Source organism: Meriones unguiculatus, chromosome 9 (genome assembly GCF_030254825.1).
Source record: "Meriones unguiculatus strain TT.TT164.6M chromosome 9, Bangor_MerUng_6.1, whole genome shotgun sequence".
NCBI lineage: Eukaryota > Metazoa > Chordata > Mammalia > Rodentia > Muridae > Meriones > Meriones unguiculatus.
The window spans coordinates 8,515,988-9,035,444 of NC_083357.1; the positions used below are offsets into that span (position 1 = coordinate 8,515,988).

Genomic DNA, 519,457 nt, shown 5'->3' on the forward strand with positions numbered 1-519,457 from the left:
AAAGTAGTTACTTGTTTAATTTAAATTTTATTTCATGTATTTGAGTGTTTTGCCTGTATATATGTCTATGTACCATATGCATGTCTGGAGCCTGAGGAGGTTGGAAGAGGGCACTGGATCCCCTGGGACTGGAGTCACAGATGCTTGTGAGCTTCTCTGTGGTGCTGGGACTCAAACCTGGTTCTTTGAGTGGCTGTCCTCCCCTTTTAAATGCAGTGAGACTGGGCCTCTCTAATATGTATCTCTGGCTATCCTGGAAGGCAGATGCCACCATGTCCACCCGAGCCAGTGATCTTAACTCCTGAAATTTCTCCATCCCAGTTACTTTTTAATTATATTAGAAAAACCTCACTTTCAGAATGTACCACGAGGGCTAGGTATGGGGATGCATGCCTTCAAGCCCTGCAGACACAGGTGGATCTCTATGAATTAGAAACCGACCTGTTCTATATAGGGAATTCTAGGCCAGTCGAGGCTAGTGAGACCCTGTCTAGAAACAAACAAAGGAATGTAACAGAAACCATGATGGCAGAGGCAAGGTGGATCTCTGTGGACTTGAAGCCAGCCTGGTCTACATAGTGAGGGTTACAGTCAGGGTTACAAAGAAAGACCATGTCTCAAAACCAACCAATCAACAGATTAATAAATGAAAGGGGGAAACGGTAACACAAGGTAGACTGCACACATCTGTATTCTCATTGTTCCAGAGGTGGGAGGATTGCCTGAGCCCAGTAGGAGGCCTGCCTAGGTAGCATAACAACACCACAACTCAAACAAACCCCAAACCCCAAAAGATCAGTGGGGAGATACCTGAAACGTCAGTACTCTAAGGTAGGAAGATCTCAAGTTCAAGGCTATCCCAGGCTACTAACCAACCAACCAACAAACAAACCTTAAGGGCAAGACTCCGACGGAAGAAAACAAAAAGTAATGCAATAGAATTAAATCAAAAGACCGCTTTTGTCAATCTCCACAGGCTCAGAACTCACAAGGATTAACAGTTTGGGTTTTTGCTTTTTTCCTCTATAAAGATTGGCTAATGCTGGTTGTGCTGCAAAACAAGTCGTTGTATTTCAGAGGAAGAATTTTGGTGGTTTGTATGTCTAAAACATATCTAAAGCTGGTTTAGGGCTGGCAAGATGGCTTAGCCAGAAAGCACTTATAAAAAAGCCAGACTACCAAATTCACATAAAGGCAGAAGGAGAGAACTGAACTCCGCAAGTTTGTCCTCTGACCTCTGCAAGCACACTGCACATGCGCCCTTTCTCCTGCATCAGCAGACGCACAATAATGAAAAAAAATTAAGAAATGCCAAAGAGCCTAGAACTGTTTCATCAACTATCAGGTGAGTGAAGTTTGATTTGTCTTCCTGAGATCACACCTGTCTCTGTAGAAGACCCGCAGGCAGCAAAGGCAGTGATGTCATTGAGGGCCCTGACTTCTTGCCTCTGTCCTCGCATTTTGGATCAAAACTCACTGCTGCTCCTCTAGATCCTTAAACCTCAGGTGGTGGCACACTCCTAGCTTGGTCTATGGAAAACCTGTCTAGCTGTTGAGCGTGGGGAGAACAAAATGACAACAAAACCCACCAAGCTCGAGTAATCCCAAGCAGGAGAGAACCAACTCCTGTAAGGTGCCCTCTGGTCCCCATACACACCAATAAAGGAATAAGAAAGCAAAACTGGTCAAGCATGGGGACTCGTGTCTGCAAGTCCAGTACTCAGGAAGCTGTGGCAAGAGGCTAGGTCAGGGGTAGCCTGACCTATATGATGAGTTCTAGGCTAGCTGGGCTAGAGCGGGAAGCTGTTTACAAATGAAAAGAGAAGGCCCCTTTAAACTTCAGTTTTCAGAACTTCTTTTCTTCCTGCCCACTGACCACGGTTAGGCTTTAGTTGGGATGGGGGCAGGTAGGAAGGGAAACTGTATCTCACTCAGATCTCAGGAACAGGGCTTTCCCGAAGAGTCCACTCTCTTATGGAAGACATGAGGTGTGCTCTTTCTCCATAGATACAGCTCCCCAAACCAGCCATTTCATCCCCCCCCACTTCGATCGTTGTAATTGACGCCTCACTTCTGTGTGTCTGGACAGCGGGTGAGGTTAGTCCAGTCCCTGTTCCTGGACATCTAGGCTGTTTCCAGTGGAGTGCTGTTACAGACTGGCTATGGACACACCCTCCACCCCTCCCTCAGGCTGTTGGCGAGCTGTGCGGCAACTACCACATCATGATTTAAAGAAACTATGTCCACCTCCAAGCAAAAGGACTTCCTGCACCTTGTTATGGTGATATGACATCTTCTCAAAATATTGCCTATTAATGTGAATTTCCCTGCTACAAGTTTTTGTTGTTGTTCGTTTGGTTTGGCTTAGTTTTGGTTTTGGTGTTTTGAGACAGGCTCTCGCTACGAAACCTTGGCTGGCCTAGAACTCATAGTTCTGCCCCTGCCTTCCCAGTGTTGGTATTAAAGGCATACATCCCCATACCTTGCCCACTTAGAAGTTCTTAAAAATATACTTCTAAGCCAGGCACGGTGGCACATGCCTGTAATCCTGGCACTTGGGAAGCAGAGGCAGGTGGATCTCTGTGAATTTGAGGTCAGCCTGGTCTACATAGTGCGTCCCAGGCTAGCCAGAGGTACAGATAAATAAGTAAATCGTAAGATATGAAAACATGCCTTGCAATCTTTTTGTGGTATGTATTAATTAATAAGGAGACCCACAAGTAGTCACATGAACAGAGTAAGAGACCGGGGAGCACTTGGCAGTGAATGAGACATCTATATCATGCCTCCTCCTTGAGGTCTCAGGGATTGCTTCAGAGGGGGCCAGAGAGACTCTAAGAGCCAGAGATAGTACATATCTGCTGTGAACAGTATTTCCTGGACACAGCAGTGCACATGAACTGAACACATGAACTCACAGTGCATGCACAGACCTGCACAAGATCAAGCCACCCAGAATCCCAGCAAAGAAGTAAAAATAAGAAGAAAGAACGAAGCCACTTTGGACCCAGAGAAGAGCATGTCTGATTGCATGCGGGTTGATACCCCAGGTCCTGCCTCTGAGAAAAAGGTATCGGACGGGTCTGATGCTCTTTGGGTGGATGACACCTAAATGAACATCAGTACAAAGTCCCAATTTATTTCTAATATCAGAGATCAGACCTCTACTCTTGCCTGATGCGTCTAAAACAAAAAGGGGGAACTGTAGAGAGCTGTGGAATGCTATGCCTTAAAGATGGAGCTGGTTTCCGCCTTCCACCTTCCCGATGGTGAGTGCTCTCTGTCACGAACAATTCCACATTTGGCTAAGGCTGAGGATCTGGCTTGCTTCCATGTATGTGGACCTATCTGCATTGCCCACGTGGCACGGCTGGGTTGGCTACCCAGAGGCTATTTAAGCTGTGGGCTGGCTTTCCCCAGGGTCCGAGAATTGTTCAAGGTTCCTGAATAAACTGCATTGAAAAAAAAAAAAAGAAGAAAGAACGAGCCGGGCATGGTGGTGCATGCCTGTGATCCCAGTACTTGGGGAGGTAGAGACAGGTGGATCTCTGAGTGTCCGTGGCCAGCCTGGTCTGCAAAGCGAGTCCAAGGTAGCCAAGGCTACACAGAGAAATCCTGTCTCAAAAAACCAAAAACCAAAACCAAAACCAAAACAAAAAAAAAAAAAAAAAAAAAGGAAAGAGAACAACAAACCACCACCAACAAAAAGTCCACTTTATGTTCTCTATGTACTCACTGGAACATGGTCAAACTCTCAGTGGCCTGCCCCTTAAACAGGACCGAGTCCTTCCCCCTTACACTCCACTGAAGCCATCACTGCGGAGAGTTACTCTTCAGCACCCTTACCATCACGCTTTCTAAGCGTTCTCTTCAGTGGCTGTTATTTAGGGGTGGGGGTGGGGCTAGGTGGGGTAGGGGTTGTTACTGAAGCCCTCCATGTCCCTCCTTCTCAGCTGTCTGCAGTCATCGCTAGCCTCCTCCATCTTCCCCTCGTCAGTGGGGGCACAGATCATGGGCCTCCCCATGGCTTCTGGCCTCAGCACGGACCACGAACATAGCCCCCTGATGCTGAGAGTGGACGGTCCCGGCCCTACTGGCTCACCCAGCTGCTGGCTCTTCTGCCTGCACCCTCCAACCTTGGGCAGAGCCATATTTATCTATTTTAGCGCCACAGTGTACATGTGGAGGTCAGAGGACAACATGAAGAAGTTGGTTCTCTTCTTCCACCATAGGAGTCATGGGGATGAACTTAGTAATCATTAGCCTTAGTGGTGGACACATTTACCTGCTGAACCATCTTGCCTCTGGCTCCTAATGATGATTTTTATTTCATTTTTTTTCTTTATTAAACTAATTTATTTTAATCTTATATCTATGAGTGTTTGTCTGCAGGTGTATGTAATGCCCTTGGGGGCCAGAAGAGATCATTAGACTCTTGGAAGTGGAGTTATGTGGTTATGAGCCACCCAATGTGGGTGCTGGGGACCACTTACTGTGAGAGCAGTAAGTACTCTTTAATGCTGAGCCATCTCTGTAGCCCCTTTATTTCTTATTTATTACAGCCTGACCAAAGTTTCTCCTTCCTCCTCTCCTCCCAGTTCCTCCCCTCTCGTCCCCTCCCTCCCTCCCACCCCTCCTCCACTTTTCTTCAGAAAAGGGCAGACCTCCCACGGATATCAACCAGCCATGACACTTCAAGTTGCAGTAGTAAGGCTAGGCCCCTCCTCTCCTGTGAAGGCAGGACAAGGCAACCCAGTAGGAAGAAAAGGGTCCCAACGGCAGGCAACAGAGTCAGAGACACACTGCTCCCACTGTTAGGATTCCCACATGAAGGCCAAACTACACAACCATAACACATGTGTGGAGGGCCTAGGTCAGTCCCATGCAGGCTCCCTGGTTGGCAGTTCAGTCTCTGTGAGCCCCTATGGGCCCAGGTTGGTTGATTCTGTGCTTCCTGACCCCTCTGGCTCCTACAATCCTTCCTCAACCTCTTCTGTGGGATTCCTCAAGTGTCACCTGAAGTTTGGCTCTGGGTCTCTGCATCAGTTACTGGGTGACAGTTTGGCTAGTCTATGAGTACAGCAGGTTATCAATAGGGATCATTTCATTGACTTTTTTCTTTTTTGACAGTCCTATTTGGTTTTATCCGAGGTCTCTGGGATATCCAGCTTCTGGTTCCTTGCCCTCTAGGCAGCGTCGGGGGGAGGCTCTCTCTCATGACATGGGGTCTCAAGCCGGACCAGTCATTGATTGGCCAATCCCACAATTTCTGCACCACCTTTACCCCCAGCACGTCTTGTAGGCAGGATAACTGATAGGTTGGAGGTTTTGTGGCTGGGTTGGCGTCCCAGTCCCTCCACCGGATGTCTTGCCAGAAGATGGTCAGTTTGGGCTCTGTATCCCCCATTGCTAGGAGTCTTAGCGGGAGTTTCCATTGTCAGAGGTTTCTGGCTTGTCCCCGAGATGCCCCTCCATTCATCCCACTCTCCAGGTACCTTCTCCCTCTTTATTTCCTTTTCTCTCAAGAGCCTGTTTTGGCCTTTGCTCGTGTTTGTACTATATTTTTATTTTTATTTTATTTTATTTTTTTATTGATTTGGGGCCTTTCCGTATCTATCCTTCCTTGTTATGTATGCTGCAGTTTTTCTCGCAGTCTTCTGCTTGTGCTTTGACTCCATGTCTCTGTCTTAGAGATACCCACTTTCTTGTCCTGTGATGGCCTTGCTGGAGTTCTTTGATATATCCGACAGATCATCTCCAGGCGTGCAGCGTGTGGCAGAGTTGGGACAGGCACGAAAGGCATGGGCTTGCCCAAACCTCACAGCACGACCCTGTCGTGCCTCGGTTTTCATGGCAATTAAGGGGACTGTGGTAGAGTTGTTCCTACACCACTGAGGTGCTGTGGAGATGGGAAGTGCCCCCGGCAGTGGTGAGATGATGTAAGGAGACAATGACAATCTCCATGGGTTGGGCCCTTAGGGTGTCTCGCACTCTAGCCTGAAGGACCTGCTCCTCAGTTCCCAAACTCCGCATTCCCACTTAGTCACTCTGCACATCCCCTTTCTCCATCCTCTTCCGTCACCTCCTCCCCATCCACATCCCACTCCTGGGTCCTTCTCATCTCACCACTGTGGCCCTGAGCTGCTGTGATCTGCGGTCTGGCTGGCCTTGTCAGCTCTTCCGGAGCCTGGGTGGGCTCTTCCACTGCAGCTGCTGCCGCCACCGCCACTGTCTCCCCTAACCCCACCCCACCAGCTCAGCCCCAGTAGCTCACTGGCCCAGGGGCCCACATTTCTTGTTAGGCCACACAGAGGGACAGGAAGAGTTGAAAGAGTCCCCTGATGACTGACCTTTCCCCAGTTTTTCCAGATAGATGTCCCCAGATGCTGCACCAGCTTACATGTCTGCATGCTGTTAAGGCTGCAGCGATCTGGGCAGCCTCTCTTGAAGCAGAGATCACTAGCTCCAGGCTCCTGGCCTTAGCTGGAGTTGAGCAAGTCCTGCAGATTTGAGCCAGCTGTCTGTCTGCCTCTACCCAGCCCCAGGTTCCTGCCTAACATCTAATATTTGTCGGGCTGAAGTTGTGGCAGGCATGGTCTTTGCATGGATGAAACTAAATTAGTGACCCCCTCGACAAAGCTGTCTTTTCCTGACCTCTGACTCTTTGTGAGGAAACCACATTCCTTCTCTTTAGAAACTGGACAGAAAGGATCTCGGGGGACCAAAATAGAGAGTTGATGGACACCTTCTGGCAAGTCAAGCCCAGATCCTTGGATCTCAGTGTGGCCAGGTTCTGGGCGAGGCTTCAGGCCCTTTTGGGCAATCTCAGACATTTCTACCAGCACTCCCAAGCTAACTGTCCCATTTCCTGCCCTCTCACAGATTACCTGGAGCTTCTTGGCTAGTAGCCATCAAGGAAGATGGAGATTTTTATTGGGAGATCTTGAGCTCACTTTGTTGCGACCACAGGACCTACCTGGGAGAAGATGACCAGAGAGGCATGCAGGGGGAAGGGTGAGGACCAGGCTTTCTGTTTGCCGTATCTCTTGAGAGTTGCACTGGAGAATGTCCAGGACTCAGTAGGTAGACAGATCACAGGTGAGTGGCTTTTGAGTCTCTGTTCTGCCATCTCTCAGCAAGGTACTGCCTACTCCCCAGGTCTATGGTGAGGATTAAGGGCTGGGTGTGGTGGTGATCCCACGTCTATGATCCCAGCACTCAGGGAGGCAGAGGAAGGTGTATCTTTGTGAGTTCAAGGCCAGCCTGGTCTGCTAATCGAGTCCAGGACAGCCAAGGCTATACAGAGAAACTTTCTCGAAAAACAAGTAAGCAAACAAACAAACAAGCAAACAGAGTTCACTGGGGGACATAACATGTAATGCGACATAAAATACATAAGCATCTTCTTGTTCATTTGGTGAGACTGTGTAGCTCTGGAATTCACTATCTACATCATGCTATCCTCAAACTAACAGATTTGTGTTGGGTACTTTTTAAACACTTTTATTTACATTTCTTTATATCTCTTTCTCCTTACTCCAGTTCCTTCCAACACTTCAACACGAGGTAGGAGAGAGAAAGGGTTAGTGGGAGAGGGAGCACAGTTTTCTTAGCTGCTTCCTGCTGGTGAGCGCCTTTGGGTTTCTTGGAGCCAGTCCAATCCTTGTTTCAGGAGGTCTCCAGCTTCTAGTCTCATTGCATCAACAGCAACAGGAGCCTGAGGTGGGAAGCAGCAACAGCCTTGTTCTTTCCTAGACCTTTCCACACTCTCTAGGCTCTGACATTTATTCTCTCTCCAGAGTGCTCAGATTTAAACTATCTGCAGCTGGCTTAGAGCTCTTCTCAGAGCCTGCAGGAGGCAAATAGTTTGCTGCTGCGGACTATCTGAATCAGTCCCACATCCCACACTGGGAATTAAAACAAAAACATGTTTATATCCACAACAGATTTGTCTGTCTCTTCCTCCTGGATGCTGGAATCAAAGGTGTGTGCCACTATGCCCAGCTTATAAGCAATTCTTTCTTTCCTTCTCTCTCTCTCTCTCTCTCTCTCTCTCTCTCTCTCTCTTATTTAGTTTTTAAAGACAGGGTTTTTCTGTGTAGTCCTGGCTGTCCTGGAACTCATTCCATAGACTAGGCTGGTCTTAAACTCAGAGATCCACCTGCTTCTGCCTCTCAAGGGCTGGGAGTAAAGATGAGCTATGCGGGGCTGGAGAAATAGCTCAGTGGTTAAGAGCACTATCTGCTCTTCCAGAGGTCCTGAGTTCAATTCTCAGCAACCACGTGGTGGCTCACAACCATCTACACCCTCTGCTGTCATTCTTAGAGCCCTAATATGCATAAAATAAATAAATAAAAATCTAAAAAAACAAAGATAAGATATGCACCACCACTGCCCAGCTCATAAGTAACTCTTAAAAAAAAACAAAACAATACAGAGTTAATAAAATGTAACTGATAAAAAAATAATAATAAAATAAAAACAAAACAAAACTCTTTTTATTGAGTCTTTTTGAGTTTCACATCATGCACCCCAGTCCCTCTCATCTCCTCCCCTCATATTCACTCTTCACTTTGGCAACCTCCTCTCCAAAATAAAGTGTGCCCACGAGCGTGCACACACACACACACACACCACCACCACCAACAACAAAGCATAGAACACACCTCATCATGGAAGCATAGTGTGTCACGTGTGTCCCACAGTATATTCCTCTGTCCACACATCTTCACTTGCAAATGTTCATTGCAATGAGTCATTGGTCTGGTCCGAGATCTCTGGTTTCTGTGACATTACTATTGGATCCTCGGGCTGGAGAGATGGCTCGGTGGTTAAGAGCGCTGTCTGCTCTTCCAAAGGACCCAGGTTCAATTCCCAGCACCCACATGGCAACTGTCTGTACCACCAATTCCAAGGGATCTGACACCTTCGCAATAATGCACATAAAATAAAGTTAAATAAATTATTTAAAAAAATGTTGGATCCTCATAGGGACTGCTCCTGGCTATCCTGTTGTTGCCCTGTGTCATGAAGATCCTGCAACTCTGGAACAGCAAGTCTGGCTCTTTCCTGTGCCCCAATCGTTCGCAGATGATATAGATTTTGGGGTGGACCAATTCAGAGCCCTGGATCTGGGCCTGGGTGGTAGCTGAGCTGATGGCTCAGCCTGATGGCTCTCCCTTATTCGCACCACCAGGGTGAGCTCTCCAGTGTTGCTCCAGCTAGGCCACCCAATACTGCCATTGGCAGGAAGCAAGGTCAGCTCTCTTGTCCTCATGCTCTCAGAGCTGGCTCACCTCTACCCACGCCTGCAGGGCCAACCCCACTGTGCTACCTGGGCCAGATGCAGTGCCCATTCTCCCGAGTGCTGCTGCTGGTGACAGATGGGGCCAGCTCTCCAGGGCACAGCAGCCAATGAGGGGCCAGGCCAGTTATGCACAGTCTCTGGACATCCACATGGTCCCCAGCAGACACCCTGACCAGGGACATCCCCATGTTCTCTAGTGATAATATGAGCCACAGGCATCAACACCAACCTTTGCCACTGTGTAGCCATGGGCTCAGAAGTGACCTCACCACGGCCCCAGGTGGCAAGGCTGGCCACTCCCAGCAGGCTGCTCCTCTTCACCCTCCAGTTCCATCTCTCTTCATAATGCTCAAGATGCTCGATTTCTCTTCTTCTCCCATCTGACCAGCACATAATCACACACTGTGGTGGCCCTGCTGCAGGCTGGACATGTGTCTGGAGGGACCCTGGGTGACATCCTCCACCCATCCATGCTACAAGGCATGGTGACAAGCTGGTGTCTATGGCCCGCCTTTGCCGAGCACTGGAAGGCAGGTCTGTGAGTGGCGTGGAGCTCCACAAGTCTCTGTCTGTCTTCCTGCCTGGATTTGATTTGATTTGATTTTTATGAGTCATAGGCATGAATTATAGCTCTGGCCATGAAACCAGGCATCAAGCTAGGATGAACAAGGACTGTCATCTGCTCTGACTCTGACTGATATAAGAACTCCACCACCAATGTCTCTTTGCCCATTGCCAGGGGTGTGGGGGTCATAAGCAACTAAAAAAATCCAAGTGTTTATCGGGAGCCCAAAGAATAGAGGCTATTATCTTAGCTCCTGTTCAAATGTGTGCCTGTGTCTGTGGCTGCTGTGTATTCTCTATGTTCATGTGTGTGTGGTGTTTTCACAGGTGGAGCATCATGACAACACCAGTGTATGTGTATACCCCTTAGGCATGTCTCCTGTAGAGCCAGTACTCAGAAAGTCAGGTTTGTAGAGAATCTGAAGTTTGCCAGTACGTGGAGGAAGGGAAAAATAGAGGGAGGACACAGTGGGAAGGAAATTCGGACTAGCTTAGTCTAAATAGGGTGCCGATGTCAGGGTCTGCTAAGATCCACCTCCTGTACTCTGTGCCACACAAGAAAGTACTGAGCCGAGCGCCAGGAGGAAGGTTGGCTCCAGCTGGCAATCATGCCCCATCTCAGACATGGAGTCCGCAGACCTTAGAAAGCGCAGGCTCAGAGCTGGGCACGTAACTCAGTTGGCAGAGTGTTTGTCTTTCATGTCCCAGGTTTGATCTCTAGCACCACAAGGACTGGTTATGGTCATGCCTGTCATCTCAGTTCTTAGTAAGGAAAGGCCAGCGGATCAGGAGTTCAAAGTCATTCTTAGCCTTACGAAGAGTTTCAGGCCAGCCCATAATACATGCTCGGAAAAAAAAGAAAGAAAACCCGAGTGTCTGGCACCGCCATGTGCTGCCTCTCTTCCTTTACTCATGGCCAGGGGGTCAGTTGCTCCGGCTGGCTGTGATCCGATACTACTCTAATAGGAGGTATATTTATGAGTTGCCATAAAAGGCACTGGTACGCTGGTGAGAAAAAGCCTCCCAACTTGCTATAAACCCGCTATTTGCATGTTTATGACCTCGTTCACCAGCTAGTGGCTTACACATTCTGGTGTCCTAACACTGCACCTGGAGGTGGCATTCCCATCAAGACGGATGAGCGGGTGCAGGCCCAGGGCACTGCTGTGGGGCCTGAGACTCCCCTCTGGGAGCACGGCCCTCTGGGAGCATGCCCCTCTGGGAGCACGGCCCTCTGGGAGCACGCCCTGGACACCGTACTCGGACTACTAGGTGACTGATTGGACTCATGCCATATAGCTATTGATCGCAGCAGACTCTGTCACTCTGGGAGACCCCTTTGCGCCTTTTCACTGTCAATACCCTTTGCTTCAGGAATACCCACGATATGGCCTCGACTCACAGAGGCCAGTTTTACTGTCCCAGGATTTCATCTAGTCAGCTCTTCAGTACTTGGCTTCTTTGAGCAACATGACATTATTTAGATCCATCCTTTTTGCCCAGGGAGACAGGTGCTCATCCGAGTCACCTTTCACAGTCATAGCTGTCAGACTAGGTGACCCATACTTGTTGATCTAGCCTCCTGCTGTCAGTGTTGGATTTTTGTTAACAGAACTGTTCTGGATATTCCTGTACGAGTCTGGGTATGTGGATGTACAACTGCTTATGCGTGTGTGTACATCTATAATTGCAGATTCACACGTATGTGCATGCATGTGAGTGCATGTACGCATGTATGGGCCAGAGGTTGACATCAAGTGTCTGCCTTAATTGTTCTGTGCCTTATATTTTAAACTTGCTGACTAAGCTAGTCTAGCCAGTTGGCTTGCTTCCGGAACGGAACCCCATCTCTGCCTCCCAAGCACTGGGCCAACATACTGTGGGTGGGTGCTGGGCATCTGAACTCAGGTTTTCATGCTTGTGTGGCAAGTGCTTTTCCCACCTGCCCATCTGGCCCCTTTAAAATAGTATTTTTATTGATTCTCTGGGGATTTCATATATGTGTAAATATTTTGTTGCTGCTTTGAGATGGGGCTTCTCTATGTAGCCCTGGCTGTCCTGGAACTCATGGACCTCCACTTGCCTCTGCCTCCTTGCAATTAAAGACACACCACAGCACCTAGTAAACAGTGCATTTTGACCACATCCTCTTTTGCGCCCCTTCTAACTCCTCCAGGACCACTGTCCCATCACATGTTCCTCTCAGCTTCATAGTTTCTTAATTTGGGTTTTTTTTTTTTTCTTTGTTTGTTTTTGAGACAAAGTTTCTCTGTGTAGCCTTGGCTGTCCTGGAACTCCCTTTGTAGTCCCGGCTGGCCTCAGACTCACAGAGACCTGCCTCCTCTGCCACCCGAGCGCCACCACTGCCCAGCTGAACCCACTGAACCCCCTTAGTGCTGCCCAGATGCACGAGGTTATCACTCCATCCTCTGGAACATGGGCAACTTGTCAGTAGCCACAACCAAAAGGAAAAAGACCCTCTCCCAGGGGTCACCAACTGCCAACAGCTCCTACACTGGGGGTGGGTCTTTGTGAACACTTCCCCCATCCGTGCTAGAATTGTAACTGGAGATTTGATCTTGTGTAGGTCTTAAGCAGGGAACCATGGCTAATGTGAGTTCATGAGTGCAAAGGTCATGGCATGTACAGCACCTCCCTCCATCCACCTTTTACTTTTTTTTTTAAATCCTTTCTTTTGTGATGTTCTTGAGTCTTGGGGGAGTTGATAGCTGTATTAGGCAAGCACCCTAACAGTCAACCACATTCACCATCTTTTAAATTAAGAATGAAAAATTTGAATCAGGGTCTTGCTATAGCTCAGGTTGGCCAGGGACAGAGCCATCCTTTCTAAGCAACCCAAGTAGCTAAAATTCTAGCCCTGGCCACCTGGCTACCCGATGCACATTGGTGTGGTACTGATTTACTGGGGACATTCCTCTGCCAGCACTCAAGAAAGGTGGTATCCCAGCACTCTGGGAGGCAGAGGCAGGTGGGTCTCTGTGAGTTTGAGGCCAGCCTGGTCTACAGAGTAAGTCCAGGACAGCCAAGGCTACACAGTGAAACCCTGTCTCCAAAAACAAAACAAAACAAAACAAAACAAAACAAAACAAAACAAAACAAAACAAAACAAAACAAAAAGAAAACAAAAGCAGAGAGAGAAAGCTGTATGTGTATGAAATTTGTGTTTTGTTGCTTATAGATTATGCCTGGAAAACAGAAGACAGTGTGTGGTGACTGTGCTGGTGGAACAAAGCGCCACAGGGGGCGCCTTTGGCATAAGGGCTACAGTCTGTGTCATCTAGTTCAGTCACCAGACACATTTCTCGTGCAACCCAGATAATCACGAAAAATAAGCTCACTGTGTGTGTGTGTGTGTGTGTGTGTGTGAGAGAGAGAGAGAGAGAGAGAGAGAGAGAGAGAGAGAGAAGGGTGTTGTATATGTGGGCACATGCACATGTAAGCATAAGCATATATGTACAGAGGCCAGAGGATAACATCTGGTGTTCCTCTCCCCCACCCCCAGGTGCCATCTGTCTGGTTTTGCGTTTTATTTAATTAATTGACAAGTACACTTATTTATTATCGTGTGTAGTCATGACACACGAGGGATGCACATGCTACTGAGTATGTGTGATGATGATGAGAGGACAATCTTGTGGGGTTTTCTCTTTCCACCTTCATGTGGGTTCTGGGGATTATAGCTAGCACCTTTAACCTCTGAGTCCTCTTACTGGCCTTTTTACAAAGACATTCTCTCAGTAGCACAGAACTCACCACATAGGCTAGGCCCAGTGGTTCCTGTCTCCATCTCTCTAGGACTGGGATTATGAGCACATGCCACTGCCTCTAGCCTTTTCTATGGGTTCTGGGCATGAAACTTGGGTACTTGCTAGTTTGCCAGCTGAGCCAGCTCCCAGAACCCTTAGTTAGTTTTACATAGAACCTGAGGCCAGTCTGGACATCCTGTCTCAAAAGAAAGTAAAGATTCATGAGAAATACATGGGGAAAATGTATAATGTGTCTATCAATTCTCTCTCTCACCAAATACAAAGACAGGGCTGTGGGTACAAAGTTGGGTTCACTGGCTTGTGGTACTCATGGATGGAAAATGGAATTTGAGAGCCTGTGCCGTCCCAGTGTGATTGACTGGGGATGGAGCAAGCTAACTACCTTCCTTGGGAAGACAAGAAAGGAAGTGGGGCAAGCCAGTTTTCCCTTTCCCTCCACCTTCCCCCTTTCTTTCCTTTCACTTCTCTTCTCTCCTTTTCCCTTTCCTCCCCTTCCCCTCCCCTCCTATAGCTCCAGTGCTGAAGTGAAACTTGAAGCTTTGAGCATGCAGGGAAAATTCACTGCTGACCTATGTCCTTAATCACTCAAGCCAATTATTTTTTAATTCTATTGTGATTTATAGTTTACAGAGTGTTTATAAACATTTTGTTCTTGGATTATCAGGACTTGGCAAAGTAGGAGGGTTCATCCCTGTTTACAGAGATGAGGAAACTGAGCTCCCACAAAGAGAGTCCTATAGAAGGTCTGAGAAAAACTGACTAAATCTGAACTTGACACCAAACTCTCTGCCTCCAGGCCCATTACCTTTCCACTCACGTGGTGCAGACAGTGGGGATGGTACCATGTTTGCAGGTACCAAGACAAGAATATGGAGTGGGGAAGGTATCAGAGGCCATTTAGCAGTGGCCTGGGGCTTCCAGGGCAGCAGGACCATCCAAGCCATCGGGGCATCAGCAGGGAGAGGCATGCAGTAGGCAAGACTTTTTTTTTTTTTTGGTCGCAATTACCTGCTCACTTGGGTGACTAGCCATGAGGAATCACTCTGTGACCCACCTCTCCTGGGGTGATTGTGGGAGCTGACTGGTCAGTGGCAGCGGTGAACCACTGGCTATTGACAGCAGATCCTGGCAGGCTTGAGGAACTTAAGCTCTTGTGTTGGAAAGAATGTGATGGAACAGGATGCTCTCGGTTCTCTGGGTCCAGACCTCACGTTCTCGCTTGATACCAAGCCCCAACTTGATATCTACCTATGAGCAGACTCAGCTTTGGGAAGAGAGGTTTGCATAAGATGGAAGTTGGTCTAGACGCCTTGGTCACTGAGAGCATGGTCACCACACAGAGCCAGTGAGCAGTGCAGACCAAGCTGGGGGTTGTCAAGTTTCTTCAAGGGTATGCCAGTCTCTGCGCTTTTATTTTCTCTCTCTGGTTTTTCAAGGCAGGGTTTCTCTGTGTAGCCCTGGCTGTCCTGGAACTCACTCTGTAGACCAGGCTGGCCTCAAACTCTGCCTCCTGAGTGCTGGGTTTAGAAGAGTGTGCCACCACCGTCCAGTGCAAGCCTCTGCGCTAAGTGCTGCCATCTAACATGGCAGATATCTTATCTACCGCAATTTCTCAGGCTCAGTGATGAGTCAAACGTGTCTCTTAGGGGGACACTTGTCTTTGTCAGGGCTTAGAGAAAGGAAGAGAGGCAATGACAAATGCAGGTATAAACTGTCAATGGAACGAGCAGAGAAAGAGAAGAGAGAGAGGGTGGGAGGGAGGGAGAGGAGAGGAGGCCTGACTCACATATTTAGATGGAGTAGTCAGGGGCCTAAGGAAATGACCTCATTGAAGGGATAGGGAACAATGAGATCGTGAACTGTGTGAAGGTGGGTGCGGGAGGCAGGGTGAAGAGTGTGCCAGTGTCCTGTGGTAGGAGGGGCTGTGCCGTACTCACGGAAGGGAAAGGAAACTGTGCAGCTCAAACAGCTACTGCCTGTAGGGATCAAGCTCAAACACTGGTGCAGCAGACCACACAGCTGAGCGAAACACAGCGGAAGGGTGGGCAGGGCCGATCTCACAGCATTTTGAAGTAAAGCTCTTGGGATTATACAAAGCACATCAAGAAACCTTGGAGAACCTTTATGGGGGCTATCATGTCCACAAACCAGGCTGTCATAAATTGTCCCTGTCTCTATGTGCCTCTTCCATTAACCACTCCCAACCCAAGTTTCCTAGGGAGTGGTGGAAGGCTGAGGAGCTGGGGCTCCTTTACCCAGAGATGGCTCAGTGGGCAGAGGTGCTATAGCCACCAAGCCTGATAATCTGAATTCAATCCTCAAAATCTACACGGTTGAAGGAGAGAAGCAACTCCCTAAGTTGTCCTCTAACTTTCACAAGGGTGCTGTGGCACACACTCACACCCGTACCCCCCAGTAAATACATAGAAAAAGTTTCAAAGTGTAGAGGAACTGGCAGCCCTGTGGCCTTGCTCTGCCTCTCGCTGAGGATGACCTGAAAGCTCCTAATTTGTTCTAGGAAACGCATGTGTGACCCATCTGGAGGGACCTTGGAAGGGGTACACACCCACACGGGCACAACAAAAGACAGCTGTTCAAATGGTAGTCTCAGCAGCTCCTTGGGGCTCCTTGCCCTTCTTCATTAGAGGGCATGAGGTGAGCAATGGAGAAATAAATACTGGAGGCAACAAGGGAGTTGGCTTCTGAAAATTTTATAATTGAATAAATTGAAAGATAGCATAGGTCCTGGTGGGAGAAATGAAATGTTATAGAGTATTTGATCTGCCAAAATTAGTTCCTAGATTAATGCGACTCCATGGAAGTTGCAACACTTTTTTTTGGGGGGGGAGGTATGGGGAGGAGACAGGGTCTCTCTATGTAGCTAACACTACTTGTTCTGGAACCTGTATAGACTAGGCTGGCTTCCAGGTAACAGAGATCTGCCTGCCTCTGCCTCCTGAGTGCTAGGGTGAAAGGCCTGCGCCGCCGCTCTGTAGCACTGAGTGCCCTGGAGCTCACGATTCTCCTTCTGTGACCTCCCCAGTGCTGAGACTATAGACCATATACTCCCAGTCCCAGCTCCACCCTTACTGCTGCTGCCACCTTTGGCTAATTATAAGTGTTAGTGTACAAATAAATGTTAGTGTACAAATACATTTTCGCACATGTACTCCTTTGGAACAGAAGACATGTTTAACAAAGCGGCCAACATTAGGCATTCACTGAGAGCCAACCACTGAGCCTGTGAAGGGTGTCACTCTTGTCCCCATTTCCAGCCCCGCACTGTAAGGCCTGAGGCAGTTGTCAAGATCACAAGGCTGCTCAGTGTTGAACCTGGTTTTCCCTCAAAGCCCATGGTCTTTTTTTTTTTTTTCTGTGTAGACCAGGCTGGCCTTGAGCTCACAGAGATCCACCTGCCTCTGGCTCCCAGAGATTACAGGTGTGTGCCACAGCACCGGGCATCTCTTTTTTCCTTTAATTATGTGTCCATGTGTGGGCATGAGTATGTGGTTGCTGGAGCCTGAGGCACTGGATCTCCAGGAGCTCAACTACAGGCAGCTGTGAACTCCATGTAGGTGCTGGGAATTGAACTTGGGTCTCCTGCAATGTCAATATGCTTTGGTAACTGCTGAGCTTTCTCTCCAGCCCCGAAGCCAATGCTCTTAACCCTTATAGAATTATCCTAGAACATGTATGGCCATGTAAACCAGTAATATTTTAAAAAGGTTCTCATGGTGAGGATTGGCCCTTGTCAGACGTAAAAACTATTTCGAAGAATCGATATTTACAACCACGCAGTATTTGCTGAAACTAAGGTCTATGGGAGGAACAATTGTGAAATACACAAGCCAAAAGCAAAGGTATGGCAAAAAAGCAGGTTTCGCTAAGCCAAGATCCAGAGGAGAATTATTTAATAAATGGTGGCTGCATAAACAGTAAACATTGTGATAGAGGAGGGAAATTAAGTCCACATTTTTTATCTACTTACTCCAAAGTAGAGCAAAAATGAAACTAGATAGGTGATCATAAAATAATAAAATATGCAAAGAAATTACACAAGCAGATGGGTGCATGAAAGCTCGCTTTGTTAGTATTCCGTGAGAAAAAAGCCTGAGGACTAGAATGACAAATGGACTGTAAACTAAAACAAAAGGGACGCCAGGCTGGGCAACATTTTCATCGATAACAAAAGTGGAATAGCTTTAAAAGAAAAAAAAAGAGAAAGGCATTTTTTTAAAGTTAGAAGAGAACTCAACTCAAGACAATGGATGGGAACAATAGGTCATGCACAGACGGGGAAATACAGATAGCAAATGGGGAAATTTTGAGTGTATAGTCATCCAAGAAATGCCAAATAAGGTAATCTCAAACTATCAACAGGCATCATTAATGTAGGGAAGAAAAGATGTCACTCACTGTTTAGAAATGCAGGTTAATTTCCTCATGCTGTTCCTTGCTGGTGAAAGATAAATTGGGGCAATATAGGGCCATTCATATCTTGCTACCTGAAAACTTTTCCGCTCCTAGAAATTCATCCCACGTGTAGAACTCATGCACGCGTTAGCAGATAACTGCAACGAAGTATAAAATACACCAAAAGTAGGGGCTGTATACTGTAAACATGGCCATGCAAACAGTGTTAGTGAAAGTAGCAAATAAAAGAAAATGTGTGCTTGCAACATGTAAAGTATCTATGTAGGTTTTGTGTTTGAGAACTCAAATTGTGTAGCAATAATTGGATATTCTTTTTACAATCTTTTTCCCCGTTACTTTGTCTTTTCAGTGGTCTTTACACTTAGAAAAAAAAATCATCTGGAATTTGTAATGTAGGTGTTTACAGGGTTGCCCTGAAGAAAGTTGCCTCCTACGAACATCCCAAGATGTGTCAGTGCGTGGGCGCCTCCTCTTCTCTCCAAGGCAGGAGCCTTGAGTAAGCGCCCTGACTGAGGCCATCTTAGAGTCTGGTCTCCTTAGCACTCGCGGTCCCGCTGCCTCCGAGACCCCCTTCTGAGGGAACTCTCTGGAGCAGGTGTGTGTGTGCATCCTACCGACACCTGTGCTGGGGGAGGAAGGGAAGAGTCGCAAACCTAAATGCCCGTGGGCGCCTCCGGATTTGAGGCTGAGTCACAGCTTTTGGGGGCTTCTATCCTCCCCGTGCCCCCTCCGCTGCAAAGCGCCTCTCGGGCAAGCCTGGGCATCAGGTACGGCGAGGTGTCCGGTCGGACTCGGTGGAGCGGGGCCCTGGCGTGCCCTGCTGGGTGTCAAAGGACAGGTGGGGAGCTGCGGAGCCGCTGCCTGTCCGCTGAGGCCATCGGGGTGGTCACGTGCGGGCCACAGTGGCGCGCTTCGGGACGGACCGCTCTGCCCAGCCGCCGAGGTGAGCTCTGCAGAATCCCGGCGGGGCCGGGACGCGCCTCCGGAGCGCGAGGGCGCGCTCGGTCCCGGCGCCGTCGGGGCTCGGAGGCCGCGCCGCCCCGCGCCACGGCCTCGCGGGCGTCCTCCGGCGAGGTGCGGAGCGGGGACGCGGGGACAGCGGGGGCGGCGGAGCGGGGCCGGGGACGCGTCGCCCCCCCGCGCAGCTCGGACCCCGCGGGCCGGCGGGGAGGCCGGGCCGGGAGTGCCACGCGCGCCAGGCGAGGGGCGCGGGTTGCCGGGAGGACCGCGGCGCTGGGGGTTGGGGGGGCGCGGGCGCATGCGCCCTGCGTCCGTGCCATATTGGAATGGGTAGGAGCGCGGAGCGCCGCCGCCTCCGCCGGAGCGCGGGTGCAGGGGGGCGGGGAGAGCTGCCGGCCGCCCCGCTCCGCCGGGCCCAGCAGGAAGGAGGGCGCGAGCGAGCGGGCGGGCGCGGGCGGCGCGAGCGGAAAAGGCGCCCCGCGCGGGCGAGCGCGGAGAAGGAAAGAAAGAAAACGAGTGAGTGAGCGAGCGAGCGGGCGAGCGCGCGCGAAAACTCCCGTCAGGTTAAAAAAAAAAAAAAAGCGGGGCGGCCGGCTGGGCCTTCCCGCGCGGCGGCCTGAGGGGCGGTGCGGCGCCCTCCCGAAGAGGCCGAGCAACTTTGCCAGCGGGAACCGGGCGCGCGGGCCGAGGCGCCAACGGGCGGCGGCGGCGCGTTGGGCGGGGGGGGGGGGCGCGGGGGCGGCGCCGGGGGGGGGGGACGCGGCGCCCGCGCGCGGCCTGGCGCGGTCCCGGGGCTCGGCGCGCCGGCCGGCGGGGCTGCGGGGACGCGCCCGGGCACCTCGCGGCCGCGGTGCAGGCCGGCGGCGCGGGCAGCCCAGCGGGCGCGTGAGGCCAGAGGGGCCGGAGGCGGCGGGCGCCCAAGTTACGGGCTCCGGCGCTGCTCCCCACCCCCCACCGCCGGGCTCCCTCCGGCCGAGCCCCCGCGGGCCCGCCCCCCCGGGCTCGCTCCGGGCGGGGCGCGAACCCGCAGCCCGCGCGGCCGCACAACTTCGCCGGGCCCAGGCGGTGGCCCAGAGTCCGGGCTCCGCCGCAACCGGTGGCTCCGGCCTCCCCCGGCGCTTCGGCTCCAGAGCTCGGCGCCGCCGCCGCCCGACCCCCCGCGCGGACCTGGTCAGCGTCCTGAGGCCGCCCGGCAGGTCCGTGACCGTTTCGATTTCTGTTTCCAAGTCTTGTTTTGTTGGTTGTGGGGACGACCGGAGGGACGAGCCCTGGGAGGCAAGGCCTGCTCTTTGCGGAGCAGAAAAAGCCTGGCGAGACCAGAAATAAATTCCCGCGGAAAGGATAATGCGTGGTGCTAAGTTTTCCCCAGGATGCCAGCTGGTCGCGTGGGGTCCAAAACTAAGCTGTCAAACCCAGGTCACCCCTGGAGCTTGCCGTGCGCCCTGAGTGGGGTGGGACGTTCCTGTCTCAGGCAGGGCTGTTTGGCTCGGTTTGGCTCGGTGGGAGTTCTTGCCCGCGGGTCACTCAGAGCACTTGGTGGCCTCAAGTGGTGTCTTGTGATTCCCATGTCCATCAAAAGGCTTCGAAGGAAGGGAAACGGATTTTGTCAGGACCTGCGTATGCCCTCTCCTGAACCACGATTTTCAAGATGTCATACTTTATTTCATCTGACGCAAAATGCTTGAGTATTGTTAACTCTCGTCAGCTGCGTTCCCATGAGTACACATCGGGGCCTGTTAACTCGCGACAAATGTTGAACTCTCCTAGGCCACAGGTAGATTCAGAGTTCAGATTTTTCTTTTCCAATGTCAGGAACGTAACGGCCAGTTGGAACTAGAGGGGCCTGAGGTAAGGAAACGATGGCGTTATTATGTTGCCATTGACAAACTGCCTTATGGGTGGGTGTCTTACCCAAGGCAGTTTTTATCTTCCTTATTTGCAAAAGTGGGATAAGTAGATCATCGTTCTTTTGGTTCTAAAATTTGGAGACTTCTTAAAATGACTTTTTTTTTTTAAATAAGTGTTTTGAAAGGTTCTACATAAAAGCACACACAAAATGTGTCTTTATAAAAATAGGTTGGAAAAACCATCTTGTTAGCTATATCCAGGATAAATCTGTGAACTTTATTTGAACACAGACATTTAGAGAAGGCATGTTCAATCTACATAAGTTATGCTTTTTTAAAGTTTAACAATAAAAGAGGACAGTTCAGCCTTGTTTTACGCATGTATATGTCCTGATGGCCACATACACATTAAGATACAGAACATTTTCAGGCCCCCCAAAGGGATTCCTCCAAACACCTGCCCTTTCCCCAAGGCAACCACCATTCTGACTTCTAACACAACCAATGAATTTTCCCTCAAAGCAGGACCTTTTAGAATGTGAAAGGGGCAGTATTAATAGCTATTAAAGGATAGCAGGTGTGTGAGCTCGGAGTGGCCGTTTTAGCCATGATGCTTTCTGTGTTTTTGTCGTGATGAAGGGTTTTTCTGGTATCTACAGTGTCTTAAGATTCTGACCTTTGAGCTGTGTGTTCCGAAGGACATTTTTAGCCGAGCAGTAGTTGGTGTGTTAGGACCCTGGTTTCTGGGAGTCTTTGTTCACAGTGGAGGTTATATCCACTGTCCATTTCGCGATATAGATGTTTTTGTAGAGAGTAGGTTTGAAGGAAGAATTACAAATTTTCTGAGCATGGTAGAGTTAAAGTTGTCAGTTGATGAGTTAATACCTTAAAACATACAATTTGCAGAGAAAATAGAATGAAAATTGATTTTTTAAAAAAAGTCCAGTGATTTAATAATATGGGTATAATGCTTTAAGGATCTTTTAAATGACAGCAGTTAACCTGATTTATGCATGTAGGATGTACATCTGGTTTATCAAATCATTAAAAGTTAACAGTAAAAACAAATACAAAATGTAAATAAAAATTATGTCAGGTACATTATTTTTATAAGCCCTTTTGGTTAAAGCCACTTTTTGTATCTTAATGTATCATGTGCCCTGTCTGTGTTGCTGAAGGAGACGAACCTCCGTGTGGTAGAGTGGGAATGGTTGGCCACCCGTGCGAGGTAGGTGTGTAATACTCCCCAAAGTTCAGTTGTGTGTATGTGGAATGGTGTCTCTGAGCAATTCTTTGTCTAGCCTGTCGTTTGATGGGCCAGCAGCTAATTTAAATTTGGTTGCTCCACCCAAAGTTTGCAGCCTGATGAGCTAGTAGAGTGCACGATAATTTAGCCACCTTTGATGAGCCGCCTGATTTCTCTGAGGCCTTTGTTTTCTTCTATTGAATTCTTGGCTTTTCATTGTAAAAACTGCCGAATCTTTGGGATGCAATTGAAAGCCTATATAAGAAAAAAAATACAAAAGGGGCTTTGTTTTTAATATTTTTTTGGGGGGGGACCATGATTTTTCCCTTTAAAAATGTATGTGCTCACAAGTGCGCACACTGAAATTTTAAATAAATAAATGAATGAATGAATATAAAAATAAAGCTTTGCTAGCTGGGTGTGGTGACATAGGCCTGTAATACCAGCATTTGGGAAGCAGAAAGGATCAGGAATTTAAAGTCATCCTATGTTACTCAGTCAGTGAGTTTTAGGCCATCATGGGTTACATGAGACCCTGTCTCAAAAAACCAAACCTAAACCCATACCATACCAAACCATAAAACCAACCAAACCAAGCCACCACCAAGTGCAAAAATCTTTGCGTGCCTGCACATTTGTAGGGTAACCTTTGCTTTTGTAGTGATAAATAGATTGGGTTTAGCTTTAGAAATGTGGCGTAGTAGCAGATGTCATTTGACTTTAATGTCTACAGAAAAGATGAACAAACCAAACTTCATTGACCTTTTATTATGGCCTTATGTTATAGTCACATTAAATGACATATATTTGTATATATTTCTGAATGCTAAATATTGTTATGTTAACATTTTATATTTAAAAGACTTAAACAGACGATTTTATGGCATTATTTGTCTGTTAACTATATTTGGTAACAATTTCAGTGAAATTTTTAAAATGTACCTGATAAATGGTGCAGATTTGTTATGGCAGAGTATTTTCCTTTCAGCAAATACCACTTTTATCTAACTTGGGTGTTTCTGTATTTGAAAACAGTTTTTCTATTTATGTAGTTGTTAAATTGGTTGCAAGTATCTGGGGGTTTTGGTTACCCAGGAGGTTTTGAGCCATTAGACTTTAGGGAGTGGGATTTTGTTAGACTGCCACCATTCTTTAGGTAACGCCAGTCTTGTTAGACTGCTACCATTCTTTAGGTAACACCAGTCCTGTTGGAAAATGAGTGAAAAAATAGAAAAGACGTGGTTAGGTTGTTGATAATTCATGTTTAAAGTTTTCGAAAGTGAGAGTAAGGATAAAAATAAAGACAAATTATTAAAGAAAAAAATACAGACTTTCCTGAAAGTTTTCTGCCAGGTGGTCGTGGCACACATCTTTAATGCCAGCATTTGGAAGGCTGAGGCAGGTGGATCTCCAAGTCTGAGGCCAGCCTGGTCCACAGAGTGAGTTCTAAAACAGCCAGGGCTACACAGAGAAACCCTGTCTCAAAAAACCAAAAGCCATTTCTTTTTATAAAGGCTTTGTTTCTTCTGTCTGACTGTGGACATGCACACATGCGGAAATCAGATAACTATTTTTTAAGTTTGCTCACTTGTTCCATTTTGGGTTTTTGCTTGTTTTTTAGATTTATTTGTTTGGTTTTGCATGAATGACTGTTTTGCTTCCGTATGGGTATGTGCAGTACTTGAATGCCTAGTGTATGGAGGTCAGATTCCCTGGAATTAAAGTTACACATGGTTGTGAATCTACCATGTAAGTTCTGGGGACTGAACTTCTGTCCTCTGTCAAAAACAGCAAGTGCTCTTCACTGCTGAGCCATCACTCCAGGGCTTTCAGCCTTGTTTTGGAGGCAGGATCTCTTGTTTCTGCGGTTGCACTGCAAATTGATTCTCTTGTTTCTCGATCCCGTGATCCCATTTCACTGCAGGAGCTTCCCAATTACAGATACTGTCTCTCTCCCACTTAGGGAGTTTTTAAGTAAAATTTAGAATTTATTTTATTATGTGTGCTGGTGTGGTGCTTGCATGTATCCATGCACCGCGTGTGTGCCTGGTTCCGCTGGGGTCCAGAAAGGGGTGTTAGGTGAGTTACAGACAGTTGTGAGCTGTCGTGTGGGCGCTGGGAATTGAACCTGGGTTCTCTGGAAAACAGCCAGTGCTCTCCATCTCAAGAATCTGGCTTTTTAACCAACTGAGCCATCTTGTCAGCCCACTGCAGAAGTTTTAACAAGGGCCTTAAACAAGACTGGTTCTACATGTCACCTAATCCCAAAATGTAATCCTTTCCACAAGCAGATACTCTTAACTCTTCTATATACCCCAAATCAGCTCTGTAGTTAACCTCTGTGCTAAGCAAATCAGAAAAAAGGAATCAATGAATGCAGTTCTGTGCACCATGTTAGAAGAGCTACTCCCTGCACAGCGCACACCTTTCCTGATAACAGGAAGTACCTGAGGACGTTTATATAATTATTTTTTTGTCCGTTTTTGTTTAAAAGCATGCTTAAAACTGTATTCAGGCTAGGCCTGGAGGCATTGCCTTGTAATCCCAGCACTGGTTGCCCGGGCAAGAGCATTGTAAATTCAAGACCCCACTGAGGGCAACCCGGTATCAGCAGCCAGACATTTGCCCAGGGGAAGGAATGCGGCCCTATCCCAGGACATATGTATTTAGGCCTCACGACTGTTCTTTAAAGCATTTAATTATTTTAACATAAAGTATCTGTAAGGGAAAGGAACATTATTTCTGTATTAGCAGGCTTCACAACAGATGTTGGTAGTTGTGCTGAAATTCTTAATTGGTAAGAGATTTTGACTAGACTCCTGGATGAGGGGCTCCTTTTCTTTTCATTTCCACAATTTCCCTGTCTTTCTACCCTTCCTTAATGAGATATAACAGTTATAATTATAGCCATAAAAATGCAGTAGAACATGTTATTGTTAAAAATTACCAAATTGGATGTAAAAAATGTACTTTTAAAGAAATACAAAATAATATGTAAATGGAAAGTTGATATTATAGAAAAAATAAAGACATTTACTAACTATAAGTCAGCCAAAATAAATCTAGGCCCAGAGGCTGGGTATGTTGTTTACCTTTGGGAGGTGGAAGTAGGTGCATCTCTATGAGTTGAAGGCCAGCCTGGTCTACAGAGTGAGTTCCAGGACACCCAGAGCTACATAATAGACAGACTTTGTCAACAAACAAACCCTCCCAAACCCCAGAAAACAAAATAAACACAGGTTCAGTATACTATTAAATTAATTAAATAAAGCTAAGATTCATTTTAAAGAGCCACAACAGAAGATCTCAAACTTTGTTAGGCTCTCTATGTCTTTAGGTGATGAAAGATGACCTAGGTGATCTTTAAAAATTTCTAAAGACATTTTTCTTTGGTTTTTCAAGACAGGTGTCTCTGTCAGAACTTTTGTTTTGTTTTGTTGTGTTTTGAGACAGGCTTTCTCTGTGTAGCCCTGGCTGTTCTGGACTTGCTTCGTAGCCCAGACTGGCCTTGAACTCAGAGATCTGTCTGCCTCTGCCTCCTGAGCGCTGGGACTAGAGTTGTGCACCACCATGCCTAGCTGGTCAGGACTTTTTTAAAGGCAAAAATTTTAGTCTATTTTCTGTTGGACACACACATACACACACACTCAGATATGCCCGTGTGTGGTATGTGCACATGATTACAGTGCCCAAGGAGGCCAGAGTGTTGGGTTCCCTGGATCTGGAGTTACAAGTGGTTGTAAGCCACCTCATATAAGTGTGGGGACTTGTACGCATTCCTAACTAGAGAGCCATCCTTCTAGCTCCTAGTCCAAATTCTGTTAAATGGTGTGAAATACTTGACCTTTGAAGATTTTTAGATAGCTTTAATGAACTAAACACTCTTCAGGGAGTGGTATTTCTGACATGGTGCACAGGACTGCATGCATTAGTTCCTTTTTAATGTTTTGTTTAGTATAGGAAAAAGTCATTACTAAACTGATTTGGGTTAGATAGAGTAGTTGAAGAGCGTTTGCTTTGTGGGGAGGATTGGGTTTGGCAGGTAATATTTGGAGATGGTCCCTTTTAAAGATTTATTTTTATTATTTTAAATTATATGTGTGTGTGATTGAGTATGTGCAAGTGCAGGTGCCCTCAGAATCCAGGTGGTGGTGGTGGTGCATGTCTTTAACCCCAGAGTGGGCCGCTGAGGTAGGCAGATCTCTGTGTTCCAGGCCAGCATGGTCTACAGAGTCCCAGGCCAGCCAGAGAAACAAACAGAAAGAGAGAGAGAAAAAGAGAAAGACTCCAGAGGCATTGGATCCTTACAGGCAGTGTAGGTGCTGGGAAGTGAACTCATCCTCTGGAAGACCTGTCTTAACCACTAAGCCATCTCTACAGTTCTTGGAGAGGGTCTTAGATGAGGGGTTGAACATGGTTTGTTAGTGGTTATGTTAGTTTTTTCTAAAGGAACAGAACTGATAAGCATGAAAAAAAGTGTGTGTATATCATACATACCAATTTATATACATATATACACATATGCATATGAATGAAATTTATTAGCATTGCTTACAGATTGTGGCTGTGGTCTGGGTATCTCCCCCAGCTGACAGGCCAAGAATCTGGTAGGTTTTCAGGCCTCGAGACTGGATGTCTCAGCAGTTCCAGTCTGGTGCTGGAGTCCCAGAGGCTTGCTGTAGAGTTGATGATTTTTAGTCTGTGTTGGAATCCAAAGAAATGGGTTCTAAAACCAGCAAAAGTCTGCCTCAGCCATTAGGATAGATTAATTTGCAAGCGAGAGTGGACAGGCAAAAAGCAAAAGCTTTCTTGTATGCCCTTTTATGTGGGCTGCCACCAGAAGGTGTGGCCCCGATTTAGGGCGTGTCTGCCTACCTCAAATGATCCAATTAAGGAAATCCCTCACAGGGGTGCCCAGATGCTTGGGTTTTAGTTGATTCCAGATGTAGTCAAGTTGACAGCCAAGATTAGCCATCAGAGTAGTCAGGTGTTACACATTTGGAATGACAACAAAAGATAAAATAAGAAATTTAGTAATTATTTAAAAAGCTCAAAAATTTTCTTGCTGATGTACAATTTAATTTCTTTTATTTTTTGATGTTCAGCTTAAAACTACCTAAACAACAAATTTTTTGCTTGAGGTCAAAATTAGTATTTTTAAACCCTGAGAAGTTAAAACTTTTTTTCAGATTTAATTTTTTTATGTGTATGAATGTTTTTCCTGCATGGATGTATATGTACCACATGCCTGTCGGGTGCTGAAAAAAGTCAGAAGAAAATTTCAGAACTCCTGGAACTGGGATTAGGGATGGTTGTAAGCCACATGCGGGTCATAGGAATAGAGGGCCCTGGTCTTCTGTAAGAGTAACAAGTGCTCATAACTGATCAGCCATCTCTCTCGCATCCTCCCCCAAACCCAGGAGTTTTTGCAACATGCACACAAATCTCTTTTGCTAAACATAATGTGTCACGGTGTGTAGCTATGCTCTCAAGATGTCATTTTGGTTGGTTTTTACGTGTTACTTTGTAAAATAACCTTGTAATGATAAGTTGATGACCACACACGTGCACTTAACATACCCTGTCTAGAGCATAGAAACAATCGAGATGCATTAAAAGGTTTATCGTTTTATGTATATGGTTTTTTGCCTGAGTGTACGTATATGCACCATGTTCGTGCAGGAACCCTCAGAAGTCAGAAGAGAGCATTGGGTTCCCTAGACCTGCAACTACAGGCGGATCTGAGCTGCTGTGTGGGTCCTGGAACCAAGCTCAGCTCCTCTGCAAGAGTAGCAAGCGCTTTTAATTGCTGAAGTGCATTTTTTAATTTTAATTTTTTTTATAGAAAGCTCTAATTTTTTTTTTAATGTTCAAAAAACAAAATTCATCAGGGAGAAACCAAACAGATAAGATATAATTCATGTTAGCAACGTGTGTGGTTTTGCTTTGCTTTTTTTTTTTAACTTTTATCAGTTACACTTTATTCACTTTGTATCCCCCCATAAACTCCTCCCTCCTCCCCTCCTAATCCCACCTTCCCTCCCCTTTCTTCACGCATGCCCCTCCCCAAGTCCACTGATAGGGGAGGTCCCCCTCTCCTTCCTTCTGATCTTAGTCTATCAGATCTCATCAGAAGTGGCTGCATTGTCATCTTCTGTGGCCTGGTAAGATTGCTCCCCCCTCAGGGGGAGGTGATCAAAGAGCAGGCCAATCAATTTATGTCAGAGACAGTCCCTCTTCCCATTACTATGGAACCCACTTGGACACTGAACTGCCATGGGCTACATCTGTGCAGGGGTTCTAGGTTATCTCCATGCCTGGTACTTGGTTGGAGTATGAATCTCTGGAAAGACCCCTGTGTTCAAATTTTCTGGTTCTGTTGCTTTCCTTGTGGAGCTCCTGTCCTCTCCAGATCTTACTATTTCCCACTTCTTACATAAGATTGCATGCACTCTGCCCAACAGTTGACCATAAGTCTCAGCATCTGCTTTGATAGTCTGCAGGGCAGAGCCTTTCAGAGGCCCTCTGTGCCAGGTTCCTAACTTGTTTCCTGTTTTCTTCTTCTGATGTCTATCCTCTTTGCCTTTTGGGATGGGGATTGAGCATTTTAATCAGAGTCCTCCCTCTTGATAAGTTTCTTTTTTCTTTTTTTCTTTTTTTTTTCAATGCAGTTTATTTAGAAACCTTGAACTTGATTAGTTTCTTTAGATGTACAGATTTTAGTAGGTTTATCCTATATTATATGTCTATATGAGTGAGTATATACCGTGTGTGTCTTTCTGCTTCTGGGACAGCTCACTCAGGATAATCCTTTCCAGTTCCTACCATTTACCTGCAAATTTCATGATTTCCTTGTTTTTCATTGCTGAGTAATATTCCATAGTGTAGATGTACCACAATTTCTGTATCCCTTTTTGCTGGAGAGGTTGTGGAGAAAGGGGAGCCCTCCTCCACTGCTGGTGGGAATGTAAACTTGTACAACCACCCTGGAAATCAATCTGGCGCTTTCTCAGACAACTAGGAGTAGCGCTTCCTCAAGATCCAGCCATACCACTCCTAGGCATATATCCAAAAGAGGCTCAAGTACACAAAAAGGACATTTGCTCAACCATGTTTGTAGCAGCCTTGTTTGTAATAGCCAGAAGCTGGAAACAGCCCAGATGCCCCTCAGCTGAAGAATGGATGCAGAAATTGTGGTACATCTACACAGTGGAATATTAATTTTAATTTTTAAAGATTTATTTTATTATGTATACAGTGTTCTGCCTGTGTGTACACCTGCACACCAGAAGAGGGCACAGATCTCATTACAGTTGGTTGGGAGCCACCGTGTGGGTGCTGGGAATTGAACTCAGAACCTCTAGAAGAGCAGCCAGTGCTCTTAACTTCTGAGCCATCTCTCCAGCCCCCCCCCACGTGCATTATTATTCTTTAAATTAAAAAAAAAAATAGAGGCAAACCAACTGGAATTAATATAATTTTAATTACTCTAAATGTATATAGTTTAGTGCTACCTTAAATATGTTCATAATTTTATGCAACTTGCCTCCATCTATCTTCTTCATCTCTCAAAAGTGAACTAAAAGTGAATGGTTTTGTTTTTGTTTTTCAAGACAGGGTTTCTCTGTGTAGTCTTGACTGTCCTGGACTCACTACTAGGCTGGCCTCGAACTGAAAGAGATCTGCCTGCTCTCCGGCTCTGATTAAACTTGCCCAGCTGGTTTCTAGGTCCCTTTTTTCTGATTACTGTTTTAGTTACCACAAGTCTCAAGGTTTATCCATGGTGTAATATATCAGAATTGCCTTTTGAGAAAGTGAAAATTTAAGAACACTTTCACAGCTGGAATACAAATAGAGGCCTCAGAATCTTGTGCATCAGGACTTGTTTACCTTGTGTTTACTTGTGGAGGTGCAGAGCAGAGCTGTGAGAGCCAGCTTCTTTTCCCTTAGAAGCAGTTGAGACATTTAAATATGACATCAAGATAGAAGACGGAATTTGCTAAAAAACCAAAGGTCCATAAGGGGTCTCATTGAACTGGTGCAGATAGTTCATAGGATGTTATGTTATAGGCACTGATATTCTCAGTATTGCCCTAAGTTAAAGCACACTCTCTAGAACTATTAACCATAGTGTGTTAAAGGTTGCATATAAAGCTCAGTTATCTGAAAGACATAATTAGTGATTCACCTACCCGTTCTGGTGAGGTTAAGTGTTACCTCCTTTTACTCTCATTTCTGAACTAATAGAAAACTAGCAAGTATGTAGATAAGTTTATTGGCTTATATAATAATTCTGTACACAGTGCTTTTCTTAGATGTATAATATTTAATCTTGTATTTGTAAAATGTCATAGATGGAGAGAAAGAAGATTTTACAAAACTAAGGATTTTAAGAATTGAATAGTTACATGTTTTCAGAATGTTAGAGTGGTAAATATTTTTTTGTCATTATTAATTTTATTTATAATGTGTGTGTGTGATACACACACGTGTATGAGCAAGTGGTATACCTATGTACATGTAGGCAAGCACTCATACAGATAAAAATAAAGCTTAAGAAAAGAGACTTCCAGGGGGCTGGAGAGATGGCTCAGCTGTTACAGAGCATTTACTGCTTTTGCAGAGGGCCTGAATGTGGTGCTCAGCATCCACCTCCGGTGGCTTAGAGCTCAGGTGACTCCTGCTCCTTTTGGCCTCCATGGGGGCTTGCATGGATGTGGTGCATGTGAACTCACGCAGGCACACGTACACATATACATAAATAAAAACAAATCTTAAAAGTTTCATCAACTGCTAAAACCTTCAGAAGTGACCAAGGCTCCTCCTTTAGCCCCACTCTGTTTTTGGTCAAGGTGCTGTTGTGTGTGAGGCTGGGCTTGGATTTGAAGTGCTCCTGCGGCAGCGTAGTGTATGCATCACCACACATGTCCCTTTCTGTCTTCAAAGCCACATTGCTACCAGCGTGAACCTGAACATTCACGGTATTCCCAATTGTTAATTTTGTTTTCTACAGTTATTAAAGGTTTTAAAACATGTAATAAAACTAAAATATTGATGATTTTCAGTGATAAATGTGTCTGATTCTGTTGCCTTCGAGTGGTGCTGCTGCCTTTTGTCCTGTGCAGCTGTCCAACGTACTGTGGCCAGTAAAGATTTGTAAATTGGATTTGATTGTGTAAAAGTTCCACAAATAGCAAATAGTTTAAAGTTCAGATTCCTTAGGAAGATGACATAATCCTTGAATGTAGTGCAAATAATAATTATTTTATTAACCTGCATTTCTTAAGTCCTTTGTATGTAGGATTTTATTAACATACCTGATGATGGGTGAGACAAATCCCTCCCCCCATATTCCACAAGAGACAGGCATGAGGATCTTGAATTTTACTTTATTTCTCTTCTCTCTCCTTCTTTCTGTCTCTCTCTGTCTCTCTTTCTATTTCTCTTCTCTCTTCTTTCTCTTTCTCTTTTTCTCTTTTTCTTTTTCTTTCTCTCTTTCCTTCCTTCTTTCTCTCTCTCTTTCTCCTTCCTTCCTTCCTTCCTTCCTTCCTTCCTTCCTTCCTTCCTTCCTTCCTTCCTTCCTTCCTTCCCTTTTTTTTCTGTCTCTCTTTCTTCTTTCTTTCTGTATAGGTGTCTGAGTTCATGCAGTACCAATGGAGGTTCGGTGGCTCAAGCCTGTAATCCCAGCACTTGGGAGGCAGAGGCAGGCAGATCTCTGTATTTGAGGGCAGCCTGTTTCAGACCAGAAAGTTAAGTAGTGAGACCCTGTCCCAAAGAAAACAAGAGTTAAAGCAATGTTAGGCTGTGATAATGGTATCGTAGCAGTATAGGAGAATGTGTTTATTGGGCAATACAAACTGAAGGGTTCAGGAATGGGGTATGATATTTTCAAGTGCCTCATAAAATGTACTTAAATGTTTGCATATAGTTCAACAAAATTGGCCCTGGCATGATGGTGTACATCTTTAATCCCAGAACTCAGACAGGGAGGCAGGAGGATATCTTCTAGTTCAAGGCCAGCCTGATTGATCTACACAGTGAGTTCCAAGACAGCCACAGCTACATAGCAAGACATTTTTTAATATTTTAATCAAAAGTAGAGGACATTTTGAATTTTTTAGACCCTTTTGTGTTCTAGGATTTTGTTAAAGTTTTTGTTTGTTTGTTTGTGTGTGTATGTGATAGCTATTCTGAGATAAGATAGGATCTCAAAGGAAAAGCGGGGGTGGGGGGGTAATGTCTATTTAAGTTCTTGTTTTGTGAAGGCACATACATACCTATGGAAGGCAGAGGACAACTTTGTGGAGTCGTTTCTTTCCTTTCACTTTCCTGTGGATGCTAAGGGTCCAGCTCAAATGATCAGGCTTTTCTGGCAAATGCTTTACTTGCTGCATCGTTTCTATCCATTACCTTGAACTTTTGACTCACCTGTCTTCATTACAGGCTGTGTCCAGTTTATACCATGCTGGAGATGGAACGCACGGCTTTATATATGTTAAACTAGCAGTCCACCAGCTGAGCCACATCTCTGGCTGGATTTCATTCTTCATGGCTGTATAACACTACTGTGTTTATATACCACATTTTCTTCATGGGTCTGTTGATGAACATGTACTTTGATTCCATGACTTTGCAGTTGTGAATAGTGCTGTGACTTCTGTAGCAGACTGACTTGGATTCTTTTAGGAGTGGTGGAGTAGCGGTGCTGCATCAGATGGTTATTTGGTTTTCGATTTTTGAAAGCTGTGCAACATAATTTCATACTGGCTGTACTAGTTTACGTTGTCATCAACATACTGTCACATTAGTTTGTCAGAGAGAACTGTATAAACATATGTTCGCCCCAGGTAGGGCACAAGTGTCAGGCCAGAGAAATGATTCTACCCACATGTAGGTTTGTGGACTATCTAAACCATTATGGTTACTATTGGGAGCATAGGTGAGGGATTATGTACATAAGCCTGAGGAACTTTCAGGGTGGCATATTTCAGAAAAGAAGAGTGTTTCTTGTCCTAGTAACGGCTTCTGTAACCTCAGGAAAGGGTGATGTCTGAAGTACCTTCCTTGTGAGTACTCCATCCTCTTGAAGAGGAAATATTGATGGGCCCAACCGTGTGAAGTCTTGTGTAGTGATTCAAGCTTGGAAGGGCTGTGTCCTGCTGGGAGGACTGTGTACGTGGGTGCAGGGGCTAGTGAGGGGCCCTTGCTGACATTATTATTATTATTTTTTCTTGGAGATGAGCTAGCATCTCAGTGGAGCTGTTCTTTATTCTTCCTCATCCTTCCTTCCTTCCTTCTTTTCTTCGAGATTGTCTCTCATATAGCCCAAGTTGACCTTGGAGTGGTCAACTTGGTCAAGCAGGGCTGGGCTTGAATCCAACATCCTGGAGCCTTCCTCTCCTAATGCTGAATTACAAGTGTGTACCACGACATCCAGCTTCAATATACTTTTGTGTTTCCTTGATGGCCAAGCAGCCTTAACATTTTCCCTCCATTGGCTCTTTGTAATTCTTATTTTGAAAAGTGTTTAGTTCATTTGCCCATTTACTAATTGGATTATTTGTTCTTTTGTTGTTTAATTTTTAAATTCCTTATGTGTTCTAGATACCCAGTTCCCCATTGAAAGGCTAGAGAGGTGGCTAAGTCGTCAAGAGCACAAACTGCTCCTCCAAAGGACCCCAGTTTGGTTCCCAGTAGCCATGTTGACAGTCTTCAACCAGCCACCGGTAACTCCAGTTCCAGGGCTATCCAGCACCCTGCACCTGTGGACACCTGCCCTTGTTTGCATATACCGGTGCACAGACACACAATTAAGAACAAATCTTTACTTCCCTGTGGAGTGAACAAGTAGAAAAGATTCTTCTCACATTATGTAGGTTATCAGTTTACTCTGGTAATTGTTTAGTTTTCTGTGCAAAAGCTTTCAAATTTGATGCAATCCTACTTGTTAATTTTTGCTATTCTGCCCAGGGCTAACGGAGTCCTGTTCAGAAAGTTCTTGCCCTAGGCTAGCGTTTTGACGCATTTTCCAACCTTTTCCTCTAGCCGTTTCAGAGTTGTAGGTGTTACATTAGGATTTTGATCCATTTTGAGCTGATTTTTGTTCAAGGTAAGAGGGATCTAGTTTAGATCTCCTTTTTGTGGAAATGCACTTTCCCCAGCACTGTTTGTTAAAGAGGATTTTTCCCCCAGCATGTTTTTGGCACCTCTCTTAAATCAGGTGGCCATAGACACATGGATTTATTTCTGGATCTTCTATTTTATTCTGTGTCTCTGTGTGTCTGTTTCTATGTCAGTACCATGTTACTTTTGTTAAAATGGCTCTGTAGGATATTTTGAAGTGTGATGCTTCTACAATTGCTGTTTTTCTTCATGATTGCTTTGGTCTTTCTGAGACTTTTGGGGTTCCTCTATGAATTTTAAGATTTTTCTTTCAAGTTCTGTGAAGAATGCTGTTGGACTTGGGATGTTGTTTACATTGAATCTGTCATTTGCTTTGGTGGTATGACTGCTTTGGCAATTCTGGCCTATGAACATTAGAGGCTCTTTTGTCTTTTAATGAAATCAGTTTTTTTCCTTCTTCTTAAAAAAAGCTTTTATTGCAGATGTCTGACTTTTATTTATTTCTAGTTTTATTTTTTTTAGTTAATGTGACTAGGATTGTTTAATTTTTTTCTCAGTAGTTTTATTATTAGTGTATAGAAAAGCCACTGATTATTGCCTCCTACATTGCTAAACATGTTTATCAGATCTAAGACTTTTAGCAGACCTTAGGCTTTCCAAGTATAGACTCATATCATCTGCAGAAAGGATGATTCTTGTTTTCTTTTTTATCTTTCACTGGCTTTTGGCCAAGATTTCAAGCACTATACTGAATAAGAGTAGTGACAGTTGGCTCCTTCCTTGTTTTAGACGAGGAAACACTTTCAGTTTTGCCTCATATATGTTGATTGTAGGTAGTTGACTATATACTATGCTGAGATTTGGCTCTTCAGTTCTTAGTTTCTTTGGAGTTATCATAAAGGGACGTTGAGCTTTGTAAAGAGCTTTTCTGCATTTTTTGTGATTACCATGCTATTTTTTTCCTTGTTCTATCTTACTGCTCTGTCTGTGTTGAACAGGGCTGATGCACACATATGTACAAAAACAATGATGACCAGAGTAAACTGATAACCTACAGAATGTGAGAAATACATGTATACAGAGACATATATACACATATATGGGGGATTTATTAAAGTGGCTTATAGGCTGTGGCCCCTCTAATCCACCAATGGCTATTTTCTCACTGGTAGGCCAAGTATCTGGTAAGTTGTTCAGCCCATGAGGCTAGAGGTCTCAGTTGGTCTCTAGTGTGTATTAGAATCCAGAAGAAATAGGTTCTTGTATCACAGAATGTCTCAGCAGGAGGATAGATGAATTTGCTAGTGAGAGTGAGGGCAAACAGGCAAAAAGCAAAAGTTTTCTTGTATGCCCTTTTATGTGGGCTGCCATCAGAAGGTGTGGCCCAGATTTAGGGCGTGTCTTCCCACCTCAAATGATCCAATCAAGAAAAATCTCTCACAGGCATGCCCAGATGTTTGGGTTTTTGTTGATTCCAAATGTAGTAAAGTTGACAACCAAGACTGCCATTTCTTTTATTTTTGATTCAGAGAGTAGTTTGAGGAGCAGTGATGTTATTTTATCCTTAATTACTGCTTCACTATTACTGCTCATTATAGATCTGATTTTTTTTTTTTAATATCCTCCTGGTTCCATTTTGTTAGGTTATTTGTGTCTAGGAATCAGTCTGTTTCTTTATTTTCCAATTTATTACAATTCTCTTTTCAAAATATTCCCTATTTATCCTCTGGATTTCAGTGGTATCTGTTGTTGTGTCTACCTTTTCACCTCTTACTTTATTAATTTGGGTCTGCTTTTTTGGCTAAGGATGTATCTACCTCATTAATTTTTCAAAGAACCAACTCTCTGTTTTACTGATGTTGAGGTGGGGTATCATCCTTTTGTCTCCATTTCATTTCTGAAATTTATTATTTCTGTCCAATTTTGGGTCTGGCTTATTCTTGTTCAAGATTTTTAAGGTAATTTTAATAGATTTTGTTAAATTACTTAAAAGCAGTAATTTTATTTTATTTTGAGACAGAGTTTCTCTGTTCTGGAACTTGCTCTGTGGACCAGGCTGGCCTTGAACTCACAAAAGCATGCATCACCGTGCCCACTGAAACCAATAATTTCTATCTTCGCATGTTCTTTATCCTCACATGTGAGGAAGGGGGGAGGGGAAAAGGAAGCATGCTGTGAGTGGTGATTCCTTCATGAGTCATGACTCTTCTAGTATGCAACTGGGATTTTAAGGGGCAGAATGGGACAGTTGTTTTTTTTTTTTTCCTCAGTGGCCTAGATCTTAAGTGACAACATAAGATCTGTTTAAGATGCTTCTCCATTGAAAACTTACCACTGTGTAGAGACTCCCGTCTAAGACAAACTGCCATTTTAAGCTGTCGCTTTGAGGGAGCTCAAGAATTCAGCATAGCACCTGGCCCAGTGATAGTTGCCTGAGTTATTCTTTAATAACTGCCTGGGTGTTCTTTCTCTGGGAAACATCCCACCTAGCTCAAGTGGTAGGGTCCTCTAGCCTTAGTAGCAATTCTGTACAGAGAATCTTAGAAGCAAGATAGGAAGGAAAATTGATTAAATGGTTTAGATGGCTAAGGTCTTCAGACTAATTATTTGATTTTACTGTGATCCTTACATTCTTTCCAGAACACCTCAGCATCAAAGAGCTCTGGTAACCAAATCAGCTCCAGGTAGTTGAGGCATGGTCCTTCTTTCTATTTAGATTCAGTTTTCCCTGAACCTGGCCAGATGGTTCTTGTCCTCTGTGCTAGGAATTCTTTTGGATTTTTTTTTTCTTTGTTGATGACTCTGTGGCATGTAGTAAGTTTTAGTTTTGTCCAGTTACTTGGGTTCCATGTAAAGAAACATTTCACTGTTAGGATAAGAATTTGTCCTGTGACGTGATGAAAGGACATGCTGGCTGTACTTTCAGGAGGAGGTGCTAGCATGGCTAGGCCTTTCTGAATTATGAGTTAGCCTATGGTAAAATGACCTGCTGGAAACCAAACAGTCGAGGGGGAGAGTAATGGGAAGTCTAATTTGCACAACTTACTTAAAATAAAACATGGCTCTTTGAACAAATGAAGAAAGGGTTTCCTCTGGATCCCAGAATCTAAACAATATTTATATGTATAATTCAGCTAATATTTGGTTTAAATGGGTTTAGTGGGAAATGTTGTCATTTTTACTATTTTCTACCGAGAAAATATTTTCCAGTTTATCAAATAACTCTGCTTTGAAATTACAACCTGATTTTTAGTTCCAGCTGTCTTCTGTAGTTGTTTCTCTACAGTTGTACATAAATGTTTTTACATTAAAATGAGTTACTGTATAAAGATACTAATGCATTTAAAAAAAGATTTATTTAGTGTATATACAATGTTTTGCCTGCATGTACACGTGCATGCCAGAAGTCGCCAGATCGCACTATAGATGGTTGTGAGCCACCATGTGGGTGTTGGGATTTGAAATCAGGACCTCTGGAAGAGCAGCTGGTGCTCTTAACCTCTGAGCTGTCCCTACAGCGCCCCCCCCCTTTATTTTTTAAAAAAGATTCATTTATTATTTATACAGTATTCTGCCTGCATGCAGGCCTGTACACCAGAAGAAGGCACTAGATCTCATTATAGATGGTTAAGAGTCACCATGTGGTTGCTGGGAACTGAACTCAGGACCTCTGGAAGAACAGCCAGTGCTCTTAGCCTCTGAGCCATCTCTCCAGCCCAAAAGCAGTAATTTTTAATGTATATATCACATGTATGCACTTTGCACCCCTGAAGAGGAACACAGATCCACTTGTTGAAATGATACATAGATTGTCACATTTTCAGTATTATGGAAAGAAAAATAAAAATAAAAAAAGCAAACCAGATCTTCTGGTCTGGGGATGTAGCTTAGTTGGTACAAGAGCTTGCTTTTGCATGCTGAGGTTTTAATCTCCAGGAAAGCATAAACCAGACATGATGGTGTATTAATTCTTTTCTACCCAGTTCTACTTCCGTAATCTGTGTGTAAATAGTTCAGAGGAAGAGTTTTCAGTAGTTTGAGTTTTCCTCAATATCACTAGTGGTTTGAAGGTAGCACTTAGAGGAATAAGCCACCAACAATTGCTGGTTTTTGCTACTTTATTGGTTCTTCTTTCTTCTGCCCTTCCCCACCCCCCCTTTTCTTCTACCCTTCCAACCCCCTAACACTAGATAGAGAAAAATAGGATATAGGGAAAATGGGGGCAATGTTATTAGACTACTTCCTGATGATAAGTGGTGTCCTTGGCAAGTTTGATCTTGCTGTCAGGATATCAGATTTCTTCTTGTCTTTTCTTTGCCTGTGACTACATAACAAATCTTGACCAACAGCAACCACCCAACAACTCACCTGTCAAGACTCTAGCATGTATATGCCCTCTGGAAAGTTGCCAGGATTCCAAACATCACAGTTACAGAAACTGTCTGCAGCTGGCAAAATCACACCCCTGCTAGAGCACGAGGCAAATCATAATCAGCTACTGGGAAGCAGCGCTAGAGCCCCATACCTGGGACTAAAATGAAAACATATTCTTATAACATTTCTGTGTTTGTTTATTCTTTGGATTTTGGAGACAGAGTTTCTCTGTGTAGCCTTGGCTGTCCTGGTCTCGCTTCGTAGACCAGGCTGGTTTCAAAATCATTGAGTGCTGGAATTATAGGCATGCACCATTGCAATCAGCTTCTGTGTTTTTTTTTTTTTTAAGAAACCAAAATTCCAAAATTCTCACTACATTTTCCTCCTTTCTCTTTTAAGCCATTAATTATGGTAGGTGTAGTGGGAAATTATAAACACAGACATTTTCAAGGAAATAAACCGTTTTTGATTAGTGGCCAAGGTTTTTAGGAGCTTACCAGTTTTGTTAGTATCCACAGCTTTTCATTTCCTGTGGAAATATAAGCAAATCCATGTTTCCCAACACAAAACTTTTGCTGGCTTCCATTCTGATGTTAACACATTATTGTAGTACATAGACTGGTTTAATTCCACAGTTTTTTTCTATAACCTGGTGACTCTCAGCTGCTCTTGTTTGAAATGCATTTTTTTTCTGTGAGGCCTCAAGGTTGACTCTAAAGGGCATTTCCCAATGGCAAGAAATTGCCTTGGATATCTGTCTTGGACCTGCACTCACTGGTCCATTGGTAGCCCTTTCCATATCACCCGCACACTCCTGGAAGCCTAGGCCTCTCTCTGGTTTATATTTGGCAAACCCATTGCTGCTAGAAATGGCTTGTTCACTTTTCCAGTGAAAAGTATCATATTTCTCAGTTATTGCACTGGGCATTTTTGAGATTTGAGACATTTAGTGGCTTGGTCACAATTCCATTGCAAATAACCAAAATTCTCACAATTGAAGCACTGGGCTTTAATATCAGAGACCTCTAGCTGTAGCTTGACTTACGATAATAGCATGGTATACTTTAGAAGCCGTGTCTGTTGTATTTCTTTTCCACCCATACGTAGGCGCTGTCTGTACCCGAATGGTCTAATAACTGTTTTACATTTGGTATTAGCATTTTCATATACAAGGGTCTCTGTCAACACCTGTCTTGCATCAGGATCTGATATGGCTTTGTTCACAGCTGAGACTAATCTTCATGAAAAATCAGTGAAGGCTTCTTCAGAGCCTTGTATAATCTTTGTAAATGAAGTGAACCTTTTCCCAGGCCCCTCAGTTTTTTTTTTCCCCAAGCTCTTAAAGCTGCTAATCAACATTGTTTTATAGTGGCATCATCAAATTGAGTCTTGTTCTTGTATTATCAGAATACCACCCTTCACCCAGAAACTGGTCTTTTACTATATTCATTCCCCTGGCTGTATTTTGCTACTCAGTATTCACGGCTTCCCTCCACCATGTTAACCATTGCAGTTGTAGACTGGCATCTCGTACCGATGTCACCAATCTTTCCTAGTCTTGGGGAATAATTCTATTTTGAGTAGTCCAGTTACTTAGAATTTGTTTCACATAAGGTAAGTGCACTGTGTGTGAAATCACGGCCTCTTTAAACTGCCTTAGATCTGTCATTTCTTTAGGATGCCACCCTATCTCATAACCTTGTCCCATTAGCAGGCATATGCTGTAGGACTACTGGGAAAGGGGATGATGGTGATCTTGTAACCCAGGGCCACCTATTGGAGTACTTCCTGCTGATTAGGGGCATTGAGCTCCTCAGGATATCTAATTTCTTCTTCCTCTTGTTTCTTCTTTGCATAATAGACCACTTAACAAACAGCAGCCAACCTACAAACCATCCAATAACCCACCTATTGGGGCCCTAGCATTTATATATCCTCTGAAAAGTCTCCAGAATTCCAATAAATAGAAACTTACCTTCAGTTGGCAAAATCATTCCTCTGCTGGAGCACAAGGTAAATTATTATCAACTGCAGGGAAGCAGCCCACACCTTGGATTAAAACAAACACATATTCTTATAATATTTCTGTATTTTTTTTTAAGAAACCAAAATTCCAGAAGTCTCGCTTCAATCAGCCACGTTCCTGCTTACCTTGTAAGGCACGGCTTCTTTTCTGGAGCTTTTGAGGCTGTATTAATCACCTTTTTTTTTCTCCTGGGCGCATACAGTGTTCTACATATTCTATTCTTATATTCCATTTCTAATTATTTGTTGAATGTTCCCTGTTCTGTGGGCTCAAAGTTAGAGACTGTTTTGTTATTCTTCTTTAGTACCATACACAGAACCTACCTTGAATAGATACTAGATAAGTTACAACTGAAGGCACAGAAACAATAGGCTGGAACAGCATTTCTGAAGTTATTTTTATTTAAAAATGTTATTTTCCTCTAAATGAGAAGTGATTTCTAAGATCTCATTCCCATGCTTAGAGCCAGTCAGAAGCCTTCCATGAGGATGAAAATAAAATCAAAACTCCTTTGTGACCCACACTGCCCTATGTGATTGTTCCTTGCCTACTTCTTCCATCTTCAGCTGTCCCATACTGTATCCATGTGGACTTTCTATACCTCTCAAGTGTGCTGGACTTAGCTTCCTTTCATTGTAATGAGGGACCACCTGGGAATGAGAAAAAAAAAAAAAAAAACAACTGTGATTATTTGAACTGAAGCCACGTGCAGCTCTTGAAGGGGTGAACCGTTCTGAGAAACAACCAGCTGTAAACTATCTACAACCAGCTGTAAACTATGGAGCAAAGTGATCTGATTTTCAGGTATAAAAACCCTGTGCTTTGCATGTTCGGGGTTGTCTCCTGTCTTTGGAGGGGCGACCCTATCGTGATAGCAATAAACCTCTTGCTTTTGCATCGAGTTGTGGTCTGTGAGAGTTCCTGGGAAGGGTGGGATCCTGAGCTCCTGAGCAGTGAGACTCCAAGTCTTACAGGAAGGGGTCAGCTCAATGGACTCATCCCTGACCATTTTTACCTTTATTCTTGATGCTCTTGTCACTGTTTTTCTTCGTGATGATTATTACTATATGAATGGTTTTTAAGCTAATTGTAATTCATTATAAGAATTTAAACCATACTTAATAAATATTAAAACTGACATATCTACTTAAAAATATTTTCCATATTGTTCCTTGTTGGAAAAATAGAAGTACTTTCTCTAATGCCTTGTTGCTTGTATTTACTGTTGGAAACTCCATGTAGGTGAGAATTGTGTTATCTTTGTTGCATTAGCCTTTCCTGGAGTGATAAAAACAAACATCCACTCCTCCTAGATGAGGTATCAAGGACAAACCAAAGTAACAGTTCCACCAAAGTCCAGCTTGTGAACTAATGTTTTATTTATTTATTTATTTATTTATTTTAAACAGGGTATGGGTGAGAGGTTACTTACAGGACTGTAGGTAAATCCAAAACAGCATCACTAGGTCTCACCCAGTGTGACGACTTCTTCATAGCTGTATGTTCCAAGTTCTATGTACTCTATGGCCTCCCAAGACTTCGTGTAACTTCTGCAAAACTACATAGAGCTGGAAGGGAGGTAAAGGCAGAAGTGGCTGGAATCTCAGCTGAGGGTCTGATGAACCGCCCACCCCTTTCTCTGTGAAGGAACAACTTGATCTTGAGGGTCTTTGGCAGTTAGTCACAGCTTCTCTGGTGAAGATGGTAAAGGCTTTTTTAGTTTGGAGGTCAGAATCCTACACTTTTAGTCATCATGGCCTCCCTAGTACTGAGAACAGTGTTTGGATGTGTATGTATGTTAAGTGGAGGTATGTGAACAGCAAGTAATTTGGAGACTTTTTTTTTTTTTCAGTTTTGAAAGTGAGAAGCCAGTATCCTGTCATGTTTTGCTGTTTCTAGTTTTTTGTTTTTTGTTTTCTTCTTCCTTCCTTCTTCCTTCCTCTCCTCTTTCTTTCAAGACAGTCTCACTCTGGCAGTGAACTCATGATTCTGTTAATTCTTTTAAGTGCACTGGGATTACAATGTGTTCTACCACACTTCATGGACAGTGCTTATTTGATTAACATTTTAGGCTAGCGAGGTCCCTTTCCTTAACTTCACTTCTAAAAATTATAGTAGTAAAAAATATAGTAGTTTGGGCTTGGAAGAGGACTGATTAAGAGCACTGGCTGCCCTTCCAGAGGACCCAGGTTCGATACCCAGCCGCCACATGGTGGCTCACAACTGACTGTAACTCCAGTTCTAGGAGATCTGATACCCTGTTCTGGCCTCTGCAGACACCAGGTATGCACATGGTGACAGATATGTATACAGGTAAAACACATACACATTAACTAATAATAAAAATTAATAATAATTAAAAATCATAGTAATTTATAATATCCATTTTCCTAAGAGAACAGCATCTTTAGATGTTTGACAGTGCATTTTGTTTTAGCAGAAACCTTCAGCCATTCCCTTTAATTTTTGTGGGAGTAGGTTCAAAGAAGCAAGTAGTTCTCAGGCTTTGTGTGGGAGTGGTGGAGTGACTCCATTTCCGTTGTCCTGGGGTAACTGAGCCTGTTCCTTGCAGGAGCAGGATTGCAATTTCAGAAACAAGTCTTTTGATCCACTTGCCTCCCACCATTATTAATAAATGTGTGCTCTTACTGGAGAGCGCTGGTGCTGCCTGCATCTGGGGAGAGAACCTATGATCCCGCAGATAGAAAGACATCTACAGGGGTGGAAGAGGCCTCACTGGCAATAGGCTTTGTCTGTTTTTCTCCCTCTCCTCCTTCAATATGGGGAACTTGAGGGAAATTCTGAAGAGTGTGTGTGTGTGTGTGTGTGTGTGTGTTGGCCTTTAGAGTTTTACTGAATGGGATTGATTGGGGCAAATTTAGGAAATTTGGACTCTTCGATAATTTTACAATTTGTAGTTAGCCTACAAAGAAACTGTTACATGAAACCACTTCTAAAGATATGCATTTCATATTAATATGATATGTAACTGGACTTTCATTGCGGACTTAGTAGATAATGAGGCTTTTAAACTTTAGTTATCGTGGAACCAAACACATACAAATTAGAATATGCTTTAAAAAGTGAGTGGAGTATTTTTAGCACTATGGCACAAAATTAAAAGTTACTGTGGTTATAAGGAAGGAGGACAGAAGGGACTTCTTCATACTCCCAATCCTTCATCCACCTGTATTACTGAATTCAGTTTGTGCCACAAAGGCAGTCATGCAAGGGCCATGTTGTGAAAAATGTGTTACGTGGCAATTTTGTCATGGTGAGGACTTACACAGACTAAGGCATCTGTGCACAGCTTCTGTAGGAGATTTACTCTGATGGGACCACTGTGCACACACAGTCTATCAACGACAGTGTTGCTGTGTAGCACATAGCTGTAGTCAGAAAGAGTGCTCTTACCAGGCATTAGTTTTTTTCGTTGCTTTTTTTTAGATCATGGTCTCAGAACTTAAGTCCTCCCTGACCCCACAAGGCTTCTCTGTATAGCCCTGGCTGTCCTAGAACTCAGTCTGCAGACCAGGCTGTCTTTGAACTCAGAGATCTATCTGCCTCTGCCTCCTGAGTGCTGGGATTAAAAGTATGCATCACTGTGTGTGGCCTTATCTCATTTTAAACATTGTGACTAAAATAAAAATAAGGTGGCAAGAGGCTGGAGACATGGTTCAGTGATTGAGAGCACTTGCTGTTCAGCTCATTCACATGATGCATGGTAATTTTAGTCAGTTCCTTGTTTGTGTAGGTTTTTTGAGTTGTTTTGAGTTTTTGTTTTTGTTTTTGTTTTTGTTTTCACTACAAGTAGAATCATGAAACTAATGGCAACAAATTTTTGTATTAACAAAAACGTTAAGACTTGTTTTTTTCTAGCATTCTTGTGAGGATGGACTGTTCTCTAGTCATTCCTAGCCTTTCAAGATGCAGAAGTAGAGGTGTATTGGGTGAAGGAGAGTATGGAATTGGAGATAAAGTCACACATAGGTCTTCTTCTCTCTCTCTTTCTGCCCCCACATTGTTGAAAAGGTAGTGTAGGAAGAATTGCTACCTGATCTTAGGAGAAAAGAGACCTCTAAAGATGCCAGTAGACTACCACGTTGCTAGCCATGGTTAAAGTCCAAGGCCTGTGAATGTGGTGCTTGTAAACATTTAGTCAGTTTGTACATTTTCATTGTCTGTTTGATGAACTTTGACAGTGGAGATGGGAGCAAACATCTGTTCTCTCCAGGTAGGCCGCCACCAGCAGACTGAAGGAGTGATTCCACTAAACTTTGTTTGGAGAACCAGTGAGTTTATTGGGCTCACACGTGTGACACCTCCCCCAAACAGCAAAACTCGGAAACATCTTGCCCTAGCATGGGAGAGGACTTCTCTGTAACTGCATAGATGGAATCACCTGTGCACCCTGCAAACTTTGACCTTCAACTCTCTTTACTGTAGTGCCACCTAGAACTGGGGCAGAAGTATATGTAGCTAGGGGTCAGGTGGAGTCAAGGGGTGAATAGCTGGCATCTCAGGTGAGAATATAATGATTCTCTTCATACTTTTCTTCTGTGGGGACTTCAAAAGGCTTGAGAGTGACTTGTAATCGCAGCTGGTCTGATTAAATGGTAATGGCTGTTATGCTTGGAGCCCAGCGTTATACAACATTGGCTAATATTGATTTCTTAGTTTTTAAATATTATTGGTTCATTGACAAGAGATATGGCCACATTTTTAAAAGTTGGCATCAGAAATTACAATTGTATGTTTGTATGTGTGTATGTATGGATTGTGTAAATATATTTGTGGGCACGTACACATACACACACATACTGCCTGTATATGAATGTCATAGAACACCTTTTGGGAGTTCGTTGTCTCCTACCTTGTTAAGGCAGGATCTTTATTATTGTTTCTGTCATGCTGTGTACTCCAGGTTAGCTGGCTTGTGAGTTGTAAGGTGAGTCTTCTAATCTCTGCCTCCTGTCTCACTGTAGGGGTGGTAGATTACAGGTGTAAGACCTTGCATCCTTTACATGAGTTCCAGGGATGAAAGTTGGGTTGTCAGGCTTGTGTAGGAAGGGACTTTTACCTGCTGAGATATCACATTGGTCCCCAAAGTTGGTTTATCTCTGGGGTGCTTACTAGGGAATATCAAACATGGCACTCTAGTTCTGTTGTAGAATTTTTATTTGTAATCTTAAGAGATTCTGTGGTTGAACTTTACAGTGTTGTGAAAATTTCTTTCCCTGAGGAGACAAACAGTGCCTGCTTCCTTATAAAGCCTCAGTGACAAACCACAGTAGGTTTCCACCAGCTGTGGTAATCAGAGTTTATTGCCTTTACTCCCAGAGCATGGGGGAAAGGGTACTGGCAGGAGGAACATGGGTGCCCCTCTCTAAGATCTTCTGTAGGTAGGGCAGAATTGCATACAAATGGCTAAAAGGAACAACTGGAGGTTGAAACAGTTCAGGTCTCCACATACTCACCTTCCGTAAGAGAATATTAGAAGTCCACAGGCTCTGTCATGATTGGCACTTGCAAGCAGGCTCAGCTGATCTCATGAAGATTGTGGCTGTTTAACTTGAAGAAAACAAGTATTACATATCTTAACAGTCAAATTTTGTAATTATTATCCTTTATTGGAAAAACTTTAGACTATTCCTCAGTTTATGTTCACATTTCTGTGTATTGTTTCCATTCAAGTGCCTTCCTAACCTACTACTGTAGAAGATTCTTAAAATATGTACATATAAGAAAGACATCTAAATGGAATCACTAAATGACAGGGAAGACAGTGCCCCAGCTAGACAGCTCTAACCATCAAGTGAAACCTCTAGTACAAGGAATGGGTTACCTCTAGTTGAGTCATTGGCCAAAGGGACCCTAGGGGAGCCCCAAACATCTCGGGTTATTGCCAAGGCTGTCGGTTGCTCCGCACAAACTGATGGTAGGATTCTGTTGCTGAAGACGGCACGTACATCTCTCACTGATCACAGAGAAGTGGAGCTGTTACCTGACTAGAGCCTTCACTCTTAATGATTTCTTATTCACTGGAAGTACTGGAAGGCATTCTGCATACCTGAGTAGAAAGGTAACTGTAGCCCAGCTACAAGCCCTGTGACCTACAACAGTGACCTGACTGTATGATAACGGTGGTGCAGTAGTGGCACAAACTTTGTCTGAGTAAACAGCTCTCTCTGCTTAGATTTAAGGCCCACTTCGTAAGATAGAACTCAAAGGCTGACACTGCTCGGGTGGCCGAGAGCCTGAGGCTGGACAGGTCATGGGCCTAGGGGAAAACAATACTATTGTTCTGCTACAGGAATAAAATGACTCCTAATGGCAGTCCACCATACCCATAAAGCAGTGTCTCGGGTACCACCAGAGAAGCTTCCACTTAATTATGGTTATTTGAGATAGTTATGGTTATTTGGTTATTTCTCTGTGTAACCTTGGCTGTCCTGGAATTCAGCTGTGTAGACCAGCCTGTTCTCAAACTCACAGAGATCCACCTGCCTCTGCCTCCCAGAGTGCCGGGATTAAAAGTGTGTGGCACCATTGCCTGGCTTTAACTAGTTGTTTGTTTGTTTTCCACTTTGAAAGATTATAAACAACAGGGCACTCTGACAAGTTGTGCCATGCAACAGATGGGGGAAACATACATTGGCGGCATCTCTTGATAGTATTTCACTCTACTGAGAACTAACTAGTCAAATTGCTTCTGGATACTACCTAACGAATTTACAGGGCCTCTTTAATGACCCTATCCAATTCTACCAGGTGCACTGGGCACACTAAGACTAAACATTAGTGAGGTGGGTATCTTGGTCTAATACAGAAGTGCATGTGATAAATGTTAACTAGCTGTGATATGAAGCACTGTTGTTTGAGGCTTAAGGGATGCAAAGTTGAGTAAGTTCTGTGCCCTTGAACTTGTGATTTTAGTGCTATCAGAAAGAGGCAGCATCTACTTTGGAAATGTTGACAGAGGTATGAGCTACCACCTTTGTAGGGTTGTTTTGAGTACCAGTTATTTTGAGAGGAAAGCCTATAGAGTTAATTGGTCTAAGGATATTTACTCAGATATTGTGTTGTTACTGTAAAAATTACTAATAGGCTTAAATATTTAAAGATTCTTATATATTTTTTTATAAGACTGGACTTCAAGCCTGCTATGTAGCCAGGGATGACTTTCTGCCTCTACCTCTGAAGTGCTAAGATTGTAGATATGTACAACTGTATAGGCAAAATATTTAAAGTTTTAATGGATAAAGTAATTTTTAATAAGAAAGTAATTTGATATTTTAAAAAATAACTTCGTGAGCCATGAGTTTCTGTGCTGTCTCCTCCTTCTGTTTAATTTTTGTGAGGCTCCTACCAGTTCTTCCTCTCTGAAGGTAGCAGCAGCTAGAGACATCACTGGGCAGTGAGACTCAGAACTGTGGGAAGGCCCACAGCTACTGCCTGGGAGTGGAATGAGCAGCTGCCTGATGTCAGAGACTGTCAATACAGCAGCACAATAAGAATTACAGTATATGAGAAAAGGGTCCCAGCTTTTAAGGCTGTCTGTAAAGCTCCCCTATTTCTCTCTAATTGCTGAGGGAGAGTTATGTGGAATGCTTATGTTTTAGTTTATTTGCTGTTTTGATTAATGTTTTGTGTGTTTTAAAGTGTTTTATTTTTCTGGCATAATAAAATATTTTTTATCAATTTTTAAAATGAAGTTGATTGAAGTAGAATGGAAGGAAAAGGGCCAAAAATGTTAATTCCTGGCTGTTTCTGGAGAGTACTGACGGAGTAGTAAGTTTTAGAAGAGATGAATTGCATTTTATTACAGCATATTACTTTGCTGTTCATACTTTCTTTTTTTAAAGATTTATTTATTTTACATATATATGAGTGCTCTATCTGCATGTACACCCGCACACCAAAAGAAGGCATCAGATTCTAGTATAGATGGTTGTGGTTGCTGGGAATAGAACTCAGGACCTCTGGAAGAACAGACAATGCTCTTAACTACTGAGCCACCTCTCCAGCCTGCTGTTTATATATTCAGTGCATTTATTTCAAATGTAAACATCTTAGCAATTTAGTTTTTCAGGTAGTGTTTATATTTTGCTAGAAAATTAATTTTGCCTTAATTAAAAGCATAATGCTTTTTAAATTTTAAATTGCATTTATTGTAGGTGTGCAGGTGAGGGCATGGATGCTGCGGCAAACATTTGGTGGTATGGAGGTTAGAACACAGCCCATGGGAGGCACTTCTCTCTTTCTACCATGTAGGCCTTGGGACTCAACCTGAGGTTAGTGCCCTCACAGGCTGTGCCGTCTCACCAGCCCAGGGGAGGTGTAAAGGACAAAACGTGATACTTTCTGTGTTGGTTAATTTTTTGTCAGCTTGACATAAGCTTGGATTATCTGGAATAAAGGAAGCTCAACTAAGGAAATCCATGAAGATTGGCCTGTAGGCAAGTCTGTGAGACATTAATTTTGATTAATGACCAATGTGAGAGGGCCTAGCTTACTGTCATTGGTGCTATCCTTGGTTTGTCCTGACTTTTCCCATCATGTCATGGCATGCCTCTCTTACCCTGAGAAATAAATGTAAAATTAAAAAAAAAATCAAGCTGAACAAGCCATGGAGAACAAGCCATGAACGAGCAGCAATCTTCCATGGCCTCTGCTTCACTTCTTATCTCAGTGATAAAGGTGTGACCTGAAAGTTGTGAGCTGAAATAAATTCCTTCTTCCCCAAGTTGGGTTTGGTGACTGTTTTATCACAGCAGCAGAAAGCCCTGGCTAGTCTGGAACTTGCTATGTAGACCCGGCTGACTTCAGACTCATAAAGATCTGCCTCTGTAGTGCTGGGATTTAAGGCAAACCAACCTTGGGTCCTCTGCAAGAGCAGTAAATGCTTTAGACCTCTGAGCCATCTTTCCAGCTTCTGATTTATTTATTGTATATGTTTTTCATATGTATACATGTGTGCCACTGTACCTGTGTGGGAGTCAAAGGACAACTTTTGGGAGTTGGCGCTCCTTCCATGTGAGTCCGGGATTTAGCTCAGGTGACTAGGTTTGGTGGCAAGTATCCTTTAGCCATCTTACTAGCCATGTATAGAAATTTCTCTTGTTTGAATTCTAGGAAGATTCTGGGACCGTCTCTTGGATTTCTAAGGATCAGAATTTGCTCAGCGCCCTCAACCATCTTGGTTTCAGTTGTCATTTAAGCTTATTTGGCTGTTCGCTGTCCTCTGCACTTGTCCAGTACCGTCTGTGGCTGATACAACAGGACTCGGAGTAGCAGGTAAGTTGCATGGTGTTGCTCCCTTAGTCAGAATCTGCTCCCTTCTTGCTTTGTGGCTACCCCATGAGCTGCCATCACCGCAGGCGACTTCTGCTGTTTTCCAGCCTGCTGTGGGGCTCCTTCCTTAGGGCTTTCGCACATGCTTTGCCTTCTACTAGAATGTTCTTCTTGTAGAGGTGAGTGTGATTGGATCCCTCGCTGTCTTGGGGTCTTTTCCAGAAATCATCTTAGGATGACTTAAATTTCACCCTTTTCCAATATTTCATGTTATTTATTTATCCTGTGTATTATTTTTCTCCCTTGCTAGACTACATGTTTCTATAAATTTTTTTTTTTAATTTTTATTGTTTCCTGGTCTCCAGTCTAGATGGTCTAGTAATACTCAGTGAAAATTTGTTGAAAGTTTTTATTTTTTCTTAATAGCATGAAAAATATACAAAATTTTATTTTGATGAGATATTGTCTTAGTTTGCCATAAAACACACGACCAAGAACAACTTGGGGAGGGATGGGTTTATTTGGCTGACAGGTTATAGTCTATCGTTGAGGGAAGCCAAGGTAGACACTAAAGGCAGGACCTTGAAACAGAAACCTTTGAGGAAGATGACTCCCTGGTTTGCCTTCTCTGGCCTTTTGAGCTCCTTTCTTACAGATCCGTCTAGAGGCAGCATTGCCGGTAGTGGCCCTTCTTGTCTCAGTTAGCAGTTAAGAAATGTATCATAGACACAGGCCAGTTTGGTGGAAATAATTTCTGTTAAGATTTTCTTTTCCCAGCTATGTCTAGGTTTGTGTCAAGTTAACAAAAATTAACACACACAGTATCATGTATAGCCAGAAAACATCAGGTGCTTTGATCTAAAGGGGATATGTACTTCTAGGAATTTGTCACAAAATGAGGGGTTTAAGGACCAACAGAAAAATACATCTATAAGCCAGGACCCCCAAAACCTGTGGAAACCCATGCTGCGGGAACCCTGACAAGTAGGAACCTGTGCTTTTGCTAGTGCTGCACCCGGAACCTGATGGGAGCCCTGCTGATGGGTTAAAAATGTAGACTTCAGGCCTGGTGCTTCACGGAGAGAGTTGGAAGTGAGGCTGGGTGTGAGGCTGCATACCAATATGTATCATGGAGCTTAATGAAGTGGCCCTCATAGACTCATAGGGAGTGTCATCACTGGAGGTGTGGAGGTGTTGGAGTGGTTGTGGCCTTGGTGGAGAAGTTGGCTTTGAGCTCAAGCCAGGCATAGTAGCTCACTCTTTCTTTCTACTGCCTGTGGATCCAGATGATCCAGATATAGAATTCGTAACTACCTCTCCAGCACCATGTCTGCCTGCATGCTTCCCACCATGACAATGATGGACTAAACCTCTGAACCGTAAGCCATCCCCAATTAAGTGTTTTCCTTTTTAACAGTTGCTGTGATTCTATACTGGAAGTGAAAAGGGTGGTGAGGGTGAGGAATGGAAGCAAAAAAAGGCAAGCCAGATCCTGTAAAGATGATAAAGCTGTACCTCTACTTTCTTTGGGCTCAAGGATCTGCTTGAAGATAAAAATGTGACCTGTTTCTTATTAAAGTAAAATTGTGCTTCCCCTCTGCCCCACCCCCCAAAAACAGACTTTCCGTGGTCAGCAGTAGAAACCTTAAGATGGTACCATAGTAGAGAATATTTAATTTGATATGTAGAAAAAAACCTTAAATATAGGACAGATTTAAGCTGAGTAGTGTGGACTGTAACAGCAAAGACTAGCACAGGGTCATATCCTAGACCCGTGCCTGAAACATAAGCAAGCTGAGGAGTGATCTTAGCTTAGCCGGGTCACATCTGCATGTTGGCCAAGCTGAGGAGTGATCTTAGCTTAGCCTGGTCACATCTGCATGCTGACCACAAAGCTCAGCTAAGCCTCTAGAAATGGCATTCAGCAGGAACACGTCTTCACTGTGGTTAGGATCTCTTAGTGTGATTAAGTGCTCATTTCCTTGAGTTCCATAAATCTGTGTTTAGAGCCAGTGGTGTCCCAGGTTACATGTTACCTCAGTTATCAAACCAGCATCTTTTCAGAGCTTTGCTAGGGGCCCTTCTGTTACAAGCCTAGGCTGCTCCAGGGCTGTGTGGTAGTTCCTGTTTAATGTCCCCCATCTCCCCATTGCCAGCTCTTCACTACTCAGGGACTTCTTGCCAGGACTGAGTTCTCTTCCAGTTTTTCCTCTTTACTTTATGACTAAAGACACTAAAATCTAAACATACATGATTGTTAGCCACATTTATGTCTCGTGCTCATTATAATTTATGACATGAATCTGATTACTAACTAGTTTTAAAAATCAGTGATGGCAACCTACTTTCTACTCCTTTTAGTATGAAATAAAATCTATCCTGATCTTTTTAAATGTACAGTTCAGTGAAATTAAATACATCTACTTTGTTTTGTAAAACTGAAAAGCCATACATACCCATTAAATAGTAAACTCGTTCTTCCTGTCAGCTCTAGGCAAATCACCTTTCTGTCTTTAATTTCTCTGAAATTGACTAAGTTTGATGCTCATATAAATATTTGCCAAGTCATAGGTTATTTGTGTGTAATTGACTTATTTCGTTTAACCTACATAGTGTCCTCAAAGTTTATCCATGCTATAACTTTGATGTTTAACACACGTCTGTCAAAAATTTCTTTCCTTTATAAGGCTGAATAAAAAAATTTTAAGGTCTGTATTTTATTTAGCTAATCCATTTTGGAGTACAATATTTTCTTTTCTAAATAGAAGTAGAAAATAGTAGAGTGTTTCTGTGTCCTTTGCCCTTTCCTGCTTCTTTAGAACAATTAAGAATGGCCCATAGAATCTGTTTCTCAGGTATTTGAGGTGAGTTATTGATAGATCAAGAAGCCTTCTTTCGCTAGCCTCACTTAAAAAAGATTGCTTGAGCTTGTGAGTTAGAGGCCAACCTGGGCAATGGTAAGACCCCATTATAGAACAAAAATAGGAGAGATCAGTGGTGGGGCAGAGGGGTAGTCTGTGTGGGTGATCACATTTATAGGGTTAGAGTTCTGCCTTAACTTACTTTCCTGAAATGCAGATTCTTTCTTCTTTTCTTAGAAACCAAAAAATCTTAAGGGATTTTGATATTTAAAAGCATCTTTAAAATGGGCACAGTGGTGCTTCCTTGTAACGACAGAATTCTGGAGATTGTGCAGAAGGATTGCAAGTTGGAGGTTAGTTAGCTTGATGTATAAAGCAAGGCTTTGTATCAATAAAATAAAACAATATCTTCAGTGAGTAATATTAAATAGCTAGATAATTTATCGTCAAGTACCAGCTTAAATCATTTGTTAGGTTGGTTTTAATTTCTTTCCTTGTGCTACTTCTTGTCTGGATCCATTTTACTATCTTCATAGATTTATTTATAAGGATATAATGGTTTCTTAAACCTGTAGCTAGCAGCTATCCCCTGATTTTATAAATAGGAATTTAAAAATTACTTAAGCCAAACAAACTAAAGATAAACTTGTATTAATTTGTTTATAGATCACATTATTTCCATAGCAAAACAACAGCCAGCTAGACCAAAACAAAACAAAACAACCCTCAAGCACCCATAATAGTATTTTTAAAGACTATTACTGTTGTGTGTATGAAAACCTGTGTGACATGCATTTGTGTGAGCAAGGGCGCGTGCACAGCAGTGTGCATCTGGAGGTCAGAGGCCATTGATCAGAGGGAGTTGATTCTCCTCTTTCCCAGTAGGTCACAGGATCTAACTCTGCTTGGCAGGCCTGGGCAGCAAATACTTGAAAACCACCAAGCCATCTCAACTGCTAAACCTGTTACATTATTTATGTTATTTTTGGCTTTTTGTTCATTGTCTCATCTAGTAAATGAGGGCTTAATTTTTACCTTTTAATCTCTGACAGTCATAACATTACTTTATATTGTAGAAAAGGTATCCTATATACTGTAGAAAGAGTATCCTCTATACTGTAGAAAGCACAGTATACAGACTGGAGAGGAGGGCTTTGTTTGTGGCTACCTTCTGCTGTGTTTGCATGTAGTCTTCTGTAATGCCTTCCTGAATTTGAAGTACCAGTCTGAGCTATAGTGTTTTAAAATACTGGGAGAAATGATCTAAAGTTAAATAAAAGTAATTTATCCTTTTGCGGTTTATTCCTCCATTGAAGTTGCTCTGTTGTTGAAGTGGTTATAGGAGATTCTTGTAGGAAGGTGCTGAGGTAGAACTCTGTGACTCACAGTAGTTGAGAGGGTAAGTCTTATCTCACTATGTCCTCAGATGCTCCCCAGAAGGCTGGATGTCTTATGAAGACTTCTTCAGGAATTGTTATTACAAAACTGAGGTATAGGTTGGAAATGTGTTCACTCTTCCTTGCTCTCCTTTTTCCATCTTTGATTCATTTTTTTAAAGATTTAATTATTTATTTTATGTATATGAACACTGTTTTCATGCACACCAGAAGTAGAAATCAGATTCCATTGCAGGTGGTTGTGAGCCACCATGTGGATGCTGGGAATTCAATTGAACTCAGGACCTCTGAAAGAGCAGTCAGTGCTCTTACCCGCTGAGCCATCTCTCCAGCTCCTTTGATTCATTCTTTCTATCTGCCATTCATTGTACAAATATTCATTGTTCCTGTATACTACCCCAAAGAGACAAAAGGCTATATTGCAGGAATGTAGGAAAGTAACAAATACAAGGAAATAAATGAAATCTGGTTATTGTGATAAGTGCTAGACAGCAAATCTAAGAGATATGGAGAAACAGGATGGAGATGTTTGTACTTAATATAGTCCCGGAAACTTTCCTGGACTAGTGACTTTTAGACTAAGATGTGAAGGGCAAGAAGAAGCTCTGTGAAGAGCTCTCAGGGTGAGGAACTGGTTCTTGCAAAAGCCCTGAGGTTGGAGGCTAGTGAATTAGATGCTCTGCTACTCAGGGTTCTCTAGAGAAACAGAAACAGTAGGATGAGTATGTCTTATAGAGTTTGTTTACCACTCTAGTTGGCGGTGTGGACCTGGGAGAGGGACCCCTAAAAATGCGGCAGACTAAAGTTTTATGCAATAGCCAATTTTATTCAGAGAATCAGACAATTTATACTCTGAAGGTTAAAAAGAGTCACCTGAGTAAAGTGTACAGTCACAAGGACAAGACACACATGGCATGTTTTTCTATAAGAGGCACATGAATGACAACATCTGAAGTAAACTCACCCCTGTCTGCTACACATGGGAAGAGCATGGAAACACATCCAAGAACAAATTTGTGGTTTTTGAAGAAACTGAGGTCACAAGATTCTTGTCTTGTTTTCTTGGAGTTTTCTCACAATCACCCAGCATTCTCACACAGTTCCATTCCTGTGTGTGTTCTAACAAGTTTATTAGATTGACTTACAGAATATAGGCAGAGTAGTTCAACAGATGGCATATGCATGCTAGACAGGCTCAGAACTTGGTAGCCAATGAGGCTGGATGCCTCAGCAGTCCTAATCTTGTACTGAAGATCTGGTAGATTCCTGGAGAGCTGCTACTCTTTAGTTATTGTTGGAAATGTGAAGGATCTGGGTTCTGGTTTCAGGGAAGGACAGTGGAGTCATAGGAACAAGGTAGATACACTTAATAGCAGGGAGTGAAGGCGGGCAGGCAAAAGCATCCCTGCTTTTCCCTTGAAACTCCGTGTTTGTTTGATCACTTTGTAGACATGACTGGCCCTAGACTCACAGAGATCCATTTGCTTCTGCCTTCTGAGTCCTGGGACTAATGGTGTGAACCGTCATGCCTGATCATCTTTATATCTGGGCTGTGGCAGGAAGTTGTTGTCCACTTTGGAGAGTGTGCCCTCCCCCTGCAGTTAATCCTTCTGGGAAGACTGTTACAGTCTTGTCCAAAGACATGTCATTTAGTTAATCTTAGATATAATCAAGTTGACCACCAAGGTTAACCATCACAGAAACAAAAAGAGGGAGTTTGAATGCAAAGATGATAGAATGGCAAACAGGGACCAGATTGTTCAAGGATTGATAAGGTAAGGCTGATAATGTAGTACTGAGATGAGAAAACCTGAGAATTGTGTTTGGAATAGAATTAGAATTCAGTTTTGTTTGCACACAGAACATTAAATGGAGGTTCCAAATGAGTTAGTTGGACATAGGTTTCTAGGGCTCAGTTAGTACAGATAATCATTGGTATTATTTATAACCACGAGTATGCATGGCATGGGTTAAGAAGAGAATGCCAAATGTGAATGTAAAAAACAAACAAACAAAAACAAAAATGAACACTTCTCCCCTCCCCCCAAATGAACTCAATACCAAACCCTGTAGAATTCTAACCTTTAGAGTCAGATCTTAGTAAAGCCAACAGGGGAATTAGCTACGGAAGAACAAAGAAAACCAGGAGAGTAGAGTCACAGTAGCAGAGATGAATGCTGAGGGACTTGAAGTTTACTGTTTATATTGCTGTGCAGAGCAGAGCAAGAAGAGCTTATAAGAGGGAAAGCGTTGGATTTGGTGATAGGCTTGGTGATCTGGGAAAATTGCAACGCCCGTGAAGAAGAAACAAGCCAGAATGAAGAGGGAGTAAGGGAATGTGAACGAGGCAAACAGTGCTGAACAAGGCTAAACTGAAACATCTTACTGTGAAAATGAAGCAGGGGAAAGGGTCAGAAGCATTTTGGCCAGGCGTCAGGACACCACACAGGCGAGCTTTTTCTTTTAGTATTGAAGTGGCTGCATTCGAGCATGCTTTTGCTGTCCTTTTGAATCAATGTAGTAGAGCTTGGTACAGAAGGGATAACTGGGGCTGCTATGCTACAGGGCAAGAAGGAAAAAGGGATGTCGTTTAGTAGTTAGAGTTTTGTTTAGAGCAGTGGTTCTCAATCTTCCTAATGCTGCAACAACTTTAATACAGTTCCTCATGTTGTGGGACCCCAACTGTAAAATTACTTATGTTGTTACGGTTATGAAATCACAATGTAAATATCTGATAGGCATGACATCCGACATGCAATTTCTGTGAAAAAGTTCTTCAATCCTCAAAGGTGTCATGACCCACAGGTTGAGAATCACTGGTCTAGCAGCTGAAAGCAACTGCAACAGGTGGTGAAAAAAATAAAGGAAGCTCATCATTTTCTTAGAATTTACATGATTCTGCAGAATTAACTTTCTTTTTTTAATCATCTAGTTCTTACACATCTTGATTTACTAAGTATGCATTGATTTCCATTGTCTTAAAGAAGCAAACAGCAAAAGTTTATTGCTACTTTACACTGAAGCAGGATTGACTTGCTCATGTCTTGAGGCAATCTGTGAAAGTTGTGCTATTGTGACCTAAGGCTGTGATTGTAACTCCAGAGTATTGGGGTGATCCATGGGACTGCTGAGTTCACACCCACCCAACTGTCCCTACTTGGGATGTGGGTGTATGGGTCTAAAGTTCTAAGGATTTTTTTGTACTTAGTCCTTTAAGTTTACAAACGACTGTGTTGTCACATTAAATAGTGTCTGAATTGTTCCTTTTAATAGAAAGACAATAAAAAATAACTTGCATCGTTGGTGGTGGTGCTGGGAATCAAACCCAGGGCATCACACACGTCAGGCAGTGGCTGTACTACTCAGCTGCATTCCTTGTCCTGGCTGTATGTGCTTTTTTGGGTTTTTTGTTTGTTTGTTTTGAGACAGGATCTCGCTATGTAACTCTGGCTGGCCAAAAAAACCAGGCTGACCTCACAGAGAACACACCTGCCTCAGCCTTCTGAGTGCTGGAGTTAAAGGCATGTGCTATCAGGCTAACCACATTGTTTCTGATGAAATAAATCTCTTTGCATCTAAGCAAGAACGATAAAAAAGAATCAATTGTAAGCTTTATTTTTCCCTTATTTCAAAACTAGTGTTTCGGTTTTATTTATTTATTTATAGAAAAGGCACATCTACTTTAAAATAAACAATTAAAGGTATTTAAATACACTTACAGAGTTGTATGATCATCACCATACTTTAACTTTAGAATATTTTATTATTTAAAAAGAAACCTTATATTCATTAGCCGTTATTTTCTTCTTATTTCCTCCTACTTTCCCAGCTCAAGATAAGCGCTCATCTATTTATGTGTCTACATTTGTCAATGTTGGATATATTGTAGAAGTAACATTTTATAATATGTGATCTCCTGTGGTAGACTTCTTTAATTTAGCATAAAGTTTTTGAGTGCCATGTGAGTTAGTGTATATCAGTATTTCATTTCTTTTTATTACTAGGTAATATTCTGATGAGGGGAAATATCATCACATTTTATCCATTCTCAATGGATGAACATTTGAGTTGTTACTACTTTTTGGTGGTTATCATTAATGTTGCTGTGAATATTCCTGTACTGATTCCTCTATGGATGTATGTTTTAGTTAATGTTGCAAGTAGAATTGGTATGTGTGTGCTAACTTTATTGAGGAATTGTCAAACTGTTTACAGAGGGTCCATATTATTTTATATTTCCTATGAATACCTTGAAGGTTTTTGTTTCTCTACAGCTACATCAACTTGTTATTCTGTCTTTTAAAATATTATTATATAAGTAATATATATTATATATATATAACACATTAAAATACAGTAAAATTACATTATATGTTCACTAAAGTTTTAAGTATTTAAAAATATGACTATAGGAAGTGACTATGTAGAGGTCTGTTTTTATTTTTACGACTGCAGCATTGTTTTAGCTTTTAAAACAGCTCTTGTTGAGATGGGGTTGCTTTATGTTTTTGGATAGTCTTACAGTTTTAAAATCAATCTAATCTAGACTGTATTAAAGTTTATATATTAATTGTGTTCTCCTTCTCTTCTCTTTACAATGCTAGGGAAGAAACTCAGGGTCTTGAACATGCCAGTTAAGGGCTGCTCCCCCTGCAGTACCCTCGTTCCTAGTCTTGACTGTATATTTATTCATATTTTCACTCTGCCAACATAGGTTAAGGGCTATCTCCACCCCTCTTTTGAAGAAAGGATCTTGCTCAGTCTTGCCTTGAATTTGCGATCCTCCTGCCTCAGCCTTCAGAGTACTGGTATTATAAATGTAGGCCCCATGCCTTTCCTGTCCTTGAGGGTCCACTCCTAGGCTGTTGGGCTGGCTCCGTGGGTAAAGGTACTCAGTGTCAAGCCTGACACCTGAGTTTGATCTCGGGGTCTTGTGATAGAAGGAGAGAACCAACTCCCACAAGTTGTCCTCTGACTTCCACACATGTGCATACAAGTATGCATGTGTGCATGCACTTTTGCAAGCACACACAAATGCAAATGCACACATAAATAAATGAATGTAAGAAGCAAAACTAAACTAAAAACTAAGAGTCCAGTGCTGAAAGAACCCAGAATACACCCTGGTGACACTTGATTCTGTGATATGGGTATAATGAATGTAGCATAGCTGGGCACGGCTTAACATACACTAGATGTACTGTTGTTCCTTAGAGCTTTTTACAATGGAAGACCTATTACCAAGAACAGTGCCCAGGTATGTTTGTTAGTTTTTGTCAACTGATTCATTGGTTTTAGTTCTAAGGACTTCTGTAGGTACTTATGTCTTCTTTCATATATTGAGGCAGTGGAACATACAGTGAAATGTTTGAGAGGAAATAAGAGACAATGAGAAAATCCATTTTAGAAAAAAAAAAAAAAGCCTTTCATGTTCTTTGTTTGTTTTTTGGATTGCTAATGGATTAGTTTGGTTGCAAAAGAATTTAGGATTTGAATTTGTCTTTCATTTATGAGTTGTATGTAGATAATACAATTCCATCAGATCTCCATTCCTTGACCTTGAAGTGGGAGTGTTTCAGATATTGATGGGGTGAATGGAATATGTTGCATTGTGCTTGGTACAGTGATCCCTCAAATGTCAGTTTATTTAAAGAAAAACCTTTATAAATAGTGTTCCTTCTTAAAGTAATTAAAGTGGTTATTATCTAAAAGTAACAAGATGATGAGAGCATTTTGGCAAGAGTAAATATAGTAATATACTTAGTTATACACACTGAGCATTTCTAATTTAAATTGTTCATTAGGGATGCTCACTGGCAGTCTATGCAAATACTCTAGAATTCGAAATTTAAAACACTTCTGATCCCAGATGAACTTCAGATGAACAGATACTCAACTTGTTTTTTTTTTATTTTTTATTTTTTATTTTTATTTTTTATTTTATTTTATTTTTTTATTTTTATTTTTTTTGATACTCAACTTGTAATAATTTCTTAGAATGTGTAAAATATTGATATAATTTAAAACCACTACTAATTATTAGAATTTATAATTTAAAAAAATCAGTTCTATACTCTTACTGCTTCTATTCTCTCTCTCCTTCTACCTCCCCTTCCTCTATTCTTCCCTTTCTACCTTTATTTTTTCCTTCCTTCCAACTCACCTTGTAGACTTAACTGGCCTCAAATTCAGATACCTGCCTGCCTCTGCTTCTTGAGTGACTAGGATTAAAGATGTGAGCCAAGGGCTGGAGAAATGGCTCAGAGGTTAAGAGCACTGGCTGCTCTTCCAGAGGTTCTAAATGCAATTCCCGGCAACCACACAGTGGCTCACAACCACCATCTATAATGTGATCTAGTGCCCTCTTGTATGCAGGCAGGTAGAATACTGTATACATAATAAATAAGTAATCTTAAAAAAAGATGTGAGCCATTATGTCCATCCAGACTCTGACTATTTCAAAACATAGTACTAGTAAAAACAACCACAAAGTAAAAACAGCAACAGTTGTTTGTTTGTTTGTTTGTTTTTGGTCTCCTTCTTGGGGACAATGTTGTAGTCCAGATGGCAGCAAATCACTGTGACCCTGAATTTCTACTCGTTTTGCCTCTATCTTCTTAGTGTTAGGATTATAGCCACCGCATCCTAATTGTAGTGCTGGGGATTCAAACCAGAGTTTTGTGTATGCTAGGCAAACTAACAAGTAACGTGCATACCCAGTTCTGTCAAATACAAGTTGGTTACAGGAAGAGATAATTTTTTACTTATAGTCTAAAACCAGTCACATCTATCTGTCTGTCTGTCTATCTATCTATGCTTCAGTAATTTGTGAGGATGCTGATACATGACAGATTATACATTTAAGAATTTTTTGGTCCTTATAGTGAAAATAATGAATATGCCTTAAATGAGAAAACTGTTGTTTTTAGATATGATAAGCCGCTGGTGAGTCATCATAGGTGGAATTTGTTTTGCACCTGGATTAATGCTTCTGTACAGTGAATGCTTGTTTCATTTTGAATAAATGCAAGACTCCATGGGGAACCTATTGTCTGGATTATATAAGAACTGGTGGCACAGTTCTTATATTTAATATGATGTCTTTTTTTTTTTGGTAGAAAAATTTAGCAGAAAGCATTTCTTTGGGCAGGTTTGAACAACTCAGCTGCTCATATCACTGATTATACCCAACGTGTTATTTTAGCTGTTTTGTTTTTACATTTATTTATTTATTTACTCATTCATTCATTCATTCATTCATACAGTATTCTGCCTGCCTGTATGCCTATTGGCCAGAAGAGGGCACCAGATCTCATTATAGGTGGTTATGAGCCACCATGTGGTTGTGGGAATTGAACTCAGGACCTTTGGAACAATAGCCAGTGTTCTTAACCTCTGAGCCATCTCTCCAGCCCTACCCCCAATCCCCATCCCCACCTTTTTTTATGCTCTGTATGGAATAGGTTTTTTCATTTAGAGGGCAATGACTATACTTACCACTTATGAGTAGAAATCATTGAAATGTAGACATTATAACCTAGCAAGTTTTATGAGTGGGCTGTCCTGTCTCTGTTAAGGCTTACCCGTGAAAAGAGATGAAAAAATATGGTTTTGCTATTATCATAATAAAAGGCCCTGGCCCAGCCATACACAGAGCAAGTTTTTAGTTGATTGTCCTTTCAGGTGCTTTACTTACACCGCTCTGGGGTAGGGTTGGGAATGATAATAGGATTTTTTGTTGTTGTTTGTTTTTTGTTTTTCGAGACAGGATTTCTCTGAGGTCTGGATTTACTTTGTAGACCAGTCTGGGCTTGACCTCACAGAAATACGCCTGCCTCTGCCTCCCAGAGAGCTGAGATTATAGTCGTGCCCCACCACACCCAGCTATATTTGTAGTTTTTTTATAACAAAGTTTTTTTTTGTGTTTTGTTAGTATTTTTTTCAGAATTTAACCATTTCAATATGTTTTTATTTGATAATTGAGGAATTATGATCTTTCAAATGTTTCATTGCCTTTTTCTGTCCAGTTTATACACTTGTTAGTTTTCCAGTTTTATTTAGTGATCTTCTTGGTAGTAATCATATCTTTGCTTCTATTTTTATTGCATGTGTATTTTGCAGTGTTTTTGTTTAAAGATAGGGTCTTTGTATGTTGGTCAGGCACTTTACAATTGAGCTGTTTTTCAAACCCTAATACCAGTTACATATTATCTATAGTGTTACATGATTTTCTATGATCTGTGGTGGGAAAGTTACAGTTACTGCTAATGTTACTATGATTTGTTGCCTACACTTGAAGAAAATCTTTAATTTCTACAGATTAGTAAAAATAAATATAAAGCCTTTTCTTTATCATACTCAACTCTTGAGTTCTTTTTCTGTGTCTTAGAACCCCCAAAACAAAACAAATCAAAACAAACAAACAAACAACAACAACAACAACAAAAACCCCTTTCTATAAACAATAGGAATAAGAGAAATTATTTAAGGTATAAATGCTTTTTAGGAAATATGCCTTATTTTACACTGGTGATTTTTAGTGAACAGTTGTGAGATAAGAGAACGGGCGAGTTTATTGTAAATTTCAGGAGATACTGTTTTGTAGTGGTTATACTCTGAAAACTCTTGGAGTAGGGAAGTCATTTGAGTGCATAGGATATAGAAAAGCATGTTTGTACTGTGTTATTCTCAGTCATGGTTGGAAATAACTGAAATAGCATATGGGAGATGCTTGTGTTTTAGGGTCAGACTTGAATTCTGAGTAGGATTTTTGGTTTTGCCAGAACCTTGGCTTTCTAGTTATAAACCTATTATTATATAATACTTACGTTAAACTTGTGAAAATGAAATGAGAACATGTCTAAGTGTTTAGAGTACAAACTAATTCTGGGTTTTCTGTGACTGGAAGGAGTTTGCCTTTTCTCTAAGCAGTGTTCGTTAGAGAGAGGTTCAGTTTCTTTTTTGTAAAGGTAAGGATGTTGGAGTGAATTTTTATTTTTATTTTATCATGTCTGTCTATCTATCTATCTATCTATCTATCTATCTATCTATCTATCTATCTATCTATCTATCTAAAGATAGGGTTCACTCTTTAGGTCTGGCTGGCCTGGGATTTGTTATGTAGAATAGCCTGGCCAGATCCATCTGTCTCTGCCTCCTGAGTGCTGGAAGTAAAGTTATGCACCACCATGCTAGGCCTAGAAAAGGTTTCATAATATGGAAAGTTGTTTGATTGGAAAGTCTACTTGTTACGATTACCTAGACGTGATATTGATTTTTAACTTGTTAGAAATGGCTGAGAGCCACTTTTGAAAATGTATTACATGGAAGTCATTCTCAAACAGGCTATCGTATTATACCTTAATAGATATTTTGTAATTTTTAAAAAAGGATGTTATAGATAAACAAGTTAGTTTTTCCACCATTATTACAAAATGCCTGATTTGGAAAAAGCTTAAATGAAGAAGGGTAGCTCACAGTTTCAGAGGTTCAGCCCGTGGTAGCCTGTTTGCATGTACTTGGGCAGAGTATCACAGCAGTGGTGTTGTTTAAATGATGGGAAATCCCAACTGTACTATTTTACCAATAAAAACTTAGGAGCCAGATGCTGTGGTGAAAATCTCCTAGATCAGAGAGGCAGAGAACATAACTAGCTAACCTTCCTTCTCAGCTCAGGTCTGGATGGAAAAAACTAAAAGGCTCACTAGCTCAACTAACAGCCCAGGAACAAAAGGCAAAAAAAAAAAAAAAAACCAAAAACAAACAAACAAAAAAAAACCACAAAACCACAAAACCTCAAGACCAAAAGGTTTGCTCATTCAAAACCCAAAAGGCCAGGGAGCTCAGGAGCTGAAGCCTAAGCTAAAGCCAGAGCTTAAGCTTAAAAGCTCTTCTTTTCCATGATGTCTTATAAAAACCCCTCAACTCAAAGTTCCTCCTGTTCTTTAATCCTCGTCAGCTGATTTCTTGCTCTGCCTCCTGACCTACAGTTAACTTTATTAGATCCAGTATACAGAGAGCTCTTGGATCTAACTATTAGATCCTTTAGACAGAGAGCCCTTGGATAAAGGTGTGTGCTAGGGCTGGGTGAACCACGCCATAATCACTTGTTTACAATAAACAGAAAGTTCTTAGATTAAATGTGTGTGTCAGAGCTCAACCAAACCAAACAATAAACAGGGCTTTACAGTTCCCAATTTTGGGGCTCACAGTGGGATCAAATATCCTGCAACACAGTGGGGCATGTGGGAGAGGTAGGGTGAACAGTCTTTGGCACTTGTGCCCACCACCACGACAGGAAGCATCTCCCAGAGACCTGCTTCCTGTGAACTGCTTTCTTGTAGAGGTTCAGGAACTTAATAAATTCCTAAAACAGTGCCAGTATTTAGGAACCCCAAGTAGCAAAGTAATCTTCTTAAGCTAATGAAATTTGAGTATGGTGATGTAGAAATTTTATTTTTTATTTTATTTTTTAAAATGGTAAGCAACAGCTGCTTTTCATGTGACCAAATGATAGACCCACTTGGAATGTCTTACTAGAAAGGTTACATACATGTTTGTATTAAGGTTGCATCTGTGACTTTCATTTTAAAGAGAATTCATCATTTAAAAATTATTTGTATGTATTTGCTGTGCTTATGCATGGATGTTAGCATGTGTGTGGGTGCATGTGAATGAGGAGGTTTAGGGTTGATATCAGGGGCCGTCCTTGATAGTTTTCTACCACAGTTTTTGAGGCAGGGTCTCCCTGAGAGCACTGATGTGACTGGTCCAGTTGTTTCAGCTGTCCCCTCTCTCTGCCTTCTGAGTGCTGGACTTAGAGTTGAGCACCGTGCCCACTTGGTTCATACATGGTTCTGGAGATCTGAGCTCAAGTCCTCAAACATAGATGGCAGGTGCTAACATTTTATTAAACTAAACAATATCATTTGTGTGTGTTTGTGTGGACCATGGCTTACATGCGGAGGTCGGAAGACAACTCTGGGAGTCGGTTCTGTACGCTATAGATTCCCTAGGGTCATTTTCCTGCGTGATAGACTGTAAACTGTGTGATGAAATAAACCCTTTCCTCCCCTTATTCCTTTGATCTTATGTCTTTATTACCACAACAAAGCAAACTAGAACATTTCTCTTCCTCCCTTTCTTCCCTTACCTCCTCAAGACATTGTTTAGTAATGTAGTTCTTTTTAGCAATCTGAACCTAATTGATATTTTGTTGAAGATCAAGAAGAAAAGTAGTCTATATTTTGGTGTTTGTCCGTTAATAATTTTTTTTTCAAGATGATCTTTCTCTATGTACCCCTCACTGCCCTGGAAATCACTCTTTAGACCAGGCTGGCTTCAAACTCAAGAGATCCTCCAACCTCTGCCTCCTGAGTGTTGGAAGAAATCTTACAAAGATTATTTTGAAAAAAATTTGTAGTAAGTTTAAGATTTTTGGTGATTAGGTTTGTCATTATTAAGACCCTACCAAGGCTGGGCAATGATGACACACACCTTTAAGTACTTGGGAGGTAGAGACAGGCAGATCTCTGAGTTTGAGGTCAGCCTGGTCTACAGAGAGAGCTCCATGACAACCAGAGCTACAAAGAGAAACACTGTCTTGAAAACAAACAAACAGACAAACAACAAAACACCCCTACCCCTACCCCTGAAAACAAAACAAAAAACAGGCACTTCCAAATATTGGATTTTGGTTTCCAGGGTAGGAAGTGCTGACCGAGAGTATCTTTCTGTCTTTGGATTGTCACCAGCAATCTTAAGAATAGATGCTGTCATTGTGAAGGGGAGGCAGAGGAAACAACATCATTTCAAATTGAAAGTCACCCTGCTCTACTCACCCTGGTGAGTTCTAGGCCAACTTTCGAAATATAGTGAGATCTTATCTCTCACAATAGTAATAAAAACAACAGAAACCCCAGAAATATTCAGAATGTTCTTTTGGGAGAATTTAATTTGACCTTAAACTATTGTGTTGTTTTTTTGATTTATTTTTTTAAAAAATTTTTATGCCTTAATAGAAAACAATATTGTGTTTATCTAGCATCTTGTAAGAATTTGAGAAAAAAACTATGTTAATAACCGCCCTAGTTTGCTTTCTGTTCTGAGAAATACCATAACCAAAAGCAACATGAGGAGGAAAAGATATTTTTGGCTTATATGTCCTGATCATGGTTTATTGAGGGAAGTCAGTCTTGAAACTCAAACAAATTCAGACAAAAGTACAGGCAGGAACTATAGAAGAAAGCTGTTTCCTGGCATGCTCTGTCTGGCTTGCTCAACTTTCTTAGTCAGCACAACTTTCTTTCTTAGCCACCTGCCCAGGGGCAACACCACCCGGAGTGGACAGGGCCCTTCCAAAGCCTCTTGTTTTTTGTTTGTTGTTGTTTTGTTTTTTGTTTTTTGGTTTTTTAGAGACAGGGCTTCTCTTTGTAGCCTTGGCTATCTTGGACTCGCTTTGTAGACCAGACTGGCCTCGAACTCAGAGATCCACTCGCCTCTCCCTCCCAGAGTGCTGGGATCACAGGCATGCACCGCCATGCCCAGCTTCTTGTAAAATGAGTTTTAAAAATAAAACATGAAAGCTTTATGGAAAACATTTTGTATAAAGCATGAAAACATTACCCCTGTAGTCACTGTTATTAGGATTAAAAATTATATAATTTTTGAAGTGACTCTGACCAGCTCTAGTGTGGTGAGCATGGCTCTGGTAGGCCTTGCCCTTCTCCACAGTTCCCTCTGCCTTGCTAAAAACCATTAGATTACATTTCTAAAGCTAACCACGAAGTCTGTTCCCTTATATGGCCACTTCCTTCTCCTGAGGCTGACTATCAAGGGCCAGCTATCAGAATATTGAAGTCTAGCAATCGAAAGCCCCTTTTAGCTCAACTAGTTAACATGCCCAATTAAAATCAAACATCTCATCCTAATAGGGGTTTCCCATTTTACCTTTATAAATCACCATTTTCCTATGGACCATATCTGTCTCCTCTCTATCCAGAAAAAGGCAGTCTTTTGTCCTCAAAGGATAAATATTCCTGCCTCTTTTCCGTTGTTTTCTTCCCCTTCTCCTTGGCCCCTGTCCCTCTGGTGCAAATAAATCTCCTTTTTGCTGAGAACTTGGTCTTTGGGGGTCCTGAGCTGACACTTTTCTTTCAGTTTTGAAATTAATTCTAGAAAGTAGAATTGGTAAATCCTTATCTTAGAAAACTGGTAATCTTGGTTTTAAGCTTGCCAGAATAATAATAATTTATTAGTAGAGGGTAAATCCCAAATAGTCTTTAGGGAAAGAATAGAAAAGTAGAGGTGGAAGGAATCATTTGTTGTTATTAATTTGGTTAAAAGTTGTAAACATTTAACGAAAATTTCCCATACGTTAAATATAGGCCCTTCTAGTGTTCAAAACACACACACACACACACAGACACACACACACACAGACACACACACACACAGACACACATAGACGCACACATGTCTGTGTGTATGTTGAAATCTATGAAAATAAGTAATAATGTACAACTAATTCTAATAATGACCCAACAAAGTATCCTGTAAGTAGACAGCTATTCTCCTAGTTAACGTTTTGGTTTATTCCTTGCATATGAGTCAATTAGATCCTTAATTAATTAGAATAATTTAGTTTGTTTTCTTCTCTTAGGCCTATTTAAGCTTTTACACTGAATTATTTTACAGATTTTACATGTTTTACGGTGTCTCTTTAACAACCACAGATACATTCTTTTAACTCCTTAAAGCTGCTGAAGAGTTGTTTTCTAAACACATGCCTTTTCTAAATAACTTACACCTGTTCATTCGTTATGTATTGACATGCTTCATAGACTGTGAGCTGATGGCTCGGCGGTGTACAGTAGGTGTGTTTATCTCATATTATTATTCGTTGGCAGCTACTTTATCCTAGGATTGGAAGGAATGCCTTCTTGAAGGACTGGCTGCTCTTCCTGTAGGACACCCCTTTTAAACAAACAAACAAACAAACAAACAAAAAGTCTATGATGATTCTGAAGGGGAGAAACCTTTCCAAAAGATCTCTACATTTACAGTGTACTAGTAATTTTCTTTTTGGTGTCCTTAAACTCATAAAAACATTGCACTGAGTTAATCCTATAGTACATGTATTTAGTTTTAAAATCTCTAAATTTTGTGACATAAATCTCTTAAAACTTCCTGTGTACCTGATGTAACCAAGTAAAGCAGCAACCCTACCAGATCCTTCCTGGGTAAATGATTGGATGAAAACAGCCTTCTAAGGGTCTAGATAGCAAAGATTACACTCCCTTCTTGATGTCTCTGGGATAAGGTAGAACTTCTCCATGCCCTAGGGGCAGAGACTTTGTTGGTTTTCTCTGCTGATTATGTAAGGTTTTTTGATGACTGTTTTTCATATTGATATCTTTTTTGTTTGTTTGTTTGTTTGTTTTTTTTTTTAGAGACAGGATTTCTCTGTGTAGCCCTGGCTATCCTGGACTTGCTTTGTAGACCAGGATGGCCTCAGATTTACAGAGATCCTCCTGCCTCTGCCTCCCCGAGTGCTGGGTTTACAGGCGTGCACCTCTGCACCTGGTATATTGATGCCTTCTTAGCTTGGCCATTCTCTGATTTCAGGGTTATTCCATGATAAATTTAATAAAAACCTAATTTTATATGTACATACCATGTAACTACTAGAAATGGTTATATATAATTTATATGTGTGTGTGTGTGTATATGTATGTGTGTGTATGTATGTATACACACATACACATATAATGTAACTCTACTAGGAATGATTAGAAAGATACTTGCTGGGAACCTCAAATCTTTATGTTCTAGGAATTATCTTTGAAATAGAAAACATATGTTCTGGCAAGAGGACTTTTAAACATTATAGCTAGTATCTTCGAGGTTTTACTCTGCTGGAAAAAAAATTTTAAATTTATACTTTATGTGTCTGAATATTTTCCTGCATATATGACTGTGCGCCACATGCATATCTAGTATATATGGAAGACAGAAGAGGGTGTTGGAGCCCCTGCAACTGGAGTTACAGGCAGTTGTAAGCTAACGTGTGGGCTGGGAATTGAACACAGGATCTCTGTAAGAGCAGAAAATGCTCTTAACTGCCGAGTTATCATCTTCCTTGCCACTATGTTGGAAATTTCCCGTTATGTGACTGTAGAGTTTGTATAAGTTGATGAGATGGGTGGTGATGCTGACATCTCCATTTGACAGACAGGGCCCTGGCCCGGGCCTCTCGGCTGAGCGCGTGTCTGGCCTCAGGAGCCCTTCCCTACGTCGACTGTCCAGTCGCGCTACACTTGTTGTTGGACACTCATGCACTTGGATTCTCCAGTTTCTGAGAGCTGCCAACTACTTAAAAATTAAAACAAAATTAGACCTCCTGTCTGTTTGGCAGTTATTAGACTCTCAAATATATGATCTCCAGCTGTATTAGCTGTGGAGATGCAGATTCATGGGAACACAGGCTTAAGTTACATTTCTAGGGTCAGGAAGATAGCCCAGTAAGTAAAGGGCTTTACTTAAAACCTGACAACCTGAGTTTACGTCCAACATTCCTTCAGGAAATAGGAGGTAGAAACAGAAACCAAATGCTTGTTGGCCAGCTATCTTGGCATATGTAGTGACAAAACAAAAGCATCTCAAAGACAAGGTAGAAAGGCAGGACTAACTCTGGAAAACTGCCCTCTGACCTCAACACTTACATTGTGGCATGCGTACACATATAATACCCACACCACACTTCTACTATTTTCTAATGTTTTAATAAAGTTTATTAGATAACTACTGTCTGTATGTACTGTATTTCATATGAATTACCATTTAGTAGTCACTAGAGCTAAAGGATGCCCTGAGAAGGAAACCAAAGTCAGAAGTAATAGAAGCCAGTTACGCTAATGATTGTTTTTATGGGTAGTCCAGTCTGTTAGTCATTGTTGCCGCTTCCTGGCAATATGTAGTCCAAGCTTACCTCAGACTCCTCGGAATATTTGCCTTAGCATATGAATTAACATCTTGTCCCAAACAGTGGATGTGTGTATGAAGTAAAAACCCAAGTTCTTGCAATGATTTTTCAAGCGTCATCCTCATTTTCTAGGTATTTACTCTAAGAGGCTTGGGTAGAACAAATTAAGTTATACTAATTATTAGGCTCAGTTGAAACCATATCCGTCACAAGAGAGTAATCTGTAGCTAATGGATATAATTGGGTTTTCTGCTGCTTCCTCTGTTTCTTAGCAGTTATGTACAGGCGAATTTGTAGGGGAACCTCTCTGTAGTTTTTGCCAGTGCTAGTTTTTATTATTTGCTTGGTAGAGCCATTCTTGGTGTAAGATGGACTCAATATAGTTTGATTCCCATTTCCTAGGTGTGTAAAGATTGAGAATTTAAAATACATTTATTGGCCATTTGTACTACTACTTTTGAGAACTGTCCCCGTTCACTTGAGGGCACTTAAATGCTACAGCTGTCCTTTTTTCTTAATAATGGTTACCAAGCAGCCCATCTGTTGAAATCCTTTTATAATAAATTGGTACATTTTGATAGTGCTTATCCTGGTGAATTAGAGTCCTCTTTATTTCATTAGAACAAGACATGCTAACGTAAAAATGTACTTGTCTGTTGGATTTGGTGGTGTACATCTTTAGTCCTAACAGTTGGGAGGCAGAGGCAGAGGTAGGTGGATCTTTGTGAGTTCAAGGCCAGTCTGGTCTACATAGAGCTTTCCAGGCCAGGCTAGCCAGGGCTACACAGTGAGACTATGTCTAAAAAAAAACAACAACAACAACAACAAATGTTACTGTTATTGGCTTCTGTAAATCTTTATTTTAGAAGAAATATCATATCAACTCTACAGATTTATCATTTCTCTAGCTTACAAAATAGTAGCATAAAGAAATGATTTTAAAATGCATGTCATCTTTTGATACAGTGAAAGGAAATTTCAAAATCATAATTTAATGATCTTGATAACTGTGTAGAAGTAGGTACTAATTAATTATTACATGCTATGGTTATAAAGTGGTCATACTTAACAGTTGTGAACCAGGAACTTACAAATTGATCTTTCCAATATTACTATTGTGTAGTTAATATAGTATTTATGCCTGAGAGTTTTTGAATGTATATTAAAGCTTAGAAAACATGACATTAAATGACCTTTGTTAGAAAATTTACTTCAAAACTGAGGTCTAAAAAAGTTAACATAAGGATTGCAGAAATGGCTTAGCAGTTAAGAGCACAGACTTCTCCAGGACTCAGCATCGATTCCCAGCACCCCCATGGCAGCTTACAAATGTTCATAACTCCAGTTCCAGGGCCTCCAATGCTGCCTTCTGGCCTCTGCGGGTACCAGGAGCACAAGTGGTATATAGACACATATGCAAGCAAAACACGCATATACATAAAGTATAAATGATATAGTTTAAGGTTGATATAAATTACGTATTAGCATGGGGAATAGCTTCATGTCTGATTAGTACATTTAGAGAAACTGAAATGAAAAGTGGGATTGAAGCTGACAAGAAAGCTGTCTAGGTGAAAAAAACAAAAGACAAAACAACCCCTTGCTGGGTAAGGTTGCACACACCTGAAATTCCAGCACTCCCCGGGAGGCAGGGGCAGGCAGATCTCTGTGAGTTCAAGGGCAGCTTGGTCTACAAAGTGAGTCCAGGACAGCTAAGGCAACACAGAGAAACCCTGTCTCAAAAAACCAAAAACCAGTCAACCAACCAAAAACAAAACAAAAGGGGGGCATTATTTTTTATTATTTATAACAGCATATTTTAATAACATTGAATTGTGTTTTTCTATTAATAGCCCAACTTAAAGTCATGACAATTACCCACAGAAAAAAAAAGATGAAACTTTTTTCTCTTTTCTAGTACTAGAAATTGAACCCAGGGCTTTGTACATGCTAGGCCAGCACTATTACTATCTTCCCAGCGCTTCATGTTTACATTTATTTATTTGTGTGTGGGGGAAGTACACACACGGATACTAACATACCAGCGCACACATTTAGAGGTCAGATGACAGCTTACTGGAGTCAGTTCTTCTGCCATCTGCACTGGGTTGGGGTCAGATACAGGTCATCAGGCCCAATAGTCTTTACCCACTGGGACATCTTGCTGTCAAAAGGGGGCTTTATCATACTTAGGTGAAGCATATGAAAATAACTTATAAACTAAAAACACTACACATATAAATAGATATGTAATTACATTTCTGTTAACTGACAACATTTCCCTGAAAGCAGAAAGAACAAAGCTTTAGAAAGCAGACAGGCATGTTCCCCTAATTTTCTTTGGGGTTCATGGTTTTCCTTACCAAAACCACTCTTCTTTAAAAATTTCCGGTCTTCCTGATAGTTCCATCCTTCCAGTAGTTTTAGGTCCAAGACGTATTCTCATCCATCTTTACACCTCTCAGTGTTTTCACTGCTCTCAGCCTAGATACCAGTCTTTTACCAGGACTCTTCAAGGATCTTTAAGTTGATCTTTCTATTTCTGCTTTTACTTATAGTCTGTTTCAACATCGCTCAACATAGCTTCAGAGTGGCTCCTTTAAAGGTTAGATTATGTTTCTCTTCTGCTTGTAATTCGCCAGTGTATTCCCCAAAGCCAAAATCTTCACAGCAGCTTCTAAGTTCTTTTTTTTGGTGGTAGAGGTGGGGGAATTTTTTTTTTTTTCCTTTCCTTAACGGCATGGTTTCTCTGTGTAGTCCTGGTTGTCCTGCACTGGCGTTGTAGACCAGGCTGGCCTCGAACTCATAGTGATCCTCCAGCCTCTACCTCCCAAAGTGCTGGGATTATAGGTGTGCACTGCTCTGCCAGGCTTTTTCTCACTGTGTAGCTCTGGCAGTCCTTGAATTCACTATGTAGACTAGGCTGCAGGCTGACCTTGAACTCACAGAGGTTGCCAGCCTCTGCCTCCCAAATGCTGAGATTAAAAGCATGTGCCATTGGGGCCAGCATGCCTGTAAGTTCTTACATGTGAATCCCTGAAACCTTCTTGAGATCATCTCCTATTCTCTCAATGTTTATCATTCTTTTCTAACCACTGTGGCCTTTCACATCCACGCATGCTCCTGATTCAGGGTCTTTGCACTTTTTTCTGTTTCTGCAAGTATGTGTTTGGTTCTTTTTTACTTCCCCTCAGTTGTTGATTTATGTCCTCCACAATAAGACCTTGATCACCCAGTTGAAAGTAGCACTTCCTGGCCCCCTGCCTCTTTTAGCTTTTCCCAGTAACATTTATTTTCATCAAATGTATCATAGGGGTTATCTACCATCTACTTACACTGCATTATAGAATAATGAGGGCAAGTTTTTTTCCCTCTTATTTCTTTTAACCTAGAATATTTGTTTATCCAGAATATGGTATGTCAGTTAATATGCCTAAGTAAATAATTGAGTAAATGAGAAAGAATTCTGTGGCAGCTCATAATACCACTGCTATTGGTGCATAGCGCTTTCTTTATTTTTTTCCTCCCACACCCCCTAAGACAGGGATTCTCTGTAGCTGTTTTGGAACTCACTCTGTAGACCAGGCTAGCCTCAAACTCACAGAAATCCATCTGACTGCCTCCCAAGTGCTTGGGATCAAAGTTGTGCTCCTTCCCCTCCCCCTCCCCCAGTGAGCTTTCTTAAGTAACTGATGGTTCACATAATTCTAGAGAAAGGTAGTATTAATTTTAAATAGTATTTACAAATGTTGGAAGTACACAGGAATTGAGCAGATGGTCCCGTGGGTAGCACTGCTGAGGGAGGTAGTAGTCTTTTTTGAAGAAGTATGTCTTGGGGGTGGCTGTGAGAGTGTATAACCCCGCCTCCACTTCCAGTTTATCATTGTCTGTCCCTCTGTCTACTCTGTTGTGCCCCCACCCCCATTGCTGCGTGGAGTTGAAGTGATCACACAGCTTCCTGCTCCTGCCGCCACACCTGCCTCGTGCTGCAGTGCCTCCTCATCAGGATGAGCTCTTACCCCCTAGGACCACAAGCCCAAATCAACTTACCTTTCTAGAGTCGCTTGGTCGGGGTGTTTTGTCATAACAGCAGAAGTAACTAATAGAGAAGTTTCAGTCCTAATTTTCTTTCCTGTTACTGTGTAAAAACCATGACAAAAGTCACGTTGGGGAAAGGATTTATTTGGCTTGTGCTTCCAAATCACAGTCCTTCCTTGAGGGAAGTAAGGGCAGGAATTCCAGTGGGAACCTGAAGGCAGGAGCTGAAGTAGCGACGTTGGAAGAACGCTGCTTTTTAACTTGTTGTCCCTTGTGACTTCCTCAGCTTGTTTCTTACACAGTTAGGACTTGCACAGGGTGGTGCTGCTCACAGTAGGCCGGGCCCTCCAACATCAGCCATCAGTGAAGAAAATGCTCACTGTGTCTGCAGGCCCACCTGATGGAAACAGTTCCTCAATTGGAGCTTCTTTTTTTGGGGTGATTTTAGGTTGTGTCAAGGTGACAAAAAATCAAACCACCATAGACTCCTTCAGTATAAATACTGTTTCTTTTTCTTTTCTTTTCTTTTTTAAAGCTTTAGAACTGTATTTTATGTGTCCTGAAAATCACTTATGGCTCTGACTCTCCCGGAGCACCCCACCCATGTCCCTTTCTCTCTTCTCCTACACCCTCCCCCTGTCCCTCTCTGTCTCTTTCTCTTTGCCCTCATGGCTCAATAAACTTCCTTGTACCACACACACACACACACACACACACAAAAGAAAGAAAGGAAGTCACTTATGTAAAGTGTACAGGGGCTGAGGAAGATGGCTTGGTCACAAAGGATTAAAAAAAAAAGCCAAGTGCAGTGGCATAAATCTGTTGTCACATCACTGAAGGGGAGGAAACAGGAGGATCTCTGGGGCTTGCTGGTCAGTCAGTGTAGCTAAATCATTAAGCACCAAGTTTGGTGAGAGGGTAAGACAGGGAAGGTTGGGAGGGCAGTGAGTGATAACGTGAGACACATTACATTGACCTCAGGCCTGCACACCTATACACACACAGATACAAAGTAAACATTTATTAGAAGGCATCCAAATTCCCTGGAACTAGAGTTTACAGATAGTTGGGAACCATCATGTGGGTACTGGAACTCGAACCTGGGTCCTTTAGTCAGTAGCCAGTGCTACTGTTGAGCCATGTCTTCATAGTTACTGTAGTCCTTAGAAATCAAGAATTTGACAGGGTTTTTTTGTTTGTTTTGTTTTGGTTTTTTTTGTACACACACATTTACATATCTGTAACTCACTAGACAAAATTCAAATTTGGAAAAGGTGTCACCCCTACCCCTGTAATCCTATTTTCTATAAGTGATTTTCTTTTCTCTTACCTCTCAACCCAGTCAAATGCTGTCTTAGAAAAAAGTAAATACATCTGAATTTTTCCCATGTTTATAACTATTTAAAAATACTTTTTAACACTTTTGTTTAGACCGTCGGATGCCCACTGGACAGGAACTTGAAACTTCAGATCATCTTCGTATCAAAGCAGAGCCCTCAGCCCACTTGTTACTTGGGAAGAGATAGCCCATGTGCTGTGGAGATGAGCGGGGAGCAGCAGCCTGATGCAGGTATTGGTTCTGCTAAATCTCTTCTCCAGATGCAGATGTAGCTTATTTGCCAGGATTTCTTTGACTTGTCTTTTCTATCACTATACTGGAAGCCCTTTGAAGTATTACATTTTTCATTGCTATCTCTTGGGTTTGATAATGTGGCACTATGTTACTGTTTGCTGAAAATAAGTTTTTATGAACAGACCTTGTTTTCTAAATAGCTGGATTTTTATGATTACATTATAATTGTTATAAAGTATTTTATGAATTCATAGGAAGTTGCAAAGAAACTATCACAGCTTCCCTGTTCCCCATCACTCAGTTTCTCTTATCTCATGTAACTATAACATACAATAAAAATATTAAATAAAAATTGTATATACAGCATACAAAAATCACCGTAAAGTGCTTACTTAGTTCTGTGTTATTTTGTCATATGTGTAGATTGCGCATAAGTATCACCTTAGTCAAGATACATACTCTTCTGTTACCATGAAGAGCATCCTATTTCTCTTTCTTACAATAGTTTTTAATTGGAGGCAATTATTCATCTGCTATTTCCATAATTTTGTCATTTAAAGAATGTCTCATGAATAAAATTAATATGTGGACCATTTGAGTTTTTTCCTAAAATAATAATCTTGAGATGAGTTGACAGTCTTGTATGTAAAAATTTGTTACTTTTTAAAAAAGTGATTAATTTGTATATGTATGCAGTCAAACAATAAGCTGAGCTGGGGGAGTTTTGTGGAGAAGTGAGAGGAAGGATTGAGGGAGCTGGAGGGGTCAAGGACACCACAAGAAGACCTACAGAGTCAACCAACCTAGGCCCATGGGGCCTCACAGAGACTGAATCACCAACCAAAGAGCATGCATGGGCTGGACCTACACATATGTAGAAGTGGAGCTTGGCCATCTTGTGGGTCCCCTAGCAACGGGAGTAGGGGCTGTCTCTGACTGCGTTGCCTGCCTTTGGATCCCTTTCCCCTTGGGTTGCCTTGTCTGGCCTCAATGGGAGTAGATGCACTTAGAACTGTTGTGACTTGAGATGCCAGGGTGGGTTAGTACCCCTGAGAGTCCTCCCCTTCTTTTAGAAGAAAGAGAGGGAGGCGTGAGGGCAGGACTGGGAGGGAACTAGGATCAGGCTATAAAGTGATTAAATAAAAGGAAAAAAATTGTATGTGTGTGTATTTGTGTAGAGAGGAAAGGACAGCTTGGGAGAATTGTTTCTTTTCTTTTCCCGTGTAAGCCCTAACAATTGAATTTAGGTTATCAGACTTGACAGCAAGTGCCTTTACTTGCTAAGCCATCTTGCCAGCCACAGTTTGTTACTTTGTATTGTGAGTCACATTTCATGATTGTATTGCACTTGTATCAACTACACATCTTTTCATACATTTTGATTTTTCTAATTTTTAGCTATTGCAAATAAGTTGCTGTCAGTAGTTTTGGCTACAGTAATCTATTTTTGGGAGGAAAAATGCCAATGAGTTCATTTTTAAATTTGTTTTAATTTACATTTGAGAATTTTATATAGTGTTTCGGTCAAATCCATTCTCTGCTCCCTCTCCTCCAACCCTTCCAAAGACCCTAACCACTGTTCCCGATTAACTTTGTGTACTATTAAAAAATCCAATGGGTCCACTTAGTGCTGCCTGTATGTGCATGGGAACAGGGCTATCTGTTAGAACATGGGCAACCTATCGAGGGCTACATCCAAAGAGAACTGACTTTCCTTTTCCAGCAGCCATTAATTTCCAGTAGCTCTTTAGCTGATGATGGTATTTGTGAGCCCTTCTGCACCTGTGTTGGGATTTTGGCCAGCTTGGTTTTGTACAGGTTTTACCCTTGTTGAAATCACAATTTCACGATCTCTGAGCCTTGGGGAGGAGGCTGTGTGATGTAGATGTTTCATGTGGGGTTGAGCATTCTACAGTCAGGAGTGTGATTCAAAAGTGATAGGCATACTGATAAAACTCGCACTGTTATCCAGAGTGGCCATACCATTTTTATATATTTTTTCTTAATTCATGTATATTAATTATACATAGTAGTAGGTTTTATTTAATTAAGATGATTTTCATACAGCTGTGTACTACATTTTGGTCATATTCCTCCCCTGTTAACACTCTACTATGTCCATTCTTTTCACAACTGCCTTGTTTACTTTCATGCCTTTTTCTTTTTGGTGATCCAATGAGTCTAATTAGCTTATAAGAGCAGTGGTGAAAAATTATTTACAGCATCATGGGCAGTTGCCATTGGTTACACCGCTGAAAAAAATTCCTCTTCCTCCCCTGGCAACCACTATCTTTATAGATCCTCAGAGAAAGGTACAGGCTACTGGTTCCCTCTCTCCTCTGTTATGGAATGTTGATGGGCCCAGGCTTGTGTAGTTCTTACATGTGTACTCACAGCTACTGTGAATTCATGAATGCAATGACTATGTCACTTTCCACTGCATTCCATCTGTTCTTCTGGCTCTTGTATTCCCTCTTTTTTACCATGTTCTCTGAGCCTCACAGAGTGAGTAATACTGTGCCTCATTTATGCTTGAGCATTTATTTATTCTCAGCACTTTGACCACTTGTGAGTCTCAGATGGCAAAAATAAGCTTTTGACCAAAGCTGATAGTTTGTGCACAAAGAAATATGTTTATAAGGTGATTTAATGGACATAGTATATTCATTTAGCAAAACAACTGGGAGATTTTCTCACTAGGGCCTCTGACCTCCCCAGACATGGGCTTTTGATCAGATTTACCAGCTATACATTTTCTTCGTATGAAACAGGTTTCATATTCAAGCAGAAAGCAATCTATTTCCCCACAATACTCATGCCACTAGTGCACCAGTGTGCACATCTTAAACAATGCTTGGTATTGAAACCTGTTGGACCCATGGCTGAGTAAAAGTGTTGATAACTTTTCAACATCCTACATTGCACCTCCTAGTTATGTAAAACTAGTCAGCAAGGGGGAAGCTTCCAGCTCCGCTTTTTAAAAAAGGTTTTACTTATGTATATGACTGTATATGAATTTGTGTATGTGAATGCAATGCCCACAGAGGCCAGAGGGCATCAGGTTTCCTAGAGCTGAATTTATAGGGAGTTGTGACCTGGTTCATAAAAAGTGGAAGGGTAGGTCAGATCCTGTAGAGCCTTTGCAGCTTTATATGAGTGAAAGGTAAAAGATATATGAATAGGCTTTGCTCTAGAGATAGTAATGGATATCATGAGAAATATATTTAGGATATGCTTCATTGAGTTGTGTATAAGGCTGAATAAAAAGGGAAGGGCATCAGAAATTAAGTTCACACTTTCTGGATTGAGTGAAGATATTGGATAGGACTCCTTCCTTCCCTCCCTCCCTCCCTCCCTCCCTCCTTCCCTCCCTCCCTCCTTCCTTCCTCCCTTCCTTCCTTCCTCCCTTCCTCCCTTCCGCCCTTCCTCCCTTCCGCCCTTCCTCCCTTCCTCTTTCTTTTTCATTCATTCTTTGTTTTTGAATGCTTCACCAATGTGTGTGTCATCCTTTGCAGAGGCCATGCTAATCTTCTCTTTATCAGTCCAGTTTAGTGCATGGGCTGCTGAAGTCAGCATGGCTAGTAATATTTTTACTCAGTTGCAGAATACTCAGAATCAAAATCACAGTGTAAATTTGAGATGTCTATTAAGAATCCTACATTTTGGTGTTAGATACTGTTGACCTTCCTGCTCGGATAGGAGGGTGTCCTGGGACTTGGAAGCCCAGGAACCACACAGCTCTGATGACACACAGTATTCCAATGAAGGGTATCCTGAGACACAGGCACACAGGAACCGCAGAGCTCTGAAGTATTCCAGTGCAAGGGCATCCTGAGACCCTGGAGCCCAGGAATCACATGAGGTGGCTGGGGAGTATCCCTGGGTGAGCCGAGGACCTCAGGAGCCTCAGCCCTGCTCTACTTTGTTTCTTCCCTTCTTCTCATTATAATTTGGCTTCTTCCAATGAGTCACACCAGACAGCAAATCTCATAAAAGAGATTTATTGGGAGGGTCCAGGATGTAGGGGACAAATCCAGGGTTGGCTGCCCCTGCTCCATGGAGAGGATGGCAGAGAACTGAGCAGATGCAGCCTTTATAGAGGCTTTCTTAGGGTGTGGAGTTTTCTAGGGCAGAGATTTCCAGGGTGAGAATTGGTGGGATTTCAAGTTTGAGCCTGGGAAGCCCGGGTTTTTCTTTCTTTCTTTTTAATTAATTTTTTTATTTTTTTATATTAGTCACAGTTTATTCATTTTGTATCCCAGCTGTAGCTCCCTCCCTCATTCCCTCCCTATCCCACCCTCCCTTCCTCATTTCCTCCCAATCCCACCCTTTCTCCCTCATCTCCTCTCTGCCCCTCTCTGAGTCTACTGATGGGGTTGTTTCTTCCTCCTTCCCTTCCATCTGGGTTGTTTCCAGGTTCTGGCTATTACGAATAAAGCTGCTATGAACATGGCTGAGCAAATGTCCTTGCTGTACACTTGAGCATATTTTAGACATATGCCTAGGAGTGGTATAGCTGGATCTTGGGGAAGCACCATTCCTAATTATCTAAGAAAAGTGCCAGATGATTTCCATAGTGGTTGTACAAGTTTACATTCCCACCAGCAATGGAGGAGGATTCCCCTTTCTCCACAACCTCTCCAGTATGTGTTGTCACTTGAGTTTTTGATCTTAGCCATTCTGATGGGTGTAAGGTCAAATCTCAGGGTTGTTTTGATTTGTAATGTCCCTCAATGGAGGAATAGATACAGAAATTGTACTTTTACACAATGGGTTTTCCTTCTCAGGTGTTGGTGGCTTGTTTTTTTAGACTTTTCACCTAAAATTAGCATAACCTGGAGGGGGGGGGTGTCCTATTGAGGGGCTGGAATGTTGCTGCAGTTACTGAAGTCAGAGAGGTCTGGGGGTGGGGCCTGGCTGCTAGAGCTCCTCAGCCAGGGATCTGGCCGCTTTCCTGCCTGAGGATTTACAGAGTTTACAAAGGGAGTCCAGGGCAGGGAAATCTGTCCCTGCTGCTTGAGTCAGGGAGAATAGACAACAGGTACTATATATTTGAGTTCAAAGTAATACGAATAGCTTCATAGTCTCACTGGTTTTACATGATCCATTGTGTAAACTTTAGATTTAGTCCTCCCTGTCCCCAGTGTCAGTGTTCTATTGCTGTGAAGAGATACCATGACCACAACAGCTCTTCTAAAGAAAAACAGTGAAACTGGACGGGCGTCCACTTAGAGAGGTTTAGTCCATTATCCTCATAGTGGCAAACATGGTGGGGAGCAGGCAGACATGGGACTGGAGAGGGAGTTACATCTACATCTGGACGGGCAGGTCTCCCAGATCTCTGACTTTATTAAGTCTGGTTTGTGTTTTTGAAACCTAGAAGCTCATCCCTGGTGACTCGCTTTCTCCAAGAAGGCCACACTTGTTCCAACTTCCTAATCACTATCAAGTAGTGCCATGCTCTAACGACCAAACATCCAAATATACGAGCCTGTGGGGTCTATTCTTAGTCAAACCACCACATCCAGCAAGAGAGACTGTTTCAAATGACTGTTAGGTTGAATTGAACTGACTTAGGGAACCTGCCATTAAACAAAAATTGCTCAATTTTTTGTGTATAAAATCAGTTAATTTGTTTTACAGGAAGCTTGTTTATATGCCTTTGAGTTTACTTGGAGATACTACTTTGTTGTTTTGTTTTCTTTTTCAGATCTTGGGTCTGGTGTAGAAGAAGTAGAGTTCAACTGGGAAGATTATCTGGAAGAGACAGGCTCCACCACTGTTCCCTATGCATCATTTAAACATGTAAGCAATAACCCTTGATTTTTTCTTTCCTTCTTTTTCTTTTTTCCTCTTGAGACAGGGTCTCACTGTGTAACCCAGGCTGGCCTCATGTTTAGAGAGATCTACCTGCTTTCTCTAGTGCTGGGAATAAAGATGTGTGCCACCATGTCTGGCTTACCCCTTTTCTTTTAATCTTTGTATTTTGCCTTAGAATTTTTTCCTACTGCTGTGACAAAGCACCATGACCAAGTCAATTTACAGAAGAAATAATTTGTTGGGGACTTACTGTTTCGGAGGTCAGTGGTTAACATGGTGGGGCAACATGTAAGCAGGTTGCAAACTCTCATGTTGAGATGATAGCCACAAGGCAGAGAGAGAACTAACCGCAGTGGGGTGGGTTTTTGAAACCTCAGAGCCCACCCACGTGACACACCTTCTCCAACAAGGTCACACATCCTCATCTTTTGCAAACCAACTGGTGTCTAAGCATTCAAGTGTGAGCCTTTGGGGGCCACTCTCATTCAAACTACCATATTCCCCTCTCTAACCCCCATAGGCCAATAGCCATACCATAATGCAAAATGCATTTAGCCCAACTTCAGAAGTCCTCATAGTCTTTGGTATCAAGACTGTTTAAAAGTTCAAAGTTACTTCTGAGACTCGAGGCAATCTCTTAATTGTAAATTAATAAAAATCAAAAAGCAAATGTCATACTTCTAATGTATACTGACAAGGAATATACATTACCATTCCAAAAAAGAGGAAAGGGGGCATAAGTGAGGAAATACAAGGCTAAGCAAGTCCAAAACCTAGCAGGACAAATTCCAGATCCTATAGTTCTATGTCTGATGTTAAAGAGCCTAGACAGCCTTTGTCCTTCTAGCTTTGCTGACTTTAACACTCCTCTCTTGGGCTGGTGTTCCTGTCCGCAGCTCTCTTTGGCAGATAGTCCATGGTTCTGGCATCTCCAGCATCTTGGGGTCTTCAACGCAGGCCTCACTTTCACAGCTTGATGGTACGGCTCTCTCTGGGCCTGCCATACACCTGGCCTTAGTGGCTCTCCTTAACCTTTGGGGGATGGTGTTTACATGTTTTCTCCTTTATTCTTGATTCTAAAACCAGAACTATGTGGCAGATGCTTCCAAGTTCTACTGCTACTTGGAATGGAACCTGACCTCCTGGTCCCTTCCTTCAGTTACATTTGATTTGCAGTTGATTTTTAGGCCAGTGGTTCTCAATCTTCCTAACTGGGGATGGGAAGAATGGGATGTGGAGAAAGGAAGATTGAGTAGAATTTTTGTTTGCTTTTTGTTTTTCAAGATAGAGTGCTTTCTCTGTGTAATTGCCCTGGCTGTACTTTGTACTAACCAGGCTGACCTCAGACTCCTGCCTCTGCCTCCCAAGTGCTAGATATAATGGCGTGTGCCACCCCACCTGGCATGGGAAGGATTATTTTTAAATTTAGGGCTGATTAGGGAAATGGTAATCTGTGGTTCTCTATTCAGATTCTTTTATCTTTCACAAGATTTTGTTGACACTGAAAATGAGGACTGAGACTGCCTACTAGCTGTAATTAAAGACCCCAGCCCTCCAGCTAAGGTGCTTGTCTGCCTGAGCTGAGTGTTCTCAAAGGGCAACCAAGCTGGCCACATGGGAGATGAAGACTCCTTGGAGGGAAGGCTTTTACTGTTTTACTGCAGAGTAGACAGAGGCAGACCGGTCAGTATCAGTGGTACTGATTCTTAAAACAGTACAAGTCTTGCTCCAGTGATACGGTTACAGTGTCATTTTGTCAGGCAGAGCGAAGCAGTGCAGGGGAGCTAAGGGAGCTTTGGGGAATAGGAAGGGGTGGTGCTGTGCTCTTAGGGTAGAAACGCTTGCTTCCTTACTGTTTGAACTTTAAACTCTGAATTTTTTTCTGGCAAGATTAAGTCATGGGCAGCACAAATTTAATTGAGTCTGTTTAAGTGTTGAATGATTTCCAAAGCCCTGGTCTCAGGAAATTATCTGCATATTGGGATACTAGTTCCCTTGAAAATCTAAAACAGAATTTTCAGAAGTAACTGATGGTCAACATGTTCTGTCTTAAATCATGAGATCCATGAGTTCTTGGTATTGTTTAGATCTGTCCTAGAGTATAAAGTTGTCTTGGGCATGTGCTAGATTTCTGAGAAAAAACTTTTAAATGTTAATTTCACACTATATTGTCAAGTTTTTTATTTTAAGAAAACTATGTATTTATTTAAAAAGAAAGAACATGAGACTTTGCTTTTGGCTCATTTAAGGACTTCACTCTCATTTTCCAGTGATTTTGACTACATTTCCATTTGTTTTTTAAATTTTATTACATCTTTACTTAATCTGTGTGAGTATAAATATGTGTGCCACAGTGCATGTCCGGAGGTTGGAAAGCAACTTGCAGGAGTTCTCCCAAGGGTTGAACTCAAGACACTCAAGGCTGGGGGCAGGTACTTTATCTCTCCTCATTCCCTTTATTTACTTTATCTGTCACATCCAGAGTCTCCTCTTGTCATCATTCTTCTTTCATGAACTTGACTCTTGAAGGATGTATGTTACCTATCACTTATTTTATGCAGGATTAATTAACCCCAATTAATTAAGTAAATGCAGATATGGCAAGCATGCCAAAGAAAGTTTTTTTTTTGTTTGTTTGTTTTTTTTTTGGTATGGTGTTGACAAGCATATGTAATTCCATTATTGATGATACAGGAGTTATATTAACTTTGATCAGTTTAAAGTGCTGTCTGTCAGTTTTCTTCATTGCAGTGTTACAGTGTGCCTTTGGCAGTTGATAAAATCCTATAGAGCAATCCTTTGAGATTATGCAAATATGTTTTTTATCTAAGTAGTTTTAGTATCTGACAATAATTCTTGCTTGCCATGCTTATTAATATGATGCTTGTCTAATGACAATTGTATTCATTTCTTTTTTTTTTTTTTTTTTGTGGTAAGGTTTCAATGTAGTCCAGGCAGGCTTAGAGTTCATGGTCCTGCCTCAGTGTCTTGAGTGCTGGGCCTAGTTGGAAATGACCTGCCCATATTTTTCCATCATTTTTTTTTCTGCATTTATCTTTTGGTTTGCCACTGTCACCATTGGAAGAGCCTTTTGTTTCCTTTTGACATGTGTTCATTTTTTTTAATATTTCTGTTTATTACAAGATATTTCAGGATCCTACCTTATTTTTATTTTTTCAGAATTGTAACCATTAGTTTCTTCATGATTGCCTGTTCTTGTTTATTGGAATGGTCCTCTGAGTTCAGAGTTAATACACCTATATCCATGTCTATATTGCTTTCTTACCAATACTGTATTTTTATTTAGATACTCCTGCTTCCACTTCAGAATGACAAGGTTCATCTCTCCTCCCTCTTTTATGTGTAGGTTCTTCCACAGAGGCTGTTATTATCCATAGTGTGTTCATATACTTAACTTAATGTACTTTTGAATTGCTAATCTGTATCTTTGTCACCATGTAACTTTTCCTCTGCGTTGGAGCACTTTGTTAGAGTAGCTGACAGAAGCATGGACTGTGACACTGGAAGTGTGGCGTCCTGCATTCGTGTAGTACATACTATTGGTACCACTACTGGTTTATTACCTCTATGGCTTTTGTCACTTCCCTGTTATGGCTTCCTAAATTGTTGTTGTTGTCACTTGAAGCCATGTTGAAAGTTATGAAAATGTGAATGTTTAGTAATGTATATGCTTTCTAGAAGACACTTTCTATGATCATAATGGACTACGTTGTTAAAAATACCAAGTTTCATTACTGTCATGTGGGACAAAGGCCTGTAGCTACTTCTGTTTATTTTTTTTTTTTCGTAGACCACTTCAATGAGTTACAATTTAGTGCTTCAGAAATGTTAGGTCTTTAAAAAGAATTTGGGGCGGAGAAACACTCATGTAATATGTTTATCTGTTGCCTAATAACATTTCTGTCTTTAGGTGGACATACGCTTGCAAAATGGATTTGCTCCTGGGATGAAGCTAGAGGTGGCTGTGAAAACAGACCCTGAAACTTACTGGGTTGCCACCGTCATCACTGCCTGTGAGCAGTTGCTCCTGCTCCGTTATGAAGGCTATGGGGAAGACCGGAAAGCAGACTTCTGGTGTGATATCAGGAAAACTGGCCTCTATCCCATTGGGTGGTGTCGGCAGAATAAGAAGACCCTTGAAGCTCCAGAAGGTAGTGAAATATTTCTTTTCAAGGTGTGATAGAAGATTGCTGTAAGAAAATTTAGATTGGTCATGACCTTAAGTTTTTCAGTCTACTCTCACATAGATTTATGAAGCTTTTTATGCTAACATTTTGAATGAAAAGTTTCATAGTGAGTAATGCACATTTCCTTGTTTTTAAAATGAAATCATATTTTCCATGATTTATCTTGTTTTACTGTGTGTGTTAAGCGTGAGTGCATATGTGTGTACTAGAAGGGGTCTCAGATCTCCTGTCTATAACTGAAATTATAGACAGTTGAGAGCTGCCATGAAAGTGCTGTGAATCAAACTCTGTGTTTAACTGCTGAGCCATTTCTCCAGCCTCTTCCTCCTATTAAAAACTTCTTTATTTTGAGACAGGATATGGCTGAGTTGACCAAGCTATGCTTTCATTATTGTCTAGCCGAGGCTGGCTTTCAACTGGCTATCCTCTTGCTTCTCCTTCCTAAGTAGCTGGGCTTACAGACATGTTCTGTCAGACCCAGTACTCTACAGGTTTTTGTTTGGTCATGCCTTTCATTAGTCTTCGTCTCTGATTTGGTGAGGGGTTGTGCCAAGAGGCCCAGTCTTGGGTCCTCCGAGGCCAGCTCTTCGAGAAAGCATCCAGAGGCCAGCTCTTCGAGAAAGCAGGACCTTGTTCTGTTATAATCAGAGAAGGCCAGAAGAGGATGTTAGTTCCTCCAGGACTGGAGTTAGAGCTGGTTGTGAGCTGCTGTGTGGGTGCTGGGAATTGAACCTGGATTCTCAGGAAGAGCAGTCAGTGCTCTTAACTGCTAAGCAATCTCTCCAGCCTCTTATTTTAGTTATTATTTATTTTTTGAGACATTGTCTCCTGTAGCTCTAGTTGGCCTTTAATTTGCTGTGTAGCCTTGAACTTCTTCTTTTCTTTAATTCAGCGTAATTCGTTTATTCTTTATTTTATAAATATTTTTTATATTTTACATCCTTGTTGAAGCCCCATCCCTCCTCTCCTCCCAGTCTACTCTTTCTCCCTAATCCCTTCCTTTTCCCTCTCCCCAAAAGGGGAGCTTCCTTTCCCATCCTTCCCAGCTCATCATCAAGTTGCATCAGGACTGAGCATGCCCTCTTCCCCTATGACCTGGCAAGGCAGTCATGCCTGGGGAAAATGATCAAAAGGCTGTCAACTTAGTCTGTAGAGGACCCACATGAGGCCTAAGCTGCTCATGCACTACATCTTTGTAGGGGGCCTAGGTCCAGTTTATGCATGGTCCTTGGTTGACGCTTCAGTCTCAGCAACCCAAATCCCCCCCCCCCCCCCCCCCCGCCATGGTTAGTTGGCTCTGTTGGTCTTAATGGAGTTCCTGTCACCTCCAGGTCCTTTTCTCTTTCACTTTCCACAAGACTCCCTGTGAATTGCCCAAGGCTGTGAACCTTGATGTCTGTTTTGAGTCATTGCTGGGTGGCACCTCTCAGAGGACAGCTCTGTCGGGCTCCTGTCTGCTAGTTTAGCAGAGCATCGTTCATAGTGCCAGGGGTTGGCACTCTCGGATAGGGTGGGTCTTTGGTTGGGCCAGGCCTTGCTTGGGCGTTCCCTCAGTCTCTGCTCTGTCTGCTCTGTCTTTATCCCTGTACATCTTGTAGGCACAGACCAAAAGATGAGTAACATAAATGAGCCAAGGGAGGAATGCATAAATCTCACTTGGAAGGGGAGATGGCCTAGACAGAGGTAGTGGTTGAAGAGAGGGAACAAGGTAGGAAGGGATCACAGAGAGTTAAGAGAGTAGAGATCAGACCTGGGGAGAGAGAGGGCAAGAGGACAGAAGGCCTGTAGAGTAAAGAGAAACTGAAGGTGGCCTTATTTCTGTGAAAAGCTGGAGACCTAAGTCAGGGTAGGCTCCTGGGAGGATATGAGGGGTACTCAAGCAAGATTCCTAGTAGCAGAGGCCATAGAAACTGAAGAAGACACAGATGGTAGCTCAAAACTACAATACCCAGGAATCTGGTGCTCTCTTCTAATGTCTGTGGACACCAGGAATGCATGTGGTACACAAACATATACATAGGTAAAAGCATCCAGTATTTAAAGTAAGTAAATGTAAAAAATATTATTTAAATTAAAAAAAAATTAAAAGAAAAAAGATGAAGGTAGAGAAAGGAAGAGAGATTGTGGATTCAAGAAACCTTAGGACTTTTTATAACTTTTTATTTTAATTTAGTTTCAGATTTACATGAAATTTGTAGGAATTGTATAAAAATATTCTGATGACTATGTTTTACCAGTTGTTGATGTTTTGCCACATTTGTTTCATCCTTTCTTCCTACCCCCATAGGCTTCTTTTAAAGAACTGTTTGAGAATCGGCTTTAGTCATGTTGCCCTTCTTACTCATAGAAACTGTAATGTATTTCTAAAAATACATTCCTGAGCAGAGCAGTAAAATACCAAATCAGAAAAGTCAGTCTGGTAAAGTGCTATTATTTAATCTTCAGATCTTTTTTACTTTTACTAATCATGCTAACATTTTTAGAAAAAAGAGAAAGCTCTGAGCTGCATGTTGCTTTCTCTTGCCATGTCCAAGCCAGGCCATGGTGGTTCACGCTTTTTATCCCAGCACTCAGAAGGCGGAGGAAGGTAGATCTCTTGAGCTTAAGGCCAGCCTGGTCTGTATATCGAGTTCCAGGACAGCCAAGGTAACACAGAAAAACTGTCTCTGGAAAAAAAAAAAAAAAGGGATTTAGGAAACCAAATGAATGATTTTTATTATTATAAAGAGATACCTGGTACATATAAGAATACAATGTAGATAGAGTGTTATTACTAAAAAGCAAATAGGGGGCAGTAGAGGGGAGCATGTGAATAGTGGTATAAACTCACAATTTTGGTGTTTATTTTTATTTTTAAAATTTTATGTGTATGAGTGGAGTTTTGTATGTTTTTTGTTTTTGTTGCAATTTTTATTGTGTATGAATGTGTGCCTGGTGCCCTCAGAGGTCAACACAGACACATTTAAGTACTAAAAAACCAGAAAAAAAGAAAATGAATCTAGACTATAAGCATAAGAAAGCACATGAATGTGTTTGTGTATATATTTATTTATATTTTAGAAATAAATGAAATAATATAGAAAAGTTATATGAAAGGAGTTTGGTAAAGATGATCAGAAATTTTCTGAATGTGACTATGAAACAAAATTGAAATTTAAAAAGCAACTCTCTCACAAAGCAAAATAAAACTTTGTGTGTGTAGACAGAACTCGATGGGTAGCCACAAAATTTTTTCAATGACTGTAAGATGTGATTTGCATGTCCATTCCTAGTAGGAGTGTATTTAGGGACCCAAACAAAAACCTTTTGTTTCAGTGGTCATAGTGTTGGTTGTAGAACTGATGGTATTGAAATAGTTATTGGTATACTTTCAAATAAAGCAAAATAATAATGCCTAATTAAAAACTAATTTATTTGGCCTGATAAAAAAGAAATATAGTCTATATAGAATAAAAAAGAAATATAGTTCGTATAGAAGAAGGTAAGTACATGTATGATCTTTTAAAGAAGCAGCAAATGAGATTCTTTTAGTTCTAGACACTGAAAGGGCCTAGAAACAGCCCAGTGGCAGCTGCACTCACTTAGTGTCTTTAATTACCATTTTTGTTATTGTTTGAGGCTGGGTCTCATGTAGCCCAGGCTAGCCTAAAACTCACTGTATAACCAAAGATGATCTTGAACTCGATTCTTCTGCCTGCACCTCTCAGTTGCTGGAATTACATTTGTGAGCCACCACATCTGACTTTAAATAAATACTATTTTTACTGAAACAAATTGCAGTTCCTTAGAGAAGCAGCTGGTTCTGGTTCGGGCTAGGAAATATGCAAATGAGCCAGAACTCGCTTGCCATGCTGTCATGACTGTTATAACACAAGGACTCAGGAACCAACCTCAAGAGACATCCTCTGACCAAAGAGACAGTTTGGGCATTAATAAGGACAACAGCTGCAGGGGCTGTGCAACCATATGAAGTCATTTGTGTATGACTTCATAGTAAAATTTGTAAGCAAAAAGTTCATTGATGGCTTTTGGTAGATGCCAGGGAACCAACTGAGTATTTTAAAAGGAAATATGGAGAAAGAATAAAAGAATCATCAATATATCCTGATTTCATAAATTTTACTTTTAGTTTTTCTTTAAGGAAACATTTTGATTAATTGATGAACAATGAATCAGAGTCTATATGTAGTGCCTGTATAGTGACAATTAAAAGCTGTTTGAGGCCGTGAAGATGGCCCGGTGGGTAAGAGTGCTTGCTATGCAAACTGGAGGGACCTGAGCTTAGAGCGCAGCACCCGCATAATGGTTATGTGTGCGTGTAACATTTGTACAGTGGAAAGCAAAGAGAAGGAGCACCCGCAGGGCTGGCCAGCTAGCTGGCCTACTCGACAAAAATAAGATAGCTGCTCTCTAGTTAAAGAAGAGTTATAAGTAAGACAACGAGAATATGAGTTATTCTCAGTGGAACAAGTTGAAAACGGTACAGGAATGCCTGGCATTCTCTGTTGGACTCCTGTGTATGCTCACACTGATTGTAAACACAGTTATATCATACACGCATGACACACATGCACACACACAATTTTTAAAGAGCTATTAATGTCACAGAAGGATGGATAGCCAGACCTTATGTACCTCTTTGTGGAAGAATATAAATCACTTATGAAATATTTTTACCCTCCCCTTGCCAGACTGTACAGGCCAGTGTGATGGGAACATTTTCTCAGTTGAAGTTTCTTCTTCCCAGAAGACCCTAGCTTGTATCAAGGCAAAAAACAAACAAACAAAAAACTAGCCAGAATATGGCTATGTAGAGAATAGGGTAGGCGAGTTTAGAGGTATTTTGTTTAATTTATTCAAGCTCTCAAAGAAGCAATATACTCATTTTTAAATGATAAATATACCTTCCCCTTCTCTCCCCCCCCCCCCCGCCCCGTCAGGGTTTCTCTTTGTAGCCTTAGCTGTCCTGGACTCACTTTGTAGACCAGGCTGACCTTGAGCTCACAGAGATCTGCCTGCCTCTGCCTCTCCGAGTGCTGGGATAACAGGTGTGTTCCACCACTCCAGTCTTAAGCCATTTCTGTATGTCAAGTTTCTTTGTGTTCTATGGCTAACACAAGTAATAACCATGTTTTCTCTCATTTAGGCATCAAAAATAAAGTATCTGATTGGGATGCATTTCTACAGCAGACCCTGATAGGAGCCTTCAGTCCTCCTGTATCTCTGCTAGAGGGCGTGAGTATCACTGCTTAAACCAGTATGGAAAACCTTTGCAAGGAATGCAAAATTGATTGCTAATTTACTTTTAAGAAGAAGAAACATTGTTATTAAAGTCATAAGCAAAAGAATTGGGATGTTTAGTTTCAGAAGTGGCACTTAGTACTGAGAAGCTTTGGATTAGTAGCCTTTTCTGGTTCTACTGATATATACTCCCATGCCTATTGTGAGCACTCTATTTCAAACAATGCTAAAAGTTTTTTATACTCAGATTAATCTTTTATCCTTACTCAGGGTCTCACACATCTCAAATGCCTAGTAAATATTAAATGAATAAATGAGGTTGTGAACAATGAGCAAATATAATATCCTGTCCTGCATTGACCATGATTCTGTCATCTTGAAACTTGTAGCTATTAATGTATTCTTTTTTCTTTTATACATCTAGATAGGAAAGCTTCACAGAGCAGCTTATACTAGGTCCCAGCACTCAGGGAGCAGACTCAGACAAAAATCTCTGAGTTCAAGGCCAGCTTGCTCTACATAAAGAGTTCCAGGCCAACCACAACTATGGGGGTTGGGTGTTGGTTAAGTGATGACTTAGGAATGAACTTGTTCCAAATGAGCTGGAATGTTCTTGTTCTTTAACTCCATCTCCACTCCTGTAGTCTGGGACATGAGCCCAAGGTAACTGCTCTACAAATTAAGTTTCCTCGAGTCTCTTTTCTATTTGTATGTGTGCATGTACAGGTCAGAGGTTCACATTGGGTGCCAGTTGTTGTCCCTTTTATTTTTTGAGACAGTCTCTCACTTATCCTGGAAGTCACTCAACAGCTAGATTGACTGTCCGGCAAGCCTTTTAGGGATCCTCGTAGCTCTGTCTTCACGGTGCTGGGCTTATGGTTGCCTGCCTCCATACTCTACATGGGTGATGAGAATCTGACTCTTTATTGTAGTTTTATTTTAGTTTATTTTCTCAAGATAGGGTTTCTCTGTATAGTCTTAGTTGTCTTAGACTTAGTATATAGACCAGGCTGGCCTTGAACTCACTGAGATCTGCCTGCTGCCTCCCCAAGTGCTGGGATTACAGGTGTGCACCATGCCCAGTTTATAGTTTTAAGTACATAGGTAGATATTACAATTTAAGTTTAAAAAATTTTTTTCTTGGTGTTTGTGTGCCTGCATGTGTGTCAGTTACTGTGTAGCCCTGGCTAGCCTCAAATTCCCTATTTAGACCATGGTAGCCTTGAGCTCACAGAAATGTGTCTGCTGCTGTTTCCTGAGTTCTAGGATACAGATGTGTACCACCATGCTCAGCTTATTGTTTTATTTTTAGTTCTGTGTATTTATATGTGTCTGAGTGTGGGTTTGTACACGTGAGTCTGAGTACCTGCTGAGCCAAGAAGGGCGTCAGATCCTCTGGAGCTGGAGTTCTAGGCAGTTGTGAGCCACTTGACATGGGTACTGGGAACCAAACTCGGGTCCTCTGCAAGGCATGCTCCTAACTGTTGAGCCATTCATCTAGACTCTAATTGTTTCTTTCCTTTCCTTGTAACCAAAAGTTGTTACTGTATTCATTAGAACATTGTGGAAAGGGTAAAAAGAATCAGAAGCAAGTAAAATCCCGGTAGGAGTGAATATATTATTGCTCACTTAAATGCAAAATACTAAGAACAGTTTAAAAGGTAGGCGATACTTACACCTATTTGCTCTATTAAAAAGAGATCCGCGGGGGCTGGAGACGTGGCTTAGCACTTAAGAGCACTGGATGTTCTTCCAAAGGTCCTGACTTCAATTCCCAGCAACCACGTGGTGGCATATAACCATCTCTAATGAGATCTGGTGCCCTCTTCTGGCGTGCAGGTGTATATGCAGGCAGAATACTAGATACATAATAAATAATTTTTTTTTTTTTTAAAAAAAGATCTCTGATCTTATAAGTGAAAAACAGGATACATTTTGAAAAAAGATAAAAAGCAAAAAGACCCAGAACTAAGAGAAGCAGAAGTAGATATTGACTTGTGTGTAGTGTGTGTACCAAGTATTCTCTGTGGTCTGGTCTTTAGGATGATAGAAGAGTGTGGGCATGCTTGATTTTCTCTTTAATGGTGATCATATTTGTTTTCACAGTCAGACAGAACTCCATTTAAAAAAAATTACACTAAATGAAGCCAGGCCAGGCAATATTGGCATATGCCTCTTTAATCCCAGCACTCAAGAGGCAGAGGCAGGTGGATCTCTGAGTTTGAGAACAGCCTGGTCTATGGAGCGAGTTCCTAAAAGCCAAGGCTATACAGAGAAACTGTGTCTTGAAAAAAAAAAATGATACTAAATGAAATAATAATCTAGAGATACTGTTTAAAATAATTTTATTGTGTCATAGGTAAGGTTTTCTTTATAAAAAAACATTTTCATATCATCCAGAAGTGATTTTGTGGGAGGATATCTGTAGACAATGTAATTTGGTGCCACTGTTTTGGAGTGAGTAAAACAATATGAAGGCTAGTTTGAAATAATTTAGAACTTGGCTTTTAAAAAGAAACATTAACCTTTCCAATGTGATGTTTTAAACACACAGCTCCGAAATGGAAGGAACCCTTTAGATCTCATTGCTCCGGGATCCAGACTAGAGTGCCAAGCTTTTCGGGACACTTTGAGCACTTGGATTGTCACTGTTGTGGAGAACATTGGGGGACGGCTGAAGCTGCGCTATGAAGGACTTGAAAGTTGTGATGGCTTTGAACACTGGTTGTATTACCTAGATCCATTTCTTCATCACATTGGCTGGGCTGCTCAACAAGGATATGAACTCCAGCCCCCAATAGGTGAAGAATAACAGCACTTTCCTATAAACGTCCATTGTTGTTGGTTTTCTTTGTTGGTGGTGGGTTTTGTTTGCTTGTTTGTTTTGGTTTTTCAAGACAGGGATTCTCTGTGTAGCCTTGGCTGTTCTGTACTCTCTTTGTAGACCAGGATGGCCTCGAACTCACAGAGATCCACCTGCTTCTGTCTCCCCAAGTGCTGGGATTACAGGCATGCACCACCACGCCTGGCCCATTGTTATTTTATTATTAATATCTGTGAGGCTGAAATGTAGTCTACATATTTTGAAAACTTTAATTCACATAAAGTGTTTTCTATTTGTACAAAGTAGTTGCATTAAGTGTATATTTCTCTTTGATTTTGTTATTACACTTATAACTTAGCATGCATACTGATTATACCTCAGAATTTTCCTCTAACCAATACTTCACCTCTCACTTGCATTTATTACTATGTTATCCATTTTGGGTATTTATTACATAATTTCATGGGCTACAGCAGTACCTCTGCTCTTACTGTAGATACTTTAACAAACTTTTAATTTTCTGGCCTCATAAACAGAGTCTAATTCTGAGGTTAAGGTAAAAATTCTTTTGTATGAAGGTTTGTTTAAAAGGCCTGGATACTTTCCTATCCTGTAGTAGAAAGTACTTCTGTTTATGTGAATGCTTTCAGAAGTTGAACTGTATATAAAGTTTTTCCTCTTAAAACATGCTGTTTTGTCTCACTGAAGCCATCAGGCATCTGAAAAATGAAGCTGACTGGCAAGAGATTCTGGCCAAAGTGAAAGAGGAAGAACCATTACCCTCTTACTTATTTAAGGTAAAAACAGAAACTCATGACAAATATAGATTTTTCTCCTTACAATAGAGAATAGCAATTAGGCGAGTTAGAGAATGAAGAATAATTGTTGGAAGCAGAAGAGTGTTGTGGCCTCTGGTGTGGAAAGGAGGGGTCAGACTAGAGGGATGATGATCACCCTGTTTCCCAGCAATTACCTGGGTTTCTCTCCAGATCGTCCTAGAGCTATTGAATGTCTTTTTTTTTCCCCCTGTAATCATGTTTTATTTTGCTTTTCTTTTTGAGACAAGATTTCTTTGTGTAGCCCTGGCTGTCCTGGAACTCACTCTGTAAACCAGGATGGTCTTGAACTTAGAAATCTGTCTGCCTCCTGAGTGCTGGGATAAAAGGTGTGCACCACCACTGTCCTATTTTCGTTTCTAGTCTTAACTACAGAACCTTAACTAGTTAGGAAATAAATTTGATTTTTTTTTTCCAGATGCCCATTGAATTCCAGATGTGGAGAGGAACTTTCTATGGGTTGTTGTTCTGAATAGATTTTTCCAGGAAGATAAATTACAGGATTTACCAGAAGCTTAACAATTCTGTTATTTTAATTAACTAGATTACCTTTTTTGTTGCTTTGACGAAACACCTGTGACAGAAACAACCTAAGGACTGAAGGGTCTGTTTGGGCTCTTTGTTTGAAGGGATGTAGACTGTCATGGCCGGGAAGCATGGAGACAGGAGCTTGAGGTTTCTGGTCACAATATACATGCTGTCAGGAAGCAAAGAGAAATGAATGCTGGTGCTCAGCTCAATCTCTACCTTTTTAGTCAGTCCAGGACCACAGTTCATAAGGGTTCAGAGTATAGCTCTTCTCTCCTTGGTCAAACCTCTCTGGAAATACCCTCAAAGACACACCCAGAAACACGCCACCTAAGTGATTGTAATTCAGTCTAACTGGCAATGATGAGTAACTATCACAACTGTTCAGGTAACATGTGAGTATAATTAATCAGTGTACAATATACTCTATTTTTTATTGTATGTATTTCAGGATAAGCAAGTTATTGGAACTCATGAATTTTCTGTAAATATGAAATTGGAAGCTGTGGACCCATGGTCTCCTTTTGGGATTTCTCCTGCTACAATTGCTAAGGTGAAATGGGAATGATTATTCTTCTGGGAAGAATTGCCATCAGAGTGACTAGTTGAGGAAATTATGATGATTTGATCTGTAGGCTCTATTAATACAATTCATTGTAAAGCCAGAATCACTTTTGTATATTTGTATTGTACAGGGTTTTGTTTTGTTTTGTTTTGTTTGTTTGTTTTTGGTGTGTGTATGCCCTTTCTTTTTCAGAGATTAGTAGTTCTATACAGCCAAAGCAGAGCAGGGTCAGGGAATCAAAATAGTAGAGGGAATGTTGTTTGGAGGCAAGCCTTACTTTGTGTAACTAGAAAGGACTTGACTAATATTTGGGCCACAGTGTTTATAAAGTATGAATCTGGGCAGTGCCATCACTTACCTAAACAGGGGAAGGGTTTGGGGAGCAAAGAGAGACTTGTGGGACTCACAAAATTAGCATCATCAATAAGATATTTACAGCTATGTGTTCTGGAATCAGACTTTAATCTCTCCAACAGCTGACAGAATTAAGGCTTTTGTTAAGAGGAAGCACAGGAGCTGAATACATTGTCAAGGTGCAATTACTGATTGATGTGGGATCTGTGGTGCTTGTTGAGGACTAGAGCAGAAGCCCATTTACTATGGGAGTAGTTACTAGGATGCTTAATTATCTGACTTGATGAGATTTACATTATCTTTGACTTAGTGGAAGATTATTGTCAGCAATGAGAGATTAATGAGACTGTAAATAGTCTTAAGACCTTCTCTGGAAGCTGGAGAAGTTGCTCAGTGGTTAAGAGCTGCTTTTAACAGAGGACCAGTTTAGTTCCCAGCACCCAAGTGCTGTGGCTTATAACCACCTATAATTACAGCTTTAGGGCCTTCTCAGCACGTGCTCCCCTGTGGCATATATACACTCATACACAGGCAGGCACACATGTACGTAATGAAGTAAAAATAAATCTTTAAGACAGAGAGTGAGACTGAGACCTACCAACTTTTCTCTGGATTCTGGATCGATACGGGCTGCTTAGGACACAAAGGACATTGATTAATTCTCATTTTGGCATTTGAAGTTAGGACAGTAATGTAGTTGACCACTAAGCTAAGCTTAAACTAAATTTTGCTTTCAACCCAATTACATGGTTTGAGTTTGGGTTTGCAGTTTTTTAACTGTGTAACCTGGGGTAAATTACTTTACCTTTCTTTGAATTCATTTTCCTTACCTGAAAAATGGAATTGAAAATGGTATCTGCCTCATTAGATTGTTATAAAAAGTAAAACTGAGTAAATATATGAAAGATATTTATCTAAATAGTACCTGACATAGAACCATTGAATATTTTAATAATCCAGTGTGAGTATAAATTAACTTGTATAAGCTTGATTGTGCCAAGGAAAGTACAAATATGTGTATTACTCTATGTATATTAGATATATGTGTGTGTGTACACACACACATATATATAACACCTAACATATATTCTGTGTATAATATAAAGCCGTTTGTCAGTTTTTTCTGTTAATTTTACAGGTTTTTGATGATAAGTACTTTCTAGTGGAAATGGATGACCTTCGACCAGAAGACCATACAAGGCGATCATTTGTGTGCCATGCTAACAGTCCTGGCATTTTTCCTGTGCAGTGGAGTCTAAAGAATGGTTTACATATCAGCCCTCCTCCAGGTATGGATTTGAGTTCTTCTATCCGGTTTTTCAAAGTTACATTATCATTATTAATTATGTAGGGTCTCACTATATAGCTGAGTGGGTCCTCACACTCACTAAATGATCCTTGGTGGCCTTAAATTCCTGATCTACCAGCCTTAGCCTTTGAGATATATATTGGATGATTGTCAAGATCTTTTATAACTCTTGTCTTGTGTATTTTGGAGGTCCAAGATAAATGATCTAGATTCCATAATTTTATTTATTTGTTTGTTTGTTGAGGAAGGGTCTTACTGGCTCTGGCTGGCCTAGAACTTGCTATATAGACCAGGCTAGCCTTGAACTCTCAGAGCTCCACCTGCTTCTGCCTCCTCAGTGCTAGGATTAAAAGGTGTGTGCCACCTTGCCCAGTTCATTCTGTAATATTTGAAGTCACAAGCTAAAAATGTACTTGTGTGTGTGTGTGTGTTCTCATTCTTTGACATGTATCTGTATAGCCAGCTAGGAGAGATTGAAGCCTGGATTCTGTTCTGATTCCCTTGTCTGTTCCATTTGGAATTTGTTGGAAAGTCACAGAGGGGTAGGTTTCCTAGTTTGCTTCCCTGGTGCTGTGATAAGACATGGACCAAAAACAACTTTGGAGAGGAATGGTTTATTTCATCTTAAACTTAAAACCCGCCACTGAAGGAAGTCCAGGCTGGGACTCAAGGTAGGAAGTGAAGTAGAGACTGTAAAGGAATTCTGCTTAATGGTTTGTTCCTTTTGGCTTGCTCGGACCGCTTTCTTATACAACCTGGGACCACCTGCCCCGAGGTGGCAGTACCAGCAGTAGGCTAGGCCTTCCTACATCAAACATTAATCAAGAAAATGCCTTGCAGACTCTCCCTTGGGATGCCTGATGGAGGCATCCCTCGATTGGGATTCTCTCTTTCCAGGTATGTCTATGTGAGGGTGGGTCATAAGGATGATCTTCTTAGGTGTTAAGGCCTTGTTATGGAGGTGACTAACCAGAGGGAAGTTATGATCAAGATCTAAAATGAGTAACAGCTCATTTTACTTGTTCTTATAACTTTGTAAAATACGATATTTGACCTGATCAAAGCATTTATACAATGCTTGTTATGAACACGTATTGGATGTATCACTGAGAAGGCAGAGGTGGAAATAGTCTAGCCTTTTAAGAGGTATATGGGAGGAGACCTCCTCAGAACTTCCCAGGTTGTCTGTCCTCAGTGAGCACAACACAGGAGTACCTGGTGGGAATGTGCGGCATTGAACCTGTTGCTTTGCAGGAAGGAGCATAATACACCACGCTCTTGGCACTGTTTACTACCTTTGTGTGAAAACAAAAAACAGGGTGCATGAGTTTGGGGCATGCTATAGACTAGTCAGTTGACCTTGAAAACACAGGGGAAGTAGTGAATTGTGTAACTGAAAATGACAAAGTAGAAATATTTAAGAAGGAAACATGTCGAAGAATGTTTTGTCAGGAAGTGAGATAGGGTCAAAGGGAGAACCGAGGCCCTTTTTGTTTGAACAAGAAGAGGAATATCAGGGACTTGTTGCCTGTAGGAAGATACAGTTTTGATTAAGCTTTGAGACAGCAATTTAGGCAAAGTGGACCTCAGCCGTGCAGCTCCTCCCACACAGATGGGGCTGAGTCAGACACTAGCGTAGAGGTGGTTCTGCCAAGAACTTTGATAGATTGATGTAGAGAGTTGTTTCTTTTAGTCTGAGTTGAATATATGATTCAGACTATATCAGAGCATTTAGAATTTTAAAATGTTTTTTAATTGGCACATATACATTTATAGAGTACAGGGTAGCATTTTAATACATATAATCAATATATAATGATCAGGTTGAGTAATAGACACATCTGTTAGATAAAATATCAATTCTTTGTGTTGTTAGCAGTCAAAATCTTTTCTGTTAGTAGTTTGAGATGCTCAGTTAATTTTTGTCAACCACAATTATCCTACTTTAGTGGGGAGTTTAGAAATTATTTCTCATATCCAGCTGCATTTCTGTGAACACTAACTTCTCCGTCTCTGAGAATACTAGACAGATTCTGTAGTACATGAATCTGAAAACAGTATTAACAGCATTGTATCAGAGCTGGGCTTAGTGGGGCACGCCTTTAATCCCAGCACTCAGGGAAACAGAGACAGGCAGATCACTGTGAGTTCAAGGCTAGCCTGGTCTACATAGAGAAACCCTGTCTCGAAAAACAAAGCAAAACAAAAAAAAATTCTATGTCAGCAACAACAACAAAAGAGTATTTCATCAGACAAGGGTGTGGTGGTATATGCCTATAATCCTAGAACCTGGAAGGTGGTAGACACAAGAGGGTCAAGAATTCAAGGTCAGCCTTGGCTGCATGAGTTCCAAAATAGCCAGAGCTACATGAGACCCTGTCTTTAAAAAAAAAAAAAAGTCATTATATTGGTTTTAGGTAAGACATGTTGAAGAACGCAAATAGTCTTATCAATGAAAAGTTCTTACTGATTAAAAATACTAATAAAATGAGTAATGCAAAATTTCTGTATAAAAAAAGAAATGCTGTATAACTTTTTTTTTTTTTTAACTCTTGGCAAATTACCAGTAACTAGCCGTACAAAAATACTGCTCTAAAAAAAATCTAGCTTGAAACTTGGAAGTTTAAACACTTACGTCATGAATTTTAGTATATAATTATAATTTGCCCAGAGTTATTCTGTTTTATAAAATTAGCTATATACAGTCCTGGGTTCAGTTTCTTAGCATGAAAAATATACAGTACCCCTCCACTTGATGAGAGTGGCGTTCGGAGTTGTGAGCGCACCACTTGTGGAATGCTAGAGTCACAGGCATGTTGGGTGTGAATCACTGCTCTCTGTCTCTGTAGGCTTCCGGAGCCAGGACTTTGACTGGGCCGACTACCTCAAACAGTGCGGTGCAGAAGCTGCTCCCCAGAAGTGCTTCCCTCTGGTGAGACCCCTCAGAGCGCTGCTCCCCCGCTGGGCTTCTGTGGTGCTGCTGACTCTTTTATGACTGTTACTTCCAAGTTAATCAGCTCATGTAACCCAGATAACTACCTTGTTGATAACTGTAAAGTAGTCCTAAGAAAACTCATTTACTGCACAAGATAGCTTGTTAAATAAATTAGTTTTACAAGTTTACATTATATATATATATGTATTTTTTAATTAGGTAAAGTCATATGAATTTGAAATTTTATTTTATAATTTAGTGGTTCAATGATAATGAAAACTGTTAATATTAAATAGAGAAAAATTGTTACATTTTTTAAAAATACTTTTATTTCAACAACATATGAGCCTGTTTCAAAAGTCCAGATAATTAAGGTACCATACTTAAGCCAGATATGGTGGTGCACACTTATAATACCAACTTTCAGGACCACTGGTTCTCAACCTGTGGGTCACAACCTTTTTGGGGGTGGGATGACCATTTTACAAGGTCACATATTAGATATCCTGAATATCAGATATTTATATTATGATTCATAACAGTTATGAAGTAGCAACAAAAATAATTTTATGGTTGTGGTCACCACTATATGAGGAACTGTATTAAAGAATCCCAGCATTAGGAAGGTTGAGAACCCCCTCAGCTGAAGAGGCTGAGGCAAGAGAGGAGGATTATGAGTGCAAGACCATCATGGGTACATAGCAAGTTCTAGGTCATGTTGGGCAGTGTAGTAAGACCTTGTCTCAAAACTCAAACAAAAACAGAGTAAAAAAAGGACAAGCTGAATAGCCTTTAAGTATGGTGGCATGTACCTGTAATTCCAGCACTTGGAAGGGTGAGGCAATAGGATTACCATGGACCAGGCTGCCTTACAAAATCTTGTCTCAAAAATACCCACCTCTGGTAGGGCGTGGTAGGTTTTGACTTTAATCCCAGCCTGTAACAGGTGGATCTCTGTGAATTTGAAGCCCACCTGGTCTGCACAAGCCATTTAGGGCTACAATAATGAGTTTCTATCAAATAAATAAATAAATAAATAAAATAAACAAACGGTAGGCAGGGAACCTAATAACACGAAAAACTGAGAAGGTAGAACAACGCCTGTCTTGTTTCTGTGCAAGCCCCCTCCTAGAAGTGACTGTCAGGTTCAAAAGAAATTCTGTGGTGCCTGTTAGCACACCAAAGTGCCTGGCGGCCTTGAGGCTCCCTCAGTATCAAAAGTACCTGTGGCTCTTGCCCACTACCCTAAACTTGTTCAGCTTATGGGCTTCCCTTCCCTCAGCTTCTCATGCCTTTATGATCTTTTTACTTTGCCTCTGTCTATGCACCCTCTTGCCCCTCTCTTGCCCACACTCTCTTTGTCTTCCTCTCTTGCTCTCTCCACCTCTGTCCTCTCAAGATTGGTCCAGTCTGCTGGCCATGTTCAGTCTGCTGCTTTCTCTTCCTGCTCTGCACTCTTCCAGATGCCTCTGGCTAGCTCCCTCATATCTACAATAAAAATCTTCCCTTCTCTTGGAAAGCTCACGTCTTTAGTTTATACAGTGACCCCATTTTATTTTTTATTCACTGTAATTCTTGTATTTATAACTCATTTTCAAAATAATACTTTGCATTCTTTTTTGTTGTTTTTGTTTGTTGAGACAGGGTTTCTCTGTGTAGCCTTGGCTGTCCTGGACTTGCTTTGTTGACCAGGCTGGCCTCGAACCCAACAGTGATCCGCCTGCCTCTGCCTCCCAAGTGCTGGGATCACAGGCGTGCACCACCGTGCGCGGCATATGTTGCGCTCTTTTGAGGTATTAATTGTAGACACTTAATGTTAATGGCTTAGTACAGCAAATGAACAGTTAACTGTATTGTGTTACCTTCTGTCTTAACTACCCCTGTTTAGTTTTAATGAAATTTTGGTTAAGGTTTTGCATTATGTGCCTCCAAACTTTTAACAGCTGACTGCTGCAGTATTCTATGATTATTTTCTTTTTTAAACATTTGTCATGTTAATGATCTTTGTGGTTATAGGTTTAAATGTGATCATTCTTGGTTACTACTTATATTTTAAAAATAGGAAACTAAAACAAAAAACTGATTAGAAATTTTGAGTATGTTTGCATAGAGTTTGTCAACCTTGATTTTTTTTTCTACAGAGTAGGATCTAGCTAGCCATTTATTGACTAACAACTAAATTTATATCTGTCTGTGTTAACCTATTACTGTTAAAGATCTTTTCCTGTCCCCTGTGTGATATAGAGCAGCGACAGCTGGGCCTTCACTGTATACATACCTCTTAAAAGTTGTTTGTGTCCTTCTGCCCAAAGAGCTTGTATTATATCTTTTCCAGAGAATAAATCACTTTCTGTAGGAAAGGGAAAGACACAGTTGTGTCTGTGAGGTGTGTAATAAGTACATAATGGCATACGGTAAGTGCTTTTTAAATGCTTCTAACAACATTTCTTGTCAAAAAATAACAAAGTAAGAAAGGGAAGAAAGAAAGGAAAGAAAAGGTCTTCCAAACATGAAGCTATACATCCGTAATCCCAGTGTTCTAGGAGGCTGAGGCAGGAGGATTGATGTAAATGTGAGGCCAGCCATTTCTAAGCATAAGATCCCCGTCCCAAAAACAATTTTGTTTTTAATTTTTAAAGAAAGTGAGAGGCTGGAAATGTAGCTCACTGTCACTTTAGTGTCATTTGCTTATTTACATGGAGCCCTCGGGCAGGTCCTCAGAGCTGCGTAGGGCAGGTCCTCAGAGCTGCGTAGGCCAGGTATGGAGTGCGCTGATGAGACCTCAGCACTTGGGATGTGGAAGGAGGAGGGTCAGGGTAAAGGTCACACTTTTACACTTAGCAAAAGTAGAGGTCAGCCTGAGCTACCTGAGACCTGTCTAAAACAAAACAGGAGAGACGTGCAGATCAGTCAGTTCTTATCTGGGCTGTAGCTCTTGTGCCTTCAGTTGCATCAGCCCTGGTTCTAACAGCTCTCGGCTTTCTCCACTACCGCCTTATGCTTATCCTTTGTTAGGCTGAGTTTTTTTTCTTGCTAGATGCATCTTTCTAGGTTTTGGTTTTATTTTTTAGTTTATTTTGAGCGTGCATGTGCACATGTGCACATGTCATGGCACGCATATGGAGGTCAACTGTGGATATTGGTTTTTACCTTCCGCCATGTAGGTTCTTGGGATCAAACAAGTACCTTTGCCCGCTAAACCCATTTATTCAGCCCTAGGTTTATACACTCAAAAACCAACAGCAATTTTTAGTGAGTTATGAAGAAGGAAAACAACAAAATCTTCTTTCTTCTTATTTGTGGCATTTTTTTTTATCCTGACTGCCTTTTATGATAGACATTAAAGGATATAGCGGAGCCCTCTAAGGGTTGAGAGACAGTTGATTAGGGACACAGAAACTTCAGGGTCTCCTTAATAGCTATTTCCTAATAACCCAGCAAGATAGGTGTTCCCTACTCCTTGTGACAAGTGAAGAAACAGGCAAAATAGATTTTGCAACTCAAGCAAGGTCATTATCCACATAGCACTATGCAAGAGTGTCTGACCCAAAGACCATTCTGTCTACCAAATAAAATAAGCATTTTTCCTTTGCTTCCTTGAAAACAAGTAAAACAAAATATGCCTTAGTGTAGATCTAGGGATTAAATACTGCTTGTAAAACATTCCAACATTCCAGTTGAGCATATCAGTTAATACTATGGACTAATCTACTTAATGGATTTGACTCACTGATTTTTTCCTCTAGTCAATCTCTGAGCACCAGTTTAAAGAGAACATGAAGCTGGAGGCGGTGAACCCTCTTCTCCCTCAAGAAGTGTGCATTGCCACCATTACTGCAGTCAGAGGCTCCTATCTGTGGCTCCAGCTGGAAGGTAATGTGGCGGCACCTTGGAAGTTTCCTCTAGCCATTCCTTTGCAGTTCCTGCTCACTCCTGTAGTGTAGCTTGTTAGACTCAGTGGAGTTCTAATTTGAAATCCAAGATTTCAAGCTGAAGTTTTACTTTTTGTCCTTGGCTTTTAAATTTTTGGAAACCAAACTCAGTAAAAGCTCTTTACTATAAAGTCCTTTATTTTCATGAGGACAAGTCAAAATAACTTATATTTTGATGTTGCCAAAATAGTAACATTAACTGCTTCACTTATTGAAGAGGTAACATTTTGGTTGCCCCAAGACCATAGAACCAAGTAGTACGTAGACTTTGTCTTTCTCAAGGTAGTATTTAATGGTTGGACAGGTTTGTGGATGAAGCTGTGTAAGTGATCAATGCTGCAGCTCTTGTCTGTAGCCTGCTTTTTTACCCTGCTGCCGAATACTCTCTAAAAAGATGCTTTCTGCTTCTGATTTGTAGAATTGATACGTAATGCAGATGTCAGTGATGGCATTTACTGCAGACATCCATGCAACATCTGCCAAGCAGCTTGGCAGGTCTCTTCCTGATTTCAGTTCATTCCAAGAACGTAAAATGTTAAAGTAAACGTGACATTTTCCCCTCTTAGTCTCGTTATTTCAAGGAAATGACTCTGATATTTGTTAGCCATCTGAATGACACAGTCATAGCTCCAGTTGCTTTGCTGGATTTCTTTACCAATGGTCACTTTGTATTTACTTCCTTCTTGATTCTTACAAGATATACATAGAAGGCAACTTATTTTTTCATAATATTTTTATAACATAAAATATATGGCTTCTATTACTGCTTAAGAGACATGTCTATATTGCTACAGTATTGTTTAAAAAGTAATGTGTAGGACTAGACATGGTTGTGCATTCCTGTAGTCCCAGTACCTAGGAGGCGGAGGCAGGGGGATCACTGTTTCAAAGCTAGTCTGTGTTGCCTCGCGAGACCCAGTTTTTAAAACTAAACAAACCAGAAAAAAACAAACATAAAGAAAGCTATTTAATAGTTCAAAATTTGTTTTCTTAATCTAACAGGTTCTAAGAAGCCTATACCCGAATTTATTGTAAGTGTGGAGTCAATGGATATTTTTCCTTTGGGCTGGTGTGAATCCAATGGCCATCCTCTCAGTATTCCTCGACGGGCACGAGGTACTTGTCTGTTTCTGGATTAGAAAATTGGTTATTAAATGGGCTCTTGCACAGATGCTACCAATTAAGATGAATATAAACACTTCAGAGAAAACCAAAATGATAATTATCTTTTTGTATATGTAGGCAATTATTTATTGCAAGAAACTTTTACTAGCTTTGAGGTCTGGGCTAAGCTTAGGTGATCTCGATTTCTTACAGGCTTTTATAAAGGATTCTACAAGGTCAGGTATCTTAGGGCTTGACTTAGGGAGGATCTCCCCAAGTTTAGTCAGATGATTATTGGCAAGTGTCTTAGTTCATTCTAGTTTTGATAACAAAATTCAATAAAGTAATATCTGTTACTACTGGAGCTAGGAAGTCCAAGTGATAAGGTTTTAGCAGATATGAGGATCTATTTTCAGTTTCCTAGATGAGGCCTTTTTTTAGATTTAAAAAATTCTTATCATATGTACAAGTATTTTGCTTGCATGTATATATTTGCATTATGTGGTGCTTGATACCTGAGGGGTCAAAAGAAAGCATTAGATTTCCTGGAACTGGATCATTGCTGGTTGTGAACTACCATGTGGGGGCTGGGAACTAAACCAGGGTCTTCTGCAAGAGCAGCAAGGACTTTTAACCTCTGCGCTGTCTCTTCAGCCCAGAGATGTTCTTGCTGTGTCCTCACATGCTAAAACAGACTGCTTGCTCTCTGGGACATCCTTTGTAGGGATACTAATCTCACTCAGGAGAGGTCTGTCTTCATCATCTAATCACCTACCAAGTGCCTCACCTCCTAATACAGTAATTACTGTTCAGAATTAATTTGAGAGTGCAGTCATACAGTAGCAGCAGGAGTTTATTTCCATGGGCTATTGAACTTAAGTTTTTGCTGGCTGTTGACCGAAGTTCTTTGCTAAATGGATCTTTTCATAGGGCAACTTGGAAGCTGACATTTGTCTTCGATTGGAATTAGCTAGCCTATTGTTTTTTATTTGTATTTTATTTTTTTATTTTAAAAAATATTTTTATTTTTTTATTTTTTAGTTGGGAGTTAAAGCCTCAAAGACCCTGGCTAGGCTAGAACTCCATATATAGACCAGGGTGGCCTTGAATTCAGATTGGCCTATTGCTGCCTCCCATATTTTCTGTAAGAACAAGTGCTCTTAACTGTTGAAACATCTCTCCAGCTTCTTCATTCTCCTTACATTTTTTTTTTTAAATTTACTGTGCGTATTTGTGTCTGTGTATGCACGTGCACATACCACTGCATGCCCATGAAAGTCTGAGAACAACTTGTGGGAGTTGACTTTATTTTTCTACCAAGTGGCTGATGGGAATCAATCTCGAGTTGTCAGACTTGTAGCAAGTGTTCTTATCTATCTTATCGACCCTTTATTCTCTTTTCACTCGCAAGTCTTTAAATTGAATGTACTTCAGTGTAATTCTTTGACTGTTTTGCCACCTCTGCTCTTGGTGTCATATTTAAGAAGGGATCTACAAAGTGCTATGAGCTTTTTCTCACATGTAAAGAGTTTTGAAGTTTAGTAATTTGCTTTCATTTTTATATGTGATGTAAGTTAAGAGTCCAGCTTCATACACCTGGATGTTCTATTTCCCTAGCACTCTGCTGAAACTATTTCTGTTCCATTGACTGGTCCTAAGGGCCTTGTCAGATGAGCCTTTCTTTTCCGTATCCGTTTTTGCTAGAAAGTATTTGTAGGTATTGATTAGCTTATTAGTGGTCCTTGAAAATATTCTTTTTGTTTTTTCTAGAAAAACCCCAACCAAGAAAAATGTTCCTTACTTAGAATGTTGACACTTAAAGATTAATTTAAAGTACTTGCTACTTATTTACATACAACCAGCTATCAAATATGCTGATTGCAAGCCTGAGTCTTTGCCTTTGTCTTTAAATTTTTTTAGCTTTTTTTTTTTTTCCTCTTCCTGTAGTGCACAAACAGAGGAAAATTGCAGTGGTTCAACCAGAAAAACAGTAAGTAATATAACATTCAGGTTTAAAACTTAGAATATTTAGGGGAAAAATAGCTATTTAAGGAAATGTATCTCCCTTGGGTTATTTTCTCCAATGGAAGCATAAACTTTTAAGAAAAATTTGCTAGGCTATATACTTTTTTCAGTGTACGTCTTCCCTGAAACTGCATAATAAAATTAGGCATGATGGTGTACACCTATAATCTTAGCTACTTATTTATTTATTTTTTTAGTTACAGTTTGTTCATTTTGTATCCCAGCTGTAGCCCCCTCCCCCATTCTCCCCCAATCCCACCCACCCTTCCTCCTCTTCTCCTATGCCCCTCCCCCAGTCCAATGATAGGGGAGGTCCTTCTCCTCTTCCATCTGACCATAGTCTATCAGGTCTCATCAGGATTGGCTTCTTTGTCTTCCTATGTAGACTGGTAAAGCTGCTCAGGTGGAGGTGATCAAAGAGCCAGCCCATGAGTTCATGTCAGAGATGGTCCCTGGTCCTATTGTTGGGGAACCCTCTTGGATACTGAGCTGCCTTTGGCTACTTCTGTGCAGGGGTTCTAAATTATCTCCATGCATAGTCCTTGTTTGGAGTATCAGTCTCAGAAAAGACCCCTGTGCCCAGATTTTTTGGTTCTGTTGCTCCCTTTGTGGAACTCCTGGTTCCCTCCAGGTCTTTCTAACCTCCCCCTTTTTTCATAAGATTCCCTGTACTCTGTCCTAAGTTTGGCTATGAGTCTCAGCATATGTTTGATACCCTGCTGGGTGGAGTCTTTCAGAGGCCCTCTGTGATAGGCTCCTGCCCCATTCCCTGTTTTCTCCCTCTCCGATGTCTGTCTCATTTGCCTTTCTGAATGAAGATTGAGCATCTTACCCAGGGTCCCTTCTTGATTAGCTTCCATAAGTGTACAGATTTTAGTATGTTTATCCTTTATTATATGTCTAATATCCACTTATAAGTGAGTATATACCATGTGTGTCTCTCTGCTGGGATACCTTACTCCGGATGATCTTTTCTAGATCCTACCATTTGCCTGTAAATTTCATGATTTCTTTGTTTTTAATTGCTGAGTAGTATTCAATTGTGTAAATGTACCACAATTTCTGTATCCATTCCTCAACCGAGGGACATGTGGGTTGTTTCCAGCTTCTGGCTATTACAAATAAAGCTGCTACAATCTTAGCTACTTTAAAGGCTCAGTCAGAAGATCGTTTAAGGCAGGCCTAGGTCGTAGAGTGAATTCCAGCCCAGCCTGGGTTACATAGTAAAAGCCTGTATCAAAATTTTTATATACAAAAGGGCAAATATATCAAGATATTTTCTTAAATAATTTTTTTTTTTTTAGCTTTTAGTTACTGAAGGCAGTTGAATAAAAGAAAGGAAATATTTGTGAAAGAAGAGCAAGAATTTTAAGTCAAGGAATGATTTGTCACAGTATATTGATGTACAAAACAGCAACTGGAAAACAAAAGCTACATTTCTCCTTTAAACCCATCAGGAAACTCTTTGTAGCATACTCTTACAGCCTTTGAGCAACAGTCAGTTGGTGCTATCTTACATCTTTAAAGATACAGAAAATTTTATGTTTATATTAAATTTTGAATTTTATATAGTCTAATAAACTGCCATAACAAAATTAACACAGACTGGGTGATATAAGCCACAGAAGCTAAGTTTCTTATACTTTAAAAGCTAGGGATTATCAGATCAAAATGGCAGTTGATTTGATTCCTTATAAGGTCTTGATTCCTGGCATGCCGATGGACACCTTCTAGCTAGGACTTCACTCAGTGAAGATCTCTTCTTGCCCTTCTCCCGTCCTTGTCTTCTCCCTTACATAGCTATCAGATGATCCTACTCTTAGGATCTAAGTTCTAAATAAGTCTTAATTATCTCCTAAAAACCTGACTTTCATGTGTAGTTCTAAAAGAAACTTTTAGATTTTATAATACAGTTTTGTAATTTCTGAACATACAGTATCACATGTCTATAGATTCTTGGCTCATTTGTCCTATGCATGGTTTTAAAAACAATTTCTACTTAAAAATAATGTATTATAAGTTAACATTTTTCTGCTTTGGGTTTACAACTTACCACATTTCCTTTTTTGAAGGAAACTAATAACTTGTAGGCTATGCTGGTAATTTCACTATCTTTCTCATTTTTCTTGATCCAGAATACTGTCTTCAAGAACTGTCCATGAGGGCCTGAAGAATCGGCTGAACGCCAACCACTCAGGTATAGTATTTGTAACATTGTGGAGAAGAGATCCTTGGTTACATTTTAATGGGCTGTATTTGAAAATAAAGGAAACATTTGAGCCAAGTGTGGTGGCACGTGACTGTAATCACTCCATTTGGGAGATAGAGGCAAGACGATAACCTCAAGTTGAGAGCCAGCCTAATCTATATTTAAAACTGTAGGCCAACTGCGGCTGCATAGTGAGTCTCTTATCTCAAAATAAATAAACAGAAACCCCTGCACATTTGAAATATTAACTAAGGTGGGGCTTAGGAGACAAACTAAGCCTGGGTAGTGTTCAACATTTATCCCTAGAAGTGCTATAGAATAGATTTTTTAATAGTTTGTTTTGAAGGACTAGGAAAGACATGATTAAGACTGATGAGATTATGGAGTAGGTCCTCTACTTCCTTTACCAGTAGAAGTGTGGGGCTCTAGATTTGTGTGACAGATCTAGGAGTAGTAGTTCAGGACAGTGATAAGCTCTGTACCCTATCATAAAGTAAATGTAAGATATTTAAGAGCATTGTCAGACAGTATGCTAAACTTCAAAATATTCATGTCTGTGACTGGGAATGTAGCTCAAAGCTTGCATAGCATGTGCAAAACCCACACACAAAAAGTAATTTTAAAACTTATATAATGGTGATATGCTGGTTGCCACCCCTAACTCATCTTTGGAAACATGGAATAAAGGGAGAATGACTACTTTGAATACTTGTTTCTTCATTTCCAGTGATGATCAATGGAAAATATTGTTGTCCAAAGATATACTTCAACCACCGTTGCTTCTCAGGGCCATATCTTAATAAGGGAAGAATTGCTGAGCTGCCTCAATGTGTAGGACCTGGGAACTGTGTTCTGGTACTTAGAGAGGTAAGGTTATGACCTAGGGCTGAACTTGAAAGTTAAATGAGAGTGTCCTAGGCTCATTCGTACAGAGAGCCATGCACCATTGATGTAACTGAACTTTTCGAATGTACAGTAGTTCCCCTTTTAGCCCTGGCAGATACAATTCCAAGACTTGAAGTAGTGCCTAAAAATGTGAAAAGTACCAAACCTTGCAGATTCTATGGATATTTTTCTGTATGTATTGTGTTAATATCTTTTGTTAGTTGTTATGAAAAGACTTATTTAGTACATAGTTTTTGTAGGCAAAAAGTTCAAGACCAAGTGTCCCTATCAACTTGACTTCTGGGGAAGATCCTCTTGTCTTTGTCAAATCTTAGTGAAAATTACATGTATAAGGAAGAATCACATTGCCAAATAAGAAATTTGAGAGATACTGGAGGCCTACTGTCTTCTCTGAGGTGGTGGCTCCAAGTTTTTAAAGGACCTTTAGTTTTATTTGTTGACTCTGTAAGAAAAAAAAATCTGACAAAAACAGCTTAAAGGGGAAAAGGTTTATTTGGCTCATAATTGCAGATTGCAGTCCATCTTTGCCGGGAAGTCAAGACAGCAGAAACTTGAAATAGCTACTCATGTTACATCCACAGAGCAGAGGAGTGAATTGAATGAATACATGAAATGTTTGTGCTCAGCTCACTTTCTCTTTTTTTATATGTCCCAGGACCCAAACCCAGAGATGGTGCTACTCACTTTTAGGCTGGGTCAATCAACAAAATCGAGTAATTCCCCCGCATAGACATGCCCATGAGGAAACCAAATCTAGACACTTCCTTGTCGACACTCCCTCTCCAGGTGGATTCTACATTGTGTCAGATTGACAAGTAAAACCAGCTGCTACAGTCTCCCACCTGGCCTCACCTCTTAAGGATCCTGTCACCTTCTGCAGCCATCATACTGCAGACCAGGATCATAACACATAAGCTTTGGGGGGATGTATTCAAACTATGTCCAGACCACCACACTTAGGATAAAATTTAATTAATAAATTAGACATAGTAAGTGATTAACAAGAATAACAAATAATACAATAGAAAATTCTAACTATACTGTGGTAAAAATTGTCTGAAAGTCATCTTTTATATTACCTGAGGTGTAACTTCTGTTTGTTGTAATGTGAGATCAGATCATGCCTACATGATGGGCAATGTGGCGTTAGACTACTTTGAGGGTTGCTTCAACCATGAACCCTGTGGTATCTTACGATCTGGTCTGACAACTTCCACAGCTACTAAGAGGCTATAGTGTGGACAATGTGGACAGAGTAGGCAGAGGTATGCATGTGCCTCAGTAGGGTGGTACAGGATTTAATCGGGCTACTTGGAATTCTGTACAATTTAAAATTTGTGAATTATGTCTGGGGCTTTGGACCACTGTGGAGCGTATGTGGCTGAAACTCAGAACACAAAAATCACAAATAAGGCTGGGGACTACTGTCCTACATGGCAAATTGGCACACGATTGTTTCTGCTTCGTAGGGAAGTGAGTGAGTCTTCAAATAGGCTCACCTCTGTCTAAAAAAGGTGTTTGTCAGAGACCACTTGAGACTGTGTATGGGAAACTGAAAAGCTGAGTGCTATGGTGCATGCCTAAAATTCTAAAGTTCTATCAAGCTCTTAGATTCATTGATGTTTTTGTTTTTGTTGTTGTTGTTGTTGTTTATTTCAACTTCATTAATTTCTGCTCTGATTTTTATTCTTGCCATCTACTGGATTTGATTTATTCTTGTTTTCCTTAATCCTTGGATTGTATCATTAATTAATATTGTGCTGTTTCTGGTTTTTAATATAGGCACATAGAGCTGTACGTTTCCACTGTAGGGCTGCATTTTTTTTTGTGTCCCAGACATTTTGTTGTATTGTGTTTTCCTTATTAATTTAGTTCCAGGAATTTTTGTTGTTGTTTTTATTCCTTGATCCATTCCTCGTTAAGTAATGAGTGGTTAGTCTCTATGAGATTATGTGCTCAGGAGAGAGTTCTTTGTTGTCAGTCTCAAGTGTCTTGTTGCCTCCTAGTCAGATAGGATCCATAGTTCTTCTGGATTTGCTACGATTTGTTTTGTGTCTCATGATGTGGGCTGCTGAGTAGAATGTGTTTCATTTAGTGTTTGGAGTAGTCTACAGATACTTGTTAGGTCATATTTGATGTATGACGTAATTTAATTCTGATGTTTCTCTGTTTATATTTTGTCTAGATGTGCTGTCTTGTGGAGACAGTGGGGTATAAAAATCACCGGCTCTTACTGGGTTGGTAATTATCTGTTCTCTAGTTCTCGTAATGGGCTTTTTGTGAAATTGAGTCGCTAGAGTTTGGCACCACACGTTTAGACCTGTCTTTCCTATTGGTTGTTCTCTCGACTCTTGATCACAGTGAACTGCCTATCTCTTCTGGTTAGTTTTAGCTTTTGAGTTTATTTTGTCAGATAGTATTATAGTAGTGACTGCTTCCTGTTCCCATTTGCTTGGAATACGTTTTTACATCCTTTTATTTTAATTTGGTGCCTCTTTAAAGCTGAGTTTCTTTTTTAGTTCATTTTTAATTAAATTTTTATTGTTTTATATTAATTACAGTTTATTCACTTTGTATCCCAGCTGTAGCCCCCCTCTCTCCTCCCCTCGCAATTCCACCCTTCTGCCCTCATCTCCTTCCAATCCCTCTCCAAGTCCGCTGATAGGGGAGGTCCTCTTCCCTTCCATCTGACCCTAGCTTATCAGGTCTCATCAGGACTGGTTGCATTGTCCTCCTCTGTAGCCTGGCAAGGCTGCTACCCTCTCAGTGGGAGGGGGTGTCAAAGAGGCCCCCACCGAGTTCATGTCAGAGACAGTCCCTGTTCCCCTAACTAGGGAACCCACTTGGATACTGAGCTGCCATGGGCTACATCTGAGTATAAAGCTGAGTTTCTTCTAGGCAAAAAAAAAAAAAAAAAAAAAAAAAGATGGACTTTTATTTCTTAATCCATTCAGCCAGTCTGAGTCTTTTGAGAGTTGAAATATTAATAGTTAAAGTTATTATTGAAAGGTGTGTGATTGCAGTCACTTGTTTGTACAGGTTTTGTTTGGTTTTTGCTGTTTGTGTTCTTAGTTGATTTTGTGTTTGAGTAATTTAGCTTCATTTGTTTTCTGTGAAATGAGGAGGTTGCAGGCAGAGGTAGGGTCAGGTAGACTTACCAGGTTGAGCCAGCATACAAGATGTATGGGCCTGGCTAGGCCTGGAGGGTAGATCTGGCACAAGCAAGCAACTGCAGAGTTGGGAGGCCTGTGCCAGGGAGTGCAGATAGGTTATTTGTGTCTTTCCACCACATGGGCTGGCTGGAGGGTCCCTGGCTAGCAGCTGTATGGAGACTGTAGTTAGGAGGGGTTGTGCCAGAGAGAGAGCACTGTGTTGCTATAGCACACGATTGAGGTAGGGATAGAGGTCTCTTGACTTGGCACTGGAGATCAGATTCATATGTTCCAGGGCCCAGCAATAGGTGAGATGGCTGACAGTGTATGGGAGCAAGTGGACTAGCTCTAGGATTCCTTGCCTGAGGTTGAAGTTCAGGTTTCAAGCAGTCCCGGATCCATCCAGTGGATGGGATGGCTGATGGCTGTAATTCCAACAATTCAGGAGACTGAGGCAGGAGGAGAATTTTGAGTTCAAGCAAGACCTTGTGTTAAAAAAATAATAATAATGTATGTGGATGCCTGTATTCACTGTGAGATTAGTTTATAGCTTAGGAGGTTGTGTCCATTAACTAGAGTCTGGGAAGAAGAACTTCCACTGAGAAAATGCCTCCGTCAGACTGTTAGTGAGTCTCTAGAGCATTTTATTGATTCATGATTGATATGGGAGGGCCTTGCTCACTGTGGGCAGTGGCACCGCTGGACAGGTGATCCTGGATATAAGAAAGCAGGATGTGCAATCCACGAGAAGGAAGCCAGTAAGTACTGACCTCCATGGTCTCTGCTTCAGTTTCTGCCACCAGGTTCCTGCTGAAGCTTCTTGTGAGGCTAGATTGTAACCATAAGCCAAATAACCCTTTCCTCCCCAAGTTGTTTGCGTCCTGGTGTTTTATCACAGCATAACAATAGGAAGATCCCAAATAAATACAATTGTCTGTGTGCACCGTGCTGGGGAAGCATTTCAGATCACGTTATAGTACTTTGAAATTTGTGGTACTTGGTTTTTTTCCTGATTGTTATAAGGAATCTGGTTACTCTTAATTTGCAGACAACATATTTTTGGCTTCTTTATTTTGTTAACATTCTTAATCTGACTGGAAATTTTCGAAATTATCTTAAAAGTCTTAACACTATCAAGAGCGTTAAGACTCTAATGGTCTGCTTTTCTCCTTCCTCCTGAACCCATATTTCTGCCTTAAAACCCATCTCAGGTCCTCACTTTACTTATCAATGCAGCTTACAAACCCAGCCGCGTCCTTCGTGAGCTCCAGTTGGACAAAGATTCTGTGTGGCATGGATGTGGGGAAATCCTAAAAGCCAAGTGAGTATAGCCCCTCAGCCTTTACTCTTGTTTGTCATTCACAGGTAATGAAGCTTCTTGGTAGTATCAGGTCATTTGTCCTCCCAGAGCAGAGCTGCCGCAGCTGCTTGTGATGAAGGACCAGGCAGATTTTTTCTCTTTTAATTTTTTTCTGTTATTTCTGTTACTTTTTTCTGTTAGTTCTAAGTTAATTAATTAATTAGTTAACTTTAAGAGACATAAATACAAGAACACTTTATTGGAATGAAAATATATAAAATTATGTTTTAAAACTTCTGTGAAAATTTCTCAATACTTATTATTGCTTTCTGACTTGAAGTTTTTGTGGGTGGATAAGCAGTTGCCATGTCATACTGTCCTTGAGCCACAGTCTTGAGGATCACTGCTCAAGATAAAGATAAAGATTTAATGAAAAGGTGCTTTTAGAGTAGTTTTAAAAGTGCTCTAACATTCTTCAAGGTTGGAGGACAGCTCTGAGATAGAGTGCTTTCCTAGCATGCTTGAGTCCCCTGGGAATCATTTGATCACTCAAATGAATGAATACAGAAATGCAACATACATACTTTTATCTAGGAACAGAAACCAGGGGTTTTGTCTTATATAATAACTTAATTTTTTTATAAAATAACTTAATTTTAATTTGTTGTAGTGTACCAGATTTAAGTACAGACTGCAAAACTTGTTTTAAGAATTCTCAAACTATGAGCTTTGGAGAGATAGCTCAATGGTTAAGAGCACTGGCTGCTCTTCCAAAGGTTCAATTCCCAGAATCCATACAGCAGCTTGCAGCTAACCGACTCCAGTTCCACAGGATCTAACACTCTCACAGAGACATACATGCAAGCAAAACACAAATGCACATAGAATAAAAATAAATAACTCATTAAAAAAAAGAATTCTCAAACAATGAAAGACAAATAAAGCAACTTTCAGAATGCTTCTGTTAATTTTTTCTCAGGGTTATCACTGGTGGAATAAATTTGGTGTCTGATGTCTTCTAATTGTAGATATAAAGGAAAGAGTTATCGAGCTACTGTTGAGATAGTGAAAACAGCAGATCGAGTGACTGAATTCTGCCGGCAAACATGTATCAAACTGGAATGTTGTCCCAACCTCTTTGGTCCACGGATGGTTCTGGATACATGTTCTGAGAACTGTTCTGTTCTTACAAAGACCAAATACAGTGAGTGATGGTTTCACATGTGTTAGCCATAGCATTTGCCATATTACATCTTGCAGCAACATTTATATTAGCAGAAGCACAAGCTTCTATAAAGACTCAGATGATAGATATACTATAGGTCATGTGATCTTATTCATTTCGTTCTTATTTAACTGTATTGTATTTTAAAAATATTTTAAAATGGAAGGATCAAGGAGGAATTCTTTTTTGCAGAAAATTATATTAGATTTTTATATTATTTTGCTACATAACTAAAATTATCTCCTCCTCCCCTCCCACCCTCCCTCTCAATTTCTGTCCTTCCTTCCTCCTCTCCCTCCTTCCTCCCCTCCTATGTAAGGTATTGAACCCAGGACTTCATGCACATTAGACAAGCATCCTGTCTCCAAACTACATCCCAAGCCCTTCTTTTCTTCATGTGTGTGTGGAGGGGGACTTCGTTGGTTTGGTTTGGCTTTGTTTCTTTTTTGAAACAAGGTATTATTAGCCCAGGGATGTAGTACCATGCTCAGCTCTTGCACTGAACAGTCTCTCTGTATAGCCCTGTCTGGTCTAGAACTTACTATGTAGCTTTGACTTGCCTAAAACCTCTGTCCACCTTATTCAGCCTTACAACTATGGGGGATTATAGGCAGATACCACCATGCCAGCTGTTTATTTAGAATACCCAAACTTTTCAATCCTGAAAGAAAAAAAAAAAAAAACACAACAAAAATAAAGTTGAAGGACTCTTTTTTTTTTTTAACCATAAGACAAAACTAATTATTCAGAGATTTAGTATTAAAGGGTAGTAGAATAAAATAGTTGGTTGAAATAGAGATATAGAAAAAGAGTGAAACTTAACATGATCAAATGATTTTAACAAGGGTTACAAACAGTGAAGAAAGAACTAATTTTAACATGGTACCAGTAACAATGGATATCCAAACAGAAAACCAAAACCAAACTCAGGCTCTTATCTCATACAATATACAAAATTAATCTTAGACCTATCATAGATGCCTTATGTAAAAATTAGAACTACAAAGCTTTTAGAAGAAAGCAAGAGTAGTCTCAAGCAGGCAAAGATTTCTTAGTGAAGACCAGAAATACTGATGACATAAAGGAAACACATAAGACCACCAAAATGAAAAACTTTATTGCCATTTAAAAAAAATGATATTGGGAAAATATTTTTAATGTGTGTATCCAGCCAAGAACTCCAGAACATTTTGTGAATTTCTACAACTCAGTAATAAAGGGGGAAGTTTTGAGATGATACAGAGCTGATAGCTGCATGCCATTTTGAATACACTAACTACCACTGAATTGAATTGCATACTTAAAATAGCTAATTGTATGTTACATGAACTCTTTTTTTTTTTTTTTAAAGATTTATTTATTATGTATAATATTGTGTTTGCATGTACGCCTGCATGCCAGAAGAGGGCACCAGATTTCATTTCAGATGGCTTGTGAGCCACCATGTGGTTGCTGGGGATTGAACTCAGGACCTCTGGAAGAGCAGCCAGTGCTCTTAACCTCTGAGCCATCTCTCCAGCCCTGTATGTTACATGAGTTTCAGTTCAATTAAGATTTCTGATAGAGTCACAGTGTTTCATCAGCCTTTTGCCAAAAATAATTCACTATCTCTTCAGGAAAAGAAAATCAGAGAAGTGGAATTTGATAGAGATATCAATACTGTAATAGGTTCTGGAAAGATGGATTCAGTTTCCATAATTTGAGGCTTTGTGGAATTGTGAAAGAAGAATGCAGCTCAGTAACCTTTAATTTAGCACGGAGTAAATGAATTCTTTAAATGAACTCACATTCTAGATATTTTCCCCCAAGAATATAAAATTTTGCCATCTTAGGCTTGCACATAGATATTTTAAAGAACTATTGTGGGTTCAAAATTCAGCCAGTAATCTGCCAGTGATGCAATTAATCGTGAATTTCAGGAGAACAGTTTATGACTATAAAACTCATGCTTTAAATTTACAATTACATTTTTAAAATATAAAACAGTTGGGTATTTTTAACTTAATTTTCTTTTAAAGTGAACTTGTTACATCTAAAATTATGTATTTTAAATAAATAGTGCAATACAATTTACAGACACCAAATTGGCCTACTTTTTGGGTAAGTTTAACTAATTTGTAAAAATAATAAAATTAAATAAAATTCAAAAAAATGTAAACCTGTCTAGAATTAGCTTTGGTGACTTCACACGACAATGACTGCACTGAAGCCACTAAACGGTAGACCCAGGTGAATTTTTTTTGTGAATTTATCTCATTAATTTTTTTTAAAAACAAGAAAAAAAAAAAGCAGGTTACAACTCAGTGGTAGGGAACTTGTACAATCTTGGGTTCAGTCTACAGTGTCACAACTTTTTGTTTTTTTCAAATAAAGCAAAAAGAAAACAGTTTTAAACAATGAATAAAAAGGCTTGCACAAACATATCATGGAAGAAGATATACAATGTGCAATAAACACATGAAAATAGCTCAGTATAATTTGTGTGGGAAATGGAAGTTTGAGATTTGCATTAACAAATAGAACTTAGGGATGTTCTGATAAGTAAAATAAGTCAGATACAAAGAAAAATACTAAATATTTTCATTTCTGTGTGGAAGCTAAAGTTAGTAATAGAATAGTGTTTGTCAGAGCCTGGGAAGAGTGTGCAGGAGGTAGGAATGGAGAGGAGTTGATTGATGGGTACAATAATGCAGTAGGGTTGGAGGGGTAAGGTTTTGTGTTTGTGTGCACCTTTGTTTGTATAGCTGTGTAGAGGCCTCAGGGACCGAGGCCTGATGATGCTCAGGAATGCCATCTACCCCTTTAAAACAAAGGTTCTTGTTGTTCTTGGCGATGTGGAAGGCTAACTTTTGGCAACATTTAAGTGTATGCTTTAAGTAGTTAGCAGAGAGGGTTTCAAATGTTCCTGATACAAAAAAATATAAATGTTTAAAGTGAGATCTAGAGCTGGTCAGTACTGGCACACGCCTTTAATCCAGCACTCGGGGAGGCAGAGATAGGCAGATTGCTGTGAGTTCGAGGCCAGCCTGGTCTACAGAGTGAGTCCAGGATAGGCAAGGCTACACAGAGAAACCCTGTCTCAAAAAAGAAAAAAGAAAAAGAAAAAGAAAAAAAAAGAAAAGAAATAGCTTTGTGGCTAAGAGCACTTATGGCTCTTGCAAAGAACCTGAGTTGTTCATTATAACTTTAATTAGTTTTGATAAAAACCTGGGCATGGCCCAGGTGCTCATCAGCAGTGAAATAGATGAATGGGGACATCTATAGAATAGACGTACTTACCAACATACAGAATGAGCTACTTAAGTGTTTTGTATACAGCACAGATGAGACTAAAGCAAATCACACTGTATGAAAAAAGCAATTTATAAAGCATTACCTACTGCACGGTTCTGCAGAAAGCAAGTTCATGTGCAGTGATGGGAACGATAAAAGTGTTTGCCCCACAAATGAATGACTGGGACCCCAGAAGCTCTCTGCCTCGACGGAGTGAAGATTGTTTAGTTTTTACATGTTAGTACAAATCAAATTATGTATTTCTCTGCTTATTCCTGTTCATGGAATTTAAACTTCAAATGTAGTATACCCGTTTTCTGCTGTGCTAATAGAATCCTGTGGTTTTTGAGGCACACAACAATAATAAAGTTATTCCCCCCCCCTTTTTTTTTGGTCATTTACATTTAGCACACTATTATGGAAAGAAGAAAAATAAAAGAATTGGGAGGCCACCCGGTGGGCATAGTAATTTGTCGTGTGCCATGAAAAAAGCTAATAAGAGGAGAAAAAGGCGGAAAAATATTTTTGTTCATAAGAAGAAACGCTCTTCTGCATCTGTTGACAATACACCAGTGGGCTCACCACAGGTATAAGATCTGTGACATATCTGTCTTTTCTAGGGGCCGAATGATCACTGCTTTACAGTCTGTACACACAGTACCCGCATGTCTCTGTAATTGTAATATTTGGTCAGTAGATGGTTTTGTGGTCCAGTGACTGTTTGTTCTGAGTTTCAGCGAGATGTTTTTCCTTTTCCTCTAGGGAAGTGGGGGTGAAGATGAGGATGATGCAGACGATGGAGATGATGATTCCCTAAGTGAGGACAGTACATCTGAGCAACAGGAAGAGTTACAGGAAGAGGCAGAAGTGTCAGAAAAAAAATCATGCTCTTCTTCTCCCACCCAGAGTGAGATGTCCACCCCAGCGCCCCCAGCGCCCCCAGCGCCTCCACCGCCCCCACCGCCCCCACCGCCCCCACCACCCCCACCACCGCCCCCACCGCCCCCACCGCCCCCACCGCCTCCACCGCCTCCGGACACACAGACGAATAAAAGAGAAGTCCGCACTCTTTCATTCTCAGATGTTGAAAATAAACCTCCTTCACCAAAGGTACCGTGTTAAAAGCAGTCTCTCTCACCTTGCCCCTCTCATTTCCCTTTATCATCATTTATGGTACCAGCGTTCCACTTCTTTCCATATAAATGTAGGAAGAATGTCTAGGGTGATTAAAAAGTGATTCCCAGGGGGTGGAGAGATGGCTCAGCAGCTAAGAGAATGTCGTTTTTCTAGAGGACTCAAGTTGGGTTCCCAGCACCCGTGGCAGGGTGTCCCACAAAGCTACCTGGAATCTCAGTTCTGATACTCTCTTCTGGCCGCTGTGGGTGCTGCATTCATGTGTGCGTCTGAGTGTGGTTCACACACCCACTGCGTATACACAAATACAAATAAATTTTAAAAAATAATAAAAGGATCCTCAAAGCTGCAAGCATTACTTAGATGATTTATGAAAAGACGTCCTCAGAGAAGCTGCTTGTTTTAAGTAAAGAGGAAAAGTTTCCTTGCTAGCTGATTTTTAACCTGCCATTTGGTTTAAGTAAAAATGTTGTTTAAATAATTCTTTAATAATATGTGGTTTTCTAGAAACAAATTACTTTCCCATTTAATCCTCTCATTCAGCTGTCTTGTTTAGCATGTTTACTATGTACATAAATGCACATTGTATGACCTATGTAATACTAAAGGGTATAACTAACTTACTGTTTTAGAGCTGATAGAGTGTTTGCCTAGCATGCATGAAGCCCTAGGTGTAATCCCTAGCACAGCCAAAACTAGGTGTGGTGACATATGTACTCCTGTAACCTAGTACTTGGGAGATGGAGGCAGGAGACCAGTTCAGAGATAGCCTGGGTGGCATGAAACAAAACAAAATTACCATTTTAAACTGGATTTTTAAAATATCCCATTAACAGATTAATAAAAGATTTTTATTCTCAAAAAAAATATTTTTATTCTCTCATTAGAAATGAAATTTTCTCTAGCATTGTACCAGAGAACAGCTAAGACCATTCAGAAACACATGGGAAACATTAATAAATAAGATAAAATTTGTATTATACATTTCCCAAATAACTATTGTGTGTGAGTTTCTTGTCATCTTTGCTGGAAGAAATCAGTCTGAGAGTAAGAGTAAGGGGAGCAGGGAATGCTGTCTTGAGGGATTGTTTAATTTCTTTGGGGAGACATTTTTAGCTCTGACACTATTTGGTTTGATCTCATTCTTGGGAATGAAGGAAATAAGGATTGAAGTTGATGAACGGCTTCACCTGGAGAGTAACCCACTGAAGTGGAGTGTGGCAGATGTTGTGCGGTTCATCAGGTCCACTGACTGTGCTCCATTGGCAAGAATATTCCTTGACCAGGTAATCACAGAAAGTAAAATCTGTAATAAAAATGTCACTTTGGCAAAGAACTATGCATATAATAGGAAAAACTTACAAGTTTTAGAAAACTGTTTTGGTGCAAAAGATTGTTGTAGTTCTCTTTTGTTACTCATATGACTTACACCATAATTGCAGCAGATTATTGCTTTGTTTTTCCTCAGAATTTAATTCTATCCATCTACATATTTAAATGACTTAAAATCAAGCATATATTAATTGACCTCATCATTTTAAAGAATAGTTATTTGCTACTTTTTTTTTTTTTTTTTAACAAAAAACCACAGGGCTTTATTTCCATTCTTGGGCATGGGCTCGCAGGGCTCGGCAGGGCAGGGAGCAGGCTCTCGAGAGGGAAGAGGCCTCTCCTCTACTTGCCGGTGATGAGCGGGTTCCGCAGCACCACGGTGACTGAGTCCCCACGCAGGAACGTCTTGGAGATGTAGCGGTCCTTATTGACAGGCTTGGACTTCTTCTTGCCCTTGCCGCTCTTCGGGACCTCAGTCCACATCTCCTTCACATTCTCCAGCGCCACGTTGCAATGCCTGTCAAAGGCCTTCGCCCGGCCCAGGAGCTTCTTGTTGTTTTGACAGTTAATAAGTACTTGTGTGTTGTTCTTGACCGACTGTGTAAGCACTGAGAGGGGGCCTGTGTTGAATTCCTCCTCCTCCCGCTTCTGCAGCTCCTCTGGGGTCATCTCACTCTTGGGTTTGTTGAGGAGACTCATGGTGGAGGTTCCGCTCGCAGATCACTGCCACCTCCAACGTGCTGCTCCAGCCTCTCGCTACTTTTTTTTTTTTTTTTTTAAACTTAGCATCCGTAATATGCTAGGCTCTAGAGTGATTACCAGTTTTAATGGTGAAATCTGAATAGTTATGACAGATAGAAGATGAAACCCCATTCAGGACAATGTCTATGATTGTTATCCCCATGCTTGGATAGTTGGGGTAAGAGGCTCACAAGTTGCAGTCTAGCCTGGGCTACACAGTAAATTTGAGGCCAGTCTAGGCTACATAGTGAGATCATGTCTCAAAAATAAAACAAAGGCCTGATCATCCTTGAAGTTTTTAGATGAATTTTACAAGGTAGGAGAACACTAAAGTTTATGGTTAGTATTTCCAAATAGTTTTAGATTTAGAGTCTTTTAAATAAAAGTATGTTTCCTTTTCACAATTAGTTATTAGTTACAGGACTCTACAGATACTAACTTGCTGTTGAGCAGAATCAGTAGATTAGAGTCTCAAGGTTGGCAAACTAACACTTTTTAAAGGGAAAAGTAATATAGGGATGTATAGAACTGTAGTTGTAATAGTCAGTGCAAGCAGGGATTGTCATGCAGGAGCTTCACATGTGCACATCACAGACTTTGTTCTCTATCTTCAACAGGAAATCGACGGGCAGGCCCTTTTGCTTCTTACCCTTCCCACTGTTCAAGAATGCATGGACTTAAAGTTGGGTCCTGCCATCAAGCTTTGCCATCACATAGAGAGGATCAAGTTTGCCTTTTATGAGCAGTTTGCCAACTGAGAAGGACAAACAGAGTGAGCTGGGTCTTTGAAGCACAGTGCAGCAAACCCTTTGCCCTGCTCTACAGGCGGTTGCAGTAGTCCTGGGGCTGTCGGCCCTGCAAGTGTTGGCTTGCTTTCTTTGCACTTTCAGGGAAGAAGGACCTACACTGAGGAAGCAAAAACAGCACAAAAATGGCTCTCCTGCAGTGGAAATATGGACTTCTGGTCAGAAGATTACAGTTATTAAAAAAAAAAAGTTGTGAGAAAAACCTTAAAAATACAAATTCTCACTAATGGGACCTGAAAACAAAGAATGATCTTGACAGCTGGACAGCACCAGTTTGGTTATTTTCATTCTGTTTTTTCCCAACATGAGTTAAACTTTGTTCTCTGCCTTCTCTTTCTTGAAAAGAGAGGACATAGCTTTAAGTCGGCACTGATTTGGGACTGTGCCTAAGGCACGTCAGTGCTTCATTGTCATTGTGTTTTTAAGCTTTCTAAAAATTAAAGCAGTTGATTTTGGGGATAATTATGTGGCTCTAGGGTTTTGAATGTATAGTCACTTTGATCCATTTTAAAATCTATTCTTAGGAGTTCCTTTGTTTACTACCTCTGTTGATGACTGCGCTTACAGCCATGAGTGACATTTTTTTTTTGTATGATGTCATTTTTAAGCCGAATGCTAAAATTATGACAAAAATTAGAGAAGGCACTGCCTGCTTTCTTAAAGATATCATGTTGGCATTTACACCACCAGTCCCTTAATGGATTTTTCCTAAGAATTCTACCATTGTGTTCTCCATCTTAACCTAGTTTTGGCCACCTTTGTTAAGTGACTTCACAAAGACCAATGTATGATATTTCAGTTTAATTATTCTCTCACTCTTTCTTCTTAAGTGGCTTTCATTTTATGTTTTATTTTTCTGTAGAGTTGTTTAACTACCTCTTTTATTTCTGGAGTTTCTACTCTCAAGGAAAATCAGTATGTGTTCTTTGGACCCAATGTCAAGCACATTTTCCTGATTTTCTAGAAATGTCCACGTAGAGACACACAGTAGAGAGATGTGGCTTTGGGGATGGCACAAAGTATGAAGTTTTTAGTCGTGTCCTTGGTGATGAATACTGAGAGGCAGTTAAGAGTCTACGACAACACTGCCCCAAATGTTCCAGATCTTGTATCTGGAAAGCTAAGCAGAGCTGGGGCCTGGTTGGAACTTGGATGGGAGAGGTGGTTAAAGAGTCTGGAAATCTCTGTCTAGCCACTTTTATGCCTGTCTTCAGTTAAACCAATTAAATGAATGTAACTACAGTCTGAGGATTCCCACTCAGTAGCTCATAGTTTTGGAAAAAAAAAAAAAAAATTTTTTTTTTTTTAAATTAAACTCACGTTGACATGAAACTCCAGGTGAATTTTCACTTACAATGGCATTGTTAGCTAATATAGAAGAATAGCACTTGCTATACTATAGTCATGAGTAAGGAAGGACATATACACAGGTTGCCTCCTTTAAATGTTTTGCTTGTTGATTATTTATTTATTTATTTATTTTTGGGTTGCCCTAATCCCTACAGATTTATACCCTAAGAATTTTTTCTCAAGAAATGAAAATGTTTTAAAATTGCAAACTGAGTAAATTCTGAACAGCTATACAAATATAAGGTAATATTATTACAAATTTAAATTGTGATTTTTTTTTTTTTTTCTTTTCTCACCTCAACCCCCACTTGTTTTTATGAGCACTAGGGAAGTCTGTAGTCTGGATCCTCCTCTTCATTGGCGAATTCTTGAACCACTTTAACTCAGCCCTCCAAACAACTCTTAGAGTAATACTCTTTCCATAGGTTGCCAACAGTGTATCTGAGAAGAAGCTTCATTTAAGTAACAGTTCACTTTATTTGAGCTTACTTAGAGATCCAGCTTTTAAAAGTGTGGTTCATTCATGCTATGGGAGAGAAACATTCTTGACTTAGGAAACAAGCTGACTTAGAGTGGTTCTTATTTCCTGAGACCTCAGCAGTCAAGTCACTAATACAAAGGGGAGTCTCATAAGGACATAACATAAAACTTAGGCCTGTAGGGTCTCACATAGTAAAATGAAGGGTGACCGCAATGACTGCCATTTTACCTCTCTTCTTGGCTCAAAGATCACAGACTGTAGAACTATCAGAGATGACAGGTATTGTGCCTGGAAGGCGAAGCACATGGGTCTAACTTGTCCTCAGTGTGTGTGGGGAGCAGACACACGGCAGCCTTGTCTGATTGTACCATAACTATTCAGCCTCTGTGTTCTCCTGTAGAAAGGCCAGCCATAAGGTAGACAACTGAAGGCTCTCCTAAATATTTCTTGCATTCTTACAATCACATTAAAGAAGAATCATTCTACCCCATCCTCTTCCCAGTTGTCACACACAAGAGTATAATTATATGAGAATTTTGCAGAGGACTTTTTAAAGTATAAAATTCTAATCCTAAACTGTGTATGGTGATAACATACCTTTTATCCCAGCACTTGGGAAGTGGAAATAAGAATGAGAAGTTTAAGATCCATAGTGAATTCTGGCTAGCCTGGGCTATATGAGACTGACTTTAAAAAACAATATTCCATTTAACAGGGGTTAGGCTGGGTAGCAATGATGGTTCAGTTATGATGCTGAGATGTTATTGTTTTGTGTTGTTTTGTTTTCCAGAGGCAGGGTTTCTCTGTGTAACTTTGGATGTCTGAACCAGCCAGGCTGGCCTCGAACTCACAGCAGTCTGCCTGCCTCTGCCTCTGAGTGCTGGGCTCTAAGGTGTGCCCACTACACCAGTAAGATGTTTTAAGCTTGATAATAGCTTGCATTGTTGGGGTCAGCAGTTTATATGTTGCACATTTGTGTGTGAATCCTGTTTCTGAGAAAGCCAACCTCAAAAACATTTTAGAGATATGATGTAAGGAGACTATTTGTCTGGAGCTCACCTGCAGTCATTCTCATAGCTTTCCTGTAGTCAGGTTCTTTGTGATTCATCTTTAACCTGGGCTGACAAACTTAGAAACACATGAATGGACTATATTATCCTTCTAGATGTGAAAAGTTAAACTGACCAAAACCAAACTTTATAGCTATGTTTGTCTTCCAGGGAAACCTTCAGCTCTGTGTGCAGCTCAGCTCTGATGTTTTAATTCTGTCTGCTGTTTTCCTTTGTGAACCATCCTCTTCAAACAGGGGATGCATTAATGAAGCCTTTTAATTCTGTCTTTAGCCTTTCTTTAGCAATGTTTGTGGCTCTTTGTGTTTATAATATGGGTCCAGGAAGGGTACTAGCCAACCTAGTACCCTGGAAATGAAGATCTTAGTAAATATTTATTGAATTATGTTAGGGGCAGCATAAAAAAAAAAATCAGTTCATAGCTTGACCTTTGTATGTCTCTTCTCCTAGAAGTAAAATTATTTTCACTGTGAGGGAAAGGGCATTAGACCAAAGCTTTCTGAAGACTTGAATACATTTTACATGCTCTTTAGAACCAATTTAGCTACTAATGTCATGCCTGAATGCTGCTTAGGGCAGGTAGGACTCAAAACACCCCACCCCTCTCAACCAACACTGTTTCCAGGAGACGCAGAACATTAGAGAGTCTAAATCAAAGGTAACAGCAGTGTAAAACCTATTGTAAAATCATTGTTAAAAACTATCCCTGATTCTCCTTCTTACTTGGCACCTCTCACCAAAAGTTTACATTGAAGAGATCCTTGTCCAGTTAGACCGACTGCCAACAGTGCTGGGAGAGTCTTTATACTGTGGATACACACAGTTTGAATGCCTTAGATACTGGGTGTGCAAATTCACGCAAGTCCCTAAGTGTTCTTTTTATGAATAAGATGTGTGTTGTCCTTATGAAGGGAAGAAGGGAAACGGCTAACGACAGTGAAGTAGAGAACCTGGGCAAACAAGATATTCCCATTGTGACTTTGGATTTCTTTGGCACTAGGACCTTTGTAAGTTGCTGTATCTTGTGGCCATGATGTCTGCTCAGAAACTCTGTAAGGACAGAGCCTCCTGTACAACCAAGAAGTAATGGTCACTTTCCTGCCATTGGCTTTATTCACTTTAAATGTTTTATTCATGAATTTTGATGATTGCTTTGTATGAGAATGTAAATACTTGGGGAATTTGAATTTATCATAAAAAGCTACCTATTGACCTGGAGTTTAGTTCTAAGAATTCTGAACTCAAAGTCCAGTCAAAATGGATCTGGTTCCCAGTGCACTCAATTGTGGTTGTTTCCCTTGGTGCTTGTCTTCAGCCATGTGGGTAACTGTGCTCTGGGAGCAGCCTTAACTATGAGGCATAGAGGTAGTGGGTGTTAAATGCAATGTGTATTGATTTTCTTGCTGCTGTGTTTAAGAAGTCAAATTTCCACAAGAATCAGCAAAATTAGAAGTGAAGGGGGATAAAAAAGAAGGTCTAAAACTCTCCTAATGCTTTTTCTGACTAGCTTGGTATGGTACTGTGGCCTACCACAGTGAAGCATTGTGAAAGAGACAAGCAACAGATTCACTAGACAGTTGTCTAGGAAATTGTCTGCAGTAAGTTGTCTGCAGTAAAGTGCAGAACTGAGCCACTGGAAGAAGGGAAGCTGCTGACAGTGAAACAGTGTCACCATTGCTGACACGTGTGAGAGGAACTGTTTTCAGGATGTGTGGAATCTCAGGCATGAGGGTTCCTATATGGGCTATTCTGTCAAACTATGTCTAGCTGGCAGAATAGGTGGTCACATGATGTTGAAGGTTATAGACTTTAAAGGCAACTAAAGTCACAAAGCAGGCGCTTAGTGGAGGATACAGAAGGTTACAAAGCTTAGGCTAAGATGAAGCAAGCATCTCTAGTTCCCTTTGTAAGAATCTCTGGGAAGATAGTTTGGATGTTTCTCTTGAGATTCTAAGTGCTCATGGTTTTCTCTCACCTCCCTCCTTTTTTGGTTGAACTTTCTCTAAAGACAATCAAAGGCCTGCCAGGATGGGACTCCAGACTGGTTCCAGCACCCTCCTTAAACCCCTCTCTAATGCTTAAAAGTAATGCACTTTGTTTAATGTATTTTGTCTTAAAAAAAAAAAAAAAAAAAAAAAAAACCAAGTTGCTTATTTGGAACAAAAATGAGATGCTTTTGGCATTGTATTCTTCCTGCTTACTGTTTTTCTTAATTTAAAAATTTATGCATTGATGACAAAGTACACTTAAGGAGAAATATGCACAAGAATATCGATTAAATTAACTCCCATCAAGTTTGATGGTTATAATTTTAAAGGATTAAAAACAGAACAAAACTATTTTGAATGAATATATGCGTGCTTTTCTTTCTTTTTGGCAAATAAGTTTATCGTAACTTGTGATATGACAGTTTTAAGTGGTTGTGAGAAAATTAAACAAGTATTAATCTGTCTGACTTTATAGTAATAAAGGCTTTTGGCTAGAGCACATTCTTCCAAACTCTTTCTAGTGGGGCCTCAGAGAATCATTTTTGAAATGGGTAAGAGAGGTCCTTCCTACTTAAATAAAATTCTGGAATCCACTCCCACCCCTTGCTGTCTCATCTCATCTCATCTTGGATTTAGAGAACTTTTTTTTTTTTTTTTAACTTACTAAAAAGAGATAGGGTGAATAGAATCCTTCCTACTCCCCCTAATCTGGGGATTCTGTTCTCAAATTCTGAAAACTTGTCTTTGGTACTCTGTGGACTGCAGAATCACCCACATCTGATTGTACAGAGCAGTGTTCTGTCCCAAACTTCATTTTTCAACTGTATGTGCACCTTTTTCTTGAACTCTGTGTCCTCATGTAACTGGAATCTCCCTGTGCCCAATTATAGTCTCTTTTAAGATGCATCCTCTGGTTCTCCCTGAACATAAACTGTAACTGTTGAGCGTTTTTATGTGAGCTCTTTCTTGGACTTCAAGGGAATAATGCAATTTTTTTAGTTTCCCTTATCCATTCCATTCATTTTCTTAATATCCCCCCCCATGATGAATAAATTTATGGAGCATTTTAAAATTTATAAGTTAAAATTCAGTTACATTTGTTGTGTGCTAAATCTTTGGAATCAAGACTAGTTCTGCCTTGAGGAAGCTCATACTTGGAGGTAGGAGAGAGAGACAACTGTGTATCTAACCGTCTGCAGAGTACTAGTAGAACAGCACACCCGGGAAAGTGAAAGGCCAGCAGTGGTGGGAAAGCTAGCTGAGCCTAAAGCTTGAGCAGCAGTTCCTGGAACGGGCATTGGGGACAGCATCTCTGCAGTTAGAACACTGTATGAAGATACAGGCCTGTAAGCAGATAGTAAGAAAAAAGCTGGAGAATTGCACATTTTCTCTGAGTTATAGAGTTAATATTCCTGTTAAAAAAAAAAAAAAAAAAACAACAACAATGTTTGGAAAGCAGTTATCCCCCTGATAAGTAGAATGTTTTGGGGGAATTTCTTTAGAGTTAGTGTTTAATGTGCAACAAATGTAGCTCAGCGTTGGTTGGACGTGTACCATACACGTGTCCGCTCACATGCGGCAGGAAGCCAGGGCTCTGGGGACCAATAGGCGTCCAGAGAGACACCGGAGAAGTCTAGGGGTCTGAGTAGTAAGAGTGAAGTGGGAGTCTGTCTTTACTGCACTGCAGTGTATTGGAGATAAGCAAATATCCATCATTAGCCTTTTTTTTTTTTTTTTTTTTTTTTTTTGTAATGAAATCAGGCTGGGTTTGGTGGCCTACGCCTTTAGACAGAAGCAAGCAGATCCTAGTCTACATAATGAGTTCCAGACCTTTTCTCAAAGCAAACATTCAATTTGTAGTTGTACCTCCTAAGTGAACAAAGCAAGGGACATGTGCCTATTGACTGTTCGTTTAAACTCACTGGAAGGACGTTTTCGTCCAGAAGTTCTAGATCAGCCTGGGCAACTCAACAAAACAGAATCTCAAGGAAAACAGGGAAATCAGGCGGTGTTGTCACAAGCCTATATAATCCCAGCACTTGGAATGTGTGGGCAGGCGGATCAGCAGTTCAAGGCCATCCTTGTTTTACACATCATTGTTTTAAGTTTGAGCACAGCCTGGGCTACATAAGAGCCTGTTTCAAAACAAATGAAAACCCCACAAATTATGGTTGGGGTTCAGAGATTCACCTTGGAGCTTTAATTAATGAATCGAATCCTCAGGCTTTTGACCATGAAAGTAGGACACTCAGTTTGTGGCGTGGGAAGAAGACCCAGTCTGAGATGGTTGTACTCAACACCCTGCTTTAGCATAAGGTAGCTGCAGGTCATTGGGCTCCACTTCTGAAGTAGTGAATCCAACTCTGAGGGCAAAAATGCAAGAGTATTTTTAGTAAATTGTCCAGCGCATAAAAGATTGACCTTGCAGGGGAGAGGGATTTAGCGAAGGACTTAATCAACTGTCCCTGACGCTGCGAGCACAGGGCCCTGGCGGTTCCCATCCACCCCGTCTGGCTCACCTGCTCCATCTACCTGCAGAGGCTCCCTCTCCAGCCCCGCCCGCTAGCCCCGGCTGGAGCTCCGCCCCCGGGCGGTCGAAGCCCGCCTCACGCCTGGCCCGGCCAATCAGGCCCTACGATCTCAGACGTCGGGTTACGCGCGGCGGGCGCGGAGGCGGCCGCGGTCTGAGGTGCCAGCTCCCGGCTCCAGCTCCCGGGTCGCAGCTGGGCGGCGCGGCCCGGGCTGCAGCGAGGCCGCCGGCCCCTCGCGCCCTCCCGCCAGGCCGCCATGCAAGGCCCGGGAGGGAACGCGAGCCGCGGACTGCCGGGCGGGCCGGCCTCCACCGTCGCGTCCGGGGCGGGCCGCTGCGAGAGCGGCGCGCTCATGCACAGTTTCGGCATCTTCCTGCAGGGGCTGCTCGGCGTCGTGGCCTTCAGCACACTGATGCGTGAGTCCCGGACCCCAGCCCCTCCCCGGCCCCGTGTCGCCAGCCGCGGTCCCAGCCCCACCCCTGGGACCTTCCCCCCGGCTGAGTTCCGGCCTGGGCACCGGGCCCTTGGGCTGCGGTGCCTCCCTCTCCCGCGAGACCGTGCTGGGCATTCTCAGACTGGAAGGGAGTCCCGGACCCTCACAGCCCTTGGCTTATAGCTGCAGCTTTTGCCCAGGAGTGACCCTGCCCGCCACCACCTTCGACCTGTCTCTTGTCAGATGCCAGCCTGAAGCCGGTCCCCTTTTTGCCGTGCCATCGCAGTGAAGGTTACCCCACTTTCCGGTGTGGACCGAGAACCCACCCTCAAAGCTAGCAGCGCCCTCAGCTCCTTCTCAGGGACTCCTTTTAGCCTCCCCTTGGCTGTTAGATCCCACATCCTTGCTGGACTCTTTTCTGGATCTTCACTCTTGAGGTTTGCTCTCTCTGTTGGCTTTTGAATCCCGCACCCACACCCACCTGTAGTGTTAGGGCTGTGCAGTCCGTGCTCCCACATTGCCGCGCGACCCCCATTCCTGCTCCCTCCATTGTTCAGGGAAGATCCTCTCGGACTGCCGCGGTCCCCACATCTTATCCTTCTTTTTCTTCTTCACCTGTTCAGCTCTGTCCCAAGCTCTCCTCATGAAGTTGTAGCTGAAGTTTCCCCTGGCTGTTCTTCCCACACCACGTTTGTTATTTACATTTTAAATTTCCTCATTTTTTGTGAAACTCCTGGCAACCTGGTCGGCTTGATGGAGGAGGCTTAGCGGATCTGGGGATCGCCAGAGGCACTCCTTTATAGTAAAGAAGGAAGTCGCAGACGGCCCTTGTTGTCGCGTGGGGGTGGGAGTAAGGGCCATGCCTGCCATTGGGTGGGGAGGTTGCGCTGTCTCCTGGTGGGCACATACACACTAATGGAGGTCTGTTGGTACACAGGCCTGAGAGTGTCCCCCTAATGTGTTAGAGAGGAGTTATAACTAAGCTGTGCAGAGAGGCATTAATTAGCAAACTTACCTGTTCTCAAAACTGTGCTCTGTGGACAGAATGGGGAGTTCCAGCAGGCTGTGCTCTTCACTGAGTGGGTGGGGTTCTGCTGCTCTGAATGCAGATTGTTTATAACAAGAGGTTTCTCCAGGTGGGCCTAGAAAACCTCTGATTCTGGCCACACTTTCTTTATGGCTGCTGGCTGTGAACAAGAAGTGCCCAACTAGCCATGTGTTTGCCACTTTTTTTTCCCCATCCCTGCTTGCACTGCCGTTATCTCTGTTGAGCCAGTGCTCATTTGTTCTCACAGTAATAGTCTGTGACAGCCTAGCCAGGATCAGTTGCTGACAGGTGCGTAGAATACTGTATGCATGTTTTCAAGATGCTAGGAATGGTGCTTCCTCCCCTTCTCGATTTTCTCTCCTCCAGCCACTGTTCCCTTCTCTAGAAACTAAAGATTTCATTTTCATGATGCAAAACATGGGGTTTATTATGTGGAGCTGGCTGCTCTCGTGGGTTTGATTGGCATCCAGTGTGACCCCTAGGGTTTGTCCCTGGTGATTCAGAGAGGGTAAATGTGACTGTGTCAGGACAGAGTTGCTCACAGATGAGAACGGTGTCGGGGGTTAATATGTTCAGAGTGGCGGTACTGGCCTTGCAAGTCTTCAGGGATACTCTCACCTCCTTACTTAATCCTCACTGTGGGTTTATGCACAAGTACCAGGGTTGCTGGTACTTTCTGCAAGCATATACTAAGTGAGAAAGTCGATTCCTGTTCACGGGAAGGCTTGTTGTGAAGGGGTCTCTGAAAATGCCAGAAGGCTCTGGGACAGCAAGAGGTGGAGTGTTGTATAGAAGAGCTGGGAAGGACACAGCCGGGTCTGTCCTGGACACAGAAAGCAGACAAAGCAAGCCAAGATGACAGGTCTGTGGTCGTAGATCAGGAGGGCCTGGGCTGCAGCCCATTTGGGAAGCACCTTTCATGTGGCTTAGATTTCTTGGTCCTGCTGAAATAGAACTATAGGGCTTTTCCAGTTTGAATAGCTAGGAAGAAGAAGGAATTCCTAAGGTGCTGCCTTACACTTTGGACTGGATTTTTGCTGTGGAAGTGCATCTATCACCTGTTGGGCTCTGTTTTCCTGGTCACAGAGTGTGTCTAGCTTAGCTACTAGAGTCAAGGGCCAGCCTTCTGGGCCAGAGCCAAACTGGAAGCCCCTGAAGGGGAAGGGAGTCACTTTCCTTCGGCAATTCCATCTTTATGGTCTTCAGACACATTTTAAATGCCTTTCAGATTCTTCTAAACAGTTTGAACTAACAGTTCTGTACTCTTTAAGGTCTTCCCTTCCTGGTACTGCGTGCCTTGAGGCAGTGGAGGCCGTGCAGCTCTTGGGTCCTATCCCAGTTCTGACTACAGGGACTGTTCTGTTTTCCTGCTGGACCAGCTCTTGCTGAAGTGTAATATGTAATAGACTTGCTTCTCTGCCTGATTATGAAGTTTTCTCCCTTTGCATTCCTAGCTTTAGTGGATCCACAAACTGCTGTGTTTATTCTTCTTTCTCTATGCATAAAATCACTTTACCCTCAATGCTGTGTTTTCTACTGTGGTGTGTGAGGGTGGGCTTTTTTTTTGTAGTAGAGGAAGAATTTGGACATATCTTAATATCACCTAGGAAAATTTGGGTTCTCACAAGTGTTTCTGCCCCTGGTGGTCTGATAGACTTGTTGTGATATGTCTAAAAGTTGCAGACTGACTCAGACCACTAGATGGTTGAGGGTATCTGTGCCGGGTCCTGTGCATATCCTGTTCTTCATGCTATGTTTATAAAAATGCAGACCAGAACAGGCTACCAACCACTGGTTTATTAATGGGCAGCATCACTTTGTAAATTAAGTAGGTGGACTTCCTAGAGCTTTCAGCTAAAGAACCCCTAGGCAGGGAATGCCCAGCAAACTCAATCCAGATTATAAAGTTTCCAGCCACTCTGAGTTTTCAGAGATGTTATGAAACTGACTGGGCATCTACATAGAAATATTTAAGCAAGAGGCTTTGTCATGATCTGCCTGCCAAACAGTTCCTCTTGTTTGGTGTCTTTGTCTCTAGTCCATGGCTTGCTGAAGTCACTTGGACTGGAGTTGCAGCAGAATGTAGCTGGGCAGTCATGGAGCTTGGCAAACTATTCCAATGTAGGAGAGTCATCCATCTGTCAGCCAAAGGTCAGTATTGGCCTGTGTTAGCCTTTGGGGGTGTTTACCCTCAGGACTGTGAGTGTAGAGCAAACTCAAGCTTCCTTTACCATGCACAGTCAGGGCTCTGAGCTGAAGTGTGGACAGAATTGGCTTTCTAAAAAACAAGCATTTTGACAGCTTGAGTAAATCTGCCTGTGTGTTTTCTTGTCACAGATAAGAGGCCTAGCAGGCTGGTATAAATGAATCTGTATGGTATAACAGGGAACTGGCATTAAGAAGTGGTAGCTTTTTTTTTCTTCTGGCCCAAAGCAAAATCACAAACCTGTCTACTAAGCTGTGTTATCTTAATCTCAGATAAGAGTATATAGTATTTTCACTCATACATATCTGGCCTCTATGTGTGTTCTGTGTATATATCAAATTGGCACAATATTTGTTATGTTCATCTCTCTAGATCCCATCACAGCTTTGTCTTTAAAAATGTCAGAAAAACAAATGTCTGACTGTCACCTAATTTCATAAGTTCACATTTTGTCAGGCTTTCTCTCTCTATGACTTTCTTTTTCTGAACCATTTGAAGAAAAGTTGCCATTGTTACTATAGTTCATCTCTGAATACTTCTGCTATCTCCAAAGAATAAGGATAGTTCTCTACATAACACTGAAGAAGGTTAATAACTCCATAATCTCTGAGTTCAAGGCCAGCCTGGTCTACAGAGGGAGTTCCAGGACACCCAGGGCTACACATAGAAACCCTGTCTGGAAGAAAACAAAACAAAACGAAAACCTTCATATTGTCCACTGCATGTTTTCATTTTTCCAAATGCCATATACTTTATAGCTGGAGTTTTAAAAAGCTGACTCAACAGAGCGCCATACATTGTGTTTGGTTTGGGCTTTGCTGTTGCAGTACTGAGAATGAGCCTGGGCCTCACCATGATAGGCTAATTAATGTTCTGCTTCTTGTCTCCATCTCCACTGCTTATATTTTTAATTCAGTGTTACTGCTTGAAGTAGGCCCGCACGGGTGCGTTTTTTTAGTTTTGAATGACACTGGCCTTTGGAAGAGCCCTGGCTAGGAGTTATGTAGAATGTGCACATTCTGCACCGCTCTGGGTGTTTCCTTAGGGGTCTGTGTTGTTTCCATGACTGACCCCAGTGTCTTCCAAATTTGGAGCAATTAAATTCATACAAATTTTTTTTTTTTTTTAATGTAAGAACACTCTGTAAGAGGTGCTATGGACCTCTGTTGATGTTGTCAGGAGGCTGTAGTTCTTAGAAAAAGGAAGACCTTGACAGAGTGGTGGCTTGAGCCAGCACTGGGTAGGCAGAGACAGGTGGATTTCTTTAAAGGCCACCTGGTCTACATAGTGGGTTCCAGGACAGCCAAAGCTACTTAGAGAGACCCTGTCTCAAATCAAACAATGGAAGGAAAGAGAAAAGCCATTTACTCTTGGTAGAAGTGGGAAGATTCCTCATTTCTCCCTTATAAAAGTATCCTTCTCACTATGATGCTTTAAGAGTGAGCAAAAGCACTATACCTTGGAAACCTTTCACCCAGCTTGTAAAGAAAGCAAGTTGTGCCCCACTGGGAGCTGGATGAAAGGCAGTGGGTCTCTGGGCCTAGCACACAGCACTTACTCCTCCCCCTGTGGAAAGGAAGAACATTCCTTTTTCTGTCCTGTGCTGTACTGCCCTCTGGGGAAGGTCTGTGGCTAGTGTTAGCATACTGGTTCAGGGTGTTCAATTTCAAAAGACTTAGATTTCTAGATGTTCATATACTAGATGTTCATTTGTCCAAAGGGTGTTTACTGCTTCAGTTACACTAAAACTTTATTAATTTGGAGTTAAGCAATAATCTGAATTGTAGAATAATTTCATCAAATGCTTTTCAAAAGCTATTAAATACCTCTGTTGGCCTAGTGTTGCTCTGTAGAGGCCTATCAGACTTCTGCTGCTTTAATGATCTGTTTAAACCCAGTGTAATTAGTATAATATTTGCATGAAGATGAAGTTGCATTGAAGGTGTTTTTTTCACAAGAACTTAAAAATAGCAGGACCTTGACTGTGGATTCAGTCTATACTTTGGTCTCTGCTTCTGTCCTCGAGCAACGCAGGTACTCCTCAAAACTTCGGTTTCTTTCCTAGTAAGATGAGAATGGTAATGTCTCTCTTCCAGACCTGCGTAGATTGGAAGTCTTCAAGAATCCATGTTAGGTACACATCCAGTTCTCTGTGGGCGCTGGGTGTGCAGTGATGTCATTATCTTCCTTAGTGCATCATGCACATTCAGAAGTCCCATGGAAGAACACTTCCCAAGTGCTTTCAACTTGTTTTTTTAAATGAAGTTAAGAATTTGCTTCTCTATCCTCATTGTTTGTACAGTGTCCTTATGTCAAACAGTGTAAGTACCTTTAGCCTTCTTCATAGAGTCCATAATTTAAAAATAAAAAACAAACCTTCACTCCAACTGGCAAGGTCAGTATAAATCCCAAACGGACATGTACTCAAGAGCTGTGGTTTCAGTAGATACCATATTGGCCCTACCTAAACCTTTCTTGTGTCTTCAGCTGTGATACCTCATGGGGGCTTCAGGAAAGCAGTGTATCTGCTGGACTAAGCAACGTCCAGGAGAAAAACCTGCCTCCAACTCATGGGCTTTATTTTTGTCCCGGGTCTCAGTGGGCGGTGTTTGTAGAGTCACTAGAACTGGCCTCTTTAAGGCCTCAGTTGCTCTCCCTGAGCGCCCGTGTGCTGGCTCTCGTGCTCAGCACTTGATATGCTACAGGACTCCTGGAAGAAGGGTTATTTTTTTGTTTTGTAAACAAGGAGTTTGACCTTGTGCCTTCATGTTAATAGATGCAGAGCAGAGTTGTAAGCCAAGTCCCTTGGACTCATAAGCACTCCCATGCTCTTCCCATCCCTGCCTGTCCTGTCCATTCCTCTCACACAGCCACTGACAGCTCTCTGTGAATGGCTGATTTTCTCCAATTTTGGCTCTAAGTAATCTTGATTTTCTTCCTTTCTCCTTAGTCTTTCCGTTCCCCAATTGTATTTTGACACAAGTCTCACCATGTGGCCCTGACTGGCCTGGAACTTATGGCAATCCCTCTCACTCTACTTCTTGAGTGCTGAGATTACAGGGGTGTACCACCATGCTGCCCAATGTGATTTTTTCCTTGTCCAACATAGTGTCTGTCCCTTTAAACTATCTTGTGATAATTGACATCTATCTCAAGAAATCCAGTGTGCATGTGTCTAAATTTGGAGCTAGTCATAGTGGCTCATACCGGTAATCCTAACACTCAGGAAACTGAAGCAGGAAGATCTTGTCCTCAAGGCCAACCTGGACTATATAGTAAAACTGTCTCAAACAAACAATTGTGTGAAGGGGGATGGGGATTTATCGATGTATTTTATGAATATTTACATAAACATATTTGAAGTGGTATACCAATTATGTGATGCATACTGGGTTACACTTTGCATTTGTGAATGCTTCCTTAGCCCTGTGGAAGTGGTGATTCTCTCTGAGGACTTGGGGATACCTGTTCATAGTTCATTTGCCTTGTGCGATGGGACAATTACTCTTTTCCTGTAAGTTATTCTGTGCATAGATGTAGTCAGCCTCCGAGATTATCTTACTTCTAACATGTTATCCTTGTCCTGGAGCTTTTCAGATTAGTGCTATTGGCATCCGGATCAATTTTAGTGGTGGGGAGATGTCCTTTGCAGTATAAGGCATTTAGCAGTATCTGTGGCCTCTGCCCACTAGATACTGTAGCGACCCCTGTATTGTGACAACCATTAAAATATCTCTAGACATTGCCAAGTGTTCTTTGGGAGTACAGTTGTCCCTTTCTAAGAATCACTGGATCTATTCAGCATGTGCCTTAGACAGGAAGCTTTTTTCAGCTCATAATAGCAGAGCAGAATACTCTCTGTCCCCAAGTATGAGAACAGTGGACTGTCAGACCTTAACAAAGAACCACCCTCCTAGCCTCATCTTGTCCCATCTATGTTCCAGCATAGTGCACATTGCAAAGGCATTTAATGCTGACAGCCACCCAAATACTTGTACCTCTTTATAGAGTAGACGTTGAGTTATAGAGAAGTTTACTCAGGGTCACACAGTCAAGAAGCAGAACCACATAGTTCACTTCTGGAGGGCTCCTTTTGGGCAAAAAACAAAGGAGGGTCCTTATTGTTAACTGGCTTTTATTGATTATCTTCCATTTTCATAGAGGTGCGGGGAAAGTAGAAACATTTCCAGCCGTGTGTTTTTGTTTGTGTTTGGTTTTTTTGCTTTGTTTTGTTTTGAGGTAGGGTCTCTCTTAATCCTGGCTATTCTCCCTTGTCTTTGTGTCCAGAATGCTGGGTTTAAAGGTGCACATAACCACACCAGCAACTATCTTTTGTTTCTTATTCTAGCCTTGATTCTGTTCACCTCCCAGGATGTGGTCACAGAGACTCTTGCTAGGCTGTGCAAGTTTTGGAAAACTGCTGTTGCCCACCCTGTGAGCATGACCCTAGGAATTGGTAAGGTTGACCTTAGCCTTGGAATGTCTCCAAACAAGAATTCTGCTTGTCAGTAAATTCTGGAATCCCGGGCCTTTGTGACCAGGAAAAAAAGCCTTCTCCGTTGAGTACTGAAATCCTGACTTACCAGTAGAGTCATCTCCTTGACATTTCATTTGGCTTCTGGGAGTCTCATTCTAAAGGGTGCTTTATGCAAGAGACAGGTTCCTGTCAAGCTATTTTGGAAGGGAGGAGGAGGTTCATTATGACCATGGACACAGTTTTGCAGGGGGGATAGGAATCATGCAGAAAGGAGAGCAAGGAGGAAGAAGGGAGGTTTGGGGGGTTTACAGCCCAGAGCTCTTGTTGGCTTTGGCACTTTTTTAAAGACCTGGTAGAGATTGCTAGTTGCCTGGTGGGTAAGGCATTTGACCTCCTTAAAGACTTGGTATAGATTCTTGTGGCTTTTCCTGTTACTGACCAGTGATGAATATCAGGGGCCTTTGTGTTTTTCTTTATTTCTCTAGTCACAAAGTTACATGCTCAGGCCAGGTCACATATGGGGCCAAAACTATTTTATAGCTGTGTCATTCCCCAAACACTGCCTCCTTCCAATATTTTTTGTAGTGTTCCAGCTTTTCTAGGCTTCTTAAGCTCATCTATATTTTTCATGGGCTATCCCAGTTTCTTAGAAGGCACTTTCAGTGTCATCAGAAATGATGTAAAGAGAGAAAGTAGTAACAGCATTTTCAGAGATCTGAAACCCAGCAGCAGCAGTCTGTCTTGCTGTGCAGACTCTGCACAGTGACTGCCCCGGCTGAGGTGGCGTGAAGCCTTCAAGTAGTCTCTCTGTTTGAACAGTGTATTTGGGATGAAGTACTTGCAAGATAATTGCAGCAAGCAAAGTCCTTTGGACCCACTGTGTGTGTGTTCATCTCAGAGAGATGATATTGTTCGTCTAGAGAGAGATGAGTGTGTGGGAGACAGTAAGCACTTTTGAACAAATGTATCATACTTGTGGCCCTTCTCAGTTAGCCTTGCTCTGAATTTTTGAGGCAGCAAACTGCAAGTCTGAGTTATTGGTTTCACAGGATCCCCAAAGTGGTGCCAGCCCAGGAGGGGCCAGAGACAAGGCTATCTCAGGTTCCTACAGTCATGGTGTTGAAAGACATAGTGTTAATTTTGTCAAGAACCCTGGTTCATAGATGGAATTTGGCTCAGTGGTAGAGCATTTACTTAGCATGCATACGGTTAGTTTGATCCCCAGCATAGAAGAAAAAGAAAAAGCTTCTGGTTTTTACAGTCCTACTCTCAGTCATGTCAATTGTTAGCAACATAACAACAAAAATATTCTAATTCTGTTATATGAAATTAGGTTAAACAAAAGTGTTTTAAATGTCTATTAATTTAACCAAAAGTAATTTTCCCCCAGGGTCTGCTTAAGAAAATAAATAACTGATACTCCAAAACAGGGAAGAATATACAGGAGTCAGCCAGCAAGAATGCTGTAGTTGGATACAGGTGTCACAGGTTTGGATGAACAGTTTTCTGAATACAGATATCTTCTTTGTTCTTGTTATGTAGGCTTGGCTGGCCTGGTAGTACTGGTTGTATAGGCTCTCTTCAAATTCAGGGAAATGCTCTCACCTCAGCCTTCCAAGTGCTGGTATACAGCCTATGCCACCACACCCAGCTGCAGCTGTGTATAGTGTGATCTCATTCTCCAATGATAGGGGTCCTGGGATTAGGCCCACATGGACAGTGAGAGGTTGAATTCTGGTCTGGAGTGATATAAAGCATCAGGAAGTAGAGGGGGTAGATAAAGGGCATTGCTATCCCCTGCTCTATGGCATGGGAACTGCTGGACTCCCACTGGCCACAGCTGCTATTGTGTTATGTGGTAGGAGCTCAGGCTAAGTAGGATGATGCCCTGGTGACTTGCAGGATGGCCAGGCTTGTGGCCCCATGCCGGGACCTCCTCTTACAAGAGCATTCTGTACTGCAGATGTACATAGTCTTCCCTGCAGCCTGGTCCAATCAGAGCTGCCCAGTTAGCAGATACTGAGATGCAATAAGATGCTCCCGTACCAGTTGCACCCATCCTTCTCCCCTCTCCTTACCCTAATGCTTCTTTTCCTGTGCCTTTTTCTTCCTTCCCTTGTGTACAGAGTATGTATGTATATAAGCCAGAGATCAACCTTGGGAGTGTTTCCTCAGGAGGTGTCCACCCTGTTTTTTGAAACAGTGTCTCTTACTAGACCTGAAGCTTGCTGCCTAGGCTCCATAGGCTGGCCAACAAGCTCCAGGATCTTCCCGTCTCTTTTTTCCAGCGCTGGAGCTACAAACATGTGTCACCAGATCTGGGTTTTCACATGAGTCCTGGGGATTTGTGTGGTGCAGCGTGCAGTTTCCGCTTTGAACTATCTACAGACCCACATTTGCATCTCAGCCTGAGGCCATCCTGACTGTTCTGTCCTGGGTCAGGGCTGCCTTTTGCTTGTGATAGCTTCTGGTTTACATGCTTTGGGCAGAGCTGCCACATAGGTGTTGTTAGCTTCTCACTGGTCCTAACCTGAGGCCTCAGCGTTGGTTCTTTGAGAACCTGAATTATTAAAGTTCCTCTCTAAGTCTTTCTGCTGTGAAGTTTCCTCTTTGTAATTAATGTGGAACTTACTTATTTAGTGTTTTGGTAGTGCTTATTTCTGAGTACTGAACCTTAGTTGAGCTAGTCAGTGCTAACCAAATGCTGTACTGTTGAGCTACACACCCACTCCTAGGCCCAGAGAGATAGTTTAAGACTGTGTAAATACAAGACCCGCTTGTCAGTGGTCTCTGTAAAGCCTCCATGGTTGGGAAGTTAAGATAATAAGTAGAAAGAGAAGGTGCTGCGGCCAGTTTGATCTGGCAGCTGGGTAGAGAACTTATTGGGAACTGGGTCCTGTAAGTATATTCCTTTGTGAGCTTTCTCAGATGCTACTCATATTAGTCTGCTTTACAGCAGAGATAAGTTAATGTTGACTGACAGAAGTGAGACTCGGACCTAACGGCTTAGTCCAGCTCCAGGCTTTCCTGCTTCTCAGCCTGTCTGCAGTGTACAGACCACAGGATGCTGCTTACTAACTGCGAGCCACCTGTCTTCCGTTGAGTAGAGATCTTCAGCATCATTTGGTCCTATTATCCATGATAATATCTGGTTTTCACTCAGATAATCAGTGCAATGTTTTCTAGGTTTGAAAGACAAAGCGGAGGAAAAATGAAAGTTTGCCATCTTGAGATTAGAATTCAAAGGACTAGATCATTGTGCAAAAGTAGATGAGGATGCCTTTGCCTGTGAAAGAGTAGCCTCCCCTTCTATAAGCAACTACAAAGTAGGCCATCACATACAAAGCTCTCGTTTATGTGAACCGTTTGAGCAACAGCTGCTTCTGACAGCACTCCCTGACAGCATCCCTGACAGCACTCCCTGACAGCACTCCCTGACAGCATCCCTACAGCACTCCCTGTGGGGAAGAGACAAGGAGGTGAGTCGGAGGGCCTTCCCACCAACATTCTACCTGAGAGTATTTCCACATTTCAGAGCACTGAGGAGCCCACACAGCCAAAGATGTGATGCACCAAGAATGCAAAGTTGAAGAGACCGAAGCAGCTGGAATTTGCAGTAGACAATATGTAGTAACAGTAACTACAAGGAAGAGCTGTAGACGCCTGCCCTCAAGACTATTAGTAAACACTTTCCTCCGACAGGTGGGGTGAAACTCATGAAGAAAAGGGAAAAACAGCTGCCAAGGAGCTATTTCAGGGCCATCAGAGTTCTTTGCAGTTACAATGGGAGGTCTTATTGGATACCTGAGGCATTCAGTAAGTATCTCAGAGGAGTGACACCCCACTGTCTGGACCTAGCAAACAGTATATAGCTTAAAACAAACAAAACAAAACAAAAGCCTTTATACATATTAAAAAACAAAACTCACTTTCTTCTGCTGTACACTCACTGTGTGGACTACTACTGACCCCAGGAATGGAAATTTTCCGTCACTGTTTTTGGCTCATAAGTCTCCCTGAGGCAGGAAAGACAAACTAGGATTTCTTTTCTCTTGGGTGAGTTCTCATAAGCCATGAGTTCTGCAGTTGCGGATACCTGCACAGTGTCCTCCCATTTGATTCCATTCTGACATTCTCTCCACAGGCTTTGTGTCTGATCCTGCAGGAGGGCTGTCTTCAAGACCACCTTCCTTGTTTAGCTGCTAATTCAAGCCTCAGGTTGTTTTATCTGTGCTTCTGACTCACTGATCAGGCATTGGGGTTCACACAACCTGCTATTGGGTTTGGTTAATTTGTTCAGGTGGTTCACGGAATGCAGGGAGATAATCACTTAGGTTTACGGGTTTCTTCTTAATGTGTAGGGATGGAGGGTGCACGTTTGGATGTATGCACATGAAGGCAGAGGCGTCAAAACCCCTGGAGCTGGGGTTAATGATGATTGTAAGCTGCTAGACATGGGTGGTGAGAACTGAATTCCAGTCTTCTGGACTTATGAGCAGCAAGTGCTCATAATCACCGAATTGTCTCTTGCCCAGTAAACTGGGCAGTATACTAGTATGTGCCCCCCCCGCCCAGCTTAAGATTTCTATCCTTTAGAACATGGAAGAGGCAGAGGCGTTGTTGCTTAAAGGTTCCAAGAGTTTCGTACAGGGGTCAGTTTGTGATCTCTTTACACTGCAGATTACTATAGAGGAGAATAATTTTGATGAGGCCAGCTAGATGGCTCACTGGGTAAAGAGGTGCTTGTCACACAAGTCTGGCAATAGAATTTGATCCCTGGAGCCCATGTAAAGGTAAAAGAGAGGACCAACCGTACAGAGTTGTCCTTTAGCCTACACACGCACACACACACACACAAATAATAAATTACTGTAAAAGAATAATTTATAGATTATTCTTTTAAGTGGAGATTAAACATCTCTAGTCGAAATCCATCATGACATTAAAAAGAAGCTTCAGATTTTCTCTGTCAAGATGGCTCAGCAGGTAAAAGTACTTATCACATCAATGTGGGGACCTGAGTTCATCCCCCAAATGCATAAAGGTTGAAGGAGAAAACTGAATCTACACACTGTGGCTTGCACACCCACACACATATAGTTCAAAAAACAAAGTTTCAGATTTTCAACTAGGAATGCTCATAAAGTACAGGAAAACCTTCCAAAATCTGAAAATTCTAAAATCAAGAATACTGGTCTCAGACATTTCAGAAAAGGATTATAATCTGTTTTTAAAATAATCAAAGGGGAAAATTTTAAATGTCCTTTTAGAAAATATAATAAGTGACATGATGGATGCATAATTAGCCTAACTTAATCATTCCACTTTTGTTTGTATCAAACATCAGAGTACCTTCTAAATACATACACTTGGTAATTGTCAATTAAAAATGTTTATTTTTAAAGATAAACCATAAACTAGGAGAAAACATTTGCAATATCAATATCTGACCAAGTGCTCATATCTAGAACATGTGAACAGTTCTTATAACTCAGTGAAAAAGGACAATGTATTTTTTAAAATGGCAAAGGCTATTAATAGACATTTCTCCTGAAGATCCACAAATAGCCAGTAAGCACATGAAAAGACAACCTTAGTCATCAGGAAAATTCAAGTTAAAATACTGATGAGATACCATTATTCACCCACACAGCTGGATAAAATTAAAAAGACTGACCAACAATACCAAGTATGAAAAGAATATAAGCTTTTCAGCTTTCATGCGTTATAGCTGGACATTAAAGCAGTGCCACCATTTTGGGAAAAATGTCGTATAAAGTTCTTTGTCCCATACAACCAAGCAATTTTATCCCTAGGTTATTTAGTAAAAGAGAACATGTATAACAACAAAATAGCAAAAAAGAAGGTCCAAATGTTTGTGAACTTGTGAGTAGGTAACCATGGTATATCTTAACAATGGAATAAATGTTGGCAACCAGAAGGAATAAGCCACAACATGGCTGATGCTCTTGGTTGAAAATGCTGAGCAGAAGAGCCAAGTAAAAAGAATACAGTATGTCTCCATTATATGAAATCTTAGAAAAAGGGAACTCTATAGTGACAACAGATAAGATAAAGGTTGCCTTGGGGTGGTAGGTGTGGGAGTAAATGTGATGGGATATTTGAAAAACCAGTCAACATAGACAGCAAGTGAGTAAAAGTGTGCTATGCAAGCCTGAAGACCTAGTTCCTTTGATCCATGGGTATATACACATAGACGTGTGTGATGGTCCAAGGTTGAAATCACTTGTCTTGCTCAGCTCTCTCTATATTTTGAGACAGGGTCTCAGTGATCTTGGAGCTCATAGATTGGACTAGGCTATCTGGCCAGTAAGCTTTTAGTGAGGTGTCATAAGCACATGCTGCCTCCTCAGCCAGCTTTTGCATGGGTGCTAGAGGTCTGAGCTCAAGCCTTCACCCTTGCCCAGCAAGTTCTTCACAGATTGAGCCATCTTCTCTCCTCTCTGCTAAAGGTTTTAAAGAAAAATCAGATCATAACAAGGAGTACAATGGAATATTTTAAAGAAAACCACATGGAACTTTTGGAGTGGAAAATAAATTTTCCAAAAAATTCAATGGGCAAACTTAATAGAATTACACTGTACACAAGGATACTGAATGTGAAAACATAACAACAGGACTTTATAAACTGAAGCACAGAGAGAAGACAGACTGAAAGAAAAATGAACAAAGCTATGGTTATACACATACACACACAAATGAAAAGCATGATGTGTAATTGAATTTCCAGATGAGAAAGGAAAGAACAGAAAAAAATTTTGAAAAAAATAAATAGTGGCTGAATATTTTCCAGAGGTGATGGAAACTATAAAGTCACAGATCCCACTCCAGACAGAAGAAGCACAAAGAAGATCACACTGTGCCACAGTGAAATCAGACTGTCGAAGAACAGCGATAGAAAACTGTAAAGGTCAGAAAACCACATTAAGGCAGAGAGATAAACATAAGAACTAATAAGCCTTTTCATCAAATCATTTGAGCCAAAACACAATGGATCATCTTTCAGATATGCATAGTAAAAGCTTGTCAGTCTGGGATTATGTATCCAGTGAAAAATGTCTCTAATGAATGAAGATATATTTTTTTAATTTTATTTTTTTCTTATCAGTTACATTTTATTAACTCTGTATCCCAGCCGTGTCCCGATCCCTCATTCCCTCCGAATGAAGATATTTTTGAAAATGGATAAAGGGTGCTGGAGAGATAGCTTTCCAGTTAAAAGCACTTCCTGTTCTTCTAGAGGACTGGAGTTCAGTTCCCAGCACCCATATCAGGCAGCTAACATCTAACTCCAACTCCAGTGGATCCAGCATCCTCCTCTGACCTGAGGCACACATATACACTACATAAAAATAAATAATCTTTAATTTAAAAAATGGATAAAGGAACTTTGGTCCCTCTTTACCCAAAGCAAGTGATTCAGCCTTTTGATTCCATCTAAGCCCCTGGACCTTTTTATCAGTTAAGGTTTTTAGTTACAGTGTCAAAGTTCAGTGTGATGTTAGGAAGTTATATACATTTATACATTAGGAAGGATTTGAGCTCTTCCCTTGCTCCCTCCCCCATTCCTTTAAGGGACTGGCTTCCAGCTTGCTTTGTTGCAGAAACTGACCTTGAATACATAGTCCTACTTTAGCCTCCCAAATGCTGAGATTAAGACCATGAGCCACCATGTCCATCTCCTTAGTTTCTTAACATTAAACACTATTCTTATCCTTATTCTATTTTATTTTTATAAAAACAATATAGTTTTAGATTCCTACAAACCACATAGGAATCACATGCTCTTAGTGCCTCCTCCCTACTATCCTTCTCCATCCTCATGTCATGCTGTGGAGTACTGTGACAGGTCTTAAGCATCTCTTGATAACCTTATGTGGCACCATTGGATTCAGGCTACTCCTGTTAGCAGAAACCCACTCTCCACTGCCTTGAGTCTCAGTGCTGAGACTCAAACCCAGGGTTTTGCCCATGCTAGGCAAGCTCTGCCATTTCACATCACACCCAGTACCACAGCAGACTTTTCACTTCTTTAGAGATTTGCCTTCTTTAGAGGCGAATCAGAAATCAGATTTAGTTCAAACCACTATTTTGATTGCAAAGTAGAATGGGAGGACTGCTTTAAGAATGATGAAAACACTGTGATACTTGCAGTGACACTTTTCCTACCATGGAGGGACATTAGCTGAATAGTTAACAGAGAGGATGAGAGTGTCAGGTTAGACCAAATGGAAAGCAAAGTAGCAGCTTCACATCCACAAAGTTGCATCCGTTCATGTTTAGTAAAAAAAAAAAAAAAAAATTGAGGACTCAGAATGGAGAACCTAGAGCCCGGTTCCATGCTGGACCCCAACAATCCCCATCCCTGGTCTTCATACCATACACAATATCCTACTATGCCATATTGGTGTTAGTATCTGTAAACCACAATACTAAAAAGTGTCTAAAATTGTGTGTGGCATTTGAGACTAGGTTATTAACAGACTACAATGTAGAACTAAAGTTGTGGTTGTGAGCCATGATGTAAGTGCTGGAAACTAAAACCTGGTCCTCTGTGAGAGTGACAAGTGTTTTTAGCTGCCAAACCATCTCTCTAGCCCTCTCCCTTCTGATTCTTGATATCAGATAGCTTGGCTAGTTCTTGACAGTGTATTTTCAATTCTGCTTTCTTTGGCTCTATTCTTGCGCTTGCCACATTTGGATCCTTTTTCATGCCTCAGGTGTGGTAGAGCTCTGCCCAGTATCCTACACAAAGCTTGGCTAGAAAACAATGCCAGAGGTTAGTGCTGACAGGACTCTCACCTGGTTGGAGAGCCCTATGTCTCCTTTTTCGTTTGGGACCTTTGGATTGTGTACAGCCTTTTTGAATGGTAGGTGGCATAAGCAAGCCTGTTTTAAAGGAGAAATAGCAGAACTAGGACATGTGGTGCTCTGAAATCGGCTTAGCTCCTTTTCAGACTTTTATGAAGGTGAGAGCCATAAGCTAAGGGAGGACATAGTTGTGAATCAGTCTCAAAACCATTGGCAGTCAACCCCCTCTCCAGACCTCTAAATCCTCAAGATGCTGAAATGACTCTATGTAACTGGAGTTTGTAGGCCTCAAGGAAAAAGGCAGACTTTTTAACTGTATCTTCAACTAAGCAGTCTACTCAGCCTCAGTTATTGGGGGCCACTCCACTTAGTACCTCTCATGACCATTGCCTACAGAGAGGGACTTTCCCAATATGAGGGATCCAAGCATGACCTGATGAGCTCTCATAGTTCAGCAATCCTTCATGACTGCAGTCCTGCTTTTCCTCCACAACCTGTCACTGTTAAGGGTCTTTTTCATAGCCAATTCCCTCCATGCTGGTGTACGTCTCACATACCACGTCTGCTCTCCCTGTCCACCTGCTTTTCCTTAGTGAGAAAAGGTGGAATAGATGAGAGAAGCCAGAGGCACCCAAAGCATCGGACCTCTGTGGATAGGCTTCCCACTGATGGCCAAAGAAGGCTGCATGTACAGCTCCCTGGGGGCCGGTCTCCTCACTTGTAGCCCTCTGCATTCCTGGGCTGTGGGTATTGTGAAGCCTCTGACTTCCTTGGTTGCTCTCCGCTATCCTGCCTCTTGCCTGTTGATTCCCAAAGCTGCTTTCATTTTGCCCAGGTTTTGGCTGATAGTACAATTTGTGTTGCTTGAAAAGAGATTACTTTGGGTGCTAACCTCACTCCGCAGAGGAGCTAGGGGAAGGTCGTAAAGTTAATTGTGTCCCTCCAGTCTTAGCTAATCCATTAATTGTTCCTCTAAGGCTGCCTGTCAATTTCCATGAGTAAAGTTGTAAAGAATAGTTTGTTTCCTAGAGGTAAAGGTTTCTGTCATGTGGAGGCCAGAGGACAACTCTTTGGAGTCAGTCTCTCCTACTTTTTATAGTTTCAGGGGTTGAATTCAGGTAACCAGGCTTGTACAGGATGTGCCTTTACCTGTGAGCCACCTTGACAGCTCTAGATTTATCTTCTTAGGGTAGCCATCTCCTCCATGCTCTTCTTGACTTTTGCAATCCCTATTACACATAGAGTCTGAGTTTCACAAGCTTTACTTTGCACCTGGCAGCCAGGCTCATTCCTGATACTGATTCCAGGCCAATAAAGGTTGCCAACATCCTGGTCCCAACATCACTGCATACCACCTATAGGCCTTCAGCAAGTTCCTTAACTGCTTTGAACATCAGTTGTTTCTTCTAAAAATGGTGAATCCATCCACCTCCTAGGATGAGTGAGTTAGTGTATCTGGAGGGCCTGCTGGGAGCGGTCAGTCTTACTGATTTGACAATAACTTAACTGGTCAGACTCCCTCAGAAATCCTCATGGGAACTCAGCTGAATGCACATTCAGTATAGACCGCAGCTAACTGTTTGCCCTTGAAGATACAGTGATTCTGGGCACCGTGTTAGGATGAACCTACCCTTGCCAGACTATTCTTCCAAATGGGCCAGCTGTTCATAGGAGCATCCTCTGCTCACCAGGGCTATGGAGGACAAAGAGCCTCTGTGAATGTGGCCCCTTCACAATTGCCAAAAAATGGCATTGAAATATTTGACCTGCAAATGTTAAGAGGAAAAATACAATCAACCTTATGAATGAAACACACTACATAGTTTTCTCTTCATGAAATGCTCTAATCTGGTCCTTTGGTTTTGGCATTCAGTCCTAAGACCTTCAGGCTTTCCTTCAAGGCACATAGTGAAAACATCACAAACCCCCTTTCTAGTAATTTGTTTTCTGCCATGTTTGCACTCTGTAAGCAGCCAAAATCACACCAAAACCTTGGTTACAGGGATGAAAATTGGTGACTTGTAGGTCATCACTGTGCGGCAGGGCCAGTGGTAGTCTCCTTAGGATGCAGATAAGTACTATGCTGCCTAGAAAGTTAAGGGTCAACTTTATGGTAGTGTTAAATAGGGGATGCCTGGGTCACTTCTGAAAACACAAGCCCCAGCCTCATGGATTTTTCTAAGTGTGGTAAGCTGTAAGGTTGCTCTGAAGGTTAGGCCTTTATTAGGTAGAAGACCTTCAATAGTAAGAGGCATTTCATTCCACACAACCAGATTGATTATTAGTTGGCTAATATTTAAAAGCAATAAAAGTGGGAAATCCTTTAATTAAAAAAAAAATAGAAATGGGCTGAAATGATGCTCAGCGAATAAGAACAATTGCTACTCTTGCAGAAGATCCAGGTTCAGTTCTTGCCACCCACACAGGGCACACAGAGCAACCACCTGTAGCTCCAGTTCCAGGGAACCTAGTGTCCTCTTCAGGCCTCTGTAGGTACATGGTGCACACAATTCACACAAGCACACATCTGTACACGTAACAAAAAAAATTTTTTTTTAAGTAAAAGGATACAACAAACATTCTATTTTATCTTCTGTCTGTTAGTGTGGCGTAAGAGTGGCATTATGGCCTAGCAGATAGGGCACAGGGGACTTGTGCCTATAATGGTAAGGCTGTAGCAGTCACCTTAGGCCCCCCTTGGTGGGACTCCGCACCAGCTCAAGAGACCCGTTTTCCACACCCATTGAGTTCTACCTGCTGGACACCTTTCTCTGAAGCAAATGTTTTAGATTAGTTGGGTGTGAGGGTGACTATTAATTACCTAATATAATTACCTAAGCTGTAATTGAAACTTTTAAAAGTAATACTGTTATGACCAGAGGCCTGTATCTTTCTTTGTGTGCCCGTATGTGTTGTATGTATGTGGTCTTATGGGTTTGTACACATGTGCATTCTGGTGTGCATGCTTGTGGGTGTCTGTGTTCCACCTTATTTTTTGAGGCGGGGTCTCTTACTGACCTTGAAACTCCCCAGTCAAATAGGCTGGCTGGTGGTGAGTTCCAGAAGTCTTCTGTCTTTGCCTCCCCAATGCTGGGATTACAGAAACTACTGTGCCCAGCCTCTTGTTTTTTAATTAGTGCTGGTGTCCAAACTCAGGTCCTCATGCTTTACTCACTGAGCCGTCTTACCAGCCCTGTGTCTTTTTCTTACTCACTACCAAAGTAACATGTTTACTGTAAACAGCTGGAACACAGTGAAAGTAAGAAGTTTACCATAGTATCATGCTCTAAGGCTAACCATATTTAATGGTTTATTGTGTATGCCTCCAAATTTGTGCGTGTTGGGTTGTATTTGGGAGGGGTGGTCTTCTGGTTTGCTTAAAAAATAAAAAAAAGACTCTTACTCTGTAGACCATCATGGCCTGGAACCACACTGGCCTCAAACTCGTGGCTGATCCTCAGCCAAAACCTAAGTGCTGGGATAGGATTACAGATCCATGAGTTACCACATTTGTTTTACCCTGATTTCTTTTTAAAATTAAAAATAGGTGTGCCTTACATATTTACTGTTTTAGTAAATTTTTTTTTTTTACCACTTTTTAGGACCTTGTTTTGGTAACTTGTTTTTTACCATTATTTCTGTTTCACTGCTGATAGACCTACTTGCTTTTTGGTTTTAGCTGTGCTGAGGGTAGGTAAGCAGCCTATTACTGGGCTGCACCCCTACTCCTATCTTATTTTCTAAGCAGCTCTATTGAGTTACATTTTATGTGCCACCAAATAAACCCATTTCAAGTTTATGGTCTCCACCTTTTTAATATTTGTACTCCATTGCATGACAATTGACTGTATTAGTCAGGATTCTCTAGAGAAGTAGAACATGTAGAATGTATATATGTAGTAAATTTATCAGATGGCTTACATGCTGTGGTCCAACTAGTCCAGCAAAGGCTGTCTACCCACAGAAGTTCCAAGAATCCAGTAGTTGTTCAGTTCACAAAGCTGGATGTCTCAGCTGGTCCTCATTATATACTGGAATGCTCAAGAAGTACCCTTTAATGTCAGTGAAGGGATGGACTTGCCATGGAGAGTGAGAGCAAGCAGGCAAAGAGCAAGCTTCCCACTTCCATGTTCTTTATATAGGCTGCCAGAAAAAGGTGTGGCCACGTTAAAGGTGAATCTTCCCACCTCAGAAGATCCAGATTAGAAGTGGGTCTTCCCATCTCAAATGATTTAATTAAGAAAGAGTCCCTCACAGGTGTACCCAGCCATTTGGGTTTTAGTTAATTCCAGATGTAGTCAAGTTGACAACCAAGAATAGCCATCATAAGTCCACCCTTGTGAACTTGACAGTAGTATCTCCTTGTGATATGATTAATGAATGAAAATAACTAGGTTATAATTACACCTAACATGATATAACTATTCCTTGTACAATTGCAAATACATTATATATTTAATCAGGTCATAATTGTGCTTAACATGATAATAATTATCCCTCATACAACCACAAATGCCTTATAAATTTAGAACAGGTAGAAATTCCTCTTGAGGGACATTCTTTTAGCATCTCAAATTTGACAACCACTGATATTCTTTTAGTTGGTGACAGTACATGATAGTGGAATTGAGGAAAGAAAACACAAATATTTGCATGAATACATTTTTAAAATAAGGCAGAAACATTTGTCAGTTATAATCCTTGTTTTTACTGCTGGTTACATGGGCTTAGCCAGTATTTATGACTACTTTCCTCTACCACCCATTCTCTATTTGCTCTGAAAGAACCTCAGCAGGTCTTGGCTCTTGTCGTGGAGGAGTGACCCATACCTTAATTCTTGATGAGCCTGTGCCCTTTGTCATCCTGCCTGGATTAGGCTGTTGTAAGTTTCCGTTGACCTTAGTCACAGGTCATATGTGATAGCACCAAGAGACATCCTAAAGGATCTCCACGCACTCCAGACACAGTCTTTCTTACCTCCATTGTGTAGAAGCAGTCCAATTTCCCCTTGATAATCTGGACCAGTTAGTTACCCCTCCTAACACTGTTACTTCTTTCTTAGCCTGTTGACCTAGTGACATCAGAAGATCAAAGTGTCCAGGAGCAAGTGTGAGCTTCTAGTTCAGTGGAATGTTTGTCCTGGCAGGAGCATGTCCCGCTCTGGAACCAAAACTAAGCCAAGAGAACCTAAAGTCATAGGAACAGGAACTAGAATTTTTCTTAGTGGGTCCCCAGGAGTGATAGTGAGTAGAACAATCCCCTTTCCACCCTTGATTCCTGGACCTGTGTATTCTGGCTGTGGAGAAACAAAACCAATGCAGACCATATATTAGCTGCTGAGTCAAAGCATAATCACCTTCTAGAGAACCCTGCCCCAATCTTGTAGGCGTCTGTCACTTAATTGGTCCTATAAATGTGTCTTCAAAAAGTTGTTCCATCTTTCTATCAGGCCAGCTGCTTCAGGATGGTGGGGAACATGGTAAGACCAGTGGGTTCTATGATCATGGGCCCACTACTGCACTTTTCTCCCTGTGAAATGAGTTCCTTAGTAAGAAGCAATAATGTATTGGAGACCATGACTATAGAGAAGGCATTTTGTAAGTCAGTGTATGGTAGTTCTGGCAGAAGTGTTAGCGCAGAAAAGGCAAATCCATAAGCAGAATAAATATCTACTCCTGAAAGGACAAAGTATTATCCTTTCCACAGAGGAAGTGGTCCAGTATAGTCAGTTTGCCATCAGGTTGCTGGCTGGCCATCCTGGGGAATGGTGCCATATCTGAGGCTCAGTGCTGGTCTCTGCTGTTGGCAGATCTGGCACTCAGCAGCAGCTGTTGCAAGGTCAGCCTTGACCAGTAGTAGTCAAGCCCATACATAACTCCCTTCTCTACCAACATAGCTCCTTTGTTCATGAGCCACTGGGCAGTGACAGGGATGGCTGGGGAAAGGACAGACTGTCCACAGAACAGGTCATCCTGTCTACTTGATCACTGAACTTCTCAGCTGAAGTCACCTTTTAATGAGCATTTACATGGGGCACAAGTATCTTCATGTCTTTTGCCTTTTTGGAGAGATCTATCCATATACTTCTTCTCCACATGTCTTTCTCATCAGTTTTCCAGTCATGCTTTTTCCAGGTCCCTGACCATCCAGCAAATCCATTGGCTGTAGTCCATGAATCAGTGAACAGCTGCATATCTGGCCATTTCTCCTTCCAAACAAAATGTATGACCATGAAGTTCTGCCCACTGTGAAGAGTTTCTCTTTACTAATGTCTTCCAGGTGGCCCCCAGCAAGGGGGTCATGCTGCTGGTGTCTACTTCTGGGTGGTGCCTGCATCATGTGCAGAACCATCAGTAAACCATGGAAGTCTTCTCTCCTCAGTCAGCCAAGCATAGGGAACAGCCCATGAGGCCATAGGTGCATGCTTGGCAGCAGATAGCGTTGTAACAGCGTAGAAACCATAGGCATTTGAGCAACTTCTTCATGTAACTTATTTGTGCCCTCAGGACCTGTTTGGGCCAGATCACATATGTACCATTTCCATTTGATAATAGATTGGTGCTGTGCATTTCCTACTCTATGACTCTGTGGATCAGATGGTAACTTGGTGGCCCATTGTCAAATGTTCAGTTTCCACTTAAGCCCAATAGTAGGCCAAGAGCTTTCTCTCATAGGGAGAACAGTTGTCTGCAGATGATGGTTGAACTTCACTCTAAAAATCCCAAGGGTCGCTTGTATGGTTCACCTATAGGGGCCTGTTACTGATGCTTCAACCAGCATCCCTAACCTGAGGTCACTGACACCTCAGGTTCTTTTGGGTCTACTGGATCATATAGTCCAAGTGGTAGAGCAGCCTGCGTAGCAGCCTGGACCTGTTGAAGAGCCTTCTCCTGCTCCAGGCCCCTCACAAAGCTAGCAGCTTTCTGGATCACTTGGTATATGTGTCGGAATAACAGGTCCAAGTGAGGATTGTGCCATCTCCAGAATCCAGATAGGCCCACTAAACGTTGTGCTTCTGTCTTAGTGGTGGGAGGGACCAGATGCAATAACTTACCCTTCACCTTAGAAGGAATATCTCTGCATGCCCCACACCATCAAACTCCTAAGAATCTCACTGCGTAGAAGACTTGAATTTTATCTTATTTATTTATTTATTTATTTATTATTTTATTTTGTTTTATTTTATTCCCCGGGGTTTCTGCTTGAGAATTAGCAAACTCATTAAAGCTCCTTAATAGTGTAGCACACCTCCTTATGAACTACACTTTCTAACCTCTGCTCTAAGAGCCTGCTTAGCCTTAAGTCTCCTTATAAATCTATGGACAGCTGTTGGTGAGCCCTGAGGGACATCAGTATTGCCTTGCCTGGCTTCTCCTTCAGAGGAATTCTTCTCTGATTTGGCAGAGAATAAAGGATTAATGTCCTCTCTCAAAGGCAGAAATGGCAATATTTCAGTGGTCGGGACGGAAGCAGATCTGCTGAGAATGGAGACTACTTTTTCAGGTGAGATAAACCCTGCAGAATCTGATGGTTCAGAGTCCTCAGCCTCAACAGGGTCCTCCCACACATCCCCATCCCAAATTACAGGATCCTCTTTATTGACTGTTAATGTTACTTTAGTGGACAGCAACTCTCCAAGGTTAGGACTTTATTTATTTATTTATTTATTTTTCTGTAATTTAGCCAACCTTATAATGAGGCGTTGGTTTTATTTCAACTTGAGCTTTCTGGCCACTGGAGAGAATATTCTCTTCTGGAACACTTAGAAACCTTTTAGACTTTTCATGTACATCTGGAGCTGGTCAGTTTTATTACTGAGTTTATTGTTGTCTTTTGCCAAATTATGAGATTCTAGAAGTTGGTTAATTTTTTCATGGAGCCCATTCTTTTCATTTGTCAATTTATCCAGAGATACTAGGAGCAACCAACCAGCATCATCATTTTCTTTATTTTCTGCAAGTTGTCAAAACTTATATACAAAGTCACCAAATTCGTTGCCTCTCACAATTGGTAAATCAAGATAATCAAATGCTTTTGTCTCCTTAAGTGTGTAAAATGGTTCACACCATGGGCTTTTAGTACTCTCTGAGTTCCCAGGAGAGGAGCTGTATGTGTTAACAAATTGGAAAGCCTGTTCAAGGTACTTAAAAAAATTCATCCTATACTTCTATTGCTGTAGAACCATTCCTGGTACCAAAATCTATACTAGTCAGGGTTCTCTAGAGGAATAGAACTTCTAGATTGAGTGGGGTGGGGGGCGGTTATTAAAATAGCACATAGGCTATGGTCCAACTAGTACACCAACCAGAAGGTCCAAGAATCCAATAGCTGTTCAGTCCATGAGGGTGGATGTCTCATCTGGTCTTCAGTATACACTGGAATGCTGAAGAAGTAGGCTGTAATGCCAGTGAAGGAATGGACTTGCTAGTGAGCCTAGAGCAAGCAGGCAAAGAGCAAAAGCTTCCTTCTTCCGTGTCCTTAGATAGGCTGCCAGCAGAAGATGTGGCCCAGGTTAAAGATCTGGTTAGAGGTGGATCTTCCGACCTGGAAGATATGGATTAGAAATGTGTCTGCCAACTCAAATGATTTAATGAAGAAAGAAATCCCTCATAGGTAAATGCCCAGACATTTGAGTATAAGTTAATTCCAGATGCAGTCAAGTTGACAAGCCCACCCCCCTTGTTGGGCTGGAGAGATGGCTCAGCTGTTAAAGGCTAGGCTCACAACTAAAAATACAAGCCCACCCCTTGTCAGATTGACACACAATCACATCTCCTATGTCATGCTTTATTTCCAGATGAAACAATCACCGTATTTCCAGAGTACCTCTTAACTTTTCATATGATCTGTGTGTTATAGAAAGCACGCACGCACGCGCGCGCGCGCGCGCGCGCGCACACACACACACACACACTTCACTATGAGACTAAAGTTTCTGGATTGTTTTTTATTTTGTCCAGGGCATGTAAGATAGCAGTGCAGAGGTGACACGAAACAGAAGATGCATCATGCCTTCATGAGTTTCATGCCTAGAATGTCTCCTGCTGCCCAAACACACTGGTTAACTGGGAGAGTCTTTTCAGGACAGCATGTTCCTACTTGGAGTTTCATCAGTATTCAGGGCAGAGTTACACAGCACTCCAGCCCCCTTAGGAAGTAGTCACAGGTTTTGAGCTCCTGGTTCTTAGGGCAGACTGCATCCTGAAGACCTTATCACTCTACCTCCCAACCAGGACCCAAAGCAGCACCGGAGACACATCTACCTGTAGCATTTCTGGCCCAAGAAAGTTCAGGTCACTGAGGGCACCCTGACACCAGAAAAGTGCCTCCTTTGGCCTGAGTTTTTCCGGATACCAGGATCACAAACGTTCTTCCCCACCTTTATCATTTATTTCTTCACCAGCAATTTCTCAATTCTTACCACATCTGTTAATCTTTGTTAATCTTGGTGAAAAGGAAGTCTTCTTCTCTTGTTGAATATTTATCAGCTGTTATTTCTTTCTGTCAAACAGAATCCCTTGTGAGGTGCTATGCAGATAATGCCAGGATTCACTTCTACTTGGATCATTATAATTAGCAGTAGGCATCACTGTCCCTTCCCAGGGGAAGCTGTGGCTTCAAGGACTATGTTCAGAAAAGTAAGCCTTTTTACTAGTTTAGTTTTTTTTGAGAGGTCATTATTTACCTCTTAGCCCTTAACTGAATATGTGTATTAGAGGTCTAAATCTGCTTAACGTGGCACCTTATCTACTCATGAACACTTCTGGTTAAAAACCTAGTCCTCTGGTTCTGCCTTCTAAGGCCAGACACCGTAATCAAAACCCTGTGGACCAGTTCCTTATGCCCTGCCCTTGGGGGTAATTGTCCTCTGGCATTCTTGCTGGCACCTTTCTTTGTTGAAGACCAAAGCAATTTTAGTCTCTGAAGCTAAACTGAAAGAACCTATCATGAAAATTCATGGAACTTAATTGAAATCAAAATAAATATCCACACAATCCTCAAGAGATGGAGTATGAGTGAGAATCTAAATAAATTCCTTTGTTCAGCAAATATTATTCAGCTACCTGATGTGAGCCAGGCTTTGTTTAAGCGCCAGAGGTGAATAAGGTTGATCTGAGCAGAAGCTTCTGACCCTACAGAGATGATACGCTGTTGAAAATAAGACAAATAGCGCAGAAAACACAGGAGCCAGGCCTGCTGCCTCAAGTCAGTAGTCCCAGCTACTCTTGAGGCTGAGACAGGAAGATCCTGATTTCAGAGTCTGCCTGGGCTAGAAAGCAAGTTCTAGGCCTGTGTGAAACTTACAAAGTCAAAATATAAAACTAAATACAACAGGGCTGCAGATGCCGCTCAGTGGCAGGGTGCTTGCCTGCCATGCATGTGGCCCTAGGTTCTGTCTCCAGTAACAAAAGAAGTAAGAGAGACAAACCATGATAATATCTAAGTACAGTGATAGGATCAAGCAGGAGGTTGAGGAATGGGCATGTTGCACACCAGCAGATGTGGGTGTCTGGAGAGGCTTCCAAGGAGGTGACCTGAGAACCAGGACAGGATAAGTGGACGACATCTGCTTGTTCATGTGGAGCAGAGTGTTGCTGACAAGAAAATGGAATGTGGGTGCTTGGTGCAGAGAGGAGGCCTGTGCACTGGAGGGAGTGGGAGTCGGGTCAGAAGAATGAACAGTATTCCTGCCATGTGGGACCTTGGCTAGACAAGGAGCTTACCCTTTATTCTAAATACTAGGGAAAGTCATGGGCTGGTTTTGTGTTTGTGTGTTTATAATTGTAAAGGGATTATCTACTAAAGTAAAATATACACATCTTAAGTGTGAAATTTGATGAATTTATGTGTCATGGGTATTTTAAGTGAAGAGGAGATAGCATAATTTTGTTTATATTTTAGAGAGGCCAGTGCCAGTTGAATGGATGAGTGGGTGAATAAATGGACAGATGAGTAGACGGAAAGATGGACGAGTTGCTTAATGAACAAACAGTATTCTGTCTTGTTACATAAAACATAGTGTGGCTCTGAGCAGGTTTTTATCTAATTTTTGGAAAAGTGTGGTCAAAAGTGGCATCTCATACTGTCTGCCCCAGACAAAGGCCAAGAGAAATGAGTTTGACTCAGACAGCTGTGTCAGTTGGCTTCAGCTTGGGCCTTCATGTCCCCATAGGTGATTGTTGATTGTGGTGAGTGGATGTGGCCGGAATTTTCTGCCCTGACAACAGGCCCAGCCAATTCATCCTTCCCTCTTCTGAGGATGACTCATGCTGGACAGACAGGCATGCGATGTCTCCTCCTGTGGTGTGGTTCTCAGGTTATTTAAAAGGTCACTCTTGGAAGGTAGCTTCTGCATAACTGTCTTCTCATACCTGAAATGCTGTTGTTCAGATGCTGTGTGTGTGATGTAAACCATCATGAGTCACTGCCTATATGACAGGAGGTGTCAGTAGTTGATTGAATTGCTTCTTGGTGTGGTCATGAGAGAAAGCGGGCTATTTAGAGATTAGAGCACTACCTTTCAGCGTATTACAATTACCAACTAGATTTCAAGGGGAATTCACCTATTTGCTACTTACAACAGATCCACCTGAGTCATAAAGTTGAAAGAAATTGAAAAAATATTTCATTTAAATGCTATCAAAAAAAAAAGGGGGGGGGACTGGCTATAGTCTGCATACTTGTGATCCCCATGCTTGAGAAGCTGAGATGGAAGGAGGGAGAAGCAAAGCCAACCAGGGCTCCCCAGCAACATCTTATCTCAAAAAAACAACAAAACAGTATTCTTTGAATTTATGTATTTCCTGTATGTGCACATTTTCTAAATGGTGTATTTTCATTCAAAAGTGAGTACAGTTGGAGGAGATGGGAGCTGTTTTAGTGAGCATTCACTTCAAGTGTGAACACTGGCTGGTGGAGGAGCAGGGAAGCCTGTCAGCACAGCAATACAAATCATGAAGGCCTGGACCAGTTAGATAGTGGACATGAGGAAAGGGGTGTGTCCAGAAGACTTGTCAGCAGCTGGTATGGAAACTGACAAGCCCTCAGCACAGAAGCCTCGTTGAAGAACAGCTTCCAAAGGGTTGAGAAAGCGTTCAGGCTGTTGAAAGGATCGGAAGAGTAGAGAGCAGAGTTGGGGAGGCTTAAGCTCCTAGGCCTGCAGAAAAGGAAGAAAGGAGTTGACTGGCATGGAGAGGTCAGGTTATAGCCCAGATAATATGCTGCTGAGGCCAGTTGTAGGGTGCAGCGCAGCCTATGACTGGGAAGATGAACCCAGAGAAGAGAGGGAATACAGAGTGAGAGGCAGGGATGGTAGAATGAACTTCGCTTTCCTGAGCTCATGTTCTATGCTAATCTTGTATGCTGTCCTTTAATCTCAATAAGCTGGTAGTTCTTAAAGGTACTCCCTCCCCCTTTTCTATTCATTTCTTCCCCCCCTCCCTGTGTGTGTGTGTGTGTGTTTGTGTGTGTGTGTACTAATTTGCAAGTTAGAGGCAGAGACAATTCAAAACCACCTCTGTCTCTGAAGCCCAGAGTCCTGACCATTCTTTTAGAGGCTTGGGACCCATGTGCACACAAAAAGTCAGGAGCCTGCTCAGGACCTCTCTGAAACCCTGGCCTTAAAGGGGTTTGGAGGCTTAAAGCAACAGGAAAGAACCTGTGTGAGAGAAAGGGTCAGTGCTGCTGGCCTCCAGTGCCAGTGTCTCTAGCTTGCTGCCATTTCCTCTTCCCCTTGCCCTGAAGGGCGCTTTCAAACTCCTGGAGCCTTTGCTTCCAGCTCTGGGGAGCTTGACCTACCCTGCGTGTTCCACCCTGAGCCTTGCCCCAAGGGGTGTGTTGTGGGTGGGTGGGTGACACCTTTCCTTAGCCTCTTTGCTCTATCAAGTTTCTTCCTTCTTCAGAGTCACAATGGGGAGATCACTTGTCCTTTTTGGAGCTCTGCGTGAGTTCTGTGATCCTTGCTTTTAGTGGCAGCTCCTGGCATTTACCTGCAGAGAGACTTCCCATTCAAATGAAATGCAAGATGCCTCAGGACAAGTTTAAATTCCCACCAAAGGAGGCCTCCCCACCATTCTTTATGACCATAGCTAACTCTGTTAGCTCAAGGTTTACAAAGCAGCTAGAATCGTTCTTCTCCTCATCATCCTCAGCACATGTGAATGTGCTATCCTTTGGCCCAGGGTGTCTCATGGGTCTCCCTGCTCCCACATTGCCCTCTTTAGGCTGCTGTCAGCACAGCAACAGACTAAAGCTAAGTGAACTTCAGTTTAGCATCCATCCATCTTCACAGGCAAAAAAGAGAAACACTTGCCCTGCTTCAGTGTGAAAACTCCCCTGCACCTTCCTCAGATTACCTGAGCCCTTCACAAACAGACCACACCCTGCTCCCCAGGTCCTCTGCCCTGCTGCAGAGCTCACCCTCACAACACTGACGGATGCTGCATCTCAGCCACCATCCCAAGTAAACACGGCAAGGATTTTGACTGTTGCATTTCCTCCTGAAAGGGGCATGTTACATAAAAGTTCATATGTTAGCTGGTTGTGGTTGTGCACACCTTTCATCCCAGCAGTCAGGAGGCAGAGGCAGAGTTCGAGGTCAGCGTGGTCTACAAAGTGAATTTCAGGACAGCCAAAACTACACAGAGAAACTGTCTAGAAAAAAAAGTTCATGTGTATATGTATATATTTATATGTGTGTATTAATTTATTAATATAACTTAAAAGTGTTTCCCTATTAAGTTATTAATTTTGTATAGATCTACATATTTTATGATTAAAATATATGTGTGTTCTATTATGTATACTTATCCCTGTTAATGTTTATTAACAGTTTATTTCCAGGGTTTGTGTGACAGTATTACAGTGACCTCCTAAACATTTTGGTACATCAACATTAATACTTGTAGGATACTACCTTGCACTTCAGGGAATGTAATGTAAAAGTATGTGGGTTGTTAATTCTTTGATAGACTTACTAAGTGAACTTCGGTAATAAGAGCTCATTCTTCTGGAGTATATTTTCTCTCCAGCTTTTTAAACAGGAGACATTAGGCCTATTGAAAAGCCTAAATTGTAGTATGGTGAATGCTCAAATGCCCCTTACCTTGTTCTCCAATTACTATCTTTCTACATGAATGAGTTTGCTCTGGTGGTTACAATAGCATAGTACAGAGACTGGGTGGCTTAAATGAAAGACATTTATTTTCTTCCAGTTCTGGGAAGGTAAGGCCCAAGATGAAAGGGTTAGTTAGCAGATTTCCTTTCTTCTAAGGCTTCTCACTGGGGCCTGCAGATGCATATCTCTTTTTTTTAATTAATTAAATTTTTATTGAAAATAGATTATTCTGTCATACAATGTATCCCAACAAGTTTCCCCTCTCTCCACTTCTCCCAACTGCCTCCCTGCCTTCCCTCTCCAGATCCACTCCTCTTCTGCTTCCTTTTTAGAAAAGAGCAGGCCTACAAGAGACAACAGCCAAACAGGACAAAACAAGATACAATAAGATGAGGCAAAAGCCCTCATACCAAGGCTAGATGGGACAACCCAATAGGAGGAAAAGAATCTTAAGAGCAGGAAAAAGAGTCAGAGATACAACCATTCCCACTGTTTGGAGTCCCACAAAAACACCAAGATAACAGCCATAACATACATGCAGAGGACCTGGTGCAGGTCCTGTGCTTGCTGGTTCAGTCTCTGTGAGGCCATGTGAGCATGAGCTGTGCGTAGTAGATTCGGTGGGCCATATTTTCCAGATTTCCTCCATCTCCTTTGACTTCTGCTCTCTTTCCACCCCCTCTTCAATGGAGCTACAGAGTCTCCAAGGGGAGGAACCTGATGGATACCTCAAGTTTATAGACTCTCTACACAATTTCAGGCTGTGGGTCTCTGCATTGCTCCCATTTGCTGCCAGAGGAAGCCTCTCTGATGATGACAGGAAAAGGCACCAGTCTATAAGTATAGCAGACTATCACTAAAAGTCATTTCATTTTGTTGTGTTGTTGTTGTTCTACCCTAGGTCCCTGGGCCTGGCCACCCAGACAGTGTAGGGCATGGGTTTCCTCTCATGGGCCTCAAGCTAAACTAGTCATTGGTTGGCCACTCTCACAAATTCTGTGCCACCGTTGCCCCAGTGCATCTTGCAGGCAGCACAGATTGTAGGTCAAGGATTTGTGTCTGGGTTGTTGTTCTGATTTCTTTTTCTATATGATACAGAGTACAAGCCCATGCCAAAGACACTAGAACATAGAGGTGAAGGCTCCATGTGGGCACCAGCTCCACCTCTCTACATTCAGTGAGCTGTGTGGATGTTGTCCTTGGAAATGGGGTCCCACTGTCAGTTTTAAGATAGCAACTCTCTGATAGCCTGGCTGTCCTAGGATCAGCCTGGGTTGTTTAGGAATCTCTGTGGAATGCTGAAAACTCAACTGAATGTAACCCAGTCCTACCACCAGAAGCTTTGCCTAGCGACAAAAGAGGACCAGTTCAGACTCCGTATCCTGCATTACTAGGGTCACCCTCATAGACTCCAGGAAGGCTTACACACACACACACACACACACACACACACACACCCATGTGCACCTTCAATTACAGCTGTCTCTCCCACATTCTCTTCCTCCATCCCCCATTCCCACCAGCTGATCTCTCCTGCTCCCATCCCCACTTTTCCCTAGTCCACTTGAAAAATCTGTTGTTTCCCTTTCCCAGGGAGATCCATGCTTCCCCTGAAAAGCCCTCCTCTTTACCTAACCTTCCTGGGTCTATGGATTGTAGCTTGATTATCATTTATTTAACCGCTAATATCCACTTACGTGAATACAAACTGTAGTTGTTTTTCTGGGTCCAGTTTACCTTACTTAGGATTTTTGTTGTTGTTGTTGTTGTTGTTTTGTTTTGTTTTGTTTTCTAGTTTCATCCATTTGCCTGCATAATTCATGATGTCAGGTTTTTGGTTTGTTTGGGTTTTTTTGTTTTGTTTTGTTTTTTTGTTTTAACAATTGAGTCATACTCCATTGTATAAATGTACCACAGTTTCTGTATCTTCTTCTGCTGAGGGACATCTAGGTTATTTCCAGTTTATGCCTATGATGAGTAAAGCTGCAATGAACATAGTTGAGCAAGTGTTCTTGTGGTAGGATGGAGCATCCTTTGGTTATATGCCCAACAGTAGTATGGCTGGGTCTGGGTCTTGAAGTTGATCAATTCCCAATTATCTGAGGAACCGACAGATGACTACTTTTTGTTTTGTTTTGTTTTGTTTTGTTTTTTGAGACAGGATTTCTCTGTGTAGCCCTGCCTGTCCTGGAAATTGCTTTGTGACCAGACTGACCTCGAACTCACAGAGACCCACCTGCCCTGCCTTCTATACTGGGATTAAAGATGTGTGCTACCACCTCCTGGCTTGGATGGCTATTTCTTACTATGTCCTTGCATGACCTTTTCTTGGTACACTCATACATCTCTATCCTGGGTTCTTCTTTAAAAACAAAAACACCAATCATACTGGGTTAGGACCCGCCCAGAGGATCTCACTTTACCTTAATTACTTCTTCAAAAGCACTATCTCCAAATATAGTCAGTAGGGATTCATCCCATAGTATCACAATTGTTTCCCTTTATCCATATGTCACATTAATATAGTAGTATAATAGGTCTGTTATAATCACTTATACTTATGTGTAGTTATACTGTATTTTAATTATATCATTTTATGTAATCTATTTAACATATATAATATATATAATTATAATCTATCTAACATAGGTAGTGTATAATCTCTTTCCATAAGCCATTTGAAGGAAAATTATAACTTCTCTGAAACCTAAGTGTTTATCTTGTAGAAATTAGAACATTCTCCTTTTTGAGTATTTGATGTCCTTAATAACGGTGAAGATAGAAGCAGATGGTGGTGGTTACACCTTTAACCCCAGTACTCAGGAGACAGAGGCAGGTAGATCTCTTGAGTTTGAGAACAGCCATGGAGAAACTCTGTCTTGAAAAAACAAAACAACAACAACAATAATAATGGCTCTGGCCCCGGTGGGAAGTTTCTAGACCATTCTCTTGTAGGCCTTGGCCCCTCTGTGAAACTTGGCCTGCTTCTTGGGAAAAACCTGCTTTCAAGAGCCATTCAGGCCAACAGAGCCTCTTGACTTCAGCTTGAGATTTTTTGGCCTGGTTCAAGTTTGGGGTCTGCAATGTGTCAAGGACACAGCAGACTTCCTTACAGTTCCACCACTTTTCAGTCCTCTATCAACGTGATTTGAAACAGCAGGCTTGTTATTGCAGTCTTTGTACAGGCAGCCTTGCCCTGCCAATGGACTGGCTGTATTTATTCAGAGAGCAGGATTTGTTGACTTGCATTCCATTTTCCCTTTCACCATCCTTCTGCTGCTGCAGTCCCTTTGGCAGCTTGAGATTTCTCCAGAAGTTGGTTCGCTCCTGCCACCAGTTCTGATTAGGGATCTTTCATGGCTTGAGTCAGTCTGTTTCTTTCTTAGCACTTTGGTGTGGGTAAACATCACACAGGCAGTACTTGCGGTGTTTGTATTAGTTATGGAATGTTGCTAAGAGCTTCAGGGGCACATGTAGTGGGAAATTTTATTCCCTCTGCTCTAGACAGTGTGCCTGCACAACTTGGGCATGGGCGCACACCTTTGCCAGCCAAGGCCGAGCAGGTTGTTGCCGCCTCTTCCCTAGAGCTGCGAGCATAGCCAGCATCTTTTCTCAGTGCACTCACCTGGGAAATCCATCATCCGCACAGCCCTCAGGACAGCTTTTCTAGGCTGACTCCGCTTAGACTCCTGGCTTTTCCTTCCCTACAGGATTCATTCCTGCCCTCCTGACCCCCCCTCAGGCTCCCCCCTCATGGGGCCCATCTTCAATTTGTCATCCTCTTTGCTGCTCCTCCAACAGCCCTTGTAGTTATGTACTATGACGAGGCAAATTAAATTATTCTAAACACACTGCTGTGCTCTGTTGCTGTGCCTGCGAGCTCCGCGGCTGTGTCTGCTCAGTGTCTCCTCTGGTCTTGCAGCAAGCTCTCACTCAGCCGTGAGGACTTGGCTTGATTGTTTTCATTAGGGAAGCCTGTCCGAATGACTACTGCTCCCAGCCTCAGATTTGCCTCTTCTCTAGCGCTTTTCATCCTGCATGATTTCATAGCGCTCCCCTCTTTCCTAGGCTGCTGGCCTTTCATTTGTATCCTCCAGTGCCTGGCCTCAGGTAGAGAGTAAACCACAGGATAAGCGGGTGGACTGTCCCTATATGCTAGAGTTAGGAGCACCACATTGCCCTTTGTTGTCTCCAGTAATGACGCAGGTGAGCTTTGACACAAGAAGAAAATGCAGGTCTACACACTGTGAGGAGTCCCGCTTTAGTAAGTATCTAGTTCTGAAGAGCCCGTGCTGACAGACCCCCAGTACAGGCCCCCAGTAACCTTCCCTGATCGAAACATGCCACCCTGTGCTAGCAGACTAAGCATTGTAACTTAGCAATGTAAATAACAGGGAGACCGATAACCCAACTTATGTATTACTTTGCTGTTGGTTTGAGAAACTACTGATGTCTGTCTGTTCTTTCAGTTAAACGCTTCAGAGAACCAAAGCATGAAAGACGACCTTGGAGGATATGGTATGTACCAAAGTGCTGACTCGACCCTAGAAAGCTTTTTTACTGTGTTGGGGTTTTGGTTTGGGGATTGGTGGAGGTGTGTTGGGATAGGTGAGGCATAGAATAGGAGCGACTACATATCATACAAAGTATGTGGAATCCCTCAGTTGACTTAATTTTTAGAAATGCTGTGTAATATGAAGACAGTTCTGTTTCTTTAAAAATGTTTGACCTCTACTTTTATTTATAATGTTGCTTTCAGTACTGGAAGATGGAAGACAATACAAATGGAGCAGCCTCTGCTGTGGGCTTCTTCATCTCAACTTGTAACGAGATTATGCTTAAATTCTTGACTTCTACAGTCTGTATGTGTAATCAAACACAAATTTACTTGGAGATTAGTCATGCATACATCAGAGACCCTTAGAACACTCCCTACCGGGTGTGACTCAAAGCTCAAGGAAACGGGTGTTTCCATCTGCTCGTTTGTTATGAAGGGTGCCGGTGAATGGCCACACAGAGAGGCTCAGTGAGCTGGCATGTTCCTGAGCACAGTTCTATGACCATGCTTTAGAGCACACCATCCTCCCTGGGCACCAGTACACTAGCTCGTTGCTTCCAGGTCCTGTGTCAACTGAGTCTGCAGCCTGTCTTCTCTCCTGGAGTATGGTAGCTCTTGGTACAATCATGGCGTAGCCTTTCAGTGGCTTCCCCAGCCAAAAGCACTGTAGGAACTACAGTCACCTTTTTAGAACAAAAGCTGTTCCCATCACCCAGGACAGTCTAAAGGATTGGACTTCAGTGGAGGGTTCTGGGATCAAAAAACAAGACACTCCTTACACGCGTGGCACTCACAAACAAGACACTCCTTACACGCCTGGCATTCAGGCGGTTACCTGTTGGTTGGGACTCTTGGTCAGGGGTAGAGCTCAAGTGTTCAGTATAGTTACATGAGTGTCCAGCATACTCATTTGTGTAGCATGGCCCTGCAGCCATGTTCGCTATATGGTGGTAAAGCTTCAGAAATAGATTCCAGGAGCAAAACTCCCAGTCAGGAAGGCACTTGGAAGGAGTCAGGCAGGCTTCGGGTTAACAGTATGGGCCAACCAAGCTTACTCCTGTGCTAACAAAATTCTCACTGCCCTTCAGAAGAAACTTCATCGTCATGTCAGTTGTAAATTGTCACACATGTACTTGCTGGTTCTTAAAGACATTACTGCCGTGTGCTGAGCAGCTCCATTGTACCAGCTCCATCACTGATTCTCCCAAATCTGGGCATTTAGTCCTGCTCTCATGGTTAGGTCACCACAAAGACTGAGACTGAGGCTGTTTGTGTCTTATGCATGTTACCTTTGATGTCTCCTTGCCTCTGGGTGTAGGGATGGTTTTGAGGTTTGTCCACAGGCTTGGTCTGTTTCTCCATCGTGGTTGCTGCTGTCCTGGCAGGTTGGTAACACTTGCTGGTTCTGTTTTATGCAGGTTTTTAGACACTTCCAAACAAGCCATAGGGATGCTGTTCATCCACTTCGCAAATGTGTACCTAGCAGATCTCACTGAAGAGGACCCTTGCTCGCTGTGAGTTGCTTGTATTTGAATTTGACCTCAATTGAGATACGGACTGGCCCTCCCTTCCCGTGCCAGTGCAGCCCTCTAGCTTGGAGGCACCCGTCCCTTCCCTTCTGGATTTCTCTCACTCCATCCTGTGCGTGCCTGCATGTGTTTATATATACTCATTTGGTTGGCTCGCAGGACTTTGACAGTGACCTTGTGCACTGGCTTTCTGTTAACCAGTCCAAGTTCAGTCCTTTGTCTTTCTAGTGCCCTAGTGGTCCCATGCTCCCAGCAGCCCCCAAGCTGAACAGGCTAACACTGCAAGATTGGCTCTGTGCCAGGTACAAGCACACGCCATTTCACTGTGGTGTGAGATGCTCACAGGCAGTTGTGTCGAGCATCACTGACCTCTTTGATCAAAAGGGCATCCCTGTTCTGTTTGTCAGTGTGGACTGCCCTGTACATGATGCCCTAAGCAATGTGTCTGAAACCATAACCATGCCCTAAAATACTGTGCTTCTTACTGTGAGGAGGAGTGGTTATTCCCCAAGCAGACAGCATAACCCCAATCCCAACTCTTACCTCCAATCTGCAACTTCGTTTGTGTGCAAGGCCCCGTGATGTTCTGATGCCTAAATGAATCATCTATGCTGAATACAGGTTGTAAAATTTGGTCTTAGTTTCCAAGAGCAGCACACAGTAGGATCAGGAATTATTTGACAAGTATATTAATGAATGCAAGACTGGTTATAGCTACCCATTGTCCTTGTTATCGTTCAGGCTTTATCTCAGATGTGGAAATGCAGGTGTGAATAGCATTCCACAACAGTTAGATGTAAGTGTCAGAGCAGTAGCCTCCTGGCTAGAATCGAAATTGCTTTGGAAGCTGTGATTATTCTTTGTGACTCTGTCTGAGAGTGACCCCTTGTGTCTTTAAGGAGGAAGAGCAAGCAGCCTACCTCCCTCTCATTGCTAGTTTTCCAGGTTCTGGGGACCAAGCACAGTATGCTGCTCCCAAATTGGAGCGTTGTGTACATCACAGAGTCCAGAGTGGGACAGAGGTCTGCTAGTCTGCATAAACTGCCTCAGGCCTTAGCAGCTTGAAAATTCCTTAAAGCCAACTCTTGCATTATCCTTGAGTTTATCCATAGGGAGGTCATAACCCTGTGGTATCACAGAGGGTCAGTACCTGCCTCAGTGACCTCATTTCCATCTTATCCTACCCTAGATAACTGGAGCCTGTGTCCAGTGATGCTCAGCTAGGTCTGGATAGTAGAGGGCAGGTAAACGAGGGGCTTTACCCTTGTTTTTTGTCAGGCACAGGGAAACAAACCCTATAAGAATGTGTGGTCACTGTTGGCATGCCTCCCCTTCCTCCTATCCTCTGCCCTTTTCTCAGGGTGCCAGGTTTCATCACCAGTACCACTACAAAAAAAGTAAAAATACTATTTGTACACATGATTACAGACACGAATGAACATGCGGCCATGTGGCCCTGCCTGCTTGTCTAAGAAGTCTCAGAAACCATTTTCCTTGAATGCCCTGGGAAAGGGGCATACTTGTACAACCTTGTGTGGCCTGAACCATCAGGAATGAGCAGAATCATTTAGTGGATTTATTGTTGTCAACTGGGTTTTGTTTTCTTCTCAGTTTCCTTAGCTACTTCCAGGAATGCTGTCTCCTGTTGAATCTTGGCCTTGGCACATACACACACTTGAAGTTTACAAAGTTTCTTTGTCCTTCTCTTTCCTGTTCTTCAAGATTTTAATTTTAGCGCCTTTCCAGGCAACCTGGATATGGAGGCCACCATTTCTGTAGTCTCTTGCATAAATACATGTAAGGGTACCACTCTCCCCCAGTAAAGCCAAACAAAGGCTGAGCCTGTTAGCCTTGATCTCTGACCCTGTAAGTGCTGCACTAAGGTCCCAGCGTAGTGGCTTTTGTTCCCTGACCATGCTGGTCTGGCCTCTCTTTCTAGGTACCTCATCAACTTTCTTCTGGACGCCACTGTAGGCATGCTCCTCATTTATGTGGGCGTGCGTGCCGTCAGTGTCTTGGTGGAGTGGCAGCAGTGGGAATCCCTGCGTTTTGGAGAATATGGTAATGACCATGGACACTGGGTAGGACATGTGGGGAATTGCTTACCCTGGGTAGCTCGGAAATTTGGAGGTTTTGGAGGTGTTGACTGTCTCCCTATGTAAACATGAAGGGGTTTGTTTTAGGCCCTGAGTGTCACTTTCCTGGGGGCATGAAGGAAGTACTTCACTCCCAAGACACTCACCTTTTTGGGAGAGAAAGTGGCAGAGGCCAGGAGACAGCCCTTCTACCAAAGGTACTTGTGGTCCCACCTGCAGGGCTGCAAGACCACTGCATTCTACTGCGCTTCCTAAAGATCTCCTCTTACTTGCCCACTTCGTTAGCGATATGGGAGCAGCTCTCATTTGGGAATGCAGTCCATAGAGAGGTGAAAGCCAGCCCCTCTCTGCCACACAGCTGTGTTTGTCCTGCCACTAGATTACCCTGCTGACAGATTAGAGCTTACGTGGCAAGTACTAGAGTGTGCATCCCTTCTGAGGTCAAGTTGCCTTGCCTTCTTACTGTAGGCTTGTCACCCACCTGGCATCTGGATGTCCCAGTCTCTCAGACCTGAGCTCTGTCCTCCCTCAGATCCAAGGCTTCAGACCAGCAACTTGTGGGTACTAGCCTATCTGTGAGACCCCCATGTCACATCTTGAGTAAGAAACTGCTTTCATATTGGCTGTAAGCATGAGAAAAAGTCGAAGGCGGCCTTGATAGGCGCTGCTAGTGAGGAGCCCCTCTTGTGGAGCAGGGTTAGTATCTCTTCACCACAAGGGGGCACCAGGATAGCCACAAGGGTTGTGGGTGAATATCTGGACCCACATTCCCCATTCCTTGTCATGCCCTCCAAACAACTCGTGGCTCTGGCCCCAGAGACTACTCACTTCAAGGTGGTTGAAGATCTCTGAGGGACTGACAGTTTAAAAGGGTGCAACATTGGTGGAGCTGGCTGTGGAGTGCCTTGGGTATTTCTAGAAATCTTAAGTAATTGTTTATCCTCAATGACGGACGGTGAATTTAGGGGAGGACTTTTCTTAGCCTGTTACTTGATGCCAGTGAGTCACTGACTTAAGATAGTGCCCTAAACAGCATTGCTCAAGACTCAGGGGAAGACTTCTGAAACACCCAAATCATAGAGGTCTCAGCTTGCGGGACAGAAATGGCCACAGCCCATGTGGACCAGTTTGACATCATTCTCATTTATAAAACAGGCAACATACCTAGTGAGGACATTTTTGCGGGCTTTGTGTCCTCTGTACCAGGAGTCCTAAAAGTGTCACTACCTCCATCAGTGCTGCCCACAGTGCCCCTCTGCTGTTGAGATCTCTTCTGGAAAGCAGAGCTGTCAGCTCCACAGTAGCTGGCTGGTGAACGTGTGGATTCCCCACAGTCACCTGTTGACTGAGAACAGGGGTCAGGTCTGGTCGCAGTATGCCACCTGTTTTGAAGCAAGTTTTGTCTGCCTCCCCAAGGATGGGGAGAAAGGGAAAAGGTGATGGCTGTGTGTGAGCCCTGTCCTCTTGGCCCATTCCCTTAATTCAGTCACTGCTGCTAGGACTCATAGGCTTCAGAGAGAACGTCCCTTTTTTCAAGGACCATCCCAAGTCCTCCATCCCAGACTATCCCCCCACTGTCTGCTGCTTTGTAGTTGTCAGTTGTTGTTGTTGTTCTCTGTTGCTGCTGTGACAAATCAGCACAGGCTTAAGACAACCCGAGTGATTTATCTGTAGTTCCTCCAAAAGTCTAGCCCAGTTTTCTTGAATTAACATGAAGGCATCAATAGGGCTGGATCATCCTGGAGGTGATAAGAATGGTTGTTCTATTGCCCTGTCCAGCCTCTAGTTATATCTGAGTCCCTTGGCTCATGCGTCTCCCCCTCTTGTTTTCAAAGACAGCAACTGAGTTCTTCTCATAGTATAACAGTCTGGCCTTCCACCTTGAAGCACCCCTGTGATTACCCGCAGTTCACCTGAGCACTCCAGATATTCCACTTAAAGTCTGAATGGCAACCTTAATTCAATTAGCAGCCAGAATTCCCCCTTGGCTAGGCTACGACATATCATGGGTTCTGGAGATTGGGATGTGGACATCTTCACAGGACCATTATTCTTCCTTCTATACTTGTGAAACTCACCTGTCCATTGAGGCAGGAGCTCTGTGCAGGCCCCACAGCTCCCAGGTAAACAAAGAAGAGGGGTTTACTCTCTAGACGGCATGCTTTGTTCCTAGAAGAGCTCATAGGACTTGGAGCATAAGCCACAGTGTTTGGTTTGAGGGGTGAACAGTTTCTGGGTGATAGGTGCTATCTGTAGTCTGATGACTAAGCCTCTCTTGCCCTGAAAACAAGGTGGTGTCCAGTGGCACAGTCAGCCACAGACTTTCCTGCTTGCCCATCTAAGTGCCCCTTTCTAGAAGCTTCTCAACACATATATGTTCCCTTTTTTTGGCCCCCATTCCTACAACTTAGCCTGAGGGAATAATTCACAAGAACTGAGGTTGTCTACTACAGTAGAAGCAGGGCACACTGGCCATGCTTTTTGGCCATATTTGTCCTGTAGAAACTGACTTTGGGGAGCATTTGAAAACCTCTCAAGGGAACAGAAATAAGCAAACAAACTGTCACGTGTCCACTCAGTCCAGCTTCAGTGACCTGTGCCCTGGGTACACGGAGGGAGAGGGGGTGTGTGTTTGTCAGCTGGACACATGCTTTTTTTTTCTTCTTCTTCTGTGTCTTTCAACATTTTTATTTTGGTATCAAAAAAACAAAAGGCAGTAGCAACTCCACTGTACAGACAACTCAGAAGAGGAAAAACATATTTCTCGTCACTTCTTCATAGCTTTTAGCCAAATGGAATGAATGTTCGTTCACTCTGAGCAAGTGAATGTTTTTGTAACAGTAAACAAATGGTGTCACTTGTCTGTGTACTTTCAGACAGACCAGTTCCTTTTCAGACATTTCCCACCAGGACTTCCTACGTGGATATCACCATTATTGCCTAAAAAAAGTTTTGGCAAATAGTTTACTCTCCTATTCAAATGAACTTTCCTCAGTAAAGTCACGTGTCTTACCAAGGCATTGCAGAACTCCTGTTAGCAGCCTCGCCAGGAGGGATGGCACTTCTGAGATGCTCTGCTGGGTCTCAGGTACCCTGCCCCAGTGGAGGGAGTGAGCAGGAAGGTCTTAGAATAGGCAGTTAGTGTGTTTTTGCATGCTTTCTGTCCCTCTCCTGGCATTGTCCAGAAAAGGAAACAGCATGGTCTGTTGCTTGTTCATTACAGCTTTGTAAAGGCATTCACTTCTTCCACTGTGTTCAGCTTGCAGGCCCAGGCAGGGCTGCGGGACTGCCTGGAATTGCAGCATGAATGCCTGGGGTTGCTTTGGAAGCAGAAGAATCAAGTGAGAAGTTGGAGATTTCTCTCCAGACCAGATGCTCTTCTCAGGGCCTCCCTAAAATGCTAATTTGGTGCTGTTCTGGTCAGTGGAATGCAGGTTGTGCTGGTTGAGGTTCTAGGATAAGGCCCTGTAACCCACTCTCCCACTTTGAGGAGGTCTGTTCTAAGCTTCTGTGTGCTATTAGTCATCCTCTAAAGAGAGGCTGGTTCCCCAGCCTTCATTGGGTCTCTTTTTGAAGCATTCTAGAGGCCCTGCAGGCCCCATTGTGGACTGTTGGGCCCTTCCCAGTCTTTTCTTAAGCATAGCCCTAACAAAGTCACAGACAAGCCTGTGTCATAGCTGCTGGCATCAGCCGGTTTCTGCTACCTCCTTGTCAAGAGGGTTTCTATCTTCATCGTCCCAGCCAAGGTGTTAGAAAGTACCCAAAAATTAATTAGGTTGCCCCCAAAATTGTTTTTCTTTTGATTCTGTGAAAAGGCCCTGAAAAGCATTAACTGGTCATTCTTTTACATGAATTCGGTTGGAATCTTAGTTTCTCTAGGTCAGACTGGTGTACTCAGGGCTGAGGTCAGCAGGGATGGTGGGGGATACATAAGAAGTGAGTGGCACAAAGGAGGAAAATGGACAAAGAAGTTGATGACTGCATTTATAATCACACTCTCAGTCTCACTGTGGAGAGGGATACCACCAGCCACTGAGAAAAATCAGCTGCAGATAATAATAGCACTCTTGCTTCACTCAGCTTCTGCTGCCAGTGGACAGAGAGCCAGCAGTGAGCTCTTACTAACTTTAGTGCCTCTTAACTCTATCCTAGAATTTTTTTTTTTTTTTAAGAAAAACATTCTGGTATGTCCAAATTAGGAATTCTGACTATTCAGAGCCCTGGCTCTTTTAGAATGAAGTGATTTGTAGAGCCTTAGGGACTCATGAAGTACCTTAGAGCAAGGATTCTGGGATGCAGATAGGGCTGTGAGGGTTCATTATGAGATGCAAGGAGGTTGGGTGGCGGTATTGTCCTACGCAGATCCTGGGCCCACGTGGCTAAGCACCTGCCTGTCCCTGCAGGAGACCCTCTGCAATGTGGGGCCTGGGTAGGGCAGTGTGCCCTTTACATCGTGATCATGATCTTTGAAAAGTCTGTGGTCTTCATCGTCCTTCTCATACTCCAGTGGAAAAAGGTTTGCCTCCCATCCCTCTTCTGCCACTCCCTGCTAAGCCAATAAACGACACCCCACATCTTCCTCAGCCTGCTTGTTTTTGTTTTAGCTCCATGAATGAGTCCCAGATTTGGTCTGATAGAGCAGCTATTTGCAAAAGAATTAATTTGTCCTTCTTGTACTTGGTGTCCATCCACTTTGTGTAAATAAATGTCTTCTCTAGGTTAAGCCTTAGGGATATGTACACTTAATGGCAGTACAGTCCCTTCTGGTGTGTTGCTTGGTCTGATTAGTCTTCAGACTTTGTAACTGTGAATGTGTCTATACTAGCAAATGTCCTTCACCCACGTGTCTGAGATAGTTCAGGTAAAGCCATTGTGTACCACAAGCAGTTTCTGAGGTCTGAACCCACCTACATATTAATTCCTCGGTGAACCAGTGGCTTTGCCAGCCCTTTCCTCTGCTCTCTGACCCCAGGACTACCAAGATAGCTCGTTCACATGTAAAACAGCCAAGGAGCCTCCTAGAACATGTGGCTCAGATGTTGGCTTTCCTTTGGCTTTATCTGTGGCAGGGTTTTTACTTTTTTAAGAAAATAAGCCAAAGTATTCAGAGCTGCTGAGCTCCAGAGGTTTCTGGGTTTCTGCTAGAGAGTAGACTAGCACTTCGTTGCCCAGGTCTCTCAAGATCACCCACTGAATTTCCTCTCTCCAAGCCCCTGAGGCACTTGCACACCACTGCTGCCCTCCAGGGCTTCAGGCTGCCCCCTGCTGGATATGCACCCCACTTGGATCCAATGCAATGGCCTGAAGGGGAACTGCTAAAGAGCTAGTAACCCAAAGAGCCCCTTATCAGCAGTCAGATCTCGGGTCTGCGCAGCTCTGAGTGTGAGGGGCCATTTCCAGTGGCTCTTGGGGAGTGTCTAAGTCTCCTGTGTGCTGCCCCTGTGGTCTCTTCCTCACTGTCTGTTTCTCTCTGCAGGTGGCCCTATTGAATCCAATTGAAAACCCAGACCTGAAGCTGGCCATCGTCATGCTGATAGTCCCCTTCTTTGTCAATGTCAGTGCCTTGTTGTGTGTTTTATCTCAGCTTGTACCCTGCCATCAAGGATTTCTGCTCAAAGCTCTGAGCATGATACAAATGTCACCTTACAGCCCTTAGGCAAACCTTTCTGTCTGTGTGGCCAGTTGTTACCTCCCATCTCATAACCAGGCTTGTAAATGGTAGGAGTCCTTCCTTAGAAATCAGGTTCCCATTCTAGAGCCCATTTCAGGTGAAGGACCCCGGGAGCTATGGCTTGCCTTTCCTGATAGGCCACTTCCTGCTTAGACATCCCACCCTATGTATCATAGTAATTTCTAGATCAGGGTCATTTCAAGTCTTCTCCAGATATTTATTGCTGAATATAAACCTCAGAGAAATCCATGAGCACAGTGACCAAAAGTGAGGAGCCAGTGCTAAGGGAATTGGGGTTCCCTCAAGCAGCAGATTGTGTGGCCTCCTGTGAAGGACTCATGAGGGCTCAGAGCAGATAGTTAGAGAGTTTGGTTCTAGACCCAAACAAAACACCTGTTTTGTTTGCCATCTTGTTTTTTTGAGTCAGGGTCTCTCTACATAGCCCTGGCCGTCCTGGAACTCACTATGTAAACTAGACTGGCCTCAGACTCTCTGCCTCTGCTTCCCCAGGGCTGTGATTCAGGGTGCATGCTACCACACCTGGCCCCGTGCTGCCTGCTATTTAACACAACAAAAACCCATAAGGGAACACAACAAGAATTTTTCTGTTGTTCTCTGATGATAAAAGTACAGAAAATAAAATAGAGAGTGGTAATTCCTCTAGAATGTTCTGGGAGATGGTCTAGAGTGTTCTCTCTTCTCTGTGGAAGGGGTGGATATGCAGCCCTCTGCTTTGCTTTGTTCTTCCACAGGCTTTCATGTTCTGGGTAGTGGACAACTTCCTCATGAGAAAGGGGAAGACGAAAGCTAAACTCGAAGAAAGAGGAGTCAACCAGGACTCAAGGAATGGGAGCAAGGTTCGCTACCGAAGGGCAGCATCCCATGAGGAGTCTGAGTCTGAGGTAGGAGCCTCCCTGACTGTCCCCAATGGCAAGGCCATCATACCTGGGGCTACAGGGGTCTCTGATCTTTTGTTTGCACCTGAATGCTGATTCACAAATACCAGTCAGAGGGAAGGAAGAAGCTGAGCCAAAGAGTAGCAGGGTCACTCAGAGGCTCACCTAGCCAGAGCCCAGTGCCTGCTGTTCCATGCGCCTTCGCAGGTCAAAAAGATGCGGTGTGTAGGTTTGCTACAGACAGTCCCTGTGGCAGTGGAGACAGCTAGATGAGGTGAAATCCACCTTATTCCAGGGAAGCATTACGGTGGTTGGAGCCATGTCCTCCATTAGCAAGCAAGGGAAGTGCTTCCTGCAGACTTCTAAAATACAGAACTAGCTAAACCGCAGAGGTAGCCTCATCTCCCTTTATCTGCTGGTGCCTAAATTCAAGGGTCTGAACATACGGAGGCAGTGTGCATGAGCACAGCATGGGGCAGGGGCGCGTGTTCTGCCTGGCCTGCAGCATTCATTGCACCTTTCTGCCTCAGCATGTAGCAGCTGGGTTGGAGCACGGAGCACTGTGCTGCTAATGGGAGCCACAGGAGTGGCTGAGATGAGCCAGGCTTGGTAGGACATGCTTAGTACATCCTGCACTTGGGGAGTAGAGACACTCAACGCTCTGTGAGTTTGAGGTCAGCCTGGTTTACATAGCAAATTCCAGGCCAGAAAGGAAGGGTTATATATAGAGTGAGACCCCGACTCCCTCCCCCTGCCAAAAAAGTGATTGAGGCATAAGCAACATGACTGGAGAAGCCAGGGCAGACTGGAGGGAGTGTTAGACAATGAATAGATTAGAGGGCAAGCCCATATTTTCTCCAAGTTTATGTTCAAAGAATCTAGTCACAGGGCCTATTACATCATAAGGCCTTGGCAAACATTTGGCAAATGACAAATAGCCATAAAGCAGAAACTACAGCTTATGGGCATTTATAACCACATTTTTGGCCTCTGATAGTAACGTGAAATTCACATTGGCCAGAGCAGGAAGCTATCAAGTGATTCAGCCCACAGGAAGGGTCGTGAGACTGTTTATCCCACCCTGGAGTAGGAATTCCCATTCCCCTTCGTGGATGGGCTATGAGTTCTTAAACCTCATGCGAGGCCTCCTGATCTTCCCGTTGCTCGGAGGTCTCAGGCCAGCGACTATGACAGCAATGAATAAGTTTGTCCTTTTTATCTTCAGAAATGACAGAGGTAGCCCAAGACAACCCCTCAAACTACACTGCCTCATGTGGTCCCTGGGACAGTTTCATTCCCTTCTGACAGTGACTGTATTTAAGATAGTTCCAGGGCCCTGAGAGTCATTCATGCACCTGGTTGGCTTTGATCGGATTTTGGGTCTGGCTGGAAGCTGGATGAAGACATCAGTAGGGGGAAACATTGACAAATGAGGGGTGGTGAATTTAATGCTAGCTTCAACAGGCCAGCACATCTCAGTGTGGAAGGGGGACCTCCCATGACCCTCTTCTAAGGATGTGGGAAACTTGAGGCCTCCCAAGGGGCTGGGCTCGGAGGAGGACAAGCACAGAAGGCACTGCCACTGGCGTCTCAGGCCTTGCCTCTCCACCACCTCAGATCCTGATATCAGCCGATGATGAGATGGAGGAGTCCGATGCCGAGGAGGACCTCCGCAGACTGACCCCCCTCAAGCCTGTGAAGAAGAAGCATCGCTTTGGGCTGCCTGTATGACACATTCCCACGCTGCGGGTGACAGTCCTGGGGCCCAGCCCTGCAGCAGCATCCCTTCCCTCCTCTCTCTACCCTCCTCTTCTACCTCCACACCTCTTGCTGTCTCTGCCCGCTCTCCACCTGCCCCAGACAACTGTGACTTAAAAGAGGGAAGAGGAACCGTGCCTGAGGGGGCTGTGGGCAGCTGGAGGTCCCGCTCAGTTGCACTACAAACACTGACCAAATATGCAAGCGAAGAGCTTTGTTTGTTTGTTGTTGTCCCTTTGGGGTGTTGTGAGACCCCCTGTCCTATGTCTGACCAGGTGGCATGGTGGAAGAAAACAGAGCACACAGAGACTGTTGGGGTCCCCATGCTGAGGCTATGGGCCTTGTGGACATGTGACGTGCTTGGGGTTAACAGCCACCGGTTGACCCGAGTTGGAACAGGAATGCTTTCTTAACTCAAAATGGCTTTTGTAACTCTTTATTTCTAAAGCCAGTTTTATGAGCTGTGACAGTGTTACTGTTTTTTGAGTATGTGTTTATTTCCTACAAAGTATCTATGGGTCTAATGGGCAAACAGATTTTTAAGTCTTCCGTATGCTGTTTGACTTTTATATTTTTAAGTTATATTTTCATACTATTGTATTTAAAACTTTTTAATCCCCAAAGAAACTGATTTGTTTGCCTTTCGTGGGGTATGAGCTGGGGGCGGGAGGAGGTAAGAGTGAGGAGTTTTTTAATCCAGAGATATTGTTAGGTAATATCTGATGATGAGGTCAATGATCCTGGTGGGGAGGGTAGATAGCCTTTATCCATAGTTTGTAAAGGTCACACCTGGCCTTGAGACACCTGTTCAGGTGGAGCTGTGTGCTATGATGTGGGAACAGACAGAGCCCTGTCAGGGCATACAAGCCACGAGGCTTTGATTAAACTTGATTGAGAAAGGAGGCCAAGAGTTAAGACATTTGTGCCCAGAGCACTCAAGACTACCAGGTTCCTCCTGCTGATTCCCTGCCTCTCAGAGCCTCTGAATCACAAGTCTTAGAATGATCCCAGCCTCTACTTCCGGTGCAGCAGCTTGCAGAGCCAGCCTTTGCCCTGCAGCTGTCCCCTGATTGTTTGCTCAGCTGTGTGGAGAACTCTGCCTGGCCAGAAAAGCCTGTTACTGTGTCCTCCAAAGTTGTGAAGTGACTATGGAAGAGCAGATACCGGTGAGAGCTGTTTCAGTGTGTAGATAGTATGAGGTATTTCTAGACTGTTCTCCTTGGTGGTTACAGCCACTTCTCAGCCAGGCTACAGTTTACCTAGTTTACAGCTTATGGGCATGGTACCTGCTGTGGAGGGGACAGGGTGGAGCTGTGTGATGGCCTGTCAGTCCAGTAGGCAGACACAGTGGTAAAGAACACAAGAACATGCCACTGCTTCATAGCCTGGAAGTGTTATATATGGCGTAGGCCTCAGGTGAGATGAGTACAGAGGAGACAGCTCTCCTCAGAGTCGTCTTCTAAACCTTCCTAAAAATGTGTTTTGTTTAAGCATACAGGATCTAGGTATCTTGTGACATGTGAACCTAGCCTTTATCCAGGGTACCTGGGGCCGTCCTCTGCCACTTGAACTCTTCTTACTTGTCCTAGACAGAAGGGTGGACCGTAGGGTGGCTCTCTCAGCTTATCTTCTAGTGCAGGCACCACTGAAAAGAGTGAGAGTGCTGTTGGAGGCGTCATGTTCCAGCCAGGCAGAGGCCAAGGACCTGTAAAATGTACTGGTCAGGCTCTGCATTGTTCCTGTTTCCCATTTCCCTTCATCCTACCACCGTGCTCATTCTCTTCCCCTTCTCTAGTGTGGTTCCACTGAGTTGTGTGGAAGGGTACGACTCAGGCTTCTGGTGAGACAGTCAGTTCCTGGTGACATGGCTGATGTCATTCTCACGTTCCCTTTCTGTTTCACTGTGCTTTAGATAACCTGTGCCTAACCCACTCTCCCTTCCTCACCCATCCTTCTGGAGCTCTGAGTTGGAACTTCGTTTTCAGACTTGAGCTCCTGGAGTTTCCAAACCAGACACAGAGGTGGAGGGACCACTATGAAGGATGGAAACACAGTTGCCCAGGCTCCACGGAGGTAATCTGTGAGGTCCTGCCAGCTCCCAGGCACAGGACCTGAAGGGCAGAGGAGACAAGTGAGTGTAGGCTCTTTTTGTGTCCATGGATGGTTATAGTCTCTGGGCTGCAGCTGTGGAGCTGGCTCAGCAGGAAAGGAGGTCCAGCAGGCACCTGATACCAGAGCCTGTCTGTGTACAGGCTTGGTGCATGCTTGCCCTTCCCCTCTCCCTGTGTGGATGTGTGCATTCACTCATGCAGCATAAGCACATACACTCAACATGACTCTTTATCCCTCAGGAGACCCTCCAGCGCTTACTAAGGCCTTTCTCTTCCTGTGGTGCACTTTCTCACTAGAATGGGTGTAGAGGGCTCTGGTCAGGACTTCTTCCTGAGCTGTCCTCCCTCCCTGGAATGAGTGTCCCATCACTTGTTCCAAGGTGCCTTATGCGATGGGACTCTTTTCTGCCTGATGGCAGGCATCAGGCTAGGGGTGGGGGGAAATGGGATGCTCATTTAGCTATGGTGTGCTGTCAACCCGATTTGTCCAAATTGGTACCTTGGCCAAGCTGCTCTTGGAAGCTTGCAAGCCAAGGTGATGAATAGGAAATGAATAGGAAACTAACAGAAATAAACCAATGAGAGAGAGCTGACACCTAACTCAAAGAGATGGTGGCTTTTTTATTTTTATTTTTTTAATTTCCTTTGCCTGTTGGTGGGACTTTAGTAAAGGCAAGGATGAATGGTGAGATCCTGCATGGCAGTGATTTCTCAATCTGTGCTCCAGAAGGTGTGTGAGGTAAGATCTGTGGGCCCTCAGCCCTGGCATATGATGGTAGCTTCCTGCCTCCCTTTAAATTGTTAAAATCTCCCCCACCCCACCCCACCCCCACCCCCTGTAACAAGGAATCATGAGCTCATGTCACTTCTGTCTCTTTCCTGAGGGGGGGTGAGGATAAGAAAACTCAAATTGAAGTTGTAACTTCCCTTTGGCAGGATAGGCCTCCAGGCTACACTCAGGGCCCACATCTGAAAAGTGCCCAGGGCTGGAAAGGGCACGCCCAGGCTGCCCCTCCTGCCAGGCAACAAACCCCATAGGATGTAAGCTAGCTTATTTGGTTTTGGTTTTTTTCTTTTAAAGCAAATCTTCTAATTATTTCTTTCTTTCTTTCTTTCTTTCTTTCTTTCTTTCTTTCTTTCTTTCTTTTTTATGTACATTGGTATTCTGAGTGTATGTATATATCTGTGTGGGAGTGTCAGATCTCCTGGAACAGGAGTTACAGACAGTTGTGAGTTGCCATTTGGGTTCTGGGAATTAAACCTGGGTCCTCTGGTAGAGTAGCCAGTAAACTGCTGAGCCATCTCTACAACCCCCTTGTTTTGTTTTTCAAGACAGGATCTCACCATGTAACCCTGGTTGTCCTGTAACCCATTCTGTAAATCAGGCTGGGCTTTAATTCAGAAACTCCCCTGCCTCTGCCTCCTGAGTGTTGGGATTAAAGGCATGCAACATCACTACTCAGCATGAGCTACTAGCTCTTACCTGAAGATTCACACAGCTCTCAGTAAGAGACTTGTCAGCAGTGAGGGACCTGTGGATAGCTTTGCTTTGAACACCTTGAGTTCTGACTGGGTGAGTGACTAGGTCAATTGGTTTGGTTTTAAATTTTTCTTTCCATAGGGTTTATTAGAAGTCAGACCTATGTGAAGAAAACCACTCCCACTTCAGCTGCCAATCCAGTGGGGTGTTTAATTGTTGGTGTTACAAGTCACAGAAACAGTTTTTAGATGAAAGAGAAGATGGAGTGCTTCTTTTGTAAACTTGTTTACAATAAATTTTCACATCTTATTACATGAAAAAAAAAAAAAAAAGAAAGAAACCATCACTTTCGTTGTCACTGCTTGTGTGTCCTCTGGAATTAAAATAGCTCAGTGGGTTAATAAACCTTCCATTGCCTCCTGGCCTCTGTGGGGTCAAAATGTGTAAGGAAAGAAACCAAACACAGTCTAGCCATCTTCACTGATTGGAGTCTAAGCCAGTTTCCTCCCTGGGTATTGTGCTGCGTTGGGGCATGAGAGAGCTGGACATCGCACACGCTTGTCCTTGAGGCCAGAACTAGGCAGAGCCAGTTGTGGGCACTCCTCACAAGGTGTGGCCTGGCTGCTCTTTGCTGTCTTTGAAATCCTGGGAATCGTTCATATCAGTATTTATCTCAGCTTAGACCTTGTAATTCCCACATTGACCTGCTAAGAACTAAGGCCAAAGCAGAGACTGGGGTGGAGTTTGAGGTACAGCAGCTATGGAATAACATTTAAGGTAACTGTTAGTACCTGGTTGGATTTCAAGGATAAGAATAGTGGCCATTGTAGACTGGAGGAAGCTGAGGTAAATGTAACAGACAGCCCTCCAACCCACATCTACCGTTGTCCACCTCAGGCTTAGGGTCCCCGCATGTGCCCCAGGTGATTTCTCCATGCAGAGATGAGGCAGTGCTAAAAGACTCCAAGGGAGCTCTGTCTTTTCACTACAGCTTAACAGCTGAGGTGGACTTTGCCCTTCTCCTCTGAAGTCCTGCCAGCCATCTTCCCAGTTCCCATTGTAGGCAGATGCCCTCTAAACCTTCACCAGCAAGCGTGGTCTCCTGGTCCTCCCTGGGCCCACACTCTATCTTGCTTTGACCCTTTACTAACTTGTCCCAGGGCACCAGCAGAACGGTGATATAGTAGCTCCCCAGGATCCCCTCAGCCTCTGAGTCAGCTGTGCTTACCATGAGGAAATGCTTCCAAGCAACAGAAAGGAAGTTTCTCCCCTGCTAGTGTGCTGGGATGGAAACTCTATCTCCACTGGAATCCAGGAGTAGAAGAGAAAGACAAACAAACTCAGAGCATCCACCCTGGTTCAGGCCCTCCCTTTCCCCAGAGATTCCCCCTCCCACCCCAGCTTCTGGGATGAGTTCTTGCCGTCAGCCTGCCCAGACTGTCACACACATTCCAGGGTTCACGTTCATAAACACAGTCTGTGGACAACAGTGCCAGCACCTCCCACCTGCAAGGGAGCAGCTCTTCCCAAAGACGGGGTACTCCAGCTGTCGACTTTCACCAGGGCTGTTGCCCATCATCTCCAAGAATAAACTCCAGCTAGTGGCTGCGTGGATCTGAATCATCTGGGAGATTCCAAAGGAGGGGAGTGACTGCCCAGGACAGACAAGCAGGCTATATAAGTTCCCCAGAGTTGGGCTCCACACAGATCTCCTCCTGCGGCTACTGCCTGCCAGAGAGTTACCTCCAGAGAGCTTGTGTGGCATCTACCATGTCTGAGGTAAGAAGACCCAGTGGGGCCCAGCTGGTACCAAGGAAGTTGGGAGGGCTGGACACTAACTAATACTGCACTTTGAAGTGAAAGCCAAACCTAAACAAGAGGCCATGCGTCCCTGCCAGGCTGCTCCCACAGAGGACACCCTGGGTCCTACCAGGCTCTGGTGAATGGCCTTGGTTTTCCAGGGCCCGGGCTGTGCAGGGTTGGGGATGGGGGAGTACTTGTAGTACCGTGTAAGTGTAGGAGAGAGCTGACTGATGGCTTGGTATATCAGTTATGTCTACAGTTGTAATCTGGAGGAAGGATGGGGGCTGTACCTATAGGTCACAGCTCTGTGTCTCTATTTCACTAGCAGGGTGTATCTGCGCACGCCCATGTTTCCCTGGGAGCGAAGCCCAGGCTGAGGGAGGGAATCCCTGCACCTGCCTGCAGGGCTTAAGGAGGAATAAAGTGTCAGCCTCACAGGCGCCTGGGGGGGGGTGGTAAGCACTGGCTTTCTCAGCTCTACTGGGACAAGCAGAACAGCAAGGTTGCCCTTGCTGCCTGCTCTGTGGCTGTCTACCTCATCTCCTTCCCAAACACAATAATAGAATCAGTGTTTTTGTCTTGGGAAAAGGGTAACAGTGTATGGGACTCTTTGCCACCAGTGAACTGGTCTTAGAACTCATTAGATTCCCTAGGGCTCCTCAGTCTTGAAGTCCATCCTTTTCCACCTTTGCCCCTTATGCCCAGTCCTGACAAAACACCAGTGTGAGCATGGGTGGCTGCCACCCCAAGGTCAGATGTGCAAGTCAGACCAAGAGGGCAGAGGATTCGCAGGGGCTGGGAAAGGAGTAAACTTTGAATTGGCTGAGTTCGGTGATCTGGGAAGAAGGAACCGCTGTCAAAGTTGGCAGGGGTGGGGGTCCTGTCTTCATTTCAAGGCAGTGAATTGTAAGGCTCTGGCCTGTCCAAGGTTGGCGCTCCTGAAGCCCCCATCAAGAAGAAACGCCCCCCTGTGAAGGAAGAAGACCTGAAAGGGGCCCGAGGGAACCTGGCCAAGAACCAGGAGATCAAGTCTAAGACATACCAGGTCATGCGGGACTGTGGTGAGTATACTCCAGGCACGTGGGAGGGTTGGAGACATAAGCACCCCACCCCAGTGGTAGGTGAGAGATGTTGAGGGTTTCTGGGCATAGGCAGGGCTGCACCCAAACGGGAAAACCTTTGAGAAAACCAGTTTCGGTCCCTGATGCCACCTCCTTCATCTCTTGCCTACAGAGCAAGCCGGCTCAGCTGCCCCATCTGTATTCAGCCGCAACCGCACAGGTGCTGAGACAGTCTTTGAGAAGCCCAAAGACGGACCTGCCAAGAGTGTCTTTGGCTGAGAAGTACACCTGGACACAGGAGCCTTTCCCACAAACTTTTTTTTTTTTTTTTTTAATGCTGGAAGATGCCTTTCCCCTGCTATCTCTGGAACCATCATGACTCCCCACAGCCTTCGCCCTTCTTTACCAGCATCCTGGAAAAGCCAATAAAGAGAATGCCCAAGTTGTTCCAACCTTGGAAAGGTGTCTTGGTCAGCGCCCACGGCCACTAACTGGAGAGGAAAAGAGGAAAGTATGGGGATATAACATCTTCAGTGCCCTTCCTGGGCTCTGAGGAGGGCCAGGGAATAATGTGAGTGCTTTCAGGACCACTGAGGCATACTAGAAAGAGCTGGTATGGACCTTCTGATGGCTGTAGACTTGCCTATTCTTTCTAATTGTTTCAGGCTGGAGAGATGAGGCCATAGCTAAGAGTACTTGCTCTTCGTTTAGAAGACCCTGGTTAAGTTCCTAGTATCTACATGGTGGCTCACAACCATTTAACTCTGTCACCCTTTTCTGACCTCTGCGGGCGTTGTATACATGTGGTACACCTGTAGTCAAAGTATTCATATACCTAAAATAAAAATGAATTTTAAACCTAACCCTTGGTTTCCTATCATTTACAACAGGAGAGTTGAGTTGATGCCAATTGTGTAAAGCAGGTCCCAGTGGCACTGCTCAGAGTGAAGTCATTGAAGGCCAAGCTCCCCTGCCTGCCACAGAAACCACTGACAGGTTTCCAAGGTCCACAAAGCCCATTGCCCGCGCACCTTTGCCCATGCTGCTTCTTGACTATGTCTGCATATCAAAGTGAAAACTAGGTCTGGTTCCTCTGGCCTGTGGCAGTGTGTTTCCTGATCTTTCCCACCCGCCACGCCCTGCCCCTAGCATGTTGTCTGGGGCAGGTAGATCGAACGCCAGGTTCCTAGCTGTGTTCAATCTGCCTCTTCAGACCTGTGTCCTGCGTGTGCTGTGTCAGGTTGAGGAAACTCAAAGCCTGCCCAGCTGGGACGGCAAGAACAGGCAGGCTAACAGTGGCTCCTGGGGGCAGACTGGCAGGGCTTGGCTCGTGGATGACCCCTGCTGGAAGCTCTTCTTGTCCTTTGGACGGAGAGAGCATTTCTCACATTCTTAGCCAGCTTGACCTTCTCATACAACTCAGGCTCCAGGCTGGGCCTGTGCTCTGGGTCCCAGAGGAGAGGACCTTCTGTGGGGACAGAGTCTGTAGTTGCTCAATGGACCTCTTATTAATGTTATTCCCAGAAGAGCTGTGTCCCCTGGGTCGCCCCAGTCCCATCCAGAGCCAAGAGGGTGAGCAGGTGCACGGAAGTGGGGCCTCTGACCATAGCCTTGCAGGAAGAGGGAAGCAACAGAAATTGTTCCAAAGTCTGTGATGCCCAGTGCTAGGTCCAGATGCCACTATTAAGGTAAACTGCACTTGTAGACAACATACTAGCAGCTGGCCACACTTTCAGGTCCATAGACTCGGGAGTGACCCTTCCAGAGCCACCAGAGAACATCAACTCTAACTGCATCAAATACCCAATATTTGTTCACTTTATCACACTATTTGTTATTTAAAAAACAAAACAACTACTTTATGGGCAAGGGAGAGACATGCATCCTCCACTCCCCACTCTTCAGGCATGCCCACCTAGTTAATAAGACCCTGTCTGGAAGCATCTAGGGTATTTCCCCAACTTCTTAGGGAAGCCTGTTTCCTCCAAAGCTAGGCTCATGGGGAGCACACTGGCCTCACCCTACAAAGTTTGGTGGGTGGGTGAGTATGGTGTGATCCCTGGAAGTCTAGACCCCGCAGATGGGGTGTGAATAACAAGCTCCAGCCTGAGCATGCTTTTCCTGGGGGATGCCCTGCTGTCAGCAGAGTTTACTGAACATAGGTCATTTGTCTCCTTATCTGAGGCCTCTGGGATTTTTGGCTTAGAAACCCCCATTTCCCAGAACTTGCGCCAGCAGGGGCAGGCCGGGCAGTGAGTTACCGATTTATAATCCACCTGCCCTCAGGTTCAGAAGCAGCGTGGCAGGCAACCAGAGGCAAATGAAGAGCCCGGCCCCTGCCCACATGTGGAGCATTGTGCTAGTCTTGCCCTCACTGCTGGCTGTGTTTCACACCACCACTGCTGAGAAGGTAGCAGTACCCAGACGTGCCTCTGTGTATTCTTGTGTCTGTGTGGTGTGTGCTGGGGAATGAGTGAACACATCTGGGCAGTTGTGGTGTGCCTTTGAGTATGCAAGTAATTAAGTAGGTGTGTGTGCAGGTTAGTGTGTGTGCAAAGACACGGTGCTGACTAGCCACCAGGCACCTTACCAGAGATCCTTACAGGTTCTCTGTAATAGAAGGAATGATGATGCTATTCTTGCCGTTTTATAGACAAAGGAGTGGAGCCGATTGCCCCTGAGGCTGACAGAAGAGCCGAGCAGGTCAGAATGTGGCAGCTCTTCTGTTCTAGATGAATGACCTCTGGGAATTATTTATATGTTCTATCTATCAGTTTCCTCATCTGAAAGAGTGGTAATATAGCCTGCTCGGCTGTGCTGGCTAGTTAGTAATCAAGCCCATAATATCTGGGAAGCATTCAGTACCATGCATGGTACAGAGCCGACGTTTGACCTGGACGCAGGCCATGCCATCCCTTGGTGCTAAACTGGGAAAGGTAGCCGCGAGTATCTGAACGTTTCCATGTGCACAGCATAGCACGTGGAGCAGGTAGAGGAACGTGTGGCTGTGTAGTGTACATATCCTTTCTCAAGGAATTGCTGGCCTCGGGGCAGAGTGCATGTGGTGAGTAGTACCCTGTGGAGGGGTTGGGGCAGAGGGGCCGTCGCAGGGAAAATAGGCAAAGAAGATTTTCACTCCTGAGAGACCTGATCCTCCATAGGTTCTCACAGCTCCCGTGACAGATAGATGGGAGTGTGACAGGGATGTTGTCCCATTTTCACGGAGGCCAGAATTTAAAAAATAAAAAATAAAAAAATCAAAGAATTTTGTCCACTGCCCTCTTACTAGGCACAGCTCAGCCTGCACACAGGGGTGCTGGCTCCAGGCTCCTCCCCTCTGCCCAGATGAGAAATGTGATCTCTCTAGGCTGGGACTGTTACCTCTGTGTGCTTGCTGTTTCCCATTGAGACTCTGTAGGCCTGCTCCATGATGCTGTTTTGTGGGGGATGAGGTCTACAGCTGCCTCTGACTTCATTCACATGTGAAATGCTTGATGAGGTTTAGCCTGAGGCCTAGACAGTATCTGGGTCAGATCAAGGTTGGAGGTTGATCTAGAGCCAGAGTCAAAACCCTACTCTTGAAGAACTGGGGGTTGTCAGTTAAACAACCCAACCCTCTTCCCTTTCCCTTGTCCAGAATGGCATCGATATCTACAGCCTCATAGTAGAGTCCAGGGTCTCCTCCCGATTTGCCCATACTGTTGTTACCAGCCGGGTGGTGAACAGAGCCGATGCTGTTCAAGAGACTACCTTCAAAGTAGACCTACCCAAGAAAGCCTTCATCGCCAACTTCTGCATGTAGGTGTCTCCCTGCTTCTTCACAACCCAGTCCTGCAACTCCACCTCCCCTGGCCTTCAGACAAGTTGTTCCAGAAGCTGGCCACTGGGGCACTGCTCCACCTGCCTGGCTCAGGGGAACAAGGATGTTACCAGACCCAGGGATAGCTCTGTCCCTCCTGTCATCTGGCTTCCTCACTAAGTACTGCTAGGTGGCAAACCAAGAACCGCAGCATCTTGGAGTTTTTGCCTTTGAGAAATACAAGCCTAGGGCAGCTCTAGGCCCAAGCTAGGCACAGGAAGTCACCAAACTCAGATTTCAGCTGAAGAAATATAAAACCTAAGTCCTGGGGTCCTCTTTGTCACTGCAAATTTTATCACTGTCTACTCTGCCTCCTCAGGAGATGCCAGGGTTTCTGTGGACTCTGAGCTGGCAGTAGTCCTCACCTGTCCTCAACCTTCCTTCCCACCCCTGCCCTGATCTATTTTGCAATGTTTGTTAAACTTGACAAAAGTCCATGCCTCCTGGAGAGGCAGGCATCAAAGGCAGGCTGCTCCCAGTAGGGGAGCATTTAGGGGTGGAGGAGAGCACTGGCTAGGGAGGGTATTGCAGGGGTAAGGCTAGGTTCCCTGTGTTGGTCCTCCCTTTCTCCCCATCCTCCTTGACCCCAGAAAAGTTTCTGTTTGCTGACCCTGGAGCTCAGGCCAGCGGCCGCAGATCTTTCTACTGCACTACTGCACGAGGCAGAAATGCAGGGCGTGTTTCCCTGTTCCCTGCCCTGGCCAAAGAGCTACTGGAGAAGGGATGAACTTTCTCCAGGAAAGTCTGGAAAGGAAGATGCCTGTTCTGTGTATTCAGCTAGGTCCTCTCTCCTCTCCCTTCTCTGCACACTTCCACCTTCTCACACCCCTCCCAGAACGAGCAGGTGTCCATTTATTGGTCCCTGTTCACCCCAGAAGGAGCTCCTTGGAACAGCCATTGAATGTGAAGAGAAATGGCCTTGGTAGTTCCTTCTCAGCCTTGAAAAATAGCTGCTGGAAACTTGCCCACATGCCCAGGAGGTTTGAGGGAGAAGCTGCAGAGAATAAGGTCTCAGCCTTCAGCCCCGTGTCTCCCTCCTGCTCAAGTCTGGCCAGCTGAGGCAGATGCAGAGCCGAGTACAGAACAACTTAGTACTCTCTGGGTTTTGCTATGATTGGCTGGTGCTTCAGAAAAGTTCAGAAGGGTCATGGGGCAGTTTGGAATGTGGACTGATTTTAGCTCAGTCCCTCCTCCTCTATAATCTTCTGCTCTGTCCCTACAGTAAAAGCTCATGTGCACTAACACTATGCATGTTTCAGGGCCTCTCCCAGTGTCTTACATAGGGTCTTCTACACAGTAGATGCATGATAAATGGCATTGACCTTGGGTAAAGAAGGGAGTCATATCTAGAAGCTCACCAAATTCTAGAAAGGCCCTTCTAAAAAAGTTCTCAGCTGTTCTTTTCCCTACCTAGGAGCATCGATGGCACGGCCTATCCAGGGATTGTCAAAGAGAAGGCTGAAGCCCAGGAGCAGTACAATGCAGCCGTGGGCCGGGGAGAGAGTGCTGGCCTGGTCAAGTGAGCCCATGGGGAAGGGTGCATATAGGTAGAGCTAGCCCTACCTTGGCCGTTAGCCTCGCTCCCCTCCAGCTGCTCTCCCCTACCTGACCCTATAGGTTCTGGTTGTTCTTATTCCCCAGGACCTCAGGGAGACATACAGAGCAGTTTGAAGTGTCAGTCAATGTGGCTCCTGGTGCCAAGGTTACCTTTGAGCTGGTATACCAGGAACTACTCAGAAGGCGACTAGGAATGTACGAGCATCTCCTCAAAGTGAAGCCTCAGCAGCCGGTCAAGCACCTTCAGGTACCCAGCACTGCATCTTCCAGGAAGCCCCCTAGATATCTCTAAGGCAGCCTCTCCTTGCTGCCTAGCTTCCTGGGAACACAGCCCACCTCATGGCTTCTCTGGTGACCCGTCTCTCACTTCCAGATGGACATCTACATCTTTGAGCCTCAGGGTATCAGCATCCTAGAGACAGAGAGCTCCTTCATGACCCCGGAGCTGGCGGAAGCCCTTACTACCTCACAAAACAAGACCAGGGTGAGCATGCTATAACCACCAAGTGAGGACGCCCCAGGGCCACTCTTTAGTGCAGCCTAGATTCCCATAACCCAGAACAGTTGGAAGCTCCCTGGGCTGGAGAGGCTTCTGAGATCTGTGCCCATGCCACTACCAAGAAGACAGGACAGTAAGACCTAGAGATGGTCAGTGAGCCCTAATAGGAACGTGGGGTCTATGGGGGACAAACATGGAGAGCAAACTGATGGGAATGTCCTTGATAGAGATAAGTGGATTGCACTGAGCCCAGATGCTTGCATGTCCCCAGAAAGTGGATTCATACACACAGGCCTGCACACACATACCAAATGGAAGCAGTCACCTTTCAACTCAGAATGAAAGTTCTCTCGAATTTTTACCCATGACTGCATATGGAATCAGATTTCTCTGAGTACACACAGAGGGGTTTGCTGGCATGGCCTCAGTGTTCCTTACAACTTCAGCTTTGATTGTTTCTCCAGGCACATATCCGGTTCAAGCCGACACTTTCCCAGCAGCAAAAGTCTCAAAATGAGCAGGACACAGCACTGGATGGGGACTTCATTGTCCGCTATGATGTGGACCGGTCTGTCTCTGGGGGCTCTATTCAGGTGGGTGGACTCCAAGCAAGAGCAGTGAAGCCTCGAAGTCTGCTTTGCCTTCATATGTCTAAGCATGAGTATTCTGGGAAAGGGGAATGACAGCCCCTTCTTCGTACTGTGCACCAGGGCTCAACTCAGACAGAAAATAGGCAGTTTGTTCCATTGTAGTGACCTAGAATGTTATTCCCTTTCTGTAGTCAGAAAAGGTTTGTCTCTGCAGAGAGCTACACTTTGGAGTTTCTCTCTTTGTATTTGCTGCCCAGAGGCACATATTTCAGTCTTAACATGCAAGTCCAACAGCTGTGTTCATCATTTGTGCTTCCCCTTCATCCCCTGTTTCCCCAGTGTTCCCTCTTCATGGATAGTGGGCTCATTACATCTGTTAGTATAGACTGCCTCAAACAGTAAAACAGGACCGAGTTTTAGGAGTTCTAGGGCTGCGTGTGAACAGGGAAGTCTTCTGTTAGCAAGAGGCTGAGCTTCAAAATATGGTGAGGATTTGGGAGATATAAGCAGCTGGGATGGAGAGGGATCATGGAAGGAGAACGCAGGAACCAGGAATTTGGGTGAGTAGGCCTGACAGAAGTTGTGCAGGGCCTAAGTTCTGATCATCTGAGTGTGGACTCACTATGATTACAGATTGCATCCGGCTACTTTGTGCACCACTTTGCTCCGGAGGACCTTCCTACAATTCCCAAGAATGTGGTCTTTGTCATTGATACAAGTGGATCCATGATAGGCAGGAAAATAGAACAGGTAGGTCTCCCAGACCCTGAAACCAGCAGCACCTGGTTCTGTTCCAACATCATGAGTCAGGACTTCCTGAAGCCAAGTTTGGCCCAAAGCGTATACTTTGATCCTACCCAAGATCCCAGGATAATAGCCCAAGGATCATGCACCTTTAGGGAGCTTCTCTGAGACACCTGCCTTGTCTTCTCTCCCCCTCACTAGACCCGACAAGCCCTAGTCAAGATCTTGAATGACCTCAGCCCTGAAGACCAGTTCAACCTCATTGTGTTCAGTGAGAAAGCAATCCAATGGAAGCTATCGCTGGTGCGGGCCTCAAAGGACAACTTAGGAAAGGCTGTGGCCTATGCTTCCAAGATCCAGGCTCGTGGTGGTGAGTATTTCTGCATCTCAGGAGGCTGGGGACTTCCATGGTCACTGGCTAGGATCAACCCTGAGTATGTGTCCTTCAGGGACCAACATCAATGATGCGATGCTGATGGCTGTGATGCTTCTGGATAGTAGCAACCAGGCTGAGCTGCTGCCCTCAAATAGCGCCTCCCTCATCATCCTGCTCACAGACGGTGACCCCACTGTGGGTGAGGATACTGTGGCCATTCTGGGGCATGCCAGACCTGGAGAAAGGCTGGAACTGCTTCCGGGCTGGCTATGACACTTTGGGCAGGGAGAGGGAGAATTGTCAACACCCCTGAAGTTCCAGAAATATCCATTCTTTCTCAACCTATTCCCAAATTCATGAGTCTAGGGGAGACCAATCCCACGAATATCCAGAAGAATGTACAGGAAGCTGTCGACACCAAGTACAGCGTCTTCTGCCTGGGATTCGGCTTTGATGTGAACTATCCTTTCCTGGAGAAGCTAGCGCTGGACAATGGTGGCCTAGCCCGGCGCATCTATGAGGACTCGGACTCGGCGCTGCAGCTCCAGGTACCAGCTTGATCCAAGGTGAATGCGATCGGGCAGACCCCGTTTGTCTGGCCTTGGTGACATCCTCCCCTGCCACCCTGTAGGACTTCTACCACGAAGTAGCCAACCCGCTGCTATTAAGGGTAGCCTTTGAATACCCCAGTAACGCTGTGGAGGACGTCACGCGGGACAGCTTCCAACACCACTTTAAGGGCTCAGAGATGGTGGTGGCAGGGAAGCTGAAGGACCAGGGCCCTGATGTCCTTTCAGCCAAAGTCAAGGGGCAGGCGGTAAGTATGGCTGGGTCATCCTGGAGTGAAGGGGCAGCTGGGGCAGCCTGGGGCAGCCTCTATATTCGCAGCCAGGGGTCCTGGGCTCAAGTCCCAGTAGTACCAAATTCCAGCTGACTGACCTCGACTCAAAGGGCCCTATTCCTCAGGTATTCCTGAGGGAAGCCAGCCTGGGCTGCATCGATCCCTGGTAGAGATTGATGCATGGATCAACATGGTGCTGTCATGAGAACTTAGCACATAGGAACTGATCGCTTGGTCTGCCTTACTGCCGCCTGACTCTTCCGTGCATAAGCTGGCAGCAGGTGTTCCTCCCCTGTAGCCAATATTCCCTCTGTCCTAAGCCTTTAGGGGGTGGGTAGACAGAGAGAGCTGCTGCCATTTCACAGCTGAGAGTCTTCAGGTTGAGGGATAAAGCATTTGTAAATACAGGCAACCCTCCTTACCCTTCTGGGACAGACAACTTGTACAGAACTGGAGTGAGAGCCTACAATGTTCCAGAAAGCACATATCCAGGGCTTCAGGATACGTATCTGGAGCCCCACTAAGACCTGGGCTCAGAATGGGATCCCTGTAGGAAGTCTACTAAGTAGGAGGGGGCAGAACACACAAGGAAGGGAGGGAGGGAGGGCTGTTAGGCTCAGATGCCAGCAGGGCACCTTGGCTGCAAGAGAATGCAGTGGGTATGAGAGGCCTAGGGCCTGAGATACAGCCAAGGAGTCTGAGATACAGCCAAGGAGTAGGACTGTTCCTGAAAACTGCTGCCAGACAATCTGTCTTCAAACCAAGTGCCATCACCTCCCATGGGTGACAGGTGAGGGAATTACTTAAACTCCTTGTGCCTCAGTCTCCTCTTGATTACAAACATGGCTCACTCATGTGCCTGATTCATGGAACTACTGTGGAATACTTTCTAGCCCCATGTAAACACAAGCATCACTCAGACTTCTAAGGGACCGGAGTGCGTATACTTCGTTTTTAGTACTGGAAGTTGAACCTACGGCCGGAAGCAAATATTCCATCACTAAGCAACACCCCCAGTCCTCTTTTTATTTTTTTATTTTGTGACAAGAACTTGTTAAGTTTCCCAAGATGACCTTGAACTTACTCTGTAGTCCAGAAGGCCTTGAGTTTTTTTATCAGCCTCCCAAATAGCTAGAATTATAGGCGTGTGCCACTGGACTCAGTTCTTGGATGAGCCCAAGAAAACAATATAGTCAAAATTCATTTAGGGAAAAACATCAAATAAATGGCTTTACTGTATAGATAGGGAGAAACTCTTGCCTGTGGCCTTCATGTACCAAAGCTTTGGCAAGTGAGGTCCTGGGTAAGCGGTGGAAGAGGGCATAAGATCGTACAGGGCCTCTTAGCTGCCCTTCTGATGAAGGAGGCGTGGGGTATCTTTGCCCCATTTCCCAGGCTGCCATCTGGGATAACCTAAGACCATAACCACCTTTTCCCCTGGGAAGAAAGCAACCGGACCATCATCCCACGGTGGCCAGCCCCAGCAGAGGCTGTGGAGCAGACAGCTTGTTGGGGGTTCTGAAGTTCTAGTCCCAGCTTCCCAGCTCTACTGCTAACTACCAGGGAAGGCTCTTCCTTCCCTTTCTCTTCCTTTCCCCCATGTCTGCGGGAGGGAAACTCTTTCTGCTCTACATTGTGTCTGAGACCTCCTCCTTCTGCACTGGCCTGGAAGGTGTTGTCCCTTCTTATGAAAGGTTGGCTGACCGAAGCTCTTGGCTACACAGCTGTCTTGCTATATCTGGACAGCTGCTAACATTCGTCCCCACCACCGGCTTACCATGGAGGATCTGTGGAGACTCCTTACCCTCGAACTCCCTTCCTACCTCCACAGTACTCAAAAGGAATGTAGCCCTCATGGTGGCCCAGTGCTCTGACCTGCCCCAGTTCCAGGAAAGGTGCTAATGAGGAGCTCTGAAGGCTGGGCAGGTGTAGGCATCAGGCCCTCACTGCTCTCACCTGGACTGGTGCCTCTTTCCAGCATCGGCAAAACATCACTTTCCAAATGGAGGCCAGCGTAGCGCCCAAAGAAGAGGAGTTTCAGAGCCCCGAGTACATCTTTCACAACTTTATGGAGAGACTCTGGGCATTACTGACCATACAGCAACAGCTGGAACAGATGTGAGTGACCCTGACCCTCGCAGGCCACTGCAGTGGGTTTCCTATCATATCAATAAGCCTTTCGGTGGTGGGGCAGGCACAGCTGGCACAGGCTATCTACCATAGGAAGTGAGATGTTATGTCCAAAATCCACATTCTCCCAAGGGGACTCCCAGGAGAGGCCAGGGAGAGGGAACATTCTGGGATACTCAGAGACCTCCTGAGCTCTTTACGTCTTCAACCCACAGGGTTTCAGCATCGAATGCTGAATTAAAGGATCTTGAGGCCCAAGCCCTGAACATGTCACTCAGATACAATTTTGTCACTCCTCTCACATACATGGTGGTCACCAAACCGGAAGGCCAAGAACAACTTCAACTTGCTGGGAAGCCTATGGAAGTTGGTGAGTGTAGGGCTGGGATTCAGCCTCCTCGTCAGCAAAGCTCCACCGCTTCCAACCAAGTGCTCACCACTGCCATGGTAGATTCCAGCAGCCCCAGGGAGACCCATCTCTGTTCCCTAAGGCCGAAACTAAGGACAGGCCCCGCAGCCCCCTACACTCACTGCATACACCCTTATGGCCTGGGAATGGGGAAAACAAGCTTAAACATAAGCATCTGAAATTGGCAAAAACACCCTGATGATACCTGCCTCTCCCCCTTTCTGTTTTGTTTGTTTGTTCATTCGTTCATTTGTCTTTCTTTTTATACAGGTAATGGACAAAGTCATTTCTCTTTAGGAGGTAAGAGCCTCAGAGCTCAAAGGCCACCCTATGTAGGGTCCACCAGCATGTTGAGGGCCACATTTCCCCCTGCTGCTGGGAACTGGTGTCACCTGGCCAAACACACCGCTGAACTTAGTCACTCACTCAATAACTAGCTACCCCGAGACCTTGACCTGGACTCCAGGTACATAGTCACCATCCAGCTGGAGCTCCAGAGAGCTGGCTCCAAGGAGTAAACCCAAATCTCACTGTCTTCCAGCTCACAGCCCTCTTTTAAAGTCTACTTCCAGAGGATCTGTATCTCCCACACAAAAAGGTAACAATGGAAGAAGGGTGGGAAAAATGGAGATTGTAGAACTGTGGCAGGATTTGGACTGGGCTCTGCACTTGGCTGTGGGAGGATGGTGCCTAGCTTTGTTCACTGGGTTGGTAAAAGGCCTGTGACTCAAGATTAGGTGTGTTTAATTAGGAGTTGGCTGTCTAGAATCTTACTTGACCCAGAGAAAGGGATTCAGTAATCAGGGTAATATATATAAGGGCACTGCCCCGGGGAAGGATTGCCTAGCCAGGGGAGGAGTTCCACCAGTGTCTGTCTCCTGACTAGGGAAGGCTCTCCAGAAGAAAACAGGAGCTACACACCCTATCTACATCCTATTGCTGCCATGAAACCCTAGTCCTGGCTGTGGGGACCTAGGACATTCCTGGGAGAAACTGTTCATGTCAATACTTTTAGTATCTAGATTCCGTAAGCGTCCTGGACTCAGGGGTGCTTACGTTACACTTACACAACAAGCTCCTCCTCCTGGACTTCCTGGGCCTCCTGGGCCACCTGGTGATCTTCACGTTACTCCTGGCCTTTCCAGCGTGCTGCACACCTGGGGAAGGATGATAGACCAGCCGTCCTTATGTGAGCCCTTTCTGACCCACAGTGGTTTCCTTCCTTCCTAGCTCAATGACTCTGACCCAGAGAGGGAGGGAAAGCAGCAGGCACAGGCTGGGCAAGGACATCTGCAAAGAACGCAGGTGGCCTAGGCCTAGCTGGGGCCCTGTCCTAAGGCAGAGCCAGGAGCCAGGGGCTGGGGATAAGAACACTATATCATGGGGCTGCCCTCACTTTTCTGTCTCTCAACCTCCCTTCTCTTCAGCAGCTTGTTTCCTGGCTATTGCTATGTCCCCAGATTGCCAGTCCACAAGTCTTGACAGAGTAGCCTCTCCTGTGAACTCTGGGCCCCAAGAGAACTCCTACTAGGCTCTTGGCCCAACCATGGCCAATCCTTTCCTTCTCGAGGCACCTCTTCCCCTACCAGCTATTGGACACCAGGCCTCCCTCCTTCAGAGCAGGACTTTGCACATATCCTCTGTTTGCTGAGGACCCAGTCCTCATGCTCCTCATGATGGAAAAGGAAGTCATCCTCATTTTTAGAGTCAGCTGTGGTCCCTTGTACCATCTCATTCCCAATCTGAACTCAGACTCAGTCAGGACCCATCTCCCTGAAATTTCCCCTGCCCCTCTAGGCCCAAGCTTGGTGGGCAGTAGGGAAAGGGTAAGGGGCCCTGCAGGTGCAGAAGGCCCTTCATCCTGACTGCCTCTCCCTTTCTGACCAATGTTCCTGTGCTCACACTTACGTCAGCATCAAGCGCTCCCATCCTCCCAAGTCAAGCTGTGTTACCAAGCGTGGAGAAGAAAGATGAAGGTACGAGGGTTAGTGATGCAGCTAGTAACAGACCATTTGCCCAGAGCACATGAGTCCCCAGCCCCAGAAACAAACAAAACTCGTAAAGATACCCAAGCCAGAGCTCCCACAGTAGCTCCTGAGAAGGGAGAGCCCTGGCGGTAAGGGAGAGTCCTGGGTCTCTGTAGCCTGTTACCTGGTATTCTACATGTTAAAGTGGAAAGAAGTAGCCCCAAGCATAGTCACCCACCTCTCCATCCACAATGCCCTCTTCCCCAGAGATGGGCTGCCTAAGCCTAGCATTCTTCCTTCTTTTAGAAAGCACCATGCCAGAGGAACCCACACACCCAGGTAAGCATTGCTCCCAGTCTCCCTCCCCACCTTTGCCCCCTAGACTTCTCTTCCTGACCCAGGAACTATGTACTGGCTACTTCAGGCCACTCCCAGGCTCCTTCCATCATCTTGCCACTTCCTGGATCCAGTGTGGACCAGCTCTGTGTGGATATCACACGTTCTGGGACGTCCATGAAGCTGCTCATAGACCCTGGTCAGGGTAAGAGATGTTTCCCATATATCTGCATAAAAACCTAGACCTCTTTCATATGACCTGCCCCAGCCACAGCAATATACTCATCATGGGCAAATGTCCTGTGCACCAAAAAGGCCCTCCCTCCCATAGCCACCCACAGGCTTTCACTGGAAACCCCACAGAACCCACACACAATTTCCAGAGCTGAGAGGGGTCAGGGAGCTGTACAGGGTTGCTCACAGTTGTCAGATGAGCCCAGAGAAGGGTAAGGGTGCTACAGGTAGAAGAGATAGAGCTGAGGAACAGAAGGCCCCTATGTCTCTGTGGGCCACTAGTAGGATGGAGGAGGGGGATGGTTGGAGAAGCAGATGTTCTTTCCAGACTCTACTCACTAATCCTGGAATGGCCTCACTGGTCAAGCTGAAGTGTCTAGGCAGACAAAGGGATGTACAGTACTCAGGGATGTTCATGCTGAGCTATGAAAAACTCTGGGACAGCCACAACACCCTCATTCCTCTCAGAACCACGTGCTCTCCTGCTTCATCACTCAGGCCCAGGTGCCTGTCTATTCTCTGAAGCAGGGACTTTATACCTAACCATCAGCCATGCAGCAAATTCAGGACCAAGGCACACTGCAGGGGATGGATGAATGCTTCCACACTTTAAATAAGGTCACCCTTCCTCTTCACAAAAGTCTATCAGGGCAGCCATCAACAGGATTTGAGGTCCAATTTGAAGTCCGGAATACTGGGAAACTAAAGCTTGAGTGGAGAGATCATAAGAACTAGACCTGAGCCAGGCATGATGTCGTACAGGTTTAATCCCAGCACTGAGGAAACAGAAGCAGGCTGCTCTCTGTGAGTTTGAGGCCAGCCTGGTCTATATAATGAGTTTCCAGGCCAGCCTGGCCTACCAGGTGAGATCTTGTTTCAAAAAATGAGGAGAAGGAGAAGCAGGCTTGAAGTGGAAGCATTGCTGAGCAGAGGGACCCTTCTGGGGACCCAGTTCTAGAAAGGACATAGTCAGGGAAGACCCCACATTGAAGCTGTTGCTCAGAATCGACTTTGAAATCTCCCATCTGGCCTCCTTAGGGCTGCAGGTGATTGGTAAGTATGAGAACGCAGGGTTCTCATGGATCGAAGTGACCATCCAGAAGCCTCACCTGCAGGTTCACGCAACCCCGGAACGCGTGGTGGTGACCCGGGGCCGAAAAAACTCAGAGTACAAGTGGAGGGGGACACTGTACTCTGTGTTGCCTGGGTAAGTCCAGGGTGGGGTCCTAGGTGTGTGGCCTCTCAAGATGTGCTGTGAAGTTAGTGATGACATTGGGGGGGGGGGGCAAGGTTACAGGTGAAGTGGTTGGTTAGGAGTCACCTGAAGTGTGCTGCACCCCTGCTAGGACAGGTCCATTGTAATGTCCTGCAACTCTAGAGGCATCATCCTGGGATCTGGACCTCATCACTAACCCGGGTCACTAGTCCATGTAGAGGTGGTGCAGTTTGGAGCATGAGCCACATAGCCCTTCTGTCTTCGTTCCCTTACTAATCAGTAGACTCCTCCAGATTCCGAGTCAGAGGCCTAAGGGACCCTCGGACAGATGGACTTGGGGGAACACGGTATAGTGTCTCCTACATGTACTGAGGCATGACTCCAGGGCCTATGAATGTTCCTCTTGCTGCAGTGTGTGACTGTTCTAGTAGCTGTAATATGCACCTGGGAGGAACAAGGGAAGAAGGGTGATTTGGGCCAGAGTTTTCCAGCCATGGTCATTTAGTCCTATTGTTTCTGGGTCTGGGCATGGTGGGATAGATCATCACGGTGGGAAGTAGGGGGAACAAGCATTGTGGCTCCCCTCATGGCAGCCAAGAGGTGGAGACAGCAAGGGGCCACATGCCTGCCTAGCAAATGTTTTCCTGCTTTTTTGTGCTATCTGGGCCTAATATCCCCCTGATGTCTGGAAATGCCTTTATAGACGCATTCGAAAATATGATTTTGTAATCTCCTAAGTCTTTCACAGTCCAATCAAATTGACATTAAGCTTAATCATCAACTTGTATGAAGCTTTGGCAAGGAGAGAGCAGTTTGGCCACAGGTTGGGAAGCTGCAGGGAATGGAGGCAGGTGATGACTCTGGGAAGTGTGACTATCCACTGTAAGATTTTTGGGGACAGCTCTCTAGCTCTGCAAGTCATAGGTAGCTGAAGCCCTTTTGCTTTTTTCTTCTGGGTTATTCCATAGCCTATCTTTTTTCAGACAAAGGGTCCTATCCATTGCTATCTTGCCAAGCCGTTAGCAGGGCCTTGCTTACATTTGACAAATAAGAATATACACAGGAAATCCTGGGGGCTCATCTGAAGTCCTTCCAGTGTCATAGAAGATGTAGTTCCTTATCAAGGTAGGCACAGTGGCACCTTTAATCTCAATGTTAAAGAGGAATGGCAGATTCTTCTTCCACTTGATGGGGCAGAATGAGAAAACACCTCCCCTGCGGATGTTAAAATGTATTGTTTAACAGCAATAAGCTAGAAATGTGGCACCAGCTATAAAAACATACATGTACTAGACTTTCCTGCTGTTGTGAGCAGAAACCCACAGGAAACATCTTAAGAGAGAGGGAGGATTTATTCTGTCCACATGAGAAGTTTCAGTCTATCATGGCAGGAGGGCATGGCAGAGCAGAGAGTGCCTGCAAGAAAGACCTTTCCTTTCCCTTTCTCCCTTTTATTCTACCCAAGCCTCAATTTGTGGGATATTTTTCAGGACAGGTCTTCCCCCTTCATTTAACTTCCAGAAGTATAGACACATCCAGAGAGAAGTTTTTCTAATATTCCAGGTGCTTCTTAGTCTGGTTATATTGACAATGACTGTTATCCATCACCCCCCAAAAATTGTATAAGATTCATTCATGAGAAACCAATTTTAAAACCAGAGGAAAGGAATTATTATTCTCTTATAAACAGTGCAAGGAAATTGGACATCATTAAGCTCGCTTTAGTGCTATCTTGCCAGTGAGGAAACTGCCTAAGGCTACACAATGACTCCCTGGTCAAGAAGAGAGTCCCCAACTTAGCTGCCACTTTGGCATCACCTACTGAGACTCCACGCAGGTGTCTGTGCCTTCCTGTTCAGGGTATGGTGTTTCTCTGCAGCTTGAAGATAACCATGGACAAAATGGGACTCCTACTGATCAGTGGCCCAGACAGAGTAACCATTGGTCTCTTGTCCATGGATGACCCTCACAAGGGAGTGATGCTCCTGTTGAGTAACACCCAATACTTCTCCAACTACACCAAAGGGGACCTCGGTATGCCGCTTGCCCTTAGAAACCGCCTGTGACTGGGCACAGGCCGTGCCTCTCACTTCTTCCCACCTGCCTCACTGTCTTTATCCCTTACTACCCTTTTACCTCAGGTCGCTTTTACAAGGATATCACCTGGGATCCACCAGTTGGGGCAGAGGGTACAAAGCGGACACTCAGAGTTGACGGAATCCACTACACCGCTACCAAGTAACTACACAACTGGGCCACTGAGCCTGACTCTGGTGGGGGTAGGGATTAGGAGGGTGAGAGCTGGGATCTACAGAACCACACTCCTGTCCTTGCTTGGGAACTAAAAACAGATGAAAGAACGATTCCCCCACAAAGGATGGTAAGCTGGGACGCTGGGTTGTGGGTGGTAGCATGGTTATGTTGTCTCTTCCCCAACTTCCAAAGTCCTGGGCTTAGAAGACTTCTCATATCAAGTCACTTGAATAATCCTGTGGGCAACTGGGCCTTCCTGACCCATGTCAGAGGGAATTCTGATGGAATTTGAGACTCCCTGCCTCCCATGTTCCTGTCTACAACCTTCTCCCATTGCTTTCATCTTACCCGAGATTTGTTGGCCATCTATCTATTTTTTCTACCTGTTTTTCTGTTGTCTTCCTACCCCAGAGAGCTCAAGTTGAAATACCAAGAAGGATCCCTAGGAGCAGAGATTTCCTGCTGGACAGTGAAGATATAGCACTGTAAGGATCAGTGCTCCCTGCCATCTGTCATTGTATGCAGAAGGATGGCACTCTATGCCAACCAGGCCACCTGTGAAGCCTAGATCTTCCACTGTTACAAATAAAGAAGGATGGTGTGAACCCGGGGAGTTGGTGTCATGATTCCATAAGGCCAGTCCTGGGGGACTTAGGGTCCCAACCTGAATATTCTGTCTCATACAACATTAGACTCTTTCAAAACTGGCCCTCAATATCCTGGGGCCAGGGAAGCCCATAGAAAGTTTTCAGCCTCATCTTTGCCTTTGTCACAAGAATCTAAAACCAATCATTGAAACCGTCAGTGTAGCACCAAGCGAGGGGCCCCAGAACTAAAGCATGCTCTCCAGAGAAAACGGGGTTCTGGCTACATTATGGTTGCCTGGACCATGAAAACTAGCTTTGACTCAAAAAAAGTAAACTGGCTTGGAAAGTTGTGTGACTTTTTTTTTTTTCTTGAAGAGATGTGAATGAATGTTGAGAGTATTCTTTTCATCCCAGAGAGGGCATCTATGGCAGATCAAAGAAAGGATTCCACGCTAGTCCAGTTGGTAAGTCAACGTGTTTATTGAGTACCTACAGGATATGGATGAGGGGTTACTTACAAGAGTGTGAGTGGCTCAGAGACAACTGTACCCATCATGGAAGATGACTCTTGGAGTTTGGCAGCTGGAAGGCTGCTCTCGAAGAGGCCCAGAGTTCAGGTCCCAGAATCTCCCCCACCAAAGGAAAGTCAGAAGGGGCTGAAGAGATGGCTTAGCAGTTAAGAGCATTGACTGCTCTTCCAAAGGTCTGTAGCTTCCAGACAGATATTGTAAGGAGAATAGAACTGTGAGTATTTGAATAAAAGAGCCAAGCAGTAGGAGAGCAAAATGAGACACCAAAACAGAGGAAGCTGCAGAAGCAGCTGACCACAATTCTTCGCTTTAAACTTATTAGCCAGGAAAACACACGAATTGGACTAGCCCACTTGCTCGGTTGGGAAAGCAGACCAGACTGCCAGAACAGTACCTGTGCCAGCCTTTGAGCAGTAGGGGGTGTTAGTTAGTCTTTCTGTACGAGTGATCCATCAGGCCAATGGGTGAGCTTCTGGCAGGCTTGCCCTCGTGTAAGAACACCATTCACTGTTGCTCCTCCAGCCAGCCTCCTTGGCAGAGGTCCTCATGCCAGACCATTAGACAAGAAAGCAGCCCAGAGTTGGGGGACTTGCTCTCTGGCTACTAACAGGTGAGCCTGCCTGGCTCAAGTTCACCCTTCTAGGACCCAACCAGCTGGGCCGGCCCAAGGGTCAGTGCAACAGCTGTGGCATCACAGTTGACTGCCAGCACCTGCAGGACAGTTGCACTTCCCTTCTCTACCCACTGGGGGCTGCTCCCGGCCCTGGGCCAATAGCTGGGATTACACTGGGCATTGCCTCAGCTCTGTTGCTGTGACAGAATACTCTGACAGAAGCAACTTAAGCGATAACGGTGTCTGTGGTGATTTGGCTCCCAGTTTCAGGTTACAAAGTCCATCACTGTGGGGAAATTAAAATGGCAGGGACTTGACTCAAATAGTCACCCTGAAACGGCTAAGGTGACACTATCTTTTCCTGACTTTATTTTGTGTCTGCCTTTACATTCCTTAGACACACACACACACACACACACACACACACACACACGCATGCATGCATGCACACATCCACACACCAGTACCCACATCTGCCTTGGCAACACTTTTGGGACGGTCTGTGACCCTGACCTTGGGCCATGTTTATTAACCAGAACAACAGATGTTGAACAAGCTAAAACATAAAACTAAAATAACTAAGAGGCAGTGTAAATCAGAAATAATTGTCATGTGTTATCTGGAAGATACTGCTGAGCTCTGCAAAAAGACAGGTGTTGTTCTGACCTCCTCTGAACACTGATGCAGTTGTGGGTTTTGTCCTTTAAAAAGCCGTACCCCTGAGCTTCAGTGCCGTGAGACTGAGGCATGAGCCCGCTCTTGGACATCAGCTTATTAAACGACATAGACTTTGATTTGACTTAATTAGCCTGACTGCCTGTCTTGCACGGGTCGTTTCAGCACCACATCCTCACTACAGAGCAGAGAAGAACACATTGATGTCTCCACATCAGTGCTCACCCGGCTGCTGCTCTCCTTTCCGTCCAGAGTCCAGCCCAAGAAATGCTGCCGCCCACGTGCAGGGGCCAGTCTTCCCGCTTAGACTGACCCAATTAAGAAAATCCCTCACAAGCTGGCCAGTTCCTAAACAAGTCCTCACCTAGACTGCCTCCACAGGTGATTCTGATTTTGTCAAGGTGTTAAAACTAACTTTGACAGACAGTTGCCCATCCTGGGGATGTCAAGAAAGGCTTCGTGGGGTAGTTCCGAATGATAAAGGGAAGTTGACCCTGAGGAAGGAGGGAGGACACCAATGTGGAGGGAGCAGCAGGAGCTTAGGCCTACAGACAGGACACTGCGCTGAGTGCTGAGAGAGAAAGGTACTGCAGGCTGGTGAGGAAGGGCCAGGCCAATCCAGGCAGCACACCCTTCGCCTGGAGCAAGGCCTGTGTCCTGATGTCCGGCTCTCAACAGGGTGGGAGGAGGGAGAAGAGAGCCTGCCTGATGTCTGGGTGGAGGTGCCTCCCTGCTTGTGTGTTGAGGGAGGAGCAGGATTTGGGCTGGGTTATTTCTCCAGCCTTCTCACATTCGCCCTGGATGAGAGGAAGGCCTTCAGTTTGGGAGCCATGTCTCCAGAGTGGTAGCAACAGGAGCCACCTCCCCTCCCCTCCAGGCCCTCGGCCAGTGTGAGCCCTGGAAAGTCAGCCCTGACCCCAGCAGTGGGGAAGGCCTGTGGGTCTTCTGTCGGGTCTTCTGTCGTGGGAGATATGACGAATCCTGTGACCCATCGCCACGTGCTGCCCCTATACCGCATCCATGTACATCGTGGACATGTGTCTGCACTCTGCACTCAAGGTGTTCCTTAGTTTGATTCCTAGCCCTAGCCTTATTTAACTGCCTGCTCAGCTCGAGTAAGTCCCCGCCCACTGCTTCCTTTTCCAAGATCATCTGCCCAGCATCCCTTAGGACCCCAGTCAGAGACAGCTGAGGAGGCGAAGGATCCAGGCAGGACGATCAATTATAGTTAGAAGCAGCCTGTGTGTCTACAAACTGAAGAGAAACACGTGGTGTATGCACAGAGGATAGAGGAAGGCCTCTTGTCGCAAGAGCAATGGAGGGGGCGACCTAGTGCACAGAGCAATGGAGGGGATGACCTAGTGCACAGAGCAATGGAGGGGATGACCTAGTGCACAGGGTCAGGTAGAGCAAGGGTCCGCTGTGCTCTATGCGAAGCTCCTTGGACGCCAAGCACTCAGGCTGGAGACGCCTTGGAGTCCCTCTAGGGACCCCTCTCTGCCTCCCTAAGCCCCCCAGGCTTGTTGGAAGAGAGGAAGTGGCCATCATGAGGCGCCTGAAAGATGCCAGTGAGGCCTGGCCCTACTGAAGGGCCGGTTTTCACAACTTTGACAGTTGTGAAAATAGGGACCGTGTTTCAAGTCTGTGGCTGCCTCAGATCCTGGCTGCTGACTCCATGGATGGCTGGGTGCGTGGAGGCGAGTGAGTGGATGGAGAACTGGGGGGTAGTTGAGTGGGGGATGAGTGGCTGTGTTTTACATCTGGAACGTCACCAAAAACCTATGTGCTTATAGGTTGGCCACCTGCTTGTAGTGCTATTAGTCGGTGATGGAAGGGGAAGGAACTTGGGTTACTAAGGGCCATGTCCTTGAAGGGAGCTCTGGATTCATATTCATTCCCTCTGTGTCTCTGTCTCTCTCTCCCCTTCCTCTCCTCCCTCTTCCTCTCATGTATCCCAGACTGGCTCTGAAGTCCTGATCTTCCTGCCTCTGCCTCCCAAGTGCTGTGATCACAGAAATGTGCCACCATTTGCATCTGTTCCTCTTCTTTCCCCCCTTCCTCCTGTCCTCCTTTTCCTTCAGTTTTTAACTTTTTTTTTTTTTTCTGAGATAGAATCTTGTATGTACCCAGGCTGGCCCGCAACTCTCTAAATAACTGCGACTGACCCCAAATCTCTTGCCTCTGCCTCCCAGTTGTTGAGCTTACAGGCGTGTGTCACCAGGCCTGGCTCTCTTTCCTTTTTGGCTACCGTAGGATAAACAGACTTCTGCTGATACATGGCCCTACCATGATGTATTGTGCCCCCATACTACCGCAGCGTCAGAGCCAGGCAGCCATAGTTGACCTCTGCAGAATGAACAAAATGAACATTCCCTCTTGTTGCTGTGTAAATATGAACTGTCCTCCATAGGCTCATGTGAAACATTCAGTCCAGCAGATAGTAGCACTGTTTGGGAAGGCCTTAGAACCTAACAGGGTGGGGCCTAGCTGGAGGAAGTGGTCACTAGGGGCCAGGCCTGCCTGAGTTAGACCTGCTCCGGGTCCAGACAGGGTTTCTCTGTGTAACTTTGGCTTTGTAGACCAGGCTGGCCTCAAACTCACAGCAATCCACCTGCCTCTGCCTCCCGGAGTGCTGGGACTACAGGTGTCCGCCACCACGCCTGGGTGCCATTCTGTTTCTTAAGTAGTGGCTCACAAAGGCACTCGGAGACTTGTAGCTGTCTTAGTTCAAGTGCTGGGCTTTATTGTCCAGGTCGTTCCCCTGAGCCCCGTTCTGTGCCCTGTTCCAGGCAACCCAGACTGGCTACTGCAGCAGCAGCTGGCAGGTTGACTCAGAACAAGCTGGGGACAATGTAGTCGGTATGGACACCATCGATCAGCCCCTCCCCATTGTTATGGACAAACCAGCAGATGACCTTGGTCCCAACACGGGCATCCTTCCTGTAATCTTTCTGGGAGCCCCTGCGAGAAAAGAAGGAGACGCTGTAATGCCCAGGGCTAGCAGCACAGCTGTGGGCACTACGGGCCTAAGGTGGAAGGAAGCTGGAGAATCTTTTTACTAGTTTTGCAGTTCCAGGATTAAATCCAGGGCCTCATATGTCCCAAGTAAGTGCTCTACCAAGTAAGTGCTCAGGAGCAACACCCCTCTACCTAGCTCCTGAAATGAGATTTTTATTTTTAATTGATATTTTAATGTTTAAGGCAGGGTGTCCTGTAGCCTAGGCTGTCCTTGGACTTCCTTTATAGTAAATAACCTTGAACTCCTGATCTTCCTGCCTCCACCCTAAGAGCTGAGACCACAGGCTTATGCCACCATGCCTGGCTTGGAGTTAAAGAGCCTAGAGTTCTTTTGGCACAAGTGAAGTCACATGACTGTTCTTTCTAGGGAGCCAGGTTGGCGCTGTACCTTGATCAGGAGGAGTCTAAGAGGGCCAAGACCTCAAAAAGAAATAAGAGTGTCCCAGAGGAAAAAACCAAGAGCCTACTGAACTAGGTGCCATGGCACAGGGGTTCTTTCCCCCTGTCTTGGCACTGGGTGGGGTGAGGGTGTCCGAGATGCCACCTCACCTTGTGACAGTCAACCGGTGGTTCTTCACCACCATTGTAGCATCTGGCTTTGTGGGGTCAGAGCCCGGGCGGACGTCAAACACTTCAAAGTCAAAGGGCTGGAAGAACTGGCCTGGGGATGAAAACACTGACAGTTAGCCTCTGTCCATTGCCATGGGTGCCATGGCCACTGGCTTTTCTGGATTGATGCAAAGGCTGAACAAGCAACTTGTGAACCAGGTACAGGTGACTAGGAGGCTTGTAGCTTTGAACATCTATTTCCAGTGTTTCTGTGTAACTAAGTAGCCCATAGTCTAGTCGGAGCATTGCATACCCAGCAGCCCATGTGTCTGTGCTGACAGCCGGTGACTGTCCACCACGTAGAATCCTAGGAAGTCCTGGTGAACTGGATGTTTCTTCCAAACCTGGTGTAGAATCACCACAAAGCTAATCTCATCTCCAAAGGAGACCACCATGTTCTTTTTCCTGTTGATTGTTACAGACAGCCTAGGAGGGAAGAGGAGGGCGTAGGCAGTGAGGCCTGTGGCCATGGCATTAACTGTCTGAATCAAGGGCTTTCAGCAAGACCTTCTAAGCACCTGTCACCTGATGGCACACAGATCCCAGATACAATCCCAGTGTTGGGATAAGACTGCCACAAAAGTGTCATCATGTCATCCGTGCCCTCCGCAGAGTGGACCCTGGCTCCTCTGGGGGCAGAAAATAGGCCAAGGCACCCATAGGCCTGGGTCCTGCTCAGGCTCTGTGTGATCCTGGGCCGGTCATACCCTCTTTGAGCCTCAGTGGGAATAGAGGGATCCCTGCCCACTAAGCCCCAGGGATTCCCAAACAGGAGAAGCTAAGATGCTTTGGAACTGGCAGATTCCAACAAGAGATTGCAACAGAAGATGTTGCAAATGGGATTGTTGTTGCTATTTAATCCTCCCTTCCTCCTATCTTTCTTCCCCACTTCCTGCTTATTATTTAAATTAATTTTAAAAACATTTTAAGTACAAAATATTTTTATACAATATACTATTATCATGTTTCCTTCCCCTCATCTCCTTCAGATCTTCCCCACCCAACTATATATTCTCTTCCGGCTCTTCCTCATACTACACACAAATACATACATACATACATACATACATACATACACTAGAACAAAAATCAAAATAAACACAAACAAGCAAGAAACCAATAAAATAAACAAGCAAACAAAAAGGCCAAAACAAGAGACTACAAAACAAAAGATCCATTAAAAAACCAAAACAAACATAGAGTCTAACTCCTCCTGGGCATGGAGCTTCCCTTCAGGTAGTTGATATGCCTAGTGACGTTCCACTGGAGAAAATGATTCTTCCTTTGCCAATGGGTATCAGTTGCAAATAGCTTCTTGGTTAGGGGTAGGATGTTGAGTCCACTTCCCCTTCTCAGTGCTGGGAGCTCATCTGGCTTGACCTATGCAGGTCAGGTACATGTCGCCACGGTCTCTGTGAGCTCATATGAGGGGCTGGAACTAGCCGTGCAACCTATGCTGACTTGGGGTGTCATCCTGGTTCTGCCTCCCAGGTACTGGGACTATAGATGTTTGCCGTCACATTCAACCCTCCTTTCTATTTAGGAATGGGTTCTTGCAAGGGCTGATGAAAGGGCTTCTTGCATAAAGGTGCTTTCTGTGCAAGCCTGACGGCCTGAGTTCAACACCCAGAACCCACATAGCTCATACAAAAGTAGATGGAGGGGAACGGAGTCCACAAAGTTGTCCTCTGGCTTACCCACATGTGTTGTGTGTGGCATTCACGTACACACACACACACACACACACACACACACACAGATAATAATAATTTTAGAGATGGGGCCTTGCTATGTTGCCAAGGCCGGTCTTAAACCTGTGGCTTCAAGCAGCCCTTTGACCTTAGGCCTCCCAAGCAGCTGAGCTCTGTGTACCACTGCACTTGGCTTCCATCTAATGCTTTCGTCCAGTCATGGCTCCCCTCAAAGCCAGTCACGCACACTGTACAGCTACAGAGTTTTGGCTCTGGAAGAAGTCCCAAGGACTGGTGCCCTATCCCATGGTTACCATCCTGCGGAAACTGAATTCAGGGCATCAGTCTCTCCTGTGACTCTTGTGAGAATCCTGCCCCAAATCCCTCCAGGGTTTCCCTACCTCCTCAGGGTTGGAGGGACAGAAAACTTACCCAGTCTGTGTGACTGTGACTGTGTCGAGCCAGCTGAATTTGCTTAGTTCATTGCCATTCCCCAGGATGATCTTCTCTGTGGTCACCTCAATCCGGAAGTCCATCCAAGCATTGGTAATGCCCAGTTTTCCAAAATAAGTTTTCCCTGTCCTGGAGTAAGGGTTGCTCCCCTTGTCTCCAATGATCTGTCCAGTTACAGTGATGCCTGCCAGAGGGTGAGGTGAGAAGAGAGACCAGTGAGGTCATCTGAGCCCATGCTGACCTTCAGGGATGTTTTCCCTTCAGAAGGGCATGCAGAGGGAAGCATAGGCAGAGCCCCAAGGGAAGACCAGGTGTCAGAGCCAAGTGCAGTGCTGGAAACTTCAGGTCTGGGGCATGCTGGGACACTGTGGCTCTTCCCCCTTTCCTGGGTCAGGGGGTGTTATGAGAGGGGAAACTGCTCCCCATATCCAGGCTGGCTCCACCCTCAGCGTCAGGCTGCCCTTATCTCTACCTCTCTCTTACAGCACTGAGCACTACTTTGGCAGTTCCCTCCTCCCTGGTGCAGAGCGTTCTGTGTGTGAAGGTGGCTAAGTACTAGGCTGAGTGAGGCGGAGGACCTGGCCACTCAGATCCTCACAGAAAGAACCCCAGCTTGTAGCCCCACCTGTGACTGGGTCCTGAAGAAGGAGCAGCACCGTGCCAGGCTTCTCGTCAATGTTGAAGCAGATGCTGTCATTTTTTCCTGAGACTTGGATGATGAAGTGGGGGTCCCCATCCACTGAGGGTACAACAGAGAATGAGCTGACTCCCAGGGCCTTTCCCGGTACCACAGGCCTTCCCTGGCCTCCTAGCCCTGTGGGCAGGAGCAAGGCAGCCATAACCCTGAACCTTGACCAGGGAGGAGCCAAGAAACTCACCATAATAGTAGGGGCTTGGATGAGACTGCTGACTGGCTATGGAACAAAGGGAGACCAGATTGAACAACACAAGCTGTCCTGGAGAGATCTGAGACCTGCGCTCATAATTTGGCTAATGCCTTTCCCATTGTGATTCCCCAGTGATTTTGTTCCGTCTTTCCCCTCCACCAGCACTGAAGCTCCCCAGGACACCTGGTCAGTCGGCCCACAACAGAGGTTGATTCGGGAAACACTCTAGAAGAGGGCAGAGGGCAAGGCAGGGCAGGCTCTTAGTGGGGGCAGGGCTGGTTGCAGCCAGCGGCATGTACTCACTCAGGTAGGCCATGGAGCTGGTCGCAGAGACGGCTAGCAAAACCAGAGGGCAGTCATGAGCAATGGCCAAGGGCATCCCACCTTCCCAGCCTTGTGCTTTCTGTCAGCCTGAAGCCTGCTGGGCCCCACAGGGCACCAACATTGGCAGCCTTGCGCAGGCAATCGCTTTCCAGGGATTTTCGTAGTACAAGAGTGATTTTGATGCTAGGAGCCTATTTTGATGTGGCTAAAATGCATATCTATCAAGTCATCAAAATGCAAATCTATCAAGTCCAACCTCCCGTTAGGAGCAATGTTCGCAGGCTCTGTGAAGTCTTCAGCCCCTAGCCGGGATTAGGGTGAGACCCACGTGTCTGTTGTTCCTTGGTGGCTGGTAGCTCCTGAGGGGAAATGGTGGCCTAATGTACTTGTGCCTCTTAGAGATTCAGGTGGGCAGCTTGGCAGGGGCTGAGTCTTACCCAGTGTTAGTGGGCTGGAGGGGTGCAGTGTTCTCATGCTGTACAATGAGAGCACTCTGGTTCCCAGAGATCCTCAGCATGGGCTCTGGGCCCAAGTGACTAGGCCTATGTCCCGTGTCAGATACTGCCTGAGACATTTCTGAGCCTTGTGCTCTCACTATAAAATGAGGATTGTAAAAGACCGTGTGAGGGTTGAAGGGGTCACGGGAAAGTGCTAGATATAAAAATTGCTCATATTTGCAGATAATGGAACGCTGTCATTGACTGGTCCATCTTGAGAGAGGGAAGCCATCTTCAACTGAATGAATGGGAACCCTGAGACTTGGAGGAGTAAGCCTGAAGGCTCTATTCAATCTCTCCCTCTCTCTCTCTCTCCCTTTGCTCCCTCCCTCCTCTCTCTCTCCGTCCATCCCATGAAGCTTACCTTCTATCATGCAGGCACAGTAAGGGAGGAAGAAGAAAGATGTATTAGACATAGACTCTGAGGCCACTGCAACAATGAGTGGTCTGTGGCCTGGCTTAGAGCTAGCTTTGTCCCCATACGGTGTCCCCCAGAACCAAGAACTCCGAGGGAGTGTGTCAAAAAGAGACTTTTGTCCCCCATGCCTCTCGGTGCCAGGGTCCCCATGAAGTTGCTATACACATTTGGGGCTCTCCTGGTGAGTACATTCTGGGGTCTTGTTAAAGATGTTTGGTCTCAGCCTCCAGCGCTCAGGACTTCTTTTTCTCCCAGGTCCTCCCAGGTTTGTTCCAGGTCTAAATTTGGGGTTAGAACCTCTTGTCTAACTGAGCCCTCTGTGCTACAGCCAGGGTTCTTTCCTTGACATGGCCTTAGTGGTGTGCTCCCTTGGCTTCCATCCCTTGAGAGACTTAGAGACACCTACTGGCCCACACCCCACGCCCCTGCTGACCACTTCACCCTTGCCACACCCCTTCAGATGCTTCCAAACCTGCCCCTCTTCAAAAGGTCTGGTGTCCCCAGCCTGGCCAATTCCTCTGCTGGGATTCTAGGGTCCAGGGTCTTGGAGGGAGGATTCTAGATTCTGGCCCTCCCTCCCTATGCCCACCTTCCCCAGGCTTGTCTGCAATGGCCGTCTGATCCTCATTGTCTTCAGGCTTGGTCACCACCATGGAGGTCAGTGGAGTTACAAAGTGGTACTTGAGGGACAGCTCCAGGGCCTGGGCTGTAAGGTTCTCCTTCTCCTCCCCGTGAGCGTTCTTGCTGTTAGGAGGAGCAACTCAGAGTCAGCCCCGAGCCCGAGATCCTGCTTCCTTTCACGCATACTTCCCCACCCAACCAGAATCTCCAGGGACAGCTTCGGAACATCTCCCCTCTCTCCAGGGCCCACATTGTTGGTCCTCCTCAGTGGAGATCACTGCGGGGCGGGATTGGGGGGTGGGAATACCCGTTCACTAGCTAGCTCCCCAAGACATATGAAAAAAAAAAGTATTTCCTCTCTAGGAGACAGTTTCTCCACCCATAAAATACAAGGGACTTGAAATGGCTACTGTGATCATCGCTTATGATAGTGCTGTATGCCAAGCATTCGCCCTGTGCCAAACTTGCTGGGACATTAGAGCTTTGCTCTTCCTAAAGAAGCTTTCACATTGTCCTCTCAAGGCTACTCAGCTCCCCGACACCCAACCCGTGTCACTGCTATTCAACTTCCCTATCACTGAGTGTGACTGGTGGGGTGGCCAAGAGCAATGCCTCCCCTGCCCTAGAGGCTCTCAGGCCACTGCCTGGCAGTGCTTACCTGTTCATGATGGACACGCAGGAGGGGTAGGGCACATGGGAACTGTTTTTTTGTGTTTTTTTTTTTTTATGTATGTTTGTTTGTTTTTTTAAAATCTGGGCCAAGAAGAGGGCAGAGCAGTCAGCATGCTCGCGGGAATGTGTGGCTGTCTTACGCCTCTGGCCCTGTCAGAACACAGTGAGTGCTGTGGTGGGGGCTGGACAGCTTGGTTCCTCAGGGGCTGGGCAGGCTGACTCACCGCTTCTCCAGTAACTGCTCAATAGTGAGGTACGCCCAGAGCCGCTCAATGTAGTCCCCAAAGATGTAGCCCTGCTCCTTCAGGGCTGCGTCCATCTCCTTCATGTCTACTTCCTCTGTGAAGGTCAGGTCGTTCAAGGCCTGGGTAGGGAATAGGAGCAGGCAGTGAGGGGAGTGAGCGCTGGACTGGGGAGCTGTGAGGGCCAGGCTCAGAGGGTGCCAGTCCTGGAAGCCTGGGCCCCATCGCCGCTGACCCTTCCTTCCCAGCACACCTCAGGCAGCAATTCCCACTCACCCCATGGCCCTTCACATCTGCTTTAAAGTTGTTCATGTCGCTGTCCGCCAGGCGCCCAGCCACAACAATCTCAGAGCCATCGTAAAAGTGCGGGTAAGTGTTTCTGGTGAGGTCCAGGATGGCATTCTCGGGGTACTCCACCTCCACATTTGTCAGCAGTGGGTTAGCCACCTCCTCATAGAAGCCCTGTAAGTCAGATCAGGTCATCTGGTCAGCTCAGACCTCCCCAGGGCAGGCATGGAGAAGCCTGGGCTAGGCTGGTCCCACAGATGGTGTGAGGTGGCATTCAGTCCACAAGGGCTAAGCTGACCCATCCCTTTGACCTTCATTCCTAAATGGCCTTGACTGTGCCTTGGAGTCTAGGAGAACCATCCCTGTCCTTCCAATCTTAAAGACTAGAGAAAAGAGAAGGAAAGGACAGAATTCTTGGTGCAGAGCTTTGAATAAAGAAATACTAGACAAAGAAAGGGGTGTGAGTCAGGGGGGAGAAAAGCCCTGGGGTCCCCAACAAATGGGGGTACTGTCAGCCACCTCGCAGAGGTCCTAGACTCTGAACAGTGAGGCACACAGTTGCATTTGGCTAGCAGATATGCTTAAATATTATTTTACAATATAAAGGTGTCATGGGTCAGACTGTGCGCTGCATTCCTAAAGCCCAAATCCTCAGGGTGCAACCTTATTTGGAGGTAAAATCTCTACAAAGATAATCCAATGATGTCATGAGGTTGGGCCCTAATCCAACATGCCTTGTGTCCTTATAAAAAGAAGAAATCGGATACAGACGCACAACAAAGGAATGAACGGGATGGCCCAGGAAGAGGAGTACTGCAACAAGGCAAGAATGGGTACGTAAGCCCAGTGGCGCTCCGGGAGGATCTCTGTGAGTTCAAGGCCAGCCTGGTCTACAAAACCAGTCCAGAACAGCCAAGGCTACACAGAGAAACCGTGTCTTGAGAAAAAAAAAAAAAAAAGACCTATACAGACCTTTCATCAGAAAGGAACCAGCCCCTATCACCTTGATCTCATACTTCTAGCCTCTAAGACTGAGACAAGGCACCTCGTCAGTGGTCATAGGCTTCCTTATGACAGACTTAGCAAACCGTTGTCCTGTGAAACATTTGGGCATATTTACATAAAAATTACTTATTGCTTATGAGACTTATACATTTAACTAAAGTGTAGTGTCCTCTGCTTGACCTGCCAATCCTGCTGACGAAGCAGCTCTGTTTTCGGTAGATTAGAGCGAGCCACAGCCGAGGCAGGCTTCAACAGGCAGGGAGCTCCCTCCAATACCTGCAGTTGTCACAAGGTGGAGATAGCGTGTGAGGTGAGCCGCACCTGCAGCTGCAAGCTGGCATCGGAATCTTCATAAATGCGCCGGGCAAACCCCTGGTTCTCCAGGGCCAGGCTCTCCAGGAAGTTATAGTTCAGATTGTTGCCAAAACCCAGGTTGTACAAAGGGAACTTGCCCCCGATGGCATTCCGGGCATTCTCCTGGATCTTTTCAGATCTGCTCTCACCTGTAGGAAGGGCTGGTCATGCTGGGGACCACCCGGGCTAGCTCTGTTGGGGCAGGGGAATCTGACTCTTCACATGCGCAGCTGGTAGAGAGCCTTGACAAGGAGAGGCGTGTGCCTGCCTTTGAGGGGCTCACAAGATTCTGGGGAAGCCCAGGAAAAGCTGTCCAAGGACTTGGAGCGGGCCAGCTACAGAGTCAGGAAGGCAGGCAGGCACTCGCCTCGGGTTCAAGCCTCCCTCTCCCTCACCAGTATTGGCATCGCCATCTGTCAACATGATGACGATGGAGGTGCTCCTCTCCGGGACGCGGTGCTCCTCCCGGGCCTTGTTCAGCATTTCGATGCCCCTCAACAGCCCATCATTGATGTTGGTCACTGTACACCAAGAGAGAGACAGAACCATTTGGGCGGGGGGGGCTTAGGGTGCTAGAGGACAAGGCTGCTGAAGTGAAGGAGCATGGGACAGTAGACCTTGTTCTTGTGCCAAGGACCGCGTCAGCCTGGACAGAGAAGTCCTCAGTAAATACTGACATAAGGGGAGAACAGCACAGACTATCACACAGGCATTAAAGGGGTGCTAAGAGGTTCCAAGCATATGATGATTACAGCGATTTGTCAGGCAGTCAGGTGGGGTCACCAGGAGTGGGAAGAGAGTGGTATAGATGTCCTGTATGGCGTCCATAGGTAACAGATCAAGAAGGGTTCCCTGTGGCCTTATCATGCTGAGACTTGTGGGCACCGGGGTCATGGGCTAGAAATGCCGAGACAGGTTTCCCCAGGTGGCAGAGAAGGCACCCTGTGCCTTGTCTTCAAGTCTGAGGTCTACCCCGGTGCAGGAAAAACCAAACCAAACAAAACAAAACAACTGGTAGAAGGCTCCTCTGCCCCCCGCCCCCCATGCCCGTACTGCTTTGCGAATTGATGCTCTTCACAAATGCCCTGGCCTCCTCAAGGTTTGCGGGGGTGGCTTGAACTAGGTGATCTTTCCAGACAGTCACGTCGGTGCTGAATAGAATGAAATTCAGATAGTCTTCTTTTTGCATGTCATCCAGGATTTTGAGAAGGGCTTCCCTGGTCTGGGGGAGAAGACAAACAGGCCATAAAGACATGAGGGAGACGTGAGCTAGGTCCTTTCCCAGCCCAGGCTGACAGAGGAGCTCCTGCTGCCCTTATCCTTATGAGTAAGCATTGCCTGAGGCCCCGAACTCCCTGTGAAAGTGAGTGCCGGCTTTTGATATTCTTACATTCTGTCTGATCCCTCCTTTCCCACTGGAAATGCTAAAATTGTCCCACTTAAAAAAAAAAAAAAGAATCTCTTCCTCCTCACGTTTCTAACCCCATGCTGCCCTGAGTGCTGGGAGGGGGCCGGTGCCAAACCTGCTGGATTTTCCGGCCATACATGGAACCGCTGACGTCAATCACAAAGACTATGTTCTTAGGCACCACTGGAAGGCCTTGGGGTGCAAAGAAGTGCACGAAGTAGCCGTTGACTACCTGCAAGGGTGGGAGAAACGTGGAGACCCATGCCCGTATAACAGGGCCTCTCAAGTGGAAGTCACTGCAGGAAAAAGTGTCCTGTTTCTACTCTCCAAGGGCTGCTGTGTAAGCGATACGGTGCTAAAGATGGAGGAGAGGGATGCAGCTGCGGCCCCTCGGGATACTGGGCCTCTCTCCGCCATGACGATGGATTAGCAAGCAAGCCTGGTGGAGCCACCACCCTGTACCTGTACGTTGCCTGGAGACTCTCTGTTCACGTCATAGACGATGGTGAAGTCCCCGTTGAGGAGGGAGTCTGTACATGTCGGACATGAGCGTTGTTGGTCTAAGCTGGGCTTGAAAGACACATGCCCCTGGGGATGGGGGATGGAGAGAGAGGGGAAAGCCTTGAGCTTGGTGAAGGCTTCCCACTGGCAGACAGGAAGAACCCTCTGATGACATAGAGGTGAGGGCCTGGCATGAATCAGATGCCAGTTCCTCACAGATGAAGCTGCTCCCATGCCCCATCTCTCTGAGTACCTCCCTCCCTGGGTATTCAAAATCTGCTGGGGGTTGGGGTGGCTGCTATTTTCACGTAGCCTTTCTCCTCTCTTTTGGCTGCTTCATCCCAACTCTTTCGCTTTGTGCCAGAAGTTACTGTTACTGTTTTGCTCCATGTGAGAGAACTTTGTGTTGGATGGTTTTGCACACTGGAGTTGGTACCCAAAGGAGGGGAGAAGGATGCGAGTTGGGAAGGGAGTGTTAGAATGAAGGAGGCTAAGTGCGCCCAGACGTCAGCAGCTCCCTTGAATGTGGGCTCTTTGAAAGTTTCTCTGGAGATCCTAGATAGCGGAGATTTGATGCCTACGCTTTCTCGCACGCTTCCCATTGGCACTGAGCTCCTGTCCTGGAATGGCTTGGGGGGCTCAGTGACTGGAGCCAACTGCCCAGTACCAAGAATGAGAATCAAACCAATTCTCTTTAGTCTTTCATCCCTTAATGTGCAGCCAGCCAACCTAGTCTCAGTTCCTCGATCCATCTGTAACTCCTTCCCTGTCCATTTGCCAAGAACTGGGCTTTCTAAATGGCTTCCCTTGAGCTGGAAAGATGGCTTAGAGGTTAAGGGCACTGTCTGCTCTTCCAGAGGTCATGAGTTCAATTCCCAGCAACCATATGGTGGCTCATAACTGTCTATAATGAGATCTGGTGTCCTCTTCTGGCCTGCAGGCACACATGCAGGCAAAACAATGTGTACAAAATAAATAATAAATCTTAAATAAGTAAATAAATAAATGACTTCACTTTTCTGGTAGAGTTGAGACCCCAAATCTTTTATCAGGTCAGCATTAGCATTCCCTTCCTCCAGCCTTCCCACTGACAACCCCGTTGACCAAGGAGAAAGGTGGACACAGACAGACAACCCCCACTGCACTTAGATCAGCAAAGTCAAGGCAAATGTCCTACCCCCGCACCCCGAGCCCCAGTGTTATCTGTACCACCTTTTTCCCTGAGAAGGACTTGGTGAGGGCGCTTCCCAGGAGGTCATTAGTGATGAATGAGGCCTCAGCATCCAGCATGCTGATGCCCTGTGGCTCGAAGATGTGTGCGTCAATCTGAAACAGCCAAATGAAGGAGATGTCATCCTGGGACAACGCAGAGGTCTGGGACACAGCCAGGGGGAATGACGTGGCTCTGTGGTGATACAGGGACCCTCAAGGACAAGAGTGAGGGCCTGCAGGAAAGTGACCGAGGAACTGCTGGAAGGGTATGGTGGCACAAAACATTTCTACCATCTGCCTGCCACTGATCCTGAGTTCCATAGCCACAGTATCTCCCTTTCCTTCTAGCCTTGATGTACGGAAAATGGACCAGTTGCTAGTGTTGTGGTGCAAGTCCTCAAGGGCTAAAAGCCTCCTCCCCTTGGCTGCAATGCGAGGGACTTGGCTCAGCTCTGAGACACGCCCCTCCTTCTCCCACCCAGACCCCACTGCCCTTCCCCCCCCCACTCTGTGTGGTTCCAAGCAGGGGTGTGGGAATAGCTGATTACCTCAAAGTGTCTGACCAGCTGCTTGGGCTGGACCTTCAGGTACATCTCGTACCTGCCCTTGTGCCTCTTGAGCAGCTCTTCATAGGTCAGCTCAAAGGTGACCTTGCTGCCTGCGGCCACATTGACAGACACTGTGAATTTCTCCAATTTCCTCCCGGAGGCCCTGCGGGGCAGAGGTGCAAAACAGTACTTAGCACAAAGCTTTCAGAAACCCATCCTTCCTGGGCCCTGGGCTCAGGTCTCAGATCTTAGGTTAGAGACATCCCTATCTATCAACACCTTGATTGCTTTAAAATGGGGTTTTTCTGGGGATACACACAGTTTGCTATAACAATAATCATGGCTGCTTTCTTCTCTCAAGGCCCAAGATCCACACTTACTTGACCAAACCGGCTGTCTTGCCCTGGGACACAGCCTTTTCATATTGTTTCTGGGCAACTTCCTTCTCCTTGACGTTCCCAGGGTAGGTGACACCGTCGATGGTCCTGCAGGTAGAGAGTTTAGGGAAAGGGGCTGCCACTCTGGACCAGAACCCCCCCCCCCCCAGGAGCTTAGCGTGAACAGCTATGGTGGCACCCACAAGGTGAAGTTGGTGATGAAGGCTGTCTTGGGCAGTTCCACATCGAAGGAAACCTCCTTGGCTGTGTCTGCGCGGTTGACCGCCCTTGTGGTGACGACATTGTGAGCAAAGCGGGAGGTCACCTTACAGTTGATCTTGGTACTGTAGACCTCAATGCCGTCAACCGCCTGTGGGCAAGAGAGGTAGGCAAGGATCTCCGGGTGATAATTATCTAGACTGCACTCTGGGGAAACCCACTGCTCACCCTGGCCGCTTCCCCTCCAAATCCTCCCTCGTGGGCTCTGAAGCCCTGGCATGTCCTAGCCCTCTCAGTCAGCTACACTGGGAGTCTGGACAGTGCCCTTTGTCCCACATCCAGCTGGCTACCACAGTGCTCGTTCCCTGCTTCCTTAATGCTGCAGTCTGCACACCGCTGCAGCCAGGAAGATCTTGTAAAAGCCCAGCTCTGACCCAGCTCCTCTCCCAGGCAAAGCCTCCCCAGGGCTCCCCTCTGCCCTGGCCCTAGCTTTCCTTGGAGAGTCTTGCCTCCCTGTATCCTGAGCCCCAGCTGTGCCCAGAAGTCTTCTCCCAACACACTCTTTCTCTTACATTTCCAGTCCACCTCCTACATGCTTTGGTATTGACTGGTGGAGCAGACATCTCCTTCCTGTGTCCCCAGACACCCTCTTTCCAATAGAGGTGATAGATGAAGGGACCCTGGGTTAAGAAAGGTTCTAGCTACCTTGTAACAGGGAGCTTCACCACCTGGTCCCAGGCCTCCCTACAGCCAAGTGCCAGCAACTACTTGATCATATGTGTGAGAGGAAGCTGCCTCCTATGCTGCTCTGACCAAGCCGGAGCCCGTGGCTGTGGCCCTCTATCCCAAGGGTCCTGTGTCACAGGAGGCTCTGCCAAGATGGGGCCGTGGGCTACTTTTCAGCTCTGGGGTGCTGCCATTATGATTTATACCTTCGGCAAGTGAATAACTACTCCATTCTGGCCCTCCCCACCCCGTCTGTACCCTCCTGGAAGTCCTTACCCCTTCTGGGAGGCTCCGTTTCTGTAAATACAAAAATAAACATGAAGGTCAGGGCAAACACAAGGCCACCAATGACCTGGGAGCAGGCTCTGGGCTAGAGCCAGGGCTCAGAGACACAGGAGCCTCCAGGTCATGTGCTACAGAGGGACGCTGAATAGTTGGAGAAAGGGGTGTTTCATCAGACCACCCACGGGGGAGGCCAGGAGAACTGATCCCAAGCTGTCTGATCCCAAGCTGTCTGTGCTGCATTTGCCCCCAACTTAGGTGGCCTCTCATTCGGCTCTCCCCGGACCCTGGTCCCTTTGGCCATCTTCCCAGAACACCCACCCCCTCATCAGGCTCAATTCAGCATGTTGTAGAGGCCTCTGCATCTGAGACAGGCCTTTGTAGACCTTCATGAGAAGTTCACAATTCATCATCTCTTTTCCAGGTGGGGAAACTGAGGCCTGGGAGTTTGAAGAGCTCTGCTCTGGGTTAGACAATAGGCTGCTTTATCAGTCCTGTTTGGAGCTCAGCTCTCCAGGGTCCAGTGTTGACCTGGTATCACAATGTCCAGTCCTCTGCCTCCTCTCTCCTCACTCAGGGTACTTGGTTAGAGTTTTCCGCCCATTTAACCCTCAAAGTCCTGGTATCAGATAGCAAGTTTGACTCACCCCAAGCAGCCGCAGGGGGCTCCTCGGAAAGCCAGAGGTCTCCAAGCCAGAGAGCAGAGCCAAGACAAGGCAGGGCCACCACATAGCCACCATTGCTGAGCATACAGGCCCGGCCTGCTTTCCTTATATACGCCAGCCCAGTGTTTTCCGAGCACGGTCGATGACCTGCAGCATGGGGCCAGAGCAGCGGAGGCAGGCATCAGCTCCGGGAACTGGGGTGGGTGGAGTCGCCACTCAGTGTGACCGTATGAAGAGGGCCCAGTGGATACAATAAACAGTGTTGGGGCTTCACTCCTGACATTCTGGGGTCTGGAGGCCCTCGGGAAAGCAGAAGCTGTGTGAAAGAAGTGACCCCTGCTCACCCTGGTGTGGTGATGAAGATGGTGTGAGCTGCATTCAGAGCAACTGGCATCTCTCCATCTAGGGCTCAATGCTTTTGTCCTTACCACCCACATTGCCTCTAGCCTGGGCCTGGATCCCAGCTCCAACCCTCACAAGGCAGCCACTCTCCAGCTCCCCCACACACACGGCTGAGCTCTTTCTTCCATTACCTGATCCGTCTGCTAGGGACCCATGAACTGAACAGAGCTCCCTCTGGAATCTGACTCCAAATTGCTTTCCTGGGTTTACTCTCCCTGGTGGTGTACCTGTCTTTCGATGCCTGTGTCATCTCCCGCCTCTGCCAACCCAAGGGCCTTGGCTCCCTCTTCCTTAGTAGATAAAAGGTAGCTTTTAATAATAATTTAAAAATTTTTCAGCTCGGGCTGGTTCTCAGACTATCAAGATCTTGTCATGATGCCATTCACAGCGTGATAGTTTATTTCTTTTTCTTTTTAAATTATTTATTTAGTATGTAAACAATGTTCTGCCTGCCAGAAGAAGGAACCAGGTCTTATTATGGATGGTTGTGAGCCACCTTGTGGTTGCCAGGAATTGAACTCAGGACCTCTGGAAGAGCAGCCAGTGCTCTTAACCTCTGAGCCATCTCTCCAGCCCAGCTTATTTCTTTTTTTAAAGATAGGTTTTACTTTAATTACGTGTGTGTGTCCACTTGTCTGCGTGTGAGTGTACTTTCCTGTTCCTGACGTGGGTGCTAGGAGACAGACCAGGTCCTCTGCAAGAGCAATATAGGTTCTTTATCACTGAGCCATTTCCCCAGTCCCAACAGGCTCTCTGGGTAGTGCATCCTGTCACCTTACTCTGGACTTTGTGTGATCAAGTCTGACTGTCCCTTCCTGGATAGGACTGACCCTATTTTGCTCAGTCTTTGCCCTAGGACCCTGCCAGGGTCTTTGTACTTCAGAAAGTAACAGTCTCTCTGCTTGAGGGCTGGGACCTCCTGAGCCACACCAGGGTCCTGGCAGCCTCTGGGCTCTTCTGGACAGGTGCCACATGCCCACCATGCCCTGACTTCTCTGTGCACCTTTTGTGTGCTGAGTGGAGTGGATTGACCCTGCCTACCTGAGGCCAGCTACCTTCTGGATGGTGCCACGCCCTCAGCCGAATGCCCTGGGCATGCCTGGCAGATGTGCAGAGAGAGATGGCTGAAAGCAGAACGAAGAGGTAGAGTAAGCTACAGAACGGCTAAGCCTGAAGATTGGGATGTGGCAGGAGACATGAAGCAGTAATGAAGGAGCTACCAAGTCAGCACAAATGGGGGCGTGATGGGGCTGCAGCTGAGACCTATCTGGCCTTAAAAACACTGACAGCTGAGGTAAAGGGAAGATCCTTCAAAACCAGGCCTCCCTCTTAGTGCTGGGGAGGTCCCACTCACGGGGCCATTTTCAGTACCTGCTAGCCACAAAGGGCTGGGGTTGAAGCAAGCCTGTTCCTCAGAGACTCCTTCTCGGCATCCATGGCTACCAAGGGAGCCTTTCCCTGCCTCTTTCATCTGAGCCACTGCCTCCTTCCTAGACACTCTGGAGTTTGGGGAGAGTAACAACTCAAAATAGAAATTTTATGGCTGCTTAAGAAGGATGGCCACGAATTTGAAGAAAACTAGAATGATGAAAAATTAGAATTATAAAGACCCCATTAGATCCCTAGGCTTGTCCCTGGGCCATTCCTCAGGAGGGGGCGATGAGCAGCCAGTTGACAGTCTTGCTTTCCCAGAATGCCTTTGGAGGTAAATTGATCTCACTGTTGTGCAGTGAGTTGAAAGACTTGCTGTTGAAGGACTCTGTGTTCCCCAACCTGCGGCAGCCTTTGAACTCAGCACGTACAATGGTTAACATTGTAAACTTGACAAAATCTGGGTTCACTGAAGAGACAAGTCTCTTGAGTTCCTTGACAAGGATTATGTAGCCAGATTAAGATAGTTGGACAAGGAAGCCTCACATTAGATGTGGGTGTACCATTCCATGGGATGGGATCCTGGACCGAATAAAAAGGAAACGAGCGCAAGAGCTCATTGCTTGCCGCTTCCTGACTCAGGACGCAATGTGACACCCACCCCTACTCCTGCCGTCATACCTTCCCTGACTGGACTGTTTCGCTTTAACCTGCTAAAATAAACCCTTTGTGCTTTTGTCGGTGTGCTTTTATCACAGAAACTGTTATGTGACAGGCTTTTCCTGAGGACACACCACACACACACACACACACGCACACACACATGCCCACACGCACACGCCCACACGCACACGCGCACACACACACACACACACACACACACACACACACATGCACACGCACACACAATCTACTCACTCCACATAGATAGGCCATGACAAACCAAAGAACGGAGACCACCTAAGGCCAACTTGGTGAAGCAATGAGTTTTATTGGGTTGTTACAGGAGCATGAGAGATGGGTTATTTATGTGAGCAGAGAGTGCTCAAAGACAGCTGCGCCAGCAGAGCAGCTTTGGTGGCAGCTCACCAAACTAGGGCCCTAGAGCACAGCCTGTAGGAAGCTCAGCAGGTTGGAGAGTGTCCTTTCCCCGTGGCTCGGCTGGTGTGAGCCTCTTCTGGGAAGTTCAGCTTGTCTCTGCTTCTTTCAGGCTGTTTGCCTTGCCTCAGAGGGCCTCTAAGTAGTCTTTACTGTTTTATGTATTATGGTGATTTAAATGAGAATGACCCCATAGGCTCATATATTTGAATGCTTAATCTCAGGGAAACTGTTTGAGAAGGATTAAAAGGTATGGCTGTGTTAGAGGCGGTGTGTCTGTAGGGTGGGCTTGGATGTTTTAATAGCTCACATCAGGCCCGGTGTCTCATCTCTCCCTCTCTCTGCCTGCTGCCCATGGATCAGGATGTAAAGCTCTCAGGTACTGCTCCAACACCATGCCCGATTATTTCCATCTGCTATGATCATGAACTAACCCTCTAAAGCTGTAAGAAAGCCTCCAATTCAATGCTTTCTTTTATAAGACTTGCCTTGGTGTCTCTTCACAGAAATAGAGCAGTAGCTAAGACATACACTCTTGAAAAGAGAGGGCCATAGAAAATCTGATCAGTTTCAGGGACTTCCTGAAGCTATTTTGAGTTGTCTTAATGAGCTCCCTGGCAGGATGAAGTGTTTCAATTTCAGAGGAATTGTTATACAACATTCAACTATGTGGGACTGTTTTTGCAAGCATAAAAGCTCCATGATTAAGATTGCTCCTGAGGCCTGTGTGGAGATCCTGCAAGGAGACCCTGAGAAACCAGTCTGAAGGTCGAAGCCTCAGCTGCAAGGGACACGAAGCTGCCAAAACTGAGATGTCTACTGAGGAAATCTGCATTCATGGGGTAAGTCTGACTCAAGAGAGAGGCTGTGTGTGCTGCAGGCCATAGAGCTGGAGAGACAATGGCTACCTAGACCCTTTAGCACCCAGATGATTCCATCTTGATGCCCAGGTGCTGAACATGTAGCTCCAGGATTTGGTGTTTTCCCTGATGAGTTTCAGTCTTACTTTGGCCCAGTCATTCCTGGCGATGACCTAATTCTCCCCCTGTGGAATGGGAGTGTTTCTTTCTGTCAATAAATACTAGAAGTATATGGCTCATTTTTATTTTATAGGCGTTCAAGGTTAAGAGGTTGCTTTGAGTCTCAGAATAGACTTGGGACTTTTAAATTGTTTCAATACAGTTGAAGGCTATGGGGACTTTTGAAATTGGTCTGAGTGCATTTTGCATTAAGCTGGCCATGAGCCTGTGAGAACAAAGGAGTGGAAGATTATATCTTAAAAGTTATATGTTAGGGTGCCAGGCTGACAGGGGGTGAACTTTTGACAATTACTTCTGATTGTAAATCTAGAATCACTGATGAGACAAACCTCTAAGAATGCCTACGGTATAATACCTGAATTAGGTTAGTCTCTGGGTATGCCTGTGAGGAATTATCCATACTAAGTTAATCTAGGTGGGAAGTCCCACTTTCAGTTGGGTAGCACTATTTCACGGGCTGGGTTTCTCAACTGAATACAAAGGAAAACATGAGATGAGTCCATCTCATCACTTGGCTTTCTGATTGCGCATGCCGCCCGCTCCTACCATCATGCCTTCTCTGACATGATGGATTGTGTCTCTTGGAACTGTAAGCCAAAGCAAATTTTCCTTCTTTAAAATTATTTTGTCACAGTAGTGAGCCCATAATAAAACATTCTATGTTACCCAAGAACAGGCTTTGTCTATTCTGGGCCCTAATGAGTTTTGTTTGTCATGGGGACTGGACCTAAGATCAAAGAGAAAGAAGCAGAAACTCTCAACTAGAGTGGACAGAGGCCCATCTACCTTTACATGAAGGGCAAATGGCTCCCCCAATGGGGATGCATTGTCCTATGCTCCGTGACATTTCATTGTAACAGAGTCCTAAGACCAACTCAGGGAAAGGAGCCTTAACAGGACAACTCCAGACAGTATGAGACAAAGGGGTTCTGTTCTAGGCCCCTGAATCCCAGTTTTGCACAGTGGCTGTCTCTGTCTTCAGAATGTACCAGTCTGGCCCTCACAAACTGCCATCCCTACAAGGAATTGTGATGAAGGAGAGCGTCCGAGGTGCCTGCTGTAAGATTTCCTTGGGACCCCAAATCGTCTTTGTGTGTTTATGTTTGCCATGCACCTCATGGCTGCCTGGGAGAGTTAAACCGGATGTATGTGATGTGCTTGGTGCAGGACAGCGTGGGTTGGGGACCCAGGTCTGCCGTTTGTAAGTTGAGGGGACTTTCAACAGGTCACCTAGCCTCCGCTTTTCCAGCTGTTAGGGGTCTGCCCATAGGAAGCAGCTAGTTGGGGCGAGCCTCACTGCCCAAGCATCCCAGGGGATTCGGAGGTCTGGAGCCAGGCCGAGAAGAGGGCGCCGTCAGTGCTGCCGCTGGTGGGCTTTCCTCCCACCCTGCGTTCTGTGCCCATCGCTATGTCTGACGAGCTATCCCCCTGTTACCTTTCTCCCCAAAGGCGGCCAACTCTGCACTGGACACAACCTCTCTTTAATGAAGCACAGGATGTCTTGACATAAGGGACCAGTATGCTCAGGAAGGTACAGTTAATCTGAAGCTCCTCTCCCTCTTCAGATGTGGCTCCAGGCGAGGACTGATGCGCTAGCTCGAAGGCTCAGAGGATGTCAGGGACGATGTAGTCAGTGTGAACCCCATCAATCAGTCCTGCTCCATTGTTGTGGACAAACCAGCAAGACACTTGTGTCCCGTGTCTGGGGTCCTTGCTGTAGTCTCTTTGCAAGCCCCTGGAAGCAGACAAGATAGCTGGGGTTCCTCTTTAGACCTGGCAAAGCTGCATCTCCCAGGACACCCCCCTCACCCACATGACACCAGGCGGACAGGGACTCATAATAGGGGACAAAGCGAAGGCAAGAGCAGAAGCGCTGGACAGCAACCCACTCACCTGGTAACTGTCAGTCGCCGATTCTTCACCACCATCGTGGCATCTGGCTTGGCAGGGTCAGAGCCTGGGCGGAAGTCAAACACTTCAAAGTCCAGGGGGTGGAAGAACTGGCCTGCAAAGATGCATGGAAGGCCAGGGATGCTGATGAAGAGAGAAGGCTGGGAGCAAGAGCCTCACAGAGAGCTGGGATAGCACAAGTCTGGGGACCCACGGCCTGCCGCTTTTACAGGGTCCCTGGAGGCCTCTGACCTTTCTGTGAATTGGGTGTTTCTCCCCCTTGCTTTCGTTTTGTTTCACTCTGCATTTGATCACCATCTCTAAGAGGGACAAGGCCCTCACTAGACAGCCAGTCTCTGAAGCTCTATGTCTTAAATGATTAACTTGGCGATTGGCCTGTCACTGTACTCTGGCACCCATGAGCACACATTGGCTCAGAGCACTAACATGTCACAGGTCTGCCTGCCTGGTCAGACATACCCAGCAGGCCCTGCGTTCGGGCTGACATCCGGAAGCTATCCAGCACATAGAAACCCAGAAAGTCCTGGTGGACGGCACTGCCCCTCCACGTTCTGTGCAGGACAATCTCAAAGGTAGCCCCTTCATCCACAGACACCACCAGGTTCCTCTTCTTGTTGATGGTCACCATCACCCTGCAGGGCCAGGCAGAAGAGGATTTAGCTGCCTTCATCCTCTCAGACTCAGATATTACAACCTTCCCCAGTGGCCCTCACTCTGAGAGTCTGTGTGCTGTTTGTGCTCTCCCATATGTCTCTGTCCTGTATGGTTTTAAATGTACCAGACCCTGTGCCAAGTCCTCTATGTAAACTCAGTCACTCACTTTCACTCTGACCCCGTGAAAGGACCAAGGTTCAGAGGGATTAAGTAACTTCCTAACATCCCGTAGCTAGAAATCACTGGATATCTCAGTCTCGCGCCCAAGAATCCCACTCATTGCCTGAAACTTCCGTATGCTCTCAGAATACCTCTTTCTCGGGCCCGAGGAGTTGGTTGAATAAATGAATGAATAAAGGAAGGAACAGACATGACAGGTGCCAACAAAAGGAAGACCAGAGGACTCAGATTCAGTGCAGTAAGCAAGTAGCAGGGTTTCAGGGCAGGAGTGGCCTTTGTGCTAGCCCGGGGCCGGTTTGCTTGATTAAGATGGGAGTGGAATTCAAGGCTCCAGTCCCAAAGCTCATGCCCAGGATGGAGAAAACTAGCCAATGGGACAGGCCAAATCTGCATAGGCCCTTTGGGCATCAGTTGGTCACACTGCATGGAAAATGTGGCCTCTGAAGACCCAGGCAGCAGAGTTGGTAGAGCTTTGGGCCTTGACCCAGCGTGTCTCCTTCCTCCTGCCCAGGCCAGGCCTCGTTACCCATCCTTCTGCAGCACGGCCTGGTCCTTCCAGGAGAACACGGGCCCACCAGAGCTGGGGTTTAGTATGATGTTCTGAGGGGTCACTTCCAGCTGAAAGTCTGATGCAGGGTTTGAGATCCCCAGTCTCCCGAAGAATGTGCTCTCGTGCTGCCCAGGGCTGCCGGCCTTGCTTCCAATGAGCTGCCCATTCACGGAGAAGCCTGCGGTGGGGTAAGGATCCGTCCAGTCATGCCACCTTTCCTTCCCAGGAGGTCTTCACATGCCACAGGCTATGTCACGGTCAGGTCCTGCTCCCAAGACCACCTGTGACTCCTCCATGCCTCCCTCCCACCCCACACTGTACCTACTAGATAGCACACACTTAACTTTCTCTTCTGGGCTCTGGCCCCCTGAGGACAGAGGTGGGCATCCTCCTTCTCACACTGGGACAGGCTCACAGGAGGTCTGGAAAGGCATTTGCTGGAGCCTGAACTGCCCCATCCTCACTGACCCTAATGGAGTCTCATGCTCCAAAACTGACAGTCTAAGAAAGTGATCTCCCAACCAGTCATGATGGCGCACGCCTTTAACCCCAGCACACCGGGAGGCAGAGACAGATGGATCACTCTGAGGTCAAGCCCAGTCTGGTCTACAAAGCAAAGTCCAGGACAGCCAAGGCTGGAGAGAGAGAGAGAGAGAGAGAGAGAGAGAGAGAGAGAGAGAAAGTCCTGTCCTTACTGCATCCCCACCCCTAGTGCTCAGCAAACATGCAGTTGGCTGACTGGATGAGGAGAAGGATGAGGGAGTTGGGAAAGCCTTCCCTACCATAACCCTGCAAGAGAGGTGCTTTGGGGCTGTGTGCAGCCACATTCGTGAGGAGTAGCAAGACCTGTGTGATGTTCAGGCCCTGATATGAGACAGAAATGAGGGTTCCTTTTAACAAACAAATGCCCAAGGGAGCAAATGCCAAGAGAGCAAGACCTGAGCATTATACTAAGTGTGAGTGTAACAGCATAGTCCAGTGCTTTGTATTTGATTGTCAACTAACTTGCTCCCCAAGCTCTGCTTGCTGTCTTTTACGACCAGTCACCCCAACATGATGTCTGCAACCTTGCCTAAAAACTTATCCTTGTTTGACCAATAAAAAGCTGGCACATCTGGGCAGGGCAAATGAGGTAGGTATGGCTAAGGTTCTTGGGCTTTGTGGACAGGAGAGGATCTTGGGAAGGAGAGAGTAGAGGAAGAAGGAAGAAGCATGTGGCGATGGGTTAGCCTGGAAGAAGCACATGCCGGCATGGATGGGGAAGGGGCCCAGATGGGAGAATGAGCAAGTATTTATGGAATTACGGATGGGAGGTGGCCTGGGATGGGGCTCGGAGGTAAAGGTAGTTTAGAGGGTTAATATCTGCCCTGCCCCAGGTAAGATAAGGCTATTCTAAAATCTATCAGGTGACTGTGTCTTTTATTGATTGTGATAGCAGGTAAGATATACTACTGTAATAATTATTAGTCCAATATCCTTAATATTCAGCAACATATTGGTACCATTAAAATAACAGCAACATATGAGGCTTCTCTGGCTATAGGTCCTGTGTGTTGTCTGCGCCACACACTCATAACGTTAGTCAAGGAGGTGGAGTAGAGGAAGGCAAGAGGCGCCTGTCAAGTGGACAGTAAGCAAGGCGGTAAGCAGTGAAGGCCACCCCAATAGTTTCTGTTTAACTAGGGAAGGTACAGAAGCACGGGCTCTTGCCGCACCTGGCAGGGGGCACATTCCCTGCCATACCTGTGTCGGGGTCCTGCACCAGGCTCAGGATCACACCAGGCTCCTCATTGATGTTGAAGCACAGGCTATCCTCTTTTTGAGGCACATAGATGATGAAGTGGGGATCGGTGTCCACTAGGAACACAACATGTAGTCCATTGCATTGTGTGCTGGTCTGTTGGGGGCGATTAGGGGAATCCTTCAGACCTTCTCAAGACTTACCTCCTGTCACGCGGTTTGGTAACTTTGAGTCTATTAGACTGCGGGCTGTAGGAGGAGGCTGTGTGGCTGACAGCACGAATGCTGGAGGCGAGAAGAATGGTTCTAAGAAAAGGGGCGGCCCAGAACTGTGCGCACACGGCTGTGCAAGCAGCTGGCCTGAGGCTACAGATGGCGGAGGCGGGGGGGGGGGGGGGGGGGGGGGGGGGGGAGGCCACTAAAGCGTCCCACCCTCCCTGCCTCTCAGGGGATGGGTACAAAAGTTTGGTCCTAGGAGATGACTTAGGTCAGTGATAACCAGGGTTTCGGTCAGAGCTAAGTGCTCAGCTGGCGGGCCAACAGGATAAGTGGTAGAGGGGAGTCCCCAAGATGGCTGCTACTCACTTCTTCTGGGTCCCACCATCTCTGCAGAAGACAAGGAAAACAGTGTTACTCTGACACGCAACCCCACCTCCGCGTCATGCAGCTCCCTCCACAAGTGTGCCTCAAGCCGAGAGAGGAACTGCTCTAGGCTCAGCTCTGCTAAGGTTGAGGCGCCTTCCGAGTGTCCCCCTCCCCCCCCCCCCCCCCCCCCCCCCGCTTCCTCAGACACACGCTGGGCAGAGGGACTTTATGGAGACCCTGAGGGAGGGCTGGGAAAGGGCCTAGCTGGCAAAGGCTCATGAAGCATGAAGGGTGCATCCCTGAGCTTGTCCTGAAGGCAGAAGGGCTTCTTTGGCAGAAGCCCAGGAGGGAGCCAGGGGCAGGGAAGTGTCACGGAAGTGTCACCTTCCAGCCGCTGGAAACCGGAAAGCTCACCTAAGGGCTGAGCATCTGAAAGAAAGGGAAATGCAAAGAGTTAGCTCCAGGAGGATCTTTGCAACATGACCTTGCTGACGCAGATGTTCTAGCCTGTACCCTCTGGGGACTTGTCAATGATAGGCTCCAGCCCGTCCTGGTCTGTCAGGCCTCTGATGGTCATGGAGGTCAGCGGTGTTACGAACTGATAGTCCAGTGACAGCTTCAGGATCTGGGATGACAGGTTGGCTCTCTCCTCCCCTCCCGTCTTCATCCTTTGTGCGAGACACAAGCTTGACTCTAAGACCTCTAGATGCCTGGTGGGCATGCATTCCCTCCCTCAGCTTCCTGCTGTTTGTTCACTCTCTCACTCATTCATCAAACAGTCGGAACACTGACAGCACCCTCCCCGCACAATGGCTGTGGCCTCGGGGACCTCTCAAATGGCAGGGCTGAGGTGTGTGCCTGAGAGATACTCAGGGCACTTACCTGCTATGAGATCATGGAAACCTGCCTGTCTGAGCTTTGCCCTCCCATTAAGTAGAGGTGATGAAGAAACTGCCCACAGATGGTGAAGAATAAATGAATATGTTTAAACACAGCGGCCCCTTAGCAAGTGGTGGCCTTCTCTGAGGGAGCTCAGTGAGGCAAATGGGCTTTCAGAATCCCCACCCACATGGAAGACCCACACTGCAGGCTCTGAGCAAAGTGGGGAGCCAGGGGGAGTACACTTGCTTCCTTCTCCACCCGCAGGCTCAGAACCACCCTTCTCTGTCTAAGAGGAACACGGACTCCAGCATGAAGTGCAGCTGTGGGGACCTACCGCTTAGCCAGCAGCTCCTGGATTGTGAGGTAGGCCCAGAGCCGCTCCACATGATTCTCTAGCATGTGGCCGCGCTCTCGGAGCAGTTTCTCCATCTCTTCCTCATCCACTAGGCAGGTTGCCTTGAATTCTTGCCTCTCCTGAGAATTAAAAGGGGAGCAATGCCATAAGCCATGATAGGACAAGCTCTGGATGGTGCCTGAGGCTGTGGCAAGCACCCTCATCTACTCTCTGCATCTTCATTCGCAGTATCATCACTGCTCTGGAGTCTGCTGTCTTCCTTCCTTCCTTCCTTCCTTCCTTCCTTCCTTCCTTCCTTTCTTTCTTTCTTTCCTTCGACAGATGCTGGCTAACCACCTCTTGTGAACCAGGCTTGGTCTAGGCCTAAGATTCAGTGGGACAGGAGTCCCAGCTTTGTCCTCATGGAGTTGCTCTTTCTGCCAGAGGCCACCAAACACCTGCCGTTTCTGCTGTTTCTCCCGAGGGTCGCAGGGTTCCGGCTGAGCCGCCCTGGTCAGCTTGCCGAAGCATAGGCAGGTGGCGGAGTTCCCAGCTACGGCACGGTCTTTCCCAGCGTGTTCCCTGTGCCACGGCCTGCGTCTGGCTTCTGTACGGATTATCCCATTTGTTACCCCCAACACATACACGCGCTCTCAAGGGCAGTGCCATCAACTCGGTGTAGGGAAAGGACCACCCAGAGAGCTTGACAGAGCAGGCTAGGTTCTAGCTAGCCCTGTCCCCTCCAGCCTGAGCCCTAGCCGTCAACCTCACTGTGACCTGGAGGCTGAGCCAGGTCTCCGATCCCTGGAACCTTCCACACATGTACATGTAGCTGCTCTCACTACACCATGATGCTGGGCCTGGCACCCGGGTGTCTAGGAGCCAGACCTTGTGGGAAGCAGAGGCAGGCCTCCATTCTCCCATGCCTGGGCTTGTGGTGGGGGAGCTGATGTAGGAGCACTGAGTGATCCTTATAGGCCAAGAGATTACACTAATTAATGCCACGTTGGTTCCATTCCAGCCTGTCCAGTCCTCAGGCCTGGACATATTTGTCCTCCCTGGGGAGTAGGACACTAATGTGGGGAACAAGAGGCTCTTGGGATGGTCAGGGTGGAGGACAGACCCTGTCTGGAGTGTCTAGGCACTGGCTAGCTTCTACACTCACTCTCCCCCCCCATAGCCCACCATTTACCCCGTGAGCCCGAACATCAGCCTTAAAGGTGCTCAGTTTGTGGTCAGCAATGCGCCCAGCCACCACGATCTCCGAGCCGTCGTAGTACTGTTTATGTCGGTGCTGAGTTAGAGCCAAGACCGCATCCTGGGGGTACTGAAGCTCCACGTCTGTCAGCAGGGGGTTGGCTACTTGATTGTAGAAACCCTGCCGGGGTAGGGAGGGAGTGTCATCTCAGACAGAGGCCCCAGGAACCTGAGCGGGAGTCTGCTAACAAAGCGGAATGTTGGTATCCCACTTTAGAGGAGTCTAGGCTCAAAGAGGTTAAGTAACTGCTTAGGGCCATGGAGTTGATTTCAGCTCTGGATATCTGTCTTCTCTAGGCTGACAGGCAAATGGCCACCAAAGCCCCATGGCGTGCTGCTGATGCTGTGTGGGAGGGATTGGGGACACCTGTAGCTGTTGGGTGGCATCATGGTCCTCATAAATTCTCTGGGCCCATCCGTTGTTCTCCATGGACATGACCTCCAGGAAGTTGAAGTCCAGGTCGTGGCCAAAGCCGAGGTTGTAGAGTGGGAAGCGGCCCCGGATAGCGTTCCGCACATTCCTGAGGATCTGGGAACGGTCTGTCTCTCCTGCAGCCACACATCCAGGCAGTGTTGGGAGGGCCCTAGAAGCCTTTGGAAAACACTTCCCAGGAGCCAAGGTTCCCATCCCAGATCAACTCCAGGCCCCCTTAACAACTGGGGCTACCGCAGGGCAACGGCCAGAAGCAGCTGACTGGAGGCCCTGCCCAGCCATGTGGACCATCACAGGCAGATCTGATTGTCCTCCACACTGTCTCAGGGCTCCTTGCCATGGCCTGTGAGGCCCCGCCAGCCCTCTCCCTCTCACGTGGCCTCGTTCTGCACAAAACCCCTTGACTGGGCAGGCTTGCCAGGATCCCTTCCTGCTCCCTTTGCTTCCTTCCAGCTCAGGGTTTACTTCTTCCAAGAGGCCTTCCCAGGCCTCACTGGGCCAGGTGCCCCTTGTCAGAGGTTCCACAGCGCAGTGGCACCCTGCTCTCCTAGCGTCTGTGCTAGAGATACTTTACACCAGGTCAGCTTGTGGGCAGAGAAACGTGTCATTCTCTTGGTATCTCTTTTCAGCCCCTTGTCCTGGGCTTGGCACGAAGTAGGTACTGAGTGGCTTATGAAACTTAACCCACAAATCTCACCCATCCTTCAGGCCCCTAAGCATCCTAGCTTCATACAGGAGCAGTTGCTGTTACCCGCTCACAGGACAGAGGCATACCTTGGAGCTCCCACCGACTTTTCCCACAGACTTTGTGGTCTGAACAGTTTTCAGACCAGCACTCGACTTTCTGCCCCAGTGGCCTCTCCAACAGATGAATTTCCGGTACCAGCTTGGTCATGTCTAGGAGTGAGGAAATCACCACCTCCCAGGGAAGCCCCTGAGGCGCTCACCCTCAGTGGGCTCTCCGTCTGTCAACATGATGAGAATTGAGGCCGGGCTGCTGAGTTCTGCGTGGCTTCCTTGAGCTTTGTTTAAGATCTCAATTCCTCGGAGCAAGCCTCCATTCAGGTTTGTGGCTATCAAGGAGAAAAATTAACATAATATAAGATAAGATAAAAATAAGATAATTATATTATAAAGGACCAGTGTTCATTCATGTCCCAAGGAAACGGAAGTGATGCCGGGGTGTTCTGAGGCCCTTTCCCTTACCTCCAGCGAGTGAAAATCGTCGCACAAAGTCTTGAGCTGCTTGCAGATTGGCCTTAGACGCCGGTACTAATGAGCCCTTCCATGATTGCACTTGAGACCCAAAGAGGACCAAGTCAAAGTTGTCCACAGGCCTCATGTCCCCCAGGATCTTCAGGAGCGCTTCCTTGGTCTGCAAGGCCAGGGAGTCAGAGGAGGCACATCCCTGCTGGATGGCTGAAGGAGAGCTCTTTCCTGGAACCCAGGTAGCCACTGTGGAATCCACAGTGGACAAGCAGAGAGGAGAGTCAGACAACCCCCGAGAAAGCAGCATCCTGCTGGGACTTGGAGTGTATGAGGGGCACAGAGAAGGCAAAAAGTGACTAGTAGTTTGGGTGTATCGAGGATAATTAAAGAGATGTGCCCCCCCCCATCTCCTACCAGAGCTGTTTCTCTAGAACCTGACTTGTGCAGCCATGGCTTCACTGGCCATTGGGTAGAGCACTGACAGCTCTAAGGTGCCAGCCCATAGATCATTTATCATTCCCAGCATTTTCAGGGCACAGGCTTTGTCTACTGGGCATTTCTCCATGGGAAACTCCATGACCCATGGATACCATTATCCTCTGCTTCAAAACTGAGGAGAAAAGCTGTGCTCGCCTGCAGTGGCACAGTGAGAAAACTGGCTGATTGGAGAGTAGGGGTTTCCAGCTGCATCCCCTTGTGCCTGCCCTTCTGCACAAGCCCCAAGACGCTGTAGAGCCAAACCTTCATGTGGTGAGGGCAAGCCAGGAAAGCTCCTCCTGGGTGAGCTGTTCAAGGCTGCCATTTACCTGCCTCACTTTCTGGCCTTCCATGGAGCCACTGATGTCAATCACAAAAACCAGGTTCTTGCTCATGTTGGTCAGGTTTTTGGGGGCGAAGAAATGTGTAAAGTAATTGTTGGCCACCTGGAACAGAAGTGAGCTGGAGAAACCTCTCTCTAGTGCCTTTCCCTGCCCTCTAAGGCTTGTGCCGGGCGCCTTAGGCTTACCAGGAGGTCACAGAGCTTGTCTCGATTGACGTCGTAGGTCACCTTGAAGACTCCGTTCAGCAAGGACGTAGAGCATGTGGGGCAGGACTGTTGCTGCCTCACAGTGGGGCGGAAGAGCACGTGACCCTGAAAGCAAAGGTGTGAGGCACCAGGGGTCTGCAGAGCTGCAAGTAGGATGTTTGCAAAACAACGTAAGGTCTGTGTGTACATGTTTGCCTGGTGTATGTGTGTGCATGTACACACCCGGATGTTTACCTAGGCATAGGAATGAGCCCACTGGGCCACTCATCTAGGTTTTGAGCATGTCAACTTGTCTGTGGTAAGCGAAAAGTCCTGATCCTTTGCGTTTATGTTTCTGAATTGTTGGTATTTCTGTGATAGCCACCGGCATTTAGGGTGTAACACAGGAGAGAAAAGTAGCAGTATGACAGTGTAAAAGATACCAGTCATCTCAAACTGGAGTTAAGGTTCTGAGCCGTTATGATAGTGATGCCATTAATGCCATGATCCTAGCATTCAAGTGGCTGATCTCCAGTTCAAGGTCAGTCTGGGCTACATCGTGACCCGGTGGATACTGTCTTTAAAAACAAAAAGTAGGACTATGATCCTGTGCATGACAAAAAAAATAAAAATAAAAATCCTCACCTCACTCAATTGGTTGGCAAAAAGCAGAGAGCAGACGGGAGGGTTGGTGTCACCATTCATAGAAGCTAGAGGCGATTCACCGCTTTCTCTACTTCTGTACTTTCCACATTTTCTTTAAAGGATTTTTAAGGTTAACTAGCTTGTTATAATAAGTTCATCTTTTAAAATAGAAAGACTTGACAATGACCATTAGACATGGGACTCATCCCTGACCCTCTCAAAAACAAGCACACACTTGGAGGTGTCTGGCTTTTGAATGGTTTTCTGTGTTTAGGGAGTGGTTAATTGGACAAGACGCTTGCTGAAAAGCTTGAATGCTGATTTTGAACCCACTGATAAGTGGAAGAAGAGAACTGACTCAGCAGAGCTGTTCTTGTACCTTCAAACACATATTGTGGCGTGTTTGCAGGCAAAAAGGTAATTATTAATAAGAATGTTAGATAATGAAAATAAAAGGCATCCTGATGAATTGTAAAAGACACTCTTTTCAGCGACTTATGGAGTCACTGTGCAAAGGATGTGAGGCCTTAGTTAAGGCCAGTTGGGAGGCAGGGTGTTTGCTAGGCCGTCTGCCCATGTGCTACATTCCTTCAGGACCTATAATGGGTCAAGAAGGGGGCTTCTGGGGATCATGGGTGGCAAGTGAAAAGTCCTTGAAGAGGTCACAGATCTCCCCAAATTTGTGTTTCCAAGAAAACTAAAGCTAAGGGTTCTAGCCACACAACACCTGACGTTCGTTTATGAGTCTGAATACTCTTCCAAGGGTAGAATGTAGGCAAAGAGGTAACTGGTACAAGTTGTCAAGACACATCCAGTGTGGCGAGACTAGTTCTTTCCTACCTCAGCGCCAGGCTTCGCCAAAGCGCTCTCAGAAACAGGAGTCTAGAACACGTCTGAGATTCCAGCTGGATACGTCTGCCTGTTATAGTTCAGTGTGGATTGGCTCGCTGAAAGACTCATATAGTGAAGTCTTGGTCCCTGATGCAAGCAGTGCTCTGAGGAAGGGCTTTGGGGAAGTGACTGGATCATGATCCATGGACTAGTCCAGAACATGAACTGACCACCCAGAGTGGTGGGACACATGTGTAATCCCAGTATATGGTAGGGTGAGCCAGGAGGATTGTATGTTTAAGGACAGCCTAGGCTGCGTGATCAGATCCTGCATCACTAAAACAGAACAAAACTAAAAAATTAGACTCTTGGTCTGTGGTAGAACCGAGAAAAGTGAGGCTAGGTTGGAACTTGGTCATTGGGGTGTACCTTTGAAAGCTATCTTCCCATGGCCTTTTGGGTCTCTCTCTCTCCATAAGGTGAGCAGTCTCTGTTCCTACACACACTCCTGCCATGATGTTCCCTCACCATGTCCCAGAAACAGTGGCACAAGCTGCCCATGAATTGAGACCTCAGAAGCCATGAGCCAAAATGACTCCCTCTTCCTTGAAACTGTTCCTCTGAGGTTTCTGCCCCAGTTGGTGGAAAGTCTGGCTAAGAACTCATTATGGCAGCCTAGCGACTGTGTCCCGTCCTGTGCCCAGCCTGGAAGTTTCATGAGGGTGGGATGAGCTGAGAAGTCTCTGAGGGTCCAGCCCCCTGCCACTACACATACCTTTTTCCCTGAGAAAGACTTCTTGATGGTTTGAGCAGCCAGTTCCTTGCTGAGGAAGGAGGCCTGAGCATCCAGCTTGCTGATCCCCTGGGGCTCAAAGATGTCCACATCGATCTGCACCATGGAAGCCAGTTTTGTACTAAAGACCAATTGGGCTAGCACCAGTTTCAGCCAAGAGTCCTGTGGACCTGCCTTCCTACCGTGTGCAATCCCCACCAAACCCTTAGAGAAACACCAACTGAAAGATGTGTGTGCCTGAACTTTCCAACTTGGCCCCTCAAGCTGCTTTACACATAACTGGGTCTTCAGTGTTTTGTTTGTTCTCTTTTTGTTTTTGTTTTGTAAATGGTGGCAGTCCTGGGAAATGCAGGAATGCATTTAGCAGAGACGTAAACTGGGGGTTCATGGATGAGGAGAAATCTGGGAAATTCAGGGAGCTTCCTGCCCAGGAAGAACCCACAGAAACCCACCCTGATGAGTCAATCTCATCTCTTATGTTTTCAGGCCTGGGGTAATACATGGAGAGGGCTGAACCAGTGCTGGAATTTGGAGGGGGAGGTTTAGAGAGACAGACAGAGACAAAGACACACACAGAGAAAGACAGAGACACACAGAGAGAAAGAAAAACAGAGAGACAAGCAGACAGAGATGGAGAGAGAGGGAGAGAGACAGAGACAGAGAAAGCAACAGAGAGAGACACACAGAAAGGCAGAGACACAGAGAGAGAAAGAGAGAGAGAGGAGGGGAGAGGAGTCCTGCCCAGGGACCTGAAAACTACCTCAAAATGATGCACCAGCTGCTTGGGCTTGACTTTGATGACAATGTCATACTGCATGAGTCTCCGCTTTAACACCTCCTCATAGGTGAGCTGAAATGTGGCCTTGCTCCGGGCTCCAATGTTGATGTGGATGGTGAACTGCTCCATATTTCTGCCTGAGGCTCTGGACATGTGATGACAGTGTGCAGACAAAGGGTGACATGTGCATCTTTGACACCTACGGCATGTTCCCCAGAACCAGCTTCTCTTATTTTCATGCTGTCCCCAAGATTATCTCAACTGGCTAGTCAAGGCCAAAGCTCAAGGATGATGCCTCCTTCTCCACAAGACAGATAACGACCAAGTGTGCCCCAGCCTTGCCACAGATGCCAGCTTAGCTGGGTTTATTCAGGCTTCCATCCTCCTGGAGATGCCCCTGGCTCCATGCCGGCTGGGCAGAAGGGACAGCCCTGGAGGCCTGGCTGCCAAAGCCTGGCACTTACCTGACAAGGCCAGCATTCTCCCCTGAGATGGCCGCTTTCCGATACTGCTTCCATGCACTCACTTTGTCCTTTATGTCCCCAACATACGCGCTCCCATCTGCTGTGCTGCACGAAAGGGAAGAGTCCTCCGTGGTGGTGGCCCTCCCTCACCTAGGTGGCCTTGCCTAGCTTGTCCTTTGCATTCAGTGTGCCAAGCCAAAGACCCTGTCCACATAACTCCTTGCAAAGGGGATCTCTACTGTCTGCTGCTTTTATTGTCCGCTGCTCAGAGGGCCCATGGGAAGTCCTTGGTGCCAGAGGCGACAGGACATGCTGGCTCTGCTCTAAGTCAAAAGTTTTGCAAACAAGCAGCCAGAGGCCCGACTTTTCTGTGTAAGGGGGGAGCTGAGGACTCTGATGGACCTCTTTCCTCCTGTCCCTGGAAGCTGGGGCTGTCCAGGACCAGAACTGAGGTCCAGCCACTCTGGACTCAGGCTGAATGAGGGAACAGACAGAACGGAGTACAGCGTAGGAGTGAGGCAGAGCATGCACACACATGGCGAAGTCACTGATGAAGGCTGTCTTGGGGATTTCCACATCAAAAGCCACCTCCCTGGCTTCGTCAGCATTGTTGACCACTTGGCTGGTGATGACGTAGTGGGCGAAGCGAGAGGTGACTTTACAATTGACTTTCAAGCTCCTGATGGACACACCATCAACTGTCTGGAGTTAAAAAGAAAAAGAAAAGAAAGAACAAAATTGGGAGATGCTTCCCACTGCAGAGCAAGGTGCCCAGATTCCAGAAGAGTATGCCAGACCTCCCAAGAAGACTCCTGTCTTCACCGGAGACGTGAGGTGAGGTGGGACAATGTCACATTTCAGGTGATGGGAGCCCCCTGCCTATGGCGCCGACGGAAGTATACAGGGGTGGGAGAAAGCCGACCTGCATTAAGGACCCCATCTCAGAACCCTTTATCAAGACTTTCACTCACTGTGTCCACGGCCTGTCGCTTCTGCAAAACAAGGTCAAGACTGAGTATGAGCGGTGACTCTCTAAAGGGTGGGAATGGGGTCTGTGTTTGCGACTCCTCCGCCACCCCCCTGCTGCTTGGAGGCTACTTCTTCAGGCAGAAATAATGGGGTGGGCGGGGGTGGCCCAGGTCCCTGATGTAGGATCTCCTGCAGCTCCAGGGACCCCCTGCCCCCGTGCAGGCACAGCATCTATCTTTGCTGAAAGGCTTAGTCACATACCTCGTTGCCCCTGGGTCTGCCTGTGGCCAAGCCCAAAGCAGGCACGGCCCGCAGAGTGAGGAGGGACACCAGGCACAGGCACAGCAGCACCCGAAGCCCTACGGCGCCGTCCATGGTCTCCGGCTCTTGCTTCCCCTGTCCCTTTGGTGGATTTCGTGCTGCACAAACAGATTAAACATTAGACAAGGCGGAGGCAAACAGCAGGATTTAGGGAATCAAAACTTGGCAGTGAGCTGGGTTTGTGGCTCATTGGTAGATAGCTTGTTTAGCACGCTCAAAGCTCTGGATTTAATTCCCAGCACAAATGTGTGTAGATGTATATATACATATGACAAAGAAAAATAAATGTGCTAAGTGAAGTTGGTGAAAACGAATTTCAGGGTCAGGGAGATGGCTCAGCAGGTAGAGGAACTTACCACCAAGCAAGTCTGATGACCTGAGTTTGAACCCTAGAACCCACATGGATGGAGGAAAGAGCTAAGTCCCTGAAGCTGTCCTCTGACCTGCACGTGTGTGTTGCTCGCGCACACGTACACGCGCACGCGCACACGCACACACACACACCTTAAGTTCTACCACTAGGGAGGAGGGGTCTAGGGAAACCAGCCTGTGCTATATAAGATCTTGAAATAAACACGGACGGGGGGAGGTGCTGAGAGATGGGTCCGCAGCGCAGAGTGTTTGCTGCCTTTCCAGCACCTGGCTGGATGATTTTCAGTCCCCTATACATACACTGGGGGTCACCAGCCTCTTCCAGTTTCTGTGGGTACTGGGCACATGGCATAGGTTCACACATACACATTAGGAAAACAAATAACTTTTAAAATATGGCACAAAGTCAGGTGTGGTGGGGCACACCTGCAACACCAGCACTCAGGGAGGCAGAGGCAGGCAGATCTCTGTGAGTTCGAGGCCAGCCTGGACAAAGTGAGCCCAGGACAGCCAAGGCTACACAGAGAAACCCTGTCTTGAAAAAACAAAAAATTTAAAAACTTATTTTAAAAAAATGGCACTGAATGCTTTCTTCTTGTGGGGCAGGCCACTCATGGTTGTGAGAAGTCCCTGCCAGAGTCCAGATTGCTCCCGTGTTATGTATCTGTGCTCAGTCAGGAAGGAGGATGGAGCCCTCAAATGCTTCACCTCCTGGCGCTAGCACCAGGCCACACCAATTTCATACAGTTGACATTTGGCGAAAGATCACAGATAAAATAGGATTTCTAAGCTTAATGAAGCTTTTCATCCCAAATTCTTCAATGACCAACCAACTTTTCAGTCACACCTTGGCCACAGATAAGGTCGGCATTTTAGAAAATGCCATGACACCTAGTTACATGTTTGGTTCTGATGGTGCCCGTGCTGGTAATAGTCCTGTGCAGGAAGGCTGGGGGAGGCACAGCAGCTGATCCATGCTTCAGGCTTATTGCACTGTCTTTCTGGACCTTCTTGCCAGATTTGGAAAGAAAAACAGAAGTTGGCTTTGTCTGCTCCCACCAGGCCATGGTGCTGTCGCCAGGGAAGACACAAATGGCAGCATCTTTTCACAATCAAAGCCTCTGGACACCTGAGGCAGTTTTCTTTATTGTCCGAGTTCTATTCATGTGTCTCTGGGACATCCACACTTGAACTTGTACCTCAGGTTCTAAAGTTCATCATGTAGTGAAAGGCATAGCCCCTGAGATACAAAGCAAGGAAAGCAGAGTGAAGGGCCCACAGGGGAGAGTCCCCAGAGATCTGGCTTGCTAACAGGCTGCTCAGCTTTTATGCACAAGCCCTCCCTGTCCCCAGCAAGTCACAATACACGGGACAGCTGTGGCCATTTGGTCACTCTACTACCTGGGGTGGGATGTGACCCTGATGAGATGAAGGGGACCTCACAGATCTGTTTGCTTATCCTGGACTTTGTCTCACAGAGGCGGCTTCTGGGAAAAGGGTATTGTCCTCAGGCCAGGTGACCTTCTGACCTGTTTTATGCCTTTGTGGAAGATTGGATAGGTCAACATGCTCCTGTAAATTTGAGGGTCTGTTTATTCTTTTACTATCACAAAAAGAGCCTGTGGTGGGCTGGGAACAATGCTAGGAGTTGGGGTACTACCACGATGAAACTTGGGTGCTCTGATGTGCTGAGAGATTATGCCATGGGATGGAGGAGTGAAACAAACCAATAAGAGCAGTGGACCTTGGGAGGTGGGAGGAGGCTGAAGAGGCCTAAAGGGAAGGGTGGAACTCATCTCCATGGGAGTCAGAAGGTGTCTGGGGTAAGAGTGACATTTGGGAAGATGAAGATGGGAAAGGAGGACCAAAGGGACTTTGGCAAGCAATCTAGAAGCAGCTGAAACAGGTGTGCCCTAGTTTCAGTCTGTTGATATTACAAACATCATGGCTAAAAGTAGCCTAGGGGGTGGGAGGGTTTATTTCAGCTTATAGGTTACAAACCATCATTGAGGAAAGTCAGGGCAGGCACTTAAGCAGAAACCATGAATGAATGCTGCTTGGGGACTCACTCACTCACTTACACACACTTAGCTGGTTTTCTTTTATAGCCCAAGATCACCTGCCCAAGGAATGGTGCCTCTCACAGTAGGCTGGGCCTGCTACATCAATCAATGGTCAAGACAATATCCTACAGGCATGCCCAGAAGCCAATCTGCTCTGGGCAATCCATCAGTGAGACCCTGGGAAGGTGACTCTGGGCTGGGTCAAGTTGACAGTTCAAGTTAACTAGGACAAAGCATCTGAAGACTCTTAGCTTTGGGGGTAGAAAACATCGAAGTGTCCAGTACCGGAATATTGAGAGCTAGGTACTATAGTATATACCCGCAGTCCCAGCTACTGAGGCAGGGGGATCGGTTGAACTCAAGAGTTCAGGGAAGCTTCTGAAGACTTGGCCATTGAGAGATGGCTGATGCCAAATCCAGTTCATAGAAGGAGCCAGGACCATGTGTATTTGGCTGCAGTGGTGGCAGGCGACAGAAAATATGAGGCGAGCTAACAATGACTAGTGCTTGCCTAGCATGCTTTTCAGCATCTTGTCTGTCCCATTTTTTCACTGTTCCCAGCTACCCCCAGGGTTAGGTGTTGTTATGCTCCTGGGTTTAGGATGAAGAGTGTAATTGGCCCAGTCATGGATATGGGAAAGAGGAGATTGGCCGGAAGCAGGTGAGGACTAAGCCTGAGGGCCTGGGAGGGTGGGCGCCTCACATTCCTGATGCTGTGCCTTTTGTGTCATGATGAACTCAGCCCTCAGACTGTGAGCCAAAGGCAATCCTTTTCTTAAGTTGATTCTCCTCAACAGGAAACATAACTAATAACTGAAGGTGCAGCTCAGTGGTAGAGCACTTGCCCGGCAGGTAAGAGGCCCTGGGTCGAATCCCCAGTAGTGCTAAAAAGAAAAACAAAAGAAAGTTGTGAAAGGGATGTTAAAAAAGTCATTGTGCTTCATGCCTTTTCCATCTCAGTCCTCTGTGGGCTGGTCCCTGCTCAGTTCTGTCTTACATAACCCATGGTCTCTATAGGGCTGGCTGGGTAAGACTCATTCCATAAATACCTGTTTCCAGCCCACAAAGCACATGTTTGTCTGTGTGTCTGTGTGTCTGTGTGTCTGTGTGTCTGACTGTCTGAAAGTAGAGATACACACAGCACAGCACCCCAGGAGACATCAAACCTGAAGGAAGCAGGAGCAGTCTAAAGGGAAACCAGTGTGGATAAAGACAGTTGGAGACTTAGGAAAAGTTCTAAAAACCAAGAAAGGAAAAGTTTCCCAGGAGGGTAAAGATGTCCTTTTAGGAGCCTGGCATGGTGGGTGCCTTTAATTTCAGCACTTGCAGGGAGAGACAGGCAGATCTCTAAGTTTGAAGCTAACCTGGTCTACAGAGCAAGTTGCAGGATAGCCAGGGCTACACCGAGAAACCCTGATTTGAAAAATAAAAAACAAAACAACAAAAACTATATCTTTTTAGGGAGTAGTAAAATAGATGTTATCTCAGACTGAGTCTTGGAGAGAATGGAAACAAAACTAAACAGCACCACCACCCCAAACCTAGATTATCACAGTGGTTTGTAGCCCGCCTGGGAGTCACAACATGTGAGCAGTGTATCTGTGGCACTAAAAGTTCCCTGGATGAAGTGGTGAAGTGGCTGCCGTGGACGCATGAGGACCTGGCTTTGATCCCCAGAACTCGCATAAAAGCACTGCAGCCCATGTATGCAGCCCTAGTGCTGGGGGTATGGAGAGAGGCGGGTCCCTAGAGCTCGCTGGCTACTCAGCCAAACTGGTGAGCTCTTGAGTGCTGTAAGAAACACTGTTAAGGGGCTGGAGAGATGTTCAGCGGTTAAGAGCACTGGCTGTGCGTCCAGAGGATCTGGATTCAATTCCTAGCAACCACACGGCAGCTCACAACTGTCTGTAACTCCAGTTCCAGAGGGTTCTAGTTCCAACACCCGCATACACACAGGCAAAACACCAATGCACATGAAATGAAAAATAAATGATATAAAAAAGAAACACTGTTAAAAAAATAATGAATTTGATTCCTGGCCTCCCCACGCATACTCACACACATGCACACACAAATAGTAGTAATAATAAAAGCTGTCTAAAACACTTTTAATAATAAAAAAGCTAATAATAATAAAAGCTGCCTCCTTAAGGTGACAGTGAAAGAAAGGTTAGAAACACGCTGTTCTATAGCTTACTTAATAGCTTAAAAAAAACAAAACTGGCCAGGTGTTAGGGTGTACACCTTTAACCTCAGTACTTGGAGTACAGAAGTAGGCAGATCTCTGTAAGTTTAAGGCCAGCCTAGTCTACATTGTGAGGTCCAGGAGAGCCAGAAGATCCTGAGACCCTATTTCAAAAACAAACAAAACAAAAGCCAACAAAAATAAATAAGTAAAAAACACTTAAAAGCAACTTTTTTATTGCGGCAAAGTATGCAAACATAAAGTTTACCTTTATTCTTTCTTTTCTTTCTTTCTTTTCAAAATCTCTCTATATAGCTCAGGCTGGACTTGAACTGGAAACCCTCCTGCCTCTGCCTCCCAAGTGCTGAAATGTGCCACTACACTCAGCTACCTTTATTTTGTATTTATTATTGAGTGTGTGCACAAGTGTGTGTAGGTCATAGGACAATTTATGTGAGCTAATTCTCTCCTTCTACCCTACGGATCCTGGAGGTGGAACTTAAGTCATCAGGATGATTATCTGCCTTTACTTGCTGAGCCGTGTCATTGGCCAGTTTTGTTATTTTTACCATTTTTCCATGTATTCTCTCTGTTTATGTGTGTGCACATGTACATGTCTTGGTGTGCAAGTGAAGGTCAAAGGATAACTTTCAGGAACCAGTTCTCTCCTTTCCTTGGGGACCTCAAAATCAGTCTCAGTCCATCAGGCTTGGCGTCAAGTGACAACTGATTTACATTGTTGTGCAACCGTCGTCACTGTCTGCCTCCAGACACTTTCAGGTTTCCCCAGGTGAAGCTCTGCACCCACTAAACATTAACTCCAGGCTTCCGCCAACACCAGCGTTTTTCCTTCTGTCTCTGAATTTCCCTTCTCTGGACAACTTGTGTCAATGAAAGCATACAATATTAGTCCTTTGTGACTACTTTATTTCATTTACTTAATGCTCTCAAAGTATTTCTATGCTATTGTATGTCAGAGTTTTCTTCCTTTTATATCATGTTATAATGCACACACACACACACACACACACACACACACACACACAAACACCACATATAATATTATCTACTCCCCCAATGATGGGAGCTAAGGTTGTTCTCATCCTTTGTTCTTGTAAATGTTGATGTGATCACAGGTGTACAAATATCTGTTTGAGTCCCTGCTTTGTTTTGTTTTTGGTGTATTTATCTAGAGGTAAAAGGATGGATTGCATTTTTTTTTTTGAGGAGCCATGATACCAGTTTTCATACAAGTTGAGACATTTTTCATTCTCATCAGCAATACATAGGGTTCTAATTTCTCCATATCCCTTGGTCTGTCTCTTAATATATTTGAGTAACTGCATCTGTCAAAATGATCTGACTACACACTTAAGATTGGTACATTTCTTGGGAATGCCAATTTCTTTTCCATAAGAAAACGAAACAAAAGGAACCATAAATAAATATTGAATTCTAGTTAGTGATGTTGCTAAAAATAAACAAAGGCAAACATTAGTTAGAGCAGAGAGGACGGATTGCTATTTAGTAACTTGGCGATAACAGGAAAAGCTCAGCTTCATTTCAACAGTGCAGAGGTAACTGGACCTTTTAAAAAGAGAATGAGCTGGGCATGGTGGTACACACCTTAAATTCCACACTCAGGAGACAGACACAGGCTGATCTTTGTGAATTCAAGGCTAAACTGGGTTACATAATGAGACCTTGTCTAACACACACACACAACAACAACAAAATGGACAATGAAGGAGAAATAGAGAATTGAGCAAAGGGGCCCCTTAGAAAATTGAAAAAATTCCAAGGTTTTGGGAGCACGATGCTGTTACATGCCTATAAACTCAACACCCAAAGGTAGAATTTCAAGTTGAGATACATAGGCAGATCTTAGCTCAACAACAATAGTAACATAACAATATTGATAATAGTTGGTCATTGTAAAAGCGATTAAACCAGCTGTATTTGCTGGCTGGCAGTTAGAGAAGACCGGATTCTATCTTCCCACACAAACTGGGAACCAGATGCCTAAATTTTCTCATGATTACATTTCAAAGGAAGGGCTTTTACTCCTGGAGAAAAAAAAAGAAAACTTTACTGACTTGTAGAAGATACATGCATATATATCTCAAAGGGACAGAGGACTAATCAGTAATTGTAAGCCTTTTTAAAAAGCCAATTCTTTGGGCAAGGCAGGTAGATTCTTTTCACAGCCTTGTACTTTCTCGGGAGATAGACGGGGGTGTGGGTGTGGGGGTGGGGGGGTGAGAGAGTTGGGGGAGGAGGTTTGATGCTGAGGGAAGCAGCGTGAAGCTCTGTCAAATCTGTCAGGACAGTGGTTTTGCAATCATTCTTTGAGAGATTTTCAAGTCTCAACAAAGCAGGCTGAAACTTTTAGGGATGAAGTTTACTAATGTATTCAAGGTGTTTTGCAGTGTGCATCAAAAAGGCAGGCGGAATGCCGGCATGCGACAAAACAAATGTAGCAAACAATATTGGTGAAATTTAGAGTCGGCCACTCTTTGACTGGAACGTGAACCAAGCACGCAGTTAACATTTATAGAACGAATGACCTATACTCGTAACCAGTAAGGTTACTTAGAACCAGTAAGGACTTATTGAATAACTGCAGAACCAAAACGCAGGAACTGAAGCTCTCCGGACTCCCTGGAGCAAAGCTCTCTGTCTTAGGAGGCCGCGGAGCCGCTCTAGCCGCTCCAGGGACGGCTCAATGGTAGGTCGTCCCGAGGCTGAGGAGCCGCTCTGGCCGCGGCTGGTCGACTCTGTGATGGGTCTTTCAACTCTGAGCATGCGCAGGTCTATCTCGCCTGCATCGCTATGGTAGCGGCGTCCTGGTGGGCCGGGCCTCAAAGCTCCTAGCCCGGTTGGGCCTGGTTGATGGAGGAGTTCGTCTCCTGTGGGGCATGAGCGCGGCCTCCTGGTGCCATCCGCGCCGTTGCCGCAGCTTCCCGACTGTGGGCCCCCTCCGGGAACATGCCCCAGGCTGCCTACTGCTACGTGCGGGTCGTGGGCAGGGGTAGTTATGGAGAGGTGACGCTCGTGAAGCATCGGCGGGACGGCAAGCAGGTCGGGGGACTGGGACCTTGCCAGGGGCGATGGAAGGGGTGCGCCGAGGGCATCCTCAGATGTACTAGGCCGGGAGTAGTGGGCCGAGACTCCTGTCAGAGACGAGGTCAGCCTCCCAACTCCCTCCCTAGCCAGAGCCCCCAACTTTGTCTATTCTATAGTATTAACCAGTGTACTTTATCTGCAAACTTCCAGTCACCTGAAAATTTCTTGAGAGCAGCGGCCAAACGTTCCTAAGGCCTAACTCAGTACCACCTGGCAAAGCCCTTATCTTGTGCAGCTTACTTTACTTAAAAAACTTGGCTCATCATCTTCTCGCCAGCACTTCTCAAGGGCCTTATTTCAGGGAGTAGCTTGACCAGCCATGCAGTTTCTAAGCTGGACTTGTGACAGTTATCTTTAAGTCCCCCAACACTCATTATATCCCTGTCACTAGACCAAACTGGCATCTCCATCTCTATTGGTACTACCGCAGTACAGGACACCATTCTTTCTAGCTAAATGCTCACTCCTCCCAACTAGTGTCTGTCGCCTGCTGTCTTTTCCCTAACCCCTCACTTCCGCTGCAGTGACCGTTCTAAAGCTCTAATCTGACGCTGCTCCTTTGTGTGAAGTTTTTATGCCATCACCCAAGGCTAGCGATCCAGTTCTTCAGGAGGCTCTGCCATCAGGGCGGCCATAGAATGCACAAATGGGGACGATTAAAAAACTTAAAGGTGGCATCTCATAGTTCCACCAAACCAATGGCAACAAGATGAGAAAGCCCCGCCCACCAAGTATGGGCCCCACTCTCCTATAAGTCTTTGTGCCCTATGCTAGATTCCCTGCCTACAACACAAGCTTTCACGTAAGAGATCAATTCAACAGACACCCCTGGAATTATGGGATATGTGTGCTAAGAGTGAGAGTTTAGCTATACTAATAACCCTTCATTTTGAGCAGTAGTTTGTACTTCAAGGAACGCATTTATGTGTTTATTGAAAGAGTGCATACATTATCTTTGAGGTGACTGAGGGCATTTTATTAGATTGTAAAGAATTTTGTTTTTAACGGGAATGTTGTGTTATGTGGAGGACCAATGATGTTTTGACTCTATTGGGCCACAAATATCTAATGTGTCTCATACACCTGTTCAGTCTGCAGATATATATTTAAGTTATGATGCTTGTTTGTAGAGAGAATTTTGAGGTTAAGGAGTGTCTCTTTTTAAATTGGTCTAATAGTGTGTTAATGTTGGATTCATTTTTTTTAAGTCATTTTTTTTTTTTTTTAGATAGCATATCACTATGTTGCCCAGGTTGGCTTTCAAAATTCTGGGCCTAAGTAAGCCTTCCACCTTATCCTTTAAAGTAGCTGTGATTGCAGAGTCAAAGAAATTATAAAATGCTGAGGGAAAGAGTAGTTTGTTTGTGACCTGGCATAAGTGACTTATGACTAGGTAGTAGAGTACCTATCCATTATGTGCAAGGCCTTGGGTTTAATGCTAACACAGAAAAAAAAAGCATAATTGTCAATGGCAAATACTTTCCCAGTTTTATGCTTTTTGTTTGTTTGTTTGTTTTCCCAGGGTTTCTCTGTTTAGCCCTGGCTGTTCTGGAACTCGCTCTGTAGACCAGGGTGGCCTTGAACTCACAGAGATCTGCCTCCGGAGTCCTGGGATTAAAGGCGCACACCACCACTGCCCAGCCAATTTTTTGTTTTTTGATCTTTCTGCTGCCTCCTCTTTAAAGTATCCTACTAGCAATTTTATGTGTAAAAGAAGTCATTAGGTTGTCTGATAGGCTCAGAAGGCTGGTTTGGTGTTTGAGGACTGGGCATTCATGAGAACTCTTAGCTGCTTCTGAACCTAGAGAATTCTATTTTCTTGCACCTTTTAAAAGTATGCATTCTCTTTGTTAGTACGTCATCAAAAAACTAAACCTGCGAAATGCCTCTAGCCGAGAGCGTCGAGCTGCTGAACAGGAGGCTCAGCTCTTGTCTCAGCTGAAGCACCCCAACATCGTCACCTACAAAGAGTCATGGGAGGGAGGAGATGGTCTGCTGTACATCGTCATGGGCTTCTGTGAAGGAGGTGATCTGTACCGGAAGCTCAAGGAGCAGAAAGGGCAGCTTCTGCCTGAGAGCCAGGTGGTGGAGTGGTTTGTGCAGATTGCCATGGCTTTGCAGGTACTGTCACCCTCACAGCCTCCACAGCTTCCAGTGTGGCAGGAGGACAGCAGGTGTATTTTCCTGGGTCAGGGATGGCGTGATTGGCTGGTGACCCATGGGCTGTGAATGATTTCACCGGTCCAGAAAAAGTTAGAAGTAGAATTTAATAAACATACTGAGATCTGAGGGGCATAGGAGAAGAAGAGGGAGGGAGGATGGGAATGAAAGGGGGTGGGGGATAGGGCTACAGCTGAGATACAAAGTGAATAAATTGTAATTAATAAAATTAAAACATTTACATAAAATATACTGAGATGTAGCCATAGCAGGCGAGAGAGGAGAGAGAAATTGTTTGTACAGTAATATTTTTAGAGCTGTTTTATGAGAAGTGTTTCCCATAGGCAGCCAGGCAGTGTTTGAGTGTCATGGTGCCCTGGCTGTTTAGGACTCATCATCTTTGTGGGACTCATATCTGGATGCAGAGACAGGCATCTCACTATTAAGCTGGGGAATAAGTTTTTCAGTGTCAGTAAGTCTCTTCCTGGGAAGGTTATATGCAAGGTGGGCCTGGGTCAGAGTCAGAGCTCTGAGGACCTGAGTCTGCTCTGCTTTTGTGCCCTCTGCCCCTCTGCTGGGGTTTTGTGCCCTCTGGGAACTGGGGATTCAAGCTGAAGTCCTCATGCTTACACAGCTAGCATTTTATAAGAGAGCTACTTCCCCAGCCGCTGAGTGTTATTTTCTACAGCTCTTCAAAGAGTGCTATTTTCTACAGCAGTGTCATGGTGCCCTAAGAGAGGCTGCAGTCAGGGCTATTGAAGTCAAGGCTTTGTGGTCTTGCTGAGAGGCACCTGGGGCCTTGGTCTTCGCCCAGCATGCTTTGAGATAAAAGCAGCCTTGTTTTGAAGCTAGGATGGCTCAGCCCCAGGATGATGTCTGCTTATACACACATGCTTATACGGGGGGGGGGGGGGAATGTGTTTTTTGGTTTTGTTTTTCCTCTTAGAAGCTACATGGATCTCTCTTGTAGCATTGGGATGTTTCTGAGTGAGTGGTGTCTATGTTAAAATAGACATAGATTTCATATATAATGATAGAAAATACCAATCCTTTGTGCATTTAGTATTTCTAGCAAAATCAGTTTTAAGAGCTTTGGAGTAACAAAGAACAAGGATGACTATGTTCTAATCAGTTGGTCATCTGTGTCACATTGAAAGACAGCTGGGCTAGTTAATACGTGAGGGTCAGGTTGTCATGTTGCTATGACAGAGTGCATGAAAATGCAGAGCAGATTTGTGTTTTAGTGTACACATCCCCTGGAGTGAGGCTGTTTTTGAAGTATAACTAAGGCGCTGGGTTTATTTGGCCTGAATTAATTGACCTTGTGTAAATTCTCACATGTTCTCTTTAGGCATAAGTGATGCTGTTATACTTTAGACTGTTATGTAGGATTTATTTCATAGGTCAGAGATAAATGGCTTTGCGTAAGTTGTTCTACCTTTAGTGAGAGTTTGTAAATTTTTGTTTTGTTCTGTTCTTGGAGACAAGGACTCACTTCAGATTGGCCTAGAACTCACCATGTAGCTCCAGATAATCTCTAACTCTCAGCAGTCCTCGTGTGTCAGCCTAAGCCACCATGCCTGGCTTATAAGCATATATTCTAACTAGGTCCAGGTATTGTTAAAAAAATTGATACAGTTTTCAAGACACCAGAAAACAATTGCAGAAGGTTCCAGGAACTTAATTTTCTGTGTGTGCATACATGTTCATGTGTGTGCACATATGTGTGTATATGTGTGGAAGCCAGGGGTGAAAATGTCGGATGTCTTCCTCTGTTGCTCTGCACCTTATTTATTTACTTACTTTAGATAAGGTCTCTTACTGAGTGTAAAACTTACTTATTTGACAGTGAGCTCCACTCTTCACCTCCCCATTGCTGGGAATGCACCAGCACGCCTGGCTTTTTACAGAGTGCTGCAGATCTAAACTCAGATTCTCACGCCTGTGTGACAAGCTCTTTGCCAACTGAGCCATTTTCCCAGCCTGTGGAACTTACTTTTCTTACTTTGAAAGTTGTAAATTAGTTTTTTTACTTAGAGATTATAGAACAGTAATGTTTTGGTTGCTAGATAACTAAGGCTTTTTAACCCATGTAATTACTGATGATATATAAAAGCTAGAAATAAGTAAATAAGTTAGTATGCTTATATATAATGAAAAATCTTCTTTCTTCTCAGTATTTACACGAGAAACACATCCTTCATCGTGATCTGAAAACTCAAAACGTCTTCTTAACAAGAACAAATATCATCAAAGTGGGTGACCTAGGAATTGCCCGGGTGTTAGAGGATCACGGTGACATGGCGAGCACCCTCATCGGCACACCCTATTACATGAGCCCTGAGCTCTTCTCCAACAAACCCTACAACTATAAGGTAGGATGCGTACAGCTGTAGAGGTGTGTGCTGGCTCTCCTTGTCTCTGGGGAATATCTGACGCTCAGGGCCCATGTGAGTCGTTAAATCAGTTAACTATGAATCAGTTGGAAGGAAATGTCTACTTTGTTTTGAGAGGGAAAATGTAATAAGATTTTTAGCATTTAACCATTCACTGCTTTTCTTTTGTAGTCTGATGTTTGGGCTCTGGGATGCTGTGTGTATGAAATGGCCACCCTGAAGCACGCTTTTAATGCAAAAGACATGAATTCTTTAGTTTATCGGATTATTGAAGGAAAGGTAAAAAAAAATTTAGAACTAATTGCATAAGGTCTATATAATAAACTTTGTAAATATCTATTGTCAAAATCATTGATTTTTTTTCCCCCAGTGCTGGGCACAAGCCCAGGGCAAATGCAGGGCAAGCACTCTGTCACTCAGCTACATCCCCAGCCCTCACTAGGATTTTGATTAATTGACTAATATTAATTAATATTAGTTAGGAATTCATTGATAGTCAAGAATATAAGATCTCCTGTGGAAAAGGTTGCAGTTGAGAAGAGATTGGTTTTTTTTCTTAATATTAAAATGTAAAAGTAGCTGATTGGATTCAAAGAGCTGGCACTTTGAAAGCTTCTCCCTGTAACTGCAGGAAGGATAGGTGCTCTGAGAGGCTGCCAGTGCTGGAATAGCCCAGGGTTGAGGGAGCCCTGTTTACAACGACTCCATGCTGTCAGGGTGTGCCCCTTGGTACTTGTCATAACTGCATGTGACTGATTAAGAACTGCAGAAGGTATTCTCTCGATGTGGACACCAGAAATAACTAACTTCATGTTATTTCCCGGAGGCCAGTTGCCCTTGGCAGTGATTTAGAGATTATCCCAAGACTCACTGAAAACTCTTTTTAAAATACACAAGTAAACATTTCAATTATAGGGGCTGAAGAGGTGGCTTATGGTTTAGAGCGCTACTGCTTACCCACATAGCAGCTCTCAGCTGTCTGTCACTCCAGTCCCTAGGGTGTCTGATGCCCTCTTTCAGCCTCTGCTGGCATCGTGGTCATGGTGCATTTCATTCATGTAGGCAAAACGCCTGTACCCATAAAGTAAAAATAAAACGTCTCTGAAATTTGTTTCCAATTATATTATTTAAATAATTAAGAAAAAAGAATAAAAAATTCCTTACTTTTATTTTCCTGATAACTACTGCTAACAATTTATTCCGAGGCCTCTCCTTTCTTCCTTTGGAACAGACAAAACTCTGGGTGTATAAGTACTTATATGCAAGTACCTTTTTTGTTTGTTTGTTTTGTTTTTTCGAGACAGGATTTCTCCTGGATTCACTTTGTAGACCAGGCTGGCCTCCAACTTGCAGAGGTCCTCCTGCCTCAGCCTCCCTGGCAAGTACTTTTTAAAAAGAAACAAATGGAGTCTTATTGTACACAGCGGTACCCAACTTAACTCTTTTAGCTTAATTGTCAGTACTTGTGTTTTTCTTTTAGGCAGCATCTAGTGTTTATAGGAAGAATGCAGCACAATTTATTCCTTAGTCCTCTGCATGTGGACTGCACATTCCGGAATATAAATCCTATTTGTGCTCTTGGACCAGTGAGATAGCTCAGTGGGTAAAGATGCTTGAGGCACAAGCCTGACAATCTGAGCTTAATCCCAGAACCCATGGTGGGAGGAGAGACCCACTCCAAAAGTTGTTCTCTGGCTTGAATGCACACATGCTCGCATGCTAATAGTAACATTTACAAAAAAAGAAAAAGAAACCCTTATATCTGAAGGGCAGAGTTCTCAAATGGGACTACTGAGCTGAAGGGAGTACTGTTGGACTCTTATAACTTGTTATGAGCAGAACAGACACTGATAGCTACTTTCTACTTTTCTGGATATATGACTTTAATAGGTGTTAATAATTTCAAATATTATAATGATTTGATATATTGAGAAGTCTATGCCAGCTTTTACCTTGTCTCATAAGGTCATTAATCATAATTACAGTATTGTTATTCTTTGCAGTTGCCACCAATGCCAAAAGTTTATAGCCCAGAGCTGGCAGAACTGATAAGCACAATGCTGAGCAGAAGGCCTGAAGAAAGACCCTCTGTGCGGAACATCCTGAGGCAGCCTTATATAAAACAGCAAATCTCCTTATTTTTGGAGGCCACAAAGGCGTAAGACACTTCTCTTACAGAAAGCTGGGCTAAACACAGGGGTAAAAGAGGGTAGCTTCTAAATTTTCATATGTAAAAATTTATGATAAGGTGTTTGTTTGTTTAATAAAAAGTAAAACTGCATAATTAGAATATGTAAGGAGACAAAATTCTACCCTCTTGGTGTTTTTTGGCCTGGGCCTCAAAATTTAACTTGTGTAGAAAAGTAACAAAATTTATCTAATAAGACTTTTATGTTTCTCAAGTAGAATAAAGTTTTATAATTTGAAGACCCCAAAGCAGTAATGCATCTATTATAGGCTAACAAGAAAGGGAATTGTGAAAAGAAACTGTAAAGGAAAATTAGAATTATTTTACTAAGGACTACAGATTTCTCTACACCTCAGCTTTCCATTTTTTATTTATTTTCATTTTATTTCTTACTGTTTATTGTTTTGGGTGTATTGTTCAAGATAGGGCTTCTCAGTGTAGCTCTGTCTAGCTTCAAATGCAGAGATCTGCCTGCCTCTGCCTCCCAAGTGCTAGGATTAAAGGTGTGCACCACAACTGCCCAGCTCTCTCTATATCTCTCTGTCTTCTCTCTTTTAATTTTATTTATGTGTGTGTGAATTCCTATTTAGGACAGAAAAAAAGCATCAAATCTTTTGGAACTGGAGTTAATAGGTGGTTATGAGCCATCTGATAAAAGTGCTAGGAATTGAACTTGAGTCCTCCAGAAATGCAGAAAGATTCTTACCTGTTGACCCATCTCTTCAATCCCCTATACCTGCTATTTTTTGCGTGTTATTAGCCCAAAATAATTGTTATGCAAAAGTGCATTTTTCCTCCTGAGCTCGGGTTTCTCTGTATAGCCCTGGCTGTTCTCAGAATTTGCTTTGTAGACCAGGCTGGCCTCAAACTTATAGAGATCTGCTGGCCTCTGCTTCCTGAGTGCTGGGATTAGAGAAGTATGCCACCATGCTGGCAAAGGTACATTTTTAGGGTAACATATTCTGGCACCTTTCACATACGTGTTCATCAGATCTAGTGGTACAGGCCTATAATCCCAGCTACTCAGGATCACAGACACAAAACCTGCCCAAGTTAGAGAGTGATCCAGCCAGGGCAACTCAGTGAGACTGTGTCCCAAAATTAAAAATGGGCTGGACGTTTAGCTCAGTAGTGGGGTGCTTACCTCATGTGTGCAAGGCCCCCAATTTAAATCCCAGTATCATAGAAACAAAACACATAACATATTAAACTTTACATAATTGTTGAAATAAAAAACCTAGAGAGCCATTTAGAGGGGATGGTGAGGTGGCTTAACAGGTAAAGACGCTTGCCACCAATCCCTAGCGCCTGAGCTTGAGACCCAGGATCCACAGAGGGAAAGAGAACCAAGTCCTACAAGTTGTCCTCTGACCTCCATACATGTGCACACACATACATGAGTAAATGTAATTTTTAACCATTTAGAGAGCGGCTATTAATTATTCACCATGTAAGAAAATGGCTATATATGAAAATGGTACGCAAATTTCTGAGTGCTCAAAGGTTTTCTCTTCGTTCATAGAACTTTTCAAGAGAAAGGAATCCCTTTCTTTGACCACAGGTCTATACTTTTAACAAACTGATATTTCAGTATCTAAGACTCAGTGTTGGAGCTGGGTGAAATGGCTCACACCTGTAATCCACTGCTCGGGAAGGCAGAGGCACTCTTTGTCGAGGCCAGCCTGGTCTGCAAAGTGAGTCCAGGACAGGCAAGGCTACACAGAGAAACCCTGTCTCAAAAAATACCAAAAAACAGACAAACAAAAGTGAAAACTGAGGGCTGGAGAAGACCGTCACTAACTTATTAGCTTCACTTCTGCCTGTGGCTGTGTAAGTGTGGGAGGAGAGGAGACAATGTTGGGCATGCCCAGGAGATGTACGTCTTTTCCAATTTGAGACAAGGTCTTACTGTGTAGCCTAGAACTTGGACTCTTGGTATCCTGCATCAGTGTCCCAAGTGCTGAGATTATAGGCATGTTCCAGCACTGCAGTTCAGGTCTGCCTTTTTGTTCGCATCACTCCTAATTGGCTCTCTGCTATGCTGACCTTACGCTCTCCTTTAATGTCCCAGAGGTTCAGCCGGGTCTTAGAAAAAGCATGCTAAAAAAGTTTGGGTGTTATTCCTATACACATTTACTTTGCAAGTCAGAGAATATAAAACAATTATTTTTACTCTTAAAGTCTGCAAAAATAATAGTGATATCACTGTAAACATGTGAAACTTAAAAGAAGAAACATCCTGGTGCTTCCATGTGGAGCTACTTTCTCATAGAAGTTTTATTTTAGAATTTTGTATTTATAGAAGAGTTATAAAGACAGTACAGAGTTCCTCTATGCCCCTCACCTAGTTCCTCCTGTCATTAGCATCTTAGATTATTATCATGGGCATTTGTCAAAATTTCAAGAAATCAGGATTGTTGAGATGACTTAGCAAGCCTGTTGATCTGAGTTCAATTCCTGGGACCCACATGGCAGGAGAATAAACTCTCACAAGTTGTCTTCTGATCACATGTGTATATTTGTGTGTGTGTGTGTGTGTGTGTGTGTGTTTGTGTTTGCCTTTAATCCCAGGATTCAGGAGGCAGAGGCAGGCAGATCTCTGCAAGTTCCAGGTCAGCCTGGTCTACACAGGAAGTTCCGGGCCATCTAGACCCTGTTTCAAAACAAAACAGAAATCTGAGAGACCAGTCAACACTGGTTCATTACTGTTGACTAAGCTCAGACTTTCATTGGCTTTTGCTAGTTTTTCTGTTAATGTTTCTACTTAGTGTACCAGGATTCAGTCCAAGATCCAATACCCATTTAGTTCTCAAGTTTCTTAAGCCTCCTTAAGAGTTCCTTCCTTCTTTCTTTTTTCTTTATTCTTTGTTTTTCTTTATTCTTCTCTTATATATTACATTTCCACCACAATTTACCCTCCCTCCTCTCCTTCCAGTCTCCCCTCAATCCCCCATTTTTTTCACTTTCCCTTCTGAAAAGAACAGGCCTCCCAGGGATATCAACTGAGCATGGCTTAACAAGTGACAAGACTGGGCACAAATCTTCATATCAAGTCTGGATGAGGCAACCCAGTAGGAGGAAAAGGGTCGCAAGAACAGGTGAAAGAGTCAGAGATAACCCAGACTCCCACTGTTAGGAGTCCCAGAAGATCACCAAGCCGCACGACTGTAGCATATATGCAGAGGACCTAGCTCAGCTCCATGTAGCTTCCCTGATTGCCACTTCAGTTTCTGGGAACCCCTGTGAGCCCTGCTTAGTTGATTCTGTGGGCCATGTTCTTGTGGTGGCCTTGACCCCTCTGGCTCCTACAATCCTTCCTCGCTGCTTTCTTGTTTTTTATAATCTTGATTATCTTGAAGACAGATGTTTTTTAAATGCCTTCTGGGTTTCGACAAGACTAATCTCTGTAAACTGAGGCAGTTCATAAGGGACGTATTGTAGACACACATTGCACATATTCCTTCAAACCATCAAGCATCGCTGTGTTGGTAATGGTACTTTATTCTCTTCCCTAAAGAAAAACTTCCAAAAACAATGTTAAAAACTGTGACTCCAGAGCCAAGCCTGTTGCTGCTGTAGTTTCCAGAAAGGAAGAATCAAATCATGAAGCGATACATTCCCAGCCACGCTCTTTGGAGGGCTCCACTGTACATGACATGGTATGCTTTCTGGGTGGGGCTTTAGGAGTCATATGAGAAACTGGTCATTTAAGAGAGCAGTTTTATGTGGAAATGACTATGTGTTTCTAGAGATTCACTATGCAGTTACTTCCAACTTTAAAGAAAGCATACTGGTGAAGGTCAATCTTTTTCTCACTTTATCTACAGTAGGCTGCCAAGCTATTCACAAAGTCAGTACAATAACTTTTTCGATTTTTAAGATAAAATTTTTGTTTGTTTTTCAAGACAGGGTTTCTCTGTGTAGCCTTGGCTGTTGTGGACTCACTTTGTAGACCAGGCTGGCCTTGAACTCACAGAGATCCACCTGTCTTTCTTCCCAGAGTTGCTGGGATTACAGGCATGTCACCACACTGACTTTAAGATAAAATTTACATAATCACTATTTAAAAATATTTTATTCGTGTGTGTGTGTGTGTGTGTGTGTGTGTGTGTATCTGTCTGTCTGTCTGTCTGAGTTTATTCTCACATGTGCGGGAGAATGTAACAGCTTTGTTTATGGAGGCCAGAAGGCATTGGGCTCTTTGGAGCTAAAGTTACAAGCATGTTTTAGATGCCTGGCTTAGCCTGGCTTAGTATGCGAGTGTTGGAATACAGACTTTGGTCCTCATGATTGATTGCACAACAGGTGTTCTTAACAGCTGAGCCATCTCCAGCCCCACATAAGCCCAGGTAATGTGGACTACCGTGTGCATTTAGCACACTCACAATGTGCAACTCTCACTTCTTTTCTGGTTCCAAAATGTTTTCATCAGCCCAAAGGAAACTCTTTACACATTCAGCTGTTATTCCTCATATCCTCCTTCACCTTGCTAAACACCAATATTCTCTCTGTCTTTTTTCTTTCTTGAATATTTTCTTTCTTGAATATTTTGTATATGGAATCATCTAACATGTGTCCTTTTATGTGTGAGTTACTGTGTTTTTAAGGTTTATCCATGCAGCATATACCAATACCTCAGTTCTTTTAGGTCTGACTAATAAACCACGTTGGTTCATGCATTCATCCCTTGGTGTACTCGTGGTTTCTCTTCACCTGTTGGGTCTTGCTGTGACATCTAGGAACCAGCGCTTGAGCCCCATTTTCAGTTTTTTTGGCTGTCTACCTATGTGTAAAAGCTGGGCCATTAACACTGTTTCACCCCGTTTTCTGTAGCAACAATTTTTAATTTCTTCGTGTCTTCACAGACAATTGTTATTTCCTGTATTATTGGCCTTATTTTTATTAAATATAGTAATATTGGCATATACCTGATGGTGGTGGCACATGCCTTTAATCTCAGCACTTGGGAGGCAGAGGTAGGTGGAACTCTGTGAGTGCAAAGCCAGCCTGGTCTACAGAGTGAGTTCCATTCACAGCCAAGGCTATGTAGAGAGACTGTCTCTCAAGAAAACCAAAAACCAAAAACCAAAACCAAAACAACAACAACAACAAAAAACCCAAACAAGCAAAAAACGAAAACAAAACAGACTCTTGTATTCAGTTACAGTAAAAGAAAATGGAGTAACACAAATTGTCGTCAGTCTGTTTTTGTCAGTAATCATGTGGTCATATAGTAAGAGTTTATTTTTGGCTCTCTATTCTGTTCCATTGGTCAATATATCTGTCTTAGTTTCAGTGCCACATCGTTTTAATGTTTTTACCTCTATAGTGAGTTTTGAAGTTAGGATTGTGGGTCCTTCTCAAACTTTGTTCTTCAAGATTGTCTTGAGATCTCAAGATTCCTTGTAAATTCTAGGATGAGGTTTTCTGTTTCAGTGAAAAATGTTGTTGGATTTTGATAGGTATTTATTGAATCTATAGATTCTTCCAGGCTTTGTTAAAATATTAATAAATGTGTGAACAGACAGTATTTTTTCCATTTCTTTATCTTTGCTTTCTTCTAGTAATATTTTTTTAGTCTTTGGTATCCAAATCTTACCTCTTAGGTATTTTGTTATTTTTGGTGTAATTATAATCAGATTTTTTTTATAGTTTCCTTTTCAGATGGTTCAGTATATAGATGGGCAGCTGCTCTTGTTTGTTGAGCTTTGTCTGTTAAACTTTGTTAAATTCATTTATTACTTCTACTAGATAGGAGTATGTGTGTAGTCTTTAGGGCGTTTGCATACAAACTCATATTGCCTACAGACAGATCATTTTATTCCTTCCTTTGATCCAGACGTTTCATTTCTTTCCTCTTGCCTAATTCCTCGGCTACAACACCGAGCATTATGTTGTGTGGGAGTGATGAGAGCGGGCAGCCTCACTTTGCTTTTGGAGCTTTGTCACTCAGTACAATGTTCAGTTTGCATTTTCCACACGTGGCCTCGCTGTCTTAGGGTAGTCTCCTCTAGTGCTAGTTTGTTTTTCCAGATCATGCAAGCGTATTGACTTTTTTTGAGGAGGGTATTGACTTTTGTCAGAGGTTTTTTTGTTTGTTTTTTTATCTGTTGAGAGTATCATGTGCTTTTTTTTCTTCATTCTCTTCATGTAGTATATGGAATTTTGCTTTGGTGTGTTGAACATTTATTTTAGACACTGATCCTACATTGTCACACTTTAAATGACACCCCTCCCCCAAGCCAGGGTTTTAACCCACAGCCCTGTGCATGGTAGGCAGGGGCTCTATCACAGAATTGTGAGGAGAGAGAGAGAGAGAGAGAAAGGGGGGCGGTTTCAGAGTGGGTTATCTCTTTGCACTCTGCAGTTTCCAGGGTATCAAACTCAGGTGGTCAGGTGGTAGCAAGTGCTGTTGCCTACTGAGCCATCATGACTCTGTACTTTAACAACTCTTATTGTCCAGTGTCTTTGATTGTGTTCACAGTGTTGTGATACAGCCATCATCACTATCCTCAAAAATGCCCTCATCACATGGAACTGAAACGCATTACTTATTAAGTTGTAGCTCCCTATCCCCCACCTCCAGGGCCTGGAAACATCTATTTTCTGTATCTCTGAATTTTCCTGCTTTAGACATTTTATATAAATAAAAGCATATATATGATTATATATGTTAGAATGTAGGTATATACATATATAATATATAATATATTATATATAAATGTTAGAATGCCATCCCCTTCTTTAAAAACAGTTTTTGTGTGAGTATATATGCCATGTGTGGGTGCTCCCAGAGGCCATCTTTTATTTTTATATTTATGAGTGCTCTATCTGCATGTATACCTGCATACCAGAAGAGGGCATCAGATCACATTATAGATGGTTGTGAGCCACCGTGTGGTTGCTGGGAACAGACTGCACGACCAATGGAAGAGGTTCTTAATTAGTGAGCCCTCTCTCCAGCCCCCACGTGTTCAGTTTCTTAAATAACTTTTTAAAAAGATTTATGTATTTATGTATACAAGTGCTTTGTTTTCATATACACCAGAAGAGTGGAGCACATTCTAGTATAGATGGTTGTGAGCCACCATGTGGATGCTGGGAATCGAACTTAGGACCTCTGGAAGAGCAGCCATTAAGAGCTTAGCAGTGCTCTTAACTGCTAAGCCATTTTTCCAGCCCAACATGGAAGCCATCTGATGCTCTTACATTTTATCCATTGATTTACCATTGTTCCTTCCTTTTTTTTTTTAAAGACAGGGTCTCAGTTATTTAGCTCTGGAAGTCCGGAACTCAGTATATAGACCAGGCTGTCCTCAAACTCATTGAGATCTGCCTGCCTCTGCCTCCCGAGTGCTGGCAGTAAAGGCACATGCTGCCACACCCAGCTTTCTTTCTGTTTTGACTTTCTGACGGAGGTGCTGTTTCATTTTGAGTCAACTTTTGTGTATGGTGTGAGATACTGTAATAACTTCAGAATGTCTTTTCACCCAGGTTGAAGATGAATGTTTGTCCCAAGAGAAGCCAGTGGCCATTGGTCACTTGAAATTACCTGCTAGTCTCAAGGGCCACACTGGCAAACAAGACATGAACACTACAGCAGAGTCACTCGCCACAGTCGGTAGGGTACATGTCGACATCTTACCTGCAGAAAGGAGGGACTCAGTGAACGATGGCATAGTTCAGGAGAACCAGCCAAAACACTCGGATGCCTCTAGTGAAACAGACAGTCAATGCAGTGTTTCCCAGGAGAAGGAGAGGCTACAGGGTAATGCCAAGTCCAGTGATCAGCCTGAAAATATCCTTCCCAGAGGGCCCTCTGCTGATGTGGATGGGGAAGGGAATGAACCAGTGAAGCCATTGCATCCCCCAAATAAAGACCAAAAGCCAGAGTACCAGGTGAGTGGAACACAGAAGGAATGGTTTCCCGAGAGAAATACAGGAACTGTGGTTACAAAGGTGTAGGTATGGGACTGGAGAGATGGCGCATTGGCCTAGAGCACTTGTTGCTCTTGCAGAGGACCTGGGTTTGGTTCCCAGCATCCTCACGGTGGCTCACAACTATCCAGAGCTCCAGTCCCAGGAGATCCTCCGTGGGCACCAGGCACACATGTGGTACACATACAAACATATAGACAAAATATTCATACCTATAAAATAAATAAATCTTAATTTTTTAATTATTAAAAAAACTCAAAGATGTAGGTATGCCCCACCTATGTTAGGAAAATCAGTTATTTGTTGTGCGAATTTAAAGTAGAAGAATACTTTCATCACCTATGAAAACAGCACCAAACTAACCAAACCATGTGCAGTCATGTGACTCCCCATTCTGCCTCATTCTCAGCCCATGGCAACTTTTGCTCATGGATTTGCCAATTCTGACCATCCTGTGTAAGTAGATTATATGATTCATGGCCTGTCTCCTTTCTTTTAATTTATATAATGTTTTATGTTTCTAAAGTTTATCCATGGCATTCATATACTAGTATGCTTTTTATTGTCCAGTATGTTCCCTTGTAGGTAACGCTTTTAATTTTGTGTGTGTGTGTGTGTGTGTGTGTGTACATGTGGTGTTGGGATTGAACTCAGAGCTTTACACATGCTAGGTTAGGCAGGCAGGTTCTCTATTGCTGGGTTAAATCTCTAACCCTGCTATGAATATTTGTGTATATGCTTCTTTTTAAATTTTTGTTTGCTTTTTTTTTTTTTTTTAGATTTATTTATTTATTATTTATACAGCATTCTGCCTACATATATGCCTGAGCACCAGAAGAGGGCACCAGACCTCATTATAGATGGTTCTGAGTCACAGTGTGGTTGCTGGGAATTGAACTCAGGACCTTTGGAAGAACAGCCAGTGTTCTTAACCTCTGAGCCACCTCTCCAGCCCTTGTTGCTTATTTTTATGTGTGTGGGCAGTTTGCCTGCATGTGTGTGCAATGCCCAAAGAGGCAAAAAAAAAGGGTGTTGGATCCTCTAGGGTTAGAGTTACAGGTAGTTGTGAGCCCCCAGGTGGTTGCTGGGACTCAAAGCCAGGTCCCCCGGAAGAGCAGCCAGTGCTCTTTATCCCTGTCATCTCTGGCTCCTGTGCATTTTTTTTTAAATCATTTGTTTTGTGTGCATGCATGCACATGTCTATGGAACACATGAGTGCTGTGGAATGCAAGTAATGATCAGAGGACAACTTACGAGAGTTGGATTCTCCTCCCCCTGTCTGGGTTCTGGGGATTGAACTCAGGCTGTCAGGCTTGGTGGCAAGTGCCTTTACTCACTGAGCCATCTTTACCAGCTGTGTGTGTGTGTGTGTGTGTGCGCGCGCGTGCGCGCGCGTAGCACGGACACCATGGTGCGGGTGCAGATGCCAGAGGACAACTTTGTGAAGTTGATTTTCTCTGACTTTTGTGTGGGTTCAAGGGATCAAAATCAGGTTATTATGCTTTGATGGCAGAGCTTTTATTCACTGAGCCATCTCAATGTACATATGTTCAATGAACAATTTTAATGTTTATTTTGTGTGTTTGGGTGTTTTGTTTGCATGTATGTCTATGTACCACTTTTGTGTTTGTTCCCTAGAGAGGCCAGAAGAGGGCATCAGATCCCCTGGAGCTGGAGTTATTGTTTGTTGTGGGCTCCCATGTAGGTGCTGGGAGTTGAACCTGGGTCCTCTGGAAGAGCAGCCAGTGCTTTATTTTTATTTTTATTATTGGTTATTTTTCAAGGCAGGGTTTCTCTGTGTGGCACTGGCTGTCCTGAAACTCACTCTGTAGACCACACTGACCTCGAACTCAAAGAGATCCCCCTGCCTCTGCCTCCCCAGAGCTGGGGTTAGAGGCGCGCAGCACCGCTGCCTGGCTGCACAGTGCTCTCAGTCACTGAACCGTCTCATCTCTCAGTACCCACGCCATGTTTAACTTCCTGAGAGACGACAGCCAGTGCTGTGTTCTAAAGGAACTGTGGTCATAGCTTCTCAGTGGTGATTCACGAGGGTCCTACCTTCTCTGGAATGTTTGTCAGGACTTGCTATTGTCCATCTTTTTTAATACTGTAACCAAACCCAGTGCTTCATTCATGCTCAGCAGGCGCCCTACCGCTGTCCTACATCCCCAGTCCTGTTGGCAGCACTGTGATTCTAGCTATTGGCCCCAAGGGTCTGCAGGAGAGTCTTATTTTTTCTTTTAGATCTTATTTTTATTATTTTTAAATTATGTGTGTCTGTGCGTGGGTATGTGCACGTGAGGGCGCATGTCCTGTGAGGCCAGGGATATCAGATCTTCTGGAGCTGGAGTTACAGGTGGTTGTGAGCTACCTGAGGTGGATGCTGGGAACGGAGTTCAGGTCTTCTGGAAGAGCAGTATGTGCTCCTCACCACTGGTCCATCTCTCAGACCCTTACTGTGGTTTTGACTTGCATCTTCCTAAACACTTGCCTTGTCTGCTCATGGACTGAGGACTTTTTTATACATGCACTCGTCATTTCTGTACTTCCTTGGAGAAATGGGCTGTACAGAATCTTGGGCAAGTTTTTGAATGTTCATTTTTATTTTACGTGTATGAGTGTTTGCCTACATGTATATTTGTGTACCATATGCATTCCTGCTACCCATAGAAGCCAAAAGAGGATGTTGGAGTGTCTGGAACCAGAGTTACAGACAGTTGTGAGTTACCATGTGGTTGCATGAAACTGAACTTGATCCTCTGCTGGAGCAAAAGTGCTCTTAGCTACTGCACCAGCTCTCTAGCCCCTTGTTGCCTTCCTTTCCTTCTTTCTTTCCTTCTTTCTTTCTTTCTTTCTTTCTTTCTTTCTTTCTTTCTTTCTTTCTTTCTTTCTTTCCTTCCTTCCTTCCTTCCTTCCTTCCTTCCTTCCTTCCTTCCTTCCTTCCTTCCTCCCTCCCTCCCTTCTTTCTGATTTATTTATTCATGTAAATGCTCTGTCTGCATGCACACCTGAAAGTTAGTAGAGGGCATCAGATTCCGTTGTAGATGGTTGTGAGTCACCATGTAGGTTCTGGGAATTGAACTCGGGAATTGAATTTCGAAGAGCACCCAGTGCTCTTAACCACTGAATCATCTCTCCACCTCCAAAAGAAGATTTTTTTTTTTTTTTCTGGACAGGGTTTCTCTGTTGTAGGCTTGGCTGTTCTGGAACTTGCTCTGTAGACCAGGCTGGCCTTGAACTAACAGAGATCCACCTGCCTCTGCCTCCCGAGTGCTGGATTAAAGATGTATGTCACCATTGCCTGTTGTTGCCAATTTTTAATTGGATTTGTTTCTCTTTTTGTGACCAAATTGAAAGTGTTCTTTACTTTAGAGGCAAGAGAGTAGAAATCAGAGCATTTGTTAATTAGTGCCGTCATTTCCTGTAAACATAGCATTCATTTTGAGAAAGAGAATACTTCCTTCTCACTTTCATTTTACAATTAAAATTGTTTTTTAAATTTATGGGATATGAAGCTGGAGAAATGGCTCAGAGGTTAAGAGCACTGGCTGCTCTTCCAGAGGTCCTGAGTTCAATTCCCAGCAACCACATGGTGGCTCACAACCATCTATAATGTGATCTGATACCCTCTTCTGGCAAGCACGTGTGCATGAAGATAAAGCACTCATATACATAAAAATAAATAAATCTTAAAAAATCAAGTTACAGACGGTTGTAAGCTGCCATGTGGGTACTTGGAATTGAACCCAGGTTCTCTGGAAGGGCAGCCTGTGTTCTTAGCTGCTGAACTCTCTAGCTCTTCCTTTTGCAATTTCAAAAGTGTAGAGCGTTTGGCATTTGAAGTTCAAAGACTGTTGTGTTACTCTGTGCAGTTCTTTTGTATTTGTTTCTTTCATTTTATTGCTTTTAAGGATCAAGTTACCGGTGGATGTATTATAGAAAAACAGGACGGCATCCATCCAAGACTCCAGCCACAGAGCTCCATGTCTGAACCTTCTGTGTCCCGACAGCGAAGGCAGAAAAAAAGAGAACAAACTGACCATGGTCGAACAAAGAGCCAGGTCAGCAATCTCTGTGCAGTGAGTCATTGTGCTGCTTGGGAGACAGACTCTCTGGAACGCTCGACTTTTGTATAGAATGGTTAGCAGTTGCCAAAAGTGCAGAAGAAATGCAAAGAGTGGATCAAGAAGCTGATCAAGGATAAAGTGCTTAACACTAGCTTTCAAATATCAGTGAGTTGGAAATGTAGCAGAAATGAGTGGATCATTTGAAAATTAAAGGAACAGGCTGTTGGTTCCTTTGTGCTATGTTGCTAAACACTATATATAGTGTTGCTAAACTATATATATATATATATATATATATATATATATATATATGCCTTATTTACTACATATGTGTACAGTATATAAGATGTATGATATATTGAATATTATATATGTAATATGCATAATAGATGTGTCTATCTATCTATCTATCTATATCTATCTATATATAAACTTTTTTCTATGTAGTTCTGGAAAAAGAACCCAAGTATAAAAGGAACTTTTATTTGCCTGGTTCAATTGTTGTCTCAGAGCTTACTGCCTTTTTCTGCTAAACTAGGCCTAGTCCTGGAAGCTTCTAGCTTCCTTATACTCTATCCTAGGCCTAGAATGTTTTCAGCCTCTGAGACTTACTGCTTAATAAGCTCACCCTTTCTTGTTCTTTCTGAGCTCTGGGCTGGCTGGTTTAACTCAGCTATTTTGGCTCAAACTTCTCTCCTGTCTGACTGATTCAATCTGACTTTCTCTTGGCCCCTGAATTGCTCTACTTGGCCTCATGCTAACTCAAGCAATCTGCTCTAATCTCCTGGTTCCTTCTCATTCTCTGTTTCATTTGGTCTTCACCTGAGTTCTCTCTCTTTGCAACCTGTCTCTCTATTACTGTTCTGGTAAAACTGCCTCCTCCCTCTGCATTACCCATTAAGTAGTTTCCCTTTCCTCTCTCTTCTAGTGAGAGTTGGGAGTATTCTATTCTGTCAAATTTTTCTCTGATGCATCATTTTTTCTGCCACTCAATTAGACATCACTTTCAAACATGGATGTTTCCTTCTACATACTAACTTCACCTTCATTGTTTGGGATTAAAGGCTTGTACCACCATGCCTGGACCTAAGCTTTTCTTTAGCTGAAACTTGCTCTATACCAGTCTGGCCCTGAACACAGATCTGCTTGCCTCTGTCTCCTGGCTTAAAGGCATGTTGTATTCCAGTCGGAGCACACAGACTTCGAAGGTCTTTAAATGTGATCTCTTGCCAGAGCAGCCATAGTCTGAATTAAAATTCCTCTACACCCAGGGTCTTGTGTAAGCTGTATAAGCACTCTGCCATCAAGTTGCAATCCTAGCTTTCAGTGCCTCCCTTATTAAAATATCTTCCCTAAATTTCTTAGGTAGTCATTCACTTTTGGCAAAGTCTCTGTAGCACAGGCAGGTCTTGAAACTGTGGCTTTCTTGCCTCAGCCTTTCAAGAAGCTAGGATTATGGGGTGCATAATCAGGCCTCGATTTTAAAAAATGTTAGTGTAGCTCAGTTGGTAGAGTGCTTGCCTGGCATGTATGAAGTCCTGGGTTCAGTTCCCTAGCACCAAGTAAACTAGGCATGGTGGTACAAACCTATGACCCCAAAATTTAGGATATGTAACTATGAAAATCAGAAATGTATACTCATCCTTGCCTACATATAGTCAATTTGTGGGTAGCCTGGGGGACATAAGGCCTTCTTTTGTTTAAAAAAAAATATATATGTATGTATGTATATTCAAGACGGTAGTGGCACAGGCCTTTAATCCAAGCACTTAGGAAGCAGAGGCAGGTGGATCTTTGTAAGTTTGAAGCCAGAGCAAGTTCCAGGACATCCAGAGCTACACACAGAAACCCAGCCTTGAAAAAAAAAAAAAACAACAAAAAAATTTTAATGCTTTAAATAAAAATTTTAAAGACAAATCACTGGTGAATGCATGTGGTACTTGCAGTGGGAAGTTTTAGAGATGGCTATATATGAAACTAATAATCTCCTCCTCTTTACATTATTCAAGTTCCAGGAATCACCCCCTCAGCTTTTGCCTTCTCACCCTGCTATTGGAAAAGTGGATGTCATATCAACACAGCAAAATAATGAAAACCAAAATAGACCTGTGGCCGGGTCTGTAAACAGTTCAAGGATCGGTTCAACATCATCATCAAAGGTTGTATGGATATATGCTGGGTTTAAAAATACTTCTTATAAAGATTTGGACTATAAAATCTATGTATATTGTAGGGATTCATATTAAAACATAGTGGCCCCACTTTACCAATTCTAGAAGAGACATTTGTGCTTCACATTAGCTTTGGTTGAAATGGATTTAGCCTGCAGCTCCAAAGATAGCCATTTGCAGTTGCTTCTGAGTATTAGAAGTATAAAAACGTCTTCTTGTTCTTCTACAAATGAGCCTCTTCCAGAAGCCAGGGCTGTGATATTCCTTAACAGCTGTGACCCTTATGTGTACCAAATTCCATATGCAAAGTGGTTTCTGCTCCTTGAGAGACCATGGGAGGCCTTTAGCACTGTTGGTACATTATGCATTGCTACAGGAATAGTGACTAGAAAGAGGAATAATTCCATGATTTGTTTCAAAGGATCGGCCATTATCGGCCAGAGAGAGAAGACGACTGAAGCAGTCGCAGGAAGAGATGCTCCCCTCAGGTGAGGTTTATCTAGCTGTTGTTGATAGCTGGAGGCAGCGTTGGCTCTGGTTGTTAGGTATACAAGCGTTGAAGCAGCAATAATCCATTTGGGAAAAGCATTTGGAAGAGTTTTTGAAATTTCTTGGAAAAGCCTTATAAGGTATTATAGTGCTGACTCTGTGTCAGAGAAAGAGGGTTAAAATGTCAGCCAGAGACTGGAGGGATGCTCAACGGTTAATGGTACTTGTTGCCCTTGCAGAGGACCAAGGTTCAGATCTGAATACCTACCTGGTAGCTCGCAACCATCTTTAACTTCAGTTCCAGGGGATCCAACACCCTCTTCTGACCACTGTGTGCTGGTTACATATGTAGTACACGTACAGACATGTAGGCAAAACACACATACACATAAAATAAAAATTTAAAATCTAAAAATCTTAAACAAATAAATAAATAAATTTAAAAGGAAGAGAGAGCCAGAGAGCCGGGGGCTTTGAATTTTAAATTGTTTTTAGATTTATTTTATGTGTGCATTTTACTTGCATATGTGTATGTAAGTCACATTCATGCCTAGTGCCCACAGAGGTCAGAAGTAATCATTGGCTTACATGAAACTGGAGTTACATGGATGGTTGTGAGCCGCCATGTCTGTGTGGCAACAGAACTCAACCTTCTGCAGGAGCATCAAGTGCTCCTAACAGCTCAGCCATCTTTCCAGCCCCTCTGGTGTGTGTGTGTGTGTGTGTGTGTGTGTGTGTGTGTGTGTGTGTGTCTTTCTTACTACCATCATCTAAAAGTTGTGTTACCAGTTTTTCTTTATTAAAGGTGACTGTGTCTCCAGCATGATGGTAAATGTGTTAACGGTAGTATTTTATTTATGATTTTAATCATCCCAAAGGTAGACTATTACTCTGTAGTTCCAGAGGGTTAAGTGACTTGCCCAAGGTCCAAAGCTAGTAAACTCAGAACTAAATTTGGGTTAAAGTGACAGATACTAGAATGATGATGAATGTGCTGTTTGGGTTACTGTAGCTTACTCTTTCTATGGTATCTTCTATACTGTGTACAAAGTCTTCCTTAGTTGAGTCCAGCCTACTACAGACAGCTACTGGGGTGTTTATATTTTCAGGCCCTTCAGTTCGGAGAACTCCAAGTGCAGTAGAGTCAGTGAAGCCCCAGGAAGAAGAGAAACCCATCCCTGCCCGACGATTCTCTTCTGACTGCAGCATCACTCAGGTGCATCACACACTCCTGAGGGAAAAGGTAGATGTGTCTATTTCTGGGGAATCTAAGACAGCAAGCTTCACAGACATCAGCATCATTTATTTAGGGGCATTGTGGACTAAGTTATTCCTTTTTGGAGACAGGGTCTCAGTAGCCCAGGCTGACCTGGAACTCACTGTGTAGCTGAGGATGACCTCCTAGTCGTCCTGCCTCCACTAGGTGTTGAGAATACAGGCATACACTGCCATACTCAGTTCATTTCGAGATAAAATCTTGCTGTGGAACCCAGGATGACCTTGAACTTTTGACTTTCCTGTTTCAGTGTCTGGTTTACTCAATGTTCTATGCTGTGAAGAGACACCATAACCACCCTAACTCTTACAAAGGAGAGCATTTAGCTGGGCAGTGGTAGTACACACCTTTAGTCCCAGAACTCCGGAGGTAGAGGCAAGAGGATCACTGAGTTTGAGGCCACCCTGGTCTACAGAGTGAATTCCAGGACAGCCAATACATAGAGAAACCCTGTCTCAAAAAACAAAAACAAACAAACAAAAAAAAACCCCAGTAAAACAAAACAACAACAACAACAACTATTAATTAATTAATTAAAACAGGCATTTAACTGGGGCTTGCTTGCAGTTTCAGAGTTTTAGAGCTGAGGACCTCTGGAAGAGCAGCAAGTGCTCTTAGCCACTGAACCATGTCTCTAGCCCCTGTCTATTTTTCTTTATCAATAAATACCTCATCTGTCTGGCCACATTATAAAAAAATATTTATTTACTTTTATTTTGTGTACATTGATTGGTGTTCTGCCTGCTTGTATGTGTTTGTGAGGGTGTTAGATCTCTTGGAACTGGAGTTACAGACAGTTGTGAGCTGCCATATGGGTGCTGGGAATTGAAGCCAGGTCCTTTGGAAGAACAGTCAGTTGCTCTTAACCATTGAGCCATTTCTCTAGCCCCCACGTCTGGACAGATTTTTAACTCATTTGTTAATCATTAATCTTTAGTTTCCTGTTTGTGTCAAGTTATTAAGGTTTTTGACCTAGAATCTTCTCAGATTTACTCTATAGGTCCTAGGCCAGCTTGGAACTTAATGAAATTCTCCTGCATGAGTTTGCTGAGTACTGGGATTAGATGTGAGCACCACACCTGCCTGTGTTGTCCACAGTAACATTTAGTTGCTTCACTAATCGACATCTGCCCTTTCTAAAGCTGTAAGGTTTAAGTGAATTGTATTAGGTAACCCTGTAAAGAACTTTAATAATCTTACATAGAGGCAGGTGGAAATTGCCTGGATTGATGTGCATGGCTTCATTCAAAATGCCAGTGTTCCTTCTGGAGTAAGCCCTCTTGCTGAGAACTGAGTCACCAGAGCAGCCATCCACTCCTGTCTGCAAAGGAAATGTGTTGATAGCTGAGACTGTGGTGGTGGAAAGCTTCACCCTGATGTTCCTCGGTCTTAAATATGAACTTCACGGTGAATGGTGACATCATTTGAATAAGTTAACTTTTCTGTCAGTTTCTCCTTTTTGATTGTATTCAAGGTACCTTGTTATTGCACTTAAAACTTTGTGAGTTTTACATTCTGGGTTTGTTGTTCTTTCCAAACACTAATAGGAAAAGAGCCTGATACATGGTCTGTCTGAGGATGAGTTAAGTTCTTCTACGAGCTCAACTGATAAATCAGATGGGGATTCCAGGGAAGGGTAAGTTCTTGGTTGCTGTCTCAGCTCTGTTTGAACTGCCTCCAGATAGCATAGCTAGAACCTGTGGGTCTCATCATAACATTACAAATGGTTTGCAGTACATCCTAGATTACACATATATCTTGTAGGAGGGACTGGCGAGATGGCTCAGTGTTAACAAGGCTGGCTGCCCTTCCTGAGGACCTGGCTTCACTTGCCAGCACCCACGGCTCACAACCATCTGTAACTCCGGTTTCAGGGGATCCGACACCATCTTCTGGCCTCCGTGGGCACTGCATGCATGTGATACACATTCATGCAAGCAGATCACCTACACACATAAAATAATTTTAAAAATTTAAACAGAATTGATCTTCTATGAACAATGTCATTTTCACTCAGAATTCTTAGCCTGTGTTCTTGGACCTACACGTTTGTAGTTTTAATCAGTGTTGAATGTTATTTTCCTTGCATCTTTTTGACACTTCTTCCTCCCTCCTTTCCTGGGATTCTTTGTTTTTTGAGACAGGCTCTCACCCCTCCCTCGGATTCCACGTACACCTGTATTAGATTGCTTAGGCATGTACACAACCTCTGTGATGTTCTGATTATTCTTCCACTTTTTTCTTTGTTCTATTTCCATAGATTATACAGTAAACTCACCTGTTCTCAGTGTCTAGTCCATTAGCCCTATTTAACACATTGTGTCCTCTAAAAGTTTGACATAGGCCTATTGTATACCTTCCACACTGCTCCCTTCGTATGTTCATATTTTTTCTATTGTAGCCATATGAAATATATTAATACCTACTGTCCTCATGTACTCGTTCTATCACTTGTGTCACTTCTGGGTTTCTTTTTCCATTTTTTTTCTTTCACAAGGGTGAAAATTTCATTTTTTTTCTCCTGTTTTCAGTTTTCTTTTTCTTTTTTTTTCTGTTTTCAGTTTTTTAAAAAAGATTTATTTATATTTATTATTTATACAGTACTCTGCCTACATGTGTACTTACATTCCAGAAGAGGACAGCAGATCTCACTATAGATGGTTGGGAGCCACCATGTGGTTGCTGGGACTTGAACTCAGGACCTCTGGAAGAGCAGCCAATGCTCTTAATCTGTGACCCACCCCTCCAGCTCTATCTTTTTGGTTTTGAGTGGAGTGTACCTTGTGAATTTTAGCTCTCTGAGGATGGTATCTCTGTGTTTCTTTGATTATTCTTTTAAAACTTTTTCCCCCCAAGACAGGGTTTCTCTGTGTAGCCTTGGCTGTCCTGGACTTACTTTGTAGACCAGGCTGGCCTGGAACTCACAGAGATCCACCTGCCTCTTCCTCCCACAGTGCAGGGATTATAGGTGTGCACCGTCATGTCTGGCTTCTTTGACTATTCTTGACTTTTTATATTTGTGTAAAATTAAGTCACTTGGACTGGCTATGTAGAATTTGTATGCAAAGTTGGCTTGCTTCTTTCTGGCCCTCTCCTTTCCAAGCTCCCTCTTGCCTTCTGCTAGCAGAGGCTGTTGAACTTTAGCCCTTGCTTCTGCCTGATGCTTTCTTTCTGTCTATTGAGATGCTAAATATTGGATTCCTTTCCAAAATCAGATATCAATTTTACTCATTCTTCATTGTCTTTCTGTAGTTGATTTTTGTATTTCACAAGTATATTATAGTTTCTTTCCTGCTGGGTATTTGCAGGTAGAACCCCTTAAAGGTCATTTCACATTTAACTTTTATGTGAAGTCAATAAAAGTCAATACTAAGGAGATTTTTTTTACTCAGGAAAAGCCATACAAATGAAATGAGTGACTTGGTACAGTTGATGACCCAGACTCTTAAGCTGGATTCTAAAGAGAGCTGTGACAATCTCCAGGTACTAAATCCAGTATCAGAATTCAAACTTCATCGGAGGTACCGAGACACACTGGTACTTCACGGCAAGGTTGTAGAAGAGGTGGAACTCCACTGTAAAGAGCTGCCTTCAGGTGATTGGCTTATTCTTTCACAGCGTCACAAATGTAGTTGGTGGAGAACCAGGCTAATACTTGCAAGTTGTTTTTAATTTCTCATTTGGATATCTACATTAAAGGCATATCTTATGCAGTCAACAGATGTAACCCAAAAGTTTCATGAAAATGTATGTTTTTATATTTTGGTTTTATGAGGCAGCGTCTCAGTTGACTTCAAACTTGCTCAAGTTGGCCTCAAACATACTCTGTAGCTAAGAACAGCTTTGAACCGCTGATTCTCTGGCCTTAGCCTCTCAAGTGGTAGAATTCTAGGCATTTGCTACCATTTGTGGATATGGGTATGTGCGTGTGAGTGCAGTGCCCATGGAGATCAGATGCACTGGGTCCCCCGAGCTGGAGTTACGGGTGGTTGTGAACCACCTGATGTGCGAGCTGGGACTGAATTCAGGTCCTCTAGGAGAACAAGGACTCTTAACCACTGAGCCATCTCTCCAGTTCCTTGAAATTTGATTTTTTATTAAATTTTTATTTTTATATTAATTACAATTTATTTGCTTTGTATCCCAGCTGTAGCCCCCTTCCTTTTTCCCTCCCAATCCCTCCCTCCCTCATCTTCTCCCCTGCCCCTCTAGAAATTTGATTTTTTAAAAAAGAAATAATTCAGTAAGCCTTATGTCATTATATGAAATATTTGAAGTTGTTTTTGGTTTTTTGTTGTTGTTTGTTTGTTTTCCAGACAGGGTTTCTCTGTGTGGCCTTGGCTGTCTTGGTCTCACTTTGTAGACCAGGCTGGCCTCAAACTCACAGAGATCCGCCTGTCTCTGCCTACTGAGTGCTAGGATTAGTCGAACACCACTGAGCCTGGCATATCTGAAGTTTTTAATGTCAGTTTTCTTCAAATTGGACACTTGTTAATTGTTAATTCTTCAAGTTAGGTTTTTAGATTTTAGAGATGTAGGGATCTTTTTTTTTTTTTTTTCATGAGGGATGTAGATTTTATTTTATTCCGCATGAGTAACTTATCATGGAGGTATCCTGGATTTCAGAAAGGTTTATCTGTCTATATAGATCTGTCTGGCTCAGAGGCTAAGAGCATTGCTTGCTCTTCCAGAGGTCCTGAGTTCAATTCCTAGCAACCACATGGTGGCTCACAACCATCTTAATTCTTAATGAAATCTGGTGCCCTCTGCTGGTGTTCAGATGTACATGCAAGCAGAACATTGATACATAATAAAATAAAGAAATCTTAAAAAAAAAGTACAAGTAAAATAGAAATGTGAGATGCAGGAATCTTAATGACTAAATTTTTAGTCACTGAAATACTAGAGATGTAGCTTACTGGTAGGGCTTAACCTAACAGGTACAAGGCCTGTGTTCCATCCATTCCTAGAACCCCCAAAAATAATTTTTTTTTTTAATTAAAATAGGGCAGGGTAGAGAGATGGCTCAGAGGTTAAGAGCACTGGCTGTTGTTCCAAAGGGCCTGAGTTCAATTTCCAGCAACCACCTGGTGGGTCCCAACCACCATCTACAGTGAGATCTGGTACTCTCTGCTGGTGAGCAGGTATACATGCAGGCAGAATGCTGTATATAAATAATAAGTAAATACATCTGAAAGAAAAAAAAAAGAATGAAAGAGGTTTTTTTTTTTTTTTTTTTTTTTTTAAGCAAACTAAAGTAGGGCTGGAGAGATGGCAGTTAAGAGCACTGGCTGTTCTTCCAGAGGACCTGGGCTCAGTTCCCAGCATCCATATGACAGTGCACCATTGTCTGTAACTCCAGTTCCAGGGGAACTGAGGCCCTCTTCTGGCCTCTGTGAGCACTGCAGATGTGGTGCAAAGACATGTAGGCAAACACCTAAACACATAAAATAAATATAAATATTTAAAAAAAAATTGAACTATATAAATGAGCTAGGCAAGATTGCTCATGTCTGTAATCCCCGTACTTAGCAGGCTGAAGCAGGAGGATCACTTAGAATTTGCAGCCTGCCTGGGCTACAGAATAAGACCCTGACTCAAACAGATAAAAATAAGTAACATAAGAAAGGGGATTATTTGAATTGAAGAAGGGGGCCAGTGACTGATGGGAGGATGGTGGAGGTCATGGGGGTAATTATGATCAAAGTAAATAATATATCTATATACAAATGTTATAATGAAATACAGTATTGTATGATAACTAACATTAATAAAATAAATAGAAAAAGGTACATTTATTTATTTATTATACTTTGGGTTTTTTGTTTTGTTTTGGAAACAAGTCTTTCTACACAGCCCCAGCTGTCCTAGAACTTGCTCTGTAGTGCAGGCTAGCCTATGGAACTCACAGAGATCCACCTGCCTCTGCCTTCCAAGCGCTAGGATTAAAGGCGTGTGCCACCATGCCCAGCTCAGGAAAAGTATATAAATGAAGTCATTAAGCCAGATTCTTATTGAAGTGAAAATAATTGCTACATGATTTTTACATATTGTATTGTTCTTGCTGTAGTGCTATTTATTTTCTCTGTTTTTGTTGCTGCATTTTTAGCTATCATACCAGGTTCTGAAAAGATCAGGAGAATAGTTGAAGTCTTGAGAGCTGATGTAATCCAAGGCCTGGGGGTTCAGCTTTTAGAGCAGGTGTATGATCTTTTGGAGGAGGAAGATGAATTGGAGAGAGAGGTAAGTGTCGTTACTGTGTCAAGCTGCTTTTGTTACAGACTTTTAAAGTTACTTTTTAAATATAATTTATGTACCCTGCAGCTTCCCTATTTGAAGTATATATTTCATGTTGAGCCATTAGCACAGTCAGTATTTGAACATGTTCACAGCTCCTCAAAGACCTTTCTACCATAAGCAGTGTCCCCATTGTCTTGAGTCCCCAGCCAGCCCCCACCAGCAGCAGATGGTTCTCTCTGCACATATTCCCTACTCTGGACAGTTTATACAGATGGAGTCACATACAAGCGATCTTTGTGTTTTGCTCCTCTCTGTGTATTTTGAAGAGTCATCCTTGTTGTAACATATATCAATACTGTAGTCTTTTTTATGTCCAGATGTTATCCTATGCATTTTGTTTATTCATCAGCTGATGAATACTTGTGTGATTTCCATTTTTCATGGCCAAGGTTTTACATTGCTTGATCATACAGTAGCTATACTGAAATGTTTGAGCGATTTCCAAACAGTTCCCTAAAGTGACTAAACCATTTTATAGTAGCAGTAGCATTTATATCTTAAGATAAGACATTCCAATTTCTCCACACTCTTGATGATAATTGTCTGTTTGGTTATAGCCATTCTAGTGGGTATAAGATGGTATTCATTGTAATTTTGACTTACATTTCCCCGATGACTAATGATGTTGTCTGTATTTTCATATATTCTTAACCATTCGCATATTTATCTTTATTTTAAACTTGAGCCAATAGCTTAAATTATTGAGTGTTTATGTATTTTAGATTCATGTCTCTTATCAGATGTAAGATTTGCAAATGTTTTTCTCAGTGTATAGCAGTGTTTGAGTTGATCCTTACACTATTTATGGGCCTATACAGAGTTTCTGATGCTTTGTGAGTCAGTCTTGGTAGGTTATTTCTAGGAATTTCTGTTTTGACTAGGTTATGAAATTGGTTGCTGTACAATCATTTATAGTTGTACAATGTTTATTTCTATAGAATTGAAAGTAACATATCCATTTTAATTTCTAATTTTCATAGTCTGAATCTTCCCTCTTGTGTAATCTGTTGAAAATATTGTGAAATTTTAGTAGCACTTGCTTGTGGTTCCAGGCACTGGCAGGAGGTTGCTTGATTCCAAGTGCTTCAGAACAGCCGGGCAACGTGAAGATCCATCTGAAAAAGAGACAGGAGGGTGGCAGGGTGGTGGTGGGCAGGAGCATTTGGCTGGAGGAGGAGAGGGCTGGAGTAGTAGTCTGTGGTTTGCTTGGGATGCTGTGCCCCGTGTGGCACCTCCACTTTCTGCTCTGGGGCAAAGGTGACCGAAACCCTATTATTTTAGTGTTGCTGCATTGAATCTCTACCTTGTCCGCTACGTAGGGCAGAAGAGAATTTCTGGCTTCTTGCTTAAACTCTCTTGAATTTTAGCTTCAGTTTTGCAGTAGATGATAGATATGTTGATGTACTCTTCCCTGAGGAAGACAGCCTTTCACCTGGGAGCAAGAAGCCCTATGTTAGGGTTTGATGGCAATTTTACTGGGGTTCACATACTAAGATTCCCATTGCTCTTTTCAAATTTTTTTACATGTTCTTTTTAAAGTTTTTTTAGCTTTGACTATTTTATTTTGTTTTATGTGTATAGCTGTTTTACCTACATGTATGTTTATGTATCACTTCTATTCCTGAAGCCCTTGGAGGCTGGAGGAGGGCATCCGAGCCCCTGGAACTGGAATTACAAATGGTTGTGTGCCTGCTGGGAACAGAACCTGGGTCTTCTGGAAGAACAGCCAGTCCTCTTATCCACTGAACCAGTTTTCCAGCTCTTACGACATGTTCTTGAATATATATTTTTATTTTTAGTAAACATTTAAAAAAAAACAACTTTAGAACTGGGTGTTGGTGGCACACACCTTTAATCCCAGCACTTGGGAGGCAGAGGCAGGCAAATCTCTTGAGTTTGAGTACAGCCTGGTCTATGGCGTGAGTTTCAGGACTGCCAGGGCTACACAGAAAAACCCTGCCTTGAAAAACCAAAAAATAAATTTTTTTAGATTTCATTTTCATTTTGTCTGTGCACCACATGCATGCCTAGTGCCCACTGAGGGCATTTGATCCCCTGGAGCTGGAATTACAGATAGTTGTAAGCTGCCAATTGTGCTGGAAATTGAACACAAGCCCTCTGCAAGAACAAGTGCTCTTGACTGCTGAGTCATCTCTCCAGTCCTCTCTCTTTTTTAATATTACATTATCGTGTGCATGTGAGAATGTACATGCTTGCCTATACCATGGCAAACGTGGAGATTAAAGGGCAATTTTCGAGAATTGGTTCTCCTTTCACTATGTGGTTTCTGGAGATTGAATGCAATGCAGGTCATCAGGCTTCAGTGGCAAGTGTCTTTTTTTCACTGAGCCATCTCACTAGCCCTTGAATTAGATATTCAGTCATATTTTCTATGTTTGTAGGTCCATTTTTTTTTGTTTTGTTTTTTAGTGATGGGGATAAAACCCAGGGCCTTGTGCCTGCTAGGAAAGCATTCTGTCTTTAAGTGGTGTTTGAAAATAATTTTCCCCAGTTCCACAGTTTTTTGTTTATTTTTAAATGTCTACAGTGTTCTGTCTGCATGTGTGCCTGAATGCCAGAAGAGGGCACCAGATCTCATTATAGATTATGAGCCACCATGTGGTTCCTGGGGATTGACCTTTGGAAGAGCAGCTAGTGCTCTTAACCTCTGAGACATCTCCAAGTTCCACAGTCTTTAGAGCTCCTTATGCTGCCATGAACAATGTAGACCCAGTCGCAGTTACCTTTTCTATAACATATCTTTAAAAATTTACAACTGTCCTTCAGATTTTTTTTTTGTGACTTTGTCTTTTGTGTATGAAACCAGGGCTTTGTTCATGATGTGTGTGTGTGTGTGTGTATATATATATATACTGTACCACTGAACTACAGCCTAGCCCTATTGACATTTTTGAAGGTTACAGGTCATATATTTTACAAAATAGCACTTGGAGCTGGGCAGTGGTGACACACAGTTTCCAGGAAGGCAGAGGCAGGTAGATGTCTGTGCATTCAAGGCCAGCCTGGTTTACAGAGCAAGTTCCAGAACAGCCAGGGCTACACAGAGAAACCCTGTCTCAAACAACAAAAACAAACCAACAAACAGTAAAATAAAATAAAATAATAAAAAATAAAATAAAATAAGATAGGGGACTGGAGAGATGGCTCAGCAGTTAAGGACATTGTCTGCTCTTCCAGAGTTCCTGAGTTCAATTCCCAGCAACCACGTGGTGGCTCACAACCATCTATACAGTGATCTGATGCCCTCTTCTGGCATGCAGGTGTGCATGCAGATAGAGCACTCATATACATTAATAAAGAAATAATAAAAAAAGAAATGTAAAATAAAATAGTACTTGGTTTAGTATTTTTTTTCCTTCTGTTTTAGATGGGGTCTCATGTATCCTATGCTTACCTCAGATTTGCTATGTAGCTAAAGATGACTTTGAACTTCTGACCCTGCTTCCACACCCCAAGCTCTGGGATTAGAGGCATATGCTGCCAGACCCAGTGCTCCATGGATGCTAGACAGACACTAAGTCACATCCTAGCCGCTGTGCTGCTCTGTGGTTCTGAGTCAGAGCCTCTCTCTGTAACATAGACTGGCCTCGGATTGGTAGTCCTCGTGCCTATGCCTCCTGGTGCTGGTGTGGAAGACATGTGCTACCATTCTTACCTAGGTTATGCTTTCACTGTTTCTTGGATTTTTTTTTTTTTTAAGCCGAGGTCTCATGTAGCCTGGGCTGGTCTCAAATTCACTATGTAGACTGGCCTTGAATGTGTAATCCTCCCGCCTTCACCTTCAGGTTGCGTATTTTTACTAGAATACCTTCAAAGTGATGTCTTCAGTGAATTATATCAGAATATCATATCCATCTAGCACACTAGGTGTTCTAATTTTAAGCATTCCTTTCAGCAGATAGATTGTATGCACATGCCTTTTTTGGCTTACCAGTCAGGTTTTGTAAGCCCTGCCCACCCTTTTCTATTTCGAGACTGACTGGGTCTCACTAAGTTACTCAGCTTGGCTTCAAACTCACGCAGGCAGGCCTTGAACTTGAGGTTCTCCCACTTCAGCTGGGCTTCATGTCTGGCTTTGAAGTCAGCAGGAAAAAGCTCTTGCCATGTAAAGGTGGAAGGAGACAGCCAACTCTGAGTTGTCCTCTGACCTCTACAAGTGCACTATGGCATGTTTGAACACACAGATTGTACACAGATCACATGCAGTAATTGTATGTAAACAGAACTGTTAGTATTTCCCTATATGGTTTCCTCCTTGGTATTGTTGGAACTAAGATAAATTCAGGAGTATAATGAAAATGAAGCAGTTTTTAATGTACAATTCAGCAGAAAGAGACAAAGTATAGAGAAAATGTGGACATGGCTGACATGCGGAGTTGGCACAAAACAGTGGTTTTTCAAAGTTCCCAAACCAAGAACTTGCCGTCCTCTTGCCCCGCCCCCCACTCCAGATTCTCCGTCTTACTTGGTTACTCCTCCTCTGGGGCTCTCTGATGGGGACTCAGGCCAGCCAGCTGTCTGCAGCCTACCAGGAGCTGTGGGACAGGCAGGCATCAGCTGCCAGCTGGGGGCTAGAGGCACCTGCTCCTCGTAAACATTGAGCTTTGAAGGCACTTCACACTGGAAATGGGCCAAATAGCTTACTTCTTACAGTGTGATGCCTGGGAAAACCTTCGCTTTTGATGATTACAGGGGTTGTTCGTGTTATGTACTGATTTTCTTATCTGTTTCTCACACAGGCACGACTGCAGGAGCGCATGGGGGAAAAGTACACAACTTACAGCGTGAAAGCTCGCCAGCTAAAATTTTTTGAAGAAAATGTGAATTTTTGAGATTTGTTCTAACATGCAGCCAGAACTAAAAACTCTATTTTCAAAGGTTATTATCTTTAAAAAAAAAAAAAAGGAAAGAAAAAGAAAAGGAAAGAAAGAAAGAAAGAAAGAAAGAAAGAAAGAAAGAAAGAATGGGGATTTAGCTCAGTGGTAGAGCGCTTGCCTAGCAAGCACAAGGCCCTGGGTTCGGTCCTCAGCTCTGGAAAAAAAAAAAAAAAAAAAGAAGAAAAGAAAAACCGTTTCAGTTGCTCAGAGTCCATCCTTTGATATTTCTTTGGGATCTTCTTACTATAAAAAATTGACAAGGTAGACTAATGTGAAACAAGTTTGCAAAAGAAACCTTTGAATATCATGTTTATAAGGAAAAATGTTTTATGTTTGTTAGTTTACTGAACCTTAAACCAATTTTATATCTAGTTTATTTTTTTAAAGATATTAACTGGTTGAAACAGGGCCAGAAACATTGGCTTGTACTGTACTACAGTGATACAAACAACAAGGGAAGCAAATGTCTCATGGTAATGCTTGCTCCTGTTAATAACCTTAGAAGTTATTTATTCTGTAATATAAATTCACTATTCTGGGAATAGATTTAAAGGACATGAAGTTCTACGTTGCATTTAAAGAACTTTTTTATTTTTACACATAATGAATTTTGATTTACTCTTTAGACTCTTAGAACTCTTGTTCAGTCTAGAGTATAGCTTTGTGAGTCATTATGACTTGATATATTCTTTTCCGTCACTTAAAACATCTCTTAAGCGTGAATTCCTCTTTCAATTAAGCAGTATCTGAGGAAAACCCAGATCCTTGGTTCTACTGGGTATTTGCAATTTGTGTACAGTAAAGTAGCACCTGAGTCTCCCTATTTTAAGTACATACTTGTAAGGCTGGGTGAAGTGGTGCATACGTGTAATCCTAGCACCTAGGTTCTTGTGTATCACATGTTGTGCTAGTTAATAAGTAATGTCCATCTAGTGGGATTTTTATTAATAAATCTTTAATACGTTTTCACTTTTTAAGATGAATTTTATGGGAATTTGTTTAAGTGTATGTATGTACATCAAGTGTGTGCAGGTGCCTCAACAGGCCAGAAGAGGGTGTCAGATTCCCTGGACCTAGCTTTGCAGGTGGTTGTGAGCCACCTGATGTGGGTGCTGGAACTGAACCCAGGTCTTCTGCAAAAGTAAGGGCTCGGAACTGCTGAGCAACCTCTGCAGCCCTATCACCTCTGTATTGAAAGGACTGAAAATTGCTTCAGATAGTTTGTTTTCTGAGATAGGGCCTCACTATGTAGCTCTTGCGGTCCTAGAACTCGCTGTTGTTCAGGCTGGAGCTGTGCTTGCCCCTGCCTCCTGAGTGCTGGCATAAAGGTGCCACTACCTTGTCTGTCTGTCATCTTTTTCACTGTTTACCCTCCTTTCCGCCTAGTATATCTTTATTCCTGTTTTCATCTTTTGTATTTCAAGACCATAAAGGGACTTTTTTCCTACGTGCACTGTTTGCATGTATGTCTGTGTGAGTGTGTTGGATCCCTGCAACTGGAGTTCCAGACAGTTGTGAAGTGCAGGTCGGGTGTTAGGAATTGAACCCGGGTCCTCTCGAAGAGCAGCAGCAGGTGCTCTTGATTGCTGAGTCATCTGTCCAGCCCCCTTGATGTTTTTTTAAATTTATTTTTATATAAATTATTCATTTTGTATCCCAGCTGTAGGTCCCTCCTTCATTCCCTTCCAATCCCACCCACCCTCCATCTCCCTGCCCCTCTAAAAGTCTGATAGGGGAGGTCTTCCTCCCCTTCCATCTGACCCTAGCTTATCAGGTCTCATTAGGAGTGGCTGCATTGTCTTCCTCTGTGGCCTGGCCTGGCATGGCTGCTCCCCCCTCAGGGGGAGGTGCCCCTTGTTTTTTTTTTTTACTTTACCTGGAAGTTTCTAACTTCTGAATCACACTATATTTAACAATATGCTTTATCTACTGTGTTAGTTTTTCTTTAAAAGAATCTTTTCTGGGAAAAAAAAAAAAGATTCTTTTCTGGTTTTGTTAAATTACAGTCTTTAAAGATGTTTTCTTAAACTCAATATATGGGAAGTCCTGAGAAATATGTTACCTTTAATAATTCCTCACATGAGACCTTTTCAGTCACTTGGAAATATTAAAAGGAATGTCAAGCTTTATAGTTACAACTTTGGTTCCCCTCAAGAACATGTCTTCCACTTACATGCTCTTGTTTTGGGGGTGCCAAAGTGCTGATTTCCACAGATCCACACTGGCAAACTTCTCAGAGCTGTCTGCTATCATTGACAACTTACTGTCCTTCCTCCCTCTCCTTCAATCCCAGACCCTTGTTTTCTTGTCCCCCCCCCCCCCACCTCAGGCCCATTCCCTCCCTGAGTTGTCCAGGTTGGCCACAGTGGGCCTGGCTTCCTCACAATTGGATGGAGGTGCCATGGAGAGTCTGGGTAAGGCTGAGCTCTCAGTCTTGCCCATCTGGTTGGAGTCTGATGGCTTTTTGGGGTCTCTGAGCCTGAGGCGACCTCCTCTCAAGTAAACTAGAATGAAATACAAATTAAAAACGCACCTTCTGGAGGCCTGTGAAATGAATGGCTTTGCAGGCAAAAGCTTTCACCACCAAGCCTAACAACCTGAGTTCAATCCCTGGACCCACACAGAAGGACTCCCACATCTGTCCTCTGACCTCTACATGTGGGCCCATGGACAGTACATAACAAATAAATAAATGTTAACATGATATAAAAAAAATGGAAGAGAGACTCTGGGCTGTCAACATGGCTCAGCCAGTGAGAGTACCTGAAGACCCACGCTCTACCTCCAGGACCTACCTACCCTGCGTGAGGTGACCAACTCCCGAAAGTTGTCCTCTGGCTGCAACATGCACACCCACACAATAAATAATTTTTTTTAAAAGTGAGGAATTTTTAAAAATCTCCTAGAACTTGCAGTGATAGAACAAGAGGATGCTTGCATTTTCGAAACCTAATTCTCGCTTTTTACTAAAAGTTTTGCAAAAGAGCCAACAAGAGATCCATCAGATATAGAATTGCACCAAGAATTATAACTGAAAACATTTAGGCTAGGTGTGGTGGGGGCATGCCTTTAATTCCAGTACTCTGGAGGCAAAGGCAGGTGGAACTTTGTGAGTTCAAAGGCCAGCCTCGTATACATAGCAAGTTCCTGGACATCTGGTTATGTACTGATTATGTACAAAGACCTTGTCTACAAACAACAAAAACCTCACCATTAAAACAGTTCCATGACTCATAATGTATTGTGAAACTTTGCTATAAATAGGACTGTGAAGCCAGGTGTTGGCAACATATGCCTGTAATCCCAGCACTTGGGGAGGCTGAAGCAGGAGGATTTGAGCTTAGAGGTAGCCTGGTCTATACAGTGATAAACTATTGCAAAAATATTTTAAAAAGAAAAATGTACTACCAGATATAAGGTGTTTATTCATTATGTATACCTGAAAGAAGCATTGCATACTTGTATTTCCTGTTCTCCGTAACAAGATTATGAAGAGACGGTATAAAATAGTTATAAATTAAAGTACAATTGGATTAGAAATGAGAGGTCAACTAGATGTCTGCAAGAACAGGTGGTTTAAGCTCATGTTTTGGTTGTGAAAGCAATTCAGCCCATCTTACAGTAAACGAAAGCAGCTGCCGAATCGTGTGGGCCCCAATCAATTGTTTTTAGCATGCCTCTTAAGTTTTCTGTCCCCTGATTTCTTGTCTTCTGTGCCTACGTCTTGAACAGGTAACCACTTCAGGGGATGTCGGCGATAGATAGGCCACGGAGGAAGTGTCAGCTAGATCAGAACAGAGAAAAGGCAGTATCTATTTCCATTCGAGCTTAAAAGATCATTACGTATAATGTCTGGTCCCCAAATAAACACCATGCTAAAGATTAACAAACTGACCAGACAAGATATGTCAGGTGGTGAGAACAAGCCTTACCTGTTATACAGTTTAAACACAAAGGAGTTTTAAGAACTAAATAATAGGAAGCAGAAACATTAATGGGAAAGAAAAGCTGCTTCTGATTCTCATTACTAGGTCCAACCAAGTTTGCCTGACCCAAAATTTATGTTGCTGCTAATGTTCAAACACCCACAAATGTCTTACCAAACACGAGAAAGCAAATCCAGCCATAACTATGTAGACAGTCCACCCAAACTGTTCAGCCACGTACCCGTAGATAAACCCAACTATCTGAAAAGAAGCAAATTATTTTAAATACAGTCAAACCAAGGGCGACAGGATTAAGAGCTTCAAGGTAAAAGCAATACTTACTGCAGAAAAAAGAATAATTCCCTGAAACATCTGTTCAGCTAGCTTCTGCCCTTTGTAATCCTAGGGACAACAGAAAAGAGGAGAATTGGTCCCACTACCAAAGAACTGCAATTCTTGCAGGGAACTCGGTTTTAGCAAGGCGTCATTCAACACCGGCAAAAGGGCCCGAGTAAAGAAGCAAAAATCGTATATTCCGGGGCAACCTGGGCATCTTAACGGAGCATGGGTTAAGGGGACGAGAAGAAGGGGAAAGTAACAGCAATCTTAGGGGTTGCTCCAGGGGAAGCAATCGGTGCTCCAGGGGAAGGCTAGGACGCCGCTAGGCTCCGAAGTGGGGTGTGGGGAGCTAGGATGTGCGCCCTCACCATCTGCGTGGGCAGCGAACTCAGATGTTCCAGCATGATTGACGGAGAAGACTGATCCGGACAGCAAAACGAGCGTAGCCGATTCCTAAGGCGTGAGGCTTGCGGGCTGCGACACCGAACGTAGCCTGGCCGACCCGCCGAGCCCCTCAGTCCGACGGCCGTGGCCCCGGAAGCGGATGTCTCGGACAGGCACGGACAGTCTCTGGCCCCGCCCCGCGCCATCGCGGAGGGAGGTGCTCCTCCGGAGTTCCCTAGCACCCGGCTCGCTGCTCACGAGGGCTGGGGCCGCGACCTGGCCGGGGCATCGTGCGCCGGTCTGCGCTCCTGGCCGCCCGGAGCCGCTGTGGCGGCGGGAATCGCCCGCGGGCTGCCGTTCCCCGGCCTAACGGCCTCCGGCGCGCGCCGCGTCTCCATAGCGACGGCCTCCTCTCAGGAGGACCCCGTGGCGGGGCTGCCCAGTGGCGCCTGTTGCGCGCGGCGCTCGGGCAGCGGGAGCCACACTCAGACTAGGGGGCTGTGGCCCGGCGTGGCGTCCGCAGAGCCTGCCCGCCAGCGGGCCGGGGCTGGAGCGCGGTGGACGCGGGCGGCCCGGCGGCGGGCCCGGGCCGGGGGCCTGCGCCGCGAGCGCTGAGCTGGCGGGGCGGGCCGGGGCGCGAACGGCGGCCCCTCCTCCCGGCGCAGGTAAAGGCGGCTGCGCTGAGCTTCCGAGGGCGACGATTCGTCTGACGCGGCTGCAACCTGGCGTGTCAGTGCGTGGGGGACCCCGGGAGCGCCGCGGCACCTCCCTAAGCGTAAGGAGGCCATTAATGACTGCTAGAGTTAGGGAAGATAGCCGGGCCACATCCTCCAGGGAAAGGAGATTGCCTCGAGGCCTTGGCCGCCCCACGCCTCATGGATTGAGCTCCCATGCTCTTACCTAGGGGCTCCCAAATTCGGCCCAACTTCTCCGTTGCCGGTTTTTATGGCTTTCACACTCCCTGACCAGGGCCTCCTGGTAAAGACCAGCTGAGGGGTTCCGTTAGCCCTGTCTTTCAAGGATGGTGTATGTTTCAGAAGCATGAGCCTTCCCTCATTAGTGAGCCAGATGGGGTGCCGTATCCCAACAGACTATGCTGGGGATCCGGCCCTCTGGGGCCATCCGTCTCCCTGGACTCTATTTGTGCATGGTACAGTCAGGCACAGACGGTGAAATGCTAGGCACTCCATACCTGGAGGTGAGTGGCTGCTGCTGGCATTTACACTTTTTGGACCGGGGCACAGCTGTGCCTTAGAACTTGGAATGTGTCAAGGAAGATGTCCACGTCGCTGTCGGGGACAGGCACCTAGGAGATGGAGCTCAGGGAGGTGCGACGTGGGGTTTGGGGGTTTCCTGACATGAAAGTCAATGTAGGACCTAGCCAGCAAAATGAGTGGAGAAAATGTTCAGGTCTTGTGCGCTGCCACCCTTCAGAAAAATACAGACCCGTTTGGCACCTCTGACCTTAGAGAGACATTGTTGCGAAGGACAACAGCAGTTTTTCATGGGCTGTTTTTTCTTTCTCCTTCCCTATGTTTTTCATAGTATGTATGAATATACTGACTTTGTTACAAGTATAAATAAACTTCATCCCTTCCAATGTGCTTCGTAGGATGGCAGTTGCTGTAGAGACCATATGGTGTTTGAATTATAAAATGATGGAAAAAACGGTTTTGCCAGGTTCCTTTGGGGCAAGAGGTCCATTGGAATCTCATGCTTTTCCTTATGCTGTGTCCAGGATTATTAAGATTGCATTCTCTTCTTGATTGGAGAATTGTACTGCTCCTGGATTAGCAAGACCATTCCACAGTATCACCTGCCCATTGCTCTTTTGGTGGGGATGGTCTTAGGTGTCAGGGATACAGCAGGAGAGTTACATTTTCATCTAAGTCCCTGTTTCTGTAGAACTTAACAGTCACTGAATACAGGCTCATATACGTGATCATTTCATAACTTGAGGTTGTTGGTGTAAAGAGAGGATGGAAAGATGATACTGGTTGGTGATCTTCACAAGAGCAGTTTGAGATTAGGAACAGAGCCTACGAATAGAGGAAGCAAAGACAGAGAGGGGTATTTTAAATCTTTTCAGTCCTTTAGTGGAAGGGAGGCAGGCGTGGACCTGCAGTCAGTCAGCGCACTGGGAGTGGAGAGGGGCAAGCGCTGTCTTCTCCACCCTCCACTCCCTACCCTACTACCTTAGTTAATTGGAAGACATCGGTTAGCATGCTGATGGTGTGATCCACCAGAAGTGGGAAGAAGTTGATGCTTCCTGCAAGAGAACAGTGGTAGGATAGGCCACAGAGCACCAGTGGGCTAGCCTTCATGGATATATATGTTCCATAGTAACAGGAGGGAAAAACCGTAGTTGTTGAGAATGGATGTCAATACAGGTATCTGGCTTCCTTCTTTTTTTAAGGTAGAGATGGTAGGTAAAGGACCACCACAGGAGTGTGAGGGCCTCAGTTCAAATCCCCAGTACCTCTGTAATTGAGGGTGGGTGGGACAGCCCACCTCTAATCCCAGCACTGAGGAGGTGGAGAGGAGAGCCTGAGAACGAGCTAAGTAGGCTGGCAAGTTGTGGATTCAGTTGAGACCTTGTAAGGTGAAAGAAACGTGATCAAAGAAAGCATCTGACATCAGCTTCTGACTTCTGCCACATAACACACACTTGCACCCACACATGCAAGCACACATACATGATACATATGCATGCACACCATATACACATACACAAGCAAAAAAGAAAGAATTAAAAGGCTGAAATTCCAGCACTGGGGCAGCAGGATCAGAAGTTCAGGGTCAGCCTGGGTTATATAGTGAGACCCTGTCTCAAAAATAACCATAAATAGCATAATTTTTTCTAAAGATTTTTTTTTTAATATTAGGAGTAATATCTGTCCAGGGCTTCGTTTGTGTGTGTGTTTATGAAGAATTTGTATACAAATAGTTTGAGAATCTAAAGGTTTTATAATTTCTGAGTAAAAGAACCATGAATTTCATAGTGAAGAGTGCACTGTTGCTGATCACACTGTCCACAATTGTGGTCTGACCAAAAATGTTGCTTATACATACAGTGTATATGAAAATTTGAGAGTTTCTTCTAAACAGACCAAGGAACCCTCATACCAGGAAAGATAACATGATTGGACTTACGCTGAAAGTTGATGTTTTTCATGGAGGTAACTGGAAGACTTTGTCAGCAAGTGCTTTCTACCATATATCTACTTAAGTACATCAAGTACTTGCTTGGCGTGTGTTTCTTGTGTCCTGCTAACTGGAGTAGCTCAAATACATGTGACTTCCGATCTGTATACAGTGCTACATAACTGTCGCTGGAAATTGACCAGATAAAGCATTGCCTTTTGTAGCAACTAGCTGGGATTTATTGGAATGGGATTGTTTTATGCAATCTTGGTGGAATTTAGCTCAAGAGCAGGCAGCTCTGAATTGAGTAGCTCCCAATCCACCAGCTTCTGTAGGTGAGACTCAGCCTATGATGTGCTAAATACAATATGGGGTATATAACTTGCTTGTGCATTTCTGTGTGTGTATAAGAACACATTTGGAGGCTAAAGGGCATCCTTATGTGATGTTCCTCAAAATCCCTGGCCACCCACCAGGGATCCTCCTATCTCCATCTCAGATATGGGATATCAGTCTGCTGCCACATCCTTTTTTTATGGAGGTTCTGGGACTCTAATGTGGGTCCTTGTGTTTTATTTGCACAGCAAGCACCGTATGGACTGCATTATTTATACAGTATTCTGCCTGCATGTATGCCTGCAGGACAGAAGAGGACACCAGATTCATTATGGAAGGTTATAAGCCACAGTGTGGTTGCTGGGAATTGAATTCAGGACCTTAGGAAGAACAGCCAGTGCTCTTAACCTCTGGGCCATCTCTCCAGCCCAACTTTTAAACTTTTTATTGTGAGCTGAGCAGTGGTGGCACATGCCTTTAGTCCCAGCACTCAGAAAGCAGAGGCAGGTGGATCTCTGAGTTTGAGGCCAGCCTGGTATAGAGAATGAGTTCCAGGACAGCCAGGACTACACATAGAAACCCTTTCTCAAAAAAAAAAAAAAAAAAAAAAATTGTGTGTGAGTGTGGGTGCCATGGTGTGCATGTGGAAGTCAGAGGACAACTTTCAGGGGTCAGTTCTCAGTGTGTTTCTGGGGACAGAACTTGTCTTGCAAACTTTCATCAGGCTTGTCTTACAAACACTTTGACTTACCTAGCCATCTTGCCAGTCTATAAAATGTTTTAAGTTCATTGGTATAATGTCTTTTGTACATACTGTTCTAAAAAGAAGTGTATTTGCATGTTTTAGATTGTCTGAGTTACATTGCCTCAGCTTTGTAATAGGACCCATGGTCCATTTTAAAACAGATATCCCTGCTTTTTCAAAGACCTTGGGAAATTAAATACCCAATGTACACACAGTTTAGATTAACTTTTTTAGCAGTATGGTGTGGCTGAAAGTGCTTTATAAAACAAATATCCCTATCTACATGTTAGATACTACTATAAGTGAGGTTTACGAAAGGGTTAGAATTCTTAAACCTAGAGTCCCAGTTTCCTGGTTACATAAAATGTGTCTTTAAGGAAATATTTTTAAGAGAAACCCAGTCTTGAAAAAACAAAACAAAACAACAAACAGTTACATTGATTTAGTTCCAGAAATACATATTCCACAGTTTTGTTTCTGATGAATTGTTTGTTTTGAGAAGGTAAAGTTGTCAAGTGAACAGAGGGGGCCTAGAGAGCGCCAGTGGTGGGCACCGCTTTCTTAATACTTGGTCATTTCATCGACGGGGACGAGTGTGGGGCAGCTCTGTGTTGGTGTGTTGCACGTGCAGGAGTGCAGAGCCTAGTGGGGGTCCTCCAGTGCCCTGCCCTGTCCCTCTCTGCTTTAATCCCTCAAGATAGGGCTTTTCACTGACCCTGAAGCGAGGCTGGTGGTCAGCAAGCCTTAGTGATCCTCCCACAGCGCTGAGGTAGCAGGTGCTTTGGATGCGGTTGAGATACAAACACAGCTCCTTCTGCTTTCCCAGTCAGCAGGCTCACACATAGAGCCATGTCCTTAGCCTGGCTTAACTTTTTTAAAGCAGATTTTGATGTGTATATACACATGCCTACTTTTCTGTGAGTACTATGTGCATACAGTGCCTGCAGAGGCCAGAAGAGGGCGTTGAATCTCCCGGAACTGGAGTTAATTGTGATGCACTTAGGATGTGTGCTGGGAACTGAACCTGGGTCTCCTGTAAGAGTAGCAAATGCTCTTGACTGCTAAGCTGTTTCTTCAGTTACGAAAGCAGATGTGTGTGTGCGTGTGCCTGCACTCATTTTTGTCACTGTTTGTCATGTATGTGCCTATGGAGGCCAGAGAGGGCATCAGCTCCCCTAGACCTGGAGTTACAGGTAATTATGAGCTGCCTGGCATGGGTGCTTAGAAACTTGGGGCCTGTGGCAGAGCCAAATACACTCTTAACCATTTTCTCCATCTCCCTTAAAGCATACTTTTTTTAGAATAACACTAAATCTTCAGGTTACTTTGTCAGAGGCATCATAGTCCATGCCCAGTTTAACTAGGTTTTTTGTTTTTGTTTGTTGGGTTGATTTTTCCAGACAGGGTTTTTCTGAGTAGCCTGTGGCCTGGAACTCACGCTGTAGACCAGGCTGGCCTCAAACTCAGTGGTTTGCCTGCCTCTGCCTCCCGAGTGCTGGGATTAAAGGCAAGTGCCACCATGTCCAGCTTAACTAGGTGCTTTAAACAGAACTAATTCTGAAATGGCTCTCTAGTTGCTAGACTTCAGCTAGATTTTTTTTTTCCATCTTGTGGCATGCAGTGTAACAAGGCTAAAGCTATGTTTGTCCGTATCACATGAAACTACTGTATTGCCATCATCATAAAATTTTCAGTCCCCAAACTGGGTGCTTGGAAGTTATTAATTTAAAATAACTATTTGGCAAAGTATCATATATACGTCTTATTTCTATCTGAGTAAGAGTGTGTAAGCATTTTGATGCCCATTCTCATGTACCCACTTTCTTTTGGACTTTTATTTTATAGGGTTAATATCTAATGTAAGACAGAAGAAAAAAATGTCATTCCGAAAAGGTATGCTTGCTCTCTCTCTTCATGTTTCATTGTTTTTATGCCTACCAAAGCCAAAAGATGTAATGCAGGTTTCTCTCTGTTTCAGTAAACATTGTCATCTGGGTCCTGGCTGCTGTTCTCTTCTTACTGGTTTTGCACTATAACTTCCTCAGCTTGAGTAGTTTGCTAAGGAATGAAGTTTCAGGTATGGAAGCCTTTACTAACCCTGTACTGCTGTCTTTTGCTAAGAACGCGGAGGTCTCTGTGCCCCACATCCTAAGTTTTATCATTATGTTAATGAAAAGAAAACTTGCTTCTTGGCTTTACAAAGACTCTGATGTAGCCAGGCACTGGTGGCACACACCTTTAATCCCAGCACTTAGGAGGCAGAGGCAGGTGCATCTCAGCAAGATTGGCCAGTGTGGTCTACAGAGTGAGTTCCAGCACAGCCCAAGCTATACACAGACATACCCTGTCTGGAAAAACAAAAACAAAAACAAAACAAAACAAAAGACTGTGAGGCAGAACAAAACAAAAGACTGTGAGGCAGTGTAAAGAGAGAGGGCAAAAAGAGACCAGTCTGACCTCAACAGATAGGACTGTTTATCAAACAGCAAAGGACAGACACAGTGGGAAAGGGTGTCTGCAAAAAGGAGGAAGGGAATACTTGGAGTTAATATAAGAGGTTTTGGGAATGGGAAGTTGAATGTAATTTCAGGGGCTATGTGGAGGCTCTACTTCCTGGAGTTGATTGTCCAAACAAGTCTGTTTTTATCTTTAGAAGCTGCCTTGCTCAGGCTATCTGGAGAAGGTGGATAATGAGTTTGGCAATGGCAGTAAAGGGGGAAGGGTTACAGCTTCAATGTAGGGACCCAAGAATTCAGCAAGTTCCTTGGTCAGGGTCGGGCGGAGTGCAAAGTTTATTCTGACAAAAGGCATACTGGGTACTCACCAGTTTTATACGGTGCCTTCCACTCCTCTCTGTAGTGGAGTTTTTAGCTAAGGACTTGATCTGAGGGAATCCTCTCTATCAAGTCAGAGGCCTTAAGGAGTGTCTGTTGGCCCCCATCTACTTGCATTTTAATCTAGGCAGAGCTTTAGAAGATGGGTACAGGCAAATGTGCTAGTATTTGATGCCTGCCTTTGTCACCTCACAATGTCAATTTGGCAACTTTCTTTTATCTTTACTGTCTTTGAACTTAGCAATCACATCTATAGGACTTTTGTAATAAAACAAATCATAGCCGGGCATGGTGACGCACACCTGTATCCCAGTACTCGGGAGGCAAAGACAGGTAGAGGAGCTCTGTGAGTTGGAGGCCAGCATGGTCTACAAAGGGAATCCAGGCCAGCCAAGGTTACACAGAGAAGCCCTTTCTCAAAAAACAAAGCAAAACAACAAAACCAAATAACATTTTATCAGCTGATCAAAAAAAATCATTTTATTGTTATTGTGTTGTAATTATGTAGTTGTTCATCTGATTGTCTTCTGATAATGAGGGTATTGGAGACTCTGTGTTTTTTAGATAGCTTGATGTCTTGAGACTGGGTCTTATGGTTCAGGCAGGCTTCATACTCATTTTATAATTTAGTCTGTCTTTGAATTCCTGATCCTCATGCCTTAGTTTCCATAGTTATGGGATTATAGGTGTGAGCTACAGTGTCCCTGTGTTAAAAAAATCATTTTTGAGGCTAGATGTGGTGACACACCCAAAAAAATCCTAGCAATTTGGAAGCTGAGGTAAGGCAAGAGAATCATGAATTTGAGGCCAGTACAGGCTATAGCACGACGGTGGTTAAAAATGTTCTGTCTCTCTCCCTCCCCTTCCCTCTACTGGGTAGCAGTCCAGCAGGGTGCGCCACTGCACGCCACACCCCTCGTCATGTGTACCACATATGTAAAATAAGATTAGGGGAAAAAGTTCAAGCCATCTCAGCATACTAAGCTGAGGTCAGCCTGAGCTACAGAAAATTCTCTTTCTTAAAAAGGAAATAAAGCCAGAATTAGCTCGTGGCTGTAATTCTAGCACTTGGAGGCTGAGATGGAATTATTTAGTAAGTATTAATTGAAGAACTTATTTAATTGACCCAAGAAACTACTATAAAGAATTTAATGACAGCACTCGGGAAGGCAAAGGCAGGCAGATCTCTGAGTTTGAGGCCAGCCTGCCTGCTCTACGTAGCATGTTCCAGGCCAGCCAGGCCTACATAGTAAAACCCAGTTTCAAATAATAAAACAAAAACCCCAAACAAGAACAAATATTCATGAGATTGTTTGTGTCCCGGTGTTTTCTTTGTGTATTCTTTCAGATTCAGGAATTCTGGGGCTTCAGCCTATAGATTTTGTGGCAAATGTTCATCAACATCCAGTAAATGGGAGACAAGAGGAGATTCCTGTGGTTATTGCTGCCTCTGAAGACAGGCTGGGTGGCACCATTGCAGCTGTAAATAGCATTCAACGTAACACTCGCTCCAATGTGATTTTTTACATTGTTACGCTCAACAATACAGCAGACCATCTCCGGTGAGCACTGCTTTCCCAGTGACCTGCCTCTTTCTGCCTGTTGCTCTTCATAGGCCCACTGCTACGCCAGGAACCATGTTACAATAGCTTATGATATTTTCCTGTTTCAAACCCTCCCCGCCCCTGCCCACAGTCTTAGGATTTTATTGCTGTAAAGAGACAGCATGACCGTGGCAACTCTTTTAAAGGAAAACATTTAATTGGGTGGGGCTGGCTTCCAGTTCAGAGTTTAGTCCATTTTCATTATGGTGGGAAGCAGGCAGCATACCGAAAGACATGGTGCTGGATAAAGAGTTGAGAGTTCTGTTTCCTTATCTGCAGCAGGAGACTGGGTGGAACTTGAGCATAGGAGACGTCAAAGACCACCCCTCCAGTGACAAGCTTCCTCCAACAAGGCTACACCTCCTAATAGTGCCACTCCCTATGAGCCAAGCATTTATACAGGAGTGTATTAGGGGGCACACCTGTTCAAACTACCACCTCCCCCCCCAATACATAAATACACAGCACAAATATTTTTCCATATGGTTGTGTCATGTCTTTGTGGCAGGAGAAATGATAATTTATGTCAGGAAGTAAACCAGCTGTTGTCACACTGTAACAGGTCAGTGTTTAACAACCTGACTCTGAGTAAGAGAAGCAATAGATTGACTAGTCATAGCCTCTAACAGATATGCATGCACCAAGCACTGGGCTCAATTCCCACCGTCACAGAAACTGGGCATGGTGGCTCGTTCCTGTCTGTCATCCCAGCATTCAGGAGGGTCAGAAGTTACAGCGGCATCCTTGACTACAAAGTGAGTCTAAGGACAACCTGGGCTGTATGAGACTGCCTTAAGGAAATTAAAAACAAAAACCTAAAGAGCCTGAAGGGATGGCTCAGAGGTTAAGAGCACTGGCTATTCTTCCAAAGGTTCAATTCCCAGCAACCACATGGTGGCTCACAACCATCTACAATGAGATCTGGTACCCTCTTCAGGCATGCAGGCACATATGCAGTCAGAATACTAGATAAATAAGCCGTAAAAAAACAAAACAAAACAAAAAACTTCACATTTTATTCTGAAAAGCAGCTTGTCTGACAGATTTTTTCAGAGTTCCAAATATTTCTGTCCTTATGGCTTTGTCATTTACACTTATGAAAATTCTCATTCTTAAAAAACTCTTAAAGTTCCCTATATTCAAGATATAGAAAAAAATACTTAGTACTTTTGCAGGTAACATGGGCTGTTCTCACAGACAGTGCCTTAGTCAGGTGGGTAAATTTTTTAGATTCATCACAGTAAATAATCATTTTTTAGCTGACAGATTCACTACTAGTTTTATTTTATTGGTAACTAGCTTTTACCACCATTATAATTTGACTTATTTGGAAGGCTAAGAATTCTTTGGTCCATCTGGGCATGGTGATTGTACCCTTGTAATCCCAGCATGTAGATGGCTGAGGGAGAACAGTGAACTCAGGTTACTCTGGGCAATGTATAAGATAGTGCCTCAAGAAAATAAACAAGTAGTCCATGTTTGGCTGAGTGTTCTCAAGTCTAGTTTCTATAGTAGATTATGGAAGAAGAGTCTCCTGTAGATTCTTGGTTCAAAAGGAACTTTGGTGGGAATGCCTTCATCTTAAGTGAGGAACCCCTAGTCATAGAGAAATAAAGAACTTGAAACATCTGTTTAGTTCCTGGCATTATGCCACTGTTGGAAAAGCATAGAAAGATAAGGTTATATACTTTAGAAACATGACTATTTAAAACTTAAATGTTTTTATTTCATCAGGTCCTGGCTTAACAGTGATTCCCTGAAAAGCATCAGGTATAAAATTGTAAATTTTGACACGAAACTTCTGGAAGGGAAAGTAAAGGAGGATCCTGACCAGGGGGAGTCCATGAAACCAGTGAGTTCCATGTGTCTTTGTTTCTATTGGGCAATGTATTTGGTTAGAATATTTGGGTAATTCTGGGTACAGTGCAAGTAGTTCCCTAGGGACCAAACCTTGGTGGCTTCAAGAGTCCATTGACTTATCTTTTACAAGGTTTCTGAGAACATTCTAATGGCTTCTACAAATAAAAGCTCAGCTAGTTTATCCTATGCTGATGTTTCGTTTCTTTTTCAGTTAACCTTTGCAAGGTTCTACTTGCCAGTTCTGGTTCCCAGTGCAAAGAAGGCCATATACATGGATGATGATGTCATTGTACAAGGTACCCAAGAATTCTGGGCTGTAAGGGTTGTCCTGTGATTGTCTACTCTTAAGAGGCCACCATTAGGAATGGGAGGAACAGACTCTCAAGACAACTGCAATTGTTCATTTCACTTTATTCATTTCAGGTGATATTCTTGCCTTATACAACACACCACTGAAGCCAGGGCATGCTGCTGCATTTTCAGAAGATTGTGATTCAGCCTCTACTAAAGTCGTCATTCGTGGAGCAGGGAACCAGGTCAATTACCAACTGCAAACCTTACTCCCTATAAAAGCTTAATGAGAAGTGGCAAACTCAGGACTCCATTTTTCGTTAACCAGTTATTTCACTCCAGTTCTCACACCTACTTTTCTATCTACTGACTTTGTAACCAAATTTTCCGTAAATGTTCTGTTTACTAAGACAAACTCCAGATCCCAACTCATTTCTGTGGGACTTCTTGTTGCATTTGCTAATTACTTGGGAAGTTTTCTTAGTTCAACACTGACTTGACTTGCTATAGAAATTTATCTTGTTTGAAGCAGAAAATATCTTACTTTTGTTTTTAGTACAATTACATTGGCTATCTTGACTACAAAAAGGAGAGAATTCGTAAGCTTTCTATGAAAGCCAGCACCTGCTCCTTCAATCCTGGAGTTTTTGTTGCAAACTTGACCGAATGGAAAAGACAGAATGTAACCAACCAGCTGGAAAAATGGATGAAACTCAATGTAGAGTAAGTATGTAACTGGCTTAGTTATTAACAACAAAAAAACCCCTTTTAAGTCTTTTAGTTTGAGAAGTTGGTCAGTACTCTTCACTAACATTCTTTCTATTTTCATCAAGAGAGGGACTGTACAGTAGAACGCTGGCTGGCAGCATCACCACACCTCCTCTGCTTATTGTATTTTATCAACAGCATTCTACCATTGACCCTATGTGGAATGTCCGCCACCTTGGTAAGTATAAAGAATTCACCCAGCTGGGTATGGTGGTTCATCCTGGTAATCCTAGCACTTGGGATACTAAAGCAGCAGGAGTACCCAGAGTTTTGAGGTTAGCTAGAGCCACCTAACAGACTGGCCCTGTATCAAAGCAAAGTCACCGATTCATGCGAATCCTCCTCAGGGCTGGACTATACTCAGTGGTTCCCTTTAGGGCCCTGCAGCTTAGCATGGCATTGCTCTTACTAAAAAAAAAAAAAAAAAAAAAAAATCATTTGGCACTTTATCTCTGTTAAGGTTCCAGTGCTGGAAAACGGTATTCACCCCAGTTTGTAAAGGCTGCCAAGTTACTTCATTGGAACGGTCACTACAAGCCTTGGGGAAGAGCTGCTTCATATGCTGATGTTTGGGAAAAATGGTATATTCCAGACCCAACAGGCAAATTCAGTTTAATCCGAAGACATATGGACACCTCAAATATAAAGTGAACTACAACTTAAGCTAAATGCATCACTCAGGAAATCCTGGAAGACACAGTATGTTGGAAGTTGTAAGGCTCAAGTCTCTCTGTAGCAACCACAGAAAAGGCTATTTCAGCTGGGTAGAGATCACAAGTTGCTTCTGTGGCAGTCAGCTTCCCAGAGGACTACAGAAGTCTCCATCTGCCTTAGCAAATGTTTGCTTACCATACTGCTGACCTGAAGGACAAACCGATGAAGACACTGCAACTAGTTCATCTAGCAGCTGCTGTAGCTGGGAAGTGCTGTTTTGGTTTTAATTTTGTAACCTGTGGCCTGGTTTGTAAAATAAAACTTACATTTTCCAATAGACCAGTTTCTAGAGAACTAATTCTTTTCCTCATATTTAAAACACAAACATTGCTGCTCTTCTAACTCTTAACACATCAGGTCACAACTATATTGTAGTTCCAGGGTACCTAATGCTCTGGAGCCTCATGTGTATCAGTTTTTGACACAGGGTTTCTGTATAATACCTGGCTATCCTGGACCTGCCTGTTTTCCCTTCCCAAGTACGGAGATTGAAGATACGCACCATTCACACGATGTAAATAAATCTTAAGCACAAATTCATTTAAGTGCTTTGTATTTTGTCTTTAATATATAACACATAATACATATTCACAAGATTTATAACTTATGTCATACCAATCTAGAACACTTCTCAGTATAACATCTGTAGAAGTTATACATAATCTGTGCTAAAGTCATAGGCATCATCCTCTTCACTCATTTTATCCGAAGTAAATGATCTGTCAGATGGCTTACCTGTATTGGAGAAAAAGAAAGTGAAATTTTACACACACAAAAAAATAAAAAAGCAACTGTGCTCAAACTACTTTATTAGAAGTCCTTTTCCCAGACTCACTTGCTGTTGATTCCTCATTTAACGCCTCTCTGTTCTCTTGTACAGGGGCCACATCTGAGATCTCTGCCTGTGAACCAAGAATAGTAGTATATTAAAAGCCTATGACATTCCATTAATCCTAAGGGGGTAGGTAGATCAGTCGTGGGGTGGCACTTGTAATTAGAGATTCATAAAATGTAAACGGCCTAGTTTTAAATACTAAACTATATAGACTTCTTCCAGTCTCAAAATGTTTTGTTTCTATCTTTGACCCTCTCATTCTTTCGATACTGTAGTGCTAGAAAACTCACTGAAGCTTTAACTCAACTTACGTTCATTTCATCACCAACATTTTCTTGATCATCACCACCCTGTCTGTTTTCTCTTCGTCTTGGCAATTCTTCGGGTATGTCTTTTTCTTCTATTATCCCATTTGTTAGGCCCGAAGACTGGAAAAGGATTCTATTAGTTAAATGTGGGCCCTTGAGAGCTAGAAGAAAGAAAACTCATGTTAAAAGCTAAGACCTCTAGCATTCTGTTAAAAGAACATCAAAATAACAGGAAAACACAATTTCACCTTGTATGCTGTCTGCATTATTCTTTTCCAGTTCTTCTAGATTAAAGCCCCTCTTCATGTCTGCTGCAGTATTCTCATTAAAATGTGAAGGATTGCAGGATGTAGGGGGATAGCAGTAGTAACCTAACGAGGCACTGGCATTAAAAACAAGATCTGTCAAACACAGGCCAATCCCTTTATTCCAAGCTGTCTTCCAAAACGCCAGCACAAAGACTGACTTACCCTGTCCACTCAGACCATAGCAGCTTAGCAGCACTTTCTACATTTGCGCTTCCACCTTTTTGGTGCAGACCTCTTCTCTGAGCAAGCTTAGTAAAAAAGTCCAGGGAGTCCTTATAGCCGGGGACAGTGTACTTTAACACCACCTTAAAAACACAGCACGCTCTGTCACTCACCTGTGCAGATAAAGAACAGTTAAGGAGCTCAAGGGCAATTCTTTACCTGCTGACTATCAGCCTGGGACAGAATAGCACTGGCAGCCTCCAGTGGTCTTAGTACTTCAATACTTGCTGGACTTCGTAGAGCAAGTGCAGTAGAGGAGTTACATGGTGAAATAATGAAGCATGGACTATCTAGAACTGTGATCTGCTTATTTAAAGGGACAATCTGCATGCTCCTGAAAGAAAGCAATGCAATTAATGGGGACATTGGTCCAAGGGCAAGACAAACAAACAAACAAAAAAAACCATGAAGCTCAGGGTTGGATTGAACAAATTCAGCACAGCAGTCAGATCCAATTTATCATCACTGCTTCATGTTTATATGAAACCCTAAAAACATGAGCCATTCTAAAATAAGCACTGTATGTTTCAGTACCATACATCCAAACTCAGTCATTTCCCTATTCTTCTAAGATCAGGTCCAAACATTACTTTCTCTGAGGCAGCTTTCCACCTCAACTGTAGGTAGCTAGGCCTTTCCAATTGATTCTCTTAGCCTCGCACCAGCTGTTTCTGTTGCTGAGGTCTTTCAGACTATTGACAGTTCCATTTACCTTGTAAGTCCCATGGAAATTCCAACATTGCAAATCTGTTCTTGTTTTAAGCTATTAATGATGCTGCTTTTCCCCACATTTGGGAAACCTACAAATAAATATAAATTCAGATTATAAAGCATATTCCAGTAGTTGCCTTGCCACAGCAGGCAGGTGTTCTTCCACTAAGACGCTTAGATGCCCAAGTATTTTGGTGAGTTGAATCAGTTTCAGAACAAACCTATTTCCACTTCACAGTGTGAAGTCCACAGCTAAGTACTATAGACTACATGGTAGAGTGCTGAATGAAACTCACCAACTACTCCAACCTGAATATCTTTTCCACATGACTGCTGAAAACCTACAAGAAGCTTCCAAAGGGCTTCCTTGCCACAGCAGATTTTACTCTGGAATGGAAGAGCTTTCTTCTTCTTTACCTTTAAACGTTAATAAAAATTAAAATGGAGTAGTTTTAGTAAGTCTGGTAAATATCACCAGGTAGAACCCAAGAAGTCTGGCACCAGAGTCCAGCTCTTAGAAAACCCACTGGCCTCTACTGCCTTTCAGATGATCTTTAGATGAAATCAGAGTTGGATCTTATTGTTTTTCACTCTAATCAACATTCTGTGTACTCATCATATTTCAATCATCAGAAATCTGAAGAAAACCCCATTTCCCACTATTAATAATATAGGGTACCTTGAGTATCTTCGCTCTCCCCTTGATGTTTGTTGAGGCTTTGAACACCACTGTTGGCAGTTCTTTACTCAAATAACTTAGCCAGGTCTCCAAATTCTCCTTTGGTACTAGATCTGATAGGAATTGGGAAAAAAAACATTTCAATTCAGATTTTTTATTTTAAAGTTTATTTACTGCCTTGATGTTTTGCCTGGATGAATGTCTGTGTGAGGGTATTAGATACTAGAGTTACAGTCCTGAGCTGCTGGAAATTGAACCCAGGTCTTCTGGAAGAGCAGTCTTGTATTAATTTGCACTTCCCCAATCTTTCAAAAGGAATTAAGAGAATGTAAACTTCCTGTCATGCTGCTCATACCTTGAGACACTACACCCCTACCTGTCTCCTTTAACCCCTAAGTAATGGGATCAGAGCCATGGTGAAGGGGAACAAACAGCGTTTTCTGAGTAGCATGCAGGCACTGTACCAACTGAGGTACTTCTGACTCTCAAATCTCTCCAGTATTGCTCACTCAATCTAAGAACTAAGTCAATTTATGTCTTTTCCCCCAGAGTTTACTATATCCTAAGAGGCACCAGTTTTCTAAGCCTAACAGCGATTTTAAGTCGCGTTCTTGCATTCTTCTTTCTCTCTACAAAATACCTTCTCCTGTCCCTCATATTTGTTGGGGCTTGAACACTACTATTAGCAATTCTTTATTAAAATTTAGCTAGTTCTGCAAATTCTCCTTTGGTAAAAATGCTTATTCTACACGTCTTCTGTGTTCTCTTCCTACTGCTCAAACCCACCCAGATATAGTCATGTGATTTACATATTTTGTCCCATACAGTATCTTATCCTGTACCAGTTTAGAACTGAACTACTGTGTGGGAGTGTATGTGGCATACTATAATCAGTTTCTAGAGGAAATACAGTGGTTATAGAAACTCTTAAATCAAAAGGGGCTAAATTCTGAACAACTAGCAGAACAGAAAAATCCAGGTGAACAATTACTTGCAGAAACCCCATCCCCAGCTTCTTGGCAACCAGAATACACATGAATTAACTTTGTTGAGGTCAGAGTTGGATCTTATCAGTCTTCAGTGAGAATCAAGACTGTTCAGATATTTTCCTCATACCTCACAAGTACACACGAAAGACAAAGGGGATCCTTTTTACTCACCTGATTTATTTAACACGAGTACCAACTTTTTATGTCCACTTTGGACAACAGCTTCTTCTACCTGAGGACATCTGCACCCGAGAGGATCTCTGGCATCCAAAACCTCTAACACAACATCTGAGGCTTCAATAACCTGTCAGATAAAGAACACCACCCTGAACTCTAGCCATGAGTGCAAAAGACAAAAATCTCATGTCCTCATTTTACTATGAAGAATGCTGACATGTTCACTATTTTATGCGCAAAGTCAAACAGCAGCCTCTGATAAAACATGGGCCTCCAAACTGGAAATAATCCGATTATGTTAGAACACATGATCTACCCAAGTGAGACAATGAAGTTTACTGGGCTTCTTGATCTTGACTTCAACAATTTTTAAGAATTCCCACTTTACAAAGCAGCTGTCAAGAAGGCTTAAGTTTTTAATATCTCATTACCATTTTTGACACTGACCTACACTAAGATACCTTTTTAAGCTCCTGACAATGTAACTTCTTTGGATTCTGCTTGCTTGATTTAGCTTTCTTACTTTGGGGTTCTTCCAATTCCTAAAAGACATAAAATTAGGGGAAAAGATGATTAATTAGGATAGCAGATGTTACCTGTATTAGCACTTTTCACAGATGACTACAGGCAATCTTTTTAATAGATGACTGTCTTTAATACTTTCAAGAGGCTCACTAAATTTTCCCATCACTTTCACTTCAGAGCTGAAGTGAATTTTAGTAAGTTAAACCCTACCTTTTGAGGTTCCACATTAGATTGCTCATCACCAGGGTTATCTTCAAGTTTTCTTTTCCTTTCTTGCTCTTTTTGCCTTTCAAGCTTCTGCTGCTGCTTTAGTTCTTCAAGCTGTGTCAGAGCCATGAGAAAAAGGAATGAGCTGGTGACTGGTGCTGTTATGTCACTTTGGGAACCACATGCACTCATACCACATTCTGCTGGAACTTCCAGCCACCAAAATTTACCTGCTGTTTCCTTAGCTCAGCTTCACGGAGAAGAGCCTCTTTAAAGGGAGCACTATTTGGAATTCCTGGATCCTTCTTAGGCTTCCTGTGACCCCGTTTTTTAGCTTCCTTCCTTAACTTTCGATGATGTTCCCGTACCTATTGAAAACACCACCATGAGAAGGTTTGGAAGGTGGTTTCCTAACATTCATGAGGCCATAGGCTCAACCCTCAGTACTGCACAAACAGGGAAGTCTCACCCCACATTTAGAATTTAGGCAATAAGCCAGTCTAGCCACAATTTATAATGCATGTCAAGCACCCTAGAAAAACTGGAACTTCAATTGTCAACTATATGCAGAATTAAAATGTATGCTTAAAAAATACATTTTAAGAAAATGTGGCACAGAAGTTCTTGATTCTTTCCAGACAGGGTTTCTTTGGGTAGCCTTGGTTGTCCTGGACTCGCTTTGTAGACCAGGCTGGCCTTGAACTCAGATTCACCGGCCCTCCAGTGTTGGGATTATAGGTGGGCAGCTCAGAAGCTCTTTGTAATGATTATGTCAGAGTAAGTAAGCAAAGTTTAGGCTTTCTCTTACTCTGCACTTTTTCACAGCTGCAGCTTGTCTAATGCCTAAATAGAACCTTTTCCGTAGTGGATACAAAAAATCATGTTGGCAATCTGTTGGTATAAGCCTCTCAGGAACACTTACCTTTTTTTGGATTTTATAACGCTTATGGCAGGTCATTCGCTTACTTGCTTTCTTTAACTCTGCCAAACAAAACAAAAGAATAAGACTGTAGATGTGAGCAGCACACCTAGCTTTGTTTTAAATTTCTTGAAATTATGGGTATGGATGTGCCAGCAGATGTTTTGCCTGTTGTCAGCGGACCAAGCACAGGTATGCAGTGCTTTTGCAGAGGAAGCCATAAGAGGGCCTCACATCCCTCTCCCACCCGTTATAGACAGCATGAGCTACCACGTGGATGCTGGGACTGAAACCTGGGGCTTCCAACATGTTTCATTTACTTATTTTGTGTGTAGCTCTTAGAACAATTTCCAGAAGATAACTGTCTCCACCATGTGGGTTTGAATTCTTGAAAGTTAGCCTTAGTGGCAAGCTCCTTACGAGGTTAGACCTATTCCTGGCCCTGAAGACACTGTTATATCAAGCCATGGGGCCTGCAAAAATAAGGCTAACCTGGTTTACATAGATCTTACTCAACTTTCCCTGCAAATTATGCGGGTTATTTCACTAAAAGTAAACACATCCAATCAATCTGATTCGGTAGGCCCAGAGTGCAACCAGATTCTAAAAGAAAGCACCACAAAATTAACGAGAAGCACTTGGTTTCCATTCACAGCTCGGGCTGTAATTTGCGATCCTCCTCCATTTATTCTTTAGTGTACAGGATTACGGGTGCTTCCCATCAAGGCCGACCGACAATGGTTTTGAATAGTGCTTACACAAAAGGAACACGCCGGGGCGGAAAACAGGCTCAGATGTTAACCACAGAAATCTGGCCGTTTCGTCAACTTCAGGGCCTAGCTTTCCTCCTACCTCAGACCGAAGCTGGGCCTGGGCCTTCCAAGCCTCACGCTTACGCCGATCTGAGCAATGGCCTGCGGGTAATTTTCGGCCTAAAGTCAGAAAGAGGCACCTACCAGGCTCTCTGATTACCAAAGACAGGGCCTCCCTCGCCCACCGCCCGACCCGACTCACTCGGCCTCTTCATCCTGGCCGCGGACGCTCCCGAAGCACAAAGCCCTCAGCGACAACCTGCCTTCTCCGACGCCACGTGCGAACTGGAGCCGCAGGCCGCCGTCACGCGCTCAACCTCCTGCCGTAAAGCGCGCGGACGCCACCCCGCGTGCGCGCGCACGCGCCGTCGCACGCCGTCGGGATCGCTTGGCGGCGACGGGTTGGGTTTACGGCAGCCCTGGGAGGGGTGAGGGCGGTAAGGGCGGCGGGTGCCGGAGAGACGGCAGCGGCCGTGGCCAGAGGAGCACTAGCAGCCGTGGCGGCCACGGGGCGGGGCGCGGCGGTCGGGGACCGCGGCCGGGGCTGCAGGCGGCGGAGCGGTGGGGTAAGGCCGGACCCGGGGCGGGCGGGGCCGCTCCCCCTCGGCCAGCTGCCGGGCCTTTGTGTCGGCCCCGGCGGGCGGGCGGGCGGGCGGCCGGGCGGGAGCCTCGGCCGAGGCCCCGCCCCGCAGTGCGGACGCGCTGGTCGGGCTGGGCGCGGGGCGGGGCACGGCGGCGGGCCTCGGAGCAGGCCGAGCAGCCTGGCCGCACCTGCCGGCCCGGACAAAGGCAACCGGGGCCCGGAAACTCCCCGCGCTGCGCTTTCCCGCCCGTCGCGGGGCGCCTTCCAAGCTGTCAACGTTTCCTTGGCCCCCAGAACCAGTGACAGGTCGGGCAGATTCCTCTTTTTCCTCCGCCTCTCGGGCCTCCTTTTTTTTTGTTTCCTGTGCGTTCGGCTGAGTTTTTGTTTTTTTCTCTTTCCGTGTGATTGCCCAAACCGAAGCCTTTTGTCAGTGAGACATAGTTATTTACAGGTTAGGTACTTAAGTTTCTCATCTGCAACGTCACGACGAATCGGGTTTTTATTTTTTTAACCGTATTTTCTGGTTTTAAGTATTTTCCGCCTCAAAGTTTTTTACTTTCTGAAGAAGTGAGTCTTGTTATTTTAAGAAAATTTGATTTGAAAAAGGGGACAGAAATTCAAAATTCCTGGAAAACAAATGACAAATATACAATAGAATGGATGTGGAAATTCTAGGAATAACCTTAGAAGCATGTGTTGGTATCAGCTGTCTTAACCCAAACTTTTCAAAAATGACTTCTGGAGGAGAATACACCTGTTGTTTCAGCCCTTGTGTGGTCGAGGCAGGAGGATTGCTCGTTACAGTCTAGCTCGGTTACATTGTGCAATTTTTTGCTAGTAAAACAAAAGTGGTTATAAGTGTCTTTCTTCCTTCATTTAGTAGTACTTTTTCCCAAATATTCAGAAGCATGTTGAACTCCGTAGCTTTTGTTTTGTAGTTTTTAAGATCCAGTGTGAAAGACTGTAAAGTATCCCTTTTTATCTTTGATTTGGTCTTTGTTGTTACCCCAAACTTTTGCTCTCCTGCCGCAGTCTCCTGAATACTGGATTTTCAAGTATGGGCAACTAATGGAGGGTGGGGTAAGTGAGGATAGTATCTTTTGAAGAAATGTTTGGGATGAAAACAGGAATAAATGTGTATGTGCAGACGCACCAGTGGGAAAGTAATAATCTGGACGACTTTTCCTGTAGGGAGTAAAACATAGCTCAAATAACAGTGCTTTACCCAAATCTTTAAGATAAGTAAATTATATATTTGTCATAGACAATCAGTAAGACATAATGAAAAATGCTGACAGCCTTCTCTAAGTTAAAACACAGTTGCAGAATGTTTTTTTGTTTGTTTTTTTAATCACTTTGTTTATGGAAAAGATAGTTGGGTTGGAATGTAGTTCAGTTGGTTGAGTGCTTGTCTGGCATACCCATAAAGCAGTAGGTTCAATTCCTCAGCACTGCATAAAACTGGGCATGGTGGCACGTTATCCCAGCAAGAAGCTTAGAAATTCAAGTCCTGAATTCAAGTTTGTGACATGAAACCCAGTTGGGAAGAGAAAAGAAAGAAAGAGAAAAACCAATAAAGGATAACAACTGAGGCATGGATAAATATTAAAGACTCTGAATGAGTGATATGGGTGGTTTCCTGTAGGGAGTATGATTATAATTGCTTGTTTGTTTTTCTTTTTTGGTCTTTGAGCCATCTTTTTTTTACCAAGTTTTTTTAAGTGTGTGTTACAATACTAAATCTTACTAAAAAAACACAGAATATTAAAAGTTAGTGTGTTGTCAGAAATTTGACTATACTGGTTACTTGCACAGTTTCACATTTTTTAAGTACTCTTTTAAGAAACTTATTTTGTGTCTGTATGCACAAACACATGTAGAGGCTAGAGATCCTTGGAATTGTCTTCCTCTATTTTTCTTTTATTTTTTATTTTTATTTTTCTTTCTATTTTTATATTAAGATCTGTTTTTCCATTTTAAAGATCTATTCATTTTTATTTTACATTTTGGAGAATGTTTTGCCTCTATGTATGGCTGTGCACCATGGAAATGCCTGGTGCCTGGAGAAACCAGAAGAGGGGCCTCTGGAACTGGAGTTGGTTATGGAGATGGTTATGGCTGCCATCTGGGTGCTAGAATCTAACCCAAGTCCTCTAGAGGAGTAGCCAGTGCTCTTAACCTTTAAGCCATCTCTCCAGGGCTACCTTATCTTTTCAGACAAGGCCTTTTATTAGACCTGGAGCAAGGCTGGCAGCCAGCAAGCCCCACTCGTCTTTCCTTCTCCCCTTTATCCTCAGTTCTGGGGTCATAGGTCCCAGCAGCTATGCCTAGCTTTTGATCTGGGTGCTGGTGATCCGAACTCAAGGTCCTCATGCTTGCATGGCAGGCACTTTGACTTTGCTATCTCCCCAGACTCCTAAAGTATTGTCCACTGGAAGTGGCCACAGTCATTGTAAGACTCTTGGACTTTTGACTGTAAATAAGGCCATTCGGACATCTGAAATTAAACCCCAAAATCATGTGTTTTCTGCTTATGAATAAAGAAATAATGAAGTGATTTAGAGACCATATTTAAATGACACAAGTTTGTCTTAAACATCTCAGATGCATTTTCAGTACATTTATTTTATATCCAGCACTAGTTTATAGGATGGACTTCAAAAATAAAGAGGACCCAGTTACTGTGCCTAGGGAGCTTAAGAATTTTGCTTTGAAATTTCAAAGTAATTTAATGTATGTCATTTCTTCACTGTCGAAAGGGTAGGTACACTTCACTGTTTTCATTTTGTCTTTTTCTTTTGAGTGACACTGAACTTTTAATACTTCTGTCTCCACTTCCTTAGTGCTGCTGTTACATGTGTGCACCACTATGTCCAGTTCCATGTGCTGCTGGTGATTAAACCTAGGCCCTCCCACCTGCTAGGCAACAATGCTTCCAGCTTAGCTGTTTACCAGCCCTTGCTTTCACTTAAAGATGAAGAGGTGGAGCTAAGAAGTTGTCATTTGGGTAGCACCAAACAGATAAGGTCGGGACCCCTGATGTCAATCCACTGCTTCGTTCACATTACATGTTAAAGCTTATACCTTGAATAAGAAAAATTAAAAAATCATCTTTCCCTTGCATCTTTTTCTTAATCTTTTGAAAGTGTATTAATGATCAAAGGGTTTTGGCTATTGTATCATCTAAAACTACACTATACTCAATACTAATAACTTACAGTTTTTGTCATTTGCTTTCCAGTGCACTATAAAAGGCAGTAATTTTGAACTGCCAAAATAATTGAAGACTTTCTAAAGCCCTTAAATGCTGTGTCTTTCCATTGCAGATAGAACTTTTGGAAAAAAAAAGAAAATGTTTTTCTGTGATTCTTGGGTGGAGGGAGGAAGACTTTTGTAGAGTTTGCTCTCATGAGCCATTCTTGGTTTGTTCCAGCTTGCCAACACTTGGTGTCACATGTGAGCTCCCACATGTGTTCACTCTCCATTCCAGCTCTGTGATTGAACTCTGCTCTTATTGACTAGGGGGCACTTGGGCAGGCATGCTTCATTCCTGGAATTGACAGTCATTTCATGTGAGTAAAGGTGAAACTCAGTGAGACATTTCTAAGAACGTGAAGCCTTTGGTTTTTAAATGGAAGGAATGTCAGGTGTACCTGATGCTGACTGATACGCCTGTTTCTCTTCGCTTAGCAATTCTGTTTGAATGTTATGTTTTCTGACTGTTTGTACTCATTTATTCGCCTACTTCCCTTTTCTCTGCCTTGTTCTTCTCTTTCAGTTCTGAATAAACTAACTGAGTAAGCACTTATAAAGCCCTACCTTCTCTCACTGGCTTCAGTTGGCCTTCAGACATAATGAGGAGATTGGCTTTTCGAGGCGCTGGTTGTGCTCTGGTAAAGCTGGTAAATTACTGATCATCTTCACCCTTTCCTATTTCTGTCGTTCTTTACCTTTTCCCTTCAGCATTCTCCTGCGTTTATCAGGGTTTCCCAGGAGTAGTCCTGAATTTCATTGACTTGTGGAGCTGTGGCCAATTAGCAGTCTTTTATAATGTAAACAACAACAGAACCTGGTTGTTTTTGGCCCAAGTTTGTAGAGGCTTTTAACCACTTTTAGTTCATTTCAAACTAACATACTTGGCAATAAACCAAAACCTAAAGGAAGGAACATGATTACTGTAGGTTCTGTTTTAAACAGTGTATGGACTTTATATCAAAGCAAGAGATAGGGCCCTGCTCTTATTCCTTAATTGCCCAACGGATTTTGTTTTGTCTTGTTCTTGCTTTCTCTTTCTGGAGATTCCCAATTTTTCTCTCTGTAATACTGGTAGCCACTGCTCTGCTGTTCCTGTTTATTTAGCTGCTAGTGTCTGAATTCCTGAAATCAAATGTTGAGTGAAATTGAGTCCATTGTTACTTTTAGCTTTAAAAAAGTCATTTGAAATTATAGTGCACTATTTGATACTGTTGTTAAATTATCTAAGCATTGTAGGACTTACTTGGTCTATACCCTTTACCTGTAGTAAGTTATTCCAGTGTTACATTTCTTACATTGTAGCCAAATGTGTACATTGTGAAGTTATGTTAAAATAGTTTATTTTTCATTTTTCGTTATTTTTTAAGACTGTTCTAGCCCTGGCTAGGCTAGAACTTAGTATGTAGACCAGGCTGGCCTTGAGCCTCCAGAGATCCTCTGCCTGTGCCTTACTTCTCAAGTGCTGAAATTAAAGGCATGCGTCACCATGCCTATCAAAGAATGGTCTCTTATGTCTCAGTGGATAAAGTAATTTTGTGCAAACATGAGGACCTGAGTTTGAATCCCCAGCACCCACTTAAAAGGTGGTAGAGTTTGTAGCTTCCCTGTCCCCTTGCTGGACAGGCAGAGACAGGTAGGTCTCAGGTACTCACTGACTAAGCATTTTCTAGGTTTAATGAACAACCTTTGTCAAAAATACGTGGAAAATGCTAAAGGAAGACATCCCAACATCAGCCTGTGGCCGGCACGTGCGTGTGAGTCCACACACACACACACACACACAGGGTTCCTTTGGGTTACACATATGGCTCGGTGTTAGAGTGCTTTCCTATGTCAGCCCCTTCGTTCAGTTCCTAGCACTACAAAGAACAATAAAAAATTCCAAAGCCAGCAAACAAACAAAATTGTCAGTCAGCCTAAACGAAACCAAGAACAGATGTTTATGTGCTTCCAAGTGTCCACACAGTACCAAAGAGCCCATGTAAATAGCACATTCTTCTAGATCATTTGTAAGACTTAAAACTATTATCCAAAATCTGTGGGTATAGTGCATATCTCTGACTAAAAGGAAAGACTTCGTAAAAAGTTGAAAGCACAGGTTACTATTTCTCCCCAGATAGAGCAAAAGTTACATTATTTCACAGAGGTATTGTTTTATGAGTTCTGCTTTAAGTAAAAAATTCATTTTCAGGGTATTGATTTTATTTTTACAGTGCTGACAAGTTTATTGCACCATCCCCTTTGCCTTAGATATGGCTTCTTAGTTTTGTTTTTCTACACTGTGGACCAGGGAGGTAATGGTTTTAATTTTTAAGACATTCAGGAAAGCAGATGAGGCTGTTAACTCATTGTACTGACCTTAGAGCCTTTACCACTCATGCTTGTGTGGTTGCCTCAGGGTCTTAGAGATCAGGGCTTCCAGCACCTGCTAGGCAGCTCACAACCATTTGTACCTCCAATTGCAAGGATCTGATGCGCTCTTCTGCCCTTTTTCAGCATCAGGCATATGTGTAAGATACTTATGTAGGCAAAAGACTTACACACTTAAAAAATAAATGTAACATGATTACACATGGACTGGGAAGCCACATTCCAGGATAGATCTGGGACAAGAAGTCTTTTGAGTCGTTTAGAATTATTGACACACAAATGTGTATACTGCCAAATTTGCCCTATTAGTGTTTGATAGTGTAGCATTCTGATAAGAAAAAGGGTAAAAATTGAAGTTAAGGACTTAAATTAGCAAAAGAATTTAGAGCTAGTTCAGTTCCTCTGGAACAAACTATCTTAAATGAACCAGAAGTTTGGTGGTATTGCCCAGCCGAAAGTTTGTTTACATTATTGAAGATTAAATATAAGAACATGACTAATTGTTTCTTGTAGAAGAAGCTGGATTCCATGGGTTCTAAGAGAAGAAGAGCCACCTCTCCTTCCAGCAGTGTCAGTGGAGACTTTGATGACGGGCACCATTCTGTGCCCACACCGGGCCCAAGCAGGAAAAGGAGAAGGCTGTCCAATCTTCCAACTGTAGATCCTGTGAGTAACTAAGGCTTCATGGCTTCTGCCTGTTTTCATGTGGCTTGCCTACTCTTCCTTTGAAGCAGTTGAACAGGAACATGGCCTTCTTTTCCCTCTGGTTTGATAGGGTTTTTTCTCTTGTGAAAAGTATGTTTGGCCACAAGTCTTAACAGTAATAGTATAATTTGATAGTTTGAAGTGAAAATATCCGTGTGTCATGTTACATTTTCATTCAACAAAAAAAGTATGTACCTGTCCTGTGGTGATTGAAATATGATTATATGTGAGGCTAGCTCCATTTTCACATGGAACTTAGATTCTGGTGTGGAATATAAACAAATGACTGCACCTAATAGGAAGTTCCAAGATAAAAAGTTTGTGATTTGGAGAAAGGAGAGTTAGTGAGTTAGTTCATAGGTTAACGTGCTTGCTGCCAATCCTTACTTGACTTGGATCCCTGGAACCCACTTGACTCCTTCGGGATGCCCTCTAGCCTCTATAGGCTGGCCGTGGTATACACACACACATTAATAAAAACAATTCCAAAACATGAGCTGGATAGATGGCTTAGCAGTTCAGAGCATTTGTTGCTCGTGCAGAAGACCCAGGTTTGATTCCCAGTACCCATATTACGGCTCATAACTATCCATAACTCCACTCTAGTGTCATATTCTGATATCTTCAAACACCAGGCTTGCATATACTCTGCTTATGTGGAAGCAAAACACTCATACACATCATATAGTAAAAATATTCACTTGTGATAAAATTTCAGTCTTGTAGAGGTTTAGCTCATGGATGGGTTAAATGAATTATGTATACAGAGAAATGGTCAAAAGGAGAAGACTGTGGAGCTCTATGCAGCTAAAGTGTATAAGAGTTTTGGAGGCCATGTTTGGAGTTTAAATTGTATTGTCTACATAGTAAAAAGCTTCTTTCAGTGACATTATTTATTTATTCATGATGCTTGGCGCTTTTTTGTTTGTTTTGTTTTTGTTTTTTTGAGATAGCGTTTCTCCGTGTAACAGTCCTGGCTGTCTTGGACTCATTTTGTAGACCAGACTGAACTCTGCCTCCCAAATGCTGGGATTAAAGACATGCTCCACTGTGCCCAGCTAGTGTTCATCTTTTTGTTTGTTTGTTTTTTGTTTTTTTAAGACAGGGTTTCTCTGTATAGCCTTGGTTGTCCTGGATTCACTTTGTATTCCAGGCTAGCCTCGAACTTAAAAAGATATGCCTACCTCTGCCTCCCTTAGTGCTGGGATTCACAGGAGTGCACTACTATGCCTGCCTGATGGTGTTTGTTTTTTAGACAAGGTCTTGCTCTGTAGTCCATGCTGGCCGTGAGTACACAATCTTCCTGCCTTAGACTTTCAGGTGCTAGAACTAAAGTTGTGCGTCCCTATGCTAAGCTTAGATGACGTTTTTGGGGGTTTGGGTTTTTGTTTTTTCAAGACAGGGTTTCTCTGCGTAGCACTGGCTCTCCTGGAACTGGCTTTGTAGACCAGGTTGGCCTTGAACTCATAGAGATCCACCTGCCTGTGCCTCCTGAGTGCTGGGATTAAAGGTGTGTGTCACCACACACAGCTAGCTGCTTTAAAATTTTTTTTAATTATTTTATGCATGTGCAGTTTTTTGCCTTTGTGTACATAAAGGCACCGTGTTTGGGCAGTATCCTTGGAGACTAGGAGACCGTATCAGAGCCCCTGGATTTTGAATTGTAAAAACAGTTAAAATTTTTAAGTTATAATATTTTAAACAGAAGAATTATATGAGCCAATGAGCTGATATAGTTGAAAAGAAAGTCAGTCAGACATGGTGGTGTATATCTGTGATTTTAGTACCAGAAAATGAAGGTGGGAGACACAGATCTAATAAAAGTTACAAAAACTTAAGAGAATTTTCTATTTGTTTATTTATATATTTGTTTTGGTGTTTTGAAACAGGGTCTTACTATATAGCCCTGGCTGGTCTCTAGCTCACTATGTAGACCAGGTTGGCCTTAAATTGTAGCTACCTCCTGCTTCTGCCTCCCAAACATTATTTTAAAACACTGTCCTTTCAGCATTTTTTAGACTTGAGATCCCAATGGGTAATTTTGGGTTTTCTTTTTTCTTCTCTATTTTCCTTTTATAGAGATGTTTTTAATTAAAGAATTATTGATAATCCTTAGTTTTTCATTGGATGTTGTTGACTTTTTGATGATTTTTTTTCTTTTCTTCCTCTGTGTAGATTGCTGTGTGCCATGAACTTTATAACACCATCCGAGACTATAAGGATGAGCAGGGCAGACTCCTCTGTGAGCTGTTTATTAGGGCACCAAAGCGGAGGTGAGCTGGGAACATTCCTATATAGTGGGAGGGTTTGACACATGATCTAAAGCTAAAGTGTTTGGTAATTGAGTTTTCTTTCATAAGGAATGGCTGACATCTGGGATTCAATTTTAATCTTTTTTTTCCTATCTTAATTTCAGTCTTACTCATCAAGTTATTTACTTATTGTGTGAGGGTGGGTGTTAATGTGTGCTCTGTTATGCTACATGATGCATATGGAGAAGATGCAGGAATTGATTTTCATGATTTTCAGCGTACGTAGGTGCAGAGATATTTACAAGTATATTCATTTATAAGCATATCTATATTCCCTGACTTTCCATGGAGACAGCATAAAATCAGCAGCACCCCAGTAGAGATGCGCACATGCAGCACTCACACCTTGTGTTTTTCAATACTACTTACCATTAAAACTTATCTCAATTTCTTAAAGAAATGCCTAATTTTCAGAGCAGGGACAGGGATGATACTAGAGAATTGTATGGTACGAGGAAATAAACAAGTACATGGAAAGTGATGAGAGCATGTTAGAAGAACATAGAGAATAGATACTGTCAGCTGGCTCTCAGTGATGGTTCTTAAATTCCTGTCATTCAGGAGACTGAGGCAAATGGGTCATGATTTGTGAGGCCTGCCTGAGCTACATAGTAAGTTCTAGGTCAGTTTGGATTAGATAGTGAGACCCTGTCTGAAAACCTGAGAAATGAAAAGAAAAATCCTTTTAGCTGCCATAAAAGATACCCACTGGCCGGACATTGAAACAGTTTGGTAATAACATACACCATGTGTGGAGGCATTGAGGGGCAGGTGGATCTCTGTGAATTCAAGACCAGCCTCACCTACGTAGTGAGATTCAGGACAGCCATGGCTAACGAGTTGAGACCCTGTCTCAAAAATAAGAATAACTGGGCATGGTGGCACATTCCTGTAATTCCAGCACTTGGGGAGACAGAGGCAGGCAGATCTCTGTGAGTTCAAGGCCAGCATGTTCTACAAAGCAAATCCAGGATAGCTATGGCTACATGGAGAAACCCTATGTTGAAAAAAATAATAATAAAAATAATAATTGTTATAATAGCCTTTAACCTATTTAATAAAGTAGGAACTCAGGATTGCATATGAAAATAGTAATAAAAATAAATTGAAAGTATTATTAGGCATGGGCTTTCTGAATGTTTGTCCCCATAAAGTTCAAATGAAACAGTAGAGAAACTTGGCAGACACTGCCATGATCAAATTAATTACTTTATCAGATTAATAGAACAAGATAAAACCATGTGCCATTTGGTAAGATAGAGTGAGATACTGCCATATCATCTCTGCCAAAACTCTGTCCTGTAAAGAACAAGGTTAAATGTTCAACAAGAAACCAGAAGAAACACTCCAAATGAGTAACTAGCCTGTAATCTTTAAAAATATATGAAAATAAAGGAGGGGCTGAATATTATTTAGAATGAAGGGAACTAAGAAAATAAAATTAAAGCAAAATTCTGTACTTTTTTTTTCACAATGAAAAAAATTGTAATAGCTGGCAGAATATAAATAGGGGAACAGATAAGATGGTTCCATAGCCAGGTGTGTTTCCTGGTTTTAAATAGTGTTCCTCTGATTGTAGGAAGTCAGTATTCAAATATTTGTCACAGCTTACTCAGCTGTTTTGGAAAATGAGTTAATTTATTTTGTGCACATTCAAGTACACATGTCTGGAAACGAACAACTTGGAGAGGTTGCTGCTTCCACAGTTTAGGTTCTGGGGGTGAACTCAGATCACCAGGCTTAGAAGTATGCACCCTTCCCTGTTGAACATTTTGCTGATTTATGTTCTTAGAATTTTTATGACAGTGTTAAACATTTTTTAAAGCAAATATACATACTGGAAGAATGACTATAAGGTGTTTGCCAAGTTCTCAGAAGAGACTAAACCATTAAGGACCATAACCGTGACATTCTTTGATTGTATTAACTTTTGTTGTATATCTATAAAAGAACCAAATAACCCTGTTGAGAAATTGAGAAAGTAAACATTCATGTCATTTTTAGGTTGTCTTGTTTTACGATATGTCTTTAGAAAAGAGCTAGAAAGAATAAGCATCCATGAACCCCAAGAATTTATCTTGAGAACTTAAAAAGTCTCGTAATTACCTCTGAAATTCATGTGTCCCTCTCTGTTTCTCCTTTTCAAGGTGTACCTGCTATGACTGTTGTGGTTTTTTCTTTTCCCCATTGGTGCTATTGAGCACTGACCCAGGGCCATGCTCATTCTGGGCAAGCATCCTGACATGGAGTTAGATCCCTAGCCCCACTACCTGAATTTTGTGATTATTGTACTTATACTGTCATGTTTAGATGTAGCTTTAGATCTTCTACATTTGGTAAACATTTTTTGCCTTCGTAACTTCATTAGTTGATGATACAGCAGTATAAGTAATAGTACATGGCAAGAAAGGGCTCAGTGGTCACTAAGGGGGGAAAGATAACCTATTCAGTATTTTTTTTGTTTTTGTTTTTGTTGTTTTCAAGACTGGGTCTCATTATGTAGCTTCAGCTGCCCTGGAACTCACTTTGTAGACCAGGCTTACCTCAACCTTATAGAGATCGCCTGCCTCTGCCTCTTAAGTGCTGGAATTAAAAACATGTGCCTGTGCTCAGCTCATTATGTAGTTTTTGAAAAGAGCTTTGAATTTGTTTTGACCATTTTAGAAACCAGGAAATTTAAGTTGTTTTTACAGAAGATATCATTCGTGTAATTTTAGTTCTAGTAGGATTAATCGAGCTAATCATTGACATTAAGTTAGCTTTTTTGTGCATAATTAATACATATTTTGAAAGGAATACACATCTATACCTTGCTTTGGTATTTCCTTTTATCTGTGGTAATGAGGGAGAGTCTCATGGGGAATTTCTACTTAAATTTGTTACTTTGTGGTGGATATTACACAAATAGATTTGAAATAAAATTTTTCTGTATGCTTTGGATTAATGTCATTAAAAGATATTTAAATTATAACAGAAATCAACCAGACTATTATGAAGTGGTTTCTCAGCCCATTGACTTGATGAAAATCCAACAGAAACTTAAAATGGAAGAGTATGATGATGTTAATCTACTGACTGCTGACTTCCAGCTGCTTTTTAACAATGCGAAGGCCTATTATAAGGTAAGAAAGCAAACTTGGGTAAGTATCTAATTTTATAATTTCCTTTTTAACATTTTATATTTTAAAATTTTTTTTTTTTTGGGAATACTATATAGGTATTGCTGGGGTCCAGCCCCAGGTGAGATCAGGGCCTGAACAACTGTGGATATGAGTGGTGAAGGAGGCACAAGGATTAGGAAGAATTTTACAACCTGACCAACTGGCAGTCTGGGTGCTTCTTTATATGTACAGAATTTAGTAGGGATAATTTCATGTTGTTCCAAAACACAGATCATATAATCTTAGTTCCTGGACATGTGTTTTAACTTCTGCTTGGTCATAAGTTTACTCATCATTGATAAACCATGACAGGACAGAACTATCTTTTATAGTCATTTTCCCTCATCAATCCCACAATCCAACTTTGAACAATATTGCAGTTTCAAGGGCATATTTTGCCAAAACATGACAGCTCCAGCTCGTTCTCAGGCTGGTAGTTCTTGTGGTTTCAAGGGCGCTAGACAGAAAGAAAACATCCAAGCCATCTGGGTAGATTGTCATGTTTCCAACATGTATTGTCAGCTTTTAATAGTCAGAGCGTTAATTGCTATTAGGCCCAAGAAAAAGTTTTAGGCCAAAGTTGTTACAGTTATTTTTCAATTTCTACCGTAATACAATGTTTATATTTTATATATTTATAGAATATATTTATACATCTAATCTTGGGTTGTTTTTTTTTTTTTTTGTTCCTTGACCCTCTATGAGTTCATTTTTTCTAAGAAAGGGAGGTCTTAATACTTCTTTTATCATTTATCCATGCCATGCTTTGTCCATCAGTATAAGAAAGAGGCTTTCCTTTTTATTTTTATTTTATTTTTTTCGAGACAGGGTTTCTCTGTGTAGCCTTGGCTCTCCTGTACTTGCTTTGGCTTTGTAGATCAGGCTGGCCTCCAACTCTGGGATTACAGGCATGCACCATCATGCCCAGCAGGAAAGAGGCTTTTAATTTGATCTGCTGCCAACTTCTCTAGCCCACCGAATATTGTTTGCATTTTTAAGTTTACTTTGTTCTGATTATCTTGTTCCTGAGCAAGTGCAGCAGATGTGCCAAGAGTATCTTAGAGTCAGAGCCTCATAAGGAGGTCTCTAGCATATTATTTGAGTCACAACCTGCAGGGCGTAATGAAGACCTTCAAGTAGGCCAGATAAGGATATCTCCCTAAAAGCAGGAGGGTTAGTATGATCAGGACATTCGTGGGGAAGCTTTGAAGCAGTAGTCTAGGAGAAGGCATAAATAAATCATAAGAAAATTCCATTAATCCAATATCCCAAGTTGTACAAATAATAAAAGGCCCCGAAGCATACGACACGTAGAGATCAAGGCAAAAAGAGTGGGAGACTGCACCACAGCGATTGCATCACCCAACTCAGCCTTGCTGGAGCCTTGTCAAGCAGCTGTGCTGGCTTAATGACTTTCTCAGTTCCCATTAGATGTGGTTGTGCCAAGGTATAGGCTGACCTTGAGCTTCTGATCCTCTTGCCTCCATCTTCAAAGTAATAGGATTATAGGTACATGCACCGTACCTAGTAATTGTTTAAAATATATATATATATATAGTGTAACTGTCTAAATATATACAGTTACGTATAACTATGTATATGTGTATGTATATATATGTACTGTGTGTGTATGTGTGCGTGTACTTCTCTGCAAGTTTTTTGCCCGTATGCATTAAGTAGAGGCCAGAAGAGAACATCAGGCCTTCTAAAACAAGTTATAGATGGTCGTGAGCTGTTGTGTTAGCGCTAAGAAGCAAACCCTGGTCCTTTGTAAGAGCAGTCAGTGCTCTTAACTGCTGAGCTATCTTTCCAGCTCCCCAGGTAGCTTTTTAATATTTAGCAGTCACTGAGATAAGTAGTAGTTTCTTTCTTATTTTTGTAATTTTATAATTAATAGTTTTTCTGTTATTTTGTAAACTACTACTTTGCTTGTGTAGTTGGTTCTGAGGATTTTTTTGTTTGGTTCTGTTGTTGAGTCAGGGTCTCAATATGTAACCAGGGCGCCCGGTTGGTCTGAAACCTGCATGACAAACACTGGCTTTCATTTCTTTTATTAAGACAGAGACAACATATATCTGATTTTGTTTCCAGCATTTTTGCTTTGTTTCTTTCATAACTGCTCAGATATTTTGCCCATTTTTCTCTTATTGTTTTGGTATATTTATGTATATTTTTTCCTTTTATTTATTTTTTAATCTATTACAATTTATTCACTTTGTATCCCAACTGTAGCCCTCTCCCTTGTCTCCTAATCCCATCCTCCCTCCCTCTTCTCCCATGCCCCTCCCCAAGTCCCACTGATAGGGGAGGTCCTCCTCCCCTTCCATCTGACCCTAGCCTATCAGGTCTCATCAGGACTGGCTGCATTGTCTTCCTTCTTGACCTGGTAAGGCTGCCCCCTGCCTCAGGGGGAGATGATCAAAGAACTAGCCACTGAGTTCATGTCAGAGACAGTCCCTGTTCCCATTACTAGGGAACTTACTTGGAGACTAAGCTGCCATGGGCTACATCTGTGCAGGGGTTCTAGGTTATTGCCATGCGTGGTCCTTGGTTGGAGTATCAGTCTCAGAAAAGACCCCTGTGCCCAGATTTTTTGGTTCTGTTGCTCTCCTTGTGGAGCTCCTGTCCCCTCCAGGTCTTTCTATCTCTCCCTTCTTTCATAAGATTCCCTGCACTCTGCCCAAAGTTTGTCTGTGAGTCTCAGCATCTGCTTCGATACCGTGCTGGGTAGTCTTTCATAGGCCCTCTGTGGTAGGCTCTTGTCTTGTTCCCTGTTTTCCCCCTCTTCCCTGATTTCCCCTCTTCTGATGTCTGTCCCGCTTGCCTTTCTGAATGAGGATTGAGCATCTTACCCAGGGTTCTCCTTCTTTCTTAGCTTCTTTAGGTATACAGATTTTAGTATGTTTATCCTATATTATAAATCCACTTATGACTATATATTATAAATCCACTTATGAGTGAGTATATGGCATATTTATATTATGAAAATAAAAAAATATTTTGAATACTAAACCTTTTTAAATTACATGTTTCAAATATCTCCTTAGATATTTGAACTTTAAAAGAAAAAAAAATTTTTTTTTCCTCCCTAGAGCTGAGGACTGAACCCAGGGCCTCGCACATGCTAGACAGGCACTCTGTACCACTGAGCTAAATCCCCAGCCCCTCGAAATATTTTTAAAATGTGTTTTAAACTTTTTGTTTTAAATGCTGGTGATTGAATTCTACCAAAACAGATACTCTTCTGTTGAACAACACCCCAGCCTCCAATTCCTGTAGTCTACTTGAACATGTATTTTCATGTAATAAAATATCAGTCTTGCAAGGCATGGTGGCACACACATTTAATGCCAATGCTCAGGAGGTGGAGGCACGGGCCCAGGCCAGCCACAGAGGAAGACCTTGTTTTAACAACAAAACAAACAAATAAACAAATGATTTTTTTTAATTTATATTTTTATGTCTTGGTTTAGTAATTCCTTTTGCTTAAATGTTGTAAAAATACTATTGCATTTTCTCTTCAAAGCTTTATAAGGTAGAACATGGTAGAATACACTTTCAGTTTTTTTAATTTTTAGAAGTGTATGTGTTTTATATGTATGTGTTTGCCTGCATGTAGGTCTGTGCCATTGTTGCCCATGGAAGACAGAAAATTAATTTGATTAAACTCAATCAAAATTAATTGATAAAAATTAATTTCTGGAACTGAAATTATAGACAGTTGGGAGCTGCCATGTTGATATATAATGTGTGTGTTGGGAACCAAACTCAGGTCACTTGTGAGAGCAGTAGATGCTTTAAACCTCTGAGCCTTCTCTGTAGGCCCCATAACCTGTCTTTTAACTAGAGTATTTCAACTCCTGGATTTTTAAGTTAGTTGTGCTATGTAGCTCAGAATGGTACTAAGACTGTAGGTGTGTATCATCATACTTTACCCAGTTTCAGTAATTAATGTTATGTTTGAATTTATTCCTACTATCAAATTTCTACTTTTAATTTTCTTGCTTTTTAATGTTTCCTTTTAGTTTTCGTTTTGGCATATTCCCTCTAAAATTTAGTATTTGTAAAGTCTTAATCATGGATTTCCTTAAAAAAAAAAAAAAAAGCCAGTTGGTGATAGTACACACCTTTATTCCCAGTACTCAGGAGACAGAAGCAGGTGAATCTGAGTTTTAGGACACCCAGGACTACACTGAGAATCCCTGTCCCAAAGAAAGAGAGAGAGATGTTGAACTTCACAGTTTTACATATGCCAAGGAAATGTGCCACAGGTATATCCCCAGCCTTCAGAGATCGTAAGATCAAAAAAAGAAAAAAGAAATCTTAGGATCAGTAGCTAATTTGTCAAACTGAGAAGCTGGTTAGCATAGAACTACTACTGACAAACAGTGCGAAGACCATGTAATAATTCTGCTCGGAGTACCTCTCCTTCATCATGCTGCGTAGTACTTTTGTGGTAGAGCTTGAGTTCTGTAAATATTATTTTACATAATTTTGTTTGTTGGTTTTTTGTTTTGTTTTTCAAGACAGGGTTTCTCTGTGTAGGCTTTGCTGTTCTGGAACTCACTCTGTAAACTGGGCCTGCCTGGAACCCAGAGATTCAACTGCCCCTTGAGTGCTGGGATCAAAGGCATGTGCCACCAGCTTTCAGTTTATGTAACTTTTTTCTTTCTACTCACAGATTTACAACTTGGTTGTTTTGAGACAGTGTCTCTATTTAGCCCTGACTTTCCTGGTATTCGTTATGTCACCTGTGCTGGCTTTCTACTCATGGCAGTCCTTCTGCCTCAGCTTTATAAGTACTGGGATCACAGGTTCATGCCATTGTACCCAACTTTTTACTATTTTTTTCTTCATTGCTTTAAGAACTTACCTCAAGAGCTAGGGTTACAAGTAGCTGAGGGCTAGAGCCCTTGCTTACCATGTGCAAAGCCTTATGGTAGATCCTTAGGACCCAAGAACAAAAAGTTAGCTGTAAAGTCATCTGTTATTACAATTGCAGTTTCTTTAGAGGTTATCTGGTTTTCTTTTTGGTTTTATTATGGCACATCTACCTTTTCCTATCTTTTTACTTGGGAGCTTTGCTTTTTAAACCTTGCATTGATATTTTTCTCAGGGTAAGTTTTTAGCCTAGTGTTTTCATACATTTCATATACCTCATCTCTCTTCTAGAACTTAAATTGACTATTCTCTTAGTTAGGGTTTCTATTGCTGTGAAGAGACACCATGACCACAGCAGATGTTCCTTCTAAAGGAAAACATTTAACTGGGGCTGGCTTACAGTTGAGAAGTTTAGTACATTATTTTTATGGTGAGAAGCATGGCAGCGTGTAGGAGACATGGTGCTAGAAAGGTGGCTAGCTGAAAGTTCTACATCTGGATCTGCTGGCTTTAGAAAGAGAGGGGTACTAGGCCACACCTCCCAATAGTGTCACTCCCTATTAGCCTGTGGGGCCATTTTCATTCACCCTGCCACAGCTGTTTCATTACTCTTCTCCCATCCTCCCATCCTCCCATCGTCATTTCTTTGAAACCTTTCTGTTACTGGTTTTGGTGTATTTAGGTATTGTTATTTAGGTGGTTTAATCATTCAGTTTTTTGAAATTTGCTGTTAGTCTGTTGTAAAATAAAAGTAATTTCAGTAATTATTTCTATCTTTTATAACAGGCCTTTATATCCACTTTCTTATATTATTAATAATTAACTTTTAAGTTAGCAAGTGATTTGTCTTCTGCCTCAAGTGTTAATTTACTGTAAATTTATTTCAGAATGTCTTTAAAATGTACATTTTTTTTGGAAATATATTAAGTCCTGTGTATCTCTTAATTATAAAAAATTGGAAATAATTATAATAATTGCATTTCCAAATTAACCTTTTAAAATGCCAATCTCTGTTGAACAGGATGATTTAAAAATAGGAATTGACTTACCAATAACAATAATATTTCTTTTTCTTCTGTTTGCTAATATATAGCCAGATTCCCCTGAATATAAAGCTGCTTGTAAACTCTGGGATTTGTACCTTCGAACAAGAAATGAGTTTGTTCAAAAAGGAGAAGCAGATGATGAAGATGATGATGAAGACGGACAAGACAGTCAAGGAACAGTGACTGATGGCGTAAGTATGAGCACGTAGCCCCATGGTCTGCTTGGGAAGGGGGAGAAAACTGTACTTTGATTTTTCTGGGCTGTTGTGGGGAGCTGTTGTGTTAGTAGTTGAGAGGGTAAGTGAACATTAAACTAGAGAACCTCACTGTAGGTTCATGTGCTCTTAAACATCCTGGACAGTGTTACTCAGTGCTACTCAGGGGTGTTTTCATGAGTCCTTTTTATATTAATGCATATTTTCTGCTCATTTTTAAAAATCATGATATTATCAAGGGCTAGTTCAGTCTAATATTCTAGATTAATAATGTATAAGGGTTGGCAATGTTGTGATTAAAATTTGGGAGAGCCATTGAAGGACCTTAGTTGGGAATACTTTGTTTTCTTAAGGTAGAGGACATTTAGAACTAGAGAGGAAAAACAAAAGGACAGACAAGCAAATCTTGACAGCTACTGGGAAGAGGGAGGTAGAGATGAAAGAAAGCCATTCATTTTGCAGTGGAGGTTGACAAGCAGCTGCATGTCATGAGGGGAGGGGGCTTCAGAGAAGAGTGAGAAAGACCAAAATGTCCAGGAAAGCATGCTGTCTTTTGACCAGTAACTGGAAAAGAAAGGAGGGGAGAAAAAGGTAAAATTGAAGAAAAATTATTATCCTCGCTAGGCACTTTATTAATATCTTTAAAGGAATTAGACAGGCTTAATAATACTGCCAGGATAAAAACTTTCTGTAAGCAACTGTCAGCAATACTTTAATAGAATAGACTAGGTTTTTGCTGCGTGATCTTATAACTTGCCAAATGTTTTCTGAACTCTGGGATTTTTGCAATTGTTCTTGCCTGTGCTTTAAAGTAAATTTATTTGTTTAATGATTTATTTAGTGTTATTTTGCATGTATTGGTGTTTTACCTGCATGTATGTTTGCGTGAGGGTATTAGATTCCTGGAAATGGAGCTACAGACATTTGTGAGCTGCCTTGAGGATGCTAGGAATTGAATGTGGGTCCTCTGGAAGAGCAGCCAATGTTCTTAACTGCTGAACTATCTCTCCAGCCGACTAGAAATAAATGTAAAAAAGAAAAGACAAGACAAAGATGTGTGTGGGCATTTTACCTACATGTATGTCAGTTGTGTGCCTGCTACACAAGGAGGCAAGTAAAGGAGTAGTAAGTAGCAAGATGTTGCTTGCCGAGCCTCTAGCCTTTCTATAGCTCTTGCCAGAAAATAACATTTAGGACTTGGCCTTTAACATTTTTTATTTCTGTTCCTTTTATATATGTAAATCATGTATTTTGGTTTGTTTTATTTTGACTTCCCACTATCTTCTTTCATTTCTCAGCCTTTCCTGAAACTCTTCATAACAAAGGACTTGCCTATCTTTATTCATTTTTTTCATCTGCATAATTGATGAGAAATGGAGAAATCTTACACATTCATATTTGTCTTTTGAGTTTCTTTTGTAACTGTAAGGTTTTTGTGAAAGGGGAAGGCATTTTCAAGCTTCCAGTTTTTATTTAAGATAAAATTGTTATTTTATTTTGCTTTGCTACAAAATTTTAATTATGTAGATTATTTGCTTTTATTGTATTTCCTATTATGTATGAGGTGGGTTGTAAAAACCTCTAAGAGACATTATCATATGATTTAAATTATATTCTTGTTTAGCCTGACTTCTTTTTTAAATAAAAATTTTCTCCTTTTATTAGCATTAATTGTATAGAATAACGGGTTTCATTCTGACATTTGATATGTTTACGTAGTTTACGTTGATTATCTTCAGTCCTCAGTTACTGTATTTTGCTCCACTTCTACTGCACCCCTCTCCTCTACCACCAAATCTTCAAGTTCAATTTATGCTGTCCTCAGGTCAAACTTAGGGCTTCATGCATTTTAGGCAGACAATCTACCAACTGAGCAATATCTCTGCTCTTGAAACTTTAACTTTTAATCAAGAGTGATTTTGTTTTTTAAGCATTATATCAATTGCTGGAATAGATTATATAAATAAATGTATTCATGCACCCTGATTCTTTTTTTGTTTCTTTGTTTTTTGTTTTATTTTTTGAGACAGGGTGTCTTTGCATAGCTTTGACTGTCCTGGACTCACTTTGTAGGACCAGGCTGGCCTTGAACTCACAGTGACCTACCTGCCTCTGCCTCCTGGAGTGCTGGGATTACAGGTGTAATCCCACCAGGCCCAGCTGTACCCTGATTTTTATGCCACCTGCAAAATTTTTTTTGAGGAGTGGGCTGGATCTGGAAAGAAGTTTGGACCTAAAAACTTGAGATTACATTAAAAATAAGTGTGAAAATGCCAGGGCATATAATTTAAGTCCTAAATAACCATTTTTTCCCCCCAGAAAGGTGGGTTGAATTTGAAGTACTATTTACTATAAATTTTGACTAAAGACATTTTGCTCACTGTAGTTTGCTTCAAACTTGGAACTTCTCTGGTTAAGTACTGTTTGGGTACATAATTTCTTGTATTGGAACAGTGACTTAACTACGTGCAACTAAATGCAATTTGCTCAATCTGAAGAACAGAAATGTTGTATATGAGTGTACTTAATCTCTATTTAGTTTTTAGGGACTTAATTATGGAAATATTACAAGGAGCTTCAATAATTTCATGTATTCCTCCTCAGTTCCAAGCAAGGTACTCTTGAAACTTGAACTTAGGATAAATATTGCAACTTGGTAGTTACTCTTTTGAATTAGCTTTGTGATCTCAAAAACTAGTATTTGGCACTTAATTTTTGACTTGTTTCTCTTCCTTTGCTTTCTTGCATGCTAGTCTTCTCCAAGTTACCTGAAGGAGATCCTAGAGCAGCTTCTTGAAGCCATAGTTGTAGCCACCAATCCTTCAGGACGGCTCATCAGTGAGCTTTTTCAGAAACTGCCTTCCAAAGTGGTAAGTGACAAATGAATTAAAATATTTAATTTTAAGTACTTCAAGAATTTTATTAGTTATTAGTAAGATTAAAAGACAGTACTGGAAGTAGCTAAGTTATATTCTTTCTGGCCTCAGCAGAAAGCAAAAAGGACGTAGTCTTTTATTTTATTTGACCAGAAGATGGCTTTTTTCCTTAATATGGGTATAAGTGTTTGCCTGTATGTATGTATGTGTACCATGTGTGTACCTGGTACCCATGGAAGTTAGAGAAAGTTAGGTCCCTAACTTTAGTTAGTTAGAGATAGGAAAGGACCTGGGAGCTTTGTAATAGCACCAAGTATTTTTAATTGCTGAGTCAACTGTCCAGCTCCTAAAGGCTGGCTTTTTTAAAAGATTATTAATTGTATGTGTGTGTCCATATTGGGGCAGGGGAGTTTTCCTTGAGTTGGTCACAAACTCATAGGCTGTTTTTGGTTTTGTTACTGTGGTACATATATGTACCATATGTGTAATTGACCATATTAGATTTATTTGTTTGTTTATTTATTTTTGGTATTTTGAGGTAGGGTCTCACTGTACAATCTAGGCTGGTCACAACAAATCCTCCTACTTCTGCTTCTGAATACTGGAATTGCAGATTTTCTTGACCTTTATTTTCCACGTTTTAAAATGTACAATTCTGTGACATTGAAATATATTGTCATTACTATGCAACTGTCTGATCATTCACCTTCCAGGATGTTTTTTAGTCTTTAAAATGGATGCCATCAAGTATCAAGTCCACTATTCCCCCTTTCATGCCCCTGGAAACGCTGCTCTACCTCAGTCCCTTGGGTTTTCATAACTCCTGAGCATCTCTGTAAGAGAAACCAGATTGAGAATACAGCTTAGTGGTGGACTGTTTGCTTAGTGTGTTCAAGGTTCTACATCTAATCCCTAGTACCACCACCAAAAATAGAAGAGGAGTAGCCATGTAGCATTTGTCCTTCTGAGACTGCTTATGACTTAATGACTTACAACTTCACTTACCATAAGGATTAAGGATTAAGCTATGTTGTTATATGTATTAAGACTTCCTTTTTTTCCCCACAAAAATTATTTAAAAATTTTTAAAAACCTTTAAATTTTTAAAGGTTTTATTTTTAGGTTATTTTGTGTATGTGTAGGTTTGTCCTCTCAAGAGGGTGGGTGCCAGATCCCCTAGAACTGGAGTTGCAGTCATATATCAGCTACCATGTAGGTTTGCAAGAGCAGTTGGTGGTTTTAATCACTGAACCATCTTTCTGGCCAGACATATCCTCAAATAATTAATTTTGTCAGTGACTTACAGGAAAAGCTGCATGCCAATCGCTGTAGTGAAAGTTTTGGTTTCTTTAAAAACTCAGTTATGTATGTAGGTTTTTGTTTTAATCCCAAGTGTGGGATATGAGACTGCCTTAGTATGTCCACAGCTGATAATTGCCTCATGCAGCTGGGAGAGGGGTGTGGCCTTTGCCGGCTGGAGTTAATGGCATTCTGAGGACTCTGGAAGAGTATAAATATAAAAGCCCAGAGAGAGAGAGAATGAGGGTTTCTAGGAGACAGATGGAGGAGGAAGAAAGCTGCTTGTTCATCCTGCTATGTTTGCTGTTGTTAGACTGCTAGATACCCTGACAAATGAGATGTGTTTTTTCCCAAAGAACCCGATGATCCTAACCAGCCAAAACAAAGTCTAAACAGGTCTACATCCCCTTTCCCGTCTAGCCTTCTTTCTCGTACACAGGATTGGAGGTTGGAAGGGAGGTAGAGGCTTTAGGAACCCCAAATAAAGTAGAGTTCAAAAAGTGGCTACAACTCACTCATCAGTTTCCAGATATAATAATAGCTACTTGTGATAAGACAAATTCCAGTTGTAAGGCTTAGTACAACATGGATCCCTGTCCTTTGGAAATTCAGGGAAAAGAGATGTGGATACAGAAATAAATGATGAGGCTAGAGAGAGGGCTCAGCAGTGAAAAGCGCTGCATGCTAGAGAACCTGGGTTCGAATCCCAGTATCCAAATGGTGACTCACAACTATCTATAACTCCAGTTCCAGTGGATCCAGTGCCCTCTTTCAGCCTCCTCAGACATTGCGTGTGTGTGATGCGGATATACATACAGGCAAACACTCATGCACATAAAAAACTCTTTAAAATTTTTAATAGAAAAATGCAATAAACTATCCCTGAAAAAGAAAGAAAATTACATTCTTTTTGCTTCTAATATAACAATACACTTTAGCTGTGGATGTCATATAGTTTCTCAATTTGTTGAAGAACAGACTTACCTTCTCAGTAACTGGGTACTTTAGCTTATTGAAATACTTGCCTTTGTCTTCCAGCAATATCCAGACTATTATGCAATCATTAAGGAGCCTATAGATCTCAAGACCATTGCTCAGAGGATACAGGTATGAAGGTGAACATTTGTAATCATGTGCTTTAGACCAGATTGGCTTGTGTACTTTCTTAGGAGTTTTTAGAGGTAAAGTAGTAGATATTTCTTTTCTTTTTAGTGTTTTATTGTATTTTAGGACAAGAGTATGTCTTAAATTTAAGGTTCTAGGTTCAATTCAATCTCTTGCCAATAAATGAGTGAGTGAATAATATGAAAATAGCTAAATAAGTGGGAGTGTTTGTAGACATTTCTGATTATGAAAGGCACATTAGCAATAAAAGCTTTGTTATCTTTACCCACCATTAAGTAGTGTTAGGATATCTTAGAATGAAAGCTGGTTAGAATATTTGAATTATAATAGGCAGTTGTCTATGTGCCCTTTACCTGGTGTGTTTTTGTTCCCTTTCATTCCCAAGGAAAACACTCTCTGGAAAATAGGCAGAACTCAAAATTGTGATGAAACAGTTTATTGTACAACCCTCTCTTTGGTAATGCTGCCCTTTCTGTTGTTTGTTACCAGGGGCCCTGGTTGCTTTCTGGCCTGCTCCTAGATTCCTCCTTTCCAGAAGTAGTGATGAATCCTGCCATCTTTGACTTTAGTCACTCAAAATCTAAATTGTGAATTAGCTTTCCCATAATTATTTTTCTTTGCCTTGCCACGAAGCTGTTGCCAAAGCAGTCATCTGCCAGTGTTTAATCCCAAAGCCCCACCTACTACATCTGAGAGTCCTTCCAAATAAGATGGATGTTCAGATGTTGGCCTGCCCACCAGCTGTTGCCCCGTGCCTGGTTGTCTCACTTCTGCCTTTTCCCTGTCTGTGGAGTCTCTGCTCTAGAGCTTTACTCCTTCTCATCCTTTACTGCACTTAATGTTATTTCTCCACTCTTTACAGCCTGCCTTCTTATTTCTGTGTACCAGCCATGAGTCATGTGTACCTTTCACATGTGTGTATGTCCCTTTCTTTTGTAAAATTGAAACAGCTGTATGAGTATTCTTGCGTTGTTTTGTGCTGAATGAACTTTAGGGTGTAATAGCTCAGGCATATGGTAGAAATGACCTCAGTTATCTGGTAGATAGAGGAACTGTTTGTTATATTACACTATTAAGTTTACTTTAGTGAACGTTTACATAGCACCTAAGTGTTTGGCACATAGTAAACGGTTTTGCTAAATAAAACTTACCTTACCTTTTTTTAAATTTGTAATTTGTTTTTATTAAAGTAATACAGATTTTGTTTTGTTACGTATCACCAAATGTATTTGTAAATAGGTACTAGTAACAGTCTATAAAAGAGAAAATAACTCTAGGTGTTGCTCACCAGTGTGCCTCCCAGTGATATTTTGGATTATAATGACAACCTAAAATGCTTAGTTTTTTTTTTTCTTTAAAGGTTATATTGACTAACTCTTACTGTTATTTTGTTGTTGTTATTTACTATAGAATGGCAGCTACAAAAGTATTCACGCAATGGCCAAAGATATAGATCTTCTAGCAAAAAATGCCAAAACATATAACGAACCTGGTTCTCAAGTATTTAAGGTAAGTTTTTTGTTGTTGCTATTTTCATTGATGATAATAGTAACTTGGAGCCAGTGTTTATTATAATCATAAATTCCATCCATTTGAAATATAGAACTTAGTGGTTTAGTATTTATAGAGTTGTAAAGCCATTACACCAGTCAATTATCAGTCATGTTTCATTTCCCCACAACTTTCCAAGCCCTAGACACCCTCCATCTACTTTTCTGTCTCTATACATTTCTCTGCTCTGGAAATTTCATATAAAAGGCATCATATAATGTGGATTCTATTGTGACTGTTTTTTGTTGTTGTTGTTTAACATATTTTTTTTTTAGATTTGTTTGTACCTAGTCTTTTTTCCTTTTATTTTTTTCAGTTCCCAGTAATTGTGTATTTTAAAGATGGCACCATGTGTTTGTTTGTTTTTGAAACAGTCATTAGACATGTTAGTTGTTTGCATTTTTAGCTATTATGAGTGTGTTAACATTAACCTAAAACTAACATTAACCTAAAATGGCAGAATCTTCCAGCGTAACCATACCTTTATATTCCCACCAGCAGTCTATAAATGCTGCAGTTTGTCTGCATTCTCACCAAACACCTGCTTTTCAGTTTTGTTTTTATTTCGGCCATCTGGCAGTATCATAGTGTGTTACAGTTTTGCTTTTCTTTTCTTTTATATAGTTATTGATGTTGAGTATCTTTTCATGTACATAATGGATATTTGTGTATGATAGTGTCCTCTTTGCTAAGATCTCCATTTTGATCCTTTGCCCGGTTTTAAATTAGCTTGCTTAGCTTTTCATTGTTATTTTAATGGTTATTTATTTATTGTGGATATCATATCCTTAACAGTTGATTTTAAAAATACTTTCTTCCATTCTCTTGTCTTTTCACCTTCACAGTAATCTATTTTAACATTGTTTTATTAATTTTGGAGAATTCTAGTTTCTCTCTTTTTTTTTTTTTTTTTGCTTCTATTTTAGGTATGGCAAAAAAAAAAAATCATTACCTAATCCTATATCAAAAATATTTACACTTGTATTTTTTTCTAACAATTTTATATTTTTAGATTTTACATTTAGATCTTAGATCTAAGTTGAATTAGTTCTTGTGTATGTTATGTAGGAATGCAAATAAATTTTTTTCATGGGTTGTTATCCTAACACTATTTTAAAAGTTACTGTTTCTTTATTGAATTGTGTTGGCAACCTTACTGAAAATCATTTAACCATTGATATAAAGGTTTATTCCTGGATTCTTTAATATCTTCTGTTCATCTAAGTTATTTGTTTTTTTACAACTATTTAGTCTTTGCACTTAAACTCCATAAATACAGAAAGCATCTTTTGAAATGCAATACGTAATGTAAAATAACTAATTGCTTTGAAGTTGCTCCTTAGAAACTTTCTGGTATAATAATGAATAGTTGATTGTAGAAATGTCTTTGATTAATCATTGAGAATTGAGGAAGAGTGCTCAAGAAAATCTTTTGCTAATAAAATAATTAAATTCTGAGTGCTAGCCAAAATACTGAAAATTGCTGTTTCTACTTCATATTAACTTTTATTTGCACTTAATTTATGCTGAATTTATTTCTGTGCCATAAGTTTAAGTTTTCTCTGAGATATCTTTTTCTTCTGTGCAGCCTCCTTGGCTTAGGAATAGTTTGTTTCTTTTCAGTGAGGATTATGTCAGTGTGTCAAGGTGAGCTTAGGTGTGGGCTAGTCCCCCACTGTCACACTCTGTAAGTCCAGCAACGCATCTTGGGTGCTTTGTTGACCTGGATATGTCCAGTGACTACAGAATCTGTGTCTATTCCCTCAGTTCAGCATTGCTCTCTTATTTTTAATCATGTGCAGTAAAAATTCAGCATCGTGTTTTGGGGTTGCTGATCTTGTCCCCTAGTGTTTGACCTGGACACAAATACTGGCTCTACCATCATACTGCTGGGATGGTGGTACACATTGCTTCTTTAAAGTTCTGTCTTTGAAGTACTTGGTGGCTTTTCAGATATGTAGACCCCTGATGGCCTGGACAGTTTCACCTGTGTAGCCCCTCAACCCCTCATTGTGCTGTAGGAGGGAGATACTATCTGTAACATTGTTTCTTTTTATTACTTTATTTTATATGTGTGAATGTTTTGCCTGTGTGTATCTACATCATGTGCCTGTGGTGTTTGGGAAGTCCAGAAGAAGGCGTTGCAACCTCTGGGACTGGAGTTACAGACTGTTGTGAACTGCCATAAGGGTGCTGGGACTCAAACCCAGGTCCACTTTATATTGCATTTTTAAAGAGATTAGAGTGAAGCCAGGTGTAGTAGTCCCACCTTTAATCCCAGCACTCAAGAGGGAGAAGCAGAGGGGATCTTCGTGAGTTCTAGGTCAGTCTGGTCTACATAGCGAATTCCAGAACAGCCAGACAGGAAGGGAGGGAGGTGTGGAGAGAGAGAATTGGAAGTCCTTGAATTCTTAGTTTGTGAAAGGACATTTTAGTCATTTGTAGTACTGTTTGCTGATATGATTAAGACATTTTTTAGTCTGATTATTTTCCCTGAACTAAGTTGTTTTTACTTGTTCATTTATTTTTTTGAAGCAGAGTTGAGATTTATTAGGAATAAAGTTTGATAGTGTGAGGATTATTACAAAGTTATATGCTTAGGAAAAGGATATACCATAAAGCAATAAAGCACATATCATAAAGCATGGGTATGTGCTTCTCCAGAGAGAGTCGGTATGAACTAAGTTTTAAAGGCAAAAGAAACTTTGGATCTGTTGTGTTAGGTTGCTGTTATTAAGCAAGCATATTTATCTCAAATTTGTGTACATGGTCTTTTAAATTGTAAAATTACATCTTTGTTTGAAATTTTAGATCATTTTATACAAATAGAATTCATTATTTTTTGCCATTGGATCAGTGTGCCTCTTAAGTGCCAAATTGTATGTGATTAATGACAGGTTTTGAAGATGATTTGGAAGTTTGTGAGAGTTATTTGGATGCAGGGTTATGGCTGGTGAGTGGAAAGACTGACATGAAAGCCAGTAGTACATGAGTCGGGGTAGTTTTCTCTCTCTTTTTCCATTACATTATTTGTTTGTGTGTTTGTTTTGCGTGTGTGTAGGCGTAAGCCTGTAAGGAGGTAAGAGGACAACTTCTCTATGCACTGTGGGTTTTAGGGAATGAACTTGGGTCATTAGGCTTGGTGGCAAGTGCCTCTACCTGCACTGATCTATCTTGTGAGCCTTTTTTTAAAGCAAAATAATTTTTTCTTGCTAGGATGCCAATTCGATTAAAAAAATATTTTATATGAAAAAGGCAGAAATTGAACATCATGAAATGGCTAAATCAAGTCTTCGAATAAGGTAGGTTTAAGATATCTAAGACTCTTGTGCCTATTTGCTGAATGTTTAGCTTGTAAAATTAGTTCAGTAGAAAATAAGATTTACAGTTGATGTATGATTCTGGAAACAGTAAAAGAAGCTTTCCAGTTACTTCATTGTAGTTGAAGGAGGTTATTTGAAAAGATGCTGGACATGTATATTGTGTGTAATATGTAATGCTGCTTATTTATATTTGCAATAAAACGCTTAGTCAGAAGATCTCAAGTCTCATTCTGGCTTTTCCTTCATTAGGAATATATCTTTGAACAAGTCTGAGTTTTGTGATTCTATTTCTTCTTACATGAAATGGAAACATTGAGTAACTACTTTCAAAGCTTCCTTCTGGCCCTCATGTTTGTTTCAATATGGTTCTTCTGATTTTGTGGTAACCATAAGCTCATGAAGACTAGCCCTGGCCCATCTCTTCAGTGTCCCCAAATCTTGACACAGAACTTGCTGCAGAGTAGACACTCAGAAATATTTTATTACTTCTCTTAGAAGAAAATAGTTTTCTCCTTTTTGTTTGCCCGCATTTGGATTTTTAGCTATTCCATCTATGAGGGTTTTTTTTATTTTATTTTATTTTTTTATTTTATCTTTGGATAGGACTGCATCAAATTTGGCTGCAGCCAGGCTGACAGGTCCTTCGCACAGTAAAAGCAGCCTTGGTGAAGAAAGAAACCCCACTAGCAAGTATTACCGGTGAGAGTAAGAGGGTGTAGTCTGAGAGCTGACTCATGCTTATGACAATAGGCATGCTAGCCAGACGGCTATTTTAAAGTATTACTTTTAGGTTTTAAGGAGGGTGTATCAAGTACTTAAGATTGAGGTAGTGGCATATACCCATATTTTCAGCACTTGGAACACTGAGGGAGGAAGACTGTGAGATCAAGGACAGTCCAGGTGACACAGCAAGATCCTGTCACAGAAGTAACCACAAGTAGGTCAAGGTTATATGGTAGACCTTTCCTCACCTTGCAGCTAACACTTAAGCATTATTAAGTAGAGTTTACTGTTACAAATAAATCATGGTATTAAATACTTGTTTATACTAAATAAATATTGTGTTCATAATAGAATTTGTTACTGTAAAATGATTGTTTTAAAAGAGAATAATTAAATCCTTACTCTCCATAAAATACGGAGTAATGTATTACGTTTAAGTGAAAAGCAAATTGTAGTAGTCTATTCCAGCTCTCTGCTACCACTTTCTCTTTTTTGAAGTTTTATTTTATGTCTATGGGTGTTTTGCGTGCATGTGTGTCTATGCAGCATGTGAGTACAGTGCCTATGGGGACCCGAAGAGAGCACCAGATCCCCTGCCACTGCGGTGCCCTTTGGGTGCTAAGAATCAAACCCAGGTCCTCTGGATGAGCAGCCAGTGTTCCTAACTGCTGAGCCATCACTTCAGCCCCAATCAATCTATTTATGTGTCTTTTTTTTCTTTCTTTTTCTTTCATTCTTTCTTTCTTCTGGTCTTTTGAGAGATAGGGTTTCTCTGTGTGACAGAACCCTGGCTGTCCTGGACTCGCTTTGTGAACTAGGCTAGCCTTGAACTCAAAAGAGTTCTGAGATTAAAGGTTTGTGCTACCACACACAGCTAGTCAACTTTTTTTTTTTTTTTTTTTTTTCCGGAAACAAAAATCCCATTTTCTTTGCTAAGACTATGAGGAATATTAATTATAAACTAAGGAGGCAGTTAATAGGAATTTTTTTTAAATAACAGTTCTTATTTTATCAAGGTAAGCAAATCATAAGATCATTGTTTTCTAATTGCTTGTTTTTCTTTTTAGTAATAAAAGAGCAGTCCAAGGTGGTCGCTTGTCAGCAATTACCATGGCACTTCAGTATGGCTCAGAAAGTGAAGAGGATGCTGCATTAGCTGGTAGGCATTTTTAGATTGTGGTCCTTCTGACTGAGGGAAATTGTGCTGACTTTGGTCTTTCTTAGAGGTGGTTGGTTTTTTAAGAAAATGGTATTTTATTGTATTTGATGAAATCTTGGGTAAGTAAAATTGTCAAAGGCAGATTGCTTTGTGTTAATGGACTAAGCATAGCAGGAAGTCTGAAGAAAATGTATTTTAAAAATAAACTATTTTTCAATCTTTTAACTGAGTGTAACTTTTGAATTTAATGTTTCCAGATAATATTTTTCTATTACATGCAACTACACTAAGTATTTTTTAAGATTATTTTTTATGTGTTTATGAATGTGTAGTTGAGTATATGCCATGTATATGAAGGAGGCCAAAAATAAGATCCCCTGGAGTTGTAATTAAGGTTGTTGTCAGTTGTCCAATGTGGATTCTGAGAAATTAATTCATGTCCTCCAGAAGAGTGGCAAGCATTTTTAACTGAGTAATCTAACCATGCTTAGCATTATCTTTAAGGAAAATTTAGAAATCTTTAAAATCATTTTACAAGCTGTGCATAGTGGTACGTGCCTATAATTCTAGTACTTGAGAGGTAGATACTTCTAGTAAGTTGGAGGCCAGCCAAGCCTAAACAGTGAAACCTTTATTCAAAAAAAAAAAGACCTAACTAAATAAAAGAAAAGTTTTTTTAGCTGAGCATGACTGAGCATGCTTGTAATTCCAGCACCCAAAAGACTAAAAGCAGGAGGATTTCTGAGAGTTGTAGATTAGCTTGGGCTATGGTATAGGATCTAATTTATAAGCAAAGAATGAAACAGCTTTAAAGTGTTGGTTCTGAACTGGAAAGATGGCTCAGAGCACTTACTGCTTTTGTAGATGACCCAGGTTCAATTCCCTGGACCTTCATGGCAGCTCACAACTGTCTAACTCCAGACGAAGAGGATCCAATGCTCTCTTCTTCATAGGCACCAGATACCCATGCATACACGGAGGCCAAATACTCATACACATAAAACAAATCTTAAGAATTGATAAAGTTAAATGTTGACTCTTTTGTCTTTATTCCCCTAATAAATATGTTTTTGTCTTCCCAGCTGCACGTTATGAAGAAGGGGAATCTGAAGCAGAGAGCATCACTTCCTTTATGGATATTTCAAATCCTTTTTATCAGCTTTATGACACAGTTAGGAGCTGTCGGAATAACCAAGGGCAGCTAATAGCTGAACCTTTTTTCCATTTGCCTTCAAAGAAAAAATACCCAGATTATTATCAGCAAATTAAAATGCCCATATCACTTCAACAGATCAGGTAAGACTGCTTCTTTATTATTCAATATAGATGTATCTTGTAGTTGAACATGGTAGTATAACTTTTCCTTCCAGAAATAGATAAGGACATTAAATGATATAAAATAGTTTTTTTCTTCACTATTTAAGTATCTGACTTGTAACTGAGTAAAGTAAAAACAAGCAAAACACCTTCATGCTCACACTATCACATTGATATTTATTTAGTTTATTTTTTCTTTTTCTTTTTTATTTATTACAATTTATTCACTTTGTATCCCAGCTGTAGCCCCCTCCATCCTCTCCTGTTAGTCTCACCCTCCCTGCCTCATCTCCCCCTATGTCCCTCCCCTAGTCCACTGATGTCCTTCTATCTGGCCCTAGCCTATCAGGTCTCATCAGGACTAGCTGCATTGTTTTCTTCTGTGGCCTGGTTAGGCTGCTGCCCCAGGGGGAGGTGATCAAAAGAGCCAGCCACTGAGTTCATGTCAGAGACAGCCCTTGTTCCCATTACTAGGGAACCCACTTGGACCCTGAACTGCCATGGGCTACATCTGAGCAGGGGGTCTAGGTCCTCTCCATGCATGGTCCTTGGTTGGAGTATTGGTCTCTGCAGGCCCCCTGAGCCCAGAGTTTTTGGTCTATTGGTCTTCTTATGGAGCTCCTGTTGCCTCCAGGTCTTCCTATCTCCCTTTTCTATAAGATTCCCTGTGCTCTGCCCAAGGTTTGACTATGAGTCTCAGCATCTGGTTCAATACCTGCTGGGTAGATTCTTTCAGAGGCCCTCTGTGGTAGGTTCTGAAACAATTTTGTGGTGTCGTCATAGCTGGCTTCAAAAGTCCTCCTTCTTTAGTATGTAGAAAGTCAGTTTATTTGCATTACTAAAATGATACAGAAATTAAGCTAGCATTCATTAAGAAAACAATCTAGAAATTCATCATTTATATTCTTTGCTTTTGGAAGGGTAGTGAATTTTATAGATATGAAGTTCCCTTTTAATAAGTTTTGTCTTTAGTTTCTTTTTCTTTAACTTTAAAAAATTCAAGTAGTTAATTTTAAGTTTTAACTCTTCAAAGATTTATTTGTTTAATGTATATGAGTATTGCCTGCATGTATATATGTATGTCTGTATGTACACCATGTTCATGATTGGTGTCCTTTGAAGGCAGAAGAGGGCTTTGTACAGGAGCTGGAAGTGCAGGCTGTTGTGAGCTACCATATGGACACTGTGAACTGAGCGCAGGTCCTCGATGAGAGCAGTAAGTGCTCTTAACTGCTGAGCCATATCTCTGGCGTGTCCTGTCCCTGCAACTTCTACTTTTTAAAAATTTGTATGAGTATTTTGTCTGTATGTCTGTGTACTATGTATGTACCTGATGCCTGTGGAGGCCAAAGGACAACATCAGATTCCCTGGAATGCCACTAACAGATGTTTGGAAGCTGCCCTGTGGGTACTGGGATCAAACCTTGGTTTTCTGGAAAAGTAGCCAGTGGCCTTAACTGTTAGCCATGTCTCTAGTCATTAGTCTAGTTCATTTTAAAAGCCAAATTAAGTCATTGGCCTTCTTAGTTAACAATTTTTCGAAGTTGGAATTTTGTAATACAAACTTTGTTAAATGAGAAGATACAAAATTTGCAATATTCAGAATTCTGCATCTTCTCCCATTTAAATTTTTCTGTGGTAGTAGTAAAGTATGCTGCTTCTCAACCTGTGGGCCAAGACTTTTGGGGGGGGTGTCACATATCAGATATTTGCATAAATTCACATACATTTATAACAGTAAATTTATAGTTATGAAATAGCAATGAAATCATTGTAGCTTTTATGATGCTAGAAATGTCTTACTATGTGGATCATCCTGTGTAAAAATCACAAGTCACTTATAAGTGTGCTCTTGAAATGTGGGGAATGCAAGTAAGAAATTTGACTTTAAATTTCATTCGATTTTAATGGCTGTATGACCCAGCATGGTCCTAGGAATATTTGTTGGTAGAAAGAAGGGAGATGGATGCCTCCCCAAACAGCATAGAATAGATAACTGGGGCTGTTTGAGTTGTAGAGTCTGCTTACTTAGCATGTCTTTGAGTTCAGTCTCCAGCCCCACCAAAGGAAAAGAAAAGAAAGAGGAACCAGCCAGTGTGACTCCATTGTACTAAGGTTTATCATCCCCATGTGTTGCCATTTCTCCCCCTTCCTTCCCTCCACCTCCTCAACACCCCATTGCATTGAATAACAGTAGTACCGTAAATATCTGGATATAGAACAACGTTGTTGTTTTCAAGTTTGGATTCTGTTTTGTGTCATGTGTCTATGTAGTGATAGCATACAGTCATATGCATACCGTAATTTATATGGCGGTCAGAGGTCAATTTTCTGGAGTCAGTTCTTTCACTATGGGATCTGGAAATTGAACTCAGGTTGTCAAACTTGAACAGCAAGTTTTCACCTACTGACTCATCCTGCTGGCCCAGATTTTCTGTTCTTTGTAGGTGTTCTTAACAAGTGCCACTTTACTTTTTGTGTTGGCAGGAATAAGCTTCAGAGTGTATTTTAAATTCTGGTGTTAGGCTTATGAGCTAGCACTAAAAACTACATTCATAGTTAATTGTTTTTGCTGCATCCAGAGATGTTTTTCAATATTTATATTTCCTTAGGCACTGTACAGAATCTGAATATAACTCAAATAAAGTAAAACTTTATATGCAGGTTGGATACTACCATTCTAAGAGAAAGTTTGGTATTTCTACATTCACTTGATGAAGCTGTTTTCACCTGTTGTTATTTTTAGTACACTTTTTGTGATTAGCATATAGATACTTTAATCAAAGATGTAAAAGTTCATATCCAAATTCATACAGAATTAGAGCCAGCAGAGACTCTGCTTTGTACAAAGAGCATCAAGCCCATCTCAGAGCTGATGTTTAGTAACCGTGTCTAAATGCTTGCATTTTTAGTGATTTTAGATAAACAATTCTCAGCTTTAAACTATGCTACTTTTGTTTTGTTTTGTTTTTTCCGAGATAGGGTTTCTCTGTATAGCCCTGGCTGTCCTGGAACTCCCCTGTAGGCCCGGCTGGCCTCAAACTCATAAAGATCTGCCTGTCTCTGCCCCAAAAGAGTGCTGGGATTAAAGGTGTGCGGCACCCCCACCTGGCTCTATGCTTCTTTATAAATGACTGCACTGGAATAATAGTAGTAAATAGATAATTTCTCTTGTTCTCCATCATGAGAGCCACTTTCACTGTTTGCTTGTCTCCTCTGAAATAGATAATTTCTCTTGTTCTCCATCATGAGAGCCACTTTCACTGTTTGCTTATCTCCTCTGAAATAGATAATTTCTCTTGTTCTCCATCATGAGAGCCACTTTCACTGTTTGCTTGTCTCCTCTGGAGGCAAATATGTTGTTCTGAATACTTTTTCACAAATTTATCACTAGTAACCTGTATAAACTGGAGTGGCCTCCTGATTTTCAGAAATTAGTAGTTTATGGTGATTCTTCATGAAGTTAGTTTAAAAAATCTCTCTTAATTTCTGTTTCTCAGGGATTTTTTCACTGTGAATTTTTCTAGTGTGTTTGTTTTCATTAGTTGGCTACTTTACGAATTTTTTTAATTTAATTAATTCTTTTGGATTTTCAGGTAAACTGTGGTATTGTCTAATTTTAATAGTGCTTTAGACCTTACATTAACTTGAAAGCCAGGTAAAGTGGCTGGTAAAGACATTATGTGGTACTTGTGAAGGTTGGTTTTTTTTGTTGTTATTGTTGGACTTTCAAGAAGAATGGTTGATAATTTTCATACTAGAAACTTCTAATCATTTATTTGTCTTTCACAGAACAAAGCTAAAGAACCAAGAATATGAAACTTTAGATCATTTGGAGTGTGATCTGAATTTAATGTTTGAAAATGCCAAACGCTATAATGTTCCCAATTCAGCCATCTATAAGCGAGTTCTAAAATTGCAGCAAGTCATGCAAGTATGTTGCTGTTTGTTCTATCACTGAGATAGTTTCATGTGTTTGGTGTGTTCTTTTGAGATATGTATCCCCCATCTCCACCCCAGGAATATTAAGTTATTTGTTCCTACTACAAGTACTGTTGGATTTTTTTTTAGACTTATCAGAACCCTGTAGAAGAGAAATAATATTTTAAATACCATAAGCATTGTGATAGAAGAAGCAAGGATTTGTCCCTATGAAGAGAGCCAGTTTCAGGATTCTTGGGAAGCTACTCTTCAATTTCAGATGTTAATTGTGCCATTTACAGTTTATTCTTTTGTTCTAGACTTTGTTAATATACGGATGGCCTTTGAGGGCCTGGTAGCACACAGCTGTTTAACATGACCCTATAACAACACACACACACACACACACACACACACACACACACACACACACACACACCTTGACTTTAGCAAAAGAACATCTGAAAACTAATCCATTATTGTCATATACAAGAGTTTGTCAGATTAAGTTGGGGATTTTTAGGGGAAAAAAAAGGTAAATATTAAAGGCAGGTTAACTCACACCAGACGATGATGGTACATGCCTTTAATCCCAGCACTTGGGAGGCAGAGGTAGGCAGTCTCTGAGTTCCGGGCCAGCCTGGTCTCCAGAGCTAGTTCCAGAACAGCCAAGGCTACTCGGAGAAAACTCTGTCTTGAAAAACAAACAAAAAACAGACTAACTCTCTCTTACAGGTGGCCTTTTTGTCCTTGTAGGGTGGTCTTTTTAATTTGTGTAGTGGCAGGGGGTTGGTCTTTATCTCCTTTTAGCATGTGAATGCAGGAAATCAAACTCGAGTCATCAGGCTTGGCACCAAATACCTTTACCCACTGAGCCATTTTGCTGGCCTCTGTCTCTGGTAGTATATTTCTGGAAGCAAGAAACAATTTTAAATCAAACGTAGTCTTTTTAGACTTTTTTTTTTTTTTCCTTTGCCATACTGCTTCTTAGAAGTCAGGTACAAGAGTTCCCTCTAAGTTAACTTAACTTAAGCCTGGCCTGCAGGGCAAGCCAATCCCATAGCTTGCCTCGGAGCTTTTAACTGTACCATGCCATTGACAGTCATAAACGTTCTAGTTAGCATTTATTTTTTTTTTATTTAGTCTGATTTCATTTTTAATCTACTCTTCTGTCATGTAGGCTATTAAAAATGTTTGAAGATGGTTCAGTTTTTGCATCCTACATGAAGTTGTATCTCTAAAAATGAACGTGAATGATATGCCTGGCTCTTTAACAGTCACATAGTCCTAGGAATGCCTGACAGAGTGAGGCTGACTCCTGGCATCTGCTTTGTTTTAGGCAAAGAAGAAAGAGCTTGCCAGAAGAGATGACATTGAGGATGGAGACAGCATGATCTCTTCAGCCACTTCTGATACTGGTAGTGCCAAAAGAAAAAGGTATATGTTCTTTTCCTATCTGGAACCAGCTAGTTCTTACTTATTTTATTTTAGATAAATTCAGGAAAAAAAAAAGTAAGCTATGAAGGATGAATTCTTTTAAAAGCTTTAAATATTTGATAGTAAGTCGTTTCCAATTCATTTCTAAGTTGGATAGTGTTTTCTTTTTGCTAAGTACCATATTGCTTTTAGATGACAGAAAAAAATAACATGTAGCTTGGGCAAACATTCTTTTCACTGTCCAGATTTCTTTTTTAAGTTGGCATTTTGAAAGTCCCACTTAAATTTTAGATAGTTGTTTGATAGTGAATTGGAAAGATGGAGTAGTAATTAAGAAAGGTAAGGATGAGTCAGTACTGCTACTCTGAAGTCAGTCCTGCTCTGATCGTTGCTTTTCCTTATGAACTTGTGTTTACTTCTGAGACTATCAAGTCATAACTACTTACAGGCAAGAAAATATTGAGTTGATCATTTGGGTATTTTTTGTTTTCTTTCTAATTGTCCTCTTACCTTCCCTAATCCTTTTCTTCCCCTCACTGTTTTAAGGAGGGGAACCTCACTGTGAGATTCTAAATCGAGGCTCTCATAAAGAATCATGCAAGACCATCTCTTGGAATTTCTTTGACCTGATCATTGTGAAACACCATATGCTCCCTGAAGATTAACTATTTTACGTTCTTTGTAGCAGCAGTCAGTCTGGGAGGATCCCTTAAACAAGGAATAAGCTAATCACTGATAGCAGGCTTGACAGACTCAGGATTAAAATGAAGAAATCAGTTCATTTTTTTGACATATTTCTGTATTTGTATTAAAAGATCCACTAAGACCAAAAGGTTTTGAAGTGTGACTTAGGAATAAAAAGCTGCCTTGTCTTTCCCTCTTAAACTTGGAAAATAACTGCAAAGCTATGCGGTAATAGCTGAATTGGTTGGTATGCCCTGAGATGCAAGTCTCTTCCATTACTGGCCTGTGGATTTCATCCTTCCAAGTTCTTAATTCCTTGTTATACTAGGGACAACGGAGGAAAAATGTGAAACCAGATCAGAGACATCAAATCAAGAACATCTTTGAGTATAATTATATAATTCTCTTCAACATCACCTGTGTTTTCCAGATCAGTCACCAATCAAAGATAGAAACTTCTCAGACAAAAGAAGGTAATGGAGGCAAACGTGATGGTGCAGTTAGTGCCAACATTGGATGAGTGTTAGGGAGCCTTTCCAAGGAAGCATTAACCTAACCTAGATATTTAAAAAGTCCATATCTCTTTGGCCTATAGCGTGTGGGAGATTCCAAGTAGATGAAGTTATTGTACTTTAATCTCCCATAAAAAGAAAACTAAGCCATATGTTATTAAAATTATTAAACCATATTTCAGACAAAAGTTTCCTTATGAATAGGTTTCCCAGGAAATGGGTGATATAATAAAGTTCATGAAAAAAGTAGCAGAACCATAAATTATCTACCAAAACAACAATAATAATCATAAACTATCCAGGATTGGGCTGCAAACGTGTGGATATTAAAAGTCAGAGACTTCAGTCGTCTTATAATAACAAAGTGATTAATTTTTTTAATGAAGGTTAATAAGTGGGTCTTGGCAGAAGGCAAGCAAACCTGAGCTTGGTCAGAGATATCAGAGCCATGTCTTTCAAATACCACTCTACTCCCAAGTAATATATATTATTCTGTTTTTGTGTTTTTTTTTTTTTTTTTTTTTTTTTTAGTACTTAAAAAGTCTAAGAGAAATGGATTGTGGGTATATATTCTCTTCATTCTGAGAATGCATCCTTTCTCCCTACCCTGTACCCAAAAATCTGCTTTCAGTTTCTGTGTTGAAATATTTCAAGTGTTAAAATCTTTTATCTTTTGGACCAAATAATCTTCTTTTCCTCGATCATATTTGGCTTATGCATGACCCTCCAATGTTGCTTGTTTTATTTCTCTTCACATGTACTGTTTGTTTCTGCTTTCCCAGGAATACTCATGACAGTGAGATGTTGGGTCTCAGGAGGCTATCCAGGTGTGCAGACCTTTTTTATGCATAAACATACTTTTAATACTGTAATTATTCTGTGACATGGTCAGTACTGACAGTATGAGAAGAAAGATCTTATGCATGTGAAACAAGTGTTTGGGATGCAAGTTTATTTTATGAGTAAAGAAAACAGTACAGTTTAGAAGTCTAGTTAGTTTGTCAAAATTAGCCTCCATATATTCAGTGCTACCTTTAATTTGTTGCTAGCTTTCTTTTTCAGGGGCAGACAAGTCCCCTCGTTTATCATGTGGCTATTCTTTTTTAGCAAAAGGTATAGGCTGGCCTTGCCAGTGACAAGGGCTAATGGATGCTGCTTGCATCTCCTGAGTGTCTTTCTGACTGGGTTGGTGGAAAGATCAGAATTAGCATTGGCAGTCTAAACAGTCAGTGCATGTAGGTACTTATACATTGTGCTGGGCTAGTGCTTCTCACTGTCTTAGCCCCTGACCCTGTCTACATCTTACTTCTTAAAGCATCCATTTCTTTAACACATCTTTTGTATGTTACTCAGGAATTTCAGTATATCCTACAAGTTGTCATGGTACAGTACTGAATGATAATTATAGCGGATATTTTGGGTTTGTTTTTTTTTTTAAGATGTATTTTTATGTGTATATGGATGTTCTGTCTACATGTATATCTATGCACTGTATGCATGTGGTACCAACAGAGGCCTGAAGAGGGTCACATCATCTGGGACTGAAATTAGAGGCATTCATCCTCTAACAGCCGCTCATCCCATAACCACAGCAGCCAAGAGGCTCGGGAAAGAGGGTCACTACCAGCTTGAAGCTAGCATGGGTTATAGTATGAGAACCTATTATTTGTTTGTTTGTTTGTTTGATTTTTAAAAAGATGAGATTAAGAACAAAGTCCCTTCTTACTCATAATCATATAAATTAAAAAAAAAAAGCACTACTTTTAAATTTGGTTTTCATGTGTTGGAAGCTTGCTCTACTGTTCTGATACCCTTATTAGAGGACCTTTTATGGCCAATCTCCTTTAAAATTATCTTTATTACAATTATTAAAATTCTCTTTATTGGCTTGTAACCACTTTAAATATACAATGATGAAGAGTCTTGATTTTGAGTTCCTTTAAGAAGTTGAATTGGGGGCTGGAGAGATGGCTGAGAGGTTAAGAGCACTGGCTGCTCTTCCAGAGGTCATGAGTTCAATTCCCAGTAACCACATGGTGGCTCACAACCATCTAAAATAAAATCTGGTGCCCTCTTCTGGCGTACAAGTGTACATGCAAACATGTTCATGCAAACACACATTGTATACATAATAAATAAATCTTTTAAAAAAAAGTTGAATTGGGCATTGTGGCTTATACTTGTAACCTCAGCACTTGGGAAGCAAAGGCAGGAGGATTCTGAGTTTGAGTCTAGCATAAGCTGCATAGCATGAGATTTTGTCAGAAAAATAGCAAATTTTAGCCAGGCATGGTAGTAAACAGATCCTGGCAGCGGTGAGGCAGGGGTTCTGGAATTCTAGGCCAGCTCCCCTGTCTCAGCAAGATGATTTTACCTGCATATGCTGCATGCTACTGATTCTCAAAGAACGTTTACACTCTTAAAACATACGGAGCCTGTTTTTATGAACCTTTTCAAAAATGGAAATTACCCAACTATTAATAGTTAATAGCTTAGAGGGGATAAAGGAGTAGGTTGGCTACAAATTTATTTTAAGGATGACTCTGAAAAGCAAAGTAACATTGGAAATGGACAGAGAGGGGGCTGGAGAGGTGACTCTGGAGGCTAGGAGAACTTGCTGTTCTTTTGGAAGACCCAAGTTTAGTTACAGAACCTACATCAGACAGCTCACAGCTGCTTGTAATGTCTTGACCCAGTGTGATGCTCTGCCATTTCGGAGCTTTGAACCTATTAATAGTATCCATTAGCTACAGACCTAGAAATAAAGAACATCTTCTGCACACCATTGTTCCAAATTGCTTCTTTGAGGAAATACTGTCCACTAGATGAGGTATCTCCTAGGTTAACTAATAACTATTTACTTGATGCAGAGACACAAAAGAACTGAAAGAGAAATTGGCAAAATGATCATGGGGCCACAAAGGAGGAGGGCAGTCAAAATATTCTTTATTTGAACATACAAACTTCACATACATAGATGCTTACATGATTTGTCTCCTCCCTCCTTTTCCTTTTCTCCAACCCCACCCCCATCTCAGGTAGCCGAAGGTTGCCTAAACTTGCTATGAATCCAGATGCAAATATGCACTATCATGCCTGGCTTTTATTTCTGGTTTTTAAAAACCTGTCTTAAATTGAGGCAATGTTTCATGACCTAGAAGGAGAATGAAAATATCTGAGGACTAGGCTAAGAAACTCATAGCCATATAATTTTCTTCAGGAATGAACTTCTTCCCCTTATAAAATGGAAAACAACTAAAAATATTTTACTTCTGTGTACTTTAATATAGAATCTTAGGAGGGTTTTGTTTTATATACTAGAAACTAATCTTGAGTTATTTCCTTTTTCATGTACCTGACCATTTGGAGACTACTGGGTGGTCTAGCTAGAATTTATCAGTTTCCTGCAGATATAAAACAGTTGATTAATTGGAAGGTGAATATTTAATGATTCATTGAGCCATTTGCCTTGAATTTTTCATTTTAGCCTCTCAGCTGGTTTTCTCAACAATTAAGCAAGGCAAGCATCTTGGGCCCCTTTTGAACTCTGGTGTTATTAATCTTTGGTCCTTGTACTTTGTTCTATACCATTCATGTCAGTTTCTCAGGATCTTATCTTGATTGTGGACTCTGGCGAAAAGGCAAGGATACATGCTGAAGGCTAAAAATTTGGAGAGACCTCAGATGAACCACAGGCTACTTCAGGCTACTTTGGATTAGACAGGAATGCTGGGTAAAGGAATAAGTAGGGACTGACAATACTAATGCAAGTGGGGCTTGTACCTTCTATGGAGATGTTAGTTTGGTGGGGTTTTTGTTTGTTTTCTTGGTAGCTAGAATATTCTGCTTAGGAGTAGCTATCTTAAGAAATGAAACACTGTTAGGTTGTTTTGTTTTGTCTGTGTTTAGAAATGGAATAGCACATTTTATTGCATTATTTGTCTCAAAATCCCAAAATGTATTTCAGTTGGTTATTGAATTTCATTTCCTTATGGTATCACACAGTATCATTTCCAACGTTACATTTTAAGAGCTATTCTAAACAGGTTTGTCACTGGTTACTTCTACCAGGATCACTGTTGTAATAATTTTGTAAATTTTTTTAATACTCTCTTATACCTTTCCAGCGTGTATACTATGTTTATGGCACACCTAACCAATACATTGTAGTCGTTATAAAGTACCTCCCCACAAATTATTTTATTTCATAGTCACCCTTGGATAAAGAAAACTGACCATGGTTTTTTTTCCCCCCCTTGTCTACCTTCCCCCTCAACAGTAAAAAGAACATAAGAAAACAGCGAATGAAAATTTTATTCAATGTTGTTCTTGAAGCTCGAGAGCCAGGTTCAGGCAGAAGACTTTGTGATCTATTTATGGTTAAGCCATCCAAGAAGGACTATCCTGATTACTATAAAATCATCTTAGAGCCAATGGACCTGAAAATAATTGAACATAACATCCGAAATGACAAATATGCCGGTGAAGAAGGAATGATGGAAGATATGAAACTTATGTTCCGAAATGCCAGGCACTATAATGAGGAGGGATCCCAGGTAAAAAGAATCCTAGAGTGAATGCTTTGCTCTTTTTGTCTAATGATGCATTTTGAAAGATGAGATCTCTCTCTCAGTGTGTGTGCATGTGTATATGAGCCGCGCAAGTGAATGTGCCTGTGCACGTGTCTGGGAGGCTAGAGGAGGCTACCCGTCACTTTCCTCAGTCACACTCTCCCACTGATTTTCAGCTGGCCTGAATGGCCAGCACGCCCTCACAATCCATTCCCTAGTGCTGCAGTTATAAGCATGTGCAATGGAGCCTGTCATCTTCTCAGTCCCTGTTTGAATTGCAAGGCAAAGTATCTCATCTTCCGGGCTGGCCTGGAACTTCCTATTTAGCTGAAAACAACTTTTCTTAAAGGTGTAATATAGCTTGACCTTGAACTTGTGATCCTCTGGTCTCTGCCTCTTCAGCATTGCCATGTACTATCACAACCTGCCAGCTCTTCTTAACTCCAGTAATTTTTGGTTATTATGTTAATATTTTGCCACTCTTGATTGCTTAAAAATGGAAGACAGTACATTTTAAAGAGTAAAGGTTTGTAATTTTAAAAGATGGTTCATTGAGCAAGGGCACTTATTCTGCAAACATGCAGATTCAAGTCATATTCCACCAGCACCTATGTAAAAAGCCATGCACCATGGCACATGCCTATAACTGTAGCACTGGCAAAGAGACAGGAAGATCCTCAGGGTTTGCTGGCTAGCCAGCTTAGCTGAAAGTCAGTGAGATAAGACAGAACATGATTGAGGAAGATGCACTTACATGGCACCTCAATTTTAATCCTGCTTTGTTTTGGTAGACGTTTTGGTATATTAAGTACTTGCTGTGCATGCATGAGGACCTAAGTTCAGGTCCCCAGCACCCAATGTAAAAAGCCATATACAAAAGTACATACCTGTAATCCCAGTCCTGGGGAGGTAAGACTAGGAGATCCTTGGGACTATCAGTCATTTAGCCAAATTGATGGGTTCCATGTTCATGTTGCCTATCTCCATAAAAAAAAAAGAAGTAGTGATCTAGGAAGGCAGCCAACATCAACTCTGGCCTGCGTGCACAAATATACACTTGCATGCACACATGTAAAAGAAAGAGCTAGCTGTAATAGTTCATATTATAGTCCCAACACTTGGGAGGCAGAGGCAGGTGGATCTCTGAATTTAAGATCAGTTTGGTCTTCATCATGAGTTATAAGCCAGCCATGGTTATACAAGACTCTGTCTCAAAAAACCAAAATGATGATGGTAATAAAAAGACAAATTGTTTGAATGCTTCCTGCTTTGCCAGTTTTGTGTGTACTTTAGAAACAATAATAATAGTAAAGAAATATAAAAATAAAAAAAAAGAAATATAATAGAAAAAGCTGAGTTTTGGGAACAATACTTAATACTAAATATGTACTTCAAGAAAAGCCAATACATCAAAATGTTTATCTTTTTTATTTATTCTTTTTCAGGGTTTTTAAAAATCCTGTTTTATATATATGAATATTTTGCCTGTATGTGTGTGTACGTACGTATGTATGTATATGCATTATGAGTGCATGTATGTATGACTGCTGTTAAGATCAGAAGAGAGTGTTCTATCCCTTAGAACTAGAGTTACATATAGTTCTGGGTTTGGTGGGTTCTGAAAGTTGAACTCGGGTCTTCTGCAAGAGCATTACTCACTCTTTTGCTGAGTTATCTGGCTGGCCCCTGTATCTTTTGAAGGGGTATGCTGCTGGGATTGATTGAGCCCAGTACTTTGATGTGTGCTCTGCCATTCAGCTGTATCTTTGGCCCATGATTTTTAATTCTATTTCTATTTTTTTTTTTTATCATTTTAAGTATTCCAAAAATACAGTTTAAAATTATTTTCTTCTGTCCTGAATTTGAATTTGAAGTAAAGTAAATACACTCAGGATTCTTGTAGAGTGAAGAAATAGGCCTTTATATAATAGATATATTATGTATAGAGATTCGTACTGTCTTCGGTATCTCTGGCTACTGTTAAACCCTTAAGATAGTCAGTGAAGAAAAGTCACCCTCCTTCTGCCACGGTGCTCTGGTGGACATTCAAGGGAATAAAGCCTCTGCTGGGGAGATAGGAAGGAACTGTGGAATAAGACCATTGAGTAAGGAACCTTGTTCTTAGTTATACGTTACTACCCAGTGGGTCAGGCTTTGAGAAAGTATTTTTAGTTTTGGACTTCCACTGGGTTGTGTCTGCTGCCTTGGAGATGCAGTTAAATAAAGGTTTTTGTTTTGTTTAGTTAGTTGGTTGGTTGGTTGGTTGGTAGGTTTTACTTCTACTTTTTATTTGTTTTGGGGAAACAAAACAGACAAGTGTTTCGAAATTGGGACCAGGAGAGATCGCTCTCTGGTTAACAGCACTGACTGCTGTTCTTCTAGATGACTATGATTTGATTCCCAGAGCCAATGTGGCAGCTCACAACCCTCTGTAACTCCAGTTCCAAGGAATCTAGTATCCTCTTCTGGCTTCTGTAGACACAGGCACTTACATGTGCAGGCTAAGTACTCAGACATGAAATAAAAAAAAGTCCATAAAGCTTCTACCATAGTGGATCCTATATATTAGTATGCATATTTAGACATTAGAATCGCCAGGGAAGCTTCAGAGTAGGTCCTCCCATAAGATAACATTGTTACTGTTCTGAGGAAAACCTAAGCATTTAGCTTTCCCTTATCCTAAGCCAAGTTTTTTGTTTTTTACTTTCTTCAGGGTTTCTCTGTGTAGCCTTGGCTGTCCTGGAACTCACTTTGTAGACCAGACCTCCAACTCACAGAGATCTACCTGCCTCTGCCTCCAGAGTGCTAGGATTAAAGGCATGTGCCAACACCACCTGGCAAACTAAAACATGTTTTAAACACATTCACACATATTCATTTTTTATTTGTTGATACTTTGATATTTGAAATAGAGTTTCACTGTGTAACTGATACCAGCCTCAAACTTGTGAGTTTTCAGCTTTCTGAGTGCTGGCAATTAATTATGTGTCACTACCCTCAGAGATATAAAAACTTCTTTACTTCTTAATTATGTTTTTAAGGAAATAATCTTATATAATTTGGAATGTAGGTATACAATGATGCCCATATCCTGGAGAAGTTACTCAAAGATAAAAGGAAAGAGCTAGGACCATTACCTGATGATGATGACATGGCTTCTCCCAAACTTAAGCTGAGTAAGTCTACCTCATTTATTTTGCTTTTCAGTTTAGTCTGTCAAAGAGAGATTGCTGATTTCTTGACATTTCTTTAATTAAATGATGATTATGTTTTAATTCACTGGCTCTCTGCTCTTAGGTATCTTTCTTTACATTCATACTCTTTGACTGTATTTTAAGAGTATTACGTTATTTAGCTTTTTCATCAATGGGACCAAGTATCTGACAATGAAAATGTGAGAGGATTCATTTTGGCACAACTTCAGAAATTCAGTTTCCATTGTTCTTGAGCTGTAGTAAAATAAAGTATTATGTAAGAAGGACACAGAGTTGCAGATTTGCTTAGCTCATGGTAGTCAAGGAGCAGAGAGAAAGATGGAGTAACCAGGGCCTTTAGAGACACTCTACCAGTAGCCCACTTACTCCAGCCCAGCCCCATCCCCCAGCACTGCCGTCAGATGATGACTCCATCAAGTGGTCTGTTGATAAGAGCAGAGCTGATTGGGTCAGAGCTCTCAGTGATTGTATTCACTAGCTGGGTTCCAAGTGTTCGATGATGAGGAGCTTTTCAAGGCATACTTTATATCCAAACCATAAAAGAAGGGAATTTGAATATAGTGGCAGAGGTTTTCCTTACTTTCTGGAATACAGTGGGTAACATAACCATTAAATAGAAAGATTATTTATCTGATGCCAGAAAAAAAAAAAAGTCAGGTTTTGTTGTTTGGTGTTTCATAAAATTAAAAATATATCCCAGTAACTCTGCTGGATAAAATTGGGGAGGTGAGAAATGTACTACTCAGTGACCAATTGACTACCCTATCTGGATATGATTTTATTGAAAGTTTTAAAGGAAAAGAACACAACAAAAAATACCACTGAATTAAAGAAGTTATTTCCAATTTGTTTAATATAAATGAAACAAACTAGAGTAACTAGAGTAACAGTTTCAAATAATCTTAAACAAATGCTAAGCAAGCAATAATGATGTCAAATAATCTTCAGAGCTGTGTTTACTGGAAAAGAGAAAGGCAAACATCTTTTTAATGTAAGCTCCCTATTAAGTGAATTTTACCATTGCCTTGTAAACTATTGCTAAATGACTATTCCTTATTGTTAAGGCATTCTTTTTTTTTTTTTTCTTTTCCATATAATTATAAAGGTGGACACATAGGCATGGAAGTGCATGCCTGTTTTCCCAGCCCTTGGGAGCTGGAGGCAGGAGGATTGGAGGTTCAAGGCCAGCCTCAACTATATAGTCGGAGGTCAGCCTGGGCTACTCGAGACTTTGTCTATAAATAGACTAGTTTGGGGTGTTCTGTTACTGAATTGGTCATCATTTCTAGGAATTTCCATGAATGGAACTAGGAAAAATGTGGCTTTAAATTTGGAGGTAAAATATAGTAAACCTAATTAAAACTTGGGTACTTGTTTCAAGAGTTTTATCAACACTTCAGTTTGTTTTCAACATTTCTAACTTTTTCCTATAGTGAAATTCTCATTTCTCAGGCATGTCAGAGGTGATAACATTAGAACATCACAGAGATACTCATTTGCTTGACCTATACATAGCTATTTCAGCATGAAAGTATTTGCTCTCACATCAAAAATACGATGACTAGTTTTTGTATTATTTGTACAGCTATACTTACAGCCTTTAGGAGCTGAGGCAGGAGGGTGGAGAGTTCAAAGCCTATCTATGTTATATAATGAAACTCAGTCTCAAAGTTTATATGCAAATGTAAATTTTATTATTTATATCTACATATATTGTATCTATAAGCTGTATTGTTGAAAAAATAAATATTTTCTTTCAGATTTATTTTTGTTTGTAAGATCTAGCTCACTAAAGATGTGCTGATTACTCTGTTTTTATAAATCATTTGGGAGAACCCCTTTCTAACGTTTGCTACCAGCTATGCAAAAATTTGTACTTACTCCATTTTATCCACTTACCATTACATTACATCTTTCTCTTCAGGTAGAAAGAGTGGTGTTTCTCCTAAGAAATCAAAGTACATGACTCCAATGCAGCAGAAACTAAATGAAGTGTATGAAGCAGTAAAGAACTATACTGATAAGAGAGGTCGCCGCCTTAGTGCTATATTTCTAAGACTGCCCTCTAGATCAGAGCTGCCTGACTACTATCTGACCATTAAAAAGCCCATGGACATGGAAAAAATTCGAAGTCACATGATGGCAAACAAGTACCAAGATATAGATTCTATGGTAGAGGACTTTGTCATGATGTTTAATAATGCCTGTACCTACAATGAACCAGAGTCTTTGATCTACAAAGATGCCCTTGTCTTACATAAAGTCCTCCTTGAAACTCGGAGAGACCTGGAGGGAGATGAGGATTCTCATGTCCCAAATGTGACTTTGCTGATTCAAGAACTTATCCATAATCTTTTTGTGTCAGTTATGAGTCATCAGGATGATGAAGGAAGATGTTACAGTGACTCTTTAGCAGAAATTCCTGCTGTGGATCCGAACTTTCCCAACAAACCTCCCCTTACATTTGACATTATCAGGAAGAATGTTGAAAGTAATCGCTATCGGCGACTCGATTTATTTCAGGAGCATATGTTTGAAGTATTGGAAAGAGCAAGGAGGATGAATCGGTATGTTTTCAAAGCCATTTCTTTATGATAAAAATATGTGGTGTTTACTGAAAAACAGATGAAGGAATTATGCTTAGATAGATTTTTCCAGCTTAGGTATGTGGTTATAGTGGGTAGCCTGCTATTCACAGCATTCAGGAACAACACAATGCTGAGTCACGGGAGTTGACCAGTGTGTTGGCAGTATTCCTAAAAATCACTCTGGTTCCCTTGCACGTAAAAAGACTCCATAGGAAAACAAGTACAGGAAAGTATATAGAACTTCTCTTATAATTTTAATTATTTCGTTTTGCTGGGTGTAAAACTTTTACTAGAAAGGATTACTTAACAGTTGAAGGAAATTAGAGTTGGTTGTTTTTCTGTCTTGAATTTTTGTTCTTGCACAGTCAACACCTGATTTCCTAGGGTTAATAATTTTTTTGTTTTTTAATCAATTAATTTGTTTGCTTGTTTTGAGGCATAGTCTAATTGTATAGTTCTGGCTGCCCTGGAAACTGTGTCTCCTGAGTGGTGGGATAAAAGCTGTGCACCACTCCTCCCAGTTTTTATTGTACTATTTTCTTGACAGGATCTCAGTTTACTCTTTTTCCCCCAACACAGTGTTTGGAAAACTAGAATTATATTACCAAAAAACCAAAGCAAAGATTAGTAAATTATTTACCATATTTTTAAAGGATATATCAAGTGCTTAGTGTTTTTACAAATTTTAATTACATCAGGTGGCCTGATGAAATTGTAAATCTGCCCTTTCAGTGTAACTTGAATTTGCGAAATATATATTCTCACTTATAATTTTCCACTAAATCTGAAAGCTATTATGAAATAAATTTAATTGGAAGAAAGCAAACCTCAGATATCTTTGCTCAAGAAAGATTTCAAAGACAGTATCTTAGGGTTCTTCTTCCCTGAGCAAATACTATTTTTATTGCTTTCCTAAAAGTATTAGTATCTCCATATCCTCAGAACATGTTTCTAGAACCTCTCTTGAATACCCATTTAGGCTATGGGCAGGGTTAATTCTTTGCCAGGTCTCTGTTGACAAGGGAGTCATTAAGTATCTCTGGTATCTGGTGCTCTAGTGTCATGTGTCAGGAGACAGCTGACTGGCCTTTCTTTGCCTGCCATATTCCCCTAACCAGATGTCGACATAACTGTTAATAATGTACTTAGCCCCACCCCTGTTGACCTGTAATTCCAACATTTGGAAGGTAGAGCAGGAAGTTCATACAAATTCAAAGCTAGGGCTACCCACACCATTCCAGACCAGTTTGTGTGTCAAAGTGAGACTATGTCTTATAAAGCTTATTTTTCATAGTTAACTAATAACGAAGAAAGAAGCTTAGACAAATTCTAAGTACGACACATAATGTTTTCTTTCTTGCAGTATTTGCATTTCCCAATTTTCCCCAGATCACTTTTGAGAAATTAAATTAATTCTCAGGCCTGTACTTGTTAGTACACAGGATATTCTCATGCCTTTATAGGTTAGGCTCAGTTCTTCAGTGAGTCCCAGTAGTAAAGGTAGCAATGCTATGGGACCAGAAAGGAGAAAGTAGACACTGTTTTACTCACTTTCTATGAATGTGGGTCTGCAGTTAAGAATTAGGTGCAGGGGCTGTAGAGATGGCTCAGTGGTTAAGACCACTGCCTGTTCTTCCAAAGGACCCCGGTTCAATTCCCAGCACCCACATGACATCTTACAACTGTCTGTAATGCCAGTTCCAAGGGATCTGACACATTCACACTAAGCACATAAAATAAAGTTAAATAAAAATATATTTTAAAAAAAGAAAGAAAATAGGTGCAGCCAAGCAGTAGTGGCCCATGCTTTTAGTCCTAGCACTTGGGAGGCGGAGGCAGGTAAGTTCAAGGACAGCCAGGGCTACACAGAACCCCTGTTTAGCATTTATCCCATTTAAAAAAAAAAAAATGGAAAGGAAAAGTAGATGCAAATTAAGTATTGCGCTTGGTCAGGGCAGTAGTACAGTTTTTAGTTCTGCCAGCTCCTTCTGCCATGGTTGATTCATAGGCCTGTGTAATTGAGAAAAATATAAGGCCTTTCCTTTGACATGAATAAGAAAGGAATATAAAGATTTGTTTGTTTGTTTATTATGCATCGTTTTGCTTGCACATGCGCCTGAGCACCAGATCTCACTATAGATAGTTATAAGCTACCATGTGATTGCTGGGAATTGAACTCAGGACCATCTCTCTAGCCCTTTTCATTCATTCTTTCGTTTGTTTGTTTTTTTGTTTTTGAGACAGGCTCTCTTTTAGCCCAGACTGACCTCAAAACTCACTAGCTAAATGAGGATGATTCTGAACTCCTAATTCTCCTACCTTTACTTCCCAAGTACTAGAGCACAGACATGTACCGCAATGCATGACTCAGATATTTTGTTTTAACTAATTTAATGGGGGCACCCTCCTAACTGAGCCAAAATATTGTTATTATATCAATGAACATAAAAAGCATTTGATCGGATTTAGCATGTAATTGAGGTATTATGAAAGAAGCAGTTCATATGTCAATGGATACTCTTGATGCCTTTATAGGACAGATTCCGAAATCTATGAGGATGCAGTAGAACTTCAACAGTTTTTTATTAGAATTCGTGATGAACTCTGCAAAAACGGAGAGATTCTTCTTTCTCCAGCACTCAGCTATACAACAAAACATTTGCATAATGATGTGGAAAAAGAAAAAAAGGAAAAATTACCCAAAGAAATAGAGGAAGATAAACTAAAGCGAGAAGAAGAAAAAAGAGGTTGGTTCCTTTTCATTTATTAAGAAATATTAAAGTCTGTTTTAGCCGGTACCACAGTTAGCTTTGGAGAGTTTGTGTGATTGAGGATTCAGATTGTTGCTATTTCACATAGGATGTAAGGAGATAAAAATCCTGTTGTCATCATCTGTTTAGTTGTCACACAAAGTTACCTCTGACACAGCTAATATTCTGGAAGCAGATAGTTCAGTGACAAGTATGGGAACCTAATGCCACATACTTGAGAGGCTTCTCTGGGACTTCAGTGCAATCTCAGCATCAGTTGGTGCCATATGGCTTTCCTTTTAAAACACCATGAGAACCAGACAAGGAGACGAGATTTCAGTTGAACCACAGTCCTAGTTCATTTTAATTTGTTACCCTAAATGTGGTACCTTGAATCATTTGCCAAATTTGCAAATATTTTGATAATGGGAATTGTCATTATAAATAGAGTCTTTTATGGGGTAATGCGGGTCAGGGAGAATAAGGCAGGACTTCACTATGTGACCCAGGCTGTTGCTAGTCTTGTGATGATCCTCCTTGCCTGTGCCCCCAGTGCTGGGATTATAGGCATGTGTCAACACACTTGGCGAAACTTGATCATTTTAGATAACATTTCAGTTCAGATAGGGAACTAAAAATATGACTCCTACAAAAGTTGTATTATTCTGTACCATTGGATGTTCTTAGATATTTCCCCATAGGCTGGAAAACAAAATTAATTGACTTGAAACATCAGAGAGAAAGAGGGAGAGAGAGAACGCAAGCGTATTGATTAGTGAGACTGTCATTTTATCAACATAGAGGTAACTTCATTTGCTGTCAAAGGGAATACACTCATTCAAGATGGTATTGATAAATGATAGCATCTATATCTTTTCCAACTTAAAGTGTTTGATGTGGAAACGAATTGATTAAAGTGAAGGTTTTTCTGGCCCGAGAACTTAATTGATATAACTTTGAGTTCATCCACTATCCTCTCCACAGATTAATCCAGCTGAGGGTAGATCCTTCTAGAGTAGAGGTATTTGAGTATAACCATTACCCAAGTCACTGACTGACTCCTAATATTTCAGAAAAGGTAGCAATCTGTAGTATCAGGTCTTCAGGTATATCTGTTATAGTAATAGTAGTAGAGAGAAGAGAAGGGGATGGGGATTGAAAACATTAGCCAGCAGGTCCAAGTAAGATAAACACAAAGAGGTCCGTTCAGATACATCGTAAATTGCTGAAAGAAAAGTCTGGATTTCAAAGCAAAAAAAGCGTCTCATCAGATACAGGAAAACAGCAGTGTAATTAATGGCTGACTTTTTATACAAAATAATGGAGGTTGGAAAGCAGTGAAGTTATGAAAAATACAAAACCCAACTTTTATTTAGATAAATTACTCTTTATAGTGACATTTGTAGCCAGAGAGGTGACTCCACAGTCAAGAGCATTCTAGCTCTTCTGGAGGACCTGAGTTCAGTTCCCATGTCAGTCAGCTCACAGCCACCTGTTTTAGTTCAGCTCCATGGGACAGTGCTCTCTTCTGGCCTCCATGGACAACTAAACTCACATGCATGCACGTACATACAAACATTCATAATTTAAATATTTTTTAGAACACTTGAAGGAAAACAGAGTTGAAATGAAAGAGCTCAAGTTATAATCTCAGTATTTCTTTTTTAGTAATGGATAGAATGAAAAAATATTTAAAAAATCAATATAGACAGTATAAGCACTGAAACAGCATGACTAGGCATATCAAACAGCAACAATACCATTTATTTGTGCAAAAATATGCAGGCATACATGTATATGAATAAGAAAATTATGATATAAAATGGAATATTATTTACTCATAAAAATGAAGTTTACATGCTACGTGGATGAATTTAGAAAACATACTACATGGAATATGTCAGATGAAAAAAAAAAGGCAAATAATGTTTGCTTGGGCCTACTTGAAATGTCTAGAATTAACAGATTGATAGAGAAGGTAGGTAAAGGTTACCAGGAGCAAGAAGGGGAGATAGGAAGTCGTGTTCAATAATTAGAGTGTTTTATTTGGAGTGATGAAAAAAATTATAGAAATAATGGTCATAATTATATAACACTGAATGTCCTTTTTTTTTTAACTAAACATTCTGTTAGAGGCAATCTAGACTTTTTTGTCATGTGCTCAATTTTTTTTCCAGTCTTTGCTTCTCACTGATCTAGTTCTCAATTACTTTTATGTTTTTTGACAAGCACCTTTCTAATTGCTGTCAATATCTCATCTGGATATCCTCAGTCCAGAAGTCCTCTCTCATCATCTGAATCATCTGGGCATGTGATTGAGGGTCTGGTGTGAGTTTCATTCTATGTGATTCCCATCTATGTTTGGACATGTTCACAATGTCCAAAGGACATAAATATCCTCTGCTCATACATGCACACGATAATAGTTACAGATACCCCAATTGAGAATGGAAGAGATGGAGTGGTTCCATCTAATTTCTAAATCCAGTTAGACAGAAGCCATTGGGTTTCTAGAATGAGAAGAGTTCATTGTGGCACAGTACCCTGCTTTAGAATTCGGTGTTTGTAACTGAGTGGTTTGGTTGGCTTTTCTTTTTTTTTTTTTTTTTTTTTGGTCTATAAAATTTAAGGGACTAGGTCATCCTTTTTTCATGTTGTACACTGCTCCTGCTAGTACAGTTTTCTGGTTCTATCTGTATAAAATTCTCAAGAACTTTGTGGATCTGCTTTGTACACCACAGGGTTTTGCTCTGTTAATCAACTGTTGGATAACCTTTTTTTTTTTTTCTTTTAACCAAAATTGGCAAAACTTTTTTCTTGTTTTGTTGGTTTTTTTGAGACAGGATTCTCTGTGTAGCCCTGGCTGTCCTGAAGCTCACTTTGTAGACCAGGCTAGCCTCAAACTCACAGAGATCCGCCTGCCTCTGCTGGGATTAAAGACGTTTGCCACCACTGCCCAGCATGCTTTTTATTATAATGTTAATATTAGAGATGAGGAATAGGGAAGCAAAACCCTTAGATCACAGCCATGGATTTAAGTTGATGAAAACTTAAGGAGATTAATTTGGAATATGAGCTTAAATTAAAATTTTAATGTTGGCAGCATTTTAATTTATGGGAAACTATCCTTTTTGTTGTTGTTGTTTTTGTTTTGTTTCTTTTTTTTTCTTGTAAAACCAACAGCCTCAGGCAAGGCACTGACGTTTTATAGCTTTTAAATGAGATGTACTCTCAGCTGCATTTTTGTTAATATTTAAAGTAGAATATGCATTTAATGGAATTTCAACCAAAGCATTTTTACCATGTGCTCATTTTAATTTTTGTATTGATCTTAAAACTTCTCGAAGAGATTATTGATGCTGTAGAAGTTTGGTTACAGTGTCAAAAGGCAACATTGACGTAAGTGCTCATGGGAGGCATCACCACAAAGGAAATGCTTTTATTTTTTATATGTGGGACCTTATCACATAGATGTGGCAGAATCTGTTGAAGCTGGTATTAGCCATGACCCAGTAAGGTAGAAGTGAAGGCCATGGAGGTGAGCATGTAGGAAAAGCCCTTAGAGTTTTGTGGAAGCTTTATGTGCTAAATGACCTAGTGACAAAAGGCAGCCTCCCCAGAAGAAAATTGGTACCTGTGTCAAGACTTCATTGACTGTATATACTACAGGATAGAGAACTACTGGGAGGACTGTAAGTTTTGGCCTGTGGTAAGGTATTCCAAACAGGGTATGTAAACATCTCGGTAGTAGAGAACTCGCCTAAAGCAGACATGGCCTTGTTTGAGCTCTGTCACTGCCCAAAGAAATTAAATTTAAAAATGTGCTTTTAACAGACAAATATCTATAATGTTTTTACCTAATGGAGTGTTCCCTTCGACTCTGGAGCAAACAGTAGAGTTTGAGTGGATAGTTTATGTCTGCCCCAGTCTGAAGTCTCCTTCTGGGCCTGAAAAGCCAGAGCCAGAGTTTAAAGCAAGGAACATAAAGCTTTAGATGAGGCTATCCAATTCTCATGGAATCAGCTCCACAAATACATGCTCATATTCCTTTGAGAATCTTTCTTGTGGACAAACTATCTTTCTGAGGCTCTAGGTTCATTTTATATTTCTTAAGAGACTCACAGAAAAATTTGGACTTGCTTTTTTTTTTTTTTTTTTTAATTTATTTTACATCCTGACCCACCTCTCCTCCCAGTCATCCCTACCCCTATCCACGCCTCCCATGGGTATCAACCAGCCATGACACATCAAGTTGCAGTAGTAATACTAGGCCCCTCCTCTCCTATTAAGGCAGGACAAGGCAACCCAGTAGGAGGAAAAGGTCTCAGCGGCAGACAGCAGAGTCAGAGACACACTGCTCCCACTGTTAGGATTCCCACATGAAGACCAAGTTACACAACTATAACATATGTGCTATGTCAGTCCTATGCAAGCTGGTGTTCCTTGCCTACTTACAGAAAATAGCCAGTTTAGGCTCTGTATCCCCCATTGCTAGTATTTGTGAGCCCCTAAGGGCTCATGTTAGTTGATTCTGTGGGTTTTCTTATGACCCTTCTGGTTCCTACAATAACCCTTCCTTCTCCTCTTCTGTGGGATTCCTTAAGCTCCACCTAATGTTTGGCTCTGGGTCTCTGTATCTTTTTCCATCAGTTTCTGGGTGAATCCTTTCTGGTGACAATTGGGTTAGGCACTAGTCTGTGAGTATAAGAGAATATCATTGGGAATCATTTTCTGTCCTAAGTGTCTGAGCTATCCAGCCTCTGGTTCTTGGGCCTCTGGGCAATATTAGGAGTAGGCTTCCTCTCATAGCATGGGTCTTCGGCTGGACCAGTCGTTGGTTGGCCACTACTACAATTTTTGTGCCACCTTTACTCCAGCTCATCTTGTAGGAAGGACACATTGTAGGTAGAAAGTTTTGTGGCTGGGTTGGTGTTCCAGTCCCTCTACTGGAAGTCTTGCCAGGTTGTAGGAAAAGGCCACTTTAGGCTCTGTATCCCCCATTGCTAGGAATCTTAGCAGGGTCACCCTCATCAATTCCTAAGAGTTTCCATTGCCCAAGGTTTCTAACTCACTCCAGAGATGTCCCTCCCATTCCATTTGTTTCTCCCAGTACTCTGTCCCTCCATCCTCCCCATGTCTGGTCCCTTTCGTTCCCATGTACACCCTACCCTCATCTAGTCCCCTCTTCCCATCCGCCCATGATGTCTATTCTATTTCCCTTTCTCAATGAGATTCCCTTGTTTTCCTTGAGCTCTCCTCCTCCTTTGGTTCTGTTCGTTTGTAGCATGATTATCCTTTACTTTGCGGCTAATATCCAATTATAAGAGGGTACATACCAAAAAATGTTTTTCTTACTGGGTCTTTTCTAGTTCCTTCCATTTTCCAGCAAATTTCATGATGTCTGTGTTTTTAGTAATTGAATAGTATTCCATTGTGTAAATGTACCACTTATCCATTCTTTGGTTGAAGCACAGCTAGGTTGTTTCCAGTTTCTGCCTATTATGAATAAAGCTGCTATGAACATAGTTGAGCAGATGTCCTTGTTGTATGGTGAAGCATCCTTTGGGTATATGCCCAGGAGTGGAATAGCCAGATCTTGAGGCAGATCGATTCCCGATTTTCTGAAGAACCTAAATTGATTTCCAAGGTGGCTGTATAAGTTTGTAGTCACCAGTGGAGAAGTGTTCCCTTTCTCCACACATCCTGTCACCTGTGTCTTTGTTCTTCACCATTCTGACAGGTATGAGATGGAATCTCACAGTCTTTTTGATTTGTATTTCCTTAATGGCTAAGGATATTGAACTTTTTTTTTTTTTCTTCTTGGTCATTAGAGATTTCTCTGTATCCCATTTTTTTAATTGGATTATTTGGTTTATTGATGTCTGGTTGCTTGAGTTCTTTATATATCTTGTATATCAGGCCTCTGTCAGATAGAGGGTTGGTGAAGATTCTTTCCCATTCTGTAGCTGCCATGTTGTCCTATTGATGGTGTCTTTTGCCGTACAGAAGCTTTTCAGTTTCATGAGGTTCCATTTATTAATTGACTTTAGTGCCTGCATGTTTGTTGTTCTGTCCAGGAAGCTGCCTACTGTACCAATGTGCTCAAGACTTATTCCCCACTGTCTCTTCTATCAGGTTTGGTGTATCTGGTTTTTGTTGTTGTTGTTTAGTGTATGAGTACTCTGTCTGAATGTGTGCCTGCATGCCAGAAGAGAGCATCAGATCCCTTTATAATTGGTCTTGAGCCACCATGCAATTGCTGGGAATTGCTGGAGTCAAGACCTCTGGAAGAACTGCCAATGCTCTTAACCCCTGAGCCATCTCACCAGTTCTAAAAGACCAAGGTTTTTGTTTTGGTTTGGTTTGGTTTGGTTGGTTTCATTTGGTTTATTTGTTACTTTGTTTTGAGTCAGGGTTTCTATGTGTAGTCTGGATTGTCCTAGAACATGCTCTATAGATCAGTCCAGCCTTGAACTCAGACATCTGCCTGCCTCTCCTCCTGAATGCTGGGATAAAAAGTGTGCACCACCACTACCAGGCTCAGTTTGTCTGTTTTTATGTTGAGGGCTTTGATCCAGTTGGAATTGGAATTTTGTGCAGGGTGATAGATACGGAGCCTTTTGCATTTTTCTACATGCTGACATTCAGTTAGACCAGCAACCTTTGTTAAAGATGCTTTCTTTTTTTTCCATTGTATGTATCTGGCTTCTTTTTCTAAAATGAGATGTCCATGGGCGTGTGGATTTATTTCTGGGTCTTTGATTAGATTCCTTTGATCAACCTGTCTGTTTTTATACCAGTACCATGCAGTTTTCATTACTGTTGCTGTATAGTATAGTTTGAGATCAGGGATGGTGATAACTCCAGAAGTTCTTTGATTGTACCAGTGTTTTGGTTTTTCAAGACAGGATTTCTTTGTGTGTAGCCTTGGCTGTTCTGTAACTCACTCTGTGACCCTTGAACTCACAGAGATCTGCCTGCCTCTGCCTCCCAAGTGCTGGGATTAAAGGCAAGTGACAACACCACAGAGCTACAAAATACCTTTTTTTTTTTTTGTATAGGATTGTATAGAATAATGGATGGTACTATTTTTCCTGATCCCTCTCCTTGCTACACAAGGAATTAAGTATAGCCAGCTGTGGTGGCCCATGCCTATAGTCTCAGCAGCTAATGTAAGAGGACCCCAAGTTTGAGGCTAGTTCGGGCTACATAGAAACACTCTGTCTCAAAAAGGGGAAAGGGGGGAGGGAGGAAGAGACAGAATTAAATTTATTAATATGATGTGTTGTTTGAATGTTTGACAACCATAGTCATTTACTGAGTATCTTTTTTTTTTTTTTTTTTTTTTAATCCAAGAAGCTGAAAAAAGTGAAGACTCCTCAGGTACTGCAGGCCTCTCAGGCTTGCATCGGACATACAGCCAGGACTGCAGCTTTAAGAACAGCATGTATCATGTTGGAGACTATGTCTATGTTGAACCTGCAGAGGCCAATCTACAACCACACATAGTCTGTATTGAGAGACTGTGGGAGGATTCAGCTGGTAAGTTTGTTTTCAGTTGAAGGACAGATACTGGAAAGATTACTCAGTGGCTAAGAGCACTTGCTGCTCTTGCAGAGGACCTGGGTTCAGTTCCCAAGACCTACATCACAGCTCACAACCTTCCCTAACTCTAGTTCCAGGAGATCCAGTGCCCTCTTCTGACTCTCCAGGCACCAGGTGTACACATGGCGCACATACATGTATACATGCAGGCAGAACGCTCAAAAATGTACTTTTTTATCTAAAATAAATAAAGGGCAGATTGGTGAAATGTGATTATATTTACTTTTCCTTGATATTCTGGAAGAAAAATTTTAGCTCATAGATTTAAGCCTTCCAACAAGTTATCTCAATAAATGTAATTAAGCACCCTACCATAGGCAAACATAGGATCTAGCATTGTTGGACAGTGTCACGATTGAGTCAGAAATGCAACTTCTTAATGTGTAGGAAGTATTATTTATTCAGTAGCACTTGGAGGCAAACTCTGAGTCAGATGGCAAAGGTGCAGAAGGGCAGAAGACTCATTTTTTTTTTTAATCTAGCAAATTTATTCCAATGAATGTCACCACAAATGAAAAAATATATAATAAGCAAACATGTAACTGAGCTTAGAATTTGTTGTCAAAGAGCCTCCCTTAAAAAATGCCTTTAAGCTGCTTTGGTGTCACATACCTGCCATCCAAAAACTCAAGAACCTGAGGCAAAAGAATAAGCATCAGGCCAGCCTCACATTGAGACCTGTCTCAACAGAAAACTAAATAATATATAAAAAGAAAGTTGCTTCTGAAACATTAAGAATGAAGCTAACATCAGGTACCAGTGTGATGCAGGCAATCCAGTTCTTTAAGCTGCCAATCAGGTGAAATGCTTTTTGCTAAAAATGTCCTTCCCTGTACCTGCATCCTCAGTGGAGCACAGATCTCTAGAATGTATTAACCCAAGCAGCTCTTCTGACCTCCTCCTTTCTGTTGCATGTTTCTGAAGGGTGAAGTGACATTTTCTATGTCTATTTATGCTTCCTTGTTTTAAAATATTATATCCTCTAAAATAATTCTATTAAGAAAATTTCAAGGCTGGAGAGATGGCCCAGAGGTTAAGGGCACTGGCCATTCTTCCAAAGGTCCTGAGTTCAATTCCCAGCAACCACGTGGTGGCTCATAACCTTATAATGAGCTCTAGTGCCCTCTGCTGCCCTGTAGGCACATATGCAGGCAGAATACTGTATAAATAATTAAAGTGAGAAACAGAGAGAGAGAGAGAGAAAGGAAGGAAGAGAAGAAAGAAAGAAAATTTCATCTAAAACTGTAGTATTTAAGCCTTGGCATAATGGCTTGGTAAAATATGTGATTTCTAGTTAATAATTCTTTTCTTTCTCTGTTTTTGAGGTGAAAAATGGTTGTACGGCTGTTGGTTTTATCGGCCAAATGAAACATTCCATTTGGCTACACGAAAATTTCTAGAAAAAGAAGTTTTTAAGAGTGACTATTACAATAAAGTTCCTGTTAGTAAAATTCTAGGCAAATGTGTAGTGATGTTTGTCAAGGTAAGAAACTCATTTATTAAATGATATCATTCCCTGGAAATACAATTTAAAAATACAAAAATCTATATGTAAAAAATTAAACTCTTTCAAGCATCTCTAGTCTGTATCTATATATAAGAAATTAACATGATTTTATCTACATATACATATATATTAACATTTTTATGTTGTTAGGATAATTTCCAAGGATGTTGTTTTCTGAAATGTAATCATTACCAATTATCAGTTTTGTTTTTAGGAAATAAGATGTACTATCTGTCATATGTGTATATGACACCTGTCCAAATCTTTAAGAACATTTAACTATATGAAAAGTAGTGTATTTTCAAGGGCAGTCAGAAAAATAAATAAAATTCATACTTATACTTAAGGGAAATATAGCCAATGAAATAGCCCTAGTTATCTAGCTATTTACCTTTTATTGTCAGAAAGTTTTAATAGTTCAATGTTAGGTTGATTGATTAACATTTGTTTTTTATTTTGGGGGTTAATTTTCAAAAAGTTTACCTATTTGCTTTATTATTCCCATCCTATCTCAGGAGTATTTTAAATTATGCCCAGAAAACTTTCGAGATGAGGATGTTTTTGTCTGTGAATCGAGATACTCTGCCAAAACCAAGTCTTTTAAGAAAATTAAACTGTGGACAATGCCCGTCAGCTCAGTTAGATTTGTCCCACGAGATGTGCCATTGCCTGTGGTTCGAGTGGCCTCTGTGTTTGCAAATGCAGATAAGGGGGATGATGAGAAGAACACAGACAACTCAGAGGACAGTCGAGCTGAAGACAACTTTAACTTGGAAAAGGTACGTGCATATTAGCCACCTATAAAAAGAATTTTAACCTTAAAATATCTATTCCAGAAAGTAAGTTAATGTATTCAGACTCAAAATATGTATATAAAAAAACCTTAGTCAAACAAAGAGGAAGAAACTAGACTCTAAGGGGAAAGAAAAAATTAATTAAAAATAGTATTTAAAAGTAAGTCAAGGAGCCAGGTGGTGGTGGCGTACGCCTTTAATCCCATTGCTTGGGAAGCAGAGGCAGGAAGATCTGTGAATTCAAGGCCAGCCTGGTCTACAAAAGAGAATCCTGGACAATAATTAGGGCTACACAGACAAACCCTGTCTCGACAGAAAAAAACCAAAGGTAAATCAAAGAAGCTGGAGGCTGGAGAAATGGCTGAGCCCTTAAAAGCACTGGTGCTCTTACAGAGGACCTAAGTTTGATTCCAGCACCCACATGGCAGCTCACAAACTGACTGTAACTCCAGTTCCAGTCAGGCAACAGGCACACACTTGATGCTCAGACATACATGCCGGCAAGATACACATAAACATGAAGTAAAGTCAAGGAGACCAGTGTGTACTGAGTACTGAGCATCCATAGGTGAATTCTTATAATTCTTTGTAGGATTGTGATAAAAGAAAGATGTTTAAGCTGGGTGTGGGGGCACATACTTTATTCCCAGCACATGGGTGTCAGAGGCAGGTGGGTCTGTGAGTTCAAGCCCGACCTGGTATATAGAGCAAGTTCCAGGACAGCCAGGGCCACACAGAGAAACCCTGTCTCAAAAATATTTTTTTAAAAACTTAGCTGTTTAAACTACTTGATAGTGTAGAACAAAAACCCTTCATAGTTTATCGTATAAAGCCAGAGCAAACTGTATTCCACTCCCTGCAAAACTGAGGAAACTTTTTTCTTTTTTCTTTCTTTTTTTTTTTTTTTATTTGTTTTGTTTTGTTTCAAGACAAAATTTCTCTATTTAGCTCTGGCTGTCTTCGAACTCACTGTGTAGACCAGGCTGTCCTCAAAATCACAGAGATCCATCTGCCTCTGCCTCCCTAGTGCTGTGATAAAAGGCATACACCACCATTGCCTGGCTGAGGAAATGGTGTTTTTATAAATGAAAGCAAGCCATTTTAAAACAACATGGTCAAGGAAGAAATGTTCCACTTAGGAATGCAAGGATTATTCAAAATAAAGTTTTTATATCCTTTATGCTTTCCAACAACCTCATCTAAGGGACACACAAGAAATCAGGTAATTTGCCCTCTATTACTGCAGCTAGTAGATGACACATTTAGTAATTTATTCAGAGCCAGACTGCATCATATTTGTATCACAGAACTGTATTATTTTTTTGTCATGATGGAATTAATAAAAATTTAAAACATATCACCTGTTAACATTAAGAAATAAAGACAGTATAATAGAGGCCCAGGGAAGGTGCCAAGCTAGTAATTAGTCCTCATCTCTCTCCATCTTACCTACCTAAGGGTAGCAGAAAGAGGCCAGAGTAGAATTATTGTACCTTTTGTGAACCAAGGGTTAGTAGGACAGATCCAGAGAAGGAGGGAGACTTCTAACCTGGACTCTCCTTCCTCATTTGTTTGGAAAGTATGGATCTCCTGCACCCACAAGCCGGTGCTCATCTGCCCTTCCAGGAGTGTATTAACAGGTCTGAGGAGGAGTAAGCTTCAGACAGGTATTCCAGAGTGTCCTCAGCCCCTTCGCTTTGCCTTGTCTCCTGAAATTTATCTCCTCTGCCACATCTCATTACTGTTTAGTCTAAGGATGAGTTTCCTATGTGCTTCTGTGGTATGAAAAGCCAATCCTTAATATTCATTGCTGTTGTGCTAATGATGTCTTTCCCTGGGCCTTTCACTGGAGATTTAATCAGATTAGGGAAGAAGTGATGGGGAGACTCTGTATTGCAAAAGCAAGTGAAAGGCCAACTTGTTATATTTCCAAGTCCTGCGGGTTCAGAAAGGGATATCACTTTCCAGAGTGAGCAGTAAATGAGCTGTGTCATTAGGAGAGATTGAATAAGTTTAATTCTTATAAAGATATTATTAAGAAGCTGATCCTATTGGACACATGCTTATAATCTCAAGGTTTTAGAAGATTGAAGCAAGAGAAAGGAAAGTTCAGGACCTGCTTGAACTATAGAATATAAATTCAAGGCCCACTTATAGGGCCCTGTTTTAAAAATAAGTAAATAAAGGGTTTAAAATGTCAGTGCTTGCCTATCACATTCAGAGTCCTAGGTTTCATCCCTATTACTACAGAGGAAAGGAGGAAAATCTGAAAAATACAGTAAAGAGAAGCTTGTATAGAATTTGTTCTGTACACTGTATAAGTACAGTGTGAATTTGTGTGTGAATTTGTCCATTTCTAAATGAATGCAAATAAGTCCTTTCCAATATTTTTATCTCAAAAGTGCAATTTCATGGGGGGGTAATAAAATTGTCTTAAGAGTAACATTTTATGAGAATTATAAATTTAGCATGAATATAATACTTGGTAAGTTTGATTTTAACAAGTTAATGTTTAATTTCTCAACCTTCACAGAAATTTTCTTATAGTTTTTTTTTTTTTTTTTTTTTGTTATGCTCCTTGCTTGTTTTCTGCCATTCTTTAACCAGTTCTTCCCCACAGGAAAAAGAAGATGTCCCTGTGGAAATGTCCAATGGTGAACCAGGTTGCCACTACTTTGAGCAGCTTCATTACAATGACATGTGGCTGAAGGTTGGCGACTGTGTCTTCATCAAATCCCATGGCTTGGTGCGCCCTCGAGTGGGCAGGTGAATTAGGGAAGATATGGTTGGGTCTAAGATTTGAGGCTTAGTATTCCACACTCATAGAAAAAAGACAAAAGTCCCTCCCCTGGCAATTTCTCTAGCTTCCTCACACCAAATTTTCCCTGCTCCTGTTTCTATGGCAAGTAGAAGAGCACATGCATGTGTATAGTCCCAGAAACTGGAAAGTTAAGGAAAAAAGAGCAAGTGTTCCAGAGTAGAGCCTGTCCCTAAACAAATACTCAGGGAATGAAAGATGCTTTTACTTCATCAGAGCTTTGTTCAAATCAGGAAATAGACAACAGGCATCTTGAATAAATAAAAAATTGATATTAGATCCTGGTACATACTGTTGGAATTGTAGAGTTGTTAAAGTGGTCAGAATAGAGAGAATGTTCTGAATAGATTTCATTAAGAATCTGGAAGTTGAACTAACATCGAGAAATGTTAAGAATTGTGGGTATCAGGGAAAACATTCCAAGCAGAATTAATAGCCAGTAAAGAGGTCTGAGAGATAACACCAGACTTAAACCAGCAATTTAATACTAGCAGAATGAACCTTATATACTGTGGTAGATAGGGGCAGAGGGTAATATGCAAATCTTTGTATTGTTTCAGGCAGAGAAGTAACATTTGTCTTCTGATTAAATAGGATTGCTCTGCTTTTTCCTTATTGAGAAGAAACTTTAAGGGGTCCAGGAGTGGAAGCAGGGAGATCTATTAGGAGACTGTTGTAAAAGCCGGGCAGCAATAAATGGCTCTTAAATGCAACTAATTACACACAGTACTATGTAGGAGATCAGGCCAGTAGCATTCCTAATGAGCAGAATATGGAGTTCAGGAGTAGAGCAGTCAAGAATGACTCTTGTAAGTTGGTTTAGAAAACTGGAAGGATGGATTTATTATTCATTGAAATAAAGATGTTGCTTTATGTCTGGTACTGTGAAAATGTGGGACAGTAATATTAAGTTGAAAATAGTACAGTATAGAAGCCCAAGGGGAAAGCATTTTAGTGCTAATCTCCCACAAAAAGCTATGAAGCTCTGCTTTGAAGGAATGTTTGCCAAATACAGGGACAAGTGTTTAGTTGTTTTCATCCTAAACATCTCAGGAAGAAAACCTGGAGTTAAATAAGATGATTTAGAGACATACCTTGATACTATGTTAAAGTCTTTTTTTTTTCCCCCCAGAGTGGCCGAGTAGCCTTTTCTCTTTTTCAGAGTAGCTTCTCTAAAGGGTACCTTAAAGGGTGTGAGGAACGTCCATGAAATTCCTCTAAATGCTATATACTATATTACATTTCAGCTAGTGGAGTTTCTATTAGATAACTATTCAAGATTGAAATTATTATAACTTAATTTCTCTTCCCCCTACCCCCAAGAATTGAAAAAGTATGGGTCCGAGATGGAGCTGCATATTTTTATGGCCCCATCTTCATTCACCCAGAAGAAACAGAACATGAGCCAACAAAAATGTTCTACAAAAAAGAAGTGTTTCTGAGTAACCTGGAAGAAACCTGCCCCATGAGTTGTATTCTAGGTAGGTATTTATCCTTTTTTTTTTTTTAAGATTTATTTATTATGTATTCAATGTTCTGTTTGCATGTACACCTACAGGCCAGAAGAAGGCACCAGATCTCATTATAGATGGTTGTGAGCCATCATGTGGTTGCTGGGAATTGAACTCAGGACCTCTGGAAGAGCCGCCAGTGCTCTTAACCTCTGAGCCATCTCTCTAGCCCCGCATTTGTCTTTTTTCATCACAATTGTTCTGTGAAACGTTTGATTAAATACTGCTGCTTTTCAGGGCGTTCTTTTAGATGTTGGGTCTAAAGTCTTTGCTTTCGTAAAGACATTAGGCAAAAGTTGAGTCAGTAAATAAAAGAGAATACCTGGTGCTAATTAGAGTTTTAAATGAGAATAAAACAAAGAAGATTGACAGTAGTGTTGAGGCAAGGTCATGGGATCAAGCAAACTCTTACTGATAGGTGCTATATGAGTGGATCTTTGAAGAAGTTTAAAAATAAACAGAATCATCTGAGGCTCTCTTCTGGGTGCAGCAAAAGTGTTTTCTTAGATTATCTGTTCATGTTTGAGACCTAAAAGGGTTGGGTAGCTAGAGCAAGGGAAGGGATGTGTTGTAAGAAATGAGATCTTTGGGCTTACTGGATACTCATAAATCGTAGACAGTGATTGGGCTTGAAAAGAAATTATACTGGTATTGAGCATAACTGAGAGATGAGGTGCCACACACGTTAGAGATAGGAATCACTATGCCTGCTGTGTGAACAATGTTGTAAGAGTAAGCTGTAGTTTCTTTTAGTCTCTTAAACTTGATTATTTTATTTTCTCTATTCCAAACTGATGTCTTAGTTTCTGTTTGGTCATCTACAAAGTATTCCCAGTGGTATTCTGTTTGTAAGATCTCACTGTATGCATCATCATACAGTGTTGCCAGCGGTCATGTTTCTCTAAGCCCTGAGAGCCACTAGATCATAAACTAGCCATTCTGCATCCCTTGCAGTGGCTTCCTAAAAGATGACACATTTACAAGCTTTACATAGATGGTTGGTATTTTGCAGGTCACCCACCAACACTCCAAGTTAGAGACTGAACTCAGGGCTTTGTGAGCGCTAAGGGCACGCTCCACCGTTAGCCTGCACAGCTACATCCAGTCCCTGTCTGTCCATGGTTCTAAAGGAGCCACCATGGATCACAACCAGTGAAAGATTTGCAGATTCAGATATATGTCAGTCTTTATTTGATGATGTTGTTAGCTAATATGTGTGGGTGCTCATAACTATTTTCAGAAATCGATACAGCAAAACTGCTTAGTAATTCAGCACATTTTCAACTTTCTACCATGGCTTAAGTGAGCTAAGACAGTAAAATCATTAAACTCTTACCTTTCTGTAGCAGAAAATATAGTCCTTTTAAATTTAGATCCAGCCAGGCATAGTGATGCACGCCTTTAACCCTGTGCTCAGGGAGGCAGAGGCAGGGGGATCTCTGTGAGTTAGAGGCCAGCCTGATCTACAAAGCAAGTCCAGAACAGCCAAGGCTATAGAGAGAAACCTTGTCTTGGAGGGTAAAAAAGTTCTGATCCAGACTAAAGTGATACCCAAAGTCACTTTCTTATGTAAACCCTAGGAGATTAAAAAGAAGTATAATGAAGGTGAGACTGAAGTTTCTTTTTGTTAGGGTAGCTGTATAATTTGTTGGATTAATTCTTTGGCAAAACTTTTCATATGACTTTTTTTTTTTTGCTGTTTTTTTACTGTTTATTATTTGACAGAGTAGAACCCAAAGAGCCTTGCCTCTAGTATAATAGTCATAGAATCTTAGAAGACTCCAGAAGTATAGTTCATCACAAAATAATATATACTGCTTCAGGAACAGTATTGATACCAAAAGAATGTTAGAAAAAACATCCAAGACATAAGTGTCTGAGTCTATTTTTTTTAATAGTTATAGTTAAGAGTATAGTTATGATTGTCTTGATACTCACTGTGTAGACTAGGCTGGCCTCAGATTCACAGACATCTGCCTTCCAGCTGTGTGCCACGATGCCTAGCTCAGCCTACCTTAGTCTTATTTCTTAAAAGAGAGACAGTGTCTCACAGTGAAGCCCTGACTGGACTAGAATTAAGTATGTAGATCAGGCCAGCCTTAGTCTCCAGGTGGTAGGTTTAAAAGCATATGCTGTTATATTCAGCTTAGTTTCCTTTTTTATTTTTATTTATTTTTAAGGTATGTATTTTCCCTGCATATATGTCTGTGCACAACGTTATGTTGCCTAAGGAGGCAAGAACTGGGCATTGGATCCCTGGAACTGTAGTCACAGGTGGTTATAAGCTGGCATGTGGATACTAGGAACCAAACCTGGGTCCTCTGCAAGCAAGACAGTAGCCGGTGCTCTTGCTGCTGAGCCATCACCACTCATCATTGACTTTGAAGAAAAAAAAAAAGTATATAGAAAAACTGTTTTGCAAGTTTTCTCCACAGTAAGGGCTGGATCATGGTTCAGATGAAACTCTGGAAAGTCTCGGTGTTAACTCACTGAGATGGCATAAGAGTTGTTAGCAATGAATTCTTAATAAATTGTTTTAAAAGGCAAATGTTGAGCCAGGGCAGTGGAATAGACCAGTATTCCCAGGTACTTGCAGGCAAGGAGCACAGGAATTTGAAGCCAGACTTTGCAACATATGAGACTTCCATAAAATAATTTAGGGGGATGGGACTTGGTAAAATGAATGATCAGGTAAAGGTTGCTTGTCACCATTCCTGATAACCTTAGTTTAATCCCTGGGAACTACATAGTGAAGGGAGAGGACTGACTCCTGCAAGTAGTCAGACCTTAAGAAAAAGAGGCAGGGAGACAGGTTTCACTCAGCCTGTACCCAGGTTGGCCTGAGACACTATGTAGACCAGGCTAGACTAGAGATCATGGAGCACTATCTGACTCTACCTCCTAGATGCTAGATTTAAAGTTGTGGAAGTTAAAAAAAAAAAATTTTCTAAGAAAAAAGTGACACAAGTAGAGCGAGTTCCAGGACAGCCATGGCTATACAGAAGGTTCAGGAGGCGGGGAAGCTGAGTAAAGGCAGGTAGCTGAACCTCAAACAGTGGAATAGGTAAGTGAGCATTCAGAGGACACAATTAAAGATACATCTATCTTGCCAAAGCCCCACCAGGAAGCAGCTGCTGAAAGTAATGTGTTAGACAAGAAACTAGAGATAAACTATCAAAAATCTTCCAAGACTTAGAAAAGGCAAACTTGGGGCTGATACTCAGGTTGTTTTTTTTCTCTACAAGATGGAATTCAGTGAAAAATAAGTGATAGATTCCCTCCTGAGAATGAGCAGCCACCAAATGTCACCTGCAAATGACTGCTGGAAGACTAGAAGCACTCATCCAGCCCTCTCTTTCAGGCTGTGCTAGGTAACCTAATGATACAGCCAACCCTAAAATGCTTGTGAAGCATCCTGGAAACCCACTAAACAGTATCTACTCAATGAACAGTTTAGGAACACAAGTGGTCATTTTACAGATCTCTGAAATCTTAAAAATGTTAAACCAAACCTGAGCTATACTCTCCCATTTGACAATCTGGGACCAGCAGCAATTGACCTCACATAGAACTCCAGCTTTAGCATCTGTCCTCATTCTGTCCTCTTGTTTGTAAGCTATTTTTAGCATACAGTAGTTGTTTGCAGGAAAAGTGAATGTGGAACTGAAGTTTCAGTCACTTCTCTCCAGATTATTCCTTTCAGCTCTTGAAATGCTACTAAAAACAATACTTGGGCATTTGCTTATAGAGTCTACTTATAATCTCAAAGAAGGCATATTTCAACATATAGTTTTAATGTCAACAGAGAAAATAAACTAGAAATTTACTTTAAAAAAGCAAACAAACAAATAACATCCCAGCTGGACAGTGGTGGTGCACAGCTTTCATCCCAGCACTCAGGAGACAGAGGCAGCCAGTTCTCTGTGAATTTGAGGCTAGCCTGGTATACAGAGAGAGTTCTAGGACAGCCATGCTACACTGAGAAACCCTGTCTTGAAAAACAAAACAAATAGCATTACTTATTTGGGGCTGGGCATGTAGCAGTAGAACACTTGCGTAAAGCCCTGGGTTCTAGCTGCAGGATTGCAAAGAAACAGAACATTTATTTCCCAAAGCGTCCTAGTCCCCACTTTTTCTCCCCCCATTTTAAATGTGTGTTGTTTGGTACTTAGGCCCCCAACTGACAATATGTAGTTTATTTGCCTTTTAATGTGCTGTGGTTTCAATGTATGTGTTCTTCCAGGGTTCTCAGGTCAAAACTTGAGTGCCAGTGGAATCTTTTGGGAGATGCTAAGGTCATAATTGTTGTGGACTGAGTAAATGTAACACTGTTTTAGAGAGGAACCCTAGGATTGTTTTACTGTCTTCTCCATTCTTGTGCTTTTAGTATCCATCATGCTTCAGATACCCAGAATCTTCCTGGTGAAGTAAACAGGAACTTAGCAGATACTGAAACTTTCACTTTGGACTTCCTAGCTCCTAGAACTGGAAGATTTTCTGTTCTTTACAAACTGCCCAGTTCACAGTAGTATTGCTGTAGCAGCCTAAATAGACAAATTTTTTCAACGAAAACAGTTTAGTCTTGTCACCTCTGAGAGAATTCCATATTTGACAAAACAAGCAAATTCTTTGCAAGGTTCATCCTTCAGGAAGCTTCCCACAAGTCAAGTTGTTAGCAAAAAATCATTTGGGCAGTTAAGAGAGAAGGGAAGTGTTCTACTCTGCTCTGCCTTTGACACCAGGAACTTCATACCAGGAACCTATGCTGTTGTTTTCAAGATTCCTGCTGAAGCCAAAAGAAAAGGGGGGAATGGGAGTTGGAGAGCTTGAGTGATGGCTCAGCAGTTAAGAGGACTCTCTGCAATTCCAGAGGACCCAGGTTCAATTGCCAATACCCATATGGCAGCTCACAGCTGTCTTTAACTCTAGTTCTAGAATATCCAGTACCCGCTCTGGCCTCCATGACACCAGGCATGCATGTGATACCACAGGCATATGTGCAAGCAAAACACAGATAAACATAATTTTTTTTATTATTATTATTTTAGCGAATAGGTTGAGGCTAAGTTACAAAGCTCACCTATAAGGTTTCAGCCACATTTTCATAATTAACGTTATGTGGTTGTGAACCCTTGGCTTTTCATAAGAAATTGTTGATTCTAGGCTAATGAGATGGCTGAGTAGATAATTTGAGTTCTGTTCCTGTGTCCTGTCCTAGATGATGGAAGGAGAGAATCACAAGTTATTATCTGACATATGTGTGCCTCTACACATGTTACAGCATGTACAAATACACTAAATAAATGTGATAATAATTTTTTAAAATGTATTTATAAGTGATGTGTGTGTGCATGTGTGTTAGTATAAGCACGTGTCCACAGAGGCCCAAAGAGGACATGACCTGGGGTTAAAGGAGGCTGGAGGTATTGTGGGTGCTGTCTATTGAACTTGGTCTTCTGGAAAAGCAGCAAGCACTCTTAACCACTGAGTCATCTCTGTCCACCACCCCCCAAAAGAAATTTTATTCTAACAGTTTTTTCCAGCTTTTCTCATTGCTTCTGTGAAGAAATGACTGTTGACATACCCCCTATACTACTGTTTTCACTAATGTAACTTGGGTAAATCTTTTCTAAAAATTCCTGTTAAAATGCATTGCCTCCTATAGTGTTTAAGCCAGCTTTATATCCAGAAGCTTACTTAATCCTCAACATGACTATATAAAGAAAGATGATGGTATTTTTCAGAAAGGTGAAATTACTGCCCAAGAAATGGGTAAGAACTAAAGCCTGGATTCTCTTTCTCACTTCTCTGTCAGCTTCATTAGCTGATTTACAGCCAATTGGGACATGTGTATGAACTGACCAGCCTACAGTATTCAACAGGACAGAAGATACACAGTGAGACATGGTTGCTTCATTTTGACATAAACCCCACCTAGTGCTCAAAAAGTAAGATTTAGCTCCATTTTTACAGCTTAGTATGAACCAGCCATCAAAGAGCCTTATTCTATAGACTTGACTTTTTTTTTTTTTTCCTCTAGACAAGGTTTCTCTGTATAGCTATGGCTGGGCCTGGAACTCAGAGAGATCTGCCCCCCGGGGGCTGGGATTCTGGGATTGCAGGTGTGCACACCTCTAATTAGATTAGAGCCTGGCTCTTCTGTAAACTTGAAAGGATTTATAATTCCATGATGTTAACTTTGTACACTATTGCATCTAAATCTTATTTTTGTACCATTTTTTTCCTCTTGTTTCAAATAGACTTTGAAGATATTATTAAGTAGATCTTTTTTTGGATGCTGAGGTAGGGTTGTTAGGCATATTTAGAAGATAGTCTTAGACATGTCTTAGAAGACATACTGAGAAACAGTCTTGACACCTATGATTTTTGTCACTTAAGCAGTGATCCAAGTGGCATCGTGACTTGGTGCACGCCTTTGATCCCAGTACTTGAGAGGCAGAGGCAGGCAAATCTCTGTGAGTTCAAGGGCAGCGTGGTCTACATAGGGAGTTTCAGGGCAGCAATAATAGTAATAATAATAATAATAATAATAGTGATCATAGCCACAGAGGAGTTACTTTTGAGAATGAACATGGCTATTCATGCCAAAGAGTGTTCCATTGATCACGAAGATAATAACAATTCCAAGACTGTGGCCTGTTGTTCATTCCATCCTTAATATATTTACAGGTTCTTTCCTTCTTCATAAATTTATTTAATTTTTCATCAGTAAAGCAAGAAAGATAGTTTTCTTGGTGCTTTAAATTTTTGAAAGAAAAAAGGGCAAGGATTTTTTTTAAATATTATACAGAGAAAAATCTTAGAGATGGTCTCATAAGCTACACGGTTTATATTCAGTACCTAGGAATCCTTCAAAAGATGTGTAAAGAGCAGGGTGTGGCGGTGCTTATCTGTAATCCCAGCATTTGAGAGGCAGAGACAGGATCACTGCAAGTTCGAGGCCATTGAGGACTGTATCATAATTCATTAGCCAATTATTAAGCAGAAATGAAAGACACCCACACACATAACAAATTTTAATGGCAAATAATGCCTTTAATTCTCAAGGAATTTACAATATGAGAGAAGACATTTTTAATCATATGCTTCAAATGTACACTTGTTCCTTCAATTAACAGATATTGCATAGCCAGTATGGGAGTCAGGGGCTGGAGACATAATAATGAAATTACCTTCCTGATTACACATAATATATTGGACAGATAAGAGACAAATGCTTTAAGATATTTTGTTGAGGCTACTATAATATAGGACTTCCAATTAAACATGCATTTATCTCTACTGTCTTTAAAAAGAGGAGTCAAGAAATACATGAAATCATAAGAACAAAAAAGGTGATAGAATAATAACAAAAAACCTTATATTAAAAGATAATAGAAAAATTAATATAGCTTAGCATACCAGAGAGAGCTGATGCCTACTCCCCTGCAAGCAAACCCAGCAGAACTCTAGAAGTGACAGGCTTTGTCAGCAACAGGGAGTGTTTTCTGCAATGTTTTTCTTGTTGACCTGTTAGGATTTTTTCTTTTTTCTTTTTTAATTCTCTGACTTTTGAAAAGCACAGGAAATGTTGTATTTTGCTGAGGCCCAATTTGTGTGATATTTTCTTTTCTTTTTTGGTTCTATGTGTTGCTTAAATCTTTGTGTGACTCAAGGTTGCCCAAATTTTATCTTGTTTTCTATGAGAAGCTTTTATTTTACTTCACACCTGTTGAAATTTATCCATTACATTAGCCACTAGCCACAAGTAATTCTTGAGCACTTAAAACGTGGTTAGTCTTAGGGTGGTGGTGGTGCACGCCTTTAATCCCAGGCCAGCCTGGTCTACAGAACAAGTTCCAGGACAATCAGGGCTGTTAGATGGAGAAACCCTGTCTGGAAAAACCAAAAAAGTTTATATAGTAGATTACATTGATGGATTTCTATATATTGAACCACCCTTGCATGCCTGGGATGAAGCCTACTTGGTCATTGTGGATGATTTCTTTTATGTGTTCTTGGATTTGGTTTGTATTTTATTGAGTATTTTTACATCAATGTTCATAAGAGAGAGAGAGATCTGAAGTTCTCTTTTTTTTGTTGGGTCTTTGTGTGGTTTAGGTATCAAGGTGACTGTGGCCTCATAGAATGAGGTTGGTAATATTCCTTCTCTTTCTATTTTGTGGAATAGTTTGAAGAGTATTGGTGTTAGCTCTTCTTTGAAGGTCTGATAGAATTCTGTGCCAAAACCATCTGGCCCTGGGCTTTTTTTTTGGAAGGGAGACTTGATTGCTTCTTTTTCCTTGGGCAATATAGGACTATTTAACCTACTTACCTGATCTTGATTTAATTTTGGTAAATGAAATCTATCAAGAAAATTGTCCATTTCATTTAGATTTTCAAATTTTGTTGTGTATGGTCTTTTGTATTAGGACCTAATGATTGTTTGTATTTCCTCAGTGTCTGTCGTTATGTCCCCCTTTTTGTTTCTGATTTTGTTGATTTGGATAGTTTCTCTCTGCCTTTCAGTTAGTTTGACTAAGGGTTTGTCTATCTTCTTGATTTTCTCAAGGAACCAGCTCTTGGTTTCATTGATTCTTTGAATTGTTTTCTTTGTTTTTAATTTATTGATTTCAGCTAAGCAAGGAGGACCCTAGAGAAGATGCTCAATCCTCATTCAGAAGGGCAAACAGGATAGAAATCGAAGCAGGAGAAAACAGGAAACAGGATAGGAACCTACCAGAGATGGCCTCTAAAAGAATCTACCCAGCAGGGTATCAAAGCAGATGCTGAGACTCATAACCAAACCTTCAGCAGAGTGCAGGGAATCTTATGAAAGAAGGGGGAGATAGAAAGACCTGGAAGAGCCAGGAGCTCTACAAGGAGAGCAACAGAACCAAAAATCTGGGCCCAGGGGTTTTTGCAGAGACCTATACTCCAACCAAGGACCATTCATGGAGAGGACCTAGACCCCCTTGCTCAGATGTAGCCCATGGCAGCTCAGTTTCCAAGTGAGTTCCCTAGTAAGAGGAGCTGGGGCTGTCTCTGACATGAACTCAGTGGCTGGCTCTTTGATCACCTCCCCTTGGGGTGGCGGGGTGGCCTTAAGAGGCCACAGAGAAAGACAGTGCAGCCAGTCCTAATAAGACCTGATATACTAGGGTCAGATAGAAGGGGAGGAGGACCCCTATCAGTGGACTAGGGCAGGGTCATAAGGGGAGAAGGAGGAGGGAGGGTGAGACTGGGAGGAGACGAGGGAGGGGGCTACAGCTGGGATACAAAGTGAATAAATTGTAATACATAAAATAAATTTAAAAGTTATTTTAATAATAAAAATAAAGAGTCCAAATTAATGCGAAAAATAAAACCAAAAAAGTGGTTAGTCTAGATTAAGTTATATATACTATAAATATGAAATATATAAAGAATAATGATTAATATGTTAACTTTATTATATAATAAATTGTTATAATATGGATATATGGAGCTGAAAAGAAGATATTGGTAAATTTAAAAATAAATACATAAGTAAATTTTATACAAATTATACAAATTACAAAAGACCCAAATAAATGAAAATGTTCTATTATATTTACAAAGGAAGAACACAGTATTTTAAGGATGTACTTTCTCCCAAAACTGACATATAAGTTCATTGTAATTCCTATCAAGATCTTTTTTTGTCTGTATTGGCAAATCTGCATATGTATCTATGTGCTATATTCATGTCTGGTGCCTGTGGAGGCCAAAAGAAGGCACTGTCTGATGTGCTGGACCTGGAATTACAGACAGTTGTAAGCTGTTATATGGATGCCAGCAATTAAATCCTGGTCCATTTGAAGAGCAGCCAGTGAACTACTGAGCCATCTCTCCAGCTCCTGAATCCAGTAGCTTTTAAAGAAGAACTTTATTATTAAATGAAATCAAAGCTATGTCTTACCAGTGTTTAGGGTCCCTAGGGAGATACCATATTTATTTCACATTTTAAAAAGCCAAGTTTGGTGGTACACATTTGTAAGCCCAGCACTGGAGAGGTAGAGACAGATCCCAGGGGCACACCAGCTGTCCAGTCTAGCCTGTTTCAGGATGTTAACTGTGACAAGAGTTTATTCCCTTAATTTATCTCTTAACTTACTCTTTCAGGAAAATGTGCTGTGTTATCATTCAAGGACTTCCTCTCCTGCAGGCCAACTGAAATACCAGAAAATGACATTCTGCTTTGTGAGAGCCGCTATAATGAAAGTGACAAGCAGATGAAGAAATTCAAGGGGTTGAAGAGGTTTTCACTCTCTGCTAAAGTTGTAGATGATGAAATTTATTACTTCAGGTAATCCTTGTAAAACTGAGGAAGAAAAGGCACTTAGGATAACTTATCAAAATAGTGTAATGCAATGTTTTGAATTGTTTTTTTGAACTATCATATAATTCTAATAGAAAAAATATTTAGTGAGATGTGGTAATTCCCATACTTGAGGCTGAGGCAGGAGGATTGTATAAGAATCAGCCTGAGCTACAAAGTGAGACTTTGTTGCAAAGAGAGAAAGAAAATATTCAGTTAAAAAAAAAATTAGCAATTGTTCTTATAGTACCTTGACTTAGACAGCAGCAATTGTAGAATGAAGACACAAACACTTGATTCTGATTGGCAGCCTCTCTGTGGGGAGGTTGCTCACTTCCATAGATATGACAACTCCTTTGTAACATGTAGACCACTAGACCTGACCAATATCTCGGTGAGTATTCTTCAGAATTATTTCTAAGTAGAAGTGACATCACAAATACTCATTTTAGCTACTTTGTTGACCTTAGACTCTAAGACTTAGCATGTTTGGCAGGTTGTAAAATGTCATTTGTACATGTTCAGGTCTGTTCTCTGACCAGTCCTGGAAATGGTTGGCAACTTTTGTTTGTCACTTTTTTTCAGAAAACCAATCATTCCTCAAAAGGAACCCTCACCTTTGTTGGAAAAGAAGATACAATTGTTAGAAGCTAAATTTGCAGAGTTAGAAGGTGGCGATGATGATATTGAAGAGATGGGAGAAGAGGATAGTGAGGCTATTGAACCTCCATCTCTACCTCAGCTTCAAACACCCCTCGCCAATGAGCTGGACCTCATGCCCTACACACCCCCACAGGTGAGGTGGTGTGCCTCGTTACTTCCTGCCTTCTTAGTTCTAGTCTGCAGCAGGCTCACACCAGAGTAGGAGACATCCATCCCCTGTGTATGTCGGCCTTTGTTTTGAGAAGTCAGTAGCCTAGGCTGGCCTCAGACTTGCTGTATATTCAAAGTATGCCTTAAACTCTTGTTCCTCTTGCCTCCATTTCCCAAACAAGCACTGGGAGTACAGATGTGCACTATAACACACTCTATATGTGACCTTTGTCCTAGAAGTCGGCACGAAAACATAATAGTGTTTGTTTTGCTTGTCAGCCTTCTGTTTACATACTAATTTATTTGTAATCAACAAAAACACCTATCATTAAGCAAGCAATAATTTTTTCTTTTAAATCTCATAGAGATGGTTTAATAGTTTAGAAGGCTTCTTACCTTGTATTAAAAAAGTAGTAAGGGATGGTATCATGCTTACTCCCTCAGTTTTCAGTGCCCACACATATGATCCTTTGCTTCCACTTACACTTCCTAAGTAATAGGATTATAGATGTGTTCTGCCACACCTGGATGCATGTATCTTTTTAATTTCTCATTCCTTAGGACTTATCTTTTGTTTGAGGTGATCCTATTGTATTTATTTTCGTCATTCAGAATTTTCTCAAGACTTAATTGTGAGGTCATCATTGTAGATTGCAGTCATGGAATTCAGTGAAATTTTCATTTATTTTTTACTAGGCAAGGAAAAGGTATATTTTGACCAAGAAAATGTCAGCTACAAACTGAGTTTGTCTATAAAACATTATTGTACCATGTGTGTCTGGCTTCCAGAAACTATGTAGGTAAGCCAGTGCAATTTTCTGATACCCTATATAACAGCTTTCTGTCTTACAGTCTACCCCAAAGTCTACCAAAGGCAGTGCAAAGAAAGAAGGTTCTAAACGAAAAATCAACATGAGTGGCTACATTCTGTTCAGCAGTGAAATGAGAGCTGTGATTAAAGCCCAGCACCCAGACTACTCTTTTGGGGAGCTCAGCAGACTGGTGGGGACAGAATGGAGAAACCTTGAGACAGCCAAGAAGGCAGAATATGAAGGTAAATAGAGACTTGACACAACTGTCTCCACTTTCTAAGCAAGGGACGTTTTCAGGAGTGCACATGCATAAGCAGGTTTTACTCTCCTGTTCTTACCACGTGCATATGATTTTGGTTTTGGACTGTCCAGCTGACGATAGTACGCCAGCAGTAGGTGCCAGTACATGGAGTGCTGCCTCTGACTTGGCCTCAGGTCCTGATGGTGCTGCACCCCCACCCACCCACATATTTGAGTTAAATATCTCAAACAAAAATATTCTGCTATTAAAATTGCATGGTTTTATTTCATTTATTCCTGTAGATATACACATGTTGATTTGGGAGTGACTATTCAATAATGTTAACTATAATTTTGACTTAAAAGGTCACCTGAAAGTGGCATTTTAAAATAAGTGATATTCTGTTATGGCTCTTGATAAGCCAAAGCCGTAAGTTAAGCTCTAGGCTGAGGCTTGGTATGCCTGGCCTGTGCTGTGTCTGTGTTCATATCTGTTCTTAAGATACTTATATGACTTTGACAAAGCTCAGCTGCCTTCATTTCTCCCTTATTCTATGATTAGATCACTTTGAGCCATGAGCTACTATTACTCAAAGATTTGGTGGTTCATAGCTATAAAAGATGAATTCTTAAGAGATTTTTGGTGGTTTGGATCATTTGTTGTTCTGGTTAATAGTGGATGGCTTTAATAAATGAGGCAGGACTTTTAACCTTTGAGTTGTAGTTCTTCCATTTCAAATTTTGTATGTTAGATAATTTGCCAATATAGAGTCTTCTTTTCTACAGTGGTCAGTACACTTCTTGACTAAGTCCAAATCCATTATTTTCTAGCAAGCATACACTATGAAGGCTGCTCTTCTTTTTGAAGTTTATGAAATCTCCAAAGTAACTCTTTTGTGTAAAAAAAAACAAACAACTTTCGTTTGTTACTATTTATTATTATAAAATTATCTGACAGGCTTCCTTAAGGATCTTCTGCTGAAGCCTAATCCTGCAAGATGCTCAGCCAAGAAATATTTTGTGGCAAAACCAGCTTCAGAAGTGTTCCAAACTCTGGGCATACTCCTAAGTTAAAGTTTGTAAGACCTACAGTAAAGAACCTGTTTTTAATTATTTGACATTTTCTGAAATTTGACCAAGTATTTATGTGGTATCTATTAATACCCTAGAAAGTTAACTTATAGAACATACTTTGATAAACTCTAGTCAATCTTATAAGAACCTAGAATTATGGGACACTTTGGTTTTTCAGGGCTTACTACAAGTTAAGACCAAATATATCACTTAGTTGGAGGACTGTTGTCTACGAAATTAGCCAAACAGTGCAAAGCCTGTCTCAAGGCAAACAAAGCTAGTATTATGTGGCTGGTTACTTAGGGTACGAGTAGGACAAAGGTTCTAGAGATAATATGAAGGCAGAAAAACTGGAGCATGGCTGAAGGAAGAAGAGATGATACTTGAAAAATTCTCCCATATTCAACGGGTGTCTGAAATTAGGAAGAACCTAGTAAGAGGTGAGTTATGTTTCAATAGCCTGAAATTCAAACTCTGGACTTTGGGTGTTTCTGCCCACTGAATTCAAAACACAAAGTTGGGAGTTTGGCTGGCGTAGTTGTAGTTACCTCTGATTTCTAAAGCAGCCTGGTCAGCTTCTCTTAGAAAGAACTAATATTTTATCCACGTGCCTGAGCTTTTCTGTTTTTCCAACTTCAACTTTTCTTTTTCCCTCCCAGTTTATTGTTTTATTTGTGTAATGAAAAAACCAGCATTTCATATTGAGGCATCTAGATCACCTTGAGAGAATAGGTTGTTAGAATGGGTTTGGTCTTCAGACTTACTATATACGCAGTTTAGAGGAGGTAGTAGACTGGGACAGTGTTAGTGAGTGATGATGATAAGTGTCCATAAGCAACTGCATCACAGCCTTAGGACCTTTGACTTGCACGATTTTCACATTCTTACATTAAAGCAGTTGGGCTGTTGCTTCTTGAGTCTCTTTTAAGCCATGTGACCTCAAGCTGTTTTCCCCAGACAGCCATAGTCTTTTGAATTCCATATCACAGACTTAACTGGAATTGAAGTGTGACCAGGCGTCAGGGCCATATTGCTGTTTCTCCTGTATTCTTGGACAGGTCACTGCCTATATCCCGGCTTCTGTTTGTCCATCTGAAGCGTAGGAAGGACTTCCTTAGAATGGTGAATCTGAGTAAACCTGATGGTGGGAGCTTTGGGAATATGCCCTCAAAGAAGGTTGGGCCTGCTGAGAGCATGACTGTTGAGGTGCTGGCTCTAAGGGTGCAGAGCAGTTCAAGGAAGGAAGAGGCTATCGGGGAATAGCCCAGAGGTTCCAAAATATGTGCTCCTCTTGCATTTCAAGTACACTAAGAGTAGATGCTGGAATTCTTGCTGATTTAGGATAATTTATGGTCAGTTTTGAACTCAGCTTTAGAAAACCTGCTTCTTTCAGAATATTGCTACGTACATGTATGTATTGGTGCCCCTCTTCTGATGACTGTAGTGTAGCTGATCATGTATTTCCCTCCCTTGGAGTTTGTTAATCTTTCTTTGCTTCATTAGAGTATAGAAACTGGCTGTTTATTTTCCCTGCAATCTTAGAGTAGAGGCAGTAAGCTACTTCTCCCTTACAGAGTTAATTTTCTTCAGCTGCTAAACTTGTGATATTAATGATAAGAGTACTCAAATTTTAGTAAAATTGGATTCAGAGAATCAGGAAATTAGAGTAAGTACAATTGTGCCAAAAATTATAATGGGCCATGGAATTGCTTCATGTTGAAATTATAATCTGTAATGCTATTAATACTAGAATAATGGTAGCGCTTCTCATCTTCAGAGTGCCTCGTGAGATTAACCACGTTGGTTACGCTGGTGATGTGTTTCGATAAAATCTGTGCTTTCTGAATGTGTGTTGCAGTCTTAACATTCTTGAAATCTTTGCAGACCATTTCTCAAGATGGGATAGGAAAGCTGAATTCTAGGTTACAAGTGAAACCCGCCCGACTCCCGTGTTGAGACTAGTCATCTACCGTTCCTTCCATTGAGACAGAACTGTTGCCTGTGTTCTTACTAGTCCTGTTGAATGCAATGGATGGTATTTTGAATTCCTGGGTTAAAAACAGAATTGAAAATCTGAAATGCCTTTACAGAGCGGGCAGCTAAAGTTGCTGAGCAGCAGGAGAGAGAGCGAGCAGCACAGCAACAGCAGCCGAGTGCTTCTCCCCGAGCAGGCACCCCTGTGGGGGCTCTCATGGGGGTGGTGCCACCACCAACACCAATGGGGATGCTCAATCAGCAGTTGACACCTGTTGCAGGTAAAAACAGGAGCTAAGACCATTTTTTTTCCACTTTAAGAAATTCCTTCATTTTTTTTTTCTCCAAAAGGAGTAGGCCACAGTCTGTAGCCTTTTCTCATGACAGAGTCAAAGTTTGAAGTCATCATGTTGTCCTGTATTGCTTTTCCCATACAGGCAATGCCTCTTCTCTATCCCAAAAGTGGGCCCTGGGCCCGACCCTGGCAATTGGTAGGTAGCAGCTCTTCCCTTGCTGTGGGCATGTTCTGGCCATGTTCTTACTCCAGACTGCTCTTGATAGAGCACTACAGCAGGAAATATATGTAGACCCTGAGTTCTGTTCTGAGGAACTCCAAGGAAAACATGACATCAGTCTTTAGGTGGTATTTTCTGTCTCATGTCAGTTCAGTTTGCCTTATTCTGCTGCAGCCATCCTTAAAAGACTGACCACTTAAAAGGATTTTTGACAGTGAATTATTAAATCCTTTCTCGGTCACCAATGTGCATGACTGCTAAATAGGGGGGGAAGTCCTCATTCAATTCATTGTGCCCACTCTGTAATGCTTTTCTATTTAATTACATTAAACTGCATTTTCTGTTAGTATCCCAGTCACATACTTAAGTAAATGAATAAGACGAAAGAAAGAAAAGAGAAAAAAAAAAAAGGAAAAGAAATTGATGAATGTGGTTTGCTTGTGTGTGTTGTCTCTGGTTCTGGTAGCCATAGCAAATTTGACTATTGTTGAATTGGAAATCTTGTCTGACATGTCTCCACAAAAAGCCTTGCGGACCACCTCTCAGGCCCTTCCTTTGTTACCTCTCCATGTCTGGTGAGCTCTGTACAAGCCCCCTGTGTTTCTTCTTACACAAGTAGCCTGACCTCTCCTGCACAGAGTCCAAGATAGTGTTGTTCAAGGCAGCTTTGTGGGGATACTGTTTTTGTTTTTGCTGTTTTTGTTCTTGCCGTTTTCGTTTTTTGCCTTTTTTGTTTTTGCTTTTAGAGGAAGAGTGCACAGGATAACTTTTCCATTGTTGCTCCTAACTTTTGTGATGGCAAGTTCTCAAATGCACTGTCGCTGAACTCAGCAGTTGCACCCGCCAAAGCACATCTGAATCATGGCTGTCAGTGCTTTCAGTGTGACTGATGTTGATCTAACAAATCTCATAATCGCCTGCTCTATTCCATGGCCCATTTTGGTTAATGGGGTTCCAGAGATATCCAGAAATCAGGTCTTGATCATGGGGACTTTGAAAGTTAGGATTCCCTCATTGACATCCTCTTTTATTCTATTTGATACATAATACTGTGGCACTGTGTCCTTGACTACAAAACCCAGAACATATATTAACAAAATGAATACATACAGCTAAAAAGAAATAAAAATTAGCAGCTGCAGCATTTTAGCTCCCTGTTGGGGAATAGCATCATAAAGCTCTGTGATTGAGGAAGATGGTCCCTCTAGACAACCACTGTTGTGTTGCTTAAAGGTATGCTGCCCAGGCTTCTGGGCCACAGGAGTGAAGGGCAGATTCTCTACAGTAAAAAGCCTTTGGTCCACAGTGAGAGCTTAGCAGCTAAGAGGGTGAATTTTCATGGAATTACAAGTTGTTCAGGACCCAAGTCTTAGCCTTCTTGTTGTCTGAGACCAGCTTTGCTTACAAGCATTGAAGCTCATTTGAACACATGTGACTGGGATAATAAATGCCAAAGTACAGTTTAATGAAGACAAGTGTTGTGTCTTTCAGTTGTTAATAATTTAATCTTCAACCACAGCCCATGGCGGCTGCGTTCAGATGGGCTTTTGTAATTGAAAGCAAAGCCTCCTAACATGTTCAACTTCTCACCTACTTACCTTAAAAGCTGTACCTGGTGGTGTGTTGAAAGGGCAGTTTGGCAACATTGGATTTCTTTGTGTTTCAGATGATGGCATCTGCTCAAAGTCGTTTTAACCTGAACTCCTAAAAACTGAAATGTTTCCTATTTCATGCATAGAAATATTTTAAATTTGTTTTGTGTAATTGTAAGTTTTTCTAGCAAGTTTAGATATGACTAAGGAGGTAAGGTGAGTCGGTTTGAGGGTTTTCAGTGTGCCATAGCTTTAAAAGACTAAACTTGTAAACTAAATGGTTTCAAATACCTCTTCAGAGAAAAGTAAAACTGAAATTCTCTTCAAAGAATATTTTGGTGCTATGCCTTTGCCCTTCCCATGTGAGAAACTGCCTAAAAGTGACTGTACTAGGGGGAGATTTATATTCATTCAGACTCTTACAGATCTCAGGAGAGTCATGTTTTGTTTTGTTTTGTTTTTTTTTTCCATAGGTGAGTCCTTACTGAAATTTTCTTATTTCCATCCCTTTTCCAAAAAATATTTGTTTGCTGCAACGCTTCCCTAGCCTATAGATGTTTTGTTACATCACGGTATGCTTGGAAAATAAAGGGACATAAGCCTGTCTTCATAGGGATTCTGTACCTCAGTTAGAATGCTCCCTATGAATTGAAGGTTTACATGAGTTGATGAGTGAACCTGGAGACAGTGAGAACAACTGGCATTTTCTCCTGTGAGCACAGCCTGATCCTCCAGCTGTTACTCCTTCAGGCCTGCTGCATGTAGGTTTCTGAATTACCTGGACTTTAGTTGGCTTGAGAAAATTTAGATTTCTCCTTAACTTATTTTGAAATCTAAGGATGGAGTATTATTCATTGTGATGGCTGTTAGTTGTTCTCCAGCTCAAACCTTAACATAATCCATTCTTAACCGAAGTGGTGGAGAAAGAAGGGAGGAGTATGTGAAGAAATCTTGAAACTTTTTTTGCTCCCAAACCGGAGACCCATGCCTTGTGATCAGGACTGTGCACTTCATTTCCCTCCATTCTGATTTCCCTTCATGTGCACCCACAGTAGGGATGTGAGTGCAGGCAGAGTGGGGTGATGGGGTATGTACTGATCACTTGGAGTTGCAGGTGGCAAAACTGGTCACATTTGAACAGTTTGCAATAGTTCTGACCTTGGGAAAGCTGTTACTAGACCTCTTTATTGTTACATGAAAACATTGTTTAGCTTATTGAAAATAATTATAAACAATAATATACTAAATACTAATTCATCCAAAACTGTTGGGTTTCATATTTGTAATTTTATTTTGTTCATTACTACAACAAAATAATTGCACTAATTGCTGTAATACCATGCGGCACTAAGGGTGCTTTATTCATTGGTAGTGCATGGAGGGGGTTGTTATTACTTAGCTCATGTTGCATGTTAATGATGCATGTCTGAAATTTGTTGTGTCCTTCAAGGCATGATGGGTGGCTATCCGCCAGGCCTTCCACCTTTGCAGGGCCCAGTTGATGGCCTTGTTAGCATGGGCAGCATGCAGCCACTTCACCCTGGGGGGCCTCCACCTCACCATCTTCCGCCAGGTGTGCCTGGCCTCCCAGGCATCCCACCACCGGGTAAGAACTTCATCCTCATTCACTCATTAATCTCATTCTTTTTTATTCTTTTTTCCTCCTTCAGCCAGTTCTTCCAGGAGGCACTGCTGCCCATGGTGGCCAGGTTTCCCTCACTAAGAATCCTGTCGGCAGTAGGGTCCATCTTATATGTTAAGCATGTGGCCTGCTACCTGAGCACTTATGTGTCTGTTCCCCGGCAGCAGCACAGAATGCATTGCAGAGGCCAGACCAAGATCAAGGAGCAGGAGGCATGGTCCATTACCAGATATGACATGTTTGAAAAGCCTGGAGGGCAACAGCTTCTTATCAGAGAATTGCCAGTTCAGAGTCATATACAAAAGCACTTTTTACTCCAAGTGCATTTCTTCACCTGGTGAAATTCTTACCTCACATGGTCTTCGTTGTAGAGTCTCTGCTCCATCTCTTCCTCCTCAGCAGCCCTTTTAAGGTGCTTATAGAGCAGCCTATGTAGAACTCTTCAGAAATCCTACACTTTTAACAGTGTAGGAAGGGAGTTTGTATTGAATTAGTTGTGAGTCCCCAAGAAAGTTTAATATAACACTTTAAACAACACCTTAACTATGGACATATTTGTCAACAGAAGCCAAGAGTTCTTTTATGTAGAAATATGAAAATGGTGCTCAGAATCTACTACATTGTTTCACTTTATAATAAAAGTTGAAAGATTGGAGGGGGAATGGGCTTTTAAATGATTTGGAACAGCAATCAATGCATTCCTGGAATGTCATCTAAGAGCGCCAAAAAACCCAGGTGAAATGTGGATGGAGCCTGTCGGGTTTACTTGCATTCTGCTTGGACCCAGTGCCCACAGGGTTCTACATGGTTTCAAATAGTATTTCAGAGGGTATTCCAAGAAAAACACATGCTGACTCCTCTATACTTTTTTTTCTTCTTCTTCTTTTTGTAATAGGATCTGACTATGTAACCAAGGCTGGCCTGGAAATCAAGATTCTACTGCCTCACCATGCCAAATGCAGGGATGACATGCATGCATTCCACTCCTGCAGTTTAGCCACATTCTCTGTGTTTAACCCTAGAGAATGGCCATAACTCCACCAAAGCTTCCCCCCACCCCCAATATTCTCAAAGAAAGAAATGTTTGTGATATTTGTACTTCATTCTGGATATGGTGACTCATGTGAAATGTTGTGGCACCAAGAGTCAATCAGAAAATTATTTTTCCCATATGGCAAATGAACTTGGTCCTAAACCTGTGCCTTCATACCTTGGCACAAGGTTTCTCTGAGTCAGTAAAACCTTGTTGGAGTTGACACCTTCTAAATGTATGTAACATTTGATAGAAGTCCTGTTTAAAGCCAAGTACACACCCCAGTATAGCAGGTGTGTTTTGGTGGGTGTAGGGGCATTGCTCTCCTCTCCTCTTGCCAACAGAGTCTACACTGCATTGGAAGCAAGCACTGCACACCTGGTAATAGTCAGGGAGAGAGGAAGAACTCTTTATAAGCCCATGCACAGCTGATCTGGCTTTAAGCTTTAAGGGGTTCATCTGTTGTCTCAGCTCACGTTCTCAGTGGCTACCTCAGGCATGGTACTTGTAAACAGGATGTGGAGGAGGTTGCTGATTTGTTTGTGCTGCCCTGCACATACATCTGTGATGCAGCCAGTTTTGGGAGCCTCCCAATAGAGTTTGTAGAGTCTAAGGTAGATGAGTGACCTGCAAGAATCAGGGGCCATGGGTTACTAATGTGTTGCTTCAGCAATATATCTGCCATTACTTCTTTGTGCAGTTCATAAATCACCAGGACACAGTTGTGGTGATTGGGTTGTAATTCCGAGTTCTTGGCATATTCCTTCTTTTTAAACAGAAACTTGCTTCACTTTTTTTCTTTCTAACAAAAAAAGATGCTTTGTATTCCCTGGAAGTGACACATGAGAGCTCTGAACCTTCAAATGACCAATTTCCTGCCTATCAAAATGCTGGCTTTGGGAGAGAGATATATTTAGTTTCTGTATAACCCAGGCTGGCCTCAAATTCACAGCAATCTTCCTGTTTCAGCTTTTCAAGTGCAGGGATTACAAGTGTGAGCTAACATACACAGCAAAGCATCAACATGTTTTTAAAAAGACTTATATTTAGTATATATGCACTGTTCTGCCTGCATGTATGCCTGCACGTCAGAAGAGGGCGCCAGATCTCAGCATAGAGAACCCTGAGCCACCACGTGGCTGGGAATTGAACTCAGGACCTCTGGAAGAGCAGCCAGTGCTCTTAACCGCTGAGCCATCTCCAGCCCCAAACGTTAGCATTTTTAAACAGGAACATAAGACTAGGAAGCTAGTTCCTCCTAGTCCCTCTATACATACCTCTAGCCGGACTTACATTTTAACGAACAGCTTAAAATGGTTTGGTTGTGGTTTGATTTTAATAAAGTGAGCCCCTCTGCTACTTTTGTTTTGTTATAATAACAAACAGCCCTGAGATTTAAAAAATAATGCCTTAAAGACCAAATAAATTTCAGACATTTGATTGTTAACAACTAGTGCCTGTGAGACTGCAATTTCTGTCAGTTTACTCAGTGATTACCAGAGAGAACAGGGCAGGACCATAAAGTCTTTCTCTTTTCCTTTGTCATTTGGAATCTGAGATGAGGGAAACAAGGCTACCACGTCATCCACTGAAATGCTTCTCTGCCAACATTAGTGCCTGAGGTAGAACCAACAAAGGAATATTAAGGTAGTGCCTTCAGTCTCCACAAGGTCCAGATACCTGCCCTTGTTTCCTGTCCCAGTACAATAGTTACTGCTGAGCCTGATTGCACAGGCAGAAGAAAAGTATTGAAAACATAAGTGTATGCTCACTATAGCTCATCCAGGATAACCCTAGAATTTTATGCAGGGTTCAAAACATTCTATGCTGGAATAATTACTGTACCTCTGACTAACTATTACAATTACTGTGCTTTAAGAAACTAGAAACAAAAGAATATAAATTTCCTAATTAGATTCTGTTTAGGATGCTTAAGGTTCCTTTCCACACTCTAGGGCAAAAGTACATAAGTTGGCATTATAAATGGCATCAGCTCTTAACAATTTTTCAGTCAGCAAAACCCAGAGCCTCTAATTGTGGCATTGCATTCTGAATTATAGGTGTGATGAATCAAGGAGTAGCCCCCATGGTAGGGAATCCAGCACCAGGTGGAAGTCCATATGGACAACAGGTGAGCCTCCTAGTTTGATTTTCCTTGGACTCGAGATTTTTAGCCATCTGCCTTCACAGATCACTTGCAGGTTATCTTTTTGCCTTAATCATGTGATCCCATGCTCTTTCAGGTAGGAGTTTTGGGACCTCCAGGGCAGCAGGCACCACCTCCATATCCTGGTCCTCATCCAACTGGACCCCCTGTCATACAGCAGCCAACAACACCCATGTTTGTGGCTCCCCCACCAAAGACCCAAAGGCTTCTCCACTCAGAGGCCTACCTGAAATACATTGAAGGACTCAGCGCTGAATCCAATAGCATTAGCAAATGGGACCAAACTCTGGCAGGTAAGAAGAGTCTTGTTGAAATACATGTGTCTTCCCAGTCCTCACTACCACAGGCTCTTACACAGCATCACTTCTTCTTACACCAGTAAAGTAAAATAAATTATATATTTCATAGAATAGATTTGGGGTTCTTTGTACATTGGTCCAGTGAAAATGTGCCCCAAAATCAAAGCTCAGTCATATCGTAATACCATCTTCTCAAATTCTAATTTTTTTCAGATATTAGCATTAGAACAGGTGTCATATTTTAAAAACAATAAACTGAAAAGCCTCTTTCTTTATTCTATCAAGCTATTCATTTAGGTCAGTAGACAATGTATCTACAGTATATAGTGAAATAGTGTTAGCTAGTTTCTGGAAATTAATTTGGAAGTGTCTGCTTATTCATTTTAAAAAATAAACGTGTGTCTGTGTGCACATGTTGGAGCTCACATGTGCTTTGGTTGCATGGAGGACAGGGGACAACTTCCAGGATTTGCTTCTCACCTTCCTCCTTCCTGAAACAGGCCTCTTGTTTATGCTGATGCACTATTTACTATAGGCAAACTGCCCCCTTGAACTTCTGAGCATTTCTCATGTCTCAGACTTCCATCTTGCTTTTAAATTACTAGGATTCCTGATACCTAGCACCACACCTGCCTTTTTGTATGGAATAGGGATGGAACTCCTGATTTTAGTCAGATGTGTACATCTATGCCCTGAGCCATCTCCCTGATCCTGGTTGGATTTGGGGGTTTTGCTGTTGTTTGGTTTGGTGTTTGAGACAGAACTAGCTGTTTTCTGTATCGCAGGCTTTCTTTGAATTAGTCATCCTCCCTCTGTCTCCTAAGAGCTGGGATTACAGGTGCATGCTACCATGCCCACCTCTTACTCATGTCTTTCAAGACTTGATCTTATGAGTGTGTGTCTGGTCTCCCCCCTCAGAGGCCAGCAAAAGACATCAGAACACCTGGAACTCTAGTTCTGAACAGTTGTGAATGGCCCTGTGGATTCTGGGAACTGAACCCTAGCATCCTGCAAGAGCAGCAAATGCTCTTAGCCAATGAGCCAGTCCTTACTCATTGCTAAATCTAGCTAGAAGTGTTGTCCCTTTTTAGAATACCAAGCATTTTTTTTCCCTTTAGGAGTCTTTCTAACATTGAAAAAACTGTTAATATCAGGGGTGTCTACAGTAAAGTGTCATTGTTCGGGTAGCAATGCCTAATAAAAGAGATTTGCTATAATTTTTAATTTTAACTTTTCATAACTTTAATAAACACTGTTTTGCTAAATATATCAACCCTTAAAACTGGAGGTCATTTAATCATCTTAAAATTCTAATGTTTGTTTCTCTGTTTACACTTCAAACTTTCAGCGCGAAGACGGGATGTCCATCTGTCGAAAGAGCAAGAGAGCCGCCTACCTTCTCACTGGCTCAAAAGTAAAGGGGCACACACCACCATGGCAGATGCCCTATGGCGCCTGCGGGATTTAATGCTTCGAGACACTCTCAACATTCGACAAGCATACAACCTAGAAAATGTTTAATCACATCACTGTGTTTCTTCTATAGAAGCAAAGAGTTATGGAGCGGTAGCCATTTTAGTTACTGGGGGTGGGAGGGAGGAACAAAGGATGATAATTTTTATTGTATTTTACTGTACATCACAAGGCCATTTTTATATAAGGACACTTTTAATAAGCTATTTCAATTTGGTTTTGTTATATTAAGTTGCCTATCAAATACACAAAGTTTTTTTGCATACGTTTCCTTTGTTTAAAACCAGTTTCATAATTGGTTCTATATAGTCATAGTTTTACCTTTACTTGTTAAGGTACCTAACTCATCAAAGGCTTGGGGTTTGGTTTTCTTTTTTAAATATGTATATTATATATATATATATAAACACACATAAAAGAAAAAAGTGTTTACAAATTTTAAGTTGACAATGAAATGTGAAGTTGGTCCTAGTTTACATCTTAGAGGAATGTATATGTTTCACATGCCTAAATATCTGCAGGTTTTCTTACAGGTAAAGTGAAGTGCTTTGAAAGGTCTAGATTATAGCTATGTGACAGATGCGACACACTTGCTGTATTAGCACAGAGGCTTACTATAGAAATCTAAAGTCAATGCTTTGTATGCATCCGCAGCTAGTGTAACTGAAGGAAAAAATAACTGTACTGAGTTAGACATTTGTATTGTCAGTGATTTTTTTGCAGAACATGTGCTCAGAACTGTTATATTTAGTTTTGAAAGGTAAGTTTAAAAGTACTTTGATCTGTTCATGATTCAGTTTATGCCTTCATGTTATATGATTTGAAACTTTACATGTTACCTTGAAGAACATTGAAGAAAGTACTGAAGTATGCATGGAGGTGGTTTACTTTAAGCATAATACCTAACCTAAGAGAGGATAAATGGACACAAGCTGTCTTGCACATAACTGTGCTAGCGTAGACTGCCTACATATACAGATGTTCTAGATTCTATGTTTTCCTTGTTATCAGTTGTGGTATTTTGTTTGTTTCAGGGTTGGACTTCTCAACCAGAAATAATACTTTCAAAAAATATTTTAAAATTCAGCTTGTGCTTTGGATTATAGGAGAAAGAAATTATACTTTAAGAAAATGTTAGGAAAAAAAAAAAAAGACTATTACAGATCCCAAACTTAGACTTGGTGACCTTGTCCTTCTTTTCTTGAGACATGGTCCCACTATGTACCCTGGCTGGACTGGAACTTACTGTATAACCCAGGCTAGTCTCAAACTTGCAGACATCTTCCTGCCTCTTTCTCCCAAGTGCTAGGATTAAAGGCAGGTGTCACAATGCTCAGCAAGCGAAACCCTGTCTTCTAACATGGCCCTGGAATACACATGAGGCAGCGTGCGGTGCTCAAGTGGCAGCAGACAGTTCTCATGGTGGTATGTTTTGAACCTGCTTTACTCTAATAGGGTGTGGTTGTGTTGTGCTGATGCTACCACTGTTGTTCATTGAGAATGATTGTTAAAAGACACGCGTTTCCTTTAAAATATAACAAATCAGTACTCGTGTTTAATTGCCATGCTTAATAAATCATGAGAACAAAAGAGAATAGAATGGAAAGAAGTCCCTGGTACCTAATACAGGAGCCCTTGTAACTTAATGCCAATAGTCAACCACTGGAACTCAATTCCCATCAAGTATTTTAAATAATCTTAAATTTAAAAAATGTACTGCAGACTCTGCCAGTACCTTGTTGTTAAACTGAATCAAATAAATCTTTGATTCCTGGTTATTTGGACCATTGACTCATCATGGACTATTTAATGTATTTAAATTCTTTTCTTTTTAGGTACCCTTGAATTACACCAAAGAACCAGAAACTTAATCTTGGTTAGATTATTTAATTCATGCATTCATTTTCTTTTTCTTTTTAAAGGCTTAGATGAAGCTCCTTGGGGAGCCTCCAAAAACCCTTCACTATCAGCGACCAGGGGCACTAGAAGCCAGAGCACTCCTCTTGGCTCCTTTCCAGTGCTTTAGTGCTGTAGGAACCAAGAGCTGGCCCCAGCTTCCCTAAGGCAGTACATCCAGCACAGGGTATCATGTCCCTAAGGTAGGCCCTGATTACCTTAAAAAAAAAGAAAAAAAAGAAAAAGAAATTAATTAATTAAAAACATTTAAGATACTATTACTATTTATTTTAGAATCATGCTTTGAGAGTATCAGTGATTACTTAGTGTATAATTTTTGAGATCAGCCATCTTTAAAAACAGAAAAAGCCTGAACTTAAAGCAGTACAAGTAAACAATACACTTTCTCATGACTTTTAAGAACTGTAGTAATGTGGCTTAGGAAATACAATGACCTAATTGTTTTCAAAATGTAAGTTCCTATGAAGAATTTTGTTTATATTGAGTTGGGGACCTACAGGTTTAAACAAAAATAGTATGTCTTAAAAGACCTTGGTTTTACTAAATCTGCCTTCCCCTTCTGAGGAGGATCTGAGGGGGTAAGGAACATGTGTGTAAAATCCCCAAACTGATGTTACAACTTTCAGCTTGAACTTTCATTTCCAGGCCTGATTTAAATTTGGTTTATTCTAATTTCTGTATTATATCATTATCTGAAGTTTAAGTGGTAACTGGTTCTATGCCGTGTATGTATCATATGTTTGTTCATCAAAGCTTTTTAATCCAAATAAAAACAAGAGTTTGCAAAGTGATTTGGATTAGCCAGATTTGGTGGTTCTGTTAAAGTTGTGTCAAATGTTTTTAGCAGACTGAAGATTCCTACAAGCCCTGATTTCGTGCTGAAGAGGATAGGGCTGCCAGCTCAAGGAAGAAAGCTCTTGTCAGGGTGGAATTCAGTGTGCAGAGAGAGACCCTACTTGCAGTCTGATATGCCCTATATCCCTCAGGCTCGCAGTCAAATCCAGGGTGGACAAGAAGGTACATTCTCTGTCAAAAAGCAGAGAGCTCATTTTAAAAGTTTAACTGTGACCATTCAGACAAGTGGTCCAGGTGACTCTTTAACATGTTTACAAGTTTGGACTGTGTTATGCTTTTAGTAGAAAATGATGGTAAAATTGGTGAACTGTTTTCCCCTAATACCACTTTGCAAAACCCTGTGGCTCTGTCCTCAGACTGTAGGAACAAATATACAGCCACCTATGCCCGTGAGTGAAGAAGGATCTTTGATACCTAACTTTCCACCCAAGCTCTGCACAAACAAATACTGCTAAGTTTTTGTCATCTATTTTAATTTGAGAGTATGCTAGATCAGCTAACTGAAAGTTCAGTATGGGATAAATTAACAGACTATCACTTTCCCCTATCTGAGGTACTATGTATTCATGTCTTGGTAGTTGTTTATAAATATGGTAAATTGCTTTGGAAAAACTCCATGGTCCAAGAATGCACTTTTTTTTTTGAGAGGAAACTCAATTGTGAAAAATTCAGACATTAAAAAAAAAAAAAAAAAAGATTAGTGTGATAAAGTAAAACATCAGGGATTTAGATAAGTCTTCCAAAACAGAATTACAAGACAGAGACAGATAAAAATATCCTTTCTTCATCACTTACTATATGCCTAATTCTAGGTACTTTCCCCATCAATTCACGGATAAAGTGAAGCTCCAATGGAAACAAGTTACAATAAAGGGTAAATTTTTATCTATCTGGCCTAGTGGCTCACACCTTTAATCCAGATACTTAGGGGGCTGAGGCAGGAAGACTGCAGGTTCAAGGCCAGCCTGAACAATTTAATAAGACCCTGTCTTAAAAATAAAGGTAAAAGGATAGACATGCTTGTCTAGCATATACAAAGCCCTACTCTCAACTCCAGCACTGCCCCAGTCACAGAAATCGTCCTAGAAAATGTGGTTTAATTTCAAAAAACTGAACAATATTTTAGGACATTGAAAACTTGAACCCTGGAGCTGGAGAGATGGCCCAGAGGTTGAATGAATGCTTGCTCTTCTTCCATGGGACCCAAGTTTGATTCCCAGCACACACTGGGAGACTCACAACTACTTGTAACTCCAACTCCAAGGGGTTCTCTGGCAGGGATGTGCGCATGCACGCACGCACGCACGCACATTTTAAAGAACACTTTTTAGAATACTTATACTTGCACATTGGTTAACAAATGAGTTATTAATAGCTTCCAAACAAAATCAAGTCGTTTTGCCATTTTTCAAGTTTTTCTTTTAATAAAGATCATAGGGAAGGGATAGAGAAGTGGACAAGGGAAGAAGCTATAGCAGACAAGCTAGCTAATGTTGGTTGTATTACTATTCCTCACAATATGCTGAGTACTCAACCTTTCCCCCCACCCCAAGACAGGGTTTCTCTACGTAGCTTTGGCTGTTCTGGAACTCACTCTGTAAACCAGGCTGTCCCGGAACTCAGAGATCCATACCTGCCTCTGCCTCCCATTAAAGGTACAGGCCACGACACTCCACAAATACTTACAACTTCTGAACCTGGTGCGATCTAAATAGTTATGATTCTTTTGTGGATTTTTTTTGTTTGGTTTGTTGTTTGTTTGTTTTTTTAGATTTATTATATATATATATTTATATATATAAAATGTTCTGCCTGCATGTACACCTGAATGCCAGAAGAGGGCACCAGATTTCATTACAGATGGCTGTGAGCCACCATGTGGTTGCTGGGAATTGAACTACAGGACCTCTAAAGGAGCAGCCAGTGCTCTTAACCTCTGAGCCATCTCTCCAGCCAGTTATGATTCTTTTTACACTGAACTGATCCTAACTTTAGCAAACTCAAAATATGAAGAAGTTGCAGGAAGGAAGGAAGGAACTAAAAGACTTTCTAGTTGTATATTTTTCAAGAAAGGGTCTCATGTAGTCCATCCTAGCCTTAAACTACTGATCTCCTTCCTCCACCTCTACCACGCCCATGTAGAAGTGTTTGTGACAGGATAGTCAACTTGATGTTAACCCTATGGCCTTTAAACATCAGCTTCTTTCTTCATATTTTGAAACTTGCTTTTTCTTTACTTACAAAGCTTACAAATTGGAAAAAGGACAGAAATGTGACCTGTGTTGTCACCCTAGTTAAGGTGGTCTTGAAAAGATCTTTTATGGCCATGATTTCATTGGAATTCCACCAGAAACAAACAAAACTGGGGCTAGAGAGAAAGGTTGGTTGTTAAGAACACTTTTCTGCGCTTCCAGGGGACCCAAGCTTGATTCCCAGCATTCACATGAGGTAGTTCACGACCTTCCCAGCTCCAGGGAATCCAGTGTTTGTCCTCCACAGGCACCTGTACTCACATGCACATACTGAAATGGATGAAGGCACACACACACGTACATGTAATTAAAAATAAATCATAAATAAGCCAGGCTACATTTCAAAACATCTTGGTTGATCTTTGAATAGCTTAAGAAAAGTTTTGTGAATGAGCCACACTGGGTGAGTTTTAGGAAGATACTGTCCAACAGCAACTTGGAATACAGTCAATTAGAGACTGTAGAACTATGAAAACTCTGTAAAGGCTGTTCTTGGGCTAATACACAGTTGCTAAAGGATTAGTATTCAGAATAAAAATTAGTGTGTGTGGGTTTTTTGCCTGCATGTACATCTCTGCACCATCTTTCAGGGTCCACAAAGGCCAGAAGAGGGTGATGGAGTTACAAATGGTTGTTAGCTGCTGTATGGGTACTGGAATTGAACCCAGGTCCTCTGGAAGAGCAGCCAGTTCTCTTAGCTGCTGAACACTCTCTCTCTCTCTCTCTCTCTCTCTCTCTCTCTCTCTCTCTCTCTCTCTCTGTCCTCTTTAAAAGAGTATGATCTTAGTGGAGCTAAGCACGCAGAGGCAGGGATTTCCTTGAGTTGAAGACCAGCCTGGAGAAGAATAAGACTGTATGAAAACACAAAATGGCTGAAATCAACACTGAAAATTCATATTTACTTTATTAACTTATGAAGATTCGTCTCTGATGTATCTTCCAGCCTTCTCTGATACTGTCTTTCTGAAGCTTTTCTACGGTAGACATCATCTGTATCAAACAAAAATTTTGCTTAGATTTTTAGGAAACAGGATTTTAAGTAACTTATTTTTATTTCACATGCATTGGTAGTTTGCCTGCATGTTTGTGTGTGATGGGGTGTTATCCCCAGGGACCAGAGTTGAACATGGTTATGAGCTGCCATAATGCTAGGGATTGAACTCAGGTTCTCCTGAAGAGCAACAGTGCTCTTAACCACTGAGCCATCTCACCAGCCCCACAACTGAGGAATTTTAAAAATAGATTCTGGGGGCTTCCTCAGTGGCAGAGTGCCATCTCCAGCACTGCAACTAGAGATCAGTTTATGTTGAGTCTGAGATGACGGAGTAAATATCCACGTCTCAGAGACATACTCACGTCCCTGGATCATGTCCTGACATATCTTTCTGTTCTCAAAGATTTCCCTTGCTCAAGACTCTGCTGCTGCCTGCCTAGGTCTCAAAATCTGAGTAAGGAGGAATGTAATATTCCTGTTCTCAGCAGCTGTCTTTCCAAACTACTAATTTTCTGCCCCTATGTAAAAATATAAACATCTTCCTTTAAAAAAAAAAAAAGGAAAAACTCTGTTTCAAGGCTTATTTGACTGTCATCTTCTGTCACTCCATCACTGGTAACATGATCTACCAGCTCAGGTTTCCTGCCTCTTCACTTGTGCCTTTTAGATCATCCATATTCTTGCAGAGGGAAGTGCAGCCCCATTGGCCTCCTGTCTGTGGTCACACTTTTCAGTGGAAAGAATTCTGCTCAGACTACAACTGCTTTCCAGTCCTCTATCTTTCCTGTCCTTGGAGTTTACCACCTTCCTCTGACCCACTGGCCTGCCAAACCAGCTGACGCTCCTTCACATTCTACTCCCGAACCTAACTACTTGACAGCCCTCTAAAACCCCAACCAGATTGTTTCAACTCAACTGCCTCACTTACCAATTCGTGCTGCTTGAGGCACCTCTTAACTGACTCCATTAACAAGGCTGAAAGCAGTTTCCTCAGCCCCCAAAGACTAAGAACATTCCCTTCAACAAAGAAAGACCACTGTAAAGAAATCTTTTTAAGGTTGCTCCCACTGGGCACTGCTACTTCTGAAGGTGCAGTCTCCCCTCCCCCCCACACTTTTCTCAGAAAACTGAATTCAGGAATTCCTGCATGCCAAAACAAGTGCTGTACCCAGTGAGTTAAAGCCTCAGTTCCAGCCTCGCCCTTTCACATCAGCGTTTGCACATCAGTCTCTCAGGGCACATTTCCTCATCTCCTGTCATCAAGAATTCTTCCTGGTGTTCCTTCAAGCCACTCCAAGTCACCTTAAACATGTTGAAGTCTGACACTTCAACCACAGTTTAGCTGAATCAGTTTAGTCTGGCCCAAACTTTCCTCCTGAACTTGAGGTCTCATCATATCCTAAATGGCACACATGCTCACCCTGCCTGTGTTCTACACCTTCAGTGGAAGTACAGCGTTGCCCTTGTGTTCCTTGAAAAGCGTTCATGTCCCATCTCTTATTACCAGACTCTTAGCAGCAGACTATCTAGGCTGTCTCAGCTCCACCCCCTTGTTGGCATTCCCTTTGCCTGGTGGACTAGGCCATCATCTCAAATCTGGCCAGCCATACACTGCCCGCGTTTCTATCCATGTCTCCAGGATGGCCTCTTTAACCATTAGGCTGTCCAGTTCTTTCGTAGCCCTCTATCCATGTCACCATTCTTGCAGAGGGAAGTGCAGCCCCGTTGGCCTCCTCCGTCTGTGGTCACAGTGTTCAGTGGAAAGAATTCCGCTCAGACTACAACTGCTTTCCTGTCCTTGGAGTTTACCACCTTCCATCTGCTAGTCCCTCAAACTGCATTCACAGAAGCCTCCAGGCTTCTCCAACCTCTGCCATGAAGTCAGATCCACTGATCTTCCCCTTACCTGGCTGACAGTCCTAAATGCATGTCTTTCCCCAGCCTTCCACACACCATCTGATCCAATGAAGTGCCCATCCAGGATTCTTGAACTACTCATACCCCTCATGGAACGCTTCACGGTGGGTGGTAGGAATGGAGCTCCGCTTATGGGAGGCAAGTACTCTACCATAAGCCCTTTGTCTTGTTCACTAGGTGCTCCCATGGATGGTCATTAACCACCGAGTGGGGGCCCGTTCCTGTAATCCCAGAGGATGGCTGCAAGTTTCAAGACTCAAAGCCAGAATGGACGAACATAGTCAGGCCCCGTATCAAAGTGCAATAACAAAATTTTCTCAAGTGATAAAGTTATGTGAGAGACAAAACTAAGGGCCCAAAGGTTGGGAGGAGGCCTGGAGGAAACTGACCATTCCAGAGGCAGTCCTCAGAAATGCCTTTCCCCACAGTTCTAGGCCAAAGATATAGCCTAATAACTACCTGTAACGGGTGGTAATTAGCTAGGACAGGCAGGCTAGCGTCTGAGTTTGGCCTATCGATCTCAAAGGGCAGGGGATTTAACCGTAATTTCTGAGTCCTCAGGACTGGTCCCTCTACCAAAAATGAGCAATCCTGTTCCTTAGGCCGACGTCACCACCCAGGCCAAGGACAGGCAACAAAGGACTACAGTCTGAGTGGAGGCACGTGCCCTCTTAAAGTGCCGGGAGAGAAGGAGGGCTGGATGCCAACGCGAGCAAAATACAAGAGCCCGAGGGCTTCCAGCCCGAGCTGCAGAACGGCCAAATGAGTAACTCTTGTCCTTCGGCCTAAAAAAGCAGTTCTGCAAATGAGTGGAATCAGCGGCTTGAAGTTGCATACCCACAGGAGAAACGGAGGCTGCTGCTGCACGCTACTTACAGAAGGTCTCCTGGCCTACGCGCACTTTAATCATGATCCACTCCATCGTTCCTCCCAGGACGAAAAAGAAGGGCAGGAACCTGTAGACGCCGAATCGCTGTTTCCCGGGCACTCGCTGCAGAGCTCTCCTCACCTGGGCCTTGAAGGACATGACCGAGGCCTCCAAGTCGGGGTGAGGGCGGAAGCAGGCGGACTGGTAGTCCTGAAAGCAGTGCAAGCAGGCCCGGCTGCGTGCCGCCGGCCCGGGGCAGCACCACAGCCCGGCCGCGAGAGGGGTCGCGGAAGCTGACAGAGCACAGTCAGCTCCACCAACCAGAGCGTGGCGGGACGCTCAGACCCTCCAATCTGAATGTTGTTTGGGCGCGCGTGCTCTGTGAGGCTGAGCCGGCCTGAAGCACCCCGCGCAGGCGCCTAGATTCTGGAGGCGGAGCAACTTCAGGGGGCGGAGCCTCAACGTGGCGTGGCGGACCCCGCCCTCGACCTGCCCTCGGCTTGCTGGGGCTGGGAGCTGATTACCGCGCCCCCTACTCTGCCATCGCCATCTTTTTTGTAATGCCCCGACCGAGGTGACGACCCTTTGTGAAGGAAATAAACTAAAATGGCGTTACGTGACACTCTTATTTCTGGGATTTGACCAGTTGGTCTAAAATAAGAAAATTGTATATGAACTTTGAAAACTAAACTTTATCATTATGACAACAAAAAGCATAACTGGCCATGACTACCCTAAAAATAATAAACATGATAAATGGGAAATTACCATTATTCAGGCACTTGTGGGTGCCCGAGTGCACCCACAGCCCGATAGTTTCAGAAGAAGACCATGTCAAAGAGTGTGACTTTTTTGGCAAACCACATCCCTATCTGCACCCTTGTAAAACAGAGCCTTCTGCGATGCTGTGAGGACAGTCTAAGAGAACTAAGTGATTGCGGGATCCAGGAGAAGGTCATAAGCAGACTGAGAGCACAGCAGACTGGCCGCAGCCTGCCTTGCGCCTCCTGTACACCGATCCCGGAGCGCAGGCCAAGAAGCCACACACAGCGAACCCCTGGCACTTGTCCCCATTTCTCTTGGTTCTGAGGACTGGAACAGGTGTAGCGTCCATCCACTTGGAAGAGATTCACCTGTGGCCAGGTCTCCACAGGCCACTTAGGTCATTGGGCCTGCAAGGGCTCAGCCACCCGTGAGCTTCCCCTTTTGGGATCCATGACTACCAGTACCCAGCACAGGAGCTACAAGCAAATACATTGCTCACAACCTTAAACCCAACAGCCACCATGTGCTCAGTTGGACAACTCAGCCACCAACGAGGCTCAATGCTGGGCCAGCCTCTCCTGGCGTACTCCCCGGGCTAAGGAAACAGAAGTGGGTGGGGTGGTTTCAAGCAGAAAAGAATTTCATTGAGACAGCGCTTGAAAAGACATGGCATGGCATTTCAATTGGGGGCCTGCACCCTCCGGCACATCCTTTGACAGCCGTCAGAACCCGGTGGCTGCAATGATCCTGGCCCACAGCCATGCAGAGCCCGGCCAATAGATGGGCTGGCAGTTAAGTCAGTCACCTGTGTTGGGTGCCAGACAATACAAAGAAAAGGCTGCCTCAGCAGAAGTCAGCTGCCCATCAGGGCCCCCAAGTGGTCTTTCCCAGCTTGGGACTGGCACTGCAGGCACGAAGAGCTCTTTGTGAGTTAGGTGAATGAGCGGCCCTGGCTCCAATCGAGTGTGCAGTCGGTCAGAAACTGGGGCAGGGGCGCGGGGCCCCCGGGGCAGGAGGACTCATCTGGAGAGGAGGCAGGAGAAACACAGGGGTCAGGACGATCCCGAGGCTGAGGGGAGGGACAAAAAGATCCTAGGGGTGAAGGAGGAGCCGTGCCCTGGAGCCCTCCAGCCTCTCCTGTTCGTCCGGCCGTCCAGGGCCGCGAAGAGAGCCGGGCTCCTAAGCTCTGCGACTTCCCGTGCAAGGGAGGGAAGGGTGCCGCCATCGCCACCGAGACGACCAAAGGGGGGCGCAGAGCCCCTGAGCCGGGCTGGACACAAGGAGGAGGGGGTCTGGAGTCCGCCCCGCCCCGCCCCGGGACCTCCCGCCCCCCGGGCCGAGTGGGGCGCCCATTGGCCGGATGGGATCCGCGCGCCTCGCCCATTGGCCGGCCGCCTTGAGGAGCACACGGCCACGGTGGCGGGCGGGCAGCCGGAGGGCGGCGGGCAGACGGGCGAGCGGACGGGCGGAGGGCGGGCAGGGCAGCGCGCGAGGGGGCATGGCGGGCGCGGGACTGCGGGCGACCGCGCGGCGCTGGCTGCTGGGCGGAGGCCACGGCGGGCCGCGGGCCGCCTCGTCCTCGCCCTCCTGTCCTGGCTGCGGCCCGCCGAGTCCCGGAGCCCACTGCCCCAGCACCCCGCGCTCGGCGCCCGCAGACAGCGCGGACCACGGCGCTCACTTGTGGGCTCGTTACCAGGACATGCGGAGGCTGGTGCACGGTGGGTGACGCCGGGTGGGCAGTGTGCCGCAGGGCGTCAGCCGAGCGGTGGTCAACAGACGGCCGGGGCACCTTCCCGGGTGCAGCTCGCTGTCGCCGGGGTTCCAAATCCTGAGGAGCAGATGGCGTTTTGGAAGAGGTTCTCTTGGGTTGTTACGGTGTTCGGGAGAACACCGCGACTCCTGGGGCTAGTGGGAATTTTGTTTTCTAGCTGCGGGCGTTTGGAATGCCTGGAGCGGCCGCTGCGCACGCGGTCCCTTCGGGCTTGCTCCTGAGGCCAGCCTGTGGGCAGCGGCGGTAGAGACCCTCCCAGCCCCTCGTTTTCCGCTGGCCCTTAGTTGCAGTGTGTGACAAAGCCTGAGCCTTGCTCACGGATGGCCCGACGTAAGGTGACACCGGCCGGACATTGCAGGCACCTCTTGGCTTCCCCCTGTGGGTCTAAAGCGCTCTATAAACAAGCTCAGGGAAGCCGTTGGAGGCACAGAGAAGTTACTGTGGCCCCTGCAATCCCGGAGAGTTGCTACAGTCTCAGCGAGAGCTGCACAGGGCACCTACCCTCCCCTAACCTTTTCTCCCTCTATAGAATGGGCTGATGAGGCAGGAGATCAGAGTGCGGAACATCTGTCCTTTTGTCTGGGTGGGTCTAGTGGGGCCCTGCCTCTGCAGCAGAAAGATGTGGCCTGGGCTGTGGCCCCTATCACTGCCCAGCAGGATGGCCTTCAGCCTCACACCCTCTGAAGACCCTCAGAGTCCTCAGTCTTCTGTCCCAGGATTGTGGTGATGACTCAGAAAAAAAACAAGGCCAAACAGGAGCAGGGGAGCTTCTGGGGGAAGCCCCAGAGCTGATGTGGTTGCATTGTCTGGTAGGACAGAGTGGCCCCTGCCGGGGGATTCCAACTGTGACTGGACTGGGGCTTCCACTCCAGCTGTGTGGAGACCTGGACATTGGCCAGAGTTCACCTCTGACAAGCCTCAGTCAGAATACTTAAGACCTCTGAACAATAGTTGCCCTTAAGGATTTGGGAATATTGGCAGGGCGAACAGTGTTAATTAAGTCTTTGTTCTGCACCTAGAGAAGTCCCTCCGAATGGCCTGAGAAGCCTCTCTTGAAGGTCTGGTTGGGGAAGAGCTACTGAGAATATCCTTCAGGGCCCTCTGGTGGCTTCAGATCCTTAGAGACCCTCTGGGTTCTTGTGTGCGGGGTCCCTTCCACTACCATGCCACTCCATGCCGCTGAACTCTGACCTCCTCATGAAGGAGCCTGACCAAAGCTGCCAGGGCTAATAGCTTTTCAGAGAGCAGTGGAGAAGGACCATCACCCACACTGCTTGGCCTCATGTGACTAGAAGGCTAGGCAGAGAAGAAGAGTGATTAGAGCAGATGCGGGGATCTCGGCTTAGTTCCCGGGTGCTGGATGCTCTGATCCGGTGACTGCTCTGGTGAGAAGCTCCACTCTTATCAGTGGAGTTAGAAGCGACTACACCGCAGGATTGGAGGAGGGAGTGGGATGAGCCTCAAGACTCACAAGTGGTAACTGCCAGAGCCCTAGGACCAGGAGAAAGAGGGGGAGGGGCTAGACAGTAAAATCGTAGACACGGCACGCTGCCGCTGGGTCGTGGCAGATCCTCTTCTGCCCTACTCAGCACATCACCCACTTAAAGCCATGATCTCCTTGGTCCAGAGATGGGGCGGGCAAGCAGGCCCTGTGGGCTTCTTCCCCATCCTGCTTGTTCCCAGGAAGCTTTATATGCCCCTCAGAAGCAGAGGGGAGGCGTGGACGTAGTCAGAACTCCAAAAGCTTGGGCCCACAAATGCCATGTCTTTGCTTCCCACCCCGGGGGTTCTCTGGACACTAAGTCAAGTCGTAGAGAGTTGACATCCAGGAGTGAAGGGTTGTGGAAATACCCAGCAGCTGAGGTCCAGGGTCCCAGGGACACTGGGTGAGGGGTGTCTTGGGGCCAGTTCTGTAGAGGGAGGTCATGAGCTGTGGCTTCAGCATGTCCCATTGAAGAGCTCTGTCCATACTTGGGGAGTCTTCAGGACAGCTTCTCTGTGCTGGCTATAGGCCACTGGAGGAACCAGCCACACCTGTTCCCACACCTACACTTGACACCAGAGGAAACGGGGGGGGGGGTGGAGCCCTGTGTTCCAGAGGAGCATTTGAGACAACACTCAGCACGTAGATGAGGTGTCTGCACAGCCCAGCAGCCACTAGATGTGCTGTGGCGCCAGAGGGCTTTGCTTTGTGCTCAGGATTGGTGCGGCTGACAGATTCCCTACAGTCTCAGACCATACTCGTCCTGTCTGTTCCCCTTCCCCTGCAACTCCTGCTCCAGAAGTGACCGAGAGAAACCCGGGACTGGGCTTTAGTTCAAAGGCACTTCACGGTTGTTTGTTTGGATTTGGTTTGGTTTCTCAAGACAGGGTTTCTCTGTGTAGCCTTGGCTGTCCTGGGCTCGCTTTGTAGACCAGGCTGGCCTGGAACTCACAAAGACCTGCCTGCCCCTGCCTCTCTGAGTGCTGGGATTACAGGCACATCACACATTTGATCCTGCACATTGTGTGGGCGCAGAGCAAGCATGTAGAGCAAGGATGCACAAAGTAGATTGGTTCCGATTCTATTCCCCATTTAAAGGAAACAAGCCCCAGGCCTAAGATAAGGTTCTTGAATTCACAGACATGAAAGGGGGGACCTGATCCTGCCTGGTCACATGCCCTACCACATCATGTTCTTTTTCTCCATCCATCTTAACCACTTTCCAGATGGGGAAGACCAGGCAGGTGGGCCTAAGACCCCACAACCTTCTTGGCATAGTGGTGGGTTCAGCCTTCCTCTGTAGCTCTTTCAGAGGCGTGTGACTGTCATAAGAGGAGAGCAAGCTGGGTAGTGTTCCAAAGCCGACATCTTACATCCTGCCTGTGATAATTAGCAATGTTCCCTGGCTTTGGCCAGGGAATGTCATTATGTGGTCTGGCAGGCAGCTGAAATAAGATTAGAGGACCTCACTCCCCCCGCCCCCAGACTACGGCAGGTGTTCCAAGCTGGCAGCCTCGGGGGCTCTCCACTCCTCTGATGTTCTTGGGCCCCCACCCCAGCTCTGGGTAAAGTGGAAACGCAGCATTCACGGCCTTGGCCTCCAGTCAGGTCAGAGCAGAGCCTCTGGGAGGCGTCCTCAGTCTCTGCATGCTGCCCTTGGCAAGTAACCTCAAGGAAGCGGAAGATGAGGCCGGTGGACAGTGGTGCCCCCGACGGGTTTTGAGTAAGGGGCATGACTGTTCTGAGGGGGGCTGCCAGGGATCCCATACACTCGTGTCTGGTATAAATGACTTAGCAGCCACCCTGGAGGAGACACAGGTGCAGTGAATGTGGGGCAGTGCAGACGGTAGGTTAACACAGAAAAGGGAGGCTTTGTGGCTATGACCCAATCCCCAGAGGAAGCAGGCTGGCCCGTTGTCAGCTCTGCCCTCCCTTGGCATGTGTCTTCTCTCTGAGCCTCGGTTTGGCCTCTACTGCAATGGCTAAGGTGCCATAATCTGGTGTCTTGTGGGGCACATGGGGCTGGGTACCCACAAACTATTTAGGCCATTTGCCACGTGTCCTCTTGTATCTCCTTCTCAATAGACCTTCTGCCCCCTGAGGTCTGCAGCCTCCTAAACCCAGCGGCCATCTATGCCAACAACGAGATCAGCCTGAGTGACGTGGAGGTCTATGGCTTTGACTACGACTACACGCTGGCCCAGTATGCAGATGCGCTGCACCCTGAGATCTTCAATGCTGCCCGGGACATCCTGATAGAGCACTACAAGGTGAGGCCGCTGGCCCTAGAAGCCAGCAGGACTGAGCTTGGCCCATGCCCCAGACAGTCCTGGGGTTCCCCTAATGTCCCGGGCTAAGGGCTGGCGCTGCTACTGGCTTTTTGTCCAACAGTACCCTGAGGGGATTCGGAAGTACGACTACGACCCCAGCTTTGCCATCCGTGGCCTCCACTATGACATTCAGAAGGTGAGCGGCTTGACACTGACCCCCCCCCTCCTGACTAGACATGCACAAGGCCAGCTTCTTCTGCCGCCATCTCTCCTTATCTGACCACCCTGGCTTCAGCTGTGGCTTCCCCTTAGTAGCAGCCGGTTTTGTTGCTGAGGGTTGGGTACCAGGAGAAGCTGGCTCGGGACCAGAGATAAAAACCTCCCTCCTCACCACTGTCCCTGCCTTTTACATGCCTCCAGAGCCTTCTGATGAAAATTGATGCTTTTCATTATGTGCAGCTGGGAACAGCCTACAGGTTAGTGTCAGGCCCACCGCACTCCTGCCCGGGTCCCTGTTCTTTCCTGCTACCCCGGCTCAGGCTGAGAGCATCTGTCTGCCCCCTCTCATCCCCAACTCAGGGGTCTCCAGCCTGTGCCAGATGATGAAGTGATCGACCTTTATGGTGGCACCCAACACATCCCGCTATACCAGATGAGCGGCTTCTATGGCAAGGTAAGCCGCACAACCTACTGTGCCCAAAGCAGCCCAGGCCAGGAATTTTGGTGTGGGTGCTGGCGCCCATGGGGCAGCAGCCATAGGTCATGCTGCCTGCCAGTGTCCCGGGGCAGATCCCTTGGTCTCCGGTCCTTGGCGCAGTGGCTGAGAGTTGTCATCCCTCCCCAGGGCCCGTCCATCAAACAGTTCATGGACATCTTCTCCCTCCCGGAGATGGCGCTGCTGTCCTGTGTGGTGGACTACTTTCTAGGCCACGGCCTGGAGTTTGACCAAGTTCACCTCTACAAGGATGTGACGGTGAGGCGGGGGCGCCTGCGGCTTGGGGGAGGCAAAGCCTGTCTGCCACAGGGCAGGCCTCCCTCCCCAGCGCGTCCTCAGTGTCCCTTTGTTCCCACCCAGGATGCCATCCGGGATGTGCACGTGAAGGGCCTCATGTACCAGTGGATTGAGCAAGACATGGGTAAGGGTGGACAGGAGCCCTTACCACAGCCTGCCTGAGCAGGGCGTCACAAAACCGGACCTTGCACAACCATCTTCCCTTTCAGAGAAGTACATCCTGAGAGGGGACGAAACGTTTGCAGTCCTGAGCCGCCTGGTGGCCCACGGAAAACAGCTGTTCCTCATCACCAACAGCCCCTTCAGCTTCGTGTGAGTCCAGGCCCTCGGTAGAAGGTCGTGTGGGGAGGAGGTGGGGATGGGGCGGCTGGCACAGTACCACTCCCAGACCCCCTATAGCCAGTGCCACCTCTGCGCAGGGACAAAGGCATGCGGCACATGGTGGGCCCTGACTGGCGCCAACTCTTCGATGTGGTCATCGTCCAGGCAGACAAGCCCAACTTTTTCACCGACCGCCGCAAGTATGGGCACAGTAGGGACTGTGGGGCTGTGGGAGGAGAACGGAGGCCCCACTTAGTTGGGCTTGACTCAGCTTTCTTTGTGCATGCGTAAAGATTCACCCCTCGCCCCCACTGGTCAGGGTCCCACTTGAGTGGATGGGATAAGGAGGAAAGTACCTAGTCTGTGGTTCTGTCACACTGCAAATCAGGCTCTTTACTCTTCCCCCAGGCCTTTTCGAAAGCTTGATGAGAAGGGCTCCCTCCACTGGGACCGTATCACTCGCCTGGAAAAGGGCAAGATCTATCGGCAGGTAAGGGCTATTTGGAGGAGTAGTGCCTGGCTGGCCCCGGGCTATGCAGGGGCAGCCTCCTGGCCTTGACCAAGCTTGCACTGCGGAGCTACAGCCAAGGGCAGCAGGGTTTCTAGGTTTCTAGGTGCTAGAGAATATATACTAGCACATATACTGGTGATGCCAGAAGAGCGTGTAGCCTTTGCTCACACGGCCTGGGTTTGGATTCTAGGTCTACACAATGGCCCAGGAGCCCTGGCCTTGTCACCTCTAGGCCTTGCTTTCCTTTAGAATGCCCCGCTTGAGTCGTGGTGCAAAAGCCTTAGATTGCGCATGATCACTGTGAACAATTGGCACCAAACACTGCTATAGACGAAACCAGCCTGCTTGAAATCCTGGGGGGGAGGGGCTGTGGAGACAGCTTAGGAATTGAGCCACACACACACCCCCCACCCATCTGCATTTCCTGTGTGGCTAGGAAGAGAGGCCAGATTTGGGGCATTGGTCCCTGGCTGGGATGTGAAAACTCTTCGCTGAGATGAGCCCGGGAGTCCACACATGGCCAGGAGGGCAGCAGTGACATGCCTCCGCTCCTCTGGCGGGCACATTCCCGCTCCTGCCCCCTGCTCGGCGTCCTGCTCTGTCCTCTAGATGCAGGCTTGTACCCACAGCTCAGGGTGATGCTCTCTTGTCTCGGCAGCCAGCTGTGGCAGCCATCTTTGCGGGAAGATGTCTTCCTTTCTTGGCACCTCTTGAGCCTGACGCTGTGTATTAGACACTGTTGAGTTCCCGGGAGCCGCTCCCCAAGCCCGTCTGTTTTCTCTCTCCTTCAGCTGCCCCTGGAGAGTTTTGATCCAGGGGCCACATCGTCCAGTGCCCTTCTACTGTTTCCCCTCATCTGTTCTTCTCACCCGGTGCACTTGCGTCTCGGTTCAGTTCTTCCGCAGCTGCCTGCCACCCCCAGGTCACATCTTTCTGAGGCTCAGTGATTCGAGCTGCTCTAGGAACTGCACTTTGCTGAGTGTGGCTTCCCACCCTGGAGTGTGGCATCTGTGGTAGCTGCTGTACTTCCAAACTCTGCCCCCTCCTCCCCACCCCACTCCACTCCCAAAGCTGCTTCAGTGATGCTGTGCCTCAGTGTTTCCATCTTTCCCCAGCTTTGGAGCAGGGGAGCACATGGCCTGTCAGCAATACAGCTGGTCCACAGGGTCCCTTGGGTGGAGACTGAGGAGGTTTACAAGAACTTCAGGGCCCTTTGCTTTAGGGTCAGGGGCCCCCTTCCTGGGCCCCCCTCCCTGTGGTTTGTTTCTCACAAACACGGACTACAGCCCTTGCCTGGGTGGGTGAAAGGCCACTGTAAGAGGCCCTTGAGTGAGGGCCAATCCACTCTTTCAAGAGATGTTTCTGCCGCAAGCAGACGCCCCCTTTCCTGTTGGAAGGGGGAAGTATTAAGGGCTACAGGGCAGGGAGGCCACGGGAAAGGGCAACCCAGCATCCCAGCATCCGGCTGGTTTTGGCTGCCTCTGGAGAGTTGGGAGGGCTGGTGAGGGACAGAGCCTAGCTCCGCAGCCATTCGGGAGCACGGCGGGCTCAGCAGCGCCCTCTACTCCCCAGGGAAACCTGTTTGATTTCCTCCGGCTGACAGAATGGCGAGGGCCCCGCGTGCTCTACTTCGGTGACCACCTCTACAGTGACCTGGCGGTGAGGGGTCGGCTTTTACCCAGGGAGAGGAGGGAGCCCTCCCAGCCGATGCTGACGTCCGTCCCCATCCTTTCCACCAGGATCTCATGCTGCGGCATGGCTGGCGCACGGGAGCCATCATCCCTGAGCTGGAGCGCGAGATCCGCATCATCAACACGGAACAGTACATGCACTCACTGACCTGGCAGCAGGCTCTCACTGGGCTGCTGGAGCGCATGCAGGTCAGGCTAACGGGGGGTCGGGGGCGCTGGTGAACTGGCGCTGGGGCTGCACCTCCCAGACCCATGCGCACCCACCTCCCCTCATTGTTTCCCCAGACTTATCAGGACGCTGAGTCGCGGCAGGTGCTGGCTACCTGGATGAAGGAGCGGCAAGAACTGAGGTGATCAGAGAGGGCCCGAGACAGGAAGCTTGCCCCATCCTTTTCTCCACTCACTGACTGACGCTACCATCTCTCCCCAGGTGCATCACCAAGGCCCTGTTCAATGCCCAGTTTGGGAGCATCTTCCGCACCTTCCACAACCCCACCTACTTCTCCAGGCGCCTCGTGCGCTTCTCTGACCTCTACATGGCCTCCCTCAGCTGTCTGCTCAACTATCGCGTAGACTTCACTTTCTACCCGCGTCGCACGCCCCTGCAGCATGAAGCGCCCCTCTGGATGGACCAGCTCTGCACCGGCTGCATGAAGACGCCCTTTCTTGGTGACATGGCCCACATCCGATGAGGGCACTTTTATTCTCCCAGACAGATCATCTGGCCTTTCAGCCCCAGCCACCCCGACGAGCAATAAAAGTGCTCTCTGTCTTCCGTGCGCCTCTGCTTCCATTGCTGACATCATTTGACCTCGAGGATCCTCTGGGTGTCAGGGAAGTCCTCCTCCAGAAGAGAATCCTGCAGAGGGGGCAGGCAGGGGGCAGCTGAGCAAGGCTAGGCCCGGGACCTGTTCCCCCGGCCCCTCTGGCCACACTTCCCAGCCCACACTCACATTAAAGGGTTCACAAAAGGCGTCACTGCTGCCAAAGACAGGGTTGGGGACAGAAACCAGGGTCGGGCTGGTCCCTTCTTGCCATGGGGAGAAGTCATCGTCAGCATTGTCTTCCGCCTGGAAGGGGAGTGATGACTGCTAAGGCCCCCCAAACAAGACACATGGTCCCTGCCCCCACCAATTCCCAGCCACTCTACCTGGAAGGCAGAGAAGCTGAAGCCTGTGGGCTTGCCTCGGGCACGCAGGTAGAGGGCTCCAGCTACCAGGCCCAGCAGCGTTCCGGAGGCTACCACGACTCCCATGCTTAATGCCACAGGTTGAGGCTCTGGTCCTAGCACGGCCCTCTGTAAGAAAAGAAAAAAAACCAAAAAGGGCAAAGTCGGGGACCAGGCCAGAGATATCCCTCCACCCTTTGAGGTTCTGTCTTCCCCTTCCCCAGACTCACAGACTGGGGAGGCGTGAGCAGGGGGCTGGCCAGAGCATGGATGACGCCATTGAAAGCCAGGATATCCCACGTGATGATGTGGCTGACTACAGCTGTCCCTGGGGCCTACAGAGAAATTGCAGTCAGGCCTAGCAGGTAAGCAGGGGCTGAGCCCGTAGGTTATCAGTTGAGGCCAAACTCACCAGAAGAACTGACGAAATGTTGCCAGAACCTGTAGCGTTTATGAAGAGGCTAAGACCTGAGTGGGCAGGAAGCAGTGTCCCCCGGCTGGCATTGGCACTCAGGAAGGTGGCATTGGAAGCGTGGAGTTCCAGGTCTGGGCCACTCAGTGTCTAGGAGCAGAGCACAATTTGTTGGGTTGGGCCTGCTAGAGAGAGCAAACTGGCCATGCCCCCGCTGTTACCATGTTGTCCGTAAAGCCTTCATTGACAGGAACAAAGAGTGTTTTGTAGGTGAGCTCGTTGTCCAGGAAGTCCAGGAACTCAAGACCTTGCTGGGTGGCATTAGCATAGGCCAACAGCATCTGGGAAGATGAGATGAGGCTGTGGGCAAGCTCCCTCCTTAAGGGTCCCACCGGCCTACATTCCCACTCCTGAGGCCAGGGAGGCCCCTACACACCCCATAGAAGGCAGAGAAGTTGGCGGTGGCAGCCAGGACATCAAGCAGCTTCCCGTTGCAAGTGCTGATGCCGTCACCCACGAAGCCAGCCGGGCATTGGCAGGCCACGTCTGCAGGAGAGGCACGTCAGTAGCTCACAGGGGCTTAGTGAGAAGGAGTTCAGGGGGCGGGAGGGGGGGGGGGCGAGGTCAGTGGAGCAGACAGACCTTGCTCACGGTAACAGAAGGCATCCCAACGCTCCGAAACGTTCTCGCGGACACCCATACTGATTACACCTACACGATTATCACCACAATCAGCCGCTGGGAAGACCACAGGGTGGGCAGCAGAGCCATTGGCCAACCAGCCCATGAGGCAGATGTGAAAGCCGAGCTGTAGGGGCAGGAGGAGAGGCTGAAACCAAAGCACAGCTCAGTGGGCTTCCGTAGCCTGGCTCCTCCCCCTGAGCCCTGTGCACCTGCTGGGCAGCAGAGAGCTGGGGGAGTGAAGCCAGGACGGCTCCCTGGTCCTTGCATGCTTCCTCGGCCTCTGCGAAGGTCAAACCGTAAGGGCCGCCGGTGGCCTGGATGTGGAAGACACCAGCCCGTTTTTCTGCAGGAAGAAAGGAGGATGTATGGTCGATAGGACGGTAACCAGGGAGAGGGCGGTGGGTTGGGGGTGGACACGCAGGCGCACCCTGGTAATGTAGGTCGGCGCACACGGCGTCTGCGTGGCAGGGTGATGGCTGGCCCAGGCAGCGGTCCACAGGAGGTTCAGGCTCCTCCAGACACTGCAGCCCATCGCCCACGTAGCCTGCGTGGCATTCACAGCGCCGTGTGTTCTGTGGGCAGAGACAGTGGCTATCTCACAGACTCGGGGGAGCGAGCCTTCGGAGCCTCTCTCTGCACCCAGGCTGCCTGGCGCCCCACCGCTTACCGGACCAGTGTTGAGGCAGTCAGCATGCTCACTGCAGCCTCCTCGGTGGCCGTCCAAGCAGGGGTTGCGAGCTCGGCAAGTCCAACCGTCACCCTCATAGGCGGGCAGGCAGGTGCAGGTGACCACTGTCCCCACCTGGCTGCAGTCGGCATGCTCACTGCAGCCGCCATGCCCCTTCTGGCACAGATCTGCCACTGGGGGCAAGGAGGGAGTGGTTGAACCAGGGGCCTAGCATGGGTCCAGAGCTTCCTACCTACGCGTCCCCGCTTACCTGTGCACACGCGGCCGTCCCCTTCATAGCCCAGGCTGCACTCACAGCTGTTGTTTGCACGGCACATGGCCTGGCTTGCACAGGGTGGGGTACACACAGGCTGCAACTCTGTCCCCAGGGCCCAGCCCATATGACCAGGTCAGTGGCTGCTCCCCCCCCAGCCACCCCCTCTCCCATGCACCTTAGGGACCTCCACCTGAGTGCCCACCCGGAGCACGCGCTAGCGTGGACACATACGCTGCGTGGGCCACTCACCTAGCTGTATGTCACACTGGGGCCCGGTCCAGCCTTCATCACAGAAGCAGGAGCCAGAGCCCCCAAGGCCTTCATCACAACGCCCATGTGTGGAACAGCGGCAAGCTGGGGAGACGACACGCTGACACAAGGGCCAAAGGAAAGGGGGCAGGGTAGGATGGGGTGGGGAAGAGATAGTCTACCTTGGCACTGGGGGCCGAAGGCACCTGGGGCACAGAGTTCACAGGCTATCCCAGCAAAACGCGGATGGCAATTACACTGCCCACTTCCACTCATGCCATCCAGGCACACTCCGTGGTTATTGCAGGGGCTTCGGGGGCCACCAGGGCAAGCTGGGGAGTAGTGGAGAAGTGAAGTGGGACCAGTGCTCTCATGACAACACCCACACACTGTAGCCCAGCTCTGCCCTCTGTCCCCTACTGAGGGCCAGCCAACGCTCTTCAAGGAGTAGCAGTCCACTCGTCCTGAGACTCCACCAAGCCCAGAGGACACCCAGTCCCTCCAGCACTGCACACCAGATATGGATCTTGGGTATACCTACCCCACATCTTAGTCACCCCCCATCCTAGAGCCCCCATCCTAGAGCAGCCCAACAGGCTTTCTTTTTTAATTAAATTTTATTTTTATATTAATTACAGTTTATTCACTTTGTATCCCAGCTGTAGCCCCCTCCCTCATTTTCTCCCAATCCCTCCCTCCCTCATCTCCTCCCTGTCCCTCTCTAGGTCCACTGATAGGGGAGGTCCTCCTCCCCTTCCATCTGACCCTAGCTTATCATGTCTCTTCAGTACTGGCTGCATTGTCCTCCTCTGTGGCCTAGCAAGGCTGCTCCCCCCTTGGGATGGGGGAGGGAGGTCAAAGATCCAGCCACTAAGTTCATGTCAGAAACAGTCCCTGTTCCTCTTGCTAGGGAACTCACTTGGATACTGAGCTGCCATGGGCTACATCTGAGCAGGGGTTCTAGGTTATATCCATGCATGGTCCTTGGTTGGAGAAATAGTCTCAGAAAAGACCCCTGTGCCCAGATCTATTTGGTCCTTATGGACCTCCTGTCCTTTCCAGGTCAACTAACTCCCCCTTCTTTCATATAATTACCTCACTCTGCCCGAGGTTTGGTTATGAGTCTCAGCATCTGCTTTGATACACTGCTAGGTAGAGTCTTTCAGAGGCCCTCTGTAATAGGCTCCTGTCCTGTTACTTGTTTTCTCCTATGTCCAATGTCCATCTCATTTGTCTTTCTAAGTGAGGATTGATCATCTTACCCCCAGTCCTCCTTCTTGTTTAGCTCCAATCTCCTTTTTTTTTTTTAAGATTTATTTGTTTATTATTTATACATCGTTCTGCCTGCATGTGTGCCTACACACCAGAAGAAGGCACCAGATCTCATTACAGATGGTTGTGAGCCCCCATGTGCTTGCTAAGAATTGAACTCAGGACCTTTGGAAGAGCAGCCAGTGCTCTTAACCTCTGAGCCATCTCTCCAGCCCCCCAATCTCCTTTCTTAAGAGCAATGGCCAGAACTTACTTTGTCTTCAGCCTCTTGGAGGCTAGAGGAGCTGGTCAGCTTGTCTGTAACTGTCAGAATGCTTACCTTGGCAGTCAATGCCGTAATGACCAGGGCAACAGCTGGGCTTCCAGACGGCAGTGACACAGTTGCGGTGGCAGCCCCTGCCCATGCCAATGTTGTGCCAAAAACCAGGCTTCATCCAGGCACCACCTCGCCTCGTCAGGGAGTGGAGTGGAGTTGCCCAGAACTTGGGGTAGTAACGCCAGCAGCGCTCGGGGCTCCCCTGGGTCAAAAGGAGTCAGGCCACAGCCAGCCTGAGATTGATGGTGCCCTGCCCCTACCCCAACCCTCCGCTCGGCCTCCAGATCCTTACCTGCTCCCGTGAGCCCTGAGGACAGGGTGGCTCCAGTCCACAGATGCTGCAAGTCTTCTGGAGGAGATGGAGGCCAACACTGCAGGGTCAGGTGGATGGACAGGGTAGGACAGGTGGGCCGGGCCCCTGCCATGCACCTGCGGCCTGTGGCCTTCCTCACCATTTGAAGTGTCTGGGTCTCGAAGCGATCACAGCGGGCCCCAAGGCCAGCTGGCTCCAGCAGCTGGTCAATGCCGTAAGCCAAGCCGCCTTCGAAGGGCAAGTGCCGCTGCACAATGTGGGTGTCGTCTTCGCCTACCAGGAGCTCACCCTAAAGGGGGGGAGGGGAGGGTCACAGACACCGCAGCCCCTAACTGCCCTGCCTGTCCTCCTTAACCAAGCCCTCTCCCCGGACTCACAGGCCGAGCACGGCTGCAGGAGAAAGAGATGGTGTTTCCATGCATGGTCCGGAGTTGGCCCAGGTTGGGTAGGTCAGATGCCAAGGCCTGAATAAATGGAGATGTGATTGGAGTTGTGCATGCGGGCTATAGGGACCAAAGATTGGGTCTGTGCCCACCTCAATGTTACGAATCACATGACCCCGCAAAATAGCTTCCAGTTTGTCCCGGTGGTCCTCATGGTAGAGCCAGGTCTTCTGCTCAGGAGGCAGGGCTTGCAGGGCAGAATCTGTGGGCCACAGCATAATGAAGGGATGATGGGTTGGATCTTGAAGCATGGGCAGGAGGCCAGCCATCTGTGGGTTGGAAGAAAGGTGTGACAGTTGGAGATGATTCTGGACCAAAGAAGCCAGAAAGGAGGTCCAGAGAGACTCAGGTCCAGATAACTAGCCACACCCATCTGCAGCCATCCTGGGCAGTCACCTCCGCCCAGGAGCTCAGCAGATGCCTTAAATTATAATGAACCATATGTATGGACTACATGTATGTGAACCATGCATAGATTGTTTTCCTATACCTCTGATAAAGTATTACTTATAAACTAGGCACAATAAGAGATGAACACTAGCCAGGTGGTAGGGGCCCTTTAGTCTCCGCACTCAGGAGGCAGAGGCAGGCCGATCTCTGAGGTCCAGTACAGCCTGGACCTCACTACAGAGAGTTCCAGGACATGCAGGGCTACACAGAGAAACCCGGTCTCCAAAAACCAAGGTGGGGGGAAGGAGAAAGGGGAGAGAGAGAGAGAGAAGAAACAAACAGTAAAGCAATTGTAACAATATACCATCACAAAAGTTATTTAAAATGTGAGATGTTTCTGGGTTTTGCAGTTTAACATTTTTTATGCTTAACCTGTTTTTGTGTTTGTGTGTGTTGGACATAGGGGAAGGAGCATGCCTGCTACTGCACATCTGGAGAGCCTACAGGAACTGGGTCCTTCCTTTTGCTATATGGGTCTCAGGGATCAAATTCAGGTTGTCAGGCTTGGTAGCAGGCGGTGTCACCCAGTGGGCGATATTGCCAACGTCACTGAGTATAAAATTGGGATTATAGGTAGGGGAGCTACTGTACATTGTACAAGGAAGTTCACACAGGCACAGGCATTCCCAGAAAGAGGCCAGCGAACACTGCTGCGCACATGCGCACAGCAGCAGGCCCGCGCACGCGCGAGAGCAGTACCTTCAACAGGCGGCTGAAGATCTTGTAACCAAAGTTTTCAGCAGCAGTGGTGACGTTTCTCTGGGAGAGAGCGCGCGTAAGGCACACGGTCAGGTGGGAAGAGAGGGTCCCAGCCTGCCACCCAGTTCCGGCCTCCTGCCCAGCCATACCCGGGGGATTGGGAGGGTTTCAGCCTCCCAGTGTAGCACGTCGGGCGGCAGCAGGACCCGGTCGATGAAGTGCAGGACGCCGTTCAAGGCCTCGTAGTCGCTGCTCACCACCCGAGCGAAGTCATTGAGATAAATGCTGCCCTGTGGGAGGAACGTGGTCGCATTGGGACAAGGCTGAGGTTGAAGAGAGAATCCATCAGTTGGGTGCTTGAAGCTGTGGGGTTTCTGCGGGCCAGGACGGGGCCTGAGGTAGGAGAATTTTCTGGGCTTTGGTAGAAGGTGAACTGGTCAAGGGCGGAATCAAGACACGGGGTGGGGCTTCCATCCTGCTATGAGGAGCCCGCACCAGCCACCACCCTAGGCGTGGCGTTGTGGGAGCATGATGCTGATTGCAGCTTGGCTTGGGAGTCCCAGGTTGGGGTGTCCTCTGGGCCAGACTCCTCTCCCTCTGTTCCAGAGCCAGGCTGAGTATTATTAAAGGAGTGGAGCCAGGGCACGGGGCCTGAGTCTACAGGCTGAACCTAACCCTGCAGGAGGACCCTACAGCCAGCAGCACCGACGTGGGAGAGCTCACCTCCTTCTCACTGAAACGCAGCGTGTGCCCAGACAGCGCGGTGGCATAACCCTGGTCCAGCAGCTCTTGGCTCCCCAGCTGCCTGCAGCCGACCACGTGGTAGCGAAACACAAGCTGGCGATGGGCACGTATCCTAGCCAGTTCGTCCTAGCGTAGAGTCACAAAGACGGGGAGGAGGTGATTGACACCTCTGCCCATGCAGTGGCTAGAGTCCTCATCCCTCTCTAGTCCGCTCCCAGGGCTACGGACCTGGGACAGCGTATTCATCACATCAGCATGTGGCACAAAGATAGTGAAAGGACCGTCACCCTTGAGCTCCTTGTATTCCTGGGAAGGCAGGGCACAACTTAACCAAAAGAGAGATGGCCTGCGATCAACTTGGAACTCTAAGGATCTTCTGGGGGAAGAAACTTAAACTCTGATAGACAAGGCCAGCCAGACCCCTCAACCAGACAGAAACATAGAGATCCAAAGCTGGTTGGAACTCCCCCAGCAGTCTCAGGCCTGCTGGCGACTCACCAGGAGGTGGAGGCTGAAGAACGAGGCATACTTGTTCCGTAGGAGCTCCTGGGGGAGCGAAGATCAGCTCAGATTTTGGGTGGCCCCCCATTCAGGGGCTGGTGCCTGTCCCAGCACCAGCGGCCCAAGGTCTGGCCAAGGCAGAGACGAGGGGAGAGGAAAGGCAGGGCAGCTCTGAGCCAGGACAGGATTATTTTCATGTGATATAGATGAGGTTTAGCCCAGGAAGAATCGGGAGTCAGATTCAGGGTCATGGGGCTACAGTCAAGGATCAGAACTGAGTCTTGGGTCCTAGCAAGGATTGTAGTTCAGGTTCATGGGACATAGCCACCATCAAGTCTGGGTCAGACCTGGGGATCATTACCAGGCCAACTCGTCCATGACAGGTGATGCCATCTCCCACAGTATGAGTTTTGTCACAGGTGCATGTCCTCTGCCCGTCCCCTGTGCTTTTGCACACAGCATAAGGGCTGCAGCCGCCATTGTTCTGAGAGTGGGAGAGAAAGGGAGAGGAAGCTGTGCTGGTGTCCGCCACCTCTGAAACGCTGGCCTTAGGGGTGCCTCAAAGTCCTCGATCCATCCTCAAAGCTGTATTTCTACTGTTGAGCCAGACTTGAGCTAGGGGTAAAGGAGGCCCTGGGGCCATCCTGGGGACAAAGAAGGCTCTTTGCAGCCTCGGTTCCCTTTCCTTGAGAAACACGATGGGACACGAGGGCCTCACCTGAGAGCAGGGGTCCAGAAGCTTGCAAGTTTGAATGCCATCACCACTGTAACCCTCACGACAGTTGCAGGAGACCTGTCACAAATTCTGATCATTGTGGCTGCAGAGAGCCCTGAACAAAAGGGTCGCCCCAGCCTAGGCTGAATGGAGGCCTCAGTGTCAAGCCTGTGAACTGACCTGCCGGGGGCCTGTGGGGATACATTCGGCATGAACATGGCAGCCCCCATTGTGGACAAGACAGCTGTTTATTTCTAGAGGAAGAGATGCTGAGATGAGGACCAGCCCTTGATGACCACCGTTCACACATCCATCCGTCTGCAACTCCAGGTACCCATCTCCTTCCTCTTTGGGCCCCAAGTCACCACCATACCCTTTGTGCCCTCCATCCTTCTTAGCCCGACTCAGATCACTAAAACGCCCTACCCTTGCCTGTGTCTATCTTGGGACACCTCACCCTGGCACAGCTCCCCGTCGCCTGTGTAGCCATCCTTGCAGGTACATGTCCGTTGCCCAGGAGCGACCTTGGTACAGTTGGCATAGGGCGAGCAGCCGCCGTGGCCAGAGGCACAGAGATCCACCTCTGGGAGAGAGGTTGTGAGAATCAAGCAGGGGGTAAAGGAAAAGGCTAGAGAGAGGGTGGGCCAGCCACCCCAAGCATTCCAGAGTGGGATCCGCGGCCAACCTGAGCAATAGCTGCCGTTGCCGGAATAGCCCACAGCGCACACACAGGCAGGGGTTCCAGCGGAGTCCTGCGCGCAGCTGGGAGGGATGGCAGCCGTTGAGCCTATCTGCCCTGTCCTGCCCAGGGACACCCCACCAGAGGTTGGGCTCACTCACTTGGCGTTGGGATCACACTTCTCGGGACACTGACGAGCAATGATTTCTGAGAGTAGAGAGGAGGTTTGGTCACTCAGACCAGAGTCATTCCCCTGTTGTCACTTGCCCCTAGCCCCCTGGGACCTACTTACTCTGGTCACAGCGGAGACCCTGCCAGCCTACATTACAGACACAGCTTCCATTCCCTCGCAGCCCCTCCTGGCACAGCCCGTGGTCACAGTCACATACTGGAAGCGGGACAAGGAAAGAAGAGTTACTTTCCTGCTCCTCATGGCATAGCACCCAGTCTAACTCTCCTTCCAAGGGCCACCGTCCTGCTCTTTGCAGGCCTCACCTCCAGAGCAGGTGGGCCCATAGCGGCCTAGCTCACACATCTCACAGGCTGTTCCGTGGAAGCCCTCTTGGCAGCGACATTCCCCGTTGCCCAGAAACCTGTCTTGGCACTGCCCATGGCCTGAGCACACTCCACCTAGACCCCCTGGGCATGGCTCACATAGTGTGCCAAAGAAGCCTGGGCAGCAGTCGGGTACCTGTAGAGGCAGGGGGATAGGAAGGGAAGAAGAGAGGCCCAGCACAGGCCAGGATGGATGTTACTGGCCAGGAAGAGGTGATAAGATCTCAGGGCCAGAACCACAGAGCACAGCAACTTGGAAGCCCAGACCCCAGGGGGGTAGGCCAGAACAAGGGGTGTGGGGGATGACTTCCAAAACTCTCCGCTGTTGAGGGCAGACTCAGACAGGGAGGGCTGTGTCTGCAAGGACCGCCTGGTTGTTGCCGCTGAGTTTTGGCTGATGGTGCCAGCTTGGGATGTGATCTGTATCTCTCTCCCATGCCCATTCCCCAGGGGTTAGACATTCGGCCAACAGTAGCCCTCTGATTTTGGACAGCTCTAAGACCCTTGCTTTGCTGTCCTTGCTGGAGGCTCAGCACCCCTGCTCTTGAAATTCAGCCTAAACTCTTTCTCAAGGGCCTCCTCAGTCCTTTCCTCCCTGGGCAAAGCCATGGCGGGGACGGGGACATCTCAGAGCAAACCTGGATCTTCTTGACACACGTGTAGGAACAGCCCCAGGAGAAAGAATAGCCAGATCTGTAGACACAGCTCTTCCTAGGCGTATCCTAGAATCGGAGACGCAACGGAAGCGTCATCTGGTGGCTTGGGCACGGACAGGGAGGTACATGGGAGACAAACCATGTCAGAGCAGGTGGGACAGACCAGCTTGAGGCGGATACCGGGAGGAGGAGGACGGAGAGGCCAAGACAGACGGGTCTGATGATGGGATGGCAGAGGGCCAGGCCGAGGGCTACAAGCTCCTCTGAGCAAGCCTGGGCTGTAGTTCAGCCTTAACTGGGGGTTGCAGCTGCCCATACCAGGCCAGTTCCCAGCGTGCTTGGACTGTCAGGTGGTGGTAGGGGGAGGGTGTTAATTGGGGCATCGAAGAAAGCCCAGAGCCGCACTGAGCCCATCTTCACCTGCAGCTGGAAGCCTTGAGTACAGCGGAATTTCCGGGTACAGTTTATGCATTTCTCCTGGGGAAAGAGGGCCAGGCATCAGTCAGTCCAGGACAGGGCTGGCCACGCGTTCCTCCCTGCCACCCAGACTAACCAGACACTGCTGCTTTTGTGTTTTACTTTTGAAACAAGGTGTCACTATGCAGCCTTGACCGGCCACAAGCTCAGAGATCTGCCTGCCTCAGCCTCTAGAGTTCTGGGATTAAAGGCATGGGCCACCAGTTGCAGTTGCTGATCTTGACCACCCCTGTGGACCCAGCTTCTTACCCGAAGAGCCTCTGCGTGGCTGTGCAGGCAACGGCTGGAGCCCACTGTCAGGATCCCAGACAGACCAAAGAGGGAGCAGCCAGGGGCCTGCAGAAAAGGGCCCTCCAGTGGCGTGTGGTTCACCTCAGGCTGCGAAGGGGGACAGGGGATTGAATCTACTTATCCGCTCCCACACTGTCATTCTTAAAGGCCACAAGACAAGAACATGCTCCAGGATGGGGGTAGGAAGGGATGCGAGGGAACGATGAGAGGGACGCCTTCCCGGAGCAGAGTCTGGGGTCTCCTAGGTGGGGAAGCTTCAAGGGGAAGTCCCAAACAGAGTCCCTGGGAAGGGTCTTCTAATCCCTGCATCTCAGACCTGGCCACTGTGATTGTAGAAGACCAGCCAGTGGGCGGAGCCCAGGAGGGAGTTACGGTGTCCCCCTTTCTGCAAGACCTCCACAGAGAGTGCCTCTCCGAGGATCACGTGATGTCGCACTGTGTCTATGTCCTGCCAGGGAGGAATCAGTTCAGTCTTTCCAAGAGTGGCCTGGGTACCATGCCATTCTCCCTATGTTCCCCTGCCTTGGCATAGGAGGCTCCTCTTCCCCATCCCATCCCCAAAGCCTCACCAGGATACTGTTGTTGCCCTGCGTCTCCAGAGAGTGGTTTGTGGGTACAAAGATGGTGTAGGCTTTGGCAGCCTCAATTTGGGCCACCAGTTTGTGATGCTAGGGGTAGAGACAGGGAGCAAGGTAAGAACGGCAGCCCTCAGCCCTGATGCAGGAAACTAGTCAGCCCCCTGCAGCCTCCTGGAACACTAGTTACCTTTAGCTGCTCCCGGAAGAGGTGGAAGGCAGGCACCTTATCTAGTTGCTGCAGCAAACCTGGCCCAGTCTGCACATCACTTCTCGAAGGCAATAAGACCTGAGGAGAGCAAGAGAGCCTGTCAATCCATCGTTACTGGCCTAGGAGATTCCCCACCCTCATTCCTCCTGCCATACCTGACTGATAATATGTAGGACGCCATTGGTGGCAAGGAGGTCAGGGACATCCACGCTGGAATTGTGCACCCAGACTTTCTGTAAGGCAGCAGGCAGCGCTCAGGCCAGCTGGGCACCGATACATGTGTGGAAGAGGCCCCGCCTGGCTCACGGCCTCAGGCTCTACCAGGAAGATGCATAGACCCTCACCAGCACCCACATGACAGGGGCAGAGTTACAGGCGCAGATTCTAATGAGACAACTATGTGTCCTGTGCAAAGTCTCAGAATCAGTCCTGGCAGGGCCAAGGGACCCCAAGCTTGTTTCCTGGGAGCCCTAGTCTTGAGGCAGTTACAGCTGTGAGACCACTTCAGCTCCAGAGTCCACATGCCCAGAGTTCACCTCTTACCCCACTAATGTTGTGTATCTGCCAGCGTGTTATGGGGCTCAGTGTGGCTACTTGTTGTCCACTTAGCCGGGCCAGCTCCTCCTCCGAGAAGGCACCCTGGAGAAAATGGGCCCTAAAAGGAACAGATGGAGGGACACTGGACCATGTTAGTGTGGCCTGGGCCTTCACCCTGGGCTCTCCCTGCTTTTATGAAGACATGGTAAACAAAGAACCAGATTCTCAACCTTGTCTGAAAAGGTCCAAGGTCTCACCCGGAATCCCCTCCCTGGCCTTTCCCAGCTGTCCCACCTGACCAGTTCTGACAGCATCTTTGGCTGCAGCCAGAAGGCCTGGTCCTCGAGGCTCAGCCTACGGATGGCAGATTCAGAAGGCACCAGGGCTGTGACGTTGCTGTTAGCAGGGAGAGTGATGCTTGAATTCTGCATACAGTGAGTGAGGGCAGGGAGATAAAGGTGGGCATTTCTGTAGCCAGGAAGGCCTTGCAGACAGACATGGACCCAGCCCTAGCATTCTGTCCTGGCCCTACCTTGAACCATTGGAAGAAGGCAGAGAAGTGGGCATTTGCCTCCAGTTCCTAAGGGGCAGGAAAATGCTGAGGTCATACACCTAAGGACAAATTCAAGTCCCCAAGCACCCACCTCCCCACAGGCACATGGGAAGACAACACAGGCATAGGAAAAGAACAAATCTGTGCACCATTCACCTGGAGAATGTCTCCATAGCAACTGAAGCCATCACCACCAAAATGTGGGGGGCACGTGCAAACACGCTGGCCTCCCCCCACTGCCTGGCAGGTAGCCTGGTAGAGGGAAGGAACAGACAGACAGACGGACAGAATTGTGGCCCCCCATTCACCATCTAAATAATAAGCTGGATACCGGCTGTTCTCATCTTCCTCTCCCTCCACGTCACCCACCCCCTGCCCTCTGCCTGTGCAGCCATTAAGTCGTCCTTGTCCCCTCTCCAGATCTCGGTTAGTAGGCTGTTCCCCAGGACCACAAAGCCCCGGACATGGGTATCATCTCACCAGTCATAACAAGGGACTTGGGGATCCAGTGTTAAAGAGCAACATAGGTAGCTCTGACTTAGAGGAGCTGAGCTTTTAAAGGCAGGAGGGGCAAGGCCTGAGGAGTGGCTGTGAAAGGCAGAGATGCCGGAGGGTAGGAGAGCAGAGGAAAGTCAAGGGTCAGCAAGGAGCTTAGAAAGGCCGGAGAAACAAAGATGGGGTGTGGTGGGAGGATGAGTGGGGCTGGGCAGGCTGGGCTGGCTCTTGGAGGGCCTGTGGCCTTAGTAACACAGCACAAAGCTTTATCCTGTGACAGAGTGAAGGACTGGTGACTTTAGGAAGATACTGGTGCTAAGGACAGGCAGAGATGCCCAGGTGCAGCAGGCCCTTCCCAGAGAGCCTTCCCAAGAGCTTGGAGCCCTTGTCCCCTCTTACCAGGCCATGGCAGCCGCCATTGCCTACCCGACAGGGGTCAATGGGGCTGCATTCGTAGCCATCTCCAGCGAAGCCCAGCTTACAAGTGCATCGGCTCTGGGGAGGCCAGGGAACAGAGAGTCTCACCAACCACAGAAGCCTATCTCTTCCTCTGCTCCCCAGCAGACTTGCTCATACTCCAGAAGAGCTCTTGGAGATGTTGCCCTTGGAGATCCCTGCCCTGGAGCCCCAAGGGGAGCCCATCTCTCAAGGCTGATCAAGAGGTGACACTATCTGGAAGCATCTGTGGAGACTCGGCACCACCCTGACCTCAGAACCATGTCAAGGCCATTTGCTTGAGGTCAGTGGCTTGTGGCAAGTGGGTAGGTGTTGCCCAAGGCCAGGCCCAGGAAGCACACTGGGATTCCACCTCCTCCCTGTGACCCAGTCAACTGTTCTTGCCTCTTCCTCTAATGGACATACCTTTGGGCTTGTCTACACTACAAATAAGTGCAGGTGAGACCCTTGACTTCCAGATCTTAAGTTTTCTGGGGGTATCCAGATCTCTGCATTCAAAGTCTCAGTTCTGATTTTTCTTTCCACCTCTTTTTCCTTTCTCCCTTTTGCAGGGTCTAGCTACATAGCCCAGCATGATCTTGAAGGTGAGGTTCCCCCCCACACACACCGCTTCTGCCTGCTGCATGGCCTGTAGCTCCTGGGGAGTTCTAAGTTTCAAGGCTCTGGATGGAACTCAGCACTCTAGCCCTTGCACCAGTCTGAGTTTGCTGACACGGAAGCCACCAGAGAATTGAGAGGACGGGGCTGTGAAGAGGCTGACTCAGAACCGGCCAAGCCCAGCCTCCTGCTGGTCCATTAGATACTCTTTTTAAAAATATTTATTTACGTAAAATTATTCTGTTCTGTGTGTGGGTGTCTTGCCAACATGTGTGTGTGTACATCATGTGCATACCTGGTGCCCATGGAGACCAAAAAGGGCACGGAATCCCCAGGGACTAGGGTTACAGATGGCTGTGAGCTGCCATGTGGGTTTTGGGAATCAAACCTGGGTTCTTAGTAAGAGTGGCCACTGAGCCATCCATCTCTCCAGCCCTAATTTATTTACTCTTGATTTTTATATATGGATGTTTTGCCCGCATTAAATCTGTGCACTACATGCATGCAGCACCTGCAGCGGTCAGGAGAAGGCATCAGATCCCAGGGAACTGGAGTTGTTAGCTGCCATGCGGGTGCTAGGAACCTAACCCAGATCCTATGCAGGAACTTCACCACTGAGCCATCTCTCCAGCCCCACCTTAGATTCTGGTTTGCTTTGCTTTGCTTTGCTGCTTTGCTTTGCTTTGCTTTGCTTTGCTTTGCGACAGGGTCTCTATTTTGTAGCTCCATGTGTTCTGGAGCTCGCTATGTAGAAGAGGCTGGCCTCAAACTCACAGAGATCATCTGCCTCTGTCTCTGCCTCTGCCTCTGCCTCTGAGTGCTGGGATTAAAAGCATGCCCCACTGTTCCTGGCCCACATTAGAATTCCTTAAACATTTGCCAGAAGTTAGCTTCATGAGCCCCAAAATGCTTGATCTGGAGGCTCTGGGTGCTAAGATCGCATAACAGGTATGTAAGACTAGAGCATGAAATCCCAGAGATGGCTTTCTGTGAATCTACAGACTTGGGGCCTCTGGAGGCAGGGTCGCCTCCTTGCTCAGGGGAGACACTAGACTGTGCTAGAACAGGAGCTTGGTGACACATAGGGGACCTGGTGAGCACACTAGACCAGCGCCAAGGGACATGACTCCATCTGCATCTGTGGGCTCAGACTTTTTCTGAGCGGGGTGGGGTGGGGTGGAGGGAATTCCCCAACTGTCCCTCCATGCCTCACCTGTCCCGGGCCCACATAGCTGCAGAGGGCATCAGCATGGCAGCCACCTCGAGTGTCCAGCCCACATTCGTCAATGGCCACACAGACACGGCCATCTCCGCTCCAGCCTTTGTGGCAAATGCACTGGTGACTACCCAGGTCCCCGCTGACACACTCGGCCTGCGTGGGTCATGAACACGTGACTCAGGACTGCAGGGCCGTGGCTGAGGGTTAAGGAGCCCCAGCCTGCCTCTGGGGCAGCGAAAGGGTAAGGGGGGCGGGAACTAACGTTCTCTGAGCAGCCACCTCGGTCTGGGCGTGAGCAGGGATTGCTGCGTTTACAGTTGACACCATCACCTTCAAAACCATCATGGCAGACACACCTGGGGGGGGCGGAGAAAAGCTGGCAAGTGAGCACACTGACGTGTAATTACCGACAGGGCACAAAGGAAGCCAGCGTCCTCCTCACCTGGCAGCACCCTCCTGACTAATGCACTGAGCATTCGCGTGGCAGCGCTTCGCCAGCTCCGAGGACCCACATTCTCCTACGGACTCATTGCAGAAGCGGCCTCGGAAGCCAGGGGCACATGTGCCTTGCTGGCACACCCCTCCACTGCCAGGACGGTTGTCACACAGACCATGGACACAGCCACAGTCTGTAGAAAAGAGATGGGGCTAGAGAAACTGGACGGGAAGCAGGGCTTGTTGGGAGCCAGGATTGTTGTGAAGTAGGGATTGAGGCTGGGAATGGAGTGGTTCTAAGGCTTTATGTTACTTGACCATGTCTTAGGGTCCTTAAATCATGGAGCCTTTCAAACTCAGTGAGCAGGTGAGTAAACTATGAGGAAAGCCCTCTTGTACTTGGTTGTTGTTTAGTTGCTTTTGTTTTGAGACAGGGTTTTCTCTGGATGTCTGGAACTCACTCTGTAAACCAGACTGGACTGGAACCCACAGAGATCCACCTGCCTCTGCCTCCCAAGTGCTGAGATTACAGAGCACCACCACACCCCATGTCCTAGCCACCTTTTTTTGTTGTTGTTAAGATTTATTATTTATACAGTTTTCTGCCTGCATGTACACCTGTTCGCCAGAAGAGGGCACCAGATGTCATTATAGATGGTTGTGGTTGCTGAGACTTGAACTCAGGAACTCTGGAAGAGCAGCCAGTGGTCGCAACCTCAGAGCCATCTCTCCAGCCCCCTAGCCACCTTATTAAACCAAAGTTTCTTTCTCCCTGGGAGGTGGTCTGGCCAAGGTCACTCACCCTCCTGGCACCGCTCTCCGTGTTTGTTTGGGTTGGAGCAGATATGGCACGCGATACCCTTGTAGTCTGGAAAGCAGAGGCAGGTCCCGTTGCCCTGGATCCCATCGCTGCACTGGAGGGTGGCAGGTACGGGACCAGTCATGTGTGTGGTTACACAGCCTCCCCCCCCCCCCGCAGGCTCTGAGCTCCTGTTCCCCCTGAGACTTCACCCTGAAGTGACCTTCAAAATCAGGGGCGCTGCCAGAGCAGCCACTGGGAGGGTCATGACCCTGTAGAGTTTTTTGAACATTAACTCTTGTATTCTTCTACAGCAGGCACTAAGGGGCACTGATGTCCTAAGGTGGCAAAAACAGAATGCTAAAGAAAAACAGAATACTGCCAGAACCCTGCCCTACCCCAGCACTGGGCAGTCAGGCCCAAAAGACTCTTGAAAAATAGATGTAAAAAATCTATCAAAATAATTACTTCTTTTCTTAAAAAAAAAAAAAAAAAAAGAAAGTGTTAGGGCCAGGCACAGTGACATATGCCTTTAATTCTGGCACTTGGGAGACAGAGGCAGGTTAATCTGTGTGGGTTTCAGGCCAATCTGGTCTACACAGCAAGCTCCAGGACTGTCGGGATTGTATAGAGAGACCTTGTCTCAGAAAAATTTTAAAAAAAGTTATGTATTTATTTTTATTTTACGTGCATTGGTAGTTTGCTTGCATATATGTCTGTGTGAGGGTGTTGGCTCCTCAGGAGCTGGAACTGCAGACCATTATGAGCTGCTGTGTGGTTGCTGGGATTGAACTCAGGTCCTTTGGAAGAACAGCCAGTATTCTTAACTGCTGAGCCATCTCTCTAGCCCCCCAAAATAAATTTTTTCAGTGTGTTTGTATGTGTGTCTGTGTGGGTATATGCCCTTGAATGCAGAGGCCCAGCGAGGCCAGACTTACAGGTAGTTGTGAGCTGCCTAACACGGGTGCTGGGAGACAAACTCAGACCCTCTGCAGGAGCAGCCTGTGCTCTCAGCCACTGAGCCGTCTCTCCAGACCCGGATGTAATAGTTTCTAAGAAACAGTTTGGTGCAACATCACTTACTCAGAAGTGGGGAAACTGAGACAAGAGAGGTAGGCCTGGTTCTGACACTGCGGCTGAGGAAGCTATCGACCTTCCTTACACCTAGCAGGGTGGGGACTCACGTTGCCCTTGCCGTAGCAGGGGTTGGAGAAGCCCCCTGGACACTGGGTGCAGTCAGGCCCAAAAAATCCTTTGCAGCAGCCACGTATCTGTGAGAGACAGAACATACCTGAACACCCAGGCCATGCCAGCCCCAACCCTTGATTCTTCTGCTTCCTGATCGTCTCTAGAGCACAGAAATGGACATTGACCGCCAGCCTCTCCCCTCCCCCCATCTCTTTAACCGTTAGCATGTGGGACAGGGCGAGGACTTGTAGTTCAGTGGCAAGTGCTATCTAGGATAGGCAAGGCCTTGGGTTCTATTCCTAACACTACCACAGAAACAAACAAACAAAACACCATTCCAACCAAACAAAACCAAAAGAAATGCCTGGGAAGGGCAACCCCCTCAACCCAACTTGGGAACCCCAGACAAAGAGGAAGTGCCAAAGGTTGTTGGGGATCACGCTTCTGCCCAGGCTTACTGTGGTGGTCTGGTTGCAGTAGTGGGCACAGCCTTTCTTCACCACATTGAGCCCAGTTGGGTCATGAGTATAAACACACTCCTTGGGGGAGAGATCCTAGGGTATACCATATAAGGCCAGTCAGTAGAGTGGGTGCAGGGCGAGTCTTTACCAGGCAGCCCTGGTCCAATTCTCCCATCCTGAGCCTCCAGGTACGGTCGACTCCCCGCCTGACTCCCCCACAGTAACCTGGGCATGATGAGGATTCTGGCAAAAAAGGATCCATCCCTGAGGGTTGGATTAGGGGTGCTCACCAGTTTCACAGTGTTTGGAGGGCATTTACTGGCATTCAAGGCCTGGCAATCGCCACAAGAACCCTAGGAAGAACAGAGCAGGGCAAGAAGGGGGAGAGAGGGTCAGGGACATTCAACAACCCCAAGATGGTGACACGGAGCAAAGATCTGAGGGAGGAGAAGGAGCTAACTGTAGAGAGGCCAGGAAAGGTGTCACAAGGAGACAGAGCCTGTAAAAGGCAGATGGGCTTCCAGGCTCCCCTCCTGCGGGGGCGGGTGAGTTATCACCACAGCGGGTTCTGAGGGAACGAGCCGGGGACCCTCTTCTTTCAGCGCGGTCTCCTCACCTCTGCCCAGCTGCCCTGTGCCAGAAGGCGCTCCCTCAGTGAGAGCTGAGCCACCGCTAGGGCACCACACTTTCAGAACGGTGAGCCAAAACAAGCCTCTTCCTCTGTATTACACCGCGGCAGCAACCCAGGGGTGCTGTCCCCTGCCCATGCTCTGGGGTGGGGCTCTGGGTACGGGGCGAAGCCTGGGTTCTGTGCAGGGCTCACCACCACAGTCCTGTGCTGCTCTTCGTCGCAGTGCTTGGGGAGGATGGGCAGGATGGTGGGGGGCAGCAGAATGCCTTCCAGCATGTGGATCACACCGTTGGCGGCCAGCACGTCCACTCTCCGCAAGGGGACGCCCTCAGGCCCGAGCAGGATGCGCCCCTGTGACACAGACCCCGTGTGCTGTCTCTAGCCCAGCCGGCCTCAGAAGGCCCTGGCAGTTCTGTTTATGGCTGCCGCGGGACCTGTGTCCGCTTTCCTAGCCCAGCTGGGGCCTTGCCAAGTGTCCTACCCGCCGTGGTATCCGGCGCCCACCAGCAGGCACGAGCAAGGCCAGCAGCTCCCGCAACTGGACCCATGTGCTCAGCCGCTCACGGAGCTCACCTCCTCAGAGATGTTCACAGTCAGGACCTGGTTGGCCATGGTGAGGACGCGTCCCTTAGTGATGAGCTTCTCGACCGGCAGCTGGGGCAGGAGACAATGGTTTTAGGCGGGGCGTGGGCCACGCCTTGTTCAGGTGATCCGCAGTTCTCAGATGTGGAGGAGAGAAGATAAGGAAATGGGGTCCCCAGAAAGATCGAAGCCTGCAGCAGTCCTTGAAACAGGGAACGCCGTGAAGGAGCAGACCCTCTCACCTGGCCATGGTTGTAGATGTGGTACCGCACCAGCTCCTGAAGTTTGGAAAGGCCCTGAGGGGAGGAGTCAGTTCCTGGAGGTCAACGGAGAAGCCCCGGAGAAGCCCCGGCAGCCCCAACCTGCAGCCTCATATTCCCACAGAGCTTACTGCTGTGAAAAGGTAGATCAGGCGGCCATCTCGAAGGCTGTCCACAGCTTCATTGCTTGGGGCAAAGACCGTGAAGGGCCCAGGCCCATCCAGGATAGAAGGCAGCCCGCAGTTCTGTGTCAGCACAAGGGGGCGGGGGTTAGATAAATCCCTGCCTCCGAGCCCTACCTGGCTCTTGCCACCCACCATCAGCCAGCAGGGAGTTCCTACTGGCTAAGTGGGAAACATGGGTGGCACATTGGTCCTCTGACTCCGTAGAGCCTCAGGATTGTGACGGGCGGGCTCTCGGAAGGTGGGGTGAGGCAGATTCTGGGGGCATGGAGCTGTTCTGGTCTGCAAGTGCAGCCAGGCAGAACTCTGTTCCCCAAGCTCACCTCCAGGATCGTTTCAAACCTCGTGAAAACCTCTGTAGAAGCAAGGATCTGGCCAACAGTTTTCTGCAGGTATAAGGGCCACAGGGTGGCATGAGGCAGCTTCTGCCCCAGGAGGAAGAGCCTAGCCTCCAGAAGCCAGAACAGCCTCATGCCAGGACCTGACACACCAAGACATCCCCCACAGCACAAGGTGAAAAAGAGGTTGCGGGCTCACCTTGGGGTCCCCTGGAAGCGGAGGCGGAAGCTGCCACCTCAGGGCAGAGACCGTATGGAAGACCCCGTTAGCCGCTGCGTAGTTGGCCTTTTGGATGCTGAACGTCTGCTGGGGCCGGTCTTCATACTTATAGGTATATCTCTGACAAGACAGACACAGGACTGTGTCCCACATGCCAAGCCCGGTTCTGCAGTTCCCTCCTGCCCACACTTGCCCAGCTGTGTCGTCCCCCTGGCCCTCCTCCGGCCCCCAGGCTGAGGACCATCTCATACAAAGTTTTTGAAAGTGACAGTGATCTCCTGGCCAGCCAGCGTCCACCACTTGCGTATGTTTGAAGGCCCTACATCTTCCAGGATGTGCTCCCCCGCGATGATATACTGTCTGCAGAGCTGCTGTGCCAGGGTCACCTGCAGACACACAGGGGTGGGGTGTTGGGTAGAGCCCAGACAGCTCGACCCTCTTCGCACCTCCCCTGCCTGAGTCACAAAGAGGACAGGGGCTTGGCAGGCCTCCATTCTCAGGGTTTGAATGAGACTGTCTCAAGGGAAGTATCATGAATGGAGAGAGCATGTCCTGCTTCCTGGGAGAAGGGACTCACATTCATGGCACTGGAGGCAACAGAGGAGACGGGCAAGATGGATGGCACCAACAGGGTGAATGGGCCTGATGCAGTGAGAATCTCCTGGCAGCCCTGCTCTGTAGGTGGCAAGAGGGGGTGTCAGAATGTAAGCAGGAAGCTCCTGAGGGGATCGTTCTAGGTGTCGAGTGTGGGAAAAGAATACTAGCGCTGGGACCAGTTCCCACCTCCATCCCAGCCTCACCCAGTTCTTGGGCAAAGAAACTAGTCTCTGCCAAGACTAGGTCTCCCTCCCAGCTCTGTGGGGACAGGGTGTGCAGTCACAGGTAGGCCTAGGGGGCACACACCCAGCATGGCAACAGCCACTCTTAGCCGTGGGACCACCAGGCCGTTCTGATTGGCCCTCTGAACCTCTCGGAGCAGGTGTCCATAGCAGGCACGGCCGTCACCCACCTCGCCATCTTTGCACACACAGCTGGGGACCCAGAGAGACTGGTTAGAGAGAGGATGGGCCATGCCCCTGCTCCTCCCCAGTCCTCCCTCCCAGGCCCTGAGAGGAGGCACACAGAGAAGTGCTTGGCCCACTCCATCCTCCCTGCTCTGTGCCCACTCCCCCGGGCCCCTGTGCCAACCTGGTCTTTCCACTAGGGGTCAGCTGACAGGTGGCTGACTTGTCACAGGAATGTGGTTCGCATGAGGCGTAGCATCCCTCAGAAGCATTGTTGTTAATTTTTTTCATACCTGTCAGGCACGTACAGGTGGCCTGGGCCAACGGCAAGGGAAGGAGGAGGCGGTACAGCCATCAGTGAGAATTCAGGAAAATTTCTGGCAAAGCCTCCCTCACACAGCCCTGCCACTCCTCCTTAAAGACCAGGGCTGGGCTTCTCCTCACATCTTCTAACTGGAGCATCTGAGGGGTTCAGACAATCTCTGACTTGCCCAGGGTCCTGCAGCCGGAGCGGCTTGCGGAGCAGGTGTCCTGCTTACCTTGCCTGGCTCCAGGTACTGACAGGAGGTAGAGTTCCTGGGGCAGCCACCGAAGTTGGTGAGGCACGGGTCCTTGGGCAGACACACTTTGCCATCGCCATGGTAATTCTCTGGGCAGTGACACTGAGCCTGCCCCTCGGGAGTCCTTGAGCATCGGGCCAGTGGGGAGCAAGGAGATGGCTGGCAGGGGTCAGAAGCTGCCAGGGCAGAGAGAGCCTGAGTGAGTTGAGGCCCAAAAGCATTGGCCCCTTTATGGTTGCCTCAAGAGTGGCCATAGGCCTTGTGCCTCTTTGGAACAATTTCCTTTCTCTGTAAGTGGCCAAACTGCACGTACTGGTATAAAAGGTCACGTTCCCGGGCCCTGCCACCCACTCTGTTCTTCAAGCCAGAACCCCCTGCCCCAAGTTCATATGCTTACCAACACAGACATTTCCTTTCTGAATGTGTCCAGGCAGGCACTTACAGGAGGGCATCTCTGCAGAGCACAGGGAATTCTTGGGGCATCCCAGCCTCTGGCAGACCGGAAGCTCTGAGCAGAGAGGTCACAGTGAAGGCCCACGTGGGGAGGAGCAAAAGTACCCTGCCCCACTTGTTATAGTACTCCAGACAGTGGAAGTTTGAGGTAACACTCCCCAGCCCTAACAGGCTGCAGGCCTAGGTCCCACTGAGGCTCAGGCCCTATCTGTCACCCAACTGTCTTTCCCTGCCCTGACCACAAAGAACCTGCTGTCCTCGGCAGCATTGCTCACCTTGGTCACAGAGGGGGCCGGTGTATCCAGCAAAACACTGACAGCTCCCATTCCCCTGTGGTCCGTGGTTGCACAGGCCATGCACACATCTGCACACTAAGAGGGACACACAAGAGCAAGTGGAACCACAGCCTCACCAAGGTACATACAGGGACGTCACCTTCCTGGCCTCTGTGTGTTTAGATTGTAGGGATAACCTTGGGAGTCCAGAGCTGTATCACAGTGGAAGGGGAAAGCCCAGAGGGAGCCAGGCGGAAAGAGGGTCATTAGGAAGGGCTTCCTGGAAGAGGTTCCTGAGACTACCATACGTGAGAGCCTCAGGGCAGAAGGAATCAAGGCCAGAATCCCAGGATAGAAAGACAAGTCTGAGGAGTTAGGGGAGGGCTGCAGAGACAAGGCTGGCCTTGCCAGGAGGCCCTGCAAGTTCACCTGATTGGCAGTCCGGACCAAATCTTTGGGGGTCTCGGCACTCCTGGCAGGCTAAGCCGCTGAAGTTTTCCTGTTAATGCACTAAGTCAGTGGGGTTCTCCCAGTACCCCCACCTCATCCCCACGCAACCCTTACCTGGCACACACAGGTCCCATTTCCAGCTATGCCATCCAGGCAGGTCCCGTGGCCATTACATGGTTTCTCAGCACCTCCAGGGCACTCTGTGGACCCCAAGAAGTCAGCTGATTCCCAGAATGCTCTGCTCCAGCCCCCACTCCAGGCAAGCAGGGCTAGGGAGCCTTCCCCTTGGGGCCCTCAATGAGCTGTCGAATAAGGCTGAGGGCAGTGTAGGCGTCCCTCAGAACAAGAGCTGGGGGCTGGGGTGTAGGGTGAGCGGAGCAGGGCAGGTGGCCTCTTCCATACCAAAGCACTTGGATCCCCAGTAGCCAGGGCAGCAGGCATTATGAACCCCGTGGTGCCAGCACTCCTGTCTGCAGCCACTTAAGGATAGCACAGAGCCCTTGAGCGTCACCTCATAGCTAGGAGAGAGGGGAGGCAGGTGATGGGGTGGTGGATGGGGTGGTGGGCACCCGTGGCCTTCACTCCCAGCCTCCTCACACCGAATTCCAGGAATCTTACCCCACCCACGTCTCTCCTCTCCATCTAGCCAGGGCCAAGCCAGGGCCCAGCGTGCAGTAGACGCCCAGTAGACATCTTTTCTCCTCCCTCGCCGTGACCAGTGCAAGGTGTGGGGGTTAATGATAGTCTGTATGCCCGCCCCTGGAGGTCAGTGAGGGTCCTCTGGGTCCCCTGCCACCCTCCCGAGAGTGGGAAGGAAGAGGGACGGCCCGTACCGACAGTCTAGGAGTATCGTCTCCACCAAGCTCAGATGCCGGTCGGAGAAACACGGCTGCCTCCGGACAGCTGCGCACGCGGTGCAGGGTGTGTACATGGGAATCGCTCTGAGCACATCACAGCGTTCAGACTTCATCTAGGCCACAGGCAGAATGCACAGTGAGGGGCTCCACTCTGGTCCAGCCCCGAGGCCAGCCCGATTGCAGCAAGGCCACAGCTTCCCTTCTGTTCAGTGGGAGGGAGCAAGGCCAGGAAAGCTCCGAGAACCTCCCTGTCAGCTGATGCCACAACCTGTCCCCATGTCTGTGGCTGAAATCCTTCAAGTCTTTATGCTCCTGCAGGAGAACCGTTTCCATCTAAGGTAAGGAGGTTGAAGTTCAGGGGAGCTGCTTTCCAAACCGGCATGGGGACAGGGTGTAAAGCAGGGCCTGCAGCTAGACCTCCTTGCCTTTTGCCTCAAACATGCAACAAGCCTCACACTGTTTGCAAGAATACAATGACTTTGTCCTCAGTCTGTCCCACTAGGACCCAGAGAACACCAGCCCCAAGCAGAGGGTCTGCCCTGGTGTGTTAAGGCTGTCCAGCCACAGCTCCAAAGCCCCGATGCCAGTCCTGACCCAAGGCTCTACCTGCAGACAGGAAACCAGGGTCCAGAGGACGACAGGCAATGGGGGCAGCTGGGAGAATAGGACCCAGGGTGTTTTAATTTCATCTGTTGCTGTGATAAAATACCCTGACAAAACGCAGTTCAGAAGAGGAGGGTCTGTTTAGCTCACAATTCCAGGTTACGGCCCACCATCAAAGGGAAGTCCAGGTGACAGGAAGTTAAAACAGCTAGTGGCTCCACATTGCTCCTTAGTACTCAGCTTGCTCTCTATAGTTAGACAACCAGAAACCCCTGCATAGGGAATGGTGCCACCCTCAGTGGCTCAGGTCTTCACACATCCATTAGCGTTATCAACACAATCTTCCATAAACACACCGGCAGGCCAACTTGATCTAGGCCATCCCTCGCTGAGACCCTCTTCCCTGGTGCTTCTAGATTCTGCCAAGCTGACAGCTGAAACTACTCCTGTGAATTGTACCTGAAGCTTGTGAGAGTTGTCTAGGGTAAGTGCTCTGGCTGAGGGGGCAACAGAACCAAGGCTGGGGATGGAGAAGAGCAAATGGCCATGTGTACAGGCAAGGTAGCCCGAAAGAGGCTTGGATAGTGGCTGGAGGCCAGGCTGACAGCAGCCAGCTACACCTGGGAGAAGCAGAGCTTGGGTGCAGCCTCAGGACTCAGTCAATGAGTTGTTTGTTGTTATTGTTTTTAAATTTTATTTGTTTACTTTATTTTTTTTTCTTCGAGACAAGGTTTTCCTGTGTAGCTTGGCTGTCCTGGAACTCCCTCTGTAGACCAGGCTGGCCTCGAACTCAGAGATCCGCCTGCCCCTGCCTTCCAGGTGTTGGGATTAAAGGCATGTGCCACCACCACCTGTTAAATCTATTTTATTTTTTTAAAGCTTTCCTACATGTCTATACTGTATGTCTCACACAGCCCCAGGCAGGCTTTGGATTTCTGATCCTCCTACCTCTACCTTTTAAAGTGTGGTCTGCCAAGCAGACCCCACACTTGGCTTCGGTTAGTGCTTTACAGTGAGGCCTGACCCCTGTGTGGAGAACTGAGTCGGGCATGAGGGCACCACTGGACTGAGGGTGGCTGGGGAAACAGCTTAGCATGCTGGAGGGGTGGACGGTGTGACGAGACCTTGCCTGCCTCCATCCTGTAGTGCCATGTCTTGAAGCAACTCTCAGCAGTCCTCCACTGGGACCACATTTAGGGTCAAAAGAAGCTACAGCGCTGTACCGTGGAGGGCAGACTGAGCCTATAGCGGGAGAAGGGGCTGAGGAGGTACATTTTGATGGGGGGATGGTGTGGAGAAAGCCGAATCTTCTCATCTCGAAAATGCTGACCACATGTACTCCAAAGAGGGTGCACCCAGAGCAGCCCTTGCCTAAAATGAGTCACAGAGAAGTGGCTTTCCAAACCCAGAGAAAAGGAAAAGCACTTTCTTCCAGAGCACACAGAGCTCCGGGCCTCTCTGCGGCTGTGATTTTTTGCCTTTTCCGCTCATGCCCCTGCGGTTGACAAAGAGGGAAGTTACTCAGCAATGCCTCTGGTCTGGCTGCTCCCGGGTCTAGATGTTATGTTTGGATCCCTCATCCCAAAGCTGCCCTTTGCTGCCATGCCATGCCTAGGAAACTGAGCAGTTCAGTTTCAGGTTCCGAGCATACGCTTGGCTGACAGTGGGCCCCCCTCAAAACCACTGGCCTAGGCAGGCAGGGATGGAAGTACAGTTGCCACTCGGGTAGGAACCCCGGGATGGTTGGCCAGGCTTCTCAGTAATGCTCAGCTGAGAGCTGTCACTCAGAGTGAGGGAGAGCCTGGAGGAGGCTGGAGCTCTGTAAGCCCGTGTGAAGTGGTGATGGATAAGCCAACCGCTGAATCAGCACCTCTCCAGGGACCACACCCGAGACAGGCACTCAGATCACATCTGCCCACCATCAGCACCAGACGAAGCCACTGTCCTGCTGGTGATGCAGCAGGGTGGGATGAGGCTGGACATCAGCTGGGTCAGACAGAGGTCTGTTTCCTGGGAGCACCTGGGGGCCCCGCTAGAGAGCTCAACCCAGGCTGAGATTCCCACTTCTGCTTTCTACACAAGTGCTGCTGGGGAAGCTGAGGAATGTGAACTATTAAGCCCAGAGGCTAGGTGAAAAAAAAAAAAACTCCCCCAAGCTGGGGCCAGGCTCCTGGGGGGGTCTCTAGACTGGCAGCCTAGAACCTAACTCCCCTAAGAGAGGAAAGGCCCCTGAGCTGCCTTCCCTTCCTCTGCATCAGAGCAGGAGCGGACAGAGCAAGTGCTTGCCAATGCTCCCACTCTTGCACCTTGGCCTAGGATTTCAGGCTTGTGCACAATATGAAGTAGTCACTGGGCAGAAGGCTTCTGGGTGGACACAGGCTCAGACCGTCCCACGGGGAGCCTTCCGTGCCTCTATGGCCAAAGCCTGCTGAGCCAAGTCCTCATGCTACCTTTGCCCTCTGAGGATACTTTCCCAGTAGCTGCAGCTTGTGTCTCATGTCATACAGGATGAGTGACTGTGAGGGAGAAGCACGGATGCCATTGCTACGTCCCTACCCACGAGGACCTCAAAACCTCTTCCCTGGTCCAGGTTGTGTGGGCCTCAGTATCAGATTATAGACTTAGGACTGTTTGTTCAACTTTACCACGTCTCTGACAAGGGAAAAAACCTCCAAGCTGAGATTTCTCACTGACCTCTGTCCCCGTTGCCCAGAACACAGGTGGCAAAGTGCTTTCCAGCTCACACAACTCTGGAGCTTGTGGGTTTTCCACTCATCCCAGTATCCCACCTACTCCACCCAGTGCTGGCCTGGACCTGAAATCATTTTTCCATGGGACCGTAGGCAGTCTAAAGACAAAGAACCCCATGGCTACCTGGTGGTGGATTCCCTCGCTTTGCCACGGGGACCCTGGAAGCTGCTGGAGGAGCAGATGAGCAGATGAGCAAGGAAGTACCCTTGCTCAGTTACAGATCAAAAACTCAGTCTCCATACTCAAGGTGTGAGGCTTTTCCCAACCCCATGCAGCAGCTATAGGCTGGCGAGACCTAGGGACAGGCAGCCTAACAATCTTGACCTCAGGGGCCATGCTACAACCACTCATGAGCTCCTGTACACTCAGTTCGATGCACGGGGGATTGCAGGCCTGAGTGGAAATCACAGGCTGTGGTCCAGACCATGACTCTAGTGAGAAGAGCTTGTTGCTGTCCTCCTTGGGCCTTGGATTTCTAGTGGGAGACTAGAACCAGCTGGCCAGAGGTTGTAAAGACTGAAGGGGTCGTGCCCAGGGCTGGTGAGGGGCATCTCTGAGACTTAAGAATATTGTTGGTTGATCTACCCATCGGCATGGAGAGTGGGCAACTCTCACTCCTTCCGGACAGGCTCGGTGCTGGCCACAGGCATAAATGTGGTCAGGTTCTGAATGAGCCTCCCGGTTTATAGTTCCCAGAGGATGGGTGGAGAGCACACCTAAGCCCGCCTCCCCCCACCAGGTGCGGGCCACATAGACAGTGGTCTTAGGGGAGCCCAGGAGGATGGAGGTGGAACTGTCCTCCTCAGCCACAGGCTGGGACACACAGAATGGCTGCCCGTAGTACACCACCAGCTACCCAGACATCGTTAGAGGAGATGCAGTTGCTGTAGCCCTAACTTCGGGTAAAACCGACACAGACTTCAGCCTGGAGAGCTGGGACAACAGCCTGGCAATCTGGGCCCTCAGGGAGGTCAGACCACCCAAGCCATCCATACAGCAGGTATGTGCGTCCCCTCCCGCTCTCCGGGACTGACTCCCACTCACCTTCTGCCCTCTGATCAATCCAGAGCCTGGCAAACAGAAGACCAGGATGTAGAGCAAAAGGGGGCTCCGGGTCTCTGCCATGGCAGGCAGGTCCGCTGTCTAAGACAGACAGTGGTTGCAGTGGCAAGCAGCGAATGAGCTCCAAGAGGCAAGCATAAGGAAGGAGGCAGGCGGGGTGAGTGAGCAGCCGCTTTAAAACCTCTCGTCAGCTCACCCCCACAGGAACCCACCAGGATTTCCTCCTGCGTATCAGTAGCCTGCAGGCGGAAGGGAAGACGCTGGCCACTGACCTCCACATGGACGACCTGGGCCCAGTTCAGAGCTTCCTGGCTCAGGACGACACTCCCCCCTCCACCACCACCCCTGGCATCACTGTCTGGAAGTCCAGAGCCACCATTAGCCACCTCTCTGGAGTCTAGGGAAGATTCTGAAACAAATTCAAACACCAATAAACAACCCCTTCCCCTCCCCCCCCAGCATCTGTCAAGCTGGCTTTTCATTCAGAGGCTTCAGGATTCTGGTTGTTAGGAGGTCTTTTGGGAAGTCCCTGTCCTGGCTTCCCCCCCTCCCCCCGCAAGCTACCTCAGTCTTTCCATCCAACACCAGTAGAGGCGGAAATGCTGTCGACATGTTAGCCCCTCAGATTCTTCTCCCCTCACCAGCCTCAAGGTTTCCTGAGCTCACCTCTAACTCTGCAGCCATAACCCAGCCATCACTCTCCAGTCATTCCGCGAATGTGGTGGGCATCTGGGACATCCCCCACTCTGCACAGATGTTAGTAGTGACTGGATCCACTTATTAAAAGACTTAAGGCTTGTTTGTTTGTTTTTGTTTTAATTTCTTTCAAGACAGGGTTTCTCTGTGTAGCCATGGCTGTCCCAAAACTCAGTAGACCAGGCTGGCCTAGGCCTCACAGAGGTCCACCTGCCTCTGCCTTCTGAATGCTGGGATTGAAGGTGTGTGCTATTACAGCCCAGCTTTATTTTTTAGTTTTATGTGTACGGGTCTTTACTGGGATCTTTCCTTCCCACATGCCCGTAGATTTTCCCTCTCTGCTCTGCTTTTTGACCAACTGGAGCTTTTCTCCTAAACGAAGCTGCAGTGGCACCTGCTGTCTCCCTTCTCCCAGGCAGCTGTGCTCTCTGCTGTTGAAGCCGTTGGTTTGGACTGGAATCTCTTGCTGTGCCCAGTGCAGACGCGTGAGCTCAATGGTAGCCTCCGTCGCGTGCAGGAGGCTTTCTCCTCAGCTGGCAAACTAAGACTAACTTAAATCTTCTCTGCTCACTTCTGTGCGCTGCAGGGGCTGCTAGGTTTGGTCTCTCGGTCACTGTCCTTCTCAGGGCTGCCTGATTAAAGAATCAGGTGGGCTTTTTTTTTTTGGGGGGGGGGGGGTGGAGAGATGGCTCAGAAGGTAAGAGCACTGGCTGCTTTTCCAAAGGTCCTGAGTTCAATTCCAAGCACCCACATGGTGGCTCACAACCATCGATAGTGAGATCTGGTGTCCTCTTCTGCATGCAGGCAGAACGCTGTATACATAATAAATAAATAAATCTTTAAAAGGAAAAGAATGAGGTTTGTCTTTGCTCAGGTAAACTCTGCTACATTCACTTAGCTTAAGGCTGTGGGTGCTGTGTGTGGGCAAGTCCTGGGCCTGCGCCTGTTCTAAGCGCTTTACTCTCCAGCCCTGGTTTTCCTCTCAGCCAGTTCAGAGCACTTCTTTGCCCCAGGCTTGGGGCAGCCCAGGGCCTGACTTCATTCTCTCCAGCACTGGCAATCAGCTGTCACTGCCATATTTAATAGTTCATTTTTTTTGTCCCCCCTGGAGTGTCAGCTGAGAAAGAGCAGGGGAACCATCTTGGCTAACACAGATGTGTGGAAGAGACAAAGCATAAAATGAAGATATTCACTATTTATTTATTTATTTATTCATGTCATTTTACTTATCTATTTATTTATGTATGTATATATGTATGTATGTCATTTTACATCCCTATTGCAGCCCCCTCCCTCCTCTCCTTCTGGCCCTGTCTTCCCATCCTCTTCTCCCATTCTCCCCAGAAAAGAGAGGCCCTGGCCCATACCAAACCGCCCCAGCACATCAAGTCCCACCAGGACTAAAAGCATCCTCTTCTTCTGTGGCTCAACAAGGCAGCCCAGCTAGGGGAAAGTGCACTTTTGTTTTGTTTTGTTTTGTTTTGTTTTTTGAGACAGGGTTTCTCTGTGTAACCTTGGCTGTCCTGAAACTAGCTTTGTAGACCAGACTGGCCTTGAGCTCGTGTAAATCTGCCTGCCTTCGTCTCCCAAGTACAGAACTAAAGGTGTTCAGCACCACTTCCAGATGAACGGTTACTTTTACCACGCCTTTTATTGTTAGAGCAATGTAGACTCAGAGCCCCCAGGCAGTTCAGCCACTTTTATGCTTTGGGCACAGCCTCCTTATAACCAGACTGGAGGCTGCTGATCTGTGGGTGGGGGGTCTCCACTATTCCTTACTGTGAGGCCCATGAAACCCCATTTCTGAAAAAGAAACTCTGTCTTAAAGGTAAATAACCTAGGCATAAACTCCAGTCTCAAAAAGGAGAAAAACCCATAAAAATGTGCTTCGACCACTCACCTCTGGTAATATTTAACCACACCCCTAGCAAAGGCTAATCAATGAGTACCTGGAGTTTATCCAGCAGTTCTTTACCATAGGATGAGGAAAACAATTACGGTTTGGCTCTCCAGACACCCGATATTTGCTAAATGTCCATCAATCATAGAACTGCCAAGCTGGAGTTCCCCAAACCTTGTTGTAACCCTAAATAAAAACCTCTCTCTCCCTGAGCTCGGGGCTCTAGACTCAAGAAGCGCTGCTTTGGTGAGAGTGTGGGCCTGAGTTCGAGCTTGTAATAAAGATCCTACTGTGTTTGCATCAGAATCGGCTCGGTGGTGGCCTTTGGGGGTCCACGAGACTTGAACATAACATCTTATGGGCTTCCCCAAGCTCCCAAGACCCCCTAACCAAAGGGTTGAGGACTGGCCAGTAAGTGTCTTGTTTGTCTCTGTTTCAGTGTTTCTGTTTTGGGCCTCAAGGCAAAATGTGTTATCTGTGTGGTCAGGAACAGTTAGAGCAGACGTACTGGACAACCATGGGCCACAGGGAGGCCCCATTAGAGGAGACAGAGGTGCTCCTAAGTTTCTGTAAGGGGGGACAGAGTACCCTCAGTTTTCTGTGATCTCTGGGTCTCTGGATAAGGATGAGGCGGGTATCCTGAGGAGCTGCAATTCACTGCTGTCCTACTTTCGTGTTTTTCTGCTGCAGGAGTGGTGGGATCTGTTGTCTGGGTCTGTGTGTCTTTCTGGATGACTGTCTTGTCTGTCGCTGCCTGGTGTGTGTGTGTGTGACTGAGACTGACGACATGGGGCAGACTCCTTTTAACCCCCTAAACTTAATTCTTGCCCACTTGAGGGAGGATCAAACGATGCTCCACGGGCTCCAGCCGTGGCAGTGGCAAGAATGCGCCAAGGAATGACTACAGTATGTGGAATGCCAGGCTTGGCACCTCTGCTATTGCTCTGGCCTCTGGTCTGGCGGATCTTGACAAGAGCCCATATGGGATATGCTCCTGCTCCGGTCTCTGGTCTGGTAGAATGGCAGGCCCAGTGTTCCAAACTCTGGTGTAGTGAGTGGAGCCCAGTTTCAGGGCAGGTCACCCTAGTGGAACAGGACAGAAGGTCCACCGAGAAACAGGCAGCGCTGTTCTGAGTTCTTTCTCCTCCCCTTCTTCTTCCTCTCTTCCTCCTCCTCTTCCTCCTTTCTCTTTGTGCATGTTGTACCAGTACAATCTTGTCTTTTGTTAGTTGTGTGTGTGTTTGCTTGTGATGGTCTCGGGTGGCTGTGCACCGTAATGACTTTGCCTGCCCCATGCTGCCAGTGCTACAAGCTGGGACACCTCTGGTTGCCCAGTGGGAGCATGTCTCGGGCCGGACAGGTGGAAAACAGCCAAGCACGGGGCAGGCTGATGGACACATTCTACCTGGACCGCTGGGAAGGCTCTGTTGGGGAAGATGGCTGGGGGAGGGGTGGTGTCGATATCACCCATGGCATGGAGCCATCCCTAAGCCCAAGGGTTGCTGCCCCCGGGCAGCGGCTCTAGCTGAAATGCGAGGACAGAGGGAGCTCTCATTGCTTTGAAGAGCTCCGCTTGTGCAAACCTGGCCTCCAGGAGGGAAACAGCAGTGGCAAACTTCCACCTTAGTGGTGTCCACTTCTCTTCTGAGGGTCAGCACGAGAGGGCGGAGGCAAGGAGGCACACGAAGCGGTGGCTACATCGTGTGGCGCCCCGGGAAACACTGCTAGCAAGTCCCAAACTCCTTCGTAGATTCAACAGACAACAAAAGTGCTTGAAATTACAGCTAGATGAAGGAAGCAAAGTTTTGTCTGTTTTCAGCCATTACGTTCAGCCATCTGAATGATCCTAAATGGTTAATGTGTTCTGTATATCTCGGTTATGGAATAACAGTTATTGGATATGTCTAAAGCTTAAATTCAAACTGTTATTTAGAACATATGTATGTGTGAATATGTGTTTATAACATCAATAGAAGCACAGATGTTTTAAAAAAGCATCCATGCGGACAACATAGTCTGCAGCCTACCATGTGACTTCACCATCTTGAAATTGCCACCTGGTGTGGTATAGGGCAAAAAAAAAAAAAAATATATATATATATATATATACACATATATATGTATATATAAAACCTCTTGGTCGTAATGAATTCTGTTTATCATCCTATCTCCTTTTAGACTAAGAAGACAAGTCTCATTTTAAATTGATATTGATTTTAGAGACTAAATTGTTTACACTGGTAAAATTTGGTTTGACTTTCAAAATTATGGTTATGCTTTGTGACTTCACTCCTAAACAGTGTACTTTATTTTGATATTGCAAAAACAGATTTCTTTTAAAAATGTGTTTAAGGCTATGAAACACTTTAAAGTGTTTATAATACTTTATAATAATGTATATATATACATTATATATATATACTTTATAATAATGTGTATATATATATATATATTCTACATATAATTTGGGGCTGTATTTTTGAGGCATGCTGTGTGAATCAAGCCTGGTTTGTGAAGGTCTATTCAGATTTGATGTTTGTGTCTGGCTGCCAGTTCCTGAATGAATGGATTAATGCTGTTTCTTTCTGGCTGATAGGTTTGGTATTGCCAGAGCAGTTCAAGTACAGTTTAAAATGGTTTTATACTTTTCTATTTTGTAGTTGGTTCTAAAACTTATTTTTGATTACAATGTTAGAACTTAGCTGGGCAGTGATGGCACACGCCTTTTATCCCAGCACTTGGGAGGCAGAGGCAGGTGGATCTCTGAGTTCACGGCCAGCCTGATCTACAAATGAGTCCAGCATACCCAAGGCTACACAGAGAAACCCTGTCTCAAAAAAACAAAACAAATACAGTGTTAGAACATGCTTTTGGGAAAGTGTAAATGCTCCACAGTGGTACACTGTGGCAGGGGCAGCATCACTAGCCACCCCTAAAGCCCATGGCCTGTAACAACACATGGCTGGCCACCATGTAGGTTCAGGGATAAAGAGGGTGGAGCCATGGTTTTACTGCCATCTCAACCAAAGGCAGTCACATGACTGGCAACCATCTTGGTTGTGCGAGAGTCATGGTACGCTGCCATCTTTGTTGAGGGCTGCCAACTATGTTCAGTTCCCTGTTTAGTGCTAAGTGCCACTTTTGTCCTTTAAGCTTTCGCCATTCTTAGTAATGCGATGTGGTAGATCAGCAAGATTTGCCAGTCCCTCTATGAACTGTATCTATGATTGAAAGTTTTGCTTTGATTTTAGTTCAGAAACATATTTAAAGTTATGCTAATGACTACAGTTGGTTACAAGATTGAGATTTACCTAATCTCTTATTTAAGTTTTCAGGAGTAAGCCTAGGATGGGTAACTAAAAGGTTTGCCTGTGTAGATCTACTTGAAATAGATGTGATCCTAAAACACTGAACTACATAATGTGCCAGAATTAGAGATTATAACATTCGATTTTACAGAATGCAGTTTAGAGCGGATAACTAAAGATAGATAAAGAGTAACTCATATGTTGGCCCTCAGGCTTGTCAGAGATCTGTGGAATACGGCATTTTAACATGTGTGAGCTTATTAGGACAGACAGAAAATTCCAAAATCCTGGCAGTAGCTCCCCAAGGTCTCCAAGAAGATTTAGGCACAACAACAGAGGACTTCAACTCTGAGTTGTGGTAACAACAGAGGACTTCAACTCTGAGTTGTGGTATGCTAACCACTGGGCAAGACTGCCCCAACTGGCCCACCACTAGAGCCCAGCCTAAACTGTGGACAAAACTGTGGACAACTGGGAAGTCATTGTTCCACGTTGCTGAAGGTGAAGCCAGTCTCTCATGTTCTTTTTTTTTCACAGGAATAGTCTCTCATCTTCTGTGCGTGATGGCTGGACCACCGCTGCTCTTGATGCCATGAAACCATAGGAGCCAGGGACAAGTGCCTAGGTGGTGGACTGACTAGTCATCTCTGTCATTTTGATTGGTACATAGATTCATTTAGCTTATAATTTATCCTTCTCAGGTCTCTAATGACACTGATGGCTAAGCTAAGCTAATGGTAGCTTTGAAGCTAAAGAGCAGACAATTAAATACACTGTTAGTTCATTAATCGATTAATTAGCTAGTTAGAACTGCTAGGTGTTAGATCTCTTATCTAAAAAGGCAACCTGGTTTGTCTTGATCACAGGCTTCATGTTAATTGCCTGTGTCTTATGATGAATAACTGGATAGAAAGATGTAAAGTTTATGTAAGTTCTGAGGATATAAAAGTTTAAGTTATGAGGATCTAAAAAATTGAGGGTCTAGGAAGGTATTTTCAATTTGGTAAATGCAAGTTGCAAAATGTTTGTGGATCTAAGGTGTTTTAAGGTATGTGAATGCAAGTTGTAATGATATAAGAAAGTAATTTAAGGCATATTAAAATGGGAGATATTTCAGATTTCTCTCCCACTTCTGTGCTATTGTTTTGCTTATGTTGTTATAAGATTTCAAAAGTTCGGAGCTTTGACATTGATCAATAGAGTTCTGATATGCTGATGGAGCACTGACTGCTAATTGAATCACTGCTATTCAATCACAAGCTCCAGATTTTAATTTCCTTTTGGTTGTCTTCTGGATATAGACTTGTGCTTCTAATTATGCCAAAACATCTCTGTGCAGTGTGTATATCTTAGAGAAGAAAATTTTCATGCTTTTTAACCCAAAGCTGTAGATATTGCTAGGTCTTAATGGCATGAGTCTACTCATGCTGTCTTGCAGACCTGTTACCTGCTTTTTCTAAAGTATAGATCTCAATACAATGGTGACACTAATATACTTCTTTTTGTAAACTAATTCATATGAGTTTCAGGAAGTGAAAAGGTCATACGACCTAGATCTGCCATAGTTTAAATGGACCCCTGATTTTGAAGTGGGATTTTTCCCCGCTTTGGTCTGTTTCATGGACACGTGGGGCCAACCCTTGTGGAGAGGCACCAGGTGCTTGGTTGTCTGGTCAGAGGACAATTGCAGCGTACGATTACAGAGGTGCTGATGGGAGGATGGTGCATGCCCCACACGTAAACCTTTGATCCCTCACTTTCTCTAATTACTAGACAAATTTTAAATTTGTCTCAGCAGATTTTCACCTGGCTGACAGACTCCATTCAGGGATCAGCTGTGGACTGCAAGCTGCTGAGATCTGGACTTGTTGGAAGCTGAAATAAACCAGTCCAGCTGATGTGATGGCTCCTTGTCTCTTAAACTGGATCACCAGTCATATGTTTTTGATAAGTGCCCATTGCCTAGCTTTTGACTAGCCTTTCAGTCTTCCTGGATCCCCACTTATCTCCATCCTAATGTCAGCCTGAAGAAAATTACAGAAGAGATATTCGTCGGCCATTATCCTACCTAACAGGCTGAAATGCTAAGTCAAAAGGGGCTCCCTGGCATAAGGAACGGGTTCCTATAATGACAGCTGACATACCAGAAAATTGGCCCCCAGCAGACCCACTACTGCTAGACCCCAAGTGACTTGCTACCCTAATAGCATTGTGACATCTCTCCACTTGGGCTCCACCAAAGTAGACAGAAATCCAAAAATGCAAGAGACAGATCCTCTCTGGTTTATGATGCTTAGTATGTACCAAATAATTATTGGCTCCAGACCAGACTTTACAAAGTCCTGCTGGTTATGCTACAATTTTAAGCCTCCCTATTAAGAAGGCATTGCTCTCAATGACACTATTAACTTCCCCGCCAACCCCAATGGGTGCATATGGCAGCAGAGGGAGGGTGTAAGATTCATCCTTCAGTCAGTAGCATGACAAGGTTTACGTGTGGGGCATGCACCATCCTCCCATCAGCACCTCTGTAATCGCACGCTGCAATTGTCCTCTGACCAGACAACCAAGCACCTGGTGCCTCTCCACAAGGGTTGGCCCCACGTGTCCATGAAACAGTACTTAGCCATGCTCAGGATTTCTGTGTGCTAGTCTAACCAGTCCCACAAATTATGTAGCACCCCAAAGAAGAGGTTGTCCAGGCACTCACTGGGGAAGAGGTACAGTGGCTAGATACAAGAAGGAACCCCTGTCCCTGACATTAGCTGTTACCCGGGAGACTCGCTTAGCAGTATTGCAGCACTGGCTATACAATGCCAGAACTATAACAGCTTAAAGGCAGACATGGAGGGAGATACTCAATGCCTTGAGATCTCAATCGCCCATTTAGAAAATAATGTTGATTCCCTGGCAGAAGTAGTGTTGCTAAAGAGAAGGGGCTTGGATCTGTTGTTTTTACCACAGGGTGGGCTGTGTGCAGCCCTTAGAGAAGAATGGTGCTTTTATGTAAACCACTCAGGAGTGAGTAGGACATCCTTAGCAAGAATAACAAAAAGCCTGGAGAGACACTGGAAAGAGAGAGAGGATTCCAGAGGATGGTTTGAATCCTGGTATAATAGTTCTCCTTGGCTTGCCACCCTTATATCCACCTTGCTGGGACCCCTACTCATTTTTCTTTTTATCTTTGGGCCTTGCATTTTAAATTGCTTGGTATCTTTTATGAAGAAAATACAGTGATACAGTTAAGGGTACTCAGACCCCATTATAGAAGGGTAAATCTGGAGGACACCAAGAGGTCACATCTGGAAGACCCATGATTGGGCCTTCACATGACCATGAGAAAGGGGGCTAATGTGAGGCCTGTGTAACCCCATTTCTGAAAAAGAAACTCTGTCTTAAAGGTAAATAACCTAGGCATAAACTCCAGTCTCAAAAAGGAGAAAAACCCATAAAAATGTGCTTCGACCACCCACCTCTGGTAATATTTAACCACACCCCTAGCAAAGGCTAATCAATGAGTACCTGGAGTTTATCCAGCAGTTCTTTACAATAGGATGAGGAAAACAATTACGGTTTGGCCCTCCAGACACCCGATATTTGCTAAATGTCCATCAATCATAGAACTGCCAAGCTGGAGTTCCCTAAACCTTGTTGTAACCCTAAATAAAAACCTCTCTCTCCCTGAGCTTGGGGCTCTAGACTCAAGAAGCGCTGCTTTGGTGAGAGTGTGGGCCTGATCTCGAGCTTGGAATAAAGATCCTACTGTGTTTGCATCAGAATCGGCTCCGTGGTGGCCTTTGGCGTGCACGAGAATTGGGTCTAACATTACTACCAATTTCCCTATTTCTCCCTACCTGATTCTGAGACAGGGTCTCTGTAACAATCTTGACTAAAGATTTACGGTATAGTTCAGCTGGCCTCAAAGTGCTGGGATTATAGTCAGCAGTCCTAGCTTATTGTTTTTTAAAGACAAGAGTCTTGCTGTGTACAGGCTGCTGGGGTCTCACCGTCTTCCTGCCTCAGCTCTTGCCTGCATTAGGGTTACAGCATGTGTTGTCACTCCTTTGCATTTGTGAGTGGATGCTGTGACCCTGGGAATGGAACCTAGGGCCACATGCTTTCCTGTTCTTCTTTGGCATGCCCCATCTTGCCAGTGCAGAGGGCTGGGCTGGCCTTTGGTTCTGGGTAGGAGGCACTGAGGGGAGCTCTTCTTTGGCTTCTTGCTCCTCCCTCCACACCCTTTCTGACAGGCAGCAGTTCTCCTTGCTAGAATACCACTGTACACACACACAAACACACAAACACAAACACACACACACATACACACAGTAGAACCTGGGGCCTAGCCAGCCACTCTAAACCCATCTAACTTCTCCTACAACCCTGCCTGGCCCAGAGGTGGGGTACAGGGGTTGGTTCTACTTGGTAGGGCCCCTGGGATAACTCCCAACCTCCTTGCATGAATACCAGCAGAGAGGGGCAGGGTCTTCTTCTTGCCACTGTCGGCCATCGGGTCCACTTCCTGTTGCCATTCACTTGCCATCTTTATCAGACTCTGGTCACACACAGATTAGCAATCCTAGTCTCCAGGCCTCACCCTTAGGCTGGGGCTAGACCCAGTTGCAGGACACCCGAGGAAGTGACAGAGGGGCCGTGGGCTGCTATGGGAGGGTTGGCCTGAAAGCTTCAGGGATGATTCTTTGCCTAGGCTCATGGTTGGACCACAGCCCAGCATAGCCCTGTCCAGGACTCCATACACACATCCCCTTCCTTCTCTTCCTTGTCTCCAGCCTCCCTCACGTTGACCATGCCCTTAGTCGAAGACCTTTCAGGACCCCAGTTATTTATGACCCAGAAGACCCAGACTGTGTCAAAGTCTGCTTTATTAGAATTGAGAAAATAGGCAACAGGAATTACGCTTGGTGCTGGCAGCTCTAGGTCCCCTGCACTGGCTCCTCTTGGACCCATGACCTGGGAACTCCCTATAGGACTTCCCCTTGTCTGGAACTGAGGAGGCCTCCATTTTGGAAAAGGCCACAAAAAGGGAGCTTGCAATATGTACTCTGCTACCAGCTTCATAATTAGCAGCAAAACGCCCACAATGACAGCAACAGCAACGAAGGACTGGACACTTCAGGAAAGAACACAAAGGTTATCAGGTCCACAGCGCCACGTTAAGGGCATCAATCACAGACAAAACAATGCTGGTGTGTCTGGCCATGCCACTTCTGAGGCAGGAGACACAAGGAGAGCTGATGGCACAAGGACACTCTGGTGGGGCTGGCATACTTCTTCCCAGAATGAACTGAACACACATGTTCACATTCTCTGTGGGAACTGTGTGGGGTCCACAGGCAATCCATGTAGGAATCAAGGGAGGGCAAACACCTTAAAAAGAACACAGAAGGCCTGCTTCCTTATCTTTGTGGGCACCAGACTAGGCCAGACCTGGCAAGAGGCCAGGGCTGCTGCGGTGTGCACTAGCCAGTGAGCTCCACAGGCAGTTCCCTGCCGCAAAGGGTTTCCCACTGGCGTGCCAGCAGCGAGATAAGCTTCTCTCGGCTCTCAGCACTGGGGACAAACACCTGCCACTGAACCTCCCGGCCCTGGCCAGCCCTGCCAGGATTGCCTGGCATCTCCCCAAAGTGGTCCAGAGTGACATTGCCCATGAGGTCATGGCCCTGCAGGTCATCAAAGACAAGAGTGAGGGCCTGTGGGTAGGGGTGGTAGCCCATGAGCACCCGGTCCAAATCCCGGACACGGCGGCCGTCGTCTAGCCGGTATCTGTCCCTCTGTGGTGGCTCTTTGGCAAATTCAGGCAATGGATAGTGGATGTAGTCCTCATCCAGAAGAAAGATCTCCGCGCTAGTAAGCAGGAGCGTCTTAGGGCGCAGCGGGGCCCGCCCCCGCCCAGGCTGTGGTGTGACCACCTGGAAGGCCTGTATGTACAGTAAGATGCTGAGGGCTGGAGCCTTTTCAGCATCAGCCATCTTCTGTGTGATGATATAGGTCAGGTCCCCAACCTCTTCCTCACTGGGGTAGGTGAACTTGACCCGGCTGGAATGGATCAGCTCATAGTTCTCCATTTTCCCTGCAGGAAGAGATGACACCGGGGTGAAGCCAGAGCTGGCCTCTGGTGGGGTTAGATGGATGCAACAGCAGTCACATACCACCCTCGGACTAAAGGAGAGGTGGTTGGGGCTCCCGGCTAGCAGCCCAGAGGGGAGAGAGATATCTGCTGGATGGGTGAGGGACTCCTGGGATGGAGTCTCTGCCATGGAAGAGGCCCAGATAAAGGCCAGCCAGCTAGGCAGAGAAGAGGGAAAGGCAGAGACAGAGGCAATGAGGGCTCTGGGGGTGGTCAGAGTACCTGTGTTCTTGTCCCCAAATTCTGAGTAGAAGTCCTTGTCAACAGGCTCAGGTGAGGGTGTGCGCTCCAGCGAGGACAGCACAAGCATGAGGTGCTGGAGGAAGCAGTGCGTCAGGTAGCTGTCGCGAGTCAGGCATGTGACCACCTGCGCTGGGGAGGAGCCTGAACAAGAAGGGGCTGGTCATGGGTACAGGCCACCACTTCCATCCCCTGCAAGGTCCCAACAGAGAACCAGGACCCAGGGGGTCCATGTGGGAGGGCATTGTGGAGCCGGGGGGGGGGGGGCGGCGGCGCATGGCCATATCTCAGGCAGGAAGGGCTGAGACAGTTTTCTGGAAGGGGACAGAAGCCTTAGAGAAAGAGCTTAGCTTTCTCCTTTCAGGAAGTATGAGTCAGAAACATCCTGCCCTAAGCCCGGGGCCCACTTTGCTGCTGTCAGGGCTGGCTGCTCCCGGTATACCCGCCTCCTGCTATAAACCCCAGGGCGGGAGTCCTGCCATGTCAGCAGTTCCGGAAGCTGCTTCCTCCCATCCGAGCTGGCTTGTAAGTGGAGATAACGTGTGCTGGGACAGATCACCTACATGTGATCTCCAGGGGTGGAGGCCCCCTGCTAACACTGGCCTTCACCCAAACTGGGACAAAACACACGGGGTCACTTACCTGTCAGCCGGAAGTACTGGTCGAAAAGGCCAACGTTGACTGACTGCAGGTCACTCAGTTTGAACACAAAGCACTGAGAGATGTGGAAAGGGCTGTTGTTATAATCAGTGTTCTTCTGATGCCAGAAATCTGTGATGGAGAGAAGAGGCTGAGGTTAAACACATCAGCAGAGATGTCGCCTGGCCACAAGCTAGGAGACTGGGTGTGGGCTATTAGCCTCATGTAGCCGAGCTCAGTGGAGCCACCGAGCCACTGGCTGCGGCTCCTACTGAGATCCAAGAGGCAGAGGCTGCAGACCCCGGCATGTGTCAGCACTCCCTAGCTTGGCACATTCGCATCTGATCTCAGGTCGCCACGGCAGTTCTGAGAGGGAGGAGCTACGGTCACGGCCTTCCTCAGGTGAGGGATTCTGCGCCCCCTGTGTCTACCCAAATCCACAGCTGGCTCCTAACCTGCAGGCTGGCATGCCTACCCTGCAGCGGTTCTGAGAAGTATCGGCGGAGGCCATCGTGCAGTATGAAGTACACGGCCTTGGTGGACAGCAGCACACAGGCAGTCACTTCCAGCCCCGGGGTCTGGTAGAACACCACTGATGACCACAGGAGGTGCCTCAGCTCCTCGTTTTCCACCTGGGCAGAGAGGTTATGTGGGAGCCTGCAGGATGGTGGGGTGGGGCAGGCCACACCTTCCTTCCTCCTAGAGCACACCCTGAGACTCCAGGCAGCACAACCCTCCCATTCTCTCAGCCTGCTACTATGACGAGTCCTGTGTCCCAGGGGCTGCTCTTGGCCTTGGATGAGGAGACAGGAAGCTCATCACATTTTTCGAAAAAAGGAGGCAGGCATGGGGAGATATACCTGGACCGGGGCTACAGACTCAGGTATGACAGAAGACACACCTGGCTGGAGTTGAGTGGCAGACCTCTTGGCCCAGGTCCTCAATCCTGTGAGCAGATGAAGCTGGGGACCACATTATGTCAGAGAAATCTGGGACCCGAGGATGTCCCCACACAAGCTCTGCCCTACCCACAGGGCTGACTGGTACCATAGCAGAGGCCATACCTCTCTCCACACAAGTGCCAGCCACTAAGGCCAGCACCTGGGCCAATACCTCGGCAATGCTGCTGTGGAAGAGCTCAACAATGGCACTCCCCTGAAGGCTGGCAATGTGCTGCAGCGATGGGCAGACTGGCAGGTGAGAGGGGATCTGATTCTCCTCAGATGTGGACTGGATCAGGCGCTCGCTTGGGTACGGGGCAGGGGCCTCTGCTTGTGCCAGGGCCTCTGCTGGGGCCTCCACTGGGGCCGGAGCCTCTGCTGAAGACAGAACTGGGTCTTCTACTGGGACTGCTACAGGAGCTGGAACTGGAGCCACGGCCTCTGCTGGGACTGGAGCTGGAGCCGCTGGTGGGACCGCAGCTGGAGCCGGAACTGGAGCCAAAGCTTCTGCTGGGGCCTCCTGCAGCCGCTGCTCATCACTACATCCCCAGTGACCCAAGAAAGGCCAAATAAACATGCGGGCCCCACAGAGGCTCCTGCCCTATGCACAGCACCATCCTGTGATGGTCACTTGTAGACCACATGCTACCCTTGGCGTCATTGGTCATCTATTTCATCACCAGGTTCTGCACAGGAAGACCACACAGCAGAGGGAAAGCACCAGGCCCTTTCCTTGAGCAGATGTGGGCAGAGCTAAGCACATCAGGGCTGAGCCAGCCATACACATGTAATAATGGCTTTGGCTCATAGACTCAAAGTTCATTTTGAAAGCATTTCAGAGGCATCAGAAAGGCCACTTCAGGGTTATGACTTGGGTACAAGGTGTCAGATATATTAGAAATAACACCCCCCCCCCCGAAAACTTACCCAAGAACCCAAGGTTAGAACCTGGGTGTGTATGTGCAAGAAGAGGTGAGACCCAAAACTCAAAATGGTCTTCAGTTTGTTCTGGGCGTGTCTTTAGGTGACCCACGCACTTAGCCTGCTCAGCTACCAGTGCACACGGTAGTGGGCTGTCACTGGCCTGTCCCAGCCATAATACCTGTCAATGCTCAAAAACTAAATTTCATGGGAGCCAGCAGTCTCCAGCACTCAGCCCGTAGGGCCACGCCCAGGCAAGGGGTGGGAGTCTTTGGATGCTGCCCTCTCCATCCATCAGATCCAGACCACCTGCTGCGCACCCTGGGACTGTGATCTTGCATCTGGCCAAATGCCCCATGAAGCTTCTGGGCTACTCTCCTGCTGTCGTGAGTGTGCATAGACAGAAGACCTGGTTTCTGCAGCAGTCCCAGAAGCAAGCTAGGCTTGTGGTAGCTCAGAAGAAGGACAAGGTGCATACCACCTCAGCCTCATCTGGTAAGGGGACCAGCACCTTATCTCTTATAAGGTCTAAGAGGGGCACTGGATTTAGCTGTAGGAGTTGAAAGCCCTTTGGATCAGCTGGGGACTGACTGAGGGCAGAGAGGTGAGCCAGGAGATGCTAAGGAGAAGCAGAGGTGAAGACGGAGTAGCAGCACTTTGCCAGGATAAAGAACATGAACTATTAGACCCTCCCCTCCACAGGTGAGGAAATCCAGCAACAGAGAGCAGGGGCACTCATAAGGAATCCAATGGGAGAGGGAGAGCAAGAACAAGCTAAAACTGCCATCTCCTCCCTGCTGAGTATCTCACTCTCTCCTGAAGAAAAGATGACCTACGCAGACACTCTGATCTTCAGTAAGTTATTTGGGAGGGGCTCCCAAGTTAGCTATAACTCAGTCCTTCCTGAGAAGAACTTTATAAAAAATAAGCTTGAGGGCTGGTCTCAGGAATGGGAGACCTCAAGCAGTCCCATGCTGACAGAGCCAGCCGCTGTAAAAGACCCCTTGTGAAGGAGGAAGACAATCCCCAGAAACCATGCTGGAGTCTGTGACAGGACAGGGGTAGGGCCAGGGACAAAGTGATGGCTCCCCACTGGCGAGACAGTGCTGGCTCCCTTCACCTGTCCTGCATGGCATAGCTTGCCTGGGCTGCTTTTAAGCTCTGGAGATCTGGAGCACTGGGTACTAAGTCCATGGAGGCAAGGGCTGAGGGTGGTCAGTGCTGGAGAGAAGCGGGAAGGGGAAAGTGAAGGGAGACTCCCACAAAGTACAAATGCCCAGAAATCACACCGAGCTAATCCCATGCTCCCAGTCCCAAGAGCCCGCACTAGTCTCACCTGGCCCTGCTCTTGGCAGGCTGGCCACCCGTGAGGGGGCTTTGGGATCTTGGCCTAGCCGCAGGAGTCTTGGCAATGACAACAGTCTTCAGGTCCTGCAGCGAGGCCCGGAGCTGATTGTAGATTCGCAGGAAGTGGAACTTCTCATGGGGCAGCACAAAGATGGCGGTAACGAAGCGGTAGCCAACAAGCAGCTCAAGCACGTGGCCATCCGCGAAGGCCCCCCGCGGCTGGGTGCAGCTGCGAGTGGGGTCTAGCAGCACAGTGGAGAGTGGCACACGGCTAAGCTTGAAGCTATTGCGGTTGCGGCAATTGTGGGTGCCACGATTGGGCATGGGGTTGAAGTCGGCCTTGATAACGTTAAGGTGCTGGGGAGTGAGCAGCAGCCAGTAGGGGATGGCAGCAGATTTGACGGCTTCAGAAGGCGCGCAGCAGGAGCGCCGCACGGCCGAGCACAGCGTGCAGCTGGCCCACTCGATGTTGCCCGAGTAGTCGCCGGCAGCCGTCCGGACCATGCGCTTGTCACTGTAGACCAGGTAGACGGGGAAGCAGCCCTGGCTGCGCTCCTGAGAGCCACCAGCCACCTTGTAGAAGGTGAGCAGCTGGCGCAGGAACTCCTGCAGGCTGGTGTGGCTGCCATAGAGGACGGGACTGCACAGCATGGCCATGTGCTGTGGGGCAAAGCAGGAGCGCAGGTCAGCATGGAACTCGTGCAGGTTGGCAGCATCCGAGATGATGAAGAGCGTGTTCTCACTGTGCCGCACCTTGAGCACCAGGCACAGCTCCGGCATGAGGAAGCCAAACTCAGTGAGGTCGCCATGTGGGAAGCAGAAGACAAACCGCAGGGATGAGAGGATGTGCTGGCTGCTGCCTCGAGACTCTTGGTGTGGGATCTCAAAGACAGCGATGCCAAAGTCGGTGAGCACAAGGCAGGCAGCAAACTGGCGGATGCTGCCCTGCACGTGGATCAGGAAGCACCACAGCACCTTGAGGATGCGGATGTGCTCCAGTAGAAAGTCTTCGTCAGCGCCCAAGGCCCACTCCAGAGCCAGGCGTTCCTCCTCAGCCTCCTCGTCCTCATCTTCCTCATCCCCCTCTTCTCCCTGGCCACTGCCTTCCTCTTCTTCTACATCTGGGGGTCCCATTTCAAAGTAGCGGTTCTCAGCAACGTCTTCCTCTTCCTCTTCCTCCTCTTCCTCCTCCTCCTCCTCACCCTGCTCTCCCTGGGCTTCCTCTCGCTGGTTGGCAGCCTCAATCCACGCAGGGAGTTGCCGCTCAATGGCCTGGCGGATCAGTGTGCTAAGGCGCTGGATAAAGTCCTGATTGGTGGCTGTGTAGCCAATGCAAGTGAAAGGCAGGAAGATGATCTGGCCCGACCCAGGCACCACCTGAACCTCTGGCTCTGCATGTTCTGGGCTGTGCAAGAAGAGACTGGGTCAGGCACACAGGGACAGTCTATTCCCTAGTCTGCTGTAGGGCCCTAAGCCCTGGGAAGCCAAATCATGGGTTTCCTAAGCCTCTCACACAGCTGAGCCTGTCAAGTGGCTTCTACTCGGATCACAGCTATCCAGTACAACCTGCCCAAACCAGGCTGGCTTCCACCACAAAAGTACTATGTAGGCTTCGGTCATTTGGATGCTGCCAGGTTTCAAAGAGGCAGCAAGTGCTACAAGTAAAGTGCGACAAGGCGTGACTTTCTTTGTTGACATTCTGGCTTTCCAAGGCAGTCAATCAAGTTGGGTGGGTCCTAGGACCTTCACATTTAAATTTTAGCCCCTCTTGACCTGTACAGCCCTCTCATGAACAAAAATTGAAAATACACTTCTGTAGCCAGGGATGGTGGCACAAGCCTTTAATCCCAGAATTGGGGAGGCAGAGGCAAGCGGATTTGTGTGTTTGAAGCCAGCCTGTCTACATATGGGTCCTACGCCAGCCAGGGCTATATGGAGATCCTGCCTATAAACAAACAAAGAAACAAATAAAAATAAAGCCAGGCAGTAGTGGTGCACACCTTTAATCCCAGAACTTGGGAGGCAGAGGCAGGTGGATCTTAGTTCGAGGTCAGCCTAATCTACAGAGTGAGTTCCAGGACAGACAGGGCTACACAGAGAAACACTGTCTCAGAAAACAAAAACAAAACATTAAACAAACAAACAAATAAAAATAGACCTGTAAAGGGCCAAGGAGCTAATATTTCATGATGTAAACACTCACTTAAGAATGCAGTAATCAAAGGTTCACTAGCTGGCTCAGCAGTTAAGGGTACTCAGGGTTCTTGTGGAGAATCTAGGTTTGTTTCTCAGCATCCACACAGTAGATAGCAACCGTCTGTAATTCCAGTTACAGGAGATGTGATGCCCTACCTCAGCCTTGAGAGGCACCACGCATACATGTGCTGTGCACACACACACATATATATGCAAGCAAATATTCACACTTAAAACAAAAATAAGCAATTTTTTGCTTGTCTGTTTTGAGACAGGATCTGTCTATGTAGTTTTGGCTGTTCTGGAACTTGCTGTATAGACAAGGCTATCCTTGAGCTCATAGAGATGTCCTTGCTTCTGCCTCTTGAGTACTAGGATTAAAGAAGTGCACCACCACACCCAGAAAACAGAAACAAATCTTAAAACAACAATAATAACAAAAAGCAGCAACAGGCAGGTATGATGACACATACCTTTAATCATAGCCAATAGGAGGCAGAGGCAGGCCAATCTTGTGAATTCAAGGCCAGCCCAGTCTAGAAAACAAGTTCCATGGCAGTCAGGGCTACATATAGGCCCTGTCTCAAAGACAAAATAAATAAATAAATAAATAAATAAATAAATAAATAAATAAATAAATAAATGAAAAAAAAAATTACCAACGAAGTGGGGTGGCTTACTTTTGTAATCCTGCACTAAGGCGACTAAAGGGAGGAGGAGTGGCATGAATGAGGCTACCTTGAGCTGCATAGTAAGATCTAGGACAGCCAGGGCTAAAGTGAGACCCTGTTTCAAAAGATAAAACAAAGAACCCCACAAACAAAAAGAGAACACTTATTCTTTACGCACAGTACAAAACAGACTGTGGCTAAACTGGTTTGACTTGCCAATGTCCAGAGTAAGATAATGTGAATTAGGCAGTTAAGGAAGCACAGATGGACAGAGCTCATCTCAACTGGGCTTCGTCAGAGAAGGGCTTCTGCAGACAGGCTATCAACAAAAGCCAGCTGGCTGCTCAGTCTGCAGCTGAGAGCATGGAAGGCCATACAGCTGGCCTGGTTGATTTTCTCACCTCTTCCTTACCTTGCACCACCAACAGCTCCTGGCACATCCCTTATATCTTCAGAAGCCACCTGACAGAGGAGAAAACAGTGAGCTGCCTGCAGCAGCTGTTCCTGGCACTTACTGGGCACTGGCCCTCAGCTATGCTACCTCCATACTCCTCTCTGGGTGTGCTTGGAACTTGGGACAATGCTCGTTTGGTTATCTTGCTAATGTTCGGCAGGGCTGGCTCTCCTACCTGTCTGTCCTGAGCTTACATGCCCAACCATGGACCAGAGCCTGTTTCTGTGGAGGTCTGGCATTCGGCGTTCTTTGTGCCACCCAAGGGTCCAGGCGTTTTGGCCTGGTCCCAGGCAGCCAGCAGCGCACATGATGAAAAGTGGTCTGGGAAGGTTCTTGCATATCAGGTTAAGACTAGGTCACCGGACCTACTCTCCTTAAGGTCTCTTCTAAGACTGGCAATGAGTTAGTACTCAGGAGGTAGGACTGACCATCACATGGCCATGCCCCTAGCTGTGCAGAATATTGGAGCAGGGAGATTCAGGCATCAAGTACACAAACCAAGCGCTCATTTTCCACCTCTCTTTTCAAGGGACACAGAAAGGGGCCCCAGAAACCTGCACAGCAACTACGAGGACGTGCTAGAGTCACACTGTTCAGACCACCGAGGTGACATGTGGGAGAGGACAGGGTGGTCTCAGGGTGCTAGGCATTAGGGTAGATTCCCCTTGGATAACCCAGCTCATGGGTACCCAAAGAATTCCCACCTTTCTTGTCCCACAGGGCCCAAGAGACAGTACTGCCTGTTCCCATGAGGTGGAGGAGGCCAAACAAACCCTCAGTCACCTGGTCTATTAAGATGACCACACTAGAGACACATCCAAGAAAAGACTGCACGTCATACAAAATAGCCCAGAAGCCCTAGCAACACGCGCCACACCTCAACCAGGCCACGTCTCACTGTGAACGTCGGACAGCAGCAGCATGGCTGAGAGCAGCGCCCTCGGGAGCAGCAGAGGGCATTACCTGTTCTGTGCGGATAGATTCCAGGGAGTCAGAGCAGTCTCGGGCAATGGGCCGGTCCTCGGGAGGTACACTGTCAGTGGATGACAGGCTGCTGGCCAGGGCCTCTTCCTGTACGAACATGATTCCTGCAGAGACGGGGCAGGCAGGTGGGCAGGAAGAGCAGCTGTTCAACAAGAGGTTAGGCCTTGGGCTCACAACACGGCCGGACACTAGCCAGACCCCAAATTATCATATGGGTCACAGGAAAAAAAAAAAGCAACAATTCAGTAACTCCTCAGTAACTCAAGATGGAGCCAGACTCTGCTCTTTAGTGTCAGGGAGAGGTTTCCTGACCAGACAAGCAGGGCAGGGAGTCAAGAAGACCAAACCTCTAGAGGTACACTCCGAAGACAGAAATGTACAGAAAAAATAAAAAATGCCTGGAATATAAACAAAGACCTGTATCTTAATCTATAAGGAGTTCTTACAGATTACAAAAAATGGGGAGCGAGCTAACGCAAAGACTATGAACAAACATTCCAGGGAAGAGTGGCCAACAGATATAACATAAAACAATGCTTACACAAAGAAATACAAATTGAAACAGGAGACTGCTTTTTCTCTTACTATGGCATGTTACATCATGCAGCCTGGCCCAGACTAATTAGGAAGAGGTAGACACTGGGGTACAAGCTGGTCCACCTGTCAGGAAAGCATTTTGGTGATCTATTTATCAATAGTCTTGGACATACTAGAACACTGTCCAAAGAAAGGACTGTAAATGACCATGTGCTTTCATCTGACATCTCTGCAAGGCTCGCAAATTCCTAGTACAGGACGCTTCACCAGGAGGCCAGGCTGTGCGGACGAGTCCACAGTGCCCTGCACTACCTCCCACAGGCAGCAGTGCTCTTGAGCTCCTTGAAATGCACTGCTTATCTAAGCCACACTAAAGGTACTTTGGGACTAGCCTGCCTTATCCATCATTTCATTCCAGTTTGCAACCAGTTAAGGGGGAACCCCTTCCCCCCACTTCAACAACAACAGCAACAAAACGTGTTTCAAACTACAGCTAGCTGCTCTAGGAGAGGCCTGCCTCCACAGCCTGGCTATGCTTCTCAACAGCCACCATGGCCCACTGAAGTGACTGAACCCTCAAGAGCCCCACATGTATCATGTTCAGCTTGACTGCTGCCTCAAACAGGACAACTCACACTTGTCCACCTGCCCATGTCCTCTGTCCAAAGGGTAAGCAGGCAGCCCAAGCCCAGACACCCGCCATGAAGCTAAGCCGCAAAGGCTTTGAAGCAGGAAGGGGGCAAGCACACAGCCATGCATCAAGCGGCCAGCTTTGCTTATGCTGCTCCTGCTACTGAAATATCTCAACCCACCCCAGCTTTCAAGATTCCTCTCTGATACCACCTCTCCTGCAGTCCTAAAGTATTCCCAAACTATTCTCCCTTGTTCTTCTTACACATACAGTCTTCTCCCCAAGTGGCTCCATATACCTAGAGGTACTGTCCTGAAACCCCAACTCAGGATGCAGGAAGACGCCCCTACTGACCAATCCTGTTGAGCCTTGGTAGTGCTAACCGCTTCCCCAGCATTAGCCCATGCACACCTCTTGTTATTTACCACATTTCATCAAATCTAAGATGTGTGGATATGGTGCCATCCTGGTCATAGCAGATGTCCACGGAAGGTTTTCCCACGACTCCATCACGATTACCAGCTGGCTGACAGCAACTAGGGGACGCCACTGACTGAAAGACGCATCTCAATTTCAGAGAAGTCACAGGGTGGAAATGTATGCATCTTAGAATTGATGAAGGTAGGATGTATCCACTTGATGGTTGAGAAAACAGCTTCCAAGAGGCTACAGGCTGCTTGGGATCTCATAGCCAGGAAGATGGAACATGAACTCAGCTGCCTGCTCCTATCATTTCTACAACAGCCTTCCCAGCCCCCAGGCAGGGCTGGAGCATGAACTCTGGCTTTTTCCACACTGGCCCCTGTCAGCCACGCTTCCACTGCTCTAACCGCTGCGATGACTAGAGTCCTGCTGTTTTCCAGACAGTACCCACTTCAGGCAGGCTTGAATGTCCAGTTTTTTTCACATGTATGTTCTCTATAGGTCAGTCAGGGAGTGACCAGGGTAGGTTAGTAAGGCTGTCCTCACACAGAAAAATTTCTGTTCATCCAGGCCAGCTCTGGTAACATATGGCCAAACACACATGTATGTGAGTACCTCACACTTATGAGGCAAAAAAAAAAAAAAAAAAAAAAAAAAAAAAAAAAAAAGCAGTGTTTTCTGGCTACTACCCCCTCACCCCCCCGGCCTTGTTTGGGTATGAGGAAATGCAGACAGGACAGTCTGTCCACTTCCTTCCTGGACCATGGCCTGTACAAACAAGTGGTCAGAAAGGGCCACTCAGCAGATGGGATAGGGAACACCAGGAGTCCTCATACAGGGTCTGACCTTTGTCATTTCTCACCCAAAGGAAAGAGATGTGCACACAAAGACATCCACTGTAGTTTTATTTACAAGAGGTGTAAATATGTGACAACATCTCTCAGTGTCCAATGACTGGGAAGGGGGGAGACTACAGAGCACCCAGGGGTGAAAGGGCAGCAAGGAAGGGGTACATGAGGCTCGCCCCAGGCTGCTGCAGACTTCAACACCACAAGGTAGAGGGCTGCTGGCAGTTGTGGCCTGGAGGAGACATCGCTCCTCCTGCCTAGCCAGCATCTGCTCTTGGCCAACTTGCTCTTCACTTGATTGCCCATGCACTCATGCACACACGCACGCACACGCAAGCACACTTGCACATATGCATTGATTCAACAAATGCTAGAATTCAACATCCTGCACCTTGGGACCTTAGTATCACCCTGTCCCCAGAAGTCTGTGGTTGCATGCTTTCTATGTAGTATCATTAACACTGTGGGGACCTGAAGAGAGGTCAGGGAAGCTTCCTCACAGAAACTCAAACTTTCTTCCTCTTTTATGAAAAAATAAAATAAAAATAAAAAAATGTCAAAAGTTTGACAAAGCCAATGGGTACATGTGCTGGCACCTAGCTCTACCATTCCATTTTCATGCTTCTCTTCTGTACCTCACAGTTGCGACTTCAGGCTGCTGTGCGCTGGGCTTTCGCCTTAGCCTAAGCACATGCTGTCCTTTTTGTAGCTCAGTCTTCTCCTGCCAGGACTGCGGTAGAGTTCTGTGCCGCAGCTGCCTTTCCCTGCCCTCCTTGGTGTGCATGCCACAGTTCGGTGCTGCGAGTGAGTGGGGGGACGTTCCCCTTCCCCAGTATCTTAGCCCTCTCTAGAAGTTTTCTCCAGTGGGGTCACCAGGTTAAGGAGTAGACACATCATTGCTGGCTCTTAAAACCTAGGGCCAAGTTACTTTCCCAAGACCTCACACCAAGTTCTGCGTCTCCAGGAGCCTGGGCGGGCGGCGCTCTTCCCTGCGTGTCCCAAGCCTCAGCTCCACTTGGGACGGCATACCTGCCCCTCTTCCGTTGGGGCCAGGCCGGCAGCCATGCTCATGGCACCTGGTTCACTCACTCATCTCCGAGGATGCCTGGGTTCAGAGGTGAAAGCCCTTTGAAAATGCTCACAGACAATGGGCAGATGAGAAGGACTGTTCTTCCACAGGTCCATGGGGACAGACATCCCATCTTGGTGCCATAAATGCAACATTTTGGAGCTTGGCCATGCCTTGCGTGCCACAGAGGCATTACAACAGTAAAAGTAAGCTCTCCCGTCAGGATCAAGGCTCCAGACTCAGTAAAGTAACAAGGCCGGACTTTCTAGGAGCTGACCTGCCCACACTGCCCGCAAGGGATCAGCTCCTTATGAGCCAACAGCCTGAGCCTGAGCAAAGGGCAGCCTCAGTTTTCTGACACCCCAAGGTACCCTACAGGAACTAGATGTGACATAAGGGATAGGGAACCCTCACTGAAGCAAACAACAACCCTGAAATCAGGTTGGGCACCTCCCTGCCATGTACCACCCAAGGAGCCAGCCTGCAGAAGGTGCCAGCTTCCCTGTGCCTGACCCTGTAGGAAGCAGATGCCAACATTTCTCTCTCGAGCCCAGTGCTGCCTACGAGGCAGGCAGAACTGAGCAGCTCAGCTAGGAGCAAGATCTGTTCATGATTACCTTGGTTGGAGAGGATAGGCTGAGGCAGGGAGGCCGAGGTGCGAGCTGCAGTGGGAGGGGAGCTGCTGGGTCTGACGCAGGGAGCAGCTGGGAGCCGGGAGTCCTCAGCAACCTGAGGGAGAGGACTGAGTTAGTCCAGCAGAGAAAAAAGTATAGGAAGAGCACAACTGATAAGGCCAGGAATGAGGAGGAAAGAGCTCAACATCTTCTAACCAGAGGATGTTGAAAATTATCTCACACAATAGAAGAGCACCAGACCCAGCCTCAGGTTTCACAGGCAGGGTCATGGCGGGTGGGGTGCTAATGTTCAGAGAACCTGAGAGATTACATGGCTGTTTCCTCAAGAAAAGCTCCATCCTTGGCTGGATTCCCCTACCCTAAAATGTGTACCTTCTTTTCTGTGTTGCTCAGTTTAGACTTGACATCCTTGGCTTTCTGAATGGCCTTCAGCACTTCCACCGTGTCCAGCTCCTTCTCTGTGGTTACAGCATCATCTAGACAGATCTACAAAGTCCAGAAAGTAGTTTACAGCATGGAGACTGGCAAAACAGACTGGGAGAATGATGGGACCCTGCTGAAGACTGGGTTGAGTATCCTATAGGCCCCAAGAGGATACTGGAGGCAAAGGGAGGCTCCTCACTACCAAACAAGTATCGTGGAACCATCTTAGAGGGCCCATGGAGATCCCACATTGCTTAATCCATCTTCAGGAGCCACTCTCCACTAAGAGGGGGGCAGTAGCCTCCTGGGGTCTGAGACACTGGAGCAAAAGTACTGAGTTCCTACTTATAGGCAGAACTCAGGCAGAACTGACTGTCAAAGAGCAAGAAGAGAAACTTCTGTTTCTCTTAGTGGGACAGATACAGTGTGGAAGAAGGCAGGAGTCTCATCTCGGTATGCAGGGGGAGATGCAGGCAGCAGGCAGAAAGGTCATATAAAGTATGGCCCAAGGCACCAGACAGGTGCAGACATCATGGAGTCAGGGAGGCTTTCCAACTCTGGAGTCAAAAAAAGGGAAGACACCTCTTTTGTCTGTCTGTCTGTCTGTCTGTCTCTCTCTCTCTCTCTCTTCTTCCCTCCCTCTCTTTCTTTGAGATAGGGTCTCATTCTGTCACCCATGGCAACCCTTCAGATCCTGAATCTTGGAATTATAGGTATAAGCAATCATCTCCAGCAAGAGACAACATCTTATGAAAAATTGTCTTAGGGAAAAGTGGACAAAGTGATACTTGATTGGGGCAGAGAAGGGCTGGAGATAGATGGATACAAACAGACCTTCAGACATCTTCTGGTCTGGGATCTGAAAAAAATAGGTTCTATGGATTGGAGAGAATGGAAATGGAGCTAAAGCCTGTTGTAGGCTGAGGGAAAGGAGTACAGATGGGTAAGGACCTGCTTGGTTAGCATGGTGGCACCTGCAGGCATAGCTAGTAGGCAGCAGACACAGGACTGGACTGACCCAGTAAAAAGAAAAAACCTCTCAAGGCTTATAGTCAAGCACCAGGGTTACTAGCTGTCCAAGAAACTGATAATTTCAAGCATCTTACATAAATTAAATAAAAATCCTATATCTAATTTTAGGTATCTTATTCTAGGCCCCTAGCCTAAAATATCCAACATTATTTTTGTCATTGTTACTGTTGTGTTTGGAGACAGGGCTTCTCTATATACCCTGGCTGTCCTGGAACATGCTCCGCACACCAGGCCGGCCTTAAACTCAGAGGTCCACCTGCCTCTATCTCCCAAGTGCTAAGATTAAAGGTTTGCATCACCACTTCCCAGCTTCCAATGCAGTTTTTAAAAGGTGAAGACAATCCTTCTGTGCCTATGTATCCCTGCAGCCCTCCTGGCCTGAAGTTCTGGCACACATGAAGCCTGGCAGGGAGCAAACAACTGATGGGGCAGGGTGGGTGCTGCAGGCGCCTTCTCGCAGGCAGCAGTGGGCCTGTAGGTCTGAAGAGCAGACATCTCTTGAAGCAGACAAGGGCAGCATGGACAGCCCTCCCTTGCCATGCATATGCAGACAGACTGCATTCACTCTGAGTCTCTCTGGGCTCTGCTGCTGATTCTGGGGCTTACCTCAGAGGCTCTTTCTCCAAACTGGGAGAGCACCTTGGTCCGGTAGTCAGGGATGATGCTCAGAGGGTTGTTGAGCAAGGCCACGCGCTCCAGACATGGCAGGCTGCCTATGCTCTTGACCTCCTCCAGCTGTAAGACATTGCCATTTGGCCCCTTCTTGTAAATCCTCAGCAACAGACTATACATTTGATGGCTGCTTTTAAATGAACAGAATCCTATCGGTTTTCTTTTCTTTAAAATAATAAACACCAGGGTCCAGCAATCTGAGATCCCCAAGGCCCTCAGGGCTGAGGCTCACCTGCTCGATCCTGTTGTCTCTGAGGTCCAGATTAACCAGGGAGTAGAGTTTGTGCAGGCCGCTCAGACTCTCCAGGAAGTTGCCAGCCAGGTTTAGGGTTTTGACATTGCCCAGTCTAGTGTGCATGCCTTCCAGGGAGGAGAGCTTGTTGTAGGACAGGTCGAGGTGCACAAGGTTGTATAGGTGCTGTGGTAGCAGGAGAAACAGGGTGACAGCTGAGTGCAGTCCTCCAGAGATCACTGTGCCCTTTCAGATCAGTTCTGTGAGGCAGCTTTTTGACAATAGTTGGTAAGGGAAGGCCCTCTTCCCTTTTTCACATGCCATAACCTAGTAGTATTCCCTGGAGACAGGTTAGGGGTGAACACTGGAAATCAGCCTGTCTTATCACCTTCACACTCAGCTTTTATAACACTTGGGAGCTACAGCAACAATCAGTGCATCCCTAGAATCCTAAAAGGAAGGCAACAGCCCCTTTGCTTACCACCCCCTAATACAATGCTTCTTCAGCCTCTGGGCCCAGCAGGAGAGCAGGTCCCTACAGAGCTTGTGGGCAGATGTTACCTGTAGGTTCTCCACAGCTAGTACTCCATTGTGACTCAGGTCCAGATACTCAATCTTTGGGATCAGTTTCTTATGAGAGAAAAGAATGTCCAGCATTACTCAAGGAGTCTGGACCGTTCCGTACAGAGTCCATGTACCTGGTGGCTAAACATACATTCCCAGCTGACTGTCTTTGCAGGACCAGTGACACCTCCCCCTGCTCACTCAACAGAAATCCAAAGGAATCCAGTGTTTGGACAGAACAACTAGCTTAAGTAATACAAATGGTAATGTCCCAAAGAGATAAGGAAGCTCACTCTTTTTTAACTCTGTCTACCACCAAGAGCACAGAAAAAAAAAATCACACTCTTTTTTTGCTTGTTTTTTTCAGACAGGGTTTCTCTGTGTAACTCTGTCTGTCTGGAACTCACTCTTTAGACCAGGCTGGCCTCAAACTCAGAGAGATCCTCCTGCCTCTGCTTCTTGAGTGTTGGGATTAAAGGTGTGCCCCACTACTGCCTGGCCAAGAATCACACTCTTAAGGCCTTTGGAATGTCACTCTAAGACAGGCACACCTATATTCTAGGGAATGAGTTTTCTGCTATTCCTTACGAGTGAATACTATCACTTACCACAGTTTTAGTATATTAAATGTAATAAATACTAAATACATACATAGTTTATATGTTTCACTTGGCTTTATGTATTAACTCACCATTTCAAAATATCCTCATTTTAAAATTTAATTTAAAAACTACAAATAATGTGTAGAGTAAGGAATATAGATTTTTGTGTGTTGTGGGGGTTTCAGAAAAGTCAAATATAGGAGCCATTTCTAGGGCCTGGAGGCCTGAAAGCTTTGAGAGGCGGCTATAAGCGTACCACAGATTCGTCGATCTCAGAGATGCTGTTGTGGCTCAGGTCTAGAGTGGTCAGTGCTTGCCAGGTAGGGATGACAGCAGTCACAGGGCCTTCCAGGGCTGTGCCTTCAGGCTCCCACTCATCAAATTCTGAGGCTTCAGGAACAAGGACTTCCTGCGAAAGAACATCTGTTGAGCACACTTGGCCTCATGCAACACTGAGTAGAACATGCTAGCGCTGCAAATTTTAAGGAAGAGCTGGGGCACATTTAGCACGTGGAAATGAGCTTGCATTAAAAGGGGCTTTGGTTTATGTGCCATTAAGTGATTGTGAAATAACTTTAAGGCTTAGCACAACAGCGACATGGGTATGTTCTGGCCCCATGACTTCAGGAACAAATGCTAGTCAAGTCTCCATGGGCCTGTGCTATATGGTGATATCTTTCCTGTCAGAGGCTGAAGGTCTGAATTCATGGTGTTGCCAGGCAACCATGCTTTCAGAGTGGTCTCCACTGTGGACAGCAGATCCCTTAACCATTACTTCATAGAGAATCACAGCTGAGATGAGAGCAGCAGCACAGAGCATCAGTCAGCAAAGGAGAGGGAAGCAGTTCTCTTTGGTTTGACTCTTGATGCCTACAAGATGTCTTCTTCTTATGTGGGATCACCACATGGCAAGGGGTACCACCCCGAGGGACAAGGTAGCTACACTTTGTTCTCTCTTCGGCTTTTTCCTTTCAGCCAGTAACCTCAGGAGAAAGAATTTTCAACAAACCCATCTTGATCAGATGCCTTAAGTCACAAAATCTGCTACTACATATGGTCCCTATACTAAGGGGGGATTATATGATCACATCCACATTACCAGCGGAGCTGTTTCTGCTACTCATGTCCAGAGAGGGCCCTTCTACACGCCACCTTCCTCTTCAAGGACATGGAGGATGAGACACAAGTGAGCACTAAACCAGGCCTTGTGGGCCTCCCAGGAGGTTCTATCAGTTTCACTAAATAAAGGCTGTACCCCATAGGCCAAGCCCCAGGCAGAAACAAGGCAGAGCTCACCTTCATGGAGGTTGCTGAGAATCTGACACTCAATGTGGCTAAAGTTGGCTTGCAGGTGACCAACCCTCGGATATGCTTAGCATCACAATGACTTATCTGGAACAAAGAACAGCTGTGCCTCAGGAACGGCATCTTGATCCCCCAGAAGGGCCCGGGGTTAGGTGTTCATCCCCCAGGCAAGCGCAAATCCTTTGACAAAAGGTGACTCAAAACTTGGCCTCCGTTACCCTACATTCAGGAGGCAGAGTTCAGTGGATCTCTGAGTTCACCCTGGTCTACAGAGCAAGTTCCAGGACAGGCAGGGCTACATAGAGAAACTCTGTCTCAAAACACAAAAACAAAAAAATTTGGTCTTTTTTGCTTCCTAGTGCTACACAGTCAATGCTCATTAAATGTTTTAAGCATCTAGTAATAAAGGCATCTAACCAGGTGTAGTGGTGCACACCTTTAATCTCGGCACTCAGGAGGCAGAGCCAGGCAGATCTTTGTGAGTTCGAGGCTAGTCTCACCCACATAGTGAGCTCCAGGACAACCAGAGCTACACAATGAGACCCTGCCTCAAAAATAGTCTCGGGCTTGTTATGAGCCACAAATTCCATTTTCTTGGTTAAGGGGTACCTGGGAGTGGCCGGGGAGTGGCCGAGTAAACAGAAATGGTGGAACATAGGAATCAGTGCTGGGGAACAAGGGGAAGTTTCTTCCAAAGTACTGTCCCACTGTCCTCAGGCAAGGACAGGTCAATGGGAAGAGACTCTGGAGTTCAAATTCAGTATCCTGACCCAACTTCCTCATCTTCCTAAGCCTCACTTTCCTCAATTGTAAACTGAGAAGAAAAGCATCTATACTTCACAGAGCAGCTGGGGAGATTAGACCAAGAATAAATGGACACAGGTAGAAGAACTAAACAAAGAAGCCAAGCTCAAGAAACACATGGTTTAAAACAGCTTTTATTGTTTATTACTGACTCCCTTTCTTTAAAAAAAAAAAAAAAAAAAGACAACAAAATTAGTGTTACGAACCAGAATTTGGTAGAAAGTAATATAAGGTACTTCTTGTTAGGTGTGGGAGCCTTCAAGGCCCTTTGAGTTGGAAAACAAAGACTTGGAATGACCTCTGCCTAGCCTTTGGGATGATTTCCATGACTTACACTGAATGACACTTGTCTGTGACTCTCTGAGAGGCCAGAGGGAACTAGGCTCTGGTGCTCTGCCTACAGCAGGGTTGGAGAACTGCGACCAGCTAAGCACAGAAAAGGCCCTCTCTGACTTTAGAGGAAGGGGCTTGCTTTCCTTGGATAGAGTCTGCCAATCTACTGCCAAATGCAAAGCAACAGCACCTTCCCACTGCTATCACAACCATTCCTACACACAGACAACAGGTGTAAGATGCACTGTGCAGCCCTGCCAGCAACAGAGGGCCTTACCTCCACCTGATGAAGAGACTTAAATATTGAAAGATCAAAGGGCAGGAGCTGCTCCTGAATATTGCTGGTCCCAAAAGGTCCTTCTGTGCCGGAAACCTGAGGCCAAACATGGATTTATTTATTACTCAGAGTGTTCTGCCTACATATTAGAAAAGGGTACCAGATCTCATTATAGATGGTTGTGAGACACCATTTGGTTGCTGGGAATTGAACTCAGGACCTTTGGAAGAATAGCCAGTGCTCTTAGCCTGTGAGCCATCTCTCCAGACCCAAAGATGGATTTAAATTAGGGATGATACTGCAACCATTACCGATCTGCAAGTCTGAGTCAATGTGGCAACAGCTGTCAAAGTGAAAGCTTTGACCACGTCAACAGTATTGAGACTGTGGGCCATGCTGACCCTTGTGCTCACAGACAGAAGTTCAGTACTAAGAACACTGGGCAGCTTTCACCTACCCAGAACCCCAAGCCCTGGTCTTCACACACTGCCAGCTAGTCAGCTGTCAGGCCCGAGAGACAACTGAGCAACTCTCTACAACACAGCTGCCACATCTTTACCTTAAGGTACTTAAGGCGACAGGTGAAGTCTAGGATGTGCCCAAGGTCAGTCTTGGCATCACCACTGGCACAAGTAGGCTTTCCCTGCTGCAACTGTTCCGTGACAGCATAGAGCTGCAAGGGCCTGATGGCAAAGACCTCACCAGCTCCTAGAAGTTGTTCTCCTGTAACAGCCAAACCCAAGGCTAAGTGTCTAGCCAGAGCATTATAAGCAGCAAGTCAATGAGCATGCAGCAAGCACCTACATCACGCACCCACCTACAATGCAAAGCTACAGTCTTAAGTACATAGGATCAGCCCTTCTGAGCTCACACTGAATACAGGGCAATCCTGGTCACATGATTAGAAAGGAGGGATGTGCTGTGGAACTGGGGAAGCTATCCTGAAGAGTGAAGCTGGGTAGACCTAACACACTGAGCCAAGATAAGGCTGAGAGGGGCAGCACCTTGGGTTTCACAATTATACTGCGCCCTCTTATATGCAGAGATGAAGGTCTATTAAGATGCCAGCATTTAGTCCTTAAATTGATCCTTCTATCAGGTCTCTGGGACTCTGATCTCTACCATCCTTACCTCTCCTCAGAGAAGGCAGTAAGGTGCTAAATGTAAGACTGTTGGCAGGGTTCCTCATTCCATGTAAGCTATTGTTAGTATGTTCTCTGGAAGGACCATGACTCAAGATTGACTTCTATTTATGATGTGAACACTTCTAAGCAAGTACAAAGCACCTGCAAGATGGCAGCAGGCCATCCACTTTTCTTCTTTCATTCTTGATACATTTATTTATTATGTATACAACGTTGTGTCTGAATGTACACCTGCACACTAGAAGAGGGCACCAGATCTCATTATAGATGGTTGTGAGCCACCATGTGGTTGCTGGGAATTGAACTCAGGACATATGGAAGAGAAGACAGTGCTCTTAACTTCTGAGCTATCTCTCCAGCCTGCCATGCATCTTTGAACAACCCATGTGGCTTGGGAATAGACCCTGAGACTCAGGTGAGCCCCAGACACTCACCTCACACAAGCCTGGCTATTCAAGTTTGTTCCCCAGAAGCTACATAAAGGTGGAAGGCAATTTGACTCTACCAAATTGCCCTCTGATCTCTTTATGTGTGCTGTGACACATGTGCCCATAAACACACAATTATAATAAGATGAAATAATAATGATAATAAAGCATCTTAAGAATGAAGAACTATAGATTCTCACCTGCAGGGCAAGTAGGTGGGTACACTTGGTTGGGGACCAGGGCCAGGACTTGAAACTCTCAAGGAGGTGGGAGCTGGCTAGGACCTAACAGATGAGTTTGGTGCCATCTTGGGCCTACAACTACCTACTAGACTAGGCAAATGCCCCCCCCCCAGAATTTCAAGGGCCAATGGCTCTGTACCTTTTTCAAAAAGTTCTTCAGCCAGTGCTGCAGTGATTCCATTTATTTCCTGTGGAGAAAACAAACCCTGCAGTTAGAAGTCGTCACTGGAATTACGCACCTCCTGCTATTTACCCATTCTGCTCCTGGAGCGCCCTCTAGAGTTCAGGAGTGTCCAATCTTTTGACACTGTAGTAAGACACTGTCACTTAGAAAATTCACACTTGAGAACTGCACAATCAAGTAACAATCATACAATCACAGGAAACATCTCATGATGTTTTAGGTAAGTTTACTGCTGTTTTATGTTGGGTTGCAGCCATACTATCCTAGACCACACATGGCCTGCAGGCAGCAAGCAGGACAATGCTGGCAGATGGTGAACAAACTAAAGGAGGGAGAAACGCAGCATTTCTAAGCAAGGAGCTTAGAAAGGGAACTAAGTATTTCCAGATGGGATGGGCATCTGCATGGTCTCCTCAAAAGCAACGCCAGGTCTGCACAGGCACTGGCTCAGTGTTCTGCTGCCCAGGAGTCCGCAGCTCCCTAAAAAAGAAAGTGATGTCCAAGAACCAGTTGCCTCTCACGGTAATGGCTAACAGTTGAGGCTTTCACTCTCCCCAGTCAATGCCTGAGTACTTGGTGGTCCTGGCTCGCTTACTTCTCCCACCACCCTACCTTGCACCATGCTACACATATGAGCAAACACAGGCGGAGAGCTTTAGGACGCTATAAACCAGTAAAGTTACACTCCAGCACTGGTCCTCTCTGTACATAACCAATTGCCTCTGTACTCAAAACAATCATGGGGGCTTAGAGAGATGGCTCAGTGGTTAACGGCACGTGTTACTCTTCCAGAGAACTCAGGTCTGGACTCACAGCCATTGGTAACTCCAGAATCCGATGTCTCTTCTAACCTCCTCAGACACCAGGCACAGGCTTGGTATTTATATATATAAGCTAACAAAACACACACATAAAATTCTAAAAAGCAAAACAATCATGTGGTTTGGAGAGTCCCAAACCTTTAGCCTCATCCCCCTTCACCCCCCAGGTAAGAAATTAAGTTGACAGATGGTAGTCCACAACAAGCCCAGATGAAGGCTGCAAGTAACCCCTTGCACCTCACTGGAACACCGACGTCACTAGGACATGCAATTTATGTATTTATGGAACTTGAAAAGCACCTGGCTGTAGAGGACAGAGTGTCCTTTCCTGTTTTCCTCATTAGTTGTCTGTCTCTTCTTAATAGCCCTTTATAAAACATAGCTATCCCCATCAAATACTGGAAAGGGGATCTGAGACCTCCATCACTGTACTACAGCAACTGGCCTTGCTGTGCTTCGAAACAGAACCTCACTATGCGACCTGGTTGGCTTCCAATTCAGAATCCTTCTGCCTCAGCTTCCCAAGTAGATGGGACAGATAATGAGTCCTTCATCCAGCTTATGACAGCAACTTTTTTTTCTCTCTGAGACAGGGTTTCTCTGTGTAGTGTTGTGTCCTGGACTTACTTTGTAGAGCAGGCTGGCCTTGAACTCACAAAGATCTGCCTGCTTCTGCCTCCCCGAGTGCTGGGATTAAAGGCCTGTGCTACTGCACCCAGCTTGTGACAATTTTAATAGCTGTTTATATGCAGTGAGCATCTCCTCTAACCTGTGTATACTTTTATCTTTTGTTCAAGATGGCTTTCCTAACATAGCGAGGTTTTTCATTTTTAAAATTCTTTTCCTTTGTGACTGAGAGGATCTCTTCTTCCATTCCAAGAACATTTTCCCATTTTTTTTCACCCTTTATGATCTTTAAAAATTGTGTTTATACAATTTGCTTGAAATTCAGTTTACACATAATGTAAGAATTGTTCCTCTCCCACCTCATCCTTCAGTGTACAAAAAACCATCAGAGCTCTGTGTTAGAGAGTTGAGGCAACAGGTCAAAATGTAAAAGGCTAACAGAGAATAGGGGTTCCAGCTAGCAGAGGATAGGGTTCTGTGAAGCTCAACCTCAGTCTCTTACAACCTCCTAACCCTTATTAGTTTCCCCTGGCGGCTGTGAGGCTCTGAATTTAGTCAGGGACAAGCTTGGAATGACCACAAACAAGTCTCTCCCACACGTCTGACAACAGCGCCCTTCTTTTCCGTCCTTCTAGAGTCAGACGGGCTTGTGCTGAAGTCCCAGAGCCTGCTGCTCTACACTCGACTCCCCAAGCCTCTCAGGCACGGTAGAGGCTAAGAAGCCAGCTGGTGGGCTCTTGAGAAAAGGGGCTTCCGGCCCTGTCACCAGTGCAGTCCTCACCTTCCACAGTAAATTTCTTTGGGTAACTGCTGTTGATTCTGACAGAACAAAGAGAATCAAGCTGGATGATTCTCGATTCTCGATTCTCCTGCTAAGGAGACAGGACTGGAGTTTTCACAAGACACAGAGAAGGCTGATATGAGGGGTCAAGAGCTAGTGCGTTAAGTTCTTATGGATCTCAAAAGCAAACTGTAACAATCTCTTCCACTCTGGGCACAGGAAGGGCAGCACACGTCGACCTTCCTAATTGGCTTCTTCATATTGACCTTCACCTTAGGAGAGAACCTGAACTAGAAGAATACAGGAATTGTTCAGCCTGCAAACCTAAAATACTAGTCTCCTCTGGTCAGACTGTATCTGTAGGCAAAGGGATACAGAGTCAGGTTTCTCTCTGGGCCAGGAAGAAACAGGGCGGGGGGTTCAGGGGGGCCTGAGCCCAGCTATTGCCTCCCATGTAGGGTTACCTGTGGGGACACACAGCTCTCTACATAGCATATTATATTTGTGCTGAAGGGACCTGAAGTGCTTTGGGTAACACAAACTGTAAAATAATATGTGTTATTGACTAGGATCGCATGTCAGTGTGCACTCTTGGGGAAAAAGCACTCTCTCTCTCTCTCTCTCTCTCTCGTTTTTTTAGTATCTGTTGTGCTGGGATGGAACTCAGGGCCTTCCCCTTCTAGATGAGAAGCCTAGAATGGGTCTACACTAGCTACACCTCCTCTTTCGGCCTCCACATAAACACCATGTGGATCAGTTAGGCTATTTATATTTTAAGTTTGCTTAGTCACAGAGCCTAGCTGCAAGTGTACCCACAAATACATGTGCCAATGCTCAATTAAAAAAACCCAGCCAGTTCCTGACACCTCTGCTCGGCTCATGCTAAAGCACTGTGCCTGTCAGTGGGCATTACCCAGGCATTAATTACATGCCACCAAGGCCATGACCCAGGTGTGACTTGAATACACATGTTAAGGATTGAGGGGTCTTGTCTAGCCTTTATTTTGTGCTAGAAGTCAGGCATATTATATGTGATTCAATCTTTAAGCCAATATTTTCCACCAAAGGATTCACATAAGCTTTTAAAAAGCTCCAAGACTATTAAGTTGAAAAACAAACACATCAACAGGCTTGTTATCTCTCTCAGCCTTAGTCCTTTGTAACTAAAATAAATTATAATAAAATGGATATAAAGCTAGCATTAAGATAGTTGACAGTTCCATTTAAAATTAAAATATTTTTTTTCATTACAGCCAAGTAGCTTTAATATAAGAAAGTGATATAAACATTACCTTTGAAGAGAATGGCGTATCTTTCCTTACCAGAATAGCCCAGTGTGGTGACATGAAGTGAGCCCTGACCCATGCCTCTTCTAAGCCTCAGACATCACTGTGCAATCTTATGCGGGCCACAGACAGGCCCCAGATTGTCGCCTTCCAGCTCACAAAAAAGAGCAGGGTCACAGAAAAGTCAAGTGACTGACTTGGAACTAATTTGAAATGAAGCCTGGAAGAGAAACTCGGTGCTGTCTATTTCTAAGCCCACAGGGAGGTGTCCTATCCCGGAATGGTTACAGTTATGATAATCCATGGGACTGTATTCTACTGAGTTTGAAAACTTCTCTAGAGGTTCTGGGTGGGATCTACAACTGTTAGTCTAGGAAGCTAAGAGCACAGCTATCCAAAAGAGCAGGAAACAAAGGTGGTCCCATCCACTGGACTCCCCATTTTAGAGTTGGCTGAGGAGAGAAATGATGTTTTTCCCCTAGCCATTAAAATCCACACTATGAAAGAATCAAGCTGGATCCCTACTTCATACCATACATAAAAATGAACTCAAAATGGATCAGAGTCCTAAATGCAAAAAAATACAATTTGTAAGAGAAAATATAATTATAAATTTTTGTGATATCGATTAGGCAATGGTTTCTCAGATATGGTACCCAAACACAAGTGACCAAAATTTACCAAAAAAAAAAAAAAAGAACTTTGTCACAATCTAAAACATGTACACTTCAATGTATACTATCAAAGGCTCAGTGATTAAGAAACTTGCTGCTCTTATAGAGAACTGGGGTTCAAGTCTCAAAACCCACATAGCTAACAACTATCTGTAACTCAAGTTCCAGGGAATCTAACCTGTCTTCTGGCCTCAACAGACATTGTACACACATGGTGTACAAACATACATGCAGGCAAAATACCCCTAAACATAAAATAAAAGTAAATAAATATTTTTTTTAAAAACATCAAGTTAAGGAAGCCAGGTGTAATGATACATGGCTATAATCCCAGAACTCAGTAGGCTCAGGCAGGAGGATAATGAATTTGAGGCCAAGTTATTCTACACAGTTCTAAGTCAGCCTGGGCTATATAGAGACCATGTCCTAAGAAACAAAATCAAAAACAACAAAATAAAGTGAAAAGCTGTGAGTACAGTTCACTGGTAACCCATGTTTAGAAGGTAAAAGGCCCTAAATTTGACCTGTAGCACCCACACAAAAAGTAGAATAAAATAAAGAGAAGAACAAAGAACAAAGGGTCAAAAAAAAAAACCCTTCATGGAACATGATGAGGTATTTACATATGACACTTCTGATAAGGGTCTAGTATCTAGAATATATAAAGAACTCTAACAACTCAACAAAAAGAAAACTTAATGCTACAAGAACAAGGAATTAACTCCATTCTCCAAAGATACAAATGGCAAATAAGTTATTAAAAAAAAATCTCAATATCATTAGTTGGTACAACTGCAAGCCAAAACCACAATGAAACTACTTTACACCTACTGGAATATCTAGGCTAAAAGACAAGTAAGTGTATGTTGAGTAAGGATGTGGAGAAACAGGAACCTACACATGGTGAATAAACTCGCAAAAGGGCAGCAACTTTGGAAAATAATTAGTTGGTTCCTCAAAAAGTCAAGAGTTACTATATAACTCACTTTCCTCTTCTGGGTATATTAAAACCCATTAGTTTTAAAACATACATTTACATAAAACCTTATGTTACACACTCTCTCCCAATTCCCTTAACCCATTTCATTTTCTGTGGCCATTCATGGTCAACTATAGTTCAAAATTATTAAATGAAAAACACCAGGAAAAAATATATATAATTTTTATTATTTATTTATTTATTTATTTTTGGTTTTTTGAGACAGGGCTTCTCTGTGTTGCCTTTGCTGTCCTGGGTAGCTTTGTAGACCAGGCTGGCCTTGAACTCAGAGATCGGACTGCCTCTGCCTCCTTGAGTGCTGGAACTAAGGCGTGCACCACTATGCCCAGCAATTCGTAAGTTTTAAACTGCACACCCTTCTGAGTGCTACGAGCTCTATAGCTGTCCCACTCTGTTCCTCCCGGAACATGAGTCAGCTGTTTTGCCAGCATGTCTATATAATATACTCGTCATTTACAGTCTGATACTCATTAGCAGCCATCTTGGCTACCACAGTATTGAGATGCTTGTGTTTAAGTCACTCTTACTTGATTTTAGAACAGTCTGAACATACAGGAGCAGTGATGCGGAAATTCAGACATGCCAAAGACAAGTCTTAAGATGGCTGCATAAGAGAAAAGATGAAAAGTTTCTAATTTGATAAAAAAATAAATTAGTTAAGATCTACAAGAAAAATAAACTGTGAAGAAGAAACTCCTGTTACACTTGCTGTGATACTTCAAGCTTTAAAAGCTATGGTTAGAATACGTAAGTGCTTAGGGTGCAAACCAATGAATTTGTGTAGGTAAATGCAGGAAAGAACATAAGCGGGGCTCAGTGCTAGCCTTGGTTTTCGCTGTCTACTGAGGGTCTTGCAGTATGGCCACCATCTCAGATAAGGAGATGATGAATGGGTAAACACATCTGGTGGGACAGTCCTTCCTGAGGGACTTGCGGAGGGAATGCTCTAAAACCCTTAGCTGCTCAAACTATACATTTATATACTATGTTCTTTTCTTTAAACACACACTCATGAGAAAAGACTAAGGCAAAGCCAAGCGTTAATAATCTAAGATAAAATTATTAAAACAACGTTATAATAAAAATTATGTAATACAGTCTCTCAAAATATCTTCTACCTTTACCTTTCCACTTACAGGCAGCATCTCATGGCTATATTTTGGCATATCTGAATTGCCAGCACCATGACTCCGGTGCTCTGGGCTATTACCACATAACATAAGAGTTACTGGACACAGCACTGTGACACTGTAACACTTGATCTGACAACTGACAACAATTGTTACCAAGTAATAAATGGTCTACTAGTGATGTGTATACAGTGTGGATTCACTGGGCAAAGCTGAACCCTGTGAAAGATTTCACCACACTATACAAAATGGTACATACTTTAAAACGAATGAATTGTTTACTTATAGTTTTCCATTTAACATTTTCAAACCATGGTTGCCTGCTGACAACAGGAGCCACAGAATTCAAAATCACAGATAAAAAGGGATTTCTGAATGTATAACTAAAGAAAATGTTAGTCATAAAAGGACTAAAAAATGAAATGAATCAACCCTGGAAATAAATTAAGTTGTTACATGCTGTATGAACAACTTATCTGAAACATTGAGAACAAGCAAACTCAGAGGCAGAAAGCAAGGTAGTGACTGTCAAGGACTGGGGGAAAGGAAGGAACAGACAGTTACTGGTTGTGTTGTAGGAGATGAAGTGTTCTAGAATTAAGACAGTAGTGTTCATTTTACAACTTTGTGACTGTTAAAAACTACTGGGTTATATCCTTACAGTGAATTTTACGGTATGTGAATTATATCTCAATCTAAAAATAACTCTCCCTAAAACAAAAAGAAAACAACAGCAACAACAAAAAGCCAGGTATGTTGGCACATACTGTAACTGAGGTTCTCAGGAGGAAGAAGCAGGAAGATCACTGCAAGTTCAAGACCACCCTGGGCTACAGAGCAAATCTTATGCCAACTACGTCTATATAGTGAGAGCCTGTCTTAATTCAACAAAATAACATATAAATAGTCCACACCACAGCCAAAGAGAGTTCTCTGGGCCCATCCTCCTCATTCAATGTCAGCACACAAGAACACATCTGGAACACCACCAAGAAAGACACAGGCTGAGACAAGATTTACTAGAGAGCCCCTTGACCTGCAAAAACAGCTGACAGTGCTATTACACTGTGTTGGTTCAAATTTATATTTAAACAAGGAGCTAACCCAGAGGTTCCCCCACCCCCTGAAGATGGGCATTGTCTCCTCTGAGTGGAATTTCAGTTGATGGAACTAGGAAGTAAAGTGCTACTGGCATCAAGTGGCTAGAGGCAGGGATGCTGCTAGACAGTTCAGGTCAGCCCTCAGCTCAGAACAGTGGGGCCAAGGTTGAGGGCCTGTATGAATCTAATGACAGGTCAATCACTTTTAAAATCCTCAGACTTGTACAACCTATGTGTATGTTGATATCAATACTTCCAAATATGTCCAAATAGCTCAGAGGCCATGCTTCAAACCAGAATCACAGAGTTAGGCTGGCCCCAGACTATTGCAGGAAAGCCTAGTTAAAAAAACATTCTAGGCCTTTCCTGGGTCAGAGTAGGGCAAACCTCAGGCAGGCAGTGGAAAATCTCTCCCCAAAGACACAACCTTAAGCAACAAATTACGCTTTCAAACAGACGTTCATCAGGGGTCACTCTTCAGTAGAGAATGGGAGTTTTGTGACACCCTCATGTAGACAGTGAGTTGTTTTTTTTTTTCCTATATAAGAGAAAAAAAATTACAAAGGGAGCTGGAATACAGACACAGTCTAACTATATATGGTTCCTTTCCAGCTTAATGGCAAGAGACTAGCCACATCACTAAATTCCAAATCTCCAGGATCTATTTAGTATTCCAAAAAAGGTCCAGGGCTCTTACTCTGCAATTTCAAGAAAGATTTATTTTAAAGAAGATACTTCCTATAAGGCAATCTTCATCATTTAAGGGGAAAATAATTAAATATTAAATGTTATCAGACAACCTTTTAAAGAAAACTGCTCTATGTAGTTTTTCATAGAAAACTACATCTATATGATCCTTCTTATACAACCAGAACCTTAGTCTATAAACTGTTTTACAACCTGTTCTCTTGTGGTTTTGTTTTTTTGTTTTTTGTTTTTTGGAAGGTAGAGGGTTGAGACTCACCATGTACCCTTGGCTGGCTTGGAGCTTACTATGTAGACCAGGCTGCATAAACTCACAAAGCTTCAGCTGCCTCTGCCTCCCAAGCGCTGGATCAAAGGTGTGCCCTTGCACAGCTAGGGCTTGATCTTACATATTATTTTCTCAAGACAATAGGTTCACAGCTATACCAATAGCATAATGTCCAGTTGCACAGCTGACCACGTTTTTGTTGCTCTGTTTATTTAACTGGAGAAAAGATTCTCATTATGTGGCCCTGGAAAATCGCAAACTCAGAGACTTGCCTGCTTCTACCTGCTGGAATTAGAGGCATGTGCCACCACGCCCAACTTTACTTGGATCTTTAAAGCAAATGTTGATGTGTAACCCAGGCTGGCTTTGAACTACAGCCTGGAAAGTGCTGGAACTTCAGGTGTGTGCCATTATACCCGGCCTCACTTAATGGCTTAATTTTTCTTTTTCTTCTTCTTCTTCTTTTTTTTTTTTTTTAAAGAAATTTCTTCCCAATGTGCCCAGTATCTTGCTTCAAATCTTGCAATGATCACATCTGCCCACAGACCCTTTTATAGCTACCCTATTGCTCCTGAGTATACGCTCTCAGAAGCAAACTGTTAGTGGCTTTTGATAGTTTTGCTTCACACTGCTAAACTACCCTTCCTATGGTCTGATAACTTAATTATTTTTCACTTCTCATCATTTCTGGGACACGGTCTTGCACTATAGCTCTGGACAGTCACTAACTAATGATCCCTCTGCTCAGCAGGATTTATTCTGGCACATCATTCTCTACCCAGAAGGGAGAGCAGAGCTGCTCTATGATGCATTCTCCCATACAAGGAAGGTGTGTACCCTCAGCTTCAATACACTGGCAGTGAGGGTGTCCATCAAGGGCCCCATGATGGCAATTCTTTGATTAAGAATGACTAATTCCGAGGTGAAGAGATGGCTCAGCAGTTAAGAGTGCATACTGCACTTGCAGAGGACCCAAATTCAGTTCCTTGGGTGGCTCACAACCACCTGTAATTCGAGCTCCAGGGGAACCCACATCCTCTTCTGGTTTACATGGTATTTACACTGAGAAGTTTATACCCCAGATAATAACTACAGAGCACTATATAAAAGATAATCTCAAAAGCAGGAAAGAATGACTAATTCCTTTGTTGGTACTGAGTCTAAGCCTATATGACAACAATAAGCCTATGATGGGTTTGTCCAATTTATTTGTTCCTAATCTAGCCTCATCCATTTGGAGGAAAATCTACCTTAAAAACCATGGGTTATTTTTGCAAAATAAAATGTCCTTGGAGTGGGGGGGCCTCTCCACTCTGATGCTTGCCTTTGGATCCTGTTCCCCTAACTGGGCTGCCTTGTCTGGCTTCTGTGGGAGGAGATGCACTTGGGCAGGCTGGAACCCATGGGAGACCTCCTTCTGTGAGGAGAAGGAGGGGGGGAAGTGGAGGGAGAAGTATGTGACGGGGCTGGGGGCGCTGAGAGGAGATGGGGGAGGGCTGTGATCAGGATATAAAGTGAATACACAAATTAATGGTGAAAAGAAAACGTTCTATAGTGGAAGAAAATACATGGCCAGTCTGATTTAACATAAACCCACCAACACAACTGTGACTGTGCGCTACCTCACCTTCATCCTCTACCGTCTGACCTCAGAGCGAAGGCCCAGTCTCCTCAAAGCCGAGCTCTAGGGCTTGAGCTTTGGAGGCTGTGGGCTCACAGGCAAGGCTGAAAACCCAAAAGGAACTTACATAGAAGTGAAAATGCAGGAAGTGAGCCAAAACCCTGGGTGCCACCTCAGGGAAGGCAGCCAGCAGGGTCTGGAGGTACGCCTCCAGGTCCTTCTCCCTCTTCTCCACCAGGCTTCTGGAGTTCTTGCCGATTATCTTTTTGGGTGGAAGTAGAGTTTTGTCAATTTTTCTCTCTGCGACAAGCTGTAAGAAAGCACAAGCACATTGACCATAAACCAAAACACTCTGTAAGTACATAAGATCGGGACCAGCAGTTATCATGTCTTCTGCAGCCACTCTTGTTAGCAGTACCACGATTAGTGTTCCAACTAATGTACCCAGGATTCGGCCTTTTCAGATCCAAGTAGTACTGGAAATACTAATATAACTCCCAGTGAGAAATTTCATCGTCAGCCTTTGGGGGCATTCAGAAAAGCCGTGCTTATGGCCCCTGAAGTTTAAAAGCAAAGGAGCTTGTGCTGCAGCTCTAAGACACTCTCACTGAAAATGTCCCACAGAAAAGCAGTTCTTTCTAAAAGCAAAGGAAAAGACATAATCTCAATCTGTTACTAGTCAGTAAACATATACTTCCTGGGAAAAGCTCAAACCTGTACCCTCCTCAGGAGACTATCTTACATCTAAGATGTATGGCAATTTTAAAATCAAAATTTAAATATACCGCCCACAGACTGCCTCATACTGGGGCTGAAGTCCTAGGACCAACTAGTTCTTCTGCCAGCTGCATTAAGAAACCGATTAACAGATGGAATAGGGGCCATGAGATGGCTCTTCTGCTAAAGGAGCTTGCTGCCAAGTCTGATGACCTGAGTTCAATTTCTGGGGCATATATGGCGGGAAGAGAACCAGCTCTCGCAGACCTCTATACACACAAACACACAGACACACACAATGTGGTTTTTTTTTGTTTTTTTTTTTTTTTTTTTTTTTTTACAAGTAAGGGTTTCTCTGTGTAGTCCTGGTTGTTCTGAAACTCACTTGGTAGACCAGGCTGGCCTCAAACTTAGAGAGATCCACCTGCCTTTGCCTCCCAAGTGGTGCTGGAAGTAAAGGCATGTACCATTATCCCTGCCCATAAATAAATTTATTGAAAACTTGCAAACAATGGATGCAGAAGCAGTTTTGCCCTAAAATTAATGTGTAGCACAATAGAGATCTGGTCCCCAAACTCCTAGTCCCTGAGATACAGGTTCCCAGCTCTTAAGATTACCTTTTCGTGTAGGTCATGAAAGTCACTGTAACGGTGCTTGATCGTCCACTCATGGTTGCCATCAGTAACCCGTATGATATAAACCTAAAGGGAAAAATGATATCTTGTGGCAAGGGAACCCTGCCCCATAAGACCCCACTCCTCAAGAAGCCAGAGTCCGGCATCCTTCCACATCCGGCGTGCGCCCAGCCTTCCTCAGCCTCCTCCACAGCCCTGCGAGGTCAGAGGCAAAGCTGTGGCTTCTATTATCGGGAAGGAATGGAGAAGGTGACTAGCCCAATAGACCTTAGATTTTTAACTCCTGTCTCCATGTAATTCCAAACCCAATGTGCGCTGTAGGCAAGGCTGCCCCTTCTAAGGAAGAGCCCAGTTTGGCAGGACCAGTGTCTCTGCTATACATCTTTTCAGGTACTCTGACTCCATCCTGGAAGCAGGTCTTCAGTCAGCCTTTTCCACTGGCTGTGGTTTTGACTTCTGCTGCTAAACCAGGAGTCAAGGCACCGCCATGCTCCCAGAGGCAGCAGTGGTTCAATCAGCCTTAGCAGAAGGGAATGAGGTTTTGGTAGTTAGGAAAACCTGGGTTCAACATCTGGCTATCCCATTTCCTGGGTGTGGCTTGTGTGCCACTTATGTAAGTGACTGGAGGCCTAGTTCTCTCTGGGCCTCAATTCCTCCATTTTAAAACCTGGTAGGATTAAGGATCAGGTAAAGCAGTAAAGGATTTGTGCAGGCCTAACACCTAACAAAAGACAGGTATGTTAATAACATCCAACGCAGCACTCCCGGGGACAAATGACGATGCTCAGCTTGCTCTGACATTTAGAGGAAGGACAAAGCCCCCAATGGGAAAAGCCTCTACTGACTGCAGCTAGTCATAGGTGAGTGACCTCATCCCTTAACTAGATCAAGTCCCATGGTCCTAGCTTCCCCACCTCTGTCTGAAGCAGGGAAAGGAGAGTGGAAATAGTCAACTAGCCTAATTTCTCTGACCCCCGAAGCAGCCATTTCTCCAGCGCCAGCCTGTTGCTCCAGAAGGAGCCACTAGCCAAAATTTCACTGAGACAGTTTCCCTTCCTTACAGGAGGAAAAAAGAGCAAGAATAGCCCTCAGGATCCAGTATTAGGATGGGAGCCAGCTGGGTGAGGCAAAGGCAGGCTAAGGCCCTTACCTCTCTGTCCACCTTTCTGGGAACAAAGGACAAGGAGACAGGGAGGTGCTCAGTGAGCCCTCACCACAGAACAAGTTTTCACCTGGCAGCCCGCCTACCAGGCTCACAGGCCTAGCATCCAACCCTATCCAGTCCCAAGAGAGCTTCTAACACCATCACCTTAACTACCTTCCTTTTTTGTCGGTCTCCCTTGTAGCCTACAAGGATTATGTCAGAAACTCACTGTCTCTCTTCCCTAAACCATAAAACCCCCGTAAGGTTTGTAGGTCTTGTACTTCAGCCCCGAGGTAACTTCTCTTTTCTGCACGGCTGGCTGGGGTCCATTCCTTTCCCACCAGACCCTCGAGGGCCTATTTTTCCCATATCCCTCCCTCACTTCTCTGGGTTGATCTGGACTGCGACTGGATGAGGGTGGAGAACAAAATCCGCCGCCTGGCCGTCACCACCTGAGGATCCCTGTCCCTTAGTTCCATTTATCAGAGACCTGCCAAGAGATGTCTCTGAGGCTGACATCTCTTCTTGCCTGGAGGATCTAGAGGGACTCCTCCTCCTCCTCCCCTCCTCCCCAGGTGCTCCTTTGGCCCCTGATTCCTCCAACACAAGTGTCCTTTTCTGGCTGCGCACCCTTTTCTCCAACCCCCCTCCCCGCGCCCCGCCCTAGAGCCTGCTCCAAGACCCCTGCGCCCCAGCCCCTTCCTCCGAATACCCCATTTCTAGGGCTCCCTCGTCGCCATCGCAGAACCTTCTACCTACTCAGCGGATGTGCGACCCAGACCCCTCCTCAGAGCCCCCGACTTGAACTCCGGGTTCCAGGCGCTAAACCCGCCTCGGGTGCCCGCGTCCCCCAGCACACCGTGTAAGTGTCCACGAGCTCGGAACCCACGACGCGCGCTTCCTTGGCCGGCTCGGCCTCTCGTTCGGGCCCGAAGCTGAGTACCGCGGCCGCCATGTTGCGGGCTCCGCGGCTGCCGACGCCCGGCGCGGAGTGGCAGCAGCAGGGGGCGGGGTCAGCGTCCCACCGCCCCCCGGCCCCCGCTGCCCCCCGCCCGCGCCCGAGCCCGCGCCGCCATCTTGGCCCCGCTGCTTTTTCGCGTCCTCGCCCCGCCCCTCGCCTGTAGCTGACAGTCCCGCCAATGGCACGCATGCGCAGCTCCCGCGGGCTTGCATCATTTGCCTTTTGTATACCTGTGTAGCTTCTGTCGTCTCAGGCCGTTGTGGTTATTGTCCCCTGGGCCTCAAGTAACGGAAGGCAGAGGTCTGGGGCCTTCTGAACCCTCCGAAGTCAGTCTGCTTCTCCTGGCCTCAGTTTCCAGAGGTGACATTACTAGGGTCTTGCCTGGCTGTTAGGCTCACTCCCTGTGTAGCAAGAGCAAGGTGAAGAAGATACGAACTAGACTTAGAGCTGGGGCGTCTGTTGTTGCGTGTAGTGGTGGAGAACTGAGTGTGATGATCCTGCAGCGGTCAGCACCCCCACCCGTCACCTCACACCAGCGGCAGTGTGCTAGGCTGCAATCTCGGGGATGAAGAGAACCCTGATATTGATAGGGATCTTTAGGGATCCTTGTTGAAGCACAGAGCAAAGCTGACTCAGGTCCAAAGTGAATATTGATTGCTGTCCTTGTTGAGATGGAAAGTTGAGTTTGGCAGACCTGGCTGAAGGGCGGGCCAGCCCTTAGATGGGCCAGTGGCTTCTTCCCTTACCAGGCTCGTGTTTTACTCTGAACCTCACACAGGAGGCTTTTCTTGGCAAGGCTTGCACTGCCAGCCTGTTGGCATGTTACCCTCTCCGGAGGGGTTTAATGCAGGGGTTCTCCAGTCAGCCTGATCTTAGGCAAGTACTGTCTATCCCAAAACCTCGTTTCCTAATCTGGAAAATGGGGTGGGGGGGTTATCGCCCTCATCTCTGATTGCATAGAACACTGAACTGTTTTTAGAGACCCGGCTGGCCTGGAGCCCACTACTTCACATTTCCCATCTGAGCCTGGGACATGTGTTTTCATTCACTCAAGAAATTTTGTCTAGGGCTGTTGAGACCTCATATATATAGCAAATTTGGGTGCTTGCTGCCAAGCCTGGAGACTTGGGTTCAGTCCTGGGAACCTAGGCAGCAGAGAGAGATAGATGACTCCTGCAGGTTGTCCTCTGACCTCCATGTGCACACGTAAATAAATGTAATAGTTTTTTTCTTAAGACTTCCCTGGGGGATCTGGGGAACCGGTGGCAAGAGAGCTGGTCCTTGCAGTCCTTCCTAACTCCTGGCCCTAGGCAGAGGATACAGGGACTCTGGCCAGCCTGAGATTACAGGAGCCAGGGGAGGGGGTGGAGGATAATACAGGCAGTGGTGGGCTGGGCTGGGAATGCAGCAGGAGGTGGAGGGAGGCAGGGCTATTTAAGCCCAGGCTGAGGGCCGGCTGGCTGGCAACCCCAAGTAGCCTGTCCTGCGAGCTGCCACCAGCATGGATGACATCTACAAAGCTGCGGTGAGAGATGAGCCTTAAAAGGGTTAGGGTGGGTAGGTCCACTGGGGGCTTATTCAGCTCAGAATGGGTAAGTGCAGGGGTGCCCTAGGGAAGTGATAGAAAACTCAAAAGAGTGCCCACACATCTTTAGCCCAGCCCCTCAAGGGAATAGTGTGGCTGACGTTTGTGGGGAACAGAAAAGGTAAGAGTCTTGGGGTCTGAAGAGGGGCTGTCCAGGTGGCTAGAGGGTGTCTTCGCAGCTCTTAGCATCCTGTGTCTCCCTGTTTCTAAATGTCTAGTCTGTCACTGTCTTGACTCCACCTCTGTATTTGTGTTTCCATTCTTTAGCTCTTTTGGTCTTTCTCAAGGTCTTTCCATCTCCGACCCTTCCTGTCTCTCTGAGTCCCTGTCTCCAGAACGCCCCACCCCATTTCTGCTTCTCATAGTCTGCCATGCTCCTCTGGCCCCTTAGCTGGCTGAAGGTGGGAGGTGATTGTGAGGAGGGCTGCAGAACTTGAATTCTGGGATGGGCAAGGTGCTTTGAAGGTCCAGGCCTGGGGAGAGGTAGGAACAGAGAGTTGAAACCTCAGTTCCTGTAAAGTCTGGCAGGCTCAGGGGTTAGGTAGGAGTCAGGGCTAGAGAACAGTCACCCCAGTACTCTGCGATATCCTGGGGACACTGAGGGGTTTTTTATATGACCTCTCTACCTGCTCCAGAAACAAGAAAATCCTAGCAAACAGCTGTTCCCAGGGAATTCTCCCCACACCCCCAGAATATAGCCCCACTTGTGAGCAGGGAAGGGCTACAGCTGGTTCCTATGGCATCCTTGCCTATCTTGTAGGAGTCTGTGGAGCTGAAGTTGGGGGTGACCCTCCACCCAGTGCCCATACAAGGCCTGGCGGGGCTTGGGACTAATTTTGGCTCCTGAGGCAGCACCAGTAGGCCAGGGGGCCAGATAACACCGCCCCACCCCTTGCATACCAAAGTCCCCAGAACAATCACCAGGTTTAACTTTGTCCCCCTTTAAAAATAGCTCAGTGGCCACCCTGGTCAGGTTACAGAGGGTGGCTTTGCTCGCCCCCACATTAGTTTTATTGTCTCAACCTGAGGGACAGCTGTCTCTTAGGCCATGCAGCTTAAGTTTCATTAGGATGATCTAAAGGACATGGAATGGTCATTGAGTATTGTTACTCAGGACACCTTGGTCCTGGGAGGGGTGTCTGTCACCTTGGCCCCTTTGCCCAGCCTCTGGGAAACCGGATGGTTCCCCTTAGGGCTTTGGGGGCAGTAAGGGAGGACTGGAGGCTTTCTCTGTAGCCTGGGAGCATATGCAGCAGTCTCCACTAAGGCCTGAGGCTCTGGGTCCTGAGTTCCTTTTCCTCTCTAGGTAGAGCAGTTGACAGAAGAGCAGAAGAATGGTAAGTGCGTTCCACTGAGTGACAGTGGGGCTGACTGGAGGGAAAGTGGGGATGCCTTTCCAAGAAAGAACCCCAGATTAGAGGTCACAGTCTGAGGGCTTTCTTTGCTATTACCTCAGAGGGGGGGGGGATTTTCTGGTGGCCGCAGGGACCTGGATTTCTAGTGTCCTGGATGCTGATCTCCTTACCCTACCATTGGACACAGAGTTCAAGGCTGCCTTTGACATCTTTGTCCTGGGAGCGGAGGATGGCTGCATCAGCACCAAGGAGCTGGGCAAGGTGATGAGGATGCTGGGCCAGAACCCCACACCAGAGGAGCTGCAGGAGATGATCGACGAAGTGGACGAGGACGGTGAGCCCCTTCACTGGCCCCAGTCTCCACACTCACTGGTGCAGGAGCCATTTTTTCCTCCAAACCTTAAACATCTCATCCAGAAACCCGGCAAATAGCTCATGCCTGTATACACCCAAGAAGGCTGAGACAGCAGGACTGATAGGAGTTTGAAGCCACATAGATTGGGCCACATAGAGAGCTCCAGGCCAGCTTGGACTACAGAGCAAAATTCTGTCTCAAACAAGAAGAGTGGGCAGATGAACACACTAGCCCTATAGTGTTTGTGTGGGGAGGGCACACAAGCACTGGGCACTAACCATGTTCTCTCTCCCGCCCTGCTGTTTACCCACAGGCAGTGGCACAGTGGACTTTGATGAGTTCCTTGTCATGATGGTTCGGTGCATGAAGGACGACAGCAAAGGGAAGTCTGAGGAGGAGTTGTCGGATCTCTTCAGAATGTTTGACAAGTGAGAACATGCTTGGCTTTTGACCCTGACCCAAACGGAGAGGGGAAAGGGGAAGTCTCAGCTCGGTAGTGGTGCCGTACATTTTTAATCCCAGCCCTTGGGAGGCAGAAGCAGGTGGCTTTCTGTGAGGTGGAGGCCAGCCTGGTCTACAGAGGGAGTTCGAGGACAGCCAGGGCTACACAGAGAAACCCTGTCTAGAAAAAACAAAAGCAAACAGAAACAAACAAAGAAAGAAAGAGAGAGAGAGGTAATCTCAGATCCAATCTGTCTCCCATCCTCTGTGATGAGACACGGGAATGCCCATCTCCTGGTGTCCCTGTCTTGCCTCCTGGCGTTGTATGTGTGGGGTACCATTTCTCCTTCTCCTCCACCCTCTCCTGAGCACTGAGGTTCCCTGGCCCTCTCTGTAGAAATGCTGATGGCTACATTGACTTGGATGAACTGAAGATGATGCTGCAGGCTACAGGAGAGACCATTACAGAAGATGACATTGAAGAGCTCATGAAGGATGGTGACAAAAACAATGATGGCCGAATTGACTATGACGGTTAGTGGGGGGGAGGACCGGATCCCCTGCTTGCTCCTCCTCTGCCCAGATCCTACCTTGGACCCACACATGGTTCTCTTTCCACAGAGTTCCTGGAATTCATGAAGGGTGTGGAGTAGACCCTGAGGTGCACTTACCCCTGCCTGTTCTCCTCTCCGGCCAGACCCTGTGGTAAGGTGCAACTGGGTTCTCTAGACTCTGAACCTGGTTGTGTCCTTGAACCTTGGCCCCTCTGGACTCTCTCCCCATTTCCTGTCCTGGGAAATTCAAATAAATCCTTGCTCCCCAGAGGCCTGGTATCTTGCTCTGATTTTCTGGGGTCATAATCTTTTTCTCATGGTTCCCTCCTGCCCGCTGTCCCCATCTCTTATCAGGCTGGTTGCAGAGCCGGTGTTCTGACCTTTCGTCCCACCTTCTGCTGGAGGGCTTTCATTAGGTCAGAGATACCTGCCTTCTAACAAGCTCCTGCAGTTTGTGAAAGGTGTGAGGTAGAAACTGACCTTCACTCAGTTGTCCACTCCTGCACTTCGACTCTAGCAGACTCTGGGATGAGGGTAAACTGCCAGGCTCAGCCAGTACAGCAGCCAACAGATACCCTCTCAGCTGGGAGCAGTTTGCTCAGTGGACTCCTTGGCACAGCAACCTCTCCATCCTGGTTGGAATGAAGCTAAATCTTGTGAGACCCAGCAGGCTTGTGGTACTATTTTCCCATGGCCTTGTGTTTTCCAGAAATACTGACTCCTTTGAGGAGCACTGGTTTGCCCCACACCCTATCACTCATTTTCAGACGAGGACCCAATGGCTCAGAGAGGCAAATCAGGAGGACTCCACCTTGCAGCCTACCAAAGACTCTGCCTGACAGACCAGGTTCAAATGGACCTACTGTCTAGTTCCGGCCCTCTGAGGCTGGCGTCCCATCACCTACCTGGTCTTTTTCCCTGACAGAAAATGAAGGCCTGATGTCTGGTGACATCCCCGGCTTAGAGGTGGTGGTGGTGGTGGTGGTGGTTTGTGTGTGTGTGTGTGTGTGTGTGTGTGTGTGTGTGTGTGTGGTGTACGGGGCAAGTCAGAACTGCAGCCAAAACAGTGACTGCGGGGTGGGGCAGTTGGGGGTTTTAAGGAAGTGGAGGTGTTGGGAGCAGTGCTTTCAGGAGAAACAGCTGATACTGACGAGCAGGCTTCAGCCGGAACACCAGCAGCTGTCTTGCTCCGCCCTGCCACTGTGCTGCCTCCGCACCTGTGCCCCAGCCCTAGCATTCTCCAGACAGGCTGCACATTCCACAGGCAGTCTTGGAATTCTAGACATGCTTTGGGCCAGGCAGGAGCTGCTAGGAGTTCCCAGTTCCTGCAGAGCCACGGAAGGAGTGGAGAGAGGGGTCCCCATGGGCCTGCCCCTGGGAATGGGAACTGGAGACCTTGGATTCCTATGAAGACACCCGGAATGACCCTGCAAGGATGATGTCCCGGAGGAGGAGGAGCCACAGTGGTGGTGAGACCTGCCTGCGCATCATTCGATGGCCTATCCACACACCCTGTCTGCAGCGTAGGGTCAGAAGTTGCGGTGTATCAGAGTGAGGCCCTGCTCATAATCTCATGGATTTTCTAGCCAGCTCCTGGAAACGGAAAGGCAAAGGAATTCAGAGAGGAAAGCAGAATGGCGTGGTGGACTGACATAAAGTCTTCTTGGAATATTTCCTACAAGAGGTGGTTTTGAGCAGGACCCCAAAGAACACCAGCGGAACAGCTGTGCGGTGCATGGGGAAAGACTTGAAATGAAGGAAGGAAGCATCGGGACAGAAGCTGAGCCCCAGCTGCCTCAGGAAGAGGGGGCCGTGCCAGGCAGGCCTCCTGTTCTATAGTGCCCAGAGAATGGTCCGCAGGAGTCTGCCTTTGATTTATAAATGAGTTTATTAAACGTGTAGCAATCGGAAGTAAAAGAATGAATAATGAGTCACAGATAGAGAAGCAGAAGCTAGCTGGACACTATCAAACCAGTTACTCAGGACATGCAGCAGAGATGCTCTCTCCGCCCCACCGAGAGAGCAGACGGAGAGCAATACCATCAAGTTAGAGATGCCATCCGGCCAAAATCAACTGGGGAAGTCCCCTATAGGCAGGCCTCTGGAGTTCCCCATCCAGAGAGTCTTGGGTGGAGGAGACTGTCTCCTGGGTGATGCTGGCGAGGCTTCTGAGTAAAAGAACACAGTGGCAGGTAGATCTCTTCAAATCAGGTTCTCACAACATCCAGTAGAATCCGACGGGACAAGCTGAAGCAGTCAGTAGTTCCCCCTGCACTTTCTTCCTTCCCTCTGCTTCATCCTCACTGCAGGCGCTTTCACATTAGAGGATTAAATAGTAGTGATGTCAGCTGGAACCACTTGACCTGGCTGTTCTCGAGGACACAGTGCTTTTTACCGATACGGTATATGTTACACACTCCTGAGCATCCGGCCCACTCGAGGAGCCAGGCACTCTTGGGGGTGCAGAAGGAGAAGGGCTGTGAGAGGGCCAGGAGGCCTGCCAGCGCTGTGTGAGAAGGCGGGGTGGCCTGAGTAAAGGGGCACAAAAGGTGCTGGGTTCAGGGGCCATTTTGAAACTAGTATAGGTAAAAGTTGCCAAAGGCTCAAACTTGAGAGGACTAGGGACTCCAGGGTAACCCTTAGAGTTCTAGTCACACACACGTGAGGTACAGGTTTAGATCAGAGGTATTGGGGATGGAGGTTTCTTTGTATCCAGTTTGGTATTTATCTTTTTATGAAATTCTAGACATTCAAACAATGTTTTAGAAATAGCACAAAATACTCCCATTTTCAGGCCAGGTAGATGCCTCAGTGGGTAAAGGCACCTGCTGCCAAGCTGGATGACATGAGTTCAATCCCTCGAGCCCAGATGACAACAGTGTTGTTACTTGGGCTGTTTTACTCTTCTGTTCCCTTCTCATCACATGGAGAGCTAGCCTTCCCCAGAGGGATGCTGGGAGTAGTTTTGCAAGTTGTTCTCTGACCTTCACACGTGCGGTTTCAGCACAAAAGCAGATCTGTCATGAAGTTCCATCTTTGTCCATTAGGTGGCATAGGGCATCTGTACTAGGCTCACCGTTTTGAATCTTCAGAGTCCCTTTGGGTCTGCGGCTGGCAGCAAGGGTCCTTTAGGAAAGATCTACATATTGCTATCTAGACTGGGAAACTGAGGAAGAAAAAGGGAAAGGAATGGATGGAGAGGGAGCAAAGAGTAGGAAACATGATTGGGTCCACACACTTGAGTATGGATTTCCAGGCTCTGTCACAGGTTCTCTCTGAGATGTAACATACACTGGCTGCCCACCCCACATGCCTGTCCTGATAGACCTTCATGGTAGACCTCCAAGAGAGAGGCCTCCCTACAGCTGCAGCTGAGGGTCTGGCTGAGTAGAGACCCCAAGGGTGGTGGGCTGAGGAATGGTTTGGCTTCCTGCTCACGCTCTCCGCCTGTGACTACATGCTGGCTGAAGGGCTGGCTGTTCAGCTCAACCTCCAGCAAGGCATAAGACATCAGCCTGGGCGGGCTACCGCAACGCTTCCCCAGGGAAGTGGAGGCAGAATGTCTTCACTTACTGAGATCCTAGGATAAACTCACCACTACAGCAACCCCTGTACAGGCGTGATTCTTTGTAAATTCATATGAAGGATGGCTAGTCCTTGACCTCAGGGGGAGAAGGCAAATCCAGGGAGTCAAGGGCATTGGTTAGGGTTCCTCAGCAGAGGCAGAGGTGGGAAAGGGCCAGTTGCTGGTGTCTCTGAGAAGCCTCTGATCGGCTTCCAGTTAAGAAGCTCCCATCACATTAATGCTCTAGGGTCCTGGGGGACAGGGAGTTGGAACTGCAAGACATGGGTCCTTCTCATGCTAAGTCAAAGGTTAATCTCTTTCCTTTCTAGAGAAGAGATAGGGAGGGAAGGGAAGGTCCTAGGACTCCTGCTTCCAGGATCCCAGAAGCAAAAGAGGATTGCAGGGTTGAGCTGAGCCTGTTCTCAGCCTTCTGTGAGTTCTGTCACATTCTGCTCTGAATGGCCAATGATGAATATCCCACCGCCACCTTCTGAAGGCTCAGGCCACGCCACCTGGGAGGCCCACCCTATAGGCGTTCCTAGAGTTCTGGGAGCTCTAACCTTGAAGGTCATGGATTCTGAAAGGAGGGTTCAGGATAGGGAGAGGTGGGAGCTAGGGGCAGCAGGTCCAGAAATTGCTCTGAAATGAGGGTTTGGGGGTTCCCACTTACCCGGGTTCAATTCCTTGGTGCATCCCCCCCGGCTCCTTTTCATGTACTTCACATCAGGGTTTAGAGCGGAACAGTGAACCCTAGTATCTAAGGCTTATGGGCTTGGGAAGAACTCACCCTCAGAGGCCCAAGCCTGGACTGAAGCCTGACAGAAGCAAAACAATAGACACTGTCCTAGGCATCAGATAAACCTTGTCCCCTATCTCAGAGCAAGCCTGCTGAGCTGAGATAGAGCCTGGTAAATTCAGAGAGGGGTGGTGGGGCCTGGGGAAGTCTGGGAAGGGCACCTTAGACCGGTGGCTCTCAGCATTCCTAACGCTGCGACTTTGTAATACAGTTCTTCATGTCGAGGTGAACCTCCAGCCAGAACATTATTTTTTGCCAATTCATAACTTTGATTTCTTACCAGTGCCAGACCTGGCCCTTTATCAATGGCTCCTTTGCCACTTTGCTGGAGCCTGGGAACATGCATTTGCGAGAGGCCTTCATCCAAACTCTCCACATCTCAGCTGGGGAGAGTCTTCCAAGAGAGGAGCAGGCCAGCTTGCTGCACAGGCATTAAGTGGACCGGTTGAGGTGGCTGGAGAAACTGCAGGTAGATGGCAGGCTTGGAGCTCCTCTCTGCTCTCCACCCGCCTTCCCGCCCAGCACTGGGTGGAGCCACTGCCTTATAAGTGGCTGGCCCGGTGGCAGCAGAGCAAACTACGTCCAGCAGCAGGATCAGAGGGCAGCTCCTTTCTCCCACATGGCCCCCTCAGCTTGGGCCATCTGCTGCCTGCTGGGGAGCCTCCTGCTCCCTGGGGGCAGCCCCAGCCCTGGTCCCAGCCCCAGTGTGCCTCGTCTGCGGCTCTCCTACAGAGGTACTGGCTGGTGCTGCCCTGTTTGTGTGCATGTTGCGAATGTCTGTGGCTTTAGGACATCCCCTCGCCAGCAGCAGCAGGGGTAGAGTCAGACCCTGCATATCCCTGGGGAAGGGCTTCTTGGTCAGACCCTGGATGGTGCTAGGAATGACTGTGGAAGCCTTCTTGGTCAGACCCTGGATAGTGCTAGGAATGACTGTGGAAGGCTTCTTGGTCAGACCCTGGATGGTGCTAGGAATGACTGTGGGCAAGAAAGGTAGATATATCCTAGGAGCCGTGGCCATAGTGGAAGACTGCTGCAAGGTGGAAACCGAGGAGGCTGCTACAGAGGGAGGGACGGAGATGGGAACCCTGAGAGATCTCTGGAGGGATGGGCACAGAGATGGGAGGGGGGCAGAGGGACAGGACAGAAGGGTCTGGGCAAACATGAAGGGAGGGGAAAGAAGTCTGTCAATCTGGTTCTGAGCCGCAGGGATGACAGGAGCCTCTCTCATCTCTTGTCCTGGCTTATCATCCAAGCTCACTTTATCACCCCCTTTTTAATCTATGGTCCAGGAGAGTCTCTGCTTCTTTCTGTCATTGTGTGTGTGTGAGTGAGTGTGAGTGGTGTATGGAGGTGGCCCTCTATTCTAAGCTAGCTGTGTGGTTCCGCCTTTTTGGATGATCTGTAAAACAACTGAGACTAAGATTTAATTATAGATGCTTCTTCAATAAAAATGTATTACATTCATCTATCTATCTATAGGAGAGAGAGAGTGGGCTGTCTAGGTGTGCAGTGCGCATTATGTGTGTGTATAGGTCAGAAGACGGCTGGCAGGAATTGGTTCTTTCTCTCTTTCTACCATGTGAGGCTCCAGGCATTAAACCAAGGTTGTCAGGTTTGGCAACAAGGGCCTTTACCAACGGAGCCCTCTCACCAGCCCTGCAGCCCTCTTGACAAATTTTCCAGTCCTTTGCTGAGGCCTCCCTTCCACATCCCCAAGCAGACCCCAAAAACCTATCTCTATCTAAAGGTCTCCATCAAGACCTACAACTCTTGGGACCCTTGAGCCCATCTTTGGGGTCAGCTGGCAGGGCAATGTGTATGTGGGAGAATGTCATTTGTCCACAACTCCGAGGCTGGAGTTCTGTCTGGCTACGCCTAGTCTGCCCAGCCTTGATGGGCCCTCTGTGGAGAACTCTCCCCCAGACCTAGTCACCTTCCCAGTGGAGCCAGCCTTTTGGACGTTCACGCTCTCCCACCTTTTTCCTGGCTCTCCAAGCTCTTTGCTGGGCTTGCTGACGTAATTTCTGTCAGCAGGGCTGTCTTCGCTGGGCACTTAGCGAGATACAGGTAGGGTACTGGGGAGCTGTCAGCTGAATGAGCAAGGGTCTGAAGAGTAGAGGAGGACGGACCGTCAGGATGTGGCTTGCCGGCAGGGTGCTTGGGTGCTGAATAGAGGAGGGTGGCCCGAAGTTTAATCTCCAAGACCTTAAAAGAAGAAGGTAAACTGAGCTGGACCGGGTGGGGGCTGAGAGCTGCTCACACTACTTGCCCCAAGAGCCAAGCTTTCCAGCGACCCTGTGGACAGCGACATTTTCCAGATGTACGTGTGTGGTGGCGCACAGCTGGGAGCCCCATTCCCACTCCCTGGCTGGGGAAATGGGCTGCGGGGCAGACCTAACCCTCTTCCCTTGCTGTCTGCTAGATCTCCTGTCTGCCAACCGCTCTGCCATCTTTCTGGGCCCAAGGGGCTCCCTAGACCTCCAAGTCATGTACTTGGATGAGTATCGGGATCGCCTCTTTCTGGGAGGCCGAGATGCCCTCTACTCCCTGAGGCTGGATCAGGCATGGCCAGACCCCCGGGAGGTGAGTCGGACTGAGGGGGTTGAAAGCTGGGCACCTCAAGATAAGAGGCCGGATGGAGAAACTGAGACTATGAGCTTCAAGGTACTGAGGTTACTTGGCTGTGTTTCAGGCCTTGTGGCTGCCACAACCAGGACAGAGGGCAGAATGCGTCCGAAAGGGAAGAGATCCTTTGGTGAGTGCTGTTCGCAAGAACCACTCTCCAGCCCACTCTGCCAGTCGTTGGGCTCGGAATGGCCTGCAGCCACTCCTCTGCTGGGAGCATTTGAGCAGATCCTTAGTGTTTTGGGAGGTCTGGCTGGAGGAAGAACATGACCCTCACCCGTGTCCCCAGAGCTGATACAAAGTCGGGCTGAGCCTTGGACCCCGAGGAGATGGTGCCCTTCTCCTTCACCCTTGGGCCTCTTCTCTTGCAGACAGAGTGTGCCAACTTCGTGCGGGTCTTACAACCCCATAACCGGACCCATCTGCTGGCCTGCGGCACCGGAGCCTTCCAGCCCATCTGCACCCTCATCACAGTGGGGCATCGAGGCGAGGTGAGCCTGTGAAGTTGGGAAGCAGTGACATTTCCTCCCTGCTGTCTGGCCGCTTCCCATGGAACCAGGGTAGGACAGAGGGAGCAGGCGTTTGAAAGGCGCCTTTGTGCTGAGGTGCTGACCCCATCGGAGAGGCCATGAATGAGGATTTCTTCCCCCACCCCCACTCCTAGCTCTAGTTGCACGCAAGGATCACTGCCTGCTTGAGGCTCGGCTTCTTTCCCAGGTGACACCCCTCTGTGCCCCTTTTCTACTCTAGCACGTGCTCCACCTGGAGCCCAGCAGCGTGGAAAACGGAAGGGGGCGTTGCCCACATGAGCCTAGCGGTCCCTTCGCCAGCACCTTCGTAGGTAGGTGGGTGATACCAAGCCAGAGTGGGCCAGGGGGTGAGCGTCGGCCTGTGGCTCTGGGAAGGGATGGGGTTAGTTGCTAGATCTGGGCCCCCTCTCCTGACTCTGGCCCCCTCTAGCGGGGGAGCTGTACACAGGCCTCAATGCTGACTTCCTGGGACGTGAGGCCATGATTTTCCGGAGCGGAGGTCTCCGACCAGCCCTGCGTTCTGATTCTGACCAGAGCCAGCTGCATGGTGAGGGCCCCCTGAGGGCAAGACTGCTTGGGACCCATCCCTCTACCTGGGAAGAGAGAAGACAGATGGAATGAGGCACGGATGGACAGGCCACACCTCCAGCTCCCGGGGTTGGGGGAGGCATTGGCGTCCCCTTCATATCATCACCTTCACGCTCCCAGAGCCCCGGTTTGTGATGGCTGCTCGGATCCCAGATAACTCTGACCCGGATGATGATAAGGTGTACTTCTTCTTCTCCGAGACTGTCCCATCACCAGATGGTGGCCCAGGTCATGTCACCATCAGCCGCGTGGGCCGCGTCTGTGTGGTGAGAGCTGTGGTGGGGTGGTGAGGTTCAAGACCCCTGTTGTGACCTCTTTCCTAGACTGTCCCTCCACGGTAGAGGTACTGAGGCAAGGAGGCAGAGCTGATGTACATGCCTCTCAGCTAAGGTTGAGGGTGGAGGAACAAGAGGTGGGGCCCATCCTCACGGGGCAGAAAGCTGACTCTAACCTCTGTCCCCCAGAATGATGCTGGCGGCCAGCGAGTGCTGGTGAACAAATGGAGCACCTTCCTCAAGGCGAGGCTGGTATGCGCTGTGCCTGGACCTGGTGGAGCTGAGACGCACTTTGACCAGCTGGGTAAGGGAATGGCTAACCAGGCCTGGGTTCTGGGAGCAGGGAGGGCTCAGAGCTGGTAAGTGGCTCTGATGCTTATGCCTCTTTCTTTGTCCCAGAGGATGTGTTCCTGCTGTGGCCCAAGGCAGGGAAGAACCTTGAGGTGTATGCACTGTTCAGCACCGTCAGGTGGGCACACGCACTTGCCTGCACCCAGCCACTCTAGCCTTGATCTCTCTGTTGAGTCTCTGCCCTCATACCACAGCCTTTTCATTGTCTTTCTCCCTGATTCAGGGACTCTGACAACTTTCTCCTCTCTGCCTGTTTTGTCTCTGCCTCTGTGCCCTGTGTTCCAGTCTTTGTTTTCAGTAGGCACTATATTCTTCTTTATTGCTATGGGGCCAGCCCGTGCTCTCCCCTCCCCTGACCACCTTGGCCTGGCCTGAGTGTCCCTGTTTGCCTTTGGCAGTGCTGTGTTCCAGGGCTTTGCTGTCTGTGTGTACCACATGGCAGACATCTGGGAGGTCTTCAATGGGCCCTTCGCCCACCGAGATGGCCCTCAGCATCAGTGGGGACCCTATGTGGGCAAGGTTCCCTTCCCCCGCCCTGGTGTGGTAAGTAGCTGCTTGGGGCCAGGCAAAAGAGACCTAAGTGGATGACAGGGGGTTCCCTACAGACAAGTCCCAGGTTTACATGCAGCCCATGGCAGTAGTGGGCTGGGCTCCCAGAGGGCTTGGGAGGAGAGCCTCTGCAATGTGCACGGCCCCCTGGAGGTGGAAAGAGGGTGGGCAGCACCATCGCAGGGACTTCAGATGTCCTCCACGTCTCTGCTTGCAGTGCCCTAGCAAGATGACCGCACAGCCCGGGCGGCCCTTCGGCAGCACCAAGGACTACCCAGATGAGGTGCTGAAGTTTGTCCGAGACCACCCGCTCATGTTCCAGCCTGTCAGGCCCAGGCGTGGCCGCCCTGTCCTGGTCAAAACTCACCTGGCTCAGCAGCTGCGCCAGATTGTGGTGGACCGGGTAGAGGCTGAGGATGGGACCTATGATGTCATCTTCCTAGGGACCGGTAGGAGGGCTGAACAGAGAGGGCCAGGTTTGTGGGGAGGGGTTAGCTTCTTCCTTCTTCTCTCACTAGCCCTTGTTCCCCTGCTCCAGATTCAGGCTCTGTGCTCAAAGTCATTGCTCTCCAGCGCAGTGGCTTGGCCGAGCCTGAAGAGGTCGTTCTGGAGGAGCTCCAGGTGTTTAAGGTGAGCAGGGGTTAACCAACAGCTCCGCCTTCCAACCTGGGTAGGTTGGGAGACTATCTGGCCTGTGGCAGGCTCTGGGAGAGTGAACCCACGGGAGGGGCTCAAAATATGACACACACCTCTGGAGAGGCCCTGGAATGCTGCTGAATCACTGGAGTAAGCAGGTTGTGGCCTCAAAATACCTGGTACCCTCTGGGGAGGTATATCCAAGGTTCCTTCTCAGCCTCAACTTGTAGGGAGTGACAAAGTGGCTAAGACTCCAAGTCCCCAAGGGTTCTCTCTCTGTAGACAAGGATGTCTGTGTTTGGGGGCTATTTTTCCTCTGGACATGAAGTGAGTGATTAGGACAGCTGCTTCATGGCTGGGGAACACTGTAGAAGGGGACAGTGGAACTCTGTGCCAAGCCTCCCTTTTGGAGACCAGCTAGGATGAAGGGCCCCTTCTGTATGTCTGGGTAATACTATCCAGCCTCCCTGCCCTTTTTATGAGACAAAGTCTCACTATTTAGCCTTGCCTGGCCTGGTACATATCATGTACACAAGGCTAGACTCAAACTCAGAGAAATCTACCTGCCTCTGCCTCCTGAGTGCTGGGATTAAAGGCCTGCACTGCCACACCCAGCATGTGCCTGTATTTTTGAGTCCATGTCTCTCCTAGTAGCTTAGCTTAGACTGAAACTTATTATATAGAAGAGGCTGGCTCCAAACTCTTCATCTTCCTGCTTCAGCTACTAAAGTGTTGAGGTTGCAAACATGCAGCACCTTTCCCAAGTCCTGTTCAGCCTTTGCTGTCAGGAGGTAGAGTGATCAGGTTAGGGCAACTGGCTGGAAGCAGGGGTGCCATGCAAAGCCTCATCCACACATCCTAAGACCCCATTCCTTCTCTAGGTGCCAACACCTATCACCGAGATGGAGATCTCTGTCAAAAGGGTAAGCTGTCCTTAGCTCTACATCCCCTCTCCTAACCTTGCCTTGGATTCTCTTGGAGACCTGGGCCTAGCAGATTTGATTAGGCCCTTGCAGCTAAGGCCAAGCCCAGCTGGGAGCAGAGCTTAACATGGGGCTCCGTTAAGATAATACCACAAGAGGCCCTGGGGGAGCCTTCTAAGTGATACAAAATCCAGAGTTCCAGTCATACCAAGTAACTTCCTTTTAGTGGTATGCTCTATGCCCTTAGCCAACTGCAAATGCTTGGTCCCTGTTTGTCTTTTGGTGAACCACAGCTTAAAAAATTTTGTTTATATTTTTGTGTGTGTTCATGTATATCTGACTGTGCCTGTGTATATGTGTGTGTCTGTGTGTTTGTCTGCATGTGTACCCTCCTGCCTGCCTGTATGTGTGTGTGTCTCTCTGTGGGCCTGCCTGTGTGTGTGTCTTTCTGTCTGTCTGTGTGTTTGCGTGTGTGTGTGTGTGTGTGTGTGTGTGTGTGCGCGCGTGTGTGTCTGTGTAGGCTAGAGAATCTCCTCAGGTATCATGCCTCAGGTGTTCCTCAAGGCAGTGTCATCGGCCTAAAGCTTGCCTATTAGGTTGGGGTGGCTGGCCATAAGCCTTAAAGCCCCATGTCTCTGCTTCCCCAGCCTGGAACTGCAAGTGGGACAGAAACATTTTTACATATAGGATCTGAAGACTGAGCTCTGGTCCTTGTGCTGAGCACCTGATTGACTGGGCCATCTCCCTAGCCTCTGGGAGTAAATCACAACCTTTAAAATGTCTTTGTTTATTTTGGTAAAGCCCTGCCAGAGCTCAAGTTGCAGTAAGCAAGTCAATGAGTCTACAAGGCCCTAAAAGTTCTCGTGGCAAATGAAATGTAAAGATCAGAGAACGGGTTGTTAGGAGCCCAGTTCTTTCCTTTTGCCACACAGGACAGAGGGGAACAAACTCGGACTGTTAGGCCAGCACCTTTCCCTGCAGTCACCACACTGGGCCACACCTCGATTTTATATGGGGATTATTGTACATGTGCCCAATCTATAGCCCAGTGGCCACAAGGTTCTAAGGTCAGCTATGAGTATGCCCCAACACAAAATCATAAACTTACTTAAAACACGAGAGTTGGCCTTTCTAATCTGTTCTTGGTAACTTGGTTGCTCATACGTGAACTTTGCAGGTGACAATGTCATATCACAATGTCAAAAGGTCAGACAGGCCTGCAAGGTACAACTCCAAAGGCAGAGACCAGTCACACAAAGTCCATCAGGCTAGGGTGCAAAGGTTACCAGCAAAGAAGGCCTGAAGAAGTCGCCTATAGAAAAGACCCTGGGGCTGGAGAGATGGCTTAGAGGTTAAGAGCACTGCCTGCTCTTCCAGAAGTCCTGAATTCAATTCCCAGTGACCATCTGATGGCTCATAACCATCTATGATGAGGTCTGGTGTCCTCTTCTGGCATTCAGGCACACATGCAGGCAAAACAATGTATACATAATAAATACATAAATCTAAAAAGAAAAGATCAGGTCCTGGGTCCACCCACACCTACGCACAGCCTCACACAGGGTCTGGAATACATCTCTATTCTTGTGAATGAATCCAAGAGGTTCTGGAAGCCTTCCTAAAACTGCTGGGTCTCTGGAAAGCCCTGGGGGTTGAGTGCCTGTTGGTGAAGCCCAGCTCACTGGGGCTCTGCTGTGTCCTTCCTCCAGCAAACCCTGTACGTGGGCTCTCCCCTGGGAGTGGCCCGGCTGCAGCTGCACCAATGTGAGACTTACGGAAGTGCCTGTGCTGAGTGCTGCCTGGCTCGGGACCCATACTGTGCTTGGGATGGCACTTCCTGTGCCCGCTACCGCCCCAGCTCGGGCAAGCGCAGGTTCCGTCGGCAAGACATTCGACATGGCAACCCTGCTGTGCAGTGTTTGGGCCAGGGCCAGAGCCAAGACAGTGAGTGATGGGCCCACAGTGCGGGTGACCCTGTGGACTGGGCTGTATCCCTGGAAAGCATGGGCTTGGGCTGAGGGATGCTTAAGTCCTCATCACGCAGGAATCCTGTGGGAGTTAGTGGCCCTCAGAGTCGGGTCTCCTCGTTCCCAAGATGATCTGACCTGGTGTTCTCTGCAGAAGAAGCTACAGGACTGGTGACCAGAGTCTTTGGCACAGAGCACAACAGTACCTTCCTTGAGTGCCTGCCCAAGTCTCCCCAGGCTGCGGTGCGCTGGTTCTTACAGAGGCCAGGTGATAAGGAGACGGACCAGGTGGGTAAGATCCTGCCTTGAGATCCACTTCTCTCCCTGAACCCCAAATCCTAAGCCTGAGGAAGGGACTCTGGAGTGAGTGGGACAAGCTCATCCCGAGAAAAACGTGTAATACACCTCGGGGTACCTGAGAGGAGTATGCACCTGTTTCTGCTTCTGGGAGTACCTAGGCTGCACTTAGCTACGGCCTCCCTATCTGCGAGGGGGTGGCAGGAACTGAAGAAAGGCAATGGGGTCTAAGTTGTTCTGGAAGCTAACACATGGGCAGAGCAGAGTCAGGAACCCATTTCCCATGGGGAGGGGAAGAGGAGGTTTGGTTACAGCAGGGGCTCTTCCTCCAGCTTGGGAGCCAGGGGAGGCAAGCCTGGGACCAGCTGTAGGGTTGGGCACTGAGGAGACTCCCTAGAGCAGGGGGAGCAACAAGATGAGGTTACACAATGCTAACCACCCAGGCAGTTCACCCTCAGCGTTCAGATGCACAGACTGGGCTAGCAGAAGAGCTTGGGATGAGGGCCAGCTGTTGCCTCCCACACTCATGTGGGCACTTGGCCCACCCCAGGCTTGGGCTGTGGGCCTCACACTGTGGGGGAGTGAACAAGGCAGACCAAGGCGGGGAAGGCCCAGCATGACTGTGTGTGTAAATGTGTGTTTGTAGAATTTTCATTAGCTTAGAGTAAAACCTCGTAGAGAGGCACCTAGCTCCTCTGAAGATGCTGCCTTAGGGCTCGGACCTGGGGACACACAGCCATTCAGTCTTTGAAAAGCTTTCTTCATAGGTCCTTGTCCTGCTCTGTGGGAAGGGGAGGGCCTACCTGCCTGCCTGTAATTAGCTCATGGTCTGTTCTGAGAGCCTGTCAAGTTACTAGACTCACCTTGGCAAAGAGGAAGTAGGCAAAAGGAGGGTCCAAAGCTTAGACCTTGCAGGTGGGGTGGTAAATGTGGAACAGCAGGGTCAAGAAAATGAGGGGTATGTCCTCCCCTGATCCTTGCTTATGTCTCCCGTGCTCTCCTGCTCATCCCACAGGTGAAGACAGATGAGCGAGTTGTGCAAACGGAGCAAGGGCTGCTGTTCCGAAGGCTCAGCCGCTTCGACGCAGGCAACTATACCTGCACCACACTGGAGCATGGCTTCTCCCAGACCGTGGTTCGCTTCGCCCTGGAGGTGATTGCCGCTGCACAGCTGGAAAGCCTGATCCTCCGGGAGCCAAGGCTGGAGGAGCCCTCAGCCTGGGGAGGCCTGGCCTCTGCGTCACCGAAGGCTTGGTATAAGGACATCCTTCAGCTCACGGGTTTTGCCAACCTGCCCCGTGTGGATCAGTACTGTGAGCGTGTGTGGTGCAGGGGTGCTGGGGAGCGCCCAGGCTCCTTCCGGGGAAGGGGAAAGCAGGCTAAAGGCAAGAGCTGGGCAGGGCTGGAGCTGGGCAAGAAGGTGAAGAGCAGGGTGCTGGCTGAGCACAATCGGACTCCCCGGGAGGTAGAAGCCACATAGAGGATGCCTGAGGAGGGGGTGGTCAGGCTGGGCGGGGGGACTCAACAGCATCTCCCTCCCACCCAGCTAGGGCAGAGGAGTCCAGGACACCTGATTCCCTCTTAGAGGAAATCTCTACCACCCACAGGAAAGGCTAGGAGCTGCTGGGAGGGACCTTGCACCTCAGCCTATTCCCTGACCCTCTCTCTGTGCTCTCAGTCCCAGGCTGGAGCTGGTACCCCCTGACCACTTGTAGTCCCGAGGGGCCTGCTATTTGTTCTCAGAGATGGTGTGGCTTCCGGAGCTCATTTCCGGTTGTGCCCAGAGGCAAGAGGGTTGGGTGGTTCTTTCCCAGCTTGCAGAACAATGGCCATTCTGAGTGACCCTCTGAGCGGTGTATGGGTGGCTCTGAGGGGATATATTGGCAGTCCACCAGAGGAGGGGAAAGTTAGCTTCCTAAGGTAGTACCTGTTAAGAAACACTGGCCCCAACAGAGGGGCGAAAGGAGGTGGAGGAGCTGAGGAAGTGGGGTAGCACTGTTTGCCTGACTCTGTGCGTTGGAATCCAGATGTTTCCCTGCCTCGGCCCACTACCATCTCATACCGACAGGGGCAGGGATTGTTGGAACCTGGAGGCAGCCTGACCCCCCTTTTAAACCAGAAAGAGTCATCTCATAACGTGATACCTTTTCCTAGGTCCCAAATTGTTCGTCCAGGTTTGCTGGGGTGCCCATACCTCACCGCTGGGGTCACTTCCTGCGGATCAGAGGAAAGGTCTGTGGAGTAGAGAGAGGAAGAAGGCAGCTGGGGGTGGGAGTGTGAGGCAGGCACAGTCAGGCCTGTGAGGTTAGGAGTAGATGCTCTGAGACCTGCAGCCAGTGGTCAGGATCAGCATCCTGGGCTTATCTAGGGCTCCAAAGAGCTAGAGAGGGGTGGGTCCGTGAGCAGGAGTCCTCAGGAATCAAAGTGACATCAACTGGTTCAGGAACCACTCGGCAGGCCAGATGTTTCTAATCCTGGAGTCTCCGTTTTCTGCTGGATGCAGGGTGGTCAGGGTGGTCCATTTAAGACTCCCATGTTTTATCTGTGGTACTTGGCTTCGAAGCCGGAGTTTCAAGCATGCTAGACAAGTACTCTACTCCTGAGTTCTAAGTCCAGCGCTCTCTTTCTCTCTCTCTCTCTCTCTCTCTCTCTCTCTCTCTCTCTGGGAAAACATGGAAAAGAAAGCTGGTAAGAATAGTAAATCCTGCTGTTCTGGGATGGGGAAGCAGAGCAGACCAGGGCACATCTGGCCTGGGCTGTAGGGAGGACCTTTGCCTTCAGCAGTTTCTCCAGCTGGCGAGCAGAGAGGGGGAGGAAAACAATTAAATGAAAAATTATTCCCAGCCTGAGGGTGAGCAAGTTGGTGACGCACAAGATGGACAAGAGGGCAAGTCTGAGATCCCCTCTTTGAAAAGAAGGAAAAAGGAAAAAGGGTGGAGGGGTGGGGAGAGACGATGAAACAGCAATACAGAGCTTCTTGTTCTACTGAAATTCAAACCGAGGACCTTGGGCTTATCTCCTCTTTCCCGGTACCCCAGCGCGAGCACTGGGGACTGAACTTACACCCCATTCTCCACTTCGTTCATCTGGCAAACAGAAGCCCTGAAATCCACCTGTCCAAATCCACCTATCTACCCTGTCTGTGGGTGCCGTCCCTTAGGATGTTGGTGGATGAACAAAGAGGACAGGAGTGGGTGGGAGCTGGAAGGGAGGAGGGTGGGGAGGGACCCTAAGGCAGAAGGCTGCAACCTTGCCCTCAGTGGCCTCTGAGCCGAGTCTAGGTTTGGTAAGCTTGGGCAGGGTCCTCTAGCGAAGAGGCCCTGGAAAACACAGGGAGAAGGACTCAATATCCTGAATGACCTATCCCTATACTTGGGAAAATAAGACAGCTCCTGCCGACTGCCATCCTCCCATGGTACTGTGCTACAAGCACCCGGAAACACCCACGTGTGTGAACTGTATTTGTGTTAGTGTTTTGAAATGGGCCTTTTGGCTTCTCGGTCTTCCAAGCATGCTTATTGAAATTGCTATTGATATTTTTATTATCATGTTGCCTTTGAGCTCTCATGAGGAAAGCAGAACCCATAAAGAAAAAAAATGAAGAAATATTTATATCACATAATTATATCATGACTGTATCTGTGTGCTTTTGTACTAAACTGATGAATGAGGAAGGAAGAATGCTGTGTGCTCCCGGAAATGGTCAGCCTAGACGACATTTTCTGGCAGACAGGGTGATGTGTGACAGCAGAAGGAGTCAGAGGGTTTTGCCTGTAAAGGAAAGATTGCTCAATATGTGAGGAAAATCCTGTTCTGAAGGCTTATAAAATTGACCTTGGAACTTCAGAAGGATTTTGAGGGGGCAGGGAAACCTGGCGAAGGGCAGACAGGCACGCAGGAGCCCCTGGTCCTTTTTTCACAACATTTGACATTTGTAACAGTGCCTCTTAGCCTGCTGCTCTTAGCCTGCTGCTGCCTTCATCCCAAGTCACTCACTAATGTATATTAAGGCTACTGAAACTGTGCCCAGGCCGGGCCAGGCTACAGTTTTTAGGGAGGAGGAGCCTTGAGAAGGCCTTCTGACCATGATCCCCACTGTTCAAGTGATACCCTGCCCAAAGTATGGTCCATACTGATGCTAGGAGGAGATGGAAAAACTACAGGAATATTTCAAAGACAGAAAGGGACGGCAGCCTACCTTCCCAGAAAGCTACCCCCTTGGCATCTAGCTTAGACATGTTGCTTGGGAGATTAACAAAGCCATTGGTCTCATCTTGTAGGTTGGCTCTGGGCCCCTTCTACAAACACCTAGGCTTGGTTGAACCTGAGGCTCCACTACCTCATTCTGAGCCATCATCATCGCCATTGCACTTGCTTGGCACTGGCCTGGCAATGTGGCCCCCACATCTCCCTTTTTCCCTTGGCCACACTGTGTAGCCTCTGCAACCAGATGCCATTGCGTTCCCAAAGTCTTCTCCCTCCTCTCCTCCCCTCTCACTGCTCAGCTCAAGCCCAGTTTCCGGCCTCAGTTACTTCACCTTCTCTCTATCTTTCTCTTGCAGCTTTTTCCTCTGCATCTCATACTTCCGCTGGTGTCTAGATCCCTGGTTCATGATTTCCCAAACAGGTTTAGCTCAGAAAAAGAGGTTTGGACAGAGAGACTAATCAAGTGTTGCCAAAATGGTGTCCTGTGAACTGTCAAATCCCAGGAAACCCTCTGTGACCTCCTGATTTCCATGGTCTGTCAGAGTCCAGGATTTCTGTGCTCATGGCTGCCCCAAGCCTGGGAGCTACCTACAGAGTCCGTGATGTTCTCCTGCCTACTGTGGCATGGCTTTCTGTCTCTTGTTTTCAGTTTCACAGGGCTGCTAACATCTTCTTTCTGATGTTTTGAAGAGCACATTTTGGAAAAGTGCTGATTAGATTAATTCCTTCCCTTTACACATGAGATTAATTTGTTAATCGTCGCCTCCCGAGTTTGTAAACACTGGAGGTCCTGACTCCCAGATGTCAGTCAGTCTCTACTTCCTGCACCAATATAGGCCCTTTCACCCTGGGGGGCAGGGCTTAAAGTCACTGGCATAGGAAGTGTGAGTCTGGGGTCTTTCCTGCTCTGGTTCCCATTTCTTCCACTCTCGGCCTCTTCTAGCTCTTCCAGTGTTTAGTATATCTCTCTGTGTGTGGCAGGGGAAGGGTGGCCAAGTTTCACCTCAAGCCTGTGGTGGTGAAACTGAACACCACCGAACAATTTCTTAGGGAGGGTGTGGAGCTTGTCAGAATGAGAGGGAAATGGCTATTTTGCTTTCTCAAATGGCTTCTGTGCTTCTCTTTCATTTAGATAAAGTTGGGTCAGGTGCTAGACACCCACGAATCTTGAGGAGTGGGCATGTAGCAGCTACCAGGAGATGGTCTCCTTTTAGACAGTCAGTTCTAGCCAGCTTATGAGCCTGTCAGCCCAGAAAAATGGAGGCTCCTCTATGTAGCACCATTTTCTTAGAACTAGGAAAGAGGTACTCAGAAATAGTCCAGTTTTCATCTGAAATAAGAACCCAGTCTAGGCTCATTTGTGTTCTGGGCTGCAGGGGTGGGGCCAGTCCAGGAGGAGAAGCTTGAACATACCCCAAAAACTAATCTTCATGTTTGTTTTTTTTTTTTTTTTTTTTTAAGACTACAAGCTTGGAAAGGGGTAGGCAGGGCCAGGACACAATATCTGATAAGAACCTGGGGATTTTGGGGTCCCACCCTGGCTCTTTTTCCGGACTCGCCTACCTCTCTGGAATATGAGAGACGAGGAAGGCGGCAATGGCCTGGTTCCCACTTCCCACTGCCCAGCCCATTCGCCTTGGCCCTTTTCCCTCTGAGGCCACCTCATGAAGCCTTTCACTTTCTGAGCTGGAGTTTCATTAAGGAAATTTCTAGTTCCTCAGTCGTTCTCTGTTGGGGATAAGAACTGCTGCAGTCTCCAGGGAGGCTTGAAAGGGATGCTGGGCTTTCCTCCTGTAGGCCTCCAGCAGCTAGATGGTAGCCTATTCCAGGAGCCCTGCTGATGGGGAAATGCAAAGAAGAGGCTCAAAGTCTCTAATCCGACAATGAGATGTTTCCCATGCACAGAAAACAGTAACCAGGGCCATCAGAAAGCTGTGACCTGATAAGGATTCCAAAGTGAATTAAAAAACGAAAACAAAAGCCCTGGGACAGAATCCAGGTGTCCACCTTCCAATAGGAGGGACTTTACTAGGGACACATGGAGTCCAGACTGGCCCGTTGGGAGGCAGAGGCAGCTCTGCTCTCACAGATACAGGCTAGAAGAATGACACGTCACAACAGCAGCTTGCTTTGTGGACATGATCTCATTGCCCACACCACCTCCACCCGCCACAGCTGATAAGGATCTGCCGCTGTTTCCTGTAGTCCAAGGGTCCTGGACAATAGTGTGAACCGCCAGCCCAAATGGAAAGGACATTGTTCAAGGAAGAAAAAAACAACACTAGGACACAAAGCCAGGGAAGGATCTGTCTAAGTGTAAGAGTCTGTTTACAAATTCACCATTTCCAAGGAATGGAACACAATGGGGGATTGCTTCCTTGAGGATGGTGTCCCTTCTAGTCTGCTCCTGATGGCTAGCGATGGCTTTGAGGGCCCAGATGGGCGTCAGATGCACTGAGACGGATGGACACTGATGGCGCGGGGGCCTTCCTGTTTATCAGGCATGTATGCAGGCTAGGGTCAAGAAGCCAGGGTTGAGCGGGTAGGGGCTGTGAGGCTTCACTCCCCCTCTGGTTCTCATGATGTCTGATCCTTTAAAATGGAGTTTCCTTACTTGGTCACTAAGGAGTCTTCTTTCATCTGGTGACCTCCATGACGCTGTGACTCACCTCCTGTCAGCATGGAACGTGGAGGAGGTGGCGGTTGGGAGGTGGGGGTGGGGGTAAGGGTAGAGAGCATGGAGTGGGGGGAGGTGCTGTTGACACTATCCCCAGGATCAGTAGAGACACTACTTTTCACTGAATCTCTGTCCTGTCCATGGAGGTTGGAGCTTTTGGACCACCAACCACAAACTGTGATGGCTGTGTGTGGGTGTGTGCATGTGCCTTTCTGGGTCTGCATGGGTGCATATGTGTGTATGTATGTGTGGTAGGAAGGCAATGCAGAAGAGCATTAGAGCCATCTCTCTTATCCCTTGTAGCTGGAAGTTACCAGCTGGTGGTGGGGGAAGGCAAGCCAGGGTTAGGAAGGCCACTTTCGAGTCTAGAACTATAAAGGCAGTCTTGGTTAAAATTTGACCTGAGTAGCAGTGTCACTGTTACTTTTGGTACACATCTCTAAGCCTAACGTAAATATACCTCATGAATAAGCTTGAGCTAGTGTGTTTAGAACAAACGAGGAAGGAGCAATAATGCTGTGTAATTCCCAAGCAGAAGCAAGAGTTTCATAATCTCCTTCCTCAACGTGCTAACACTGCCCTCTGGTGTTTACCAGCAGAACAACATGATCAAGAACTCAGTGACTAGATAGCAAGCTGTCTCTGAAGGTGGAAATCTGGGCTAGGCAGCACAAACAGAATGGCTAATAAAATAGGTCTCTGACTGTAAGGGGCTTCCAATCCAGCAGTAGAGACAGACCTACAACTGTCAGACTGACAGAGGGCATGCACTACAAGGACACAGGGAGCAGAAGTAAGGACCCAGCGATGACAAGGTGGCCATTGCATTCAATGCAACAGGCTGAGGATGAAGGTGAGGACTCCCCACTCTGGGGACCCGAGGCCCAGCATTTCAGAAAAGAACAAGGCATGGGTGGGGTGTCATGGGAGATGCAGCTATAAAGGGCTCCTATTTGCAAAAAGGCCACAGATGCCAATCCTAGCCAAAAAAGCTGCCCTGTGTTACATGGTATCTGGTAGAAGAAGGACGGTGATTCAGTGAAGTGGACCTAGACAGCTATGCAGACAGAAGGTTCCTGCTGCAGGCCTGTGGGCATGAGGACGTAAGCAAGCACTGGAAGTGGCAGAGGAGGAGAAAAACAGTGAAAAAACTGATGAACTGACAAGAAAGCAGTTGATTAGGGAGGAAAGCCAAATAAACCCTGGAGGGTTCTGACTTTCACTTATTCCTCCAGCAAAGGGAAGGAGCACAGAAAAGCAGGTGCTCTGGAGAATTTCACTGAGCATTTATTTCTGTCCTCCTCAAAGGAAGCAGTTGTTCAGGTCCTCAGTTATGAAATAGTCATTAATTCAAATATTTACATATATTACTCATTAATTCATCTGTTATTTAAAAACATTTAAAATATACAGAATATCCCAAGACACCTTAAAATGATAGAAATTAAGGAGGTATTAAAAGACAAAACAAATGCAATGATAGCAATGTTCAAAAAAGATACAAAAATGCCCAATGGCCAAAGCTGGAATAATCTAAACAACAACAAAAAAATCATATTGAATTGAAACCCAAAGTGTAATGTACACATTTTCAAGCCCATACTGATAGTAACAGTAAATAAAAACATATATACAGTTAAATGCAAACAATGAAAATGATTGAGTAAATAAATGGGAGAGGCTAGGCAAATCTGTGCAGAATTCCATTCTCACCGAGGAGGGTGCACAAGGCCCCACACCTTGTGGCCTGCATGCAAAGGGGCTCAGCTGACGGGTACTGCCTTAGGTCATGCTGACAGGATGGAACTTCATGTAATGAAATGCACTTTATCTCTGCGATCTTCAAAACTCAGAACCTAGTCTAATCATGATAAAAGGTATTAGGTAAATCCTATTTAGAGGACACTACAAAAATACATGATTATTACTCTACAAAAATGTCACAGAAAAATCTGACCATCACCTCCAAGAGGAACCTAAAAAAGACTCAGTGTGGCTGGGCATGGTGGCACCTGTCTTTTTTTTTTTTTTGGACAGGGTTTCTCTGTGTAGACTTGGCTGTCCTGGACTTGCTTTATAGACCAGGCTGGCCTCAAACTCACAGAGATCTGCCTGCCTCTGCCTCCCCAAGTGCTGGGATTACAGGTGTGTGCCACTGCACCCAGCTGGTGGCACCTATCTTTAATCCCAGCACTCAGGAGGCAGAGGAGGCAGGTGGGTTTTGATGAGTTCCAGGCCCATAACAAGTTCCAAACCAGCCAGGGCAACATAGTGAGACCCTATCTCAAAAAGCAAAGACAAAACAAAAAAGATGACTTGGTGCTATGTAGTATCCTGGACAGAAATTGCAAGCAAAAGAAAAATATAGGGGGAAATGAAGTAAAGCAGAATGATCTGTGTCTTTTAGTGGATTACTATGTATTAATATTGGTTTTTAAAATTTATTTATGTATTAGTGCTCTGTCTGCATGTATGCCTGCACTCCAGGACACTGAATCAATCCTATTAGAGATGGTTGTGAGCTGCCATGTGGTTGCTGAGAATTGAACTCAGAACGTCTGGAAGAGCAGCCAGTGCTCTTAACCACTGAGCCATCTCCCCAGAGCCCCCACTCTGACACATCAGTTTATTTGTTGTGAGAAATTTACCACATGAATGTAAGACATCAGTAGTAAGAGACTCTGGGTTTGGATATGTGGGAATTCTTTATACTATTTTCACAATTTTTTTTTCCTGTAAACTGTTTTAAAATTAAAATTTTGTTTAGGGGGCTAGAGAGATGGCTCAGGAGGCAAGAGCACTTGTTTTTCTTCTAGAGGACCCAGGTTCAGTTCCACCACCCACATGGTGGCTCACAACCATCTGTAACTCCTGTTTTCAGGCTCCTGCTCACTTCTCCTGACCTCCATGGGCACCAGGTGTGCAGGTGGTTCACACACATACATTCAGGCAAAACATCCATATGCATGAAGTAAATCTTTAAAAATGTTTGTTAAAGAGAACCCAGGTATTTAATTAAAATGATTGGTTGGCCCAGAGAGAAAATATTCTTTCTTTCCTGTAAGAATGGGATTGGGGTTAACATCAGTGGAGAGTATAAGCATAGAGAAAGATATGGTTGATAGGGGTGTGTGTGTGTGTGTGTGTGTGTGTGCACGTGATGCACCAATAAGGCCAGATGCACACAGAGGTAGAACAGTTGAATGTCTGGGTACAAAACCTTCCCACACTTCTACCACAAACCCTGCCTTTTAGTCAAAGCTAGAGTGGTGAGGGCCCTGCTGGAGAGCCATTATTTTCAGTTAGGATGGTGGGTTCTTGCATTTTAGTATTATACAAATGGATTCCTATAAACATAAAGGTACTAACACCAATCTCTAAGACAGTAACACTTATAGTAACTCTAGGTTAAGAAAGTAAAGTCAACTAAAGGAATGGTGACTCAAAACTGTAATTTTAGCACTGAGGCCAGCCTAGACTACAGTGAGTTCCCGAACAGCCTGGGATGAAGAATAACACACACACACACACACACACACACACACACACACACACGTATAGCATTTAATCATCAAACCTATGAAATAGAAAATGAAAGGCCTAGTTCCGGAAGCCATAGGATGGTAGTTGTTCAGTTTAGGCTAGGTGGTAGAGGTGGGCCTTCCAGAAAAAAAGTGTAACTGACAATGATCTACTATCTAGAGCTAGCAATAGGTATACAGCGAATAAAAGAGTGATGGTGCATGCCTTTTTTAATCCCAGTACTCTAGAGGCAGAGACAAGCAGATTCCCTACCCCCCCCCGTGTGTGTGTGTGTGTGTGTGTGTGTGTGTGTGTGTGTGTGTTCAAGACCATTCTGGTCTACCTACATAGCAAGTGCTAGGTCAGCTAGGAGTACATATTAAGATGCTGTCTCAAAACAAAACAATATACTTCCCCCCACCAAAAAAAAAAAAAAAAAAAAAAAAAAAAACAAAGAAGGGCAGTTCTAGATCAACAGCAAATCATATTATACTCATGATAATATAAATGACAAAAAATTATAATGCAACTATTTAAGATAGAGAGATTGAAAATGGGAAGTTTCTGAAGGTGCTAAACCCATATGTAACCTAAGAAAGTCAGTAATATCTACTATTTCTAAATCAAGAAACTGCTTAAAAAATGGCAGTAGTTGCCTTTAGGAAATACGATTAGAAATAGAGAAGGATGAGTTAAGAGTGGTTTTCATTACAGCCCTTTTAGGACTTAATAGTCTAATGACTTTCATAAGAATGTGAGCCATGCCAGGACCTTGCACATGGTAAACATAATCCATATCACTGAGCTCCTCTCCTAGGCACTGCAGACTTTTAGATGAATATATTACAGGTCTTAAACATGTATTAACAAGAATCTATTATTTTCCTGTATACTTTGATGGTAACAAAACAGTACTCATGCTTTCAAGTGAGTCCAGTCTAGTCTGAAGGCAATCACCATATGCATTGTGGATCTCAGTCTGCAGGATTCAGCAATATTTTGAAATGAGAACACTGTCTTCCACCATTAGTGACAATGACTCACTGAAACCTTGGGAATTCAGTATGTGGCAATTCTCCGAGTTTCCCCCACGAACCCCAGCCCCATGAAATCACTAAAAACATACAAATATAAGATAGGCTCTGCCAATTTCTTCCAGGGCCTCTGCCAGATTCCCATCCCAGCTGCCTTGCCTAATGTGAATGTTCTGGTTGCAGGCTCAGAGCTACAGCACGGTTGGAGAAAGTGTTGGAGCCGCCAGGCAGTGGGGAGATGAGCTAAGACCACACTGGCTAGCATGTGTGGAAGATTCCTGCCCCACACAAGTATGGCAATCCTACTCGGTTGCATCCAGGGACCCCAGCCTTGCGATAAGGGCCTGTTCTGGGGCCAGCGTGGCCTGC

The 519,457-nt window shown here is 44.7% G+C and overlaps 18 protein-coding genes and 5 non-coding genes across 79 annotated transcripts; 10 read left to right on the top strand and 13 right to left on the bottom strand.

Annotated features, from left to right (window-relative positions):
- Positions 1 to 9,911: 9,911 nt before the first annotated feature.
- Positions 9,912 to 10,051, bottom strand: LOC132656691 (small nucleolar RNA SNORA48). The gene has a single exon (XR_009594406.1). It is a non-coding gene; the product is annotated as a small nucleolar RNA SNORA48 (small nucleolar RNA).
- Positions 10,052 to 18,669: 8,618 nt separating this feature from the next.
- Positions 18,670 to 129,061, top strand: Sfmbt1 (Scm like with four mbt domains 1). 7 transcript variants are annotated; one of them, XM_060390794.1, is made up of 22 exons: positions 18,670 to 18,688; positions 49,805 to 49,966; positions 75,673 to 75,811; positions 81,525 to 81,619; positions 85,566 to 85,806; positions 90,989 to 91,077; positions 93,638 to 93,884; positions 94,616 to 94,704; positions 95,723 to 95,824; positions 97,329 to 97,479; positions 100,349 to 100,431; positions 104,181 to 104,307; positions 105,369 to 105,482; positions 107,418 to 107,460; positions 109,631 to 109,692; positions 110,432 to 110,571; positions 114,974 to 115,083; positions 116,091 to 116,266; positions 119,969 to 120,147; positions 120,323 to 120,670; positions 121,852 to 121,980; positions 123,385 to 129,061. In XM_060390794.1, the coding sequence occupies exons 3-22, from the start codon at positions 75,784 to 75,786 to the stop codon at positions 123,523 to 123,525; spliced, it is 2,694 nt and encodes an 897-aa protein (XP_060246777.1). In that variant the 5' UTR covers positions 18,670 to 18,688; positions 49,805 to 49,966; positions 75,673 to 75,783; the 3' UTR covers positions 123,526 to 129,061. The 7 variants fall into 7 exon arrangements, with proteins under 7 accessions (XP_060246777.1, XP_060246776.1, XP_060246778.1 ...); XM_060390793.1 differs by lacking the exon at positions 18,670 to 18,688 and adding an exon at positions 18,935 to 19,036; XM_060390795.1 differs by lacking the exon at positions 18,670 to 18,688 and adding an exon at positions 19,150 to 19,167.
- Positions 79,286 to 79,388, bottom strand: LOC132656663 (U6 spliceosomal RNA). Its single transcript, XR_009594382.1, has one exon. It is a non-coding gene; the product is annotated as a U6 spliceosomal RNA (small nuclear RNA).
- LOC110547575 (small nuclear ribonucleoprotein Sm D2-like) lies at positions 122,275 to 122,776 on the bottom strand. Its single transcript, XM_060390798.1, has one exon. The coding sequence runs from the start codon at positions 122,723 to 122,725 to the stop codon at positions 122,369 to 122,371; it is 357 nt and encodes a 118-aa protein (XP_060246781.1). The 5' UTR covers positions 122,726 to 122,776; the 3' UTR covers positions 122,275 to 122,368.
- Positions 129,062 to 131,122: 2,061 nt separating the features above from the next.
- Stimate (STIM activating enhancer) lies at positions 131,123 to 179,033 on the top strand. Of its 2 annotated transcripts, none has more exons than XM_021635215.2 (8): positions 131,123 to 131,409; positions 166,575 to 166,623; positions 168,082 to 168,177; positions 170,132 to 170,253; positions 174,692 to 174,804; positions 175,765 to 175,842; positions 176,712 to 176,861; positions 178,473 to 179,033. In XM_021635215.2, the coding sequence occupies exons 1-8, from the start codon at positions 131,250 to 131,252 to the stop codon at positions 178,584 to 178,586; spliced, it is 882 nt and encodes a 293-aa protein (XP_021490890.1). In that variant the 5' UTR covers positions 131,123 to 131,249; the 3' UTR covers positions 178,587 to 179,033. The 2 variants fall into 2 exon arrangements, with proteins under 2 accessions (XP_021490890.1, XP_060246782.1); XM_060390799.1 differs by lacking the exon at positions 131,123 to 131,409 and adding an exon at positions 166,198 to 166,369.
- Positions 179,034 to 182,532: 3,499 nt separating this feature from the next.
- Positions 182,533 to 185,931, top strand: Mustn1 (musculoskeletal, embryonic nuclear protein 1). Its single transcript, XM_021635216.2, has 3 exons — positions 182,533 to 183,983; positions 184,936 to 185,068; positions 185,241 to 185,931. Exons 1-3 carry the CDS (start codon positions 183,975 to 183,977, stop codon positions 185,345 to 185,347), a joined length of 249 nt encoding a protein of 82 aa, XP_021490891.1. The 5' UTR covers positions 182,533 to 183,974; the 3' UTR covers positions 185,348 to 185,931.
- A 1,394-nt stretch (positions 185,932 to 187,325) lies between these two features.
- Positions 187,326 to 202,684, top strand: Itih4 (inter-alpha-trypsin inhibitor heavy chain 4). Of its 3 annotated transcripts, none has more exons than XM_021635210.2 (23): positions 187,326 to 187,478; positions 188,706 to 188,866; positions 190,342 to 190,446; positions 190,569 to 190,731; positions 190,858 to 190,968; positions 191,448 to 191,576; positions 192,207 to 192,323; positions 192,519 to 192,687; positions 192,767 to 192,892; positions 193,060 to 193,241; positions 193,325 to 193,510; positions 195,513 to 195,652; positions 195,880 to 196,034; positions 196,344 to 196,373; positions 196,615 to 196,671; positions 197,089 to 197,262; positions 197,987 to 198,049; positions 198,347 to 198,379; positions 198,465 to 198,581; positions 199,649 to 199,817; positions 201,706 to 201,860; positions 201,968 to 202,064; positions 202,491 to 202,684. In XM_021635210.2, exons 1-23 carry the CDS (start codon positions 187,389 to 187,391, stop codon positions 202,558 to 202,560), a joined length of 2,799 nt encoding a protein of 932 aa, XP_021490885.1. In that variant the 5' UTR covers positions 187,326 to 187,388; the 3' UTR covers positions 202,561 to 202,684. The 3 variants fall into 3 exon arrangements, with proteins under 3 accessions (XP_021490885.1, XP_021490886.1, XP_060246783.1); XM_021635211.2 differs by having other exon boundaries at positions 197,149 to 197,262; XM_060390800.1 differs by lacking the exon at positions 197,089 to 197,262.
- Positions 202,685 to 207,206: 4,522 nt separating this feature from the next.
- On the bottom strand, positions 207,207 to 221,628 carry Itih3 (inter-alpha-trypsin inhibitor heavy chain 3). The gene is made up of 22 exons (XM_021635222.2): positions 221,484 to 221,628; positions 220,831 to 220,851; positions 219,813 to 219,979; positions 219,613 to 219,717; positions 219,233 to 219,395; positions 218,685 to 218,798; positions 217,434 to 217,559; positions 217,087 to 217,203; positions 216,617 to 216,785; positions 215,959 to 216,084; positions 215,531 to 215,712; positions 214,193 to 214,378; positions 213,899 to 214,038; positions 212,971 to 213,125; positions 212,328 to 212,330; positions 211,446 to 211,478; positions 211,134 to 211,169; positions 210,881 to 210,994; positions 210,235 to 210,439; positions 208,365 to 208,537; positions 208,052 to 208,163; positions 207,207 to 207,445 (listed from the first exon to the last, which is right to left on the bottom strand). The coding sequence occupies exons 1-22, from the start codon at positions 221,574 to 221,576 to the stop codon at positions 207,316 to 207,318; spliced, it is 2,670 nt and encodes an 889-aa protein (XP_021490897.1). The 5' UTR covers positions 221,577 to 221,628; the 3' UTR covers positions 207,207 to 207,315.
- A 5,249-nt stretch (positions 221,629 to 226,877) lies between these two features.
- On the bottom strand, positions 226,878 to 241,051 carry Itih1 (inter-alpha-trypsin inhibitor heavy chain 1). Of its 2 annotated transcripts, none has more exons than XM_021635213.2 (22): positions 240,895 to 241,051; positions 240,636 to 240,656; positions 240,200 to 240,366; positions 239,665 to 239,769; positions 239,183 to 239,345; positions 238,405 to 238,518; positions 236,154 to 236,279; positions 235,954 to 236,070; positions 235,145 to 235,313; positions 234,886 to 235,011; positions 233,873 to 234,054; positions 233,441 to 233,626; positions 232,249 to 232,388; positions 231,546 to 231,700; positions 231,447 to 231,461; positions 231,033 to 231,053; positions 230,652 to 230,732; positions 230,451 to 230,564; positions 228,684 to 228,885; positions 227,783 to 227,955; positions 227,306 to 227,417; positions 226,878 to 227,147 (listed from the first exon to the last, which is right to left on the bottom strand). In XM_021635213.2, the coding sequence occupies exons 1-22, from the start codon at positions 241,006 to 241,008 to the stop codon at positions 227,018 to 227,020; spliced, it is 2,733 nt and encodes a 910-aa protein (XP_021490888.1). In that variant the 5' UTR covers positions 241,009 to 241,051; the 3' UTR covers positions 226,878 to 227,017. The 2 variants fall into 2 exon arrangements, with proteins under 2 accessions (XP_021490888.1, XP_021490887.1); XM_021635212.2 differs by having other exon boundaries at positions 231,417 to 231,461.
- Positions 241,052 to 248,397: 7,346 nt separating this feature from the next.
- On the top strand, positions 248,398 to 284,030 carry Nek4 (NIMA related kinase 4). 3 transcript variants are annotated; one of them, XM_021635244.2, is made up of 15 exons: positions 248,398 to 248,655; positions 250,555 to 250,821; positions 253,038 to 253,235; positions 253,428 to 253,535; positions 255,260 to 255,414; positions 258,962 to 259,103; positions 262,939 to 263,343; positions 267,294 to 267,443; positions 269,459 to 269,608; positions 270,042 to 270,108; positions 271,219 to 271,352; positions 272,933 to 273,021; positions 274,778 to 274,980; positions 277,495 to 277,628; positions 282,446 to 284,030. In XM_021635244.2, the coding sequence occupies exons 1-15, from the start codon at positions 248,563 to 248,565 to the stop codon at positions 282,536 to 282,538; spliced, it is 2,388 nt and encodes a 795-aa protein (XP_021490919.1). In that variant the 5' UTR covers positions 248,398 to 248,562; the 3' UTR covers positions 282,539 to 284,030. The 3 variants fall into 3 exon arrangements, with proteins under 3 accessions (XP_021490919.1, XP_060246821.1, XP_060246820.1); XM_060390838.1 differs by having other exon boundaries at positions 248,399 to 248,655; positions 271,219 to 271,325; XM_060390837.1 differs by having other exon boundaries at positions 248,624 to 248,761.
- A 1,958-nt stretch (positions 284,031 to 285,988) lies between these two features.
- Positions 285,989 to 287,438, bottom strand: Spcs1 (signal peptidase complex subunit 1). The gene is made up of 4 exons (XM_021635205.2): positions 287,217 to 287,438; positions 286,852 to 286,911; positions 286,684 to 286,770; positions 285,989 to 286,367 (listed from the first exon to the last, which is right to left on the bottom strand). Exons 1-4 carry the CDS (start codon positions 287,436 to 287,438, stop codon positions 286,242 to 286,244), a joined length of 495 nt encoding a protein of 164 aa, XP_021490880.1. The 3' UTR covers positions 285,989 to 286,241.
- A 343-nt stretch (positions 287,439 to 287,781) lies between these two features.
- Glt8d1 (glycosyltransferase 8 domain containing 1) lies at positions 287,782 to 299,805 on the top strand. Of its 3 annotated transcripts, none has more exons than XM_060390840.1 (10): positions 287,782 to 287,897; positions 293,303 to 293,350; positions 293,436 to 293,534; positions 295,640 to 295,853; positions 297,630 to 297,747; positions 297,967 to 298,051; positions 298,179 to 298,291; positions 298,603 to 298,769; positions 298,880 to 298,992; positions 299,275 to 299,805. In XM_060390840.1, the coding sequence occupies exons 2-10, from the start codon at positions 293,335 to 293,337 to the stop codon at positions 299,463 to 299,465; spliced, it is 1,116 nt and encodes a 371-aa protein (XP_060246823.1). In that variant the 5' UTR covers positions 287,782 to 287,897; positions 293,303 to 293,334; the 3' UTR covers positions 299,466 to 299,805. The 3 variants fall into 3 exon arrangements, with proteins under 3 accessions (XP_060246823.1, XP_021490878.1, XP_021490879.1); XM_021635203.2 differs by having other exon boundaries at positions 287,853 to 288,007; XM_021635204.2 differs by lacking the exon at positions 287,782 to 287,897 and adding an exon at positions 288,019 to 288,430.
- Positions 299,806 to 300,068: 263 nt separating this feature from the next.
- On the bottom strand, positions 300,069 to 306,622 carry Gnl3 (G protein nucleolar 3). 2 transcript variants are annotated; one of them, XM_021635206.2, is made up of 15 exons: positions 306,423 to 306,622; positions 305,412 to 305,470; positions 304,720 to 304,857; positions 304,493 to 304,603; positions 304,219 to 304,299; positions 303,752 to 303,884; positions 302,592 to 302,704; positions 302,209 to 302,329; positions 301,914 to 302,001; positions 301,361 to 301,535; positions 301,142 to 301,284; positions 300,920 to 301,053; positions 300,675 to 300,832; positions 300,364 to 300,430; positions 300,069 to 300,263 (listed from the first exon to the last, which is right to left on the bottom strand). In XM_021635206.2, exons 1-15 carry the CDS (start codon positions 306,433 to 306,435, stop codon positions 300,181 to 300,183), a joined length of 1,617 nt encoding a protein of 538 aa, XP_021490881.1. In that variant the 5' UTR covers positions 306,436 to 306,622; the 3' UTR covers positions 300,069 to 300,180. The 2 variants fall into 2 exon arrangements, with proteins under 2 accessions (XP_021490881.1, XP_060246822.1); XM_060390839.1 differs by lacking the exon at positions 306,423 to 306,622 and adding an exon at positions 306,261 to 306,279.
- LOC132656726 (small nucleolar RNA SNORD69) lies at positions 301,604 to 301,678 on the bottom strand. The gene has a single exon (XR_009594420.1). It is a non-coding gene; the product is annotated as a small nucleolar RNA SNORD69 (small nucleolar RNA).
- LOC132656729 (small nucleolar RNA SNORD19B) lies at positions 302,465 to 302,544 on the bottom strand. Its single transcript, XR_009594423.1, has one exon. It is a non-coding gene; the product is annotated as a small nucleolar RNA SNORD19B (small nucleolar RNA).
- Positions 303,633 to 303,710, bottom strand: LOC132656725 (small nucleolar RNA SNORD19). Its single transcript, XR_009594419.1, has one exon. It is a non-coding gene; the product is annotated as a small nucleolar RNA SNORD19 (small nucleolar RNA).
- Positions 306,623 to 306,648: 26 nt separating the features above from the next.
- Pbrm1 (polybromo 1) lies at positions 306,649 to 398,715 on the top strand. Of its 39 annotated transcripts, none has more exons than XM_060390802.1 (34): positions 306,649 to 306,786; positions 310,237 to 310,375; positions 310,582 to 310,705; positions 312,942 to 313,094; positions 315,309 to 315,406; positions 318,420 to 318,567; positions 324,581 to 324,724; positions 327,502 to 327,618; positions 329,962 to 330,030; positions 331,459 to 331,557; positions 334,816 to 334,901; positions 335,526 to 335,621; positions 336,713 to 336,804; positions 337,887 to 338,100; positions 341,914 to 342,055; positions 343,382 to 343,479; positions 345,458 to 345,502; positions 348,955 to 349,231; positions 352,317 to 352,422; positions 354,386 to 355,028; positions 357,585 to 357,796; positions 365,156 to 365,341; positions 366,730 to 366,887; positions 367,427 to 367,690; positions 370,326 to 370,471; positions 371,847 to 372,004; positions 382,178 to 382,361; positions 382,959 to 383,169; positions 384,039 to 384,240; positions 387,403 to 387,567; positions 390,844 to 390,999; positions 394,129 to 394,199; positions 394,312 to 394,528; positions 395,883 to 398,715. In XM_060390802.1, the coding sequence occupies exons 3-34, from the start codon at positions 310,658 to 310,660 to the stop codon at positions 396,053 to 396,055; spliced, it is 5,178 nt and encodes a 1,725-aa protein (XP_060246785.1). In that variant the 5' UTR covers positions 306,649 to 306,786; positions 310,237 to 310,375; positions 310,582 to 310,657; the 3' UTR covers positions 396,056 to 398,715. The 39 variants fall into 39 exon arrangements, with proteins under 39 accessions (XP_060246785.1, XP_060246792.1, XP_060246801.1 ...); XM_060390809.1 differs by having other exon boundaries at positions 310,582 to 310,696; XM_060390804.1 differs by lacking the exon at positions 306,649 to 306,786 and adding an exon at positions 306,953 to 307,109.
- Positions 398,716 to 401,916: 3,201 nt separating this feature from the next.
- On the bottom strand, positions 401,917 to 405,228 carry LOC110547566 (small integral membrane protein 4). Its single transcript, XM_021635200.2, has 2 exons — positions 404,819 to 405,228; positions 401,917 to 402,021 (listed from the first exon to the last, which is right to left on the bottom strand). The coding sequence occupies exons 1-2, from the start codon at positions 404,967 to 404,969 to the stop codon at positions 401,930 to 401,932; spliced, it is 243 nt and encodes an 80-aa protein (XP_021490875.1). The 5' UTR covers positions 404,970 to 405,228; the 3' UTR covers positions 401,917 to 401,929.
- A 1,775-nt stretch (positions 405,229 to 407,003) lies between these two features.
- On the top strand, positions 407,004 to 415,409 carry Nt5dc2 (5'-nucleotidase domain containing 2). The gene is made up of 14 exons (XM_021635219.2): positions 407,004 to 407,293; positions 410,915 to 411,099; positions 411,221 to 411,295; positions 411,520 to 411,575; positions 411,679 to 411,772; positions 411,944 to 412,072; positions 412,175 to 412,235; positions 412,321 to 412,423; positions 412,531 to 412,632; positions 412,841 to 412,922; positions 414,516 to 414,602; positions 414,683 to 414,823; positions 414,920 to 414,984; positions 415,065 to 415,409. Exons 1-14 carry the CDS (start codon positions 407,074 to 407,076, stop codon positions 415,324 to 415,326), a joined length of 1,662 nt encoding a protein of 553 aa, XP_021490894.1. The 5' UTR covers positions 407,004 to 407,073; the 3' UTR covers positions 415,327 to 415,409.
- Positions 415,297 to 444,110, bottom strand: Stab1 (stabilin 1). 2 transcript variants are annotated; one of them, XM_021635218.2, is made up of 69 exons: positions 443,939 to 444,110; positions 439,517 to 439,653; positions 439,086 to 439,201; positions 438,798 to 438,883; positions 438,663 to 438,732; positions 438,234 to 438,329; positions 437,903 to 438,013; positions 437,485 to 437,681; positions 437,130 to 437,260; positions 436,845 to 436,972; positions 436,519 to 436,616; positions 436,193 to 436,327; positions 435,921 to 436,061; positions 435,707 to 435,769; positions 435,333 to 435,446; positions 435,184 to 435,237; positions 434,933 to 435,013; positions 434,552 to 434,710; positions 434,019 to 434,081; positions 433,726 to 433,821; positions 433,264 to 433,350; positions 432,083 to 432,194; positions 431,288 to 431,474; positions 431,108 to 431,201; positions 430,840 to 430,998; positions 428,973 to 429,068; positions 428,235 to 428,330; positions 428,058 to 428,105; positions 427,820 to 427,950; positions 427,532 to 427,643; positions 427,144 to 427,221; positions 426,968 to 427,066; positions 426,772 to 426,870; positions 426,519 to 426,650; positions 426,161 to 426,289; positions 425,855 to 425,911; positions 425,417 to 425,500; positions 424,719 to 424,914; positions 424,516 to 424,611; positions 424,385 to 424,430; positions 424,230 to 424,306; positions 424,002 to 424,127; positions 423,725 to 423,798; positions 423,548 to 423,622; positions 423,191 to 423,313; positions 422,827 to 422,874; positions 422,557 to 422,634; positions 422,308 to 422,454; positions 421,734 to 421,874; positions 421,585 to 421,644; positions 420,528 to 420,704; positions 420,370 to 420,456; positions 420,132 to 420,281; positions 419,972 to 420,025; positions 419,683 to 419,881; positions 418,274 to 418,423; positions 418,092 to 418,196; positions 417,837 to 417,944; positions 417,566 to 417,759; positions 417,326 to 417,470; positions 417,108 to 417,241; positions 416,857 to 417,022; positions 416,651 to 416,760; positions 416,436 to 416,555; positions 416,215 to 416,364; positions 416,033 to 416,137; positions 415,785 to 415,931; positions 415,588 to 415,704; positions 415,297 to 415,493 (listed from the first exon to the last, which is right to left on the bottom strand). In XM_021635218.2, the coding sequence occupies exons 1-69, from the start codon at positions 444,017 to 444,019 to the stop codon at positions 415,437 to 415,439; spliced, it is 7,719 nt and encodes a 2,572-aa protein (XP_021490893.1). In that variant the 5' UTR covers positions 444,020 to 444,110; the 3' UTR covers positions 415,297 to 415,436. The 2 variants fall into 2 exon arrangements, with proteins under 2 accessions (XP_021490893.1, XP_021490892.1); XM_021635217.2 differs by having other exon boundaries at positions 419,972 to 420,028.
- Positions 444,111 to 454,725: 10,615 nt separating this feature from the next.
- Positions 454,726 to 490,420, bottom strand: Nisch (nischarin). 3 transcript variants are annotated; one of them, XM_060390841.1, is made up of 21 exons: positions 490,156 to 490,408; positions 488,135 to 488,218; positions 486,928 to 487,110; positions 476,743 to 476,791; positions 475,348 to 475,511; positions 474,789 to 474,884; positions 473,366 to 473,461; positions 472,326 to 472,478; positions 471,465 to 471,533; positions 470,904 to 471,089; positions 470,606 to 470,734; positions 468,917 to 469,030; positions 468,527 to 468,638; positions 464,381 to 464,589; positions 463,376 to 463,425; positions 460,086 to 461,501; positions 458,001 to 458,367; positions 457,363 to 457,519; positions 456,891 to 457,019; positions 456,231 to 456,392; positions 454,726 to 455,951 (listed from the first exon to the last, which is right to left on the bottom strand). In XM_060390841.1, exons 1-21 carry the CDS (start codon positions 490,249 to 490,251, stop codon positions 455,341 to 455,343), a joined length of 4,632 nt encoding a protein of 1,543 aa, XP_060246824.1. In that variant the 5' UTR covers positions 490,252 to 490,408; the 3' UTR covers positions 454,726 to 455,340. The 3 variants fall into 3 exon arrangements, with proteins under 3 accessions (XP_060246824.1, XP_021490900.1, XP_021490899.1); XM_021635225.2 differs by having other exon boundaries at positions 464,381 to 464,505; positions 490,156 to 490,407; XM_021635224.2 differs by lacking the exons at positions 454,726 to 455,951; positions 456,231 to 456,392; positions 456,891 to 457,019; ... (3 more) ...; positions 463,376 to 463,425; positions 464,381 to 464,589 and adding an exon at positions 466,881 to 467,945 and having other exon boundaries at positions 490,156 to 490,420.
- A 1,230-nt stretch (positions 490,421 to 491,650) lies between these two features.
- On the top strand, positions 491,651 to 494,817 carry Tnnc1 (troponin C1, slow skeletal and cardiac type). The gene is made up of 6 exons (XM_021635243.2): positions 491,651 to 491,782; positions 493,149 to 493,179; positions 493,385 to 493,531; positions 493,866 to 493,980; positions 494,391 to 494,527; positions 494,615 to 494,817. The coding sequence occupies exons 1-6, from the start codon at positions 491,759 to 491,761 to the stop codon at positions 494,644 to 494,646; spliced, it is 486 nt and encodes a 161-aa protein (XP_021490918.1). The 5' UTR covers positions 491,651 to 491,758; the 3' UTR covers positions 494,647 to 494,817.
- Positions 494,818 to 499,472: 4,655 nt separating this feature from the next.
- Sema3g (semaphorin 3G) lies at positions 499,473 to 511,282 on the top strand. The gene is made up of 16 exons (XM_021635230.2): positions 499,473 to 499,642; positions 501,331 to 501,491; positions 501,601 to 501,663; positions 501,905 to 502,024; positions 502,284 to 502,374; positions 502,494 to 502,610; positions 502,772 to 502,917; positions 503,116 to 503,230; positions 503,326 to 503,395; positions 503,676 to 503,820; positions 504,044 to 504,275; positions 504,365 to 504,456; positions 505,344 to 505,385; positions 507,095 to 507,329; positions 507,507 to 507,640; positions 508,665 to 511,282. The coding sequence occupies exons 1-16, from the start codon at positions 499,528 to 499,530 to the stop codon at positions 509,127 to 509,129; spliced, it is 2,343 nt and encodes a 780-aa protein (XP_021490905.1). The 5' UTR covers positions 499,473 to 499,527; the 3' UTR covers positions 509,130 to 511,282.
- Positions 511,283 to 519,457: the final 8,175 nt, after the last annotated feature.

Excerpts from the sequence above, each read along its gene's own strand:
- Tnnc1 (XM_021635243.2), top strand. The coding sequence starts at position 491,759 with ATGGATGACATCTACAAAGCTGCG. Across the intron at positions 491,783-493,148 it reads ATGACATCTACAAAGCTGCG|GTAGAGCAGTTGACAGAAGA; the intron begins GTGAGAGATGAG and ends TTTCCTCTCTAG. Across the intron at positions 493,180-493,384 it reads GACAGAAGAGCAGAAGAATG|AGTTCAAGGCTGCCTTTGAC; the intron begins GTAAGTGCGTTC and ends CATTGGACACAG.
- Gnl3 (XM_021635206.2), bottom strand. Across the intron at positions 302,330-302,591 it reads GGAGAGCGAAGATACTCAAG|GTAAAGAAGAAGAAAGCTCT; the intron begins GTACCCTATATT and ends TAACGTTTAAAG. Across the intron at positions 301,285-301,360 it reads CCCAGGCTGATAGTCAGCAG|GTGGTGTTAAAGTACACTGT; the intron begins GTAAAGAATTGC and ends TGTGTTTTTAAG.
- Itih3 (XM_021635222.2), bottom strand. The coding sequence starts at position 221,576 with ATGGTGGCTATGTGGTGGCCCTGCCTTGTCTTGGCTCTGCTCTCTGGC. Across the intron at positions 219,718-219,812 it reads TTCATCACCAACTTCACCTT|GACCATCGACGGTGTCACCT; the intron begins GTGGGTGCCACC and ends CTCTACCTGCAG. Across the intron at positions 207,446-208,051 it reads CACCGGTTGACTGTCACAAG|GGGCTCCCAGAAAGATTACA; the intron begins GTGAGGTGGCAT and ends CTTTTCTCGCAG.
- Nt5dc2 (XM_021635219.2), top strand. The coding sequence starts at position 407,074 with ATGGCGGGCGCGGGACTGCGGGCGACCGCGCGGCGCTGGCTGCTGGGC. Across the intron at positions 411,296-411,519 it reads TCCACTATGACATTCAGAAG|AGCCTTCTGATGAAAATTGA; the intron begins GTGAGCGGCTTG and ends ACATGCCTCCAG. Across the intron at positions 412,923-414,515 it reads AGGGCAAGATCTATCGGCAG|GGAAACCTGTTTGATTTCCT; the intron begins GTAAGGGCTATT and ends TCTACTCCCCAG.
- Itih1 (XM_021635212.2), bottom strand. The coding sequence starts at position 241,008 with ATGGACGGCGCCGTAGGGCTTCGGGTGCTGCTGTGCCTGTGCCTGGTG. Across the intron at positions 239,770-240,199 it reads TTCATCAGTGACTTCGCCAT|CACAGCAGATGGGAGCGCGT; the intron begins GTGTGTGCATGC and ends CCTTTCGTGCAG. Across the intron at positions 228,886-230,450 it reads GGTGCAGGACCCCGACACAG|GCTTCTCCGTGAATGGGCAG; the intron begins GTATGGCAGGGA and ends ACCCCACCGCAG.
- Sfmbt1 (XM_060390794.1), top strand. The coding sequence starts at position 75,784 with ATGAGCGGGGAGCAGCAGCCTGATGCAG. Across the intron at positions 81,620-85,565 it reads CCTATGCATCATTTAAACAT|GTGGACATACGCTTGCAAAA; the intron begins GTAAGCAATAAC and ends TTCTGTCTTTAG. Across the intron at positions 100,432-104,180 it reads CCCAGAAGTGCTTCCCTCTG|TCAATCTCTGAGCACCAGTT; the intron begins GTGAGACCCCTC and ends TTTTTCCTCTAG.
- Mustn1 (XM_021635216.2), top strand. Across the intron at positions 185,069-185,240 it reads CCAGGTCATGCGGGACTGTG|AGCAAGCCGGCTCAGCTGCC; the intron begins GTGAGTATACTC and ends TCTTGCCTACAG.
- Spcs1 (XM_021635205.2), bottom strand. The coding sequence starts at position 287,438 with ATGGCGCGGGGCGGGGCCAGAGACTGTCCGTGCCTGTCCGAGACATCC. Across the intron at positions 286,771-286,851 it reads GAATTATTCTTTTTTCTGCA|ATAGTTGGGTTTATCTACGG; the intron begins GTAAGTATTGCT and ends GCTTCTTTTCAG. Across the intron at positions 286,368-286,683 it reads GATTTGCTTTCTCGTGTTTG|CTGACACTTCCTCCGTGGCC; the intron begins GTAAGACATTTG and ends GTTCTGATCTAG.
- Nek4 (XM_021635244.2), top strand. The coding sequence starts at position 248,563 with ATGCCCCAGGCTGCCTACTGCTACGTGCGGGTCGTGGGCAGGGGTAGT. Across the intron at positions 259,104-262,938 it reads GCTCCACTGTACATGACATG|GTTGAAGATGAATGTTTGTC; the intron begins GTATGCTTTCTG and ends CTTTTCACCCAG. Across the intron at positions 277,629-282,445 it reads AAGATGAATTGGAGAGAGAG|GCACGACTGCAGGAGCGCAT; the intron begins GTAAGTGTCGTT and ends TTTCTCACACAG.
- Pbrm1 (XM_060390802.1), top strand. The coding sequence starts at position 310,658 with ATGAGGAGATTGGCTTTTCGAGGCGCTGGTTGTGCTCTGGTAAAGCTG. Across the intron at positions 318,568-324,580 it reads ATGCGAAGGCCTATTATAAG|CCAGATTCCCCTGAATATAA; the intron begins GTAAGAAAGCAA and ends GCTAATATATAG. Across the intron at positions 372,005-382,177 it reads CCCCATGAGTTGTATTCTAG|GAAAATGTGCTGTGTTATCA; the intron begins GTAGGTATTTAT and ends TTACTCTTTCAG.
- Itih4 (XM_021635210.2), top strand. The coding sequence starts at position 187,389 with ATGAAGAGCCCGGCCCCTGCCCACATGTGGAGCATTGTGCTAGTCTTG. Across the intron at positions 190,969-191,447 it reads CCTCACAAAACAAGACCAGG|GCACATATCCGGTTCAAGCC; the intron begins GTGAGCATGCTA and ends TTGTTTCTCCAG. Across the intron at positions 198,380-198,464 it reads AGAGGAACCCACACACCCAG|GCCACTCCCAGGCTCCTTCC; the intron begins GTAAGCATTGCT and ends TGGCTACTTCAG.
- LOC110547575 (XM_060390798.1), bottom strand. The coding sequence starts at position 122,725 with ATGAGTCTCCTCAACAAACCCAAGAGTGAGATGACCCCAGAGGAGCTG.
- Sema3g (XM_021635230.2), top strand. The coding sequence starts at position 499,528 with ATGGCCCCCTCAGCTTGGGCCATCTGCTGCCTGCTGGGGAGCCTCCTG. Across the intron at positions 502,918-503,115 it reads GCGTGGGCCGCGTCTGTGTG|AATGATGCTGGCGGCCAGCG; the intron begins GTGAGAGCTGTG and ends TCTGTCCCCCAG. Across the intron at positions 505,386-507,094 it reads TGGAGATCTCTGTCAAAAGG|CAAACCCTGTACGTGGGCTC; the intron begins GTAAGCTGTCCT and ends TCCTTCCTCCAG.
- LOC110547566 (XM_021635200.2), bottom strand. The coding sequence starts at position 404,969 with ATGTCCTTCAAGGCCCAGGTGAGGAGAGCTCTGCAGCGAGTGCCCGGG. Across the intron at positions 402,022-404,818 it reads CGTAGGCCAGGAGACCTTCT|ATGATGTCTACCGTAGAAAA; the intron begins GTAAGTAGCGTG and ends TGTTTGATACAG.
- Stab1 (XM_021635217.2), bottom strand. The coding sequence starts at position 444,019 with ATGGCAGAGACCCGGAGCCCCCTTTTGCTCTACATCCTGGTCTTCTGT. Across the intron at positions 431,475-432,082 it reads CGGAGAGCGGTGCCAGGAGG|ACTGTGGCTGTGTCCATGGT; the intron begins GTGAGTGACCTT and ends TCTTTTCTACAG. Across the intron at positions 423,799-424,001 it reads CGACGGGGAGCTGTGCCAGG|AAATAAACAGCTGTCTTGTC; the intron begins GTGAGGTGTCCC and ends CTCTTCCTCTAG.
- Stimate (XM_021635215.2), top strand. The coding sequence starts at position 131,250 with ATGCAAGGCCCGGGAGGGAACGCGAGCCGCGGACTGCCGGGCGGGCCG. Across the intron at positions 166,624-168,081 it reads AGACGACCTTGGAGGATATG|GTTTTTAGACACTTCCAAAC; the intron begins GTATGTACCAAA and ends TGTTTTATGCAG. Across the intron at positions 168,178-170,131 it reads GAAGAGGACCCTTGCTCGCT|GTACCTCATCAACTTTCTTC; the intron begins GTGAGTTGCTTG and ends CTCTCTTTCTAG.
- Glt8d1 (XM_060390840.1), top strand. Across the intron at positions 295,854-297,629 it reads AATACAGCAGACCATCTCCG|GTCCTGGCTTAACAGTGATT; the intron begins GTGAGCACTGCT and ends TTATTTCATCAG. Across the intron at positions 298,292-298,602 it reads TTCGTGGAGCAGGGAACCAG|TACAATTACATTGGCTATCT; the intron begins GTCAATTACCAA and ends TTTTGTTTTTAG.
- Nisch (XM_060390841.1), bottom strand. The coding sequence starts at position 490,251 with ATGGCGGCCGCGGTACTCAGCTTCGGGCCCGAACGAGAGGCCGAGCCG. Across the intron at positions 464,590-468,526 it reads GCCTATCCTCTCCAACCAAG|TGTCCGGCCGTGTTGTGAGC; the intron begins GTAATCATGAAC and ends GGGTCTGGCTAG. Across the intron at positions 455,952-456,230 it reads ATTTGGGGACAAGAACACAG|GGAAAATGGAGAACTATGAG; the intron begins GTACTCTGACCA and ends CTCTTCCTGCAG.